Raw genomic sequence first — 544,090 nt, forward strand, 5'->3', positions numbered from 1 at the left:
AGGTGTACAGTAAAAGAAAATTACTTTTGAGCCAGTCAAAGATGAGATTCAAATCCAAGTTCTTCCACTTACTATAACTTTTTTTCCCTTAAGTTTACCACTTTTTGAGTCTCAATTTTCTTATCTGTAAAATGGGGGGGACAAAAGTCCCTATCTTATAGCATTCCTAGGAAGACTATAGCTTCTGGCATGGTATAAGGCAGTGGTACATGCGCTCATTGAAAATTGCTCTCTTGGATGGGCACGGTGGCTCACGCCTATAATCCCAGCACTTTGGGAGGCTGAGGGGTGGCAGATCACTTGAGGTCAGGAGTTCAAGACCAGCCTGGCCAACATGGTGAAACGCTGTCTCAACCAAAAGTACCAAAATTAGCTGGGCATGGTGGTGGGTGCCTGTAATCACAGCTACTTGGTGGACTGAGGCATGAGAATCGCTTGAACCCAGGAGGTGGAGGTTGCAGTGAGCGTAGATCGTGCCACTGCACTCCAGCCTGAGTGACAGAGAGAGACTCTGTCTCCAAAAAAGAAAAAAAAAAAAAAAGTGCTCTCTTATGCCTTCTGAACAAAGACATGCCCTGCTGGACACATCTGAGCTTTACCTGACATGCCTTTTCTCTTTTCTTCCTTTTTTTTTTTTTTTTTTTTTAACAGAATGAAGCTTTCAGTAGGTATCACACTAGCCTGAAGGCTTTGCTTTAGCTCAGTAGAGTCCTTGTTTTGATGTCTCGGGTAAGCAGTACTCATTTGTTCCTTCTGATCAACAGAAATGTTTTCATAAACATTTTATTTCTGATTTTTCTTTCTGCACGGCTGTGTATATCCTTTAACCTCAGGGTATCATTCAAAAAGGAAGGAGAAGAGAAAAAGAAAAATGGAAGAAAGAAAGCAAGAGAAAGAAATGGACAACTTACTGAAGGGGACAATTTCAGATATTGCAGAAAACGAGAGTCATAGACAATCTCATTATAATCAAGAAACATGTATGCAGCTTGATGAGCTCATTTTTCACAGTTTGCTAGAAGAAAAATTTTTAACCTTAATCATTTTTTCAAGGATTTGGAAAATGCTCAGTAAAAGGGAAGCAGAAAATTGGGGAAACTATTGCTTACACTAGAATATAAACAAAGATTCTTTGCTCCTCACAGGGTTCTGAAGAAGAAATGATCTTGGAATGTGAATTTCATCCCATCCTTTGTAATCCTGCAGGAATGCTTCCATATCTGATGAGCTATTTTAAAGTTGTGGGTGTGGGCTATTTGAAATCTGACATGCCTTGATTTGAATCCAAGCTCTGCCATTTACTATCAACAATGCATTAAACCTCTGCATGCCTCAGTTTCTGTAGGCATTTAAAAAAGGGCAGCCTAGTTTTTTCTTCATATAGTTTTTAGCAGGAACAAATAATGTAATTGATGTATGCTGTAGCAATTAGCACAATTCATTGCATGGAATAGATAATAAATGTTAGTGCTCCATCTCTTTTTCCTGGAGGCCTATCCAATAGTGTGATCTTGATTCTCATAGATGATCAATACGAGTAAATAATGGGACCTGATGGAAGAATGTATCAGTGGAATTAATCTCATTTTCACTAGTATAAATCAATTTGAAGAAGCATCTGCTCTTGAGAGGAGCAGAAATGACAGAATTGTTTTAATACATGGCATAACTTGATTTTAATTTTGATGAGGAAAATAAGAATCCCACCTGGTTATGATTATTGATTAAAAATAACTGCTACCGTTTGTGGACTTAGTGTGAACCAGGTGCTTGCCTTTTAAGGAAGATATTATGCATATTGGACAGATGAGGAAACTAAGGCTCAGGGCAGAGAAGAGACGTTCTCAAGGTTACACAGCTAATGAGAAGAAGAATCAGAATTTGAATATGCGCCGTTTCTTTTGGTGTGTGAGGTTTTGTACTGCATGACAACAGAGACAGACCATTACTCCCAACATGTACATTATTTGTCTCACAATATAATTGAATCCAGTATAACACTTAAGAAAATTCTTGGCTCAGTACAGTGGCTCATGCCTGTATTCCCAGCACTTTGAGAGGCCGAGGTGGAAGGATTGCTTGAGCCCAGGAGCTTGAGACCAGCCTGGGCAGCATAGAGAAACCCTGTCTCTACAAAAGCAAAAATTAGGCAGGCATGATGGTACACATCTGTAGTCCCAGCTACTCATGAGACTGAGGTGGGAATCACCTGAACCAGGGGAAATAGAGGCTGCAGTAAGCCATGATTGCAAAACTGCACTACAGCCTGGGCAACAGAGTAAGATTCTGTCTTAAAAAATATATATATATATATATATGTATATATGTATAATTTTCATATATTCCTGGAAAACATCAATAATCTTGGGGTAAGGTAATTTTATTTCTATCCAGTTTCCATGTGTAAGTCAGTTTCATTAAGTTTATCTAGATCAGTGATCAGTGTCCTACCACTGGATGTAAGAGTCATTCTAACAAATGAGGCCAGCCAATGACTGAGGCTTCAAGACTATGTATTTACTGACAAGTCAGGGAAGTAGGAGATACGCTTTCTTCTTTTAGAGTTTTGATACTCTCAAAGGGAAGTGAACTAACCTTCAGAGTATACCTGGAATGTAACCAAAACTATTAATACAAATAGAAGCATAAAATTCATCCTCTCATTTAATACAACAATGGATGAGACAAACATTATTATCTCTATTTTATAGTGGAGAAATGGAGGCTTTGAAAGGTTAAGTAACTTATGTAAGGTAAGAAGTACAGCTAGGTTTGGAGCCCCAGAAAATACAATCATACTGAAGAGCTCATTCCATGATGATGCTCATAAATGAAGTGTTGCAGCTCTTTGCTCTAATTTCTTACTTACCTTGACGAGGAAAGCATTCATCATTTTTCCTAGTGGTGTCTTGGCCCATCTCAGGGTCAGGCTGTCTTTCAATTAAGTAATGTACAAATTGAGGAGCACACAGACAGAACATCTTCAGCAGAACCCTCACTCCACACACTCAGAGTTGGGGGGTGGTGGGTGGATAGAGAAGCGAGAAGGTGGATGGGAATAATGGAAAATGATGTGATGTTGTGGAAATGTAGATTTTGAGATGATTTTTAATCAAGTCAGCCAGGAGAACCTCTCTTCAGGTGTAACCAAGATGTAATCAATAACTGTACCCGGCCCTCTTGTCTCCCATGTGATTTTATTGAACACAGGTTTAATTGACCTGAAAAAGAAACGTACTTGTTTGGAAAGGTGTGTGTACTGCCAGCAAAATAAAACTTCCTCAGTTCCTGCCATGTATGGGGGTGTTGCTGGACTGTTTTACATGATCACTTCTGACAGTAGAAATCTGTCAGGTCACCACATTGTAAATGCTTTGGAAGCAACAGTCCATGAGGCCATTTTGATAATGAGAGAAAGTATAAAATGTGGTGAGGATTTCCTTTTACTTGGCTTGCTCATTCCAGAAATTGACTTGGATTGATTACCATGGAAAGACTCTACTGCATCTGTGCTCCAGAGGGGCAAAGTGACACAAAGGGACGAGGCTTGTACAGTAAAATTTTACCTCCCTTGACGTGATACAGTCCGCGAGGATCCTATCTCAAGGGAGTATACTAGAAGTGATTGCTCAAGGAAAACCCCCATCTGTTTGTAGAATCCCGGCTGTGCATTTTGTCTCTATGCACCTTGGTTCCATCATCTGTGAAATAAAAATAAGCCCTACCTTGTTGGAATGTTACAAAGGCACTTAGCAACTCAAAAGAAATTTAGTCAGTGATTTCCCGCTGGTACCCTTCTGTGCACTTAATAATATGTTGGTGACCTGAAAAATCTTTCTTGAGCCCCATGTTTTTTATATGTAGAATGAGATTGAGCCAGATTATCACTAACATCCTTCCCAACCCTACCACCAAATAACAGCACTTCTACCAATATCCTAGGAGTAAGGCAATCTTGAATTTATAAAATATTCTCAGGCTCAGAGAGCCGTTTTAGAAATCAGCCATGACACAAGGAAAGGACCTTGAGTTAGCAGAGCTGGACTCAAGTTTCACTTCAGCCACATTCTTGTCATCCCTAAGCCTGAATGTCTTCGTCTACAAAATTAGGATAATAATTTCCTCCTCTACAGACTTATTGTACAACACATAGTCCATACATCTGCTTCCTTTTGTCACTGATGTCCTCTTCCCCAGAGGCAACCACTTACAACTGAATTTTTATTTTTTGTGATATTTAGCTCCATATATCTAAATAGCTACCCATAGTGCCATTTCCTGACGTCTTAGTTTTAGGCATTATATGACCTACCCATTAAGGAAGATGAGAACTTAGCCATTTCATCCCCATCACTCTACTAGTAGCAAAAGCATGCACAGTTATTCATGTTTCCATTCTCCCAAAATAAATATATATTTTGGCTAGATCTATCATCAGTGCTTAAATTGAGTACATAAATACTGTTCACAGCTGAGCCACATAGAATACTATTATTTTTTCCTTTCTTGAACAAGCATTTGTTTTCCCTAGATTTACTAAGTGTTTTGTTTTGTTGATGTACTGCGTTTTCTATGGTCTTATCTCTGATTCAGCCTCAAGTTCTCTCTCAATATATCTCAATGCATTAAGTATTTTTAGTAATTGTATCTACTTGGAAACATTACTGCAGAAACCTTCTTCTCTATTTAGTTAGTTCCTGACCGTTGGTTGCAAGCCTATTGTTAGCTGCCATCCTGGGGCTATTCTTTGTTGTATTCTAGGGGTTTCTTTTATTATATAACACCTCTCTCATCTTGAATTCCTCATTACGTAAGCCCAGTGTCTACATCTTTATTAGATGATCTTCTTGTTTTAAAAATGGAGCACCTTTTCTAGTACCCTTCAGTAAACGTGTATATGTTGAGAACTTACATATCTGAAAACATATTCAGCTTATCTTTATCCTAAGTTAATAGTTTGATCAGTTATAGAATTTAGGTTGGAAAAAATTTTTCCTTATAATTTTGATGGCATTCCTCCAGTCTTAGTGTTAAAATGTCCAGGGCCATTCTGGCCCATGAGTACTCCTGATTTTTCTTTTTAGAAGCTTTTAAGATCTTCTGTTTTTCCCAGTGTTCTAAAACTTCACGGTGGTGTGATCACAAAAATAAATGTTTTATTTATTGTGCTAGTGCTGGGATTAAACATATTCTCCAGTCCTGAGATTCAATGAGCCACCTCTTGGTAGCTACTTTTAACTGAGTAGTTTAACGTTCTTCTTCCATGATACTGAAGACACACTTCTTTTAACAGCTGTTATGACATTGTTTTTTAGTTAGTTGTGTATATCTATACCATATAGCATTACAGGCCCCATTATGGAAACCCAATGGAGTTCTGTTGTATAAATGAAAAACAATTACTTATGATCTTCTGCCTGCATGGGCATAGAAGCAAAATATGTAATATGGATGTGAAAAATTAAGAACTCATATTGAGTTTTTAAAACATACCACTACAGAGAATTCACAGTTTGCTATACATTCTGTAGCTTTTTGTAATCCATGAGTTAGTTATCAACAGGAACAAATTCTGAACTGCTTTTTGTAACCACTTGAAACTTGAAAGGAGAGAAATAAAAATGGTTTGAGGTTCTGGAGGTTTCTAAATACCTTCAAAACCCCATTGTTCGTGACAGTCAGGATGTTTATGATCAAGGAAAAAGGGAAGTGTTCTGGAGACATGCCCTATTTCCATATTTGTGGTGCCCAAAACAAAGATAAAAATGGTGGCCCACATATGTCTAAATAGTTAAAATTTATAACCCAAGCTTTAAAAATATTAAACAAAATTTGCCCTAGCAAATTTGGAAGGCTAGGTTGCATTTTAGAGTTCTGGGATTTCTTGGCAGCCCTGGAAGAGCCAACCCTCAGCCACCAACTTGGCTCTCTTATCTCTTTACCTTCCCCCAGATATTTCTGGTCTTTGTGGCACCCTATTTGCACATATACAGACACATTAACATGATAGCCACATGGCCAAGCTCCATTCACATGCTCTGCACATAACTGCCCTTTGACCACCCCTTGGGGAAAGGATAAGGGCATTGGTGAGTCAGTTACCACTTGGGAGGACAGTCGTGGGTCAGAGGCTGTACATGCCCTGGAAGTGAATGAAGGGCCATTTGGGAAAGGAATTCCCATGGAGAGCAGGCATGTCACCTTGGCTCTGGGGACTCCTCCACAGGACAAGGGCCAGAAAGGAGTCCGCCAAGTGCAGAGTACAGGGCAGAGTCACCTCGTGACTGAGGCTGAAGGTGAGACTCCCAGAGAGTAAGAGAAACCTGACTGTGATCCTTTGGTCAACTTATGGCAAATCTGAGGAGGAAACCCAGGTTGTTCTAAAGGATTGCTTTGGCGTCTAACTCTCTCCCCACCTCCATGAGCAATTCCATTAACCAAAAAGGAAGGAACTGAGCAAGTTCAGTCCTCTTACTTTTATTTTACATTTTAAAAAATAGCGATGGAACATGATCCTTCTTGATAACTTATACTGGTCCAGCCTAGACCATAAATCGGAATGTAAATGTCTTGTGGTTTGAGGTAAGGCCTAAGCTGACGTTATCCTCCCTTTTATGAAGCCTCAGAAGCTCATAGGCCCAGATTTAGTCTTGGTGGTTTGCATATTAAAAACTGGTTTCTTTCTCTGGGTTTTATGTTACCACTTCAAATTCCTCTAGACAAGAAATAAGGGAAATGGTGGGAAAGCTCAAAGTACAAAGGGTACCCACCCAGGGCTCCAGGAAGGACCCTCAGTGAGACTTTGGAAGCTCAAAATACCTTTGCTTCTGATAGACAGACTTATGAACCTGGAAGAAGTTAAATTTTTTATTTCAAAAACTTTCTAAATGACAGTGTCTTAAATTTAAAGTCCTTCCTCCCTCACCCCACCTCTAGCTGATTTTGTTTTGCTTCAATATTCATAAAGCACCTGTAATTGTTTACATTTCTTCTACTCTTTTTTGCAAGGCCCCAGGAATGCAAAGGGAAAACACACCAACATAGGCAAGCCTTGGGGTAATTTTTAAATAGTCACTGCCCTTTCAATGCATGATGTTGGGTCATTGCTTAATAAACAATATTCTTTCTCAACTCCTACTCCAGCTCCATTTCCATATACTTTACATTAAGACTGGAAATAAATCAACTGCTAATAGTTTAGCTCCCAGGGTGAGTGGGATGCTGGGTCAGGATGTTCTCTCTCAGTGGAAACAAAGGGTCAGCCAGGCAACAGCCTGAATGTTGAAGTCTTGTTTCCTTGCCTCTTTCTAGCAGTTCAGATTTTGGGTGGGGTCTTAGAATCTGTTTCTCCTAGTTGCTCTGGTGTGAACTTGGCATCTCATGGTGATTGACTCTATCTGATCTTGGCCTGCACTCCCCTTACCCACTCAGCTCTGCCTTCACACCCATATCCATCCCATTAACTGGCTTGTTCCTGACCTTTGGTAGCCATGGTAGTGGGACAGCCCACCGCACACTGCTCAGATTGGTGCCTGAGAAAGGACATTGCCCACCTCTATGTTAGAATAAGGAAATGTTTTCTTTTTCAGTTTTTAAGTTCAGGGGGTACATGTGCAGGTTTGTTACATGGGTACACTGCATGACACCAAGGTTTGGGGTATGAATGATCCCATTGCCCAAGTAGTGAGCATAGTACCCAATAGGTAGTTTTTCAACCCTCTCCCCTCTCCTCCATCTAATAATTCCCAGTGTCTGTTGTTCCCGCCTTTGTCTTCATGTGGACCCCGTGTTTAGCTCCCACTTACAAGTGAGAACATAGAGTGTATGGTTTTCTGTTCCTGTGTTAATTCGCCTAGGATAATGGCCTCCAGCTGCATCTATGTTGCTGCCAAGGACATGATTTTGTTCTTTTTTTATGGCTGCATAGTATTCCGTGGTATATATGTACCACATTTTCTTTATGCAGTCCACCATTATTGGGCACCTGGGTTAATTCCATATCTTTGCAATTGTGAATAGTGCTACAATGAACATATGAGTCCTTGTGTCTTTTTGGTAGAAGGATGTTCTTTGGGTATACACCCAGTCACGGGATTCCTGGGTCAAATGGTAGTTCTGTTTTAAGTTCTTTGAGAAATCTCCAAACTGTTTTCCACAGTGGCTAAACTAATTCACATTCCTGTCAACAGTGTATAAGCATTCTTGAGAATAAGGAAATGTCTTCACCTTTCAATTCATTACCTGCAGGATCATCTCATACCTATCAATTCTTATTGCCTCCTCCAGAGTTGTCTTCTTTTTGTAAAATTTGATTGCACTATCATAAGGAGTTACTATAGAGACCTGAGGCTTTTTAAAAAGCAAATATAGCAGCACTCACAAATTGCCATTGGCTTTGTTCTTTGGTGTCCTTTCTTTGTGAAGCCAAGTGTTCACTTCAACGATGCTGCTTTGCTCAATACTTTTTAGGAATTACTTCTTTTTGGAGCTGCCTCAAGAGCTAGTTCTCCATTGCTATTTCTAAGCAATTGAAATTCCTTGAAAGAAGAAAAACAAACACTGCTAAGGGTGTTCCAGAAAGGAATTTTATATATGTATAGTTCAAGCACGACATTAGCTAGCCTGACGTTTTATCTTTTTCACAAAATTTGGCTTGGCAAGACTTTTCCAACTTGAAAAAAAAATCTCTCTACAAAGGTGTAAACTATGCAGCCATGAATAACAATATTTAAAAGAACATCCAGAGTTCTGCTGCTGGTTAGCAAGTAGGAGCATGTGAAAGACCTTTGCTCCTGCCAAAAGAAGAAGAAATCACCAGAGAAAACAAAAAGCATACTTTTTATTTAGTGTCATTACAGAGCTTTGGACACAAATCTAAAAGAACCAAATTCTAAAGGAATGAGCTCTTCGAAGGTGAGCAGCAAGGAATAGAGGAGGTTGCATACCTGGATTGAGTTGCTGAGTTTGGGGGTAAAATGACAGGGGAGTGAGGCTTCAGGGAAGGACAGTTTTTGCTTGGGTGGGGAGAAACCCTCTAAACTATTGACAAACTTGGAGGCTGGTATCATCAGATTTGATCCTGGAGGAGCCCCCAGTGCAGAAATAATTCTCTCTTCCAAGTAACTCACTAATGTTGCTAAGTAAACAGAGGCTGGAAGAGAAGGTGAAAAGCAGAAAGAGTTCTCAAATCTAGCCGTCTCACAGTTTTTGAAATCTTGTGATCTCTAAGTCTCATGGTTCCAAACACTCTTTACCTCCAAATCTTATCTCATGGGCTTGCTCTGTTGAACTCTTGAAAATTTGAGGTCATGAAGACTGGTGGTTTTAAAGTCTCATGATCGTCCACTCTCACCATCTCTTGGTTCTGAGGCCTAGCCATCTTACAGGGTTTGGTCTTTGGACTTTCCCAGAGAAAGAGGCCTGAACTTCCTTTCAAAGTGTTTGAAGACAGAGGTGTAAAAACTTAGTCTAACCAAAGCCACACCAAACACCTATTCTATTTAACATCTGATGTGTTCAAAGATTTCAGCACCAGCACAATACATGAGTTAAGGGCTGGGCTGAAAAGCAGAGACTAATTTCTTTAGATCCCTCATACTAAATTCCACCTCCCCGCTGGAGGAACTAAATCTGCAATGCTGCCCCCAAACAGTTCAACTCCTGATTGGATCAAATTCATCAGCAGTCACCCAAGTTGCACATGCCCATTTTCTTTAGTCTCTACTGTTCTTTTAGACCCAATGTCCAAAACACAATAAAATACTATGATTCAGGCAACAGCAGGGGAACGTGACACAGATTAAGAGAAAATCAATGAATAGTAACAAACCCGACAACCCAGATGTTGGAATTATCAGACACGGTCCTTAAAATAGCTATTAAATATATTAATACTCTTTTTGATATGTTGTAAGATACTTTCTTCCTGCAGACTTTATAATCCTCATATATTGTTGATGATTTCTCCTTTAAGTAGTAAATTGTATTTTAACAAAATTTAAAGGAAAAATAATTTATATTAAAGACATATATTAAACAATTCACAGAAAAGATGGATTAAATGGATGAAGAGATGGGGGAATTTATGGAGAGATTTAGAAACAGTGAAAAAGGGGCCAAATGAAAATCCTAAGATTGAGAAATGAATCTGAAATGAAAATTTTACTGGAAGAGATTAATAGCAGATTGGACAAAACAGAAGAAAGAGATGATGAATTTAAAGAAAGATGAATTTAAATTATTCAAACTAAAGTACAGAGAGAAAAAAGAACAAAATAAAAAATAACAGGAACTCAGCAACCATGAGACAATATCAAATATATGTGTATTTGAAGTATAAGAAGAAGATAAAAGACAAAATAAGGCAGAAAAGGTTATTGAAGATTGTCAGCTAAAATTTTTCCAAAGTTGAATAAAAAATGGCAATTCATAATTCTAGACAGTTCAATAAACCCCAAGTAGGATAAATGCAAAGAAAACCACCAGTAGGCACATCGTGGTCAAACAATTGAAAACCAAAGAGAAAAATCACAAAACAGCCAGAGGAAAAAAGGCACATTACATATAGGGGACAATGACTGCTGACTTCTCATGGAAAACAGTGGAATGATCCAAGATGCAGACCTAGACTGAAAGAAATGCTAAGGGATGCTTTTTAGGCTGCTGCAAAATTATACCAGATGGAAACTTGTATGTAGACAAAGATACGAAGATAGGAAGAATACCGGGAACGGTAAATATATGGCTGAATATGAAAGACAAATTTTTTTCCTTTAGGCCAGGCACAGTGGGTCATGCCTATAATCCTAGTGCTTTGGGAGGCCAAGGCGGGCAGATCATGAGGTCAGGAGTTTGAGATGAGCCTGACCAATGTGGTGAAACCCTGTCTCTAGTAAAAATACAAATATTAGCCAGGCATGGTGATAGGTGCCTGTAATCCCAGCTATTCAGGAAGCTGAGGGAAGAGAATCTCTTGAACCCCGGAGGCAGAGGTTACAGTGAGCTGAGATCGCACCACAGAGTAATAAATAAATAAATAAATAAAAATTCTTTAAAATACAGTTGACTAAGGGAAATATTAATATGTTATGGGCTTGTAAAGTATGAAAAGAGAAAAATACAACATTATCAAAAAGGATGAGAGTGTACAATTTAAGTTATTATGTTGTAAAATTTCTGTATTTTATTATAAAGGAAGTGGAATATCATTAGTTCAAAGTAAATTGTGGCATGTTAAGGATGCATATTATAGCCAGACATGGTGGCACACGCCTGTAGTTCCAGCTACTCCAAAGACTGAGGTGAGAGGATCACTTGAGCCCAGGAGTTCAAGGCTACAGTGAACCGTGATCGCACCACAGCACTCCAGCCTGGGAACAGAGCGAGACTCTGTCAAAACAACAAGAACAACAAACAACCCAGATAAAAAGGGGTAGCTAAAAAGCCAGTAGAAGAGAGAGAAGGGAATATTAAAACATACCTAATTAATCCAAAAGAAGACAGAAAAGGATAAGAAAATGAACAAAAGGGACAAGTAAAACGAATTAAAACAATTGTAGACTAAAGCCTAACAATATTGATAATTACATTAAATAAAACTCTCCAAGTAAATGGAAAATATTGTCAGCCTGCTTAAAGAAGTAAAGCCCAACTGTATCTTGTTTACATGAGAGGTCCTTTAAATAGAAAGACACAGACAAATTGAAAATAAACTGTTGAAAAAAATACAGACCACGTAAAGACTAAAAATAAGAAAGTTGATTTGGCTCTATGAATATCAGATAAAATAGACTTAAAGACAAGGAGTATTACCAGGGGTAAAGCAGGTAATTTTATAAAGAGAAAGGACGTAATCCTTATACAACTACTTGAATATAACAAAAACCACTGAACTATATACTTTAAGTTGTACACATTTAAATTGTGTATTTTAAATGAGTGAATGACATAGTCTATAATTTATATTTCAAAGCTGTTAAGAAGAAAGGCGGTCGGGAAGTTGATTGAAATGACTCTCATTGACTAATATGATCTCACTCTTCCACTGGTTCATAATTTTTTCAGCTTTAGTCATGTAACGTATTAAATTGGTCAAAAGCTTATATATGGTAAAATATTTATCTCTAGAGGTATCAGTCCTTAAGAGATAACCATGCTGTTGTTAAGTGTCTGTTCAGCTATTCATTTATTAATTCATTTATTTACTTAGGCTATATGATGTATCCTGTTTAAAGTAGCTTTGTTCACATACCATGTATGCCATTTAAAATAGCTATTTTATGCTCACCTTTACAATATGTTTAAGGTATAACAAAACATATCTACTTTTACATTGTGTCATTTGTAATGTTGTTTAATTTTTAAAATTCTTAACATAGGAGGAACTGCTTAAAGGCTACAACTTTTTCTTATCCTAATATGCCCACCTCTTTGCAATATGACTTTGCCACTCCTCACATCCAGAGATGAGGCCTATTTCTTGCTCTTTTGAATAATGGCTGGTCTCTTGACTTGCTTGGACTAAGAGCATGTGGCAGAAGTGACACTTTGTAAGTTTCAGAGCCTCAGCCTCAGGAAGGATTGAAGCTCCTACCTTTGTTGTCTTCAACCCTGAACTGACGCTGCCATGGAAGAAGGTTGGTCAAGCCTGCTGGAGATAAGCTATGTGGAAGAGAATCATGTGCCCTAAGTAATAGCCTGTGCCAGCTTCCATACATGTGAGTGAGGACATATTGTGCCTCCAGCCCAGTCAACCAGTAATAAACCCCAAGTAGGATAAATGCAAAGAGTCACTGAATCAAGCTGAATCAAGCTTCATGTATTATCCCAGCCTAAACCAGCAGAAGAAATGCTCAAACTTCAGAATTCTGACAAATAAGACAAAGTTGTTTTAAGCCATAGAGTTCTTCAGTGCTTTGTTACACAGCAATGGCTAAAGGAAAGAGAAATTGCTACCTGGAAGTAGGATGATGTATAGCAAAATCCTAAAACATATGCCACTGCGTTTGGGATCAGGTGGCAGATGGAGGTGGGAAGGGTGTGTGAAGAAAAAGGGAGTGAAGACGAAACGATCACAAGAAAGTTCTTGTGGACACTGGAGAAAGACCCAAGTTATGCATTGGTGAAAAGATGAACAAGATTGTTATCTGTAGCAATTTGGAAGCTAGAATATGTGTTTAATATGTGGATGTGAATAAGGAAATTTCTTGGCATAAAGTTAGAAGTATCAGCTGTCATTTTTTAGCTGTACTGATACACGAAGAGAAACATGAACTCAAGAAGGAACTGTTTAGCTTGCAAGGAAAAATTAAAAGACATACACTAGGTTCAGGACATGCATTAGGTTCAGGGCATACTAAGTAACCAGTCTTCCAAAGTGCTGGGATTACAGGCATGAGCCACCGCACTTGGCCCTAAAACTATTTTTTATTCCCAGCAAATATTTCCTCCCAGGAAAGATTCTTAAAGTAGGAAACAGTATCAGGGTAAAGATCAAATTAAGGGTGTGGGTATAAGATCATTTAGTTTGGAACTATTTAATGTAGTTCCAGGAAGATCCTCTTCTCTTCACAAAGGACTTCTAGGAACCACAGGGTCATATTCTAAAGCAGCTCCAGGCAAGGTCACAAATAGAGAAAGGCCTTTCTCAAAAAGAATTATGGATGTATCTTTGGCGGGGGGCATTTAATGATTCCCAATCAAATTCATAGGAAAGCCACATTTTTTAAAGGGTTGTATTAGAAGAAACACTACCAGCTTGGATTATAAGGGACAGAGTATTAGACATGTCCTCCTGTCATAAATAATGATAAACTGAAAAAGAAATAGGCAACTCTTTTCAGTCATTAGACAAGAAGCAGCACAGAGCTGTGACCCTTGAGAAAGGAAAAGCGCAGAAGAGGAATCCCACTTTCATACTGTTTTTCTACCTAGGGCAATTTGCTAATCAGGGCACAAGGAAGTGGAGCCCACATAAGAGTATAGCAATCCTGCTGAGCTGGGGAGGATGAGATCAGTGTTAGGGTCTGCTACAAGACCTGGAAATTTCAGGGTAGGATGCTGGAGAGGAGAGAACTTACAAAAGTCTCTGCAGACTTCAGAGTAAGTATTTCAATCTCTAAAGTTCTCTCTTTCTCGCATGCGTGCGCGCACACACACACACACACACACACACACATACACACTTATAGCTAAAGAGCCAATAGAATAAAAGAACATAAAATATAACCCAAAAGAAAGCAGGAAGAGAAGAGCAGAGAAACAAAAGCAAATGGCACAAAGAGTAAACAAACATCAAAGTGGTAACACAAACCCAACCCATACTGACAATTTCCTTAGTTATATATGGGCTTAGAACTCCAACGGAATGGCAGAAATGGTCAGCCTGGTTGTAAAAGCAAAACTCATATGTTGTCTAAATGAGAGTAAATAGTAGGATACAGATTAGCTAAAAGTAAAAGGATGAGAAATACGTAGCATTTGAACAGTAAGCAAGGGGAAGTTGATATGGATATATGAATATCAACATATTATGTTAAGATAAAAGTGTCAATTCAGAAAGAAGAATTCTAAGTGTATATGCTGCTAAAAATAAAACTTCAAAATACATAAAGTAAAAACTGACAGAACTAAAAACAAATCTACGATTATAGTTAGAGATTTTTAGCAGTCTTAGTAATTTATAGAATTACTGGATAAGCAATGAGTAAGAATACAGAAGATATAAATAATACAATCAACCAACTTGACCTAATTGATATTTACATAATATCCCAATGCTACCATGTGCATTTGAAACATTTGGCAAGAGAGACCATAATTTCAAAAGACTGAAGTGTTTAACCATAGTAAAATTCAGTGAGAAATTCATAATAAGATACCTAGAAAATTGCCAAGTATTTGTAAAATAAATAATCCACATATCAATAACTTATGAATCTAAGAAGGATATTCAAATTGAATATTTCAAATTGAATGAAAAAAGACATGTTCTAAAATTAAGTTGGGTGTAACTGAGTGCTCAGAGGATAATTTATAGACTTAATGCTTATATAAAAAAAGATTTAAAATCAATGATCTAAAATTCCACCATAAGCTAGAAACAAGACCAAATTAAATGCAAAGTATAAGGAAGTAAATAATAAATATAAGATTAGAAATTAATGAAATAGAAAACAACAGAAAATTGACAGCACTAAAAAGATATTTCTTTGAAAAGATTAATGAAATTGATAACCACCTAGCAAAGCTAATAAGCAAATAGAGAAAATTTAAATTTGCTTTATCAGGAGTGAAGAGAATAATATCACTACAGATTGAATAGACATTAAAAGGATAATAAGGGCATATTGTGACCAATAACTTTTGTCATATGTCAACAACTTTGACAATGTAGATAAAATTGGTAAATTTCTTAAAAGAGACACATTACAAAACTAACACAAGGATAATTAGAAACTCTGAAAAGCCTTGTATCTATGAAAGAAGATGAATTTGTAATTAAATATCTTCCCACAAAGAAAACTGCAGGCCAATATGGTTTCATGGATGAATTCAGTCAAATATTTGAGAAGAAATATTGCTGATGCCACATAATTCTTTTTCCAAACAGAGGCAATACCTTCCAACTCATTTTGCAAGGCTAGCATAAATCTGATACCAAACCTCACAAAGGTATTAAAATAAAATAAACTTACAGACCAACAGCCTCATGAACGTAGACACAAATCTTTTTTGAGAGTTAGCAAATAAAAAACCACAAATATATTGAAAAGAAAACATAAACAGGAGTGCAAGTTTGGTTCACTTTTTTAAAGAAATCAGGGCCGGGCACAGTGGCTCACACCTGTAATCCCAGCACTTTGGGAGGCCGAGGCGGGCAGATCACCTGACATCTGGAGTTCGAGACCAGGCTGGCCAACATGGTGAAACCCCATCTCTACTAAAAATACAAAAATTAGCTGGGCGTGGTTGCAGGCACCTGTAATCCCAGCTACTCAGGAGGCCGAGGCAGGAGAATTGCATGAACCTGTGAGGCAGAGGTTGCAGTGAGCTGAGATCGCGCCATTGCACTCCAGCCTGGGGGACAAGAGTGAGACTTCATCTCAAAAAAAAAAAAAAAAGAAATCAATATAATTCATCTTGAAATGAAGAATCATGTGATCATCTCAATAGATACATGTATTAGTTTTCTATTCCTGCATAACAAATTACCCCAGAACCTAGTGGCTCAAAGCAATGAGGATGTATTATCTCACAGTTCCTGTGAATCCATTACATAGCTTGACTTGATGCCTCTAGCTTGGTCTCTCACAAGGCCACAAACAAGATACCAACTGATGCTGCAGTCATCTTTTGGCATTACTGAGGATGGTTCCACTTCTCAGCTCATTCATATGGCTTTTGCAAAGATCTAGTTCTTTGGGTGGTTGAACTGAGGGCCTTGGTTCCTTGCTGACTGTTGTTTGGAGGTCAGCCTCAGTTCCTTGTCACAAACCTCTCTTTAAAGCAGTTCACAACATGGCCTCTTGCTTCATTGGAGGGAACAAATGAGGGCAAGAGAGAGAGTGCAAGCAAGTGGAAAGTCAGTCTTTGATTACCTTATCTCAAAAATGACATCTTCATCCTGTTTGCCATATCCTGTTCTTTAGAAGCAAGTCACGTGGTTCAGCTCATACACAAAGGAGAGGGTTACACAAAGGGTGTGAATATGCAGAGGCCATCAGAGGCTACTTTAGATGCAGCCTACCATATACCTAAAAAACATTCCACAAAATTCAAAACCCATTTATGATTTTAAAAAGTTAACAGCAAAGTAGTAATAAAATGGAATTTCCTCAATCTGATAAGGAGCATCCATTGAAAAACTATAGCTAGCATTATACTTTATGATGATATATTAAATATGTTTCCCCTAAGAGCAGAAAAAAGGCCAGAATACATTATCTTACCACTTTTATTCAACATCGTACTGGAGTTTGGCCAGTGTAATAAGACATACAAATGTCTTTGAGGAAAAGAAGAAGTAAAACTCTTTATTCACAGATAACAGGAATCTATAAAAATTTAGTTACATTCCTACACATAAGCAACCCATAACTGGAAAATAAAATTTTAAAATATTCCCCTTTAAAATAGTATTCCAAGCATTAAATACTTTGGAATAAAATTAATAAGAGATGAAAAATATAATACATTAAAACATTTTTGAGAGTAATTTTAAAAGACTCAATCAATTATACCATATTCATGGACTAGAAGACTCAACATTAAGTATCACCTGTTCCCAAATTTATCTAAAGATTTAGCATAATACTCACCAAACTCCCAGCAGGTTTTATTTTGTAGCCATTGACAAACTGATTCTAAAATCTGTATGAAAATATAAAGGAGTTAGAATATACAACACAAATTTGTAAACAAAATGAAGGGCTTTTGCTATGTGACCTTAACACTCACTATAAGCTACAGTAATCAAGAAATTATATTATTAAATTATTAAAGAAATTATATTATTAAAATAATGATAAAGAAAAAGCATATCAATGAAACAAAATAGTCCAAAAATACACCTACATGTTTATAGTCAATTTATTTGCAATGAAGATATGACGATAATTCATCAAAGAAATACAATCTTTTCAACATAAAAGCAGATATTATAAAACTTTTAGAAGAAAATATACGAAAAAGCCTTTGTGACTTTAAGGTAGGCGATAATTTCTTAAACAGGAATCAAAAAGCAAACTATTAAAATATTAATAGTTATTTGTTGGTCTTTATTAAAATTAATAACTTCTTTTCAAATAACACTGTTAAGGAAATGAAAAGGCAACCACATACCAGGAGAAAATATCTTTAGTAATGTATCTGACAAAAGGCTTGTATCCAGAATATATAAGGCATTCTCATAATTCAATAATAAACCAGACAACCTAATGAAACAAATATGCAAAAAACTTAAACAGAAACCTCAGGGAAGAAGATTTACAAATGACCAATAAGTACATGAAGGATGCATGCCACCACTCATCAGAAAAATGCAAATAAAAGCAAAATGGGATACCAGTTCATACTCACTAGATTGAAGTCTTAAAGCTGAAAATACCAAGTGTTGTGGATGATGTGGAGCAACTGGAACTCTCATATATTCCTTGTGAGATTGTAATGTAATACATCTACTTTGGAAAAGAATTATATACACATCCACTTAATGACTTGGAAATTCTAAGCCTAGCTATTTTCTGAAGACAAATAAAAACATACATGCATAAAATCTTGTGTACGAATGTTCACAGCAGCTTTATTTATAGTAGCCCCAGACTCGAAAAAACTCAAATGTTCATCAAGAGGTAAATGGAAATAGGAAACATTGAAACATTGATTTTCAAATAATCTTTTTGGAATACCATGTATTATACAATAAGTTATTACTCAGTAATAAAAATGAAGAAAAGACTTTCTTCACCGGAATTAATCTCAAAAAGTTAAGTTACATGAAAAAAACTTGACACAAAAGAGTACATAAGTACATCATTCCATTTACATGAAGGTCTAGGACTAGTACATTTAAGCTATGGTAATAGAAATTGGATCACTGGGTACCCAAAACTTGTGAGAGTTTGACTTCAAAAGAGCCCCCAGGAACTTTCTGTGAATGACGTGTTCTGTATCTTAATTGGGGTAATGACTATGTGGGTGAATATATTTTCAAAACTCATTAAAGCAGTACTCTTAAATTATATTCATCTGATCTTAAATTGATTTATAAAAAGAATATTTACAGATGCAGAGTACTTCTATTTCTTTGCATTATTTTGTTTCCTCTAAAGCCGCTTGTACTTTACAGAAACTGCTCTCTTAATGAGTGTCTGTCAATGTCCTCCTAATTGCATATTTAATGGGCTGTTTATTATTTGTTCTCCTTAAACTTTTGGGGAGCATTTCACATTGTTACTTACTTCCATTTTCTTGAAACTCTTTTCTCGGTCTGATACCACACAAATCTACATTTTCTTCTGTTTCTCCAGTCAATTCTTCTCTGATATCTTTGAGGTTCTTCTTTCTCTTGCTCACTGAATATAGTTGTAGGCCATCTTCTCTTCTCCCTCTATATTCATTTTCTGGGTAATCTGATATTAATCCCATGACTTTAACTATCATTTCTATACGGAAATTTAAATCTATAGCTCCACTCCCTGCCCTTATTTCAGAACTCTAGTTCTACTATTTTAGCTGCCCTTTGAAGCCCAACTCGTTTATGGCAAATTCTGGACTTCAGATACCATTGTATCTCCAGAGTCTCACACCGTGTCAAGCATGGTATCCGACTTATAGTTTGATGTAGAATTCATGGGTTTATTGGATATTAGGAGTGGTTAGGTGGTAAGTATGAAGGATGACCCCTAATTTATTATTTGGATAACTGCAGAGATGATGGTTGTTAACTGAGATAGGGAATAAGGAAGTAAGAGGCCATAGAAGCAAAGAAGGAAAATAAGAGAAGAATTAAGTGCAATTTTGATCATGTTGAATTTGAGATCTCAAATGCATACTGATGTCAGAGTAAACTCCTAAAGTACAGTTTGATCATGACATGTCTTCCTTCTTCAAAAACCTTCAATGATTTCCCACTGTTGATCAAGTCCATATCAAACTCCCTACCCTAGAATTTAAGATTTTCCACCATCTCTGGCTACCACCTGACTTTCTCACACAATCTCAGATCCTTCCCTTCTAGCAGATCTGCTATTCCCGCCCTCCTCACCCACGTGTGCATCAGACAGTGCCACCTACTGAGTAACACCTTCCTTCTGGAGAGCACCCTCTCTCCAATCGACCAAATTCCTATCCATCCTTTAAGACTCAACTCAGACAGCATTTATACGATTAGAATAGTTTTCTCCAATTACCAGACAGAAATACTCCCATTACTGAGGACATATCAATTTTGTCACATGTATTGACCACATAACATTCCTTCTTACTTGTGTGTAGCTATTTGTGTATATTTTTATTACTCCTCCAAGACTTAAAGCTTTTAAGCCTTAAGTAGAGCTTTAAGGTACAGAATGTGTTTCATTTATATTTTCAATCCCTCCAAGTAACTAGCCCATCATGTGACATATAATAAGTGTTTAATAAATAATAAAATAAAAGACTACAATAGAAATGAATGAATAATTGAAGGCATGAAGGAAGGAATAGTTGAAGTAGTTGAGAATAATGGTTCCCTGGCTGTTTTTACATACTTGCCTGCAGCAATTTCTTAATAACTTTGCGGAATGTGCCTACACTGAAATAAGCATGTGTTCACGAGAAAATGAGGCCAAAAAAATTCAGCTTCCCTGTATGATGACTATCAAAGTTTGAGCTAATTGATCCATGGCTTGGAGTTTGTAGCTGTTGGTCCCAGCTAGAGTTCTTGTGCCAATTAATAGACTAGACAGAGTGAAAATAGAAGCCAAGTGAAATGCTTATTCTTCTCCAGGCTCACTATATATAAATTATTAATGCTTCCTGATACTACATTTGCCTTGAATATATTTAAAGGTGAATACATTGGTAGAAGCAGAAAATAAATTTGTTTCCATCACTCCAATGTAATTTATAAAACTAACATTTATTATATCTTTCTGATTACAAAATAAATGTGTTCCTTGTAGAAAATTTGCAAAGTGTATAGAATCATAAAGATGAAATGAAAATCATTGATAAGGTCCCCTCTGTAATATAAATTTGTTAATATATTGGCATATATACTTTTAGGGTTTTTTTTTAATGTTGTATGAAATACAAGCATCTTCTAACTTTGTTTTCTTAATACATTTAGAATATTTTCTCTGTAATCAAGAATTCTTCATAGAATGTAACTTTCAATGTTTGCTGTATGCTCTAGCTTCTCAATAGGTCATGCAGTCAATTTGTTATTGACCACTTAGCTTGTTTTGAACATTTCATGATTATACATAACTGATAGACATCCCTGGACCCAAAGCCTTAGCACCTCTTATTATATTTTTATAAGTTGTAGTTATGGAATCACTGAGTCAAATAGTGTGCACAGTGTTATGGTTTTTTCACACATATAGCTTGGCAGAAAGATTTTTGTTTTGTTTTTAATCAATTTACATTCCAATCCATATTATGTGAAATTTCCTATTTCCCCATATCCCCTTCACCAGTTTTATAGGTAAAAAATTGTACCTCAAAAATCACAAGCATTTCTATACACCAATAACAGACAGAGAGCCAAATCATGAGTGAACTCCCATTCACAATTGCTACAAGGAGAATAAAATACCTAGGAATACAACTTATAAGGGATGTGAAGGACCTCTTCAAGGAGAACTACAAACCACTCCTCAGGGAAATAACAGAGGACACAAACAACCGGAAAAACATTCCATGCTCATGGATAGGAAGAATCAATATCATGAAAATGGCCATACTGCCCAAAGTAATTTATAGATACAATGTGATCCCTATCCTGCTACCATTGACTTTCTTCACAGAATTAGAAAAAACTACTTTAAATTTCATATGGAACCAAAAAGGAGTCCATACAGCCAAGACAATCCTAAGCAAAAAGAATAAATCTGGAGGTATCATGCTATCTGACTTCAAATTGTACTACAAGGCTACAGTAACCAAAACAGCATGGTACTGGTACCAAAACAGATATATAGATCAATGGAACAGGACAGAGGCCTTAGATATAATGCCACACATCTACAACCATCTGATCTTTGACAAACCTGACACAAACAAGCAATGGGGAAAGGATTCCCTATTTAATAAATGGTGTTGGTAAAACCGACTAGCCATATGCCGAAAACTGAAATTGGATCCCTTCTTTACACCTTATACAAAAATTAACTCAAGATGGATTAAAGACTTAAATGTAAGACCTAAAACCATACAAACCCTAGAAAAAAAACCTGGGCAATACCATTCAGGACATAGGCATGGGCAAAGACTTCATGACTAAACATTAAAAGCAATGGCAACAAAAGCCAAAATTGACAATTGGGATCTAATTAAACTAAAGAGCTTCTGCACAGCAAAAGAAACTATCATCACAGTGAACAGGCAACCTACAGAATGGGAGAAAATTTTTGCAATCTATCCATCTGACAGAAGGCTAATATCCAGAATCTACAAGGAACTTAAACAAATTTACAAGAGAAAAACAACCCTATCAAAAGGATACGAACAGACACTTCTCAAAAGAAGGCATTTATGTGAACAACAAACATATGAAAAAAAAGCTCATCATCAGTGGTCATTAGAGAAATGCAAATCAAAACCACAATGAGATACCATCTCACACCAGTTAAAATGGCGATCACTAAAAAGTCAGGAAACAACAGGTGCTGGAGAGGATGTGGAGAAATAGGAACACTTTTACACTGTTGGTGGGACTGTAAACTAGTTCAACCACTGTGGAAGTCAGTGTGGCGATTCCTCAGGGATCTTGAACTAGAAATACCATTTGACCCAGCAATCCCATTACTGGGTATATACCCAAAGGATTATAAATAATGCTGCTATAAAGACACATGCACATGTATGTTTATTACAGCACTATTCACAATAGCAAAGACTTGGAACCAACTTAAGTGCCCATCAATGATAGACTGGATAAAGAAAATATGGCACGTATACACCATGGAATACTATGCAGCCATAAAAAAGGATGAGTTCATGTCCTTTGCAGGGACATGGATGAAGCTAGAAACCATCATTCTCAGCAAACTAACACAGGAACAGAACACCACACACCGCATATTCTCACTCATAAGTGGGAGTTGAACAATGAGAACACTTGGACGCAGGGAGGGGAACATCGTACACTGGGGACTGTTGGGAGTTGGGAGGCTAGGGGAGGGATAGCATTAGTAGAAATACCTAATGTAGATGATGGCTTGATAGGTGCAGCAAACCACCATGGCATGTGTATACCTATGTAACAAACCTGCACGTTATACACATGTATCCCAGAACTCAAAGTATGTATAAAAATTACACCTCACGGTTGTTTAATTTACATTTACCTGAGTACTTTGTTAAATTTCCTTCCATCTCATAAACCCTTTACATTTCTTCTTTTGTCACTTGACAGCTTATATCTTTTGTCTCCTTTGTATTTATATTTGTAAGAACTATTTATTTATTGCAGATGTTAACTTTTTGCCATATATTACAATAATATTTCCCCAGTTTTCATCTGCCTGTGAACTTCATTTTTGTTGATTTTTTACATATAGAATTCTTTCATTTAATGTTGTGAAATATATTCTTTTTTTGATAAATTCTGCCTTTACGTGTATACAAGATTAATATGCTTTTTCATGTTACTTTATTTCAAATACTTTAACGTTTCAACTTATGGTTTATACTGAGATGTTGTGAGATAGAATTAATACTACTTTATTTTTTCCCTAATTAGGTAATTCTCCTAGTGCTATTACTGAATAATTCCTTTCTTTGAATGATTTTAAACATCACCTTTATTGGTATCAAACTCTTACACATACTATTCTCCACTGTAGACTTTGTCTTTTGTTTCAATTATCTGTTTATCTGAAAGGACACTTTTTCATTATTGTAGAATTTCAATGTGTCTAAATATTTACTAATGTCATTCCACCCTTCTTCTTTTTTAGAAGATTTATTGACTCTTCCATTTATTTTTCTAGATAAACTTTAAAAATGATTAACTCAGGTTCCAGAAAGGTCCTTTTAGGATTTGTTAGAATCTCATTGATTCATTCATTAAATGACTGCTGACTGACAACTTGCAAAATCATATCTACCCATCCAGAAACATGATTTTGATCCATCTTTTCTTTAGTCCGTAAAGTTTTCTTATGCATTAAGCAATTTTTAAAAATCATATTTATGTCTGAGAATCTCATTTTGTTGTTGTTCCTGTCATGAATGGAATCTTATTTCATTATATTTCTAACAGAGTATTGCTAGTATAATGCATATTTATTTTATAACTGGCCAGTTTAGTGAATTATCTTGTAAGACCTAGGAAGCTCACTTCCTTCTCACATTCTTAGGAATATCACCTACGAATATTTGTCTTTTAGTTGTGCCATCTTTTTCTTTATGATTTTGTGAGAGTCTTTTTAAATTCTCAATATTGATCTTTCATTGGCTTTTAACCATCTAGATCCTATACCATATATATATATATATGATCCTATACCATATATATATATTCCATATATATATCATGTATAAGATACACACACTCACATATATAGATATATATATTTATTTTTTTCCTCCTAGTTGTCATCCAGCAACTAACTGCATGCATGGTATACTTCATTGAACAGAATTCTTTCATTTTAGCGTAGTCAATTTCACTAAAATTTCACCTTAAAATTTGTGGTTGTGGAGTCTCATTTAAAAGTATCCTGCTCCACCCCTAGGTAAGATTTACTTCAACATCTTTACCAGCTTTATAGTTTCACATTCTTATCTTGATTTTTAATCCATTTGGTATAGATTTTTGGAAATAGTACGAGGTAAGCTTTCTTCCTCCTGTGAGCCAGTTTTACCAACACCATCAATTAGACAATCCATTCTTTCTACATCAATTTATGATACCACCTCCTTGATAAACCACCAATATATACGCAGAGTGTAAAGTTGATTTAGCTTTTCACGACCTTTCATTCTTACATATAAAATTTAAAATAAATTATTAAGCTCCTAAAAAAAAATCCTGCTGGAATGTCAGTTGGCCAGTTTAGTGAATTCTCAGTAAGGATCGCTCCAGTGATCCTCCTGCCTCAGTCTTCTGAGTAGCTGGGACTACAGGTGCATGCCACCATGCCTGGCTAAGTTTATTTAAAATAATTTTGTAGAGACAGGGTCTTGCTTTGTTGCTCAGGCTGGATAAATAAGTATTTTAATTTAATTTATGAAGTGCTTTCTCTGCATCTACCTTTGATGTGGTAAGTTGTACTGATAGATTTTCTAATGTTAAATCACCCTTACAAATTAGGATAAAATCTATTGATCAAGATCCATATGTTGGCTTTAGTTAGCTAATATTTTATTTAAAATGTGTGTATCTAGGCGCATGTGAAATGGTTTATAATTTATTTCTCTCTTTCCTTATACTCATTCCTCTCTTTATTTTGTTGTTGTTATCTAGAATTTTAATTCTGAGTTGTAATGGATATATGATAAATTTATTACAGTCAATCCTTCGTTTATATTATAACTATTCTCCTCAACTTCTTACTTTTCTTACTGGAATACTTTCTCTAGGAGTATTTCCGAAGAGGTATTTGTAGCAAACCATTTTATGCCAAAAAAAAAAAAATCTTTATTACGTGCTTATATCTAAATGGTAGTTTCTGTGGATATAAAATTCTAGGCTTTAAGATAATTTCTTCCAACATTTTGAAAATATTTCTCTATTGCTGCCTGCCTTTGGTCTTGTAATTAGTCTGATGTCAAAGTGATTCTTGCTTTTCAGTAGGTGAGCCACTGCTTTTTTCTGGAATCTTTTGGAAATACCTCTTTGGCTTTAATGTTCTGAAGTTTTATAATTTTATTTAGTGCAGGAGAGCTTTATATTTACTCTGCATTTATTTTTAATCTGAAAGTGATATTTTTTGAAATCTGGAAAATCCAGTTATTTCTTCTCAACTGTGTTTTATATATATATATATATATATATATATATTTTTCTCTTCCCCTGGCATTTCAATATGTGCATATTTTTTGTTAATACTTTCTTGGTGCCTTCTAGGAAGAGTTCTTTAATATGATCTTAAAATGATTATGTCTCCATTCATGCTATTAACTGAATTATTTCCATTGTATTTCTCATGCGTAATATGTGCAGATGATTCTTCATGACTTCTTCCTCCTTCAGTGTTGAAAGTGTCCTCTTTTATGTTCCTCTTTCATGTTTTGAACAACCTCTCTTGTCTCACTGATGATAGGTATTTTAAATTCTTGCTCTGTTCTGACGCTTTCTGTTGGTTTCATTTGTCCAGGTTGCCTTCTTTCTTATAACTGCCATGAAGATGTCTTGTGATTGTTTCTAGCAAACTCACAGTCTCCTGGGGAAGTTTGATCTTCTTGGTTCATGAAGCAAACCCCAGGAAAGGAGTTAGAGCTCAGGTCCCAGAGTGCGTGCTCTCCAGAGGAGAAACACTTTAGCTCTGTTGCTTGTCTCTCTCTTTGCCCTGGCTGTGGCTTTTCAGGAACTGTAATCCTGTAGGTACTGAGATGTGGGTGGTTGGGTGTTGGGGGAAACCTGAGTGGTTAGCTGCAGTCCTTTCTGGAGAGGCTGATGCACCACCCTGATTTTCACTCTCCCTTTATTGCTGGGCTGGGACTCCACACGGCTGCTGTATTTGATGTTACATATGAGGTTCTGCCTGCAGCAATGAAGACACTAGCCCTGGAGAGATAAGAGGCACATTAAAAAAAAATTTCCATCCAGTCTGGGCAACATGGTGAAACCTCGTCTCAATTACAAAAAATTAGCCACGAGTGGTGGCATTTGCCTGTGGTCCCAGCTAATCAGGAGGCTGAGGGGGTAGGATCGCTTGAGCTCGGGACGTTGAGGCTGCAATGAGCTGTCATTGCACCACTGCACTCCAGTCTGGGCAACAGGTGAGACCCTGTCTCAAAAAAACAAAAAACACACAAACTTTCCCTCGTCCTACCTGTGCTATGCAGCCCGCTTTTCATGTTGACTTTTATACTTGTCATGCTGGTTCATGCTGACTCACAGCCTCACCAGGACCCCAATCGCACACTGTTGCTCTGGAGTTGCTAGCATTTTATTTGTTTGTTTAACCACTCTGATTCACTAATTTCTCCCTAGCTTCTATGGGACATGTATTCATAAGAGGAGGCCAACAACATTTGTTAGTGCTGCTATCCTGTCTGTTATGAATTTTATTTTTTATTATTTTAATTTTAGAGATGAGGGTTCTTGCTCTGTTGCCCAGGCTAGAGTGCAGTGACCTCATCATAGCTCACTGCTCGCTATAGCCTCAAACCTCTGGACTCAAGGGATCCTCTCAACTCAGCTTCCTGAGTAGCTGAGATTAAGCCATTGTACTCTGCTTGTTGTGAATTTTATATGTTGATCTCTTATCCAGTGTTCTTGATGAATCTTTATTAGTTTGCCTGCAGATTTGATATTCAATGTAGAAAACTGTATTTTCTACAGATAATGTGAGTGATGTATCTTCCTTTACAATTCTTAAAATTTTCTTGTAATTAGAATATCTAGTGCAATATTAATAGTAGATTTGATATTGAGAATCATTGTGCTGTTCTTGGCTTTAATTAGAATAATATTTGCTTTTGGTTTTGGATACAGTTCTTAAAGAAATTTCCTTCTATTCTTGGTTTACTGGGAATTTTTTTTTCTTCAAATTATGAATGCTGTTGAATTTTGTCAGATCTCTTTTCTGCATTTATTGTGATGATTATATGGTTTTCCTTCTATAATTTGTTAATATGGTAGGAATATATCAATAGATTTTCTGATGCAGAAACATCCTTGCATTCTTGGAATATATATTGAATTTTATTGGCTAATAGCTTAAAATTTTTGTACATATGCTTATAAATGAGTTTGAGTTATATGATCTTATTTTTGTTCAGTTTGGGACAATTTTATATCAAACCTATAGAGTGAGTTGTATAACTTCTCCCCACCGACTAAACCTGTTTACATAAGAGAATATTTCTTGAACGTCTAAAAAAACTAAGCTGTGAAACCACTTAGAATGGTAATGTTTTTGTGAGGGTAAAGAAATATTTTATTATCAGTTAAATTATTGTAAAGGATTTTTTGTTTTGAGAGAGTGTCACTCTGTTGCCCAGGATGGAGTGCAGTGGTGCAATCTCGGCTCACTGCAACCTCCACCTCCCAGGTTCAAGCGATTCTCCTGCTTCAGCCTCCCGAGTAGCTGGGACTACAGGCACCCACCACCACACCCAGCTAATTTTTGTATTTTTAGTAGAGATGGGGTTTCGCCATGTTGGCCAGGCTTATCTCGAACTCCTGACCTCAAGTGATCCACCGCCTTGGCCTCCCAAAGTGTTGGGATTACAGGCGTGAGCCACTATGCTCAGGCATTTAAAGGATATAGACATATTTAAGGGGTGAAACTCCTTAAATTCTCTTTTTGAGATAATTTTTAGAATTTAGGTTTTTCTAGAAAATTACCCATTTCATTTAAGCTTCAAAATTTATTGGCTTAAGGTTGTTTCTAATGTTCTCATGATTAAAGAAAAAACTCTATTACATATATGGTTATGCCTCTTTATACATTATTAATCTTCACTTAGGATTTTTTGGTCATTATATATTCATAATATATGTGATGTATATATTATAATTCATGGTTCATGAATACTATATATATAAAATACTATATATATCTGGATAGATATATATTGACAGATATCTAGATCTATACAGATAGAGACATGGCCCTTAATATATAATATCCAATGAAGATTAAAGAACTTAACTAAATTATTACCAAAAACATGCATCCTTTTATGGACTCCTTTCTAATCCCATTTGCGTGTCTCCCTGCTTCTGAGGAATCATCTCTAACTTGAATCTTGTTTAGCATTCTCCTGCTTTAAAAAGTATTTTATTGCATATACATATGTATGTCTCTATAATACATGATTCGATCTTGCTTGATTTTGAACTTTATAAAAGGAGTATCTTACTATATGTAATTCTCTGGGATTTTCTTTTTCATGTGACATTTTAAGATTCATCCAGGTCATTTATGTAGTTTTAATTTTTCATTTTTGTTTCTCTGAAATATTCCATTGTGAAAATATACCCATTTAACTTTTCCCTGTCAATTTTTTTTCCCCCTGACATTTAGGCTATTTCTAGTTTTTTGATATTATGAATAGTGCTGCTATGACATTTTTGTACATATCTCTTGAGACACACATACTAAAGTTTTTCTTGGATATGTGTCTGGGAGTAGAATTACTGAGTTGTGGGGTATAAGAACTTTGTTTTATATGATAATGCTGTATTGTTTTATAAAATGACTATCAGTTTGCACTCTCAGCAGTTACACATGGGGATCCTACTGACACATATTTTTGCCAAAACAGTATGTTTGGCAAAAAATGTCTTCAATTTGATCATCATGGCCAATGGGAGTCAGGGCTAGATTGCAGCTCCAGACACAGCAGCTCGCGGAAGCTCGCGTTGTGAATTTTAGCTCCAGATCAACCGGCAAGAACAAACCAGCAAACCCGAGAGGACCCACAGACCGTCCGAAGGAAACAGACTGCTCCTGCGGGACCCAGGAGACACCCCAAATACTGTGAGAGCCCCAACTGTGGAGGTGGAAAAGGGAGACCCTCCTCTGCCCAACACACACACCCACAGGAGAAGCTAAATGTCCATTTGGAGGAGAAGTTTCTGACTTTACCTGGAGCTGAGTCAATTTAGAGAACTGAGCAAAATACAGGTGTTGACGAAGAATCAGAAAGGCCCTGGGAGCGCACTATGTCCCCTAGCAGGCCATTCCTGCTGGCACCACAGGGATCCATAGGGAGGATGATGAGAGGAGCAGGGGGTGAAACTCCACCAGGAGAAGGAATTCTGTAGCTGAACTTTGTAAGAATTTGAACGGGGTGAGAAGGCCCCTGGCCAGAACCTGGGTGAGGGCACAAATCCGGTGTGCAGACTCCACAGGTGGGGAAAGAACCAAGCCCTTTTCTTTATTAGCTGGAGAGGCAGGTAGCCTGGGGCAAGTTTTCAAGCCTGTCATGCTCTGCACCTGGAAACGGACTTGGGCTCTTGGTGGGGGCATGGTGGGAGTGAGACTGGCCTTTTGGTTTGTGTGGGAGCTGGGCGAGGCTTGTGACTGCCGGCTTTGCCTTGCTTCCCTGACAACATGCATGACTCAGCAGAGGCAGCCATAGTCCTCCTAGGAACACAACTCCAGTGACCTGGGACTCTCACCCTCATCCCTCACAGCAGCTGCAGCAAGACCCACCCAAAGAGAGTCTGAGCTCAGACACACCTAGCCCCATCCCTACCTGATGGTCCTTTCCCTATCCATCCTGGTAGCAGAAGACAAAGGACATATAATCTGGGGAGCTCTAGAGCCCTGCCCACTGCCAGTCCCTCTCTATACTACTACAGCTGATGGTTTCTGGAAAGTGCCACCTCCTGGCAGGGGGCCAACCAGTACAAAAATAGAACATTAAACCACCAAAGCTAAGAACCCTCATGGAATCCATTGCACACCCCCGCCACCTCTACCAGAACAGGTGCTGGTATCCACGGCTGAGAGAACAGTTCACATTACAGGACTCTGTACAGACAACCCCCAGTACTAGCTGGTAGCCAGATAGACTCGCTGGGTGGCTAGACTCAGAAGAGAGACAACAATCACAGTAGTTCAGCTCACAGGAAGCCACATCCATAGAAAAAGAGGAAGAGTACTACATCAAGAGAACACCCTGTGGGTCAAAAGAATCTGAACAACAGCCTTCAGCCCTAGACCTTCCTTCTGACAGAGCCTACCCAAATGAGAAGGAAACACAAAACCAACCCTGGTAATAATGACACAACAAGGCTCTTCAACAACCCCACAAAATCACTCTTTCCCTAGCAATGGATCCAAACCAAGAAGAAATTCCTGATTTACCTGAAAAAGAATTCAGAAGGTTAGTTACTAAGCTAATCAGGGAGGGACCAGAGAAAGGTGAAGCTTAATGCAAGGAAATCCAAAAAATGATACAAGAAGTGAATGGAGAAATATTCAAGGAAATAGATAGCTTAAACAATAAAAAATTCAGGCAACTTTGGATATACTTTTAGAAGTGCAAAATGCTCTGGAACGTCTCAGCAATATAATGGAACAAGTAGAAGAAAGAAATTCAGAGCTCGAAGACAAGGTCTTTGAATTAACCCAGTCCAACAAAGACAAAAAAGAATAAGAAAATATGAACAAAGCCTCCAAGAATTCTGGGATTATGTTAAATGACCAAACTTCAGAATTATCAGCATTCCTGAGGAAGAAGAGAATTCTCAAAGCTTAGAAAACATGTTCAGGGGAATAATCAAGGAAAACTTCCCTGGCCTTGCTAGAGACCTAGACAGCCAAATACAAGAAGCACAAAGAACACCTGGAAAATTCATCACAAAAAGATCTTTGCCTAGGCACGTTGTCATCAGGTTATCCAAAGTTAAGACAAAGGAAAGAATCTTAAGAGCTCTGTGACAGAAGCACCAGGTAACTTATAAAGGAAAGCCTAGCAGATTAATAGCAGATTTCTCAGCAGAAACCCTACAAGCTAGAAAGGATTGGAGCCTTATCTTCAGCTTCCTCAAACAAAACAATTATCAGCCAAGAATTTTGTATCCAGTGAAACTAAGCATCATATATGAAGGAAAGATACAGTTGTTTTCAGACAAACAAATGCTGAGAGAATTCGCCATTACCAAGCCACCACTATAAGAACTGGTAAACAGGAGCTTTAAATCTTGAAACAAAACTTGGAAACACATCAAAACAGAACTTCTTTAAAGCATAAATCACACAAGACCTATAAAACAAAAATACATGTTAAAAAGCAGAAACAAAAAAATCAAAGTACACAGGAAACAAAGAGCACGACGAATGCAATGGTATCTCACATTTCAATACTAATATTGAATGTAAATAGCCTGAATGCTCCACTTAAAAGATACAGAATCACAGAATGGATCAGAACTCGCCTACCCTCTGCTGCCTTCAGGAGACTCACCCTAACACATAAGGATTCATATACTTAAAGGGGTGGAAAAAGGCATTTCATGCAAATGCACTAAAAGCAAGCAGGGGCAGCTATTCTTATATCAGATAAAATGAATTTTAAAATAACAGCAGTTAAAAGACAAAGAGGGACATTATATAATGGTAAAAGGCCTTGTCCAACAGGAAAATATCACAATCCTAAACTCATATGCACTGGACACTGGAGTTCCCAAATTTATAAAACAGTTACTAATAGACCTAAGAAAGGAGATAGACAGCAACACAGTAATAGTGGGGGACTTCAATACTCCACTGACAGCACTAGACAGATCATCAAGACAGAAAGTCAACAAAGAAACAATGGATGTAAACTATACTTTGGAACAAATGGACTTAACAGATATATACAGAACATTTCATCCAACAGCAGCATAATATACATTCTATTCAACAGTGCATGGAAATTTCTCCAAGATAGACCATTTGATAGGCCATAAAACAAGCCTCAATAAATTTAAGAAGATTGCAATTATACCAAGCACTCTCTTTGACCACAGTGGAATAAAACTGGAAATCAACTCCAAAAGAAACCTTCAGAACCATGCAAATACATGGTAATTAAATAACCTACTCTTGAATGAGCATTGGGTCAAAAATGAAATCAAGATGGAAATTTAAAAGTTCTTTGAACTGAATACAATAATGACACAACCTTTCAAAACCTCTGGATACAGCAAAGGCAATGTTAAGAGGAAAGATCATAGCGCTAAGCACCTACATCAAAAAGATAAAGAGTACAAACTGATATTCTAAGGTCACACCTTAAGGAACTAGAGAAACAGGAACAAAGCAAACCCAAATCCAGCAGAAGAAAGGAAATTACCAAGATCAGAGCAGAACTAAATGAAATTGAAACAAATAATACAAAAGATAAATGAAACAAAAAGCTGGTTCTTTGAAAAGTTAAATAAAATTGATAGACCATTAGCAAGGTTAACCAAGAAAAGAAAAGAGAAAATCCAAATAACCTCACTAAGAAACGAAACAGGATATCTTACAACTGACACCACTGAAATACAAAATACCATTCAAGGCTACTATGAACACCTTTATCCACATAAACTAGAAAACCTAGAAGAGATGGATAAATTCCTGGAAAAATACAACCATCCTAGCTTAAATCAGAAAGAATTAGATACCCTGAACAGACCAATAACAGGCAGGGAGATTGAAATGGCAATTTAAAAATTACCAACAAAAAGTCCAAGATCAGGCAGATTCACAGCAGAATTCTATCAGACGTTCAAAGATGAATCGGTACAAATCCTTTTGACACTATTCCACAAGATAGAGCAAGAAGGAACCCTCCCTAATCTATTTTATGAAGTCAGCATCAGCTGATTACCAAAATCAGGAAAGGACATAACCAAAAGAAAAACTAAAGACTGATATCCTTGATGAACATTGATGCTAAAATCCTTAACAAAATATTAGCTAACCGAATCCAACAACATGTCAAAAAGATAATCCACTATGATCAAGTGGGTTTCATACCAGGGATGCAGGTATGGTTTAACATACACAAGCCAATAAATGTGATATACCACATCAACAGAATTAAAAAGAAAAGTCATATGATGATCTCAATAGGTACAGAAAAAAGTTTCAACAAAATCCAGCATCTCTTTATGATTAAAACTCTCAGCAAATTCAGCATACAGGGGACGTAACATAATAAAAACCATCGATGACAAACCCACAGCCAATATAATACTAAGTGGGGAAAAGTTGAACGCATTCCTTCTGAGAACTGGAACAAGACAAGGATGCTTACTCTCACCACTCCTCTTCAACATAGTACTGGAAGTCATAGTCAGAGCAATCAGACAAGAGAAAGAAATAAAGGGCATCCAAATTGGGAAAGAGGAAGTCAAACTGTCACTGTTTGCTCATATGTTCATTTGTTTGCTAATATGTTCATTTATTTTGAAAACCTTAAGGACTCCTCCAGAAAGCTCCTAGAACTGGAAAATAATTTAGCAAAGTTTCCAGATACAAGATTAATGTACACAAATCGGTAGCTCTTCTATACACCAACAGCGATCAAGTGGAGAATCAAATCAAGAACTCAACCCCTTTCACAATAGCTGAAAAAAAAAAAAACTTAGGAATATACCTAACCAAGGAGTTGAAAGACCTCTACAAGGAAAACTACAAGACACTGCTGAAAGAAATCACGGATGACATGACCAAATGGAAATACATCTCATGCTCATGGATGGGTAGAAACAATATTGTTAAAATGACCATACTGCCAAAAACATCTATAAATTCAGTGCAATCTCCATCAAAATACCACCATCACTCTTCACAGAATTAGAAAAAATAATTTTAAAAATCATATGGAACCAGAAAGACCTGCATAGCCAAAGTAAGACTAAGCAAAAAGAATAAATCTGGAGGCATCACACTACCTGATTTCAAGCTATACTATAAGGCTATAGTCATCAAAACAGTGTGGTACTAGTATAAAAATAGGCACATAGACCAATGGAACAGAATAGAGAACCCAGAAATAAACCCAAATACTTACAGCCAACTGATCTTTGACTAAGCAAACAAAAACATAAAGTGGGGAAAGGATATCCGTTTCAACAAATGGTGCTGGGATAATTGGCTAGCCACATGTAGGAGACTTAAACTGGATCCTCATCTCCCACCTTGTACAAAAATCAACGCATGATTAAGGACTTAAACCTAAGACCTGAAACCATAAAAATTCTAGAAGATAACACTGGAAAAACCCTTCTAGACATTGGCTTAGGCAAGGATTTCATGACCAGGAACCCAAAAGCAAGTGCATTAAAAACAAAGATAAATAGCTGGGACCTAATTAAACTAAAGAGCTTTTGCACAGCAAAAGGAACAGTCAGCAGAGTAAACAGACAACCCACAGAGTGGGAGAAAATCTTCACAATCTATACATCGGACAAAGGACTAATATCCAGAATCTACAACTAACTCTAACAAATCAGTAAGAAAAAAGCCAAACAATCCCATCAAAAAGTGGGCTAAGGACATGAATAGACAATTCTCAAAAGAATATATACAAATGGCTAACAAATATATGAAAAAATGCTCAACATCACTAGTGATCAGGGAAATGCAAATCAAAACCACAATGTGATACCACCTTATTCCTGCAAGAATGGCCATAATCAAAAAATCAAAAAACAGTCAATATTGGTGTGGATGTGGTGAACAGGGAACACTTCTACACTGCTGGTGGGAATGTACAGCCACCAGTGGAGATTCTTTAAAGAACTAAAAGTAGAACTACCATTTGATCCAGCAATCCCACTACTGGGTATCTACCCAGAGATGAAGAAATCATTATTCAAAAAATATACTTGCACATGCATGTTTAAAGTGGCACAATTCACAACAGCAAAATTGTGGAACCAACCCAAATGCCCGTCAATCAACAAGTGGATAAAGAAACTGTGATTATATATTTTTATATATATATATATATATATATGTATACACACACACACATACATATGATGGAATACTATGCAGCCATAAAAAAGAATGAATTAACAGCATTTGCAGTGACCTGGATGAGATTGGAGACTATTATTTTAAGTGAAGTGACTCAGGAATGGAAAACCAAACATCGTATGTTCTCAGTGATATGTGGGAGCTAAGCTATGAGGATGCAAAGGCATAAGAATGATACAAAGGACTTTGGAGACTTGGGGGGAAAAGTTGGGGTGGGGGGTGAGGGATAAAAGACTACAAATATGGTGCAGTGTATACTGCTCAGTTCATGGGTGCACTAAAATCTCACAAATCACCACTAAAGAACTTACTTATGTAACCAAATACCACCTGTAACTCAGTAACTTATGGAAAAATAATAAATAAAAATAAAAATAAAATGTAGGCATGGAGTGCCCACTGATAGCCAGACCTAAAAAAAGTCTTCAATTTTTATAAATCAAATTAGCAAAAAAATGACATCTTCGTTTGTTGATTTGAATTTCCCTGATTACTAGTGCAGTTGGACATATCTTCACTTTATTGGCCATATGGTATATAATTCAGAAAATCTTTTTTCCATAACTAGATTGTTTCTTATTATCATATAGAAATTTAAGAATATATTTTCAATTAGAACAGTATCTTCATTATATGCATATTTTGATTATTTACTTTTTTAAAGTGTCTTTTTGAGCAGAAGTTTAAAAACTCTTAATGCAGTTGAATCTGTCAACATTTTCTTTTTGAGGTTAGTGCTTTTAGTGTATTAAGAAATTTTTCCCTACTACAAGGCCAGAAAGACATTTACCTATACTTTTTCTTCTAAAAGTTTTAAAGGTCTACTTTTCAAAAAATCTGTAATTGAGTCCAACTCTTTGGTGAAACATTTAATCTTCTATTTTCTCTACATTTTCTTTATTGTTTTTAGCATCATAATCATATTTAAGATCCTTGTGTACTAACACTAACGTCTGTATCCCCTGTAGGTATGTTTCTATTATCTATTTTTTCTCTTATTACTAGTCATCCTGTTTCTTGGCATACCCAGTAACTTTTTAAATAGAATACTAGACTCTATGTGTACACATATACACATACACACACAGTAGAGGTTCCATGTAATGTTAACTTCATCCTGAAAGAGTTTGTCTTTCCTCTGCTAGACAGAGTGGGAACTGATCAACTAATCACATTAGGAAACAAACTGATTCAAGGCCAGTTGCGACTTTGGTATGGTGAAGTCTGTCTCTGGTTTACTTGGCTCCTAGATAGATCCTAAACTCTAATCCCTGTGTTGTAGCATGGTATGACTCCGGACAACTTTTCCCTGTTTTTTGCGTTGTTTTGTTTTCTTCTGTAGGCTTCCAGCTTAGTTTTTTAACCTTCTGAGTCACAGCTTTAGATTTCTAGCCAATGTACTGAGCTCTATGTATTGGCTCTGTGTCCAGCTCAGTATTCTTGCCCACTCTTTCTCAGTCATCTCACCGGCCCCTCTCCCCACGCAAATGTCTCTGTTGGTTTTTCTGTCCCCCAGCAGCAGCCTTCCCTCTGAGAGGCAAATTCCAGATTATCAGCCTCTTTCCCTATGCTCAGAATCAGTAATGACCCCAGGAAAAACAAAAACAAATGCAATCTATTGGTTGAAATCTCTGAGCTGTCCTCCTTTTTAGAATATTCTCCTCTCCCCAGTTTTGGTTGTTTTGTCAGTTCTCCAATGCCTTGAAACTAATTCTTTTATTTTGCTTTGTTTTATTTAGCTTTTCCAGTTGTTTTGGGCTAGAGAGTTCTGCTGCAAACTACTTAAGCATAACCAGAAGCAAAAATCCATATTGTTTTTAAAATGAGTTCTGGAGAGCCCTTGCTAAGGAACAAAAGAGAAGCTGCTGGAAGATTCATCCTCTGGGGTCTCTGGGTTGATGTTTTACCTCAATGCATCTAGGATTCAGAATAGCTGGTTGCAACTATGACTCTTCATTAACCTGCTGAATAACATAGACCAGCCATCCAACTTTCCCCACTTAAGAAATGAGGACATTATCTAGTCTTCTCACTTGACAGAACTGTCATGAGAAAAGATTATTTATGTAAGTGTTTTGGAAAGGTAAAGATGATATACCTGTTGAATGCAGTTAGGTAGTTCTCTGTGATCAGACAGGTGTTTGTGTCTCTAGCTGTTCATTGGATGAATGTCTTTCTCCCCCAACTAGACTGTAAACACTTTAAGGATGGGGCCTATGTCCTCTACTTCCATTTTATTTCCTACAGTTTCACATTGCATGTCATTCACAAAATAGGCATCATTTAAATACCCTACAGAAAAAATTTAAACCTTTTTCTGTGTCTGTCCATACGTGCAAGCTATCAGATATATGGTCTAAGTGTTTGTGTCGCCCCCAGATTAATATGCTGAAAGCCTAACCCACATGGTGATGGTATTAGGAGGTGGGGCCTTTGGAAGGTGATTAATGAGAACAGAGACATCATGATTCAGATTGGTGCTCTTGTAAAAGAGGCCCCAGAGAGCTAGTGAGCCCTTTCCACCATGGAGGACCCAGCAAGAGGGCTCCATCTATGAACCAGAAATCAGGATCTCACCAGGTTTCCCAGCCTGAAGAACTGGAAGAAATAAACTTCTGTTGTTTATAAGCTACCCAGTTTATGTTATTTTGTTGTAGCAACCCAAATGGATTAAGACAAGCCTCATTTTTATTTTCAGTCTATGTTGGTAAATCCCAGCTTAGGGATTTGCAGTTTGAGGGACAGGTTTTGATCATCAGCTCTTCCTCTTTTATTTTTAACTTTTTTCTTTTATTATTTTTAATTGACACATAATTGTGCATATTTATGGGGTACATCTTGATACATGTATACAATGTGTAGTGATCAAATCAGAGTAATTAGCATATCCATCATCTCAAACATTTTTCACTTCTTTGGGAATATTCAAAATCATCTAGCTATCTGAAAATATACAATAAGTTGTTTATAGTCACCCTACAGTGCTGCAGAACACTAGAACTTGTACCTCCTATCTAGCTGTAGTTGTGCATCCATTAACCAACTTCTCCCTATTTTCTCCTTCCCTCTAGTAACCATATTTCTACTTTGTGCTTCTATGAGATCAGCTATTTTAGCTTCCACATAAGGGTAAGAACAAGCAGCATTTATTTTTCTGTCCCTGGCTTATTTCACTGAACATAATGCTCTCCAAGCTCATCCATGTTGCTGTAAATACCAGGATTTCATTCTTTTTATGGCTGAATAGTATTCCATTGTGTATATAGGCCACATTTTCTTTATCCATTTATTTCTTAATGGGCACTTAGTTTGGTTCCATATCTTGGTTATTGCATATAGTGCTGCAATAAACATGGAGGTGTGGATAATCTGTTCAACATACTGATTTCCCTTCCTTGGGGATAGCTAGATCATAAGGTAGTTCTATTTTTAGTTTTTTGAGGGACCACAATACTCTTTTCCACCATGGCTATACTAATTTGCATCCCTATTAACAGTGTATAAGAATTCCCCTTTCTCCATATCTTTGCTAGCCTTTTATTTTTGTCTTTTTGATAATAGCCTTTCTAATGGGTGAAATGATATCTTGTGCTTTTGATTTGCATTTCCCGGATGATTAGTGATGTTGAGCATTTTTTCATGTACCGGTTGGCCAGTTGTGTATTTTTTTTTTCTGAGAGATGTGTATTTAGTTCATTTGCCCATTTTAAAATCAGATTATTATGATTATTTTTTGCTGTTAAGTTCCCTGTATATTCTGGATACTAATTCCTTGTTGGATGAATGGTTTGCACATATTTTCTCCCACTCTTTAGGTTGTCTCTTCACTCTATTGATTGCTTCATTTGCCATGGAGGAGCCTTTTAGTTTGATATAATCCCATTTGTCTATTTTTGCTTCTGTTGCAGGTGCTTTTGCAGGCCTATCCATAAAATCTTTGCCTGTTCCAATGTCCTGAAGCATTTCTGCTATGATTTCTTCTAATAGTTTCATAGTTTGGGATCTTATATTTAAGTCTAATTCATTTTACTTTTTTTTATATATAGTGAGAGATAGGGTTTAGTTTCATTCTTCTGTGTATGGATATTGTATTAGCCTGTTCTCATGCTGCTGATAAAGACACATCCAAGACTGGATAATTTATAAATAAAAGAGGTTTAATTGACTCTTAGTTCAGCATGGCTGGTTAGGCGTCAGGAAACTTACAGTCATGGTGGAAGGGAAAGCAAAGACATCCTTCATCACATGGTGACAGCAAGGAGAAGTACAGAGCAAAGGGGCAAAGCCCCTTATAAAGCCATCAGATCTCATGAGAACTCACTCACTATCATGAGAATGGCATGAAGTAACTGCCCCCATGATTCACTTACCTCCCATTAGGTCCCTCCCACAACCTGTGGGAATGATGGGAACTACAGTTCAAGATGAGACGTAGGTGGGGACACAGCCAAACCATATCAGATAAGCAGTTTCCCCATCACCATTCATTGAATAGACTGTCTTTTCCCCAGTAAATGTTCTTAAGATCTTTGTCAAAAATCAGTAGGCTGTAACTGTGTGGATTTATTTCTGGGTCCTCTATTCTGGTCCATTGGTCTACATGACTGTTTTTATGCCAGTACTATGCTGTTTGGGTTACTATAATTTTGTAGTATATTTTCAGTCCGACAGTGTGATGCCTCCAGTTTTGTTCTCTTTGCTCAGGATTGCTTTAGCTATTTGAGGTCTTTTGTGGTTCCATATGAATTTTAGGATTGTTTTTCTATTCCTGTGAAGAATGTCATTGATCTTTTGATAGCGATTGCATTGAATATGCAGATTGCTTTTGGTAGTATGCTCATTTTCACAATATCATTCTACCAGTTCATGAACATGGAAGGTCTTTTCATTTTTTTTGTCCTCTTTATTTCATCAGTGTTTTATAGTTTTCATTGATGAGATCTTTTACCTCCATGGTTACATTTATTTTTAGGTATTTTATTTTATTTTATTTTTGTTGCTATTACAACTGTGATTACTTTCTTGACTTCTTTTTCAGCTAGTTTATTGATAGTCTATAAAAAATGCTACAGATTTTTATGTGTTGATTTTGTATCCTGCAGCTTTACTGATTTTTAAAAATCAGTTCTAAAAGTTTGATGGCACTCTTAGGGTTTTCTATGTGTAAGATCGTGTCATCTGCAAATAGGGACAATTTGACTTCTTCTGTTCCAATTTGGATGCCCTTTATTTTTTTCTTTTGCCTAATTACTCTGGCTTAAGACTTCCAAAGGTCTACTTTTGACATTTTTATTTTAATTATTTTGTGCTTTCTAGTTTCACTGTTTTTTTTTTTTAAATTTCGTTCAATATTGATGCATACTTAAAAGGACTTTCTTCAATACTGGGCAATTCTTAGCTTTTTTTTTTTTAATATTGCCTTTCCATTTTTACCTTTATTCTCTTTTTCCAGAACTCCTACTTAATGGATATTAGAAATTCTCAATATATTACTCATCTTTTAACAGCTCTTCTTTAAAAAAAATCTCTATTTCTCTGTGTACACTATAGAGAAAACATTTTTGTATTTTCTTCAAATTCCCCAGTTCTCTCTTTAATTAATCCCAGTCAAGTTATTATCCTATTATCCTGTTGAGTTTATTAGATCAACTATATTTTTCAACTTAATGGTCGTAATTTTAAAAAATACTCACTTGTTCTTTTTACATTTCTATTTCATAATTTTATTGTTATTTGTAGATATGATTCCTTCATTTATCTCTTTGTAGATCCTAAACATATTTATTTTGAGGCCTATTTCAGATGTTTTCTTATTTTATTTCTATCTGTAGTGAACTCATATTTTGATCGTTAATTTTGTTGGCTTTTTTCCTATTTCTTGCTTTATTTGGAACTTATATTTTTAGGCTCATTTTAAATGGGTGGATATTTTTCTTTCACTCTTTCCTTATTTTCATTTAATTTACTCTCCAGTTAATGGTTTTGAAATGACTGTCCATAGGCCCCACAGAACCATGCCTTTTATTGGTGGCCTAGGACTCAGGCTCTGCAGTGAAACTGGGCATGGTATAGCTTTGGCTGGCTGGTGGTTTGATTCCTTTCCTGATCTTAAGGCTCTGTCTGCTTTATTTTGCTGAAGCATTTGGCAATAACTTTTAGGAGGCCCAGAAGTCAACCCAAAAATGCATTTTATTCTGTAGTTTCTTAATTGTTAATATCAAGTGTAAAACATTATCCCTTGCCTCCTCCCACTTTAGATGAGTAATTTAACATGTAAATTCCCCCTTCTCTCCTCCTTCTTGGTTTTGCTAATATGATTTGGGATTTTAAATCAGAATTACTGCTCTAAATTTATTATTTTAAATGGCCAGCTTCCCTCTTAAACAGGGAATGCTTCAGTGTAATATAATAGGAACACCCATGATTCTCTAAACTTCCATAAATGAAGCACTAGTGATCATAAAGAAGATGAAGAAATTTTGGGGGACTGCCAATTTCCTTTCACCTAGGTGGTAACTGTAAAAAGTGAAACATAAAAGTGGCCTGACTAAAACAGGCAATCTTCGTAGGTCTTTCTAATAGTTATCTTTGTTTCAGTGCAGCTTTTAGCTTATGTCCTGGTTATAAATAGGTTACACAATAGGCATTGGAAATATTCATGAGAGTGTGGAGGTATTTAAATGGCAAGTATTTGCTGGAGTTACAGCAAAAACTAAAAGCTAGATGGTCTACACTATCACGGAATTTATCACAGTTAAACAAACTGTGAGCCATTTGTGCTTCCTCTTCAAGTTCACCTTCAACACGTTTCATCTGTCTTCCATCTCCATGGCTGCGCTAAAGCTGCCCTGGTCAAGGATGCTCATGATCTCCATGTTGCCAAACCTAATAGACCTCACTGTACTTGACTTTTTGGCAACATTCATGAGAGTTGACTGCCCATCTTTCTTAAAACACTTTTCCCTCTTAGTTTTGATGAAACCAACTCCTATTTTTCCTCCTGTTTTTCTGGCTGCTCCTTGACTTTTTGACCAATAAATATTAGAGTTCCCAGGGCTTATTCCTGAGTCTTATTTTCTATCAATACTCTCTCCTTATGAAACCTTAACCAGTCCCATAGCTTTAAATAATGCATAATGAGGATTCTTAGTTAATTTTCAGCTCTAAACCCTCTTCCAAATTGCAAACTATCTCATAGGACTGATTTCCTGTTTGATATCACTACATGGATGTGTAACAAACGTTTCAAACTTAACATGTCTGAAACAAACCAGGAATTGTCACCCATCCAATGGTTCCTTCCCAATTCCCCCCAGCACTGAACCTCAGTAAATGATCCTACCAGACAGTTGCTAAGCCAAAAATCTAGAAATCTCTTATCATCGTTTCTTTAACCCCAACATCCAATCCATCAGATCACCTACAATATACATGTTGACTCTACCATGTCTCTCCATTCCCATCACCACTATGAAAGTTTAAGCCACCATCACCTGTTGTCTGGACCACAGCAATTGATTCCCATTGGTCTCTCTGCTTTTATGCATGCCTCACTCCAGTGTCTTCTTTGCATGGCCAACTAATCTTTTTAGAATATGAATCGTGTCATGTTATTCCCCAGCTAAAGACCCTCAGTGATTTCCCAGTGAATTTAGAAAAGGTCTAAATTTTCTTAACCTGGCTTGTTGCAGCAAACTCACCTTATTCTATTCTCCCTTTAGTTCTTTCTCTTCGAAAACATGGCAAGTTTCTGTGCCTTAGATATTTGGTATTTTCTTTTCCCTCTGCCTGGGAGATTCCTTGCCTGTCTCTCTGCAAGGTTTTGACATAAACATGACATCTTCAAAGACGTTTCCTCCGACCACACTATCTAAAGTAGCTCCTGGATTATTTAGTTCAGTTAATATTTTCTTTTTCCCTTTATACTAGTACATGGAACTTTCTCGTTTGTGTCTTTACTCTCTATCTCTATCCATTAGAATGTAAGTTCCCTAATGGCTGAGACTTCATCTTGTTCGTGGATATAGTCTCATAACCTAGAACTAGGATGACAATATAATTTATTTTCCAAATTGGGACACTTTTGTTTGTGCTAAAATACCATGATGAGTGAGATGCAAGGATAATAGGTGTAAGCACAGACTACACCAGGAAAATGTGGATTTATAGTCAAGCTGCCTAGAGCGTAAGTTGACATCTAGTTAGCCCTCAATAATGAACTGTTAAAAACAGTTACAGAATCACATGCTGCTAAGTGAAGGAAGCCAGTATGAAAAGGATGACTACTGTATGATTCTGTTTATAAGAGATTGTAGTGAAGACAAAACTATAGCAATGGTAAACAGATCAGTGATTGCCAGGGCTTGGGGAAGGGAAAGAGTTGAATAGGTGAAGCATGGGGGATTCTTTAGGACAGTGAAACTCACCTATGTGATGCTGTCATGGTGAATGCATGACATCTTGCATTTGTTAAAATCCATAGATCTTTGCAAACAGTGAACTTTCTTATATACAACTTTTTAAAAATCACTTAGGAGGTCAGGGGACCCCAGGATGGAATATAGGCTACAACAAAAGAACTTAATGTGTTGTAAATGTATATGATAACTTCACTGAAGGAAGTGATAGGGTTGGGGTTGGGGAGGTACTGACCTAAGTAACTTTGGAAATGAGTGGAGACTGGAAGACTAAAGCCATAGTAACTGCACATAAGCACTGTTCTATTTGGTAAAGCTTTCCCTTGCCTGGCTCTCTGTAAGGTTTTGACACAAATATGACATCCTCAAAGATGTTTCCTCCAACCACGCTATCTAAAGTATCACAATAGGAGCAAGCTGAAGAATGCTGTAGGCAATGAGTGGTATGTGGGAGGACCCACAGGCAAAAAACAAAAGATTGCATTGCAAAAACATTAGCAAGTCCAGTATCTTATATCCATCACTCTTTCTTCACATGAAAGCTCTTTCTTTAAGAGCTCCTGAAAGGACTGTTATGATTCCCATTTTACAGATGAGGAAATCAAGACCCTGAGAGGTAGTGCTTTTCCCAATGACATACACCCTATTGGTGGTTAAAACAGAACAGGGAGCCCAGCCTATCAGACTCTAAAACCTATATCATTCCTCTCATGTTACTCTCCATTTGCTTAAGAATCCTATAAAAGTCAGCTGTAGTCAGTTTCTCACTTCTGAAAATGAACAAAACTGAGTGTGTATGGAGCTAACATGCAGATCAGCAGGGGAGCTGGGAAACATTGACCATGGCAGCCGCTAGTTCTCACTAAGTTGCTCTCACAAGCAGCATTCTCTACTTGCCAGGAACCAGAGCCCTATGAAACCAGAGGTCAAATTCCAACCTATGAACCCAAGGGAAATTATGTATCATGAAAATATGGCCTGGGAGCTGGAACCAAAAAAAAAAAAGTCCTGTTATGGAAAGGAGAATGAGAATAGTAGAAGGAAAGGCAGGGTTGGAGACAGACTGTACTGGGACTGGGGTGGTGGGAAGATGAGCAAGGTGAGCAGCTCAGTCCCCACGTGGCAGGTGCCCCCAGGAAGAATCAAGAGTTGGCCCAACGCTGCTCATTTAAATGGCTCTGCTGCCACCTCTACCTCCCACCTCCTTCCTCCTCCTCCATCACCACTATGTAGCAAGCTGCTAAAAAACCAGGAGGAACTGTCCAAACCTAGCACCTGCCTAAAGAGGATCATGGTTGTCTTCCACCTGCTGGGCCTGGGAACAGGGCAACATTTTCTGGAGTAGGATAGGAAAAGAGATACCGTAGCCTGAAAACAAACTCAAGTGCTAGACTTCAGCATTATAGCACTGATAACAAAGAGTCCATAAAATGGCAAAAAAAAAAAAAAAAGCCAAAATACTTTTTCTGAACACCCACACCAATGTAAGAAAGCACTCAGAGGGGGTTGAATATTTGGCAAACTAGTTATAATGGATCATAAGCTCAACTGCTTTTAAGCTAAAGGGCTGGGGATAAGTTTACTAATGAAAAGGGATGGCAAGTATAATACTGTCTGATATTGTTGGTCAAAAGAATGTGAGGCTTGGGAAGGGGAACTGATAATTTGTTTTTTCCCTCTGTCCCAGTTCCCAGGTGGAATGATTCCTAGGTTCAGCACTGTGGCATCCTTTGTGGCCCCTTCAGCCCTCCTACTCAGGCTCCAGAACTGGAGCTGATTTGTCCTGGGTCCCACCCACCTAGAGGATGGCCTTTTCAGAGTTTGACCTGTTGTTTGTGTGGTCGTTTGATAGAGGGCCAGAATTTTCTCTAGGGTGAATTAAATTTTAGGGATCCAGGTTTGGGGCACACCCAGTATCTCCTAATGACTTAGCTAAAGAGACTCAATTTTACCGCACAGATGGAGTCAGGCATGTTGTTCTCTTTCCAAGCAAGCTGGAATCAAAGGGAGGTGTGGTACAGGCTCAGAACTTTGAAGCTGGAAGCAATTGACATTTGGATCCTGGAGGAGGAAGGGGAAGTATTTGTGGTTCGATGTTTACATTGGCTCAGATAACAGGGCTCAAACAGTTGCGGTCTTACTTTCTCATCATCACGCCCTCCTGCATCAGCCTCACGGAGCTGGCTAAGTAGGGTCCTAGAGACATTCCTCACTGCTGACCTTTGTCCTGGCTGTTTCTAACACAAGCACCATTAGCTGTCCTGTAGCATGGGATATAAAATGTCAGGGAGTGGGGGTGGCGTGGGAGTTCACCAGGTCAGCCTGCTGCTCTGACTCTGAGTCCTATATAGCATTCTCTGTCAATTGTTTGAAGTTCTGTGCAAGAAGGTGGCACCACTCTGAAATATTAACATAGAATGGGGCTACTTGGGGGAAAATATATGAGCAATGTAAGTACTATGAATTCTTTTTTAAGAAAACATGCCAGAAGGATAACACTTTTGTATGAATACTTCAAGGTACTTACTGAGGCAAGCTGTATACTGGTACCATCTTGATCCTAACACTGAGCACACTGTTGGAGCTCATGTTTGGAAATGGTCTTGGGGGACTTGCTACATTCCTTTGCATGCCATCAATAGTGAGTCTTCATTCTTGAAGGACGTATTTGATTTGAGGAAGAGCCAAACTTCATAATAACCTCAATCTAGAATGATAGGTGATTTGGCAGAGAATTATTGTTTCGGGTAGAAATAATTATAAAACCTTTTTTTCTCTTCTAACATCATCTTTCTGACTGACATCACAGAGTCTAAGATTTTCAGTTTTGGAAGCATTTGGAGAAATAATGAAAGGCTTTCCAAAAGAACTTCATGCTGAATGCCATTTGGACAATCTAAACTCAGTCCTGAATTTGGAGTATCAATATCATCTATTCAGGGACTGTTAAAAACATGGTATTTCAAGCCAATAAAATTAGTAATAGTAACACTTGTGCAATACTTTTAACTTTTCAGAGGGCCTTCGGAACCCATATTTAGTGGTTACCAAGTTCCAATGAGGCAATATTTGATCACAAAGATGTTTAACCCCTTTGGGTATAAAGAAAGGGGCTTAAACTAACGTCTGATCCTCTGATTGGATGAAAACTTAACTTTTAAAATACATACTATCATATTTTATGGTGAAGTGGTTAGAAACCTCGGCTGGGGAGCCAGCCTACCTGGGTTTCAATCTTGCCTCCATCAATTACATAGCTCAAATTAACCTTTTAGAACTTCAATTTTCTTCTTTGTGAAATGGAAATAACAATAGTACTTACCTCAAAGGATTTTTTGAGTATCAAATGAATTTAAGATATATACATTGCACATAGTAAGCACTAAAAAAATGTCCATTGTGATTACCCAATCACACTATAACATAGCAGGGCAGATATTCTCAATCTCAATTTTATTTGATTGGCACAACGATCTTGATTGAGATGTGAAAATGCGCGAAAAATAAAGAGTCAGAGTTTAAAACTTTCTAAAACTCCCTGTACACAAGCTAGATTATAACAATATCTGTTTTTCTTTTCAGTTACTCTAGTGAACAATACACTCTCAGTTTTAGAACACTGTGACTAAATAGGAATTTGTAAAGCCCATTGTTATTTCTTACTTTTTTCTTATCAGACCATTCCTGAAAAAAGATTTAATATGCATGGATGCTTAAAAAATTATAAGAATAATGCAGATTGATAAGACACATGCATTCTACTGTATGTTCATTCAAAATTAAAGCAAATGGTTGCAAATTCATTTCCCAGAGAATCTGTTAGAAAACTTTGTAGGATTTTTGGTTATGCAAATAAGTGAAAATGTCTTCCTCAATTAATGCTATTAAATTTGGGGTTTAGATGGTAAAATTTAAATTTTAGGACATAAATTACTTCGTTTTTCAGCCAAAATGCTATGATACATGAATGCCTTGTAATTGAGGTCACTTAATTCAATTGGATAATCTGGCCAAGTTATTCAGTCACTTTAAGTCTAAATGTCCCCATCAATAAAAAGAGGTTATTAAAAATACTTAATATTAGGCTAGGAAAGAATATATATGAGTGTTGTGAACAAATACCTGGTAGTCATTTGCCTAGGTGTGTCTGTTAGGGAACGAATTGTTCTGAGAAATAAGAGGTGATATATTGAAAATACTTAGCACCATGACTGCCACATTTAAGCTCTCAATAAAGAAGAGCTATCAATATTATTATTACTACTGCTATGATGACTGCTACTACTATCCTTCAAGATCTCATTCAAATGAGCTCACACTCTCCCCAGTTGCAATAAATAATTTGGTCAAATTATCACAAGATGCTATATTTTATTATATATGTGCATGTCCCAAGAGCTGAAAAGGATCCACAAGCATTTTAAGAGAGCCCCTTTTACTGGTTCAAGAGTTAAGATTTATGTGTATTCGTGAACATAGTGAAGAAAATTAGCTTGGGCTAGAAGAGAGGAGAGGGTATGGAGGGGTTATGACTCCTGTGTAACCCTGGTTTCTGGGACATGGCAAGGAACCAACAGAGAGAAATTGTGAGAGGGGAAAATTCTGCTTACTGCAGAGTGCTTATGACTAAGGAGCCACGGTCGTGGGGTGGGGATGATCAGCTTTATGCCTCTGCACAGGGTATAGAGAAGTCCCATGCAGAGAGAATGAGGGGTGCAACCCATATGTCCAGCTCCCAACCCACCAGCTCAAGGCATCAGGGTCTGAACAAAGAGGGTTCAGATGAACAGAAACAAAAAGGGTCATTTGATGGACCCATCCAGATGGCCTGAGCCAAGTCCTCCTGGAGCTCAGTCACCATCTGCCTACAATGCCTTCCATCCAATCCCCTCAAAGCCCCCGAGTCACCTTCCAATGAGCCCCATAGTACCCTGTGCATCTTAGGGTAACTGGTGCACTATGTAAATTCAACCCCCCAAGGAGAGACAGAAAAATGATTCTATTTTTTCCCTGCATTATGCTCTCAAATACTCTGTTTGAATGTCCCAGAAATGCATTTGTTACATTTCGTCTGAAGCTGAGGATGGGAGGAGGATGGAGGGAGCAGAAGCGCCTGCTCTCAGCCACATGGAGTGGGGTCCCTTACCTCACCCTACTCTGTCTCCTGTGATGGGCTTCTGCTGAAACTGTGGTCTATGTGTTGGTGAACAGCAACATTTTTTGGGGGGTGGGGGATGTTCTTCACCTGGAGACACAGGTACCACTCCATGCCCTTCCTCACTCTCCAAGACCCTCTGAAAACTAGGAAGAGGAGGAATTTGCCCCATGTTCTTCCTGGGCATACAACACCACATTGCCTTCATGCACTGATGGCTCGCAAGAACTTACTGCCTTAAAAATCTCAGGACAAAAAGCAGACAGCACTCCATATATTTTCATATGCCCTCAACTTTAGGGAGCCCAGATACAACTCTCTTGAGTAAGAAAAGTCCATGATCCACTAATCAGACAGCTCCAGAGAAGACTCATGGGTCCCTCAGCACAGCACTCACCCAGATGAGATGCAAGAAGCAGGACTCCTTTGCCATTTTACATCCCCACCAACAGTGCACAAGGGTTTCAGTTTATCCACCAACATGTTATTTTCTGTTGTTGTTGGTTTTTTTTTTTTTAAATCAGGGCCATCTTGATGAGTGTGAGGTGATATCTCACTGTGCTTTTGCTATTGTTGCCTTTATTGTTGAGTTTATGAGTTGTATATGTATTCTGTATATAAACCCCTTATCAGACATGATTTGCAAATATTTTCTCCCATTCCATTTCTCTCAGTCACTCAGTTGATTGTATCCTTTGATGCACAGAGGTTTTTTATTTTGATGTAGTCCAACTTATCTATTTTTTCTTTTATTGGCCTTTGCTTCTAGTATCATATCCAAGAAGTCATTGCCAAATCCAGTGTCATAAAACTATTCCTTTTGTTTTATTCTAAGAGTTTTATAGTTTTAGCTCTTACACTTAGGTCTTTGACCCATTTGAATTAATTTTTATATATGGCATAAGGCAAAGTTTCCAACTTCATTCTTTTGCATGTGGGTATCCAGTTTTCCCAACACCATTTGTTGAAAATGTTATTTCCCTGTATTAAGTGGTCTGGGCAACCTTGTTGAAAATCATTTGATCAGATATAGGAGGGTTTATTTCTGAGCTGTCTATTCTATTCCGTTTTTTCTATATGTTTCTCTTTATGCCAGTACCAAACTGTTTTGATTTCTATAGCTTTAAAATAAAATTCGAAATCAGGAAGTATGAGACTTCCAACTTTGTTCTTTTTCAAGATTGTTTGGCTATTCAGGATCTCTTGAGATTCTATATGAACTTTAGAATGGATCTTTCAATTTCTGCAAATAATGCAGAAATTTTGATAGAGATTGCATTGAATCTATAGCTCTCTTTGGGTAGTATTAATGCCTTAACAATATTAAGTCTTGCAGTTCATGAACACACAGTATCTTTCCATTTATTTGTGCCTTTAATTTTTTCACAAATGTTTTATACTTTCTACTTAACAAGTCTTTCTCTTTCTTGGTTCAATTTATTCCTAAGTGTTTTACTATTTTTGATGCTATTGTAAATGGAATTGTTTCCCTGATTTCCTTTCCAGATTGTTCATTGTTAGTGTATAGAAACATGCTGAGTTTTGTGGGCTGATGCTGACTTAATTCTACAACTTTACTGAATTTATTAACAGATTTTATTGTTGTTTTGTTTTAGTGTGGAATCCTTATTGTTTTCTATGTATAGGATCACTTTGTCTGAGAATAGAAATAATTTTACTTATTTCTTTCCAATTCTGATGCTTTTAATTTCATCTTCTTGCCTAATTGCTTGGACTAGGGCTTCTAGTATTATGTTTAGTTGAAGTGGCAAAAATGAGCATACTTGCCTTGTTCCCATTCTTAGAAGGAAAACTTACAGGGTTTCACCATTGGGTATAATGTTAACTGTGGACTTTTGATATATGATCTTTATTATGTTGAAGTAGTTTTCCTCTATTTCTGGTTGTTGAGTGTTTTTATCATAAAAGGGTATTGAATTTCATCAAATGCTTTGTCTGCATCAATTGAGATAATCATGGCTTTTTTTTCGCTTCATTTTGTTAATGTGGTATATTACATGGGTTGATTTTTGTGTGTTGAACCATCCTTGCATTCTAGGAATAAATTTCACTTGCTTATTGTATATAATACTTTTAATGTAGTGTTGAATTCTGTTCACTCGTATTTTGTTGAGAATTTTTGCATCAATATTTAGGAATATTGTTCTGTTGTTTCCTCTTTTTGGATGGCCTTTGTCTGGCTTTGGTATCAGTGTAATATTGGGTTCATGGAATGGGTTTGAAAGTGTTTCCTCCTCTTTGGAAGAGTTTGAGGAGGGTTGGTATTAATTCTTCTTTAAATGCTTAGTAGAATTCATCAATGAAGCCATTTAGTCCTGGTCTTTTCTTTTTTGGGAGGTTTTTGGTTACTGATTCAATCTCTTTCCTGGTTATAGGTTTATTCAGATTTTTTTTTCTTCATGATTCGGTCTTTCTGGGTTGGATGTTTCTAGGAATTTGTCCATTTAAGATACATTATCCATTTTGTTGGTATACAACAGTTTATAGTACTCTCTGATAATCCATATTTCTGTAAAATTGGTTGTAATGTCAATTATTCATCATATTTTTATATTCAGGCTGTCCAGTCCTTGTCCATGTTGAGATATTTAGAAACATTTTTCCCTTCCCAAAGTGAGTGCATCAGAAACCCTTTATTGAACTGAACATAAAATAGAAAAGCACTGGACCCCTTCCATCATGTGGACAACCAAACCTGGGCATGTTCACTGAAAAGAATGGACCTGGAGAAGGAGGCAGCAAAGGCAAGGCCAGCAGGTTGGGAACTTTGGCCACCAGGGCCGGGCTCTGAGGGCTGACCCTGAATGTTGAATGAGGACACTCGGTGAGATGTAGTAGTGTCTTCAGGCATGGCATGGGTCACAGAGGCACAGTGGTCCCACTCATCAAGGCAGCCCAGAGCCTACAGTGTGAACTTAAACCAGGCCAAGGGGGTCTGAGGGTCCCACATGCATATTTAGAGCCCAGTTCTGGCAGATGCGGAGCTCAGCAGAGGTGTAGCGTATTAATATACAGGGGGACTTGTCTTACAGGGCTGAAGCCTGGCCCTCATTGTGCTCTTGAAGAAGCAGAGTCTAGGCTGGGGGTCCCTCAGTGAGCTTCTTCAGGACAGAATGGAGGTATTCCCATTTCCTGCCCTATCATAGTAGTGACCAGGAAGAGGCTATGGAGAACCATGAGTAGTATATATGCAGAAGGAAGATGGCCAACTTTTGTCTCATGTAGCCTTCCTCCTCCAGTTATGACCCTGTTCTCACAGAAGCAAATTCACAATTGGAAAAGGCATGCCTTACTCCCAACTATGGACAGCAAAATTAGTCTGTTATTTTCACGTAAGAGATGTCCTTCTACTTGCCCAGCATGATTTCAGATCCCTATTTTCAGCACTTTCATTCCCACCTACCCCCAACCAACCAAGAATATCCCTTAGCCTCCTCATTAGACAACTTTTCTCGTCGCCCACAATTCATGCAGTGCTTGGCACTCAGCAGGTGTTTGATTGATAGGTGCTGAATGCTGGATTCTATTATTGTGGCCCTTCAGAGTGCCTTCGCTGAGAGAAGATAGAGAAGAAATGTGTTCTCTGCTGAGACTGTAGGAGACCAAAGGGAAATGTGTGTGTCAATAAGTTTTTCCTTTATTTCATTCTTCTCATAAAAATTCACCTACTCAGAGACCAGTATTCTCATTTGAAGCCTTTTGAGAAGGAACACAGCAGATGATAGGCAATGCCAGCTAGCAATTTTTTTTCTTCAAAGCAGGTTGGCAGGTTCAAATAAAACACATTGGAGAGGAATTACTTAAAACCAAAACGGAAACTGTGAAGTGCAAGCTGATATTTTTAGAAGTTTGTGTAATGACAGGTCAGATTCCTGAGGATTAGCCAAAGTGGCAAATCTAACACCACTTATTCAAAAAGGGGGCAAAAGATATAGCAGGCAATTATAGTTTAGCAGCAATTGTGGGGGGAAATCAACTCCTCTTGAACTTATTGAGAGAACAGCTTGAAAAGTGTAATTTGAATATAGATAGCCAACAAGAAGATTTCTGCAAAGAGGGGGTGGGAAACTGATGGAGTGAGGAGAGGAAGGGAGGGGAGTTGCCACAGGTTGATTATTTTCATATTTTAAAGCCCTGAACAGTTTGAAAAAATGATTGCCAGAGGGGACCAGGAAAATTAGTGGTTGTTTGATTCAGGATCAATTTTCAAATCTGCCCAGTTTATAATTGTGCAACTTTTGCTGTCATCACTCATGTGACTCAGGGTCCAGATGTTCAGGGTTGAAATGTCCCCAGGGCTTGCCACCTCCCTGGTATGTCCCCGAGCCTCCCTTTTTTCCCCCACCAAACATTTTTCCCCTGTACTTATTTCTTTATATACAAAATGCCTGCATGGGGGCTTAAAAATAAAAGGGAAAAAAGAAACTCTTAAATCCAGAGTTCAAGCTTAATGTGCATTATCTTTGGAAGAAGTGATGATGATTACATCTGCACTCAGAAATGGGGGGCCAAGATCTTATTTTTTCGCAAGAGCAGATTTTTATGAGAACAGAATTTTGGGCTTTTGGGGGAATGAGCAAGATATGGGCATGAAAGAGAGGAGGGGAGCAGAGGAGACAAATTTGGATAACCTGATGGTTTTCATCAAGACTCAGTTGTCTGAGTTTGTTTTTTTCATTTCCAACTTTTGGAATAATGGGAGAACTTCAGAGTTGGGTTCAACCATTGTGGAAGTCAGTGTGGCGATTCCTCAGGGATCTAGAACTGGAAATACCATTTGACCCAGCCATCCCATTACTGGGTATATACCCAAAGGACTATAAATCATGCTGCTATAAAGACACATGCACACGTATGTTTATTGCGGCATTATTCACGATAGCAAAGACTTGGAACCAACCCAAATGTCCAACAATGATAGACTGGATTAAGAAAATGTGGCACATATACACCATGGAATACTATGCAGCCATAAAAAATGATGAGTTCATGTCCTTTGTAGGGACATGGATGAAATTGGAAATCATCATTCTCAGTAAACTATCGCAAGAACAAAAAACCAAACACCGCATATTCTCACTCATAGGTGGGAAATGAACAATGAGAACACATGGACACAGGAAGGGGAACATCACACTCTGGGGACTGTTGTGGGGTTGGGGGAGGTGGGAGGGATAGCATTGGGAGATATACCTAATGCTAGATGACGAGTTAGTGGGTGCAGCGCACCAGCGTGGCACATGTATACATATGTAACTAACCTGCACAATGTGCACATGTACCCTAAAACTTAAAGTATAATAATAAAAAAAAAAAGATTATTTGGTCCAGCTTTCCTTTAACTGGGTTCAGTCAACTCTTGGGGTCTACAAACATAATCTTAAGAGTCTACAAGTTCTTTGTGAAATTTTAAATTCTATATTCTCATTTTGTTGATGAATATTGTATAATAATATTGAGGACCTCTGAATGAGGACCTGGGGCCATGTGATTCTGGGACGTGTTTATGTTGGTCGAAGGGATCACCCAAAGGGAACTTGTACTTTGGCTTGTCTGACTGCGAGTAGGTTAACAGGTCCTGATGTCACCATGATGGCTTCCAACCTGGTCCTCTTTGTACTCACACTAAATTCTTTGCCAGTAATAAACACTGGACTTACTTTCCATTGATAATTTTCCATTAAGAGACACTTTCATAGGCTATGCTGTTTGTTTCTAAAGTTTTTAAATTAATAAACACTTTGATGTCATGAAAATGATGTCCTGTAACAGATGACTGAAAGAATCAGGTTTAATAGATAAATTACACATTTTGTAAAGTTAAGATTAAATATTATCAGGTGTGCTACATGATTGAAAGTTTTCAGTAATTTTAAAAGAGAAGAGTCATGGAGAAGTTAGTGATCGCATAACACACAGATGTGTAGCCATACCAAATCTGAAAGTAATCGGGGTGTAGCCTTCAATGCTCTATTCATGTTGGGAATAGCAGCTTAGTTTCTGCCAAACAACATTATTTGTTATTTTAAATTAATGCATTTTATTATCTTTTGAGTTTCATTTCTATTCACCTAGTGAAAAGAATTTATAGCTGTTCGATACTTATAAGAAGTTATACCCAGTTTTATATTTGTACAAAACATAAAAATGTGTTAAGTCAACATTATGGATCTGCCAAAAAAATTTTCCCATTAAAAGTCTGTCTATAACTTACCCCGGAGCAACACTAATCTGGTCCATTGCTCTCATTTAAAGAAATGATCTTCTTCTGTTTTACGATTGTCTCAGTGTTGGAACTCCATAGTCTTACCAAAGAAAACTCAACCATCTTGTTTACATAAATATAGTTTGTTCTATATTCTTAGTGTAATTACACTTTCGCTGTTCCTGCATTTGCTCTGTTCCCTACCCCGCCCCCACCAGTGTGTCCTACATCTACTACAGCAAACTTCTGCTTGTGTTTGCAGATCAGCTTGTCAAAAAAGACTGCCTCTTTTGTGAAACCATTCTTCTTTTCCTGGCATGGTGAGTGACTCTCTTTTGTCTCCTACAGCTTTCAGTCTCTATATCTCACGCAGTGCTCTTCAAGGTCATTGAAAATATCTACTTACCCCTGAATGTCTCCATTTGAGCTTCTCAAAGGCATAGACCTAGCCTTACTCACACCCTATTCTAATCCATGGCTCATTATTGATACTTAATAAAAGTCTATTAGATAAGTTTTAGACCTCTCTATACCAAAATAATACATCCTAATAAAACCAGTCATCACACCGTGCTTTCCCAGACCCAGCCTCCAATGGTATCCTTGCAAGACATCCAAGAGACATTTATTAAGCTGCTAGAATTATTTTTATTGAACTAGAGCATGAGAGGAATAAAACAAAAACAGAGGGGAAATTCTCCAGCTAGACACTATAAAGATCTTTGGAATTTACATGCAGAAGTGGGCAGGCAGCTGTCTCTAGGGTTAGCTTTTGACCTTGCCATTTGTGTTTGAGGAAAAGAGGTTGGAAGTTAATTCTTGTTTGAATCTGGCCTTGCGATTGGCCACAAGTGGGAGGGATTCTCTCTGCGGGAAATGATGCCATCACATTGAGGAGTTGTTTTTTTGGACTGGCAAATGGAAAATGTTCTTAATGAAAACACAGAATAATCAGTCCGAGCGTGGAGGAGAAGCACTGAGAGGAGAAATGAGAAAGAATCCATATTAAATAGATGTGCCTACCAGCATACTGATGAGGAAAGGGATTTGGAGGTTATTGTAGGGGGGAAGAAATCTTCAAGTTATTGTCCTGATGCTTTTATGTGGCTTAAAAAGTGAATATATGAAATGTGCCACAAGTGGAAGGAAAGTGCCAATCACTGGTGTCTAAACTAGAGGTGTGGTCATAATTTTTAGAGTCATGATGGAGGCCAATATTCTAGGCTATCACCTAGCTGAAGCCCTAAATGTGTTTTTATTTGTCAGACTATTTGTCCAAATTTTTGTTTAGAAAATATTGTATCAATACAATCCTAAGCCTTGATAGGGTGTTCCAAGTATGTCACTTATTTCTTCCTATAACACTTTGAGGTAGGTACTAATATTTCCCTCATTTTACTCAGGAAATGGAGTCACCAAGCAGTTAGGAAATATGCCCAAGGTCACATAACTAGTGGGTGGTGGAGTCTATTCTACCCACACAACCTAACTCCAGAGCCCAGGCTGTCCAGCCCTATCCTGTGCTGTCTGTACAGTGGAAAGAACATGGGCTTTGGAACCAGACCAGTCTACATGCACATCTTGACCACTGACCCTTGACACAGGATACGTTATTTAATGTTTCTGAGCCTCTGTTTTGTCATCGACTGAATAGGAATTACAGTATTTAACTCACGGGGTTTTTTGTGTGGATTAAGTGAATGAGTGCATACAACATTCCTGGGGCAGTACACAGAGTAGGTAAATAATTTCCCCACACCTAGATCATCCTTGCTTAAGGAATCCTCAAACCAGAGGCTTTAGGTTTTAGGAATGAGACATGACATGTGAGGCATGAGCCTGGTTTCTGGGCAGGTGTCTGTGAGAATGTGTATCCCACGAGGCTGAGGTCCCAGTGATATCACGGAGGGGTATGTGAATGCTCAGAGTCAGGGACTAATGTGATTGTTCCCCTGCCTCTGTATGTTCTCATTAAGAAGATATGGGCTGGGTACGGTGGCTCACGCCTGTAATCCCAGCACTTTGGGAGGCAGAGGTGGGTGGATCATGAGGTCAGGAGATTGAGACCATCCTGGCTAACATGGTGAAACCCCGTCTCTACTAAAAAAAAATACAAAAAAATTAGCTGGGCGTGGTGGCAGGCGCCTGTAGTCCCAGCTGCTCGGGAGGCTGAGGCAGGAGAATGGCATGAACCCGGCAGGCGGAGCTTGCAGTGAGCTGAGATTGCGCCACTGCACTCCAGCCTGGGAAACAGAGCGAGACTCTGTCTCAAAAAAAAAAAAAAAAAAAAAAAAAAAGATATGGCTTAGGAAAATGAGAAAAACGAGACTTTAAGCTGCTTCCTCAAATCTTTTATGCTTTCTGCAAATACCTCTATAGCATACACAAATTTAGCTTTCACAGCGTGAGTGATTCACTCATGTCCTTTGCCAAGCTCATAGTGTCAAGTAAGGTTGAAGTATTATCTTCTTGGGGAAGGTCACAGAGTAAGCAACCGCACATTGATGGTGGAAGGTGGATGCCTAGAACCCAGTGTTCTCCCAGCCCAAACTATCCATATGGGGCAACGAAACAGACACCAACTCATTGGGAGATTCTTGGAATCATTTCCTCTATTCTAGAAATTTCAGGGTCTACAGATGCAGAATTGTCTTAATCTACATTTAAGCTCAGAGTGAATGAACCATCAGGTGGCACCAAACCACAGCTCAGACCAGAAAAGATGTGGACTGCATAGCCAGACCACTCCTGGAGTGCCTCCAGGTGACATGGGCAGAGTCTACCTGTCATTTCATTAACCTTGGGCTAATGAGAGACTACATGGTACATGACTGAATTTTTTGGACACCACTTATGTTATTATGGGTTTTAAAATATGCGCTGAACATCTATTTAGGGAAATACATGAAGGACTAGGGATTCAGAAACAAAATAATAAACACAGTCCCCACCTTTCAGGAGCTCATGGTTGAACAGGGAGATAGTCAAATAAACTAGTAAAACATGGCGTGACCAGAGCTGCCAAGGAGGAAAGCAAGGAATGCTCTGGGGCTTCGAGGGAGACACAGGAGGGGACTTTGAACCACCTCCCAGAGGAGGAACAGAAGGATGGGAGGGCATTGCAGGAGGAGGGAGAAGCTCGTGTGCCAGCCTGGAGGCTCATGGTTTGCTCCAGGAAGTGAAGAGAAGGAGCATGAGACTGAGATATGAGCTCAAACAAGCAGAGGCCGGGTTACGAGGGCCCCAAATGCCACAATAAGAAGCTTAAGCTTTGTGCAGTACACAAGTAATTCTTAACCTTTTCTGGAACATAGAGTAGAGTAGAATTTGTGGTCCTTTTCTCTGGAAAAAATGTACAGTGATGCACACATGTATATTTTTACATTTTACATTGAACTTCAGGAAGTCCTGTAGACCCTCTGGTACCCATTATGTATGTTTCCTAAATTTAAAATCCCCCACTAGCAGTAGGAGAGATCAGTGAAAGATTTTAAGTTGAGCAGGGCTATGTCTATAGGATCACGGGACCGATAACCACTGAAACAGGAACAAGGATGACAGATTGGAAGAAGTGCAGCCTGTAGGCAAGGAAGATGGGGCCACAGTTAGAAGTCTGTTGCAAAGGTTTAGACCAAACCATGGTTTTGTTCAAACTCCTCCATCTCCAAAGCTTTCGTTAGGTGATGGAAAAGATGCAAAACCCACTTGTTGAACTTAGAGCATTTTCAGCCCTACCCCCATCCTTTCTGGCAAAGGTATCCTGGTCCTTAACCGCAGCCAGAAGGGAAGGCAAGAGAAGGGCAGGAAGAGAAGCTATGATCTCCAGGTGGCACTGCCAACCCCTGGGGACAGATCGTTGATACCTTGGAAATTTATCTCTGAGAATGTTTCTGGAACACCTTGTCTGCCTCTAATAAACACAGTGGATCTCGCTTGGAAAAGAGGAAGTATTCCAGTCATAGGGCTTCATAGAGCCCTCCTGGTTCTTCTGCATGTAGAAGCGGGGGCAGGGATGTGGAGAGGGAAGCGTGCATTAGTTTAGCAACCGAGTAGGGATTTAGGGATCTGAACTTAATCCCTGCTCTTCCTGTGAGACCCTGGGAAAGGGTCTCTGTGCTATTCTTCCTGCATCTATTAAATGGGAATAACAATAAAAATGCTAACCTGCTCTGGAAGGAGTAATGAGGAGGGGATTATAAAGCACTCTGTAAATACCGTACGAAGGTGATGCAGCAGTGATGGATGGCGGCGTTCACTGAAAGAAACAGCAGAATACAGCCATCCTCGACTCTCTGGCAGACTTTTGATTTCTCCCATCAGAAAAGACCCTCCCAGAAGCTCTGAGAAGAGGGCGCTCTGCATCTCTCTCTTGTCTGCTGCAGCTATGGATGTTGTGAAAGTCAGAGAGGGGAAAATGGCGAGAAACAGTGGGAAGGGATCAGAGGGTTGAGCCAGCCCCACCACCTCTGGAAATAGCTGCCTGTGCAAGCCAGGGCTGGCTACATTATAGATATTTTTTAAATGTTTCAATTTAATTGAATTTCACTGAACCCAGAGAGCCATTAGCACTCGCTGTCCACCCATGAAGTGGGCAGGAGCTGCTCAGAATGGCTTAGGTTCCCCGAAGTTACATTGTGGTTTACTGATACGCCCATCCATCCAATTCCACGCCTGCTGCCTTTTCTTTAGGATCATTCTTACACCTGAATAATGTGGAAATGATGAGCCCTGTTGGAATGTAAACCAACCTGACATTCTCTTCAGACTCCCACAGGCTTGCTCCACAGAGGGATGCCTTGTTGGGCTTGAGTTTTTTTCAAGAGACAGGTTTCTCACCATCTCTTGTCAGTTGCTCTGGAATGTAAGAGGAGGGTGGTTACAGGTAACAGATTATTTTTAATTCTGCCTTGTTATTTGGAACTGGTTTTCCATATGTTGTTGTTGTTCAATTCCTTGCATGAATTTTCTCAAATATTTGTAACATATGTCATATCTATATGCAGATTTTAAATTATGGATGCCTTCATCCAATCATTTTCAAAAGGGGAAAAAAATCCAAGTCTAATACTCTCAGGCAGGACCACAGTCTCCTGGGCATCAGATATCGTTCAGGTAGACACATCTGGTGAAATGCATCACATCAAATTAGTATCAAGGGTATTGAGACTCTGAGACTACAGGCAGACAATCCCCTTCTAATGTACTGCTTTTTAGATTGTTGGGGAAACTTGAATCCCAATTCTCCTGTGAAATGAGTGATACTAACATGCCTGCTCAAATGCTCAAAGTGAAGATCAAAGCTGCGGTGTCCAAATTGGCTTTGCAAACAAAGCAGCCCTTGCTCCCCCGCTTGGGGATACCGTGCTAATTTTATCAACTCTCCCTGGCTCTTCTGCTATTAAATAGCAATAAATAAATGTTTTTTTTTCCTGGGTTTGCCAGTGGCTTATTTGTCTGACAAACAAGCTCATTTCCTTTTAAGTGTAAGGTTTTAGTCCAACTAATAGAATTAATCTATTTTTAATGAAAATGAGACTGGCTTTTACTTAGAAATCTACCTACCCATCTCCCTCTCTCTGCACCAGGCCCCACCCCCAGCATCTTCTCTGAACACATACATCCAGCCATGAATATTTCAATACGTCTCGGGCATTCAGATCAATATAGGCAACTCTCAAGCCCTATTGATTTTCAGAGGTTTGACTCGCAAGGGTGATAAAATATTTCTCAACTTATGAAACCTGAGTTAAAGAGGTTTTGCTGGCCCTTCAACTTTTATCAGATATCTTTGTCTCTTTTTCTTTCCTCCTCCCATATTCCTTCTGCTCAGTCTCCCTCCCTCACCTGGTCTCCCCTCTCCAATACCCACCCCCCCCAACCCCCCCCCCGCTTCCCATACAAAGCCCCGAGATGGAGATTTATGACTAAGCAATAAGTCCTGGAGAAGCAGGCACTATTTTCCCACTGGGTCCACCTCAGGTCAGAGGGAGAAGAGGCCAAGGGAAGAGAGCAGCCCTGAGCACAATCCAGCCCCCATTCATCTCGCCTGGGGAACTCTGCCAGCTCTCCTCCTGTCTCTCTGATTCATTTATCAGCACAGCCGACTCCTCCTCCTGCACACCCCTGAAGATGTAATCCCAGAAGGCGACCCTAGCAACATACGAGGAATTCCCCACTGAGGCACAGGAGCTGAGCTGCTCCATATGGGTACGAAATAAGCTAATTATACAGTCAGCCATGTCCAATGCCAGGATGCATGTTGTTATAAGTTTATCCAGCCTAGTTATGAAGCAGTGAGCCCAGGGTTCTTGGAAAATTTTCCTGAAGGTTTGGTGGTTGATCTGCTGTGATATGCATTGGATTAGGTGTTTGGAGATCCTGGTTCAGATTTCTCTAGCTAGCCCTGGGATGTTGGTCAAGTCAAGTCACTTTCCTTCTTGGGCCTTCATTTCCTCATTTGTAAAATATATTCATCCATGCATTTATTTAACACATCTTTGTTGAATTCGTCCTATTTCCCAGGATTAGGGGATAGGTGGTGAACAACATGAATATGCGTGTCTGCTCATGTGAAGCTTATTATCTAGTGAGGATCAGCCAAGGATCTATGAATGTTTCTCCCTCTGCACTCCCACGTGGCATGCCTCTGGATACTGCAATACAAGCTGTATATAAGTATGTTATTAAAATGTTTTTTATCTGATCCCTCGCTGGATTGCATGTTGCAGGTCAGGATGGATAGTGCTTAGAACTGTGGAGATGCTTGTTCACTGGATAATAGCCAATGAAGTTGGCCCTTTATATTTTGTGTCCTGCCCGGTGTTGAATAGGGCTGAGGATGCAATTGTGTATGCGGAGCCTCAGGGGAAACACATTCAGTAGCCGTTGATCCTGCCCTAATAGTTTTTCATCCCAAGCCTTTGGTAAGGAAAAGCACATAAAAGGACTTATAATGAGCAAGTTATCAAGTTATCAATGTCAGTAAGTTGTAGCTGCCTCTACACTCGAAAGTTAGGAATGACCAGAATGACTTTATCACCAAACAGACAGAAACCTTGAAGCACCATCCTGTGTTGGGTGAAAGTGTGCTAGGATACGTGGGTGAGGAGACGGCTTATTTTTTATGAGGGCAGTGTGATGCCCCTGTTCTCCCTAGGGGTTTTGAGCAGCAGGGCACTGAAGAAGCGAGCCATATCCCCATCACATTGTGAGCCCTGTGAGGGGGACAGAGGAACTTTTCTGTTTCATGATGACACCCATGGAAAGAGAAAAAGGTTTCAAATATGATTCCAGAATTAGAGGCCTCAAGGCAGGTGCTCCGAGCTGATTTGCTGTGGAGCTGCTTCTTGCACAGGCAGCTCTACCGTGTGAGGCAGGGCTCTATTTATATGACAGTGAAGGAGACTCGATGATTCTTCCACTGATGCTGGGTATGGGTGGGATACCCTGAAAGGTACCAATAGACGTTTCTCCGGTAGAGCAGGATTCCTTTGACATCTGCTGCCTTTGCGCTGATGAGTTCTCTAATAGACAAGTATTAGTTGACTATCACATCATACCACAGACACTGTTAAATATTGACTCTAATAGGTAATCTACCATAGATTAGAATTTTATGGTTTACAATGCACTTTGATCATCACTCGTTCAAGCCCTCCTGCTTTAATAGTGAAGAAGCTGCGGCCCAGAGTGGTGAAGTGACTTGCTTAAGGTCAAAGGGTAAAACTGAAGTAGGACAGAGGTCTCCTGACTCCCAGTTTAGTGCTCTGTCTGTTGTTCCAAATATCACACCATCTTTTCCAGACAACCATGGCAGAATTTTAAAAAGGAATCCTAATAATAATAAAAGATTCTGGCCCATTTGGACACTTTTCTCTGAAAACAGGGAGCTCACGACATATGATACAAACTGAATAGCTGAAAGTGATTTCTCACTCATTGGGGCATTATTATTTATGTTTTGAGATGGAGTCTCACTGTTGTCTAGGCTGGGCTGCAGTGGTGCGATCTCGGCTCACTGCAACCTCCACTTCCCAGGTTCAAGCAACTCTCCTATCTCAGCCTCTCAAGTAGCTGGGACTACAGGCACCCACCACCAAGTCCAGCTAATTTTTGTATTTTTGTATTTTTTTAAAGGCAGAAAGAGTTTTCTGGAATTGATTGGAAAACTGGAGCACAGACTTTAGGGAGACAAGGGAAGTAAAAAACAGCCAAAGACATGCCATGGGAACAGTCTCATGAGAATCATATCCCCAGACATAATGCCTGCGGCCACCGGCATCTCCATAGTGCACCTCACCCCAGACCTTGCCCTCCCTGTACCACATACAATCTCTAACCTCCCCTAAGATGTGAAATGGGACCAAATTTGGCTTCCATAGAGTTATAAGGACAAGTGAAAGAAAAGGGAACCCCTGCAAACTTCTCTGCCTTCTGGTAAGAATAGTTTTCAGATTTTGGGCAGCCCAAAAAATGTGTACTATGAAGACCAAACTACCTTTTCACCTTTCTTCCAGTTGGGGTGCTTCCAAAGGCATTTCTTGAATTATGTGGGTTTTAGGATCTGTGTTTAAAAGCTCCTCTGGATTTTAGTATTTTTTATAGAGATGGGGTTTCACCATGTTGGCCATGCTGATCTCGAACTCCTGACCTCAAGTGATCCACCCACCTTGGTTTCCCAAAGTGCTGGGATTATAGGTGTGAGCCACTGTACCTGGCCCACTGGGGCATTATTGTTGAAACGTTCACCCTCCTCTGCTTCCTGGCACCAGGGAAGGAGTGCTCTTCCCCACACCATCCATGAGTGTGGCAATGTAACATACTTGGCCAATGAAATGGGAGCAGATGTTAAAGTACCACTCCTGACCAGAGCTGTGCTCCTTCCCTTCACCATGAGAACAGGCTCCAGCTTCCTAGGGCCTAAAATGGAAAGACACAACACAGCGCTGGACCTAGCCTGGAGTAGTGCTGCTGAAGGGCTGATCTACAGACTCAAGGGCAAGGATATAGGTTTGCTATTGAGAGATTTTCAGTGGGTGGGCAGGTGGGGAGGGACGAGGGGAGGGTGCTTATTATACAGCATTATCACAGCAAAAGCAAAGATACTCAAGGAGGCCTGACCTTAGCTATTTCTATCTTACCCTCACTTTTCACACTGCAGTGCACAAGTTCAGATTGTCACTTTGTTTTCCAGATGAGAAGATTGCATCCCAGTCAGATTAAATGCTCTTTATAAGGTCATCTTAGGAAAACATAGAGGCATCCTGTTAGCTAGAATCCGTGTATGCTTCCTGACTTTCAGAATTTAGTTTCCTGTGTTATTTAAGCATGAGGCTGTCATTGTCTTTGAGGTTAGAGAAAGAACTAAGCAATTTAGTTTGCCTGTGTCATCTCTGTCAATCAATCAGTCATCTGTTTTCTATGTCTCTACCTATTATCTCTATCTGTCTCTATCATCTATGAATCTATCTCGATCATCTAATTTATATCTAATCTAAATCCATCATCTATCAATCTCTAACTTACCTATATCTATTTCTATCATCTATCTCTATCATATCTATCATATCTATCTACCTACCCACCTACCTACCTACCTACCCACCCACCCACCAATCCTCCGTCTGTCCATCCAACTATGTATTTGTTTGAACTAGGAGGAGAGAGTCTGAAAGTCACATTGTGTTTACTGTTGTGAGGTTGACATTTTAGTTGATCATGTTGAGGTTGGTCTGTCTGCATCTGATTATCTCGTTTCCAGATCCAAGCAGTTGTTAATGAAACAGTTGCTGTTTTGTTGACAGAACATTAATTACTTGATCTTAGGACTCAGTAATTGCACAAGCCTCCTCTGTATACATTACTAATTACATTAGCAATTATATGGCATTTTAAAGACAAAGAAATGACTGAAGCAATTGCAGTGTCACAGGTAACCTGCTGTTAGATTTCAATCACATGCCTAATGTCCCCATGATGTGCAGAAACAAGTTCTAGTGGATCTTGTGACACGAACTTGAAGAAATGGCCTAAGATTTCCTACCTATGAACTCCCTGCTCAGTGGTAAGCCCATCGTCTAGGCAGAGACAATGTGGATAAAATCTCTTTAACTCTCTCAGCCTCATTTTATTTCTCTATTAAAAATAAAAGCAGAGAAAGTTTGGATAAGAAAAATTAATTTACTTATCGAACAAATATTTATTGAATGCAACTACCTCAGGTGCTAGGAATATGACTTCATGAAGTTTATCATCTTTTGAAGGATAAAGACATTAAGCAACAAATACTCAAATGTCTGTAACAGTCAGGGAAATGCTTGTTAGCTGCTGTAAAAACACAACCCCAGAAATCTCTGGAGTTCACTACAATAAAATTGTATTTCTTGCTCACACCCTAGGCAGCTCTTTCCAAATGGTGACTCAAGGGTCCATCCATGGTGTGGAATCTTTCTGTTATTCTGAGCTCCTTAGTTTCCAGCTGTGTGGACAGAAGAGCCAGTCAAGAATCTTGTGGGGGCTTTAGAGACTAGATCTAGAAGGGGCATACATAATTTTTCCTACATTCCATGGCTAAAATTGGTCACAGGGCTGCTTCTTTGCTGCATGAAAGGCTGGAAAATGTAGAGGAAAAGGAGAAATGAGCATTTACTCAGTGCTGGCTGTACTGCATAATTATAAATGGTGACCCGTGCTGTAAGGGAAGTGTAGGTAGTGCAGTGAGAGCATGCAATGGGACCACCCACTAATTTTGCATCCAGCACTCGTTCCCCCTTCTGCTAAAACTGCCCATATTGCCTTAGGGAAATGACTCTCCTTCATTGTCTGTAGTTTTTGTGGGGCTGTCATTTAAGGTTCCTCTCCACCTCACCCCACTCTCATCAGACATGGGCATGTGGTATGATTAAGACCAATTAGATTCTCTCCTTGGACCATAACCTTAACTGGAACGACACAAAGACACAAAAAAGTTGGATCTGATTCACCGCTATCAAAGTGCTACAGACAGACTGTCAATTCTTGTCATTTGGATCCCTGGATCTCAGTTCCTGTCCTCTTGAGCCTATTTTTCAGCTTTCCCTTTGAATCTCTCCATGACCTCAAATTGTTCCAATTAATTTCCTTTCTTCTTGGGTTAACCAGTTGGTTCTGTGCTTGCAGCCAAATAACCCTAACTGATACAGGGGTATAATTTAGGTTGAGGTTTAGAGAAGGCCTCTGTGAAGAAGTGGTATTTTTGCTGACAAGTAGAGCATAAGTTGGAGTTAATCAGACAAAGAGTGGAGAAAATTATTTTTAGGGCAAAAGAAGCCACTTATGCAAAGGGCTTGAGGTAGAAAAAGCTTGTAGTGTTTGAGACATGAAAAGCCTGTCTAGCTGGAGTTTGTGCAGTGACAGAAAATGACATAGGATGAGGATGGAGAGGTGGGGCAGTAACAGATTTTCCATACTTTGGAATGATATGGATTTTAGATTTTATTCTAAGTGCAATGGGAAGCCTTCGAAGGTTTTGAGAGGGAAAGAGATATGATCCAATTTACACTTTAAAAAAGCAACTCAAGCTAGTCTGTGGGAGACAGGTATGATGGGGTGAGAATTGGAAAAGGAAGATAACTCAGTGGTCCATCAGCTTAGATGGGAGGATGACAGTGGCTTGTCTTGATGACTGGCCAAGAAAATGGAGAAAGGACAGACTTGGGATATGTATTGGGATCGAATTGACACACCTTGGTGATGAGTAATTTTGTGGAGGCAGGGAAAAGGAGGCATCAAGGATAACTTTCAATTTCCATAGGTAATTGATATGGTTTGGCTCTGTGTCCCCACCGAAATCTCATCTCGAATTGCAAACCCCACGTGTTGAGGGAGGGACCTGGTGGGAGGTGATTGGATCATGGGGGCGGTTTCCCCCATGCTGTTCTTGTGATAGTGAGGGGGTCCTTACGGTTGATAAGTGGCAGTTTCCCCTGCATATGCTCTCTCTCCTGTCACCATGGGAAGATGTGCCTTGCTTCCCTTCACCTTCTCCCATGATTGTAAGTTTCCTGAGGCCTCCCCAGCCAAGCAGAACTGTGAGTCAATTAAACTTCTTTCCTTTATAAATTACTCAGTCTCAGGGAGTATCTTTATAGCAGTGTGAGAATAGACTAATGTGGTAATATTTACTGAAATTAAAAAACGAAAGGGGGTCGGCCGGATGCAGTGGCTCACGCCTGTACTCCCAGCACTTTGGGAGGCCAAGGCAGGCAGATCATGAGGTCAGGAGATCGAGACCATCCTGGCTAACACGGTGAAACCCCGTCTCTACTGAAAATACAAAAAAGTAGCTGGGCATTGTGGCGGGCGCCTGTAGTCCCGGCTACTCGGGAGGCTGAGGCAGGAGAATGACTTGAACCCAGGAGGCGGATCTTGCAGTGAGCCAAGATGGTGCCACTGCACTCCAGCCTGGGCAACAGACCGAGACTCTGTCTCAGAAAGAAAAAAAAAAAACAAAAAACGAAAAGAGGAATAGGTGAGGGTGGAGGAACTAAGAATTCCTTATCAGCATGTGAAATTGGAATTGTCCTGGAAACTTCAAGTGATGAGTCAAATGTCGACACATAGACATGGTGATCAGAAGAGAAGTCTTGGTTAGAGGTGTGAGTTTAGATACTGTGTGTATAGACATGGTGTTAGAGGCCATGGGAAGCAGTAAACAAGATATTTCTAAAGTCCTTTCAGCTCTGGTAACTTCTAAATCCGTCAGCCTGGTGAATAAACACCAGAATTCCACATCTACCTGCACACCTAACCAGCTGGGGACTCTGTTGTATCCCCCAAGCCCTGTGCCCATTAAGGGGCCAACCCATCCTGCCCTCCTCAGCTGGACTACATTAGAATGTTTCCCTCATTCCCTAAACTTGTTCAAAGCCTCATGCCCACTTAATTTCCCTGCATCTTTCTAATTGCTCACCTTACTTTCTGTATGAAACAGCTCCACAAACTTGAAGCTGATTGCATTCCTCTCCAGCAGCCCCTGGCTCCCCTTTGTCCCTGGCCCTCACTGGTTCAGGTTTATGGGTTATTTCTTCTTCCCTAGCTGAGCCAGCCTCGTGGCCTCAGAGACGCTGCCCTGGTTTAGTTCCAACCTTCAAGAAACAGCACCAGGCCCCTGTATACCATCATGGTGCCCTGGCCACTGGCCTACTGCTTGCTAGAATGGAGGGGATGGGGTAAAGTGAGGAGACAAAGCAGCAGATGCTGGTCCCTGGGACCCCAGCCTGGTGACCTGAAACTGGAGAAGCTCCCCAGACGGTGGGAGAGTGTGAGAGGTCCTCCTGACCTCTCCCCTCCCCATAGCCCTGGGTCAGCTTCCTCTGTTTACCGAAAGCACGTATGTGAGGAAAACAGGGCCTGGCTGGGGCGGTGCGTTGGATGTGGGAGAATTTGAACTTTATCAGTCCTGACATTTCTGCCTCGGTATGTGTGATTGTTGTTACACATATGGATTGGATCAAATGAGATAATTTATGCAAAAGCACTTTGAAATTTTTAGAGAGCTATCCAAGATTTTGCATGTTGTTATGATTACCATTACACGGGAAAGCCTTTCCCCTTCAATATCACCCAAGTGTTTGATTAAAATTAGGTGGCAGATTGGCAAATCTATGAAGTGCTTTCTTGTGTAGCCTGTCACCTATACCTACGGTGACCATATGGCCTACATTTTCCAGGATGGTGCAGATTTCACATAGTTCTAGTCTTCACTGCAAAGGTGATTTGTTAAATTCCTAACTAAGTCTCCTGCAATTATTAAGCCTCTGTAAGACTTTTCTCCAAATATGTTCATGAGAATAAAAACCTGTGTCAGGGCGGGGGCGGTGTCTCATGCCTGTAATCCCAACATTTTGGGAGGCTGAGGTGGGTGGATCCCTTGAGGTCAGGAGTTCAAGACCAGCCTGGCTAACATAGTGAAACCCCATCTCTACTACAAAAATACAAAAATACAAAAATTAGCCAGGCATGGTGGTGCATGCCTGTAATCCCAGCTATTCGGGAGACTGAGGCATGAAGATAGCTTCAACCTGGGAGGCAGAGGTTGCAGTGAGCCGAGATTATGCCATTGCACTCCAGCCTGGGCAACAGAGAGAGGCTCCATCTCAATCAATCAATCAATAAACCTGTGTTAGGCCACATTTTCAAATTTTTTGAGAGGTACTCACCTCTGTATTTCTTATCCATGTGCAACGGGAAGTACTTAGAGAACTCAGGGCATCCCTGTTCCTTTGAGGGTCCCATCTGGGCAGGGGAGGGAAATGAGAGAACAATCAATTTTCCGTGTTTTATAAATGCAAGGACTAAAGCCAGAGTGGTCTGAGCATTACCATGGCATCCTGAGGATGGCCACTGGGGGATTTTGTTTAGGATTTCAGTGGAAAGGGAGAAGAACAAGGACTGCCCACAGTGCCTTTGACCCTTGTCACTTCTCTGTCCTCTGTTGCTCTCTCTCTCGCTTTTGTCATTCAGCCCTTTCCAGTGGGTGGCTCCATCCTGAAGGGTGGGCTGGCTGCAGATGCCTATTCCAAGGAGTCATCCCAAGGAGCCGGCTCACGGTTTCTTCATCACCTGATGGAGGAAGATGGAGCAGCCTGTTGGCCACAGTGAGGGGAAGGGGTTGGGGATAGGGAATGGGGTTGCATCAGCAACAGCTCTTTTGATTCTCCCTGTCCACACATTCTCCATTTCCATTGGTTTTAGGAATAAGCCATGAGCTGAAAGTAAGAGAATAAGATGGCCCAGTAGGCAGTCTACTGTTGCCTTCAGGTCTGCTCTTCTTTATTTTATTTTTATATTTATTTTTATTTTTATTGATTGATTAAGACAGGGTCTCACTCTGTTGTCCAGGCTGGAGTGCAGTGGGTGATCTTGGCTCACTGCAACCTCCACTTCCTGGCCTCAAGAGATCTTCTCTCCTCAGCCTCCCAAGTAGCTGAGATTTACAGGCACACACCACTATGCTCAGCTTAAATTTTTTTTGTATTTTTAGTAGAGATGGGGTTTCACTATGTTGGCCAGCCTAGTCTCAAACTCCTGACCTCAAAGTGACCTGCCTGCCTTGGCCTCCCAAAGTGCTGTGATTACAGGCGTGAGCCACTGCTCCCAGCCTGCTCTTCTTTAGGGGAGAGAAAGAAGCGTGTGGATTTCTGCCCTGGCATTTCACTTCTTGATCTGTTCCGAAGTAGCTTCCACCAGGCCCCTGAGACAGATTTCATAAATGGCAACACCCTTTTCACTGCTTCCTCCCCTTTTCCACACTTTCAACACTTTCTGTTTTGGATCAACTTTCACCTAAAATTCTAGCATGGGAGCTGGGAGATATCAGGAGGTACAGTGGAGAGATTGCTTATAGTTTGTGAGTCAAGATAATTTCTGTGAGCAAGAGGCCTTCTCAAAGAAGCACACAGGATTTGCATCCAGAGTTTCAATGAATTCCAGTCTAGACTCTACTACTAATAAGCTCTGTAACCCAGGGCTGGTCAGTGAACTCATGAGACCTTACTTTTCTCAACTGTACTAGGAAAGAATATACGTTCCTTTTAGTTCCATGGAAAAGCTCCAAGAACAGGTCACCTTTTGTCCTGGACAGTCTTTACTGAGTTTCAATTTCAGCTTTTGTATTTCTCATACAGAAATATCATGGTTTACAACTACAATTTTTTTTGCTCATATGAATCAGAGGTTTGATGACTCTTGGAATAAATCCTGATAGGTGCTTGGTATTTTCACACACCTTTTTAATTTTTTCATGGAAACTCATCTTCCAAACAACTTTATAGGGATAAAATGAGATAATATTCACAATAGCGTCTAACAAAGAATGAGGACACCAAATCTCACAGACTCACACTTTTTACTTAAAGTCACTGATATGGTTTGGTTCTGTCCCCACCCAAATATCATCTTGAATTCCCACATGTTGTGGGAGAGACCTGGTGGCAGGTGATTAAATCATGGGGTCAGGTCTTTCCCATGCTGTTCTTGTGACAGTGAATAAGTCTCATGATATTTGATGGTTTTATTAAAAGGAGTTCCCCTGCACAAGCTCTTTCTTTGCCTGCCGCCATCCATTTAAGAGATGACTTTGCTCCCCATTGCCTTATGCCATGATTGTGAGGCCTCCCCAGCCACGTGGAACTGCAAGTCCATTAAATCTTTGTCCTGTATAAATTACCCGGTCACAGGTATGTCTTTATCAGCAGTGTAAAAACAGACTAATGCAGTCATCCTGCTCAGAAGAGTTCTAATTATTATTTCAACCCTAGTGTCATGGCTCCAAGACCAGATGCTCTTCCCAGTACATTGCAGCAGTCCTGTTCCAAAGTTGATGTTCTTAAAAGATACATGCACAAAACAAAAAGCTAAAATCCTATTATTCAATAATTCCCAAGACTCCTAAAATTAAAGGTTAGAGATGAGTAAGTCATTTTGAAAAGTGACTCAACACAGCACGGTTTGACCAGGAAGATATTTGAAAAGAAGTAACTAAGATATGATGGTCACCGTTCTGACTTTTGATAGCATTACAGATAATTTCACTTCAAACAAGTGTGTAGTTTATTCTTCAATATTCGGGCTGGCTTTGGGGGCTTTGAAGAAAGTCTACAGTGTAGAAGTTACAGAAATAAACTCTGTTTTCTGCAAAGGGCCTCATCAAAGGCATTTAGTACAACTCATTCCCCAAAATCACATGTATTCCAATCATGTGGTATAAAAGATCATGGATCCACAGGGGGCAATATTTTGAAGATCGAAAGGAGAAAGAACTAATGTTTTTGATTCCTTGTATATGCCAGAAAATGAAAGGGGTTGCTTTCACCTATGTTACCTCCTTTAATCTCCATGAACCCACCATGAGGCAGGTAATATTGTTCCAGTTTTGCCGGTGAGAAGACTAAGGCTGAGGAGGACAAGGGCTTACTTATGGTTACTTGGCTAGTGAAGAAAGTGGAGGAAAGTGGAGGAGCCCTGCTTTCTGGCTTGAACAGATGGGTGTACAGCATTGTAATTTGTTGATACAAAAAACTCAGGTTGGAAGGTTTTGGGGGAGAATTCCAAACTTTATGTTGGACATGTTAAATTGAGCTTTCTGGGAAATATCCAAGTCAGCAGCTGTCTCAACCTCAGAAGAAGAAATAGAAATTTGAGAGATGTCAGCATATAAATGAGTATTAAAAACCAGGCTCAGGGTGAGAGTATAAACTGGCACAACCTCTGTAGAGAGGGGCAACCATATACTTTATCCAAACCAGACACTTTTAAGAGCAAAAGGTGTTGTTATTATTGATAACTACGTTGAGACAATGTCTTTGGCAAATTAGAGCAGTTGGACATTCTCTTTATAGAAGGTAATCTGGCAAGACCTGAAAATTACAAATGCACAAATGCATTCACCCACTTCTGGGAACTTATCCTACAAATATACTCATATGTGTAAAATGACACATTTATTAAATATTATATTAATAGTAGAAAAATAGAAACAACTTAAATGTCAATAAGTAGAGGAATGGCCAAATAAAATATTTACATTAAAATATATAATATATATTAAAATATATATTAAAATATGAATATTAAAATTTGTAATATAGACTGCTTCTGGGAAAAAACACAAGAAATTGGTAATATTGATTGCCTCCAAGGAAGGAAATTAGATGGCTATGGACAGTTGTCAGGAGGAAATTTTTCATTTTACCCTTTGGACTATTTTGAATTTTTAATCATGTTAAAATATTACTTCAAGAAAAAAATAAACCATTCGTTTAAAATTGAAAATCAATAAAAAAAGTCAAGCTAAACCTTAGCAATCTGTAGGGAAAAAATGTATTATGGGACTCGCAGTATTTTATACTTCTTACAAAGTAAGAACTACAAATACATTACATTATGCAGAAATAGTCTCCACTTTCATGTATGATAACCAAGATACCTAATCCCAGATGAACAGAGTGATACTAAATGAAAGATGGCAAAATATCGTCAACCAGCCTTCCCGCTTAATACCCAGGAAAGGGATATCTTAGCATCCAGATGGATAGTGATAACCAGCAAAGCCAGCAGAAACTAGAAGGGGAGAGATTCCTTCCTGCTCATGGATGAGTGACCAGGAAATGACTACATGGGTCTATAAAAATGTTCTGCAAACACAGAGATTAAGGACATAGAGCCCAAGAGTCATTGAAAGAGCATGTCATGTTGAAAGAAGGATTTTCTAAATAAAAACAAATTTTACATGGTATCTTCATTATAATCTCAAAACTTCATAAAAAGTTGGTCTCAATGAAACAATATATAAATAATTTAGAAAAAATCCTACTAAAGGGTTAGTCTGAAATTAAATAAAAAGAGTGGTATATAAGAATAAGAAGAAACACACATACTCACACACACACAAACAACCACAAATTGAAAATCAAAATTAAAAGCTGTAAAAAGTTTCAGCCAAGATGGAATGACTGGTACCAGGCTAGTTCTTCCTCCTTTAACAACAAGAAAACTAGACAAAAATATATGAAATATCTCTTTTTTAGACATTAGAAACAAGCACAGAAGGACTATCACAACAAGAGAAAGGAAACAAAAGTGGCAAGCCCACAATTGCTGTGGCTTTCTGTCTAGAGGCACTTTTTAGTGCAGAATGGGGGAATCCAAGCAGAACATAGCAAGTTGATGAGTTGAGGAAACAGACTGATGTTTAGATGGTCTAAGGTGGCTAAGAGTTGTGAAAGACTATTGGACACAAGCTGGAGAAAGAGAGGTAGTGACAGACGGAGACAGAGACACAGAGAGATATATCCAGGAATCTGTATCAGGGCTTTTTTGAGTCTGATGCTGAATATTAAGCCACACATATATAGGGTGCAAGTCCATGAGGCCACACAAAATCTACTACTGGAGAGCTGTAAAAATGAACAATTGGCAGAGCTCACAAAGACCTTGAGAGAGATTCAAGTTCTAGCCATCCAAAGTGGAGAGGCATTGAACATCTGAACATTCAGTAGAGATCCCATAAAGGTCACATCTTAGTGATAGGACTAAATATACTCTAGAATCAACACTATTCTAGATTTTCCCTTACAGAGCTTAAGGAAATCCACAAAGGATTACACTAATCAGCAAGTCATTTAACTGCCTTTCAAAACAAAAATCAATACTCTAAAGAAAGACAACAAAATCCAAACACTTGGTAATGTTATATTCAAGGTATCCAGGATCCAGTAGAAAATTACTAGACATACACAGAAGCAGGACTATATGATCGATAACCAGGAGCAAGATCAGTCAGCAGAAAGAGATCACACATTATAGAGATAATGAGATTTGCAAAAAAAAAAAAAAAAAAAAAAAAAAAAAAACAACTTTAAAACAGCTATTCTAAATATGTTGAAGGATTTAGAGGAAATCATGAACAAATAGGGAAAGGAAGATGTTAAAAGGACCAATTTTAGAACTTGAAAATGTGTGATCTGAAATGAAAACATTAACTGAGCCTCAGTATCATATTGTATACACAGTACAAGAAAGTATCAGTGACCTTGAAGACAGAGCAATAGAAACTCTTCAAACTGAAACAGAAAAAACTGAAAAAAGTGGACAGAGCTAAATGACTTGTAGGACACCATCAAATGATCATGTAATTAAGAGTTTCTGAAAACTGCAAAACATTGCTGAGAAAGTTTTTAAAGTATTTAAATAAGTTAGGGATATACAATGTTTATTTATCAGAAGGCTCCATATTATTAAGATGCTCATTTTTCTCAAATTATTCTATAGATTCAACACAATCCAAATCTCAGAAGGTGTTTTGATAGAATTGATGAGTTAATTCTAAAATGTGTATATAAATGCAAAGTTTTAAAGTAGCCAAAACAATTTTGAAAAAGGACAAAGTTGGAAGACTGATTTCAAGACTTACTATAAAGCTAAGACCAGTGTGGTATTGTCATGAAGGTACATATATAGATAATTGAAAGAAAAGAAAAAAAGAAATAGGCCCACACCAGATATATTCTCAATTGGTTTTGAAAAATGTGCCAAGGTAACTCAATGAGAAAAGAATATTCTTTTTAATAAGCTGTGCTGGAATAATGAATATCTTTATAAGAAAAAAGGAGGAGGATGAAGGGAAGGAGGAGTAGTTCCACCCGTATTTGAATCCAAACAAAAGTCACTTGAAATCATAATTTAAACATAAAATCTAAAACTTCAAAAGTTCCAGAATAAAATGAAAAAATCATTACAGCATTGGATACATTTGATAACTAGGATACATTTGATAATTTTCAATATCATTCCTGACTTTTAATAAAAAATTTTAAACATTGTGGTACAAAAATATTTCTTAGGATGCATAAAGTACTATTCATAAAATTTAAAAGATTGACAAATGAGACTTTACCAAAATTTGAAATGTCACCTCTTCCAAAGATATTTCAAATAGAAATGCATAGAAAAAAAATGACCCTAGTCCTAAACCTCATGCTTTCATAAAAATTAACTCAAAATGGATCACAGATTTAAAGACAAAACATAAAACTTTACAAGTTTCAGAAGAAAACTTAGGAGAAAATCTTCAGGATCTAGGGTTAGGCGAAGGGTTCTTGATACCAAAAGTATAATCTGTAAGAGGGAAAATGGATAAATTGACCTTATTAAAATTAAAAAATTTGTTCTGCTAAAGATCCTGTTAAAAGGATGAAAAGACAAGCTACCCACTGGAAGGAAATATTGCAAACCACATATCCAACAAAGAACTACTATTTTGAATATATACAGAACTCTCAAAACTCAAAAGTAAAAAATAAAATAAAATAACTAAACCCAAAACTCCAATTAGAAAATCCAGGCGCGGGTGGCTCACGCCTGTATTCCCAGCACTTTGGTGGGTGGAGGCGGGCCGATCACGAGGTCAGGGGATTGAGACCATCCTGGCTAACACAGTGAAACCCCGTCTTTAGTAAAAATAAAAAAAATAAAAAATAAAAAAAAAAGCCGGGCATGGTGGCAGGCGCCTGTAGTGAGGCTGAGGCAGGAGAATGGCGTGAACCTGGGAGTTGGAGCTTACAGTGAGCCGAGATCGCACCACTGCACTCCAGCCTGGGCGACAGAGAGAGACTCCGTCTCAAAAAAAAAAAAAAAAAAAAAAGCAAAGAAAAAAGAAAGAAAATGAGCTAAAAACATGAAGAGATATTTCACTGAAGATGGCAAATAAGCACCTGAAAAGATATTCAACCTCACTAGCAATTGGGGAAATGCAAATTAGAACCAAAATGACTATCACTACATACCAATCACAATGACTAAATTTAAAAAATAGTGACAAGACCAAATGCTGGCAAGGATGTGAAGAAATGGGACCACTCACACACTGCTAGTGGGAAGTATAAATTGGTACCAAATTACTAAAAGCCTAACAAAAAAGCATGATATTAATAAATTAGACCACAAGACAAAAACAATAGGGACCATATATAATTCTACGCTATTCAATTTTAAAATTTCAATTTATGCAGAAAAGTTTAAAGTGATAATATTGACACACGATAAAATAAAAATTCTTAATCAATAAAAATGGGTAAAAAGGAAACAGCTGTCAGTAAATTATCTCCAAAAGGGCTCCTAGCCCACAAGTTTTTCTGAGCAAGCTTTAAATTTTTTTCAAGAAAAATAATTCTCTCCTGTTATGTAAGCTTGAAAATAACAAAATTATTCCAATTTATCTTATGATTCTGCAGGTCTCTCAAGAACACAAGCTTGGTACTTCAAAAAATGAAAAATATAAACCAATCTTACTTTTGACTAGCAAATCATATCTAGCAGCTTATTTAAACAAATAATACAGCATAATCAGGAATGTAAAAATAGCTTGATGGTGAAAAAAATCTATTGATATAATTCATCATCTTTATAAAATCAAAGGAGAATGAATCATGATTCTTACTAGATGCCAAAATACATTCGGTAAGTTTCAATATCATTCCTGACTTTTAATAAAAAAATTTAAAAAGATACCTGCTAGCCACAAAGAATAGAAGACTTCCTTAACCAGATTAAGAATATTTATGTCAAATTGGCCAATATCATGTTCAATGGGGAAACCTGGACATTAAAATCAGACCTCACCATATGAGCTTGCCATCATTATTACTGCTTTTTAATATTTTCCTGGCACTCTTAGTCAACAATAAGTCAACAAAAAGAAACATGAAGTATAAATATTGGAAAGAAGAGAAAAATTGTTATTTGCCTCAGATGACAAAGACAATATCTTTGATTGGTTTCAATTTTTGGAAACCAAACTCTCCTTATTTTCTGCTTTTTGCCTGGTATTATTTCATCCCTGAGGCAATGAGACACCACCTATTATTTGCTTGAAGGAGGGAGAGGAAGAAAAGGGAGGTGCATTATATACATAATACATGCACATATAGACACACACACACAAATATCTGCAGAATAGACATTAAAATATTAACAATGGCCAGGTGCGGTGGCTCATGCCTGTAATCCGAGCACTTTGGGAGGCCCAGGTAGGAGGATCACTTGAATTCAGGAGTTTGAGACCAGCCTGACCAACATGGCAAAACTTCGTCTCTACTAAAAATACAAAAATTAGCTGGGCATGGTCGTGGGCACCTGTGATCCCAGCTACTCAGGAGGCTGAGGCAGGAGAATCACTTGAACCTGGGAGGCGTAGGCTGCAGTGAGCCAAGATTGCGCACCTACACTCCAGCCTGGGCAACAGAGCAAGACTCTATCTCAAAAAGTTAACAAGACTTATTTCTTAATGGTAAGATTCCAATTGGTTTTTTCTCTTTATGCTTTTCTACAATTTCCAAATTTTCTACAGTGAACATTTATTAGTTGTGTAGTAGAAAAATACACATTATTTTTCAAAAGCCAAAGATAAGGGAAAGAAAGGTGTTCAAATTGTAGCAGAAATGGCTGGTGGGGAGTTGAAGAAGAATCCAAAGGGGATAATATGTGCTTGGGATATATTGAAAGAACCATGGCTTTGGAAGCAGAAGACTGGAGTTCCATCACTGGTGGCATCACTTATAAATATGATAATTCCAGGCAAGTCATTTGACTCTGGTAGCCCCAATTTCCTTTGGGGAAGACCCCTACTACCCATTCTTCATGTCTCCCACATTAAGGGGCTTCCATGGAGAAATAGGACTTTCACCTTGTGTCACCTGCAGCTTATGGCTCTACCAACCAGGCAGCACAATTTGCCCAGGACAGTTAATGCTTTTTGTCGCATCATATTTATTCATCTCTTCCCTTTTCACTCTCCAAAATCTCCTAGTTTTAAGCAATGCATTGATGTGGTCACCCCACTCATGGCAGCTTTGTTCATGAGAAAAAAAAATGGCTGTTTTTAGGCAGTTTTAAACAAACGTGGACTTTAGCAAACTCTAACTGCTACAGTGAGCAAACAGGCTGTTGGGGTCTTAGTTAAACCCACTTCATGATGGCTACTGTAAGCTTTGCCTGGAACTAACCAGGCACAGTGCGGCGTTGTTGTCTTTAAGCATCAGTAAGCAGAAGTGTGCTTGCAGCGATGTGGATCTTAGCCAGGACTGCAGGCCAAGAGTGTAAATGGCATAGACAGCGCGTGATCTACAGAGGCGTCATGCCTGCCTTGGGCTGGCAGGGTGGGCTCAGGTATCCTGGTGCTGTTCCCCTTCCTGTTGCTTTGCATCTTGTCTGGAAGGGTGAAAAATGTGGTTGGATTCACATGGCTTGTTGGCACATTCAAGAATTCACCCCAAATTTGGTTCTCAGTTTGTTAAATATGTCAGCACTGACCGAAATTTTAGATTTCAGGACCCAAATTGTGGCTTACCCCATAGATCTTTCTCCTTCCTTCAAATATTGCAGGCCCTCTGACAATACTCATTACTGGATTCTGAAAAAACAGTCTGCTCAAAAACCTGTTCTGATGGCTGGGGATTTCTTGTGGTTCTGAATTATGTGGACTATGAGGCTGAGGCTATAATAATCTGATGTGTCCTATTAACTCTTTGAACTCTTTAAAAAATGTGGCTCATGAGAGGCCATGAAGGAGCCACACCCATTCCCACAGAAGGCAGCCCAGGCTGGGGCTGCTACAGACATCAGACCCAGGCCCTCTGGTAAAGACTCATCAGAACTGGAAATTGGGCTGGGCATGGTGGCTCACACCTGTAATCCCAGCACTTTTGGAGGCCTAGGTGGATGGATCACTTGGGGTCAGGAGTTTAAGACCTGCCTGGCCAACATTGTGAAACCCTATTAAAAATACAAAAATTACCCAGGCTTGGTGGCGGGCACCTGTGATCCCAGCTACTCGGGAGGCTGAGGCACGAGAATTGCTTGAACCTGGGAGGCAGAGGTTGTAGTGAGCTAAGATCACGCCATCGTACTCCAGTCAACAGAGTGAGACTCCATCTCAAAAAAAAAAAAAAATTGGAAATGAAATGAAATTTTGAACATTTTTTTGCATATCAAGTCACGGGAAAAAAATAAAAATTTGTGTTGGACTTGACGTTCTTTGGAATTTTAATTGTACATTAAGGAAATTTAACTTTGGGCTTTAATTCTTTGGAACCTAAACTTTGGACTTTCCTTACAAGAAGGTTTGATTTTTGGACTTCAAGATCTCACTTGGAATTTCCAGATGAAAGGGAGTTTGTATTCAAATTTGGTCTCCTCTGTGTTGCTGGAATTCAATTATTGAGTATTTTATATTGTTATTTAATTACATTGCAGAACCTCCAAAAAACATTATATTAGACAATGTAGCTGAATATTTTGGTGGCAGGGAGTGAGAAAAAGACTAGGAAGTGAATTTGCCCTTACGTTAGTTAAATTAATATGCTCTTTGGATCCATCCAGAGTCTTCTGAGAGTAATTTCTCAACTGTCCACCTTCAATCCCAGAAGGATTCTCCAAAGGAACTGTGGCTAGTGTCAGGGGACTGGCCTCAGAAAGATGGGAGTGGCACTGTTAGGACAGAGAGCTCCCCCAGAGAAAATAGCCACAACCTTGGGTGACCATAAGCTTAATGGTTAAACCCAGTTGGCTAGGAGAACAAAGAACTGGGATGCTTTAAGAGAAATCACTTTTTATCCTTTCCGTATGCCTTCATGAGTAACACTCCTGGCTCCCTGGCCCCTATCCCTCACATCCCCATGAGAAGGAGGGAGTTGTAGCCTTTGGCATATGTGATCTGTTGGGTAGAGTTCATCCATCAAAAGACTGTCAGCATGAGGGATTTGCTCTCATCCCTCTTGTCTTGTAGTTTTAGTTAATGCATCTGCTGTGGTCCCAAACTTTCACTTGGATGGCCACCCCAGGGTCTACACTAGTGTGTGTTGTGTGTGCCTGTGGGGAGTGGGTTGGGTAGGGAATGTTAACAGGCTCATGGCATACCTCAGCCATGCTCCCCAATAACGTGTATTAGTAATAAAGTCAGCATTTTCCTCTTCATTTGCCTGACTCCTGTTCTACCCTGTGGTAGGTTCTGAACTTGGGCAAGAACAAGCATATTAGTTTGTTTACTCTATAGAGCCCCCAGTAACACTCATCTTTAAAGTCTGAATAATAAGCCCCACCACTACTCCCATCATACGCAGCTGTATTTAAAGGTTAAGCAGATAATGGATGTAAAAATATTTTGTAAATTGCTTATCATTCCGTAGTTTGGTCAATTCTTGTTGTTACTTGTATTAGTTCTAAGATAACCGTCATCTCCTTTGCAAATGAGAATTTAAAATGACACTGCTCACTGCAGTGTATTCATAGTGTGAATAGCTCCCACGTCTTGACTTCCTGTTCTGCGCTGGGCACTCAAGATAATTTCTCACTCTCTGCGTTTCTTGCTTTATTGACAACATCACAACTTTTCTCAAAATGTTGGGAAGAGTATGAAGTTCCTGAGAGGACATTGAAATGGAGGCCAACAGGAGGCCCTGGGTGTGTCATTTTTAACCATTTTTCATAAATCCGAAAAAGGGGTCACGTTTGTTATGGCTATTGCCTTATGCAAGGAGAGTTGTAGGCAGGGGCTACTCCTACTCTGTGTTCTTCTTCAAGGTTGGATGGGGGCATAGGGTTACCCACTTTGTCTCTTCCAAGTTGATATCTCTGTGTGTCAACTTGCCATTAGCTATTCTATTGACACCCCCGTACAGCCCCAGCTGCCTGTGAACCCTATCCCACAAGCAGAGATAATGAGACAGTGCTACGTATATAACCTGGTCTGATTAGAGTCTCAGATCTTTGCACCTCAACAGCTGTGTGTTGTCACCAATGAAAATTTTTAACTCGTCTGCCAATTCCCTGGTTGCCCAAATAAGTGGCTGAAAGAGTGGCTGCTGTTCCATCGTTTATTAGAACAGAATTTAGGTTCTGATAAACCCTAATGCTGAAAATTAGCTCCGAGGAAACTGCGACTGCGTTTCTTGGTCTCTGGCTGATAGGAAGAAGTTAGAATGTATTCAGGTGGGTTTTTTTTAATCCTGTAGCCAGTTCAGCACTCAAATTACTTCTGAGCTATTTTTAAAAACGTAATAGGACCAATACTTAGGAGAGCCAGATGCAGTGTGAGGAGGATCAGAAAGCATCTATTACGGGCTCGACATTCGCTCTCCCACAAAGCCTCGGATGATATTGGAAAAGCTCTTCCTGGTCTTCCCAGCGGCTTAACCACGTCGCTGGAATCCTCGGGGTGCTCTCAAAACTTGCCATGGATGGAGAAGCCGTTTTAGCTCGTGAAGTCATGTTGGAATTAGCCTTTTGACATCAGCAAAGTCACAGGCATCACTGGCTTTTCAGTTACATTGAGATGTCGCCCCGGGACTATAGGGGTGCAATCTACCCTTTCAAAATGTTGGCGCCTGAGCCTTCTTTTTGAGGTCTCCAAAGAAAGAGGCTTCGCATTTTTGGTAGCATGTTCAAGTGTCTCACACCTGTTTCAGACAAAGACAGTTATTTTTCAAGTGCATTCTAGAATTTTTCTTCTTGTTCTGATATTGTGGAGCGTGAAACCTCTTTTCATCTCCACTTTCCTCTGATTCCTCATGCAGGTTTCTTGGAGGTTGTCATTGGTTCCACTCCCTTGGCTTTTTCCTTTTCAGACTAAAATGAGCAACAGACTGAGAAGAATACACTGTGTTCCCAGCTGGGGAGCAGAAAGAAAGAGGAGGAGGCCACTGAGGGAGGATGGAAGATGCAGCCCCTGGCCTCGCTGGAACGTGCCATCCAGTGAATAATTTCTTCCATTTTTCCTCCAGCAGGAAAAGTTGTCTTTTTTCTCCCCCAAGCTGTTGCTCATTTTGGCCATGTCCTTCCCAAACCTTTCCAAGTTCTCTCAATTCTTCATTTCCAAAGCTCAGTTTGAATCTAGCACATAAAAACAATAATCTTATTTTAAAAGATGTTTAAATTCAAAAACTATAACATCTTGCTTTTGTTATTTTAAAATTACAGTGGGAAACAAGACCATTAGTGGCAGGGCTAGATTCTGGCTCTGTCACCACCCGGCTCTGGGACTTCTGCCGACAACCCTAATTTGTCTCAGCCTCAGTTGCTGGTAAAATGTGGATAGCAACAGCTGATTATGGGCTTGGTAGGAGCATTAGAGGCTAAGTGTGGGAGGCTCCTTGCACTTACTGATTTCTGTTTTTAAAATAGAAAATTAAAAAATCTGAATCCTGTTGTCTTTTTATGAATTAAAATGCACAGGCCCATGGTTTTCATGAACAGCAGTAGTGTACTCAGTGCTGCGACTGTTAATTTCTCAGCCCTTCCTAGGCAGGGCTGAGTCTGTCCTTCCAGCTCCCACAGCCCCTGGCTCATGCCTGTTCCCCAGGAGGGGCCATGTTGTAGCTGAGTGTTGATAAACCTGCCTCTTCCATGCATAGTGAGGCTCTCCAAGCAATGTCGAGCCGTCCACTCATCTGCACACTTGTGTGCTGGCCTTGCCGCTTATGAAGTGCATTCATATGGCTGTAGAGAGTGGTATGATAAGATAACAGAGACAGAGAAGGGTGAGGGGATGAAGGGGGCAGAATGATGAGAAATTGATTAGCGGGTACAATGTACATTATTCTGGAGATAGATACCCCAAAAGCCCTGTCTTGATCACTACAAAATCTATGCACGCAACAAAATTGCCCTTGTACCCCATACATTTGTACAAATTAAAAAATAAAGCATGTTCACAGGCACTGTGACATTATTATCTCATTTCAGTCTTACAGCAATGCCATGAGCTAGTTCCTTAGGCCCATTTTACAGATGATAGAACGAGCTCAGAAAAACCAAGCCATTGTTCCATGGTCAAAAAGCCCATGAACTAAGTCACTTGAATGTGAATCTCAGCTTTTTTTTTTTTTTTCTTAAGGTGAATTTTGTGTTTCTGTCACCTCTCAGCCCCACAGTCCCAGGGTTCTCTGTTTCCTACATTTGGCACTATCTCTTTTACACACACAAACTCAACACCTTCCTCTGTAGCCAGGAACTTAAATCATCCCCAGGTAGGCCTGAGATGGCACGAGGGAAGACCATGTGAGGATAGAGTGAAGGGGCGGCTGTCTGCAAGTCAAGGAGAGAGGCCTCAGAAGAAACTAACTCTACTGACACCTTGATCTTGAACTTCCAGGCACCAGAACTATGAGAAAATAAGTTTCTGTAGTTTTAGCCTCAAAAAAACCATCATCTCCAGGTAACCTGGAAGCTCCAGTAATCCCCAGGTTTGTGAATTCTTGGAGTGCCATTCACATTGCTGCCAGCTCTGATGGAGGAATCAGGGTACAAGACCATGACCTGCCCAGAGAGTGCCAGGTTGGCCCTGGGAACCTGGCCAGCCTCTCTTCTTGGCTAACTCTGGGCACCAGAACCTTGTCTGAAATAATTCTGTGGTAGCTATAGAAACATCTTGAGTGGTCTTATACTCCCAAACATTATATAGATGAAAAAAGTATAGCTAAGAATGGCTGAAGCCACTCAGTGGAGCAGACTCTTGGTCCATGGCCCTGAATAAATCCTTATGGTGGCTCCTGACATGACATCACACTTCCTCTTCCCCAAGACTCTTAGCAAGTGCACATAATAAGCTGGTCTTCATGCTCACCTGGACCACAGCTTTTTTGTACACTCACCTCTTCTCCGCTGTGTGTCTATGTTGTGCTCCTTATCTATCCTGGGACATACCTGGGTGCTTTTCCTAAGCCTTTGCTGATGGACAGACTTGCTCAAGGTTCTGTGTGAGCAGAAGCTTCCTGCCTGAGTTCTGAGAGAAGCATAGTTGGCATCCCTGTGCTAAGAAATTCTTTCTGCTTACCGCTCTCTCAGAGGGAAACAGCTCTTTCTGTTGACTCTTGACCCTATAGTTTTACATTTTGGTTGACACTGGAAGCTTGTGTTCTCTGACCAGCTGTGCTTGTGCTATAGGGAGAGGACAGATGCTCTGTGTCCCACTCCTTTAGGACAAAACATTGGTTCCAAGATAAATTGATTCCTGGGTGCTCGCAAGCAAGGACACCACAACACTGTTTCTATCAGTGTTCTTTCTGCTGATAGAAGACTGGACTTTCACTGTTTTCCTACTTTGTCTCCAGTGATGCACGGGCTCACTGTGTGTGCAGGAAACAGTTTCTTGCCGGCATCTCCACCTGAAGTAGAGGAGGAACAGGATGCCCCCAGAGTCCTCGAGGGTGGGCCTGTGTCCACTGGGGGCAGGGTGTTCCTTTCCATCCGCCAATCTTTGGGCAGCCTAAGGACACCAGGGTGGGGGCAGGAGGAAGAGGAACCATGGAGGCAACACAGGCCACATCTGCACTGAGGCTCAGACAGTTTCCCCTTTGGCTTTGTCTTTCTGTGTCTGTTGAAGATAACACTTATTAAGGTAGAATCGACGTATAATAATCTGCACCTATGTAAAGTGTACACTTTGGTAAGTTTGGGCTTATGTAAACACCCATGAAACCATCACCATAATCAAGATCGGGAATATATTCTTCACCCTCAAAAGTTTCCCCAAGCCCATTATAGATCAGTTTGCAGTTTCTAGAATTTTATATAAATAGAATCATATAGTATCTAGTGTTTAAAAAATTGATATGTAATTTACATACAATAAAATTCACTTGTTTTAAATATATATATTTGTAAGGACTCTCCAGAGAAACATAATGAATTATGTGTTTGTGGGTGTGGAGAGACAGACAGAGAGAGAGGGAAGAAAATATTCAATTTTGTAAAGGAATTAGCTCACAAAATTGTGGGGTCTGAAATTTGTAGGGCAGACCAGCAAGCTGAAAACTCAGGCAGGAGGAGATATTACAGTCTTGAGATAGAATTTCTTTTCTTGGAGACCTCAGATTTTGCTCCGAAGACCTTTAACTGATTGGGTGAGGCCCACCCACATTATTGAGGGTAATCTTTTTATTTAAAATTGTGCCACCATCATCGCAATCTAATTTCAGAACAGTCCCATCACCCTGAAGCCTTAAACACTTTTTCCTTTGGATTTATCTTTCTGTGTTTCTTTTTTACCATTAAGGTCATCAGTACAAAAGGAACTAGACACCTCTAGTCTAATTCTTCAGCTCTTCTAATCTCTTTTTTTTTTCTTTATTTCCTCTAACAAAACGGGATACATGTGCAGAATGTGCAGGTTTGTTATATAGGTATACATGTGCCATGGTGGTTTGCTGTACCTATTGACCCGTACTCTAAGTTCCCTCCCCTCGCCCCCATCCCCCAGCAGGCCCAGGTGTGTGTTGCTCCCCTCTCTGTGTCCATGTAGTCTCAATGTTCAATTCCCACTTATGAGTGAGAACATGTGGTGTTTCGTTTTCTGTTCTTGTGTTAGTTTACTGAGGATGATGGCTTCCAGCTTCATCCATGTCCCTGCAAAGGACATGATCTCATTTTTTAATGGCTGCATATTATTCCATGGTGTATATGTACCACATTTTCTTTATCCAATCTATCATTGATGGGCATTTGTGTTGGTTCCATGTCTTTGCTATTGTAAATAATGCCGCAATAAACATACATGTGCATGTGTCTTTATGGTAGAATGCTTTATATTCCTTTGGGTATATACCCAGTAATGGGATTGCTGGATCAAATGGTATTTCTGGTTCTAGATCCTTGAGGAATCACCATACTGTCTTCCACAATGGTTGAAATAGTTTACATTCCCACCACCAGTGTAAAAGCGTTCCTATTTCTCCACAGCCTCACCAGCATCTATTGATTCCTGACTTTTTAATAATCACCATTCTTACTGGCATGAGATGGTATCTCATGGTGGTTTTGATTTGCATTTCTCCGATCAGTGATGTTGAGCTTTTTTTCATATATTTGTTGGCTGTGTAAATGTCTTCTTTTGAGTAGTATTCCTATCCTTTGACAACTTTTTGATGGAATTGTTTTTTTTCTTGTAAATATGTTTAAGTGCCTTATAAATTCTGGATATTAGACCTTTGTCAGATGGGTAGATTGCAAAAATTTTCTCCCATTCTGTAGGTTGCCTGTTCACTCTGATGATAGTTCCTTTTAAGCAGTGCAGAAGCTCTTTTGTTTAATTAGGTCCCATTTGTCAATTTTGGCTTTTGTTGCCGTTGCTTTTGGTGTTTTTGTCATGAAGTTTTTGCCCATGCCTATGTCCTGAATGGTATTGCCTATGTTTTCTTCAAGGGATTTTATGGCTTTGGATTTTATAGTTAAGTCTTTAATCCATCTTGAGTTAATTTTTCTATAAGGTGTAAGGAAAGGGGTCCAGTTTCAGTTTTCTGCACATGGCTAGCCAGTTTTCCCAACACCATTTACTGAATAGGAAATCCTTTCCCCATTGCTTGTTTTTGTCAGGTTTGTCAAAGATCAGATGGTTGTAGATATGTGGCCTTATTTCTGAGGTCTCCGTTCTGCTCCACTGGCCTATATGTCTGTTTTAGTACCAGTACCATGCTGTTTTGGTTACTGTAGCCTTGTAGTATAGTTTGAAGTCAAGTGGCATGATGCCTCCAGCTTTGTTCTTTTTGCTTAGGATTGTCTTGGCTACACAGGATCTTCTTTGATTCCATTTGAAATTTAAAATAGTTCTTTATTCTAATTCTGTGAAGAATCTCAATGGTAGTTTGATGGGAATAGCATTGAATCTATAAAACACTTTGGGCAGTATGGTCGTTTTCATGATATTGATTCTTCCTATCCATGAGGATGGAATGTTTTTCCATTTGTTTGTGTGCTCTCTTATTTCCTTGAGCAGTGGTTTGTAGTTCTCCTTGAAGAGGTCCTTCACATCCCTTGTTAGCTGTATTCCTAAGTATTTTATTCTCTTTGTAGCAATTATGAATGGGAGTTCATTCATGATTTGGCTCTCTGCTTGCTTATTGTTGATATAAAGGAATGCTTGTGATTTTTGCACATTGATTTTGTATCCTGAGACTTTGTTGAAGTTGCTTATCAGTTTAAGGAGTTTTTGGGTTGAGATGATGGGGTTTTCTAAATATAAAATCATGTCATTTGCAATCAGAGACAACTTGACTTCCTCTCTTCCTATTTGAATACCCTTTATTTCTTTCTCTTGCCTGATTGCCCTGGCCAGAACTTCCAATACTGTGTTGAATAGGAGTGGTGAGAGAGGGCATCTTTGTCTTGTACTGGTTTTCAAAGGGAATGCTTCCAGCTCTTGCCCATTCAATATGATATTGGCTGTGGTTTTGTCATAAAAAGCTCTTATTATTTTGAGACATGTTCCATCAATACCTAGTTTATTGAGAGTTTTTAACATGAAGGGATGTTGAATTTTTGTCAAAGGCCTTTTCTGCATCTATTGAGATAATCATGTGGTTTTTGTCTTTGGTTCTGTTTATGTGATGGATTATGTTTATTGATTTGCGTATGTTGAGCCAGCCTTGCATTCCAGGGATGCAGCTGAATTGATCTTGCTGGATAAGTTTTTTGATGTGCTGCTGGATTCGATTTGCCAGTATTTTATTGAGGATTTTCACACTGATGTTCATCAGAGATACTGGCCTGAAGTTTTCTTTTTTTGTTGTGTCTCTTCTAGTTTGGGTATCAGGATGATTCTGGCTTCATGAAATGAGTTAGGGAGGAGTCCCTCCTTTTCAACTGTTTGGAATAGTTTCAGAAAGAATGGTACCAGCCCCTCTTTGTATTTCTGGTAGAATTCAGCTGTGAATCTGTCTGGTCCTGGGCTTTTTTTTGGTTGGTAGGCTATTAATTATTGTGTCAATTTCAGAACTTGTTACTGGTCTATTTAGGGATTCAACTTCTTCCTGGTGTAGTCTTGGTAGGGTGTATGCATCCAGAAATTTATTCATTTCTTCTAGATTTTCCACTTTATTTGCATAGAGGTGTTTATAGTATTCTCTGATGGTAGTTTGTATTTCTGTCAGTGGTGATAATCCCCCTTATTATTGTTTATTGTGTCGTGTCTATTTGATTTTCTCTCCTTCTTCTTTATTAGTCTAGCTAGCGGTCTACGTATTTTGCTAATTTTTTAAGCTCCTGGATTTGTCGATTTTTTGGAGTGTTTTTTATGTCTCTATCTCCTTCAATTTTTCTCTGATCTTAGTTATTTCTTGTCTTCTAGCTTTTGGATTAGTTTGCTCTTGCCTCTCTAGCTCTTTTAATTGTAATATTAGAGTGTTGATTTGAGATCTTTCTAGCTTTCCACTGTGGAAATTTAGTGCCGTAAATTTCCCTCTTATCACTGCTTTAGCTGTGTCCCAGAGATTCTGGTACATTGTCTCTTCGTTCTCATTGGTTTCAAAGAACTTCTTGATTTAAGCCTTAATTTCATTCTTTACCCAGGAGTCATTCAGGAGCAGGTTGTTCAATTTCCATGAAATTGTGTGCTTTTGAGTGAGTTTCTTAATCCTGAGTTCTAATTTGATTGCACTATGGTCTAAGAGACTGTTTGTTATGATTTCAGTACTTTTTCATTTGTTGAGGAGTGTATTACTTCCAATTATGCGGTTGATTTTATAATAAGTGCCATGTGGCACTGAGAAGAATGTGTATTCTGTTGATTTGGGGTAGAGAGTTCTGTAGATGTCTGTTAGGTCTGCTTGGTCCAGAGCTGAGTTCAAGTCCTGAATATCCTTGTTAATTTTCTGTCTCATTGATCTGTCTAATATTGACAGTGAGGTGTTAAAGTCTCCCACTATTATTGTGTGGGAGTCTAAGTCTCTTTGTAGGTCTCTAAGAACTTTCTTTACAAATCTGGGCGCTCCTGTATTAGGTGCATATATATTTATAATAGTTAGCTCTTCTTGTTGAATTGTTCCCTTTACCATTATGTAATGCCCTTTTTTCTGCTTTGTAGTCTGTTTTGTTAGAGACTAGGATGCAACCCCTGCTTTTTTTTTGCTTTCCATTTGCTTGATAAATTTTTCTCCATTCCTTTATTTTGAGCCTCTGTGTGTCTCTGCATATAATATGGGTCTCCGGAATACAGCACACCAATGGGTCTTCCTTATCCAATTTGCCAGTCTGTGTCTTTTAATTGGGGCATTTAGCCTATTTACATTTATTTACATTTAAGGTTAGTATTGTTATGTGTGAATTTGATCCTGTCTTCATGATACTATTTGGTTATTTTGCACACTAGCTGATGTAGTTTCTTCATAATGTCATTGGTCTTTATATTTTGGTCTGTTTTTGCAGTGGCTGGTACCAGTTTTTCCTTTCCATATTTAGTGCTTCCTTCAGGAGCTCTTGCAGGGCAGGACTGGTAATGAAATATCTCAGTATTTGCTTGTCTGGAAAGGATTTTATTTCTCCTTTGCATATGAAGCTTAGTTTGGCTGGATATGAAATTCTGGGTTGAAAATTCTTGAGTTGAATATTGGCCCCCAATCTCTTCTGGCTTGTAGAGTTTCTGCTGAGTGGTCTGCTGTTAGTCTGATGGGCTTCCCTTTGTAGGAGACCTGGCCTTTCTCTCTGGCTGCCCTTAAGAGTTTTTCCTTCATTTCAACCTTGGAGAACCTGATGATTATGTATCTTGGGGTTGATCTTCTCGTGGAGTATCTTAATGGTGCTCTCTGTATTCCCTGAACTTGCATTTTGGCCTGTCTTGCTAGGTTGGGGAAGTTCTCCTGGATAATATCCTGCAGTGTGTTTTCCAGCTTGTTTCCATTCTCTCTACCTCCTTCTTGTACTCAAATCAATTGTAGGTTTGGTCTTTTTATGAAGTCCCATATTTCTTGGAGGCTTTATTCATTCCTTTTCATTCTTTTTTCTCTATTCTTGTCTGCATGTCTTATTTCAGTAAGGTGGTCTTCAAACTCTGATATCCTTTCTTCTGCTTGGTCAATTGGGCTGTTGATACTTGTGTATACTTCACAAAGTTCTAGCGCTGTGTTTTTCAGTTCTATCAGGTTGTTTATGTTCCTTTCTAAACTGGTTATTTTAGTTAGCAATTCCTCTAACCTTTTATCAAGGTTCTTAGCTTCTTTGCATTGGGTTAGAACATGCTCTTTTAGCTCATTGTAGTTACTACCCATCTTCTGAAGCCTACTTCCGTCAATTCATCCATGTGATCCTCTGTCCAGTTCTGTACCCTTGATGGAGAGACGTTTCAATCATTTGGAGGAAAAGAGGCACTCTGGCCTTTTGGGTTTTCAGCAGTTTTTCGTTGATTCTTTCTCATCTTCGTGAGTTTGTCTAGTTTTGGTCTTTGAGTCCACTGACCTTTGGATGTGGTTTTTGTGGGGGCCTTTTTTTTGTTGTTGCCTTCTGTTGGTTTGTTTTTCTTTCAGTAGTCAGGTTGCTCTTCTGTAAGGCTGCTGCAGTTTGCTGGGGGTTCACTTTAGGCCCTATTTACCCAATTCATTCCCATGCCTGGAGATGTCACTCACAGAGGCTGGAGAAGAGCAAAAATGGGTGCTTGCTCTTTCTTCTGGGACGTCTGACCTCGAGGGGCACCAACGTGATGCCAGTAGGATCTCTCCTATATAGGGTGTTTGACAACCCCTGTTGGAGGGTCTCACCCAGTTGGGTGGCACGGGGAGCAGGACCCATTTAATGAAGCACTTTGTTTCTTGATGGAGAGAGTGTGCTTCACTGTGGGGAAACCCACTCATCCAGGCTGCCTGCATTCCTCAGAACTACCAGGAGGAGAGGTTAAGTCTGCTAGTCCGCAGAGACTGTGGCCACCCCTCCCACTAGGGGCTCATGCCCAGGGAGATCCAAATTCTGTCCCTGATCCTCTGGCTGGAGTTACTGGAAATCCTGCAGGGAAGCCCCACCCAATGAGGAAAGATGGGTCAGGGTTAGGTCTGAAGAGGCACTCTGGCCGCTGACTGCCACAGCCGGTGTGTTGGGCTGTGGGGACAAGTCTTGGGGCCAAGCTGTCCAGTCTCCCTGGCTCCAGCAGGGGAAAAGCATAGCCTGGAGCTATAGAAATGGGTGCTGCCCTTCCCCCACCCGCCCAGGGAGCTTAGCATGTTAGGCAGTTGTGAGTCATAGTGCTGGCTGCTGCCCCTCCCCCAAGGAGCTCAACCGGCTTAGACAGCAGGCAGCCATAGCTGATGCTGGTCGCCCTTCCCCCAGGGAGTTCCATTAGGCTTAAGCAGATTCAAGCTGAGAGGCTGTAAGCATCTGTGCGTTCTGTGGTTGGGACGCTAGACCCTGGTGGCGTGGATTCGCGAATGGGATCTTCTGATCCATGGGTTGCACAGTTCCATGGCAAAAGCATAGTTTCCCTGGCAGGGTAGCACACTTACCACCTCCCTTGGCTGGGGGAGGAGGTTCCCCTTGCCCGTGTGGCTCTCAGGTGTGCCACTGCAGCACACTGTTCTTCCTTCTCTCCGTGGTCAGTTTTTTTTGTTGAGAGAGCCCTGTAGTCAATTTTGATGAGAAAACATGGATACTTTGGTTGCTGGTGAAGGATTCACACACTTATTATGTTTTTTCTTTTCCACTGAGAGCCTCTGAATGTTGCTGCTTCTGGTCGGCCATCTTGGCCCTGCCCCCACCATAATCTCATTTTAGTAAGACTTTTCCATAATTGTCTACTGATTATTTATTACTTATCTGTGTGGTAGAATTGAAAAACAATCACTTTTTAACAAACTTTGATTTCTTCATTTAAATTCAAGAACATTGAATTCTACTGATGTGTGTTGATCCCTTCTCTGTGTTACTTGCGTTCACAAGAGTCACCCCATTTTATTTTTAACCTCATGAGATAAGGAAGAGTTGACCCATTTTTGCAGAATAAGGAATGGAGTCTCAGAGGCCAAGAGCTGACACAGTCAAGAGTTCAACTGAGATTTGAAAGTAGCCCTTCTGATTCTAAGTCCTTCCATTGCAGCCCAGCTGCCTGCTTCAGACATAAGCTACCCTATGTGCTTAAAAGAGCCCCATACAGCATCGATGCACATGACTAAGCCTTGCTGTGGGAAAGGATACCTTGTGGAGGTCTCTACTGCATGGAGGTTGGCACAAACAGGCAGGCTCACCTGGCATTTCTACCCATGCTTGAGACAGGATGCTAAAAAAGGGCACTTCTTAAAGAAACGTAGAAAGATAGATCCAAGGGAAAAAGCATTTAAGGCCTTGGGCTGATGGAGCTGTTCTAAAGTTAGGTTGGGATGGTGGTGGCACAACTTTAGTTAAGTAGACTACAACTATTAAATTGTGTACTCTATGTTGGTTTTGTGTGCCAATCTGGCTTGGCTGTTAGTACTCAAGTAGTTTATGTCGTTTTCTTTGTTACCATTGTTGGAGTCATTGGTTTTTGGAAAACCAGGTTGGAACATGCTGGGGAAAGCATCCTTCCCAGGCCTATCCCTCTTGTCTTTCTCTTGCCAACACAGTCCTCCAACAGGCAGAAGCAACCTGGTGCTTCTGTGAGGGACCTGGAGAACTTTGCCTGAGGCTTTGCATCTTCTTAGCTCCTTCCCACCTCCTCCAGCTGCTGCCTGTGCCACAGGCGCCTTCTCCTCTGCCACTCTGATGAACAACAAGGTGCAGTTCCACTTTCTGCTGTCATTTCTCATGGGTGGATGCCATCAATCTTGTCTTCTGTGTTCTAATGAACCTATAGCCCCCAACCACTCCCAACATCAAAATATGTCCTACAGGTTAGAATTTTGGTGCTACTTCTGATTTCTCTTTGACTGTTCCTTCCTGTGCCCAAGGCCTCTCAGAATTCCTTAACTGACCTTTCCATGGTACTCAGTTCCATGCCAGAATGGACTGCCATACTAGGAAACCTTTCTTCTGTTCTCTGTTGGAAGATCAAATCTATGCCATGCCCTCTCTTCATTTGATCTCTTCTTCCACTCTCTGACATTCCTACTTAAAACAGTAAAAACAAAAACAAATAATTAAGAAAGAGTATGGAAGCTATCCATGCAAATTAGCACAGGCTCACAAACTTGGGGGGCCTTGGGCCACGATTCAACATAGAAGAAAAATTTAGCCTGACACATAAGCATTTCCTTAGGTGTCTGGACAACCTCTTCCCTCATCAACAAGCCAACCCTGCTGAGTCTAAAGAAGGGGTCAGTTTTGTAAAAGCCTTATTATACAGGAAGAGATTTCTATTCAGTTTCCCTGCAAAGGCAGAGGTAAGTTTCCCAGAAGAGCTGGTTAATTTCTTTGCTCACCTCCTGCACACTCAGTGAATTCAAGGAAGTGATAGATTCTTGGGCCTCTGCCCACACATACAGGTATAAGGACAATGGATAGAAGAACCAGTTGCTTTAAGTTCTTAAAAATAAGAAAATGAAGACACCACAGCATTGCTTCATAGGCGGTTTTTGTGCCTTATGCCATAGAAATCTGTATGTCCTGGATTTTCTAGGACAACTCCAATTTCAGATATATTTATACTTGTCAAATCATAATTTCTTATTATTGGCTAACAAAATATGATCACCTTGGTTACAGGTGAGCCTGTGTTATGTGAGGTTATTGTCATAACTAATTTTTCTTGAATGGAGTCAAACATGACTGAGTTCTACCAAACTGTATACTAAATGAGTCATATTATTGAGATGATACAGTGCAGTTACCAGGTGGTTCTGCTAATAATTAGAAACACATTTCTATATTTCATAGGACCAAGGAAAGGAAAACATCACCAGGAAAATGTTACATGTGGGGACAATTATTCTATAGGCCCTTGGCTGGGATTTTGTGGATATGAACATAATTCAGAGGTAAAAGTGAAATACCGGAATAATACATGGAGATTTCTTCTATTGGTGCAGAACTACAGAATACAGGAATCAACATGCAGCCAAGTCTTGAGTATTCAAGGAATGATGACCCAATTTGTCGATTACTAAGACTTTTCCTCCCTTTTCTTATTCTCACAGTTCAGTGATCCTCAAATTTGAGTAATATATTTCCAAATTAAGAATTTAGAATTAAGAAAAAAAATTTTAAACCTTTAAAAGGCTGTGGTGTTTCTTAAATTATTTGTAAATTATTTGGAATTATATTAAAATTTGCACAAAGCTAAAATTTAAGATTCGATTCATATGCTTTTATATATGCTTGTTTTAATAAAAATAATTCACAAAGTAAAAACCATCAAAACCACAAAATCAGTAAGTTCAATATTAACAACATTAATTTACAGTGATGGATGATGTTTTGCTGAAACAACATGGGAAACTGTAATTTTCGCATGTGATCAGGAGCAGAGGAGAACCAAATATTGGAAATCAGTGTTGGAGATCCACAACTTCCAGCTCCTCCGCTAGCACATAATGCTTTTTTCTCAGGGGTCTGTCAGCCCCAGCTTGGGGAACACTGCTTTTGCCATTTATGTAGAATTGATTTTCTTCTTCTAAGATCTGCCAGGGAAAGAAGACAATGTGAAACCAAAATCCACCAGATACCCTTGTTGTTGCTAAAGGGAATTTAGGGCTGTTTGTAGGTTTCAATTAGATAAAATTTTGACCTCCTTTCTGGTTTCTCATTACCATGGCTATTAGAGCAGTGGTCCCCAATCCCTAGGCCATGGACTGGTACCAATCCATGGCCTGTTAGGAACAGGGCCACACAGCTGGAGGTGAGCGGCAGGTGAGCAAGTAAACTTCACCTGTATTTACAGCCGCTCCCATCTCTTGCATTACTGCCTGAGCTCCGTCTCCTGTCAGATCAGCGACAACATTAGATTCTCAAAGGAGCACAAACCTTATTGTGAACGGCAAATGTGAGGAATCTAGGTTGGGTGTTCCTTATGTGAATCTAATGCCTGATGATCTGTCCCTGTCTCCATCACCCCCAGTTGGGACCATCTAGTTGCAGGGAAACAAGCTCAGAGCTCCTACTGATTCTATATTATGGTGAGTTGTATAATTATTTCATTATATATTATTAATACAATGTAATAATAATAGAAATAAAGTGCACAATAAGTGTAATGCACTTGAATCATCCAAAACCATCCCCCTCTTCTGGTCCGTGGAAAAATTGCCTTCCACAAAACTGGTCCCTGGTGCCATAAAGGTTAGGGATCGCTGTGTTAGAGCATTATCCATCAATTGCCTCTTCAGGATTGCCCTCCTACTGCATTGGACTGGCTATAGCACAGCAGGCAGACACATGCCTTTTCCAGAGACTCCCACATTGATTTTTGAATGACACGAACACATCCATTAGGCCTGCCTTACATTGTGAGTGGATCCACTTGAAGGAGCAGCCAACTCATGTATTGTGATGTAAATGGTGCTGTTCTGCACTCAGCACTTCCATCTTCTAAGTGTTTCACAAACACTGGCTAATTAATAATCCGCTTTTCTGTGCTGCCAGGGAGGAGTTGTAAGGAAAGAATGATGGGTGGCTTTCCAGATAAACATATGTTAATTTTTATCTCAGGCTAAGGGGAAAGAAACAAACATATAGAGCCAAACACTTACTGTGTCTGCCACTATGACATTCATTATTGTATTTAAACCTCACAACAATCTTGGCAGGCAAAGAATCTTGGCATAAAGGTCTTCTTATCACCATTTTTACAGATGGTGAAATTGCAGCTTGTAAGGATAATTATAGTGAGGGATGGGAGGCAGGATTTGAACTCATGTCTGGTGGTTTCCAATGCTAACACTCATTCTGCTACTCCACAGGGCAAAGAGTGGAAGTTTAGCATTTCCAATATATTAGTCATTATCGTTATTATAAACAAGTATTATTAATGTTTAATGACCATAATACTTCAAATTTATGTAGCCCTAATCTTTGAGACACTTAGAGTTCTATGCAACTATTCTGCTCTTGCTCAGTTCAAAAGTGGTAATGTTTGGATTTTGTATTAGAAGTCATTTTGGTCTCATTCTTGTTTTAAGAGCAATTTTTCATGGGTTCAAACTCTTGGACTTGTGAACATCTGGGATTGAAAACAATGTTTGCTTTGTCCTCAAAAGTAATAGCCATGACATACCAGATGTTCTAATCTCTGATAAGAAAACTCTTGTTAAATTTTAATGGAAGAAAATGGACTGGTGGTTAGGACACATCCTTTACTCTTTTTTTTTTTTTTTTCCTGTTATCACTTACAAAGACCTGGGACTATGGTTTCTCCTGGCTGTACTACTCACTTCCAAGCACACTGAGACCTTGGGAACTATTTCCTGGGTATGGGGCCCATTGTTCTAACCTAATTTTTACTGTAGGATCAAAGTATATCCATGGCCAAATAATGGTCCTATTGCTAGTCACTCTTTTGTCCACAAATGAACTGGAGTGAAACCCGTATCTTGACTGCTTTCCTTTTTAGCACCCATCAGATAAGCAACCCGGGCTGTCGAGAGGAAGATGTTAACTGACCCCCAAGGCAGGACCAGGTGCTGAAGTCCTGCTCTTTCAAAGATGATGAACCAGAGAATACTGTGTCACTGCTTGTTCCATTCCTGTGCTGATACTGGCAAGTGGGAAAGCTGGGATTCAAATCCAAGTCTGTGTCTCCAAAAGTCCATGTTGAAGCTGTTCTTGTTGCTGAATTTAATGAACCTCTAACACATGTAGGTATTTTACATTTTCAATAAATTGTTAATTTTTTATGGAGTGCCTGCTTTTCTCAAGTATTATACTATGCTAGGTGCTAGGAATATAATAGTGAATGAAACAACCAGAAAAATACATTCAAAGTTCATTGAGCTTACAGTCTTTAAAGTACATATATTTTTAAATTTAATCCTAATAACTATTTGTGTGTATGCATGTAGTTATATGTATACACACATATGAATATATCTACGTATACATATATGCCTGTGTAGTTGTCCTTGTCCTTGTTTTGCACTTGAGAAGAATAACGCAGTGATTTATTCAGGATTGCATAGTTAAGGATTGTAGAACTTGAATTTGAATCCAGATCTCTGAATCCTAGATATTTCCACATTATGACACTGTCTTCTGTTCATGAAATGAATGGAAAATAGGGTTTTGCTGTAAAAGGTGGGCTCAGTTTTAGGGAAATAACCAAAAAACCATCTCCTTCAATACTCCCAATGGTGTGACAGTTCGTGTGCCCTTCAACAGATTTCCAAGAGTCAGGCAATGAATTCCTTTCTGTGTATTATTCATCATAATAAACTTCAGCTGGATGATCACTTTTATTTGTTATTTGGAAAATTGCCTGTGTTTTATTATCTGTATTTGGCAGGATCCAATGGAGAAAGTGATCCAATGGAAAGGATCCAATGGAGAAAGTGTCACTGAGCTGGGCCGCAGAGCTGGTTATCAAGGGTAGTCTACGAAGTCAGAGGTAAGCTTGATACATGGTGGTAGAATGAAGTTCACGGTGCTATGTAGTTGTCCCTTTTTCTTGAATTACCGTGGGGCTGACATCCAGACTAAAGTGCTATTCTATGACCTTTCCACCAGTTCCCTCTCAGAATCACTCAAAAGAAAATAGAGAAATGAGAGAGGCGTGAATTTATTTTTTGATGAAACTAGGGAAACAGGTTACCCCAAATCACAGTGTATGAGAAAGGGGTGGCAATGGCTGTGAAAATTAAACAGGAATGTGGAGAGACTGAGAAAGGCTGCTTCAGCTGCTAACATCAGAGAAAGCTGGGGGGAAAGAGTAGGACTATCTCGAAGGCCCAAACCAGCAGCCTCTTGTTTGTAACCACTGGGATGAGCATGGAGTCTGACTGCAGACGTGTCTCTGGACCTCATCTGGCAGAGAGATGAAGCTCAGTAGGCAGAACTGAATGAGGAAATCACCCAAACAAGCCATAGATGTAAGAAGCGGCCAGTTGGCAAGGAAGAGTGGTCTGGCAGGTACGGTGGCTCACACCTATAATCTCAGCACTCTGGGAGGCCGAGGAGGATCACTTGAGGCCAGGAGTTCAAGACCAGCCTGGCCAACATGGCAAACCCTGTCCCTATTAAAAAATATAAAAATTAGGCAGATGTGGTGATGCATACCTGTAATCCCAGCTACCTGGGAGTCTGAGGCATGAGACTCACTTGAACCCAGGAGGTAGAAGTTGCAGTGGCCCGAGATCACACCACTGCACTCCAGCCTGGGTGACAGAACAAGACTCCTTCTCAAAAAAAAAAAAAAAAAAACACGCACGCTCTCTCTCACATACACACACACACACACACACACATGCATGTACACACGTAAGAATTCTGAAATAAGAATTTTTGTTATCCTAATACGTAGCCCTGACCCTCCCCTCCCAAACTTCTGGCAAATAGCTGGTCCAGGAAAAATTCACTTCAATCAAAGATAAATGCTGTCAAAAAGGTATCAGAATATGATATATATGCATACACTATGAAGGAGAGGGGAAAGAAAAAGGAAAGGAAAACAATGGATAGTTGATGGATAGTCACCAGAACGAAAAAGGTTCTCATGGAGCTGGTGGTAATTCTGATCAAGCTCATTGCTTAATCATTTTAAAAACCAATATTTCTATGAAACAATAGCTCAAAGCAGAGATGCAGCAGTTCTATGAAAATGGGCAACACATTAAAACCGATGAAATATAACCTGGCACAAATCATGAAAATAGTGAAAGAAAAATAAAAGCCACTGAGAAATTAGAAGGAACACAAAGGCAGACAAGAGTGAGAAAGGCAAGCAAACAGTATGCATTTAGAGAGGATGTGACAGACACAAATGATGGAGACTAGAGAGCCTCACTTGTGTCTTTAGAAAGACCAGAAAAGGGGACCAGAAGGACCAGAATGAAGGAACAGAGAATATATTTTAACATCATAATTAAAGTTTCCAGAAATAAAAGACTACTTGAATCGACACATTGAAAGGGAACACTGGGAAAAAAATGACACAGGGCAATCAACATCCAGCTATATCCTGGTAAAGGGACTGGCTTCCCATAGAAAGCCTCTGGGGCTGGCAGACAAAAAGATCAAGTCACTTGTAAATAGAGAGACCATGAGCTAGTCTCAATTTGCATCCGTTTTCCAGCCATAATTATGTATTGTGTTTCCCTCACTCTCAAAAGTGTCATGACTTACACAAAAAAATTATAGGATTGCCTTGCTTAAATAAGTAAAATAATAGAGGAGAAGAAAGTCATGGCTTTAGACATGGCCGCAGCAACATAGCAAATAAACAAAAACTCCTATGAATCCTCAAAGTATAACCCCCCCAATTTTAGATTTAATACTTAACCAAATAGCCACTCAAATAGAAATAATCTCTTTTTGGTGTGCATGAACCAAGGAGCATAATTCTCCTAAGTCCTTCTTGATTAAACTGCTAGAAAACAACCTTCAGTGAACCAAGAAGGAAGAGGAGGATGTGTGCCAGGTGTGCCCCAATTTTAAATAATTTCCTTCCAACCTTCCCAAGATATCCCCCCTCTGCACTCCCTACTTCAGTTAATGATATCCCAAAATCTGATTGTCTAACTGGTAAACTGGGATTTATCCTAATCACCCCATTCTCTTCATTCCAACATTTCACTAGTCGATAACTCCTGTCAAACTGTAAAACGTTCTCTAAAATCTTTCCTCTGCTTTCCATCTCTATTGTCATGCCTTGTTCAAATATGAGTCATTTGTGTTTAGACTATTGCAATAGTATCTTAATTGCAGGAGCAATTTTAAAACATTTCACAACTGGTGCCACACAGGTGCTGAGCAATTAGAAAGGACACCAGTCATAAACAATAGCCCAGAACACTGGTGCTAATCGGCTGTCTTTGGTCCTTGCCTAATTGGTCTCCTTGCTTCTAATATCTACAATCTCCAATCCATCACACACATTGTGGTTATTATGATTTATCTAAAGTCTAAAGTTGATCATGTCACTCTGTAAGTTTCTTTGAGTTCCATTACCTGCAGTATAGATCAATGTATGAAGTCTAAAGTCTTTGGCATTGAGAACAGTCTTTTAGGACATAGTCCCCACCTAATTCTTAAAGTTTCAAATCTAAACACTCTCACATTCAGCGCCCAACAGCCACTCTGGACTTCTTGCCATTTGGTAAATGCACCAAAGACTCTTTGAGATTCAAGTGTGTGGTTAACATTGTCCTACCTGGAGCAGGAATGGAATGTACATTTCCCTAAAAGATCCAGATTCTGGTTCTAGAATCACATCCGAGTGAGAGAATCCACATGGGATAAGTTCCAGGGCTGAGCAACCTCTCCAACAGGCGACCAGCCAGAGGTTGCTTCCTCCTCATTTCCTTCCCATTTTGAGTTTTCTCTGTTAAACATCCAGCCACATTACATTATAGACACACTTCATAATTCTTTTGATTAGTTGACTGACAAGAGAGTCCCTAAGGAGTGGATTCTGCCAATGATGCCATTTTCTGTCTTTTGTAACAAATCAGCAGCCTCTCCCACATGACAAGGCAGGGCCACCTCTGGGAGTCCGAACTGAGTCCACTGGTTCACTCATCCAACAAGCATGTTGAGAACCTCGGTCACTTATGGGGTTGAGACCGATATGGTCCCTGTCCTTATGAGCTTTCTGCCTAAAGTGGGGGAGACAGCCAGCAGGAAACAAACAAATGAATGCAAAGTGTGAAAAGGGCACAAACAGAGTTTAATTACAGAGAATAAGAAGGGGAATCTGCGTCTTAGGTGGTCACCAGAGGCCTCCCTCAGTAGGTGATATTTAAACTGCGGCCTGAAGGATGAGAAGGCAACAGCTATGCAGAGACCGAAGGGGAGAACATCCTACTAGGCAGAGAGCTAGTTTTCATTGAGAAAAGCAAAAACACAGTGACGGCTTCAGTGTTCGGAAGCAGAATTGCATCCACTTATGTGAGGAGGGCAATGCATGTGGTTTGAAGATATCTGTACCCTCCTAGAGAGAAACGAAATAATCCAATTTTAAGTACACTTGTGAATACTCTGGTTGAAAAATCACACGTAGGATCCGGTTCTCCTAAGTATGCTTTGTGAATTTCCCTTTGCATGTCTTTATGTTATCCTTCCCATCTGGAGTGCTCGCTACTAACCTCCTCTACTGCAAAATTCCTGCTGCTCTTTGGAGCCCTGGTCCAGCCCTGCCTCCCTCGAAGGAACCCTCTCTGACAGCTCCAATCCTCTGTCTGGGTGTCTTCTCCGAGCTTCTGCACCCTCTCTATCTTCCTGAGTGAGCTATCGTCTGTGTATTATTTTCTTCCATGAGTACACATCTCACTCCTTTCCTATGATTTAAGGAGAGACATCAAGTCTTTGTGTTCTAGCCTGCGATTCTTCACCCAGTGTCTGACGGCTCAAGATGTAACATTTGCTCAACAAGCAATTTCAAATCAGGGGAGACTGCCCACCTACCTCAGGAATACTGTATAGCCAAAATCCAACAGAGCAAACAGGATTCTTTCAGTTTTGAGGGTTTTTTTTATGAATGAATTTGAACAGATGGATATATAGATAAATATGTACAGAAAAATGAACAAAAGTCTTGCTCTCCTTTAAGGGAGTAACTTAGTACACATTCCATGTAAACAAAATCTATAGTAAGATTTCCTCAAATAGAACTCAGGGACCAGCAGTTATGAGAAAATTGCCAACATTAAGAACAAATTCCAAACTACCACTCCAAAAAAATAAAATAAAAAGCAAAGGTCCACTCATTCTTACAGTACAAAAATTTTATTTTTTTGTTAGGATAATTTAAAGTTTAAAACTGAAGTAGACATATTCATTTTACAAACAAGATATTCTTTAAGTAAGACCATTAAAAACAGTAAACAAAAAAGCTGTCTTTACAAAAAGCTCTGTGCATAGCAACTTTATACTGTATATAACTGACAAAGCAAAACAATAAAATGAAACTATACAGTGTGAAAATGAAACCTTACTGTACAAAAGGTAGAGAAGTTAATGGTTTTTAAACCATGCATATTGAAATGTGCAAAGAAAAACTGAGAAGAATTACAACGCTATAACAAAGATAAATAATGAAGTAAATTGTCCCTTTAAATGAAAAAAATCTTACACAGCTCCTCTTACAAACATAGGATAGAGTTTGTAGTTACCAATAGAAATACTCGTATTCCAAGTGGCACAAAAATAACTTGGGACTGGAATGATTGAATAGCAATGACTAACGAGGACAGGGTAGCTTTGTTTTTAATTTATTAGTACACTAAAAATAATCCTTACACACATTTGTACAATTAAATAGCTCTGTTGCTGCCAGGGTTCTAGCTGAATGGTCAAGATGTCTGGTATTTAGTTACACGCATTTTTCGGTGTAAAGCTACCAACAAATTCTACAATCATTTTGAAGACAGTACTGCACTCATCTTCATGCAAAAGGAAAATTCACAGGTTCTAAAAGCAATGCTACTTAAAAAAAACAAAATTTCCTTATGTTGGATTGGCTCAAATCCAGGGCTAAACATGCTTAATTTTGCTCTGCCTTCACTTTTGGAAGGTAACATTCATATTCCACACATTCTTCCCCTTCCATCAATCAGGTTTCTCACTGAGGGACTTTTTCTCTTATGTTTCCGTGTATTTTGGCGCTTTAAGCCCTGACTATGAGGGACTGTCAGCAGTAGTTATAAGCATGCCAGGTTTCTACAACCTTGGATTCTCATGTGCATAGAAATAATATAAGTCATACTGGGTAATTCCAGAATGGGTTAAAGGCAAATAAGACAGTTGGGGCTGGATAGATGTGGGCCTGCATCAATGGGTCAAAGAGAAGGTATGCAGAATTAATGAAATCATCTAAAATTGGCTCAGATGCACTCATGATGTTTTTCCATGAGTGCTGCATCTATTTCTAATGCTGAGATCCCAACCAAGAACCCCAAACTAAGTCTGTGTATAGACTCTACTGTGGTGCTCATGAGTCAATAAGGAGAACCCCAACGTGGAAACAAGTGACATCTTTATTGGCAATCCCAATATGCCTGGATATGTCTCTAGGATTACATAAGCTTTCAAGAATCAACCACTGTTAGCAGCTAAGGCAAGGTTCTTCCCCTCTAAGAGCTAGTCACAAAATGATGAAGAGCCCATCAAAGGGCTGGGTAACTGTGCTGCATAGAACGCAGATGCCCCTAATCTCTGGATCTCCCAAGAATCTGGTCTTGCCTTTCTTTGAACAGCAGAAGAGGGGATTAGGGCTTTTAATATCCCTCTCCCACATTCCATCTCATTCTTGACTAGAAACTGTCGAGTGGCATAGCTATGTTTTTCAAGAGAGTTTAATGCCATAAAAGGGGAAATCGACAGGGAGAGGAAAGGACTTGGATGTTCTAAGACTGACTCTAAAGAGTCCATCAAACAGTTATCTTCTCCAAACCATGTTGCTGAAGTTCTATGGGGCTGTGTACCTCTGTACTGAACCAGGCACCCAAAGCGGAGGGAGTGGTGGGGTTCTGGTGAGGAAGAATTCCCAAGGGATCCCTTGGTTAAGAAAGTCTGTGGTTTTGGCTCTGCTAGAAGGTGAGGTGCTTCTTTCCTTGGGGTGCTGAAAGCCTGAGACAGACTCAAACATGGGAATTATCTGGACTGCTCAGGGGAGAACGTTGAAAGCTAATAATAGGAATTTTTAAAAGTATTCACAAGAGTGTGGACTATTTAGAAATCAGACGGAGCTGGGAATGAATTGATGGGTTGGAGTATTTGTGCATGTGCTAGAGTGTCTGTTTCTGCATTAGGGTGTTCTGTGGGAATCTACATGTTCTTGCCCTTGGGTCAATAAAGTGATGGAAAAGGAGGGGGTGCAGGACAGGGGATAAGAATCTAGTAAGTAACTGCAGTAATAATCACACACCTTTAAAACTTGTTACTACATGTTTGCATCATTTTCATTTTACATCAGGAAGAGAAATCCCTCTCTCTTCCCAAAAAAGGTCTTAATTTCTACCTCTACTTACAATAAGTTACACATTTATTTATTTAAATAATTGTAAAACATTTTAAAATTTTTCCCTTTTTTTGTTCATTTTTTAAAGAGATTAAGCTATAAGCAAACACACATACAACATTTCATCATTCAATTCAGGTTGCGTTTTAAGAAAGTCTTCCATGCTGGTACCCTGTTTTGTTCAATTTTTTTCTGCATAAACTAAATTGGTATCTGAAAGGCTTCATAGAAAATAGAAACTTTCAACTTTTTTTTCCTACAAAGAAAAACAAATAGTATCCAAAATATTAAGCATTAATTGTTTGCCAATTTTTTCTTAAATATTTTACAAACATAGGAAGGTGGTTTTCATAATGTTCATAACAAAGAATTGCATTTCTGCTCTTAGCACTGACTATGTCAATGACATCTTTTGTCCTTGTCCCAAGAGGGTCAGTTTGTGTAGCCACCATCAGAGCTATAGGAGGATGTGGGACCAAGTAAGATGCCGGCTCCTTGCAGACCCAAGGGTGTCCATCATCATGTTCATGTGGGGGCACCACTACGCCCCCAAAAGAGCTCCTAGTGCTTTCTTCATTATTGGTCCATCAGAGTAAGTAGTTTTGTGCTATAAGAAAGCAGTTCTTCTTTACATCGGGGGTACAACAAGTCCGGTCATGGCTGCAAGGAAAGAGTGGCACAGGAATGAGACTTGGGGACTTTTTATGTTCAAGGCTATGACACAGAATGAGGGGCAGGGGATGGGAATGATAGAGTCTGATGCTATTCAAGGAGATGGTGCCCTCAGCTGATATGAGGACCTGTTCTCCAGGTTTGGTCTAGCAGACAGCCCATTAAAGGCACTGAAGCCTTATGGAATCACTGAAGTACAAGGAAACCTTGATGAAGTTTTGCCTGGGAGGCCAGGAGTTATGTTTTGTTTTGTTTTATATTAATGGGTTGTATAAATGAGACAACAGATGTAAACATGTAAACTAAACTGTAAAATATGCATTTTTTTTATTCAACTAAGATAATTTCCAGATTATACTGCTCCAAATCACTTAGTTGGAACAGGAAAGGAAATTCCAGGTGCTGAGCCTGTTGATTTACCAGGGCATCGTTGATAACAAATCAAGCTTTTTATCTATCCTTCACTTCTTTGGTGAGTGCATTTTTTTGTTAATTAGCTCATCTTCCTTTGGTGCTCACTGTTCATGTCTGATGCTCATTGCAAATGAACACTGATCACTGGAATAGAAGACTTCATTTAGTTCCTCAATTCCCACTCTTCTTTTTTGAGGTGGAATCTTGTTCTGTCACCCAGGCTGGAGTGCAGTGGGGCCATCTCAGCTCACTGCAACCTCCCAGGTTCAAGTGATTCTCCTGCCTCAGCCTCCGCCTCCTGAGTAGCTGGGACTACAGGTGCATGCCACCACGCCTGGTGAATTTTTGTATTGAATGGGGTTTCGCCATGTTGGCCAGGCTGGTCTTGAACTCCTGGCCTCAGGTGATCCACCCACCTCAGCCTCCCAAAATGTTGGGATTACAGGCATGAGCCACTGTACTCAGCCTCCAATTCCTACTCTTCATCACCCTATATAAATGGAGTAATCTAATTCTTTCTCCCTTCATCGGGTCAAGAGGATTCGGACAATGCCTGTCTGGGCGGAATCACTTCCCAGGGTTTCCCTAGATGTGGCAAATAAAGCAGCACCAGCACAACGTGGAAAAATCCCACAGCAAAATGTATTCCTCCCACAGCAAAATGTATTCCTCCGGCCTTGGCTTTCAGAGGATAAGCCCATGGGATTTTCACATTCTTAGAAAATGGCAGAATAGTTTCCATGCATCAGAACCTTTAAAATCATATCTAGAATTTGATCCTTTGCATTTTACTATCTACAATGCATCTAAGGAATTATTCAATATAATAGAAGCATTTTGCTGAGTGTTGCTTACTAAGCTTCTAAGCAAATGGCTGAAATTCTCTCTGCTTTTCTCAACCCTTCCATCTCTCTCTCCTCTCTTACTCTCCCTGCCCCTTTTTTCCACATCAGCTAGTCCTCTCGGGTAAAATTGTCAGCCGTCTATTTCCCTGCCCATATAGCCTTTATTGAATGTTTGTGAGATCTGGATTAAGGTCTTACACAGCTAGCAAAGCCTTAATTATTTTTGCCTGTATTACTATATATTGAATCAATGTAACTTTTCAATAAAGGCGGTTCAATTCTGGACACTCCCTGATGACTTAGAGATATAGCAACCCTAGTAATTATCCCAGAGTGTAGGAGGTTTTTTTATTTTATTTTATATTTTTTTTCCTGGAGAGAGCTGGAAAATGAATCAGACACATAGTGTGTAATATTATCTTATCTCGACAATCTATAGTCATCAACTGGAAGCAGCTGATAAATGAGGTAGAAGGTGGAACCATGCTGTATGTGGAGCTCTCTGGCAGTGGAATTCTGACTCACAAACTCCTGGCTGGGCACGGTGGCTAACGCCTGTAATCCCAGCTGTTTAGGAGGCTGAGGTGGGAGGATCACTTGAACCCAGGAGTTCAAGACCAGCCTGAGCAACATGATGAAAACCCATCTCTACAAAAAATACAAAACAGCCCAGCATGGTGGTACATGCCTATAGTCTTAGCTACTCAGGAGGCTGAGGTAAGAGAATCTCTTATTGAGCCCAGGAGGTCAAGGCTGCAGTGAGCCATGATTGTACCACTATACTACAACCTGTGTGACAGAGTGAGACCCTGTCTCAAAAAGAAAAATCCTCAGCCCCTTCCTTTTTCTGGGTGCTCAGAGAGATACCAAAGGGGCTCATGTAACAGCAGAGGTGCTCAAAGATCAAGATCCCCTGAATGACAGAGAAGAACAGATTTGAGATATATCCCTTCCTCCTAGTCCTACATCCAGACTGGGTAGGCCTGATCTCTGCTAGGTGGAAACTCTGACTTTGCTTGTAGAAACCATAAGCAACAGACAGAAAGTAATAATCTCCCTTTGAACCAGGTGGAAAGTAGGTATGGGGGTATAGGGTAAAGAGAATAATTTCACTCTCATTGTCCCTGGAGACACAGTGGGCTGCCAGAGCACAAGCTCTGGAATCCGCATGTCTGGGTTCAAGTCATCAGACTTTTCCTGTGTGGCCTTGGGTAAACTGCTTAACTAAGAATGGTGATAATGGCATGACTTGGAGATAATTCTCTTAAGGCACTCAGTTCGGCACCTTGCCTGTAGTGCTCAGGATAGTTAGCAAGCCTCAAAGAGTGTGGGCAGCATATGCCTTTGCAGACAATGAAGTCTAGAGAAGGGCCCCTCCCCAGCCTGCGATCACCCAGGCACTCAGCCCACATTGTCACCCTCCCACTGTGTATCTCTAAAAAGATGGAGCTCCCTGTCCAGCTGGCGTCTGAGATCCCAGGATTTTTTGTTTGTTTTGTTCAGTGACTGTGCATTAAATGTCAGCTTGGTTTCCTCTCTCTCTGTACTCAAGGGAACTTCACAATGTTGAACACTGAGCTTCCATGCACCTGGTCTAAAACGAGGAAGAGCATAAGGTAAGGTCACTGAGGGCATCCTTTGTCAACCCTCGCCTCCTCCCAGCCAGGCTGTAGGAAATATCTGTTACCTTGCCTAGTTCTTCACACAAATTAGTTAACAACCACCTTTGGGGATAGCTGTCGATTTTCTATTTAACAGACTAGGAAACTGAGGCTCTGAGATAATGGCATGCACAGATTGACAAGGCCCGTAAAGAGCTGAACTAGAACTCAGCACAGGACTGGTGACATCATGGCCGGCGCTCTTCCAGTGGCTAATACTCTTTAAGGATTTCTCCACACGTCATTTGATATTTTCATAGATTTTTTGCAATTTCTTTTTAGGCTACTGCCCTAAATCGACAGGTGGTTCTATTATTTTTTTCCTCCCCGACCTACTCCAAACATTTTATCTTTTAAAGAGACTACATATGGGGTACAGTGGATACTGCTAAGGTAACTCGTGCGCCGAAATCTCAAATCACCACTAGAGAACTTGTCCATGTAATCAAAAACCACCTGTGCCCCTAAAATTAATGAAATTTTCTTTTAAAAAAACTTTTATCTTTTAGACATGAGGTCTTGCTATGTTGCATAGGCTAGGCTCAAGTGATCCTCCTGCCTCAGCCTCCCAAGTATCTGGGACTATAGGTGTGTGCCACCACGCCTGGCCCCTTCTTCTTTTAAAGGTTCAAATCACCAGAGGAATGTGGAGGGAACTGAAGGATTCAAATGAGGTTTGGGACCTTACAGTGACTCTAGAAATGAAGCTAGAGCCTAGAGCCTGTGCCTACATGCAACTCACCAAGTCATTGCTCCTATAAACCTATCAGGAATGTGCCGCTCAGCCCGAGCATCCTGAGGGGTGGTGATCAGAAGTTTGTGTGGCTGGGGACCCTGGAGAGGGTCTTGTGTTTCTGCTGCAGCTGCCCTCACAGGGAACCTTACTAAGACCAAGCAAGGTTTCCTTCCAGCTCTTTGGGCTGACTCAAACCTGACTTCAGTAACAGCACGGGAGTCTTGGGCATGCAGCAGGAGGTGGGGTGGGGATGACAGGCCCTGGGAGTCTGTAAGAAACTTGTCCTGGCCACATTGTAGGCTCAGAGCTGGGTAAAACAGAGAAGATCTGAGACAACCAGCTCCACTTTCCCGTGAGAGAGGAGGTAGGGAAGGGGTGATCAGTGGAAGTCAAGTATCCTTTTTTCCTTTAAGTGACATATGTGCTAAGTGGCCAGGAATGAGGAAAGGGCCGCATCCATCCTGTATCCTGTCTGCCTCCCGTCCAATGCAGAGGAAAGCCTGCACCCCTCCTTGGTCTGTCTCAATCTGCATTTTGCCAGTAAGACTTGCTGGGCCTCCACTCGGGTTAAGGTCGATGAATAAAACCAGAGAACTTAAAAAGAGGAAACATCAACACTGAAGAGGTCATGGGGAAGAGGAAGGAAAGTACGGTGAATATTCAGCAATCGTTTTCATTTCCCTGTCTCATGGAAAAAGCTCTGGGCACATTCCCTAAGGATGGGATGGAAACCACTGGTCTTTGGGAAACCACTAGTCTTTGAAGAAAGATGGGGCAGGTGGAGACACTTAGATACAGGCTCAGCCTATTTCTCTAGGAATTAGACATCTGGGTGAAAATCCCTGCCAAAAAATCCATGAAGTTTCCAGATGTTTCCAACTACCCATACATTGGGTGGTATATAGACCCCGCTGCTTTCTCTAGTTAGAAGTAAAATAACTTTCAACAATGTTTCTGAGTACTGGGTTTTCCACTCTGGTTTTGACAGTTTCTCTGTAGAGTCACTTGACTTCCAGAAGACACCATCATCTCCAGTGTTGGGATGGCTCAGGAACCTAACGTACCTCCCAGAGCTCTGCTCAGCCACAAGAGGAGACTGACCTCTCACAGGTGTCCCAAAAGAATTAAGAACCCACACTCTGTCATCAAACCACCAGGCAGATGCCATCCCCAGGACAATGCAGCCCATCCAAGGTTCCCCATCAAGCACTGCTGACCTTACAGCCTTTGATCCATGAGGGTTAATGAAACCTCTTCCCTTTTTAGTTTTACCCAACCCTGCTTGTTGTAAATATTTTCTTGTCAAGAACATGAGAGGAGCAGCCTAAAAATAATGTGGGTTGCCAGTGAGCCCCAGTCCTCAGCAGTTTTGCTCTTTTGCTGTCGGTTGCCCTCCATCCACAATGAGATGATTTTTCATATACTCATCACATTTGTGTTATGTCATGCCATATTATATTTTAGAACATTGCTCAAAAATGGGTTTGATGGATAACTTTTGTTCTTAGAACTTTTGTTCTTTTCTATTCTCCACAACCCCCTAATCAGGCACCTGCTATCAATTTGACTTGCATGTAACCAGAATTCTCAGAACTTGTTGGTTGCTCCTGCTGGCTCCTGTCCATGTGTGCCAAGAGGACATGATGGCAAGCAGATTAGGTAAGCAGAAAGCACCATGTGGTATCCCGTGGGGTGACTGGGCATTTTCTGAGAGATAGCAGAATGGCCTTGTGGATAGCATAGGGCTGGGAAGTCCAGACACTCCTCAATTGTATTAACCATGGTTAATTCCATTACCTGCAGAGTTTGCTGATGTCTGTTTTCCCTGATCTTACTTTTTAAAAAAATTTGATTAAAAAAAATTTGATTATTTTTTGAGATGGAGTTTTGCTCTTGTTGCCCAGGCTGGAGTGCAATGGCATGATCTCAGCTCACTGCAACCTCTGCCTCCCAGGTTCAAGCGATTCTTCTGCCTCAGCCTCTCAAGTAGCTAGGATTACAGGAACCCACAAACACACCCAGATAATTTTTGTATTTTAAGTAGACACAGGGTTTTACCATGTTGGCCAGGTTGGTCTCAAACTCCTGACCTCCAAGTGATCCACCTGCCTTGGCCTCCCGAAGTGCTGGGATTACAGGCATGAGCCACCATGCCTGGCCCCATCTTGCTTTTAGATGGAGCACTTGCCTAGCTGTAGAAGCCATTCATGTCCCATGATAAGAACAGCAAAGCATCTCTTTGCAGGTAAATGGCTGGAGCTATACAATGATGTGCTGTTTGCTCTTACTTTGCCAACCCTATGGTACATTGTGTATCCCCAAAATAGAACCCTTGCTTACCTCTGAATCCATTTCCATTGCCGCTGGAGCAGGCAGGTGAAGGGGAGCCTTGGGGCCTGATGACAGGGGCAAAGGCACTCTTCTGTTTGACAGCAGGAAAAACTGAAGAGGAAAATGGGAGGATGGAGGATGTGCTGGAAGACCCAACGGTGGGACTCGATGACATGACTGGAAAGCAAATGCACAATCCTCATTTAGAAATTAAGATCTTCCTTCAGCTCACACATTTGGCACACATTTATTGAGAAATTGTTAATTTCCATGCATTGTTCCAGATTGCAGGGATTAAAAAAAAAAAAGTTGAATGTGACAACATTCCCACCCTGTCCAGTGGTAGTAACAGACACATAAAACAACTAATATGGTAATGATGCTATTAGAGGAAGGTACCCAATGCCCAGGAGATGCAGACAGCAAAGGGCACTTGTGCTTGGGAGAGTCAGGAAAGCAGCTTCAGGAAGTGATGTTAGCACAGGTCTTCATTCACAAGCAGAAGCTTGGCAAGAGAGAAGACTGAGATCAAACATGCCTGAAAAATCATCAAATCTACCCAGCAATGGAAATCGCTTTCACACCCTACAAAAAAAGTCCTATTTGGGAGCTATGTGCCTCCCCCGTAACTCCTAAGGCTCCAGGGGTTTGGTCTGTAGGGTTAACATCTTCTCTGAGAGTGCCATCTCTATGGGCCACTTCCTCATTAAATGTAAAAGTTTATTAACATTCAGAAAATTGTTTCCCTCTCCCGTACTTTCAAGTGCTCTTGGGAAATATAGCTGCAAGTCGGCCTCCCCTGACATAATGTTTAGAAAAAAACACCAATATTAGTGATGTTAACATTAAAATGACTTAAGGGAAGACAAAAGCCAAGCGTGATAGTTTCCAAGAAAAAATAAAAGCAATTTACACAATGAAGTACCCCACCTCTTAATGTCAGTTACTCCACCAAGTTATATCATGCAAGATGATAATTTTATCTTCTATGTTCAACTTAAGTAAAGGAGTAAACTAGAGTACACAAGGGCAAAACTCTTAAATATAGCACCTTATAGTATAGTTTTAGGCACTTGTGTTAGCATAATTCCCAGAATTCTGAACTGTCCAAGTCACATGACTTGATAAAAGTATTGTTGGAGCCTAATGACCAAGCCCAGCAGTGCTATTTCTTGCTTTGTATTTTCAATGGACCACCTGTCCTTCAAAGTAAATTCAAAAGTGAGGACAAGGGTGACACTTATGACTGACCAACCAAGTACAAGGTGAACTGAAGGTCAAATGTTCTGATGTCCATGGACAACTCCACCCTCATTTCCCCTCCTTCCCTATAAAAATATATTTTGCGCCACGTCCACCCAATTGCCTGTATAAAGCACTTATATAGCATACTTCCCATATGATGTCTTTTATAGCCAAACTAAACTAAAATCCAAAGACTTCAAAAGAAGAGCTTTCTCTAAAAACATCTTAAAGTAGTCTTGATTTAAGGAGCTATGCGTCTGAGTACTTCTGTCTTTCCTCATATATGGATAAAAAGAAAAAAATTGGAAAGGAGAACAAAGTTCTGGAAGAATCTCATGTAATACTTGACTATGTAAATGAATAAAAACACTGTTGGGCTAATTCACATAATAAGGACACAGGGTTAAGCATGAGGAGTGGGTCTTATTCATGGTTCTGAGCAAAATCTCTTCTAGCCTTGGGTTTGGCATTAGTGAAATAAATAGAAAAACAAAAGACAAAAAAAAAAATCCAAAAGCAAAAAATCCCCAACTTTTCATTTTCTCTACGGTACAGAATTAGAAGCCAAAGAAAAGCTGGGACTTAGGAGGCCCTGATTCTACCATGGTCCCCCAAATGGCGCCTTGGTTTCCGTGTCTACAACAGCAGAACCTCCTCTCAGACATCATCATTGAAGAGGTTTTTACAACGTGAATTAGGCATTCACACACACTCCATTCCATTTATATTCAGCAAATGACTCACTAGTACAGATAGTTATTTTCTAATAACAGATTTCAACGGAAAGTAGGGCCCATTAGTTCAAAAATGGTTCCCTTGCAGTGGGAGAGGAAACACCTCAAGCTTTACTAAGTGACGTGAAGGAATTGTTGCAGAGTTGAGCAAGTACATGCCCGTTTTAAATATTTCTTACAACAATTTTGTAAAAATGCCAAAATGCATTCAATTGAATTTAAAATTTGATGCAACTATAATAAAAATACTAAAAGGAATTTTAATTTGTGCATTTCGGCAAACACAATTACTATGTTTATCTGTTTCATAAAACAACACCGTAAGAGACAGAAAGTTTTGTTTAAAAACTTTTTTTAAGTAGTAAGGAGGCACTTATCTTCATCAGTGAAATCAGCATTGTGCTAGCACAGAAATAGGCAGACAAACCTTTAGAGCAAAATAGAGGAGTTCAGAAACAGACCTGGGTATAGATGGGAATTGGTACTTAATAAAGGTGACATTTCATATTAGTAGGAAAATAAATGCATGGAAAAATACACTAACCATTTGAAGACTAAGTTTAGAGTACTTTCTCCTGCTAAACACCAAAATAAATCTAAGTAGATTAAAGAGTTATTTTTAAAAGCAAAATTGTAAAAGTGCTAGTAGAGCTGTTAGGATGGTTAGAAGTTCACAAGATAGATTTGCCGCATAATGAAAAACTGCAACAAACACAAAAAGGCAAATGACAGATTAAGAAAAATATTTGTAATACTTATTTAGATATGTTCATATCCTCAATAGCTCATAAGTTAATTGGAAAAAGAAAAACGCCCCAAGAGAAAAATAAGCAAAGGACACAAAAAAAATCGGAATAAAAATGACCAAGAGAGATCCATATAGAAACACTCAAACTGATTCGTAATAAAATGCTAATTAGAAAGGTAAAAAGATCTTATTTTCCACTCACTAAATAGAAAAAGAAAAAATTAACAGGGTGGGGAAACATATAATATTCTTTCTTTTCTAAGGGAAGAATTAACCTCTCTGGAGGGTCTTTGGCAATATATATAAAAGTATTTTAAAATGTGTACATCCTTTGACCCACTAATTTAATCTCTAGAAATTAATTCCAAGGAGGTAGTCACGACTGTGCCAAAAATAATAGGTTCAAGGGCATTTTTATAATAATGAAAAATCGGAAAATAACTTCAGTGTCCCACAGTAGGGTACATTATATTTAGCCTATACAATAGAAGGCTATGCCAATATTAAAACTAATGTTGTAGAATATTTAATCACATGGAAATATGCACCTCTTCAGATGAAAAAAAACAGATTACATAACACATACTAAGCCCCCTTTAATTTTTAAAAATACAAATAGCAAAAGTCTAGAAGGATGTGATATACGCCCAAAATTTTAGCAATGGTATCTCTGGCTGATGGGATTATGAATACCCTTAAATGTATTGCTTTCACTTGTCCGTATCTTCAAAGTTTTCTACAACAAACTTGTATTACTTTTAACACATGGTAGGAGAAACCAGTAAAGGCTATTACATTTTAAAAATGGAAAATCTCGATTTCTTTGGGAAGAAATAAATAATACAATCCTTAGCAATAGACATAATAGCATTTAAAAATAATTTTAACTTTCCTCTTTCATTTAAGGCTGTACTACCTATAAACAAAGTTGTCTGTTACTCTAATACCAACCCCCACCTCCAAAAAAAAAAAAAGCAGGAGATGAATAAATCCTCACATTCCTGGGAAACACTTGATGATTGTAGTCAACTTTTGAAAGCAAACACCACTCCTCATATCTCTGTTCCCCATTCTTATGACCTGGGTCTGCATCACTGAAGGATTTTATGCAGCCCAGCTTCATATCTGTGACTTTGGTAATTTTACTGCTTTCCTTCCACCCTCTCTTTCATTGATCTTATGGCAGAATCTCATTAGTTGTGCATCAGAGCAGACACTGCAATTTTCAAAATGTATCTATCCATGACTGAAAGGCTATCCTTTAAAAATTAACAATGGTTACCTCTGCATAGACACAAAGTGTGCCATTTTTCTTTCCTCCTTTTTACCTATACGTGCTTTTCAAGTTGTCTGTAATGAGAATACTACTATTTTAATAGGCTTTTTTTTTTTCTTTTCTGAAGAAGAAGAAATATATCAGAATTCAAAGAGGTTGTTCTTATGGTGGGAGTATGCTTTCTTTTAAAAATTATTTTTATACGTTCTACATTTTCTGTAATAATCATTTCATATTTTACAATAGAGAATGTCTTAGTATTTATTTTTGAAACTATAAAACAATTGAACCCCTGAGCATGGTCTAAGGCTCTGAACATAATGTAGGAATCTATGAGGACAAGTTGGCTTCCTGTCTGTATGGATTCTGTCCCAAACTCTGCATAGGCTTGGTGGCTATTCTGCTCTGGAAGAAGTGGTCCCTATGGGTGTTACAGGCTTGTTAAATAGACAATCTTCTGGGACTGCAGAGAGAACCATTTTAGGAAAGTTGATTGCATGTACTTCCAATCGAGAATTTCTCTGGACATCTATCTCTCTATGGATAGAGGCCAAAGTAAAGAAAAGTACGTCTGGCCCAGAAATCTCTGTGAACATGGGGAGTTAAGGAAAAACCACTTTTCTTTGTAGGAGGATTGATTGGCTTGCATAGTCTCAGCTGGAACTCACCGGGCACATATCCTCCTTTGCATCAAGCCATTGCATTTTTTGGAGCTAAGGGGTCTGTCAGCATTTCATTATAACCCCCCTATTGTCAGGGGTTTAGAATTCAGCCATAAAAACTTGCACTGAGCTGGAACTTGGCACACTGCTACTGCCAGGAAGTGAAGTTTGTATGTAAAATTGAAAAAACATCTGTTTGGCCATTTTTGAAGTAGTGCGAGAGCAAAAACAGTAAAGATGCGGGTTTCTGATACTCTACGTTGGCTGTCATGCAAGTCAAACTTGACTAAGAAGCTTGGCTCTATTTCTTTCTTAGTGTCTCTGGCAAGTATTTGCTCCATGGCATGGTCCAGCCACATCAGATGCATTTTTAAAAAAATCATAGAATTGTGTTTTCAGACACAAGCAACTGAATTGACAAAATGTTTTCCCCCGGGCTTTTCTTTTTTTGTATTTCCCAGAGAAGTAAAGACTTGGCTGGCTAGAAATACAGGTCAGGTGCTATTGTAATGAACTCCACTGGGTATTCAGTATTTTTGGAGTAGGTGAATTTGATTGTAATGAATGCACTGTTTGGAATTTCATTCCTAGGCTGCAACTCGTTCAGACCCTCCCTCCAAAAGTGAAGGTGCAAACCACCACACCAGATTCAATAGGTACAGGGAGGAGGTTTTCTCCCGTCTCTCTTTCTCTCTCCCAGTTGGGCAGGTTGCCTTCCTCTTTTTCCTATTGTGTGTCTACCATCTCATTTTAATGGGTAATTTGAAGATTTGGGGTGTTATTAGTTTTCTTGTGGCAGTGGGTTTGGGTGATCATGAAAGAACAGTAGAAGGAAGTCGTCACTGGTGGGAGTGGGAAGGATTTCTGTCTACCAAATGAATTATTTAGGAAGAAATATTAAGCAATTCACACCTAACTGTGCATTTTCATTCATCTTTTTTTCCTCTCCTTTCTTCTCCATCCTCTTCACTACCACACTACATACTGTATTACAAAATTGATCATTTTTATGTGCAAAAACAACTATTATGATTCAACTTCATTCATACCTACATAGATTATGATTGAATGATATGAAATTGCCACTTTTGTAGATCAAAATGGTCAAATAGAGGGAATTTCCTATGGTTTAGCCTAATATTACACTATAAATACATTAAATATTTCTTAATAATTTAAAAACATGGTATTCTGAGTGTGATGATGTGTTCTAGTCCCTTTTTTACTATTTATTGGCTATGAACTCTTAAGTCATTTAATAACTCTTCATCTCTTACAACGGATAATGATAAAAATGATTGTATCCATGTCACAAGGTTGTTGTGAGGCTCTGACTGGACTCTAGATGTCAACATGCTTTGTAAGCTGTAAAGTGGAATGTAATTGTTAATTCGTCTTATTGTTGTCACTGTTATATCATTGTTTACACAATGGATCTCTTGCCACTGCATCATTTTTAGGGGTTGTTAAAGATGTGGTCTCTTTACCACACCAGACACCACCTCTAGGAGGAAGCATGGGAAAGACCTCTCCAACATCTCAGTAACAGAAATAGCCACCTTTCTTCTGAGCTACTTTAAAAAATAATGTGTGGACATAAAATCTTATAACAAATAGCGTTTCTCTCTTTGCTGTAGCCTCTTGTAAACTCAGAGCAAAGTAAATGACTCCCTTGAATAGACCAAATGATATTCATTGCCGGTCCTGGCATTTTCTAATTTCCTGAACCATATTTGTTTCTTTTAGCTCAGTTTCTTGTTAGACTCTGTTTTATATTTTCATACTATCTATTTGACTGCGATAATTCCCCCAAACACTTTTTGGAACAAGAATTTCCAAAAATTTGGGGGAATTTGTTTCTACCTACTACGGGGTAGAAACAAATCAAGCAATCATTTATTTCTCTAGACTGTTATCTAATTAACTTAGGCCACCTGACAAGACACAACATAGAACTCATGTCTTTGCAGTAAGAAGATTTTCATTGCACTAGAAGAACTGACCTCTACTACCCTTCGCTGCTTGGTGCTATGTCTTTATCTCACCGTGTAGTGTAGAGTGTATGCATTGAACTGATAATCCAGAAATAGCTCATAGGTGTGTCTCCCCAGGGAACCAAAAGTCCAAAGACTGTGAAAGGCAGCTTCTGTGACATGTCAATTCTGAAGCTATGGTGGACGTGGCTGCATGCTGCCCTTGACATGTCCTTGCTCTTGGCACAAGGGAACCACACTGGGTAAAAAGAGGGCAAGGTGCAGAGAATTGCAACAAGACCCAGCATTTCGAGAACACTCTACTCAATCACTTCAGCCTCTCCATGTCAGCTTGTCCCCTGGCCTAAAGTATTCCCTAGGTAGGTTTGAAAAATGCACTCTCTCAGGCTCCTGGGAGCATTGTGTAACTTCCCGGCATACCTCCCAAAGAAACCCAAATGGGGTTTTCACAACTTCCCAGAGCAGGGACTTTGCTGCTAGACCACAGATTAAGATGAAGAGGTTCTGTCTCAATATATCACATGATTGCACACAGTCAACTTCCACCTCTCTGGAGGTACTGAAAGGAGGGGAAAAACAGGTTGCAAAGTCAAAAAGCAGCATGGTGTGATATACAAAATAACTCAAAGTCATCAGGACTGTGCCTAAATTATTACCCTGCTCTATTCTAGCTATGTGATCTTGATTAAGTCAGAAAACTGCAGCAAAGCCAAACTTCCTTGTCTATAACATGAAGATAAAGTTCTTATCGAAAAGTTCTTATGGAGATTAAATAAAATATTACATCTGAAAGTGCCTAAGAGCACACATATTGTTAACAGAAATGGAATCTTAATTCCTTGCTTCCACTTACACAGGCCACACATGCTCTTTCTCTATAAAAAGGGAATTGTTTCAATCCTTTTCTTTCCCCAAAAGGCCTTGAGTAACCACGTGAGCCAAAGTCCAGCTAAGGGAAAAGAACGAAAGGCAGGAAGGACACTTAATCAGGAAACTAGGCTGCTCCCCGACAACTTAGGAAGATTTACAAATGCAACTTTCTCCCAAAAGGCCCAATAGTAAAACCCAGAGACAAAAAAGCATGGAGAGCCAAGTGATGGAGAGGTCACTTACTTCCATAAGGAGAGCCAGTGGGTGAGCCATTTAGAAATCCTGGTGATCCTGGAACACCCAAGTTGGCCATGGGGACATTGCTGTAGCCATTCATACTGTTGCTGGAGGTACTGTAATTAGACTGTTGAGGCGTGGAGCTGGAAGAGTATCCCCGCGGAGAGATGCTGCTTGTGTTGCGGATGTACCCTTGGCAACAAAGAAAAAGCCCAGGTAAATCAACAGGCGTGCACGGTCAGGCCACATGTGGCTAGCACAGGTCCTCATTGGCCCCAGACTACAGAATGTCACCAGCTGCCCTGGGCAGTTGTAGGAAGTGTGCAGTCCATCTTTAGCTTTTTTTTTTTTTTTTTTTTGAGATGATAGAGTCTTACTCTGTCGCTCAGGCTGGAGTACAGTGGCGCGATCTCGGCTCACTGCAACCTCTGCTGCCCGGGTTCACGTGATTCTCCTGCCTCAGCCTCCTGAGTAGCTGGGATTACAGGCACCCTGCCATTGCACCCGGCTAATTTTTGTATTTTTAGTGGAGACGGGAATTCACCATGTTGGCCAAGCTGCTCTTGAACTCCTGACCCCATGATCCACCAGCCTCAGCCTCTCAAAGTGCTGGGATTACAGGTGTGAGCCAGTGCACCCAGCCCATTCTTCAGCCTTTTATACCTTCCTCTCTCTTCCCTATCTATGCAAGGCCATGCCCTTGATACTCCATTCAAACCTGCACTCAGCACCTCCAGCTCACACCAAGGAGCAAATGGCTAATAGCAGTGTGGAGTTCCCTCTCCCAAATCATATTTCATATGACACTGGAGTCCAGTGAGATATGATTGGTGTCACTGAGAAAGCATTCTGTGGTCAAGTTAGGCTGAGCAGATGTTATGCACTGTAGCCATTTCTTGATTCATATACAGAAGGCCTAGAGAATAAATAAACTGGTTTAACTTTGCTAGCCTAGTGTTGGCCAAATTTAACATGCCATAGCATCTTTTGGCAGGGCCTGGAGGGGAACGGTATCTTAACCTCTCTGGGGCCACTTGTATTCTATGGAACACAGTTTTAGAAACGTCAGTTCCAAGTTGTTGCCACGCCCTAGGTGCAAGTGGGGATCAATTTCATTCAAAAAGTGTTGATGAGTTCCCCTAAAATGTGCTATTCTCTGACCTAGGACTTTGGGGCATCAGCAGTGAGCGTGGGGGACCCAGTCTATGCCTGGGACGGGGGAAGGAGTGAGAAACCACAGCTCAGAAACATCGTATCATATGTCCTGGAATAAAACACTTCGGATTACTGTCTCTAAAACTATATAGGAAAAAAACCAAATTTGTCACCAAATGAAAAAGAATTTGATATTTGTTCTATGGGCCTCATGTCTACAGAAACAAAAATAATAATATGTCCTGTCTAGTCTTTTTTTTTTTGAGACAAGATCTCACTCTGTTGCCCTGGCTGGAGTACAGTGGCACAGTCATGGCTCACTGCAGCTTCAACCTCCTGGACTCAATCTATCCTCCCACCTCAACCTCCCAAATAGCAGGGACTACAGATGAGCACTACCACATCTGGCTAATTTTTGTATTTTTTGTAGACACAGGGTTTCACCATGCTGCCCAGGCTGGTCTCAAACTCCTGAGCTCAAGCAATCTGCCCACCTCAGCCTCCTGAAGTGCTGGGATTACAAGCGTGAGCCACCACACCCGGCTCACCTACTCTTTTGTAAGAACTCTCCCTGGGCAAAAAAAATGAGGAATTCTCTTCCAAAAAATAAAATTAGAAAAAACTATACCAATGTTAAGGACCTCATTAGGAACGTTTACTCCTTTTAAAAATGATTCGTGACAGATTTCGACTTAGCACTTCAATAATCAATCTCAATGCAAATATCTTTACACGGTCTGCTTCACATGTAAAAGCACAGTTGTCTTTATATTTGTTTGTTGTTATATATATGAAATAATACAAAATAGAAGTTACCAAATAAAACCAAGCCATTCACTCTTGGCTACCAGGAAGAGAAATTTGGGTATCATAAATGATAATGGCAATAATCAGTTTCTTTCCAGTATTCAATCTGATAATCACAATAACAGAAGCATAAATTTCTTTTAAATTAATACCTGTAAACCTATTTTCTATAAGCCCAAACCCTTCTAAATTGATAATACCCAATCCTTTTTTTTTGAGACAGGTTCTCGCTCTGTTGCCCAGGCTGGAGTGCACTGTCACACTGCACAGGCAGCCTCGGCTCATTTGCAGTGTGCCAGCGCACCCCACTGCTCACTGCAGCCTCGACTTCCCAGGCTCATGTGATCCTCCCACCTCAGCCTCCCAGGTAGTTGGGACTACATCTGCCCACCACACCTGGCTATTTTTTTATAGAGATGGGTTTTCACTATGTTGCCCAGGCTGGTCTCAAACTCCAGGGCTCAAGCAATCTACCTGCCTCAGCCTCCCAAAGTGCAGGAATTACAGGTGTGAGCCACCAAACCTGGTAGTAATACTCAATCTTCTCCTTAAATATTTCCAGACATTCTACCTGGTACCTAAGAAGCTCAAACTCTAATAATGTACCATCTATAATCTTAAAATAACCCAATCTATGATTGTATTGCCTATCTGCGGACACACTCTGTTGGACCATTATGACCCAACCTCTGACTCTGTCCACTCCAGCAGAACTTTTTAAATTAGACATATTTGGATTTTGACTCTAAGAAAGGTGGTACCTTGATTATTTCCTTGTGTTGACTCTGAGATGCTGACCCCAAGCTGGCTGCCATAGGAGTTGATTCCCATCATGCCACTGTGCGCTGGGGAGCTAGAGAGGGCTGGAAGCTGGCTGGGATTCCTGGGGACACTGTAGAGAGCTTCAGCAATGTCTGCGGCTCGCTTCAAAATGATGTCCTACAAAACAACAGGTTAATGTGAGCATTCTATCCAGCATAAAGTGCAAAACTCAATAAAGGATAGGATGTGAGTATCTCACCTGGTTATTGTGTGGTGTGCCATAAAGAGCTTCCACTAGATCTGCAGCTCTTTTCAACAGCATCTCCTGGAAAATAAGCGAGGATGGGATATTGTCAAAGGCAAAATCCAAGATGGCAAACAAAAGAAAATTATAGGCAAAAATGAGAAATCCACACATCCCTCCCAAAATGTAAGTAATTAGCCAAGAGGTCCTATATTTGGTTTGACAGGTAGAATACAATTGTACATGTATATCTCTCTGTAAATACGTATCTATCTGAAATTCACCTCTATAAAATGGCTCTATAAATGACTGTGTTGCCAAAACAAAAAGCAACCCAATTGAGAGTATAGTTTATTAAAATTATTAATGTCATGGAAGTTCTATTAAATGCTACTTTCAGCCCATTCTGTTTTAAAAATCTGGTTCTCTAATTAACCAAATATTCTTAAAACGATTGATGGATTTGAGTTTAGCTGCTTGCCAAGGAGTTGTCCAGAGTACTGAAATTATCTTGGCAACGCCTGCTGCAAAATTTTATTCTAATAAAGATGAATTCTTCCAATAATATTTCCCCCTGTACACTTTAACCACAGAGAATTAGTAATCACGAATCCCTTTCCTCTCATTTTGCCTTTTCTACCTCCTGTTTTTTACAGCCTTTTAAACTGCTATTAACCTACTTTCCAGATATCATCTAATTTAATGGTGGGGCTAGGGATTTTTCCAGGAGGAAAATAAAGGTGTGATGTAGAAGCAACTCTGGTGCATAAATTTTATTCACAGTATGCAAAAGAGAATATGGCATTTTATAATTTGTGTGTTTAAAGTGCAAATATAAATGTGAAAATTTAATAGTTTCTCATCAGCTGAATGACAACTAATAAATTGATGTACTTTTTAAATAAAGCTAACAACATGGGCCAAATTCATAAAGTAATTTTCATAAGGAAGTTCACTTGAAAGTGATGTATTTCATAGAAATTTTATACAGAAGCATTTTTCTCCTCATTAGATACCTACGTACATAGTAGGCCCTCAATAATTAATACTGATTGTGGATTAATGAGTCCTTGCAATTATGGTTAAATAGAAACATTTAAATACAAAGGAGTGGAAGCTTATACTTTTAACCAATTATGCAGTTATTTATTTTCATAAGGTTGGCCATGTTTTTTAAACTGAATACTCCTGTTGTGTATCTGTTTAATCGGCTCAAATGTTCATATTTCCTCAGAGATTAATAAATAAGACCATAATATATTTCATAGCAGATATTTTATGTGCATCTTGTATCTAAAGCTTAGCCAAATTTCAAGGCCTAATTAATTTTAATGGGATGTAAATGCCTGCATTTGTCTAAGTTTCCTGAAATTCTACACAAATGGCTTCACATGTCAATTTCCAAAGCACATTACCTTAGCTAATCTCTCAGGATCTCCAGGATGCCTAGGGATGACCTTCTGCAGTCTCTGGAAGCCATAGTCTATGGTGGGTTCATTTAATGCTGAAAGAGAAAAGTCCTCTTTCTGAGTTGGTATCCTGGCTATAAAGCAAACCTTCTAATTAATTCTTCCACAGGTAATAAGAAGGTTCTGGATGCATAATGGATGTAATCAGTTAGGGTTTTTGCTATTGACATTGGTTAATTCACATATAAATTCGGAATTTATAGTACTTTTATAGTTTTCTATTAGAATAACATTTCAAAATTTCAGATTACAATTATCATTTCTGCTTTAAGTATACATAAACTTCTCTGCTATCAAATAAAAAATTACACAAGCAACCATATCTCAATTTCTTATGAAGATAATAAACTACTTTTATATTATTTTCCTTTCTCTTGTCTCTTAAGTAGGACTGCACTGTCTATTCTTCTAAATATCTATGAAATATTCTTCTAAATATTTTTCTTAACCAGTCTCTTATGTATATTTATACATATATAAACCTTCTATGAGCTTATTCTCATAAAACCCACTTTATGCATAATACGCTTCCAAAATTTTCAATTATATTTAATTACACCCACATCTGGTAACTATCAGTCCCCCACCCCACGAATACTACAAATTTTATTTCACCACTATGTTCCTGTTAAGACAGGGCCTGGCACATAGAAGGCACTTAGTGTCAGTAATTATAAAACGAGTGAGTGAATGAGTGAATTAATGAATGGCATACTTTAGCATTTCCACTATTCTAAAGAGTTTTCTGCATGCTACTTTTATTCTTTCTCCTTCTTCCCTTTCATTTATTTTTTAAAAGTTTCTTGTTTAAATGTCATGGTTTTAAAATTAATGCATGATTAAAGATACAAAGAATGAAATAATCACCTGCACTGCTGTTACGCAGCAATAAACACAGTAATGTCTATTTCCTCTTTAATCTTATTTTTTATATATATGTTGCTATTATTCTATCATAACAATGCCTTTTGTAAAAAACTATTAAAAACATTAAATATAGAAGTAAAAAATTACCATAAACCCACTTAAGACATGAGCTGGATTAACATTTTTTGCATATGTCTTTCCAGATTGAAACCTATACACATACTTAATTATTCAGAGACATACCGTTCACACTGTTATATAACCTACTTTTCATCCACTTAACAATATATCATAAACTTCCCCAAGATCATTAACTATTCTTTTATAACATTATTTTAAATTCCTGCATATTTTTCTATGACATGTTCTATAATTTATTTAAATGGCTTCCTAATATCAGGCAATTAATGTGATCCTAATTTCTCACTATTATAAATATCAGAGCAATAATTATCCTTTGTGCATAACTTTAATTATTTCAATTGGAAAATTCTAAGAATTGGAATTACTGGACCAAAAATTATGATTTATATTTCAGGCCTTTCAGACATACGGTCAAATCACTCCTTAGGAGAATATATGAGTTTATTCTCCCTCCAGCAATGCGTGTGCTCATTTTAACTTACATTTTTTTACTCACCAGTGAGGTTGAAGAATTTTTTCTTATATTTGCTGATGTTAATTTCTTCTTTTATAAACTGCGTGTTAATACTTTCTGCACTCTTCTTTCACTTGTAAAAATACTTTATATGTTGAGATTTTTAATACTGTGGTATCATGTTGCAATATCACATCCCAATTTGACCTTAAGTATTTTATGTATAGAAAAACCACCTCTACTCCAAGAACTGGTAGATACACACAAACACACACACACACACACAAATGTATATGTACACACCTATGTATACATATATGAATGTTTACATTATTTATTATTTAACTTATCTGGATTTTACTTTGTAATGTGACATTAAGAATTTACCTTTGCCATAACTTAACTGTATTTCACAATTTATTGAATGGTTTCTATACATATATTTTGTTTTATTGATCTATTCTGGGTAAAAGTCACCCTATTGAGGTTGTAATACATATTTAATATTTGATAGGGTAAGTGTCCTTCCAGAAACACACAATCTTTTAAAACTACATTTTCTCAACTCTTTTTTTTTTTTTTTTTTTTGAGACAGAGTCTCACTCTGTCACCCAGGCTGGAGTGCAGTGGTGCAATCTCAGCTCACAGCAACCTTCACTGCCCGGGTTCAAGCGATTCTCCTGCTTCAGCCTCTTGAGTAGCTGGGATTACAGGCGTGCGCCACCATGCCTGGCTAAATTTTTTTTTGCATTTTTAGTAGAGGCAGGGTTTCACCATGTTGATCAGGCTGGTCCCGAACTCCTGACCTCGTGATCCGCCCGCCTCGGCCTCACAAAGTGCTAGGATTACAGGTGTGAGCCACCGCACCCGGCCTTCTCAATTATTCTTATCCATTTATTCTTTCCAGGTTAACCTTAGGGAAATTTCAAAAAAATATTTCAGTTGCAGTAAACCTACAGCTAGAGAGAAAATGGATGGCTTTGCAATAGCAACACTCCACCTTCTTCTTTAGATCCCTCAGTAAACTGTGCTGCTCATCATATAGGTGCTAAATTTTTTGTTTACCATTTTAATTTTTTGGTATTTCACTTTTTGTTTTTACTGTGAATATGGCTATTCATTAATCATATTGTCCAAGAGTTTTATTAGAGTCTAGAAACACTTCTGTGTTTTATACATCTGTGCAGGAAGTCTATGGCATACAGATGAAGACAATCAGCTTTAGAGTTGAGTAGATCTAGGGTCTGAATTCCAGCTCCACAATGTATGTGAACGTGAGCTGTTTAAAATCCATTTTATAGGTTGGCTGTCAAAATCAAAACTATTTCTATAATGTCCCCAGCACGGTGCTTGGCATATAAAATATCTTTTTCTTTTTTCTTTTGAGACAGGGTTTCACCCTGTTGCCCAGGCTTGTCTCGAACTCCTAGGCTCAAGCAATCGTCCGCCTTGGCCTCCCAAAGTGCTGGGATTACAGGCCTGAGCCACTGCACCTGGCCTATAAAAGATCTTAACCAGGCCAGGCGCAGTGGCTCATGCCTGTAATCCCAGCACTTTGGGAGGCCGAGGCGGGCGGATCATGAGGTCAGGAGATCGAGACTATCCTGACTAACATGGTGAAACCCCGTCTCTACTGAAAATACAAAAAATTAGCCGGGCGTGGTGGCGGGTGCCTGTAGTCCCAGCTACTCGGGAGGCTGAGGCAGGAGAATGGCGTGAACCCAGGAGGTGGAGCTTGCAGTGAGCCAAGATCACGCCGCTGCACCCCAGCCTGGGTGACAGAGCAAGACTCCGTCTCAAAAAAAAAAAAAAAAATCTTAACTGAAAGTAACTGTTATTTTGTAGCCAAAACCCCTGACAGATATCATTATTTTTTTTCTATTACTTAGGCCTGTACATTCATATCACCTACTTACAGTGATCATTTTGTCTCCTTTTGATAGATGCATTAATCCCATTTAGTTCTCTTAATCTTATTCTTGTATTGGCTAAAACTTCCCAAACAATGCCCCAAAATGACAATAAAGTTGGATATTCTTGTTTTTCTCTGAATGGGAATGACATATTATACCACCAAATATGGTGTTGGCTATTTGAGATAGATATTATTTATCATGGTTCAATAAGGGTTCAATAAGGGTTATCAGGACTTCTTGGAGTTTTAGAAAATCACAGTCACATGAATTTTCTCTTTTGGCCAGATTTTTTATTTATATATATAATATATATTATATATATTATATATCGGATATATAATATATATTATATATAGGATATATTGGATATATAATATATATTATATATAGGATATATCGGATATATAATATATATTACATATAGGATATATAATATATATTACATATAGGATATATAATATATATTACATATAGGATATATAATATATATTACATATAGGATATATAATATATATTACATATAGGATATATAATATATATTACATATAGGATATATAATATATATTACATATAGGATATATAATATATATTACATATAGGATATATAATATATATTACATATAGGATATATAATATATATTACATATAGGATATATAATATATATTATATATATTACATATAGGATATATAATTAAAAATATATAATATATATTATATATAGGACATATATATATAATTATATATATAAAATATATATTATATATTAAATATATATAATATATATTAAATATATATAATATATATAAATTAAATATATATAATATATAAAATATATATTATATATATAAATTATATAATATACATTATATATTATATATAATATACATTATATATTATATATAATATACATTATATATTATATATAATATACATTATATATTATATATAATATACATTATATATTTATATATAATATATAATATATATAATTTATAATAATATATATTATATATATAATATATATAATGTATATTATATATATAATATATATTATATATAATGTATATTATATAATTTATATATATAATAGATATAATTTATACATATATTTATATATTATATATAAATTATATATAATATATAATATAATTTTTATATTATAATATTATATATATATATATTTTTTGAGACAAAGTCTTGCTCTGTCACCCTGGCTGGAGTGCAATGGCATGATCTTGGCTCACTGCAACCTCTGCCTCCCAGGTTCAAGCGATTCTGCTGTCTCAGCCTCCCTAGTAGCTGGAATTACAGGCATGCACCACCATGCCTGGCTAATTTTTGTATTTTTAGTAGAGATGGGGTTTCACCATATTGGCCAGGCTGGTCACGAACTCCTGACCTCAAGTGATCCACCCATCTCGGCCTCCCAAAGTGCTGGGATTACAGACATGAGCTACCGTGCCTGGCCTATATTTTATATTTTCTAATATTTCAAAATTAAACATTAATTCATGGAAGTAATGTATCATTTTCTTGGTATATATCTAAATTCAGATATAACCATTAATACCAGATTCAGCCATTAATACCAGATTAACATTTCCTTAACACAACTGGCACAAGGATTAAATCAAGTTACTAAGAACAGTGCCTGGCACTTGGTGAGCACGCAGGTATCAGTTATTGTTATTGCTGTCAGGAATTTATGTGTCCATATTAATAACTAGGATTGTGTGCATGGCTCTGTCCAACTAATGATTTTTATTTCATACGAGCTTTGAAAGCTATATTGAGAAGTTTTCTTTATTTTATCCTATGCTCTATAAATCTTACATAGCATGGACAGTAGCTCTTGCTAAACACTTGAAAGAACCCTAGTAACATTGCTCACACTAAGGTCACCAATAGCATTTTAGCCAAGCCAACAGGAACTTTTCCATTCTTAACCCCAAGTTAACATTTGAGACCGCTCATATTCTCCACTTCTAGAAACCCTCCCACCCACTGGCTTCCTGAAGTCACACTGCCCGGCTTCCTTCCTACCTCTTTGGCCATGTCAGACTACTTTGCGGACTGTTCTTTCTCTGCCTGTCTTGTAAATGATGCTCCTCAAGATGGTTGCCAGGCAGTCTTCAGCTTTGCTGCACGTTCCCCTGGGCAACTTCATCAATTCTCCATGATTTCCACATGTAGCTAGATGCTAATCATCATAAATCTTGATCTCTAGACTAGATACCTGGCCTGAGATTCAGCTTTAAATATCCAATTGTTGGCTAGAAAATTCCACTTAGATGGTCCATAGATTCCCCCTACCCAAGATACCCAAGCTCATGAGATTTTCTGTGAATTGTACCATCATCCAAATGATTGACTGCCAATCAGAAACCTTGAATTCATTGTTTCTCAATATCATTGTATTTTTTCTAGAAAAAATCATCCATTTCATCAAGATTGTTAATGTTTTAGCATAGAATCTATATTGTATTTGTTTAAAATTTCTAACCGATCTAGAGTTCCCCTCCCCCTCCGCCCACTGAAATGTACACAAATATATGTAGACATTTAAATTATTTAACCTATCTGGATTTTATTTCGTTGTGTAACATTAAGTACTTACCTTTGCCACAACTTACTGTATTTCACAATTTTGTTGTAATTTTCTGATTAGTCCTATTTATAATTTTGACTTCCTTTAGTTCCAGGAAGAGTATCTTAAAATTTCTAGGTAATTGAGTACTAAACTGTTAATTGCTTATTGTAGCCAACTGCCCTGGATTTTAAAAGGTGTCCTGCACAGTCTGTGCCTTTTGGAATTTATTGTATTTTTGTGAATTAATACATATTAGTTTTGTCTGCATTTTATGCGCAATGCTTTAATGTCTTATTTCATCTATCTTTTTGATCACTTTAACACGTCCATTTTTGCTTCTATAAATTTGTCTTCCCACATTCTCATTTCTAATAGTTTTAAATATATATACTTTTCTAGTGATTTGAGAGATATACACACTTTTTGTTGTTGACACAGGGACACAAAGTCTGGTTCTGCCACCCAGGCTGGAGTGCAGTGCACGATCACGGCTCACTGCAACATCCACCTCCTGGGCTCAAGCAATCCTCCTGCCTCAGCCTCCTGACTAACTAGGGCTACAGACATGCACCACATGCCTAATTTTTGTATTTTTGGTAGAGATGGGTTTTCACCATCTTGCCCAGGCTGATCTTGAACTCCTGAGCTCAAGCAATCCGCCCGCCTTAGCCTCCCAAATTGCTGGGACTATAGGCATGAGTCACAGCTCCTGGTCTGTACATACTATTTTAATTTACAGAAGTGTCTTTAGACTTCTCTGAAAATATTTTATTTTTCCTAATTATTCGAGGTGTTGAGTCGCTCCATATATAAGGAATTTTGCTTGCCTTCAATCTTCCCACCTCTTTCTCTCCACTTACACATTTTTATTGGCAGTTTATCATTTCAAGCTGATTTACTATTCTTAGATTTTCTATGTTCTATATTTTTAGAAACTAATTTTCATGTTTCCAGTAAGTCTCATCACCATATTAACAAGAATTTTTTAGACACTCTATATTTAACTGCTTTCTCGGCCAACCACCAATCCTGCAATAGCACAACTTTTCCCATCTTGCATTCTTCATTGATTCAATTCTCCTGCAGTCAGGTGCTATCAATAAGAATAAGAGTTAAATTCTGTCTGAGCCATTGAAATAAGAGAGTATCTTTTTGTCTTTCTCACACATGAATGACAACTGCTCTGGATATAGAATAGTTAAGTACACTCTCCCATTCAAGATCAACTTTCTTGTGCCACTGGTTCTGACTCCTCAAGGTGGAGACAGGGGAGCCTCAGCGTGGTTGTTGGTGTCTCCCCATCACTTCCTTCCTCTGCTGCTCTTTCCTAAGGGGGAATGAGGAGGCCAGCTGGAGTTCGCATGTCCACCAGTGCGACCCTGTGTGCACATGCCAGCACAATGGTGCAAAATTTCTGGGATATTAATGACTTTAGCCTAGCTTCAAGCATTATTACCAGATTTCCTTTATTTTTATGTTTTCCTGAAAGTATCCTCTAATATATTTTGGGGGTGGGGGCCGATTAAACACTTGCACTCACAAGGCCATCTTACCTAGAAACACATGTAAGAATAGCCATATGTTTAAGTAGAATTATTCTGTAAACTTTTTTCTTCCACTTAGCTTTATGATGTCATCAATTTGGGAAGACTTTTTCTTAAATAATGTGATTTTTAGTGGTGGTAATATGCAATAATGAAAATCATTATTACCACCATGAGGACGTACTGAAGCCTTACTATGTTAAGGGCACTCTGCTAAGCCTTTTAGGCACATTAGCTCGTTCGATTCTGATTGTAACCCTATGATGTGGGTTTTATCCCCATTTTCAATGCAGTCCCAAGTGGTAAAGGTGGGATCTGTGTCCTGCTTCTCTAACTCCAAAGCCTGTGCTCTTAACATTTCCTGCTGTAGAACCAGAGACAATGATCCTTCCATCCCCCTCTGGGCATCTTCCTCAGCTTCAAGAGCTACAGATGCAAGAGCACGATGGGCATCCTCCTCAGCTTCAAGAGCTACAGATGCAAAAGCATGAATGAAGTCCTGCCTGTGCTGCCTGACTTCGTCACTGAGACCAGAAGGAGACCCCATGCGGAATCAACTAGCAAATACAAACAGCTGCCTGGTGCTGCAGGGCAAACAGACTTGATGATGAAATTCTCAAAATTCATCATTGCCTAATTTTTTTTTTTTTTAGAAATATGCACCATTTTGTTAGCCAAAGTGCAGATTTTCTTAGAGAAAACAGGAAAATTATTGATATGGGTACACTCACAACGTGCTAAATACAAACTAAACAGATAACCCATAAGGCAGAAAATCTAACCCCTCCCTGACTCCATTTCTGCCTTTGTCCCTTTCCATCTGCATGGCTGTCCCCCACCCTGGCAAGTGCTCTGCCTCTCCCAAGAGCACTTTTGGGGGTCCAGCCAGGGAACACCACCCTCCTTATCCCTTAGTCCTTCCTGCTGCTCACAGAGGAATTTTCTGGAGCTGGGCTCTAATCAGTGCACAGAGGTGGGATGGAGATGAATTTTTTTAAAATATAATTTATCACGCATTTGCACCCATTGTTCTCCCAACCAGACTGCAGACCACTAGGATACAGGGTCATGTCTAGTTTCTCTTGCCTGCCCTCCCCTCCCCAGCTCCCAAATTAGACATGGCAGAGTATCTTGACTACACTGGGCTGGCAATTCATGTTTTACACTGAATAAGTAGATAAGGCAGAATTGTCTATTTTTATGTTGTTTTTTGGCAGGTCCCTGCCAGACTTCATAGGCATAAACTATGGGATACATCTCGTGTGCATCCAAGTGAAAGAGAGGACAGTAAAACACAGTTACCTACACAGACAGGGTAAATCACACTCACACATACACACAGACAGAATTTCATTTAATCAAGTGCACATTGGAAGTAGAAAGCATGAAGTTGAAAGTATTCCAGCTCTGTTTAGCCAACACTAAACCATAAGAGGGACCTCAGCCTTTAACACATGGCCGGGTTTGACAACTCTTTGGTTCCAGACTGACATCCCAACTGACCAGTTGCTTTTGCGTCTCTTAGATTCAGCTTCACCTTGAATCCCAACTTCCTCCCTCCCCCTCCCTACTTCCCTGGGCGTTCTCTAGCTTTTCAGTCCTGGTATGAGCCAAGCAAAGCTCAATTAGCTAATGAGGTGCCCAAGACCAGCACCAAGACTGTCTCCAAGGGCCAACCAGGCCATTAACTGCCATCATCAGTGTAAATTTACAACCTCGCCTACCACATGGAGTGCGGGGATGCTGTGAAGTTCTGCCAACCTTTTGGCTGACAGGGATACAGAGAAGTGCTGGCAAGGCAAAAACAGAGTAAATTAAAAATATGCTTCAATCTATAGGCTCTATTTATCTATGTCTTTCTTTAGTAATATAACATTAAGGTAAAAGGTCATAGCCCCACTGAAATATAATTTATATTTACCTTTTATTAAATAATTATGGCATGGCATGAAGTTAAATATTACAGAAGCTAATCAAGAGGGAATTCAAGAGAGAAAACTCAGACATGAGAATTTCGTCTTTGCTATACATAGAATGTCTTAATCCTCCACTGGGAGTCATTCGGGTTTGCTTAAGGAGTTTAATAATACACATTTCAACTGCCACAGAATCTAAATCCCATTTGGATCAGCCTTGAAAAACTTTCATCAATACCTTGAGATTTCATAATATTTCTCTTGAGAGCCTGGATCTCATGTGCCATTTCTCATTTTGATTGCGGGTATAATATATGAGATTACTTACATATATCTTGGACCCAATAAATAAATATAAACTATAAGCAATGTGTGAATGGTTTCTTTTTTAAAGTAAATAGTATTTAACTAAAAATATCTACTGGGAACCACTCTTTAAAAAAAAAAAAGCTGGCTGGTGCTCAATATTAATTTTCCCAAAGGATTAGTGCGATATAAAATTCTATATGGTTTTAATTTTCTTTCCTTAAGAGGAGGCACAGGGAGCAGATAATGCTTACCCCATATTATACTTCTACTTCTGTTTCACAAAAATGAAGGGGACACTGGCTAACATGGAAAGGGGGCCCTTTGTTAGAACCCTGTTCAGCCCTTAACAATTACAGCCTTGACACTGCAGGCTGGAAGTCATTTATGCTCTTGACCAGCAGGGGCACTGATTGCAAAGATGGCAACATCAAGGCCTGGTTGCTTTTTTTTGAAAAAATGTGAGAGAAGATGATGATGAGTGAGGCAAGATCTGAGTTCTCAACTGGCTGCCACTCTGGGGATGTTGGCGGATCACACCGCTGGCCTCGGTTGCAGCTTTACTCACCAGTGAGTCTTCCCCTGGATCCTAGGATTACCATGGAATCTGTAGATGGTCATCAGGAGGCCAATAAAAGTAGAAATTCTAAGCCTAGCCATGTGTTTGTGCATCTGTGCATTATCTGCAGAAAGGGAGCTTCACTTCATCAGATGTTCACACAGCCCATGGTCTCCTAAGGGTGACAGCCCACAGAACTAGAGGATCACTACAGTCCTAACTCTAAATTCCAACTTTCTTCAAGAATAAGGAAAACCACTGAAAGGTTTTCTTTGCATTGTAAGAAACCAAACAACAACAACAAACCCTTAAATCTATATAATGTGACTGCCATATAAACACAAGACCAGAAGACAGACACCGACTGGCAATGGAAGAGAAAACATGCTTTAACAATACCTGCCACGTGGCTTTGGCCAAGGAGAATTACTCTCTGTTGACAGCGTAGGAAGGCGTGAAACACAATCTGGCTTTGGGAGGAATTTAGATAACACAGACGAGCTCCTGCCCTCGTGCCACTTTAGGACGTCTCTGTCCTCTTTCCTTACATAGTACTTTCTTCCCACATGTTCCCACAAAGTCTGTCTTCCATGTGCTAGGATTTGGATTCCCTTCTCTCTCCCTCGTCCTTCCCCTTCCAATTTCCTTGTCTATTTGTCTCCCTTCTGCCCTATTCCTCGTGTGTCCAACATGCAAAGGCTACATTAAATTCACACTTAAATGCTAAGTTTTTCATTGCATATGATGGTGTGATGGGAAAAAGCTGGTCCTAGCTTGGGAGCTGCCTTAGTTCCCAACACTAACAAATGACACGACCTTCATCAGGTCACTTGGCCAGGTGAGGCTTTGGTTTATTTCTCTGTGAAGACAAAGGATTGGGGTAAATGGCTTCTAAGACCCCTTTCAAGCTCTTACATTTTATGATTCTAAGGCTATCACCGATTTGGAGCAGTGGCTTTCTTCTCTGAGGAGTAGAGGGTGGAGCTGAAGTCAAGGGCTGTTGAATTAAGTTGTCTTTAACCTTGGCTACATTGAAATCTCTCCCCACATCCATTTGTTTCAATGTAGCAAAAGTTCAGTGTCACCAATTTAAAAACAAAAAGGAACAAAGATAGTATAGGAACACATTATTAAGAGGCAGTACCTGCCTTTGTGGACACAGGAACAAGAATACGAGGAGAGAACCAACAGTGCACAAGTGAAAGATTAGACTGAAGCCTCTGATATTTAATTTTAAATGAAATATTAATTTAATATTTAATTACACTTTGGTTTCCAGAAAAACTGCAGCAGCAAGACAGATTGTTTGAAGAAGGGAATAATATACATGGTTAAGGAGACAACTGTAAAAATTAAAGATAAATTTCAAGGGTAAATCTAAATGCCACAATGGAGCAGTTATAAATACGCTCTTGCTCTCTGTAATGTGTATTTAGAATATTATAGCCGAGTGCGCCAATCCATTAAGGGGCTGGGATGTCTCTAGTGAAACAACAGCCCCCTATTCTGGGGCTAACAACGGAGACATCATTTCTCAGACTCAGCTGAATGATGTATCTGAATTTCACAAGAGGTGGGAGTGGAGACAACTTCAGTAAAAGCGCAGGCTACCAGGGGGGCTATTGACTCAACCTGTCTCCAGTTTGAACAGGGAATAGTTGTACTTGGGCCAGTTTCTGATGTCTGAATTGGGTATTTTTAACTAAAAATCAGATTCATTTCTTCAATGGGATTTTTTTTTCCAGGATAACGCTATACGGGGAAAAAAAATGCGAAGTGGATGAGCTATTAACATTTGAAATCCAGTTTGCACATCTGTGCAGCACAGCTTTATGAAGGCAGGCCCCACAATTCGCACACAGCCTTGGGGAGGAGGCTGTTCAGGGTATGATTTGGGGGTGCGTGGAAAAACCTCGGCCTCTGATTTTTCCTCCCAGCTGCTGCCTGTTCTTGCCTTAATCCTGTTGATGAATACGAAAGTATCATCATCCCAAATAATGAACAGAAAAAAAAAATTGTTTTTTGCCAAAGTAGAAGATAAGAAGTATTCTGGGAGAGGGGGTTAGTTAGCATGGATTCTCTGGTTTCTTGGTGCATCTCAACTAGCAGGTTGTCTATGTAGACCTCTAGGTTCTCTTGCACACCTTGTCAAGCACCTACTCTGCATGTACCTGGGCCAGCTGGGGCATGGTCAATCTCTTCTGCTCCTTTGGTCCACCTTTTATTTTTTATTTATTTATTTATTTCTTACAAGAACTTCTGGGTTCTTTTAAAAAATTATTTATTTATTTATTTAAGAAACAAGGTTTCCCTCTGTCGCCCAGGCTGGAGGACAGTGGTGCAATCATAGCTCACCGCAGCCTCGATCTCCTGGGCTCAAGCGTTTCTCCCACCTTGGGCTCCCAAGAGCTGGGACTACAGGCCCACGCCCCACCAGCCTGGCTAATTTTTTTTTTTTTTTTTTTTTTTTTGGAGATGGGATCTTGCCTGGGTTGGTCTCAAACTCCTGGCCTCAAGTGATCCTCTGGCCTCAGCCTCCCAAAGTACTGGAATTTCAGGGGGGAACCATGGTGCCTGGCTTCTACCTTTTAATACCTGCTTCCTTGTGACCCCCTGTCCCTCTCCTGCAAAGCCCATGTTCTTGGGCTCCCTTGGGCTTCTCTGTCTCCTGCAAAAACCTGATTTCTAATCTAGATCGAGATATTCAGGGCATGATGTGGTAGGTCTTTCAAGATGAATCCACATTTTCCAGAAGACAGACAAAGAAGCCCTGCGCTGGTCCAACAGCAAAGAGGGAGGACGCTCCCCAGAGCTGCATGTATCCTCCCACCAGATGCTTACAACAGTGAATTGTGCTTGTGCTTTTATATTTATATACATAAATACCTTTGCATATGTATATAATTTTATCTTTCTAATGGGGTAAGTATATCCTCATTTTTAGGTTAGAAAAATGGCACAAAGAATAGTTGTTTTTCCTGAAAGTTGGAATGCAAATCCCTGCCTCTTCACTCTGTCATCAGCTCTCTTCTATACAACAGCCTGCCCCAGCTCCAAGTTCTCTCAAGCTTAATAAAAATGTGGAGTTCATATTTCTTTGCCTCCTGCAACTTCAGTTATTTGTAGAGAGGATAATTTCTATGACTTCTAAAGAATTCAAGGAACTTCACAGGCTCTGAGTCTAGCACATCATACTGACTGGAGCCTCCCCTTCATAACTCCTGCTTTTTGAGTCTTCTAGAAAGTTCCACCTAAGAGCAAGCATTACTATTGTGTTCACAGTGAAAGGACCCAGTCTCATAAGAACCTTCCCATGGGTAGAGTGCTTTATAAGCCAAAAAGTCTCTGCAACAGCCTCATAAGCAGAACTTAGGCCTCACAAACTCATTTCTTTGTTTAAAATATACATTCCCTAAATTAGTTCAACCACTGTGGAAGACAGTGTGGTGATTCTTCAAGGGTCTAGAACCAGAACTCCCATTTGACTTAGGAATTCCATGACTAGATATATACCCAAAGGAATATAAATCATTCTATTATAAAGATACATGCACGCTTATGTTTGTTGAAGCACTGTTCACAAAAGCAAAGACTTGGAAACAACCCAAATACCCATCAATGATAGACTGGATAATAAAAATGTGGTATATATACACTGTGGAATACTATGCAGCCATAAAAAGGAATGAGAGCATGTCATATTTGCAGGGACATGGATGAAGCTGGAAGCCATTATGCTCAGCGAACTAACATGGGAACACAAAACCAAACACCGCATGTTCTCACTCATAAGTGGGAGCTGAACAATGAGAACACATGGACACAGGGAGGGGGAACACCACACACTGTCGGTGGGTTAGGGGGCAGGGAGAGGAAGAGCATCAGGACAAATAGCTAATGCATGCAGGGCTTAATAGCTAGGTGATGGGTCGATCTGTGCAGCAAACCATCATGGCACATGTATAACTATGTAACAAATCTGCTCGTCCTGCACATGTATCCCAGAACTTAAAGTAAAATAAAACTTAAAATATAAAAATAAAAAATAAAATAAAATACAGATTCTCAGACCCTCTCAGGAGAGTAGCAAGAAATATTCCCATATTGCAATCTGAAAACCAGGGCCCAGGTAAGGCGTCTTCTGAGACCCCCTTCATGCTCACCCGCCACGGCCTATTTCCTGTGCACCTCTCCAGAGTAACAGCCCAAGAGCCAAGGCATCATCTGCCAAGTAAAACAAGACAAGACCAAACAGATGGCCTTGGTATCATGTTTTGTAATAAACTGTACAGTATTGGGAAGTAGTACAGGTTAGGTGTTAAGAGCAGAACTTTGGAATGAGACATCTAGGATTCATCATAGCTTGGTGACCTTAGGCAAGTGACTTAATTTCTCTAAGTAGCAGGATCTCAACTATGAAGTTGAGATCCTCATAGAACTGTCATCACAGATAAAGGTGGTGATACTTGGAGCCTGTAGGGCAGAGCCTTGCCTTACGTGCTTAATAGATGACAGATGTGATTACTGAACTGCTGTCATTTTTGCTTGCTATTCTGTCCTATGATAGAACTTATAAAAGACTTCTTAACTAGCTGTCTAATGTGTAGTCCAGGTTCTGCAAAGAACCACAGGAAAAATAGTGAAAAGCTGTGCTCATTTACCCCCATGTCCTCACACACTGTGTTTTGCCCTGGATTCTGTGGTTGGTGCAGATTTTACAATTAGAGACAATGACAATTCCGGCCCCTAAATACCATGCTCTGATATCCTCTCCCTGCGTACTCACTGCCACCTGAAGTCAAGACAGCCAAGAAGTCCCTGCACAACCAGTCACTGTGGTTCTGTTGGGTGCCCCTACTAGGATTATTTTTCTGCATTGCCAGTTCTCTCTGGAAAAGTCTGCATGGAAGACAGAGGATCTCTTCTCCTCTCCTCTCCGCCTAGGCTGGCCTACCTCCTCCAGGTCTCAAACCAGTAAGAGGCAACTGGACTTTCCCTAATGAGCCCTGTTCTCATGTGGCTCTCTCAATTGCGCAGAAGCAAGTTGCACATTAGCAAACCACGGTTGGCGGAAAATTGACCTGCAAAGTCACATGTGCAAAGAAAATGTGTTATTTTTCAGAGCCCTGATGTTGTTTGTGCTGTGGTTGGCAGTAGCAACCGTGGGGGTCTGGCTAATTAACTAGGTACACCTAATAATGGGCTTGGCTCTGTCATGGTGGTGCATCCTTGGATACAGAAAATGTCAACAGTTGGACTATGGACCACAGAGTGTGTGCAGTGGGACAGGGGTGGAAGGAGGAAAGGTTCTCTGGAGTCTTCCGCAGGACTCTCCCTCTAGAAAGTTCTACATAAGAGTAAACACTACTATTGTGTTCCTGGTGAACAGACCCAGTCTTGTAAGAACCCTCCCATGGGTGGAATGCTTTATAGGCCAGAAAGCCTCTCCAACAGCCTCAGGAGCAGAACTCAGTTTTCTCAAACTCATTTCTTTGTTTAAAATACAGATTCCCAGACCCTGTCAGAAGAGTATGATTTGGTATTGTCTGGAATGGTGCCAAGCATAATTCTTATGATCAGCCAAATTAGGGAAACACCTTTGGGTAACAGCATAATTGGCACCAGAGCTTTACAGATGATGGAAATGAGGCTCAGAGAGGTCAGTGACCGGATGAAAGTAGACACAAGCAGTGGACCACATGGCTAGCCCCCGGAGGCAGTGCTTCCGGCTGGTCCTCCTCTCAGGACCCGTCCTGCTCACAGCACTCACTCTGCACCTTTTATAACCCTCTAGGTTTCAAGTTTTGCCTTTTCCTCCAGAACCAGAATGACTTTTTGTCCACCTTGCCATTGGAGGTGAGTGGTTTGTCTAGGCCTATAGCAGCCTAGGAGCACTGTCCTGCAGTGAAGCACTCCAGGCATCCAGAGTGCGTGGGTCAGTGCTTCAGGGTGGCTGGAAAGACAGGAGGGCTTTGTCTTTCTCCTCCTAGGGAAGAGGCCATGGCTCTCCAGGTGACCAGAGTGAGGACTCAGCTCTGAGGTGGAACAGCCCATCATCAGGTGCCTGTGGAAGCCACTGATAGTGGATGAAGACGAAATTGGCTTTTCATGTCAGTAGCTGCCAATTCAATGGGAAAGACAGGAGGCCACCAACCTATTTCCTGTGGGGTCTAGAACCCTCCATGGATGACGTCAGCTTCCTGTCTCCACCAACCCAAGTGGTACTTCGCTCAGTAACCTCAGGGTGGAAGTTTTTCTAGAAAGTGGCCAGACTCCTGAGCCATCCTTGATAGCATTTGTAATTTTGGATGATGCTATCCTTGATAGCATTTCTTCTTTATTTGTGAATGAACAAGGATGATCCAGCCATCCTTGATAGCATTTCTTCTTTATTTGTGAATGAACAAACTCCTGAGTCCCTCCCCTCCTCACCCCGACTGCCCCCGAAGGCCCTTCCTTCTCAAAGGCAGTTTCTGGAAGAAGCACCACCAACTATCAGGCTGGAAATACTTTGTACCTGAAAAATCAATTTACTAATGTGCACTGTTTCAGTATTTAAACGTGTGATGCTATATTGTGCCATACTTTATTCTTTAAATTTTAAATTTTAAATTATTTAATTTTATTAGAAAATAGATACAAGTAAGCAACATGAAAAAAATTTAAATAACAACAACACTGAGAAACCACCATTGTTAATACCTTGGCATGCAGGATTCTGTACCCTACTAGGGTTGTGTGTAAAACTACTCATTTTTCATATATCTAAACATTGGGTCATATCATGCAGATTATTTTAAAGCTCCTTTAAAACCCATATCACAGATGCCTTTCATGTAAATAAATATCCATCCATGGCATTATTTTTAATGTCTCTAAAAAAGTGTAGAAGATGTTTGATTATTTGTTTAATGAATCCCCTAATGTACAATGAGGATATTTTCAATTTTTCACTATAATAAACTCCCATGAACGGTCTTCCAGCAAACTCAATTATTTCCTAGGCAGACATTTCTAGAAGTAGAATTGCTGGGTCAAAGGGCACATATATCTTCAGGTATTCTTTTATCAAATTTACATTCCTGCAGTAGTATCTTAGATAGTTATGACACCTACCCATCTCCGTATAGCTCCATCACCCACGTCCAGGGGTGTCTTTGAAACACTAGAGATACCAGAAGCTCTACATGCAGAAAGTGTCCTGGAACAAGACCCACTCTCCAACTGACTTCAGGGACAGCCCACCCTCCTGGTTTCCTCCTACCCTGACCACTCCTTCTCAGACTCCTTCCCAGGTTCCTTCTGTCAACTTTAATCCTGCATGCTGGTGTTCCCAAGGTGCCATATCTCCACTCTTTCATGGTGATCTTATCTGGTCCTATGGCTTTAAATCCTGTCTAGAGTATCCTGCAGTAGTATCTTAGAAAGTCCCCATTGTCTTTGAATCTTGCCAACGTGAGTATTTTCATTTGTTTAAAAGAAAATCTTTGTCAACTTGATAGGGAAAAAAAGGTGATCTTGTTGCCTTAATTTGCATTTATTTATTAGTGTGGTTGGGATTTTTTATTATAATAGGTTTCTTTGTTTACTGGTCTTCCTTCCTGAATTTAACTCTTGATGTTCATTGCTAGCTTTCTATTTGGATATTTGTCTTTTCCTCTTTAATTTCTAAGATACCTAACGTTCTCCTCTTTTTCCACAATGTATAACATAGCAGTTAACAAACAGTAGGCACAAAATAAATTTTTGCTGAATAAAGGAATAAGTCTTTTTATACTTAAGATAATAGGCCACGTAGAGCAAATATGTGGTCTCAGTTTGTCCTTTTCCCTTTAATGCCTGGCATATTGACACACAAACATTCTCCTTTTACCTAATCACATCTTTTGCTTGATGGTGCCTGTCTTTGGCCTCAATGTTCACAAGTCTCAAAATGATAATTATTCTTTAAACCTGTAATCTTCTGAAATGTCTACATTTTTAATAAAAATATTTAATTTGAATACATTTTAGTCTATATGCTATGAAACTTAAAATCTAACTTTTTCTTTTAATGCCTAACTAGTTGGCCCAACACATTTGTTAAGCGTTCCATCTTTTCTGCGTTGACCTGACCTGGCTTCCCTCAACTACTAATACCTAAGTATTTATACCCTTAATGTGTGCAAAGTGTTTGTTTTTTAAATGTTCTCTTCTGTTGCATGACATTTCTGTATGTTCCTACAAAGCCCCATATTCTTTTAATTATTGAAACTTAAAACAGGTTTTAATGTCTGGCAGGGCAAGGGCCTCTCATTTTTCACAATCCTCTTTTAGCACCTTTCCTTCCCAGGTGAACTTTTGTAAAGTTTCCCCAAACATTTTGTTGCTATTTTGATTGGCACTGTGTTAAATGTATTCATTAATCGACATCTTTACAATATTAAATCTTCCCACCTCTCCACCAGCTGGAAGTATTTTGTCCTTCCTCTGAACTCCCTTAGCATGTTATATCTTTAAAAAAAAATCACTTTCTAAACTATACCCACCCAATTTTTCAACTCTGAAATCTGAGCGTCGTCCCCTCCTTCCCCTCCCCAACCTTCACCCCATCCAATCAATCATCAAGTTGTGTCAATGTTACCTCCTAAATTTTATCCACTTCTGCCTGTCCCCACCACCAGCACTCTGCTCCAAGCTACCATCATTTCTGGCCTGGGCCACCCCACTGGCCTCCAAGTGACCTCCCTGCATCCAACCTGGCTTCCAAGCCATCCTCTGCACTGTAGCCAGAATGATCTTTTAAAAGGCAAATCTGATGGTGGCAATATTCTCAAAGCTTCCCATGGTGCTTGAGGAAGAGCCGAAAAAAACAAGCCTTGATGTGACCTGGCCCCTGCCCACCTTTGCAGCTTGAACACAGCCTCTCTTAAACTCATTCCTTCTGCTCTGTTCATAAAATATATCCCATGTTCTTGTCTACCCCAGGGCCTTTGCACATACTGTTTTGTCTATTCTAAATCCTCCCCATCAACTCAGTTTAAGGAGGTTCAATTCCCCTGGCATATGTTCCCAGCATCCTAAACAACTCCTTATAGTCCTCATCAGGTTTGCAATTCCTTGTTTAAGTCAGTCTCCATACTGATAAGGCTAATGGTAATGACACAGAAGTGCTGGGAAGGGAAGGGCGTGGTACCTTTCAATGATATGGAAGTGGGGAAGGGAAGTGCTGGGTAGAGGAAGGCCTGGTCCCTGGCTAGGGATCCACCCCTTGGCCTGTGCCCATGGACCTAAGTTAGGACAGGCACTTTTGTTTTCCTGCCCAAATGTTGCTTTCCCAAGACCACCCTGGCCTGACATGCCCCCATCCTGTGCCTATAAAAACCCCGAGACCCTGGAAGGCAGACACACATCAGCGGAGGAACACCTGGGTGGCTGGACATCCAGAGGAACGCACCGACAGGCACCGGCAGGCCACTGACCGGCAGAAGAACACAGAATGTGGCTGGGGCAGTTGGAGGAGAACCTGGGCTGCCGAGAGGCCCGGGGAAAACCATCTCCCTTCTGGCTCCCTCATCTGCTGAGAACTACCTCCTCTCGATAAAACCTTGCACTCATTCTCCAAGCCCAGGTGTGAGCCAATTCTTCTGGTACACCAAAGCAAGAACCCTGGAATATGAAAGCCCTCTGTCCTTGTGATAAGGCAGGGGTCTAATTGAGCTGAGTAACACAAGCCGCCTACGGAAGGCTAAACTAAAAGAGCACCTGTAACACACACCTACTGGGGCTTCAGCTGTAAAATTTACCCCTAGACACTGCTATGGGGTCAGAGCCCCACAGCCTGCCTGTCTGCATGCTCCCCTAGAGGTCTGAACAGTGAGGCACTGAAGAAGCAAGCCACAGCCCCGTCGCATGCCCTGCGAGGGGAACAAGGGGACTTTTCCCATTTCAGTAATAATAAGAATAATATAAATAATAAACCACTTTTTGACTAATAAGATATGGGCCATTCTATCCACTCTCTATCCCAGGTACTTTCCATGAAGAGACCTGGCTGTACCAGCTTGTGAAGGCAGGTGGTGAAGTTTTCAGGAACGTTGTGAGCTACTTGAGTGGTAGCTTGAAATCTGCCATGGTGAGAGTATTTGACCGTGGAAATCAGTAAATGGTATAAACCCATGATTTAAAAAAGAAAATCTGCTTCTTCCTGAAGAGCCAGTTGTTAAACCTTTGCCAGCCCACCACAGTTGCCAGGCACTGTATCATTTAGTCCTCAGCTCTGTAGGTAGCCCATTTTATAGATGGGGGAAAAGGAGGTTAAGTCACTTCCCCAAGATTCAAGAACAATTCAGGAGGCAAGCCACACTATGAGTCCAGGTATCTAATTCCAGAGCATGAGCAGTTCATGTTTATGTCAGTGCATTGTAATGTCAGGAAGGTGGGAGACACTGGTTTGACTTGTCTCCAATAGCCTGAGCATAGAGCTCAATGTTGAGCACAGAGTGCACTGCTCAATAAATATACACGTCATGCAAAAGTCGTTAATGTCTCAGCACATGAAGAAAACAGAGATATTTCACGACTTGCTAAAGGAGCATCAGAAAGACACCAGGCAGGATGGCCAGAGGCCTGCATCTGTGTTCTAATGCCATCTTTAATTCAACAGGCAATTACTAGCAAATCACTTCTGCTTAGGTTTCAGTTTTCTCTTCTGGAAAAGGAGGACTTTGACTAGTTAATCTTCATATTCCCTTAATCTCTAAAATTATTTGAATTTACATGTAACATAACATCTGTTATTTTCACAGGCGTATAGGCTCCCCTTTTGCTAGGTACTGTGTTTCCAAGATCTGTCGACCACAGCCTCCTCATTCTGTCTGGCAAATTCCTATTTCGCTTCAAAAATGTCAGCTATTGCTACCTCCTCTGGGAAGCCTTCCCTGATTCCCCAAAGCTAGTCACTCCCTGCATAGTGCCCCTATAACCCTTTTTTATTTTAGGGGCTGAATCTAGTTATTGTAATGTAACTGTAGCCATCTCCCTTTTTTTTTTTTTTTAACTTTTGTCATCTCCCATTCTAGAACTGTAAGCTGATAGAGGTGTACTGATATTATTGATTTTGTGTGTTTAGAGCACGTGTTTGTTGAGTAAATAAATGGGTGACACTTCTACCTTCAGAAATCCATATCTAATTGGTCTGGGGTTTGACCTAGGCACTGATAATTTAAAGTGTGGCCAAGGGTGAGGACCTCTTTTACACATGCACACACACGTACACAACACCTGGTTCCAAATGTCTACATCAATTGCGCTACTGATTGAGATTGTTCTTTACTTCAATGGAGTTCAGGATTGGCTGCAATGTGTTTGTTATGATACCTACCCATCTCCTTATAGGCCAGCTCCATCACCCACATCCAGGGGTGTCTTTGAAACAATAGAGATACCAGAAGCTCTACATGTAAACAGTGTCCTGGAACAAGACCCGCTATCCAACTGACCTCAGGGACAGCACATGCTTCTGGTTTCTTCTTACCCTGACCACTCCTTCTCAAGATCCTTCCCAGGTTCCTCCTGTCATCTTTAATCCTGCATGCTGGTGTTCCCAAGGCACCATATTTGGACTTCTCCACCATATCATGGTGATCTTCTCTGGTCCTGTGGCTTTAAATCCTGTCTAGATGCTGGTTGCTCCTCTGCTCAACATCTTCCATGTCTTCCCATCCAAAGTCCTTGCCCTGCCTGACTTTCCAACCTCATCTCCCATCACTCTCTTCCCCACTGACTCCACTCCAGCCACACCGGCATTCTTGCTCTTCCACAACAGCACCAGGCTCCCTCCCACTTGTAATCTTGCTGTACCCTCTACCTGGGACAACCCCCTCCCCGACCCCCAGATTCATGGACTGCCAGGCACTGCTCCAGTGAACACCAGTGAACCAAACAGAAAACCCAGCCCAAGGGAGCTCCTGCGATGGAGGAGGGAATGTGGATGGAGAGGAGAGGAGAATGGAGGAAGAAGGAGAGAAGAGGGGATGGATCTCCACAGCTGGCCCCATCCTGGGATTCAGGTCTTCGCTCCATGTCCCCTCTTCAGAGAGGCCTCCCTAACCAGCCTGCCCAACCCTCCTTCACTCTCCTTCCCTTACTTCTCATTATCTGAAATTATATCACTTATTTTCCCTCTTGTCTGTCTTCCCCTCTATAATACAAGCTTTATGAAGTTGGGGGACTTTACCTTCCTCCCTTCTATACCCCTGAGCTTAGAGCTGTGCCAGCCCATGGCAGGCAGGTCATAAATACTAGTTTGAATGAATGAATGAACTATATCCCTTTGGAGTTGGAACAGTAACTTTTTTATTGTGACTGCAATATAATCTCCCATAGATCCACAGAAAATAACACCTGAGATGTGCTTATCTCAGGACAGAAAATTCAAAGGCTAAATTTTGAATAAATAGACCTAAAAATTACCTCTTTCCATCTACTGCTAATTGATAGCTAGCCAGAAATTGACACTTTAACAAGAGTAGGAATCAGAGCGCAAATGAGAGACTATACTATCTATAAAATAATATTATTAAAAATTTATAATATGCCTGCTATATTTTCTTGGTTTATATATTTCTTTCTCTATACTCTTTATTTTCTCTCTCAAAGTATAATACCTCATTGATCTTCCTGCTTCTGGTTGTTCCTCAGTTAACTCAGTCTTTATATCAACACCATTTCTTTTTTTGAAGACAATACCTTTGAGTTACTCTTCATTGCACAGAAACCCTCAATGCCTTCTTATTTTCTGACAAGTCAAGTCTAAACTCCCTTACCAGGCTCCTTTTTTTTTAACTTTAAAAAAATGTGGTAAAATACACATAACATACAATTTACCACCTTAATCATTTTTAAGTGTGCAGCTCAGTTGGGCTAAGTAGTTCACATTGTTGTACAACCATCATCACCATCCATATCCAGATCTCTTTTTGTCTTGCAAAACTGAATCTCTGGACCCATTAAATGAATCCCCAATTTCTCCTCCCTTAACCCTTGGTACCCACCATTAGACTTTCCATCTCTATGAATTTGACTACTCTATGTACTACATAAGGTTTTTAAGCTGTTTTATGCTTTCTTTCCCTCCCATGCTGATATGGTTTGGCTGTGTCCCCACCCAAATCTCATCTTGAATTGTAGCTCCCATAATTCCCATGTGTTGTGGGAGGGACCTGGTGGGAGATAGTTGAATCATGAGGGCAGTTTCTCCTATACTGTTCTCATGGTAGTGAGTAAGTCTCACGAGATCTGATGATTTTATAGTGGGTTCCCCTTCACTTGGTTCTCATTCTCTCGTCTGTCGCCATGTAAGATGTGCCTTTCGCCTTCTGCCATGATTATGAGGCCTCCCCAGCCACTTGGAACTATGAGTCCATTGAACCTCTTTTTCTTTAAAAATTACCCAGTCTCGGGTATGTCTTTATCAGCAGCATGAAAACGGACTAATACACATGCCTAGCACATGTAGGGTAAGTTCTAGTTTAAGTACAAAATGCATTGCCACAGCTGTCAGACAAGCTTTTGGTCCTGCAGGAATGTGCTCACCTCACCCCGTGGCCTTTGCCTATGGGATTCCCATAGTGAGAACATTCTCCCTTTCTCTCTTTGCCCATCCAAATCCTCCCTGTCCGTAAATATGGTCTTCAATTTCCATCTCTTCCTTGGCACCTCACCCCATTACTCTTGTCCACACTAAGCCCTCTCTTCCTGAAACTCATATTCCATTCATCGGAAATACCAAACATTTCAAATTTATGAATTCACCAGTTGTTCTTTTCAATATACCGTTGTCTCCTTCAAAAGTTTCTAAACTTCCAAGTGGGGAAGGGATCATGTCTTACGTGTCATCCATACCCTTCTCTTAGAAAAAGCAGTTGATACAAAGTAGAAATTTAACAAATATTGACTAATATATGATGTTTACCTTCTTGAAGTTTTAAAATACTTTGAATTGTTCTCCAACATCACTAGGCAACTCTCTTGAAACTTTTCAAGAAAATGTAGTTACAGCCAATAACTGTCTATTTTTTAATCTGACCATGTGGATAAAAGATGGTTCCAGCATGGTTCCAACAGAGTTAAATTTGCAGAGGTGTGTTCCTGAAATGAGCTGCTGTGATCTCCCAGATCACGCAGAAGTTGCTTAAGTAAAACACTAATTGAGAAGTGAACCTTCACATCACCATTCAACATCTATCACTCAGCTCACTCTTTCCACACTAGTAAAAAGACCTAGAAAAATCAGGACGATTACAAAGTGCAGATACTGGGAACTAGCGCAAAGGCAAACCAGAAGCCAGCCTCTCTTGGAATCATTTTCTCACCTACCTGTGTAAATGAACCTTCCTGGGGCTCCTTTGCAGAACTGTTTAGATTTATAAGATAATGTCACCTCTACCACGCCTGGGATGTGCCGGGGAGGAGTCTGTACTCTGATGGCATGAGGGGTTATTAGCTGAGGAATGAACAGGCAGGGAAATAAAATACCCATTAGACAAGCCATCACCAAGGACATAAGGTGTACAACATCTCCCACTATTGCTCCCCAGGGGCTTCTTTCTCTCTGCTCTACTCTAACTGGAGTACTCCTAGCTCCAAATGCACTCTGAACATCCCTGTCCTGTCTCTGTCTGTCTCTGTGTGTGTGTGTGTCTGTCTCTGTCTGTCTGTCCCTCTCTCTGTGTGTGTGTCTCTGTCTCTCTCTCTCTCTGTCTGTCTCTCTCTCTCTGACCCCCACCTTGGAATTTCCTCTCAACTCAACCAATGTAGGTCCTTTATTTCCTACAAGCCCAGCCCAAGTCCCTCCCACCTCCTGCTGCCAACCCCACCCTCATCCCTGGAATCCTTTCCTCTGCTGAACTCCTATCCTGCTTGTGATTTCAAATATTGATCTGGCAAGTGCCAACCCAAACTTAACACTGTCACTTATCTTTTTGTCATGCTTTATATGATGATGAAAGTCAAACACATCCAATTTAGAACATTTTGAAATTACAGAAAAATATTTTAAAAAAATTAACATCATAAAGACAATCAATATTAACATCTGGTATGTTTCCAGTACCTTTCTATAAATGTGTGTTATGTAACTAGATTTTACATCCATAGGCACTGTTGTCCATATTTTTTTTCTGCTTAGTATTACAGTGTGAGCATATCCTTTTTCCTGTATCATTCGAATTTTTTCAAAACAATTTTTAACGGTGGAGTGATATTCCATCACTTTACAATTCTAGACTTCTAGTTTTCACCATTTTAAATAATACTGCAGTGGATACTTATCTTCTTAAGAAACCCATGCCTGATTTACTATGACTTTTATGCTTTTTTACCCTTGGTGTTTGTGCTAGTTTCCCAGATCAAAACAATCTTTGGGCGAAAGGAAATCAGAGTAAGCCTGATGCCTCTGCCTACCTCGCTCCATACAAGCATGGTCCCAAACACCACTTGGAGACCATCAAAGAAGTTGTCCCCGATGATGATGACCATGGCTCCTCCTGTGGTCCAGCCTTCACTTGGGCTAATGGCTTTGATGCAGGGGGTAGCTAAGAAGACAGGAAAGAAAAAGTCAGGTTTGTTCTTTCATGGGTGTCCAACTTTTTGGCTTCCCAGGCCCACATTGGAAGAAGAATTGTCTTGGGCCACATATAAAATACACTAATGCTAACGATAACTGATGAGCTAACAAACAAACAAACAAAAAAGGTCCATGTATAATTTTTGTGATATCCCCCGCCACAGATAAGAAAACGAATCCTTGCCTTCAAAGGATTGGACACACCACAAATAAAAAAGTCCTTGCTTCAAAGGGCTGGACACCCGTATTTGGTTGAAGCCTAGAATTTTGGGGATGGGCTGCTTTTGAAAGCTGCTGGTTATTCCAAGAAGTTCAAGCTGAGATTTGTTGACTTGCCATCATTCCCTAACTGGCTGTTGGTTTTCACCGAGTCATTAAAACCTAATGAGTTGACCATTATGTATGAAAAAGTAAAACACTTAGGTAATTGTGCAAAGGGTGCTTGAAAAACTCTGTTGTTTTTGCCCATATTTTTATAAGTTGATCACACTGGAAATGTGTAAATCCCCTTTCTCTCCCCACCTCCTCTGCCCTAAGATGTTAAGATTTACAAGGCCTGTTAATGGGCCAGAGAGAGAGAGGGGGGGAGAAAGCAAAATCTATCATAGTTGAAGGCTTTTTTCAGCTCTATCAATAGACAATTTCTAATCACTCTACTAACTTTGTAGGAAGGATTTTCCCCACTTCTTCCATATGCTCCAGGCCTCTGGACTTTGTATCCCAACAGGAACCCAATATGGTTTTCAGGCCATAACTAAAGTCAATCCATCACTCCATTTCCAAAGTTGACAGGGTCAAAGGTAGAGGAGAACTTTGGCAGGACTCCAAAAACATGAGCCCCCTTTGAACAGCCAGTCAATCACATCCAATCAGTCAAAAGAAACTGGATGGGTTCCTAGTCCTGAACTCTGGGATTTTCTTCTCCCCTTTCAGTGCCCACTGTGGGAGAATTAACACCACTCCAAATTCTTTACTGATTCAATCATTTTCTTTCAGTTCATTAATTCCTGTTTACAATGATACAAGATACATTTTCAGGGCTGAGTTAGGGTGGGAGGTGGGGGTTGGGTGGTAGTATATAACAAAACATCACACTAAAATAGTAGCCTAGTTTGACCAACATTCTGTATTATAAGGTCTTTCTATACCAGTGAGTTGGGGAGTGCAGATTTACTTAGATTTGTCAGTTTACTTAGATTTCTCAGTTATCTTCATCGATATACTTTAATTTTTTGGACAACTTGAAGTTTAACAGTTACCAGTATTTCTAATTACTATAATGCACTTGGAAAACTACCCAGAAGAGACCATGATTTCTTCTTGTCCAAGCAAACAAAAATCAATTAGTGTCAGTTTCATTCTGAACATTGTTTTGTTTTGCCTACAATCTGTTTAAGGGCACATGTGACACTTATTCATACATGTCTGGCACTGCAATGTTCCTGTTTAACTAAGATGTCATAGGCCTATGTTTGCCTGAAATGCCCGTCTCACAAAAAGGAAAACACAGAACAGGATGGAAGAGAGTGGGAGGCATGAGAACTTGGCACGGGCTGGTAGACGTGTGGGCCTTACAGTGGAGCAGGCTGGAGTCCGTGTTTACAACTTCGTTTAAAAAAAAAAAAAAAACCCACATTGTTCTGTGTACTTTCTCTGCTCTGACTCCGAGACACAAATTTGAAGTTCGAACAAGGAAATTCGTGGAGAATTTCATGTGTCTGCTATGCTGGGCGCAGGCAGCCCTACCTTCCGATGGATCGAGTCTTCTTGCTCTCCGTCCATGCTTGGAGTTGTTATGAACAAACATGTTGTCAGAAACAGCCAGGACGTGTCCATCCACGTTCACTGTTGTTGACAACACAACCTGCATATTTAAAGTAAAAAGGAGAAAGGGGTTGCAGTGGAATTAGTTTCACATGAAGTAGCAAATGCACCAAAATTCTGTTTTGCCACACTTCCATTTGACAAAGGGGAGATGGGACAGAACTTGGGACTCAACAGAGTTTTCTCCTTCTGTAATTATGTCGAAACTTTACAGAAAAAGTGGCTGCCCTTCATCCATGCATTGTCAAGAACCTTTGCTCAAAGCACACCCATGTAATGAAGTGGAGAAAATGACCATCTGCCTGCTGGTTCCAGAAACCTGGTTCTCTATCAAAAGACCTGGACCACCACCGCCAGTGGAGCCTCCACCACAGAAAGCTGGTGTGCCATGTGGAAGCTGAGATCTGTACACCAGCTGGAAAGTCACTTCTCCAAGCTCAGGAATGGGTTCTTGCACTTCAGACGGGTCCTGACATCATGCCCAGCATTGGGATGCTGGCTGGTGAATTGTCTGTGGTGTTGCTGCCCAGTAGAGAGTGGTGGCAGCGATGCCTCGACTTTTGCTGAGAAGATAAGGTTGCCATAATTCAGTGTTGAAAATAGAGGATGTGCAGCATCTAATGAGGGCGAGGGGAGAGGTGGTGTGGAACAGTGGCAGAACATGGGTTTGGAGTCAGGGAGAGCTGAATTCAAATCCCAGGCTTCTGTCCCCTAACTTGCAACCGTGATCAAATTACTTCACCTTTTCTAATCTCAGTTTTTCTTATCTGTAAGATATAAATAACAATGTGTATCTCACAGTGCTGAAATGAGGTATAATGATATAGGCACACATCCCTAGTCCAAGAATCTGAAATCCAAAATTCTCCAAAATCTAAACCTTTTTTGAGCACTGACATGATGCTCAAAGGAAATGTTCATTGGATCATTTTGGATTTTGGATTTTTCAGATTAGGGATGCTCAACCAGTAAGTAAGTACAGAATGCAAATATTCCAAAACCCGAAATCAGAAGCACTTCTAGATGCAAGCATTTTGGATAAGGAATACTCAACCTGTAATACATATAAAGGATTCAGCATAGTGCTTGGCGTGTGCCAAACTGGGATGAGTTCGCGTCCTAACCGCTTTGCCCACGCTGGGCTTGACCAGACCATAAGACAGATGACATTACTCACACACAGAGGTTCTCCCATGGTCTAAGCTCAGGGGGAGGTCCTAGGAAGAGGCAGATAGGAAATAGGTACCAACATTTATAAGGCATGGTCCCTAACCTAAAAGAGTTTATTTTTCTGGCTGAAGAATCATAGTTAACACAGGAAACAAGTAGCACAAAGACTGGTATCAAATCGAGCTCCAGCATATGTACTGCAGATCAGGGGTGGGGGAGAAGCTCAAAGAGGTGGATATCAGCAAAGGCTGGCCAAGCATAGCAGAAGGGAGTGGACCTGGGTGGAGCTCCCACCGAATCACTTGACCCAGAAGACGAACCACCCTAGACACGGGTCTACTTCTCAGTTCACGTCAGTTATGCATGGCCATTATTGTTGAGAAAAAAAAAGAACTTATTATATACATACTCACAAACACGTGTAGACCTTTTGAGGAAGGGCACTAAATAGGTACAAAATGAAGAGTCGTGTTTAAAAATGACTCTTCCTGTCTACTCCCAAATTAAAACAGTTGATATTCTACTTGTAATTGTCCTTCCTTACTTATTAAATGGAGGGCAGGGGGCTTGATCCTGCCATATTTTTTTTTTTTTTTTTGAGATAGAGTCTCACTTTGTTGCACAGGCTAGAGTGCAGTGGCACCATCTTAGCTTACTGCAACCTCCACCTCCAGGGTTAAAGCAATTCTCCTGCCTCAGCTTCCCAAGTAGCTGGGATTACAGGTGCCTGCCACCATGCTCAGCTAATTTTTATATTTTCAGTAGAGACAGGGTTTCACCATGTTGGCCAGGCTGGTCTTGAACTCCTGACCTCAAATGATCCACCTGCCTCGGCTGCCCAAAGTGCTGGGATTACCGAAGTGAGCCACAGCTCCCAGCCCTACCTTACCTCTGAATATGAAGGAATGAGGCAGCATTTTAAAAACCTTTTATTATGAATAATTTCAAGCAAACAAAAGAAACAGGATAGCATAATGAATCCCCAGTACTTACCATTCAGCTTCAAGAATTGTCAAAATATCGCCATTCTCATCTCAGCTACAGTAGACCCCTTATCCAAGAGGTCTATTCTCTAAGACCCCAGTGGATGTCTGAAACCTCAGAGAATATCAAACCCTATAATATATTATGCTTTTTCCTATACATACCTATGATAAAGTGTAATTTATAAGTTAGGCACAGTAAGACATTAATAACAATAATATTTGAAATAGAACAATTATAAAAAGATATTGAAATAAAAGTATATAAATGTGGCTTCTCTTTTTTTCTCTCAAAATGTCTTATTGTACTGTACCTTGGGTAACTGAAACCACAGAAGGTGAAGCCTCCAAAGTGGACGGGGGAACTACTGTTTACCACCACCCTCTCCCAACCCCCTACTCAACAATGATAATAATCACAGGTTTGGGTTTTTTTGTAGGTAAAATTTACATACATTGAAATGCACAAATCTTAGCTGTCCAATTTACACTGTGATCAAGAAGTAGACTATTTCCATCTTCCCAAAAAGTTATCTTGTGTTCCCTCCCAGTCCATCCTACCCCCACCACCAGCAAAGCAATACTCTTCTGATTTTTTTCTTTGCCCTGAAGAGTTTTTTGATGACATCTTTTTAAGTTATATTTTTAGCATAATAGGTTTGGGAAAATCCCTAAAACCCATGAGTCCACAAATCATCTCATATAGTGTCACATCTTGAACATGGTGGTAACATATGCAAAATTTTACATGAATAAGTGTCAGTCATCCAACCCAACAGATAATTCACTTTGTTTCTAATATGTGACAGGGCCCAGAGATTCAAAGAATAAACTTAAAGGAAACTCAGTTGTCATTCAGAAAATTATCAATATAATTGCTCACAATTCAGGGGTACAGCCTGTCTAGTGCTGTGTCTGTTTTCAATTGTGTCCATGTTAACATGTTAGAATCTGGGGAAATTCCTTCCAGAAAGTTCCTATCATAGTGGCAAACATTAAGATGGCGGCATCTATCACTCCCCGTAAGTGCTCACGTTCTTATCAAAGTGATCTCAGCAAAACACAAGGTCATGTTACAGTCGAAGGGAGAGGCAGAGCCTCATGGTCGCAAGGTTAAGATGAACATGAAGATTGTATTGCCTACCCCCCGAAAATAATAGGAGAAGAGAGAGAAGAAAGAATCAAACCACTCTTATAAATTGTGTGTGTGAACGCATTTTCAAAGACATAACTGTCATCTCTGGAAAAAACAAAACAGAAAACAAGGAGAGGGTGCTTTGGGCTTTAATTCTTCCTTTTTTTTTTTTTTTTTTTTTTTTTTTGAGACAGCGTCTTGCTCTATCACCCAGGCTGAAGTGCAGTGCAGTGGCCTGATCTCAGCTTACCACAACCTCTGCCTCCCAGGTTCAAGCGATTCTCCTGCCTCAGCCTCCCGAGTGGCTGAGATTACAGGTACCTGCCACCACACCCAGCTAATTTTTGTATTTTTTGGGTTTTACCATGTTGGCCAGGCTGGTCTAGAGCTCCTTACCTTAAGTGATCCTCCCACCTCAGCCTCCCAAAGTGCTGGGATTACAGGCATGAGCCACCGCACCCAGCCATGGGCATTAATTCTTAATGAGCTGTCCTAGGCACACTAAGGGGAACCTGGGCCCTGTCTGAGGATTACGTGGAGGTAAAGAGCCTTCTCTCTGAGGCTGCTTTAATTCACTCCACAAGCTCCTTGTCATACTGTCCATTAATACTCCCCACGCATTCCTGCCACAAAATACGGGGCTTTCACAAGCCAGCTGATTTCATCATTGTCCATTTGGGTGGAGTGAGACTTAGTTCCAAAGTGAACATTTCCCGAATGACATACCCTGATGGTTCAGATGCACTTCATTATTTTCTATTAACAATAGAAATAAATTTTAATCTCTTGCTGGCTCACGCTGGCCTCTCATGACAGCTAGGGAATTAACCTGAATTATGTCAGTGTCTATAAAATTTATTACAAGATTTTAAATTATGTCCAAATGTATGTGTGTGTGCATGTGTATGTATAGATATGAGGCAAGTTCCAGGTTTTAATATTCCAAATATCTTAGATGGTGAGGTAGCTGGAAGAGCCTGCCAATTCAACTGAATTTTCAAAATGTGATGGATTTAATTCATAAACTCCACAACAGGAAACCAGACCTGTTTGGTGGTTGTTTCTATACATAGAGACACACACTTAAATACTGACTTTTACATACATTTGCTTCACTTCTGGAAGAATGAACTACATTATACAGGTGAAGATATATTTGGTACAGTCAAAACTTCAAATTTAAGTTCCTTCACTGTTTACTGATGAACAGTGACAACACTGATATTCGTCTATTTGGAGAAGTTAAGATTTCTGAATGTTTTAGGACCAAAGGAAGTGGAATGTGCATTCCAACATCATCTTACTCCCAGGCCTTCCCCTTCCACAAGCCAACTTCTTTCCCCTAGTGAGTATTTCCTGGGTCACGAAGGCTGACCCTTCCCATCTGGAATCAATCAGTCAACCCCTGACAACTTCCTGAAACACCTCACTCCATTTCCTGTTCTCTCCCGCTTCTCGTTTTCCCCCTGGTTTGCTTCACTCTTCAAAACTGCAGGCCACAGCAGCTTAATGTTAGAGGGTCAGGCACAGTTAGACTCCAAAACACTACACAAGGACACCTTTGACCTTCAAAAATCTTTACATCTTAGCTAAACAAATCAAGGTCAACATTTCTTACCATTACCTTGTTAACTATTTGTATGCATCTCTGCCAAGGGTCTTCTGATCATATAACCATCAATACCACTTATTCACCTAAGATCAACTGATCTGCTTTAAAAGAAGCAAATGTAGTATGGATAAAAGGTGCCATTCGGAGGTGCCTGAAACTGAAAATCGCCAGCATTATATTAGCAAACATATGGATAGTAATCCATACAAAGGAACTTCTATGCCTCATCGTCTCCTGTCACCTAGACCTGATAACGCGTCTTTTCTAAGGCTGTCAGACTCTATTGGCACTGCCATTCTGCTGGCATGGCCCTAAAGAATGCCAATTAGGAATACAGATGTCCATAATTTGTGTGGGATGGACCCCCAGTTTCTCCTGCTGACACTGGTGACAGTTTTCATTTATTTCTTAGAGTTGATACATCTGTATTACAGCTCAAAGCCTGCAGATCTGAAAACTAAGTCATGGTAAATGACAGCTCTCCTCAACTGATATATTTCAATGCAAAAGCAACAACCAATTTATTTAGGACAAAGTACCTTTAACCCAAGTTTCCGAGAGAGAAATCAGGATCAACTGAAATTGCTTGCATTTTTTTCTAAATAAAAGTGGTTTTCACCTTCTGCCATTCCCTATTTTGCTTTGATGTGATCTCTCATTTTTAGTAACACCAACTCAATAAACAGACCAATTGGAGAGTGACGGTGGTAGGTTCCATTTTAAATCATTTAATTATATGGCAGTGTTAGTTGGTTATACAGAAAAAGAAACATGAATAAAAAGTCTGTATCTTCCCATGAAAAATACAAGAAAGTTTTAAGAACGGAATCTACAAGTACGTTAGCAGTCTTCTACCAGTTCTCAAGAAAACCGATCGGCTTTCTCAAATTCTATTTTTCTTTTCATTCCCCAAAAGTTCTCCCATGTCCCTCACTCCAATAATTTATACAAAGCAGGAGCTGAGTTGTAAAGGAGCCCTTTCCTGCTCGTAAAAGGCCACAGTGGGGGTCACCCTTCAGGTGGACACATCCGTTAATCTGCCTAAACAGCTAATTTTCCAATAGAGGAGTTATTTCTTTAGTTATCAGAATGATAGCATGTGCCATGGAGACTTTTACCAAACTGACTTATTCCTACCCTTTGGTTATTTTTATAGCCCTTCTCCGAAATGTCCTTGGCTTTTTGGAACACCGTGTGTGTGTGTGTGTGTGTGTGTGTGTGTGTGTGTGTGTGTGTGTGTGTGTGTGTGTGTGTGTGTGTTAAGTACTTATCCTTCTCAAAACTCTAACTGTATGATTTAGTTGAATTACATAAGCCAGAGGAATGGCCAGTTGGGCCCTACTCCCAGCTAGGCTTTTTCAGCTCCTACCCAGGTGTTTCTACAAAGACCCTAAGTCTCATACAAAGAGGCTAAAAGAAAAAGAGAAGTCAAAATGAAAAATGTGTGGAATCACCAAATGATCTGCTCTTTGAAACAGACGACAATTCCAATGCCTGCAGTCACTAGAGGATAATTACACTGGTCAGAAACCTCCCCATATGGGCCAGAGTCCTTGCTTTGAAAACACACCAAGTTCTACCATTAGTCAGACACAGTTCCCCACCCTTTCAATGAGGGTCATGCACCTCCTAGCTGAATGTGGGGCCTTTGGTAGTTTAATCTCAGTAAAGCTATAACACATCGCATTTATAGTACACTCCACATTGAAGACTCTGATACCCTACTTATGAATGTGCATACACTCAGCTAAATAAAATGGTCTCGAAAATTCCTGTTATTTTGCCAAGAGTGGAAAAAAAAATTCTTTATGACATTTTACATCTGGAAATGGAATTAAATTCATGATGTGCTTTTCCCTTATAACTGTTCGGTTGCCATATATGTTATTTCAGCTTTCCCAAAGCATAACTGTTATGTGGGATTTTATTTTCCACCTGTGGAAGGAGGAAAGGGACACAGAAACCATTAAAGGGACAGAGAAAATCAAGACAGACTTCTGGCTATGGCGGGCAACCAAGCTGCAGTTCCATATTGCAAGGAGAAATACACGTCAGGTTTTTACACAATCCCGAATTCTCATCATGGACAAGGTCAATCTAATGACACAGTTTTGTCTAAGCCTCCATTAATTCAATCCAGGCTAACAACTAACAAATGGGCTACTGCAGTTTGTTCTGCCCTACCACTTTATTCTTGGCACACATATTTTCAAGCCAGATTTAAGGCCCAGATTCTTCTTTGTTATGGGACTCCAGAGTCTCCAAAATTACCTTTAAACACCTACCCCACAAGCATGGATTTTGTCATTTTCTTTAAAAGGAATTCCCAGAATTCTCAGCAATGGCTGTTTCATATTCCCGAAGGCTAAATTTTCTGTTCAGTGAAGGATCAAGTCCCAGACAGGAGAACACAGAGTTGACTGCCATAGAGACAGATGTGGGAGGTTCTGGGTTGCTCCAGCAGAGAGAGGGGACTGGGCATCAATGGCATTACTCCTGAGAAGACGTGCTCTTTTCTTTTAAAAAAAAAGTACATATTTTTAATTCTGTCAAGTTTAAACTGATATACTTGATGACAAGAATATAAACTAAACCAACACTGGTCAATTTACTCAGTTTAAAAAATAATTTCTTTTAACTATTTTTTTTTCTTGTGTAATTTCAACTTTTATTTTAGATTCAGGGAGTATACATGCAGGTTTATTACATGAGTATGTTGTGTGACACTGCAGTTTGAGATATGAATGATCCTGTCACCCAGGGAGTGAGCATAATTCCTAATAGGTAGTTTTTCAGCCCTCTCCTCCTTCCCTTTCTTTCCCTGCTAGTAATCCCTAGTGTCTATTACCCCCATCTTTACGTCCATTGGTACCCAATGCTTAGCATCCACCTACAAGTGAGAACATGCAGAATTTGGTTTTCTGTTCCTACATTTATTTGTTTAGGATCATGGCCTCCAGCTGTGTCCATGGTGCTGCAAAGGACATGATTTCATTCTTTTTTGTGGTTGTGAAGTATTCCATGGTGTCTATGTACCACATTTTATCTGATCCACCATTGATGAGCATCTAGGTTGATTCCATGTCTTTGTTATTGTGAATAATGCAGTAATGAACATACAAATGTGCATGTCTTTTGGGTAGAACAATTTCCTTTCCTTTGAGTATATACCCAGCAATGGGATTGCTGGGTCAAATGATAGTTTGATTTTATTTTTTTCATTTTAACTAAAGAAGATACTTTCTTAAGGAACCAGACAGCACTGTGTTTCCATCAGTCACTGGGTATTTATTGAGACCCCTAGGCGCTCTGCTACATGCAATGGAAGTTTATAGGAAACATTGTCGCAGCCTCAAGGAGCTCACCCTACAGTGGGCAAAGCACAGCAAACACTAGACATAATCAGAAAATATTATTGCACGGTAATCTGTCATTGAGGATTAAACTGTGGCCACTGTGTACTCTAGGGGCCCAACGCTGGGAAGAATCAGCATGAATTGAAGGCTATCACAGCCATTTTCATCAAGAAAGCGAGATTTAAGAACAGACCTTGAAGAATTGGGGGAGTTACACAACTTGAGATTACTGAGATGATTATTCTGGCACCTAAAAACAATTCTAATTGGCACAAAGGAAGTAGTATGCCCAAGAGCTCTCCGTTGGTGTATTTTGGCTAATTTGGCTTTAGAGTAAACAGCTTTTAGAGCTTACTTTTAAAAACCCAATTGAGAAATCCAGTGGCAATTAAAAAAAGAAAAAAACAAAAAAAAAACAGCTTTTCATGTCATTGAGGAGTGTGAAGATCATTCATCTGCTTTGCAATACTGAATGTCTCTTCATCTTAAAGGCCACAGATACTTGCTACTCCCGCCCTACCTCATTTTATTCCATTGAACCCATTACTTTTCGCAACTAAAATTTGTGCCAAGTGGGATGGTTACGGTCAAGGGCAATATTTTACTAGCAAAAGTTTTGAGAGCCACAAGGGAGCCATAACATATTTGATGCAGTTCTTTGTTTGGCTTGGGCATTCTTGTCGAGGAAGCTCTAGCCCCAGGGACAACCTGAATCACCTGTGGCCTATCAAAAATCAGGAGCACACAGGCCCTGGAAGCAGCTGAGGAACTATGCACTCTTATTGCAGGACTAAGAACACTTTGCTTTCCAGGAAGTTCTGCATTCGATAGTCCTGGAATGGGTTCAGCGGCAGGTTTGTGTCCAAGTTAGAGTCCCTTAAAATATTTGAGCATTTAGATTGTGTTTCCAGCTAACTGCAGTCTGACATATCCTCTCCCAAAAGTTTCCCAGGCAACTACTGGTTTTCATTTCTCACCTTATACTTTTACAAAGAGCTCAAAACTCATTTCCTGGGTGAGTCAGTCAAGATTTCTGTCATCCTGATTCTTGTCCCCATTCAAGACACCAAAATTTAGGGGTGGAGGCAGCAGAAGGTTCTAACAGCAGAGAAAAGCTTGAAGTCACTCCAGAGAGCCTTCCCCAAGCTTACATCATTGGACTAAGAGAAAGATCCTCCGACCCTCCAAGGTTTTTTTTATTTTATTTTTTCTGACTCCAAATAGATAATTATGATTTCTTAACTCGGACTATCTGGTTTGTTTTATCATCAGATAATGGACTCACCTGCTGATCAGAGAGGCCATAAGTCAAGTGATTTCCATTATGTGCTTTAAAACTGCTGCTCAGTAGCACTCCGGGTTTCAAATGGTAGATGAGATCACAGAGCAGCTGGAGCAGCTCTCACACCGAAAGATGTGAACTGAAGAAACCTGCAGGCAGCTGGAGCTGTATTAAATTTTTACCATTTGGAGTTAATTTAAACTCTCGTTTCCCTCTCCAACGGGTGTGAGAGAAACATTCAACATTTTTTATTTAAGGAAAATAGATGGTGGTGCCATTAAAAAGTTTTATATTAGAGCTGGGGGTTTCAAAATCATAAGGGGTTGCTGGATGGAGCTTGGCTCTTTTCCAAGACATGAGTAGCCGTGCCCTTTGCTCTCGCGTCGTTTAGTAAACCCGACTAATGGCTCGTGCCCAGCTGTGTGTACGAGGTGTCTTTGTCAGAGCCATTCATTTGCCCCATCGTTCTTCTGCAGTTGTCGCATCCAGCATGTTGCAGCAACAGGCACGAGGCCTCTCACATGATCCAACCACCCTGTGGACGCCAGTCAGTCCCAACGGGGCCTCACTTCCTTTCTCCATTCCCATCCGGCAGATCTTTCCGCCCTTGGTTCCCTTCTCTCCCACACCGGGCGCTTCTTCTTGCTTTCTCACAGGCCTGGCAGATGCGCCAGGTGTGTTTTCAAAAAGCTCCAACCCCTTCCCTCGAACCCTTCAAATCCCCATCAAGATGCCCTTCCAGCAGGCCCATCCTGGGCTTGCGTGCAGCCTGGAACCAACTCAGCACTGAAGGCTTCCCCAGCCTGACTCCTGGAATGATTTTTCTTTCATTAGAAATGTGTCTGTCTGGCCAGGTGTGGTGGCTCACACCTGTAATCCCAACAATTTGGGAAGCCAAGGCGAGTGAATCACTTGATGCCAGGGGTTCGAGACCAGCCTGGGCAACATAGCAAAACCCTGTCTCTACAAAAAACACAAAAATTAGCCGGTTTTTTGTGTTGCATGCACCTGTAGTCCCAGCTACTTGGGAGATTGAAGCAGGAGGATCACTTACGCCCAAAGACCAAGGCTGTAGTGAACCAATATTGCACCACTGCACTCCAGCCTCAGTGACAGAGTGAGACCCTGTCTGTAAAAAAAAGAAAGAAAAAGAAATATATCTGTCTTTCCATATCTACTGACATATCTCTTGAGGCCAAGGATGACATGACCTGCACATATATCTCAGTCCTCTCCCTAGCATGACTCTGTAAATTAAAAATGATTATTCTGGCGGACCTAATCTAAAAAGGGAGTAATTTAGGGGGTAAATTTGAGACACCCAAGGGTCTCTCATGAAAGTTCAGCAAATTGAGGTAAGCATCTTTATCTTAATTACAAGTAAGCTCTCGATTAGAGTGAAGTTCATTAAAAACTAACCTGCACATTGTGCACATGTACCCTAAAACTTAAAGTATAATAATAATAAAATAAAAAATGAAAAAAAGTGAGAAAACTAAAAAAAAAATGATTAGGCAGGATGAAGAGAGGTTGGTTAATGGGTACAAACATACAGTTAGAAGGTGTAACGTCTAATATTTGATAGAGTGGGGTGACTACAGTTAACAACAATGTATTGTACATTTCAAACTAGCTAAAAGAGAGAACTTGCAATATTCCCAACGCAGAGAAATGATCAATTCTCATGATGATGGATGACTATGGATACCCTAACTACTCTGACTTGATTATTACACATTCAATGCATGCAACAAAATATCGCATGTACCCCATAAAGATTGCAAACATTATATATCAATAAAAAAAATTTAGGCTGGGTGTGGTGGCTCACATTTGCAATCTCAGCATTTTGAGAGGTCGAGACAGGTGGGTGAATCACTTGATCTCAGGAGTTCAAGACCAGCCTGGGCAATGTGGCAAAACCCCATCTCGACAAAAAATACAAAAATTAGCCAGGCCTGATGGCACACACCTGTAGTCCTAGCTACTTAAGGGGCTGAGGTGGGGAGATGGCTTGAGCTGGAGAGGCAGAGGTTGCAGTGAGCCAAGATTGTACCACTGCACTCCAGCTTGAGCAAAAGAGTGACATCTTGTCTCAAAAAAAAAAAAAAAAGTTAATGATTTTTGAGGTTGGATTGTGTCAAGGATCTCAATTCCAGAATGCTACTACATCTGAAACAATCTAATATACACGCTGGTGCTGCCCACAGGATAGAGAACACCCCAATGATCATGTATTTTTAAAATGAAGTCCTTTTGAGGCAGAGGGTAAAAACTTGGCATTCAGGCCTCTAAGCTTCCCAGTCTCAAGCAGATCTGCTGACATTTGTGTCCTATAATAGGTGATGCTGTGAAAAGCTCAGAAAACTATTCATAAGAGCATCCACACTTACTGTTACTATAATGGTGAATATCATTTAGCTCCACAAACATCTACACTTGACCAAGCCGCTGAGTTCCAGCAAGCACCACAAACACAGCTGGCACTGTACAGAAGCCCAGTGCTTCCAGGAAAGTCACCTGAATGTCACAGAGAAGCAGACTTCAGCTATGCAAACCACTCATTTATTTTTTATATCCTTCCACTAGGATGTAAGCCCCTCGAGGGCAGGAATTTTATGATTTGCTCTCTGCTGTATCTCCAGCACCTAGGATAGTGCCTGGCACACAGAATTTCATCAGTAATATTGGCTGGGTGCATGAATAAATGAATGAGTACCTCTATGTTTTCACTATGACTTGGAACAGACCCAGCCATCCTATCTATGACAGTGAATTAGCAACAATAAGCTCTAAATTATTGTCAATTCCTAGTGATTTTTAGAACGTGAATGTGGGAAATGACCGTGTGCCTGACTTCCTCTTCCTAGCTTGATTTTCTTTTGGATTTTACAACTGCCTTCACTCCACCCACACAAGCAGAAAGAAATAAAGAATGGGATTCATTATGTCTTAACAGGCCTGTCAGCTTAAACTAGACATACGTTTCTTTTCCTTTCCTTCATTGAGCTGTTAATCTGGGTGTTTCACCTAATTGTTCCATTTCAAGGAGGGCAGAAGTGATTTTCCGCATGCATGACCCACGGATTTAGATACTTTGAGGAGCCCTGGAAATCTTAAGTTTCTTTTCTCTTTTTTCCTTTTTTCTTTTGCTCTCTTAAAAATTTATTTAATAATAATATATTATTTTAATCAATTATTTTAATAATTAATCTATTTATTTAATAATAATCTACAGAATGCCTGCCATTATGCTAGACATTGGCAATACATACAAAAATAAATTAAACATATCGATTGCCTTCAAGCAGCACACAGTCTGTTGGAGAGACAAACAAGAACTGCAAGATGATGTGATAACTGGCAGGGTAGGGGCCTGCAGAGAAGAGTGTGTCAGCACAGACCCAGGAACCAACAGCTCCATTTGGAAGAGTCAGAAAATGCATCACTAAGGCGGTGACATTCAGCTGTAGCCTTAAAGCATGAAAAGGAGTCACAAGTTGGAGAGGGGTGAAGGGTTCCCAGGCAGAGGGGTGAACATATGGAAAGCTTCCTAGATGGAACAGAAATCAGAGATGGGTGTGTGGTGAGCAGCAGGCAGATGAGAACTTCTGGGACAGGCACGGCAGGTTTTCCTGGTAGGCAGAGGCTGAGTGGCCTTCTCAGCCACGCCTTTTTAAATCCAGGCTTTGTGTCCATGGACAGTTGATATCCATTTTAGTAGGTGTATGTATTTAATTTTTATGGATACGTAGCAGATGTATATATTTATGGGGTTCATGAGATATTCTGACACAGGCATACAAGGCACAGTAATCACATCAGGGTAATTGGGGCATCCTCATGACATTTTGTTTGTCTGGTTTTTTTTCCCCCCCCTTTTTGTGGAGAACAAGGTCTCACTACGTTCCCCAAGCAGGTCTCAAACTCCTGGGCTCAAGTTGTCCTCCTGCCTCTGCCTTCCTAAGAGCTGGGATTACAGGCATGAGCCACTGTGCCTAGCTTCCTGACATATTTTAAGAGGTAACTCTGGCATTCATGCTGAGGACGGGTTAGACAGGGGAGGAATAAAGACAAGGGCTACAGCCGGGCGCGGTGGCTCACGCCTGTAATCCCAGCACTTTGGGAGGCCTAGGCGGGTGGATCACGAGGTCAGGAAATCGATACCATCCTGGCTAACACGGTGAAACCCCGTTTCTACTAAAAATACAAAAAAAAAATAGCCAGGCGTGGTGGCAAGTGCCTGTAATCCCAGCTACTCGGGAGGCTGAGGCAGGAGAATGGCGTGAACCCGGGAGGCGGAGTTTGCAGTGAGCCGAGATCGCGCCACTGCACTCCAGCCTGGGCGACAGAACGAGACTCCGTCTCAAAAACAAACAAACAAACAAACAAAAACAGAAGAAAAAAAGACAGGGGCTGTGGCAGCTTTTGAGGAGAGAGGTGGATTTCATAGATACTTAGGAGGAGGCAGCCACACTTTGACAACGAAAGAGGAGGGAATGAATCAGGGAACAAGCAGTGAGTTCTGTTTTGAACACGTGCTCATTAGTCATCCAGGGAAGATGCCCAGAAGGAAGCTAGCATTATATGCCTGCAGCTCTAGAGAAGTCTGAGAATATGGATACAGAAATCATCCAGGAACAGAGAGCATTTGAAGCCAAGAGAGTGGGTGAGAGATCACCAGGAAAAGTCCTAAGTGGACAGATCCCCACTGTTAAAGGTTACCTTACATGAAGGATGCCTATTGGGCTTTAAATGAATTCCATTTCTTTAGACTAGAGGTCCATGGAAGCTTGAGATATTTCAAGTGGTCTGGAGACCCCTGAAATTTTAATTAAAACTTTAAATGTAGTATTTCAATGGGATACAGACTATAGCTTTTACCAGATTCTTAAAGGGGTCTGGGCCAAAAAAAAAAAAAAAGGTTAAAAAGGGTTGAAAGGGTTAAAACCCTTTGTGTTTCGGTATTTTTTATGTCCTATAATACTTAGGACTTGAATGAAATTAAAGAGAGGATTGGTTCAAGCTTGAAAATAATCTTGATGTAACAATTTTGGTCTGATTGGATGATTTTTGTAAAAAGAATCCAGGTTCCACCAGTGTTTGGGGGTAAGGGAAGGAGGAGGGAGAGTTTTATAGAGTTCAGGATTTGGTTAGAAATTTTTCATATTTCTATTCCATTCAGATCAAATCCTCATGAAAGAATCCTTCATATTAAATTTATGTTTGATCATATCACAAAAGTAGAGAATTGAAGGAATTGTGTATATGGCTCTAAATGATTATCCTTGTCCTTCTGAGTGAGATACGTACTCTAGGAATTTCTGAAAGTCACCATCCGTTCAGATGACTGTCCTACCACCATGAGTATGCACTCTCTCTGGTTTTGTTTCATATTTGGAACCTGAACTAAGTTTCTTACTTGACTATGATAGCATATTGCTAAGCCTGTCTTCATAATAACCTTCTCTATAAGAGAGAGCTTTCATTGAAGGTTATATTCTTAGTAGAATCTAAGTACAGTATAAAAAATTGCCAATTATTTTGTGCACCAAAGGACACTATCAAGAAAGTGAATGACAACTCATGGAATAGGAGAAAATATTTTCAAATCACATGTTTGAGAAGGAGCCAGTATCCTGAATATATAAAGAACCCTTACAGCTCAACAATAAAATGACAAATAATGCAACTAAAAAATGGGCAAAGGATTTAAATAGACACTTCCTCAAAGAAGATATACAAATGAGCAATAAGCACATGAAAAGATGCTCAAAATCACTAATCATTAAGGAAATGCAAATCAAAACCACAATGAGATACCTCTTCACACCCATAGGATGACTAGAATTTTTTTAAAACAGAAAATCCCAAGTGTTGGTGAGGAATTGACACCTTCACAGATTACCAGTGGAAATGTAAAATGGTGCAACCACTATGGAAAACAGTTTGGCAGTTCCTCAAAAACTTAAAGAAACAATTACCATGTGACCCAGAAATTCTGTTCTTAGTTGTATACCCAAGAGAATTAAAAACATATGTCACACAGCGAAACTGTGCACAAATATTAACAGTGTCATTGTTTGTAATAGCCAAAAAGTGAGACAATCCAAACGTCCACTAACTGACTAATGAATTTTAAAATGTGATATATCCGTACAATGGAATATTCAGCTGTAAAAAGGAATGAAGTACTGATACATGCTATCACATAGATGAACTTTAAAAACATTACGCTAACAGAAAAAAACAGACACAAAAGCCACATATTGTATGATTCTATTTATGTTAAATTTCCAGAATCGACAAACCTATAGAGACAGAAAGTAGATTAGTGGTTGCCAGTGAATGGGGAGAAACAGGAACTGGGAGACATGAGATTTCTTCTTGGGGTAATAGAAAAGTTCTGGAATTAGATAGTGGTGCCGGTTGTACAACACTGTGAATGTGCTAAAAACCACTGGACTCTGCACTTTTAAATGGTTAAAATGGTGAATTGTATGTTATATGAATTTTATCTCAGTAAAAAATGCAAACAAATTACCAGTTGACTTTAGCTCTACCCTTGAAATAAGACAATCAGAGAATCCACAAAGCCTAAACAATTCTTTTTGCCCTTGTCTTTGCAAAAGTCAAATACTTTCACATAGGATGAGAATTCTATATCATTTTGAGATCAACAATATTTATTCTATGCCAATGAAAAACTCAGGCACCATGAAAACCCCATTTAAGTAAATAACTAAAGAAGTAGAGGAAATATTAGCATGCATTTGCTTTGTGAATATATTTCTAAACTTTGGGAGAAAGAAAATGACAAGGCATTCTCCTACAATGGAAGCCTCTTCACATTTACAAGAGTATCCTCAAATTCTCAAATTTAAAACTCTTTGAAAGTGCTGGTAGAAAGTAGGATGGAATAAAAATCCAAACTGCCAACTCTCTTTTCTCTGCCTCTGTATCTTCTAGAAATAAAGCTAAGCTTTGGTCATGGAGGCACTCTGGAATTCTTTTGAATTTTACTCTTCTTTGGACTGAAATTATTTACATTTTTATTTGGAATATTGAGCACAGTGACCTTCCACCATGCACGAAGTTCCTGTTTGATCCCCCAAGAAGGCTGGTTTTATTTCTGTTTTTCTTCATACAAGAAAGTAGGCCCAGAAGCGGTGGTTCACACCTGTAATCCCAGCACTTTAGAAGGCCGAGGCGGGTGGATCACTTGAGGTCTGGAGTTTGAGACCAGCCTGGCCAACATGGCAAAACCTCATCTCTACTAAAAATACAAAAATTAGCCGGGCGTGGTGGCATGTGCCTGTAGTCCCAGCTACTCAGGAGGGTGAGGCAGGAGAATTGCTTGAACCCAGGAGGAGGAGGTTGCAGTGAGCCAAGATCATACCATTGCACTCCAGCCTGGGTGACAGAGCGAGACTCCATCTCAAAACAAACAAACAAACAAAAAAACAAACAAACAAAGGCAGGGAAACAGCCTGCCCAAGAGAGAAGAAGTCTCCAACTTTTTAAAGGGAGGCTGGTAATAGTGTTAAGTATTGTAATGAAAAATGTTCCTGTCACAGCAAGATTGATAGCCATGATGGGGTTAAAAAATACTACTACTAGATTTTTTTTCAAAGTAACTCTCAGTAGCCTTGTGTATGGCCATCTTCCTGTTAACTCTTGAATGGCTCTGCTCCTAAACATCTGTCTGATTGTGGCCTAACCACAGAAGCTCTCCAGCAGGACCAGCTACATAATTTGTAGGGTTCAATAAAAAAGAATGTCACATTCCTTGTTCAAAAATTATTCAGGGTCGGATGTGGTAGCTCACACCTGTAACCCCAGCACTTTGAGAGGCCTAGGTGGGCGGATCACCTGAGGTCAGGGGTTCGAGACCAACCTGGGCAACATGGCAAAACCCCATCTCTACCAAAAAATACAAAAATTAGCAGGGCATGATGGTGCACACCTGTAGTCCTAGCTACTCAGGAGGGTGAGGCGTGAGAACCCCTGGAGCCCAGGAGGCGGAGTTTGCAGTGAGCCAAGATCACACCACTGCTCTCCAGCCTAGGTGACAGAGTGAGACCCTGCTTCAAAAAAAAAAAAAAAAAAAAAAAAAAAATTCAGAATTTCAAGAAGACAACAGCAAAAGATAAACCTAGCAGCTGCAACGTGTCGCATGCCCACAGTGTGCTGGAAAGAGTTTGATCAAACAAATCCTCCCGGCTCCTGGCTCCGGGCTTTACCACCTACTTACTGTGATTAGGGGCAAGTTATTTAACCTTCCGGAACCTCGCTTGTCTCAGGCGAAACATGAGGCTAAGGTTCCCCATCTCTCTCATGGCTGCAAGGATTTACTTTTTGAAGTCTCAAGCTTGCATACTATCGTTTAACATGTTTTTAATTTTTCTGTGGAAAAGGAGGTGCCACATCTAGAACGGGGTGTGAGTGGCAGGAAAGCCATTTGGTGAATTAAATATGGGTCCTTCAAAGCTCAAGGAAGGGGGCCGAGAGGAGCTGCTCTTGCTTTCGTCTCCAGCCTGATACACTTTGCCTCGCTCTGTTTTTATTAGCTCGTCCCCTCAGTACATCAGTGGCAAGGGTGATGAAACCGGTGGCAGATTTAACTGCCAGGCAGCTGGGTCACCGTCCCGTGGGTCTTGTTGTCACGCTGCGATCTTAAAGTGACCACGCTGCTTGGGCTGCTGCCTTCCAGAAGGCTCAGAGAGCGACCACTGAATAGTTAATCGGTGGAAAAGGGAAGACAGGAGCTGTTGCTTGCAGAAAATACAGAGAAGCTGCTCTGAAAAATCCCAAGGTGGCTGAATATCAAGAACATGGTTCCTGCTGTGGGCAGCTGTGTGTGCAGTGGGCAGCCCGAGGGCTGAAAATCAAATCTCCAGCACCGGTTGGTGCCTCTCCCCGTAGGGCTTTGGCAATGGGGGCAGAAAGCTTAAACACTACAAGATGAAGAAACTCTCGATGCTAGTGGCTGAGGGTCATCGTTTACCATTATCTTTTTTATTGTTAGGAGTAGCAGTGAATAGTAATTTTTAAAGAAAAAGAAAATAAAAAGAGTGAGAAGGAGAGAGAAAACAGGATGACTTATTTAACAGGAAAGATCTGCAGGGCCCCTTACCTGAAACCGTCTCATGTCCCTTGGGTTTCCTGCTGTTTTCAAACAATTCTGATTGCACTTGAGGAAAAATTTTAAAAAGAATCTGTGAAGAGAAAGCGATGTGTTACATTTTTCAGTAAACATTTTTTAAGGGAGAATATAGCTGCATTCCATTAGATTTGATTTGAAAGCGATTCTATTTCAGATCTGGGGAATTTCAACCTGCCCTGCCTGTGAAGGAACACTGCTGACCCTCTGCAATTTGCAAATTTGGATGTTTTCAATCTCAAGCCCAGCACCCGCTTCCCCATCACTGTGGGGGATTGTTAAGTGGTTCACAAGGTGGGCTTTGGTTTGTACACTGGCCCCCGGAGTTTGTAGAGCACTCGTTCTGGAAAATTTTTTTAAAAAGGCTTCAAATGCAGCAGTGACCCCTGCTGTACAGAAAGTCTTGCTCCAGGGTTAAAAATGGCAGGACCTGGCCCCAGAATCCCAGGGCGTCTCGTCTGTGTGGCTCTCCACTGGCCCCAGACACCTTCATGCTCATACGTGAAGGTGGCCTGATATATTCAACTAATGTTTACAAAATCAGAAAACGGTATGTTATCCTCCAAAGACAAAGTCCATCTGTGCAGGTATATGCCAGAGTTTTTATGATTAATAAGAAGTGTGAATGTCCTCTCAGTTCATGTATAGATTATTCAGAGAAATATGAAAGCACAGAATCATGGTCTGAGGTTAGCATTTGTCATATATATTTCTTGAAGCCAATATTCTCTCTTAAATGGCCTATCTGTGCAATTTTAAAATTGGGCATCTTTCATCAGGCAACTACGTTAACCAAGAAAAATGGCAGAAGTGGCCTTTCCAGCAATTCACCTAGTTAATGTTTGAAAATTTGTTTCAAAATACAGCAAGTTTTTCATTTATTTCACTTGCAGAGTCCTTTCCCTTAAAAAAAAAAAAAAAAAAATCCAGCTTTTGCAGTGTTAAAGTCCCAGGTGAGCTAGGCCTATTTCCCTTTCTGTTACTATGACAACGAAATTTTACCGCAGTCCCAAAGTCCCTTCAGAACTCTCACATCCATGTCTTGAATTAGAACTTTAAAGGAAAAGATATACATTTTCCTCAGGATTTACAAACAAAAATAAGTAGAAATCAACAATGCTTCCAAAAATTCTATTCTAAAGCAATGGTTGGTGAAATGTTCTCATTGCGACGTTCTGATTTTTATTTTTTGTTTAACAATCACACAAAATAATTAGATAGCTCTCCAATTAAATGTATTTATCACTTTAAAAAACTGATGAGGAGATAAACAGTAAATGATAAAGGAGGAGAGAAGGGGAACTGGCTCTTCAGAGTATTTTCTGTGTTTGAGGCTCTTTTACTCTGTTTGCTAGAAATATTTGGCCACATGCTCCCATGAATAAGGTTGAGTGTGAATTTGAAAGCAACAGCTAAATATTTTTTTCATGATTTTATAACATCTGCTTTTCACTTCTCTCTTTCAATCTTTTATAGGGTGGGTGGGAGGTTGGGCTTTGCTTCCTGTGCCCCGGAGGTGTTGGGGTCTTTATGGAAGAGACCTGCGGAAGGATAAGGCAGAGAAAAGGTTGTGCGTGGCTGTCCGACCTCAGTGTTCAAATTCACAACCTGCCGCTGCTTTCTGAACGGCAGTGGCATCTCTGCCCGGGTCATCAGAGTGCGTTAGAAAGGAGAATTGCTTTTATGTAAGTAAAGATTGATCAGAATTGAAACATTTTATTTCTTGAAGGGTAAACATCCCCTCCGTTTGTACACTCATAGCAGAGGCAGCCACGGACACTCACAATGCACGCAAATATTGCCTTTTCCCACTCGTATGTGTTTCTGAACAATAGCCCCCGCTGCACCCCACACTGGCCCTCATCCACTCCCAGCGGCAATTTACGACTTACATTTTTCCCTTGCTAAACCCAAATGGAGGGCTTTTTCTCATTTAGTCCTTGATTTCTGGAAAGTTTTGCCACAACTGGGCTCCTTGTAATGTGTTCTGTGTGTGTTAGACTACCCCCACTCCCCGCTCCAAAATGTATCTGGTGAAAACATTAATGTTCATGAAGGCATTATTATATGAATGGTGTGGTAGGTGGAAAAGTGCAAAAGAGATAAATGTTTACATAAAATCAAATTGATTTAGGGAACCATGGAGCCTGCTGAAAGGCTTTATTCATTTTAAATTAGGACCCTTAACAGTGATTTGGATGGAAAACACCTAGTTTGACTCTTTGCTTGTCTGGGGGGCTGAATTTGTAACCTACACAGCCCCGTGCACTCTGAGGACTTAGCACTGGGTTCACGAAGGAGAAGGGGAGGTAAAGTGGGAGGAGGGAGAGGGAGGTGAGTGAGAGAAGACAGAAAGAGGCAGAAAGTTCTCTTGCATTACAGAATATCTTCTAAAAGAAGGTGTTGCTACTTCTAAATGGCTTGCACCAGAAATTATGGCCTGGATTTTGTAATATATGGATCTAAAAATTAATTAAAAGAAATTCTGGGGCTTACTGACATCTCCATTTTTTTTTCCTCTTACTGTAACTGGTGTCTTCTGGTTCTCCGCCCTCCACCCTCTCCATCCACCACGCTCAGGGTCTTGATACAAAACCTTCACTAATCATACCATCCATGTAGCCACGGGGTAACTTACAGGGAACAAATTCTCTCCAAATCCCCTGGGTCTAGATCCCTCCTGAAGCCAGAGCTGCCTGGAAAATGTCAGCACTCTCCACTAAGAAACGGGAAACCCAAATAAATTATGAGATTCAGACCAAATGTGCAGATTATCAGGATGAAATCTATTTCCACTTTCTCCAAACAATGTTGACGATGTGAATATCATAACCACGGTGCATGCTACACACGACAAAGCTTCTGATCCCATTCCTTAAGAGCGAACACTAACAATCACAGGTTTATCCTCATGTTACGGATGAAGAGGATCCGAAAGAGGAGTCAACATGGCAACTCAAACCTTCAGATGGCAATCCGGTCCCTAGGTCAGTGGGGCAGGAGAATGTACCAGAGCATTCCTTTACTCTACAGATCCGCTGGAAATGCCCCAAGGGTTAGCCTTGACCTGTGGCTACCAACTGACCACAGGACCAAGTTACCTCACATTCATTCTCTCTTAACAAAGGAGTTGAATGGGATCTGTAGAAACCCTACAGATTTCTAACATTAATATTTCATGACTGCAAAGAAAAATGTACAGAGTTGAGAACCTTCTTTCCAAAAAGGGTTACAGTGGGGAAAGAAACCACTGAAAACAAGAGACCATGACTTATTGAAACCTGAGTGGGTGTGGCAGAGGTGGGAGTGAGGGTTTCTGAGACGTAGGTGAAACCACTGAGATAAAACTGTGAAAAATAAATAAGTGGGGACAGCTGACTGGTGGGAAATAGGACATCCAGGGTGACGCCGTGCCCAGAGTGGGCGGTGCCCTGAGGCTGATGGGCAGATTGTTGGGTGAGTTGCACTGTCCCTTTAGGACCCTTTCTCTCTGCTTCTGAGGCAGGGAGGGTGCTTCAGGAATATCACAGGTCAGAGCCACCTACGTAACCTCTAACCATCCTGCACGGTCCAGCAGCTGAAGGGTACAGGGGTCACGGAGTGGAGGGAAACACAGTTTGCTGAGTAGCCACTCTCTGCCCAATACACAACACTGTATTTCATTCTCACAACAACCCCGTGGGTGACGAATCATCCTACGGCTGGGAAAAACGAAGGCCTCAAGAATTTAAGAAACTTGCCAAAGATCACAAGCTTGTAAGTGGTGAACACAAGGACTGGAGCCTGGATCTTTGTGGCAACAAGCTCCATGTGGTGTTGCATGTTTCCTGCACCAATGACACTGTGAAGATTGCTGCACAGCTGGGTGAATATACTAGAAACCATCGCATTATACACTTTGAATGGGTTTGCTTTGTAATATGTAAGTTATATCTCAATATACCTGTTATTAAAAAAAACACTTCAAAATGGTCTAAAAATGTCACACACACACACACACACACACACACACATACACACCAGTAAGAATAAATCGGGAGAAAAAAAAAGTGAAAGATTCTTGCTTCTTGAAGAGACTGCAGTGTCCCAAATTGAAATCAGTAGTCAAAGATAGACAAATGGAAACATGGAACTAAATGCTTAATATTGAAAACTGCTGAATTCATTTATTTACTCATTTGATCAATATGTATTGTGCTCTGTGTGCCAGAAAGTTCAGGCACAGTGGCAAGCAAAGTCCTTGGCCCCAAGGATCCCCTGACCAAACTATTCAAATACGTTTCTCCAGATTCTGAAATGAGTCTGGAGACCCCTGAATCTATTACTGAATACCCTCCTTTCCAATCTCTAAAATACTGGAATATCCTGTACTATTCAGGAATACAGTAAAAGTGTGTAGGTGGCTTCCACATGTCTTCCACCATCCCACGCATCTCAAACGAGATACACAAATACAGTGCAGAGTTAAGGTTCTGTGGTGGGGACAGGAGGCTTGAAATCACAGGAAAGGTAACTACTTAATATTCTTGCCAGACTCTGGAATTCTCATCAATGATCTATTACAAAACCCAGCACAATATTTCTCCAGGATTTATGGAAGAGGCCATTCAATTTACCTCCAAATTGGAATACAAGATCTAGTTCCTCCTTAAAATTTTTAATACAAAAGAAGTCCATAAGGCCAGGCGCGGTGGCTTACTCCTGTAATCCCAGCACTTTGGGAGGCTGAGGTAGGAGTATCACAAGATCAAGAGATCGAGACCATCCTGACCAACGTGGTGAAGCCCCATCTCTACTAAAAATACAAAAATCAGCTGGGCATGGTGGCATGCACCTGTAGTCCCAGCTACTCAGGAAGCTGAGGCAGGAGAATCGCTTGAACCTGGGAGGTGGAGGTTGCAGTGAGCCGAGATCACACCACTGCACTCCAACCTGGTGACAAAGCGAGACCCCGTCAGAAAAAAAAAAATAAATGGGAATTCACATAGAAGGAATGTGAACTTAGTAGTAGTTAACAGCTACCATTATACAGAGTCTGACTGTATACAAAATAATATGCAAAATGCCTTTCACTCTGAAAACTTAGTTCCTTACTCCCTTAAAAAACAATCTAATTCTGCCTACCCTGGAAACAACTTCTGCTATGATAATGGCCACATTTTATACATCACAGAGATGAGAACACCCCAGGCTCTCCAAAGACCAAGAGAGGGGATGCTGTATCTGGTTCTCTTTCTCTGCCATGATGGTCACATAAGCAGGCTAGGTCACTAAAGGCTGAGTCAAACGTACAGTTGATACGGCCTCACAGACCACATAGGGACTTAACCACGTGTGTTCATTGATTTTGCAGAAGACACTTTCTGTCTGGATTAGCTGTTAAACCTCCTTGTTTTTAGCCCAATAAATTAAAATACAATTGAGTTTCACTGTTTGTGCATGCCTCTGAAAAGGAGATAGCCCATTTCCCTTAAAACACTCTCATACCATTTCTGAGAACTATGCAATACAGGGACAGGCTGGGTCACAGAATCACATTTGAAAGGAATGGGCAGTTGCCTCTCTTCTTCCAGGATCCTCTCCACAAGTTTACATCCTTTGGGGGATTAGGCAATCCAAGCTCTCACACCAGACTGAGAAGCCTACTGGGTGGCCACACCCATGAGTTCATTTTCTTACTCTGAGAATGGCCCTCATAGCAACTCACTCAGCTTTGTATGGTAAGAAAACTCGCAAGTGATTGCTTTCCACTTGAGACCAGAGAAAATCTTAACGGTGGTGTTCCAGTTGTAATCTAGATCTTAACTGGAATATCTTCTTTGACCTTTCCAACAACAGAGAACATTCTTTCCTCCTTCAAGGTCCCCCAGCAGAGTCTACACCCAGGCAGCCCTAGGGAAGGTGAAGGTTAGCAGTGGGACCCAGCCTTGGCCTGGAGATGAAGTGCCCTGGATACATCTATTGGTTGTTGAGGTGTCAGCCCAGGCTACAAAGGGCCCTGAAGCTTTTAAGATCTTGTGAAGACTCTGACTAAAGTCCACAAGAATGAAAAGACTCCAGGAGGTCAAGCTCCCAATGGGCTCTTGTTACACCCTACAGTAACTTGGTGATGACGCATCTGAGAACACTTGGCTTAGTATGTGAGATCTGCTTGGCAAGATGGTGGCTAGCACAAAAGCCCAAGAAGATTCAAGGAATGGAAAGATGACTTAATAGTTTTGACTTACTGGCTTCTTTAGGCTTAAACGAAATGAAGTTTAAACTCATTTTTGTAAGCTGATGTTCTATCGAATCCATTTAGTTAAACAATCCCTCAAACTGTAAAAATAAACACATGAACAGAAGAGGTATAGAATCTTTAATCTCCACAGACATTCCTAAGGCAGGGACTTATTACCATTAAGGCTTGTTCACCCAGATTATTTCAATAAAAGCCCATTTAAGATCTGAAAAATTTAACTTTACAGAAATGTTTTAAGCAATAAATTTTCTTATTTCCAACTACACTCAACTTCTCAAATTCCTCTTGCCTAAAAGACTATGATGAAACAATAATTATAATTAATAATAGCCTGTATTCATTGAGCTTATATTATTTGCCAGGTATGATTTCATGTAATCTTCTCAACTTTGGGAGGAGGAAAATTAACATCCCCACCTTACAGAGGAGATAAACAAGATTCAGAAAGGTTAAATGACTTGCCCAAGTCAAAACAGCTAGTAAGCAGAAAAAATAAGAGTGGAAGTAGTCTGTATGAGTCTTAGCAAAATGCTGGTCTGTTGGGAGCTTGGCCAAGCTTTGGAAAAAAAAAAAAAAAAAAGGCTGAACATGTTGCCACCCAGCACTGTTTCACAGGACAACTGCCTTACTGATTCACATGGGGGATCCTGTCATTGTCTTCCTCTTCTGCTGGAATGAGAGTGGAGTCCTTCATGTTGCAAAACAAAACAAGCAAACAAATAAAAATGTCTACCATTCCTATCAGGGAGTGCACTCTCTAGAAGTTCTGTGACTATTTTAGAGGACGCAAAGGAAAAGATAAATAAATCTATCAGATATTCAGAAAACAAAACTTCTCAAGAACCCAAATTGTCCAAAGAGATGGCATAGCCCAAATAGCTTCAGCCTTTTGAAAAAAAAAAAAGGTTACTCAAGTGCATGAGGAAGATTCAGGACCATTTGTCTATGAAGACGATGGGAGGGAAAAAGCTGAAAATCAAACGTGGAATGAAAGAAGTTGAATTAAATCTTGGAAAACATTTTTTGGGAATCAAGTCACCAAGGCTAAATTTTGGAAGCATTTACCCAAGGGACAGAGCAGGATCTCCATAATGGAGATTTTTAAATAGACCAGCAAGTTAATGCCTTTGGTAGCAGATAATTTCAGTCCAATATGCGGTAGCTAACTGGGATGTCCATACCAAGCCCATGTGATTTCACAGCTTCTACAGTGGCGATGATGATGATGATTTAATTTTTACTGTAAAAATTAGGGACTTTCAGTAACAATTAAAGACCTTATGGCCAGGTGCAGTGGCTCACATCTGTAATCCTAGCACTTTGGGGGCCGAGGCAGGCTGATCACTTGAGATCAGGAGCTTGAGACCAGCCTAGTCAACATGGTAAAACCCAGTCTCTACTAAATATACAAAAATTAGCCAGGTGTGGTGGTGCACACCTGTAATCCTAGCAACTTGGGAGGCTGAGACACAAGAATCACTTGAACCTAGGAGGCGGAGTTTGTAGTGAGCCAAGATTGTGCCACTGCACTCCAGCCTGGGCTACAGAGTGAGACTCTATCTCAAAAAAAAAAAAAAAAAAGCAAAAAACCCAAAAAACAAAAAACAACAACAAAAAAACACCTTTCAAGGCCAATAGTGAGGACTAGTTATTCATGCAAAGTGTTTGGGTAAATGCCTGGTACAAAGTAAGTCTGCTTCTTCACCTTTTGCTACACATACGTATGATCCCTTCCCATGTATTGCCCCTTTCTCCCCCACCACATTTTAAAACAGCCCATTTTCCAGACAAAATTATTCCAGAAGGAGCTGTCACGAATTTAAATCTGGTCCTCTCTGCCCTGCTTATCTGTCCAATATTAATATGTACTACACTCGAAGAACTTCCCTTAATCTTTAAGAGAGAGATAGTAAAAGAAAAAAAAAACACACGTCATTAATCCACTCTCACAGATAGTAGGGGAGAAAACGACATCAAAAACACAAAAAATGGTGGATGCGAGTCCTCATTCCTGTTTTCAGTAAACTCTGGCCAGCAAAAAATTCAGAGCTACCCACACAATATGCTGGCTTCTGACTGGCAACAGGCCCCATCGAGTCACTTTCTATTCCATGCTCAAGTCCCTGGAAGTGGCATTTCAGTTTGGCAAGAGCTCCTTCATCACTCAACACACTGCCTTCTGAGTAGAATCTGCTGCATTCATTTAGACATCAGGAAGGAGCTACTTCCCCCACTGTGTAAATCTGACTCCCTGACTCCATACCGATAGACTTCATTTCAAAGGAATTTCATGATTTCCTTTGAAGGGAATGTCTCCCATAGCCCAAGTGGCAAGCAGTTGACTGTAAACGGCCGCTGAAGTGCAAAAAACACGGGGCCAATTTGATTCTCCACTTATTTCTGATTGGTAACCACAGTTTCTGAGGACCTGGGGTTAGATGTTGGGAGGTTTTTGTGTGTTTGTGGTTTTGGGTTTTTTTTTTTTTTTAATCCCCCCTTCTATATTCAGACGCATCTTCATTCTGCTGAATTCTATTCCTCGACACCATGAGGCTCACAGGGAAAAAAATCTCTAAGGAAAAGTCCTTGTTTTTGCACTCAGATAAAAATCTGACACCATTAATGAAAATAATAATTGAACTCTTTGGGCTTGAAGTGGAATGAAACACACACTAAGAGCATGTTTGTAATTCTAATTGTTCTCACAAAATGTCTTTGGAGGGCTCTTTGCAAAGCACAAGTTTCCATCCTTTCCTTTTTAGTAAAAGAAACAACCCATGTCCTCTTCTTTGCCCTTATCCTTTCCTCTGTCTTCTCATCCAGAAAAGAAAAAAGAACTCAGCAAAACTGAATCATATTATGGACTTCCTTGAGAAAAAAATCTTTCCGTGAGACTTCAGAATCAGAATACAAATCTATTTCCCTTTCCAGTACCATGACTCTCGGGTGAAGGAGAGAAATGAAGTTATTAGTCAGCCATCAGCTTAATGGGTCCTCACCGTCCCATTTCCTCAGCACCCCTTCCCCATCCTTCCTTCCCCATCCTTCCCCTCCCCCTCCCATTCTCTGCCCTCCCGGCAGAGCTCATCTATGCTAGGCTGAGCAGTGAACACCAATTACACCCAGAGCCCTTTGCTGCTGCCTGGTCCGCTGGTTTTACTGTTTTGCCAGATGGTTGAGGCCAATGTGTAAAACTCTCTACTCTACCATTAATTCATAACTCGGTAATAACTTTCCCACGACTCCAGGAAATTGAAATGGAGTGCAAATGTGGAGATTTGGAAAGGGAATCAAGATTGGACAACTATTTCACACCTGCCAGAACAGATACCAGCGAGACAAAAAGAAACCCTTATTTACCCAGGCTGGAGCATTACTTTCCCTGAACTAAGGCAGAATGACGCAACATACAATGTTGGAGAAAGTGGCGGACAAAGTTCAGAGTGTGGGCTTCTCCTGGCATCATTTTCTCTCTGCAGTTTTCAGCTTTCTACCTATCGCAACTATGGGTTCACTCTCCAATGACCTTGAGATTGTGCATCTATGTAACGTTATATTCTTATGACAGATTCATAGATTAGCAGATATGAGTGCATTCTCTTGCTAAGACAGGACACCATCCAATGTTTGTTAGCATCATTAAACTAAAACTGACTTTTCACCTGCTCCCATACCATATGCAGCTGCAAATTTTTAAATTAAACTATGAAGCCATGCATAAATTTACATATATTACAGACTAGCCTCTCCATTTAACATGCAAATGTACTCCAATGTTTCAGAACACCTTCTGTCGCTAATTAATTTGCTGAATTATAATTAGACTAATCCTGCATAATTAATAAGCACAGATTTTTTTTTAATTTGTAAGCAGCTTGAGGAGATCATTCACTTCCTTCTATAAACTGCTAAGTAAGTGTTAAAAAAAATCTGGAAAGAACATGTGTGAAAAGGTATGTTTGATGTCGCATACAAACTCAAACTAGCGTGGAAGATACAGAAGTCAGTATTGATAAAGGTACATATTTGAAGCCAACATCCAAACAATCAAAAAAAAATCATATCCAGAGGATGTGGTCTAATTCTCCCTTTGTCTCCTTGTATATAACGTTTTATTCTTTGCCTTCTATCCGTCGGATCTTCCAAGATCACAGAGGCGGGAAAGGATTAAAGTAACCGTATGTTGTATTAGGAGAGATAATGATATTAACACTCCACTGTATATCAAAACACTCTGTGCATGCTGGGTGCTTATAAGCTCCTTTGATGGTATTTGGAATCATTTTCATTTTGGCTGCCAAAAACACCCGAGATCCATCTAGTGGAAACAATTAAGTTCCATTAGGACTGTATCCATTCAGTAATTATTACAATGAAGGGTCCCTCTTTCATGCTGGAGAGTGGAGTCTCAAAGAAAAGTATGCATCTGTGCACTGAAAAATGTGAAAACTATAGAGTTTTCCAACCAAGCATCAAGCTTCATTTTGACTCCCAAAAATAAACCAGGATCAGCAGAGCTCAAGGTTTGGGTAGGTCACTTGTTAGAAAATTCAGAGCAGGGTGGGAATCTGGAAGGGCAAGGGAAGCTTAGTGGTCATGCAAGTTGAGGAAGACTCCAGAAAGAAAGTAGGAAATGCATGTTCTGGCAAGAAGTCAGTCAACCTTCAAAGAGAGGAGAAATATAATTTTAGAGCAAATAGAGAGCTCCCTGACCCTTCCACTCAGCTAAGTCACTATACTATCAGTGGCCAAAAGATTAAGTCAAAAAGATGAAGCCATTTAAAATGTGTTTAGCTTTCTATTAATTCAGTTTTTTATAGTGAGTCTATAAATAGAAACTTCTGAAGAATGGAAACCATTTTCCCAGGCTCATTACTGTCTTAAATACACCTTCTCAATACCAGGCAGTCAAAAAAAATTTTTTTTTAAACAAAGCTACAAGATAAGCTAGCTTGGGAGTTGAGAAAGTTGAAAAGTACACCAGCACCTTGGAGGCTGTTGGCCAAAGCCAGGAGCAGATGCCAGGGGCACTGTTTCTGCTTCTTCCCTGAAAGATGTTCGTTTGAGCTGCCTTCTCTTCTCCTTATCTGGAAGGAGAACCCAGCAACCTCCTGGGGCTATCTACTGCAACAACTAACTCAAGTGCAAAAAATATTTTGAAAGCACCTGGAAAAGGCTGTCACAGGTTTTCAGAGTTAAGCAATGTTATTACTTGGGTAGTTTGGAAACATAACACTTTTGGAGAGTTTTTATATGCCAAACCATAGCTTTTGCATCAGTACCCATCTAAAGAGATTAAATGGTTCAGGAATTTTTTTTTTTAAGCCTCAAGGAAAAAGAGCTTTCTGTGTTTCTAGTAGTTTCTTGAAGGAACATGACAGCAGCTGGAATAATAAGACTAATAAGAGGCCAAAATTATTTTCTCTCAAAAGAATACACAAAGGGTCATGGAAATCTTTAATAATGTCCTCACCTTTCAGGAAAAATCATTTGAAAGTATTATGCTTTTCTTTCACATTTCTCATATCCCGTTTTGAGTGGTTATAATAGGAGGCCTGGTTTCTCTGTAGTCAGGAACATGTGCATGTCTGTTTTTATAAAGCAAGAAAGTGCTTAATGGCTAAACTCACAGGGTGAAATGGAGGCTTCCACCACTTCCTCCATAAAGCACTGGCCTGAGACTAGAGCAGAATTGAGAGTCAGAAAAAGCTAGGCAGGTCCTTCAAGCAAGTCCCACCTATTGACAGGCAAGAAGTTTTGCTGAAGTTGGGTTTGGGGTTGTGTTTTGTTTAGCTATTTTCTTCAGCTGTGCCTACCCAATTTCAAACTATGTACTAGTGAGAGCAGGTGGAGAGAAAGCGATTGTGACCCATGCAGAGTTAGTTAGCTTTTGAGTAATTCCTAATCAGCTATGAGGGAGAAAGAAATTTGGTGGCATTTAAGCAATAAGGTGTAAAGTAGTTAGTTAACAAAGCTGCACTTTGGCTAATGGATTTTTTTTTCACCTAATATACACATTCCAGGAAATTTCTCTAATTTTATATTTTGGCAGGAAGATTTTCCTCCATTCACCTCACTTCTAGTTTATTCTTGTGATTCAGTCTCTCTGCCTCCTCCTTTCTCACCTATCTTTGCTCTCTCCCAAGTTTCCAAATTCTGAATGATGTAGTGTGCTCTTTTTATGTGCTACCTAAAAGTTGGTGGGGGTGGGGAGCAGTAAGTTGGGAAGAAGGGATGACTGAAATAGAGAAACTGAGATGGTAATTACAGCTAGGCTCAATTTCATCTGAAAACTATGGTGGCTTGCCTCCATTTCAGCCATGAAGATCCACATTTACAGTACATATAACCTTTGTGCCAAAAAAAGGAAAAAAGAAAGCACCTGTAGGCTAACAGGTAGCAGTTGGTACATATGGAATTATCATTGGCTATTAACACTGGGTCAGGTATCATATTAGCCACTTTCAGATGCATTTGCCAAACCCATGTAAAAATATAAAACCAGGTATTTCAATATTCTGTCATTCCCTAAGCAAAACAGATTTTCTTATATTACTCATAGTAGAGTCAGCTGACTTTCATTAGAATTTTTTTAACTTTCTTTTTTTTCCTTAAAGAAGAACTAAACCTACATGATATAAAAGAGAAACTGGGACAAAAATCAGGTCAAGAATTTGATACAAAAGGCATTCAGATAAGGCTAATAATATTCCCGAGTGTAGTCAACAGAGCAGACAATGATCACATCGGTCTAAGCTCTACCCAACCCCTATATCTGTACAAGATTCCAGGAATCAGGAATCAGTTATTTGTTCTTTTTGTCATTCAAACTTTATTGATCCTAAAGCCTCTATTAACTCTATGGGAATTATCAACTTTTTGGAGGTTTCCACATCTTAGTACCAAAAATGAAATCTTTTAAATATACCACAAGAGAATGTTATCTGTTTCACGTTTCTTTATTCTCTGTAACCCCATTGCATTTTGTGCTAACTCTGGTCGTCTTGCAGAGGACACTACCTAATTAATTTTTACTTTGCTCCTAAGTAGATATTCAGAATCTCTTCTTTCATTTTCTCTTTAAAAAATTGCTCCTCAAATGAAACGTCTCTTGGGGGAACCAGAGCTTACACCAGACCTGAGCACGCTCCCATTGAGAACAGGCGCAGCCCCTGGGCACTGCTTCTGTGCACCTGGAATTTCTAATCTTTCTTCCCATGCCATATCACATTGTTGCTCAGAAATACGCTGGATTCTTGGAACAAGGTGAAACTGAGCCACCTTGTTTCAAAAATGGAGGCTAGGCATGAAATCTCCCATCCCATTTGGAGTCACTAGGATTTCTCACTCCAGGTTCAAAGAAAGGCTCAATGTAAATGGGGCAGATTCATGGGACTCCCATAAATCAGCCCCACTTTGCTGAAAACCAGAACCTGAGTTTATGTTGAAGTTTCAAAAGTGCTTGGCTGAGCCCAGCCCAAACTTCAACTTTCCAAATAACTTCCAAACTGATGAGGCTGTTTTTGCTTTAAAAAAAAAAAAAAAAAAAAAAAAAACCTGGTTTTATGTTACACAATGTTTTATAAATCTGCATTTATAAATCTGCATAATTTCTAAAAATTAGCATTTATTTTAGGTACTTATTCCTACCCTTCATCAAATGACATTGATTCTCAAAGCCTGGTGCGGTAGAAATGTGTTTCTACACAGTACGTTCACTTAAGATCATATAATAAGGATGAGTCAAATAAGAAAAGCTTTCTTGAGAAAAAGAATGTGGGGCTTTTAGATATCTACATAGATCCTAAACTTTAAAATAGTTCAGCCACCCATTTCCTCTGCCAGAACAGATATCATTATTAAGTCAACACACTCACATCCTTATATTTCATAGAAGGCAGGGTAACACAAAAAATATAAAAGTTGCATCTAGTCCCCAAAAGTTGAAACTTTCAGTGTCACTGGCTCTGTCACCTTCTACTGCCTTTGAAAGGAGTGCTGATAAACCAAATGAGCCTTCTCAAGCTCTTTTTGGAATGAGGCAGAGAATTAAATAAATGACAAAATGTTTTAACATCAGTGGTAGGGGAAAGGCCTAATTGACACGCTCAGTATCCAATAATCTGCAAAAGCCAGAGACCGTTTTACTGACATGATTCTTTCTGACCCTGGAGTTTAGAGTTGGGTTTGTGGTTTCTCCCTACACAGTGAATAATGGAATACAACTACTAAAGGAAAAAAAAAAAAATGCATCCCTTGGAGAATCAGCAGCTGACCTGGAAGTAAAACATCTCAGCCCTTCACTCAGAGGCCACAGAGCCTGTTCTGCTTTCTCAGGGAGTTGCCAGGACTCAAGTGAGCAGCAGGACAGGGTCCGGAAGCATGGGAAAGAGACAGCCACAGGTCCCTCGGGAAGGCGCACCGTGGAGTCGCCCCAGCCACGCTGGGAGAAAGGCCACTCTGTGCAGGGATCTGACATCAGGCTCTCCCTGGTAAGCCCATAGGCAGGATAACCACTCCCAGAAATGGCCCAGAGAGTCCTGTGGCCCAACACCATGATAAGGAAATCATCTAGTTTCATACATGAGTCAGAATTTATGAGCTCCTCATTCAACCCAAATTGAAGCTACAATTCCACCATTCCTCCTGGTAGAACTCTGCCTTGAATTAAGACAGAACCTGAAAAATCAGGCCCGGTATTTTTGTTTTCTTTACCATCTCTCAGCTTGCCAGAGTGATCACGTCAAAATCATGCTGAACACACAACCAGGCAAGGATTCTATTGTAAACGTATACACACATATATGTCTATAAAAAAGCAGATTTCGTCACTCCCAGTGATAAGCCTGCTTCAAGTTTTGTTTTGTTTTTTCTTTTTGTTTTGCAATACAAGTTCTAAACGGATCAAAAGGTGTTCCCATCTCCCTGCTTTGTTAGCCAGGGTCATAGGCACAGGAGCATTTTTTATTCAAGTTTGATAGAATTCAACCAAAGGGCCTAGTGGGGGCCAGGTCATGGTTTTTCACAATTTGTCCTCATCTGGAAGTTTATTATTCTGTTAGGAATATTTTCTAACCCAAGACAAAAATAACAAAGCCTTTTTTAGTAGGCAAAGCTAGGCCAATTGACTTTGATCATTTTTTAAATGATAAAGCAGTTAGCGGATTAATTTTGTTCTTAGCTCTTTTAACCTGGGCTGAATGTTTATGCTTCTCTTAATGAGATGATGCATTGAAAAGTGAAGATAAATGTCATCTACTTTTCATGTGATCTATAAAATTAATCTCCCATGCTTATGTTAATACCGATAATGTAATGTAGGAGGCAGTGTGACCTAGAGGATAAAACTTAAGAGGAAGGCACTCATGTTCAATTACAGTGTATATTACTGACAATATTTTCATCTCTCTGTGTCTCACTTGCCTACTCTCGTCCCTCATACAAGTCCCCTCACATATCTTCCCTGTAAAATTGGGTAATGCCTCTGAGAGATGCTGGGAGAATTACTTAGGTGCTTTGGGAAACAGCTTAAAACACCTTTTAGAACTTTCTTGTGAGATAGCAGATATTGTTAATGTTCCTACCGTAGAATCAGCCTCTGGTAAGTAACCATGACACAGTTAGCAATTGTCTTCCTACTCAGTAAAAGTGATCCTCCCCAGAGCTTAGGCAAGTGACCCTCCACCCACAGGGTTCTGTTTATTTCCAGAAAATAAATTACATGGAAGGAGGGCACGATGGATGGTAATTAAGTCACCAAGTTAAGGAGGGATCAATGCTTACACTTTAGAGGTTAAATGAAAAGCTGATTACATCAGGAAGGAATCCATGTTCTGTATTCAGCTGTAAAATAAACTGGGAGTTTTGTGTTTGGTGTCTGAAACATCTTTGGAAACACTAAATCAATTTAATATCAATAATTGCCAGATACATGCTAGATTAAATGAACCAACACAGATAGCTTTGTTCGCAGAGAAAACAGGGCCAAATGGCTTTCATTAGCATGACTAATCCCGAAGTTCTGTGGTTTGATGATCAGACGTCTAAACCTGAATTTTGATTCCTGCAAATATATGATTTGGCACAAGACATTGCAAGTCCAGCTATTTCTGTGCCCTTAACATACATGCTGAATATCAGAGCAGCAAGGTGACACTTAAAGTGCCTATATAGCTACAACTGTACCCACTGGTGCCCAGAAACGCACCAGATGCACAGAAAATAAGGAAATCACTCTTTAACACAGGACTGAGCCTTTTCCCAGACCTGTTTTTGGGTGCTTTGGAAACACCTGCTTTGGTCCTGGGGAGACAATCTTAACAGAAGTTTCAAAAGCCAGTCCTGTTCTCACAGCTCCCCAGCAGCTCTGTGACCCTGGTCATTTTCCTATTGTTGGGATGACAGAACCAAGCAGGGCACTACACTCAGGAGCCTGGTGGTATTTTCACCTCAGTCCCGATAATATTTTTTCTCCTTTTTTTGGAAATTCTGACATCTTTTCCCTTGTAACTCTTGCAATTTTGAAGAATTATACTTATGACATATTTTATCCCTAAATAGTCCTGAGAACTTCAGAAAACCCGGGGTGCACAGAAGGAGCTGAGAGGGGTCATCAGAGTGACTTGTGAGGACAAAAACAGGGCAATGGGTCAAGAGTCTTGGGCTCCACCAAGAACCTGAGGTGTCTTACAGTAAGTGTATCATGCAGACATACAGCAAAGTGTGAACAGAGCACCTGAAACCTTGCAGAGGAAATTATCATTTGTCAGCCTTTGTTTCTCTAATTCCTGAGTGTATGCTCTCACCCCCCAACCCACCATCACATCACTTCAGCCAATCCTCGTGAATGCACTTCAGCTGCCTTTGTGCAGTGTGTGCGTGCATGTGTGTCTATGCATGTGTGTGTGTCAAAGCCAGGAACACAGAATCACTCTTTGGGGCCTCATCACTGGGCAGCCGAGCCTCTGGACAGTCTTCTTCGGAGGTCTGTGCAAACTTCGGGTCAGAGCAGCTGCCTGTGAGTCACGATGGGCTGTGGGGCCTCAAATCCCTTCACAGCCGATCTGGGGCAAAGGAAAAAGCATTCAGCTTTTTCATTTTCATAACAGGAAGATTTTTTGCAGAGCCCTTATAGCCCGTGTGGGGGAATGCTTTTTAAAGGTCAAATGTGACTGTCCCTATATTTGGGTTTGGAAATTCACAGACTCTGATTATAAATATTGCTGAAGTGCGACTGATACGTGCAGGTACCAGCCAATTCCTTGATATGCCCCCTTTTGTCTATTTCTTTGGTATCCCTCAGCCCCCAAGTCCCAATAGGTGTTCTAAAGAGTCTTGCCTCAAACACGTGGTCAGCTCGAAGGGCTTAAGGGAACTACAGAACTATGAGTCCTTCTACCGGGAAGCAAGACCACCAGGTGAGGGCTCTGTGTCCCCAGGTACCAGTGGGCCACAATGCAACATGGGAGGGAGATCTCGTTGCTCTCGCCGTATGGTGGCCTGGTTGAGAAGTCGAGGGTTTCTGTGTATTCTCTGGCCCTGAATCCAAGGCAGGCTGGCTCCCCCACTTTCACTGGTGCCATTGGGAAAAGAGGGTATTTTGGAAACATTGTGTCGGGCCTGGGATGTGTCTCCTCTCACCCCCACCTTTCTAATAATCTTCCCAAGTTGGCTAAGAAATAATAAACTATTGCTTAGATGAAATGATGATCAAGTCTCTAAGGAAATAGCTCAGAAAGGTGAAGACTCTTGCCTCTGTGAGCTGGACATCGGTTTTATACTTTGACAATGTGGATGTATCTTTGTCTCTATGCATCACCTTCTCTGACTCACAGTGTGCAGTATTGAGGGTGTCCATTTAGTCAGAAAGTCTGCATATTGATCCCATCTCTATGACACTCATTGATTCCTCCATATGTTCCACTTTGTCAAAGTCCAGGCATAAAAACTCCCAGAAGCATGAGTCCTCTCCACATTCCCAGGCTCTTTCCTAAGAGATTTTACTACCATTCAACATAGACAGGAGTTGATTTCTCAGCAAGACTTTGAAAGTACATTTGAGAGTTCTATTCATCACCTTTGAGGCAACGTAAATTCACCAAACTGCCCTGAAGGTCTGAGCGAAGGATCTCCAACAGATCAGATTATCCCCCTGGAATGAAGGAGGAGGTCCACATGATCTTTTCTGGGACAGCAAGAGGATTCAGAAGTCCAAGGATTCCGTAGATGAAAGAGAGTTTCAGGATTGTGATGGTTAGTTCTTGTCAACATGGCTGGGTTCTAGCACCCAGTTACTTAATCCAACACTAATCTAGGTGTTACACTGAAGGTACATCTACAAACTGGTTGACTCTAAGTAGAGGGATTACCCTTGATAATGTAGATGGGTCTCATCCAATCAGTTGAAGGCCTCAACGGCAAAAACTGAAGTTTCCTGGAGAAAAAAAAATTCTGCCTCAAAACTGGAGCATTGACTTCTGCAAGGGTTTCCAGCCTGCTGGCCTGTCTTATGAATTTCAGACTTGCCATCTCCCACCCCACCCCACCCCACCCCACAATAAGCCAATTCCTTATCTTGTATATATCTAGATATCATGTATTTATATATCTAGATATCATATATATTTATATATAATACCTATTGTGTATATTATATATATTATATACACATCATGTATATTATATATCATATATAATATACATGATATATATACATTTCCTATTGGTCCTTTTCTCTGGAGAACCCTGGCTGATTCAAGGACCAACAGGAAATTTCCGCTCTAGAGAGAACTTCTATCACTATAGAAACTTGAAAACACAAAAGAACCTAAAACCACCAAATAATGTGGTCCTTTCTGCTAGGGTGGGCAACTCCTGCTGGAGTTCCTGGTGCACATTAAACCTCACAGGAGCTTCCCTCTGAGTGTTAGAAGAGGGGACAGGGGAGAGGATGGCAGAGGAGTCCTGTGATTGGCTTGGCTATGGCCTTAGAACACTTTTATTTGTATATATCACGCTAAAATGTACTCAGTTGGAACTTAAGTCCTAAACAGTGTGGGGTTTATATGATATTGTTATTATAGTGCAGAAATAATTAAAGTGTGTCAAGTTTTGCATTTTTTAAAAATCTTCTCTGAGAAATCCCCGACTTTTCTACAAGGATTTCATAACTCTAATAAGAGAGCCCTGTCATGAATAAAACCTGGCCCACATTGCCTCAGGAAAAGCCCAGAATGTATTTACTCCACTTGATTAAAATAGAAATATATATATTATAAAAAAGTCCATCAAATAAGGAACACGGCTTGTCTCCTCTCCTATCCTCCACACAAAGGTAGCCAAAACTTTGCGAATCTGTCAGAAATGGGTTTCCCCTAATTAAAAGGGAAAAGGAATAAATTAGAATCTGGTAAGAGTAAAAGGTTTTTTTTAGGTTGAATTCATACTGAAAAAAATTAGAAGTACAGCTAGTGTGGATTCCTGAGACATGTACCCACTCTCTTTAGACTGTTGGCATCTAAGGTGCACACGCTGGATTTCCACATACTGCAGGAAGAGAAGAACCTCTTAGAAACCTGGTCTTCATAAACTTAAGGCTTATCTGGGTTAGCTGCAAGAGATAGCAAGAGAACCCATGCAGATCTTTCATATGCTCCCATCTGACTCATTCCCTGTCCTCTTCACCCCACGACCATTCCTGCCCCAACTTGGCCCAGAAACCAAATGTGAATTTTCTATTTCCCACCTCAGCACTAGTCCATGCCAGGACACCAGCTGACAATTTCTTGGTTTTATTGTCAATAGCTGTACCATGTGATCAATTACTGTCTTCACTTAGAACGGAGCCAGAGCCCAAGAATATTTATATTCTACCAATACGTGCCTGTTACAAGAGAAGGAAATATGAGTTATTAAGTTTAACTTTTTATGTGAATTCAGAGTTTATTTAACAACAGAAATATGTACAAAGAAGCTTTAAATGGAGTATTTACCAACATTCCTTATACATGTCAGGCACTAGGCTACATGGGATAATGATTAATAATAAAATGATTTTCAAATGAAAAAAAAAAAAACCAGGGAAATGGAGAGGAGAAAGGAACTAGAGGACATCTCTTTCCACCAGGAAGTGGACCAGGCTTGGCCAAACTACAAACAGACCAGCAAGGAGTTCCTACTTGCTACACAGGAGGGCTCTAACATGCAGAATGCTTTCGAGGATTACACAAAATCTCATGTATTAAGTGCTGACGCAGTGAGATGCCTCTATCTCCACACTCAATAACCAGGAGTTGTATTATATTATTATAATCAGTTCAAAAAGAACTATGCAGACAGATTTCAATGGAAAGTAATATTACAACTAATAAGAGTGAAGAATACAACTAATGCTTCCTCAGTGTTGAGCAGTGATCTGCTCATGTTGATTCATTTAAATACTCACGACAGTCCTGTGAGATATTATCGCATCAATATCCCTATCTTACACAGACAAGGAAACTGAGGTTAAGGAACTTGCACAAGGTCACACAGCTACCAGATGGTGGAGATGGGATGTGAACAGGGCATCCTGGCTCCACAGTTTGCTTGTTTAAAACACACTGTCCTAATCCAACTCCTGTTACAGAGAGAAGTAATCAGTGCAAATTTTTTCCTTCTGAAAACATTTTGTCAGGGTCTATGGTGACTTAGAGCACTTAGTACGATGCTTATTGAGAGCAGACACTCGACGAGGCTTTTTATTGTGGGCTTACTCTGTTTTTAAGGCAAGGAGCTTCTCTATTTCAAGATTTTTTCACTATGTGCCTTCATTTCTTCCTATTGGGTACTTTTTTTTTCCACTTTTGAAATCTTCCTTAATAAACACGTGTGTTTAAAAAAAATCTTCTAAGTTCTATTCCTCTTTCAGAGCACACACAAATGCTATCTCCCTTGTAAGTCAGGATCCTTTGGTCCACAATGACTCCCTCCTTGGGACGTCTAAACACACGTGAGGAAGGTCATGTTGATCCTGGTTGAGTCTTCACAGTCTTGTTCTCCACACACCTACTTCCCCACCACTGAGCTCGCCGGCCTGGCACAGATCCGGGTATCAGTGGGAAAATGGTGGAAATGGGGTAGAAAGGGCTAAGGTTTACACACAAGAGAGGGGGAAAAACAGAAGGGAAAAAGTAAGGGGGAGACCTGGGGAAGGACAATGGAGAATGAGGGTTATAGACTTTAGGGTGGCTGATGCAGGAGCCAAATGGAGAACAAAATAATGAGGCAGTATCTTATGAAGTGAATTTTCTATAATTACTTCAATGTTCTTTGAAAAATGCAGAGAAAAACTAGAACCGCTTTCAATTACTTTCAGCTGCTGAAATGTTTGGGTGTGACATCACATTGTGGCAGGGACACATGGACTTCTGGTTTTATTCAGGTTACATCTCCAGGGCTCATCCAGGATCAGGTATACTTCTTGACCATACTACTCATTTGGGACTTAGCTATCTCCTTCACAACTAAATGAGGACACTTGAGGAAGCTGGCTGGTAATCTTATGGTCACCTGCACTGTCTCAAGTAGTGTAGGAAAAACAGTTCTGGAAGATCTGAAGTAGAGCTCGTTACTTCATAGCTGTGTGACTTTAGGGAAGTCACTGAACCTCTCTGAGCCTCACTCATATCTATCTATAAGAATATCTACCTATAAGACAATACATGGGAAAGTGCATTGGCAACCATTAAGTGCTACATAAATGTTACCACCGCTTAGTGCCTTGCAGGGACTCATTAAAATCTTGTTGATTGATCAACTGATTAATTAACTCCAGCCAGCTTCCTTAAAAGTATCCTCATTTAGTTGAGAAAGAGATAGCTATGGAAGTCAATGACATCCAAGAAAATCCACTCAGCTTGACAGCAGCTTCATTCAAGGGATTTTTAGGTTTATAAATGTACTTGCAAACAAACCTCTTTCTGTTGCTCAATGACTAGCTTTGGTTGGGATGATGAGATCTGCCAGAAGTAATGAGACTGTCATTTTGGCTACCTGTACATTTGAGGATGAAAGAGGCTTGATTCCAGAAATCCAAATGAAGAAGTTAGGGATGCCAACCTCCAGGCCATCTCTGGACACAACAGTAGGCATATAGAACAACACTGAGGATTGGATTGAGTCTTAAATCCAGCAATCCCCCTCTATCACTGAGTATGATGGACTGCCTGGTAAGATTTTCATGAAACATCTCAGAGATTATATGGCCTCATAAAAACAAAAATGACTTGAAGTTGAACAGGGTTGAAGCGAATGAAACTTCAAACTAAATTTTTATTGAAATTCTCCCCATTGTCAGACGACATTTTCAATTTTCATTTCCCTGCCTCAGCCCATTTTGCCATAGAAACTTGGATGTTTTCATTGAACAGCAGCCAGTGAACACTGGACTGAAGGGGCACACTATAAATTTGGAAAAATAAATAAATGCTTCAGAACTTCCACTTGAAAACCACAGCTAAAAATGAAATCAAATCTGACCCACCCCTTTTCTTTTAAATTGTGGGAACAGACTCAGTCTGCCTCAATCTTTAAGCACATATAAAATTTAATATTAATATAAGCACCTTGGAGATCAATGCATGGCCTGGTCTAAAGCAATTGTGGAGCCTTTGACTCATGCAGCAAGGTTTGGATGACTTGAACCAGAAGATAGCATCCTTCCTATGCCATGTTCCTTAATAAACATGTGTGCTTAAAAAATAAAAAGGGAAGAAAAATTGGTTTATGGGCATAGAGAGAATAATTCACTCCAAATTGCTCCTTTGATGAATGTGGACAAAAAGAATAAAATTTGTCACCTAGCTAATATTACCATCAATATTTTGTCCAGCTACATTCCTTCCAATTTAAAAACAGTTCAATATCCCTTTTACCTTCAAGTAGCAGCACTTAATAAACAGTGATGGATGGTTTTTATTTTTGTTCGCATTTCAGTCTTCCCTGCTTTGGTACAAGGGGACTATTTTGCTTGGGGGAAATGTAGATCTTCCGTCTTTCGTGCATTGACATGCACCCCTCAAGGAAAGACGGCCATATTTAATTCATAACGCCCATCGGCTACACAAACATACAACTTCCCATCAATTAGGCAACACAGAGATGTTGTTAAAAATCAATGAGCTTATTATTAAATATATTTTTTTCATGTAGCAATAATAGTTATTGCTGCACTATTGTTATTACTGCAATGTCAGCTGTTTAGGCAGCTTTCAGAGAGTTTGATTGGCTTTGATCTTGCTAGCAAGGCATTCTATGAAACAAGGGATCCGGGTGAGGCTTCCCTGCTCTGTCTTCTGCCATATTTAGAAGCCACCAGAAGGGGGAAAATGTATGATGTAGTGGAACAAACCTTGGACTGGAGGCAGAAGATCTGAGTTCTAGTCCCAGAACTGCACATAACTAGCTGTGCGACCTTAGGTAAGTCCTTCCTCCATTCTAAGCCTTAGTTTCCTCATTTATAAAAATGAGAGGTTTATGATAAGTGATCATTAGGACCCCTCCATTCTAAATTTTCAGACTCTTCAACAATTTTCTTAACTAGGAAAGGAAACAGGTTGAAACTGATGCAATTCAGCAACTCTCAATTGTTCCTCATCAAAAGTCTCTTGATTAAAAAAGAAGAAGAAGAACGGGCAGCGTAGGGGATGCTACTGAATCTGGAGCAGACATTAAATTGATCCAAAACCCAAATATGCTCCTATTTGTATTTTCATCCTCGTTGTGTGTTTATTAAAAATAATTTTGATATTTTGACACATGCCACTACGGCAGAAGCCTCCTGCCTACAAACAGAGATGTTAAAACTGTGCCAGCACATGCAAAGGTTAAAAACAACATTGCACAGATTTTGGCAACTACATCATATGCTGTCTGGCCGCAGCTGATCTGAACTGAGTCCCCCCGTAATTACAGGAGAAGGTGGAACAGGTTTGCCGCTAATTGGAAAATTCTGCAAATGGCAGCACTGAAGTAAATTGACAGTCGTTAGAATATTAGCAAAATGAGAGTACTGATTAGTAAAAAGCTCAGAAGCAGACTTTTTTTTTTTACTGCCAGAATCTACTGGCAAAATTGATAATAAAAGCTGAACTTAATAATAACAGCTGTTATTTGACCTGGTAATATTTTTTTTAATCTGTTGCTGTTCCCAGACCAATAACACATAAAGAAGGTCTGTATCCACTGTTGCAAAATTATTTGAATCCCAAAAGGTATATTCAAACTCAGTGAAGGCAAACTGTGCTTAAAGGGGCAGCCCATCAGTAGCACGTTCTGATGGAAGTGCATTCACTGGAAACGTTGTGAGTTGTTTTGTTTTCTCCCCCTTCCAACAGGTCTCGTAGGCATGCTGGAGCGTTCGCGTGTCCTTTTTAGAACTGGGCCTGGATTCTATTTCCAGTTTGCTTTAAATCTGTGACTGCTAAAAATGTCAAAGTTAACTTATTTTTCATTCTGAAGTGGACAGGAAGGAAAGTAGGACATTGCTGGACTCTGAACCATCTATCAGCACTGAGCTGTTGATGGTATTTTTCAGTCACTGCATGCAGAGAAATACAGATGGGAAAGCGTTAAGAATGGACATATTAATTAGAGACGCTGCCACGAATCTATGGAAAAGGGACTGTAGCTTCACCACACAGACTTCCACCTTATGGGGACACACAGGAATATGCCCTAAAGACTTCCATTTTGGGAACTCTGATCCACAGCTGGTGGGAGTATAAATTAGTACAATCTTTCTGGCTGTATGGCGATATAGATCAAAAGTCTTAAAAATGCATACAGCCTTTGACCCCGCAATTCTATTTTAAGGATTTGTCCAAAAAAAAGAGTCATGGATATACCCAAAGCTTCATCTACAAAAGATGTTCCTTGCAGCATTGTTTATAATAAATACGATGGTGGAAAACAAATTTGTCCCCAAATGGATAACTGACTATGATATACAAAGAAATACTACATATTTAAATTATGTTATAGAATAACATCTAATAATACCAAGAGATAGTCCAGTATAAAAAAATACGAAACAGTAAACATAAGATTATCACATTTTTGTTTAAATACAGAGAGAGAAGAGACAAAACTGGAATAATTACCAATTATTTCTGAGCGGTAAGTTAATGGGCCATTTTCATTTTATTTGTCCATATTTTCTAAATTTTCTAAAATGACCATACGTTGTTTGGGTCAGAAGAAAATACATAAATTAATTTTAAAGATAAAATCTCTCTAGAGGGTTTTGGTTGTTTTAAGTAAAAATTCAATCTGTGGCAATGGGAAGGAAAGTCTGCATTCCTGAATGGTGTGCTGGCTTCTTGACTTAAAGCTTCACTGCCTTACATGATGGAAGTGCACCTCCCTTTGAGGGAAAAAGAATGGTCAGCTAAGAGCAAATCTTAGGACTCCAGGTGAAGGACCAGGCTGCTGCTTATTGTTGACTTCACGTGCATACACACACACACACACACACACACCAATCTTGTTTTTGATATCTGTTCTCTGAAAACATAGGTCAGCAATACTTCAGGCCTTTAGAAAGACGGATTTCCCTTTATGACTTTTGACTTCATCCTCTGATAATTCTGCTATTTTATTTTGCCCTTATTGTGGTACCCACAACCTCATTTATTCTGAAACACCGCAGGAAGACATCATTGCCGTTTTCAAATTTTGTCTCTCCACCAGTCATTTGGAAGGGAAGAGAGTTGGAACCACACGAATCCAAATTCAGCCCATGGACTCACAAAATAGACTCTGTCCATGTCGTATCACAAGTCGAGTTCACTGCTAATAGAGGCGGTCCTGCTGCATAGGGCCTTATTCACCGGTCTCTGCATGCTCAACCAAAGTGACACAATGTGCATGGCTGGAGCTCGCACGACACTCCCTGTACTTGAACATCGGCCAGGAAGTTGAGTGAGAGTGTGACACTTCAGAGGTGCCTTAGAGCACACGTACGTTTGCCGGGGCAATGACGGATGCGTCGCGTATCCCATCAGGTCTGCTTTTAAAAAAAATCCTTATTAATATCCTACGGCGCCATTGCCAAAAACACAAAATCCCAAAGGCAAATCCCCTACGTTCTAGCACTGCCAGAACTAGTACCACCAGGCTTTGCTCAGGGACTGCGAACTGCCACAGTTGCTTCTAGCAAGGAGCACAAAGCCCACCCCATTAGCTTCAGCCACAGGACCAAGCGACTTGCAAGCTGTTTCTCGCCAGGAGTGTGGGTGGGCAGCAGGCAGGATCCCAACGCGACAACTAGACTCAATTGACTGTAACCCAGAAATTTTTTTAAGTGGCTTTTTTGGATGGTGGTACCCAAGGCCCCCCATCCTTCATTCTTCCTAACAGTTATGCATCAGGAAAACAAAGCGATGGAGGGGGAGGTGGGGGTGTTGCTGCAGCCAGTTGGTGCCAAATACAGTTAAGCGTGGAGAGGGAGGTGGGATTGGAAAGGGGGGAAAAAGCAAGTCACTTTCAATCAAGTGTCACACCTTTAAATAGTGGTTAAATCTTTGCATTATGCAGCTCATCCCTTTACAACATGGGGTTCCCTTAGAGAATTCCCTGTTTACACTGGGAATTCCTCCAGGGCCGCATCAATAAAGCTGAACAGATGTCAGGGTGGAATGCCAGCGGCAGTGGCTGTTGTCAGGGGTACTGGGGAGGGAGGCACAGAACAATGAGAAACGGCATCTGCTACACAAAGCCCTTGCGCGTGGGTCAGGTTCTGCCAGTGTGTAGAGATTCCACCCTACCCTTTGTCTGGGCACATTGCCTTTCTTGTTTCTCAATGACAAGGGTTGACACATGTCACCCGGCCCTATCAGGGGTGTTATTTGTTTGCCACTTGCATATGCACCAGTGTTCCTGACCTGCCCCGCATCTCTGCTGAATGCGCCCAGCAAAGCTGAAACTCTCTAGCCCTGCCCCAATCTATGATTTCATTATGCACTTTGAGTCGAAAGTGGGATGTAGATGTCCTTCTTTTTAATTAAAAACATGATTGATGAGATTTAACTGACAGTAGGAAATGCAATTTAAATATTCCTTAAAGAGGCACTAACCCTGTTTGTGTGGCAAGGCTTGCGTGGCTTTCCAAAGTTGCGACCGGCGGGAGAAAGGAAATTAAAATAAAAGCCCGTTCAAGTCCGCTCGGCTGTGGAAGGGTGGTAACGTTAGACAGCAACTGCAGCCGTGTAACCAGAAACTTCTGCGCATTAGGAGCCGATGTGAAGTGTTGCTCAGGAATGGCAGTGTTCAGTGTGGTTAGAGGCAGCAGAGGAATAGAGAAGAGTATGCTATGAAATCATGTGGAAGCAAAACTGGCTAATTCACCACATTTTTAAAGCAACAATCTGATCCCAAAAGACATTATACTAAAACTCTCCCTGCTCTGCAAAAGTGGTTTTGCTCCTCACTGCTGTATTGCTGAATTTCTCTATCTTTGGCTCCTCTATTGAGCTTTCCTTAAACTGTCCTTTTAAAATTTCCATTGTAAGAAAAGTCCGTAGCACTCCCGATGCTCCAGGACGTGGGCTGCAGTTCTAAGGCAAACAGGAAAGCAGGCACCACTTTTTAGAAAGGCCTTCTCAGATTTGTTCCCTTAGTGACTGCTAAATTATTATGGGAAATTATGTGAGCCACAGGATATAGCAATATCCAAACCATGGGAACCCCAAATTGTAATAATCAGAGGCAGGAGTAAGTTTTTCTAATGACCAGGACTTTGCGCTGGTATTTTCAATCTAGAAATATTGGATGAAGTTGAGTATTAGTCTGTACCATAACAGTATAACTTAAATGCCAACAACAATAGCAGTTTAAATTTTATTTTAGAACTAGATCTCTGTTCTCTTTCTTAGTATCATTTACAAGAGGGTTTCGTTGTTGTTGTTGTTTTGTTTTGGGATGTCATGTCTTCCATGGAAGTAGTTATTTTCTGAGAAATGATAACTGTGAATTTAAAAAAGGTTAATACTTTCCTAAAAGTATATGTAAGAATAGCCTTGTCTACACTCTGGAGGCTTACTAAAAGTATCATCTTCATCTGTGTTTCATGCCTAAAGATTTTATTCTAGAATTTCAAAATCCCTTAAAAAGCAACAGATACCACACACAGTATGGTTCTTCTCCACTTAATTCCTATTAAAGACCAATAGAAAGAAAAGCTTTTATTGAAATGCTTGGGTTAGAGGAAATGGGATTACAATTGGAGCTGATTTTTGGTAAGTATTTAACTAGCAAAGGTTAATTAGAATTGTAACAATGAGATGTAAGAGAACACATTCTGATCGATTGATTAATGAGATGTCAGAAGGTATAAGAATCCACCTTTGGGAGAAATATTAAAAATGAAATGTGTTTGCAAAGCCATGATGTCTTTTCTCTTCATTTATTAACACAAGCAGCAACCGTGGATGTTTTTCCATGGGTAACAATGTACAGAAAATTACGATCTCCAAGTTGGCCAAAAGCAGCACCAACATGTTACCCAAGTCTCTGCCATCCAAAAATGTCCCCGACACCCATACAAGGGAACAAAGTTTCTAGAAGAGGCCAAACTCTCAGCAGCCCTCCCTGTAGTGACTTTCTATCTCCCCTCTATTCTCTCTGCGTTATATATTCAGATTAATTTAATGAATGACTCATTTCAAAATCCTAGGCTTAAAATTATTACCATAGAACATTATAAAATGCCTATTCTGGATTTATTGTTTCATCAATCTGGTATCAATTTCACTATTGACATGGGCGATGGGGTGGGGGAGAGGGTACTGTACACGTTTTTCCTTCCTCATTTGACTACACTGGTAAGCAAACAGATCTTCCTATTTGTGGCATAGATGTTCTTTGTCACAATAAACCACAGTATATTATGTTTATATACGTCCTTCAGGCATGTCACAACAGTTTGGCATTCTGAGTGGCTCTACCACTGTGTACATTAAATAGTCATGTAGTTACATTAAACAGTGGGGAGTTCACACTTCACAAGCACTTGGTGTTTTAAAACAGATGTGGGCTGTCTGTTGTCAGACTCCAGTGAAAAAGCTTAGAAGAGACTTGGTGGGAACATAATCTTCAAATAGCTGAGGGCTCCCCAAATTTTCCACCCAAGTTCCCTTTACCTCCATACTACAGAGTGTGGGGGTGAAAGAGATGTTGGGAAAAGAAAGAGAAAAAAAGGAAGAAAAAAAGCAGCAACTTTTATGTCTTATAGTACAGAGATCTGAAAAAAAGGATTCAGAATTCGGAATAGTTTGTGGCATGGAATATTTTGAGCGGGGTGGGCTCGCTGGGGTGTCGTGGGATTTACTGACAGGAGAATTTTTGACAGTTGATGGACAGATGAATTCCGTCATGGAAGCGTTAGTGGAAAGCAGCAAGGCCAGATGGAAACTCACAGCTTGTCTTTAATATTAATTTTCTTTTTTTTCAAGAGATCAGAATTCCCTAATTCCCTAAAATGTTTCAATGCATCTTGAGGTATTATTTTTCAGATGCCTTTCTCCACCTACTCTTAGTAAGAATGTTCCTTTGTGTTAATGTTATTTTTCCTCTCTTACTTTGAAAAAAAAAAAAGCCTAGTTGTTTTTTTTTTTTGTCTTTCAGTTTTCTTCTTGCTCTAGTTGGACAGCTGTTAAAATTCTTCCTTCATTTACAGCCAATATAGAAGACAAATACCTTAACCGTGTAAGATACTAAGTCTAAATATGAGAAATACATCTGAAACAATCGTGACTTTGAGCTATGATCATTGACAGAAATCATGATAAGATTTTCTTTGTGCCTTAATGAAAGGCATAATTCTTCATGCTTTCATAAGGATGGAAGGGACCACTGTTTTTAGGGTGTCTGTCTTCCGGGCAGTAAGAAGGAAGTCAAATACTCTGCTCAGGGATGCAGTAAAAAGAGCCCTGGACTAATACTCCAGGGCTGGATTCTAGTCTTGGCTCTGCTGAATGGTGGGCCACAAGTCCCTGTGATTTGGGGGGCCTCAATTTCACTACTTGGAAAATATGGCTGGTATTGGGAGAAGGACAGGGGTTCCTAAGTCACCCGCACACCTCTCTCTCTAGGATGCTACAAAATCTTCCAAAGCACAAAGCTCACCATTCACGTCAAGGAGTCAAGGACTGTTGCTCTTCTTCCTCTTACAGCTGAGCTTCCCAGAGACCTGGGGACCCCTCCATGGACAGTTAGGAAATGGGACAGTCTCTCCCTTTTCCCTGTTGTTCTACACAAACTTCACTACTGTGCATTTTTCTATGTGGTAACTTCATGCTCAAGACAAAAATCAAACACTAAAAAATCAGCAACCAAGGATGATATTCCATATCCTATCCAAACAAAGCTCAAATTCTGCGAACTTTTCCATTCTGTGATCTTCTTTTCTTAGTTCCTTTCTTTTACATCACTGGATTTACTTGAGTTGAGAACATTGCTTTAAAACTTAGAGATATTTCTTCTATGTTTACATATAATCTATTTTCCTGATATTGTTTCAAGCTTAATGGAAAAAACTTAACATGTGACAGCTTTTCCTAGAGTTTCCTGACACATCACTCTGGTTACATATTGGGTCTCCGTGTGCGTGTGTATGTGTGTGTGTTTTGCATTTGTGTTTGCGTCCGTGTGTGTTTGTGTGTGCACTAGTGTGATTGTGAGTCAGTCTGGGTCAGCCCAAAAAACCTTTTACAATTAATGTAATGAAAACATTTGGCTAAACAGAAGACTCTAAAACAAAGCAATGAATTGTGCTTATTGGTAAAATGGAACAGGGGCTTCTCTGCATAAGTTCAGAGACTATTTCTGTGTGGCTCAGGAGGGTTAAGAAACAACCTCAAACCCCTACAGCTCCAAGTTCCCATCATACTCTAATGTGTCCCTCTATGTGACCAGGGACAAATCACTTAACTTTTGTTCTTTCTCCTTATCTGTGAATCAGGGAAAGAATAATTAACAAAGAGAGGAGTTTGAGATAAAGCTGATTACTGATTGCTTTGGAGTGTTCACAGTTCCAGAGAACAGAAATGAGGGCCAGTAGGTAGGATTTACCAGGGAGCAGATCTGACTCGATATGAGAAAAACCTGTGAAAGTATGATACTGCTCAAAATCAAAATAGACTGCCTTGTTAGGCATGATTTCCCCATCATGATAAAGAACCCATTGTCAAGGGTGCCATAAAGAGAATTTTTGCATGACTTAGTAGGCTGGAGCAAATGATATCTAAGCCCCTTCCAATATATTATACACCTGTTGATTATAAACACATAGCTAGCCAATAGGGTATTTCACAAAAACACTTGGAAATATCATGATGAAAGAATAGACTATTAGAACTGGAAGAGACCTTAAGGAAAAAGAGATCTGGGCAGCCCCTACATTCTACTAAAGCTAGTGGCAGAACCAGGGTTGCTATGACTTATGTTTGAAGAGTATTTTACACAACAGTTTTTCATATACCTCTTCTGAGCCTCACAGTAGTCTTCTGAGGTAGGAATTACTAGCTGCACATTTTACTGATGCAGAAACCAAGGACAGGGAGTTGACGTGACTTGCCTACATCCCCATAGTTAGCAAGTGGAAGAGTCAAGGCTGGAACTTAGGGCAGATCCCATGCAGGAGACTTGTTCCTTTGACACTTTTCTTTCCAGGATCTCTGAATAGTTCTCACTTAGTCTTAGTTATTTCCTGCCACATCCCAGAGATATGTAACATTATTAGCCATAGAGGTTCATCAGTTACCAGAGATAGAAAGGAACCTCTGTGATCATTTCCTTCCATCCTCATTTTACCAAAAAATTAAAATTAAAAAATTTAAAAAAATTTTAAAAAAACACAAAACCAAGGCTTGGAGCAGTCATCTTCTTAGTGGGCCATCCAAAATGAAAACTTTGATTTCTGCTTGATTCCTCAAAGATCTTAAAATAGGCAACCCACCCACTTGATCTGGAAAGTAATGATTTAAACCAGGTGAATGCAAGAATGATTTCATTCATTGCATTTTCCATGTGCCTCTTGAGGGAAGGCATGTGGAATATGTATATACAGAGACAGACCCCCAGCCACCAGTGCCTCCCCCTTCCCCCAAAACACGGTAGACTAGTAAATGTTTGCTAGCTATTTGCAAGGCTGACAGCAGGGATTATTTTTCCCATGTGCCAAACAACTTCATCCTAGAGGAAATATTTCACTCTGGCAAGATTTAATAACAATTATAAGGATCCTTTTTATTGATAGGGCACTCTATGTCTAAAACATATTTTCATGCATTGGGAGTATGACATCAAATCTCATGAGTGTGGAGAGTGGAAGGCAACTAATGGCAGCAGTAGTGGCTACTCCTCTGCAGTCCCTGGGGCCTCCCCACACCCAAGCCCCAAAGTGATTGCTGCTCCCCCATCTTTTTTTTTTTTTGAGACAGGGTCTTGCTCTGCTGCCCAGGCTGGAGTGCAGTGGAGCAATCTTGGTTCACTGCAACCTCTGTCTCCCGGGTTCAAGTGATTCTCCTGCCTCAGCCTCCTGAGTAGCTGGGATTACAGGCGCCTGCCACCATGCCCGGCTAGTTTTTGTATTTTTAGTAGAGACAGTGTTTTGCCATGTTGGTTAGGCTGGTCTCAAACTCCTGGCCTCTAGTGATCTGCCCACCTCAGCCTCCCAAAGCGCTGCGATTACAGGCGTGAGCCACTATGCCCAGCTGTGCTCCCCCTCCTTTATGCTCATCTTTCCCATCTGACTCTTTTTGGGGAATGGGATGATAGTAACACAGATTAGCAAAGGAGTCCAGAAAAGAAGGTGCAATGGGAACCATGACTCCTCCTCCATCTGAGCCCCTAGTCTGTGCCCTAAGCTACGGAGGAGCGTGAAAGACATGCAGACTGACCAGAAGGGTTCCTCAGCAGTCCTGGACCACTGGCTGCTGTCAGAGAGCCCGACCCACACCCATACCTGCCCCTACAGGTGCTGCTCCTCCTCCTCCCCTGCTATATAAAACCTCCTGCTCTCGCTAAGTCATTATTTATGACACCCTGATAAACATGTGGAAATGCAGTGTGGATGTTCGAAGGGAACCATTCCCATTCCTAAGATGGCCCAGGGTTCTCGTCCATTTTAGTCCACGCTGTGGCTTAATAATGGATCACTTCTTCAGTCAACAAACAATTACTTGAGTATCTATTACCTGAAGCACTGTGCTAGAGGCTGGAAATAGAAAACCATGTTCCCGTCCTCAGGGAACTCCCTTGTCCAGTGAACATGAACACTGGGGGAAAATTGTAAGAGGATGATGTACTGAGTCCCTAGACAGAGGTGAGCACAGAGAGCACCGGAAACACGCAGGGGGAACCACAAGCCCCATCTGAGAACATGCAACGGTTCTCACATGCCTTCCCATTGGAAAACTAGACGTTTAAAATCTACCTCCAGCAACCTGTATTCTTTAAGGTTTTTTTATTGGTACAAATGTATGGAGTACATGTGCAATTCTGCCAGATGTACATAATGCATAGTGATCAAGTCAGTGTATTTAGGGCACTTAGAGTGTCCACACTGCTCCTCCCAGCAAAGAGAAAGTCTTCAGGCTGCAGAGTCCTGGAACTACATTGTTTTCCTTCTCCCTTTGCTGTGAGCAGCATTCCACCAGTACTTGGGATTTTCACAGCCTTTTACAGTCATTAGTAAATGGACACAATGTCCCCATGGGGCCTATCCCCCTTATGGAGAGGCTCCGTGGAGATTAACTGCTGTCTTAGGTCACCGGGGCAGAGTCTAACCCCAGCCCCCTCCTCAGGCGGCTTTAGAGTGACATATATGGCAAAGTCATTCTGGCAACAAAAACTGAAAGGCTTGTCTAACTCAACTTCAGCCTAAATTGGAGATTCTACACATATTTTGTTTCCTTGACAGTAAAGTGAGGAGTTTGGAGTGGCCAAGGTGCAGAGCAGCTGTGAAAACCGGAACACCCTTCGTTCCTGCGGGCTTGCCCACCTCCCCAGCTAGGGCCTGCTCCTTCCTTGGCACCATAGAGCTTAATGAGCATTTTCCACGCTCTTCTGCTGTTCACGGGCCTCTTCACAGATTTTTGCATGGAATGAACTACAGGACATGTCACTGATGAGTGCGTGGTGCATGGTCTACCTCAGTGCAGTGGTAACCTCCTGGAGCTCAGGATTTCCCTCCGTAAAACCTATGCGAAAACTAGAGCTTATTCTAATGAGGAAGTTCCCAGGGCTCTTCTCCCTTCAAGCCTGAGCACATTGTCTCAACTCTGCAGGGTCTGAATTGAGTGAATAGTTAAATACTTGTTTCTCCTATGGAACAAAATTGTTAAACTAGAAGAAACTTCAGAGGCCACCTAGTTGAAACATCTCATTTAAAACAAGGCCAGGCGGGATGGCTGATGCCTGTAATCTCAGGGTTTTGGGAGGCCAAGGTGGGAGGATTGCTTGAGGCCAAGAGTTGGAGACCAGCCTGGGCAATATAGCAAGACATAACCCCTGTCTCTACACACACACACACAAAAAGAAAGATAAAGAAAAAAATTTAGCCGGGCATGCTGATGCATACCTGTAGTTCCAGCTACTTGGGAGGCTGAGACAGGAGAATCTCTTGAACCCAGGAGTTTGAGGCTACAGTAAGTTATGATCATGCCACTGCACTCCAGTCTGGACTACAGAGCTAGACCCTGTCTCTCAAAAAAAATTTTTTAAAATAAATGTTTAAAACCTGAGGGTTCCTGACTCCTAGTTCTATGTCCTTTCCTCTATACCACCCTGCTAGCACAGAATCTTGTACCTGGTTCACCCTCAGAAAACATGGTGACTGCTTTAGTTCCAGGGTCCTTCCCCATGGGTTAGGTAAAACTCCTCATCCCTTAAAACGGCAACTGTGGAGGTTAGCTGGGGAGCCTTGACAGCCCCAGAAAAATACAGTTCTCCCCAGTATAATTCTCAGCTGAAACATCGAAACACTATCAAAGGGGCTTATTTTGATTTGGAACATCCTTTTCCTCCCTCCCATTTTTTTTTTGTTGGAAATACACAGAGCCGAATAAGATACCAGATAATCCCCAAGACTGCCCTGATAGCTTGAGGCCTCACAAATGTCTGTCAGCTTTCAGCCAGAGGGAGAAAACCTAGGTGAGAACAGGGTCCCAGTTGTGTCCCAGACTCGTGGTCTCCAATCATCCCCGGAAATGGGCTCTTATCTGAACAGATGAGCTTTATGAAAGAGGAAATCTCCATTTCAAAAAGTCAGCTCCTTATAGTTTTCTATTTAAGTTATGCTAAGCACTTGTGTATGGCTGATATTTGGTACTCTACGGAGATAAGAGAAAAAGCATAGGGCAGGGTTCCAGCTCTGGAAGGAGCTACGAGCTAATGGAAGGAAAAGACATAGATGATAGCAAGCTAGAAATGAACTCATATCCTAAAGTTTATAAACATCTCTTCATAACCTAGCATTCCACCAAAGTGATCTCCCTCATCTCTAGACTTGTAAGAGCATCTCTTACTTACATCTCCCTTTAGATGGCCATTGTCTTGCCTGGAGGAGCCAGCTCATCCCTTGTGGGCCTCAGTCTTCACTCCCCTGATAAGACTAGAAGTTTTTGCAGGCAGAGGTCAATGTATATGGTTTGAAATCCCTTTGGCATCTAGCACAGGACTTTCTACATGGTAGGCATTCAAATAAATGTATATTTGAAAATTATATAGTCTATAATATTATAGTATATACAATAATTTATATATTGAATATTATATATTATAATATTAATACAGTCTATAAATTATATTGCATATAATCTATAATATACATTATATAATTATATTATATATGATATTAATATATAATTACATATTGTATATTATATAATATATACATTATATTATGTATAATTATATATACATATGATTATATGTACACGATAACAATTATATTGTATATATAATTATATATTATATTGTGTATATAATTATACATGTATATGTATTTATATACACACATATATAGACATACACACACACACACATATGGTGATTTAATTATTACATTCAGTTGTATACCCAGTTATGGAGTCAGTGGTATCTGGTAAGTGGCCTCTGATAAGACAGGATACCAGTGTTCAGGCCTGCTCTTGACAAAGTTGTTTAATCCTCTGGGCTTTAGATTTTTCAAAAGTAAAACAAAGCAATGGACTAGATTTTAAGGCCAAAGGGTTTGATGCCTGCTCTTATTCCATGGGACAATTATTCAAGCATGAAAAGATTGTTCTGTTGCCCGCCCCCCCACCCCAGACTCCTATGTTCCAAGCTTCTTCAGGCCTTGTGACCTGAGCTACAGTTCCTGTCACCTGACTTCATAGCCTGCATGATTCAAACTGCTCCCCTAATTTTTCAGTATTCTTCTGCTATATCCCCCAAGTTGAACTCAATACCTGTATTTTATTTCACATGAGTTTCTATTAAGCTATATCTCCCCCATTCTATATTTATATAGTACTATAGTTCAGACCAGAAAATTTCTAGCATTTCTTCCCCTCTGCAACTCTGTGGGTAGCTGGGCTAAGGGAACCCTGGCAAAGATGCCTCCCTCGTCTGCATTTTTTCTGTATTTTTTTCTCTGGCTCTTGGCCTGAATGAAGCATCTTGCATTACCTGGTTAGAGAAGTAAAAAGAGCCTCCCTAGGTTTGCTCAATACTGAGGGTGTCTCTTGTCCCAAGTACCGATACATGGGAGGAATGACATCATTCACACAGAACCAACTATTTCTTTCTTCCTCTTTCTGTAGGCCTCTTCTGCTTGGTCTGTTTGGTTTCGGGGGTACAATGAGAGCCTGTGGAATTTGTTTCTGATAATGCAATCCTTTGAATGTCCCTGAATAATAGGTCTGTCACTGAAATTATGAAAAGAAAATGCAGAGTTGGAGGGAAGGTGGTTCTGATTCCAGCTCTGTTAAATTTTTACTGCTGCTGGAGGGTGGCTAAATTGATCAGCAGAGACAGAATTTATATTTTTGGAGCTTTAGAAGCACTCAGGACTCCTAAACCTATTGAAACGGTCTTTCTTTCATTCTAAAGGTGGGAGAACTTTTTACTATTAATAAAGAATGCTGAAGTCTGGTTTCAGAATGAGCAAGGAGTTGGAACTGGAAGGACTCTCCAGGGTGGCAGAACAGCTACCACCTAGGCAGTCTGCCTGTCAGAGCAACAGGAAGTTATCCCAGACTACAGCCACTTCTCTCACTGCCTGGCGTGATGGGGAAATGCCACTGTCAGAAGTAATCATTTCTGATAATGAATTCTTCAAGTTCTAGAATCTCCCGTTAAAGCTCTAAACTCACTTAGAACAGCCAAATCTCCTATGCCTTTCTCATCAATCACTGTATGTGGAATGAGGCAATAACTAAGAAGAAAATCACTTTGGGAGTGGGGCATGGGACTGTGCACACAGATAAGCAGGCCAAGGAGTGTGCATGGGAAAGAGACCAGCATGCAAACACCATGGGAGCAAGACCTGTACCTTCTTCATAACGGTATCTCTAATGCCTAGCATGGTATCTTACCCCAGACCTAAATATGCTTGCTGAGAGTGAAGTGACTGAGAAGAAAATGGAAAAGTACCAAAGACCTCCAAGTTTTCCCCGCAGTCATCTGGGGTGGCAGGTGAGGGGCAATTGTCACTAACGGAAAAGATGTATTCTTCTGGACTCTGCAGAGATGTCATCGTGTTTATCCTTCTCTTCCCTCCTTGTACCTTATCTCCATTACCCAAACCAGCTCCTGCTCCTAAACTATCCTCATTGAATGACAACACCCTCTTTGACCACCTGTGCATCACGGGAGAAACCTAGACGGCAGCCCAGACAACTCCCTCTGCCTCCCTTTCATATCCAGTCAAATCCTGCTGATTCAACTTCAAAATCTCTTTCAAAATCCTCCCCTAGTCTCAACCCCTGCTGCTACTGTCTTTGTTCAGGCCTCCATCATTTCTTTTTGTTTTTCAATAAATGTATTCCATCTATCTGAGGCTTACAACATGATATTATAGGACACACTGAGATGGTAAAATGGTTACTGTAGTGGAGAGGATTAGTCTATCATCTCACAGAGTTACTTTTTTTTGTGACTAGCACAGCTAAATTCTACTTATTTAATAAATATCCCTAATACAATAATACAATTTGATTCACTTTAGTCCTCACACAGCTCTTCTTGCCTGAATTACTGATGATGGTCCCCTAGTTTTTTTGTCCTGCCTGCAGGCTGTCTCCCCCATGCTCAACCCATGACCCACTGATATGGTTTAGCTGTGTCTCCACCCAAATCTCATCTTGAATTGTAGCTTCCATAATCCTCATGTGTCATGGAAGGGACCAGGTGGGAGGTAATTCAATCATGAGGGTGGGTTTTTCCCATGCTGTTCGCATGATAGTGAGTAAATCTCATGATGGTTTTGTAAAGGAGAGTTCCCCTGCACATGCTTTCTTGCCTGCTGACATGTAAGATGTGACTTTGCTCCTCCTTTGTCTTCTGCCATGATTGTGAGGCCTCCCTAGCCATGTGTAATGGTGAGTCAATTAAACCTCTTTCCTTTACAAATTACGCAGTCTCAGGCATGTCTTTATTAGCAGTGTGAGAACAGACTAATACATGCATGCTGTAGCCCTAGTCAAAGGCAAGTTCAATCAGGTCACATGTCCATGTACAGACTTTCGGTTCTTGACCACTCACATCCAACACAACTGCATTTAGACTAGCATCCATACACCTTTGCTTGGCCTAGGAGTCCCTTGATGGTCTGGCCCCTGCCATCCTCTGCAGCCTCAGTGTTCTGCATACCCTTAAGTGCACCCTATTGGAAGTGTTGCAACACGACACACTCCCCTTCTTTCTTGCACATGCACAAGGAGAATATGTTCCTTCCCACTGGGCTGCTGTTCCTTTCTTCCCTGCCCAGGTAACCCTTCTTCATCTTCACCCAGTCTGGGCATCAACCACTCTGGAAAATTACCCAGGATTCTACTTTTTGCCCAGGCAGAAATAGAAGCACTTCTTATAAATTCGGGGCAGACCTTGATAAACAATGACCTTCTGTTTTGTCATTTTTGGTTCCTTGTCTGTTTCCCTAGCTGCAGAGCAGAAGACAATGACACACAACTTTATCCCTGGAGCAGGGTTTGATACATGGAAGATGCATAATAAACGTGTCCTAAGGCCACGCACGATGCCAGAAGTTTCCTCCAAAAGGCTTAGGTGGCCAAGCATTCATTCATTCATTCATTCATTCATTCATAGAGTCATTCTATAGGCCTCCTGTACATTGGACATAGGATCTCATCAGGGACTAATCCCTAAGGAACAAGTTTCTAAAATGACTTGGTTGTTCCTTGGCCTGTCTTGAAGAAACCAAAAATGACAAGGTGCACCGTCTTTCCTGCCGCATACCTCCACCCCAGCGCAAGGACTCTGTGGATGAATGAAAACTCTAACTTGTTATTTCTCTGGAGAGCAGGCCTCATTTCTCTGGGGGAAGCAAACCAGTTCTATGGCTTTGAGCTTAGGTGATGCCTCTCCTTTTCCAGATGCCCCTCAGATCCAAAGGAAGCAGAATAGCTCCTTGCTTCCTCTTCCCCAGTTACAGTACCTGGTGAGGGATGGGCCTAGAGTCCCACTCTAATTATACCCTATTTGACTAGGAAATGGAATTCCTGATCGGATTCCTAAATCTCCAAGTGATGCGACATTTATAACTACATTAAAAAGGAAATGCGCTTTGCTGTGTGCCTTCACTCAAGATAATTGCACAGCGGTGACACTGTTGAGGGGCCTGAGGCCCTTCCCGAAATGACAGAACAGAACCATGACTCATAAAGTAAAGGAAACAGTGGTTCCCTCCTTGAGCCCCTGAACACAAGGGAAATAAATGGAGCCTTAACTGAAAGATGAATATATCTCGCAGAACTCCCGGGTTTGGGAACTCTGGGAGCTCCAAAGTCTAATCCTACGTTGACTCTGGCTGCCTCAGCTTTTCCTTATCTCTGCAAAATGAAGCCAGCAAGGGTGTGGCTTTAATCCAAACTCTAACTATGGTTGCAGACCCCTGGGCAGCTGTGCATTACTGCGTGTGAGTCATCCAGGAATCCAAATACATGCCAAAAATCATGGGCTGAAAAAATAATAGGTCTTGCACAGATATACTCTTCTACTATTCAAATGTTTGCAGTCATCATCATCAATACCATTTATTGAATGCCTACCATATGCCAAGCACTTCTCAAATACTATCTACACATTAACTTGTTTAATCCTTGTAACTACCCCATGAGGTTCATAATCATTATTGTTTCTATTTTACGGATGAGAAAACTGGGGTGCAGAGAGGTCAGATAAACTTGCCCAAGGTTACACAGCTAGAAAGAAGTGGAGCTATAATTCGAGCCAGGCAATCTGTCTTCAGCACGTTCTGTAATTGCTACGTCACGCTGTCTTCCCCTTTTCAGCGAATGGTTACTAAAAGTACCCCCATAATTACATTGGAAGTTCGATCATTTTTTTAAAATTTTGTTATATTTAACATAGGTCCTCTTTTGGTTTGGAAAAAACCAAACCACTCAAGCATTAACCATTCATTAACTACTAATTGGGCTAGATAAAAAGTTTACAAGAGGTGCGCCCTGATAAAACATCCTTTCTACCAATGCTCAAAAGTCGCCCACCAAAAATCCCTTCCATGGGTTTGAAGTTGGTCCTCTCCATGAGGTCCTTTTAAAATGCAAGTATCCCTAAGAAGGGCAATATAAGAAGACATTAGTACCTTAGTATGAATGAGGTTTCCAAATCATTCCTTCATTATCAGGAAAAAAACAAAGTAAGGACATGAGAAAAAAATAGTATTGAAAGTTGAGGGAGGGTGGTCTTGGGAGTGAGGGAAAAGAAGGAGAGACAGGTGCCCTGAAAAGAATGGAAGGTGACCACTTGGGGAGGCAGTCAGGAAAGTCAAAAATAAACTTGGCCTACTTCACAGTTTTGCCTCGAGCTGGCCTGCAGGCATTCATCAGTACCACACAGGATGACAGTTTTGGTGAAATGTTTTAAATCAGGTAAGGGCTAAATTATTATTTCTAGCAATATTAACCTCATCACCTTTAGAAATGAAAACTGTACCAACAAGCACGAGGCCAAGGAGATCTGGGATTCTACTTGAGGAAGACAACACTGGCAGAGCTTGTCAGTCTCAGTCTAGAACCGTATTAATGAACATCATCCGAAGACCAGCTTCGATAAACCAAGGCCACCTTAATCAGAGCATCTGAAACGAGGTGCCCCACTGAGCTGTTTCCTCCTTTGATCACTCACTGATGAATAACAGAATGTTCACTAGATTACATTACTTTTGCAAAGACCTCTCTTCTTTTAAGCTCTTTCAGCAGGCTCTCAAATTCCATATTTTCCTAAAACAAGATGGCTACCATTACTGATGCCTACCTCATATTAGATTTACACACTTTTATTAAAAGTAATGGAAATGTACAATGAAATTGGACGTCTCTCTCAATTCCGGTAAAAGGCTAGAAAGCACAAGTGAAGTCTTTGCTTAAAGAATGCATCTGCAATGCAGGGGCCCTCAGAATCTAAATGCTTCCATGCTCCTGAAAGTTCCTGGCTGCTGAGGCAGATACCCAGGCCGCCACTGGCCACTGCCTTGAGAATCTCATCTAGTCGCATCAAAGAGGGGACAAAGGGAACCACTGCTGCACCTAAGTGTGGTTGCACAGGACTAAGATTTACTGGAGCCTGACTAAAAACAAAAAGACTGGGTCTCCTTCAAGGAGGAATGGGTTAAAGTCTGTTAAACCACTGACCCAGGGTCAAAGGTTTCCCCTAGCTGTTCTGTCTCAGGCATGGAACCATGATCTTTGGGTTTGGGCAAACTTCAGACCATCTTTTCATCCCTTCGTGCTTCACATTGTACCATAAATGCATAATTCACAGGCCAGTAAAGCTGTTAACTAATGAGTTAAATCCTCTACAGTTTTAACACAAATTGATAAAAAAAAAAGGAAGCAGAATTTTAAAAATAAGTACAATTCAAAATGAAATGAAGATAAAAGGGCTTCTCCTCCTCCTTTTTCATGAGCTGATACCCCAGCCTAGGACAAAGTAATGTTTATAGATTTTAAAGGATAAAAAATAAAATCTCTGTATAGCTTTCTCCCCAAATGAAACTCAAAAATAGATGCTGCTTCCCTAATCCTTCTGATTTGAAAATTATTTGGCATTTTTAGAAATTAATTTTTCCAGGCAATTAAATTAGCCAGTAATTTGATATCCCCATCTTATTTCATTATAGAGAACACATGCTGAAATGACACACAACCTCATTTTCATGTGTTATTTTTGCAAATTTAGTACTCATAAATAGGTGTTGGATCGACAGTGCCAGCAACTAGAATCTTCCCTGCTGGCTGGACGGGAGCCTGAGGAGTGGTTATGTGAGCTGGAGCCCAGGCCTGTCCCAGTTGAGATTACCAGCTGGGAGAGCAAAACCGAGTCCCACAACGTACAGTCCTTTATTCTCTGCTCCAGAATGCTAGTTGGCCCACCCAATTGAACATGATAAATGGTGGCACCACTGGATGGAATCCACCCCCTCACTTCCCAATGACCACCTGGTATTTTCATGATGGCTCTGTCCAAATAATTTTTAAATACTTTCCAAGTCATCCAACTCAGTGCTCCAACCCTTTTAGACAAAGAGGACTCTCTGAGAACCTGGAAATTCATTTGGGAAGGGAGAGAATACACACACTTAGCTAGGGCAAAGATGAGAGAGTCTTTAGTTCTCCGTAGCTAAGGGTATATTGTTAAATTCTACCAAGGAAAGAATGAGGTTGAAGATGTCTTTTGGCTCCATATGTTCCCAGGAAGAAGGGAAGGCACCAAGCATTCCCCCTATTTTATAGACAGGTATGGAAAAGCACAGAAAGGAAAAGCAGTGACTTCAAGACTGTATGCTAAGAGAAACAAGCAAGGTCAAGATGAACATTCAGAATTCGTCGGAAATCATTTTTCATTAATCATTTATTAAAGATTAATATTTTATTAATCATTTTCAATCATATTAATCATTTTTAAATTTGAACATGTTGAAAAGTGTTCAAAGGGGACTCTGTTAAAAATTACACAAAAGACCAGGTATACTGGCTCACACCTGTAATACCAACCCTGTGGAAGGCCAAGGCAGGAGGATTGCTTGAGGCTAGGAGTTCCAGGCCAGCCTGGGCAACAGAGTGAGACCGTGTATCTACAAAAAAATATTATTTAATTAGCCATGCATGGTGGCTTGTGACTGCAGTCCCAACTACTCAGGAGACTGAGGCAAGAGGATCGCTTAAGCTCACGAGTTGGAGGCTAGAGTGATCCATGATTGGCCACTGTGCTCCACTCTGGGTAACAGAGCAAGACTCTAGTATGTTCACATGCCTGTTGGCCTACTGTAATTATTTATACATTTTTATTTTTTGTTGGCCTAATGTAATTATTTTATTATTTTATCTATTTATAAATTATTTATTCATTTATATATTATGCATTTTAAATAAAAATAATGTATAAATAAAATAATTACAGTAGGCCAACAGAAATGTGATCCAGAACTGTCCAGGGTGAACAGGAACATGTACTCACCCTGTCTACATGGGGATTTTGCAAAGTGGCCAGGCAGTCATTAGGTAAGGAGCTATTACAAATCACTTCACCTTCTGGCTCATGCCCAACCTGCCCTGCTCACTCCTTTTCACAGACTTTGCTAATCTCCCCCCTACACTTCATGTCTAGATATCCTCCCCCATCAGCCCTTCATCTATGCAAGTTTTATGCTCTATTTCAAACCCAAGTGAATGTGCATCTCTCCCACAGGGCTCTTTCTGCCAACTCCAAATCATTCTACTTTTCCCACTTTCTGAATTTTCTTAGTATCTATTGTACATATCAAATAACATAGCTTTGAACTACAGAATGAGGCTTTGGGGTTTTTCTTTCCTCTACTTATTCTATAAGTATTGGGGGTTCTTTCCCAATTAGGCTTGAAACTTATGGAAGTCTGAAATATTTCTTGTACTTCTTTCCCATCCTCTTCTTTCCCATCACACCTTATTCAGGATGTTAGAACAGAAAAACAAACAAACTTCACAGAGACCATTTGGTCCAGTTACAGATCAAGAAGCTCATCTCCAAAAGAAAGGGGCCTTCCCTAAGACCAATAGCTCTAACACAGCCTGGAGTAGGGGCCCCTGTTCTGTGCCTCCATGAGACCATGTGTACTTCACAGCTCTGCATACACCACTGTGGCATTTCTTGACCATGGCGAGTGGACTGTAATGCCTCGTTTACTTAGCTGTTCATTCACCATATTGGAAAGCCCTGGAGGACAGGAGCTCTGCTGGATTGATCACCATGTCTTCAATGGCTGGCACACAACAGACACTCAGTAAATGTTGGTTGAATGAACGATTAAAGGAATGAATGGAAACATGATTTTCCTTAAGGTGGTCATATAGGCTTTTATTGCATTTAATTGCATTTCCAAGCATTTAAATTAAAGAAGAGAGAGAATAAGCTCCTCCTCAGAGAAGTCATAGGAAATGGATGGAGTGGTTGATTCCTGGCTTCTGCTTTGCCTCCCAGAATGGGTGGTGGAACCCATTTCCATTGATCTTCCAGTCCCATACCGCAGAGGAAAAAGACACTGAATGCAGTCAGGGCAGCTGATTCGGGATCTGACCCTTCACTGAGTCTCTGTGTCACCATCAGCAAGACACTGTGCTTAGGGCTTCAGATTCCCCATCAGCAATAAGAGAAGGCTGGCCCCAAGGGCTGTGGAGGCTCCTTCTGGCTCCAGTGCCTATTGGCTCCAAAGCCCACTCACTGAGCACCCCTCCAGGTGAATGACAGTCCCTAGTTAGGGCAACCTCACACAGAGCTGGACACGCAAAGCCTCCATGGTCAGAGATCAGCGGCTTAGTAGACAGAGCCTCTGGTTCTCCCTTCGGCTGCTAGGAAACTGAGCCTCCCAGCAGCACATTAGGTTGCATATTAAACAGATGGGATGCAGATTTGAGACCTGTTAAAGGTTGGGGCTTTCCTTTTTTTTTATAGGCTGCTGTCAAGGTGTGTTAGTATCTCTTTATTTAAACAAGCTCCTTAGTCTTGGTTACACAGTGCAGAGACTCGGGAAAAAAAAGTGAGTAGAATAAATAATCTATCATGCTAGCAACATAATTATAAGAACATATGTTAGCTCGAACTAGCTATATTCTAGTCATATTAAGGGTATGTGTGGGAGAGAGAAGGATGGCAAGAGTGTCTCAAAATAGTTCAGGCGGAGTAAGAGTGATATCGGGCTACCTGGAAACCCAAACTGCTTTCCTGGAGCCTCCATTCTGGCATCCACAGCATCCCAGAGGGCTGCCCGTTGGTGGCTTCCTGCTGCTAAATGCACCACCTGAGTCTGGAGAGCCACAGGGCACCTTGCCGCTCTGCTCAGCGGCCCCACCTTCGCGTGCAGGGAGATGAGCCCATTCCTACTTCGTTGGGTGCATCTCTGCCAGGTGCAGAGAGCACAGGTCCAAAGAGAAAGACCCCCAGAGGTCAAGGGCAATGGGTCTTGGCTTTCACAAATGCCTGAAGCTCTGAGGCACTAAGAAAAACAAAATTCGCGTATTTTGAGGGCCTTCAGTGAAGGGAATCAATGCGGAGGAAACGTCGTGTTGCATCACCGTTTCCCACATGCTTATCTGGATTGTACTCACCGTTCAAGGCTCTTCTCAGGGAAAGTGCCCCCACTCACTTCCAGCACCGCCCCCGCCCCTTCCCCCAGGGAGCCTTCAGAACTCTCATCGACATCCCTCCCTTGGCACAGAAAGCCCTCGCGGCTCCCCAAGCCTGTTTGGGTCCCCTGGTTATTTGCTGCTATGGCACCCCGCAGTGCTGGAGGACATGGATACTCAGTGCACTTTTAATTATACCACGGCTGGCTTCCCCGAACAGATTGCTGCCTCTGCGAAGGTAGGAGCTGTGCCTAATTTGTTCACCACAGTGACTGCGGCTGGCTAGGGACCTGGGGTCTGTGCTGCGAGGACTCAGACGCAGCGCGCCAGGTTGTGCAGTCGCTGTAAACAAGGCGCCCAGGGGCCGCACGCTCTGGGAGGATCAGAGGTTTCGAGGAGGGCACGGAGCGCATCCCCAGAACAGTGTGGACTGCGGCAGACACAAGAAACCAGGGCTGATCACAGCGACAAGAGCATACCACTCTAGCGCCACACTCCCCGGAGCCTGGCTGGGCCCACAGACAAGGACCCTTGGGGACGGGGCTTCCCTCCAAAGGTGCTGGGAGTTGCTGCCAGGCATTAAACAGAGGGTCAAGTCTGTGCTCTAGGAAGTTAATTCTGGGGGTATAAGAAGGGCCTAGAGGCAAGAAACCAGCTTGGAAGCCATTCTATTCACCAAGGTGAGAGGAAGGCCCTAAATTCAGGTGGGGGCCTTGAGAATTAGAGGAGAGGGAGAAGCTCCAGAGGTATTTTGTGGGTAGCATTATGTATTTTGTGAGACTCTAAGCATTTTAGAGGGGTCTAAAAATTAATAACCTAATAGAGATTTTACCACTATATAAAATGTATATACTCCTGTGTCCAGGCACATAAAAAAAATGAAAACGGATTTTTCTAAAGATAGTCTTAAAAGATTGTTATTTTAACACATTTTCTATACTTTTATATAGCTTATTGATGTCTTTAAAAGTAGAAGAAATAAAGGATTTGAAGGAAGGAAAAAGGAGAGAGCTTGGGGAGTCATATGTTTATGCTCCCAATAGCTTGGGCCACAAGCCATGTTTAGGGGCACTTGTCCATAACTGCAGTTGTGTCTAGGTTTGCCCCTTGAAAGTCTCATTCTGGCTTACATTTAAGTGCTACCTTCTGTGTTTGGTGAATATAAGTTAATATTTTGGATGAGACTACCTTCTGTGTTTGGGAATATAGCTTGTCCCCAAGGAAACACTGCTCTCCCAAGAACTGAGGTGTTAGTCAGGTACAGGGGCTCACACCCATAAGCCCAGCTTGAGGATAAGAGTTCAAAACCAGCCTGGGCAATGGAGCAAGGCCCCATCTTTATTTTTTTTAAAAAAGGAATTGGAGTATGAATGTACCTTTTGTCCCCCCAAATATGTGTGGTACCAAATGGGCAGGTGTGTAGGTCTGCACAGGGATGGGGAGGGACAGCATTATTCCTTTTTTAAAAAAATTGCTGGCCGGGTACAGTGGCTTATGCCTGTAATCCCAGCACTTTGGGAGGCCGAGGCGGGCAGATCACCTGAGGTCAGGAGTTCGAGACCAGCCTGACCAACATGGAGAAACCCCGTCTCTACTAAAAATACAAAATTAGCTGGGTTTGGTGGCACATGCCTGTAATCCCAGCTACTCTGGAGAATCCCTTGAACCCGGGAGGCAGAGGTTGCAGTGAGCCGAGATCGCATCATTGTACTCCAGCCTGGGCAACAAGAGCGAAACTCCTTCTCAAAAAAAAAAAAATTATTATTATTATAATGAAGTATAAATTTAAGGTGTACAAGTACTCTTGTTACATGGGTATATTGCAGAGTGGGAAGTCTGGGCTTTTAGTGTAGCCATCATCTCAATAGTGTACATTGTATCATTGTATGCATTAAGTAATTTCTCATCCCTCGCCCTCTCCCACCCTCCCAAATCTCCAATGACTATTATTACATACTCTATGTCCATGTGTACAAGTTATTTAACTCCCATTTATAAGTGAGAACATGTTGTATTTCTGACCCAGAATCAGCAAAGAAAGTAGACGGACAGGGACAGGGCCCTACAGGGCAGGTGGGGCCATTGTGATGGCGACATTTTAATATTCACCCGCCCTCCACTCCTCACCTAATTTTCATTATTCAGTGCTAACATTTAAACAGTATTCTCTCCCAAGATGACACACAATCAGAACTGAAGGTAATCCAGACTATTATATCAACAGCATTGATATAGAAAACATGACATTTGTGCTTGTCCCCAAGGAAACACTGCTCATCTAGGGAAGGAAGCCAGATTGACGCATTACCCACCATTGTGCATCTACCAATATCCATACTGACAGATCGAGAATATTTGGCAAGGGCCACATTTATTGCTGTGCCTTACATTGCTTTTAAAACCCTGAATGTCAGAAGTGTACATCCAAAAGCACCCACTTTTACTGTTTGAAAGAAGGATGGCTGTGGAAATTTTATGTCCATACTGCCTTCCAGCCTCGAGACACCTCAGCTCTTTGCTAAAACTGCCATTTCCCCTCCAAGAGCAAATCTTTCTTTCCCACAGATAATGAAGATGATGATGCTTTGCATAAGATAATACAGGGTATTCTGCAAAGTACTTTCATACACATGTCTTCACAAGAGTTTCAGCAAACAAACAAAGGCTCTAAAATACACTGGGTAGGTGTTAGTCTTATTGAGAAAATGACAAATTGACATCTAAGGATGGTAAAGTGACTTGGGCCAGCATCCCATCTGCTAGTTCAGGGTTAGAGACCTTTTCCCCTCCTCCGCAGGCCACCTCTTCACCACTTCCCACTGCCTCCCATCCCCACTGCCTGTGGAGCAACAGTGTTTGGAATGGGTCCCTTGAGTTATTTAACTACATCCAAGGCTGGACAAGAAATAGAGGGGACCAGCCAGGTGCAGTGGCTCATGCCTGTAATCCCAGCAAGCTGGGAGCCCAAGGTGAGGGGATTGCTTGAACCCGGGAGTTCAAGACCAGCCTAGGCAACATAGCAAGACCCTATCTCTACAAAAATAAAAATAAAAATTAGCCGGGTGTGGTGGCACGCACCTGTAGTCCCAGCTACTTGGGAGGTTGAGATGAAAGGATCACTTGAGCCCAGGAGTTCAAGATCATGGTGAGCCATGATTGCATGACCAAGGTACAACTGGAGAGGCCAATTTCAGCCTGTTAGTTACCAAATAAGATGGTGTTTAAACATAGGATTGCCCTGTGATGCACAGACCATCTTTAGCCAGTGAGCAGTGTAACTGAGCCCTGCCAGATGGGAGTGAGGAAGGCAGGCAGAACGCAAAAGGCAAGCTTCCTTGCACAGCCAAGGGAGAGGGCTCATGTGTGCAAGGGGTCAGATCTCTTTGCTGCATGTCTTCTCATGAGCCTCCCAGACAGATAACAAACCCGCATAAAGATTTAAACTCTCCACAGACATCCCGGTTATTTCTATCTAAAGAGGAACTGATGGTTGCAGTTCCTAAGCAGATTCCAAACAGAGACTCATACCTGGATTCTGCCTGCCCAGAGCCTCCCAACACAAACAGCCCAGTCTGCTCAGAGCAGGAAAAGGTAAAAGTAAATAAACGTGGTCTTAATCTCTCCAATAGATTGGAACAATCTGAACCAACCTGTAATTTCATCCAGACATGCAGGGAGAATAATTTTTAAAGTTTTGCTAAACATAAATGCACCTCCACTCATTATGATTTCCCTGGCATTTTTTTTTCTTCCTGCCCCTTTCTCCATCTGCACTTTATTCAATGAACACATCTGCATTCCTTCTCTCTCTTTTTTTGGCCAGAAACTTTATACAACCTTATCACTGACACCTCTCTGCAGTTTCAAATTCCAGCTTTGTGCCAAATCCCCATTTCCTGCTGCTTAATTTCCATTCATTTACTCTTGTTTTTGCTTCTTCTGCCATTCCCAGCATGGACCAACTCCAGCCCAGCTTCTTCTAATTTTTTAAGGAAGGTTCCCTGTTGAGTGCTATTGGAATCTGAGCCTCCACTCCATGCCAGTGACGGGCCATTGTTTATACTACCTAACGACAGTTGCCAGTAGAACGGCGGCTTTCCCTTTCTTTATTTCCCTCCCTGAGTGTGTACACTAAGGCCCAGGAGAACTTTTCCCCACATATGGTGACCCAGTAGGTCTAGTTTTATTATGACTTCAGTAGAATCTGAAGTAGCCTCTTTCCATTTCTTTTTGACAGGAAAAATAAAATCAAGTCTGGAAGCTTTGTTTACCCGGCTCTAAGTGCCACCATCGGCCTCAGCCAAAGCTGAGCGGCTGCTGTCAGGACGAGGGCTTTGGGAACCTCATAAGGTTAGGCTGAGCCAAAGGACAATGACACAGACCCTGGGGGGAGGATGAGCTGAGGCTGGACTTTTTGTAAAGGTGGAGGAATGGCCATTCCATTTTTCTGGTGCTCAGGAATTTCTTCAATATGTTGGGTTGTTCTACAAAGCCAGGAGCAAACATAAGGTTGTTTTTCCAGCTTCTAAGGAGAGACAATGCTTGCTTAAAGTTTTTTTGAGATAGACTGTCTCTCTGTCACCCAGGCTGGAGTGCAGTGGCGTGATATCGGCTCACTGCAACTTCTGCTTCCCAGGTTCAAGTGATTCTCCTGCCTCAGCCTCCTGAGTAGCTGGGATTACAGGTGCCCACCACCATGCCTGGCTAATTTTTGTATTTTTTGTAGAGACAGGATTTCACCATGTTGGTCAGGCTGGTCTTGAACTCCTGACCTCAGGTGATCCACCTGCCTCAGCCTCCCAAAGTGCTGGGATTACAGGCATGAGCCACAAGGCCTGGCCTAAGATATCTTTTTATAAGCAAATGAATTGTGGTGTAAAAATGTAACTGCCATTTTTCTTCCCACAGTGGGACTGATTCTCATTTGTTGTTTGGGGGAGGTTTTGATTTGGGTTTTCTTTTTCCTAAATCCATAGCTCAGCAGCCAGCTGTGTCAGCACTGTAGCCATTTTGCCGCAAACATCTTTGCCCCAGGTCCTGATGTGTCCACCCCCAAGTTCTGTTCCTTACCCTTTCCCTCTGGGTTTCATTGCCTAGAATTACATCTCCAGAGTCTCATGCAAAACATGGCATCCAAAATGGAAGGGCGTACAGTCAGGAATGTGGGGGTCTGAGAAGCAAATGGCACCCAACAGCAAGAAAAGAAAATCATCCCAAATACTTAAAGGACTAGGTAGTATGGTCCCATTCTATGGATGAGACACCAACAGCTCAGGGGCATATCCAAGGGTAAACCTAGACCAGAATAAACACAAATAACGCAATTCCCAGCCTATTCACCTTTCCTGGGTTCTGGTCGGGTGAACTTTGAGTGTGTCTATTTCCCTAAAGCAGTGATCTTCATGTATCTAAGGAAGGGAGGAGCAGGGAGAACTTCACTGGCCACCCAGAGAAAATGAACACCCACTCTTTGTTACTCCAGCTTTGGGGGTCTCTGAGTCAGGATAGGCAGACTCCACCGTTGCTCAAAGATGAAAGAGTCCTCAACATCATGGCCTTACTTGAGTTCCTGAGTGAAGGAAAGTCTATTGTCAGATGGGCAGTCTATTTCTAAAGAAATGGGATTCCTACTGAAGAACCAATTATGCCCTCAGGGCCAGCGGTGGCTCTCTTCACAGAGCTCAGCACAGAGCCCCTAAAAGCAAGCTTGTAAAACGCTTAGTACTGCCCATCATCCCAACCATGGGAGGCAGAGCAAAACCACTGCCTTGGAAAACAACCTTTATGTACACATGAACAAAAAGCCAGAATAAATATCTATCAGATCTCCTCAGGATATTGAATGAGGGATTAAAATTGTAGAGGCGCTATTGGTTACATCAACAATCAATATGGGCCCCAGTGAAAATGTTCCAGTTACTATACATTTCCTGCTTTGCTGGGGGCACCTGTAGATGCGTCTCACACTAGATGAATTAATGAAAGATGAAATGGCCCACCGAAACTGTTGTGCATATTCAAGAGCCTTTGGTCTTTGATGATGTTTCGTCTCTAGAGCATCGTCAAAAAGTCTCAAGAGATGGAGCTGTTGGGGTGGTCAGAATTATTTCTCACAGCGACAAATCACTGCTAAATTCTTTAGAAAACCAGATTATAATATGTAATTAATTAAGTCCACTTAAAGGTATCTTCCTTATCTCTTTCAATTCCCCTGTGTTAGACTGTTAAACCTGTGGGTGAGAATAATGCTACCGATATAAATGCACACACATAAATATAAAAATGTGTTTATCCATATGTGTATAAAAGTGTTAAGTGTGTGTGTATTCATAAGTACCTATATTGATCAATATAAAAACACACCCCAAGGCTCTGCTTTCATTATATGTATGGCACATGGTGGGGAAGAGCTGTGTATTGTACCCTATATTGCATTGCACATATGCATGAAAAAGAAAAATAGCAGAAAGTAACAAGTAAAAACCAAAAAGACAGTGTGTGAAACAAGCTAGAATGATATGGTACATATCATTTATATTATTCTTTCTACTTTTATGTGTCTTAAAATTTTCTATAACAGAAGGCTTAAAATTTAAATGTAAAAGATAGGAATTCCATTTCCCTGGTGTAATTAAAATAAATTTTACAGTTTGCTATTTATGGGATATTTCAACCAATCTCACTTCAAATATGAGGTTTTTTGTTTTTTGTTTTGAGACGGAGTCTCACTCTGTCGCCCAGACTGGAGTGCAGTGGCGTGATCTTGGCTCACTGCAACCTCTGCCTCCCAAGTTCAAGCAATTACCTGCCTCACTCTCCTGAGTAGGTGGGACTACAGGCACCCGCACCACGCCCTGCTAATTTTTGTATTTTTAGTAGGGATAGCATTTCACCATCTTGGCCAGGCTGGTCTTGAACTCTTGACCTTATGATCCACCCACCTCGGCCTCCCAAAGTGCTGGGATTACAGGTATGAACCACTGCGCCCAGCCCTAATGTGAGGTGTTAAGAAAAAAATCAAATAATCACCAACTTGGAGATGACTCCTCATAATGCTGGTTTTCCTAAACTGTGAATTTTTCTTTAACAGAAATGAAATATGTTTTGGAAGGGGCTCAAGCGCCAGGGGCACCTACAGTAGAAAATGAACCAAATAGAGGTATCTATTCCCCTTCAGGTGGAAAATTCATTTGCCCATTATTCTTATCAAGTTAAAAGCTCATTGTTAATAAAATTATCTTTCTGGAGATTACAGCTTCTCCAAACTGTCCTTAAAAAATGTGTAAGCCAAACCATATTTTCCACAGTTGTAGCATGTCCTTCTACCCTTTGCCCAACTGACCTGGGCATAAGGAATACATATTTATTAGAGTAGCCTAATTTAAACACAAATAACAAGGAGGGGGCCGGGGAGGAACATGCATTCTGAATGCCACGTACACGTCTTACTTGTTTTCTTCTCCATTCAAACATGTATTTTGAGTTCACATGTTCCTCTGCATGAAGAGTAAAACAAAAAAGCAAAAACGGGGTCTAAATCTTGATTCCATATCCTGTCCAAGACCCATTTCCTTGAGGATTGTAAGCAATATGAGTGCAGGGTGTTGGTAGTTGTGGTTCTCTGACACACCTGGTTTTGTGTGGACCCCAGCTGCAAAGAGGGCTGTCTTGGAAAACAAGTTCATCCCAGAATAACAAGCCCCTCCAGAAGCAAGAAGTATCAGCCCTGATGTAAATATGCGGGGTCCCAAGAGATGGCTTCCAACTTCCAACTATTATCCAGACATATCTGAATCTAGCCTCTGAACCTAAAGCCATCCATCTATTATGGGTAACACCACACACTTTCTTGGATCCACACAGCCTGACCAAAATTTAAAAAAAAAAAAAAAAATCCTGCAAGTGTGTGACATCAACATGTTTTTCTCAGCTAACAAGCTTCTCTATTCACCAGCAGCCAAAAATTTTAAGTGGCTCTTAAACAAAGACAGTCCAAGCGAAGAATAATGATGTCAAACCCAAGCCATAGTTGTGGTGTGAACACAAAATCTACAGGACCCAAGTTAAAAATGATTTACAGACAGTTTGATCAGAGTCAGATGTGACATGGTGTCTTACTGGAGACAAGCCAGTGGCTATCAATTCAAATCCCCTACAACAAGTTATGTCATTAGTCAGAATCAATACATTATGGAGACAATTTTCTCTTTTGTCTCTTGGCCCAGGGAATTTTCCAAGTTGAGTTTCATCACCAGATTGCAAGGTACTCGCATTACAAAGTGGCTGACAGGAATCACAACCACTAACTCCCTCATGTGCTCTTCTGGAGGGGCAGGGGAAAAGTTTAAGGAATAAATCCAATTAGACATGGGAGTCTCCAAATAACAAGTCCAAGGCCTTTGTTGGCAGGTTTATGTTGAACTTGTGTATCCCATTCCTGTTGTTGATATCCCTTTCAAGGGCATCAGTTTGGACTCTCAGATATGGAAGCAACACAGTGAACAGGTCCTTAGTGCCAGGTCCACCCCAGGAATTACCTGGTCACGTTGGCTTAGCCAAGGCACAGGGAAAATGACTCACTGATAATGGCCAACTTCTAGCCTTTGGCCTCTGCATCTCATTTTTCTCCTCCCTGATACCAGACAGCCCCATTTAGCTGCAAGATCTTCATGTACCTGCCCTCTTCTTTAATCCCTAAAGAATGGCCACGGCATTTTTAACATAAAGGCAGTTCTGTAAAATTCTTCCCGAGTGCCAGCAGGTGCACAATACTTCTTTCCATCATTAATGCTCTCAAGGATATTTTTGCAACAAAGCCCCGGTGCTGTCCTTGTAGGACCTTCCAAAGCCCTCTTATGGGGTGTGATAGAGAACAGGAATGAAAACATTCAAAAATTAAACAAAATGAGGCTCTTATTTTCCTATTGCCACCAAGCCCTTCCAAAAGAAAAATTCTCTATTCACTCCCATGTGCGACTACAACGCAGGATATTTTTCCAGCTCACTGGTATTTCATAAACACCATTTGTTGTCATGTGGTTAAATTAAAACTGAGGATATCAAACATCAAACAGTATGTTAATGTCAAGTATGCTTGAATAAATAGTAAGAGTTCAATTGAATGGAATATGTGGATTGCTAGCTAATTAAGCAAGAAGCAGGTGTGAAAAAAATCTAATTTAGGCAATTTTTTATAATTAATAATGTTTACTTGTAGTACCCTTCTAATGGGGCTCTAGTTTAGCCTCTTGTGAATTGCTAGGAGTTTACTCCAGTATTTTAAAATTATAATTGAATGGAGAATTTTATGGGATATCAGGTTTCCTTGCTGCTGATGAAGCACTGTCTATATAGAAGGCTCCTAACAGTACTTTGTATCAATAGGATCAATTAGCAAATGATCCTAGCAATTAAAACTTAAAACACACACAGGCATACCCCGCACCTAAAGGTTCTCTTGCACACCCCAGTACAAGGGGAGGGAGAAGTGAATTTGGATGAACCAATTTGAATAAGAATATCATACTCAAACAATCATTGGATAGGAATGACGAGAGCTTCAGTGAGTGTCTGCAAAGAGCAGCAACAGAGAACATTCTGTTGGGATTAGAAACAAAAAATTAAGATCATATCTAAACTGTCCTGGCAAATTGCACACAACCAATCAATTAATCCAAGTATACATTTAGGGTTGGTTTTCTTTCCAAAAAGCCAAATGGAAGGAGAGGAGGAGAAAATGACCACAGATGTGAAAACAGACCTGGAATATTTCATGGACGTGACATATCCACCACATTTAATTAAAAAAAGAATGTATGAGAACAATGTATCCTTCTCAATCCGGGTCGAGGGAACAAAACAGGACTGGATTAGATAGGACAACTGTAATCTCTAGAGACAGTTCCATGTTTAATGGGAGCGCCACATGTTTGATATGTAGGGAAGTAAGTGGGTGTCCTGGACACGGTCCACTATTCATCATAATACCACAGCCCTGTTCGTTCCCAGAGAGGAGAGTTAAAACCATGAAACCATATGTAGAATATTAAAAATCATTTAACGTTAAAATACACATTATGAAGGCATGCACTTTGGACAAGGCTACAGTCCAAGAGCTCTGAGAAATCTCCAGTTCAGTAGATAATTGTTGTAAAGGTAAACTGAGTTATCTATATGTACATACACATGCGGATGTTTGCACACAGGCGCATGCATGCACACACAGAGGGACTGTCATAGAAGCTTAGTCCTCATCTCTTCAATGCTGCCTTTCATCACTCTGTTTTCCTTACTGATTTCTGTAGTGAGGTCAGTATCAATAATTGATGGAGCTATGATATCTAGAGCATCAGCACATTAATTTATAATTAAAGATGAGAAATATCAGTTCTTCTCCCACCACCCATTATTTGGTATTAAAACATATATATACACATATATATTTAATACATAGCAGATATTAAATTGTTTCTCAAGAAGAGTCAGTAACCTTACTATATTTTCATGGACTTTTCATTGCCACTGAATTAATCACAGCCCTGCCCCTAACCACATAGAACTTTATTTCCCATAAGAGCAATGTTTACTTTGCTTTACTTTGTTGGAACTCAAAGTACCTATTCAGTCTATAACGATTTTGTGTAACATATTTTGTTAAGCAACATTAAAAGCGCTCACTCACAGATCTTTGTTAGACTGCTTTGTTATATGCAGATTTGGGGTGCTTTTGATCTCATCTAGCTCACCAACAAGGGCAAGGCTGAGTCTAAATCCAGTGTGCATGGAAATGCTAATGACTTTGGAGATTGAGAGTCCTCTATATTTTCTCAGTTGCCAAAAATAATATATGAAGTGAAAAGTGAATGTAGCAAACATAAGCATGTACTCAGGGAGAAATTCTATCTGTCAACTTTCAGCAGGAGATGACAGACAGCAGAGATGGTACCAACTCAGACTGACTGTGGGTAGTCTGATCCCTGCCATTCCAACTAAAGACACAAGGGTGGACCACTGCTATGAAGGCCACCAGAAGACATTAGGGTCCCTTGCTGAAGGAGACATGCCTCACCCATGAACTCACTGTAGGGCCCTAGAGTCACCTCTTGAGGCAGTCACCACAGCTCTCCCAGAGTGAAAGATGGGGAGGGCATTTACTAGAACAGCAAACAGCAGATTAAGTAGAGCAGAGTGAACCCCAACAATCTGTACCTGGCCGAGGGCAGCAAAGCTGCAATTTCCTCTGCCAGGGCATCAGCAAAGTGCATCCTGCACTCAGTTATCCTGACTGCAGTTGGCCCCTGCACTCTATGAACAAGGAATCTCTCACCCAACTGATCATTTGGGGCATAGGTTGCAACAGTGCAAGGTGGGAGAAGTTGAAGAAAAAAAAGGACAGGTAACGTTCAGCCATCCAGCCAGAGGTACGCATTTGACCCAACTCCAGCCCAGGCTGGCTTCTTCTCAAAGGGCAAGAGGGCTTTTGCTCAAGGCCTGAGGCTTTAGAGACAAAGCATCTAAAGGCTTAGAGATGATCCATGGTTTTCCAAGTCAGGGATGAGGCTGCCTAGGCTTTTGGAGATTTTGATTCATCACCTGGCATTTTAAGAACAGGTGTATTTGGCATAAGTCACTCAACCCTGCTCCTGAAGGAAGGAGGGGTGCGGTTGCAACGTATTGCAGGGCACTGCTTTTCTTCCCTTCTTTTCCCACACCATCCCAAGCCTGTTCCTAGAAGCTCCTGGGACTCAGAGGAAATCACTTTCCGGACTCTACCCTCATCCACACCCTTGCCAACAGCAATAGCATATCTACTTAGGCAGAAAGAAAGGGAACTGTAGATGCAAGAAGGTAAATGCAATCTGAGAGATTTGCTGTTAACTCCAAGGGGGCTTTATTCTATTACATAAAGTATAGGACAGAGGTTTCTAAACTGTCTTTATGAACAAGCCTGAGTTCTTTCTCAAAATCCTAATGAGACAATGCCTTGGCCCATCTCCTCTTTGAGTTCCTCAGAAAAGACTGAGCCTGATCTTCCTGCCTTCTCCTGTTGCAAACCTTCTTGCCATCTGGGTGATAAGAGAGCCAGTAAAGCCAGGCAGCCTGCATACCTTTCTCTCCAAATCCAGATAGCCAGCATGCTGGGGTGTATGAGAAGGCAAGGAGAAATTCTCCAGACTAAGGCAACAAAGCTACAGCCACAACAAGCTGTGGTGCCCTTCCTGCCACATGGTTGGCCAGAGATTCTTTTCTACAGACTGTCACTAGAGAGCCTGCCCAGACACCATCCCTGAACATATATAAATCCTAGAGCCAATGTCAACAATGCATAGAAGTAACCCTGGAAAAGCTGCCATGGATGCTGCTACAATAAACAGAGAGAAGGAGGCTAATGAATAAATTCATCATCAGAGATGATGGAATGAAATGCAGATGGGTCTATGTATTTGGGAAATCAAAACTCCAACTAATGGTGCACACAGCATGTTGCTAGAGGGGAACTAACATCGGGAGAGGCAGGAAAGGAAAAGATGAAATGTGTTTATGAAACCATTGCTAAGAACAGAGGCTAAGGCAAGAGCTTGAAAATCTGTAGCTAAGTTTTAGAAGATACAAAGAAAAACGGAGCTCTTTTTTGGGTAGAGAATTGGATCCATGTACAGATGCTCAACATACAATGGGGTTATATCCCAATAAATTCAATATAAATTGAAAATATCACAAATCAAAAATGCATTTAATACATCCAACCTAGTGAGCATCATAGCTTATTACTCTAAACTACCTTGAATGTGTACAGAACACTTATATTAGCCTATAGTTGGGCTAAATCATCTAACACAAAGCCTATATTATAATAAAGTGTTGAAAAGCTCATGTCATTTATTGAATACTGTACTGAAAGTGAAAAACAGCAAAGTTGTATGGGAACTTGTATAGTTTCTATTGAATGCATATCACTTTCACTCCATTGTCAAATCAAAAGATCATAAATCTATGTGTGTTGGGGGCAAGGGTGAGGATGCATTGAAGGACTAGTTGCCTTACTCTGTCTCCATGAATGCAGCAAAGAGTAGCAATTCAGACTGCAGCTCTGGAGTCGTGATGCCTAGGTTTGAGTTTATGTTCCTCCACTTAAAACTGGGGCAAATTTCTTAATCTCTCAGCCTCAGGACACTCACACGTAAAACAAGGGTAAGAATAGAACCTGCCAAATAGGAGTGTCATTGAGAAGATTAAATGAGGTTTCCAGTAGCCAGGTAAAGCACTTACTATAGTATGTATACTTACAGCATATATACACACAATATGTACTCAAGAGTTTGTACATGCATACAATATGCACTTACAGTATGCAGCTTACCTGAAAGAATCAGCAGAAAAACTTTTTAAATGTCCCCAAAGTATAGGCTGTAGTCAGTATTTTTTTCTGCACATAGGTGGGCTATTTAATGAAGGACAGGACACTTCACAGCTACTTAATCTCGGTGAATCATGATCTAGCAATTCCATTTGTGGATATCTATCTCCCCAGAAGAACTGGAAGCAGGGTTTGAAGAGTAATTTGTACAATGTTCAAAGCAGTGTGATTCACCATTGCCAAATGGTAGAAGCAACCTGAAGTGTCCATCAACAGATGAAAGGATAGAAAAATATGGTATAACCATATACTGGAATAGTATTCAGCCTTAAAAATGAAGAAAATTCTGACATACGCTACAACATGGATAAGCCTTGAGCACATTATGCTGAGCGAAATAAACCAGTTAGGAATGAATATTGTATAATCCCATTCACATGAGGTTCATAGAGCAGTCAAATTCATAGACACAGAAAGCAGAATGGTGGTTGCCAGTAGCTGGGGGGAGGGGAAAATGGGAGTTGTTGTTTAATGGGTACGGATTGTTTGTTTGCTTCAGATGGATTCTCATTTTGTTGCCCAGGATGGAGTGCTGTGGCATGATCTCAGCTCACTGCAACCTCCACCCCCCTGGGTTCAAGTGATTCTCTTGCCTCAGCCTCCCAGCAGCTGAGGTTACAGGCATGCACCACCACACCTAATTTTTGTATTTTTAGTAGAGACAGGGTTTCACTGTGTTGGCCAGGCTGGTCTTGAAGTCCTGACCTCAAGTGATATGCCCGCCTAGGCCTCCCCAAGTGTTGGGATGACAGGCACGAGCCACCGTGCCCAGCAGAGTGTCAGTTTTCTAAGATGAAAGTTCTGAGGCTGGATGATGGTGATGGCTGCACAAGAATGTACTTAGCACTACTGAAATGCACACTTAAAAATGGTTAAGGTGGTAAGCGTATTTTACCACAAATAATTTTTTAAAAAAACTTAAAATGGTAAAAAAAAAAAATTTTTTGATTAAAAAAAAAGAATTTCAGTGAATCACACAATCAGAAAGTCCCCTTCAAATGGAGATTAATGGTCACTGATCTCTGGATTCTCTCCCCCATATTGGAGACACCTTTTCTTAAGACATCTCAAGTGAAACCCCGAAGGAGGAATTGTCTAAGAAGATTTAGGTTCAGGTCTGTGTAATGACAAACTCCATCAATGAGAGTTAACAAATTCCTCTCTGTCCCATTCATGAATTCCTTCCTTGGTGTCTAAAACTGGCTCCATTTCTTGTGCAAAGCCTAGGAATCAGGAATAAAGAATTCATCAAGCGCTGAGAGCTAGAAACGGAGGCTGAGATCAATCACCTGTTTCAGAAAATAGAAGATAATCGAGACTCTTGTCTCCAGGTTTCTCCTGTGTTTTTGAGAACAGGGGTAAAGGCCTGCTGACTCTTCTGAGTTCCTCCAGGTCTGGACTCCCTCCTGGGAGACAGGAAGTGCAGTACCCACATCCATGGAGCACCTATCCCGGGAGGACACTTTCTAAACTGAGATGGTAACAGGGCAAAGAGCATGTTCAATGAGAGCGTGTTTGCTTCACTAGAGCCCATCTTAGGGCAGAGTAAATTTATCGTTGTATTATTTGGAATTTCTTTCTCACTCATGAGTCTCCTTTGAGGCAGGGTTGTTCAAAGCTCAGGTTTGGGGTCAGATGGATCCAGGCACCAGTTTTCTTATCACCCAGGCTGGAGGGCAGTGGCACGATCACAGCTCACTGCAGCTTTGAACTCCTGGGGTCAAGCAACCCTCCCACTTCAGCCTCCTGAGTAACTGAGACTACAGGCACATGCCACCGTGCCTGACAGCAATATCTGTTTCTTGGGGTTGTGGTGAAAAGTCAAAGGGGTGATGTGTAAGGCAGGCTTAGCACGGTGCCTGATGCATGGCAAATGTTAGCCATTATTATTTACTATCCTCACCACAGAGCTTTGGAACAGATTTTATGACCTTCATATTATCAAGAGGAAAGGGCCACCCAGAGAAGCAAGTGACTTGGTTAAGGTAATGCAGTCTCTCTATGTCGTTCCCTCTGCTGAATCTATTCTTTCTAGTCTGCTTAGAAAGAGAAGCATCCTTCTGACCCAGAGAGGCAGTTGCAGAGGGCTGCAGCCAGGCAGGGCTGACCACAGGCTCTGGTTTCCAGATGAACCAGGATGCTGCTCCAGATTGCTTGCTGGCATCCCCATCCTAGGCTGGTACCAAAGCGTAAGTGAAAGTCTGTCCCCTGCTCTTCCATTCGCCTCGACAGGAGCCTTCATCTGCTCCGCCTTCTGGGAGCATGTGTCGGTCTCGGAGCCTGGCGCTGAAGCAGGTGTGGGCATATTTTAAGCTCCAGCAAATAACTTTAATTGAGCTCTCCTTAGACATATGAACCCACAGAGCGATTTTTTTTCCTCTTCTAATAAAAAAAGACCCACAACAAACCAGATGGGTCTCAGTCCCTCCCCAACACCCCCTCCCCACTCTTCAGGCTCCCCTAATAAATCTCTTAACTCTAAAGAAATCACCTTCCTTGAAGTGGGTATGTTATTCGGTTGCATGACTGTACCCAAGCTGCCTCTGCGGGCCAGAATGTGGGTCAGAAGGATGCAGCCTGCAGAAATGAGGCCTGCTGGTTCTGGCCAGGTTGATGCTTGCATTATTCCTTGTCCATAACTTTCTATCACCCCTTACTTCCCTGTGCCTGCTCCCCTCATGCTGGGTCACTCACTGCTGCTGTTCTTCCCCCTTTATTCTTGTTCTTGTATCTGCAACCTCCACTTTATTTATTTATTTCATTTATTTATTTAGAGACAGGATTTTGCTCTGTTACCCAGGCTGGAGGGCAGTGGCGCGATCACAGCTCACTGCAGCTTTAAACTCCTGGGCTCAAGCAACCCTCCCACTTCAGCCTCCTGAGTAACTGAGACTACAGGCACATGCCACCATGCCTGGCTAATATTTTTTATGTTTTCTGTAGAGAAGGGTCTAACTATGTTGACCAGGCTAGTCTTGAACTCCTGGGCTCAAGAGATCCTCCTGCCTCAGCCTCCCAAAGTGCTGGGATTACAGGCATGAGGCACTGCACCCAGGAACCTCCACTCTTAGCAGTTTGACCTCAACAAAAATTCCCTTCTTGGAGTGGACCTTCCAACACACCTGGCTAATGTGGAAAAATCTAGATGGAATTCCTCCCACCAAAAGCCAGCTTAACTCCTTGGCAGCGTGTCCAGAAAGAGTGATGAAAAAATAAGCCAATACCTCCTGTCACCAGAATAAAGTTCGGAGACATCGTGGGCAACAGAGTTCAGTCTCATTTTGCAGATCCGTGTTCTCTTTAATGCCCCGTATGAAGGTGGCAGCGGGAACAAGAGGGAAACACTACAGTGTGACTGGATTCCAGACCCCGCCCCCGAAAAAAAGACCTCAAGAATTGCCCAGGGCAAGAGCCAAGCACCGCGCTCTGGGTTCTGATTTATGAGCGCTAAATTATTGGTAGGAGGGCCCAGAAGGAGTCGTTTACAACAGAAATTATTGCAGGCAAATGTTGGTTGGTATTTTAAATCACTCACTAATATTGATAGGTTAATGCTTGTCACACTTGCTTAAGGGTCACAGGGAAGAAAAAAAAACACAAAACTTTATCTTTGGCTTGTTACTGGCTAAGTATAATGATAGATACACCTTTTTGTGTTTTTTTTTTTCCTCGAGCTAAGCCTGCTGTATTATTTATGGTTTTCTGAGTCACTGGCTATAGCCTGCATCTGGATTTTAAAAGGTTGATTTGCAAAAAACAAAAATAGGGCACCCGTCTAGGGAGGCTGGTGGGAATCTGCTCTACAGCTCGAGCGGCCCCTCCAAGACCCCTGGGCTGCAAGGCTGGGCGCCTCAGGCGGCCAGGGCCAGATGGCCAGGGCGCATTGTTCCCCTTTCGGTGATAGTCCTGCTGCGGCAAATAAAGTTAAATCAAAAGGTTAGTGCTCCGCAAGGGGGTGGCAGAGCTGGCTCCAGCTGACAAGAGACAAGGATCCTGGACAGAGAGTGGGGACTGCGTGGCTGTTCCCCGGAATGCAAAGGGAAGAGAGCTAGGCTGCAGAAATCAACAGACAGGAGCATGCTGACCTGGAGGGGGGCTTTCCAGGCCTCACGTCAGACAGGCTCTCCCTGATAACAGCAATCACGGATCACAAGGTCCCCTCCTTCGTAGACCCCAAGGGAGCCAACAATTACAATCTTGGTCCACCCATGACTAGGGATTGAGGGAGGCACCATCCCTCGCCTTGGGTCTGAGATGGGAAGAGCTGCCTCAGACTTCCTTCAGCAAACAGCACCTTCCTTTGGGGGTGGCTTTGGGGTGGTATATTTTGGAGGGGGATGGGGTGTGGTTTGGGAGGATCAAATGACCCACCCCTGTCATCAGTGGAAGCAAAGTTTAGAATCTGGATGGGCAGCATAGGATTACTTCTAATGGGCACATAACAGCTTTTAAGCCTGACACAAAATCCTTGGATTATTTCATAGACTGTCAGAGCAAAAAAAGGATTTAAGAGACTATGGAAACCCCTGCCTCATTTTACAGACCAACAAAAGGGAGGCCAGAGAGGAAAAGTGATTTGCTGAGGGTCACACAGGAAGATGAGGAAGCTGGGACCCATGCCCAATGTTCCCGGGCACTGTGCCCCATGCTCAAAGTATACATGAGGGCGATGGTGGCCGAGTGGGCCACGATGTGTAAAATCACAGGCAATATAAGCTGTATTTCAAAGACTAGGGGAGACGATATTTCATATGAAAACTAGCAGGTACAATATGCAATACAATGCAGTTTGGCTTTTTTTTTTTTTTTTTTTTTTTGAAAATCACCTTTTTCATAAAGCACGTTTGAACTTGCCTTACATTTCAAAATAAGTCCCTCTCTCCCCAACTCCCACCCACCCTTGTCCCACTCCAAGAGTGGGAGCTTTGGCTTCCTCTGCAGGTTCTACCCTGGGCTCTAGCTGGACTGCACATTTTTGTATTCCTTTTTCATTGAGTTTCCAAAGCACAGTATTTACCCAGGAGGCCTGCAGTTTCCAGGGTATGGAACACAATTAGGCGACCTGCAAAGTGTTTTTTATTTACCTGAGAGAACCAGGCTGTCCTTAGGTGCCAAATGGTCTCTCAGGTAAATATGAACTTGGGCAGACTTAAAAAAATAAAAATAAAAAGTTGACATTAAGATATGTATTCAGGGATTTTTACACACTGATTCCATCCTTTTAGCTAGATACCTTTCTTTCCCCTGCCCAGCCTCAGTCCCCTAAACAGAATATTACTGAAGCCGTTTCAGTGCCTTTGATCCTGTTCTAATCTGGATCATATTTACAGGGCAGATCTTCTGCTTCCTACCACACTGGACTGGCTTGAATGCACAGTTAAGCAATATTTTTGACTTCCCTTTGAAAATTTAGGAGGAGGTGATATTTCCAAAGGTGTGCAAAACCAGCGATGAAGCAAACTTAACTTTTTAAAAATGCAAACTACATTTTAATAAAAGTTAACTTAAAAGAAAACAAACAACTCTCAAATCACATTTCCATCCTCAAATCTGTCTGCTTTGTTAGATTGCTTTTCCCCCTTGAAGCTAGTCTGTTTTTCTTTTTAGTTTTTTGAGACAGGGTGACACTCTGTTGCCCAAGTGGAATGCAGTGACAGGATCATGGCCCACTGCAGCCTCCACCTCCTGGGCTCAAGCGATCTTCCCACCTCAGCCTCCCTAGTAGCTGGGACAACAGGTATGCACCACCACAAATGGCTAATTTTTGTATTATTTATAAAGACAGGGTCTCACTATGTTGCCCAGGCTGATCTCACAAACTCCTGGGAGCAAGCAATTCACCCACCTCAGCCTCCCGAAGTGCTGGGATTACAGGTGTGAGCCACCACACCCAGCCTAAGCTTTTCATTTCTATTAGAAAACCTATAGGGCTTTCTGCTCATTTCCAGAAAATGTGAGGTCTGAGCACCACATCTCTATGAGAATTCCAAATGGAAACAATGCAAAAGATTTTACAGTTCTTACCAAACACGCAAATTTTAGACTAGGAAGAGGCAGGTGAGATCATGTTGTCTGACTCTGATTTTACAGATGAGCTCACTAAGCACCAAGGGGAAGTGGCACAGGTCACAGATGGAGTGGGCAAAACCAGACCAGGCTCCAGGACCCAAGACTCCTCACCTAGTGCTCTTGCCAGCATCTCCCACTGATTTCCTGTCATCCCACTGCTGATTTGAGCAACCAGTGAGTTCATCCTGCAGGCCTGACCATCTCCAGAAAGTAAGAGTAAATGAAAGATTTGATCCAAGTACACTGTATCTCCTTGTGCTGACTATAGCTGAAACAATTGCTGGAGAAGTATCCCAGTTATCAAAGTGAAAACTTCTATCCTTTTACCTGATTGGGAAAAGCTGATTTAGCTATCAATTAGTGCCTAGAGCCAGAAAACTTGATAAAATCTTAGTTTGAACTTTTAATGTGGTGTGGACTAAACAAAAAACTGTTAGAATTTTGCTCTTCAATTAAGTGATTTAAAATATATTTTAGTTAGTATTTTAAAAACTATTTCTGACAATATACAAATATAGTAACAATAAAGACACTGGAACTTGGACGGCAAAATAATTATGAGTCCCTGCTTTCCTTCCTGCCAAACTCCCCCTGCCCCCCCATCCTACTGTAGCCAAAAAAATACAGTTTTCCAAGAACTGCATTTTTCTGACATCCTGTGCATTTTGAGATCCGGGGAGACTTCCCATTTTCCACACTCAGCACTTTGAGGGCCATCAGGGTCGAAGCACCAGTATTCCCAGCAGATTCCTGATAGCTCATCCCGAACAATCAAGCTACCGGCTGCCCCGCCCCTCTTGTTACTAAGCTGACATCAATTTCTCAAATAAGCATTACCTTCAGTGGTGGTGGTGTTTCTACCAGAGACACAAAGCAAAGAGATTAATCAGAGACCACAAAGTTAAAGCAGTTGCAACCTCGGCTCGAAATCCCACTCCTAAAACACCATACACCCAAGTCAGAAAAAATAAAATGAAACTTCACATCCTGGCCTCAGAAGCTCCTGTTAACCCAGGAACTACTGCGCTGAAAATCACATCCTCTGCTCAGCCCGGGTGAGCAGGGACTACAGGGGAAAATGAAAGAAACGATACATGTTTCAAATTTTACAGCAGTTTACATCATGCAAAACTGAAAAGGCCTTGGAGGTTTCATTCTCGATGAAGTTTAGTTGGTACAGAATCAACGGTCTCAGTAAAACACCACAGGCACATAATGTAATGAAGACAGACACTGAAAGCAATATCAGATTCCTTTCTTATCACTTCTTCAGGATAAAATTCAGATGTACATTTTTCCAGGTTAAATAGTGCGACAGGATTAAGTAGACAGCTAAGCCTTTATAAGTTGAATAATATGGTTTGCAGGTTATTAATATGCTGATCATATGCGCTGGCTTTATTAAATGAAATATTTGAAATGTACAGAGCCTGATTTCATTTTCAGTTTTAAAAACTGTGCTATAGGAAATATTTTTGTATAAACAAGATTCTAAGAGTCTTTCATCTTTTGCTTGCCTAACCCAAACCTGCAGGATTATGTTAAATGAGTATTTATGTTCCCAAGCAACATTTTTAAAGGTTTTATTTTCATTTCTACAGTAACTCTACAGATCCTGAGAGGTAAAAATTGACACAGTGCACATGATTACTGGGGAGGGTTAATAGGCAGAAAATTATCCCAGAATCTGAAAATTCTGTTTCAGCAAAGCTGATAACTGGTGATTTCAGATTTGAATTTGAGCAGCTGCCAAAGAAAAGTTAAAAATTACATCTAAAGGATGAACAGCTGTGGTCAAAACTATGCTGCAATCTTAATCTTTATGAACTTCTTTGATAGGATTCAAACCAAAGCCAGAAACGTCCACAGAGATCCCTTCTGTAGAGTCAGATTTACCCATGTTCTTAGTTTGGGGTCTTCTTTAAAATAAAATAATAATAAATTCAATTACTATGAAAACCCTCCTCCGATGAAAATGAAAAATTCAACTCTCTTGCATCATGCTTTTTATGAAGATGAATTAAAATGTCTTCATCGCTTTTCATAGATGTGGTTAAAATTATTAAATTATTATTGAATCTAGGTCTTGAAACCACTTGCAGTCTTTTTCCATGTTCTTTCACATGCTGTAATGGAGATCCGTAAAATTTTGCCAATTTGGAAACAGGTCCAATAGATGGTTATTAAGCACTGCTCGACTGTTAAGCTTTCTAATTTCCATAATATTTTGTAGTCCCCTATAGAACCCAAACTACCATTCACCGTCTTTAGAGTCACTCATAACATTCTGGGCAAATCCTTAGGAAAATGACACAGAGTTGGGCTGAGCTGCCAAGACACAGTATATTTCGACTGAGGACTAATAATATTTGGAAATGATTTCCTGTATTTCTTCTTTACTTATTTGTTAATCTGATATAGTTTCCAGAGTTTGCAATGCTCATGCCTTTTGTATTCTAAAGAGATGAGGGGCTTTCTTAAAAACAAAACAAAACAAAATCTTCTTTCTCTAGCCTGATTCTCACTTAATGCTGAAGGTCTTTCAAACCTTCTAAGTAAACATAAATGTGTATACATTAGGGTTGCTTGTGTTGGAAGATGACAAAAATAAAGATTGGCCTTTTCCCGGTAAACATGGACTCTTAAGCCTCTAAATGATTTGCCAAACAGAATCGGATAATAAAGGGTTTAAACTTTGCCACTTTGGGGTTAATGTGAAAGGCTTGTCAACATCAGACTGTTTAGACATTAAAAGGAACGCTCTGTGCACCTCCTTTTAAACTCCATGTTCTCTTGAGTTGCAGCTCCCAGTGAATTTACCCAGCTGTAAGTGATTCCAGATGTGCAGCAGTGACAAGCTTCAGTCTCAGGGTACTTATTCATTTCACATTAAAATCTCATGTTCCCAGGTCTGAGCTGTTATCTGACTGAGATCTGATTAGGGAATACAGCAGAGGCATTTCCAAACCCAGAGCCTGCCCTCATTCCCCGGCACGGATCTCTGACTATCAGGCAGCTCTGTGCAAGGGAGAGGTGGCTCAGGGTACAGTGAAGGGCAGGGTGGGGTCTCAGAGCTATCCCCTTAATACGTGCACATCGCATGCTCCCAGCGGGTCAGGTACTTCCCCACAGTTTATCTCATTTAATCCTGGACAGAGCAGTAGACACTTGAGCCCAGCTGAACCCAATTCCTCTATCAAACACGAGCTTCCTTCCCCCAGTTAAAGGGGGTAGGGCCTGTGATTTTGCACATTTTCTACACAGCACCCCACATGCAGAGGGGTGCTTGATAAATGCATGAGGAGTGATAATTGATTTTCCAAGCCACAAAACCCTCAATCTTCTCTCTCGCCCCCAGCTATGTTCTGACCACGATAGAAGAAGGTAAGTAGAAGAGCAAGAAGAGGAAGAAGAGGAGAAAGAAAGGAAGTCAGGAGCATGAAGAAAGCACCTTCTTCAAACAAGCTAGTTATGCCTTTGTTCCCAGACAAGGAAGTGGTGGTCCTCTCTGATCTGACCCCTAGCATGAACAGGGTTCATTCCAAGTCAGCTTTGACTTCCTTGCCCGAAATGCACATGTACAAATGCTACTGGCTGACAGTTTCTTCTATGACACGTGTCAAAGACACATTTTCCTGGCTACAGAAATATTAGGTGAGTTGGGGACTGCAGACAGAGACTAAGATAACATGAGTACCTGAGGGAAGAAAGCAACGTCTGTGATGCCCACAGAAGGGGGATAATTTAGGGATCATCATTATTATTTCATTATTTTCCCCTCTAGCCTGACTTTTGGTTTGACTTGAGCTTTACTGCAATTTTTTTTTTTCTTGACCCTATCCCGTTGTCACTTTGAAGAGGGAGATAGCACCACAAACCCCCAGCTGATCAACTGTGGTCACAGGCTACTGGACAGCCCCAGAGGCCGTCAGTAGCTCCTGTCACTGAACCCTCGTTACACTGGAAGCCCCAGAAAACATGCATTGAATACTGCAGCCCCCTCCCCATGTGCTCCGTCTACCCCAAAAGGAAGAAGAAAGAATCACGCAAACCCCAGATTCAAAATGGAGAGGATTAAAAAGCCAGGGAAGCCCCAGGCCCACCTTGAGGGGCCTCGGGTTGGGGGTAACGTGGCCGCCACATGGAAGGAGAGCAGCGGCATTTGGTTTGGTGGTGGGCAGATTTTCTTTTACGACTGCTAAATGCCTGCCTTTCTCCCCAAGCAATTATAGTGCTGTTTCCCATCAAGATGGCTGTTAGCAGCGGATCTCCAAGTTGCTGCAAATAAATCAGGAATGCTATTGGCAGCTGGCTGGGAGAGCGACCGAGATGGTCATCCTGGTTATCCCATGATGGCGATGAGGGGCATCACAGCAATGGTCCAAACCAAGCTGTTTCTGGGAGCTAAAGAAAACAAGGTGCAGCCCTCCTGAGCCCCACATGAATGAAAGCGGAAAGGTGCGCTTCGCCCTCTGGCTGCAGGTTCAGAACCTGAGCACACCTAGGAAATGGGACCCCCACAACACTCAACCCCGCCATGGCATGTGCTTTGCCCAAGGAAACATAACCAAGGCGCCTTCCTCCGGCACATGGAGTAGTATCAAATGCTGTCATTGCAGTTAATCAGAAGCAACACAAAGGGGCCCTTCGGTGCACAGTGGACACAATCCATGCAGTAATGAAAGCTTGTAAAAGACGATGCCAAAGACGTGCATTATGACATGGAAGGTAAATAAAGGGTCTGACGTTGGGCGGGGGGCGGAGTGGTGCGGGTTGGTTCACTCTGCAGCTTGCAGTGGCTTCAGGCTGGAAAACGGGCTGCTCAAACCACGCAGCACCCTTAATCTTGTGACACGGAGGGTTCTCCGAATACCGTAGCTCATCTGAACACACACCCCTGTGAAGGATCCACATAGAAAATGATGGTGAGATTCCTGTGTGGCTGCACGAATCTCTCTGCTGGCTCTGTCACTGTCACACCCAAAGCCCACAAAACCATCACAAGTTGCTGTGTGTCCCGCAGATGCAAAAAGCATTTCTTCCACGACAGTGTTTGAGGGTGAAAAGAGAGAAAATGATTTGGGCAGGCTGCCAGGGGTATGTGGAGGCCAGGTGGGCCGTGTCCTCCAAGGGAACTGCACGCTGGGCTAAGAAACGGTCCCTGCACGGGACGAGCACCATGTGGCAGCTGCAAACCCTCGCCCTGCCCCCGGCCCTCGAGTCACATTGTGTCATGCCACACGACATTCGGATCAGGAGATGGCTGTGGCGTGCTGCGTAATATTTTTAAAAGCCCATTTCCCTGTTTAAGGGGGAAGCAGGTGGAACACAGGACCCCTGAAGGGCAGATACTCTGAAAGGCCCCACAGGCAATTCTCCAATAAAAGAGCGAGCAGGGCTGGCATATCTCCCAAACTTACAAATTGACCTTCTCTCTTGATCTGGGACTTAATGCCTCCAAACCAAACTAATTCCAAAAGTCACCTTCTCAACTTCTCTGTACAATTTTTTTTTTAAACAAATGAAAGCTCAGGTACAGCCTCCCCTTGCAGCCCTTCTGACGTCCTTAGCCACTCAAATTAAATCTGAATGGTTCGTCTCTTTTTATTATACGACGGGCCATATGTCACCAAAATAAAAACCCAGCTGAAATCCCAGTACAGATAAAGGGCATGAAAGGCTGTTCCGGCCACAAAATAGAGACCCTGTTTAAATCTTATTAAACAATAACACCCACCCAACCATCCCCTCCCCCTTTTAGAAAAAAAAATTCAGGAAGGAAATTGTGGTTAAATCATCTCATAGTTTGGCAAAAACTTCTACCTCTGAAAAATGAAAAGGAAAAAAAAAAGCTTCATTCTGTGCTGGACTCACACAGGCTAATAAAAAGCAGGACTGTATTGCTTTGCACTGTAGCTGTCAAATTCTCAGCAATGAAATACAGATCCTGACTCTCTCAGTCCCTTGGGTGCTACCCCCTCAGACCACCAAAAAACGGAACAGCAGGGGTGGGAGGGGCATCCTTTACCCTCTCCCATTCCAGAGTGAACCTTATTTGTTGCTCTGTTTTATTTTGAATTTTTGTTTCTTGACCTGAACATCTCTCTTCCTGAATAAAGTTTCCACTGTTGTTGTAAACACAGTTAAACATGTAAGGAGGTGTTGAGGCTGCTGCTTTAAAGAACTATGATTCTTCCTTCTTTTAAAGAGAGTACACACTGACATTCAGAGAAGTCCAGACATTGCAACAATGGTAAGCGTGCTGTAAAGGAAGGAAGGAAAGAAAAGAAAAAAGAAAGATCAAAAAGAAAAAACATTTCCATTTCACAAGGTCCCCCAGTGGCCTCCAATGCTCCTCCTCCACCATCAAAAATTCATAAGGGGGATCAGCATTCTTTACCGAATGGATCCCAGTGGCACCATAGACCTTGCTGGGGAGAGAGGCAATAAATATCGAATTATACACCTCATGGGAAGAAAGCACTGAAGACTCAGCTTCAAGCCCTTCACATGGTCCCAGGGGGAGCTGCTCCAGACTCCAGGTCCAGCACAGAAAGGAAATGGGTCAAGTGTGTCAATTTCTAGACCGATGACCTTTGACTTGCCTAATGACACTGGGAGGCCACCACAAAAAAAAAAAAAAAAAAAAAAAAAAAGATGCCAAATGCCTTGGAGGAAAGCAGTGGGGGAGGGGTGTCATTGGGAACCCATGAGAAAACTGCAACCCCAGCACTGTGGTGGGGGGTGGCCCCCTCACCCCTGGAGTAACTGTGACCTGTCCTGGGGAAGGTGTAACCAGCTCAGTGGTAGAAAGTCCATGAACAGAGAACTTCAACTACCACACAGTTTTGGTTCCCAGCTCCAGGAATGGCTTTGCTTCTGCCTGAAACTTGAAGAACATCTCGTTTGTTCCTCTCTAAGCCTTGCTCCTCCCTGCTCTGCCCCCGAAGCCTCCTTCTTCGCCCTCCCTGATGACCCCTGATTTGGCTGCCACCACCTGTGCCAACCACGCAGTGAGGTCTCAGTGCTCTGCTGTCTTGCATCACTCCCTTTACACATGCATTTTTTTCATCTCCTTGCTTCTAACTTCTAAGCAACAGGAGTGGCCTAGACCTTGGCCAGATTCCTGCCCCCATCCCATCTTCCCTCACCTAGCACTGTATCAAGAGTATGAAGTCGATGCTCTGTGATTCCTGTCAATTGTTGCAAGGCAAACTTCCATTGCCCTATCCATTTCATTTTGGAACTGGAGTATCTGGGTTCCAAAATGAAATGGATAGGGCAATGGAAGTGGGAAGGAAAAGCATGAACCAATGCAGTCAGACAACATGCACCTGCATTTCCCAGTGTAAAAACCTGTGGAAGGCCCGATGTGGTGGCTCACGCCTATCAGTACTTTGGGAAACCGAGGTGGATCACCTGAGGTCAGGAGTTTGAGACCAGCCTGGCCAAAGTGGCAAAACCCCATCTCTACTAAAAATTCAAAAATTAGCCAGGAGTGGTAGCAGGCACCTGTAATCCCAGCTACTAGGGAGGCTGAGGCAGAAGAATCACTTGAACCTGGGAGGCAGAGGTTGCAGTGAGCTAAGATGGCACCATTGCACTCCAGCCTGGGTGAGACTGAGACTCCATCTTAAAAAAAAAAAATCTGTGTAGATATTCATCCAGCAAAACAGTATATGGAATAGATGCCCAGTTCTCCTTTCCTTAAATGGAAAGATCTAGATGTAAATTTTCAAAATAATTTGACAGTTAAATGCAAATTAAGGGTTTCACAATTGGATAATAGAATAAAATTTTCTGCAAACCAAAGGCTGTCTGGTAGAGTCTAACATAGCTCGTGGACTAAGTTTTACAAAAGGTACCTAGCTGCATTTGTCGCGGAGGGAGGTTTCCTGTGATTTCAGCCCCTAGTATTATATATAAAATTGACCCAATTAGAGTTTGGATTGGGATGGGCATTTTTAGTTCTCTGCTCTCAGACACCTGGGCTTCAGTTCCCATTTATGCTTCAAAAACAGTTGAAGTTCTTCTTTTCCCATACACCAATGTTCTGAACTCCACTGCCAATTCTGTGAGCTATTCCTTCAGACATTTGCTAAATGGGAAGTGGTGAGAAAACTGCCTAGAACACCCACACTGAACTGCTGATTCTCCCAGTTCCCAGAATGCTGGCTGGGTGGGACTGAGCCTGAACACTATGTCAGCTGGAGTCCACAGCACAGGCTCCAGCCAGGGAGCTGTGGCCCCGCTCCCTCATCCCTTCACCCTCCTCCTCACTCCTTGCCCCTTGAACCTCCACCAAAAAGTAAGTGGTCACGGGGAGTGAAAGGTGAAACTCAGATCATTCCCAGGGGAAGAGTTTTAATGTAAGACTCCATGGGCAGGACACTGAAAGAAACTTCTATCTAAAAGGAGGTTGGAGAACTGTATGCAGATTTCATTGATCTGCATTTATACCACCTTCCAAGGCCATTGAAGCTACTCTGTGGCCCCTAACCTTTTAAGAATGGTAACACACCAGTGCTGCCTGATTTTCCCAGCACCTTCTCTCCTCTCCACCTCTGAGAGGTGCTGGGGGAAAGTGTTATATTCTTTTTTTAAAGTTCAGGGTGATTTAAATTATTTTGGTTTTCAGACTATAGAACCCACCATGTAATTAAACAGAAACACACAAGAGTGACCTATGCAAAAATCTGTGCTCTATTATTTTGTAACATATGTAAACATAGTATATACAAATGTGTAATTACATATCAATATATCTTTATATATTATGTTAAATTTATAAATTTCTATGTATAAGGCTTATATTTGTCAGCAAAACAGGTACAATAATCTCAATTCTCTGGTAAAAAATAAGATTCAAAGCGGTCCGATGACTTTCTACAAATCACTTAGCTAACCTCCAGTGGAACCAGGAATCACAAACGCATCCCCTCCGCATGCACGAGCACGTTCAAATCACAGCATTTTTACAAGTAAAAGACGGAACTCCCATATATCAAAAATAGTGTAGAAATGGTCGCGTACATTATGTCGTATCTACCCACCCAATGGAATAGTATTTCCCATTTAAGAAAGATGAAGAATCTATGAAAGCATGGAAAATGTGCATCGTTGAGTGTGAAAGTTAAAATAACACCACAAAATCATGTGGACTCAAACGTGTAAAAATGCGCCCGTGAAAAGGACGGAAGGGGACACACAAAAGCGAAAGTAATGATGCAAAAGGGCTGAAAGTTACAGCAACTTTTTTCTTCTTCTATGTTCCAGACTTTTTTGTTTTGTTATTTCGTTTTATAATTTAAAAGAAAACCTTAAACAGAAGTTCTCTGACTCCAGGCTCAGCGCCGCCTCCAATGAGAAAGTGTCATTCACTCTCCTGCCCTCATCCCCAGCTGTCTACTGGGAACTAATTTGGGACTGGGTTGTGGGTTCCTAACACTACCCAGGAAGCTGGAATGACAGGAAAAGCCAGGACTCCCTAGTTCCAGTCCCCAGCATTCACCCCAGCCGGCCCCAGCTTCCTCAGCACCACCCCTGGCTCTAGCTGTGTATAGCCTCTGCTCATCAGGGGCCTCGCTCCTTATGAATTATGAAAACTCGCTGGGTGTGCCCACCGGTGCATATGGATCAGCTGACACCCAAGTGCTGAAGACATAACAAAGGACTTCACCGCTTGGTATCAATGTCGGTTTAAAAATCAAAAGCTTTGCTTTGCGAACTTTATCCTTCCATGTCAGTGGGGTGCTATTTAAAAGATACCCCAAAATAACTGTTCAATGACTGCTTCCCAAAAAATTACAACTAAGCATTTCTTTAGTAGTGGATAGCAGCATTCCCTCAACACTGGCCACCCTGCCATGTGCGGGGCTTTCTCCTTTAACAACACATAGTTGCGGGTACCAAGGTCAGAGAGAGGAAAGAGTAAACCAAAAGGTGTGTACGTTTGTGTGATTCCATGTGTACTTGTGTGTAAACTAGAATCCAAATAAATTATTTCTGGAATGCGAAACTGAGAAGGAGCTGGGTCTCCCAAATTTAGGAAGATTGTAACAACTCAGGCATTTCACAGAGCACTGTGAACCACTGTTTTACTGAAACAATATTGGCTGACTTAATGTGAATGTCAGATTAGCACACAGTTGCATTAACTATATAATTAAGAGCATATGTAAATATACCCCAAAACCCAGGTTTTCCAACATTTACAAGGCACAGAGCCTGAAAAAAAAATCCATAAGACCCATTTGTGGCTGGGCACGGTGGCTCACGCCTGTAATCCCCAGCACTTTGGGAAGCCGAGGTGGGTGGATGACCTGAGGTCAGGAGTTCGAGAACAGCTGGCCAATGTGGAGAAACCCCGTCTCTACTAAAAATGTAAAAATTAGCCAGGCCTGGTGGCGCACGCCTGTGGTTCCAGCGACTCAGGAGGCTGAGACAGGAGAATTACTTGAAACCGGGAGGCGGAGGTTGCAATGAGCCGACAGGGTGCCACTGCACTCCAGCCTGGGCGACAGAGCAAGTCTCCATCTCAAAAAAAAAAAGACCCATTTGCCTGATTGCACCTCAGAAACCCCCGCTTCTAGGTAATGAAATTTGCCCAGTATTCTTTAATATCTACATTTTGGGAACAGCCCAAGGTTTTTGCTTCCAGTGGAGGCCTTGAGATTTTTACAGAGTGAGATCTGCACAGCTCAGATCCACAGCCACCCTTCCTGGGTGTTCTCAAAGATTTTTATCCACCCACCTCCTGAAACTGAGAAACTTCTTTAAAAACTCAGCTTCTGAAAAAAAAAAAAAAATTATGGCTCTACAATAAGCAAAGGAAAAGGTATCTTTCTTCTGTCTCCAGAAGATCTTAGGGACCGTAAACTCTGCTCTTAAGGGAGACAGGGGGATTGTTTTATATTTGAAAAGTGATAAAACAGAACTGAGCAAGGCATGGGCTGCAACGAGGAAGAACCCTACCCAACTGGAAATTAACCAGGATAACTCAAGCCTCCAACGTCTCAAAGCCCTCCAGGGCTCCATGCAGCTAGACCTCCCCTCACTTCTCTGCCAACACCAAGCGTAAGAGTGCCCTTTAGAATTGGCTGGGAATTTAGCTGCTGCCTTCTCTGAAATACCCAGTGGCTACATATAAAATATACAGTGCCACAGCAGATTTCCTTGTACATGATATCCACATAAAATTTCCCCATCAGTAAACCCAGGTGGGAGGCCTCCAGACAGCAAGGCAGAACCAATGGTCTGGGGAAGTAGAGAGGTTTCCAGAGTCAGCCTGGCCCTAATGACCATGCCAGGCACATACTTGAGAACATACTTTCTGAACAGAAAAAAACCCTATAGTGCTGCCACTAAATGGCTGTGTGGCCTTTGGTAAGTCACTTAACCTCTCTGGGTTTCAGTTTCCTCCTCTGTAAAACAAAGTGTTAGACCAGATATATAGCAAAGGTCATTCTCAAATCCCTGACATTCACTGAAAGATTATTCATGGTCCAGCCAGGAGACGAGAAATTGAGGTGGACAGGAATTACGGGAATCTTGCTATTTAAGCAAGGAAGTGAGGCCAGACAGGGTCGCTTATGCCTGTAATCCCAGCACTTTGGGAGGCTGAGGCAGGCCGACCACTTGAGCCCAGGAGTTTAAGACCAGCCTTGACAACACAGAGAGACCCCCCATCTCTACAAAAAATACAAAAATTAGCTGGGTGTGGTAGCATGCGTCTGTAGTCCCAGCTACTGGGGAGGCTGATGTGGGAGGATCACCTGATTCTAGAAAGTTGAGGCTGCAGTAAGTTATGATCACACCACTGCACACCAGCCCGGGTGACAGAGTGAAACCCTGTCTCAAAAAAATAAATAAAAAATAAATAAAAAATAAAAAGTACATGAGGGGTTGGGAAGGTTTCATGAGCTTAATGATTACATGTGACATAGCCTTAAGATATGCATTCATTTCTACAACACATATTTGTTGAGCAACTATTATATGCTGGGTATATACCATGGTTCTTGCCTTCTTGAAGCTTATGGTTCAGATAACAGTTGTCTCTGACTGCTGGGTCCACTTGCCCTTGTTGACGCAATAGCCCCCACCTAGAATGCCCTCCACCTGCTTAAATTCTACCCACATTCAACTCCCAGCTCCTTCATGAAGCTTTCCTGTACTATTAATGCAGTCTACTCTAACTTCTGTCTCACTGGGCTGTAGTATTTACAGAAGCATTGTTGAATGTGGAATCACATGACTTTTGAATTGCTGTTAAGTGCCCCCAAACTGTCACCCTTCTCTAGATTATAAACTCCCAAAGACAGGGGCAGTTCTGTCATGTCCACCATGGCACCAAACTCACCAGTTTCTCAATATATACACCTTGCTTGATGCTTGACTGTGTGAAAATCTTGGTTAAACTCAGTGGGCTTGTTTACTGGTCATTTGAGAGTTCATTTTTATGTCAACCTTTATTTTGTAAATCTTTTTCAATTGGATTATTCTACTTTCCTCATATGATACACCAATAACAACAACTTTAAAAAAAACTGACTTTTTGGGGGGATGGCACAATACTCTGTGGTTCATCAATATCACTAACAATACTCTGTCAGTTGTAACAGACATAGGTGGAGACGGTTCCTAAGGTAAAAGCTGAATTGATAAGAATAGAGTTGATTGTAAGCCAGCATGTTCCAAGATTTGTAAGCAACTGAACTCTCTTGTTAAATAAAATCATATAAAGAAGCCCAGTGTGGACAAAGGCTCTGCCAAAGGCAAAATGGGGAGCCCAGGCCTCCACCTGGCCATGACACCCTCACCCCCATCAGCTCTGTGACACTTTTCTGTAACCCATGAGGCTCTGCTGAGCACAACCCCAAAGCCACTGGTCTAGATTTTACCCTGGAATTAAAAAAAAACTTGATAATTTGCATCTTTCTCATAAAAGCAGAAGAGGAAGATAAGGCTAAAGAAGCAGAGGTGAGGGTAAGGACAGAAAGAGCAACAATATTGGAATCTGACTTAGCAAAGAGTCATATTTATTGGATATTAGTTATATATGACTTGGATAATATGATACATATATGAACATCACAGATATAGGAATGTGTTTATATTAAATAAAATAAAACATGTATTGAGACCTTAACTGTGTGCTCAAACACTGGTTGGTAGTATTATTTCCTGCCATTTTGCAGATAAGGAAACTGAGGCACAGAGAGGCTCAGTAGCTTGCTCAAGTTCACACAGTTGGTAAGCAGTATGGGAGCTGACCCCAGGCAGTCTCCAGAGTTCTTCTCTTCATCACTCTATGGCTGGCTCTCCAAGTCATTTACGCCTTCAAAACACAACCATCGTATCACCTTTTATGTGCTCGACACTTTACAGATTTCTAAGAACTTCTATGAGTGGCATCATATCCATGCCCTTCAACAACCATGAGTGAGGATTACTGCCTTGGCTTTTCAGCTGAGGAAACTAAAGCACACAAAGATTAAGTTTTATCAAGAATAATATAATCAAACCAGAACCCAGGTCTCCTAACTTGCAGGTTGAATGCTTCTGTATCGTGCTACTCTTCTTGAACACAAACTGCATAAGAACCCACCCCCATTCCAATGCCCTCCAAAAGGTGTTCATTGTGCTCCCTAGAAGCCCCTGCCCTCAGGGGCTTCAAGCATTCATGTGGGCTCCAGGTAGTAGCTGTGTGTCTGCAGACACACAACCACACAGGTATACACTACAGTAATATATAAAACTCATAATCATCTTCACTGTCATGTCTTGAGGAGATCTACCAATTTGCTACGTTTTTTATAGAGACTCTCATAATTCACTGAATTTTTTCATAACATAGGTACATTCCAAGGACAGCTTAGTGGTGTCCAGGGGTTTTTCAAAAGACCTAATTCCTCAGGATTGCTGGTTCCTCCCAGCCTAGCACTTCTTGTCCATGGATCTATTTGGCCACTCACTGGATAGCAGGTTGGGGAGTGTAGATAGAAGAGAAATAAAGAGGGTAGAGCACATACTCCCACCCTGGGGCTCTTCACACAGTTCTGAGAGCCCTGGGCTCATCAAAGAGCTGCCCACAGAGCCACATTGAGCCAGAGACAAGCAGACAAGCTTTGATCTTCCCAAGACTCCATTAGTCCCTATGCCCCAGCCATTAGTGAGCCCCTACTAATGGAGAATTCCCCATGCACATGCAGAAATATTCCAGGTGATCACACATGCACACATTTAAATGAGTTTTATAAGTCCATATACGCAAATATGAATGTTGATACATGCATTAAGGAGCATATTTTAATCTGCCAAAACTTATCTCTGGGGTGTTACCACATTATGCACTGGGGATGAGAAACAAGGGAACTAGGAGGCATGATCTCAGCTTCAGTCAATGAATAAATCATCTGCTCATATTTATTGAATAACTTCCATGTAGCTGGCATTATGCTAAGTTATAGAAATAGAAAAGTAATGTGATCTAATCCAGCCAGGAATCTACAATCTAGTTGAAGAGAGAATTATAAGGGTAACATTTTACATTTTGCATAATATTTTCTATTTTACGAAATGCTTTATCAGATACCATCCTCCAGCATTCACAAGACATTTGCTACTAGGCCCATTTTGCAGATAAGGAAAACCAAGGCTCAGAATTGATTTGCCCCAAGTCGCATAACTAAATAGTGGAAAAGCAAGAACTTCTACTCAGTTCTTTAGACTCCAAATCCACAGCTCTTTCCAAAAAACTATGTTCGTTCTGCAAAACAAGACTAATACACAAAAACTAAACTAGCAACATTGTATCATCCTATCATATTAAATTAATTATGTGATATCCAAACACAAGGGACAGTTGCGGTGTAGAGGAAAGAACACTGGTCTTAGAGTCAGGCAACCTAGGCTCTGTCACCTGCTGACAAAATATTTGGCTTCGCACAAATGCCTTAGCCTCTTTGGGCCTCAGTGTTCCATAAAATGAGTCTAAGGATAGCTTCCCTAGAAAGTTATTACAGGCATAAATGCATGTGAGAATGCTTTAGAAACAGAAATGGATGAATTAAATGTGACTCATTAGGAATGAGTGGTGAAATAGTAGGAAGAGGCCCTTCTCTGCTGGGTGTTGACAGATAACAAACTCATAGGATGGGCCAATGCCACATCACGGCAGCTTTCACCATCTCCCATGTGACATTAAGGCAAGGTTTTGGCTTGCAATACATTCAAATCTGGATTATAAAGATCTGTGTCGTAGTAAACTTGTAAAAGGGCAAGACCTCATCTAATCCACTCTAAAGATGAAAAAAGACATGATTTATAAAGTATGTTATTTGGCATAGGAAGCTCTGATTCTTTAAATAAATATCCATGTAAACAAGGGGTTTCAGAGACTACAGACATTTTACATTTGGCCTCATATGCTGGAGGCGCTTGGGAATCAACATGATTCAGATACATGACAACACAAATGGTTTGCAGACAACTCTCCCACATTTACAAGTAGTTTAAATTTCTGACCCTGTCTCTTTCCAGTATGCCTGCAATTGAAAGACGTTGTGTATTCCATGTAAATAACAGGAAGATGGGCACATGAAGCTCCTGTTCCGTAAGCTAAGTGGATTTGGCTTTCTGGATAAGAGAGCCATGGGTGGCCTTGCTCCTATACTCACCAGTGAGTAAACATCAGAAGCAACAGCAGCCGCAAGGCAGCCTCACCAGGAAGCCTTACACTGAGAGCTAATGGCTTTTCTCTCTACCAGTTCACTTGGCCTAGGGGTCAACTTCTAGAGCCTAAAGCTGCATTAGGATTGGCTTGGGGATTCAGTCCCTAGTGGCTCTCTCCTGTCATCTCCTCTTCCCAGCCTTGAAGGTTGCGGTAGAAAAGGAAACCTGAGATCAGGAAGCAAGATCTAATTTGCCTGCACGCAGTAGGTATACAATGACATCTTACTGAAACTCCAGTTTTACACAGCCAGTCATGTCACATAAATAAATGTCCTTATACATCTGCATGTATATAATACAGAGCTATGGGTTATACACACACACACACACACACACACACACGTAAAATCAATAGACACATTTCTACACCAGCACATCCTTCCTCTGAGTTTAAAATACCCTATTTATATGTGGATTGTTATATTACATAATAATAAGAAAGGTCTGTTAAGTCAAAACTTTACAAGATCATATGTAATGTTGTTTTAAACAGAAAGCTTAAAATGAGCAATGTTCAGTATAATCCAAGAACCCTCCTCAATGTCAATCTGGGATGAAAAATTAAAAGCCAGATTTAGCCAGTTTGGGGCCAAGCACTCATGTTCAGATTCTACAACTGTGCTGTAAGAAAATAGCCTGTCTCTCTTATCCCAACAAAATCTACTAGCTCCAGCACAGAATCCAAGTCCTCTGTGCTTTCAAGCCAAGAAAAGGGGCCGTCCTTACCACCACAATGGACCAGCCTGGAAATATTAAATTGACTCAGCCCATGTCTTCTTAGATACAACTTAACAACTCTGAGTTTACAAAACTCAGCCAAATGGCATCAGGCTTCAGCATAAACTTTTGCTAACTAGCCCACATAGTTCCCATATGCTACGCAATGTTGTTTGAGCCAACTCAGTACCTTATAATTATAAACACACGTCTTTCAGCTCTTCTGTGTATTCTTCCCAGGCAGAACGGAAATATGTCACTTAAATTAGCACTTGGAGTACAGAGTGGATGCCAAATTTGGGTTAGCACAAACAGGGTAAATAAAGCAGCACCAAATTAAAATGGTAAAATAAACTTCTTTATGCTCCAGTGGAAACTGCTAAGTCCTAGCTGAATGGCAGCTAATGGGTCTGGGAAAAGGATATCCCTCAAACTGTAGCTCTTGGCTTTTGAATACAGTTTTCTCATCCAAGGATCTCGAAGCAATTTCTTGCAAAACTCGAGTAGTGTGAAAAAAAAAAAAAAAAGGAGATGCTATTTATTTTGCAAACTCTTCTGCCATCATTTCTCCTCAGCATTCTCTTCCAATAATACTGGGAAAGTTTGTATTTTTATCCTTATTTAATTCATGGGGAGAGGGAGAGATTTTAGGGGAATAAATGAAGGCACGTAGGTGGGGGTTCATTTGGCAAAAGCCAAGGAGCAAGAGTATATCACAGAAATCCAATCATAATAAGCCTCACAGAGAGAAGCCTTTGTGCCTATTCTGTCTAATCAGAACCACCACCTATTGAGGCCCATTGTATGCCAGGAACTGAACTGGAAGACTTTTATAGATGGTCTCACTTTCTTCCCACCACAATCCTGTGAGTTGGAAATTATCACCTCCATTTTACTCATGCATTCTGAAGGTGTTCTGGGAACAAAGAGGGGAGGGGTCTGGAAATGGGGGCAGAAAATAGAGGACTGCCGGGTGCAGTGGCTCACGCCTGTAACCTCAGCACTTTGGGAGGTCAAGGTGGGCAGATCACTTGAGGTCAGGAGTTTGAGACCAGCCTGGCCAACATGGTGAAACCCCATCTCCACTAAAAATAGAAAAATTAGCCACGCATGGTGGCGGGCACCTGTAATCTCAGCTACTTGGGAGGCTGAGGAAGGAGAATCACTTCTCCAACCTCGGCAGAGGTTGTAGTGAGCCGAGATTGCACAACTGCACTCCAGCCTGAGCAACAGAGTGAGATTCTGTCTCAAAAAAATAAATAAGGGACAGCAAAAACAAAAGGGAGAGTTCACAACCACTTCATTCATGATGACAAACACTGAGCAGCAATAGACTAGCTAAGCAAACTGTGGCAGAGTCATTCAACAGAATACCACTTGGCAATGAAAAAAGAACAACTGTGGATACAGGTATCAATATGATGAATCTTTTTTTGTTTGTTTTTTGTTTTTAGACAGAGTCTCACTCTGTCACTCAGGCTACAGTGCAGTGGTGCAATTTAGGCTCACTGCAACCTCCACCTCCCGAGTTCAAGTGATTCTCCTACCTTGGCCTGACAGGTGAAACCCTGTCTCTGCTAAAAATACAGAAAATTAGCTGGGCATGGTGGCAGGCACCTGTAATGCCAGCTGAAGCTGAGGCAGAAGAATTGCTTGAATCTGGGAGGCAGAGGTTACAATGAGCCACGATCGCGCCATTGCACTCCAGCCTGGGCAACAGCATGAGACTCTGTCTCCAAAAAAAAAGCAAAAGGCAGTGTATAGGCCAAGAACAGATGCAAGCCAGGAGTGGAGAAAGTCTTTTCCAAACACCAGCTCAGTGGAGCTGAACTAGGAACTGCACAACGCGTCTCATGGTTGTCATGCCACCTCCATTTGGTGGTGCGCTTGGTCAGAATCTAGATTAAGAGAGTGGAGAGGATTCAAGTGTCTTTTGTATTAAAGCCACAGACCCATCAGGCCCAAAGGCAACAGAATTTCTTTAAATCAAAAATTTCATTTTTAAGGCCAGGCACGGTGGGTGGCTCACTCCTGTAATCCCAGCACTTTCGGAGGCCAAGGCAGGCAAATTGCTTGAGCTCAGGAGTTCGAGACCAGCCTGGGCAACATGGTGAGACTTCATTGCTACAAAAAAATACAAAAATTAGCAGGGCTTGGTGGCACATGCCTGTGGTCCCAGCTACTCAGGAGGCTGAGGTGGGAGGATAGCTTGAGCCCACGGAGCAGAGGTTGCAGTGAGCCATCACCCCACTGCACTCCAGCCTAGGCGACAAGAATGAGGCCTTGTCTCAAAAAAAAAAAAATCATATTTGGAAATTAAAAGAATATCACAGGCAAAAGGGGAGCTGTGCTGGTCAATGTGTGGAAAGGGACCCAGCTTTGTGTGCTGAGTTGATCCACCACCTTTCCCTGCCCCCACCTCCTTCAGTGACATAATAATTCCAAAGTCCCTACGGACACCAAAGGCTCTCAATACACTGGGAAAGTGGAAAATCCACTCCCCTGAAAAACAGAAGATGAGGTCATTATTCTTCCACTAAGTGGTGGCCTCAAGCAAGTCAATGAACTGCCCAGAACCTTAGTTTTCTCAGCTCTGTCTGCACTGTCAACCACCTTTGGATAAGAGGTGCAAATGAGACATCACTGTATAAATTTTTAAGCACTTTGCAAATGCCCAGCTATTAGGACTCCTCTTCCCTACAAATTGGCCACATCTGTTAGCAGACTTCCAGTTCAAAATGACCTTCTGCTAACAGCCCCTATGCAGTTTCCCCCGCCTCTTACTACAAGACCCAGAGAGGCAACATAAAGGAAAGATGTTCATAGCAACACTGAAAATTACTTCTGAAATGCATCTCAATTTCATTCACTGCTTTCCATCTATACTGCCACCCTCCTGGTCTGAGCCATGCTCATTTCCTTTTTATGTCTTTGTAAGAGCCACCTTAACTGCTCTCCCAGTTGCATTTCTGCTACACTCTGTCTCAAGCTACTTTCCAGTTCATTCTTCACGCAGCAACCGGGAGAAACTGCAACCACTGTGTGGAATGCAAGCTTGAGATGCTCCCTAGAACACAGAGGGGTGAGACAAAGGAATGTAATAGAAGAAGCATTAAAAAATGTAATACAGGAACATTTTTCTGAGCTGAAGAAATGTATGCAAATTTTAAATGTCCATTATGTCTTTTGTGGGGGTGGGGGAAGCTTATTATGTTCCAGGAATAATTGATGAAAATCTAGGTGTACCCAAACTTTCCTATCTCAACATTAAATGCTAGAATATACTGGGCAATGTCTAAATGGTTAGAAAAGGATATGGCCTAAGAGTTTTATAGCCACTATTTTGAAAAGGAAGACCTCAGAGAAAGACTCTAAGGTATTCAAAGTGTCAGAAAACATATGACCTATATACCCTGCTTGACAAGATTATTAAAGATGCAATCCAACACTAGAAAAATAAAGCAAAATTAAAAGCTTAAAATGCAGATATCATAATGTGAAGGGGACTAGTGAGGAACACTAAAACCAATCAAAATAGAGGTAAGCCTAATAATCAACATAAATATGACTATAAAACTTACATATTAAAAATAATGATCAAAATAGAAGATACATGAAAACTTGATACAATTATATTAGTCTGGATATAGTAGCCAAATTTATTATTTAAAAAGACCAAGAAATGGCAACAGAAGAAAAGAATAGGAATGATGTAAGGCAAAATTTTATAAAACTTTTGTGCCAAACAGAAATAGGACTTCCACTTATGACTGACACTAATAGAAATATAGGCTAAAAAAACTTCCTGAAAAAAATTTGATAGTAATATTAAAGAAGATATACATTCTATTCTACCGTAAAGACACATGGACACGTATGTTCACCGCAACACTATTCACAATAGCAAAGACATCAAATCAACTTAGATGCCCCAAAATGGTGAACTGGATAAGGAAAAGGTGGTACATATACACTATGGAATACTATGCAGCCATGAAAAAAGAACAAAATCATGTCTTTTGCAACAATGTGTATACAGCTGGAGGCCATTATTCTAAGTGAATTAACACAGGAGCAGAAAACCAAATACTGCATGTTCTCACTTATAAGTGGGAGCTAAACACTGAGTACACATGGACACAAATAAGGGAACAACAGACATTGGGACTACTTGAGGGTGGAGGGTAGGCAAAAAAAACTACCTATGCATGCTATGTTCACTACCTGGATGACAGAATAATTTATACACCAAACCCCAGCAATATGCAATTTACCCATGTAACAAATGTGCACATGCACCCTCTGAACTTAAAATAAAAGTTAGAAGGAAAAAAATTAAATAAATAAATACCTGGAATAAAATTTCAATTCCTTGTAACGAAAAAAAAATTTTTTTTAAAGAAGATACATACAGTAGGCGTGGTGGCTCACACCTGTAATCCCAGCACTTTGGGAGGCTGAGGTGGGCAGATCACGTGAGGTCAGGAGTTCGAGACCAGCCTGACCAACATGGAGAAACCCCATCTCTACTAAAAATACAAACATTAGCCAGGCGTGGTTGTGCAGGCCTGTAATCCCGGCTACTTGGGAGGCTGAGGCAGGAGAATTGCTTGAATTTGGAAGACGGAGGTTGCAGTGAGCTGAGATCGCACCACTGCACTTGAACCTGGGCAACAAGAGTGAAACTCTGCCTCAAAAAAAAAAAATTAAAATAAAAATGATATATACATTCCAACATATTTTAAAAGATTTAAAGCAAACATATTTATACAAAAATACAACAGATGAAAGAAATAAAAACAATAAAAAATGGAAGACAGATCCATGAGCAAAAATATCTGCTATAATAATAAACGTAAATAAGTTAAGCTCTCTCATTAAAAAGGAATTGAATAAAATATTCATGTTGGATCGAAAATATGTATGCTATTTAAAAGAACACTCAGATGTTCCATAACTCCGTGAATTTATGAAAAATCACTGAAGTGCACACTGAAAATGAATGAATTTTATGATATGTAAACTACACCTCAATAAACTGTTTTTAAAAAACACCCAAATAAAAAATTATACGTAAAAAGATGTATAAGGGATTATGAGAAAAACATAAACCAAAATTAAGCAGAGGTCACAAAACTAATAGTAAGTGATGTAAAGTTAAAAGTAAAAAAATGCATTAACTGGGTAAAAAAGCTAATTTTATAATAATAAAAAGAGCTAACATTTATATTAATAATACATAGTAGTCATAAATATAAATAAATTACATCAAAATATATAAATTTTAAAGTATTAGAATTCCAAAGAAAAATTGGCAGAAAAATAATTATAGCTAGAGATTTTAACGTATCCTCCTTGCTGTTTGGCAAATAAAATAGACTAAAAAATAAACAAGGTAGGGCCAGGTACAATGGATTATGCCTGTGATCCCAACACTTTGGGAAGCCAAAGCCTGAGACTGGCAGATCACTTGAGCTGAGGAGTTCGAGACCAGTCTGGGCAACATGGCAAAACCCCATCTCTACCAAAAAGTAAAAAAATTGGGCAGGCATGGACCCACGCCTGTCATCTACTGGGAAGGCTGCAGTGGGAAGATGGCTTGAGCCCAGGAGGTGAAGGTTGCAGTAAGCCAAGATCATGCCACTGTACTCTAAGCCCGGGCAACAGAGTGAGACCCTGTCTCAAAAAAAACAAAAAAAAACAAAAAAAAAATGAAGAAGGTTGAAGAAGATGTGAAAAACATTAACGAAATTTTTTTCCAGCATCCCAAAAGGCAAAAATTGTTCAAATCACTTTTTCTAACCAAACTGAATAATTTAAGGTAATCTCTTAAATTTTAACAAATTAACAAATCAGTCACTTAAAAATCAGAACTGCAAATTGAGTACTTACAAAAAATGACGATCAGAAAAAAAATTACTGAAACTCATGAAAAATCATGGCCAAAACTGCACACAGAGGAAAATGCATAGCCCAAAGTGCTTTGTTTCAAAAAAAAAGAAAAGAAAAACTAAAAAGTAAATAAACTAAGAATTCAAAGAAACTTAAAAGTGAAATAAACCCACAGAAAGCAGAATAATGGAATTAACAAAGATTAAAGTAGACCATAATTAAGCAGAATTGACAATAAAATTAAATAATTTAAATATAACCTGGAAAAACTTCTGCCAAGGATAAGAGGAAAGATGGTAAGAGAATGAGAAAAAAAGAGAACACAAAGGCAAGTACCTCATTAGGAATGAAAAACATTCAGAATTTATAGTTAAAGTGGAGATTTTTTTAAACTGTGAAGAATACTACGTATAATCATGTGCTAATAAGTATAAAAATGTTGACTAAATCCACTATTTTTAGGGAAATACTAAATTTCAGAATAAAACTTTTTCAAGATCTTGCAACAATTTTCATAAAACTAAAAGAGTTTTATTAGGCAGCCTATGAGAAAAAAACAAAAAGCACAGGAGGTCATGGAGATGGGTCACCATGCAATCCTGGAGAGTGCACAGCTGGAGCAGAACTTGCAGGTGGTGTGGTGTGGTGTGACCCACTCCCTACCACCCACTCTGTGCTAAAATCCACTCTATTTCATGCTATGGTTTCATTCCACTGAGGTTGGTAAGCCCCAAAGACACATTCTCTCAGATTATCACCATTGTTCATGCAATAGTTAAGAAAAAAAAAAAATTAGGCCAGGCATTGTGGCTCACACTTGTAATCCTAGCACTTTGGGAGGCCAAGGCAGGCAGACGGTTTGAGCTCGGGAATTTGAGACAAGCCTGGGCAACATAGCGAGACCCCATCTCTATAAACAATACAAAAATTAACCAAGCATGATGGTGTGCACCTGTAGTCCCAGATACTCAGGAGGCTGAGGTGGGAGGATCACTTGAGCCCAGGAGGTTGAGACTGCAGTGAGCCAAGATTGTACCACTGCACTCTGGCTCTGGGCAACAGAGCCAGATCCTATCTCAAAAAAAAAAAAAAAAGTAATCAAACAGACCCATTCTAACCATCTCCATCTGACATGGAGTATAACAGAAAGAACATTCAAATTGGGAGCTGGAAGCTAGAGTTCTAGACCTGTTCTATCATTAACTATAGTTTCAGTGCTATCTTGAGAAGGCAGTTTCTCTCTCTGGCCCTTAGTGGATATACAAGGCTCAGTTAGACTATGGGGCAATCCCATAGAACCAGTTTTCAAACAAATCTGAGAAAAAGAACAGCAATGTTGGTTCAAATAGCAGTTTCCTCTGCATGAAACTGGGTAAAAAAGCTAATTTTATAATAATAAAAAGAGCTAACATTAATAATAATACACAGTAATCATAAATAAAAATATACATCAAAATATATACATCTTAAAAGTATTAGAATTCCAAGGCTAAATTGGCAGAAAAAAAATTATAACTAGAGACTTTTAACTTATCTCTCTTGCTCTTTGGCAAACAAAATAGACTAAAAAATAAAGTTGGAGAAGATGTGAATAACATTAATGAAATTGTTTTTTAGGTCTTCTTAGGCCTTCTTCCCCATCCCTCCTAGCTGCCATCACCATCCCTGGGTCGTGGCACACTTACTGTACAAAATAAGGGCAAGACATAATTCTACAAGCAAGCTCACAGTGTCATGAAGGAGAGATGACTTACAATGTCAGGCAGTGGGAGGGAAAACAAGAGAAGTCACCAGATGGATGGTTCAAGCAATAGGTGTGAAGGAAACAGACAAGGATATCAGTGTCAGGAGAAGAGAGAAACTGGTGGCACAGAAGAAGCAAACTCAATCTTTCTCGCACTATTTCAAGCCATAGAAGAAGAAGGAATGTCCAACTCTGAAAGGGACACCAGCCGTAGGAAGAAAGATGAAGCAAGTGCATTTTAGGTGGTTTTGTTAGGGCAAAACTGCTGTAATTTGAATAACCTCCACATGGTGATTCAGATGGATCCTTCCATGTAAACTCCAGTGGTGACGTTCTGCTTTCTTCCCATTTATTTGTAGTACTTTCTGGGTTGTGTTTCAGAGTGTCATTTAATGTCATTTTATGACTCCCTGGTTGTAAGTGTCTGAGTATTACCAGGGCTTAGAGATTTACAGCCTATTTTAAACTCATATAACGATGTTTAATTTGTTATTGGCTGTGTAAAGGTTAACAAAGAAATAACTCAAATTATCATCTCAGGGATAACACATTACAAGAGGGCAATTAAGCACACTACCTGGCATTACACAAAAGATTGATATCTCGTTACAAGAGCACAGATGAGTTCAGATTTCACAATACAGGAAATACACTCATCACCACCGTCTCTCTTTGAATAAACAAATATCGGGTCCCACTTGCCAGCGCCACTGAGTAACTAGTATAGGGAAAGAAAAAACTTTTCGAGAAAAGGAAAAGATTGACATGTGGCCAATTTCTTGTAGAAGAGCTGGAGAAGAAAGAGAGAAACTCAGGATCCTAGAGAAAATTAGGTTGATGTTACTGAAGTGAAAGATTAGGTTCCCTCTTAGTTGTAAACAAGCTTAGAGAAAAACAGATATGTACCCAATAGGCCGTTGAGAAGAGAAAGCAAAATAAATAAAACCATCAGAGCCAAACTGTTATTAAATTGTCTCTGAAATGGAAAATGAAAAACAATCTATTGCCACCATCATTTTTGTCTATTTTCTTCTCCTCAAGACACACATTCATGATGATTTGGTTCGCATTCTGTGGATTTGGGGGCCAATGAAAATATAAATAAATATTATTTTAAAAAACTCATCAGATAAAGATGTATTTGAATTTTCCAGCCCTCTCTTTCTGGAGTTATTTGCTAATGTAGCATGTCTCATGAAAACTCACATCTGACGAATGCCCTGTTTACCTCCCTCAAAGAGAACTTGCAATTTTTTTTTCCTATACTCATTTTCCATTCCTTTTCTTTTCTTCCCTCCGCAGTCTTGGTCTCTCTACATCTGGGTTTTTAATTTCCTTCTGCATTTCCCTACATGTCTTCTGCTTTCTTTCATGTTTTTACTCTGGATCTTGTCTTTCCTCTTTTTTTTTTTTTTTGTCTTTGCCTCCCATCTTCCCAAACCGTCCCCCATATCCACACACGCCCTCTCCTGTGAAAGTTCCTCCCTTCTATTTTCTCTTTCTATCGTCGTGTTCAGTCTGTCCACTCAGCCCTTCTCTGTTTAGTCTTTCTACCATCACATTTCTGCAGTTCTCTATTTCCTCATCTTTTTCTTTGCTGCCTACCTCCCACTAAATTTCTCTAGTACCAGCCGTGTGGCTCAAAACCCATCTCCACTTGGACCAAGACATCAAAAGTCTCTGAAATGGATCTAGCCCCAGTCCATGGGACCTCAGAACTCAAGGCAGTAGGACTAGCAACTCAAAAACAAGGGACCTGACTACCCTGGCAGAAAACTCCTGAGCAGCCAGAAACTCATAACAGCGGGCCATGAAAATTGTAGACATCACAATTTTATTGTCCCAGGATATTTCTGGAGTCCTAGAACTTCCTAAGTTACAGTCGAATGAGAATCTGGCATTTGAGTCCTTACTCCCAAATCCTCCTCACACAGGGGAATTGGGAGAGACCCAGCCTTCTGTTTGGCTTTATGTTGTCAAGGTAGAAAGGGTGATGTGTATATTTGTCACTGGGCACCACAGTTTGGCTTGCTCCATTACAAAGCAGTGCAAATGCTAGCTACACCATCATCATCAATATCGCTAAGTGGCCTTTATGAAGCTCAAACATATTTTGGGTCCAGTGGTAAGTCTTGGGGAAGATGGAGAAGACATGGTCCCTGTTGTCTCTGCACTTACAGCCTGGAAACCACCAGCAGCAACCATGATCACCAGTACTGAGGCCATATTGTATGAGAAAAATAAGACAAATTCAATAACTGGCCCCTGTTGACACATAAATAAACTCACTATTCATTTGTTCCTTTAATCAACTGGCTATATCTTGGTTCTGTAACCCCTAATAAATGGAATTGTTAGTATTTCATAAGGATGTGTGCATCCTCACAAGTCCTGAATGTCACACGAGGGAGCCAAGCCCAGACGACACTGTCATATGGAAACGCCTGGGATCAAGGGATAACGCATTAGTTAAGCAAACTAACCTTGAGCCTTTGGAACTGAAATATCAACAAAAGGATAAAATAAATTTGCAAATTGTTCTTCCCTGTGGACATTATCCAGGCGTTTGTTCTTTAGCCAACAACAATCAACAGGCACAACATAACCGTAAAAATGCCAGCCGAAGAGCTAACCCAATAAATAAAGGAAAATCGTTGTATTATGGATAGACTGCCAATGGTCATGCTGCAGGAAGCAAGCAAGGAATTGAAATTAGAGAGTGGAGGTTGGCGCAAAAATCAAACCTACCTCAACGAGGGGCCATAACTGTTAACATAAGCTTGAGATACAATGTAGTCTTTAGCAAATGACTCCTAGCATGGGAAGCAATCTTATGGTCTTTGGGGTACCTAAAAAGATGTGCTAAAATGTAACCCAATGAGCACCAAGTGCATGCTAAGTGGCAGGCACCGTGCTTGGTAATGGCTCACTGGGCCCTCAAAGGGCGCCATTCTGCCAAGACATTCATCCAGCACTGGAAGGGGAAGGGAAGGGACATATAGTCTGTGTCTTATAAGACCAGCTCCTGCCTTCAAAAAAAAGTTAAGAGAGGAGGAAGTGAAAAAGTGAAGAAAGGAGGAAGGATGAGACAGAGGAAGAAAGAGAGGTTGATGGAAAGAGATTTAACCAAATGGATACTTGGAAGAGATCTATGAAGACATCTGTCAACATCTAGCTGAACAGATATCTACATATTTGCCAAATATTATTTGCAGTTAGTCTTAGCAGATGTGCTTTCTTTTCTCTTACAGTATCTATAATTCTAAATAATCTCTCCATTAAACATGGCATACATATAAAGGAAAATAAGTTTATTTGCTTTTTTTTCTTTTTCTTTTTTTTTTTTTTGAGATGGAGTTCCGCTCTTGTCCCCAGGTTGGAGTGCAATTGTGCGATCTTGGCTCACTGCAACCTCCACCTCCGAGTTCAAGCGATTCTCCTGCCTCAGTCTCCCGAGTAGCTGGGACTACAGGCACGTGCCACCACGCCCAGCTAATTTTTGTATTTTTAGTAGAGACAGGGTTTCACCATTTTGGCCAGGCTGATCTCAAACTCCTGACCTCAAGTGATCTGCCCGCCTCGGCCTCCCAAAGTGCTAGGATTACAGGTGTGAGCCACCACACCCAGCCCTGCATTTTTAAAAAGAACTGCTCTACCTAAGTTTCCTCCCCCATGCCCACTTCTACACAGTCTCTGGATCCTAACGATGCTGCTCACATAGGAACTCCAGAATGGGGATGACAGATAAAAAGGAACTGAAATGCATTAAACTCACTATGATTGTGATGAAAACTAAGAGAGCTTCCTTTTCTGAGGTACAATAGCCAGAAAGGCCTCAGTACCACCCGACTTTAGCACAGACAAAGGGAACCGGGAGTTCAGGCAGAGGAACATAAGGATCCCAGGCCACTTGCTTGCCTGAAAGTGGAATCAAAGGTGCCAGCCCAGGGCCAGGATCCCACTTCTGGGGCTGAGCTTGTGGTCATCTTGCCTAAGGCAACATGAAGTCTGCTGGTGGGGTGAGGGATGACGGTGAGGACCATGCAGAGGGGAGGGCTAGATGGTAGATGAATTTTATTTTATTGCTCCGTTCTTGGATAAGGGTGTAAGGGAAAAAATTATTGATGAACTACTTTGTCATCGTTAAGAGTATTGCTGACACATTCCCAGCAGGCTCACTGCAAGGCAGCCAGCGCCAAGCCTACCCAACGCCTTTTGTAGCCCAGACATGTGCTGTGCATTAGACAAGGTGTGTAAATTATGACAGCGCCAGTTCTTCGGCGAGGGCCCGGGGCTGAGCACTTCTCTGCCTCCTTTTCCCTTTGTGTTCTATTTCCCTACGGCCCTTCCCTCAAAGCAAGTAGAGTTCCTCAGAGAGAACATTAACAGGCAGAGGCTCGGGCTTGGAGTAAATACTGCAGGATGGAAATGCGGAGGGAATTAGACTTCTTTTCCTTGCAGGCTTTGGAGTGCTGGGTGAGAAATAAATAATGAGGGTAGTAATGGCCCGATTCTTCCCGGCTGCGTCTCTCCCCCTGGGTGTGGAGCCTCTTCTAAAGTCAGAATGTGGCTGCTTGTGGTTGCAGATTTGATGTTAAAGCCAACGGGACAGGCAGGCAGGCAGGCAGGCAGGCAGGTGGCCCTGGACAGCTCCCAGACAGCTCTCATCTGGGGAAGGTCTCATCCCTGTTCTCAGCCTCATTTTGCAGACAAGGATCCCAAGGAATACAGGAAGTTCCTGACTGGTCATGTGGAAACCAGAATGGGTCACTTGTCCTCCGAGAGGCTATCCAGAGTTGCTCCTCCGCTTCCACTCTGGGAGTCTCTGGGAGCTTTGGGTAACATTGGACTGGGAGGGTTCCATGGATAACTAAGTATGTATTGGGAACTGAGCCTCTGGGAAAACTTGCAAAAAGTGCCCAAAACTTCTAGGCCCTTTTAGAAAGGAGCTGAATGCCCCCTGAGAGCTGCTGCTTCTTCCCCATCCCTATTCCATCATTGCCACTAGATTATTTTCTGTGAGCCAGAGTTTTCAAAATGTTTCTTACAGCTTCAACTTTTCTTGTTACTCCTAACCCTCTCCCCAAAAGAAGGAGATGAAAGTTGTTTACGATGACTTTTATGTGGGTAAGGCAGCAGGTAAGTAGTCTCCTGTATTGGAAGTTCTGGAATCAGATCCGGCTTCAGGACAATGGAGCTTGTACCATGGTTCCTATGGGAGCACTGGTGGGGTGGGGGCTCCTCTCCCTGGCTTGAGACAAGCTCAGATTGAAATCTGATGCCCTAAGAGGCAACCTCCACCTGGAAGGTGTTCAGGTAAACTGACTGAGGAGCTGCAAGGTCATTATGCTTAGAACATTGGGCCATCAATCCTCCACCCTGGCCATGATCCCCGGGGAAGAGGCGACGGCCAGGATTGCTGAGAACTGAGAAGGGGCAATCGTTACTGACCCACCCCACCAAATTCACACATCCTCTGAGCCGAACCATTATATCCTTCTCCTGAAAAATCACCTCTCTGGCGAAGCACCAGGAGGACAATTAGGGATTAACCAAAGTGCTCGTTCCTGCCAGCAAGAGTTTGCGCTCCTCGGGGACCAAGGGTAGTTTGTAGCAAAGCTCTTTGTCTCTGGAACTCTCTCATCTTTGTTTTCTGTCTCATTAGGAGAGGCGTTGTCCTTCCACTCTGTGGAGGACTTTCACTTCTAGGTGTGGTTTAATTATTGAATTGGTATTTTCCCCATGTCCAAAGACCTTAGGACAAGACTGACATGTTAAAAAAAGAAAAAAAAGGATTAAAACTACTCAAAATAAAATCTACATGTGGAGTTTGTTGTCACCATTGGTTCCAATATTATAAATCTTTTAAACAATGGCTTTTCTTGGACCATAATTTCAAGCCCAGTGAATGATCTGTCTCTAAACTGGCTACATTTTGGTAAAATAGTTGCAAGAAAGATGAGCAGAGTAGAATGTATCATGATTTACATTGATGCCCAACTTCCAAATTGTACTCAAAGTGTAATTTACTTTGACTATTAAGATAGGACTAAATAAGTCTGGCACAGTGGCTCACACCTGTAATTCCAACATTTTGGGAGGCCAAGGCAGGTGGATTACATGAGGTCAGGAGTTCGAGACCAGCCTGGCCAATATGGTGAAACCCCGTCTCTACTAAAAACACAAAAATTAGCTGGGCGTGGTGGCATATGCCTGTAGTCCCAGTTTCTTGAGAGGCTGAGGCACACGAATTGTTGGAACCAGGGAGGCAGAGGTTGCAGTGAGCCAAGATCACCCCACTGCACTCCAGCCTGGGTGACATAGCAAGACTGTCTCCAAAAAAAAAAAAAAAAAAAAAAAGCAGGTTTAAAACAAAGTGGTCCCTTTCATAATGTTGTCTATAAAAACAATTCCGTGACCAAAATTAATCATATCATTTAAAAAAAATAACAGTCCCCTAAAAGGCACCTAAACCCTTCAACTTCCAGATGGTGACTTCGTAACCAGGGCTGAGAGATGGGTGCCATAGCTCAAACTGAGCCCCACCTCATTCCATAAAATAGAGTCTATTCCTAAAGAATAGAACAGAATTATCTTTAATTTCTTCATTTATCTAGAACAGTGGGATCCATATACAACAGTCGCATAGTGGCTAGTCTTCTTTTGAGGTAGACAAGAAATAGAAAGAAGATCATTGAGGTACAAAGGGAAGAACCACTTGCCCAGAAACACAAGTACAATGGCAAAAAAATCAAATTAAAGTGCAGGATTTTCTCTTGTCTATTGTGCTTCCTACCGGTCATGGGAAAACCTATGGAACACTGCTAAGAAGTTAGTTAGATATTAAAGAAGAGCTGGGAGATGGAGACATATATATATATATATAGAATATATCTATATGTGATATATACATTTTATTATATATTATATACTTTATATATAATTATATATAATATATAATATTAAATTATATATAATGATATATAATATATCATTATATATCATGATATATAATGATATATTATATATCATTATATATCATGATATATAATGATATATAATATATCATTATATATCATTATATATAATGATATATTATATAATATATATTTCTATATTATATATTTATAATGTATAATATATAAATATAAATATATTATAAATATATATTATATATTTATATAATATATTATAAATATATATTACATATTTATATATTATACATATATAATATATTATAAATATATATATATTTTATGAAATATAATATATATTATACATACATATTATATTTTATAATATATAATGTATATTATAATATATATTTTATAAACTATAATATATATTATAATATACATAGTGATATATAGTGATTTTATAAACTATTATATATAATATATATAAACTAATATATATTATAATATATATTATAGTTTATAAAATATGATATATATTATAAAATATATTATATATTACATATATTTTATATATATATATATATAGAGAGAGAGAGAGAGGTATTTTGGGAACTAAGGCAGGAGGCTCGGTTGAGCCCCCTGAAGTTCAAGACCAGCCTGGGCAACATAGTGAGACTCTGTCTCTACAAAAAAAATTAAAAAATAAGCTGGGCATGGTAGTGTGTGCACGCAGTCCCAGCTGTTTGGGAGGCTGAGGTAGGAAGATCACTTGAGCCTGGGAGGTGGCGGCTGCAGTGAGCCAAGATGGCACCACTGCACTCCAGCATGAGCAATAGAGCAAGACCAAGTCTCAAAAAAAAAAAAAGATTTTAAAATGATAGAAAGACTCATGCTTTGAAGCACTGACTTCAAAACACAAATCCTTCCCAAAGTAGCTGCAGTTTAATTTGTGGTTTTAAAATGATCAGGGCCTCCATGCAGCATGTCTCCATTGGAACTCTGCTCCCTCCCCAGCGCAAGAAAAAAGTGCCCTTTCTGCAGAACAAACATCCATTTTCACAAGGAGCCAAACATCCTTGGACAGAGACAAATGCAGAGTGGGAATAAAAAGTTAAAACATACTCTAAGGCAGGTCCTCAGAAAGCTGATCCAGGTGATCTTCCTTTGAAACACTGCCTATAATTACATTAGGGATAGAAAATAAAAGCAGAAAGTAACAAACAGATCCAGGGACATCATCACACCACCCTCACCATTGACTCTTTCATTTTCTCTGCTTCCTGCATGCACATATGTAGGCACATTTTACAGAGTAGTATCTACAACAGAGATCAACATGTGTTCTATTTTTTCACCAAACATTTATTTTTCCACATTGCTAGACAACCTCTATAATTCTTTTCAATGACTGTGCAATAGTTCATCAAATCTCTGTGCCATCATTTGCTTAGTCATTCTTCTCTTACGAAATAGATTGCTCAGGTCTTTGCTATTCTAGATAATAAGCAATGGAATGAACATCTTCACGGATGTAGGGTTGTAATTTTCTGTGGCATTATTCCTTATGACTCTATATTTAAATAAACAACCTTCTATATTCTTCCTGATGAGAAAACTATGTCGTCCAGTTAATTACATTTCCATGATGCTGTCTCCTTGCCAGTGCCCAGCAGGGATTTTTTCAAAGCAAAAATCAGAAGCCCACTAGCTAGGCTGATGTTGGCTATAGTGAGACAGGTTACGCGGCCAAGTCCCCGTCCCTCCTTTTTAAGAGCCTGGAAGTAGGATTTTAACTTCTGTGTTATTCCTCTTCAGAACCGCTGTAATTTCTTTTCCCTTTAAAGGCCGTGGGACTGAGTCATATGAACACAGCAGGACCCACTTGATTCATACTTTTTGGTCAATAATCCAATATAGCTACTATCAAAAACACTCCTCTGACCATATTTACATTTTCACCTTTTTGTCAGATGACAGCAGAGTCTACCTCAACAGAAGGGATAAATAAGTTATTCGGTTACTGAAGGAGCAGGCCCTTCTAGACAGCCACAGAAGCAAAGGAATTGATGGAGGTAATACACATAATCCTTAAGAAATATTCTCGCTGAGAGATGAAGTATGACTTAAAGAGAACTGTTGCTTCTCCTGGCTCTTTGGAGCCACGTTGCTTCAGTGAAGTTTTCTTCTGCGATCTGATCATTTCCATCCCTGATGTTTTAAATTATTGGATCAACAGGGAGAGAGCCTGGCCTCTTGGTGAGTGGACAGGACGCCAGGCTGTGTGTCCTGCCTTGGGCACTGACTCACTCCACAGCCTTGAGGGGGCCCCTGAACACCCCCTGTGGCCTCTGACATTCTCCATTCATGAAACGTGAATCACTTTGGTATCGGGTCCCACTGGGAAACTAGAGATGCAATTTGTTTCATCATGTTCTCCTGCCAATATTGTCATTTACTGCTTGTTCTCCTCTATTTCATTTGAGTTTTTTTTAATCATCTAATCCAGGGTCCATATGTAAAACAAACAAACAACTAGATAAAGAAATGGATGGAAACTAAAACAGTCTCATTTAGAAAACAAAAGCACGAGTCAAGATTGCTGGGGAAGGGTTTCCCTGAGAATATGGAGAAGTCTAAAAGACAATAACACTCATCACCCCTGCATGAAGCTCCTAGGCTCACGCCAAGCCTTCAAACCACAGAGCGGGAGCCAGGCTGCAATAGTGGGATCACCCTGGATTCCCGGATCAGACACAGATTTTCACCCCTAAAGAACCATCACTTTCCCGTACACTTGCAACTTTTGCACATGTGTGCACACACACACACACATACACACACACTACAGAGAAAGCAGCTCCCAATTACAGATATAAACTAGCCTGATATAACTTGAAAAGTATAGCAGGTTTCCCTAAAAAAAAAATAATAATTTTATCTCAGCATTTTTCCCGGAAAAAAGAAGACATCACTGCATAGTTTCCAAGTGAAATAGTTTTAAATGTCCTACATTTGGGCCGTTCACAGAGGCTAATATTTGAATCCACTTGGGAGACTCTGTCCCCAGTTCCAATGCAATCATCATGACCAGCAGGGCCTGGGAGATCTTCCAGGTCAATAATAGTTATCACCAACTGCATACAAGATGGACTTCAGCGATACACGGGTATGGGTCTATTTTTCCCAAGCAGTATTTACAGCACACAACCTCTTCTCGGCTATCAGTACAAGGCCAGTCCTCAGGAAGTCTATGGAAAAATCATAATATGCATTATGCCTGCATTCCCATATTTTCTCCTTTTCCTGCAGTTCCCTTCACATTTATTCTATTCTGCATTTGACCAATAATACTGAAAAACACATCCTGCCTTGATCACTGTGAGAAGCCTCAGCTGGGAAGGATCTGGTAAGGTCATGTTCCGTGCCCATTAAATAAATGTTTAAGTGGCTGTTTAAGAGCAAAATGTCAGCCTAGTGGTGCCACAGAGACACACAGTGGTTGGAACCCAAGGACTCCAAGATGTATTCAGCCCATCAACCTACTACGTTAACCACTAAAGTACTCACTGAGATCACTGTAATTAATAGGGAAAAATTCTTGATTGCAAAGTGCTAAGTGCAGTTAGAAGAATTAAGGCTTCCCATTTGATTTTTTCGCTTTGCCTGAAATTTTACTGCCAATATTAAATTAGCAGCGTTTTATCATCTTTGCTTTTTATATCCCAGGCCTTTGTTTCCTTAGAAACCAAACAGAAAGGAGGAAAAAAGTTACTCTGCATAGAAATACATAGTTAACTGTCCATGCCTAGAATAACCAAACTACTCTTACCCCTATTTATCAACCTCTCAAAAAAAAAAAAAAAAAAACGAAAGTAAAGCAGAAATAAAAACAACAACACATGCTATGTGTGTGTAAAATTGTAGGAAAAGTCGTTAAGCCAAAAAGTTTGTGGTATTTTATACAGCATGCTCCAAACTGAAAACAAAATTTTGATTGCTTATATATTCTGAAGTGTTTCCTGCCTACATATCCTCAGAAGTCCCAGGAGCTTTCGTGGACACATGGAAAATTTCAAGTTGAGCCATTTTTAAGTTATCCATGAGTAAAAGCGAAAAAAAAAAAAAAACACCATGGAGTGGGTGTTTGAGTTTGTCATAAAAGAGGAAAAAAGTTATTTTGCTCTTTCTTTCCTTTTCCTTGAATTACTTCACAATGGCTGAACATACTTTGCCTGAGTTTTCTCTTTTTTTCCCCCAGAAAGAAGAGAATCACCTTTGTGCTAAAGCCAAGTATAAACGTATTCAGCATGTTCTATACAAGTGAGCACCAGGGAATTCTTAAGGCAGATCTATGCGTAACCGTAAAACTAGCATTACCAGACACAAATCAGATCACACATCATAATGACAAATAACTGCAAGAATAAGAAAGCAAGTATGTGCTTAGTACTCATCAGCCAAAAAGAATTTGATGTATAAAATTATTTTGAATAATTATGCAAAAGGTAGATAGCCTTTACTGAAATGCAAACGCTGCAAAACGTGGGCAACTTGGGTATTGACTCTATTTTGCTTCTTCCAGCCATGATTCTCTAAGAAATACTGCCCGCAAATTAAAAGTATCCGAGATTCTTGGCAAACGGCATCCGTGTGGTATCTACTACATTATAGCGATCGCATGCCAATAACAGCTGGGCAGAGAAATTCTGGAATGTTTAAAGTAGAAGAGCTGAACAAGTTAAATAGAGGGTAGAAGAAAAAACTGTTTTGCAGGGAAACACCCCAGTTAGAAATTCAGTGACTGGCTTCATTTCATGAATCTCACATAAGTATCTGAGGAGACTGCTGACATCCTAAGCCAAGAAGAAAAACATGCATTTAAAGAACAAGGAGAGAAGCCAGGACATGGAATAATCATTTCACTGGACGCCCTCCACTTCAGATACCATTGGCTCGAACTCCTATTAAGAAGGAACGGAGAAAATTGATGAGAGATACTGCCTACCCAGGAAGGGAAGAAACTTTGCTTTTATAAATAAACCTGTCATGGAGATAGGCCACACATCAGAACGGAAAGTCGGGGGGAACAGAAAGAAAAGGAGCCTGAGGTCATGGAGTCCTCCTGTCTCCTATCTGGGCTGGTATAAAAGGGAAGGGGAAACCCAATATTAGCATTGTCTGGCCGTGGCATTTTTCCCCCTTCTCATAATATAACTTTGTGAATATGTTTAAGAGAGTGTCTGCTGTTATTGGTCTAATGAACTAACTCTGAAATCTGAGCTAAAGACAGCTCCCTAGTGGCTGCTCACTGCTCCACAGACCGAAAGGAAACTCCTTTCAGGGGCCCATCAGGGCGAACCACTGCTGACAGCTTGGAACGGCACAACACACAGATTTATTTCACAGACAGCCACAGACAGGAATTTAGCACCCTGTGCTGGCCTCCTGCTTAGTGGAGAAGGTGTTAAAATGCAACCATGCAGAGCTCTCCGTTGAACAAAACCCAGTAGCGGCTAATCAAGCGGTCACCCTTTCCCGGCAGAAAATACCCAGCGACGCGCAGCTGAGCACCGAGAGGAGCACAATCGTGACAGCTGCTTCTGGGCCGCCGTGCTGCAGCTTGAGAGCTGCCTCGGAAAGCTCTAAATATTTTGCATGACCTTTCAACTTACAAATTAATTGATTTATAAACAACGGCAAATGTTATTTATTTATTTATGACATCTTGGAATGCCTTCTTCCCTCGATACGAGGGCACCGCGCTGAGGGGAACATTCCCTGATGCCTGCAGATACATCAGACCCGAAGAGCGGCTCTTTCTGTCCTTCATCACCGAGCGTTCCATGAATGGATACTTGAAAGATATTGACAAACATGGGCACCGATATGTAGCTATTTACCTGCCTGCACTAGAAAAAGTCCATAAACATTATTATTTAAAGTGCATAAACTTTTGTTTTATATGCTTGCATATGTGTGCATACACACACACACACACACACACACACACAAACATCTCTAAGGTAGTCTTACCTACATCTTTGCAGCAAAAGTTAATAACTCCACTGCTTCGGACTCTAAGCAACAGCTCAGCAGTTGATCAGCTTAGCACTTTATGGATAAAGGCAAACCACATTTATCAAAGCAATTGAAATTGCATCCCGGTAACTTGGGGTTGTTCCCAAGGAAATTGCATACAGTTGGAAATATTGTTTATATTGATTATGTTGCTAATCTTGCTCTCACTCATACATGATACGATTTCTTATTTTTAGGTTGCGTTTGTGAAACAACTAACTTGTTCTAGTAAAAGAAAGCGATAGCAGTGACCAATCGTTTTCCTTTCATATTTTCTATGTGGGGAATATGCCTCTAGTTCCCTGGCTTTAAATTTCATTTTAAATAGCTTTAAATGCTGTCCTCACCTATTGGATTCCCAATAAACATTTCTCTTCAGGTGGCTTTTTTTTTCTCCCTGCCTCAACTTTCAAGTTTGCCAATAATAAATACTAATGACCAGGTATTCCTTCGGTCTGATGCTGTAACCAGGACCATGCCACAATGTCAAAGCCAGAGAGACATCAGCTAAAATGCGGATCTGCTTCCCAGAAGGTCTTTAGTAAACTGACACATAAGTAAACATGGGATGGTACCATTGACTAAAAGGACCCTGAGCAAGACCTGGAAATGTGTCTTTGCAAAATCAAGTCCTCATTCACTGCTACCGCTCTGTGGTGCCCCTCCCTGCTATGATTCTCCAACTGTCAGCAGTCTTAAGGGAGAATAGCATTTATTTGAACTTTTTTTTTTTAAAAAAAGCAACGTGTTATCATATTTCCAGGACACATGCACAGCCAGGAGCATGGTGACATCAATCATAAATGGATGCCCGGGCAAGCGTCCCCTCCTGGAATGCCTCCTCCTGAGTGGGTTAACCTTTTCCCACTTCACTGTGGTAACTTAACAAAGGGAGCCTTGAAAGACCCGAAGTATGAGAAAACTGAAGCAGGGAGAGAAACTTCATCACCTTAGGAAGCCAATCCATTTGTTCCTATTCTAAGACAGAAAGAAAGAATCATGCCCTGTTTATTTTTTCACTTCTTTGCAAGCATATCATTTCCCTAGATTTCCTGTGTCACAGATTTTTGTTAAAGGAACGAGATTTTGTTTTTGTCCTTAAAGTCCAAAGGTGGGTTGGGGGAGAAAAAGCCACAGGTAAAACATACGAGAGAGATTTTCCGTGGAAGGTTGCCTTTGCTTAGTATATATAAATATACATATTAAGGTTCATATCATACTAGTATAGGGAACATCGAAATAAATGTCCTTTATATGAAAATAGGGATTTTTAGGAATATTACACAAGGAAAAATGCAATCAAAAATAACTAACTTGAAATAGCTGGAGAAATATGCCTTAGCCCTAAATTAAAAATCATTTCAGTAATTCCTGATACATACTAAGCTCATTTCTCTATTCTCATTCTTGCCTTCTTCTTAGAGTGGGTATCTCCTATATAAAACAGGCCCTTTCATTTATACCAAGAGCATTTGCATTCCAAAATGAAATCTATTAAGACAAAGATGAAGTGTGTGCAGAGATGGGCAGATAAGGTTCTTAGCTTTTCGACTAATGGACAGAATTACCATTTTATGCATGTATGCATGCTCTGCCTCTAGACATTTTCCATATTTGCGGTGTTTGCCAGATTTCAAACAGGTGATCCTAGCAAGGCACACAGAAGAAGAAAATGCTGTCCCTGTCTCCTTGCTCACAGCATGTGCCATGTACACTCAGCAGGCCCATACCGTTGACCTTTTCTGCGAAGCATCAAACAAAGTCTTCCATGGTGCAGGCCTTCTGTTATCCATTCATTAAACAAATACTCATCGATACCTACTAGGTGTTATTCTAGATGCCAAGGATAAACAAAGATAAAAATCCCTGCCCACCTGTAGCAGAGTAGTGGGAGTTGGTGGGGGATTGGAAATATAGACAATCAACAAGTAAATGAGTCAAATATATGGCATCCTAGTTGATGAAGAGTGTTAGGAAGATAATTAAGTCGGGAAGGGGGTTAAGAAGTGCTGGTTTTGGGAGGAGTATCTCACTAAGGGGACATTAAAATCCAAAGGACATCTGACCCCAAACTTCACACTGAAATATACAGTTCCAGTTAATAGATGTGAATTAACTGAGGACGATGACGTCCCCATTAGTTTTTATCACTTCCATCACAGCCAGGGGCAAAACAGCTCTATTTCTTCCCATATTCCTTTAAGAGACTAGATCACACCTTGCCACACTCTTTCCTCCTGCTTCTCCCACTGACACTGCCCTCCTGAGTTCCTGTGGTCTTCCCAGTGGCTCCATCATCCCTTTAGCTAATACTTGCTGGGTGCCTGCTCTAAGTGGAGTGCATTGAAGAAGGAATATCAAGGCAGTGTGGAAGCACTTCTGCTATATCAGGCGGTTCTAATCATCTATCTTTTCCCTCCATCCTGCAAATCTCTCTTCTCTCCTTAATTAAGGCAGAAACATTCAGAGCATCCCAACTCAGTACTTGGAATTTTTCATTTCAGGTACCCCCAAATAGCAAATCGAGGTGCTCCAGTTATAACAATGTGGATTTCCTGGCTTTCTGATCCACACTACTCTCAAATCACATTTCCACCCACTATTAAAAAAAAAAATCAAGGCAAGACACAACAAGATGACTCCATGCAATCTTGTATCACAGGTAAAAGAAAACCTTGTCGATATGAAATCAGACAGTGTAAAATTCTCTCCCTGAGGAATCTGGCATTATTACATCCCCCATCAATCATGGCATTGTTTCTCCAACAACTGTATCAGAGGCAGCATCCGGATATTGCTGTAACACCTTCCCAAACCATCAGGCTCTTTCCTTCAAACCATGGAAGTCAGACACCACTACAGACAATACTGGGCCCACCAAAACCCAAGTTCTTCCAAAAGAGTCCAAAGCCCTCGTCTGTTTCCAACAATCATCAACTCTCAAAATTCCAGGACTTTTGTATTACGTGAAATGAAATTTGACTTCTACATTTATGAATAACCTATACCTACATGAGAAAACTCCATGAATTTGATAAGGCATATATGGAGAAATAATATATACACATTTTAATATATAATATTAATGAATGGCATATATTTTAAACCTTAACTTATCAAAGATTCACTTCTGGACACTCCACTTAATAACAGGCAACAGTTCCCTCCTGCTTATATTATAAATATAGGCATTGTTCCAAGTATCCAGGATATGTTAAAGAGATACACCAATGGATCTCGCAAAGCTTCTGCCCTCTGACTTTTATTATTAGTAGTAGTAGTAGTATTAGTATTATTTTGTTGGAGACTTTTTGGTTTTGTTTCTTCAGGTACTCCCAAGGTGGGTAAAAATTACAAAATCAAAGTTAAGTTTAAATATAAATACTGGCTGAATGTGAATTTGCCTTTTCTTTACTCCTTTGCACTATTAGGAAGAAAGCATTTATTTCTCTTTCTCTCAGAAACACAAGAATACTGAAAAGTTGACTTTGAGGGTTTCGATTTCGCTTAACATTTTCTCTTTGTCCTTGCCACTGATCACCCAAAGCAAGCAAGGAGAGGACCTTGTCATGATCCCAGCATAGAAAATGCCTGCAGTACATTCACCTTGTACACCTTATTTATAATCCTCTGTAAATTCGCCCAAAAGTCATGAACTACATAATACTAATTCTTATAGGCTGACATATTTCCCTGATCTTTCATGAGCCACATGGGGAAACAGTTTTCTCCTGATCTGAATGAAGAAGAAAAACAGTGATCCTAATCAACCATTTGCCCTTAGTGGCTTCCCTAAACAAATCTGGGAAAGCGCTTAAAGGCTTGGGAATAACCATGACCCTGCTTGATGCACTGTAATAACCCTACCTAATTATACTGATATAAAAACTAATTGGAAAGATAGCAAATGTCAGGGTAAGATGCAAATCGTAGGGTGTTAATTGCTGAACAGGTGCTGGAATAGAATTAAATGAGCATTCTGATTAAAAGAGTGGAGGAAACAAATGTGGACCCCCGATAGAAACTTGGCCATGTGACTTCTTAAGCGGTCCATTCCACCAGGAAAAGGTCATGGTGCTGTGACCTCTGTTTTGTGATGGGTAGGCCAAGAAAATAATAGTGACCACAGAAGAAAAAACAATCCAGCAACAATATCAACATGACTTCCAGAAGTCACTGCTAAGTTTGAGCCCCAGAGACATGCAGTGTGTCTTACGAGTTCATAGACACACAAATAAGCCTGGATAGAATTAAGAATGCATAAATCCTCACCTCTTCCCTGCCACAAGGGCATGCCCTTTCATCTCTAACCAGCAGTTTTCACATCCTCTCATCACCCCCACATTACTACCACAGTACTGAGTGCAACTAGGTGCTCGCTATGCATTTGTGGGTTGACCAAGTAGTTGATTAACTGAATCAACAGCCTTGTTTGCCTTCAATAACTTGGGATGGTATGAGAGTAAGAACATTCGGATAGGGCGACATGGAGATTAACTCTGAGGCTCCAACTGCTATAAGCCAGTCACTCTTGTTGCAAATGGTATAAATGATATTTATTAATGCTCTAGCAATCCAGACTTTAATCTACATACACAAAGGAGATTTCCTTTTTAGCCTGGTCTATAATGAAGGCTGCTTCTTCACAAACTCCTGGTGACTTGGTCAAGCCTTTGTCCAACCATCACTGCATTTCCTGACATGTGGCAAAGCCTAGGCCAATGAAGCCTACATTCTCAAGACAGAAGAGACCCTGAGGGCAGCAGCTTTAAGCAGATAGCAGCTCCTTAGCCCTGACCTGATGTGGTGCCTCCTCAGCACCACAATGCCCTCACCCCTGCTGCCACCTAAAGAAGCTCCACTCCAAAAAAGAAAAATGCTCTAGATCAAGGCCCTAATGTTTTTCCCAACACATCACCTCAAACAACCTAGAAAGGTTAAAATTATTTCATTCCCAGGTAGGATGCTAAAGTTTAAGTGTTCTTGTCTCCCAGTAGTTCACAGGTCTTTGAGATTTATGATGCCAGAAACCTAAACCAGCTCTTTAGTGCAGGGAGAAGGAGGTAACACAGTCTTACTCTATTCTACTGATTTTTCTCACTCCACTTCATCTGAGCATAGAGCAGCGATTCGTTCATTGCGCTCATTCCACTTGGGGCCTCTACCCAGAGTCTACCAATTGCACACCACTGTACCTCATCATATTTGGTTTTAGTGATATAGACCAGCAGGAGGCAGATATCAGCAAAGTTAATTCTTCTAACTCAGACCTATGTCTACTAAAATTGGATTGCGGAACTACTCAACCCAGTTGCATTCATTCATTCATTTATTCACACATTCATTCGTCTTTTAAAATTTAACCAACTTGGCCTCTACTTAGTGGGCCAAAGAAAATAATACAATGGTTACATTAGACAATACTCCAACTCAGCAATCCAATTTCAAAGTGCAGAGGAGGGCCTGAATGCTTTAAGAGGGAAATGTGGCTACAGGAGGCATGGGTGAGATTTCACCTTATTTATTTATGCTTTTATAAGGACACTGAGAATAATAATAAAACAGGATGGGAAAGAGAAAAATGTTGCTCCAGTAGAGAGATGGGTGGGTAGAACCTCCTCACTCTTTCCCTCCCTTCTTTTGATCTCAAGAAAACCTTGCTTTCTCTTGCTCACTCTCTCTTTAAGGAACAAAAATAAACTGTCTCCTGAGTAATAAAGTCAAGACACTTACCAGTGAAAATTGGTTAAGGTCATCACTTTTGAAGGTCAAATGAGTTTTAGACAAGATGTCATGTGGGATCACCATTCAGCACATTTAGTTAAATGGTTAAAAATAATAAAAAATAATGACAATAGTGGAGTTATATTTTTTAAAAGGCAGAAGTCAGAGAGAAAATGAGAGAACCAGATGTCTAGAAGGAATGCTGGGAAATGCTGAAGAGAAGGATTTCTCCCCCCACCCCAAACACAACCTTCCCCAAGGACCTTTCCAGACTCATTGTCAGTATCTAATGCCTGTACACTGTATATCTTTTACGTGTGTGTTTTGCCATGCAGTCCCCTTATTTTTTTTAAAAAAAGACTCAAAGGGAAAACTTTTTTTAAAGGATCACAATTCATGTTGACCTCAAAGTGAAGATTTTCCAGGTCCCTCATGTGCCCACCCTGTCTAAATACCCAAAAGACCCCAGAAGTTGTGTTGCTCTGTGACTAGATGGTAAGAGAAAGAGAGCAGCCTTACAGTCGGTTTGCCTGAAAATGATACCATTGATTTAAGTGAGATGCCACAATCTACCCAGTTTCCAGAGGAAGATCCCTGTTTTTGATAAAATAGACCATGAACAAGTCAGAGCAAAGGGGCTGTTCCTAGATGCAAATGAGCCCTCACAGGAGGTCTCTGGGGTCCCAAAACAAACGCAGAACCATGCTGACAGTTGGGTCTGAGTTCTAGGGCATGTTCTGTCCTCTTACAGGGCCATGTGGGCAGCCAGGCCTCATCCTTTTTATAGTCCGCTTGCTTTTACCAGCCACAGCATACCCATACAACCAAAAAATCTCCTGTGCCAAAGGATGCTTGGAAACTCCAGCAAGGCCACTGCAAGACTCAAGTTCCAAGTATTGCTCATTGCCAGTGACAATTAGAACAATCTGAAAATGTTCCTCCCAGAAAAATACACTCTTTTTTGTTGTAACAGGGGTGTAAATGCCAGCCAATCTCTTTTGGCACCTAGAGCTATAAGAAGTGGTTTCACTGTGCCACCTCTCGACAAAAACGCCCTCAATGAGCATCCTCCAAGGACTGGCTTTGAAAGGGGGTTTCGCGTATCAGGTTAATGCATGCACTTGGCACGGCCCAACTTTCGCACCAAGGCTCTGGGGTATGGGGTGATAAGAGCCAGGTTCTGTTTGTTAACGATAAGGCAATTATTTCTTTGGTACTTCATAGAAGGAAAAAAAAATCTTACAGCAAAGATTCAAACAAGGATCCCTAGGGAGACAACGGACCTCATAGGTTGGAAAAGTTTTTTTTTTTTCTCTCCCTTCGCAGGAGCAAACAAATGGCCCATTGAGAGCCACAGAACAGCCAAGGCTAAGTTACTGACAAGCACGCTGTCAGTTGGCTTCCCTAGAAGCTCTGGATAACTTAGGGAGTGGAAGATGGGAGCCAGAGGGAGGAGAGACAGAAAAAAAAGACAGACATAAAATGAGAGGAAAAGAAGAAGAGAAAAGGCTGCAAGTAGAAGGGAGCAGAGAGACTGTAAAGAAGTAAGAGAGAAACGGCCAGATGCGGTGGCTCATGCCTGTAATCCCAGCACTTTGGGAGGCCGAGGCAGGTGGATCACGAGGTCAGGAGATCGAGACCATCCTGGCTAACATGGTGAAACCCCATCTCTACTAAAAATAAAAATTAAAAAAAAAAAAAATTAGCCGGGCGTGGTGTCAGGTGTCTATAGTCCCAGCTACTCAGGAGGCTGAGGCAGAAGAATGGCATGAACCCGGGAGGCGGAGGTTGCAGTGAGCCAAGATTGTGCCACTGCACTCCAGCCTGGGTGACTGAGCAAGACTCCATCTCAAAAAAAAAAAAAAAAAAAAAGAAGTGAGAGAGAAACAAAGGGCTGCTGATGGAATAGAAAGAAAAAGAGCACCGTGTGCTGATGTGTAGTTGGTAGCACTTCTCATGCATTTGGAGTGTGAAGAGGTCCATGAACTTGGATAAACATTACATCTTATTTTCACTGACCCCCAACCAACATTTACCATTTCCTTCCATTTTAAATGTAAACAAGCCACATTAGTATTATGGGTCCATAGGATTCACTGGACCATCAATGGGATCCATGATAATAATAAAAAAAAAAAAAAAGGCAAAGAACCCCCAAACACTGGGAAGGTATTAGGCATCCTCTCACTTTGCAGGCAACATACTATTTCAGAGGATAGGTATGCACGATTTTCACTTTGGAAAGGAGAGGCTTTTATTTACTCCCTGGGTCAGGCTTTCTGCCTTCAGGCCAAGGTTTCTTAACTTTCCCTGGAATTATCCAGTGTGCAACAAGTTTAGGCATCAAATGCCAAGAAGCTTTTAGGAAGTATTTCTCAAGGTCATCCCATTTGATTAACAGCTAAGAGTTAGTTCCACAGCTTTAAGGGCCAGATCCAGCATGATAATTTTGCTCAGCTGGTTCCCACTGGGCCTGTAAAACTCAAAAAAAAAAAAAAAAGGTTGGCTTTGGCATCCCCAAGAAGCAGGTCTCTGAAGCCTCAATGTTAGTTTTCTACCAGGGAAAACGCTCTGAAGAGACCAAGATATTCCACAGACAGAATAGATCTCAATCCAAGCAATTGGACTTCTGCTTCTTCCTCGTTGTCCTTGGAATTACATCATAGAATCTTGGTTCCATGGCACTGCAAATCCCACAGTCAGGGTAGGCCAGCAGCCAGAATCCAACAGATCATTGGCCCCAGGACCTATAGGATCATCTGCTTGTTATGGCCCTGTACAGATGTGACTAGACAGCAGCTGAGCCCATGTACTCAGAAATTCCCACCTCTTGTTCTGACATCACAGGTCAGCCTGGTCAACTGATGGTGACCATGCAAACTCACCAACAGCTCTTTCTCTCCTGGTCTCTGGGTGCTTGGTTTCTGAGAGCAACTGGTCTGTCTCTGTTTCAGAAGTTTCTAAGCCAAAGCCATCTCCCACCCCAAGAGGCAGGGAGAACTTACACTGCAACTTGGAGCTACCTTTAAGCTGGATTCATTTGAAAATCTTCAGAATGGACATCATGCTCAAAACTGCCTGCTTTCCCAGGGGTTGAGAAGTGGGGAGGCACAGCTCCACCTTCTCTGCAGAGAAGGAATGTTTCTACCTGACAGGAAGAGTTCAGGGGGCTAGAAGGATAAGGTGTGCCCATGTGTAGGCAGGTGCCAACCATCAAAGGTGGAGCAGGTCAGGCACAGGATGGAGAAAGATAAGAAAGATGTGCCCCAACCCAAACCGCCCTTACTCAGGCTTTCCTCACTGTCTAGTTAATTTGCTTCCAGTCTCAGTGATGGGAATTAGACAAACGCTTTAAAAACTCAGAAGCCACCATAAAAATAGAAAATTACTGCTTCCTGTCATGACCAAATATTAAACACAGTGCACACCTAATGACTCTATCCCTCCCCGGGGAAGAAGCTTTATGAACAATAAAATCCCAGCAGACTTCCAGTGTTTGGGTTTGGAGGTCTCATTATGGGCTCGCTGATCCAATACAATTTACAAGCTCAATGGACGCCACTTGAAGTGAAAACCGCCAGCCCAGAGTTATAAATGGGACACCTACAGTGAAACCAGCATTTTATTCTTCATCGGGGAATGAAAAGAAGAAAGGGAGGTCTTTAGGAGAAAGGCACTGGGGTGCAAGTCGCTAAGAGAAATGTTTCTCATCGCCTGAGTAGGAATCAAGGTTAGACACCCACCAGAAATGCAGGGCAAGGGATAGAAAGCAAGGGAGGCCCAAAAACTGAAGGCAGGAAGAGGAAAGGTAAACAAAGGAAAAAGAAGGGGATGGAGACAGTGGTGTTGGATTAAAGACAAGTAAAGGAAGCAGGGGTGGGGTTAACTTTGCTGTCCCTTTTGCTATGTAGGTTGAATCTACACGACATCACATTTTCAAAGTCAGATTTTTTTTCTCCAGTTCTCTACATTATCCAGATACAGGTCTAAAGGGTGGTTACTCTTCATCCCGTGCCTTGCCAGCTGGAGGATAAAATGCATCAGCCACTCTACATTTGCTTGGGTAAGTATCGAGCGGACTGTTAGCGTTAAATCGAAGTAAAGTCTGGCTCTTGTTCAAGCGTCAGCCACAACCAAGAAGAGAGAGTGGAGCTTCTCCTTCACCTTTAACTCTGTGCAATTTATCACTCGAGCCTAAACAATCCCACATGTTTAAAGTGCTGGAGAAGGAGACTTGGAGAATGCTAAACAAAGGGTTTTAGGGAAGTCAGAATTAAAGTGCACAGGGGCTGGACAGTGGACACTAAGCAAAAACAATCCAGGGGAGGTGACAAGTCCATAAAGCAGGGTCTAGACAGACCATGAGACCAAGGCATTGAGAGGTGACAAAAAAGGAGGGAAGAGACTGAACATGAGGAGGGAGTCTGTGAGGAGAAACTGACAAAGAAGAGGGGAAAATGCTGATGGATCCCAATAATGCTTTCTGCTCACCTGTCTGCCTTTTAAGTGAATCTCCTATGTGTGAATCAGCTTCTGTATAGATCAGAAGGCAAAGGTTATGAGCCCCAGATAAAGATTTAAAAATCACTAAAATAAAGGAGCCATAGCATATGCTGATTGGGGCTGAAGTCAGTTATGGCCACACAACATCTCTCTTCCCCCTCCACACGTTGAGAAAGGGCCACTGCTTTCCAACTCCTCACATAAGAAACCAGGATTCAGATAGGTTTGCCAGATAAAATACAAGATGCTCAGTTAATTTTAAATTTCAAATAAACAATGAATTATTTTTCTGTGGAGGTATATCCCAAATATTGCATGGGACAAACTTATGCTGAAAAATGATTGTTTATCTGAAATGCAAATTTAACTTGGATATACATACTAAAAAAATCATTCATGTTTATCTGGTATTTATATTTAAGTAGCATCCTAGTTTTTACTTGCTAAATATGGCAACTCTAGATTCAATGAGAGGGAAGAATTGAATGAATGGATGAATGAATCAATGACAGAGGAGTAAGCAAACCGGTGCTGATGCCAAATTTTACTGTGGTTATTATCATACTACAAGAACAGCAGCCACTTTGAGTCCTCAGCTCACGTGTCAGAAATCTATTTCCTATGTGTATCTTCTGAAGTGAGAAAATACTTTTTGCATGTAAGAAACAGGCTCCACACAAAATCACTGATTATAGTAAAGTGAAATGCCATCAGTTTGCCCCAAGCCATGTGCTTGAAAGGTAATGAATCCTCAGACCTTCAGGAAATCCTCCAAGCCTTCAGTCCAGTTAGAAGCCTTGTAATTCAGCCACAATCTATTCTATGTGAATCCCACTGTTTCTCTTGTCCCTTTCCTTGCAGAGACCACCTCGATTTTGTTCTGGGAGCTGGAGACCTTGTCTCTTATCCCAACTGAGTCTTTGGCCAGCTACACAGCTCCCGAAATTGTTGATCTTCAATTGGGTTTTCTACTCTGTAATGTGGGATAACATTTCCAGTCTGTAGCTAAAATGAGTTGTGCACGTCGTTTTCAATTAATTAGAAAAATGTCCTGTACAATTGTGCATAAAGCACCAAAACAGCTCACCATTTATCTCCAGAGAGACCCACACCTTGGGGCTTTTTTGGAGGGGCTACATGGAAATAGCAGCATTCAGAGACACAATAGCCCCAGCCCTCATCTCACTGCCATCTTGTGAGTTCTCTGTTTTAAAAGTCCTGGCTACTTAGGGGCTTTTTAAGGTACTAGTCCCAAAGTGTTTGTTCCATCTCTGCAAATTCCTCCATTTCTGTCATCACATCCATGGAGTTAGGAATTTCTCCCCTTATTTCCCTCTCAAAGGCTCTTGTTAAATGGGGGCAGCTGCTGCATTTCTCACCAGCTCCAGCTCCTTGGTGGTCTCGAGGGGACCAGGAAAGTTTGCCTTCACTGGAAATTTTGAGGTTACAACAAAACTTCTTGGAGGACAACCATTTCATCAATGAGCCAGTCCAGACTGATGAAATGCTGACTCCTTATAGGCTTTGGTCTAGGCTGGCTGACAAGCTTGGAGCCTCTCATCACTCAGCTACTTCTCTTTCTGATCAAATGTCCCCTCCAGTTGCAACTCTAGGTCAATGTGTAGAAGACAGCAACAAAGAACAATTCTTACAAGATTCTAATTCGCAAACAAATCATCTAGTCAATCCCTAGTGGGTAGAATCCTAAATCTGTGAATCATCTGTGGATAACTTCCTTCTCTCCTTGGTATATAGGTCTCATTTCCCAACCATTTGGCATGCCAGTCTCTTAGCTGGGTCAAAAATAGGCCCAAAGAACTTATCCAGCCCTGTTCACTCCAATAGAAGAAGAAAGATAATAACTGGCAGTTTTGGGAGGTCCTCTTTGGATAAATATATAGTCTTATCCTAATCTTTCCCAGGCTCCACGACCTTTGTTCCTCCTAAAGCCAGCTGGATAAGTTTGCAAAGAGATGTCTTTTCTAAAAACAAATACCTACTTCTTATTTCCAGCACAGCACAATTTTAGAGTACTGTGCTTCTGCTCCTTGACCCATCCACTTCCTAGCAAATCTGCTATTTAATCACATCACACAATTTCATAAGGAAGAAGCTGGAAGCTGAAGCATGGCATCATCTGTTCTAATAACCATGTCCATCCAGTTGGTCCTCTGATTTTCACTGGGAATTGATCCAGAGGTCTTGGGCAAGCACTTTGAATGAGAGAATGCTAGTCATGGTGAGTTGGTTTTCGTCTTTCTCCCTCTTTTCTAAAGAATTACTTATAAATGGTTTGGATTCTGGCCTGAGTTTCTGCTTTCTCACAAACATCCAGGCTACTAAAAAATTCACAGATTGCCAGATGGTATAACAGCAGTTCCCTGCAATGAATCTGAGCTTCCCAGTGAACAAAGAAGACACGTACTCATGGGGACAAGCGGCAACATCGGCAAAAGCTTTGGAGTGGTGAGTGTGCTGGGGGACGGGAAGCAGGGTGTGAAGAGGTGAGAAAAAGGACCTTTCCCTCCAGTGGCTGATACCAGAGTATCTGGCAGGGAAAAAACTTTCTAGCAGGTTCCCCTACTTCCATTCTCTGTGTTCCAATCCATCCTCAAAGTTCTGTCTCCAAAATACCAGCCTGATCATGAAATGGCACAACTCAAAATCCTTCTACATCTTCCATCACTAACAAAGTAATGTCAAAATACTTTTGTATGGGCATGTAAAGTCCTCCAAAATCTGGGCCCAAATAATCTCTCCAACTTCTCTTACTGTCTCTCGTCACATGTACCCAAGTACCTCTAAAACTATGTGCAGGTTTAGGAAATTCTTTCCTTTCCAGGTGCCTTTTCCAACACACTTTCTTCCTAGAAGGCCATTCTGCCCCAATTTGTAAATATTCGAGGTATAGCCATCACCCCACCTATCTCTGCCATGATGGAAATTATCTCCGCACTTCAGATCTTCCAGAGTGCTTATCCTTTTATCTCTTTTATGGTACTTTTTGCATTTTGCATAGCATCCTAGTCATATCTACACATCCTTTGTTTTTCCACATAAACTCCAAGCTCTTAATGGGAAAGCCTTCTGTTTACTCAATCTTATTATCCCTAAGACCCCATGCAAGGTCCATGACATAATAGGCCCTTGATAAATATTTACTAAATATAAGTAAGAATTTTATTCTGCTTTACAACCCTAGATATCTGTTCTTGGGCCTGTTCTGTACCTATCTGCCACTGGACATAAGATCGCTAAGAGGTTGTAGAATGCAGGAAGTCACAGGAATGGTCCTATATGAACTGGCAATAGACTCAATCACCCAAACTCTTCAATGCTTGGCAGTCAGAGATTAATCTGTGAATTAATATCTATGGAGTGTCTGTAGCATCCAAGCCACTACAAAGATGCAATGTGAGATACAGGATAATTGCCCTGACTTTTTTTAAAGCATCTGTTGTATCATGCACTATGTGGGCACCTTACATTAATGTATTTAGCACAAGAACTTAAGGGGAGAGGTATTATTAACACCATCACACAGCTAATAAATATTGGCATCAAGATTTAAATGCCATGTGATGTCTGATATCTAAGAATTATAATACAATTGGAAATGTAAAGCAAGCACGAAATAGGTAAAATAAATAAATAATGCCCATACCCCTGAACAAGACTAAGAATTTGTGATAAATGTCAAGGGAAAAGATTTTCACTACAAGAATTAATATCTTTGAGGAAGTAGAATCTGAACTAGGTCTTGAAAAAGGGATAGGATTTATATTGGCAGAGTGCTTGTGGTGGGTATTCCAGGTGGAAATAGTGTATACAAAGGGAGAAAAGAGGAAAAATTCAAGATCTGTGTTCCGGACAGGGGGATTCACAGAGAAAGAAAGGATGGGATTCGAATGTTGGGACCCAGGTACCATCCATTGACCTAGTCTTTGGAGCGCTTTTTGTATTTTGTGAATACGTATTTTTTGTGCGCTTATTTACGCTGTATGCTCCATGAGAGCGGGAACCATGCCTATTGTATTCCCTGCTGATCTCTCACTGCCATTCACCAATATTTTTTGCTTGATGACTGAATAACATAAGGACTTAGCAAGTGAATGAATGATGGAACGAGCCCATTTATACACGAGTAAGCTAGTTTGCATCAAATCCTAAAACTCCAGTGTCAGGAAGCTGGCCAGGCAAGCAGAATAAGTGTAATTCTTAAATACTAACCCAATTACATGAGTGAACTTTCCAGCACCACCTCTGCAATCATGAGGAGGAGAGTCATTTTCTCAAACAAAATTTTGTTTCTTTTTTACCACTTGGCTCCACTGTCCTCCAATGAAGAGCTTCAATCCATAGGGACACTTTTTCCCAGCTGCAGAGTCCTTTATCTTACCTGTAATTCCCTGAAATGGCCAAGAAACTAACAAAGGTTTTGCTAGGAAACAACGAAATGAGATCATGAAAGAATGATGCATTCACATTGGATAGATAATCTGTGGTTTTTATTGAGAAAATCTAAACCCTCCCTGAGAGAATGAAATTTTCACTTAAAAAAAAAATACATTGAGTGCAGCAGCCCACACCAGTAATAACAACACTGTGGAAGCCTGAGGTAGTAGGATAGTTTGAGGCCAGGAATTCCTGAGAACAAACTGGGCACAGAGTGAGACCCTGTCTCTACAAAAAAATAAAATTTAAAAGATAGCCCGGCATAGTGGCACAACTGTAGTCCCAGATACTTGGGAGGATGAGGCGGGAGGATCACTTAAGCCCAGGAGTTTGAGATTGCAGTGGGCTATGATTGCACCACTGCATTCCAACCTGGGCAACAGAGCAAGACCCTGTCTCAAAAAGAAATTTTTTTTAATAGCCTGGGGCCAGGTTTCTGTGGGCTCTTCACAGTACTGGGTTCTCCCATACTGGAGATGAAGAGTCTGGACAGAGAAGACATATATATTAATAACTGGTAAATTATTGAGGAGCAGGGATGAATTAGCACACCTGACCCCCAAACTTGAGGCCTCAGCAAGAATCAGAGAAAGTAGAATTGGAAGGTAATGTATTAGTCACCCATGAACACAAGGCACTTCATTTTACAAATAGGGGAACTGAGTCACAGAGAGGAGGCTCTTGACCTCTGTAACATTAGATAGCTAACTAGTGAAATGTTCTTGGGCCCAACACAGGTCTTCTGGTCCTAATCCGAGGCCCTTTTTGCTGCACTGCACTATCCACTCCTCAGTCACACCGAGGACGGACATTCTGTCAAATCTGTCACACAGTTGAATGTGACTCACACAATCTCAAGTTAAATGCTACTTCAGGGGCCAACAGCACCCACTCCTTCCACAATAACAGATTCCCCCTCCAGTGTTCTTATCAGTTCTTCCAGATCACACCCACCAGGCCCTTCCATCTTCACAGCTCTTAACTCTGCAGTTTTTCTTCCTATTACACCAAAATCTTTCTCTCTGTAATTTCTACCTATTGACTAAATTCCAGTTTCACAAGCAAACTGGCTATGTGACCTTGGCTGAGTTACATAACTCCTTCAAACTTGAGACTTTTATCAACCATTGAGAATTAAGATGATTTTACTAGCACAAATGTCATAGCACAATGCCCAACATACAATAAGTGCCAATTAACTGTTAGATAAATGTTATTATTGGTTTTATCTATCCTTCTCAGAGCCAGAAATCTTCACTCAGGAGATAACACTACTGATATATCTGGTTTACCCATTTCCGAGGAATGGGAGGTAATGGTCACCTTGCAGACATAGGTCACCTTGTAGATATAAATCTCACCTGCAGCTCAACTCCAACTACTACCCAAATTCTATCTCTACCATGATTCTCTAAAAGTTTCCATCCCACAAATCGCACTTCACTGGAGTTAAGAAATACACTTGAGAGACAGAAAGAACAAGTACGGCCCAGAGGAAAGTAGATCCAAACATATGCTTCAGTAGAACAAGTTACTTCATGAGGCAGAGAAAGGCGGGAAGAGACTGTGTTAGACAGCAGGAGAAGGGCCAATGACAAGCCTGGACCAGAGGTGAGACCAGCAGATGACAATGCCCACACCAAGATTGTGGAAGAAGAAAACAAGAGTCACACCCATCAGGATGACTACTATCAAAAAAATAAAATCAAATAAAATATAAACAAGGATTGGTAAGGATGTGGAGAAGTTGGAAGCCTTGCTTGTGCTTATGTACAATATGGAAGAACAATAAGGAACTTCCATATTGTTTTCTACAGCAACTGTACTATTTTACATTGGCAGCAATGTAAAATAGCAGTAGCATTTTACGCTGGTGGCAATGCAAAATGGTACAGTTGCTATAGAAAACAATATGGAAGTTCCTTTTAAAAATGAAAATGTAATTACCATCTAGTCCAGCAATTCCACTTCTGGGTATGTTCCCCAAAGAATTGAAAGCAGAGACTCAAACAGGTACTCATATACTCATGTCCACAGCAACATTATTTCCAGTAGCCAAAAGGTCAAAGCAACCCATTGCCAGATGAATATACAAACAAAATGTGGTTCATCCATACAACGGAATATCATTTGGCCTTTAAAAGAAAGGATATTCTGACACATGCTACAACATGGAGAGTCCTTGAGGTGATGCTAAGTGAAATAAGCCAGAAACAAAAAGATAAATACTACCTGGTTCCATTTACGTGAGGTGTCTAGAGTAGTCAACTTCATAGAGACATTAAATACAATGGTGGTTTCCATGTGCTTGTAGGGGTAGGAGACGGGTAGTGGGGAATTGTTCAGTGAGTACAGAGTTTTAGTTTTGCAAGATGAAAAGAGTTATATAAATGAATGGTGGTGATAGTTGCACAACAATGTGGATGTATTTCATGCCACCGAACTACACACTTAAAATGGCTAAGATGGTAAATTTTATATGTATTTTACCACAATTAATTTTAAAAAAAAGAAAATGGTGTCAGGAGAACCCTTCATGGGCAAATAAACTTCAGTTTATTCAGATCTTTTTGAATAAACCTTTTGAATGAAGGTCATTCTGTTGTTTGTTTGGTTTCTCAAGAAAGAAAATAAACAAAAACACATCAACACTTCAAATGGTCCTCCTGGGAACAGAGCTCAGAAATATATGAGACCAACGTCCAGGGACAAAAGACTGGGATATTTAGCGTGTGAGAAATAGGTTGGACCTCCTCTTTATTTATTTACTAGAAAATACCCTACCAGTACGCACATGGGTAGCCTACGAAGATTCAAAATAAATTATTGCCCTCTCTATCCATCTGACTTTTTATGGGGCTGACAAGGACAGGAACAATAGGGACTCATCTTCCTTCTCCCACATTAGTCAGACTGTCCCTAAAGTCCTCTTCTCACAGATCACCAGATTATCCTGAGCCCCCCAGAGGCTCACTGGATCGTCAGAGAACCTGCCAGATAGAGAAGAGAGTTTGAAAAGAACACAGCCCATAACAACCAAGTTTGAATTAGAGCTTCCCTCTAAAACACAAATGCAAATCCATTTGAGCCTTTTATTTTTATTTACCACACAGGCCTTTATAGACAAGAGCTCAGCTGAAGGCCACAGTAAGAATGATGTTTCATTAGTGTTTCTGTTTTGTTCTGTTCTGTTTTGTGGTTTTTTCCCCTGATGGGGACTTTGGATTTCTACACTAAAAATTAATCAGGAGACCCTTGATTCAGCAGCAAGTCCTGCTAGGCTGTGTTTTGGTCTAGCCTTTTGGAGAGGGGCATAGTTGCCCAAGAATTCACAAAAGCATACTGAACAGAAAAATGAAAATAGAAAATAAATTTATGTTTCTAGAGAGATTAAGGCAGGGAGTAATTTAGTATTGGGGGAAAAAACTCCAACTCTGGGGCTAAGTCTTGAGAAGTGGAGAACTAAGTCCTTAATGGAGGATCTCCTATTGTAAACTCCAGTGGTTTTCAATTAAAGGGCCACAAAGTAGTGAAAGCGATTTTTCATATTTCAAGCAGCCTATTAGAAACAGAAGATCTGCTGGGATATGGTCACATGGACTCACCAGAAAGCCAAGTTGTTTTGTGTTTGAGCTGGAAGTCTCCCAAGTCAGTGTGGTAACACTGGTTATCTCATCCCAATCAAAAACTCTTAATTGGCCATTGATGGTATCAAGGGCATTTCTGAGAGGAGAAGTTTTTCCTTCCCATTTTGTTATAAGTTTTTGATTAATAAAAATGGAATTATAGCTGCATTATTATTTGTCCATAGCAGTTTGGAAGGCAAAGTCCTGCAAAACCCTGTGTTCACCAAGGAAGAAGCTTAAGGGGTCCTTGGTGGTGAAAAGTTGGGGAACCATCCTCTCCCTCTCCCTGGAACATGCACATTTCAAGGGAATAAACAGACTTCTTCTGAGCCAGAGTGGAGCGTGCCTGTTGTGTGAGAAAACGCAAAGACAGACAGTGTAAATTAACTGCATCTGGTAAGGTTAGGTGAGAAGGGGGAGGAGATAATTAGTTGGCATTATAGGAACAAGGACAAGGAACAGAGTTCTATATTTACACAGAGGAAATCCAAAATAGACTACATTGCACCCATCTGGGGCTTGTGAGGGAACTCACGGAGTTGGCAGATGGACGCAGAGACCAGAAGCAAGGCTGATCCAAACCCCTGGATACCGTAAGCACCATTCCCACCTTCAACAAATGGAAACCTGACTTTATGCCCTTTTTTTTTTCTTTTCTTTTCTGAGACAGGTCTCCCTCTGTCATCCAGGCTGGAATATAGTGGCACGATCACAGTTCTCTGCAGCCTCCACCTCCTGGGCCCAAGTGATCCTCCTACCTCAGCCTCCTGAGTATCTAGGGCCACAGGTGTGCACCACCACACCTGGCTAGCTTTTTTAGTTTTTGTAGAGATGGGATCCCACTATGGTGCTCAGGTTGCTTCATGCCATTTTACTTCTGAAAATGAAGGCAAGAAGGCTAAGGTAAACCCGAAAGACATTCAGGAGTGATGAGACAAGGTTTCAGTGAGAGAACTCTTATCTTAAAACAAAAGCCCTTCCTGTGTCCATGTGTTCTCATTGTTCAATTCCCACCTATGAGTGAGAACATGCAGTGTTTCGTTTTTTGTCCTTGCAATAGTTTGCTGAGAATGATGGTTTCCAGCTTCATCCATGTCCCTACAAAGGACATGAACTCATCATACAGGAAGGGGAACATGACACACCGGGGACTGTTGTGGGGTCGGGGAAGGGGGGAGGGAGAGCATTAGGAGATATACCTAATGTTAAATGATGAATTAATGGGTGCAGCACATGTATATGTATACATGGCACATGTAACAAACCTGCACGTTGTGCACATGTACCCTAAAATTTAAATTTAAAAAAAAAGCCCTACAATAAGCAAGCCAAACAAATGGATCTGTTTATATTAAGGTGGGCTCACTTAAAACCTGATACTGGACAATTTACAGTACCCTTTGGTATGTATGTTTCCATGTGTAGACATGCAACATTTTGGAAGTAACGCACATTTCAAGTGAGGCAGAGACATCACTGGGCTATTTTATTGCGCATAGGATAGTAAAAATAAATGCCACAGTCACATAAAACTCATAATCTGCAGCCAAGATACGATTTCCACTTTCTCAGAAGAATTTAAAGCATGCTAGCACAAACTATGAAGGCGCCTAATATGAAAATCTTTTCTTTCTACAGACGCAAAGATACTTTCTTTTGTACTTGTAATATGTGTATTACATAGGAAGAAAACATGAGCATATTCAACTTTATCGGTGAATGTAGTGAGATGTAGTTCTTTAAAGTAAGAGCTCCTGCTTAGTGCAGAGCCATTAAGGTGTGTACTTATGAGAAGCAAGGTGCAGGTGAGTGTTTACAGATTTGCAAACATTTCTAAAGCTGGTTTACAGGGTGTTTATTACGAAAAAGGATGTAACAGTCATGAGGTTAGAGTACCTTCTTAAAAGAGAAGCTAAAGATAGTGGAAAAGACTAGATCAAGATTAGTGAGCTCAATCCACAGGCCGGAAAGGACAGGGTCTAGGCTGCTCTCATATGCATCCAGTCTCCCAGAGAATCCCTGGGAAACACAGAAATGAACAGATCCAACTCATCAGTTAGGACAGAAAAAGTGCTGGGAGAATGAGGTTGTGGCCATGGAGAGAAGCACAGTCTGGAAGTAAGGACAGCTCTGCTGTGTTCCTTTTTTTTTTTTTTTTTTTTTTTTTTGAGACAGAGTCTCACTGTCTCTCTCTGTCGCCCGGTCTGGAGTGCAGTGGCGTGATCTTGGCTCACTGCAATCTGTGCCTCCTGGGTTCAAGCGATTCTCCTGCCTCAGCCTCCCAAGTAGCTGGGATTACAGGCATGTGCCACCATGCCTGACTAATTTTTGTATTTTTAGTAAAGACTGGGGTCCACTATATTGACCAGGCTGGTCGCAAACCCCCGACCTCAAGTGATCTGCCCACCTCGGTCTCCCTAAGTGCTGGGATTACAGGCGTGAGTTACGGCACCCAGCCTGGAAGTAAGGACAGCTGTGTTCTAATGCCAGCTCTGCCCAACCAGCTGCACAACCACGGGCAAGTCATGCCACCGCTCAGGGTTCAGATTTTTCAGCTAGATGAGGAAAATGACTGACTCCAAAGAGTCCTTGCAACTCTATATATTTAAGCTTCTCTGTACTTTCAAAAAGACCAGAGCAACCCCAATAGCTCCCTAAAACGCAGCTCACTGGAACCTTCTAAAATGGCAAAGACACTATACACATCCAACAAACATTTTATATTTGCCCATCATCCTCTTCAAGCATCTCAGAGAACACTGCAAAGCTGCCATTGATATTTCAGTAGCCTCTTGAAGCCTACAGCAGTGACTGTACCCCCTAACCCACCATTATATTATTGAAGAACAAAGATGCTGAGTACTTTGTCCAAGATCAGAAGCTAGGACAAGATCAGAATTCCAGCCTCCTCAGTTCCTAGGCTATGCTATACTTTCCACGAAGAAACCAAGCTGGCTTTCTGGGAAGAATGCCAGAGGTTCCATTCTCCCAACTGAGAATTCATTGGAATATTGGAATAACAACTTTGGAGACTGTGGTCTCTCCAATCCATTTCAGGACCTGGCTAGAAATGTGAAAACCCAAAGAAAGAAGCAATAGGGAATTATTCCGTTTTTTAACGAAAGAGAAAAAAATTAGGGATGGGAATATGGGGTTTCTTAAAAATTACATGATTTCTGGAAGTTAATTTGGTATTTCTTCATTGGTTTGTAAGTTCTGTTTCCAATCACAAAAAACAGACAGCTGAGGATGCCTAAATCACATTTCAGTGAATTAGTGTCTTGTCCCAAAGAATCTTTCCCATTCTGAATATAACATAGAACACAGAATGCAATCCTCCATGGTAGAAAGGAATCTCCCTGAACACAGCAGAGAGCTTGCCATAATCCCCTAAACCATAATCTGAATTGATAATCTTCCAGCCAAGCAGCAATCATCGAGAATAATAAAGTGGGTGCCACTTAACTTGGGGCACATTGCTTCTTCTAGAAAACTGATTGAGACCATACCCTGCCCGAAAGGAGAGGTGCCATTGCTTATATCCTGCACATACTACTTATTAGGCTGAAGCTGGTGCACCTGGAAAAGACTCCACCACAGATTTAGAGACACGTGTTCCAAAGGAAGATTCTGGCTTCTTCCAAGAAAGGCCAGCATGAGGAGGCCTTTGTTGGATGAGCTTAGTGAGTTGAAATAACATGAAACCAACTTGACAGCAAAGCTCCATGGATCAGTACTCAGAGTTGAGGTTCATGAAGAAAAGGAACCAAAAATGATTGAAAAATCACTTTTTCCCCCTACCTGTCAATTATGACTGGGTCCGATGGAGTCTCATTTCGGTTTCCACAGCTTTTCTTTTCGCAGCATCGACTGTAGATTGGGAAGGAACCAAGAGTGAAAGAAATTCATTAAATCAAGAAAATGCAATGAGCACATGACAAGAACATTTTTCCCCCCAGACAGAGTCTGGCTCTGTCACCAGGCTGTAGTACAATGGCTTGATGCCTCCTTCTTGGCTCACCGCAACCTCTGCCTCCTGGGTTCAAGCAATTCTCCTGCCTCAGCCTCCTGACTAACTGGGACTACAGGTGTGTGCCACCGCTCCCAGCTAATTTTTGTATTTTTACTAAAGATGGGTTGTTACCATGTTGGCCAGGCTGGTCTTAAACTCCTGACCTCAGGTGATCTGCCCACCTCGGCCTCCCAAAGTGCTGGGATTACTGGCATGAGCTGTAGTGCCTGGCCACAAGAACATTCATCTTTGTGAATCTGTCTTGGAGGGAAACAACACACACTGGGGCCTGTCAGAGGGGTGGTGCAGGGAGGGAGAACCTCAGGAAGAATAGCTAATGGATGCTGGGCTTAATACCTAGATGATGGGTTGATCTGTGCAGCAAACCACCATGGCACATGTTTACCTATGTAACAAACCTATACATCCTGCACATGGTCCCCTGAACTTAAAATAAAAGTTGAAGAAAAAAAAAATGAATCTGCCTAAGGTAGCTTCCCAACTATAAGCTACTTGAGGGCAGGATTTATGACCATGTTTTATAAAATAAAAAATAAAAAACACTGAACCTGAAGCCAAAATATACTCAAATTCTCACTCTGTGACTTAGAAGCTGGCTAATTCTCAGCAAATCACAACTTTCCCATGAGTCATATTTGTAATCGGAACCACGGAAGGTTGGATATTAAGATGGATAAGGTCACTTCCAGATTGATATTCAATGATTTTATGATATTTTAGATATTTGTGGCTCAGTAAATAATTAAAGAAACGAGAGGAAGGAAAATATGTAAAATAGACTGCAAGTGGCTGCCAGGATTACTATAAACCTTATTTACATAACATCTTTCTCCAGAGATCTTGCTATACTTTATAAACATTTATTCATTCACTTATTTCCATCATTTTTCAGATGAAGTAGGAAGACCAGAACTATGGTATACATTTTAAAATACGAGGAAAATGAAGCAAGGAGCTGTTGGATGGTAGCTCCAATAATTTTCACCAAGTCTGAAACAGAAATGGTATCCCACTGTTTGTAAGTCCCAGCTCTGAAAACTCCACTTTCCAAGACGTCCGTCTTGTGCTGGGTACCTGATAGAAAGACCTCAATAAATGCTGATAGGATTAGCTGAGAGGGAGATAAAGAAGATCCCCTGGGGCAATTACAACAAACAGAAAGTACTCCCTAGGACCTGAGAGGGGTGCAAAACACTCCAATCCAAAGGTATCTGTTCGAAAATACCTAGACAAATGTGAGAAGGGCAAAGGAAGCTTGCTGGTAAGAAGCACTGCGAATTCACTCCCTTACCACCAGGTAGCCCATCTGCCGCCTATCAGGGCTACAGACTTCTGAATACCTCTCAGCTCATCTCAGGTACATGGTCCACTATCAACTATAGTTGGCTAAGGATGTAGCCTTGACATGGCTTTTTAAAAAATCTTTATTATCCATACTGATTGGAGAATATGCCTAAGGAGTAAGCACACTAACAATAACCAAACTGTATGTGAACACTGCCCTGCCCATGGTAGTTTTTCTGTAGCATAAGTTTGACATGATACCTTAGGAAGATTGCTGAACTGGGAATCAGCGTTCTGGTGTCCAAGCTGTCACCAACCAGCTTCACAAATTTAGTCAAATGTCTTTAACCCCTCTGGGCTTTTTCTTTCTTATGAATAAAGTGAAAGTGTTGGATTTGATTCTCTCTAGAGTGTCTTCTAGGTTTAAGTCCATGAGGCTAGGGGATTCCATGAGCACCCTTTGAAAGTGGTGATAACATAAGGAAAAAGGGAAGTCATGTGACAGCAGGAACCCAATGGCCTAGCACCAACCCAGTCTTAGAATTTTTTTTTTTTTTTTTTTTTTTGAGACAGGGTCTCCCTTTGTTGCTCAGGCTGGAATGCAGTGACATGATCATGACTCACTGCAGTCTCAACCTTCCAGGTTTAAATGATCCTCCTTTCTCAGACTCCCATATGTAGCTGAGACAACAGGTGCACACCACCACACTTGGCTAATTTTTTATTTTTCATTTTGGTAGAGTTAGGGTCTTGCTGTGTTGCCCAGGCTGATCTCGAACTCCTAGGCTCAAGCTATCTGCCCACGTCGGCCTCCCAAAGTGCTAGGATTACAGGTGTATGCCACCATGCCAAGCCCCAGTCCTAGCTCTGTGGCTCTCTGCAGCTCATTTGCCCTCTCTGGTTCTCCACAGAATTAAACATAAACAAATAAATATCTTAAAACTTTTTAAACCCACCTCTTTCATGGGTGTGTGGATTTGCAAGTGAGTAAGTCTACCATCCTCAGAAAGTAAAATATACTTGAGAGATGCTTAAACATTTGCAGCAAATGGGCACAATGAGGTTTTAAGAAATTTAATCAAATTAGTAGGAAGGAAAAGAAAAATGGTCTCAACTTTCTTAAATACCAGAGTTTGCCACTGGGACTTTCTGAAATAATATTTGGCCTTTGAAATTATATTAGGTCTTAACTTTTAAAATTTCAATCCATCCCAAGATTAACACCAATAAAAATGCAGGCCAGCTGCTCTCCCACCTCCTAAAGCCCTTGTCTCTCTTCCCAAATCCCTACCCCCTACCCATTTCTCCCACCTTTCCTGTTTCTAGAATATTGCTTATGTCAACGTAATACCTTTGCAGCTCAGGCAAACCATTTTTCTTAGCAACAGTTTCAAAAGACCCATACATGCCAGCTACCTACAGACCTTCAAGCAAGACTCTCCCCTTTGACATCACCAGCATGTCAACCTAACCCCAAATATGTGCGCAATGCCGGGTACAATTTAATTACAAGAGCACACACTGTCAGAATGTGCCAATCTGTTTAGTTTGGGTAGGAATGATTCTGAGGGGGCTGAGTAAGTTTGCAAAATTGTTCAGCTGAATTCAGCTGCCTTCCGTGGGGATTTCCTCTGGAGGAAAAGAAAACAGATAAAAATGTAAGCCTGGTGCCAGTGTAGTATAATGTAGGGAATGAACTTGGGAGGAAATGATATTCAAAGAAAAATGCAGATAAACTTTAGGATCCAATCCTCCATTTTCCAACAGTAACATATTTAAATATCATCTCTAATGTTGATATTCAGCACAAAACATACATAGAACACACTCACTTGGCCATTGAACTATAATAGTAAAGGTATAAAAATAATAGAACTTGGTTGAATTAGCCCCATTTGAGCCCATCTTAAATTTTTTTCTGGGTCTGTTCAGTTGGCCAAAGCAAATTATTTTTTTTTTTTAGAAAAGTTCTCACTAATATGTTCTAGTCCTTCTTTGTTTTTAACGGCATTCAGTCCTCCTGCCAGCAATATTAGCACAAGCAATGGGAAGTGGAGAACCTGAGATGTTTGTGAACCTACACTCCCCAAACAGTGTGGAACAGCTAAGAAACCAGGTCCCTGAATTACTCAGATGATAAACTCAATTCTGCCTTCCCTTTGCTGTGTAAACAAAGCCTGAGTGACCAACTTCAGGTTCAGCTACTTTAGTTAAAAGGCTTTTAGGATTATTCTCCAACAAGCAAGTCTGAAGTTCCTGATAAGTGTTTTCTAAAACTAAAAATGACTCTAAGATTAAAAAAAAAAAGTAATAAAAAAATAAATAAAACAAAGAGAAGAGGAAACTGAGCTTGGCAATAGGTTAAGACTGTGTTCGTAACAACCCCAGAGAGACTCAGAGGTGCTCTTTTTTCCTAATGAATGAAAATGAAAGCTGTTCCACTGTTTCTTTCTGGCTTGGTTTGGTTTATTTTATTCTAGTACTTATTTGGAGAACCTTTTACTTGAAACACTCTCAATTTATTCTCCCCATCTCCACCCGGAGTCTTTGAAGGAGAGAGAAAAAATAAAACAAGTTGGAAGAGGGAGGTGGGGAAATATGAGAACTCTTATCACAATCCTGAATCATACCTGCATTTTTCAGAAAGGGAAAAAGAGGAATAAAAGATGGCTGGGGAAGGGGAAAAAACCCCAGTCTTGGACGGAGAGTGTCCCGTCAGCCAAACTCCAGCTCACAACAAGCGAGTGTGTCCCTTTCCCCTCCGAAATAGTTTTTAAAATTCAACCTTCAACTTTCAAAAATCTGTCTCTAATTTCAAACTCAAATAAGCGCACAGCATGGTGGCTTTTGTTTTGTTTTCTTCTCCCCAACTCCTCCCTGCGATTGCATAACAAAAGTGTCTAAATTCACACCATCTGGCCGATAAAGACACTGGCCCCACTGCCCGGCTGGCCCATCTGATTAGGGCCCTGTCTAGCCTGCGCCTTGTGGCGAAAAGTCACAGCTGTGGGGTTTGCTCGAGCTCAATACAACTCTGTTATTAGCCAGCTGTAGGCCTTGAGACGACTTCTGTTCAAATTATAATATCTTTTAACCCTCTGAGCATTGAGGGCTCAGGGGTGGCTGGCAGCGACATAACAACTAGATTTCTCCTTGCTAATAATTGGCAAAATGAACCAAAGCAGGGAAGAAAGGAACAGAGACCACTGGGGAAGGGAGAAAAAAAAAGTTATTCCTAAAGAGATTTATTTTGTCTCTGCTTTGTTCCCCATTCAAAGCTAAACACAGATTTATGAGGCTTTTACTAAAGATTACGGAAGATAAAACCATCCGGGGAAGTGCCCAGGTATGCCAAATAACACTATGCAAATGAAACTAAGTATATGCAATAACCCTTGAGAAACAGGGCACCTGATTCATCTCTCAATCATTGACTGCTACAACTGGCTCTTAAAATGTAAGAGAAGGAACTTTTCCCCCTTCCTGGAGTATCAACCAGCTCTAACTGACAGATTGAATGAGAACTTCCCTTTTGGATGCATCTAATATTTGCCATTACCCATCTCATCTGCACACGTGTACACACACACACGTATGCTGCAGACAGTATCCATCCAATGGATCATTTATTTACACATAATTAATATTTATTTTAAATTGTAGTTTGGGAAGAAAACAGTAGAGCATCTTCCCAGGTCTCCAATGCAGAGAACTTACAGTACATTAAATTTTTATATTGTGTTACTAATGCAGACTAAACTAGAGGCTTTAAAAATTGATGCTGCTACTTAAACAGCATAAAATGAGGAGGATTTGATTGGGCTTAAAAATAAAAATGTCAGTCTTAACTACAGCTGGATGGGGCATGCAAGTATTATTTAAAATGGTAGGTATAATTCATTAGACAATGTGGATCAGTTTTTTGTTTTCTTTCCTTTTCAGGAGGTAATCTCTCCAAACAAAGGCATAAAAAGAAAAACCTCCCTTCAACTAACCAACCTAATCAAAGCATTCTATTTAAATCTAGGTATTATATGAACTACATCTCAGAACTGTATTTTCTTTCTGAACAAATCTATCAAACGTCCCTGAGATATTGGAGTATCTATCTTCTTACTCCTCCCAATGCCTTCCCCCCAGCTACTCCAGCAAGGAAGCCTCCATTGCTTTCAGCTGAAGCCACTGGCATTTGGAAAGTTTGTTTTGATACTTGGTCAAAACCAAAACAAACATGTCTGATTGTTATGGTTTCTTCCTGACTGAGTTGGGGAGGGAGACAGGGCTTCAGGGAGCTGCCCGTAAAACAGTACACACTAAATCAGATAACCTGCAATTACCCAAAGCTAGTAAGTCTGGAGTTAGGAGACATTGACTAAAGCAATAGCCAAGTAAGGAAGAATTGAGACTTTCCCTCCAATCAAAGATTTTTGGAGGAAGAAAAGCATGTATGGAGCAGACATTTAAATTTTCATAATAAAATAGCCACACTCTTCCCAGAGTTTCCTATTTATATCCTTTCTTGTCTGCGGTGGGATCCCCAGCACCCAACCGATACCGGGCACACGTTAGGCACTCAATAAACATTTGTTGAAAGAATAAGGGTAGATGCAATTCTTCTCATTTTTTAAACTTTCTTCTAGTCAGGCAGAAAAAAAGGGTGGGGCGGGGGGAATGCACAGGACTCAAGGTGGAATGGATTGGTCTCTGAAAGGAAGATGGGAAAGGTGCAGGAACGCCAGTAGACTGAACCTTTCACGACGTGAACATCAGAATCCAGCTGTTGCTCCACACTCCAGATCTCCCAGCGGGTCCTCTCCCTGCCCCTCCTAACGCTGGTGGGAACTGGACTGATCTTTCTTCCAGGTAGTTCCTTCTGACCTGAGAAACTCCCCCGACACGAGAACTCCTAAGAGAGCAACCTCCCGGGAGGAAGAAACGCCCACGCATCACCGCAGGTGCCTGGGTGCCAGGAAGCACCCCGGAAATGAGCCGCTGGACCCTCTGGTGGTCCCTCGCCCAGACTAGGAGTCGTTCCAGGGCTTTCACTCAGTAACTCCAAGTGGAGTTACTGGAAATCTACCACAAGAGGCCCGGCGGGAACTCCAGCCGATCCCAAACCCGGCCCGGGGTTGCCCAGCCCGCTTCCACCACTACCACTGACCAGGGCACAGTGGAGACTTTCCACGTAGCCGGAGGAAACTCCTGCGACATCAGAGAGGTGGAATCCCGAGTCGTTCTGAGTCCCAACGGTTATGCTTTAAGACACTTGCATGAAAGGGTTTCCGTGGATCTACACTCTGCGCCCGTCTGCCCGCGAGGCCTCCCAGCTGCGAGCGCTCACTCCTGAAAGTTAGTCCCGGGAACGCGGCGCACCAAGGCCGGGCTGGAGCACCTGCGGGCTCTCCAGGAAGGCCTGGGAAAAGGCGGCTCTTACCTACACATCACTTCGTGCGTCAGGAGAACTCGGCACATTTCCGGATTCTTATTCTGTCCCTCGTAAGCGATGGGCTGTGAAGGAGGTAGTGGCAGGAAAGGAAGATGTGGAGAGGGGTGGGGGGCAAGGAAAGAAGGGACTTCAGAACAAGCACAACATCGCTTTCCCTCTCACTACCTGCCACTGCATTAGGAATTCCCGCCCGCAGCACATTCTGCGCGGTTGCCGAGTTTGGACTCGACTGAAATCATAGAGAAGTTTGCCCCAGTGAGAACATCATTCTTAGCAAAATGGAATGTTTGGGGGAACTGAATCTCCCAATAATTGTTTCCTCTCCATCCTTTTTGTTCGCCTCTTACTGCCACCAGGGTTTCCCTGAGCCAGACAAAACAGGTCACTTGGTGAGACAGGGAAGAAAAAAAAAAAACTTCCCTAGTAGACAAGGTGCTGGGAGGGGGACGTGGAGGGGGCTGTGGAGTCTGACCCAGGAAATCGTGGAGGAGGGGCAGGTCAGAAACAAACTGGGGGGTTTGGGGGTCGGGGTCAGAGACAGGCGAAGAGAAGCCAAGTGGCCTCCGGCTCACCTGCTTGGTGACCGAGTCGATGAGCCTGACATAGAGGTCCTGTTCCGTGCGGACACCTGCGGGGACCGGAGGGGCACGAGTCAAGGGCCGTAGAGCCCCTTCCGGGCACCCCAAACCCTTCTCTGCCATGGGTCTGAGGCCCAAGCAGCCTCTCCATGCTGAGCCGCCCTGGAGACGGTGACCTCCCAATCCCCTGTCCCAGGCAAGCCTCCCGCCGCCCTGGGCTCCATGCGATCCCTGAGAGTGATCATGGCAAGGTCAGCGCGTGCGGCCCGGAAGCCGGCTGCTAGGCGCCGGCTCACCGTTGCTGTAGAAGAGCTCACCGTTGCTGTAGAGGAGCTGTAACTTGTAGTGAGTGCCGTTGTTGGTCTTCTCGTTGCCTTGTTCCTGAAAAGACAGGCAGCGTTCCATTCCCTTGCCTTCCAGCCCCCCAAAATGAGGGAAAGAGGAGACAGTGAATCCCCACCTCACATCCCTTCTCTCCATCAAAAGGCAGCTTTGAGCAACCCCCTGTTCAGCCCTAAGTCAAAGGGCATGAGCATCTGCCTGTCCTTGGCCGCCCCCGGAAACTTGCCAAGACTCGTAGCCACTTGACCCTTTCCAGCCCTCTGTCTCCCTTAAAAATGTCCTCAGAAGTGTGACCCTTGAGCTTCCGACAACCGGACCACTTGCCAAAGCTGCCTTTAAACAGGCACCACCCAACGCATCGGGCTCTGTCTGTCCTTAGGAAGCCCCAAGGCTTCCCTTGGCAGAAAAGTGAAGGGACTTGTCATTTGGAAAGGCAGCATTCGGGCCTATCCCGCGAGGACTGCGCACGCAGGGCCACGAGCTCAGGGACTGAGTTCCAGGTTCAGGAGGGACTTTGGGAAGTGCCTACTCTAAAGCTCACATTGTACAGCTGGGGACACGGAGACCCGGAAAGGGCAAGGGATTTTCCTTTGGCACACATGGGTTTCGGCGGGCTGTCCTTCATTTGAGACCGAATCCAGCCCCCAATTCCAGGCTTGAGTTTGGAGGAGGCTCTGCCTTGGAGAACAGAACAGGAGAGAAGACACAGCCCGAAGGCAGGCCAAGGCTGGGCTGCCGGTTTCCACTTAGTGCCGCGACTCAGGCCACCTGGCTCTCGCAGGTGCAAAATAATTAAAATTAACCCAGAGAAGGGGAGCGGCGGCCTTGGGTGTACTTTTTAACTAGTCCGAGGGGCGTCTGCTCCGCCGTCAGTCCATAACCAGGCGCTACTAAGGCCTCCAGGCTCGGTGCGCAGAGCCCGGAGAGCTACTCCAGCTCCAGGTTGAGGGAGTGGGGGTGGGAGGAGGTTCGGGAAATCGACTGATTTAGAGGCTGGGGGTGAGTAGCCTCGATTTATCATCCCTGATGATGAGAGTGGAAAAGTGTCGCGAGAGTGACAGATGGAATCTTTAGTGCTTCGCAAGAGGGAGTTATTAGGCCGCGGGGTTTGGGGGGTACTTTCCGCTTACTTTGTCATTCTCCACAAAGTCCACGAAGGCCGTCCGCTCGATCTCCACCGGCTGGCCCTGCCTGTCATAGAGCGCCAGGACGAAGTGAAAGAAGTTGGATTTCCTCAAGTTGGAAGGAGGCTGCTTCTCAAAGTGGGCCCGGGACAGGGCGACCCCGCTGCACAGGGAGACAAACGGGGGAACACAAGACACGGGGAAGGACAAAAAGGCGATGTTACTAACCGCCCACAACACTGCAGAGGGGTAAGGGGTCCACTTGCCAGGTCCAGAGTTCTTAACCCTTCGGGCCTTTTTTCCAATTCGGATAAGGAAGAGAAGACTCCTTAAAGGAGTCACCGTGGCCACGGGGGTTGGGTGGCAGGGTTGATACCTGGGGTCTCTGACACCACCAAGTGGTCCGGCATCCCACCGCTGGGCCACTCACCATCCCGTCTTTAGTCGAAACCGAAAGACCCCGGCTGCAGACAGAGGCCCAGAGTGGTTCCCTAAGGAGGTGGCCCGCGTCCTATGCCGTGGGGCTGTCTCCATCCACTCCCTCAGGTGGTACTGCTGGGTGTATCAGGATGCAGAGCTGGGGCCCAGGGTTAGGGGAATAAGTGCCTCCTTTGCTTTGGAAGAAGCGACCCTTTTATTTAGTATTAATTCGAGTTATCAGTCCTGGACCCACTGCTCACAACGCCCAAATGCTGACTGGGAAAGGTAGTGGGTAAGATCCCCAAGGGGCAGGCGGGAGAGTAAAACAGAGTTCAGGTCTGGGTCCTTGGGCTGCTTGCCTCGCTCTTCCGAAAAGTTGTGCCTGGGACAGAGACAGGGCGGAATCCTCGCGACCAGCCCCGGGGATCGCTGGCCACCACAAATGAGATGACCGACATAGGGGGCCCTCGCTCCCAGAGGTGCTAGGTGGGGAAAAGCCAAACTGTTAAAAGGCGAGAACCTCCTTTCCTGGGGCCAACGCGATCCCCACTCATGCTGCGTTTTCCGGCGGCGCCAGCCGAACCCAGTGACTGTGAAACCCAAGTTGGGGGACCCGGAAGGCGCCCTCGAGCGTGCTGAGTGTGTGCACACGCTTCCCAGCCAACCGGTCGCAGTCACAGCCCACCTGGCCATCAGATCCCATTTCACCGAAGACTTGGGGCTGAGGTGAACGCACAGATTGCGGGAGCTGCCCTGCGGCGCTGGGGTCTCCCAGGTTGAACCCCGGTGCGCAAGCACCTTCATTCACTCTTTTGAAAGGGGTAACATTTTGGCTAAGATCTCCCCCACTAAGTCTGCTCCTTCCAGCTTCAACAAACTTTTTGATCCCGGCAAGGAAGGAAAGCGAGGGAGGCGTCTTTAAGGAGCCCGGCTAAGGAAATGCGCGGCACAGTTGGCTCTGCGGTGCTGCCTTATTTCCCTTAGCTCGCAGGCGGGCCAGTCCCGAAGCGCTGCGGAAAGCCGCGGCCGCCGCGCTGTGCGGTCTGCCAGAGGGAAATCCGCGCTCCCCGGGCCACGGGAGGGAGGGAACCGCCGCCGGCCCAAGTCCCGGAGCGATAAAACTTCTGCTTTCTCCGCTCCAAGGGTAGAAGCCGGTTCGCTCTACCCGGGACACCTGGCCAGTTTGGGAAAGGGATCATTTCTCCGTGTGATGTTGGCACTTAAATGTGGGTGGCCAGGAGGGCAGCAGGGGAAGCGAGGGTAGTGGAAGAAGTTCATCGGCTCTTTGGGGGTAGAAGGGCTGCCTCTCTCGCAGACAAGGACCTGGAGGCCACAAATCCCAACTCAGTAGTGGTGATGAGAGAGTGGGACCGTAATGTCTTCGTAGGGTGGCACCGCGGACATGGTATTTACTATCCCAGCACGCAGACGCCTAAACACAAAGTCAACTTCAGGGATCCGCAAAACCAGAGGCTGGCGATCCCTGAGCCAGTCTAGCTGCTGGTCGCCTTTTCTCGCCTCTTTCTTCTTCCGCAACTCTTTCTACTGTGACTCAGTATTTTCTCTTCTTTTAAATCTCTTCTTTTCTCCAGCTCCCTAGCTCCGTTCGTCTGGCTCACTGTTTTATCTTTGAGCCAGGACCCTCCAGCCTGTCCCCCCTCCCAGAGCTCCCGGCCGCCTCGCCTTCCCGGGCAGCCGCTCCGGCTTCTCCCGCTCCCCTCGCCGCCGCCACCCTCTGGCCGCCGGCCTCCCGGGCTCCAGGAATCGCCCAGCAAGATGCGGGAGGCAGGCGCTCGCAGGCGGCGTGGCGAAGCCGAGAGTGGCCAGGAAGCCGGCTTTCCTCCCGTGCCGCCACTGCCAGCGCGGGTGTTCACGCTCCGTTCGGGGCCAGGCCGGCTCGGCTTGCAGGACTAGGGGCTGAGCTGGGAGATGTTGGGGGTTACTTTGTTATTTTTCCTTGCAAAGAGTGGGCTGTGGTAAAGGAGAAGGAGAGAAACGCCTACGACCCAGGCAGTTCAGAAACTCGAGTGCCGGCTGCCGGGTGAGCGTTCGTCTGACTGCAGCGATCTGCTTGCCCGAGGGCGAGCCCCAGCGCGCAGGGCCTGGGCGACAGATGGGGGGACAGGGAGAGAGAAAGGCACGGGGAGCGCGGGGGGGTGCACACGGAGAGACAGACCGTAAGAGCGAGAGACAGCATAATAATTGCGCGGCCGTGTCGTTACCTCTGCGCGGCGACATTAGCGTCCACCACTCCGACATTCCGGACCCAGGACCTGACCGAATCCATCTCGGCGCCCAGCGATTTCTCTTTCAGAGCTGGTCCTCTTCCTAAAGTATCTTGAATTCCAAACATTTAAAAAGTCTGATCCTCTACTGTCGCTTTAAAAGTAAGAGTTACAACACAGTCCTGACTGTTCCCAACGTTGCCAGCAAATCGTCTCCTCCAAAGCAATCCAAGAAAAGGGATCAAGTGCCCAAGTTTGAGTCTTAGAAAAAAAAAAAAAGATAACCCGTCCTTTGCTTCACTGGCGAGGTGCGGACGGATGTAGTCAAAGTTTGGGTTCTTATCCTCCGCAAGTTCAGATCTGCCGCCTCAGCCACTCCACCCTAGGTCGCTCGCATCCTTCCAGCTGCAGTGCTGCCTCCTGAAAGTGATCACAATTTAGAAGCATCACCTGTTCTGGGAGAAACTGGAGGAAATTGATGGCTGCCTAATCTCTCCCCTTCCTCCAGGTCCCCCCTCCCTGCTCCTCCCCACCGTTCCAATTTAGAAAAAAAAAAAATCCCCAACAGGATCAGTTGTAAAAAGAAGGGGAAGACCTGGAGCCGAGAGGAGGCGGTGGCTGCGAGCGCCACGGAGCCCGGCTGCAGCCGCGCGCGGGCCCCATGAATGGGTTACTACGGCCCTGGCTGCGGGAGGCGGAGCTGCGGCCCGATAAGGAGCCTCATTTGCATGGACGCGCGGGATTGGCCGGCGCCTGGCAAGCCGGGCCGACGTCCTCCGGCGGCGCGCGCCACGCTCTGCGTTGCCGGGACTCCGGGAGGTGAAAGGGGACAGAAAGCTGCGGGCGTCGAGTCCTAGCACGAACCCCGTGTGCGTGCGCAGGATTGGGGGGCCCCCACACCCTGCACTGACTTAGGGTAGCGGGTCTCTAAGGGCTGGGGACGCAGGGGTTCGGCCTGGCTGCGGGAAGCCTCCCTGGATCCTGCCTCTAGATGTAGGTTTTTGTAGCCTGCCGGGAGGCACGTTCGTTCCCGGGGTTCGGATCTGTGTGCATGCTTGTGAGCGTGGCCACATGTGCTTATGTTTTGCGCAAACGTCCCCCAGAGCACCCAGCTCCCTGAATGGCTCCCCCAGGTCTCCTGGAGTTCCATGGTGATATCAGATGTTGTGTGCGGCTTGCACGTTGCTGAGAGTGGAGAACATATAAATGAAGGCGGGGGATGGGGTGGGGCGGACGAGCGAGGGGCAAGTGCTGCTCAGATACAGTGCTGGGGAAAACGGTCCAGTACCTAAGGAAAACACCCGCGGGCGGGCGGGCGAGCGCGAGCGGCAGTCGCACCCGTGTGGAGGAGAGGTTGCTGACAGATCGAGGCGGGCTGAGTGCGCGAGCGGCCGGGGCGTATTCCCGCGGGTCCTCCTGTTCCCTCCCCACCTCTCCGTTCCCGAAGCCCCCGGTAGTGGGCGGGGAGGGACGGGGGAGTCGTGGAAACTTCGCCCACCGCGCGCGGTCGCCGCAGTGCTGGCCGCGGGCTGGTGGCCGGCAGGCGGTGGCAGCAGCCTCACCGAACAGCTGAAACCCTAGACGGTTTTTTAACTGCGCCGGGCTGCTCGCGGTGCCTATTAAACATCTTCCTGGCTGGGTGTCATTTTCTTGCTTCTCCTTTTGTATTCTGATCTGTGCATAGATCTGCTGCTGAAATCTAGAACACCAGCGCGAAAACAGATTTGAAGACAATGAATGCAAATCTGTGCTCAAAGACCATCTGCCGTGGAGGAGACAATCAGCTGTTCGTAGTTCGAGCGATTGCGCCCGAGTCTCCCGGTATCATTACGGGGAGGGCATTTGCGAGCGCCTGGACTGCGTTCAGGGCACTTTCTCCCCTCTTGGGTCTCATATTTGAGAGACCAGATCCCTTAGGTGTAGGTGAGCGCTCGCAAATGAACTGCTAGAGTTTACCGCTAGAGGACACAGCTCCTTGCAACTGGTTTGCCTAGGCTGACAGGAAGCTTGCACTTCAAGAAAACTCGGCTCTCTCGAGAAAGGGACCGGTGCGCGCCTCCACCTCCCCAAGGGACAAACCGCGGCACCACGCTGCGTGCGCGGGATTGCGACTAGGAAGTGCTGGTCCGAACTGCGGAGATTGGCTTGAAAACGGATAGGGGGTTAGGGAGTTTGAGGGGCGGGTGCACGGACCGTCTCTGCATAGGCCCCGGGATCCAGGGCCTGGGGTCATTGATTTGGGGGAAGGTAAAGAAGGTAAATCCCCCGCCTCTGGGTTGTGTTGACTGTGGTACCCGGACCCCAGAGCTCTGGCTTGGCCCTCCCTGTTGGACTAGAAGGGGCGGGAGAGCCATACAGGGCGATTGGGAAATGGCTCGGGCTGCTAGTAAAAGCCAAGTAAGACAGGAGTGTCCAAAGGAAGAAGGGGGTGGGGAGGGAAATTTGTAGGGATGAGATTCACTGCCCTGTTTCAACTCGGCAATTCTCTGTTACATGCAGGTTTTACGGAGAATTTCGGTCCCAGCAAAAACTGATCACCTGGAGTCTTCTACGGTCTCTTTATAAATCTCTCCGAACCTCAAGCAACTCCCCTCCAACCCCTTCGTCTGGGGTCTGCGCCCAGCGGGGCCAAAGCCTTGAGTTCCTTGGCAGAGAGTGTGGAACAGCCGTGAGCCCTTCAAGACATGCCTATGAGCCCGGTGATTTTTTTTTTCAAGGGGGCTTTGATCAGCTGTACCTCCACGTTGCCCCGGAAAGGTGCGCAGGGCACCCGGAGAGGCCTCTGGTCAGCAGCGGGCCTGGGCCAAGCCCCAACAGTTTACCCCTCAGGCTCAGGTTGGCTGGGGTTAAAGGGCAAAGTCAGGGTCGAGGGCACCAGCTTTTCTCGGCGGTAACAGCTGCCACCCAAATTATGCCGCCTCAGGAAGCGAGTGAATTGTTCCTTTCTCCCAGCTCCCTGCTGCCCGCCCCAAAACAGACGGGGCCGCGCTCGGCGGGCGCCCCTCCTCCCAGCCAACCCCCCGAGACGCGCTCAGGGGCCTCGGTGCCCCGCTGGGAGGCAATTTGGGGGAGCCGTGGTCCCGAACTTTGACAGAGTGGGGCCTCCCCACTACTTGCCGGCTGCGCTAAGGGCGCCCCCCGCGGCAGTGCTGCTGGGAGCTCCAGGGATGGCTGTGTGGCTCGCTGCGGGCGTTGAAGTTCCCTGTTGGCCAGGCTGAAGTGCCTGCGCGAGTGTGAGGGGACAAGGACTGCCTTGGGCCCAGCGTGGCGGCGTTTCGGCCAACCCAGTTGGGGTTAATTGCGTCTGTATAGGTTTTGGGTAGGAATGCTCGCAGAGTCCGCCACCCGCGCGAAACATGCGTTGGTTGGGGGAATGAGCAGCGGCGGCTGCGCCTGGAGGGTTGCTCCCACCTCTGTCGCCTCCAGCTACCCCCAAACAAACCTCCTTTTCGATCTCGTGCAACACAAAACCTGCCCCGAGCTGTGCGGGGGCCTGGCAAGCGCAGCTGCGGCCCCGGGAAGCCCAATCCCGCGGGGCTGCGGAGCCCACGCGCTTCTCAGGCTCCGGCCAACTAGCTCGGTTCTGCCTCTAGCCCGGGTCAAGAAAAATCCAAAATGAACACTATGATTAAAATTATTCACAATCTATTTATACAAAACTGGGGGTGTCTGTCTTTTACGCTGTCCCCTTCTTCATTTACCCTTCCCAAATGACCCGCACCCCCGTTTTTTTCATGTTTCCGTTTCACGTCTGCAACCCAGTGCGATATGTTCGATTTCCTCTTAATTGGTTTTAAGCCCCTTTGCCCAATCTCGTCCGGTCCAGTCATCTGGGCGCCAAGTCTCTCCTCCCGATCAGAGGTTCGGAAATTTTACTTAGAAACTGCTCTCCTGGCGGTGTTCCTGTCCGGCAGGACACTGGGGTGAATTCAGAGATGTCAGAACACACCCCTAAATACGACCTTCACCCCCTCTTCCAGACACACACCCCCTGCGCCAAAGCACAGAGCCAGACAGTAGCCGGGGAATTCGATTCACAGGGAGAGCCAGTCTGGGTTTTATAAATGGAAAAAGTGGCTGTCCCCCTGGCCTGTCTTCGAACGTGAATTTTACAATTTTGGGTTTTTTATTTTTTAAGCTGGAACCTTTACTATTTGTCCGACTACAAAGAAATAGCTTTACTTGGCATATCAGAGACCTGCCGAATATTTAACTCACAATTCTTTATGAAATGCTTTTTTTAAATATCGAACTTCATTAACTCTCACACCAAATTGCAACTTTGGCATTTTCTTCCGGAAACTAGATTTGTATGTTCTATAAATGCAAATTCCCTAGAGAGGGTGGGAGAAAAGAAACTAATCATAAATGCACGACAAATATCTCAGGGGGACTCCGCCGTCAATACCAAACAGCTCCCTTATAGGACAATTTGGGTAAGAAGTGGATTCGCTTCTTTTGTTTTCGCATAGTGAAGGAGATTCAGCGGGAACAGCCGCAGAAATACTGAGTCGTGGAGGAACGTTTTAGAGACACTTGATGTTGGTTGTATCCAGGCCAGTCGGGGCACTGCAGTAAGTTTACCCAAAATAGACTGGAGGAGCCAGATTCACCGCTACCCTAACACTTGGCAACTCCAGAAAGTCTTCCTCCTCGTCTTCCTCTCCTCTGCTCCTCCTCCCCCTAGTATTCTCCTTCAGAAATATCCCTCTTTCCCATCTCCTTATTCCGGGTGCAGAACGAGCGAGGAAGCAAAGCGGAAAGGTCAAGAGAACAAATTCTCGCAGCAGCAGCTTGGGGAGCGTGGGTGACCACGCGGAAATAGAGGCCCGGGAGGTGTGCGTGCTGCGGGACAGGCTGTCTGGATAGAGAAGTGATTGATAGCTTCCACGGGAACCTGGGGACCCGATTTCCCAGGTGGGAGGGGTGACTTTCACGTGAAGCCCCGGCTGGGGGCCGTGCTGGGGTAAATCGGCTGGCCGGTTGCAGCCCCTTTCAGGGAACTGTGCACGAAGGCGGTGGCATCTCTCATCACTATTTACCGTGCAGCGATCGGGGCAAGTTGACCTGCATTAAAAGGCCTAATCATGCTGGTCTCCGTGAAACGGAAGACCAAAAGGAAGGTACTAACGATCAGAGGCAGGACTTGCCCAGGCCCTTTCTCGCCCTTAAACTTCACAGCAACACTTCCAGTGGAATTTATTGATTTGCTTGCCCCCATTTTACAGATGAACAAAATGAGGGTGGGAGATGACAAGTGGCATCCCAGCTGCTAAATGGGGAATAAGGATCCTCCCCGATCTTCCACTTCTAATACTCAACAATAGGGTGCAACAGAAGGCCTTCAGAAAGAAGAAGTTAAATATGACTTTTTTTCTTTTTTCTTTTTTTTCCGGCTTCTTAGCTCAGTGATAACCGAAGAGCTACTCTGAAATGCCCCCCTTTTCCTGGTGGTGCCCGCCAGCCGGCAGGGGAAAGCCCGAGGGACCTCCCAGCTCCTTCCCGGATCGCGGCGGAGGTGTGAGCGATGTGTTGATTATTCATATTTTTACCGAGCGCACACTCTGCTGCGGCCGGCGCCGCCACATTTCACACGTACACTGACGTACGCACATGCACAAGCACTCACCCGGCCCCGCACGCACGCAGCGCCCCGCGGGCCCGGGGCCCTCGGATAAGGGAGGGGTGACAAAAGTCTCCCGCTCACTGCTGCCCCCCCCCCAACCCGGCTGCCTTTTCCTCCAGGCCCCCACAAACACACCCTTGGCTTTCAGATCCAACTTTCTTCCTCATAATATACTAGTCACCGCGACTCCCGCCTCCCGGATTTGAGGATGGGGGAGACTTTGGCGGCAGGGGTCAGCTGCAAATATGGCACCATCTAGAATTTCATTCCATTTAGCACTAGGCAACCTCCTCCTCCAACACACACACGCACTTGCACACCACCATCACGATCACCTCCACCTACACTGGCAAACCTCACTCAGGTGGCAAGAGAGAAAATCCAGGAAAGTCACTTGCATAGAGTGCACTGATTTCAAGAAGTCTTTGACGGTGCAAACTGGACTTCTAATCATGGGATCTCCCCAAACACAGCCCAAGGCCTAGAAATTCCATTTCTGGCTCACGGAACCCTCCACCCCCACCCCCTCACCTGCCGGGAGCCGGGCAATCATTTCGGGGCACCAGTGGGTCCAGGGCACACGGGACATGGCACCCACGGAAACCCTCAGAGCCAGCTGGGAAAACAGAGATCGCTCTCCTGGCCGGGCATCTCCGTACCACCCTCGAAGGGGGACACAACTTCCACTTACTCTTTTCTCCCAGAGGAGAGCAGACGGGGGTCACAGGGCTTGGGGGTCACTGCGTTCAGACAGTCACCCCGCGCGGTAAGTGCTTACAGCAACATTTATAGGGCAATGCTGCCCTCGCTGCGTAGGGGTCGCTGGACTAAATGCCCAGAAACCCTCACAACCCGTGAGGTCCACTTTCCGTGGATCTGAACCCGGGCAAGTTCGGTCGTTTCTGTTGTCCTCACTCGAAGGAGAAACTTTGGTGTCCGCAGACCCAGGTTAGAGGCTGGCATTTACTAATAAGGTCTCTGGCATTTGTTGTTACTCCTCTGAACCTCAGTTTCCTAGCCAGTTAAATGGGAATGTTATTCCTCTGAATTTCAGCTCCCTTACTGGTAAAATGGGGCTATTTATTCCTCAGAACTTTGCTTGCCTTACGGATAAGGCAGCTTAGGTGAAAGTATCTGGCACGCAGTAGGTGTTCAATAAACGCTTGCTTTCCTTCAGCATCTGCAGGTGTAAGATGAGGATGATCACATCTGCTTATGGAATTCACTGGGTCCTGAGTCTCCTATGGGGATGGGTTTCCTTTCCCCCGACCTATGCGCTCCTGAGGCAGGGATTCTGACTCGCTTGTCCTTGCAGCTCCTTTGCCTGGCACAGGGACTGGATCGCTCAGTGGGTGCTAAGCTTTTTGTTTGTTCCGCATAAAGTTGTATGTGAGGAAAGCGGTTTGGAAGCTGTTTGGTGCGCGCGGGCGTCAGAGGGCACCGTAGGTCACTGAGTGGGGTCTCACCCAGGGAGGGAATGCGACTTCATTCCTAGGAGGCTGTGCTGGGGGCTCCGCACTGCCCGCGGCAGCGGGTAGGGCGCACCCCGAATGTAAGCGCGGTTCGCTGCGTGGCCGCGTGCTGGGATGGATCGCGGAACTCGCTAGATAATTGAAGAAGATCTCGAGGAGCTCTGGAATGGATCTTCGGTTTCTATCTAGACAAACCCCCGTCGATGAGTGGTTCACAGAGAGCTTGGGGAGCCCCTCCCCGCCCTGCGCCCTCAGGAAGAGACGCGGCTCGCCTGACACTACTGGTCTCTGTCTCCCGAGAGCCAGAGCCGAGCTCCCCGAGTGGTCCTTTCCAGAGCCCGCATTAAACGAAGCTGGGAGGGAGGCAAGCTGACGGGCGGAAGAACTGAGACAGTGTCAGCCAGGAGGTGGCTGACTGGAGGCTGCGGGGTGCGGCAGTGGTCGCGGGGGGAGGGGGGAGGCGGTGTTAAGGGGTGAGGTTCCAAACTTTTCCATTCCACAGAACTAGAAGCTCTTTTAAAACTTGCAGCATCTTTTATGCAAAGGCAATGCATGTTTATTGCAGAAAAATAAATACAAATAAAAACAAAAGAAATTTGTAACCGCCTCCAATGGCATCAACATAAATAACTGTTGATACCATTTGGATGGGTTTTCTCCCTTTATTTTACGCATATTTCTATATACAGTACTCTAAATAGGAGCATAGACTATATGCTGATTTGTAACCTGTTGGCTCACTTAATATAGCATATTTTCCTATGCCATTAAATATTTTTCTACAGTAACATTTAATATTTGCATAGTATTTCCCTATCCATACCATAAATTGTTTGACCAGTCTATTGGATTGGACATTTAAGTTGCTCTTAATTCTTCACTATTATAAACAATACTATGATGAACATCTTTGTAGCTTAGTTTTTCAATAACTATGATTCTTTCCTTAAGATAAAGTCCTAGAAGTAAAATTGCAAAATCAAAGGCTTTGCATGTTTTTACACCTTAATACAGATTGACAATTTGGCCTCTTGAAAGACTAAATGTACACTTTTGCCAGCAATACCTGAGATTACCCCTTCTGCCCTCACCCCTCAACCTTCTGAATCTTTGAAGTTATAGTCTTATTTTTAAAATTTCCCAGTTTGATAGATTGGAAATGTCCTTTAGTATTTGTATTTTATTTATATTTAGTGAATTTCCAGTAAGGGGAAATTGTTTTTCATACACTTTTTGGCCAGTGTACATCTTTGGGGAGTTAAATATTATTTTATTAAGGGCGTTGAATTTTAATTTATCATATATGTTGAAAATATTTTTTCCATCTTTGCTTGCTGGTAATTTTATTTATAATTTTTTGGTGGCAGAAATACAGATGTATTTTAGTTACAATGTTTTCGTCTGCAAGTACCAAAATAAGCGACTAACAGCAATTTAAGCAATAAAATCATTTAATTATCTCACATACCAAGAAGCCGGGAGGTAGATGGCCCCAAGTTAGGTTGCCACAAACAACCCTGGTTCATTTGCTTTGCATGTTGAGTTTCAATCTCACCGTTACTGCCTCCTAGTGGCGGATACAGCAGCAATAGTGGCGCACATTCAAGGCAGGAAGCAAGAGGAACAGAGCCACCAGCAGGTTTGGCCCAGTGGATTGCAAAGTAGAAGCTTTTCCAGAAACAGCCCTTATGCCTCCTTTGCCATAACTGAGTCACGTGGCCATCCATAGTTAGACGTTTATCTGGGAAAGCAAGTGCCTCCATTGTGAAGCACTTCAGGGTGGGTTGAGAATGGCAGTTGGATTAGGCAGCTAGACAAGCCCCCCTCCCCACACACTCCCCCCTTTTTTTTGACAGAGTCTTGCTCTGTCACCCAGGCTGGAGTGCAGTGTCGCCATCTCGACTCACTGCAACCTCCACCTCCGGGTTCAAGCGATTCTCCTGCCTCAGCCTCCTGAGTAGCTGGGATTATAGGCGTGTGCCACCATGCCTGGCTAATTTTTGCATTTTTTCAGTAGAGATGAGGTTTCACCGTGTTGGCCAGGCTGGTCTTGAACTCCTGACCTCAAGTGATCCGCTCGCCTCAGCCTCCCAAAGTGCTGGAATTACAGGCATGAGCCACTGCGCCTGGCCTTAGACAAGCCCATTTTATTTTATGTCCTGCAATAGGTCTTTAACTTGTGTGTAATTAACTTCACCCATGTTTTTCTTTATAATATCTTTTGTGTATAATTAAAAATAAAATTTAGCACCTGTTATGTACTCATAATTAAAAATAAAATTTTTTAAAGCATAATATGTTCATTTTGTGTTGTTTACAGGTAATCTTTCCCCATTCCAAGATAAATTAAATATTGATGTATATTTTCTTATTTCTCTATTTTCATTAAAAATTTTGCCCTAAGTAAATAGATTTGTTCATTATGGTCTTGGTTCCCTTTTCAACAATAAAGACTAAGTTTTAGAAGGCTAATTTAAATAGAAGATTAGCTACAGATACTGAAATATCAAAATCTTTCTTTTTTTTTTTTTTTTTGAGACATGTTCTTGTTCTGTTGCCAACCTCGGCTCACTGCGGCCTCCACCTCCCAGGTTCAAGCAATTCTCGTGCTTCAGCCTCCTGAACGACTGGGATTACAGGCATGTGCCACCACCCAGCTGATTTTTTTTTATTTTTAGTAGAAACACTGGGTTTCACCATTTTGGCCAGGCTGGTCTTGAACTCCTGGCCTCAAGTGATCCGCTCGCCTACCAAAGTGCTGGGATTACAGGCATGAGCCACCACACCCCGCCCATTTTATTCAAAATATTTTGATGTTTATTTATCAACTATAGTCCATCTGGAATTTATTTCCATTTATATTAAGAGGTGGAAATCAAATTTCTGTCACTAAAGTCTTAATTGTACCAATAGCATTTATTAAATAATCCTTAATTTCTCCCAAAATGTGAAACATTGGTATGTGTATATATATATGTATACATATACACATGTACGTATATATATGTGTGTATATATATATATACGTATATATACTTACGTACGTATATATACATATGTATGTATATATGGAGAGAGAGAGATTTTAAAATTAGAACTGGAAATTTATGACATTTAGAAACTAGAAAAACCACATGCTTTTTAGTTTATGCATTTTATTTTATGTTCTGCAGTAAACCTTGTAGTATTGGCTGGTCTTGGTGGCTGATGTCTGTAATCCTAGCACTTTGGGAGGTCAAATGCAGGAGGATTGCTTGAGCCCAGGAGTTCAAGACCAGCCAGGACAACATCGTGAAAGCATGTCTCAAATAAAAAAAAATAAATAAATTTTAAAAAAACCCTGTAGTTTATTCTTATAGGTCCACCACAAATTTTGTTTGAATTATTCCTAGGTAGTTTGTATTTTTTTTCTATTGTAGTTCCTGATTATTGCTGAAATATGGGGAACTTGTTCATTTATTACACACAGAGACATCTTTCTTAGCTCTTATTAGTTGTCCTAGTTTCTTAATTGATTCAGTTAGACTTTCCAAGTAGACAATTCTATCACCTACTTAATGATAATTTGGTCTTTTTCTTTCTAGTAAAGTAAACCTGATTTATTTTGGCTGTTTAGTTTACCTGTTTAGTTTACCTGTTTAGTTTCATTGTATTAGAATACAATGGCGAAGAGTAGAAGTATCAGAGATACACTTTATATTGTGTCTGAATATTATGGATATTTTTATAATGTGTTATTAAGTTGATGATTGGTGTCTGATTTTATAAAGTACAGATTTATCTCAGGTTACTGAGAACTTTGATTATAAATAGATGTTGAATTGTATCAAATATATTGTTAGCACTTATTAGGGTGATTATAGACTTTTCCTCATCTTTCTATTATTGTTATTAATATATTTACTAATAATGACATATTTTTGAATTTCTATAGTAAACTCAACATGGTCATTTAATCATTTATGCATCCATTACAAATTTATCAGACACTCACCTTACCAGGGACACCATGGTAAACGACACCAAGTCCACACCTCTGAGAAATTTATATTCCAGGAAAAAGATGATGATTGATTTGCAATTTTCTCATGTTAATTCTGTCTTTGCAGGTGTGTTGTGTATTTACTCACCTGACATCCATCATTTATTCTCACCTCCTCTTCTGTGCCTTTCTGTCCTGGAGATTTACTTCTTTGGTGTTCTGTGGATCATTTTAGAAGGCCCTGCTTGAAGTTTGCCTCTCCAACTCTTCCAACAATTTTACAAACTCCACACCCCCTTTTTTAAATCTCTTTTTCTATGATGTTTGGAAGATTTTCTATTTCTTATGCCGAACTCCAACTAGCACATCAGATTTTGGTATCAGGGTTATACAAGCTCTGTAAAAATAATTTCTATGATTTTTTAAATATACAAGTTTAGTTTAAATAGCATAGGATCTATATTTTCTTTAAATTAACAGAACTTGGCCAGGCACAGTGGCTCACACCTGTAATCCTAGCACTTTGGGAAGCCGAGATGGGAGGATCACTTGAGACCAAGAGTTCGAGACCAGCCTGGTCAACATAGCAAGAACCCCCCACCATCTCTATTAAAAAAAAATTAACAAAACTTTCCCATAAAGGCTTTGATAAATTATCTAATTTATTTGATGGTTAATGATTTATTCAGGTTTTCTATCGCTTACTGAGTATATTTGGATAATTTTTATTCTCATATAAAATAATCTACATCATTAATATTTTTAAATACATTACCATAGAGCTGTACCTTGTATTCTGCTATAACTTTAATTTTCTGGATCTGAAACAATTTTTTCCCATTGCCAGAGTTGAATATTTTCATTTTGCATCCTGTTTTATTTATTTATTTTTAATACTTTAAGTTGTGGGTTATATGTGCAAAACGTGCAGTTTTGTTACATAGGTATACATGTGCCGTGGTGGTTTGCTGCACCCATCAACCCATCACCTACATTAGGTATTTCTCCTAACGTTATCCCTCCCCTAGCCCCCCCACCCCCTGATGGACTTGGAACCAACCTAAATGTCCTGTTTTATTTTTATTCCTCCAGACTTTTCTAATTTATACTCCCATCAACAGGGCGCCAGAAACTTGGTATTATCTGACTTTCTAATTTTGGCAAATCTGATGGGTATAAAGATATATCTTGCTGTTGTTTTAATGTGCATTTCTTTGCTTGCTGGTGAAGTTGAGCATCTCTTCAAACGTTTTTTAACCATCTGGATCCCCCCACCAATTAACCACTTATTGATAGCATTTTTCCACTGGATTTTCAGCCTTGGAGATGGTTGTTGCTGCTGCTTCTGCTGCTGTTGATGTTGATGATTGGCAGAAGGATTTTATATGTTTAGATGTTAATTGTCAGTTTTAGATGTTACAGATATTATCTCTTAATCTGTCATTTGTCTATAACTTGGTCAGTGTTGTCCTCTGCTGATTAGCAATGCTTTATTTTTATCTGGTCAATTCCGTCCACTTTTGTGCTTTGGAGTCTTACTTAAGAAGTCTTTCTACACCTCAAAATTACACAAAAAAACCAACGCTTCTAATTTCATCTTTTACATCCACATGTTTAATCTCATGCATATGAGATTAACTTGTGACATTGTCTAAAATAGTGGTCCAGATTCTGTTTTCTCCATTAAACGAGCTATAACTGAACTATTATACCACCAAATGCCTTGCAGCATGGCAAGAAAGAAAATTGTCCCAAATATGGTCTGGGACACAATTTTCTTTATGTATGTGATATAATTTATAATTCCTTCTGGGAAATAATTAGCATCCTTGTGTGATTTTCTGGTAGACTTTATTGAGCTCAAGAGCATCTTCTGAGAAGCTATCAGTCTTGAGAAGAGTCTGATAACATTAACTGGCACTGCCTTATTGTATTTTTCTACAACCTCTTCTTCAAAGAAAAAAATCTGCAATGGCTGGCTCAGGACCTTCTTTCCCCAGGGCAAATCTGAAATAAAGCTTTGACATGAGCCTGTAATAATTTTTTCAGAAAGGGTGCTTTAACAACAGCCTACATAGTCTTCACCTCTTCTAGATAGAACTGAAGACTGTATGGATGAACCCTCCCCTCCATCCACTCACGCCTGTAATATGTCTTAGAGAAATTCCTTAAAGTTTATTATATGAGAATAGCACCTCTGTCTAGTTTCCAGCAATAATGGGCTTTTAAAAATTATATTTCTCAGTATTTGAGAAGTTTCTTGGACATGACATGTGGATATTATCATTTTTTACAACAATATCACTGCCTCCACTACAGTTCTGTTTGGTAAAACTTCCCGAGAATTGTTTAGAATCTTTAAGTGTTAATTTCCAGTATTTTTACTCTCATTGAAATGACAATTTAAGTTGTTTAAAGTGTTATTTTCCCAGTAATTCTACAATGGTTCATAAAATTGATCTCTCTCTTTAAACTGCCAATTCTCTTTCTACGTCTAAGGACTTTGCATATTCAGTGCTCTTCCTACAGAGGGGAGTGAATTTGAATATTTGGGGTGAGCTACTTAACATCAGCATGCTTCACTGTTTTCATGTATAAAACATAATGATGATATATTTTAGAAATTTTTTATTGTTTTTCAGGTAATGGGAGTTGAGACTGAGTCCCAGATGGATTTTTATTCAGATCCTCCAGGCCTCAATGAAAAAAGAATCAGAAGCTTTAGGTTATTGTGCATTTTACTTTTCTAGATTTAAGCTCCAATGGGCTATGGAGAACAGGAAGACAGCTACAACTACCAGCAGCCATACCAGGGAGCTTCATCTTCATGTCGGAGGGTTTTGTTTTTTTTTTTTGAGATGGAGTCTCTGTCGCCCAAAGTGGAGTGCAGTGGCTCAATCTCTACTCACTGCAACCTCTGCCTCTCAGGTTCAAGTGATTCTCATGCCTTAGCCTCCCGAGTAGCTGGGACTACAGGTGTGTACCACCATGCCCAGCTAATTTTTGTATTTTTAGTAGAGACAGGGTGTCACCATGTTAGCCAGGCTGGTCTAGGACTCCTGACCTCAGGTGATCCACCCGCCTCAGCCTCCCAAAGTGCTGGGATTACGGGCATGAGCCACCATGCCCAGCCCATGTCTGAGAGTTTTATCTTTATATTTCTTAGGACAACCTAATGTTAACTGCAACAGTGATATTTTATTTAGGGTTCCTCTGCCCTCCTTAGGGTCAATCTCTGTAGCACCCATACCGTGTTTAGGATACATCCCAAACAGATAATATTATGTGTGTCAGAGTAGGCCCTCACCCTGAGCCTCTCCCTGTGCCCAGTGCACAGCTGGGAGGCACAGGTAGAACTCAGCTCCCCATGCCATCTCCAGGTCCGTCTGCTCTGAGTTAGGGCATGCTGGTGGAGTGACTCCCACTGGTCCCTGGGTAGCTTCTCATCTGTAGAAAATGCATGAAATGAAGCAAAGGAAACACCTGTCTAGGCAGACCCTCCCCTTCATTCATTCGTGCCTGTAATATGTCTTGGAGAAATTGCTTGAAGTTTATGATTTGAGAATGGCACCTTTCTCTAGTTTCCAGCAATAATGGGCTTTTAGAAATTATACTCTTTTGGCAATTTCAACAGGAATTTCCAGCATGGTCTCAGAGGATTGGAATCTCGTATTCAACTCTGTATTCCCAGCACCTAGTAAAATGTAGTAAGTATAAAGAATACATCTGTGATGAAAAGATGAATTAGTAGGATGGTCACATAATTTATAGTCTAAATCAGGATCCTTTTGAGAATGAAAGGAGATATTGGCCAGGTGGGTCAACAGAGTAACAGAAGTAAAACAGGACATGTGAAAACATATCCAGAAAACCAGGATATGTGATCACCCTATGCATAGGGAAACAGAGAAGAAAGAGAAGTGATGGGGTGAAAGAATGATAGAGAAAAAATATGCCTCAGCTGGGCACAGTGGCTCACGCCTGTAACCACAGCATTTCGGGAGGCCGAGGTGGGTGGATCACTTGAGGTCAGGAATTCAAGACCAATCAGGCCCACATGGTGAAACCCTGTCTCTACTAAAAATACAAAAATTAGCTGGGCATGGTGGTGCACACCTGTAATCCCAGCTACTCGGGAGACTGAGGCAGGAGAATTGCTTGACCCTAGGAGGTGGAGGTTGCAGTGATCCGAGATCACACTACTGCACTCCAGCCTGGACAACAGAGCGAGACTGTGTCTCAAAAATAAAAATAAAAGAATAATAACAATATGCCTGGATTCCCTGGGAAACCAACTCAGAGCCACAGACTGGCATACAGGAAGTTTACTGTGGACTGCTCTTGTCAACAGTAAATAAGAGGGAATGAGAGAAGTCAGGTTGGGCAGAGGAAGAAGTTAACTGTGATGGGCCAGAGAAAACTGAAATGGGGATGGACCTGCAGTGAAATTCCAAATCAAGGCAAGAAGCCTAGGCCTTTGTACTCTTGCATCAACTGGTCACAGGATGTGAGCTGACCAGGAGAAGGCAGCTTAACCCTGGGTGAGGCACCCTCCTTCCATGGAGGTCAGTTCCCTCCTAGGGAGGCAGCTGCAGACCTTCAACAGCCAACACACCCAGCACCTGGAGCAATGAGTGCTAGGGTCCCAAAGGAGCATTGGGAGGGCCTACTAAAGTATCCACTACAGTCCACCCCTTGTGCTGCTCAATTACCTCTCTCATGGAGCAAGTTCCCCCCAATTCTGGGATTCAGAATGGTCTCCTTTTCAAGGCAAACACAGAAAGAAGAGGAATGAGTCAAACGATAGGCCTGCTGCTATGGCTGGTCTCAAGGCAACAACTGACACACATCATCTCCCTCCATTCTAGGCTCCCTCCACCCTCAAATAACATTTCTAATCCCATCACTTTGGGAGGCCGAGGCAGGTGGATCACTTGAGGTCAGGAGTTTGAGACCAGCCTGACCATGGTGAAACCCCATTTCTACTAAAAATACAAAATTAGCCAGACATGGTGGCACATGCTTGTAATCTCAGCTTCTTGGGAGGCTGAGGCAGGAGAATCACTTGAACCTGGGAGGCAGAGATTGCAATGAGCCGAGATTGCACCATTGCACTCTAGTCTCGGCAACAAGAGCAAAACTCCGTCTCAAAAAAAAAAAAGAAAAAAAATTTCTGCAGGTCAGAGCACCCACTTACCTGGTGAGTGACTTAGAATGTCATCCATGAGAAGTTTGAGTCTTTGGAGACCATGCTCTCAGACTGTGGCTGCTGCACTTTTCCAGTTGCCATCAGAATTGGGCAGGGAGGTACCAAGAAATCACCCCCATTTATCACCTGGGAGCCAATACATTTCTCCTTCTCCATTACATAACAGCAAACCCACCTGCTCCCAGTGATCAGGGGCAACCATCCAGGTCAGGATGATGACACCTTTATTTGGCTGGTGGTCTCTTAGCACAAGAAGCCTAGAATAGTCTCACAGTAGCAATAGCTTAAAGTTTAAAGGGATTCTTGCTATGTCTCTTGGTGGAAGTATTTCCTTCTCTAGAAACCAGGACCTCTAGGCCCACCTAGAGTTTCAGAGAAAAGAAGCTTAAGTTCCTCACAGGGGTCACTGGGAATGAAGACCATGGGGCCACTCCTGCTTCCATGCCATGTTTTCCAGCCCCATGTGTTCTATCTATTGGGAACGTAGCACCACATAATGGTCATTGATTAGAGGGCATACTGAGTCCTGGAGGATGGCACCTTAATCACTCTATAAGGCCAGCAGCTCTGGATGGTGGAATATGCAACAGGGCCAGTGGGTTCCATGCTCAGGCACCCACTGCCATGCCTACTTTATTGGAAAGTAAGTCCCTGGTCAGATGTGATGTTTTGCAGGATCCTGTGTTGGCAGATCAATACTCTGTAAACAATCAGAGAGCTGTGCTGGCTTTAGTAGTACAGGAAGGAAAGGCAAATGCATACCCCAATTATGTGTTCCTTCTAGTCAAGATGAATCACTGGCCATTTTCTACCAAGTGGCAGTTTGGTCTGCTTGAGGGCTGCTGCTGTACTGGAGGCTCAGTGTGGGTGTCTGTTGCTGACAGGTGGGACATCCGGCAGTGGCAGTGGCTAGGTCAACCTTCATGAGTGGACACTTATACTATTGGGCCCATGCATCTCTTCCACAATGGCCACACAGTTCATGCACCCATTGTGTAAGCCCTGTGGGGGCTGAATACAGAAGCTGGTTGATGACAACTGGCTGAGTCGTCACATCTGCTTGGTTGTTCAGTGCCTCTTTCCAGGAAGATTTTCTCAGGTGTGCATTCACGTGTGATCCAGGGATCTTCACCTTTCATACCCACTCCATTAGGTCCAACCACAGGCCTCTTTCCCAGCACTCTTTGTTCTCAATCTTTCTCCTCCCAAGTTTCTGAGAAACCAGCCAGTTCCTTCTGCCTACGAGTCCATATATATTCTTTTTTTTTTTTTTTTTTTTTTTTTTTTTTTTTTTTTGAGACGGAGTCTTGCTTGGTTGCCCAGGCTGGAGTGCAGTGGCGCGATCTTGGCTCACTGAAAGCTCTGCCTCCCGGGTTCACACCATTCTCCTGCCTCAGCCTCCCGAGTAGCTGGGACTACAGGTGCCGCCACCATGCCCAGCTAATTTTTTTGTATTTTTAGTAGAGACAGGGTTTCACCGTGTTAGCCAGGATGGTCTCGATCTCCTGACCTCTTGATCCACCTGCCTTGGCCTCCCAAAGTGCTGGGATTACAGGCGTGAGCCACCGTGCCCGGCCTATTCTTTTAAGGACCTCCTTTTTTCTACACACGAAATGGATACCCAGGTGCACTGCTCACAGCATTTTCTGTTGAGAGGATTTCTCCTGCCAGTCATTTAGGGCCAACCCTGAGTGGGGCTGTAAGGAAGCTGTAGTCCATTTTTGGCTTGTACCACATGCCATGCTGATCCATCTGTGAGCCACACCTGGCCTTTTTCCTCCCCAATCAACTTGTCATAAGGAATCACCCAACCTCATGCAGCCAGAGGCATGAGTTCAGGAGAGGCAATGATACAAAAACAGTGGTGAGTTCAGTGGAGGTTTGGAGATTTGGGCCATTGGCCCATGCAGCTTTCTGATGCTCTGACTTTGTTTGGGCCTCCCTGGATGTACTACTTCCATCTCAAAATATGGCGCTGCGGGTCTCTCCAGATATGTGATTTGGTCTAACAGAACCAAGCTCATAACAGGCAGTCTGCCTGCAGGATCACTTCATGTGTCATCGACAGTTGCTTCGTCTCTCTAGGGTCTAGAAACTTTCTAGAAATTGTTTCTCAAACACATAATTCCCTGCTATAGATGGCATTGACCTCACTCCTAAACTCTAAGGGTCTGTATTGTGATTCTTTTATTTGAGATTCCATAAACATCATGTGGCAACTTTTGACTCCACAGACACCTCTAATTCCATAGGGTCTGTTGGATTATAAAGCCCAATTATCAGCATAGCTTGAACCTCAGCCTGGACCTGCTATAGAGCTCTTTCCAGTTCTGGGTACTCCAGAGTTACAGCTGGTGGGAGAGTGGTATTCCCCAGCGTGGAATATGCTGCTTTCAGACCTTGAGGCCCACCAGGCATTGTGCTTCCTTCTTAGTGGTAGGAGGTGCAAGATGCAATAATCTGTGCTTTACTTTGAAGATGTCCCATTGTGCTCCAGATCACTGGACCCTTAAAAACTTACCTATTGTGGCAGGTCTCTGAATCTTTGTTGGGTTTATCTCCCACCCTCTAGAACATGTGTCTCATGAAGGCCTTCAACTCACTTGCCACATCTTGTTCATCTGTCTGATGAATGTGAAGTCATTAATATAGTTGGCCAATGTGATATTTGGAGGGATGTCTAGATTGTCCAGGTCTCTTCAGCCTACATATGACAGAGAGTGAGAAACATAACCCTGGAGCACTACTGTTAATGGATATACTGCTTGTCCCATATGAATGTGAATTGTTCCTGATCCTCCTTTCTAATGGCAATGGAGAAAAGAGTATTTGCCAGATTAATAGCTACATACTAGGGCTGAGGCTATCTTAAAGTGCTCTAGCAAAGATATTATACTCTCTCCAGTGCAGCAGCTGGAAATGGGGCTACTCTTTTAGTGTGTGATTGCCCATATTCATCCCAAAGGGTGTCTGGTTTCTGTAGGAGCTGGGCTGATGCAATTACCTAGGGATGCAATGGGGACCACCATCCTTTTATCCTTTAGCTCTTTAAGGATGGCATTACTGTCTCCTCCCAACCCAGGATGTGATCTTGGTTTAGATTTGCTCTCTTGGCCAGAGGAAATGTGGGACTTCAGAGGCTGCAGTTTGGCTTTTTCCCAAGCATACATACTGCCATACCTCTACCCCACAGGCCGGGGAACCAGTGTGGGAGTTCTTCCAGCTCCTAAATATGTCCATTCTCATCAAACATCCAGAGGCAAGGGAGGTGACACCAGATGGATGATGGTGAGCCACTGTGAGCCACACCTAGGACAGAACTCCACACATTACCAGGCTCCACACATTACCAGGCCCCTCTTGCTAACAGGGGGTCCATACTGACACCTGGGGCACCCAGTCAATGCCAACTTGGAACCTGTGTCCAACAATCCTCCAAATATCTGAATTGTCACCCTTCCCCAGGGAACACTCATGTAAATGGCCATAGATCTTAGAGGACTTTGGCCATAATTATACACTTGTCAGAGTGTTGCAGGGTCTCTTCTTCTGAGGACCCTTCCTCTGCTTCAGTCAGTAGGTTCCCTTCCTCAACAGGTTCAGTCAGTAGGTCTGAAAATTGGCTCAGGTCTAGAAACTGGACAAGGAACATGACTTCCATCTGGATGGCTGCTCCCAGCCTCCAATCTCCTCTCCTTGGTTTCTGTTTATTCTACAGGTTGAACAGTACCCTTGTTGGCTACTCTTCTATCTTGGCCCTAGGGATCCCCACTGTGAATTCAGGGATTTGGAGGCTGATAAGAGACAGAGATATGACCACTAGGTGATAGTAGCTCACAATGAACTTGATTTCAGCAACACTTTGATAGGATTGTGTGCAAAGGGAAGTCCTTCCCAGAATGAAACCTTCCAGAAATAAGGGGCCATGCAGAAGGAGAAGAAGGCAAAAGAATTCAGGAGGGAAAGGGGAGTGGCAGAGAAGCCTCATGTGTCTAGGCAATGTCACTCAGGGAGTCCGGATTGGAGAGCTCCCAGAGGCAGCAGTGGCTTAGGGTCTTTTATAACCCCAGGGCTTGTCTTATCTATGGCTAGCAAACATTGGATACAGATATTTTGCAAGGTAGGCAAAGCAGACAGCCTGTAAATAGCTAAAAATCTACTTATTGGTTCTCTATTTAAAGCAACAGGATGCTTTGAATTTAAAAAATTTGAGTTTGGCAGGCTTTTGAGCTAATGGTCCCAGCCTGCTGCAAAGAAGCAAACAACATAGGGCCAACCTACAGGGGCCATCTTTGGCTCCTCTGTATAACATCATGTTCTATTAGCTGTCTCTGTAGCTCTCCCTCATCAAGCCACTGGCTGCCACTCTGATTTAGCTCCTTGTTATAGTAATTGCCACCACATTGCCTCTAATGGCTAACTGCTTCCACTTGGTCTCTGTTGTTTAGGGATCCTATCACCCCCATTGCTATGGAAGCCCAGTCGCCCAACAGCATCTCCTGCCATCTGCCCTGGCCTGCACAGGACAGCCACTCCTGAATTTCTGAATGATGTTGGTGCCCCTCTGCCCAGCTCATTTCTTGTTGCTCTCATGAACAGAGTGTCCTCTGGGTTCTCCTGAGGAACACAGTTGGCCGGTGTTTTCCAGCTGTAGGTAGCATTCTCACTTAACTGAAATCTTTGAGCCCTTCTTTTCTGTCTTTCATGAAAATTCTGATATTTCTAATTCATTTAGTGTCAGCCACTAAGTGACACTAATGGCTGACACTAAGCTTGTATACAGGTTTCTCCAAATCATCCTTAGTGTGTTAGCAACATCTCCTAGGATCCCAGAGTCCTGAGGTGCCAGGGTCCTTGCTAAGGTTTAGTAATGCAGCATGTCCCATATCCACAGGCTCCCTTTACCCAACTTGATGTTCTGCCCCCTCTACATCTGGCATCCTCAGGACCCATCCCCCTACAGTCTCTCCTGGCTCTTGCTAGAACATTTTTGCAAGTTCCATCAATCCCTTTGGGGAACAGTCCTCTTCCTCTTTTAGTGGGTCCAGCACTTCCCTGGCCAGGTAATGTTGGGACCTGACCTTTGTTATTAGTCTGGTGGTCATAACTGGAGGTGGGCTCAGAGCCTGAAAGGGACATGGTATGGTTCGTCTCTGTGTCCCCACCCAAATCTCATCTTGAATTGTAATCCCATGTGTCAAGGGAAGAACCTGGTGGGAGGTGATTGGATCATGGGGGCCGTTTCTCCCATGCTGTTCTCATGATAGTTCTCATGAGATATGATGGTTTTATAAGTGTTTGGTAGTTCCTCCTTCCTCTCCCTCCTGATGCCTTGTGAAGAAGGTGCCTGCTTCTTCTTCAACTTCTGCCATGATTGTAAGTTTCCTGAGGCCTCCCCAGCCATGTGGATCTGTAAGTCAATTAAACATCTTTATAAATTACCCAGTCTCAGGTATTCTTTATAGCAGTGTGAAAGTGGACTAATACGGGCATGGGTTGTCTTGAAGGGTCTAGAGGCCTGTGCATTATCTTCAAGCCATTGGAAAGTGCTGTCTTCTAACAGGGAGGAGTGGGCCACTTCTTCAGGCCCAGAATGTTCAAGGGGCTCTGGACATTCAAGACGTTCAAGTGTAGACATTGTTATTCCATCTCTCAAGGTCTCATTTCAGCCAATCAGGGCCCTGGACATCTGGATCTGTCCTAGGCATCTGCAGGATATGAGTGTCTCTTGATTTGCTGCCAGAGGCCCTCTGGCTTCTGCACTTAGCCTTTAGCTGGTGATGAATTTCCCTCAGGCTTTCATGGTCTTCCCTAAGGCCTCTTTTGCCCTCAGCAACAGTGATCCAATTCTGCAGACCTTGTAATGGACTCATTGTTATGGACTGAGTATTTGTGTCCCACTACCCACTCCTAAATTCATATGTTGAAGCCCTAATTCCCAATGCGATGGTATTTGGAGATGGGGCTTTTTTGGGGACATAATGAGGTTTACAGGGAATCATGTGAGTGGAGTCCTCGTGGTAGGATTAGTGTTCTTATAAAAAGAAGCCAGAGAGTGCTTCTCTCACCACCACCATGTGAGGACACAGCAAGAAGACAGCCATCTGTAAACCAAAAAAGGAGCCCTCACTAGACACGGACCATGCTGGCACCCTGATCTCAGACTTCCAGCCTCCAGAACCATGAGAAATAATTGTTTGTTGCTTAAACCACTCAGTCTATGGTATTTTGTTATTGCAGCTGAAGCCTGCTAAGACATTGGTTCACCCATCAGTAACATTGCTCTCACCATTTTTCCTACCAGAAAAATTAGCAATTGTATAACTGCAATAGGACGGGGACTCTCCATACTCCACCTGCCACAAACATTATGGTCCTCACTGCCAGCCTTCCAGCAGGTGATCTACCTACCTCTCAAACCCTGTTTTTAGGGGTTGTTTCCTAGGACCTCTCCCAGTACCAACTGTTACGCATTGGGTTCCCAGAGAAACAGACCCTGGGACTCTAAGAATGGTGAGAACAAGCAGTCCATTGGGAAGTGCTCTCAAAACTAAAGCTGGTGAAGAAGCAAGAGAAGTAGACTTGGGTGACAAGAGAAGTTGAACTGCTTCAAGGAGTGCTGGAGCTGGGATGACCCTTCATAGAGGTCCTGAACCAAAACAAGGGGCCTGGCCTTTGTAGTTTCACATAAACCAGTCACGGGGTGCAGGGGAGGAGGCACACACTTGGGTAAGGTGGCTTCCTTTGACCAAGCATAATTCACTAAGAAGGGCATAGCTGTGAGCTACCAGCAGCCAACACTCCAAGCATTTGGGAGCTTGAAGGATGGCACACCACAGTATCAACTGCAGCCTGGGTCACAGTTTCCCTGCCAAGAAAGCACAAATTCTTCCTCCTCCTGTTCTACTGGGAATTGCCAGGGGAAGTTTATTAGCATATCCTCTAACAGAAAACATGCCAGAGGCCAGGAGTAGGGGGATGGCAGGGACACATATAATCACCTATCACACCTATAATCCTATAATAGCAGCACTTTGGGAGGCCCAGACAGGAAGATTGCTTGAGGCCAGGCGTTCAAGACCAGCCTGGGCAACATAGCTGGATCTCATCTCTACAAAAATATTTTAAAATTAGCCAAGGTATGGTGGTGCATACCTGTAGTCCCAGCTACTAGAGAGGTGAAGGCTAGAGCAAGCTTGTCTAACCAGTGGCCCATAGGCCACATGCAGCCCAGGATAGCTTTGAATGCAGCCCAACACAAATTCATAAACTTTCTTAACACTTTATGAGTTTTTTTTTTTTTTGCAATTTTTTTTAGCTTATTAGCTATCATTGCTGTTAGTGCATGTTATGTGTGGCCCAGGGAAGCCAAAAGATTGCACACCCCTGGGCTAGAGGATCTCTTGAACCCAGGGTTTCTAGACTGCAGTGAGCTATGATTGTGCCACTGAACTTTAGCCTGGGTGACAGGGCAAGGCCCTATCTGGAAAAAAAAAAAAAAATGCCCTAACCCTGCCCTTGGGCAGTTATCCTGTTTGTATCTCTTTCTTCAAACTTCCTTTGGAGATAAGCACTTCTCTTCCACATATTCCTCGGCCTCAGCCTTATTCCTCATCTCTTCCCTTTTCTTTTTTTTTTTTTTTAACCCTCTCATACCCTTGTTCCTAATAAACATTATTTGGTTAAAGACAAGTGTTATGGGTTGAATTTTGACTCCCCTGCCCCACTCCCCGACGTGGCGAATGTCTAAATCCCTAGTATCTCAGAATGTAGCCTTATTTCGAAATAAGGCCTTTGCAGATGTAATGAAAGTAAGATCACTGGGGTGGGCCCCAATCCAATATGGCTGATGTCCTTACAAATAAAGGAAAGAAATGTAGACACTGCGAAGCACACAAACACAGGGAGAATGCCATGTGAAGATGAGGGCAAGAGCAGAGTGGTGCTTCTGCAAGCCAAGAAACACCAAGGACTGCCAGCAACTGCCAGAAGCCAGGCAGGAGGCACGGAACAGATTCTCCCCCAGACCTCAGAAGGAACTAGCCCTGCCAATTTCTCGATCTTGGACTTCCAGCCAATACGTTCCAGACAGTACATTTCTGCTGCATAAGCCACCAGCGTGGTACTTTTTTTATGGCACCCACAGGAAATGAGTACAGCAAGATTGTAGCAAGGAAATAAAGTCAATGTAGAGAGTGAGGAGGGGAGCAGATTGGCATGTTCCCCCAGTGAGTGGCTGTATCAAAACCAGAGGGAGGAGCACAACTTCCTCAATTTTATTTATCTGGTTTGAAATGCAGAGTAATAGGTAACTGTGCCCAGGGTGTGTTTGATAGATTGGGCTACCCAGTGAGTCTGTGGGGCATCACTCTGAGATATTCTCATGCTCCTGAGTGCTGTGTGAGCTGTGGGACCCTCAAGAATGGAAAGATTTATGCAAAAGAGAGAAAAGGAAGGGCAGGGCAGGGCCTTCACACTCATCCAAAACTCTCTCTCTGTTTTTTTTTTGTTTTTTTTTTGAAAAGGAGTCTTGCACTGTTGCCTAGGCTAGAGTGCAGTAGTGCGATCTTGGCTTACTACAACCTCCGCTTCCCGGGTTCAAGCAAGTCTCCTGCCTCAGCCTCCCGAGTAGCTGGGATTACAGGGTCACATCACCATACCCAGATAATTTTTATAATTTTAGTAGAGATGGGGTTTCACAACATTGGCCAGGCTGGTCTCGAACTCCTGACCTCAAGTGATCCACCTGCCTTAGCCTCCCAAAGTGCTGGAATTGCAGGCATAAGCCACGACACCCAGCCTCTTTTTTTTTTTTTTTTTTTTTTTTTAAGTAAAGACAGGATCTCACTATGTGGCCCAGCCTGGTCTTGAACTCCTGGGCTTAAGTGATCCTCCTGCCTCAGCCTCCCAAAGTGCTGGGATTACAGCCATGGGCCATTGCACCCAACTCCTTCTTATCAAGACATCTGTTGCCAGCATGTTACTACCTTGGAGAGCCCAGTCCTCAGACAGCACTAAGTGTGGAGTTTGCCTGCCCACCAAGTTCCTCAACTCTCTCCACCATTCAGTGGGTGACGTTGCAGGCAGGGGCTCTATGAAGTCGACAGCCAGTACAAGCTTTTCATCACGGGAATGAGAAGGTACTGGCATCACCTCAGCTACTGTCCTTTCCACCCTCTCCAGCTTCTCCAGATAAAACACAGACAGAGCCACATACCGGTGACAGAAAGAACCACTTCTTAGATCCTTATTTGTTCAGTAACCAAGAAGAATGGGTGACATTGCAAAGCACAGAAAATTGAGAATAAACTTAAGTTGTGTGTGGGTTGTGGGTTCTAATGTTGGCAGAGCACTTCACTTTTTCATCTATTATCCCATCTTGACTTCACAATAGCCACATAAGTTACAGAAGGAAGAATGATTCCCATTTAGCAAATGAAAAACCGGATCATAAAGAAATTAAAAGGGTATGTCAGACCTAAACAACTAGCAGAACTAGGCTGAAAGAGTTGAACTGTTTTTTAGATCAGCAATTCTACACCCCAACAATGGGTCACAATACATTGTATTACGAAATAATGGCTTCCGGGATTCATGATAAAATGTTTGTGCTTTCTGTCAACCTAACTGATGTCAGTTAGAAAGATAAGAGGAGAATCGGTAATTTTTCTAAATCTATGATTCCTTAAAGGTATATTTGGTATTTAAAACATATATATCCAAGGCAGTTTTTATTTCTAAACATTACTGAGCCTTTTTTTTTTTTTTTTTAGACAGAGTTTTATTCTTGTCACCTAGGCTGGAGTGCAGTGGCAAGATCTCCGCTCACTGCAACCTCCGCCTCCCGGGTTCAAGAGATTCTCCTGGCTCAGCCTACCAAGTAGCTGGGATTACAGGCACCCGCCACCATGCCTGGCTAATTTTGTATTTTTAGTAAAGACGGGGTTTCACCATGTTGGTCAGGCTGGTCTCGAACTCCTGACCTCAGGTGATCTGCCCACCTCGGCCTCCCAAAATGTTGGGATTACAGGTGTGAGCCACTGCGCCAGCCACATTACTGAGCTTTTAAAAGGCTTATGTGTCAAATTTTGTCTATAGCAAAAGGTATACCAAAAAGAATATTTGTTGTTTAAAAGATAATATCCAAGTCAGTTTCGATTTCTAAACATTAGTAAGCTTTTAAAAAGCTTATGTGTCAAATTTTTGTCTGTAGCAAATATTGCTAACCCATGATTTTTAAAAAGCAGCAAGAGAACTTTCAGTTACGTAGTAACCTGCCCTGTGTCACTTCTGTCTTTGCAACTGCTGTGTGTATGTAACAGAAAAATGTGGTCATTGGGAGTTCATGGAGTCTACGATTCTATTTTGAGACTTTTCCAAAGGTAATGAAGAAAGTCAGCATTTCTTCAAACTGCCCCAGCAGATTTGACTGGCTAATAACTGACAGCCAAAAGAAACACAATTTTGTTCCAGAATGGATCAGGGAAAAGATTCCCCTCAAGGCAGTCATGCAAATACACCCTGGCCCACAATCACATGTCCTAGAGGAAATAGGGAAGTGGCGCAAATATATTTTAACCACCGTTGAAGGCACTACACAGTATTTGTCCCATATTTCTTCTCCACTGTGTCCTTGTAGCAACAGTCATGACTCTAGCAGACTCCAAAAATCCATTGGCTAGCCACATTATGTTCTGAAACTTCAGCAAAGTAGTTCTCACATATAGTTTAGGTAACAGATGCCCAATTCTAGGTGTGGGTAGGGGGATGGATGGTAATCATTTTGAACTACCATCATTTGGTATTTATTTAACCAGTGTGAAAAAATCAGAGTCCATTAGAGTTATTTAAATAAAAAGTTTGACAATGACATTTAGTCATAGTAAAGATCAGATGGCAGTCAGGATGGTTAAAACATCACACGCAAGGAGCCCACAGTCCTGGATTTAACCCTCGCTGTACCTGGTAGTTTTCTTTTCCACCAATATTGCTGATAACTCTCCAGCCCTTCTGCCACCTGAAAATGCCAAGTATCTGGGCAAGAGGGGCCAGAGAAGTCAAAGCAAACCCATCAAGGTGCACACCCTGCTAGCAGTGGCATCTTCCCATACCACAGGAAGCAGAGATCAGAATTTTTTAACTTTTATTTTGGTTCAGGGGTGCATGTGCTGATTTGTTATACAGGTAAATTGTGTGTCATGAGAGTTTGCTGTACAGATTACTTCATCACCCAGGTAATAAGCATAGTACTCAATAGTTAGTTATTTTTGTTTTTGGGTTTTTTTTTTTTTTTTTTTGAGACAAGTTCTGACTCTGTCACCCAGGCTGGAGTGCAGTGGCACGATCTAGGCTCACTACAACCTCCACCTCCTAGGCTCAAGTGATCCTCCCATCTCAGCCTCCCAAGGATGTGGGACCACAGGTGCATGCCATCACACCTGGCTAATTTTTGTATGTTTTTGTAGAGATGGGTTTTCACCATATTGGCCAGGCTGGTCTTGAACTCCTGAGCTCAAGCGATCCACCCACCTCGGCCTCCCAAAGTGCTGGGATTACAAGTGTAAGCCACCACGTCCCACCTATAGTTAGTTTTTCAGTCCTCCCCCGCCTCCCACCCTCCACCCTCAAGTAGACCCCAGTGGCTGTTGTTCCCTTCTTTGTGTTCATGAGTTCTCATCATTTAGCTCCCACCTATAAGTGAGAACATGCGGTGATTTTCTGTTCCTGCATTAATTTGCTTAGGATAATGGCCTCCAGCTCCATCCATGTTCCTGCAAAAGACAGGATCTCATTCTTTTTTATGGCTGTTTAGTATTCCATGATGTATATGTACCACATTTCCTTTATCCAGTCTACTGTTGATAAGCATTTAGGTTGATTCCATGTCTATGCAATTGTGAATAGTGCTGTGACAGAGGTCAGGATCTTTAATGCTTTATACCTATTGTAGGTTAAGACTATATAAGAACTTAAATCTTCCCTATCTGATCCACAAGAGGGGCAGGAAGTAGAAACATGGGGGTGACCGCTGTGCATTAAGGGGCAATGAGTAGTTAAGCCACACTTTCCAACATGGTAGCCATCAGCTACATGTGGCTTTGAGCATTTGGCATGTGGCTCACACAACTGAGAAACTGAATTTCAGTCTTATTTCATTCTCATCAATTTAAATTTAAATAGACACCTGTGATGGGATAGCATTGAGTGTGAAAAAGAGAAATAACAGAACCAGCAAAATAGTTCATATTTCTCAGAGATCTTTGATGTAGAGTTTCTCATTTGAGTCTCATAACGTCACATGTTGGGCAGGAAGAGCAGGCAATATTATCTGCATTTTAAGCAGACATAAAAAAGATAAACGGATTCATTTATAGTCATTAGGTAGTTTATGAGAAAAGCATGCCTCCAACTCACAATTTCTGACAACCCGCTCCAAGCTTTATCCATGCTATCTGTATAATAATGATGACAATAATGCATTAATGGCATAATTAATATTATGGACTGCTTGCTATACATGAGGAAGCTTGTTACATCTGTGGTTCTGTGCTTCCCAGCCATTTCCACATTGTGGCACTCAAAGAAAATGAAACCAGAGATACGGCACACCAGGGTAAGCTGGGATAAACTATGCCCCTCCAGTGTGCCATCTGAAACAATCCATTACACTCAATTTACATTTTATAATTAAGACAAAAATAAAATGCAGAGTAACAGGGTAGATATTCAATGTTGACTTTGTATAAAACTTGCAAATGTTTCAAACTAGAGCTTGCTTCTTTGACCATATGTTTTTAATGTTACATTTTACGCTGGAAATGGCTATGCACGGCGGGGCACGGTGGCTCACGCCTATAACCCCAGCACTTTGGGAGGCCAAGGTAGGTGGATCACTTGATGTCAGGAGTTCGAGACCAGCCTGGCCAACATGGTGAAAGCTCATCTCTACTAAAAGTACAAAAATTGGCCAGGCATTGTGGCAGGTGCCTGTAATCCCAGCTACTCAGGAGGGTGAGACACAAGAATCACTTGAACCCGGGAGGTGGAGGTTGCAGTAAGCTGAGATCATGCCACTGCACTCCAGCCTAGGTGACAGAGAGAGTCTCTGTCTCAGAAAAAAAAAAAAGAAAAAAAAAGAAAGAAAGAAAGAGAAAAGAAAAGAAAAGAAAAAAGAAATGGCTATGCAAAATCCCTGACCCAAATGTTCTTAAGGTTGATCACTTGAATTCTTGATGTTCACCCTTGGAGAGAAATTTTGTTCACTCAAATAGGTAACACAATCTTTATACCATTTTTACAACCATTCAGAAATGTACACTTTGAAATAATAATCTAAATAAATTATAGCTAAAGAACCATAAAGTCTTTAACTGGCAAATATAACTTTGGAATTTTTGTAATAATGTTGGCTGTGTTTGTCTGTTTGCATTGCTATAAAGGAATACCCAAGGCTGGGTGATTTATACAGAAAAGAGGTTTATTTGGCTCACAGTTCTGCAAGCTGTACAAGAAGCACAGCACCTGCCTCTGCTCCTGGTGAGGACCTCAGGCTGCTTCCACTCATGGCGGAAGGTGAAGGGAGGAGGTGTGTGCAGACCACATGGCAAGACAGGAGGCAAAAGAGAGAGGGGGAGATGCCAGGCTCCTTTCAACAACAAAGGGTGAGAACTCACTCATTCCCTGACCTATGCCACAGCACTATTCACAATAGCAAAGACATGGAATCAACCTAAATGCCTATCAACAGTAGACTGGATAAATGCAATACGGTACATATACACCATGGAATACTAAACAGTCATAAAAAAAGAATGAGATCATGTCCTTGCTGAAATATGGATGGAGCTGGAGGCCATTATCCTAAGCAAACTAATGCAGGAACAGAAAACAAAATACCACATGTTCTCACTTATAAGTGGGAGCTAAATGATGAGAACTCATGAGAATGGCATTAAGCAGTTCATGAGAGATCTGCCCTTATGACCCAAACACCTCCCTGTTGACTCCACTTCCAACACTGGGGATCAAATTTCCACATGAGACTTGGTGAGGCCAAACAAACCATATACAAATGACATGTCTATACATGCAACATATTTATCAGCTGGAAACGTAAGAAAAGATTCAAAGAGCTACTCTGAAATATATATTTTGAAAACCTATCTTGGTAAGATGAAACTCAAAAGACTTTCCTAGTTTTCATAAATATAAGGTACAAACTAAAACATGCTGGCACATTCATAGCATCTATAAAATATTAAGCATGAAAAGGCGACCAGAGTTGGTGATTTTTGGCTTATGAGCAGCAGAACCTCATCAAACTTTTCTCAAAGAAAATCTTCAAAATCATGATGAAACTCTAATTTGCAGAGTGTATGTGCATTTTGGGGGGGTGGTCACCCTGCAGCTCACTTAGATGACACTTTAAAAGGGCACATTGACCACAGACTGACAAGCATCTGATTTACAAAGCCAGAGGTTTTGTTTGTTTGTTTTGTTTTGTTTTTGGAGTCAAGGTCTCACTCTGTCACCCAGGCTGGAATGCAGTGGAGCAATCATAGCTCACTATAGCCTCCAACTCCTGGGCTCAAGCAATCTGCCTGCCTCAGCCTTCTGAGAAGCTGGGACTACAAGTGTATGTCATCATTGCCCAGCCAAGTCAGAAATTTTTGACTCTCACCTGGAACTGGGCATACCAGGGATAACTGTGTCCCCTGCCAGGCTACCTGCAGGACACCTGTGTCCCCTGCCTGTACCTTGGGCACCTAGAGCATAAATGCCATGTGGTCCCTGGGCCCTTTGGCTAGGAGGGACAGAGGAGCATTCAGCACCTGGCTGCTGTCATAGATTTCAGGACCTCAGCCTGCAGGACTGCCCTCAGCACACTGCGGCGAAGCCAGTGCCTACGTCACTTGTCATGCTCAGTACCTGCAGGTAGGGCTGGTTTCATGGGCATGCAACCGATGTGACCACAGAGAGCCACGTGCTCAGAAGGGCCTTGCAGTTGTTTAATGCTCTGTTGTCACTGACTTGAAATTTCTAATGACTTTTTAACAAGAGACCCTCCATTTACTTTTCACACTTGGCCCCATAAGTTATGTAGCCGGCCCTCCCAGCACTGCTCATCACCTAAAACTGGTAGCTGGGGCCTTGTAGCAGACCCTGTCCCCTTGGAGGGGTGCATATTTCACAGTAAACTGCACATCAGCACATAGGCTGGGAAGCTCTGCAACATCTCATTTAATCCTCATGACAATCCTATGAGGCACCCCCATTCTACAGATGAGAAAATGAAGACTTAGAACGGCCAAGTAACCTCCCCATGGCCAAACAGAGTCAGCAACGTTTGCTGGGCACGCGTCATGGGAGCTTTTACTGACTTGGACACAACCCTGTGAAAGCCTGAGATAAGGCATGCAGATATGTACGCACTTTGTTAGACTCAAACACAACTGTCTGGCCCAGGGACCGCATTCCGAAGCCTGCCAACTTTTAGTCCTGGGCTTCATCCACTGGATTTCAATTAATAATACTAGAAAAAGTAGCAAGGAAGACAACATGTGTATTAGCTGGAAATGTGAGAAAAGATTCAAAGGGCTACTCTGAAATATATATTTTGAAAAACTTTCTTGATAAGATGCAACTTGAAAGATTTTCCTAGCTTTCATTAATATAAAACACAAACTAAGACATGTTCTGGCACATGTGTGGCATGTCTAAAATCTTGAGCATCAAAAGATGACCAGCATAGGCAATTTTTGGCTTATGAGCATGGAATGGCTTGTCCAGCAGATTTCCGGGGAAGGGACCGCAGGGCTCTGACCCACCAGTGGCAGCCTCTCTCCACACCACCCCAGCACACACACCCCTATATCCACTGCCCACATCTCAGAGTCAGCAACGTTTGCTGGGCGAGAGTTGTGGGAGCTTTTACTGACTTGGACACAACCCTGCGAAGGCCTGAGATAAGGCATGCGGATATGTATGTACCCTCTAGCCATCCCCATGCACACACACACTTATACATACATGCATACACATGCGTACACACATGCTTACACACACACATACATACAAACCACACGCAGACAAGTACACAAAACACCTACACACATACATGCATATGCATACGTATGTACACACTTGCACGCATGCACACACACACAATTCCGGTGCAGGCCAGCCTTCCATAGGGAGCTGTGGTCAGCTCAGTCACTCACCTCAGAGCTCAGTACTCTCTGACCATTGCTCTCTGTACAAAAACAAACTCCCGGCCAAGTTTGGCCTTTCTTTCGTGCATTTAACTTCCAACTGAATGTTGTTGGACAGACTCCTGCACTTGACAGACAGCAAGTGTGAGAAGCTCATATCACCTCCCCTGTGAGTGCTGCAGATGTACTGAGTGTGGGTCATTGGCATGGCCACCATCAGAGGCCCGAGCCACCCTGTCCCTCTCTGTGCAGCCCTAAGGGATGAGTGCTCGGTGCAGGCTGTGTGGCAGTGGAGGACTTCGTTCCCTGCTCTGTGGCTCCGAGTGAACCTCTGCTCTCCAAGCAGCCCCCTCTCCCCTGGGCTGTTGTTCAAGCCTCCAGGCTCTTTGCCGAACTGCTGAGACTTGAGGGAACAAAGGCTTTTATGACAAGTTTTATTAGTGATGCCTCCTGTGCTAACTCTCTGAGATGGGTCACTGCTATTAACCCTGTTTTACAGAGAGGGGAAGAGCCCCAGAGAGGTCAAATGCTTCCCTCAAGGTCATGCAGCATGTGTGGGGCAAAGGTAATTAGCCCCAGCCTGTCTGTTGGGCCAAGGGACAAGGAGGGTGTGCGATGCAGGGGTCTAGGGAGGCCACTCTTAACGATCCTGGAACTTGGACTTCAGGAAACCAGAGATGGGCATGGGGGCAGCATCCAGCACATCTGCTGCTGTGTGACACCCTGCCCCCTGCCCTGTCCCACCTCCTGTCACAGCCCTCACTGTCTTCACTGCTGTGTGACACCCTGCCCCCTGCTCTGTCCTGCCTCCTGCCACCAGCCCCCACTTTCCTTTTGCTCTGGAGAATGTCTCAATGCAACAATGCAAAACTACAAAAGACAAATAGAGCTACTTTGGAGTGAGGGTAGTAGATCAACTGCTCAAATGTAGCTAGGTTGTGGCTTATCAAAAACTTCAGTAGTTTGGCCAGGGCTGGTGGCTCATGTGTGTAATTTCAGCACTTTGGGAGGCCTGGGTAGGAGGATCACTTGAGGCCAGGAGTTTGAGACCAGCCTAGGCAACATAGTGAGAGCCTTTCTCTACAAAAAATTTTAAAAATTAGCCAGGTGTAATGGCCTACACTTGTAATCCCAACTACTCAGGAGGCGAAACAGGATGATTGCTGGAGCTCAAGTTTGAGGCTGCAGTGAATCATGATTGTGCCACTACACTCCAGCCTAGGCAACACAGCAAGAACATCTCTCTAAAAATAAAATTAAAAAAAAAAAAAAAAAAAAAAAAAAAACAGCTTCAGGAGCTATGGGAGCTTCTGGAACCATAAGCCAGAGTCCAAAGGCAGAACAAGTAAGAAACTGGATTATCCGTATCTTGATTTTCTTCCAACCGATACCAGAACACACAGGTCTCCCCAGCTGAATCGCTTGCCCCGAGAGGGAGGGGTGAGGGATGCTGCACTACCCACTCTAGGCTCCTCTCTGCCAGTTCCCAGCACTTTGTATGTGGCTGGACACACAGGAGAGGCTTGTACTTACTTGTGGAAAGGAAATGAAAGAAGAAGGCCAGGCTAAGACTACAGACATGCAAACTGGGAAAACACAAAAACCAAAGGCCACAAACCTCAGCTCAGAAAGCAGGTCCCCTCAGCCAAAGCCTGTGTTTATGCCTGGCCCTCCGGGGGAGACTGACAACTGGCAAGGCTGCAAGCGTGTGCCGGTAACGGGGCATCCTGGGAGGGAGCCCGGCCCTGCGTGAGCGCCGCTGAGCTTGTGAATTTCTGCTGCCAGAAGCACGCGCCTTTGCCAAATGCAGCTGGCCCCTGCCAGTTCTGGAGGGTCCCAGGAATAGACAGGCCCCAGATTCACAGGCTTATGGATGAGCACATAAAGGAGTCAATGGGAGAGCCATCTATGGGGGAACCTTGGTGTCTTCCTACTTAAAACACTGCCCCTCCTCATCCTCCTGGTCTTTCTGCCTGAGGATCCCACTCTTCAGCAAGTCTTTATCCTACAAGCCAGAATAAAGCTTTATTTTCCAGCTGACTTGAATAAGGTTTCTGTTACTTGCAACCAAAGAACCCTAGTGATTCATGTCCCGGGATTGCTGGGAGGTGCAATTGCACACACAGAGCACTTAGAACAGTATCTGATACGTGGGAAGCACTCGGTACCTGCCCATCATCATTGTCTTCAGTATTATTAGGATTATTGCTGTTAAATACACGCCGATGCATCAAAACAAACTGCATGCTGACCAGTTCTAATCCTCTGGCTGTGCACACACATCATCATTTGCTTTAGCTAAGTTCCACCTTCCTCTCACAGGGCCCACCTCAGATCAATCCGCCCCAGCAGCCCTTGAGAATTACTGTGCCCTCGCCAACCTCTCTCTGCCGAACTCTCGTCCTTCCCTGCGTCCTAGTTTTACCTGGTGTGGCATATAACTGTGATATAATCACGCCGACTGGGGCTGCTGCTCACAGCTGTAGAGGTGGACACAGCAAAGCCTTCTCTGCTTTGTGGGATCATCCTGGGTGTTCCACCTGGGCTTTCTCTTCCCACCTAGAATGTGAGCATCCCATGGAAGCAGAGCCCACTTGTTCTTTTCTTTTTTAAAAACAATTGATTACTTTTTTTTAGAGACAGGGTCTCACTCTGTTGGCCGGCTGCAGTGGTGCCATCATAGCTCACTGCAGCCTCAAACTCCTGGGCTCAAGTGATCCTCCCACCTTAGCCTCCCAAGTAGCTAAGACCACAGATGTGCACCACTAGGCCCAGCTGTTTTAAAAATGTTTTGTAGAGACAGAGCCTTGCTATCTTGCCCAGGCTGGTCTACAACCCCGCCTCAAGCAATCCTCCTTCCTTGGCCTCCCAAAGTGCTGGGACTACAGGTGTGAGCCACTGCACCAGCTGTATTCTTTCTTTTGTTTCTCTGTGAGATCTAGTGTGATGCTGAACACATGGCAGAAAGAAAACTGATATTTACAGAGCATCCACCATGAGTCCGACACCAGGCGAATGCTTTACCCATGTTCTCACATTAACTGTCACAGCAGTTCCTCGACAAGGTCATTGTTTTCTATATCCCTCAGGCCACACCAGCGTGGCAATAAAAATAGTCACAATGAAACTCTTAGAAGGTTGTCATCCCTGACTTCAACCTCACTGCGAATCCCAGACCATGTCAGATTCCGCCTTCCCCAAATAGTTCGGAGATCCCCCAAAATGTGGCTTACCTGCACCCTGCAGACCATCCTTCTGGCAATTACCATCTTCCCTGCCATCACCCAAGTCCTAGTGTCTGTCCACTGCTGAGCCTGTTGGGGAGTCCCCGCACTGGGATGGAGAGTGCTCACCTGTGTGGCTGTCGTCGCCCCAGACTCAGTGCTGCAGGTGCCACTCCATGGCCATGCCCTTTCCTGCTTTCCACCCTGTGAGTGCACTGTCTTCTTTCTTGCAGCTTCCAATCCCGTCACTTGTCTCCTGAACTCATTCATGTCTGTACCCCACCATTCCTTTCTGATGACTCCCAACCCAGGGAAAGCCTCCAGAGACTTATTTCATCTCCTCCTTCCCTGGCTGCCTTACACTGTCAAGGAAAAGCCACAAAACCCTGCTGCTGTGACCCCTCCCAGGCCATGCTCACTTCAGCCGAGCTCTCAGTGATGCTCAGTAGTTCTTTCATTCATTTCTTGCTTGCTATTAAGCTCTTCCAGACCCTGTCCCCTCCTCCAGAGGCACCTGGCCTCACCCTTAAGAATAACTTCCTCTTCTATTTCATTGAGATAGATGAGTCTTGCTTTCCTCCCTCCTCCCTCCAGTCCCCAAATCCTTACCCTCCAATTCCCACATCCTCTTCTAGCCTTGCAGACTTAGCCAAGATGCCAGCATCTCCTTTGCCAAAGCCAACCCTTACCCAGCACTTTCCCCTCCTCTGGGACCTCGCGAGCTGTTAACTTTTCTGCGCTGCCTCCTGTGCCTCCCCTCGCCTGATTCCACCTGCTTCTCTGTGCATCTACACAGGAGTAGGCTTCTCCTTTCCTCTCCTGTGCTTCTTCCAGCTCCTGCTCTTTTCCATTCAGCTTCCAGAAATGAGTCACCCTCCCTGCCCCCTCCTTTTTATTGCCTTTAATCTGACCTCTCCCCTATAGCTCTCCTGAAACTGCTTTCAGAAAGGCACGTGATCTCATTGCAACCCACCTGCCTGCTCCCCAGGACCTGACCCCAGGGAATGACATCCCTTGGTTAGCAGCTCTCCCTGCTGCCCGTGTGGCCATGGCACCCTGTGCCCCTCTAACATGCCTCCGTTCTCCCAGCCTGCTCCTCTCCTTCCTCCACAGGTGCCTTCAGGGAAGCACTTCCTCTTCCCACCCTCAACCCTCTTCCCCTCTCCATGGAATCCACAGGTTCCACTCTCTTCTCCCTAGGAAGATGATGCCCTGCTCATACCTCCTGTCTGATTTCCATCCCCGGCCCCAAGCTGTAGCCTAGCCCCTTCCTTCCCGAAGCCGCTACACCCCTGCCTCCTTCCTGCAGCTGAGTTTCATCACGTTCCCCTCATGCTCAGTGACCTACAGCTCTTCCTGTCGACCCACAGAACAGAATGGGATTGCAGAGTCTGGGAACCTGAAGTTGGAAGGACTTTAGGATTCTAATCTTGTTGAAACTCTGATCCAGTGTAGGAATGCCCATCACAATATTTTTGGACAGACTGTCATCAAGTCTTTGCTTACATGTCTGCTGTTATGGGAAGCTCACTATTTCATGAGGTGCCGTGTTCCATTTTAAAATAGCTACTAAATGGGCCCATTCTGGTGCCTCATACCTGTAATTCCAGCAGCTTGGAAGGCTGAGGTGGGAGGATCACTTGAGCTCAGGAGCTTGAGACCACCCTGGGCAACATAGTGAGACCTCATCTCTATTTTAAAAATTTAAATTATTTTTTAAATTAACATAGTTATTAACTGGTTATTATGTTCATCTCCCACTAGTCCTGTAAACCAGGCTCCCTTGGCGTAATGTGGTCTGGTTTTCCTCTTCTCCTTCACATCTTTCCTGGACTTCAGCCTCAATGGTTCCACACTGTTGCCTGAAACTGTCCCTCCCCTCCTGCTTCCGCACTCACACTTGTGCTGATTCTCATCAGCAGTGTCTTGGATCCTCAACTCAGCCCTTTACTTCCCGCCAGACAGTGCAGATGCCAGAGCTCCGCTGAGGACTTGCCCATTCTCTCCAACTAAATGCCCTTCCTTCTCTCTGAAACCTCCAAGAACCACTTTGTTTATACTCCTTATCCACGTATCCCATAGTCTGTTTATCCATTCATTCACTCATTCATTCATTCAGTCAGCCCACAACATTTCTTGAAGCCACACACTGGCCCAGCCCAGGATCCCTGCTGGGCACCAGAGACACCACAGAGAACAAGGCGTGGAGCCCCTGCCAGGGGGAGGGAGCTTGTAGACACCCAGAGTGTAGGGACTCAATGCTGGGAACCATAAAAATGGGTTGAGTTAGCAAAGGAGAATTCCAGGAAGCTCCGAGAGGACATGCAGGAGGGGTCTAACCTGGCCCAGGTCTAGGAGCAGCTCCCTGAAGAAGTGCGGCTACCCTGAGACCCAGACAACACATTATAAGGCGGGTCACTGTTCAAGGGTCTGAAGGAAGTTCTCCATGGCTGGTACACAGAAGATGAAAGGGACCAGGCAGGACTCAGTGGCTAATGCCTATAATCTTAGCACTTTGGAAGGCCGAGGTGGGTGGATCACCTGAGGTCAAGAGCTCGAGACCAGCCTGGCCAACATGGTGAAACCCCGCCTCTACTAAAAATACAAAAAATTAGCCAGTCGTGGTGGTGCGCCTGTAATCCCAGCTACTCAGGAGGCTGAGGCAGGAGAATCGCTTGAACTCAGGGGAGGAGCTTGCAGTGAGCTGAGATCATGCCACTGCACTCCAGCCTGGGTGACAGAGCAAGACTCTGCCTCCAAAAAACAAAAGAAGAAGAAGAAGAAGAAAGAAGAAAGAAAGAAGAAGAAGAAGAAGAAGAAGAAGAAGAAGAAGAAGAAGAAGAAGAAGAAGAAGAAGAAGAAGAAGAAGAAGAAGAAGAAGAAGAAGAAGAAGAAGAGAGGGACCACAATGAGAAAACTCAGAGTTCGAAGGACTTTGGAAAGCATGCTAAGGAGTTATTTTAATCTCGATAGTAATTGGAAGTCACTAAAGGGCTTTACCGAAAAGTGGCAGGGTCAGTTTATCACTCTTGAAACATCCCCCTATTTGGTTTTAACTTTCTTGTACATGGGTCTATGCCCTTTTTTAGCCCCTATAATATTTGACCTAATGTAGAGGGTAGAGCAGGTGCAGTAATTAATAAATGTTCGTAGTACTGAATTTGGGAAATAAAATATCTTTAATCACTGTATTCTGAAAAATGAAAGCTAATAACTGTATGATTATAGACTATAAAGCCAAAAAGGGCAACAATAACTTAAAGGAACATATTTGTTCATTAAAATATTAAAAACTAGAAAAGGAAGCAGTGTCGGGATCTTAGAGAATGGAAATTTGTCCTGGATTAAAGGTAAATGTTATCCAAGAATGCAGATATCTATTAAGAGGGTTGATATTTTGAAGCATCTAAATTATTAAAATCAATTTTTCCTCATTGAAAAAATTATTAAACTAGGAAGCGCTTCCTTAAACCTAAAGAGCATCTGGGGCACAATCGTTAGCCTCTTGTGATGGGTGTCTCTTGGGACCAGCTCCTGTCTGAACATGAAACTTGTTGGGGTACTCACGTAGGGCCCATCCTTTGGGCGTCTGTATCTCTTATTTCTTAGTTTTCACAAATATGCAGAATAATGTAAGATGACAGCAGTGGGAGAAACTGGCATTGCGGGAGGAATACAGTGGAACTCGCTACTATCCTTGCAACTTTTCTGTAAATCTAAAATTGACCCCCCAAAAAGTTTAACTTAAGAGAAACAGAAAGGAGGGCAGATTGGGGACCCCCAGTGAGGGCAGGGCAGCGTTAAATCACATCACAGGATGTGAGATCAGCTGGACCAGGATGTGCAGTGAAGGCAGCCACTGAGAACTCAGCCCCAAGACCCCAGGAGCAAAGTGCAGAGGGTGGCCCTGCTGAGGCCTGGAACCCGCTGGGACAGCCAGACTGGTCCTGCTGTCACCTTAAGAAGCGTTTCAGTTAATGCTTAGTTCTTAACCACTTAGTAAATCAGCATCTGTTTACATGTGGATAGGATCGTGCCAATGGTTTAAAATAGTTCTTTTCTACATAAGCCTGTACTGATATAAATAAATGATTCAATACATAAGTACATGGGAAAGAAGGGGCACCTCTCCCTTACAGAAGAATTCCAAATAACACATGTGGACGCCATCACCTCTAGGAAGTAGAGCTTAACCCTTCATGATTTTGAGGATGGGCTGGAATTAGTGACTAACTTCTGAAGAAAAGGAGGAAAGAGTAACTTGACAGGAGAGAAACTTGCAAATGTGACCTTAACCAAATGATCCTATTAGCATCATCTGTGACGTCGTGTGGCCATCACACACCCCCGATATACTCTGATGAGAATGGGGCTTCGCCTCAGCGGTATCCTTTCCAAAATCCCATAACCCCAGGTGAATGATGACAAAAGCCTCCAACAATGCAGATAGGGGAACATTCTACAAAATGCCTGACCACTAGTCCTCAAGAACATCAAGGTCAAGAAAAACAAGGGAATGAGAAGCTGTCACATCCCAAAGGAGACCAAGGAGACGTGATGAGTAAATGCAAGGTGGTACCCTGGATTGAATCGTGGAACAGAAAGAGGACACAAATGGAAAAACCAGTGAAATCCAAAGTCTGAAGTTCAGTTAATGGCAATATGCCAATGTTGGTTTCTTAGTCTTGGCAAAGGTATCGTGGCCACGTAAGATGATAACATTAGTGAAAATGGATAAAGGGTATGTGGGAACTCTCTGCTATCATTGTAGCTTTTCTGTAAATCTCGGGTTAATCCAACATAAAAACTTTATTTAAAAAAACAAGATAACTGGACATGGTGGTTCATTCTTGTAATCCCAGCTATTCAGGAGGCTGAGGTGGAGGGATGGCTTGAGATCAGGAGTTCAAGACTAGCCTGGGAAACACAGTGAGACCCTATTTTCAAAAAAATAAAAAAATAAATAAGCCAGGCATGATGTTTCGTCTGTAATCCCAGCACTTTGGGAGACAAAGGCGGGCAGATCACCTGAGCTCAGCCTGGCCAACATGTTGAAACCCCATCTCTACAAAAAAAACACCCACAAAAATTAGCTGGGCATGGTGCTGTGCACCTGTAGTCCCAGCTACTCAGGAGGCTGAGGCAGAAGAATTGCTTGAGCCTGGGAGGCAGAGGTTGCAGTGAGCCGAGATCATGTCACTGCACTCCAGCCTGGGCGACAGAGAGAGACCTTGTCTCAAAAAATATATAAAATAGGCCAGGCACAGTGACTCACGCCTGTAATCCCAGCACTTTGGGAAGCCGAGGTGGGTGGATCACCTGAGGTCAGGAGATCGAGACCAGCCTGGCCAACATGGTAAAACCCCGTCTCTACTAAAAATACAAAACTTAGCCACGTGTGGTGGCTGGCGCCTGTAATCCCAGCTACTCGGGAGGCTGAGGCAGGAGAATCACGTGAACCCAGGAGGCAGAGGTTGCAGTGAGCCAAGATTATGCCACTGCACTCCAGCCTGGGCGACAAGAGCGAAACTCTGTCTCAAAAAAAATAAAAACAAAAACAAAAACCAAACAAGATATATATATATATATGTAATAAAAAATAAAAATAAAAACCAAGATGTACAAGAAAACATAAATAAAATGCGATGGTAAGCGTTTTTTGTTTTTTTTTTTTAATTCTGAAAATGGCAACTGTTTGTAATTAATGGTTGTTTTGTTTTGTTTTGTTTTTTCAGAGGAGACCATTCTGGGGTCCTAGGGAACTCTCTCCTCTAACATCCTGGCAGTAGTGTGAACAGGATTGTCCTGGTTTTGTGTTGTTTCATTTTTAACTTCAGATAATGTAAATTCTTGATGACAGTATCTAGTAGGTTATAACAAACAGGACGGGAGCTCAGCCTTGCTAGAGCATATATTTGCAGCCTGGCATCATCCCCGGAAAAGAATATCCTGGTTTCTAAAGCAGAGCTGAGCTGTTTAAGGGACTCAAGGTGCCTCTCATGAGGAGAGGCTGATAAGTGGGATGGCTGGGGATGTCTGTAGTGGCACTGTCCCCTACCATATATATGCCTTCTGACTTAAGACTCTCTACTTAGCATTTATAAAATTCACAGTTCAAGGGGGATCATTCTAATTGGCAGAAGGACTTTTCTTTCCAAAATCAATAAGGGTAGAATGAGTGCTTGTGATGCATTCGAAAGTTCATTCATGTATGCATTTAGCATATGTGCATTGGCACTCTACCATGTGCCAGGCGTTGACACACAGGCTCTACATTCTGGTTGGGGGAGTTGGATTTAAAAGAAATAAACGAGGAAGATAATTTCTGGTTATATTAGTCTGCTAGGGCCCCCAGAACAACATACCACAGGCTAGGCAGCTTCAACAACATAAACTTATTTTCTTATAGTCTGGAGGCTGAAAGTCCAAGACCAAGATGCCAGCAGAGTTGGCTTCTTTCAAGGTGTCTTTCTTTGGCTAGCAGATGGTCACCTTCTTGCTGTGTCCTCCCATGGTCCTCCCTCTGTGTGTGTATCCCTGGAGTTTCTCCCTCTTTTTAGAACGGTGCCGGTCTTATAAGATTAGGGCCATACCATTACAATCTCATGTACCCTTAATTACCTCCTTAAAGACTCTATTTCTGGCCAGGTGCGGTGGCTCACGCCTGTAATCCCAGCACTTTGGGAGGCCGAAGCAGGCAGATCACTTGAGGTCAGGAGTTTGAGACCAGCCTGGTGAACCCCATCTCTACTAAAAATACATCTCTACTAACAATACAAAAAGTAGCCAGGCATTGTGGCGTACACCTGTAATCACAGCTACTCTGGAGGCTGACGCAGCAGAATCACTCGAACCTGGAAGGCAGGGGTTGCAGTGAGCTGAGATGGTGCCACTATACTCCACCAGCCTAGGCAGTAGAGCAAGACTCCACCTCAAAAAACAAACAAACAAAAAAAAACCCTACTTCCAAATGCAAGTCACATTGAAGGTATTGAAGGTTAGGGCTTCAACATATGTATGACCTGGGGTTGGAGGGGGGAAGGTGCATGACACAGCTCAGTCCATAAGGCTAGTAGTGATAAACATTATAAAAGAAATACAAGATCAAGAGTGAGGTCGTGGGACTAGTGTTTAGATAGGGTGGTCAAATGAGCCCTCTCCAAGGACAGCCCAGGCCCGACCCGGAGGATCTGTGTTGGCTGGTGCATCCCTTACAAGACAGGCTGAGAGTAGAAATTCACAAAAATTACATGGCCAAAGGGTCGTACAGTTCAGTTAGTCCAAACCCGTCATTTTGCAGACTACTGAAGTCAGAGAAGATGAACAGTAACTTATAATTGTTTAATACTTAAAACAACAAGCTTATAGTAGAAGTATTTAACTTTTTATTATAGACTCTTTCAAACATACACAAAAGCAGTCTCCATAAGATAAACAACCTTTACTCATCTTCAAAACTTTGCTAATTTTTCTTCTATCTCCTTTTTTTCCTGGAATTTTAAAACATAAATTCCACATCTTATTTCACTAGTCAATATTTCAGCATATGTCACTAGCTAATGAGAATTATTTGTTGGCATGGTTTCTTTCTTTCTTTTTTTTTTTTTTTTTTTTTTTTTACAGCTAATGAGGTACTGTTACTATTAACTTCAGTGAAGAAACTGAGACCACCTTCGCTTAATCTTCCCAAGACCTGGCTAATGTTAGAGTACATGAAGAACCAAGTCCCCAAACTGCTTTTCCCAACCCTAACTCAGGGCTGTTTCTACTCCACAGCTAACATGATAAGAATCACTGCCAATAATGTAAAAATAATTTCCCTAAATGTGCTGTAATTAATTTAAATGACTTTATACACATCTTTTTAGGAACACAGTTAAACGTGAAATAAATGAGGGAATGTCGGTATTTCTTTTCCGCTGCCTGTTTGAGGGGGAAAAAAAAGCTTAGTAGAGGGTGTCAGAGAGATGGGAATTATTCTAGTAGAAACTGAAATATCTAGGCGAAGAATCAATAAGCCTTGTGTTAATTTGCCTCCAGGATATTGGCATTAATACCAAAATCTGTCTCTTTGCCAAGATTGGAGATAATTTGCCTGGATTGGGGCGCCATCTAGTGGCCATTTCCACATCCTCGGTGCGCGCGCCGCAGAGCCCAGCCCGACCCTGAACGCAAGATGGCCTGCTCAGTCTCTATTTTTCCAGGAGGTGCTTTTGCGGTAAAAAGTGATTTTAATAGGAAAGCCCATTCCAGTATTTCTTTTCATAACTTTGAAGATGCAGCTGCATAACCTAGACCATTTGGATTTGCTTTCCTTAAAACTTTAGTTATGAGCTCCAACTCCTGAGTTTTGTTTTTATGTGTTTTTTACAAGAAGTGCCCCCCCCCCCCAAAAAAAAAAGGAAGTGCCCATTGTTCCTAGTACAGCAGTTGCCAAGCAGCTCCGGGTGTGCATATGCACAGATGGCAGCGTGACCAGGAGGCTACGGCGCCCAGAGCAGCTCGTGCAAACCGGACCACCCTAAGACAGCCCACCCAGGATGGCGGCTGTACCACCCGAGCGTGTGACCTGGGATGCTGGGATGTGTTCCATTTTCTCAAGCCAGTGCTGACATGGACATAGTGGATCTTTTCATAGGCTCATGCCTCCCCTGCAGTGGTTGTGGCACTGCCAGAGACTGTTTTCACAGACATGTGTCACCTCAGAGGGAAGTCTCCGGACATTTCTAGACTACAACGGCAGCAAATACAGAGTACTGTGAATTACAGTGTGAACATTCAGAACACTGGGGAATAGGCGATACCTCTGGCTGGTTAATCAATTTGGTGAATTTTATTAGCACAGATTCTCCATCTGGGGTACTTTTCATACCACTAACCTCTGAAGCACTTGGGAAGGGAGGAAGCACTTTTGTGAACTTCTGAAAAGAACCAAGTGATATTTCTCTGAAAAATACACCCTCTTGCCTTCCTGAATCTACGTCTTCAGGAGTAATTCAGTGAATAAAATGCGTTTTTTTTAATAAAATCCTACTCATAGGAGTATATTTGAGTAAAGGCAGTGTTTCTTCATTAGGAAGAGTGTAGGTTTTAGAATCTTCTGTGAGTCTGATACAAAATATGGATCCTCCCTCTAGAAAAATATGCTCAAATATACAACATTTTGGTTCACTGTCTACCCCAAAAAGCTTAAAAACTCTATCACTGGAAAAAGGGTGTAGGTAATGCTGAGGTTCATAGCCTTTTCATCACGCAGAATTTCTTTTCAATTCAATTTTATTCCTTAAATCACTGGAGTGCTTGCCAGGTGCCAGGCACTGAGTTAGGTGCTGAGTACACAAAAATAAATAGACATAATGAAAGAGGAGAAAGTAAGAAACTGGTCAGGCAGGCAACTAGGGTGGATCCTTGGCAAAATTCCTTCAACAAAGAAGAGTCTGACAATCAAACTGCAGGCCCCAGATAAGAAGGAGCCCGCTGGCCAGGTGCAGTGGCTCATGCCTGCAATCCCAGCACTTTGGGAGGCCGAGGCGGGTGGATCACCTGAGGTCAGGAGTTCAAGACCAGCCTGACCAACATGGTGGAACCCCATCTTTACTAAAAATACAAAAATTAGCTAGGCATGATGGTAGGCGCCCATAATCCCAGCTACTCAGGGGGCTGAGGCAGGAGAATTGCTTCAACCTCGGAGGTGGAAGTCGCAGTGAGCCAACATTGTGCCATTGCATTCTAGCCTGGGCAACAAGAGCAAAACTCCATCTCAAAAAAAAAAAAAAAAAAAGAAAAAGAAAAAGAAAAAGAAAGAGCCCACATCCATCCTTGAATGGAAATGCTTACTCTGTGAACCCAGATGAACAAATTCCATCCCTTTTTGGACACATTTCTCTCTCCTTGGCATATCTTAGTCTCTTACTTTTCACCTACTGTTCTCTTACTTTTCACCTATTTTACATATGCCTACCTTTCTGTAATTGTCTGGGGCTAAGTCTTCATTTACACAGGGTGAATCATCACTTCAGCCCCTGACTGGTCCTGGGCGAAGGTCCTGGGCCAAGACTTCACCTCTGCCTCCAATTGGTTCTTTACACTATCATACCTCTTTCTGAGTGGTGCTTTCTCCAAGACGGACTGCAGACCAGTCAGCGCATTCCTCCCCTTCCAGTCCATAAAAACCCCAAACTCAGCCTCATAGCTGACAACCCTCTCAGGCCCCCTGTCCACCGCAGAGAGCTTTCCTTTTTTGTTTATTAAAATTTCACTCCAACCTCACCCTTGGTGTCCATGCTCCTTAATTTTCTTGGTCATGAGACAAAGAGCTCAGTTAACACCTCAGAAGAGGAGACTGCTTCATTGGCCCTATACTGCTTCAATAGTCCATGATTTCAAGAAACCTCATAATGTTCTCTCATTTTATTACTTTTCCTCCATAGACCTTGTGTCTTGAAAGAAGTTACTCATGAAACTTCAATTGTTGCTTAATCTCTATTTGTTTTTCCAAGAGCTAACCAATGTTACTGCCATGAAGAATCCAGGACTTTGCATAGAACAGGGTACATAGCAGGTGTTCAATAAATGTTTGATTATTACATGGAGTTGAGTTGATCAAATTCTAATTAAAGGCAAAAAAAAGTAGTTACTCCTTTGAGTTTTATCATAAATAAACTTTTTTAATGGATACGCTATTTTCTGATAGGTCTTTTGAAAAATTGAAACTAATCTTTGAACACTCTGTTTAACCTGAGAATACCAGTTATCAAGAGCCATGAACCAGAAACTCAGAATCTGCTCTTTGAAAAAAGTTCATATTTTAAAGATTTTAATTATTCAATAAAAGTTGCTAAGATATTGTTCGTTTAACAAAAATAAAAACTCACATAAGCCTTTCTCTTATATCATAAACCAGAATCAATTCTGGAAAGATTAAAGAGTTAAATATTTTAGAATGAAAGAGGAAAGAAAGAGAAAGGAAGAGAGAAAGAAAGTGAGCCAAAGACTCTGTCTCAATAAATAAATAAATAAATCCAGATATTCCATGTATATGAATAGGAAGACCCAATATTGTCAAGGTATCAGTTCTTCCCAACTTGATCTGTAGATTCAATATATTCCCAATCCAAAACCAAGTCAGTTATTTTGTGGCTATTAACAAACTGATTGTAAGGTTTATATGGAGAGGCAAAAATCCCAGAACAGCCAACAAAATACTGAAGGAGAAAACAAAGTTGGATGACTGACAAACACCACCCAACTTCAAGACTTAGTATAAAGCTATGGTAACCAAGATAGTGTGGTATTGGTGAGAAAACAGACAAATAGGTCAATGGAATAGAATAGAAAGTTCAGAAATAGACCCACATAAATAACAGTCAACTAATTTTTGACAAAGCAGCAAAGGCAACATAATGGAGCAAAGATAGTGTCTTCAACAAATGGGGCTGGAATGACTAGACATCAACAGACAGATACACACACACACACACACACACACACACACAAACAGTTAATCTAGACACAGACCTTACACCCTTCACAAAAATTAACTCAAAGTGGATCGTAGATCTAAATGTAAAATGCAAAACTATAAGACTCCTAGAAGATAACATAGAAGAAAAACTAGATGACCTTCCCCCAACCTCAACTCCATAAAGTATGGCAATGACTTTTTAGATACAATACTAAAGGCATTATTTATGAAAGCAAAAAATTGAGACGCTGGATTTCATTAAAATTAAAAACTTCTGCTCTATGAAAGACGATGTTTAGAGAATGAGAAGACAAGCCACAGACTGAGAGAAATATTTACAAAAGACACATCTGATCAAGGACTTATCCAAAATGTACAAAGAACTCTTAAGACCCAAAAATAAGAAAATAAATAACCTGATTTTAAAATGAGCAAATAACTTGAACAGACACCTCATCAAAGAAGATATACAGAGGCAAATAAGCATATAAAAAGATGTGCAACATCATGTATGTAAACCCCAAATATCTGAGACAGGTCTCAGTTAACTTAGAAGGCCTATTTTGCCAACGTTGAGGATGCATGCCTGTGACACAGCCTCAGGAGGTCCTGACAACTTGTGCCCGAGGTAGTCAGAGCACAGTTTGATTTTATACATTTTAGGGAGACATGAGACATCAGTCAACACATGTAAGATGAACACTGGTTTGGTCCAGAAAGGCAGGACAACTCAAAGCAAAATGGGACAACTTGAAGTAGGGAGAGGGCTTCCAGGTCATAGGGAAATAAGACAAATGGTTGCATTCTTTTGAGTTTCTGATTCGCCTCTCCAGAGGAGGCAATCAGAAATGCATTTACCTCAGTGAGGAGAGGGGTGACTGAATAGAGTGGGAGGCAGGTTTGCTCTAAGCAGTTCCCAGCTTGACTTTTCCCTTGAGCTAAGTGATTTGGGGGTCCAAGATTTATTTTCCTTTCACATGTGTCATTAGAAAAATGCAAATTAAAACAATAGTGAGTCACCACTACACACCTATACCTGCACCACTACAATGGCCAAAATCCCAAACACTGACCCACCAAATGCTGACAAGGATGTGGAGCAACAGGAACTCTCATCCATTGCTGGTGGGAATGCAAAATGGTACAGCCACTTTGGAAAACAGTTTGGTAGTTTCTTAAAAAACTAAACATACCCTTACCATATGATCCAGCAATTATGCACCTTGACTTTTACCAAAATTACTTGAAAACATATGTTCACACAAAAACCCGCACATGTATGTTTATTTGTAATTGCAAATCTTATAAGCAACCAAGATGTCCTTCAGTAGGTAAATGGAAAAACATGGAGGAAACTTAAATGCATGTCACTAAGCAGCAGAAGCCAATGTGAAAAGCTGTATGATCCCAAATATATGACATTCTGAAAAAGGCAAAATTAAGGAGACAGTAAAAAGATTAGCAGTTGCCAGGGGTTACGGGGCAGGGAGGGATGAACAGGTAGAGCACAGAGGAATTTAAGGACACTGAAAATACTCTGTATGATACTATAATGGTGAATGTAAGTCATTATACATTTTCCTCAATCTATAGAACGTACAACACCAAGAGTGAACCCTAACGTATACTATGGGCTTTGGGTAACAATGGTGTGTCAATTAATTGTTCATTCATTATAATGAATGTATTACTCTGGTGGGAGATATTGATAGTAGGGGAGGCCGTACCCATGTGGGGGTAGGAGAGTGTATGGAAAATGTCTGTACCCTCCACTTAATTTTGCTATGAACCTAAAACTCCTCTAAAAACTAAAGAGAGACAAAGAGAATCAGAGAGACAGAGAGAGAGAGAGAGAGAGAGAGTGTGTGTGTGTGTGTGTGTGTGTGAGTGAATATCTTCTTTCTGAATGAGGAAGAACTTTCTAAGCATAAAAGCAAGTAAGAAGAAATCACAATTTCATTTTGTCAAATGGTGAAAAAAAACTTCACCATTTGGCTTTTCAAAAATCTAAAAGGCAAGTTGCAAACTGGGAAATAGATTCACAACAATTACGACAAAGGTAGAATGACTGTAATCAAAGGATCAAAGCCTTCCATGCCTAGAACAGATAATCAGGCAAAGGAGATGCACAAGGGTGGAGACACCGAGGTTTAACTGCCCAGCATGGTCTCCCACCTCCCACGGTGCCCCCTGCAGACAGAGATTAGAATGTTGGAAACTACATTTTCCCGACTCCCTTGCCAGAAGGTGCTCATCTAAGCAATATATATAAATCCAAAATAAACAAACAAAAAAAAGCAAGTTACTTAAATGTTCATTATTAATGGATGAATTAAATGAATTCTAGTGCATCTATAGATATTCTATATGGTCACTTCAAATAACGTTTAAGAAAGGATTTTGATAACCTGAAATTGGCGAAGCCCTCAGGAAAATTACCTCCACATAGAGTATGATCTTCCCCCAACCTCAACTCCAAAACAGAAGCATCTTTTCTTCTCATGAGAATCAAACAAAATTGATATAAGACTTTGAATATTGTCTTTTTTGTTCACCATCTCTCTATTTATTGTCTCACATTCTTTATTTAAAGGAGCATAATTATTTTCAAGAAACCAACTCACTTTGTTAACAGTGATGCGGAAATATATTTATGCTGATGTGATGTGAAGTGGGAAATAATAAGAAAGCCAGGTCCATGCTCTCTGGGGCTTTTGGACTAAGATCTTGAAACCCAAATTCTTAGGGGAGAAGGAAACAAGGTAAGGCAATCAGTAACCTAAGTTATTGCCCTCATTCTTAAACCAGAAAGCCAAGATGGCCTTGGGCCCTTTCTAGATGGATAGATAGATAGATAGATAGATAGATAGATAGATAGATAGATAGATAGATAGATGGAAGGATGGAAGGAAGGAAGGAAGGAAGGAAGGGAGGGAGGGAGGGAGGGAGGGAGGGAGGGAAGAAAGAAAGAAAGAAAAAGAAAGAAAAAGAAAGAAAGAAAGAAAGAAGGAAAGAAAGAAAGAAAGAAGGAAAGAAAGAAAGAAAGAAAGAAAGAAAGAAAGAAAGAAAGAAAGAAAGAAAGAAAGAAAGAAAGAAAGAAAGAAAAGGAAGGAAGGAAAGAAGGAAGGAAGGGAGGGAGGGAGGGAGGGAAGGAAGGGTGATAGAACAAATCAAACATTACTGGGTATATACATATAGTTATATATGAGAGATTAGAAGAAAAGTTTTTATCAGCATTTCAAATAAGATTAAAGGAGATCATAATTAGGTTAATAAATAGGTCCTTAATTTTTGCCATAAGTGAAATTTAAAAATACTTCAAGATCTCTCCTGATCTCAGAACAGTCACCTGTCATACATATAAAGGTCAAGATTTGGGATAAAACCCTTCACCCGCTTTCCGAATCACAAAATCAATGTTTCCTACCTGTTCTAGGGCTCAGAAACTATTTGAATGAGGGTAGACTACTACTCACAAACAACCAACCAGAAGAAATGTAGCTCGTATCTGGCATGGTATATAACAGGAATAAAAGGCATGTCTCCAGTGTTTATTAACTTCTGTTTTACTGCTATCAAAAGGATTTCTTAAATGGTCTTGTCCAGAAAAGAAGATCCTAATTTAGATCCCCAAACACCTAGTAAGAGTCTGATTTTTTTTTCAGATTGTTTGCTGTTGGCACACAGAAATGCTACTGATTTTTATATGTTGATGTTGTATCCTTTACTGCATTTGTTTATCAGTTCCAATAGTGTTTTGGTGGAGTCTTTAGGTTTTTCCAACTATAAGGTTATATCATCTGCAAACAAGGATAATTTGACTTCTTCCTTTCCAATTTGGATACTCTTTATTTCTCCTCTTGTCTGATTGCTCTAGCTAGACTTCTGATAATTGACTCTTTAAAGCAAAAATAATAGCATAGTATTGTTTGGAGTTTATAATATATGTAGATGTAAAATACTCAACAACAATAGCAAAAAGGATAGGTATAACAGACTGTACTTTCTTCAAAAGTTGGAGTCTAATTATGATGAAACCCTTGTGATTTGCCCCTTATGATTTCCTTAATGAGTAGAATGTGGCAAAAGACTTGCTGCAAACCAATCAAAGCCAGATCATAAAGTGCAGTAGAAATTACACCTGGTTCTCTCTCTCTGTCTCCTCAGGATGCTTATTCTTAAGCCCTTGAAACCATGCTGTAGAGAAACCCAGGCCACTTGGAGAGCACACATGTAAAGATTCCAGCTAACAGCCTCAGTTAATATTTTAGCCAAAGCCAGTATTTACTGCAAGACATTTGAATGAACAATCTTTTGGATGTTTCCAGGCCCCTGCTTTGAAGTCTTTCAGCTGAGTCCCTAATACCAAAAGCAAGAACAAGCTGTCTCTACCGTGTTCTGTCCAAGTTCCTGACCCACAGAATTTATGAGCATAATAAATGGTTGCTTAGGCTACTAAATGTTGGGCTAACTTGTTATGCAACCATACAGACTGGAACAGAGAGTGGGGTTTTTTGTGACAACAAAAGCAACAACAACAAAAAGCTTAAAACATGTGGGAATGACTCTGGAACCTGGAATTGGGTAGACAAGTTGGAATAACCTTTTAAAAAGTGTTAATCCCACTACTTTGGGAGGCCAAGTTGGGAGGATCGCTTGAGGCCAAGAGTTTGAGACCAGCCCGGGCAAAACAGTGAGACACCATGTCTATGAAAAATCAAAACAAAAAAATTAGCTGGGTGTGGTGGTGCATGCTTGTAGTCCTAGGTACTTGGGAGATTAAGGTCGGAAGATTGCTTGAGCCCAGGAATTGGAGGCTGCTGTGAGCTATGGACATGCCACTGCACTCTAGTCTGGGCAACAGAGCAAGACCCTGTCTCAAAAAAAAAGTGTTAATAATGAAAGTGTGAAAGGCTTTAAAACAACTGTTAGCACAAGCCAAGTTACTTGAGGAATTGTCAGTATGGGCTTAAGGAAAAGTAAAGGAAATATTATTGGAAATTGAAGAAAAGAAGCTTTGTTACATATTGGTAGAATATTATGCAAAATGTTATCTATGATAATGTGTAAAATTATAAGTTGTACCTAATAATCTGGCTGATTTATCTAAGGAGAATTTCCAAATAAGAGTTTTGAAGTCACTGCCTGGATTCTCTAGCTCCAGATAGTAAAGTGGAAAAGAAGAAACATGAGCCAAAAAATAAATTATTCCATTTTAAAGTTTATAGAAAATATCAAGTAGCCAGAAATTCTTGGGTTAAAAATATCTGTTTCTTATTCCCAATCTTTCCAAAATTCTCAAATCTAAAAAGACCCTCAGAGCAAAGATCAAATCCACTGTGGGATTATATGGTCATCTGTTTAGACCTCAGAAATATTTTAACAGGCACCTCCAAGAACTGTTCAGTCAGACCAAAAGCTCTTTGAGGATTTTAGCATGTCACAGAGAGCCTCTTCTCTGACAACAGAGGTTCTAAGAATTGCAAGGGTTTTGACCCTCAACAGCTTTCCAAAAATCTCATGATAGAGAAGGGCTTATCTTGGCCCAGCACAGTGGCTCACAACTACAATCCCAGCACCTTGCGGGGCCATGGTAAGAAGATCACTTGAAGCCAGGAGTTTGAGACTAGCCTGGGCAATATAGCAATATCCCTGCATACAAAAGAGAGAGGTGGAGTCTTATCTTGAGGAAATTTGGGATTATCACTTTCATATAACAATGTGATCCCTAAAATATTCATAGCAAGCCCACAGAGTTTTAAAGAGAATTATAGTAGCTCTAAGTAGACTGTAATAAGTAATGATGCATGATTTAATCCCTAGAGTAAATACTAAAAAAATACAAAGAAATATAACAAAACCTATTCAAGTAAGTAAAATGGAATGCTAAACAAAACTTGATTTACCTAAAGCAGACAGAAAGGGAAGAATAAAAGAAGCAATAATAGATTGAAAAAATAAAAAAGAAATAGCAATGTGGTAAACTTCAATCCAACCATATCAATAATTCTATTAACTGTAAATAACCAACATAATTAAAAGGCACAGATTGCCAGACAAAATTTTTATAAATCAAAACTCAACTATAAACTCTTTACAAGAGACAAGCTTTTAAATATGAATGCTTAGATCCTGCAATAAACTGTCTTTACTCTTTGTGTGTGTGTGTACGTGTGTGTGTGTGTGTGTGTGTGTGTTTGTGTTTTGAGACATGGTCTCACTGTCTCACCCAGGCTGGAGTGCAGTGGCATGGTCACATACGTCTCACTGCAACCTCGACCTCCTGGGCTCAATCAATCCTCCCACCTCTGCCTCCTGAGTAGCTGGGACTACAGGCGCACACCACCATGCCTGGCTAATTTTTGTATTTTGTTGTAGAGGTGGGGTTTCTCCATGTTGCCCAGGCTGGTCTCAAAATCCTGGGCTCAACTTATCCGCCCATCTCAGCCTCTCAAAGTACTGGGATTACAGGTGTGAGCCACCACATTCAGCCTTGACTCCATTCTTGATGTTTGGCTGCCGACAGCTTACAAGCCCTACCCTTGCCCCTTTTGTCCCACACACAGGCAAGCAAGTAAGAAAGCCCACAGGCTCTCCTCTGTCCCCTTGATACTGAAAGTTCAAACCACACAAGTCTCCTACACTGGCCCACCCCCAGCCACAACATAAACCAAATTCACTTGTCCCATTCACCCTCTTGGCTGAAGCCATTCTTGACTCCCTTGTACCTACCCTGCTCTCCTGAAAAAGTCCCATTATGTGAGTAATAAATTTTTTCATACCCTCTTGATAAGAATGGCATCATCAGTCTTGACATCCAAACCTATTTTGAGCAGTGAAGTTAATCCTGCCCTCCATGAGGCCACCACACAGCAAATTAAAAGTAAAAAGATAGAGAAAAAGGAACATGTACCCAGAAAGCAAAAGATGATGAGGCTATATTGTTACAAGACAAAGTAGGCTTTAAGACAACGAATATTGTCAGGGACAGGGAGGTCATTTGGTAATGATGAAAGATTCTATTCATCAAGACTACAAACAATCCTAAATATGTATGCATCTATATCAGATCTTAAAATTAAAATAAGATACATCTTACAGAACCAAAGGAAGAAACAGACAAATCCATAATCATAGTTGGAGATTTTAATACCAATCTCTTAGTAATAGAAGCAACAGACAAAAGTTTAGTAAGGATTTAGATTTGAACAACACTATCAACCAATTTGACTTAATTGACTTTTATAGAAGCGTATACCTTATAACCACTTAATGTATATGTGTATTTGTCAAGTGCATATGGAATGTTCAGATAGAACACTTACTGGGCCATAAAATAAGTGTCAACAGTTTCAAAAGATTGAAATACAGAACATGTTCTATGACCACAATGAAATTAAAATTAAGAATAAATAACAATGGGATATCTAGAAAACTCCTAAGTATTGGAAATTAAACAGCATATTCTCAATGACCAAATAAGATAATGAAATAAGTTTTAAAATTTTTTAACTAAATGATAATGAAAACACAACATATAAAAACTTGTGAGATATAGCTAAAGCACTGATTCCCGGGAAATTTGAAGACTTATATTAGAAAACAAGAAAAGTTTAAAATTAATGAGCTATGTTTCCATCCTCAGAAGCTAGAAGAGCAAATTAAATGCAAAACAAGTGATATGGTTTGGCTGTGTTCCCACCCAAATCTCATCTTGAATTGTAGCTCACATAATCCCCACGTGTGGTAGGGACCTGGTGGGAGGTAATTGAATCATCATGGTGGGTCTTTCCTGTGCTGTTCTTAAAGTGAATAAGTCTCATGAGATTTAATGGATTTTTAAAGTTCAGTTCCCCTGCACACGTTCATTTGCCTGCCACCATGTAAGACATGACTTTGCTCCTCCTTTGTCTTCCACCGTGATTGTGAGGCCTCCCTAAACATCTGGAACTGTGAGTCCCTTAAACCTCTTTTTCTTTATAAATTAATCGGTCTCGGGTATGTCTTTATTAGCAGCATGAGAACAGATGAATACAACAAGTATAAATAGGGAAATAATAAAGAGCAGAAATTAATGAAATGAAAAGTAGGGAAAAAAAGGAAGCCAAAATTTGGTTATTTGAAATATCAATAAGATTAATAAATCTCTATCGAGATTGAGTAAGAAAATTAGAAAAAAGACACAAGTTACTACCAGCAATGAAAAAAGAGAGGACACTATAAGATTTCAGAGATAATAAAGTGATAAGAAAATGTTATTAATGGCTAAATGACAACAAATTTGACAACTTATATGAAATGGACAAAGTCCTTGAAAAATATGACTCACCAAAACAGACACAAGAAGATATAGAAAGAATGGCTTGATATCACTGAAATTGAATTTGTGATGAAAATTCTTTCTACAAAGAAAACTCTAGGCCCAGATAATTTGGTAAACTTAAGCAATTAATGCTAGTCTTAACAGCTTTTTCAGCCAGAGGGAACACTTCACAGCACATTTGGTGAGGCCAGCATAGTACTGATACTAAAACCTAAAAAAAAGTCGTTGAAAGCAAAGAAAATCATAGGCTAATATCCAACATACATTCCAAGAAAATAAAATTACAGACCAGGAGTTTTTAGACATTAGCAAGTAGAAGACAGAAATATAAGAAAAGGATAATACCTCATGACCAAGTGGGGTTTATCCCAGGAATATAAAGAAGTTTAACATTTAAAAATTAATATACTCCTTCACATAAGGATAAAGAAGATATCATACAAACATGAAACAAAAGAAACTTGGAATGGCTACACTAAAATGAGACATGGTAGATTTCAGAACAAGGACTATTACTAGAGGGAAAAAGAAATTCATATTAATAAAGAGAACTATTTATCAATCAGTTGTAAAAAAATCTTAAATGTGTTTGCACTAAAGAGATATTTCAAAATAAACGAAGCAAAAAACAAAACAAGAACAACAACAAAAAACTCAAAAGATTGAAAGAAGAAATCCACAATTAGAGAAAAAGAGTTGATTATTTTTCCTTCAGTCATTACTAGAGCAACTTCATGGAAAAATTATTGAGGAGATAAAAGACTTGAAAAACACTATGTAGCAATTTAATCAATTTACATTTATACAACATTTCACCCAACCACAAAAGAATATACGTTTTTGTTTAAGTGCACCTGAAACATTCACAAAGATAGAACATATGCTGGGCTATAATACAAGTTTCAACAAATTTTAAAGATTAAAACCATACTGAATATATTCTCTAACCACAACAGAAAAGAAAATGAAAATCAGTAAGAGGAAGATATCTTTTAAATCTCAAATGCATAGTTAATAAACTAAATGAAAATGAAATCACAAGGCACAAAACTTGTGGGATGCATCTAAAGCAGTGCTCCAAGGGAGTTTTCAAACTTTAAATGCTAATTTAGAAGACAAAAAAAAGGTATATGATCAATGGTCTAAGCTTCCATCTTAAGAAGCTAGAAAAAGAAGAACAAATTCAACCCAAAGTAAGTATAAGGAATAGAATATAAAAAAGCAGAAATCAATGAAATAGAAACAGAAGAACAGTACAAAAAAAAATCAATAAAAGCAAAACTGATTCTCTTTTATAAGCTCAATAAAGTTGATAAATCATGTACAAAAATTAAAAATATAGAAAGGATAATAACTTAATAAATTCGACAACTTAGATAAATGGAACAAATTTCTTAAAAGATAAAAATCACCAAAACAGTTTCAAATGGAAATAGAGTATCTGTATAGCCCTATATATAAAAGAAATTGAATTCAAAATTTTAAAATTACAAAGAAAACTCCAGGCCTGCATGGCTGCCTAGGTGAATTATGTTAAACATTTACAGAAGAAATAATGCCAATCTTTCATAGGCTTTTCTAGGAAATAGAAGAGAAGCAGATATATCCTAATCATTCAATGAGGATAGTATCACCCATATGCCAAAATCTGACAAAGATTTCATAACAATAGGAAACTACAGCCTATCCCTCATTAACTTAGATGCAAAATCATCAACAAAATATGCAAAAAAAATCCAAAAAACAAGGCCAGCAATATATTACAAGAATAATACGTTATGAGTAAATGACATTTATTTCAGGAATGCAAAGTTGATTTAATGATTTAAAAGAGTCAAGTTGCAAGGAGTCTCAAATAGCCGAAACAATCCTAAAAAAGAAGATAAAGTTGGAAAGCTCACACTTTCTGTTCAGAAATTATTACAAAGCTACAGTAATTAAAACTATATAACAGTGGCACAAGGACAGACATATGGACCAACAGAATAAAATAGCCCAGAAATAAACCCTCACATATATGTTTATTGATGTTCAACAAGAGTGTTCAAACATTTAATGGGGTAAGACAGTCTTTTGAACAAAGGGTGTTGGGAAAACTAGATATCCGTATGCAAAAGAATGAAATTGGATTCTTACTAGACACCATATATAAAAAATAATCCAGAATGAATCACAGACCTAAAATTAAGAGTTAAAACTGTAAGACTCTTAGAAGAAAACACGGAGTAAATCATCATGACCTTGAATTTGGCAGTGGATTCTTAGATATGACACCAAAAGCACAGGCAATAAAAGAAAAAATAAACTGTACTTCAATTAAGTTAAGAAGTTTTGTGCATCAAAAGATACTATCAAGAAAGCAAAAAAGACAATCTACTGAATGGGGGGAAATATTTTATCAGATAAAGTATTAATTTCCAAATTATATAAACAACTCAACAAAAACCACAAAAATAACCCAATTCAAAAATGGGCAAAGGATTCATATAGACATTTCTCCAAAGAAGATGTGCAAATGACCAATAAACACATGAACTGATACTCAACATCATTGGTCGTTAGAGAAATGCAAATCAAAACCTCAATGAGATAACATTTCACACCTACTAGAGTGGCTGTAATTTTTAAATTTTAAGAAAAAAACCAGAAAATAATAAGTGTTGGCGAAGATGTAGATAATATTGGAAACCTCATATTTCTGGTAGGAAAGAAAAATGGTGCAGCCACTGTGGGAAACAGCTGGGCAGTTTCTCAAAAGGTTAAACATGGAATCATCATATGACTCAGCAATTCTACTCCTAGGTATATATCCAAAGAATTGAAAGCAGAGACCTGAACAGATATATAGATATAGATATACAGATAGATAGAGGTGAGATAGAGATAGAGATAGAGATGATATAGGATTCTTTTTTTGAGACGAAGTCTTGTTCTGTTGCCCAGGCTGGAGTGCAGTGGTGCAATCTCGGCTCACTGCAACCTCCATCTCCCTGCTTCAAGTGATTCTCCCACATCAGCTTCCCCAGTAGCTGGGATTACAGGTGCCCACAATCATGTTCAGCTACTTTTTGTATTTTTAGTAGAGATGGGGTTTCACTGTGTAGGCCAGGCTGGTCTCGAACTCCTAACCTCAAGTGATGCTCCTGCCTTAGCCTCCCAAAGTGCTGGGATTACAGGCATGAGCCACTGCATCTGGCCTGAACAGATATTTACACAGCAATGTTCACAGCAGCATTAATCACAATAGCCAAAAGGTGGAAACAGTGTTAAGTATCCATCAACAGATGAATGGATAAACAAAATACAGTATTAATTACAGTATGTTTGTATAGTGGCATATATTTAACTATAAAAAGACAAAACTTTTATATATGCTATAACATGGATGGATTGGACCTCGAAAACGTTATGCTTACTGAATTAAGCCAAATATAAAAAGACAAATACTGTATTACTCCACTTAGAATAGGTATCTAGAATGGCAAATTCATAGCTATAGATAAAAGTGTGAGGTATAGATAGTGGTGATGGTTACACAACATTGTGAATATACTTAATGCCACTAAATTGTACACTTCAAAAAACATGAAATACTTGAAGATAAGTATGCACAACATATGTATAAAACCTACACAATGAAAACCTTAAAACACTGCTGAGATAAATTAAGGACCCAATAATTGGAGGGTTATGCCATATCATAAATTTTAAAACTAAATATTGCTATGATGTAAATTATCCCCAAGATGATCTACATGATATAATGCAAATCCAGTAAAAATGTCAGCAGACTTTTTTGTAAAAATTGATAAGTTAATTCCAAAGTTTATGTGGAAATGGAAAAGACTAGAATAGCCAAAACTATTTTGAAAAACAAGAACAAAATTTGAAGGTTTACAATAACTGACTTTAAATCTTGCCATAAGCTTCAGTAATCAAGACAATGTGTTATGAGCATAAGGAGAGACACAGAGGCTGGGTGCGGTGGCTCATGCCTGTAATCCCAGCACTTTGGGAGGCCAAGGAGGGTGGATCACTTGAGGTCAGGAGTTCGAGACCAACCTGGCCAACATGGCAAAACCCTGTCTCTATTAAAAATAGAAAAATAAGCCAGGCATGGTGGCACATGCCTGTTGTCCTAGCTACTCAGATAGCCGAGGCACAAGAATCGCTTGAACCCAGGAGGCAGAGGTTGCAGTGAGCTGAGATCGCACCACTGCACTCCAGCCTGAGCAACAGAGCAAGACCCTGACTCAAAACAAAACAAAATAAAACAAAACAAACAAACAAACAAACAAAGAATAAAGACCAGTGGACAGAACAAGAGAACAGAAATAGACCTACACACATATAGTCAATTGATTTTCTACAGACGTCTCAAGATAATTCAATGCAGGAGAAATAGTCTTTGCAACAAATTGTGCTGGAACATCTAAACAGCCGTATGAGAAAAATAAAATAATCTTGACCCATACTTTACATCATGCACAAAACCTGAGCTGGAACATAGCGCTACACATAAAAACTAAAACTATAAATCTTTTAGAAGAAAACGTGATCTGGTAGTTGGCAAAGATTTTACACAGGACACAAGAAATCCATACAGCAAGTCCTCAGATAATGTTGTTTCATTCAACATCACTTTGTTATAACATTGATGAGAAAAAAAAAAAAAACAACAACTGATTCCCGGCCAAGGCCACTGCCTATGTGAAGTTTGCACATTCTTCCCCTCTCTGTGTGGGTTTTCTCTGGAAACGCCGGTTTTCTCCCACATCCCAGAGAAGTGCACTCGGGTTCACTGCTGTGCCTAGATTGTCTCAGTCTGAGTGAGTGACAGTGAGCGTAGGAGGGTGGGTGGGAGTTTGTGAGTGCACCCTGCGATGGAATGCTATCCTGTCTGTCCACCCTGAGCTGCCTGGATAGGCTCCAGCCACCTACGACCCTGAGCTAGAATAAGTGGGTTGGAAAATAAATAAAGGAATGAATACAAATTATTGTAAAACAAAAATTCAGGCCCCACACAGTGGTTCACGCCTGTAATCCCAGCACTTTGGGAGACCGATGCAGGCGGATCACTTGAGGTCAGGAGTTTGACCAGCCTGAGCAACATGGGGAAACCCCTTCTCTACTAAAAATACAAAAATTAGCCAGGCACGGTGGCACGTGCCTGTAATCCCAGCTACTAGGGAGGCTGAGGCAGAGGTTTCAGTGAACCGAGATTGCACCACTGCACTCCAGCCTGGGCAACAGAACAAGACTCCATCTCAAAAAAAAAAAAAAAAAAAAAAAAAATTCATGAAGTCTGTGATCATTATACAAATGCATGACAAACAATTGTAGAAAATCAATTGACTATACGTGTATAGGTCTATTTCTGTTCTCTTATTCTGTCCATTGGTCTTTATGTCTATTCTGGTTTTTTTGTTTGTTTTGTTTTGTTTTGAGTCAGGGTCTCGCTCTGCTGCCCAGGCTGGAAGTGGTGCAATCTCAGCTCACTGCAACCTCTGCCTCCTGGTTTCAAGGTCTGAAAGCACTCAGCAAACCCTCGAGATTTGCTCTGGTTTGTTTCTGCACTGTGTGGCAGTAGGAGGTGCTCCTTCCAACGTTCACTTTGGAAACATTTATTTCTGAATTTAACCCTCCACCTAAGACAGCTATCACTCACTGATTCATGAGAAATTGGGTAAATAATGATCTTCCTTGTTTTTATTAATCTTTCTTAAATGTATGTATAGCTCACATTTATTTCAATGTTTAATACTAGAAGTGTTTGGTGTCTTTATTTAGAAGTTTAGTGATGTTTTCCTGGCTGGATATATGCTGTGGGAGCTTAACTCTTGTTTATATCAATTAGCCTATGGTAAAACTGATTTCATTTTATATCACTTTGCTTAAAGTAGAAAAACCTACCAACAACAGTAAGAACTCACATACTTTGAAAGGAAAAAACTGATTGAATCAGATTTTTTCAAATTGAATGTCTTATTCTTTGAAGGAAACTATTAAGAAAGGGTAAAGACAAGCCACAAACTGGGAGATATTTATAATTTTTTTTTAATTTTATTTCCAGAATATACTCTAACAGCTCAATAAAAAACTCATTTTTTAAAGGACAAAAGATTTTAACAGGCACTTAACAAAAGACGAAGTATAAAAGATCAATATGCACATGAAAGATGCTCAACATCATTAAATCACAGGGAGCTTGCGTTACATAAAATTAGAATGATTAAAACCTAAAAGTCTGACAACTGCCAAGTGTTGGCAAGGATGTGATACAACTGGATTTGCTATGTATCAGTGGTGGAAATGTAAAAGGGTCAACTACTGTGGAAAACAGCTTGGTAGTTTCTTTTTTTGTTGTTTTGGGGTTTTTTTGTTTGTTTGCTTTGTTTTGTTGCTTTTTTGTTTTGTGTGTTTGTTTTTGGTTTGTTTGTTTTGAGACAGAGCTTCACTCTTGTGGCCCAAGCTGGAGTGCAATGGCACCATCTCGGCTCACTGCAACCTCCGCCTCCTGGGTTCAAACGATTCTCGTGCCTCAGCCTCCCGAGTAGCTGGGATTACAGATGCCCGCCGACACACCCGACTAATTTTTGTATTTTTAGTAGAGATGGGGTTTTGCCATGTTGACCAGGCTGGTCTCGAACGCCTGACCTCAGATGATCCACCCATCTCCACCTCCCAAAATGCTAGGATTACAGGCGTGAGCCACCATGCCCAGCCTGGTAGTTTCTTATAAAGGTAAATGCACAATTTACACACAAGCCAGCAATTCTACTCTTAGGTATTTTCCCAAGAGAAATGAAAACATATATGCATACACAGAGTTGTACATAAATGTTCACAGCGGATTCGTTTATAACAGGCAAAAAAAAAAAAAAAGGGAAACGATCCAAATTTGCATCAACTGGTGAATGAATAAAAAAAGTAATATATCTCTACAATGTAGTACTATTTACCAATGAAAAGGAATGAATGACACACACAACAATATTTATGAGTTAAAGAAGCCAGACACAAGACAATACATGCTATATGATGCTATTAATTACACACAACAATATTTATGAGTTAAAGAAGCCAGACACAAGACAATACGTGCTATATGATGCTATTAATAAAAAACTCTAGAAAAGGCAAATCTACAATGTAGTGATAGAAATCAGATCAGCCTTTTCCTGGAACCAGGACTGGGGGATCGACTGGAAAGAGCATAAGGGGACTTTTTGGGGTGATGACACCACTCATCACTTGGATAAACACACAAATAATGGACTCAAGGATAATCCTCAAGAGAAGGAAAATGTCATTCCAGAAGGAGGCACAAGAGTAAAAGGGAAGCAGGCCAGGCGAGGTGGCTCACACCTGTAATCCCAGCACTTTGAGAGGCCAAGGTGGGAGGATTGCTTGAGGAGGGATTCAAGACAAGCCTGGGCAACATAGCAAGACCCTGTGTCTACTAAAAATAAAAATTAAAAAAAAATTAGCTGGGTGTGGGGTGTGTGGGGCTGTAGTTCCAGCTACTCAGAAGTTTTAGGTGGGAGGATTGCTTGAGTCCAGGGGTTTGAGGCTGCAGTGAACTATGATCATACCACTGCACTCCAGCCTCAGGGGACAGAGTGAGACCCTGTGATATAGTTTGGCTGTGTCCCCACCAAATCTCATCTTGAATTGTAGCTCCCACAATTCCCGCATCTTGTGGGAGGGGAGGGACCCAGTGGGAGATAATTGAATCATGGGGGCAGTTTCCCCCATATTATTCTCATGGTGGTGAATCAGTCTCACGAGATCTGATGGTTTTTTGAGATGGAGTCTCACTCTGTCACCAGGCTGGAGTGCAGTGGTGCAATCTCAGCTCACTGCAACCTCTACCTCCTGGTTCAAGCGATTCTCCTGCCTCAGCCTCCCAAGTAGCTGGGACTACAGGCGCGCGCCACCACACTCAGCTAATTTTTGTATTTTAGTAGAGATGGGGTTTCATCGTGTTGGCCAGGATGGTCTCGATCTCTTGAGCTTGTGATCTGCCCACCTCACCCTCCCAAACTGCTGGGATTACAGGCATGAGCCACTGTGCCCTGCCAGTCTGCTGGTTTTAAAGGGGAAACCCTTTCACTAGGCTCTCATTCTCTCTTGTCTGCTGCCATGTAAGACGTGCCTTTCACCATGATTGTGAGGCCTCTCCAGCAACGTGGAACTGTGAGTCCATTAAACCTCTTTTTCTTTATAAATTACCCAGTCTTAGGTATGTCTTTATCAGCAGCATGAAAACGGACTAATACACCCTGTCTCAAAAACAAAGAAACAAACAAACAAAAAGAGAAGTGGGAATATCCATGAGAAGCAAATGTTCCCTGTGAGTGTTCATTGTCCTGGAGGGGTGAGTAATGAGGGGAATCACAGCATCCTAAAAGAGGAATCTGACTAGAGAGTTATGCCAGCGATTTTAACCGAAAAAGAGGAGAGGAAACAGAGGAGAAGTGAAAGAGAAAAGTGAGAGGGAAAAAGGAAAGAAAAGTGGAGGAGATGACGGAGAAGAAGAAAAGAAGGAGGAAGAGGAAAAGGAAGAGAGAAGTGATGGGAGAAGAGAAAGAAATGGAGAATACACATCAAAAGAGACCAAGGTGCTCTCTTACACACTAAAAATCTCCTTCTCCTGAAGCCACAGTTGGTTTGGGCACAATTCAGTGTGGTGCTTTGAAATACTGTGTATCCCATTTTTTTTTTTTAGAATTAAAAAAGAAGAAAAAAAGAGAAATATTGTGAAGCCTTGATTGGTTGATACTCTTTTCTTTTCAAATCTCTGAAGCATGGATTAATACTGCTTACAAGAGGTCTACCCAGCCATTGAATGCAACGAATCTCTAGGGTTTTTGGTAGGAGTTCCAGTCCAGCAAAATATGACAGTAGATGCTGTGACCCACCAGAGTCCCGGAACATGATGTTTGCTTGGCCCACTTGTTTGGGCTTTGGACTTAATTCTCATTTCCTGTGACTTTCACCCCACTCACCCTCAAGGTCTGTGTCCTGTGCTGAACGTCACCTGCTTGGCCATGTTCCAAATGCCTTTGTCAGCCCCCATCATTCCCCTGGGTGCCAAAGCTCACTGCCTATTTCCTGCCATCACCAGCCTTGGATGGGATACAGTCATGAATGTGTGTGTATTCCAGAATCATGGCACAGTTCTAGCCAATGGCATGGTGTTGCCTGCTGTCTGGAACCTCCAGCTGCTGTACACCACACTCTGGATTAGATATCTGAGTTTTTGGTTCTTAGCAGAATCAAGCCAGAGCATGCCAAGCATCTGAAACCCGGCGTCTTAACCTCCGTGTCTATGTTTGGTGGAATGGCCTCTATAACTGGGCAGGTGCTCCTGCTGACCTATAAGCTATACCTGAGGAAATGGGGCACCTTCCACTCTAGCTCACCCTCACCTCTGTGGTCTTGCCACACTGTTCCAGTTTTGTTCTAGATCTCCCTCAAATTGTGATAGCACAAGGGTTACATCTAAATTAAATGGTTTTAGCCAGTTGCAGTGGCCCACATCTATAATCCCAGCACTTTGGGAGGCTGAGGTGGGTGAATCACCTGAAGCCAGGAGTTTGAGACCAGCCTGGCCAACATGACAAAACCCTGTCTCTACTAAAAATACAAAAGTTAGCCAAGCATGGTGGTAGGCACCTGTAATCCCAGCTACTGAGGAGGCTGAAGCATGAGAATCGCTTGAACCCGGGAGGCGGAGGTTGCAGTGAGCCGAGATTGTGCCATTGTACTCCAGCCTGGGTGACAGAGTAAGACTCCATCTCAAAAAATAAATAAATAAAAATAAATTTTAAAAATAAATGACTTTTAAAAAACAATCTGAAAAGTCCAGTTTATTTCCAATTTAGTAGTCATTTCTGAGGATTAAAAAAATCTTCAGAAAAATAAACAAATGCAACTGATAGTGCTGTATTTTTTTCTGATGGGTGACAATTTCAATTTGGCCAAGTGCATTGGCAAGAGAGCACCAGCTGGCAGAAAATGAGTTGCCTATCATGGAGGTGCAGAAAAATAAAACGCAGAGAGGATGGAATGACATCCATTACTGTTATTAGAGATGTTTGAGATTTCACAAGAACAAATTACTCTCATAAAAAATAAAAAAAAAAAACAGGAAACAAGGTGAAGATACAAAATCATTTGGGAAAAATGATGTTGGTACCTTTTTGGAACAAATATATGAATACATTTTCAGGTGGACACCAATGCACTTGTTAGGACACTATATAATTGAACTTTATTCCACCTATTTTAAAGGCAAATATGCTAATTATAAGTTAAAAGCTCATAATAGTTCTTCTATAATTGTTCACAGGGATGAATCATAGTGGTTCTCAACTAGTGCACTTAAGGCCACATTTTTAAATAAGAGAGTTTGTTTTAAAATCCAAATTCCTTGTCTCTAATGCAGGAATTTGAATTCAATCATCTGGATTAGGGCCCAAAAATATACACTTTTAACAAGCACACTAAGTGATTCTATTGAGTGTGGTTTCTTTACAGGCTGAGAGAGATGCTTTAAGTCTCTGCAAGGTGCCACAGTTCCTTCTGAATCATTAAGGAAGAATGAAATTGTTTAGCTTCAGATGACTTTTAAAGTTTGCAAAGCTAGTAATCCCTATATGAGTCACATATAAGAGCTCTTAGCAATCAGTGTACTTTATAAGAAAACAATTCAATCCCCAAGCATGTAGGGTGATTCTGCTGCCCTACCACAGTCACCTGTTACTAGGAACAGGTGTAGGGAGACTTGCTATTGCCTAATGTCTACCTGCCGACTATCCAGAGCAAGTCTCAGAACATGTGTGTTCTGGTTTCTCCTCTCACACGGAAACCACTAACCTCATCTGCTGGTTCAGTTCTGTGTCCTCCCCAACCAGACTCCAGACACCCTCAAAGGAGTACCCTAGCTCTAGCCGTCAGAGGAATGAGCCCTCCTGATAGCTTTAAATGTCTCCCTAAGGCTTTCAGGAGCAAACTTGATTCTCTCCAAAGCAAACTGGTAACTCAGAAAGCACCAACTCTTGCCTTTTAGCCCAATTCCATCACGCCTTCTTCAGATAGGTATCTATAGCTAGACTCCAGCCCTTCCTTCTCAGCCATTTACAGCAGTGATTCTCAACCTTGGCTTCCATTAGAGTCATTATAGAAGAAGACCTACCTGGCTTGCTGCCACCAAAGACTGTGCTTCCATAAATTCTCCAATAAATCTCTGTCTACCAACAACAATAACAACAAAAAGAATCATTACAGAAGCTCTTAAAAATCTCAATGCCTAACTCTCAACACAAACAAAAATTAACTCAAAATATCAAAGACCTAAATGTAAGAGTGAAAATTACAAAACTCTTAGAAGAAAACAAGGGTGTATGTTGAACTTAGCAATGGATTCTTAGATATGAGACCAAAAGCGCAGTCAACAAAATTAAAAATACATAAATCAGACTTCATCAAAATTAAGAACTTTTGTGTATCAAAGAATACTAACAAGAAAACAAAAAGGCAACCTACAGAATGGGAGAAAATATTTGCAACTTATACATCTGAGCATATAAAGGTCTAGTATCCAGAATATATAAAAGAACTCTTACAACTCATTAAAAATGACAAGCAACTCAATTTAAAAATGGGCAAAGGACTTGAATAGACAGTTCCCGAAAGATACAGAAATAGCCAAGAAGCAGATGAAAAGATGTTCAACACTAGTCATTAAGAAAATGCAAATCGCCATGCACGGTGGCTCACATATGTAATCCCAGTACTTTGGGAGGCCAAGGTGGGCAGATCACCTGAGGTCAGGAGTTCGAGACCAGCCTGGCCAACATGGTGAAACCCCGTCTCTACTAAAAACACAAAAATTAGCCGGACATGGTGGCTCACACCCATAGTCCCAGCTACAGGCATGAGAATCACTTGAACCTGGGAGGCAGAGGTTGCAGTGAGCCAAGATCCTGCCACTGCACTCCAGCCTGGGCGACAGAGAAAGACACTGTTTCAAAAAAAAAAAAAAAAAAAAAAAAATATATATATATATATATATATATGCAAATTAAAATCACAATGAAATACCAACTTACATCCACTAGAATGCCATATTTTTTAAAAAAAAAAAGGAAAATCACAACTGTTGGCAAGGAGGTGGAGAAATAGGAACATTGCTGGTAGGAATGTAAAATGGTGCAGCCACTGTAGAAAATAGCTTGGCAGTGCCACAAAAAGTTAAAGATAGAGTTACCATATGACCCAGCAACTCTACTCCTATATATACAACCAAAGTAATTGAAACCAGGCATTAAAACAAAAATTTGTACATGAGGCTGGGCACGGTGGCTCACATCTGTAATTCTAGCACCGTGGCAGGTGGAAGCAGGCAGATCACCTGAGGTCAGGAGTTCAAGACCAGCCTGGCCAACATGATGAAACCCCGTCTATACTACAAAATACAAATACTAGGCTGGGAGCAGCGGCTCACACCTGTAATCCCAGCACTTTGGGAGGGCGGGGCGGGCGAATCACTTGAGGTCAGGAGTTTGAGACCAGCCTGGCCAACATGGTGAAACCCCGTCTCTACTAAAACTACAAAAAAATAAGCCAGGCGTGGTGGTGGGTGCCTGTAATCCCAGCTACTCAGGAGGCTGAGGCAGGAGAATTGCTTGAACCTGGGAGGCGAAGGTTGCAGTGAGCCAAAATCGCACCACTGCACTCCAGCCTGGGCAACAGAGTGAGACTCTGTCTCAATAAAATAAAATAAAAATAACAATACAAAAATTAGCCAGGCCAAGTGGCACACACCTATAATCCCAGCTACTTTGGAGGTTGAGGTCAAGGGATCACCTAAGCCCAGGAAGGTCACGGCTGCAGTGAGCTGAGATCACGCCACTGCACTCCAACCTGGGTCACAGAGTGAGACTCTGCCTCAAAAAAAAAAAAAAAAAAGTACATGAATGTTCATAGCAGCATTCTGCATAGTAGCCAAAAAGTGGATATAATCCAAATGTCCATCAGCAAATGAAGGGATAAGCAAAATGTGGCATATCCGTACAGTGGAGTATTATTCAGCCATGGAAAGGAATGAAGTGCTGATAGATGCTACAACATGGATGAACCTTGAAAACGTGCTATGAGAGACAGCAGACAAAAAGTCACATTTTGTGTATTATCCCATTTATATGAAATATCCAGAAGAGGTGAATTCATAGAAACTGAAAGCAGAATTGTTGTTGCTAGAAGCTCTGGGTGGGGATGGAGAGTGGCTTCTTAAGGGGTACAGACTACCCATCCCATAACTATGGAACTAGAGAGAGGTGATGGTTGCTCAACACTGTGAATGTATTAAATGCCACTGAATCGTTCACTTTAAAATGGTTCATTTTGTTATGTGAATTTTACAATTAAAAAAAAAAAATCCCAGGCCTGACATGGCAGCTCACACCTGGAATCCCAGGACTTTGGGAGGCTGAGGAGGAAGGATTGCTTGAGCCCAGGAGTTTAAGACGAGCCTGAGCAACATAGAGAGACCCTGTCCCTACAAAAAATGCAAAAATTAGCCTGGTATGTTGGTGTATGCCTGTAGTCTTAGCTACTCAGAAGGCTGAGATGGGAGGATCGCTTGAGTCGGGGAGGCGGAGGTTGCAGTGAGCAGTGATTGTGCTACTACACTCCAGTGTGGGTGACAGAGTGAGACCCTGTCTCAAAAAAAAAAAAATCCCAGTGCGGAACCCCAGACCCATTAAATCTGAATTTCTGGAGTGGAGCCCAGGCATGAGTACATCTTAAAGCTGTCTCGGTGGTTTCAATATGCAGGCTAGGTTATGAGCCACAGATACAGTCGCTGGCTAGTATACATCCTGCCCTTCTGAGAGTCCAGTGGGATTTGAAATTGGTAGCATTTGTCTGGTGCATAGAAGTGTCCAGGCAACATTCTTTTTGTGTGTATACAACAGGCGTTTTGTCTGGCTTCCTGGCTTCTCCAGGCCTTGCCAATCCTCCCTCAAGGAGTTGATGTCATTGCAGAAATTTGCCTAATCTCCCCCGTCAGCTGCAGCCTGCTTTGTCCTATCACATCTCCTCTTCCACCAGTCCTGAAGCCAGCACACAGTTGAGTGACTATGGTCCTGATAGGCTTCTCTGCATTCTGATCTGAAGGAATTCTTCTAGTGATCAGGCTCTGCAGTCACTTCTCACATGGTCTCTGCCATTTGGCATTTATGTGGCTGCACAGAATCTAAGCCTTTTCCTTTCAGGAGCTCCACACTTGTGAATCCTGAAAATGTCAGGACTGAAATGCTGGTAGCTGAAAATGCCAGGTACTCCCTTGCTGCTAGGGTAAGGGTGCGTCATTTGACTTGGCCAGTAATAGGAGACCACCCCAGACTTTGAAAAGAGCTAGTGATGCAGAGGTGCAAGAAGAGCTGGAGGCCTCCCTGGGGGAAGTTGCTGGGGTCTCATTGGTTGGTGTTCAGTGCCAGCAAGATCAATGGTCCAAGCTCTGGGATCCTGTGCTCAGCAAGATGGCATCAATGTCCACCAGTTCAGTGTGTGATTGTGGGCTGAGATCTGACCACGTGGCCTCTGGTATTTTAATATGTTCATTTGATTCTGAAATTAGTCAGTGATATGGTTTGTTTCTGTGTTCCCACCCAAATCTTATGTGGAATTGTAATCCCCAGTGTTGGAGGAGGGGCCTGGTGGGAGATGACTAAATCACGGGGCCAGACGTCCCCCTTGCTGTTCTCATGATAGAGAGGTCTCACGAGATCTGGTTGTTTAAAAGTGTGTAGCAGCCAGGCACAGTGGCTCACACCTGTAATCCTAGCACTTTCAGAGGCTGAGGTGGGTGGATCACCTGAGGTCAGGAGTTCGAGACCAGCCTGGCCAACATGGCAAAACCCTGTCTGTACTAAAAATACAAAAATTAGCCAGGTGTGGTGGCACACACCTGTAATCCCAGCTACTCAAAAGGCTGATACAGGAGAATCACTTGAACCTAGGAGGTGGAGGTTGCAGTGAGCCAAGATTGTACCACTGCGCTCCAGCGTGGGCAACAGAGCAAGACTCCATCTCAAATGAATGAATGAATGAATAAATTAATAAATAAAAATGTTTAGCACTTCCGCCTTCTCGCTCTTCCTCCTGCTCTGGCCATGTAGGATGTGCCTGCTTCCCCGTTGCCTTCCCCATGATTGTAAGTTTCCTGAGGCCTCCCCAGCCATGCTTCCTGTACAGCCTGTGGAACTGTGAGTTGATTAAACCTCTTTTCTTCTTAAATTACCCAATCTCAGGTAGTTCCCTATAGCAATGTGAGAACGGACTAATACAGTAAGTGTTGCATGTATTTAGACCTTCCTCTGTTCGTCTCCCTGACGTCCCCCCACTTTCCCACCTAACTTTGGCCTAGACTCTTTGGGCTTGGCCTTGGTGGTACAGGGCACAGAGAAATGCCCTCATGCTCTCTTGTGTCTCAGTTTCTGCCAGCTGTGAGTCTCATCAGGTGTGGCTTCCCCCTTGCTCTCAGCAGGCCACCTGTTCCTCACTAGGGGACACGTGGGGAACAAGAATACTAACCTGAACGCCAGAGCCTTGGAGCTCTTCGTGAAAACAGTGCTGCTGGTCAAACATCCTAATCCACTCAGCCCTCTGCTCACTTCTGTAACCCTTCATTCATTCAGTAGACGTTGTTGAGGCCCTACTGCGTGTCACAGACTGTTCTATGCCCTTGGGTGAAACAGTGAACAAGACGAGGTCCCTGCTCACGTACCAGTTAGATTTTAGGCAGGAAAGACAAATAGCCAAATTAATTCTGAATGTTGATGAGAGCACTGAAGACAAAGAGGAGAAACGGTGGCACATATGAGCGGGCAGAGGGGGCAAGCAGCACCCTGCCTACATACAATGGGCAGGGGTGCCATGTGAGCTGAGGCCTGCAGCATGAAGAAGCTAGGCAAGTGGAGACCTGGGAGAAGAGCATTTCAGACTACAACTAACTGAAGGGGGCCACACGGTCTTTATTTTTTATTTTTTGATTCAGGGTCTCGCTCTGTCACTGAAGGGCTAGGCTTCAGTGCAGTAGTGCGATCTCAGCTCACTGCATCCTTGGACTCCTGGGCTCAAGCAATCCTCCCACCTCAGCTCCCTGAGTAGCTGAGACCACAGGCACACACTGTCACACCCAGCTAATTGTTTTTTTCTTGTAGACGCAGGGTCTCACTATGCTGCCCAGGCCAGTCTCAAACTCCTGGACTGAAGCAATCCTCCTGCCTGGCCTCCCAAAATGTCAGGATTACAGCCATAAGCCCCCATGCCTGGACTGCCACACATGCTTTGTCTCTTCCCATGGAGAGGTAGGCCTATGGTCAGCCTCTTGAATCTAGCTGGGCTCAACTGCCTTGACCAATAGAATATGGCAGGATTGACTCTGGGACAGTTTCCAGGCCATAAGAGACCAGCAGCTTCAACTTCCTGTCTCTGGGGACCCTACATCTGGGAACCCTGAGCCACCAGATGAGAAGTCTGACTCTCCTGCTGGAGAGAACACACACAGAGTACCCAAGACTGCCTGGAGAGGGCAAGGGGTCCAACCTTCCAGAACCTTCCGGACATCCCTGTCGAGAGACCGGGATGTGAGTGGAACTGTCTTAGAACCTCCAGACCAGACCCCCACCCCCTGCTCAGTACCAGTCACAACTCATGTCCATGCCACATGGAATAGAAGTATTGCCCAGCTGATCCTTGCCCAAATTCCTAATCCTCAAAATCATCATGATAAATAATAAAATAGTTGTCATTTTAAGCCACTATATTGTGGGGTGATCTGTTCTGCATCAACAGAAAACTGTGACACAGTCCAGGGGAACCACTGTGCAAAAGTCCCAAAGCAGAAATGAGTCTCAGATTATTCAAGGGATCAAAGTAAGACCAGTGTGGCTGAGGCTAATAAAAGGATGAAGAGGAGTAGGAGGTGAACTGGGCAGGCTGAGCGGGATGGAGGTCCGCAGCCTGGTAGCCATGCAGTGGGCAGCCATTGGAGGGATTTTAGGAAATGCATGCTGTCGTCTGCAGGGGTGCAAAAGTGAACAGGAGCAACCAATGAGGTTGTTGCAACTGGCAAATTTTCCGGGTTGGGAATTTGGCCCAGTGTTGGGAAACTTACCTTACAACACTCATTGACTTCCTGACCTTTGTTGCAGCTCAAGCAGCTGGTCCTCTGCCTTGTCTCTGTAACTTATCCTTTGCTTTGCATCTCAGTTCTGCCAATGGTGCCTCTGTCTGATTCAGTTTCCCAGCCTTCTTCTTTGGGGCCAGCCTGTCTGCAGACAGCACAAGCCCTGCTTCCCTTTCTTCCCTGTGATGAAATAGACCTGGTGCCCATGCAGGAGGCCCAGCGTGGCCCACTGTTGCTGTGAATGGGGATAGGTCCACCTGATTTTGGGGTTCAGTATTAGGAAGCTCCCTCACCTCCAGACACCAGCCAAATCCTTCAATAGGAGCATTATCAATAAGAAAGATGATGTTTTGCCTCTGCTGCCTGATTCCTGTCTGTCAATTGAATTCAAACTTAGGTGGAGAAGAACGGCACTGTTTATTAGGACCCTGAATCCCTAACACCTGAGATCCTGCAGTAATAATCAGCCTGGTAGCCACAGTGTTCCCGGAATTGCTTAACTCACGGGTTATTACCTGCCCCATGCCTCTCTGATGGTGACCACCTGGTCACCAACAGTATCCCAACTGGATTGTCACATCTTTCCTGTGTCTAGACTGTTCCTTTGTCATGTGACATCCACTTGTCCTGATGCCTGCCCTGTCACCTCTGGTTGGATTTCCTAACAGTGTTGCTGGCTTCACAGCCCAGCAGACATCACTTAAGTCTAAAAGTGGGTACTAGACTTCCTTCGATTAACACCGACTGGGCCAGCTCCTTTAGCTCTGTCTCCAGGTGGACTGCAGTGGTTGTGTCATTCACATGCCTGAGCCCCTCCCATTGGCCAAACCCACAGCCTGTTGACCTATGGGCTCCCAACCCCACAACACAGACAGGAGACAGCAGCACAGAGTTCTCAAGTTCTACCAGGTCCCAACTCTGTGTTCTTTGGCTGGTCTCTTAACCTGTCTGTGCCTCATTTCCTTGTCCGTAAAATGGGGATAGTGATCATAGCATCTACCTCATGTTTCTGTGAGAATTGAAATAAGACCTGTAAAACACTCGGCATCATGCCTGGCACATACTAGGAACTCCGTAGACATCAGCTGATACTAGGCAAGCCCTCTCTGCCTGTACTTTCAGGATTGGCTTGGAATATGGGTGGAAGGAGGTGATAGAACAAGGAGGTGATAGAACAAGGAGGGCAACAGCCACTCAAGAAGAGCACAGATTTCACATTAGGACCAGAGACAACTTCATGGAGAGCAGAGGCTGTGTGACCTTTCATTTATTCTATCTCCAACACATAGCTTGATGCCTAGCACATAGTAGGTGCTCAATAAATGGTTGCTGAATCATCAGACAATTGGGCATGACTGGGGAGAGGCACCTCACAAAAACGCCAGGAATGGGACACCGACCAGAGATGAAGGCTTTAATCCCCGGTCTCTTCCCTTTTCCCTTCTAAGGGCAGCTAGGGCAGACCCTCCAGGTCAGTGGGGGGCCCTGTATTTCCACAAGTGGCTGGAGCCTCGCCAAGCTCTCCAGGATGTCAGCCCCAGGCTGTGCACCCTCGAAGGCAGTAGGCAGTGCCGTTTTCCTGGAGGGCTGGGATGGGCATTGTAATGAGAAATAGAAACCTGCAAAAAAAATAAATAAATAAAGGTATGCCAGGCCTTCTTGTTTGGGGAGCTGGTGCCATTTCCAATGAGCAGTGTGGCAGTGGGAGATAAGGCAGAAATGTGAATTGCTATTGTGCTTCACTCCACAAGCAACTAGAGGGGTTTTCTGCAGGGTGCTTTGTAATACCAGGTGGCAACAATTATCATGAACTCAGAATGGGTGAACAATTAAGTTCTTCCTTTCTTGCTGGTTCCTGTTTTACTTGAACTTTCCTTCCATCCAACAATGCCCACCACTTGCTATCAACAAATCAACAAAAGCCTGCATGTATGAATGGAGAACACTGAGGACAGAGTCTCAGGCTGTGTGTTCTTGGCTCTACTGCCAGCCACTACTCTGGGTTCTGACCAAGCCATTCTCCCTGCCTCTGCCTCAGTTTCCCTCCTGGTGACCTTGTGAGTGGTCTCCGAGGCAGGTAGAGGCAAGGAGGGTTCTGTCATGGGGTGTGGCAAGGATCAGTTAATATTAATGCTATTTTTTTTTTTGAGACAGAGTTTCACTCTTGTTGCCCAGGCTGGAGTGCAGTGATGTGATCTCGGCTCACTGCAACTTCTACCTCCCGGGTTCAAGCAATTCTCCTGCCTCAGCCTCCCGAGTAGCTGGGACTACAGGCATATGCCACCACGCCCGGCTAATGTTTTTTTGTTTGTTTGTTTTTGGTTTTTTTTTTTTTTAGTAGAGATGGGGTTTCGCCATGTTGGCCAGCCTGGCCTCAAACTCCTGACCTCACATGATCCACCCACCTCGGCCTCCCAAAGTGCTGGGATTACAGGCGTGAGCCACTGCACCCGGCCTGATATTAATACTGTTTTTAAGCCCTGGATCTGCATGTCTCCTCCTCCGGGCGATTACCTCCTGCATGCTCTAACACTCTGCCTTCACCTCCTTACATCTCGAAGTCCTGGTAGAATGTCCCACACACAACATGTGCTAATTACACATTTGTGGCTCATTAAGATGATAAGATTGTTCTCCTCCAAGAACCTTGCACCCACAATTTCAGACCAGCTTCACAGTCTCCAAGCTGTTCACCAATGTCTTCTCCAGTTCTTGGTCTGAGTATGTTTCTTGTTTATTCTTCTCAACCACCCACTACCTCCATGCCTCTTACTCTCGCCTCAGGAAGTTCCACCAGTCCTTGTCACCTGGCAGTGACAGAGGCAGGAAAACAGCTCCTGCCCAAAGCTGGGGCAGTGCAGGAACTTCCCCTTCCAATGCTGTCAGCCAGGGGAGTGAGTGCAGAGTCACCCATAGCAGGTCGCATGTGGGAATTGGGGTGCGGTGTCAGGTGCTGGCCATGCACAGAATCTGGGGCTCTGCTTGCCCTGGAGTTGCTGATAGACACGCAGGAAGTTGTGGCTGCAATGAGAGTGTCAGCTTTTCTCCCACTGGTCGAGGACACAAACCAAGCCCACCGGTGAAAACTCTGCAGCCTCCATTCGAATGAACACAGATGTGGCAGCTTATCTTCCCTGGGGTCCCACAGGAGACTTAACAGGCTTCCCTCGGGCTGTGTCTGCTGAAGTCAGTTTGCATGATGCTAGAACTGTCGACCCATCTCTGTAAAAACTGCTGCTTCTACGGGTAACTAACATCCCTCAAAAGTAAGCTCCTATCTAAAATGTTTAAATAACTTTTGTTTCATTATAAACGTTGAAAAAATACAAAAAGGCAGAAGAAAAAAAATGTAGCCAGAATCTCGTCACCTGGAAACAGCCTCCTAGTAGATTTCTGTCTTTCTCTTCTTTCTGGTGGGTGCATTTCAATGCCATTAAAATTGTGCAGAAGCTGGACATGGTGGCACATGTCTCTATAGTCCCAGCCACTCAGGAGGCTGAGGTGGGATGATTGCTTGAGCCCAGGAGTTTGAGGCCAGAGCAACATAGTGAGACCCGTTTCTACAAAAATCAAAAATAAAAAATTACCTGTGTGTGGTGGTGCACACCTGTAGTCCCAGCTACTCAGGAGGCTGAGGCAGAAGGATCACTTGAGCCCAGGAGTTCAAGGCTGCAGTAAGCTATGATTGTGCCACTGCCCTCCAGCCTTTGAGATGGAATGAGATCTTGTCTCAAAAAAAAACAAAACTTAAAATTTAAAAAAGATTATGCAGTATATAAAATTATACATCCTACATTTTAAACACCATTTTTCTAAATGTAAAAGTAATAGGCCGGGCGCGGTGGCTCACGCCTGTAATCTCAGCACTTTGGGAGGTCGAGATGGGCGGATCACGAGGTCAGGAGATCGAGACCGTCCTGGCTAACACGGTGAAACCCTGTCTCTACTAAAAAACACAAAAAAATTCACCAGGCGTGGTGGCAGGCACCTGTAGTCCCAGCTACTCGGGAAGCTGAGGCAGGAGAATGGCGTGAACCTGGGAGGCGGAGCTTGCAGTGAGCCAAGATCGTGCCACTGCACTCCAGCCTGAGGGACAGCCAGAGACTCCATCACAAAAAAAAAAAAAAAAGTAATATACATTTACTATTTTAAAAGTTTGAAAACCTTTTAAAATGCAAAGAAAAACCATAAGAGTTCTGCCCCCCTCCAGAGTTAATCACTGTTAACATTTTGGTTTATTGCCTTAAACTCTATTTTAATAATACAACGTTTACTTGTTTTTAAGTGAATGACATGGAAAGATGCACAAGTCCTAAGTGGACAATCATATAAGTAGGGAGTTAGTTGTGTAGGAAAATACATATGTGAGTTGGTAAACTAAAATATGAACAGTGGCTGTCTCTTGGTGGTAGGATTATCTAGTGATTTTTACTTTCTTCTTTTGGCTTGTCAAAAGTTTCCAAATCTTCCACAAAGAATATGAATTTAGTAGTAAGAAAAAAAACCACAAAATTATTTAAGACACAGATATCCAGATTCACAAGTGTGTTTCCGAGCTGGGTCTTCCTTTCCCCAAAATCTCATCTCTTCTCTTCTTACTCATGTCCGGAAGCCAGCCTTAGGTGAAGAGTTTGGCAAGGCTGATGCTGGCAGAGAAAGGAGGGCAGGACAGGCAGGGCAAAATCCCTTGGCTTCAGGGCACTTCACCCTACAAAATCTGAAGGGCTCCATGTCCCTCCAGCACACACAGGACCTGAGGGGCTGGAGCCGTCTCCACAGCAACCGTAGGATGGAGCGAGGATGCCAGAAGGACGGGCATAGGGGATGGAGTCACTGCGGAGACAATGGAGGGAAGGGCACATAGGGAGAATAAGCATTTCGATACATAGGAGGAACGAACTCTGTAGGGACCTATGGCTGAGTAGATGAGGAAAGTAAATTCATATCTTATATCTCTGCACACCAGCTATTTGTATAAAACAATAGCATGGTGGCTGGGTGCAGTGTCTCACATCTGTAATCCCAGCACTTTGGGAGGCCAAGGCAGGCAGATCACCTGAGGTCAGGAGTTTGAGAGCAGCCTGGCTAACGTGGCGAAACCCCATCTCTACTAAAAATACAAAAATTTGCTGGGTGTGGTTGCACACGCCTGTAGTCCCAGCTACTCAGGAGGCTAAGGGAAGAGAATCACTTGAACCTGGGAGGTGGAGGTTGCAGTGAGTCAAAATCATGCCACTGCACCCCAGCCTGAGTGACAGAGTGAGACTCCATCTCAAAAAAATAAAAATAAAATAATAGTATAGTCACTAAATGTATTAACAATATTAAGAAAAAGAGGGACATGATGATATATTTGTCAATGATTTATTCATTTACTTTCCATGTCATTCTCTTGGACTTGTTCTTAGAAAATCTTTCCAATTTCAGGCATTAGGCTGATTGTCAACACTAGTTTACGCTGATTGGTAAGTTTTTGTCTCGTTCTGTGTCTACATACATACAGGTATCATTATCTATACTTGTGCTACTCAGAAAATGTGCTGCTTTTTGCAAAAATATTCACGCAGAATTCACTGTTCACATCTGAAATCTGTGATTTCAGGCATATGCATGCCTGAACACTGAGCATATTAAGTAGCCCTGAGCCCAGGTTGCAGGATGGAGCGTGCTAGACTGATTCTACTCGCTCCTAGAGATTAAGCCCTTCAGAGTTTCCATGTTACACTCCCCTGGGCACCTGGGGACACCAACAATCTGGGTCCCAGGACAGATAGAATCTTGAATACTTGTAACCTATTATTTTATTATTGACTCATTGCTGTACATGTTCACTGCCTGGTATCAAGAGAAAATGTAATTTGTAACTGATATCTCTCAATAATGTTGTGTACTTCCTACAAAGAGAGCCACTGATGAGTTCATTAACTGTTAGGTAACTGATGCTTTACATTGCTTTATTTTACTTAGAAATTCTTAGTGGGCTTTTATATAGGTGTTTTAAAGTATTTCAGTGTTTTTTTTTAATTTTCAGAATAAAAATAGTTGAGGTTTTAGGCAGCCAAGAAAGCACTATTATTTTTCCCACTTAAAAAGATAAGGGTCCCAGGCTCCAAAAGATTGTTATTCACACAATCTCAGGAAAGAATTAGATTGAGATATCAAGGGATGGCTGCATTTTAGTGAGAAATTGGAAACTGTATTAAGGCTTCCTGGTCAAATGGCATTTTCCCAACCCTTCTTGGGCTGTTTTTCTCTCTTCTTACTTCCTGGCTATTGCAGGAGGGTCCTCCCAGTTTTTATCTCTGTAATTTCTTGGGACTCTGGGGCTATATTACTGTCTACCTTGGTCCTTAATGGCTGATCCCTGAAAGTCCATTTGACTTCTAATGGAGGAGTCTACAGGCTAGACATGAGTAATAAATGGTGGTGGTTTGCACGTTGCATAACGAAGAACTGAGCGAGTGCCTGTGGGAAAGGAAAGGCAGCCCCTCCACTCTCCCACAGCTACCTTCTCCTCTCTCACACACACACAAACATGTGCATACATGCACTCTTGTCTTTGTGCTATAAACAGCAGCATACGGAGTTAAATAGCATTAAAGAAACCAGTTGGCCAGGCGCGGTAGCTCATGCCTGTAATCCCAGCACTTTAGGAGGCCGAGGTGAGTGGATCACCTGAGGTCAGGAGTTCAAGACCAGCCTGACCAATATGGTGAAACCCCATCTCTACTAAATACAAAAAATTAGCCAGGTGTGGTGGCACACACCTGTAATCCCAGCTACTTGGGAAGCTGAGGCGGGAGAATCGATTGAACCTGGGAGGCAGAGGTTGCAGTGAGCCGAGATTGTGCCATTCATTGCACTCCAGCCTGGGCAGCAAGAGCGAAACTCCGTCTCAAGAAAAAAAAGAAAAGGAAAGAAAAGAAACCAGTCAATCCTCCTGGCCACTGGTAAAGGTTGTTATCACAGGCATCATGTGTCAGTGATAACTGCAATGATCTCACTATTTTCTCATCAAAATAGAATGTTCTAACAACAACATGGGCAGAAATAGCCTTTAAAAAAAAGTCACACTAATCCAACAACATCTGACTTACTTTTTAGTCAAATATTCGTTTAGACCAAAACTAATAACATGATTTTTGTATCCCCTTTCCCCTGAAAAATCCCACCTTTCATCTTATTTTTGAAATATTATGTGTGTAATAAAGTGCATTCATTTCTATATAAAATGTTTGCATGTTATATGTTACTCCAGGCAGTGGCAAACTATAGCCTGTGGGCCAAATTCATTCCACTGACTGTTTTGGTACAGCCTTCAAGTTAAAAATAGTTTTTACATGTTTAAATGGCTGGGGGGAAAAATCAAAGCAGGATTTTGTGACATATGCAAAATTATATAAAATTCAAATTTCAATGTCCATAAATAAAGTTTGGGTGGAACACAGCTATGCCCATACATTTACATATTGTCTATGGCTGCTTTTGCACTACAATGCCACAGTGGAATAGCTGCAACAAAGACTATGCGGCCCACAAACCTCAAATATATTTACCATCCGGTTCTTTCCAGGAAAAGTTTGCTAACTCCTATGTTAGTCCTTTGAAATAAGCAACAACAAAAATCAAAATGTTGTTTGCATAATATTAGTAGAATACATGTGACCAAGGTAACCATGCCCCAGAGCATAAACAATCTTAAATCAAGAATCTGAGTGGCTGGGCACAATGGCTCACACCCATAATCCCAGCACTTTGGGAGGCTGAGGTGGGTGGATTGCTTAAACCCATGAGTTCAAGACCAGCCTGGGCAACATAGTGAGACCCTGTCTCTACAAAAAATACATATTTTTAAATTAGCTGAATGTGGTGGCACATGCCTGTGGTCCCAGCTACTCAGGAGACTGGGGTGGGAAGATCCCTTGAGCCCAGAGGTCAAGGCTGCAGTAAGCCATGTTCGGGCCACTGCCCTCCAGCTTGGGCAACAGAGTCAGACTCAAAACAGAAGAAAACAAATAATCTGAGAAATAATTACCCTCTCTCGATTTTGTTTACCTGCAAAGAAGCTTTCCTGTGGCAAAAGCTGGGGACAAAGCCTTACAGAACTCAGAAGAATTCACACACATGTCATAGTGATTTGAAAACTATGTCCAATGCATTGAGGTACCAGAAAAGGTTACTTCTTTATTTCCTATAGCTTTTACTTCACTGTTGCTTGAAGGAGAAAAGGGAAGAGGTCGGAGAGGAAGAGGTTACGAGCTTGCCAGGTGAATATAATTCAGTCTTTTCCAGTTTACCACTGCCTTAGTTGAGTTAGTGGTCTCTTTTTGGTAAAATCATCTTTCAAGATTTCTGTGTCCCTCCCATCCTCACCTGCCCTTCCATTCATGTAGGGAAAAGCTTCCATGAGCTTAGCCACAGGACAGGAGGTCTCGGATGCAAGGGCAGGTCTCTTACACAGGAGTCAAAGTTTCTTGTCCCACCTGGTCGTGCCCTGCTCCCAACTCCACCATCTTGGCTCTGTCTGACTCCCACTGGTGTTGCAAATGCTCTGAATCTTGGCAATGTCCTCCCTCCTCCCCTGACCTGGTGTCTAACCACAGCCTCTGCCACAGGGTCACAGGTGCCCTGGGTGATGCCCCGGGTAGCCCCATAGCAAGTGTTCTGGCTCTCACTCAGCTCCTTTCTGCATTCTCCACTAGGAGCCCAGCAATACCTGCAGGATAGTGGCATCTCCATTCTCTCTGTCTTCCCCCTTCATTCCGCCCTTTCTAACCCACCACCTGGGTGGCATGTGCTGGATGCAGCAGTTCTCTGGGACTTGATATTTCCCTGGTCTATCCTGAAAAAGTAAGGAACAAAGCCGCTGCTCTGGGATTCCTCCAAACTGAAACAAAACAGAGACTAGATGAGTGCCTGTAGGAAAGGACAGCCCCTCCGCTCTCCCAAAGTCAGCTTCTCCTCTCTCTCACAGACACACATGTGCACACATGCACTCTTGTCTTTGTGCTACAAACAGCACAATAGGTACACTACAAACCAGGTACCTGGTTATTTTACCTCTTGCCTCCTCTTCCCATTCTGTCAGCACCTCCCTTATGAAATAATCTGCATTGTCTCTACCAAAGGCTTATATGTCTAAACTCCAGCCCTAACTTTCCACCTATAAAGGGAGCTTTTAAAATTCAGAAAATAAACATTATCTCTCCCCATAAAGTCTGCATTTCAAAACTGTTATTTCAATATGGAGTCAATGAAGTCAGCTTTGCAAACCAAAGCCATCAATGACCTTTTTATTCCAGGCACTGCCCATCCTCACCCACCCTGCAGTTTATGGCTTAGCCCTAATGGCGGAAGGCTGTGGAAGAACAGGATTTACGGGGGTATGAAAAACGCGTCCATTCAATATTTCAAAATATTATTCCTGTTACCCTTGCTAAGTGAAAATCCTTTGTAACATTTTCATTCTTTTAAAAAAATTACATTTTGCCTCAGCATAACTCTTTGGTCTCAGCTGTTATCTTAGTTGTCTAGGGCTTCCATAGCAAAATACCACAGACAGGGCAGCTTAAACAACAGAAATGTGTTTTCTCACAGTTCTGGAGGCTGGAAGTCCAAGATCAAGGTGCCTGCAGGGCTGGTTTCCTCTAAGGCCTTGCTCCCTGGTTTGCAGATGGCCACCCTCTTGCTGTGTCCTCCCACGGTCCTTTCTCTGTGCCTGTAGCCCTGGTGTTTCTCTATATTTCTAAATTTCCTGGTGGCTCAATTTACCTCCATCACGTCTTCAAAGGCTCCATCTCCAAATACAATCACATTCTGAGGTAATGGGAGTTAGACTTTAGTACATGAATTTAGGATGAGGGGAGCTGGAGGGGGGCACAATTCAGCCCAAAACACAGGTTACCTCTCATTTGGGTTGTTGCCCGTCTTCACGTTTAAATGGCACTCTCCCCGTGTGCTTGCCTGTGTCCAAACTTCCTCTTCTTATAAAGACATCAGTCATATCAGACCACAGCCCACCAAATGACCTCATTTTAACTTGATTACCACTGTAAAGACCCTATAAGGTCACATTCTGAGGAGGTTGGGACTCCACATACCTTTTTTTTTTCCTTTGGTGGAGGAAGGGACGCAATTTGGCCCAACAGTGAGCCAAAGAGTACACAGTGTCTAATATTCCAGACAAAGTTGTTTGGGTTCTGGGCATAAACTTCTATTTCCTCAGAATAAAAGCAAAAACAAATAAGCCAAAAACATTTTTCAACATACCCAGGCTTTTATATGTTGCAGGGAAGGGAGTTTAGAGGCCCGGCAGCCAAAAGGGTCCTGCCCGTGTCCACCCTCCACTGCCTGAAGGTGAGAGACAGTGAATAGAAACAAAGCAAAGCTCCCACAAAGTGGCCAAGAGCCACGAAGACACAGCTGTGGCCAGGAACCCAGGAGGCCAGATAATCTCAGAAAGAAGGGAGATTATCATCAGGCCAGGCACAGTGGCGCACACTTGTAATCCCAGCCACTCGGGAGGCTGAGGAACAAGAATTGCTTGAACCCAGGAAATACTGAGATGGTGCCACTGCACTCCAGCTTGGGTGACAGAGAGAGACTGTTTCAAAAGAAAGGAAGAAAGAAAGAGAGAGAGAGAAAGAAAGAAAGAGAGAGAGAGAGGCAGGGAGGGAGGGAGGGAAGAAGGAAGGAAGGAAAGGGGAGGAGGAGGTGGAGGAGGAAGGACGGAGGGAGGGAAGGAAGGAAGGAAGAAGGAAAGAAAGAAAGGAAGGAAGGAAGAAAGAAAGAAAGAAAGAAAGAAAGAAAGAAAGAAAGAAAGAAAGAAAGAAAGAAAAAGAAAGGAGATTATCAGCCTGGGTGACAGAGAGAGACTGTTTCAAAAAACAAAAAAACAAAAAAGAAGGGAGATTATCATCAGAGCTTAGACAGAAAGAGAGTCCGACCCCATTAGACCTGCAGAATCAAAATGTCTCAGGAATCCAAGAGTTTCTAACCCCCAAGGAGATGCTGATGCTGCATTTTAGGACCACTCCATCACCTAAAGTGGAAAAAGGCACAGGTCACATCTGCTTCCTCTGTAATTGTTCAGCCCTAATCTCATTTAAATTCTTTCCCCATGTTAGCTCCCAAGATAGGGAACCTCCCAGAATACACTAACAATATAGTTGACCCCATTTTCAAAATGGCAAAATTGTGGCCATCTCTCCAACATTATGAATGAACTGTTTGGGAGAAGGGGGTGTCGCCTCTACACACTTTTTGAAATCTACACCAGTTTTTTTCTGATTGAACCGTTTCTCATAATCTAAAATTTTGCAAGATTTAAATATGTTTTCAATACAACTCTCTCACAAGTGATCATTTTTGCAACATTTCCTGTGACCAAGAAATAACCGAGATATGCCTCACACTTGTGTTACATTCACTGATTTTTTTTTTATAACAAGGTGGTACTCGAAATGGGCAAACCAATCTTTCTTTTTTTTTTTTTCTTGTCTGAGATGGAGTCTCGCTGTGTTACCCAGGCTGGAGTGCAGTGGCATGATCGCAGCTCATTGCTGCAACCACTGCCTCCCAGGTTCAAGCGATTCTCCTGTCTCAGCCTTTCGAGTAGCTGGAATTGCAGGCACATGCCACCACACCCAACTAATTTTTTATATTTTTAGTAGAGACGAGGTTTTACCATGTCGGCCAGGCTGGGCTCGAACTTCTGATCTCAAGTGATCTGCCCACCTCAGCCTCCTAAAGTGCTGGGATTACAGGTGAGAACCACTGTGCCCAGCCCAAACAATCTTTCTATATGTTCATCCCCGTAAACCTGCTCAAAGCCTACACTCACCAACATCACACAGACATGACTTTTTTTTTCAACAGATCCAACTGGCAGGTGAGCTCCAAAGGGTAACAGGCCTCTGTCTTAACATCTTCAGTGATTTTAAATGTGCATCTAAAGAACAAGACACAGCCAGTTGGATGAGCTGTGTGCATGGCCATAGTCTAGGAAATGCAAACACAAACAGCGGTGCTTAGCTTCACTGATGACATAAGTTTAGCACTATGAACCAGAAGTAGCTTCAAAAACTACTGACTTTGCTCCCCAAGCCAGAGCATTGGCTTGATTACTATAATTACAGCAGGAGATAAAAATCAGTATAGTCTACCGTATGATTTCATGTATATAATATTCTCAAAATGACAAAACTGTAGAGCTAGAAAACAGATTACCGGTTGTCCAAGGGTAGGGATGGTGAGGGGAGTGTGAGCAGGACCTTGAGGACAAGGCTTCCAGGGAGGCACTCTTGGGACCTCCACTGCTCTGCACCACCTCAAGCATCTGCTCCTGCATTCTAGCACGGCGCTCCTTGGCCATCCCAACTGTAGGTTAAGCAGAACCAGGCGCATCGTGGGCTGCCACTCCAGAGAGCACAGGGCGTCCACATGGTGCTAATTCTGCAGGCTCACAGAGTTTAGAACTATGGGGCTATGGCAGTCACTTTCTAGATTTCAAAGGTGCTATACACAGCTGGGGGTTCCAGGAAGAAATTTGCTGCAGGAGAGTAGCAGCCATGTAAAGTCCCCACTAGGGCAATGCCTAGCAGAGCTGTGGAGCGAGATGACCACTGAGGCCCCAGAATTGTAGAGCTCTCAGTGGGCAATGCCAGCCTGAGAGAGCTATTGGGTGGACTGAACCCATTAAAGCCATTGGGGTGGGGCTGCCTCAGGCCTCAGGGGCCCAACTACTCCCCAAAGTGTGCCCACAATGCGGGTCATGGAGTCCAAGGAGATTATTCGGGCACTTCAAAATGTAGTGTTGTTTTCCCTCTTGGGTCTTGGACAAACTGGGGAGCAGTTACCCTTTACTTCTTGTCTATTTCTCCCTTTTGGGATGGGAACATCTATCCTATGCCTGTCCCGCCATTGTATTTTGAAAGTAGATAACTCATTTGATGTCACAGGCTCACAGCTAGAGGAAAATTTGCCTCAGGATGAGTGGTGCCTTGAGTCTCACCCACATGTGATTTAGATGAGACCATGGACTTTGGACTTGAGTTGATGCTGGAACACATTCATGTGTTGGAAACTTAATCCCCAATGCAACAGTGTTGAGAGGCGGGACCCTCAAGAGACGATGAAGTCATGAAGTCTCTGCCCTTATAAATGGACAATGTCCATGTGGCAAGAATGAGCTCATTATTTTAGGAGTGGCATCCTTGTGAAGAATGAATTAGGCCTTCCTCCTGAGCATGTTTTCTCTCTCTCTCACCATGTAATGCCTTCTACCATGCCATGATGCAGCAAGAAGGCCCTCACCAGATGCAGACCCTCAATCTTGGATTTCCCAGCCTCCAGAACTGTGAGCCAAATAAACTTCTCTTATCTGTAAATTACCTAGTCTGTGGTATTCTATTATAGCAGCACCAAATGAACTAAGAATGACATGACACTGAGCTTTCACTATGGTTTCTACTGGTCCTTGTTCAAGAACATGAGTAGATTGACAGGGATGTGAGTGTATGTGTATGTTGTGCATGTGTGTTGTGTATGTACATGTATGGTGTATGTTTGTGTTGTGTGTGTGCATGATGTGTGTTTGTGTGCTCCTTTCTTGAGTCAGTGTAATTATTCCTGTCCCCTCTGTGGTCCACAGCTGTAAGAAAATACCCTTACACAGCATCAACATGTTTTGTTTTTCTAGTCCTTCTCTCATGCAAGACTTCAATCTCCTTGGGGCCAATGATTGTGTTCATCTATGTGGGTCAGCTCCAAGCACAGAGCTAGAAAGCATTTGAGTGAAGGAATATTGACATAGGGAGGAAGTGAAAAGACTACATTTTCCAAGCATGACATTACATCCTTCGCACAGTGCAATAAGCAGACAAACTCCAAGGCTCCATGTTAAACACACACACAAACACACACACACACACACACACACACACACCACACAATTGGTTTTAGCAACAAAATTTCAGCCCATTTAAAACCTTTGGTGTTATGTTCTCACTCATAAGTGGGAGTTGAACAATGAGAACACATGGACACAGGGAGGGGAACATCACACACTGGGGCCTGTTGGGAGGTGAGGGGCAGAGGGAGGGAGAGCATTAGGATAAATACCTAATGCATGTGGGGCTTAAAAACCTAGATGACAGGTTGATAGGTGCAGCAAACCACCATGGCACACATATACCTATGTAATAAACCTGCATATTCAGCACATGTATCCCAGAACTTAAAGTAAAAAAAAAAAAAAACAAATCTTGTGGTGTTATATGTTCTCAAGAAAGACTTTGGGGCTGATCTAAGGAAGTGTGAATATTAAACAGGAAGTTGGTTAAAAAACAATATCTGTAATACTTCGTGCCTTTTTATTCAGAAGAAATCAATATCTGAGTGCTCCCAGCCAGATTCAGGTCAGTCTGAAGCAAGAATGTGAAGTAAATACAGTGTGGTCCCAAATTCCCATTTATATGATGCTTAGGATTTGTGCTGGAATCAATCGTTTCCTTGAATGCTGAAAATATACCTTCAATTTTAGGTGATTGCCTAGAAACGATCTGATCTCAATTTGTTTGTTATGCCCGTGCCCATCATGAAAGCTAGAAAAAAATAGTATTAGGAAAATCCAACATTGCAGACAGGTGCAAACATTCCTGCCTGACTGCACTGACCAGACCTAACAGGCAGGTAGTGACCAAAGAGCCAACAGGTTCAGTGACTTGAGGATTCTTGTTTGAGGGAGGTGGGACTGGTCGTATAATGTTATAAAGGCAAGGCAATATTCACAGTCAGTCAACAGCACCTCATTTCCAAGGATATTCCCTCATGGCTGGTTATTTGTCTGTGACTATAGTAGATAAACGGCTCTCAGCTCCACTAAGCCCAATGCCCCCTTTCAATAATAAATGTTTTATATTACTCCCTTTCCTAATCTGAAATAAAATTAATAGCTTATTTATGCTACCTGCACATAATTTTTTTTTTTTTTAGATGGAGTCTCACTCTGTCGCCCAGGCTGGAGTGTAGTGGCACGATCTCAGCTCGCTGCAACCTCCGCCTCCTGAGTTCAAGCAATTCTCCTGCCTCAGCCTCCCAAGTAGCTGGGATTACAGGCACCCACCACCAACATGCCCAGCTAATTTTTGTATTATTAGCAGAGATGGGGTTTCACCATATTGGCCAGGCTGGTCTTGAACTCCTGACCTTGAGATCCGCCTGCCTCAGCCTCCCAAAGTGCTGGGATTACAGGCGTGAGCCATCACGCCCGGCCCCTGCATATAATTGTTTAATCATAATGTCTTAATTGGGAATAAAAAGCAATGTAAAACATAAAAACATATAAACTCTTACAGTATGTAAAGATTTGAACACTCGTTAGAAAACATATTAAAGTGTCAAGTGCTTATGGTCATGTTGAATGTGGCAGTTGTAAGTGCAGACCCATACATGCAAATTTCATTGATGATTTGAACACCTCATATGTGGTCTTGTCACTGGTGATGGTTATTTTCAATATGATGAACAATTCTTAGTAAAGTTTTTGATGAAACGAAGGACAAATACTCTATGATTCCACTTATTTGAGGTACCTGGAATAGGCAAGTCTGAAGAGACACAAAGTAGATTAGAAGTTAGCAGTGTCTGGGAGGGGGAGGATGGAGAGTTATTGCTTAATGGGTACAGAATTTCTGTTTGGGGTAATGAAAAAGTTTTGGAATAGATAATGGTGATGGTTGCACAACATTGCAAATGTAATTAATGCCACTGAATTGAAGTGGTTGAAATGGTAAATTTTTGGTTATATAGATCTTATCATATTTTTGAAATACCAAAAAAAACCTTGGAAAACCTTTGTGTTTATACATAAGATGGAGTTAGTTCTAGCTCAGAGAATGAATAAGAAATGGCCTTTCACCTACTTGAATATCCAACGGGATGTTTGAAAGCACGCAAGATGATTTCCTGCACTTCACGGGATATCTAGCATCGCTGGCCAATGCCGCTAAATGCCAGTAGGGCTACCCTTTATTGATAAAAATGCCCTACCAAGTTCCAGCCATCCCCAGGAGGGAAATATTGCCCATCTTGAGAACCACTGAGACACAGAAAGTGAGAGCCAGGTAGGTGTCTGGGTTCTGGTCAAGTGAACGCCTGCAGTCCTTGTGGGAATTAGAGTGCTCTGCAAGGAACCAGCAGAAATCTAGTTCTTTGAGGGATCAACGTGGAGGACGAGGAGATGGGGAGGAAGGATACAGCAATGTCGCATGAAAGCCACTTCCAGTTCCCATCCCTGGTCCCTGGTTTCTTGGGCAGCAAGACTCATTGCAGTCCCCTGCCAGAGGGTGAAGCTAGAGAGCCTTGCACATTTGCCAGTCCTGTCAGTTGGCTCAGGATTGAGGCAGGGCTGACTCAGCCCTTAGAGATGACACAGCAGTGCAGCTGACTATGACAATGACAATAACAGCTACTATTTATTAAATAATTGGCAAGGCTTTACTATTTTTTTCATTTAATTTTAGCAACCAATTATAGGTGTGAAAACGGGTTCACACAGATGCAAGGAGCCTGGTCAATCAAAAATCATTGACACCTGGCAGGGCACCACCGTCACAGAGATTCCCAACCAAGAAATGCAAATCTCCCGCTGTTGCTGAAGTCTCACTTGGCAGCTTTCCCAGTCCAGTGGCCACAGAGCTCCTTCTCCCCTCTGCGTGGCTTGTGGGGATTTCAGCTGGGAGGCTGAGTGCAGTCACAGGGCAGTAGGTTTACCACTTCCCCATCAGCCACTGCCCTCCCTGCACCCTCTCTTCTTTCTTCCCACCACAAGGATGAGTTTGATAGAGTCGCACTCAACCCACCCCATGATGCCATCTCAAGGGTTTAAAGCCTGACCTAAGAAGTAGGGACTTCTCACGAGATGCTTGGCAACCCCAGCTGCAGGGCCTGGGATCTCATACTGTGGCTGCCAGAATGAATGTGCTGACAGAGCTCCCCCTCCACTGCATATAGGGCTTACTTCTTTTTGTTTGTGTTTCTTGAGATGCAGTTTTAGCCTGTCACCGAGGCTGGAGTGCAACGGCCCAAGTTCAGCTCACTGCAACCTCCGCTGCCTGAATTCAAGTGATTCTCCTGCCTCAGTCTCCTGAGTAGCTGGGATTACAGGCACGTGCCACCATGCCTGGCTAATTTTTGTATTTTTTTTTTTTTTTTTTCAGTAGAGATGGGTTTTACCATGTTGGTCAGGCTGGTCTCGAACTCCTGATCTCAGGTGATCCGCCCACCTCAACCTCCCAAAGTGTCGGGATCACAGGCGTGAGCCACTGAGCCCGGCCTGGCTTACTTCTTTTTGTATTCCTGAGGCTTTTTGCTGACAGCTGGCTTGGGATCTCAGGCACAGAAGCAGGACTCAATGTCCCTACTGTTACTCTTTCTACCCCTTTACAGGGTCCCTAAGTGCCCACCTGATGCCAGTTTCTTCGTCTCTCCACCACCCCAGAGGACCCTTTGATGTTGTCCCATACCTTTAACCCTTCTTCTGCCACACCCTCAACTCCTAGCCCTTATAGAACTCTACTGCCAACGGCACTGGCTGCTCCCTCAGTTATTTTCTTTCTGTGCTTGAAATCTTCATGAGCAGAACCAAGTCTTCTGTGTTCTTTAAGCCCTTGCCCATTCTCCACTGTAATTAATGCAATGATGGGTACATGACACACGATAATTAGGGCAATTGCCTTTTGTTCACACTTTCACAGCATCTCCTTTGATCCTCACCACAACCTCGTCAGGCAGGTATTATTGTTGTTCCTATTCCACAGAGGAGAAAATGTGAGACCTGAGTCACAACCTGGAATGAGGCAGAACCAGGTCTTGACTCCAGTCCTCTCACCCAAGCTGCAGTGCCCTCAGCAAGGGACCGGAGCACCTGCTGGGGAAGCCTCTGAGTGAGTCTCCTAACAAATCATCATATTGAAAAGCACAGTGTCCAAAGTACTTTAGCAGTTCCTTTAAAAAGTAACAAGATTTGTACTTTCTCCCAAAGTATTTAAATAACTTCACATCCATGAACAGTTGGAGGTATAGGATTTCAGTAAGACTCACAGAGCAGGTGTTATGTTTCCTATTTAACCCAGGGAGCAACGGAGAAGATCATTGCTCTCTAAGGGTCCCATTCTGCGTCTCTAGACAGGAAAGAATGAGAGAGGCCCTGCTAGGGGTGGCCCATACCCCTTCATGCCCCTGTGTAGTAGTTGGAGCCAAGGAACAATTACAAAAGGTACAAGAGGCTGGGCGTGGTGGCACACACCAGCAATCCCAGCACTTTGGGAGGCTGAGGTGGGAGGATCGCTTGAGCCCAGGAAATCCAGATCATCTTGGGCAATATAAGGAGACCCTGCCTCTACATGAAATTGAAAACTTAGCCAGCTGTGGTGGTGCTAGCCTGCAGTCCTGGCTACCAATCGCTTGAGCCCAGGAGGTTGAGGCTGCACAACCTCCTGGGCTCAAGTGATCACACCATTGCCCTCCAGCCTGGGCAACAGAGTGAGACCCTGTCTCAAAAAAAATAATAAAATAAAAATAAAAGATACAAGATACAGAGTTCAGAGGCAGATACACAGATCCAAATAAACAAAGTGGAATCAAAATAAAACAATGTAGACATTTATAGCTATAGGAATTCCTGGAGTCAGCAGCCAGGAGTTTGGGAGTCCGGTTCCTGGTGGGTGAGATTCAGTGTTCTTCAGGTCCAGGCCAACATGGCCATCCACACTGCTACCAGGGGCCTTCTGTGTCAAAATGCAGAGGCTGAACCACCAGGATCATCACAGAGAGCAATGCATAGAACCAAGTGGAAAGTCCAAAGCATATCATGAGTCGAAACGGGCCCAGTGAACAGGAAAATCCAGATGTGGATTTGGCAAACCAATGGAGCAAGCAGAGCCCTAGCAAGTGGAAGAGAAGTAGGACTTGGAGTCATCACCAATGCCCAGCTCCTGGGCAACGTTGTGTCTCATTTCTCTTCCTGTCCATAGGGTAAGGCTTTGTTAGCCAGGATTCAGGGGCCAGCACTGTGGATGAGAAGTTTTAGTAGCTGACTCCAGGAGGACAGAGAGCAAGTTCACACAACAAACAGGTGATGGCACCTGCAAAAGAGCACTAGCTTCAAAAATCAGTCAGATTCCTTTCTCTTCAGCCAGTTTTGAAGAGGGCAATTATCAAATGTCAACATTCTAATTGGTCTCCAACACTCCTGCTGTGGTCTGAATGTTGGTGTCCCAAAAAAATTCCTATGTTGGGACATAACCCCCAGTGTGAAGGTATAAATAGGTGGGGCTATCTACAGCTATACCAACCTGAATGCATCCGATCTCACCTGGTCTTGGAAGCTAAGCAAGATAAAGCCTGGTTAGTCCTTAGATGGAAGACTGCCTGGGAATACTGGGTGCTGTAGGCTTAAAAAGAAAAAAAGAAGTGAGGCCTTTGGAAAGTTTTTAGGTCATAAGAGCTCTACTCTAATAACTGGGATTAGTGACCATATAAAAGGGGCAAAAGGGTGTGTTTTTGACCCTTTCACCATGTGAGGATGCAACAAGAGGCACCATCTTGAAGCAGAGGCGCTGAATCCGCTGGCACCTTGATCTTGGACTTCCCAGCCTCCAGAACCATGAGCAATAAATTTCTGTTATTAGGCTAGTCATGGTGGCTCACACCTGTAATCTCAGCACTTTGAGAGGCCAAGGCAGGAGGATCACTTAAGGCCAGGAGTTTGAGACCAGCCTGGGCAACATGGTGAAACCCTATCTCTACAAAAAATACCAAAAAAATTAGCTAGGTGTTGTGATGCCTATAGTCCAAGCTACTCAGGAGCCTGAGGTGGGAGGATTGTTTGAGCCCAGGAGGTGAAGGTTGCAGTGAGCCAAGATCCTACCATTGCACTCCAGTTTGGGCAACAGAGTGAGACTCTGTCTCAAAAAAATGATAGTAAAATAAAAATACATTTTGGTTGTTTATAAATTATCTAGTCTAAGGTTTTGTTTGTTTGTTTGTTTGTTTTTTGTTTTTTTTTGTTGTTGTTATAGCAGCCCAAATGGACTAAAGGCAACTCCACAATGAGGCATGATTACTCTTCCTTCCTGAAACCTTGGGATTATACGTTGCCACTATAGAAAAGAAGCACCTTTGTACAGCTTCTAGAAATTCAAGCTGGAAATGCTCCCAGAGAGAATAGTAGGGTCAACCTCATATCCATGGTCAGGCTGACCCCCATCCCCCTCCCAGCTCAAATACAACCTGAGTTATGTTCAAAGGAGGTCTCAAAGCAGGATCAAGCCTTTTATTACTTTCTTCCAGTATTTTTTATTCTTATTAAATACATGATATTATAAATAAACTAATAGGACTCTAAAGGAAAGGAAAAATTTGTCCCACACTATCAACACTCCAAGTTGAACTGCTTTTTGTTGGTTCAAGTGCATTTTCATTTCATTTCATTGGCATGTATCATTTTTATGTAGTTGAAGTCAATGTCATGTACAGTAAAATGTATTCTCTTTATCACTTACAATTAAATCCTAAGCATTTTTTTATGTTATATGGGGTCCTCACAATTGTTATTGGCTCTGTATATCTCACAAGAGATTATACTGCATAATTCACCCAGTCACCCAGCAATCCTTTTAGATTGCTTTCCGTTTTTCACTGTTGGACCTAATGTTACAGTGAACAGTTTAGTGCATTACTCAGATCACCACTCTGGAAAAGAGTCTGGGAGCCTAAAAGAAGGTTGAAGGTGAAGTACTGGCAATTTTTCAGGCATCTCTTTCCACAAGATGATATGCAATGGGCATGGGCTGGTTCTGGCCTAGTAGGGAGAGAGACGGGGGCAGCAAGAAAGATGGACGATGCTGGGTTTGTTCTACAGTTGACCTCAGACAGTGATACTCATCTTTTTTAGAGAGAAGCGAATGGGCAGGAGTAGTTGTCTTTTTGAGGAAAGGTCTTACGAGGCCTGGGGCAAAGATGGGTCACTCCCTGGTCCAGGCGTGAAAACCACAGTAGCCAGGAGTCGGGGAAATACAAAAATGGCCCATAAGTAGCATTTTCATGCAGATGGGGCAGCAGAGGCAGAGTGAGGGGCAACCCGCTAATGGCTGAGGCCCCACGAGCAGGCTGGAGCAGGGCAGAAGGAGACTTGGTCCTTCCCACATGCAAGACACTGGCAGAGACCTCCCAGAAGGAGTCCCAGAATGGAGGGACTCTGAGGCAAGGGCTTAGCTCCTCCAGTTATGTAGTTGACCCAGTGAGTGTGTGGACTATAGGCATCAATGTTAATGGGTTCTCATCTGTACCCACAAGCCAGACAGGCTGGAAAGAGTCAAGGGTTTGGATAGTTTTCCTTTTGGGTTATTTTCCTAGGATAGCTTCCCAGAAGCAGGATCACTGGGTTAAAGGGCACCAAAGCTTTTTTCCTGTGGAATTCCCATAGTCAGTTCTCAGGCCCAGCTTCCATGTTCTTCTTGTCTTCCCTGCCCTAGTACCAGGAACTCAACCCCATTTTGGTTTTTATTTTGTTTTTTGTTTGTTTGCTTTGTGTTTCTTTGTTTGTTTTGTTTGTTTGTTTTTTGAGACGGAGTCTTGCTCTGTCACCAGGCCGGAGTGCAGTGGCGTGATCTTGGCTCACTGTAACCTCTGCCTCCAAGGTTCAAGCAATCCTCCTGCCTCAGCCTCCCGAGTAGCTGGGACTACAGGCACGCGCCACCATGCCCAGCTAATTTTTTGTATTTTTAGTAGAGACGGGGTTTCGCCATGTTGGCCAGGATGGTCCTGATCTCTTGACCTTGTGATCCACCTGCCTCAGCCTCCCAAAGTGCTGGAATTACAGACGTGAGCCACTGTGCCTGGCCTGTTTCTTTGCTTTTGAGGCAGAGTCTCTCTCTGTCACCCAGGCTGGAGTGCAGTGGAGCTATCTTGGCTCAGTACAACCTCCGCCTCCTGGGTTTGAATGATTCTCGTGCCTTAGCCTCCCAAGTAGCTGGGATTACAGGCATGTGCCACAACGCCTGGCTAATTTTTTTGAATTTTTAGTAGAGACTGGGTTTCACCATGTTGGCCAGGCTGGTCTTGAACTCCTGACCTCAGGTGATCAGCCTGCTTCGGCCTCCCAAAGTGCTGGGATTAGGGGGGTGAGCCACCGCGTCTGACTTCGACCACTTTTATTTTCTCTTTAGTGCTGCCCCCTCCCTCTTCCCCATGGGGAGCTTCTCCATCCAAGACCACCTCTGACCCTCACCCTTGAAATATCTGCAGCAACTCTGTGTTATGAAAGCATTAGTAACAGAGTTGCATGTACTGCTAATACTACTGCGATTTTCTTTATTTTTAGCCTATGTGCATAAGGAAAGGAAATGCTATACCTCTGAGAGAGGTTAATAAAAAGGAAGATATTGTTCCCCACCTCACTTCCCTTGCTGGTTATTAAGCCAGTCCCCCATTTTCTCACTTCTCCTAAAGACAAATTCTGAGTCCATTTCATTTTAAGTATTACTGCACGGGCACAATACAGTTGTAACTGAGATGTTTAAAACAAGGAGAAAAGCACACAAACATGAAAGTCTTACTAAGTTTTGAGGGGCTCACTTCTGTTTTTGTTTCTGAGGTGAGGTCTTACTTTGTCATTCAGGCTGGATTGCAGTGGTGCATTCACAGCTCACTGTGGCCTCAAACCCCCCTGGTTCAAGTGAACCTTCTGCCTCAGCCTCCTGAGTAGTTGGGACTACAGGTGCTGTATTAGTCTGTTCTCATGCTGCTAATAAAGACATCCCTGAGACCAGGTAATTTATAAAGGAAAGAGGTTTAATTGGCTCACAGTTTCACAAGGCTGGGGAGGACTCACAATCACAGCGGGAGGCAAGGAGCAAAGTCACATCTTACAATGTGCCAGGCAAGAGAAGCACTGAGCAAAAGGGGAAAAAGCCCCTTATAAAACTATCAGATCTCATGAGAACTCACTCACTGTCATGAGAACAGCAGCATGGTGGTAACCACCCCCACGAGTCAATTAACTCCCACCAGGTCCCTCCCACAACACATGGGGATTATGGGAACTACAATTCAAGATGAGATTTGGGTGGGGACACAGCCAAACCATTTCAGGCACACACCACAATACCTGACTAATTTTTAAAAATTTTTTGTAGACACAAGATCCCGCTATGCTGCCCAGGCTGATGCCGAACTCCTGGGCTCAAGCAATACTTCCACCCCAGCATTCCAAAGTGCTAGGATTACAGGTGTGAGCCACTGTGCCTGGCAATCTTACTAAGTTTTGATAGTCACAAACCCTTGCTTATGATCCCTGATTCTTTCTCGAGATGGGTACTAGCTAACTATCTGAGACATCAGATGCTGTTAACCTAGGGTCCATGTTGAAGATTCAAGGAGTCTATGTTGGTCAGGGCCTGGCTTGGAAAACTAAACACCACCAGTTATGTTAACAGAAAGAATAAAGGAACTGATTAATTGGGTATTGGAGGACTGAAAGACAAATGAGATACCACTTCTATCAGAAATCATAACTGCAGGTTGGGTGTGGTGGCTCATGCCTGTGATCCCAGCACTTTGGGAGGCCTAAGTGGGTGGATTACTTGAGGTCAGGAGTTTGAGACCAGCCTGTCCAACATGGGGAAACCCTGTCTCTGCTAAAAAAATACACAAATTAGCTAGGTGTGGTGGCACACGCCTCTAATCCCAGCTGAGGCACAGGAATCACTTGAACCTGGGAGGCAGAGGTTGCAGTGAGCTGAGATTGCACCACTCTGCTCCAGCCTGGGGGATAGAGTGAGACTCTGTCACAAAAAAAAAAAAAAAGAGAGAGAGAGAGAAAGAGAGAGTTTGAAAACTACAGCTCTTGCATTTAGCATCTATATGCAGACACAGGAAGTGCACTCAGCAGGCATTCCTACTAGACTGAGTATGCCCGGCTTTTGTATCAGAAGGAACCAGCTAATACCCACTCAGATGAGTTTTTAGAGAAGAGTGTTATGTATGGGGCTATTGATGTAGGTAGGATTTAGGGAACCCAGGGAGAGATACTATGGCACCTGGGTCCATTACCATCCATAGATTTGTATATAGTTTGGATATTAGTCCCCCCAAATCTCACATTGAAATGTAATCCCCAGTGTAGGAGATGGGGTCTGGTGGGAGATATTTGGGTTATGGGGGCAGATCCCTTATGGCTTGGTGTTGTTCTCGCAATAGTGAGTTTCATAAGATCTGTCTTAAAGTGTGGCACCTCCCGCCACCCCTTGCTCCCTCTCTGGCCATGTGAGATGCCTGCTTCCCTTCACCTTCAGTAATGATTGGAAGCTTCCTGAGGCCTCCCTAGAAGCTGAGCAGATGCCAGCACCATGCTTCCTGTAACAGCCTACAGAACTGTGAACCTCTTCTTTATTAATTACTCAGCCTCAGGTGTTTCTTCATAGCAATGCAAGAATGGCCTAATACAGATGTCAAGAAGGAAAGGGAAGGAGTATCCAGAATCCAGAGAGGATGGGTTTATTGAGTGGGTGCTTGACCACAGCTGAAGCCTTTGGAGAGGGATTCAGCCAATCTGAGAATGTGTTAGGGAGGCCAGGAGAGTAGATTCTCTTACCATGCTCTATTCAATTCCTTGCAAGTACCACCCAGTGGCCAAACCCAAGCAGAAGCCAGAGGCAAGGAATATACTGATGTTGCCCCAGTGGTCAGCTGGTAAATAAATATTTAACAACAAGCTCTGAGACATGTATGTGTGCATGCACGCTTACTTGTAGTATTTGCCAGTGTCCATGGTGTAAATATTCCTACCACAGTCACCAAACACGGAGTTAGGAGGAGATGCATACAATCAGTTCTTGCAGGCTCTAGTGCTCCACTGAAGTAAACAGATGGGGTCAGCCTCCCACAGCACAGACAGAGTAGAGAAGGTTGGAGAGTGGATCTGGAAGGGCAAACAAAACAACCAGTGCTGCTGCAGCTGTCGACATCAGGCCAACGGTTCTGACATCTGGAGCAAGGACATCAGGGCCTCCACCTTCACCATCAACATATCTGTCATTTCCAAGGCTAATAGAGGATGGTTGAGGAAAATAAGGACTCAGCAGGTTAATAATGTAGGAGAGAAAGGAGATGAGACAGGGAGAGAAAGAGAGACAGATGTCAATTCCATTCTAAGCTAAGGCTGGGAAAGACCTGCATTCTTCACAGATACCATGCTGTAAGCACAGAGAGGTGAAGGGTAGGGAGTTGTGCTTCTCCAAATTCAATTAACTGGTAGCTCAATAGTATCTTTCAGACAGCTAGGGGTGGATCCCATGGTGAGAGAAAGAGTGGCATGTTAGAAACGGTGTTCCAAGCAGAGCCAGGACATAATATACCATCTGGCACTGAGCCCAGGTCTCAGGAAGAGTGGCACACTAGAAATGGTGTCCCAGGGTGGGGCCAGGATATAATATGCCGTCTGGTACTGAGCTCCAGGTCTCAGAGGTCATAATATCCTCCTGTTACCTGCTGGCTTACAAGTGGCACAGAGCCATTAAACCAATGGTTCATGACCTCATGTGGGCCCATGTTGGCTGAGCCATTGCTGAAGAGACTGGGATTCTGTGATGCTTAGGACCAGCTCTCTGGGTCCTAGTGCTGTTCTTCTGTATGTAGAAGCACACCCAAGTCTCTGGGTAAAAAGCAGTGTGACATAAGAGCCCCGCAGCCACCCTCTGCCCACCAGCACAATCACGACTGATCTGCCTGCCATCACCATTCTCCATGTCAATGTCGCAAGTTCTCCTTCCAAGACTAGAAAAACTGGCTCTGTAAATTCTTCTTATCGTATGGCAGCCTCCTCATCCTAGCCTCAAGGCGCAAGTTCATAGAGATTGGAGTACAGATCATCTAAGTAAGAAGCACTGAGCTATCCTGCAGATAACCTCTCCTTCCCAGGTCCCACCCCCAGCTTTCATGTGGTAATTAGGAAAACAGGTACCTGGATGGGGTGACAGGGGTTTGGGCTTGATGTCCCAGGCAGCAGCACCATGATCTTGCCACACAAAACTACAGGTGTAGAAACTGGCCAAAACAGAGCCAGGTGCAAAAGACGACCCCTTAACCATTAAAATTTTACTTTTAATGGACAAAAGTAAAATGTCCCTCCCTCTCTCCCACCTACCGTAGCTTTAACAGTCTCCATTTTCCTCTCAGAATTATGCACTGCTGAACTGGTGATGGCTATTTCTACTGACAACTTCCCCACCTTAAGATCGGAGGAGGTTTCTAAAGCATCTTTCCCTACTGTTTACATGAAACCAAGGACACTGGGCAGACCTCCCATCAGAGCATTGTTAAAGAGAATACAAGTGTCATAGCACCTATGAAAATATTCTGGGCTGGGCGCGGTGGCTCATGTCCATAATCCCAGCACTGTGGGAGGCCAAAATGGGTGGATCACTTGAGGCCAGGAGTTCGAGATCAGCCTAGGCAACATGGCAAAACCCAATCTCTACTAAAAATACAAAAATTAGCCGGGCATGGTGGCTTGCACCTGTAATCCCAAAGTGCTGGGATTACAGGTGTGAGCCACTGCACCCGGCCTATGGCAGTTATGTTTTATAAAGCCACTAAAACATGACTCTGCAAGTACTGAGCCATTGCTCCTAGATGGAAAAAAACAAAAACAAAAACCAAAAACAGCATTACATGCTTATAAACCTCTTTCTGGTAATATGTTCATCAACTGATCAGTATATAACCTTGCTTTATGTGTGTTTCTGTTCAGAGACACCTTATTTAATATATGTTGCTGATTCATTAACCTTGAACTCATGGTTAAAAGCACTGTAACTTATGCCTGAGTGAAGCTTATCTGACACATGTATTTTCTCAATAAGGTACAGCACAGCCTTCTTGTGCTTAGGAACACTACACATCTCCTCAGTGCTATGCTTGGGGACCATCTGAAACAGTGAAATCACCAACAAAAGACACAAAAATGCAAAAAAAAATATGGAACTAAATAGACTACACAAAGGGTCCTTGTTTACCGTGTGAGAGCTGAAACAAGAAGCAGATTGTTGTCTTGGTCCACCACAGCTGGGAACATGGGTGTCAGGTTACCCAAATGTTTCACCACTCTGCACATATCTGAGTATGACCATGGAAGCACCATGAGTATTGACTGATTTCGAAGTTACAAATACATGTTAGTTAGTAGGTGAATTTGAAAGTACAGAATCCACAAATAATGAGGACCAACTGAACACACAATAAAAGACAGAAAGTAAATAAAGCATTTAAAAAGAAAATAAAAATAAAATACACATTTAAGATATTCAGTGTTTTCAAAGGCAAATGCAAATTACTGTGATAGCATTAATCACCTATCAAATCATCAGAATAGATTAGAATGTTAGTAAGCATGCAAATATCCGCTAACTCTCTTGAGAGAAAAGTCATAGTGAATAACCAAAAGCCTTAAAAATATTCAGATTCCTTGACCTACCATTGGAAATCTAGGAATTCTAACCTAAATTAATAGGCAGAGATGTACCCCAATATTTAATTACAAGAATATTTATCTCACAAAATGTATAATAGCTAAAGAGAAATTATAATTAGCTTAAAAGTCCTGTAACAGAGAATTGGTCAACTAAATTATGATACTTCTAAAATGAAATACCATGCAGTCTTCAGGCAGGGCACAGTGGCTCACACCTATTATCCCAGCACTTTGGGTGGCTGAGGCAGGCAGATCACTGGAGGCCAGGAGTTCGAGACCAGCCTGGCCAATATGGTGAAATCCTGACTCTATGAAAAATACAAGAATTAGCTGGATGTGGTGGCACATACCTGTAGTCCCAGCTACTTGGGAGGCTAAGGCACAAGAAGTGCTTGAACCCAGGAGGCAGAGGTTGCAGTGAGCCGAGATTGCACCACTGCACTCCAGCCTGGACAACAGAGCAAGACTCTGTCTAAAAAAGAAAGAAAAGAGAAAGAAATATTATGCAGTCTTCAATCAGAATGTTGTAGAATGATATTAAACACTTGACAAGTTGCTCACTCTAAAAGGCTGAGTTCACGTTTAAAAATTAGACCATAGTTTATAGATTTGATTCTGTTTTTATGTGTAAAAAGGGGAAAAGGTAAGACTCCTAATTATTTAAATAATTGTGAAAAAAGACACGTAACTACTTTAAAGGTAAACTTCTTAACAAAATCAGAGCAAATTAGGATGGAATACAAGTCTATTTAAAGAATTAATACTATAATGCCAATATCTTATTTTGATACTAAATCAACTATGTTAGTCAGCAAAAAGACAGATACCAGTATTATTTGAATTCTCACCGGCGAGATTGGATAAAGAAAAAAGTAACCAAGACATGATTATTCAAAGGAAATAAATATCATTACTTATATGTTATTTATTTGTGTACCTACAAAATCCAGCTGAATCAATAAAAATCTTGTAGAAATAATTAGAAAGTTTGATTTCTGACAAAACTAAATACAATAAGCACACAGTATGAGAGCTGAAACAAGAAGGCAGATTGGAAATCTAGGAATTTTAGTCTAAATGGTCAATGACGTAACTCCAAGATTTAATTATACAAATAGTTATCTCAACAAAATTTATAATAACCAAAGAGAAATCATAAGCAGCCAAAAAGTCCTGTTCTAAAGAATTGGCTAACTAAATTGTGATGCCTCTAAAATGAAACACTGTGTGTCTTCAGTCGTAATGTTGTAGAATGATATTAAATGCCAGAAGGATGAAAAGATGCGCAGCATCCCTGGTCATTAAGGAAATGCAAATTAAATCTGCAATGGTATATGTGATGGTTAATACTGAGTGTCAACTTGATTGGATGGAAGGATGCAAAGTACTGATCCTGCGTGTGTCTGTGAGGGTCTTGCCAAAGGAGAATAACATTTGAGTCAGTGGTCTGGGAAAGACAGACCCACCCTTCATCTGGGTGGACACCACCTAATCAGCTGCCAGAATGGCCAGAATATGAAACAGGCAGAAAAACGTGGAAAGACTACACGTGCCTAGCCTCCCAGCCTACATGTTTCTCCCACACCAGATGCTTCCTGCCCTCGAACACTGGACTCCAAGTTCCTCAGTTTTGGGCCTCGGACTGGCTTTCTTTCTCCTCAGTTTGCAGATGGCCTATTGAGAGACCTTGCAATCAAGTGAATTAATACTCTTTAATAAACTCATATATATATATATATATATATCTCCTATTAGTTCTGTTCCTCTAGAGAACCCTGACTAATACAGTAGGCTAAACTATGATGTTTGGAAGGTAGGTGTGTTAAATGTATTTTCAACTTATCATATTTTCAACTTACAATGGATTTGTTGGGGTGTAACCCATTGGACCTTGAGGAGTATCTGTATATACATTTTTCTACAGTTATCATAGAGCAATATAATTGTTTTATATTTAAGGTTAGCAGTGCATTAGATTCTTCTTATTTTTCTACATAACTTTTATAAAAATAGGTGTTATGGCCATAGAAAATGCCTTTAAAACCTTGAGCCTTGGCCAGGTGCAGTGACTCACACCTGTAATCCCAGCAATTTGGGAGGCCAAGGCAGGTGGAACACTTGGGTCCAGGAGTTCAAGACCAACCTGGACAACATGGCAAAACCTTGTTTCTATAAAAAAAAAAATTATTCTGATATGGTGGCAAGTACCTGTACTTCTAGCTACTCAGGAGACCAAGGTGGGAGGATCACTTGAGTCCAGAGTCCAGGAGGTCAAGTCTGCAATGAGCCATGATTTCACCACTGCACTCCAGCCTGGGTGACAGAATGAGACCCTGTCTCAAAAAAAAAAGATAGTCTTAATTTACTCTTAGCTATTTCTGTTGTTTCCAACTATTCCCAAATAGATAATGCTGGTAGAAACCTTTTCATGACTATAGTTTTTCTGGTCTGCTAGATTGCTTTTTGGATGATGCCTAGGAGAAGGATTTTGAGGCTGCAGGACATGAATGCTCTTATGCCTCTTGGCTATGTGCACAAACACTTACCAAAGGCTCTAGCACCTAGTAGGTGCTCAATAAATGCTTGTTGAATCCCAATAGGCATGCTGGTTTCCAAATGACCATGCTGACAGCAGTATTTGAGGTGTGTTTGTTTTCCTCTTCAACAACTGGATTGGTTTGGGCAGGTTGTTTAACATTTTTAAGCTTCAGTTTCCTCAGCTGTAAAAAGAGTAATCACAGTCTAATTTTATTGTGAACTTCCCATCCCTTCTCTCTGGAACATCAGGGAAATACCTTGGCCAAACATGGCAGAGGAAGGTCCCTCTCTGCTTAGTCCCACTCAGACCCTGTCCAGTGCCCCTGGTTTTGCATTGCCCACACAACATCCCCTTTGTCCTTTACCTTCATTTCCTGGCGTCGTTGCTCTAAATCCTAATGGCAAAGTTCTCACAACACAGTCACTGCCTGCTTTGCCTCCATACAGCCAGAGTTGACACGGACTCATCTCTCTGTTCTGCTCTGTGGTAGATGAGGAGGGCTGGATGTTGCTCTGGATGGGTGGGATGGAATGGAAGCATATTCCAGTTCAGGGAGAACCTAATTGGACTGAGGGACCAGGACCTTCAAAGGACCTCTTCAACATGTAGAAGCCAGGACTCTATACCACTTGCTGCACTGCATTATCAAACATCTTCCTCTGCACTTACTAGCCTGAGAGTTTGTTCACGTGAATGATGCTCTTTTAATGGTTCCCATAAACCTTTTTTTATTTTATTAGAAAAATATATTTTTTAAATATATATATATATATAGGATAAAAAGTCATCTAGTACTACCAGGTTTTTTTGTTTGTTTGTTTTTCATTTTGCTTTGTTTCTTTGAGACAGAGTCTCACTCTGTTGCCCAGGTTGGAGTGCAGTGGCGTGATCTCGGCTTACTGCAGCCTCCACCTTCCAGGTTCAAGCGATTCTCCTACCTCAGCCTCCCAAGTAGCTGGGATTACAGGCGCGTGCCACCATGCCTGGCTAATTTTTGTATTTTTTGTAGAGATGGGGTTTTGCCATGTTGGCTAAGCTGGTCTCGAGCTCCTGACCTCAGGTGATCTGCCTGTCTCAGCGTCCGAAAGTGCTGGAATTACAGGTATGAGCCACCACACCCAGCTGTACTACCAGGTTTTTAACAAAAATTGCAACTATATCCATCCTTCCTTATTCTCGACTGCTGCTTCTCTGAAGCAGCCGCTCTGAACTCTTTTAACCATTGTTTCCCTAACAGTTGCCTCTAAATTTCTAAATAAGCTTTTAAGAAATATAGAATGTCTTGGATCTGGTTCTCAGCAAGGCCAGTATTATTTGTTAGGAAGAAAACAAATTTATTAGAGGATTTTAAGTAGCTTACAGTATTTTGGACATTCTGAAAAAAAAAAAAAAAAGATTTGAAGCTGAACTTCCAGAAATAATGCCCCAAGTCATGCCACATATTAGCCTGGCAGGGAAACTACAGCTACTGATACCAAACCCACAACGCCAGGTCATCCTTAGATGGAGCCCAGAGGTATCTCAATCAATGTCTGTGTGGGAGCCCTATCAAGGTATATGTCTATGTAATACACAGGTAAACTCAAAGTCTTATGGCACAATGCCCTATAGCATCCCTTCAAATTACTTCTGCCACCTCCTGTGCCAGCCTCTCACCCAGTGCATTTCCTTTTCTTTCTTTCTTTTTTCTTTTCTTGAGACAGGGTTTTGCTTTGTCACCCAGGCTGGAGTGCATTGGCACAATCACAGCTCACTGCAGCCTTGACCTCCCAGGCTCAAGTGATCCTCCCACCTCAGCCTCCCCTGTAGCAGGGATTACAGGCATGTGCCACGATGCCCAGCTAATTAAAACAAATTTTTTTTTGTACAGACAGGGATCTCACTATTTTGCACAGGCTGGACTCGAACTCCTGGGCTCAAGAAATCTTCCTGCCTCTGCCTCCCAAAGTGCTGGGATTACAGGCATGAGCCACCACACCCAGCCACATTTTCTTTTCTTGCTCACTTTTCCGAAGTGTGTATGTATATTGGTATTACCTAGCTGTAAGCTGAAATGTGACATGCAAAGAATTATTACCTTCTCACAAAGAGCTTTACAAGCCAGGGTGTGGCTTATATACTGTCTACTTTTAATGTATTAATCATTGTAATTTTAAATTGCTGGTCAGATAATGCCAACCTTGTTGTACCTAAGTCTGGTTCTGATGCTCATTCTGTATACTCAAACTGTGGGGGGGGGGGGGGGGGGTTGTTTGTTTGTTTGTTTTTTGTTTTGTTTTGCCTTTTCGTGTGCCTTGCAATTTTTTGTTGAAAGTGGACATGCTATACTGGGTTAAAAAAAAAAAAAAAAAACCTGCTGTAAGTCGATCTTTAGTGGTATGGTGGTAAGGTGTGGAGGGAGGGGAAGCACTCTATGGTCCCATGAACAGGTCTCAGTCTTTTAGGAAGCTTGTACCTCTGGACTGTGCACTTCAAGTGTGCTTCTCACTTTTCCCCCCTTAGGAGGAATGGGATGGCTAGAGGGAGCTAGAGTTGGGTATTTCCCTTTCCCAGGTCACTTAGGCTCTGGTGCAAGAGGTTCTCCTGAGAGCAGACCTTGTGAAGAACAGAGTGCTCTGACATATTTCACCATGGTTTCTTTTCTCTTCCCCTTCTGGAAGCATGAGGCGATTTTTTTTTCCTTTGATCTTCACTCTGAGAACACCTTAGAGCCACCGGAGTTAAAACTCACAAAAGTGGGAGTGCTCCCCTCTAAGACTGGTCACCTCCCTGAAGCTTTTTACTCTCGACTTGTCCACTCTGAGTCTCCAGCAATTCGTTACTTACACTTCAGGTTTCTCTACTTGTTTCTGCAGAAGTTTCTGCTCATGGGTTTCCCCTGGAGTAAGCTGTGGTTCTCTGTACCTGCCTGTCTGTCTCTCCAAGCAATATGACCTGTGACTTTAATCCTCTGATGGACCCAAGAAGAGTTGCTGAATTGTAGTTTGTTCAGCTTTTTACTTGTTAGGACAGAGTGATGACTTCCAAGCTCCTTACACGCTGGACTGGAAACGGGAGTCTTCTCCTAATGGTTTTGAATGTTCTAAAATATTTCTCTGCCAGGTGATGATGAATAAAGCTAAATAAACCCTAGGCAACCTGGTGGATTCATTTTAGATGTGTTTACTATGCTTTCTTTGAGACTACCTGAAAGATTAGAAATAACATGGGCTTTGGACTTGGACAGACCTGGTTTGGAAACTTGATGTGACTAATATCTCCCTGTGTGACTCTGGATATGTTATTTAATAATCTCTCTGAGCCTCAGTTTTCTAGTATGTCAAATGGAAATTGGATTATACTCCCTATGGAATTGCTATAATTACTGATGAGTCTCTTCTACCCTTTTGTTTCCTTAAATTTCTTTTATGCTTTACTATTCTAGGTCACTTCTAGTTACCGTCTTTCCTGCTTCTTCTTTCTTCCATGTTAAGCCTTCAATGTCATTATTGTCTGCATGTAAGGATATAATCTACAGGTCGATGCTTTAAATCATGTTCTTAGGCAAAATAAGCATCCAGGAAACTCTGGCATAAGCTTAGATCTGGTTGAAATTTACAAATTGGTGACTTCTCTGTATCCAACCCATTTTCTTTTCTGAATCACTGGAGTAATGTGATGCTCCCTTTATTTTCCATTGGTACAAATTAAATGATGTTAAGTAGCATCTGGATTTCAATGTCCACATCAGTGTTGAGTGTATTTTTGAGGATGGAGTTGGGTTTGGTTATACAAATTCCACAGCTTCTTTCCCCCCAAGGCTTGCTAAGTGAAGTGCTTAGACTCTTGGAGGTTCCTCATTAGGGAGACTCCAGGACACACCCAGATGAGTACATTTAGTTTGTTTCTAGCAAACCTTCCTTGTTAGATGAGCTAAAAGGTCAACTATTTATTAAGGTGGAGCAACAATGAGGTGAGCCCTGGCTGAGTCATGGGCTGGGAGTTAGAACACTTTGAAGCTGGTAATGGTTAGGCTCAAAGTCAGTTGTATTTCTTCCTGTTACTGTTCCAAAGGCATGAGGAGGAGATGAGAACCAACAGGAAAAACAGCAAATGATGGGGAAGAAGACAAAAGGTAAGGAGGAAAGAAAGACAAGAAGGAAACCTGAAAGTTACAGAGGACTCATTGGATATCAGGAACTGCCTTATGCATTTCACATTGTTCTCTCATTTTCTCCTTAAAGCCACCCTGTAGAGTAGCTATTACTACATCTATTTCCAGGTGGAAGTAAATATGTATCAGAAAGATTGGTCAGGTGTGGTGGTTCATGCCTGTAATCCCAGCACTTTGGGAGGCCGAGGTAGGTGGATCCCTTGAGGACAGGAGTTTGAGATCAACCTGGCCAATGTAGTGAAACCCTGTCTCTACTAAAAATAGAAAAAAAAATTAGCCAGGCATTGTGGCACATGCATGTAATCCCAGCTACTCAAGAGGCTGAGGCAGGAGACTCACTTGAACCCAGGAGTTGGAGGTTGCAGTGAGTTGAAATTGTACCACTGCCCTCTAGCCTGGGCAACAGAGTGAAACTCCATCTCAAAAAAAAAAAAAAAAAACGAAAAGAAAGATTAAGAAATCACCACCTTCAGTCACTTAACAGGTAAGTAATGGAGCTAGGACTGGGATTCAGGTTGTTGGAATCCAACCCCAAAGACTTCTTCCTTGCATTCTTCCTTATTTTCAGCCAAGCTGTTTGTCTAATATCTGCTTTGTGTCACATACTGTGTGATAGGTGCAGTGATATAATTTCGAAGATGCCACTCTCAACTCCCAACATGACATGTTAACAGTCTGGTAGGTGACTCTAACACTGAAATAGTTTCCACATGGAGCGTCGAGTGCCTTAGGTATGTATGAGGGACAATGGAGATTTTCAGGGAGGAGTAATCAGTGCTGGCTGGGGAAGTGGGTCTGCAAAGAGATGAGTGTGGGGAGGTCTCCCAGGTGGAGGCAGCAGGATATGCAACTCATTAGGGCATAAATCATTATGCACGTCATCATGGTGGGAACACAAGGAGTGAGAAGAGGAGCAGTCAGAGGGGAAGTCTGGAGTCTGACCATGGCGGGCCTTGTGTGCCAGACCAGTGAGTTTAGGCTTCATGATGAGGGTGATAAGGAAATGCCTTAAGAGATGAATAACTTGATGAAAGCCATCATTTAGACAGGCTCCTCTGGCAGCATTGCGGAGCATGGGCTGGAAGGAATTGAGAGCCTATGAGTCCAGGTGATACCAGGGTAGGTCCCCAAACGCTGGTGGGACTTCAACCCCAGCCAGTGTCCAGGATCTTGACACCATCATGAGAAGAAAGTCAAAGATAAGTCAGAAAATAGTGAAAGTATGGAAATTTATTGCAAGTGAAAAGTATATACTCAAGAAAGGGGAGTGCAGGCATACTCAAGAGAGAGTCGCACATAAAGGAGTTTGGGACTGCTACCTTTATGGGTTTCTTTAACCAAGGTATGGAATAGTCATGAAAATTCCTGGAAAAAGATGGAGATTTCTTGGAACTATGGTGCCATGCCACGCATTTTTACACCACATATGCATGTTCCCAAAACTCTCTTGGCACTGGTGGGTGTGTAATTGAGTATGTTAATGAGCATATAATGAGGATCTAAGTGAAACCTAGGTCGAATCCAGCACCATGTTGGGTCCAGTTGGTCTTAGCCCGCTTGGTCCACACAGGTGTTTCAGGGTCTTAAGCCCATAGCCTCTAGTCATGTGAAACTGCTATCTGGAGTTTTTATTCCCCTGTGATGCTGCTATATCATTCCTGTCTGATAAGGGGAGTTCTGAAGCTTGGATGAAACTTCATAGTTGTCCCAAAAAGACAGGGATCAGGCCTTTGTAAACCACATGGGTTCAAGTTCAAAAGGAAAGAAAGAAACTTCAGGTGAGCTTGAGAGACCCCAATTAACTGCAAGGTTCAACACATGACAGATAACAGGCCCTGAAGGAATCAAAGTATTTTACCTCAAAATATATTTCTTTGACATATTCTGAAATGGCCCCACAAAGCTGTCTCTTGTGAGGGAAATTTGCATTCCATAGAGAATCTCCTTCCCTTAATAGGAATTTTCCCAGAGAGTCTAAGATTTTTTAGGGTCTGATAATAAACATTCACCATTTATTCGCTCTGAAGCCTGCTACCTGGATGTTTCATGTACATGACAAGAACTTTGGCTTCCATAGCCCCCTAATCTAAACTCAGTCATTTCTGGCGAGGCACAGTGGCTCACGCCTGTAATCCCAGCACTTTGGGATGTGAAAGTGGGTGGATCACTTGAGGCCAGGAGTTCGAGACTGGCCTGGCCAACATGGTGAAACTCCATCTCTACTAAAAATACAAAAATTAGCCAGGTGTGGTGGCACATACCTATAATCCCAGCTACTTGGGAGGCTGAGGCATGAGAACTGCTTGAACCCAGGTGGTGGAGGTTGCAATGAGCCAGGATCGTGCCACTGCACTCCAGCCTGGGTGACAGAGCAAGAGTCCATCTCAATAAATACATAAATAAATAAACACAAGCATTTCTTTATGATGAACTCAACTTTTCATGCAAAGCTTAACTCTTTCACCCATTTGCCAATCAGGAAATCTTTGAATCCATCTATGACCTGGAAGCCCCCATTCCCCTCCATTTTGAGATGTCCCAAACCAATATATACCTTGCAAGTATTGATTTGTGTCTTGTATTGGAATTTCTGTCTCACTTAAAAGTATAAAACCAAGCTGTAACCCAACAACCTTGGGCACATGTTCTTGGGACCTCCTGAGGCCATGTCACAGGCCATGGTCCTCAAACTTGACAAAATAAACCTCTAAATTGATTGATACCTGCTCAGATACTTTTTGGTATACACTTAAAAGAAGAAAAGTTGTAGAGAAAGAGGAAGGGAGGAGACTGTGGTCATGGATGTGTTGGAGTTTAAGGTTTTAGAAGCAGAGACATTCCTCATGATGAAGGGGCTACTATGACCATGGGAGTAGGTTTCAGGGAGAAGAAAGTTGGAGTTCATTGCCATTGAGTTAAAGCATTAAGAGGCTAGGGTATTAGTTGTGTTGCCCATGCAGATATTAAATTTACTTAAGATGGTAGTAGATGCTAAGGTGGGAAGAAAGACTCAACCAGGTGTTAAAGTGCACAATGAATGTAGAAGTACAATGCTCACTTTGGTAGAATATTAATGAGAAAAGTAAAAGGAGGAGTAATAAAATGGCTGGAACCTAAAAAAATAAGTGATTTTGTATGAGGAGGTAAAAATAATGTCCTAATAAAATTATTAGGGAGTTGAGAGAATGCAAACACCACCACTAGTGTCCATATGAGAGAATGAGTGGCTTCCATTAAAAATAGTTCTAAGGAGGCCAGGTGTGGTGACTCATGCCTGTAATTCTAGCACTTTGGGAGGCCAAGGTAAGAGGATTACTTGAGCCCAGGGATTTGAGACCAGCCTGGGCAATACAGTGAAATCCTGTCTCTACAAAAAATAGAAAAATTAGCCAGGTATGGTGGCATGAGCCTGTAGTTCCAGCTACTTGGGAGGCTGAGGTGGGAGAATCGTTTGAGCCTGGGAGGCAGAGGTTGCAGTGAGCTGAGATTGCACCACTTCACTCCAGCCTGAATGTCAGAGTGAGACCCAGTCTCAAAAAATAAAATAAAATAAAATTAAAATAAAACAGTTCCAAGGAATCGATATCCTTAGGGAAGAGACAGGATTCAAAAAGTCATGGGAGTAGAGAGAAAATTCCAGAAAGATAATGTCCTCTTGGAGGTTATTTATAGTGAATATGGTATTTTCTCTTCTGTTTCATTGACTGTTTTTCTATTATCGTATCATTAATATGCTGTTTAAATTATCATAGCTTTATAATAAAATTAAATTTCTGGTCTTTCAAGTACAATTTTGTTGTTCTTATCCTTCCCCTACCCTCAATTTCTTAGCTATTTTCACTTAATAAAATTATTTCACTGTTATTCTGATAAGAAATTGCATTAAACGTGTACTTTTACTTGGGTATAACTGACACCCTTATCCTTTGTTGTAGGTCAACTTCCCTGGGAAGCCTACTCAGAAGGAGATTTGTATAAGTAGATTTATTAGGAAGAATCCTTGGGATTAATATGTGGGAAGAAGGAGATGGGATTAGACAGAGGAAGCGTTGAACTGTAATGAAGTCATAACAAAGCAGTTGATCCCAGGGAGATAGAGTTCTAGTGCTAAAATGGAACTTCATAGTTGCCCCAAACTGAGGCAAGGGGACCAGACCCTTGTAAAAACTTCCTTCCCCTCATTGATCAGTCTCACTAGAGGTGAACTACCCAGCAAGAAGAGGCCTTAAGCTTAAGAGAGGTGGCTTTCATTGAGGGAGATTCCTGGAGAACAAACGAGCTATAAGCCATTGGCAGCCAACACTCTCAGCAGCAAAGGGAATGATGCCTTGGTCTCGTTCCAAGTGGGGAATCTCAGTAGCACATCACAGCATCCACTACACCCATTTAAGTCTCTTCATGAGTATATTGTGTCTCTTGTTCATTCAAATCTGTTTTTTTCTGAAGATTTTCAAAGATTCAGATGGTTACAAAAGCAATCTCCTGAGGGGTTCCTCTTTCCCACTGAACAGACAAAACCAATTCACTAAGACTGTGGTGTTGCAGTACAGAAGAAGTGTAATTAAAGCAAAGCCAGCCAAGTAGAAGGACAGAAATTGTATTATTACTCAAATCAGCCTCCCAGAGAACTCAGAGGCTAGGGTATTTATGGATAATTTGGTGGGCAGGGGGCTAGGGAATGAGTGCCACTAACTGGCTGGGGATGAAATCATAGGGGGGCTGAAAAGAGTCCCTGTGCACTGATTCTGCCTCTGGATGGAGGCCTTGGGACCAGTTGAGTCATGATTCACAGGTCCAGGTGGGGCCAGTTGGTTACCAGAAACCAAAAGTCTGAAAAACATCTCAAAAGACCAATCTTAGGTTCTACAATACTGATGTTACCTATAAGAGCACTTTGGGAAGTCACACATCTTGTGACCTCTAGCCACATGACTCCTTAGCAGTAAGGGATTATAGACACTATGCCTACATTTTAGCAGAATTCAGCTCCCCAATAATCCTAATCTTGTGGTCTTTCGTTAGTTTTATAAAGGCAGCTTCAGTCCCTGAGCAAGGAGGGGGTTAGTTTTAGGGAGAGACTGTTATCATCATTGCCTTCAAGTTAAACTGTAAACTAAATTCCTCCCATGATTAGCTTGGCCTATAACCAGGAATGACCAGGGACAGCCAGCCTGTGCAGCCAGAAGCAAGATGGAATCAGTCATCTTCTCACCGCCATAGTTTTTGCAAAGGTGGTTTCGCAAAGACTTACATAGGTTTTCCAGACAATCTCTACCACACTGCTTATTAAATTTATTATAGATTGTTTTGTATGTTGTATAGGCATGGTGAATAAGACATTTTTTCCTTTATATGTTCTAACTGGTTATTCCTAGTGTGTAAAAACAGTATATAGGTTACTATGTTCACTTATTTATTTACCTTTTTAGCTTTAGTGAGGTATAATTGACATACAATCAGCTGCACATATTTAAAGCATGTACTTGGATGAATTTTGACATATATATATATTTATAAGAATATCACCACAATCAAAATAACCAACATATTCATCATCCCCAAAAACTTTCTTATGTCTCTTTGTCATCCATCTCTCTCTGGCACCAGCCCCTGACCCAAGGTAACCATTAATTTGCCTTCTGGCCAATTAGTTTACATTTTCTAGGACTTTTTTAGTGATGGAGTCATACAGTATGTATGATTTTTTTGTCTGTCTTTTTGTCTGTCTTCTCAGCATAATTATTTTGAGATTCACCCATGTTGCTTCATGTAGCAGGAGTTCATTCCTTTTTATTGCTGTGTAGTATCATGTGAGTATCATAGCATATCCACTTACCTGCTGATGGACATTTGCTTGTTGTTTCCAGCTTTAGGCAATTACAAATAAAGATGACATTAATATTCATGTACAAGTCTTTGTGTAGACATATGATTTCTTTTTTCTTGGGGAAATACCTACAAGTGGAATGTCTAGGTCATATGAGAGGAATGTGTTTAATGTTTCAAATGTTTTCAAAACAATTGCATCATTTTACATTCCTACCAGCAGTACAGAGTTCCAGTTCTTCCATATCCTCTGCCAATGTTCAGTGTGGTGAAACTTTCAAATTTTAGCCATTCTAGTGAATACTGCATTAGTATACTATATTAGTCCACTTTCACACTGCTGATAAAGACACACTCAAGACTGGAAAGAAAAAGAGGTTTAACAGAGTTACAGTTCCACAAGGCTGCGGAGGCCTCATGATCATGGCAAAAGGCAAGGAGGAGCAAGTCACATCTTACATGGATGGTGGCAGGCAAAGAGAGAGCTTGTGCAGGGCAACTCCCATTTTTAAAACCATCAGTTCTCGTGAGACTCATTCACTATCACAAGAAAAGCACAGGAAAGACCTGCCCCCATAATTCAATCACCTCCCATCGGGCTCCTCCCATGACATGTGGGAATTGTGGGAGTTATAATTCAGGATGAGATTTGGGTGGGGACACAGCCAAACCATATCATTCCACCCATGGCCCCACCCAAATCTCATGTCCTCACATTTCAAAACTAATCATGCCTTCCCAACAGTCCCCCAAAGTCTTAACTCATTTTAGCATTAACTCAAAAGTCCACAGTCCAACCCCTTATCTGAGACAAGGCAAGTCCCTTCCACCTATAAGCCTGTGTACTAGTCCATTTTCATGCTGCTGATAAAGACATACCCAAGACTGGGAAGAAAAAGAGGTTTAATTGGACTTACAGTTCCACATGGCTGGGGAGGCCTCAGAATCATGGCAGGAGGCAAAAGGCACTTCTTACATGGTGGCAACAAGAGAAAATGAGGGAGATGCGGAAGCAGAAACCCTGGATAAAACCATCAGATCTCATGAAACTTCTTCACTACCTTGAGAACAGTATCGGGAAAACCGCTCCCATGATTCAAACTATCTCCCACCATGTCCCTCCCACATGTGGGAATTACGGAAATACAATTCAAGAGATTTGTGTGGGGACACAGCCAAGCCATATCAGCCTGTAAAATCAAAAGCAAGTTAGTTACTTCCTAGATATAATGGGGGTACAGGCATTAGGTAAGTACAGCTGTTCCAAAGGAGAGAAATTAGTGAAAACAGAGGGACTACAGGCCCCATGCAAGTCTGAAATCCAGTACGGCAGTCAAATCTTGAAGCTCCAAAATTAACTCCTTTGACTCCAGGCCTTGCATTCGAGCCACACAGATGCAAGAGGCGGGTTCCCATGGTCTTGGGCAGCTCTGCTCCTGTAGCTTTGCAGACTACAGCATCCCTCCCAGCTGCTTTCACAAGATGATGTTGAGTGTCTGCAGCTTTTCCTGCAGCTGCAGCCTTTCCTGGCACACAGTGCAAGCTGTCAGTGGATCTATCATTCTGGGGACTGGAGGACCATGGCCCTCTTCTCATAGCTCCACTAGGCCATGCCCCTCTTCTCATAGCTACACTAGGCCATGCCCCATTAGGGACTCTGTGTGGGGGCTCCGACCCCACATTTTCCTCTGCACTGCCCTAGCAGAGGTTCTCCATGAGAGCCCCACCCCTGCAGCAGACTTCTGCCTGGACATCCAGGTGTTTCCATACATCCTCTGAAATCTAGGCAGAGGTTCCCAAACCTCAATTCTTGACTTCTGTGAACCCACAGGCTCAACATCACGTGCAAGCTGCCAAGGCTTGAGGCTTGCACCCTCTGAAGCTGTGGCCTAAGCTGCACCTCAGCCATTTTTAGTAACAGCTGGAGTGGCTGGGATGCAGGGCACCAAGTACCTAGACTGCACACAGCATGGAGACCCTGAGCCTGACCCACAAAACCATATTTTCCTCCTAGGCCTCTGGGCCTGTGATGGGAGGGGCTGCCATGAAGACCTCTGACACTGGAGACATTTTCCCCATTGTCTTGTCTTAACATTCAGCTCCTCATTACTTTTGCAAATTTATGCAGCCAGCTTGAATTTCTCCTCATAAAATGGGATTTTCTTTTCTATCACATTGTCGAGCTGCAAATTTTCCAAACATTTATGCTGTGTTTCTCTTTTAAAACTGACTGCTCTTAGCAGCACCCAAGTCATCTTTTGAATGCTTTGCTGCTTAGAAATTTCTTCCACCAGATACCCTAAATCATCTTTCTCAAATTTAAAGTTCCACAAATCTCTAGGGCAGGGGCAAAATTCTGCCAGTCTCTTGGTTAAAACATAACAAGAGTCACCTTTGCTCCAGTTCTCAACAAGTTCCTCATCTCCATCTGAGACCATCTCAGCCTGGACCTTATCATTCATATTACTGTCAGCATTTTTGTCAAAGCCATTCAACAAGTCTCTTAGAAGTTCCAAACTTTCCCACATTTTCTTGTCTTCTTCTGAGCCCTCTAAACTGTTCCAACCTCTGCCTGTTACCCAGTTCCAAAGTTGCTTCCACATTTTTGGGTATCTTTCGGCAGTGCCCTACTCAATTGGTACCAATTTACTGTATTAGTCCGTTTTCGTGCTGCTGATAAAGACATACTCTAGACTGGAAAGAAAAAGAGGTTTAATGGACTTACATTCCACATGGGCTGGAGAGGTCTCACAATCATGGCAGAAGGCAAGGAGAAGGAAGTCACATCTTACACGGATGGTGCCAGGCAAAGAGAGAGCTTGAGCTTGTGCAGGGAAACTCCCATTTTTAAAACCATGAGATCTCGTGAGACTCATTCACTATCATGAGAACAGTGCAGTAAAGACCCTATCCCATAATTAAATCACCTCCCACTGGGTTCCTCCCATAACACATGGGAATTGTGGGAGTCACAATTCAAGATGAGATTTGCATGGTGACACAGCCAAACCATATCACCTACCCTACTTAAACATGCTCAGAACACTTTCAGTATCCAAAAAATTATATGAGATAGTCAACACTTTATTATAAAATAGGCTTTGTGTTAGATGATTTGGCTCAGCATCACAAGAGAGTATCATTCCGTATATCACTTGCCTGGGAAAAGACCAAAATTCAAAATTCAAAAAGTGTGGTTTCTACTGAATGTGCCTCGTTTTTGCACCATCGTAGAGTAAAAAAATTGTAAATTGAACCATTGTAAGTTGGGGACTGTCTGTGTAAATGCTAGGTCAAGACTGGAAGTGAACTAAAATGAAAGTAGTTGCTTTAGGTGAGTGGGTTTATAGCTGATTTTTTTCTCTTCTTCTTTCTTTTCCCTTCCCCTTCCTATCCTGAAACAATTTAGCCCTAAAGCCATTAGGAGGGGCAGAGTAAGGTAGGTGGGACAAGGTGGGTGTGGGGATGGGGGCACCAGAGCAGAATTCAGAGCCCAGCAGGCAAGAAGTGCATGCATGTTTGGCACAGGGTGCCTAAAAGGAAAGAAAAAACAATTCAGTTTTTCTCTATCCTCAACACTTCTGACAACAAATATATGGGTTTTTTCCATGCCAAGCAGTTCTCCAATTTTCAGCAAAGACACCAACTGAGCATCCTTCAATTTTGACACTAATTTTCTGGAGTTAACATCTGCTGTGGTTTATTCATCCCCACCAAAACTCACGTTGAAATTTGATCCCAAATATGGTGGTGTTTGGTATATTAGGAGATGTTTGGTTCATCCTCATAAATAGATCATAGCCTTTCCTGGGGGTGGGGAGTGGGTGAGTTTTCACTCTGTTAGTTCTGTGAAAGCTGGTTGTTAAAGAGAGCCTGGCACCTTCTGCCTCTCTCCTGCTTCCTCTCTCACCATGTGATCTCTGCACACGCCGGCTCCCCTTCAACTTCTCTGTGAGTGGAAGCAGCCGAAGGCCCTCGCCAGATGTAGATGGCCAACCTCGAAAAAAGACTGAGGCAAGTCTCAATCAATTTAGAGGTTTATTTTGCCAAAGTTGAGGATGTACCTGGGTTGTAGGGGAAGGGGGCAGTGACCACGAGTCACAGGAGCATCTGTGATCTGTGACTTTTCTGAGAGAGTTTTGAGGACTTAAATATTTAAAAGGGAAAGAGCAACCAAGAGGTGAAGGAGGAAAGAAATAAAGGAGGGAAGGTAGGCAATGAGGCAGGTACATTCTGGGGAGGCTTGATTAGTGCTCACTGAATCTACATTTTACATGTGAAAAGTGGAGGTAGAGGAGCAGTCAATCATGCATTCATCTCATGCTCAGTAAATCTACATTTTACATAAGATAAACAGAGTAGAGGAACAGTCAATTATGCATTCATCTCATGCTCAGTAAATCTACATTTTACATAAGATAAACATAAAGTAGAGGAAGCAGTCAATTATGCATTTGTCGTGGGGTGGGTGGAGGGATGGCTCCGGTCTTGTCCTTGTCCGGTACCTGTGAATATAAGCTATTAATTTGTATTGTCAGGATGAAATTCAACAGACCTCTGTTTTCGGATTAGTTAACTGAAAGATTTGAGGGCCCACAAGGAATTTCCTTGAAAGCAATTTGTGAAAGCACTACCTGGGGAGATATGTGGCCTTTGATCACTGCAGCTAGATAGATCGTTTAGGAACAAACAGAAAGGCAATTTTTTTGTTGTTTTGTTTTTTTGGGTTTGTTGTTGTTGTTGTTGTTGTTTGTTTTTTGCATAACTCAGTTTCCAAGCTTAACTGTCCCTTTGGCATAGTGAGTTGGGGTTCCAACATCGTGTTTTTCGTTCACAATGGCAACACAAAATAGACTAAGACAGCATCAAACCCTGCAAGTTAAAGGGCTCAGTCCCACAAGACTGCTCCCACTTCAGATGCTAGTCACAAGTCCCAGGTTAACACCTGCACTTCTGGCTGAGTTGGCTACATAACGGGAGTTCCCATGACCCCCTCCACCGGTTTGATAATTTGCTGTAAAAGCACACAGAATTCAAGGAAATGTTTTGGTAACTATTACCAGTTTATTCTAAAGGTTATGGTTCAGGAAGAGCCAAATAATTATCTAAGGCAATGTCCTTGTTTGTAGGAAATGTCCACTTAAATACAGTAGTCCCCCTTTACCTTGGTTTCACTTTCCATGGTTTCAGTTACCCATGGTCAACAGCAGTCAGAAAATATTAAATGGAAAATTCCAGAAATAAATAATTTGTAAGTTTTAAATAGCACACCATCATAAGTAGCATGATGAAATCTTGCGCCGTGCAGCTCCATCTTCCTCAGGATGTGACTCTCCTCTTTGTCCAGCAAATCCACACTATAGATGTGCCCCATCCATGAGTCTCTTAGGAGCCACCTTGGTTATCAACTGTCACAGTATCCCATTGCTCAGTTTCAGGTCACCTTTGTACTTAATAATGTCCCCAAAGCACAAGAGTAGTGATGCTGGCAATTTGGATATGCCAAAGAGAAGCCATAAAACTGCTTCCTTTCCATGAAAAAGTGAAAAGTTCTTGACTTAATAAGGAAACAAAAAATTATATGCTGAAGTTGCTAAGATCTATGGTAAAAACATATCTTCTATCCATGAAATTGGGAAGAAGGAAAAAGAAATTCGTGCATAGTATACATAGGATTTAGTACTATCTGTGATTTCAGGCATCCACTGGGGGTCTTGGAACACCTCTTCTGCAGATAAAGAGGGAATACTGTACTGTATTAGTTAGCTTGGGCTGCTGTAACAAAATATCACAGACTGGGTCACTTAAACAACAGAAATGTATCTTCTTAAGTTATGAAGTCTAGAAGTCCAAGATCAAGTTTCTGGCAGGGTTGGTTTCTCCAAGGCCTTTCTTCTTGGCTTGCAGATGGCTGTCTTCTCCCTGTGTCTTCTCATCATCTTCCTTCTGTATGTGTTTATGTCCTAATCTCCTCTTCTTACAAGGATACCAGCACGTTGGATTAGGGCCCACCCTAATGGCCTCATTTTAACTTAATTGCCTTTTTAAAGACCCAATCTACAAATACAGTCATACTGTGAAATACTGAGGGTTAGGGCTTCAACATATGAATTTTGGAAGGACACAGTTGAGCCCACAAGTATCAAAAGGCTGATGAAGCATTATGTCAGCAATTCACTCTCAAATGGTTCAGGAAAAATAAATTATTTGTACTTTATTTTCAACTTCTCTGTAAGCTTGCTTTGGATTAAAACAACGGAAAAAAATGCGCTTAAATGTTGTTCCTGTATTCTTTCTATAATACTCTAAGACAAAATGAAGGCAAGAGAGTAATCACGTTTTATAAAAATGCAAATGGAAAAGTGTTAATTCTATCTGAAACATAATAAAGCTCTGTTATTTAAAAAATGCTCTTCAGTAGCATACTTCATGCCTTGGAGATGCCGGATGTATGACATATGGTGTAATAGATATGCTTTAATGCCACATAACACAATCACAATGGACTCATCTATTTCAGGTCTCTGCCGGATTTCCCTCACACAGTTGAGCTCAGGCATTTTGCAGGATCAATGTGTTTATTTCTAAAGTGGCATCTTCCATCATTTTACAGCTCCTTCAACAGGCTACCAGCTGTGTGAGCCTCCCACATAACCATGAAGTATATTAACTAGCAACAGAAGGAAGAGGATAGGAAAAGGAGGTAGAAGGGAGAGTTCAATTTCACGTCACTGGTTTTTGCCAAATTATAACATTATGCCATATGGTGCATGTATGACAGTGTTGGATCTGGAAAAAGCAGGTGGAGTTAAAAACAGAGGAAGATGGGACAGGATGGAAATCAAAGAGCAGCACATGCATAAAGGGATCACAGCAAAATGAAACTCGCTGGTGAATAGCAAGATTAGATGCAAAACCACCAACCCCTTCTCATGCCTTGTCAATAGCCTCCTTTCCTACGTCCCCAAATGCACCACCTTCCCAGTCAAAGTCCCTGATGCTCACTTACCCGCTGTGATCTCACGTGCTGCAGCAACATTCCCTGGTCAAAAGTATTTTCCTTAAAGACCTCTTGCTCAAAGTATAAAATTCCACCGTAAAAGAGGTAAGTAAATGACTGAGGAAATCACTGTGTTGGCCAGGTGTGGTGGCTCATGCCTGTAATCCCAGCACTTCAGGAGGCCAAGGCAGGAGGATTGCTTGAAGCCAGGAGTTAGAGACCAGCCTGGGCAACATGGCGAGACCCTGTCTCTACCAAAAAAATTGTTTTAAATTAGCTGGGTTTGGTGGTGCATGCCTGCAGTCCCAGCTAATCAGGGGCTGAAGTGGAAGGACTGCTTGAGACTAGGAGGTCAAGGCTGCGGTGAGCCATAAATGCACTGCACTCCAGCCTGGGCATCTCAATAATTAATTAAATAAATAAATAAATAAATAAATAAATAAATAAATAAATAATTTAAAATGATGTAAATATAATAAGAAAAAGTAGGGAATTAAGACTTCCATGGCTACCAAAATACAATTAGATGGAATAAATAAGATCTAGTGTTCAGTAGCAAAATGGGGTGACTACAGTTAAAAAAATTTATTGTATTTTTCAAAATAACCAGAAAAGTGGAATTGGAATGTTTCTAACACACACACACACAAAGATAAATGCTTGAGGTGATGGGTTATCCCTATTACCCAAATTTGCTCATTACACATTGTATGCTTACATCAAAGTCTCACATGCACTTCCATAAATATGTACAACTATTATGTACCCATAAATATTTTTAAAAAAAATTTAAAGAGACTTCTGCTGCCAAGTCATCTTAGTGTGAAGAAGTTTATGAGCACAATCTCTGCAGGATAGTTGCCTGAAGTCAGGTCTGAGAGAAGATCAGATCACATTTAGTAAGAGCCGAGACTAGTTCCAGCTTCCACTCTGGACAAATGCCTCTACTCTCCTGGGAACGGAGAAGAGTGATGCTTCTCCTCTTCCCTGCACCCACCAATGATCAGGGAGGCTGCATCAGGCAACATTCTGCCAGCATCGTCTGCCTTTTCCAGGTCTTCATTTATTCTCTTTTATGCTTCGTCATGACCCGTCCCACTCCAATTCCTAACTCAATTAAGATTTCATCTGTCCTTTAAGATTCAACTAAAATGTCACTCGTGCTATGAATTCTTTTCCCATCCTCCCCCCTGCTTTCCTACTTTTTAAAAAAAAAAAAAAAAAAAACCTTTTAGCATCTGATTTCAGCATTCAGTTGTATACTTGTCAATTCTCTCATCAGACTATAAACTGCTTTAGGGCATGAACACTGTCCTACTCCTTACCCCATATCCAGTTCCTGCTGCACTGCCTGGAACATGCAAGCATTTAGTAAATGTTTGTTGAATTAAATAGACTCAGAGTTAATGAGACTTTTGATTTTCCTGGGCTTTATTTACACATTCTTTTCCCACTACAGTATAGGAAGGCATTGAACCAAACATCCATGGGAACAAGTCTCTTCACGCAGTTAAACAAGTTTCAAAAACATTAATTAAAAAGCATTTTCCCATTAACAGGAAAGAACAGATCCAAAGGCAGTAACTCCATCCTCACATCCCTAGTTCATTAAAATGCATATGTGTTTGTGCCACGGATTTGAACATAAACTTGAAAATCAGTTCCCCTTAGCTTTGTGAGCTCTGAATTACATTTCCTTCCCCATTTGCTTAACATCAATGACACCCAGAACAATGCCGGGAAAGGGCTCTGGATGTTATCAGCGGCTGCAGGGGAACCAACCTAGGAGCCTGAACTGGGGGCCTGGCCAGAACAGAAAGTACATTTTAAAGGACTGAATCTATCACTCTTATTTGTTGTTTGAACCAGGCTCTGAAAGGTATGATTCTAGATTACAGAGATTTTTTTCAAACCAATGCACTAGAATTTACAATAATCGAATGTTCTGCCCTCTGAAGTCCACATGCTTATTCTATGTTGCTCACAATGGTTTGCCATTTCTCTGTGGGTTTGCTTCCTATTAGTGTCAGACAAAACTTTCTTTTAAATCTGAAAGAGGACTGGCATGGTGGCTCACCCCTGTAATCCCAGCACTTTGTGAGGCAAAGGCAGGCAAATTGCTTGAGTCCAGGAGTTCAAGACCAGCCTGGGCAACATGGTGAAACCCTGTCTCTACAGAAAATACAAAAATTAGCCAGGCATAGTGGCACACGCCTGTAATCCCAGCTACTTGGGAAGCTGAAGCAGAAGGATTGTTCGTGCCGGGGATGCAGAGGTTGCAGTGAGCTGAGATCATGCCATTGTACTCCAGCCTGCCTAACAGAGTGAGACCCTGTCTGGAAAAAAAAAAAAAAAAGAGAGAAAAAAAAAAAAGAAAGAAAGAAAATCTGAAATAGCATCTTCCATTTGGGTTATTCACATCCTTTCACCAACCTTCACTCCAAATGATGTGGAGCTGATTTCAAAAGTGAAATCTACTCTAAAATGACAGAGTATGACTGAGAATAGGTGAGAGAATATACCTCTGACACTGCCATCTACAGCAAGTGTCACCTTGGAAGAAGCATCCAGGGTGCCAAGCTGATGTTGTAAAGGGGGATAATACTCATTTAGATATTCCAAATTCTGGCATTTTATTTTTCAGTCAGGCTCCTCCCCTTCATCTGTAAAATGATCTGTAAACTATGATCCCATCTCTGAAAGAAAAACAATGCTCTATAGGGATTCAATAAGAAGGAGATGTAAAAAGGTTTTGTCCCTGAAGAGCAGAGCATCATTTGTTCATCATTCATGTATTCACTCGACTCCCATTTAGAAAGCATTGACTCTAAGTAAGGGTTGCTCTGGGAGCTGAAGATACACAGAAGCATGAGGCTGAGTTCCTGCCCTCTCTAAGTGTTCATAGGCTGGGAAGAAACACAGATAATTTCCACACTCTTTCACTGTTTCAGTGCTTTCAAGGATGCATGCACACAGGAGTCCGGAAGCAGAAAGGTGGGGAGCCGAGCCTGAATGGGAGTCTGTTGAAGGTGGTGGGGAGAACAGGGTGGACTTTTGAGAGCAGAGAAAACACTATGTAAATATCAGCTCTAATTGCCTTTAAGGCAGATCACACTCCAACATCCTCATCTCAGGCTAAAATCTCCACTCCAGAATGGTTACATACAGGTTTTCCGAAGTCTAACAGAGTGAAATCTGATGATACATGCAAACAGCTACATAATTAATGAAATGTAAGTTATCATTCTATTTCCTCTGCAACAATGTAAGTCAACATTCTATTTTCTCTGCAACAATGTAAGACATCCTTGCAACCCCCCTGGAAACAAAAACTAAAAATTAAAAATAAATAAAGAATAAAGACATCCCAAGTTTTTGCCAATGTAAAAATGAAGATGAACAATGTTTGCCTCTCCCTGGGTCAGATTATCTGCTGAGTCAGATAATCTACCTCTACTAGCCCAGGTGCTTTGCTTGTACTGTGGGGCAGAAGGAGGTGGAGGTGGAGCATTGTCTCTGCCTTCCAATCATACTTCCTAATGGGGAACTGCCAATTAGCCTGATTCTCAGCCTTGGCCCACCTCCTTCTCCTTCTGAGGTAGCAGCACTCACTGTCCCAGGTCTTAGTCTAGAGTCAATCCCACAAGTAACCCAGGCCCACATCTATGAGATCTCAGTCATTTCACAGTTAGCCCAGCACCCGCCTTGTCCTTGTTCATCAGATGCCTGCACTTGCAAATTATTCTCTCAAGCTAACCACCAACTCGTAACAAACTTAACATATAACCGCACCAAGACACAGGCACTATATTGTTCATTTTACAAACACGAAAATTGAGGTTCAGAAAAAAATAACTATCCAAGATCCCATAGTCAGAAAACCATGGAGTCAGGATTTGAATCCAGGTCTATCTCATTGCAAAGGCTCTGCTTCCTCTTCCACTTCTTCTGGCCTCCCAGTAACTCACTCTGTGACTCCCAAATGAGCTACTTCACCTCCCTGAGCCCTATTTTCCTCATCTACAAAAGAAAATATCCACACCAACATCTGTTAAATTATTCATTCATTGTGTGCTCATGTCTACAAGTTCATAGGTATGGACCAAAAAAGTGAGGACAGGGAGATTTTACAGTCAAGTACATTCGAAGAAACTGATTTCAACAAAGGTCAGTATATTTGTTTCCTTCAAGACTTCAAGACTTCTCAGAGCCTTTAACATAATGATATGTTTTAGAAACTTTTGAGAAGGGATATATATATATGTATATATATATATATATATATATATATATATATATATATATATATATATATATATATTTGAGACAGGGTCTCATTCTCTCACCCAGGCTGGAGTGCAGTGGCACAATCATAGCTCACTGCAGCCTTGAACTCCTGGGCTCAGGCGATCCTCCCACCTCAGCCACCTAAGTAGCTGAGACCACAGGCGTGCACCACCATGCCTGCATAATTTTGTAGGGTTTCTTTGTGTTTGCAGATACGAGGTCTTACTATGTTGCCCAGGCTGGTCTTGAACTCCTGAGCTCAAGAGATCCTCCTGTCTCAGCCTTCCAAAGTGCTGGGATTACAGGTGTGAGCCACCACACCCAGCCTGGCAAATTTTTTATTTTATTTTTTGTAGAGACAAGGTCCCACTATGTTGCCGAGGCTGGTCTCAAACTCCTGGGATCAAGCAACCCTCCTGCCTCAGCCTCCCAAAGTGCTGACCAAGAAGGGCTATATTCTTATTTCCCTTATTCACCGTGGAATACCGTTACTGGTGGAATACTGGTTTGGGAAACACTGCCCGGGATGATACATAAGAGGTTTCCAATTTCTGCATTCACTGCCCAGACCCCAGAACCCCTGATTCTTGCCCTAATCCTACACAGATTTAAAGACCTCTAGGGAAGCTAAATCGATGATGTTTCCTCATGGCCTCCATTGAAGATGCAGAATCTGTTAAGCCAATTAATAGTTAATAGCTAGTTGATTCTGTAGCTAGCACAAGCAGGCTGCCTTTCCATTTCTTCAGTGGTGGACACAGTGAAATCCAAGGCAGAGCTGCTTGCACAGGCCCTTTTCCTACCTAGACAACTGTTGCTGGCTTCATGCCACTGTTTACACATGGTCATTTCTTTCTCTCTAAGCACTTAGACTTGGATTCGTTTTCATAAACTTAAAGCTGCTATTTGGGGATTTGTTTTTGTAACTCTAATTTGACTTAGTTCACAGTGGAATACTCTTCATTGCATCTTTCTAAATGGAGAACTGCCCATTTCTTTGGATTCAGCCCAAGTACAGTGCTATCTAGATGGAGGGGGCTGGGCTGAAACTTTTTAAAAGGGCTCTTCTAAGCCCAGGATTCTGTAATTCCCAGTTTTTCATCCTACTCTTCATGTTTTTCCAGCACCTTCAGAAACTTAGAAAATTTAAAAGAGAGAGCTAGAAAAAGAGGAAAATGAAAAGGAAAAGAAGGAAAGAAAGTTCTGGCTTTCCTTCCTGCCTATTGCTTGAAACTTCCTAGCCCCTTTATTAAAAAGTAATAAGTGAAGATGTTAAATCCAGGGTACCCCTAGCAACAAGATGAGAACCACTGTTTTCATTGTTAGGAGGCTAGATTCTATTCAACTTGCCCTTAGCTTTTTAAAACATAATGGATAAGCCACAGCAATTTTATCTGTTTCCCCAACTATAAAATGGGATAATAATCTCTCTAACCTTTTTCTTCCATCCTGGAATTGTCCCCAAGATGAAATTTGATCCTGTAAACTTGCTTCAGTGAAAGGCACTACACAAACAAAAGTGGTAATTATAGAGTTGCTTGGTAAAGCAGCTTTGCATTGTAAGCATGTGAACCCACCCCAAATATCATATTGCATTTTGCTCCTTTGTTGAACACCTTATAATAGATGAAGTTCCCCCTTTCCCACTGAGAGGATGCAGGGCTTCTTGGAAAAAAGGCTGATGTCAGGTCTGGAGCACCCTCTCACAAGAAGATGGCAAGGAAATTAACAAAGACTATAAGAGTTGTTTCAAAAAAATCAAGAGAGGGCCCAGCATCGTGGCTCACACCTGTAATCCCAGCACTTTGGGAGTCCGAGATGAGCATATTGCTTGAGGTCAGTAGTTCGAGACTAGCCTGGGCAACATGGCAAAACCCCATCTCTACTAAAAATACAAAAAAAGTAGCTGGGCCTGGTGGCACACTCCTGTAATCCCAGTTACTCAGGATACTCGGGAGGCTGAGCCACAAGAATCACTTGAACCCAGCAGGTGCAGGTTGCAGGTTGCAGTGAGCTGAGATCACACCACTGCACTCCAGCTGGGGTGACACCTCAAAAAAACAAACAAACAAACAAACAAACAAACAAACAAAACCTAAGGGAGGCCAGGCACGGTGGTTCATGCCTGTAATCCCAGAATCTTGGGAGGCCAAGGCAGGTGGATCCCTTGACTCCAGAAGTTTGAGACCAGCCTGGGCAACATGGCAAAACCCCATCTCTACAAAAAATTTTAAAATTAGCCAAGTGTCATGTCATGTGCCTGTAGTTCCAGCTAGTCAGGAGGCTGAGGTGGGAGGATCACTTGAGCCCAGGAGGTTGAAGCTGCAGTAAGCTGTAATTGAGCCACTGCACTCCATCCAGCCTGGGGTGATGGAACCAAGAGCCTGTCTCAAAAAGTAAAAATAAAAAATAAATAAAAACAAAGGATAACTCCAATAAGCTCCCATTGTTCAAAATTGGAAAAATTCAAGCTTCAAAAAGAATAATAACTAAAATGGTGGAAAATATACACGTTTAAATTTGCCAGTTTGGCCGAGTGCAGTGGCTTATGCCTGTAATCCCAGCATTTTGGGAGGCCAAGGCGGGCAGATCACTTGAGGTCAGTTCAAGACTAGCCTGGCCAACATAGTGAAACCCCATCTCTACTAAAAATACAAAAAAAATTAGCTGGGCATGGTGGCCTGTGCCTGTAATCCCAGCTGCTCAGGAGGCTGAAGCAAGAGAATCACTTGAACCCAGAAGGTGAGATGCAGTGCGCCAGCCTGGGTGACAGAGCAAGACTCCATCTAACAAAATAAAAATAAATAAATAAATAAATCTACCAGTTTATAATAATACTTTCAAAACCTAATTTGTGAGTAATATATTCATTTTCATGATTGTAATGATGGTTTCACAGGCATATAGATTTGCCAAAACTCATCAATTTACACACAGTTTATGTCAGTGAGACCTCAATAAAGCTATATTAAATAATTTAATTGGTTGCTCTTAGCTAACCAATTTATTACTGATAGTAATAAGCCAACTTATTATTTTGAAAATTAGTAATACAGGAAGAGAACTAAGCATTTTTCTTTCCAATTCAAAATGTACCTCAGAACAACCAAATAGTAAAGTTTCTCTTTATAGATATAATTCCATTAATAAGAAATGAAGTAACCTCTAATAAATTAATGACTCTGAGTATAGATCATGAACAACTGCTAACAGCACAAAAACAGGCCATCAGACATTATCTGCCCCCAGTTAGAAGAAAACACCACCACCTATAAAGTTGTCTTGCCAAAAAAAACAAACCCCATTCTGATCAAGCCTCCAGATCTAGCTACCAATTTACATAAAATGCAGAGATGAATCTGTTAAATTATACATGAGGATTCGATCAGAAAAACTCAGTGTGAGAGCTCCCCAGAACAAAAGACCCGACTCCACCAAATAACTTGCAAGAGAGAGAGAGACAGAACCTGTAAGTTTAAAGAGATGTAAAAGACGTATCAACCAAGCACAATATGTGAGCTATATTTAGATCTTGATTCAGAAACACAAAAATTTTAAATCTATGATATTTACAGAACAATTGGAAATTTGAGAATGGACTCACTACTTGCCATTAGGAAATTATTGTTTATTGTTTATGGTGTGATACTGCTATCATGTTTTTTAAAAAAGATTCCTTATATTTTGGACATATTGAAATATTTGTGGATGAAAACATATGATATGCAATATTTACATCAAAATCATATGGGAGGGTAGAAGTGGGTAAAACAAGGTGGGCAATAAGTTGATAGGTGGATGGTAGGTACATTGATGTTCATTATGCTGTTCTCCCTACTTCTGTATGTGTTTAAAATATTCCATAATAAAAACTGTCTTTAAGACATAATAATCCACCCTCTTGGCAAGTTAGCTAACTCTCTTATACTTCTATCCAGCAGAGAAATTGATTCAGTAGCAGCAAACCCCTGGGGCTGTTCATGTCTATTAGTAGTTAGAAAATGCTTTGAGGTTTAAAGATGAAAGATATCATATAATTGTAAGGGATTATTTCTTTATTAAACTCAATAAATGACACAGTAAATTTGGAAATCCAGATCTGATCACCACCTAACTCAAAATTTGGGTCATGTGAAGGATGAGCCTCCTGAGAAATGTCCACAAAGGACCAATGACCAAAGGGTGATTCGATGACATCCTTTCCTATATAAGACACCCCCTTAGATAGAGCATATCGGAGGCAAAATTATAGAGAAAATTAAGTTCACCTCGGTGCCCCACTCCATCTTCATTTTCAAGACACTTATTCTCCCTCTCCTATTCCCTCCTCTAGGCTCCTAATAAACTCATGCTAGACCTGAACAACAAAAATTGCTCTTCCACTCAAGACTTCATTCATTCATTCATTTATTCATCTATGCTACTCAACAAACATTAAATGAGTGCCTACTCTGTGCTGGTGATATGGTTTGGATTTGTATCCCCGCCCAAATCTCATGTTGAATTGTAATCCCCTATGCTGGAGAAGGCACCTGGTGGGAGGTGACTGGATCATGGGCATGGTTTTTCCCCTTGCTGTTCTATGATAGTGAGTGAGTTCTCACAAGATCTGGTTGTTTAAAAGTGTGTAGCACCTCCCCACTCTCTTGCGTCCTCCTGCTTCGGCCATGTGAGATGTGCCTGATTCCCCTTCACCTTCCACCATGATTGTAAGTTTCCTGAGGCCTCCCCAGCCATGCTTCCTGTGCAGCCTGTGGAACTGTGAGCCAATTAAACCTCTTTTCTTTATAAATTACCCAGTCTCGGGTTTTTCTTTATAGCAGTGATAGTGGTGCAAAAATGAACTAGTATAGCTGGGAATACAGATACAAATAAAGTCCATCCCAGAAGAGCTTGTAGGCTATCAGGGCAGCAAGACATTTAAATGAATAATTACAGCACAACCACATGAGCTACAGACAGCATGCGGTGGGACCAGAGCAGAGTCGTTACTAACTCTTTCTGGGAGGATCTAGGAAAGTCTTACAAAGGCAGTGCCATTTAATCTGTCTGCAGAAAGTTGAATGGGTATAGCCAGAGGAAAAGGACACTCAAGGCAAAGAAGTAGCATAACCAAAGTCATGAGAGAGCCTAGACACAACTTACTTGTTGATGGAGAAGGTGAGTTTGCAGGGTCAGGGCGAGCCAGATCTTGAAGAGCCCTGTGCACTGCACAGTGACCTTGAACTTGATCCTGGGAACCCCAGGATGCTTTCTAAGGAGAGAAATGCCTCCTTCAGAGCTGTGCCCATGTACTTGTTTGTGGGTCATGTTAAACTACAAACTCTTTGCATGGACCTGTTCTGTCTTGTAAACCCAGTTCCCATCACAGATTTAGACCTTTTGCAAGGGTCAGACTTAAAGTCTGTAATTTCCTTTTTCTTTTTTTTAAGACACAACTATAAACAATGCTTTGGAAAGAAGCCCAAGGAAGGAAAAAAATAAAAAATAAAAGAGGACTCTTTCCTTTAAGATAAGTCTAGCTTGGCAACATGAGTTAGTCTAACCTTTATTCTCACTCAAAATTCTGGGATGCCCCCCTTCATAAATATCCTTTGAGAAAAACTGAAAAAGGAGTTACAGGTCAGGGGTCAAGTCACATCCTGGACACAGAAATTAAGATTCTTGTACAAAGGAGAGGAGGAAAACATAAGCTCCAAGTCCTCCAAAAAGAGGGTAAAGAGAGCTCACCTTAACAGCAGAAGGATCTGCATCTTCCTTATGGGATTTGATCAGGGGAGGAGGGTCACTGGTGCTGAGCAGAGAGTACTTCCCCAAGAAGCCTCCTTCCCGGCTCTTGGGAATTTGTTCTAAGTCGCTAACAAAGGGGGCTGTACATCTGAAAGATCAAGACTACCCCTGGGAGTTTGAAAATAACCATGCACCCTAACGGAGCTGAGGGGCTAGACTGCCCACAGCTGGCAGGAAGGAAGTCCCAGCTGGAGGGGAGCTTCCGTTGCTTGGGTAGAAAGACTGCTGACCCTCAGGAAGTGGGTTTTCAGGGTCCAAAGAGCAGCCATGACTTGAGGTGTATTGGGCCTCAAGGGAAGGCCAGAGACATCCAGCCTTCTATGCGGGCCTTTGGGGGTCTCCCTTGGAGACGGCTATGGAGCCTCCTGTGGAGAAGAGGCCTTTTCTAGGGTTCAGGAGGTGGATGCAAAACTTGTGAAGTCCCAGCAAAATCAGCTGGAAATTCCACCCCAGGGACTGGATTTCCTGCTCTGAATCACAGCTTCCCAGTAGAAGTTTTCTTAGATGTCTCTAAAGCTAATTCTCGGCTGGAGTTTGGACATATTAATGCCAGCTCAGACCTGTTGGACTACTGATGCTTTTTATCCCTCTGATAATACAATCCTGTCTTGCCCACTCTTCCTCCAACAGAGCGTTCTACCCCTGGATTTATCGCCACTGTCCAGCCTTAGCATTTGAAGCTGCATTAAACAGAGATAACATGATCTTGGGTACAAGCCATACATGTGACAACTTCTGTTTCTCTAAAATTACCCGCTTAGGTCCTTTGGCACAACTTGATTTCTATTTCCTGCCTTTATTATTCTCCTTCCTATTCACAGACATTTTGGAAATATGTGTGACTGTATTACTTTATTAGCAGTTACTGGCCATGGATAATTAATTGTTTTCTATTGTTCCATCATTGATGGCCATCATCTACTACCACTACAGCTTACTTACCAATTGCTGGGGTAGACACTAATGTGTGCATGACCAACTTGAACATTTTTATTGGTTGAATCCACTTCTGGTCCAACTATTCTAAATATCAATCAGTGACATATTGACAATTGGGCATGATAATCACTCACAAGTTAAAGTTGTGATGCACAAAGTTTACATTTTACATTGCATCTAACAGCATCTTTAAAATTCTTTTATACTCTCTGATCTTCAACAAAGCTGACAAAAACAAGCAATGGGGAAAGAACTCCCTATTCAATAAATGGTGCTGGGATAACTCTCTAGCCATATGCAGAAGATTGAAGCTGGACCCCTTCTTTATACCGTATACAAAAATTAACTCAAGATGGATTAAAGATTGAAATACAAAACCCCAAACTATAAAAACCCTGGGAGATAAGCTAGGCAATACCATTCTGGACATAGGAACACACAAAGATTTCATGATGAAAATGCCAAAAGCAATTGCAACAAAAGCAAAAATTGACAAACGGGATCTAATTAAACTAAAGAGCAACACATTGTTGGTGGGAGAGTAATTTAGTTCAACTATTGTGGACAATATAGTGGACAATATATTGTGGACAATATAGTGTGACAATTCCTCAAAGACCTAAAAACAGAAATACCATTTGACCCAGCAATCCCATTACTGGGTGTATACCCAAAGGAATATAAATAGTTCTATCATAAAGACACATACATGCGTACGTTCACTGCAGCACAATAGCAAAGACATGGAATCAACCTAAATGCCCATCAACAGTAGACTGGATAAAGAAAATGTGGTACATATACACCATGGATGTATTTTGGCATGTATACACCATGGATGCACCACTATTCAGCCATAAAAAAGCAAGATCATGTATTTTGCAGGAACATGGATGGAGCTGGAGGCCATTATCCTTAGCAAACTAATGCAGGAGCAGAAAACCACATAGCGCATGTTCTCACTTATAAGTGGGAGCTAAATGATGAGAACACATGGACACATAGAGGGGACAAACAGACAGTTGGGCCTATGAGAGGGTGAAGGATGCGAGGAGGGAGAGGATTAAGAAAAATAATGAGTACTAGGCTTAATACCTGATAATCTGTACAATAAACCCCCATGACACAAGTTTACCTATATAACAAACCAGCACATGTACTCTGAAATTAAAATAAAAGTTAAAGAAGAAAATGTACAATAAATTATAGTTAACCATAAAAAAGCTGACTCTCATTAAAGTTTCCATCAAGAAAAAATTAAAAAATTTCTTCAAAATAATATCTGTTGTAAACATATTGGAATGTCATATTTCTAAGATTTTTAACATTTGTGATAAAACAAACTCAAAAGTTGCTTTTTAATGGATGGGAATTGAACAAATATCTCATGTTTGCAAGGAAATGTTTTCATTTTTTTCTGTGATTGGTCTACATTAGAAATACATAGGACTCAGGGATCTGGAATTAAGTGTTTAGGTTGCTTCAGTGCACAGCAACCTTTGAAAAGTGTTTTTGAAGGGCCAGGTGCAGTGGCTCACACCTGTAATCCCAGCACTTTGGAAGGCTGAGGTGGGTGGATCACGAAGTCGGGAGTTCGAGACCAACCTGGCCAACATAGTGAAACCCCATCTCTACTAAAAATACAAAAATTAGTTGGGTGTGGTGGCACACGCCTGTAGTCCCAGCTACTCAGGAGGCTGAGGCAGGAGAGTCACTTGAACCGGGAGGCAGAGGTTGTGGTGAGCCGAGATTGCGCCACCGCACTCCAGCCTGGTGACAGAGTGAGACTCCATCTCAAACAAAAAAAAAAAAGAAAGAAAAGAAAAGAAAACTGTTCTTGAAATAGTACTTAGAGGGTCTGGAAGAAAAGGGAACACACTACTCTCTGAGTACAACACACAGTGTGTATGTGGGAGTGGGGGTAGCCCAGAGAGTTGAGATAATTATCCACAAAGAATTTTGACTGAGAGCGTAATATATTAGCTAGCTATAGATCAGTAACATGTTACCCCAAAACTTAATGGCTTAGAATACCAATAAACATTGTCACACTGTGTATCATTTCTCATGGTTTCTGTGGGTCAAAGACACAGGAGCACGTCAGGTGGGTGTTTCTGGCTCACGGCTCATGAAAATCTGTGTGATGTTGTTACTTGAGATCACAGTCAAGTTGACAACCAGGGATGTAGTCAGTGAAGGTTTGACAGGGGCTAGAGGATATGATTTCAAGTTTCATCATTGGCAAATTGGTGTTTGCGCTTGCTATTGGTAGATCTCAGTTCCTTGTCACATGGCCCTCTCCAGAGGACTGCTTGAGTGTCCTCACAACATGGCAGCTGGCTTCCCCAGAAGGAGCCATCCAAGAGGTAGCAAGGTGGAAGTCACAATGTGTTATTATTTCCTAGCCTCAGAAGTCACACACCATTGGCCAGGCGTGGTGGATCATGCCTGTAATCCCAACACTTTGTGGGGGATGGATCGCCTGAGGTCACCAGTTCAAGACCAGCCTGGCAAACCTGGTGAAACCCCGTCTCTACTAAAAATACAAAAATTAGCTGGGAGTGGTGGTGTGTGCCTGTAATCCCAGCTGCTCGGGAGGCTGAGGCAGGAGAATTACTTGAACCCAGGAGGCGGCGGTTGCAGTGAGCCGAGATCGCGTCACTGCACTCCAGCTTCGGTGAAAGAGTGAGACTCTGTTTCAAAAAAAAAGGAAGTCAGACACCATTATTTCTGTAATATCCTATTAATTATACAGGTCAGCTCTATTTGGTGTGGGAGAAGACTGCACAGGTGTTTGAATGCCAAGGGGCAAGAATCATTGAGGGCCTCTTTAGAAGCTGGTTACCACAATAGCCCAGATATATATCAGCCCCTCAATATTTCCAAGTCTTCTACCTTGCTAGAGTTTCCTTGCGCTTCATAATACAATTTTTTAAATCAGCTCAAACCCTCATCCTAGATACGGTACTATACATGGCCTGAATGCTTTTGTTCCCCCCAAATTCATATGTTGAAACCTAACTGCTAATGTGATGGTATCAGGAGATGGGGCCTTCAGGAGGTGATTGGATCATGAAGGCAGAGATCTGCCTTGCCGCTTCATCCATGTGAGGACACAGCAAGAAGGCATCATCTATGAATTAGAAAGCAGGATTCCACTAGACACTCAAGCTGCCAATTCCTTGATCATGTACTTCCCAGCTTCCAGAACTGTGAGAAACAAATTTCTGTTTTTTATAAGCCACCCAGTCTACAGTATTTTGCGACTGTTGCCTGAATGGACTAAGACAGAAAATTAGCACTGAGAAGTGGGGGTGCTGCTGTAACAAATACCTTAAAATGTGAAAGTGGCTCTGGACCTGGGTAATGAGGAGAGGCTGGGAGAGTTTTGAGTTGCATATTAGAAAAAGCCTACTGTGCAATGAATGGACTTAAAGGGTTATTCTGTTGAGGGCCTAAAAAGAAAAAAGGAGAACTGTAGAGAAAGCCCCAAACTTCTCAGAGAATATTCAAGTCGTTATGATCAGAATGTTGGTAGAAATATGGACAGTAAGGACCATTCTGATGAGGTCTCAAATGGAAATGAACAATATGTTCTTGGACAATGGACAAAAGCCTATCTCTGTTATAAAGTGGCAAAGAACTTGGCTGAATTGTGTTCACATCACAGTGTTTTGTGGAAGGTAGAACTTGCAAGCAATAAAATAGTATATTTAGCTGAAGAAATTTCTAAGCAACATGTTGAAGGTTTGTCTTGGTTTCTTTTGAATGACTATAATAAAATGCAAGAAGAGACAAATGATTTAAAGATGACATTTTTAATCAAAAGGAAAGCAGAACTTTAAAATTTGGAAAATTCTCAGCCTATCCATATTGAAGGAAACGAGAAAGTATGTCCAAGAGAGAACAAGAGTGTGGCCAAGCAACCAATAAGGAGACTAATATGGATCTGCCATCTCAACAGAGGTGAAGTGTTATTTAACAAGGCAATGGAATAATTGACCCTGAAGGCACTGGAGTTCACTGGGGTTGACCCTTTTATCAGAAGCCCAGAGTATAAGAGCTTAGGATGGGGCAGAACAATTTCAAGGCTCTGCTCCCTGCATGCAGGCACAGTGCTGCTCAGCCACCCTAGGAATGGCTCCAGTAAGCCCAGTTGCAGTACGGGCTGTGGTGGTTACCTCTCTGGAAGGCACAGAAAAGTCACCCTGGGTCGCACCTGTGTGGTGCCATCTTTGCCAGCAGTTGGCATGCATGAGCCATGGGGGAAGGGCTACCTCCACTTACATTTTAAAGAATAGAGTCTCTTGGGTGTATGACTCAGGTAGAGGGCCACTATGAGGGCAGGGAAATGCCCAGTGGAGCCATGGGAGCAAAGCTGCCCTCATGACTCTAGACTGATAGACTCACGTGCTTGCAATTCCAGTATGGGAGAGCCACAGACAAGCAACTCCAACCCACGTAAGCTGTGGTATGGGATGCACCTAGCAAAGACATAAGGGTGGGGCCACCTGGGACCCAACTCCCATGACAGTGTGTTTAGAAAGCAGGACATCAAGTCAAAGAAGAAGATTATTATTATTTCTTTTTGACAGGGTCTGACTTTGTTGTCCAGGCTGGAGTACAGTGGCACAAATACTGCTCACTGCAGCCTCAATCTCCAGGGCCCAAGTGATCCTCTCATCTCATCCTTCTGAGTAGCCAGCATTACAGGCATGCACCACCACACCCAGAATTTTTTTTTTTTATTTTTTGTAGAAAAGAGGTCTCACTATGTTGCCCAGGCTGGTCTTGAGCTCCTGGCCTCAAGCAATCCTCCCACCTCAGCCTTCAAAAGTGCTGGAATTACAGGTCTGAGCCACCGCACCTGGCCAAGAAGATTATTCTTGGGGCTTAAGATTTAATGTTGTTTGCCCTGTTGGGTTTTGGACTTACTTGGGAACTCTTACCTTCTTCTTCTTTCCTATTTTCCCCTTTTGGAATAGGAATGTCCACCATATGGCAGTGCCACCATTGTATTTTAGAAACACATAACTTACTTGATTTCACAGGTTCACAACTATAGGGCAATTTACCTCAGACTGAACCATACCTTGAGTCTCACCATATTTGATTCAGATGATATTTAGATGAGTCTTTGGTCTTGGACTTTAAAGTTGAAGCTGGAACAAGTTAAGACTTTGGGAGTAATTGCGGTGGAATGAATGCATTTTGTACGCAAAAAGGACATGAATTTTGGGGAGCCTAGGATAGAATATCATGTTCTGGGTGTTTGTGTCCCCTCCAAATTCATATATTGAAACCTAGTCATCAATGTGATGGTGTTAGGAGAGGAGGCCTTGGAGCGGTGACTAGGTCATTAGCACAGAGCCTTCATTAATGAGATTAGTGGCCTTATAAAAGAGGCCCCAGAGAGCTGCCTTGGCCCTTCCACCAGGTGAGGACACAGAAGGGGACCCAGGAAGATCAGAAAGGAGGCCCTGCTGGCACCTTGATCTTAGACTTCCAGCCTCCAAAACTGTGAGAAATAAATTTTTGTTGTTTATAAGGTGCCCAGTTTATGGTATTTTGTTATAACAGCCTGACTGACTAAGGCATATATTGTAAAACCAAGTGCCCATCCCAACATCTGCAGGGATTCTTGGAGTGGGAATGGGAGGTGATGAGGCGGCCTGAAGTTTCTCCTAGTCACTTGCGGCTTACAGGGCTTAGAAGCAGGAGCTCTGCTTTGCATTTTGCCTTCTCTGTGCTGTCCTCTTCTGCACCATCTCATCCAACTCATCACTGCCTCCAGGCCATCAGTCCTCAAGGTACCACCAACTCACGGCTGTGTGAAGGACACGCCAGAGGAACATGAAGTGTGGTGGGCTCAGTGTTTTATGGGATGCCACAAATAGTCTAAAATTGAACATTAATCTCTTCAGTCCTTTTCTATTGTTTTGAGGCAGGGTCTCTCTCTGTCGCCCAAGCTGGAGTGCAGGAGTCCGATCGTAGCTCACTGCAGCCTCCAACTCTGAGCTCAAGTGATCTTCCCACCTAAACCTCCCAAGTAGCTGGGACTAATCTCTTCAGTTCTTAATGCTGTCTTAGACATTCGTACTACTGAGGAACTGTCCCTTGCAACCCTCTGCTATGGTCTGAATGTTTGTCGACCTCAAAATTCACATATTAAAACCTAACGCACAAGGTGACAGTATTAGGAGGTGGGGCCTTTGGGAAGTGACTAGGTCATGAGGGTGGAGCCTTTGTGATTGGATTGTGCCTTTATCCCTGGATATTAGAGTTGCCTTGCCCCTTCCACCATGTCAGGACACCACAAGAAGGCGCCACCGATGAGGAATAAGCCCTCACCAGACACTGAATATGATGGCACCTTGATTTTGGACTTTCCAAGCTCCAGAACTGTGACTGATAAATTTCTGATGTTCACAAGTTGCCCAGTCTAAAGTGTTTTGTTATGGCAGCCCGAATGGACTAAGCACCCTCTTGGTCAGTCTCTAGTTTCAAAGCCCCAATGCCCCACATTGGACCCAATGACACAGAGCCCAGATCACCTTAAAGAAAGGGCCTATTGTCCCCACTGTGAGAATAGTGAGTAGACAACCTCCACCTGTCATCCCCTCCATGGTCTGCCTCAGTTGCAGTACCACTTCACCCAAGGTCACACCCAAGGTCATCACATGAGGTGGCTCACATCGAGTGACTGATAAAGGAGGACATATGAAGGCCCAGCCATTTCAGCCCAAGTGGGGACAACTCTAACAGGCCATTTCAGCCCTAGATGGCCCCATAGGGTCTCCTGAGGTTGTGAGGCCTGCAACAAGGCTCAGCCTCTTTTCTCCTATAATCTTGATCCCAAGGGCTCTCTTTAACAGACATCCTGGTCATTAAACTCTGTCTCAGGATCTAACTCCTAGAAAACCCAAACTACAGGCTGGGCCTGGTGGCTCACGCCTGTAATCCTAGCACTTTGGGAAGCTGAGGCAGGTGGATTGCCTGAGCTCAGGAGTTCGAGACCAGCCTGGGCAACATGGTGAAACCCCATCTCTACTAAAATACAAAAAAATCAGCCAGGCGTGGTGGCATGAGGCTGTAATCCCAGCTACTTGGGAGGCTGAGACAGAAGAATTGTTTGAACCTGGGAGGTGGAGGTTGCAGTGAGCCAAGATCACACCATTGTAATCCAGCCTGGGCGACAGAGCAAGACTCAGTCTCAAAAAGAAAAAAAAAAAAAAGAAAAAAGAAAAGCCAAACTGCAACACCCCCTGCTATGGTCTGAATGTTTTTTGCCCTCCCGAAATTCATATGTTGAAATCCTAACCGCCAACATGATGGTATTAAGAAGTGGGGACTTGGCCGGGCGCGGTGGCTCACGCCTGTAATCCCAGCACTTTGGGAGGCCGAGGTGGGCGGATCACGAGGTCAGGAGATCGAGACCATCCTGGCTAACATGGTGAAACCCCGTCTCTACTAAAAATACAAAAAATTAGCCGGGCGTGGTGGCGGGCGCCTGTAGTCCCAGCTACTCGGGAGGCTGAGGCAGGAGAATGGCGTGAACCCGGGAGGCGGAGCTTGCAGTGAGCTGAGATTGCGCCACTGCACTCCAGCCTGGGCGACAGAGCCAGACTCCGTCTCAAAAAAAAAAAAAAGAAGTGGGGACTTTGGGACCAGGCACAGTGGCTCACACTTGTAATCCAGGCACTTTGGGAGGCTGAGACAGGTGGATCACACGAGGTTGGGAGTTCAAGACCAGCCTGGCCAACATGGTGAAATCTCAAGGCTAATAAAAATATAAAAATTAGTCGGGTGTGGTGGTGTGCACCTGTAGACCCAGCTACTTGGGAGGCTGAGGCACAAGAATCACTTGAACCCAGGAGGTGGAGGTTCCAGTGAGCCGAGATCACGACTTTGGGAGGTGATTGGGTCATAAAGGCGGAGTCCTCATGCTTGGGATCAGTGCTTTTATAAGAGAGATTCCTCTTCCCCATCCACTATGTGAGAGCACAACAAGAAGGTGCTGCCTATGAACCAAGAGGAGATCTCCCCAGACACTGATCTTGGACTTCCCAGCCTCCAGAACTGCAAGCAATAAATTTCCTTGTTTATAAGCCACCTAGTTTATGGCATTTTGTTATAGCTGCCTGAACAGACTAAGACATCCTCTTTTCCCGAGAGTCCGTCCAGAGTTTTCTCACTCCTCAAACCCAAAATTCTGTTCATTTCCTTGCAGAGCCAATTAACGGAGTCTGACTCACACCTCGCCCTGGCCACACAGGCCCTCAGTTCTAATTTTTCAGGTTCGAGCTGGTCCCTCGGGATCTTTGTTAAGCAGATCATTCTGTACCCTAAGAATTCTAAACTTGGATGTTAAAGCAGTGATATTTTGGCTCTCCTAACTTGAGGAGGAGGAAAGTGAAATAGGAGTGTCTCCATGTGACTTCCAGGCCTCCCACACCCTGTCTGAACATCAGCCTCTATTTCATCTCAGTTCCTGGTTATACCCAGTCCCTGCCTTCTCAGCCAGCCAGCCCTCTCTTCTCACCTCACTCCCCACACACCTTGTTTGCTCCCTGTTTGCATATGAATCTTGACACCTGCTCCTAACCCTCTGCATCTGCCTCTCCCAGCCTTCCCACTCCAGAGCTGAGCTGACTCCTCTGCCTTCTTGTAGCCTCAGTCTTGCCCAAGCTGCAGAGCCCATCCCAACTGATAAAAAAAGGGCAAAAAGGACTTTCATGGCTGCAGCTCCTTAGCATGAAGAATTCTTCCTATTGCATGGATGTGTGATGTTTCAGGGTGAAGCTAGCCCCAGCTCACAGCTTTTGGGGCTGGTTTTTATCATACCTCTGAGTCCTGTAGATGAATCTTTGATCCTGATCCCTGTTTCCAGTTCTGCCTCTGCCCCAGCCCTGTTAGACGGGGCCAAGCCTTGTTTTTCCAGTCCCTCAGCCAGAGTGTGGGCTCCTGCTCTGCTTCCCGTAGGGAGAACTGATAGATCCCCCTTCACTGCCTGCCTGCTGAATTCTCAAGCAGGGGCTAGTTCCTGCATTCCCCATAGCAGCACCCTCTGAGACAGCAAGCTCCCCTGGTAGCTTGCTTTGGACCTTTGCTCACGTCTAATTCACATTGCATACAGCTGTCCCTAGGCTGATGTCTTCAGACTCCTTAGCTAACCCTGTACCTCACCCTCCAAAGTGGGCCTCCAAGAAAGAATCGCAAGTGAAGGTGGCTTCATCCCCTTGCACACTATTGGTGGGAATGAAAACCGACGCAGCCATTATGGGAAGCAATATGAAAGTTTCTCAAAAATTTAAAAATAGAGCACCATAAGATCCAGTAATCCGAATAATGAGTATCTACCCAAAGGAAATGAAATCAGTATATCAAAGAGATACATGCACTCTTATGTTGGCTGCAGCACTGTTCACAATAGCCAAGATGTGAAAGCTACCTAAGTGTCCATTAATGGATGGATGGGTAAAGAAAACGTGGTATATATACATTATGGAGAACTGTTCAGCTTTAAAAAAGAAAGAAATCCTGTTATTTGTGACAATGTGGATGAACCTAGAGGGACATTGTGCTAAGTGAAATAAGCCAGGCTCAGAAACGCAAATACTGCATGATCTCACTCATATGGGGAGTGTAAAAAAAAAGTCAAACTCACAGAAGCAGAGAGTAGAGGGATGGTTACCAGGGGCTGGAGACAGGGAAAATGGGGAGATGGGGAGATGTTGGTCAAGGGGTGCAAAGTTTCAGTTATACAGGAAGAATAGGTTCTGGAGATCTAGGGTACTGATAATGAATATAGTTGACAATATGGTAATGTATATTTGAAATTTGCTAGACAGGTAGATCTTAAGTGTTCTCAAGACCAAAAAAAAAAAAAAAAGAAAGAAAATGATAGCTATGTGTGATGGCAGATATATTAATTAGCTTGATTGTGGTGATTATTTCACAATGTGTGCATATATCCAATCATCACATTGTATACCTTAAATATATGTAATTTTTAATTTGTCAATTATACTTCAATAGTGCTAGAAGAGAAGAGGAAGGAAACTCTTTCCTCTTCCTAAACTGCCTTCCTTCATTTTATTCAAAACCCACCTATTTTTCCTCGACTGTTCCCACCCACAAAAATTTCTACTTCTCTCAATTCCTCTCATGCTTAAAAACAGAACCACAGTTCAGGGTTTAGTACATAATTATATCCTTCTTATATTTACTCACTGCCTTGTGTGTGTCATGTCTCACCAACTAATTTGTAAACTCATTAAGTGCAGAGGCGGCCTCTATACAATGCTGTGTTCATATTAGGCTGACTCATTCATTCATTCATTCATCAGGTATTTCAGGAACTACCATGTCCGAGGCATCACTCTAGATACAGAGATACAGGAGCTAAGGCAGCAAAAATAAACAAAGTCCCTGCACTCATGGTAGGAAGACAGACAATCAAATAATTACATAAATCAATGGACAATTACCTTACTCTAGGGGGCTGTCATGGGAAACAGGATGACAGTTCCTCAAAAAAGTAAAAATAGAATTGCTATATGATCCAGCAATCCCACTTCAAGGTAGATACCCAAAAGAATTGAGAACAGGGTCTCAAAGAGATATTTGCACACCCATGTTCACAGCAGCATTATTCCCAATAGCTGAAAAGTGGAAGCAATCCAAGTGTCCATTGATGGAAGAATGGGTAAGCAAAGTCTGGTGTATCACGGAATATTTAGCTTTAAAAAGTAGGAAAATTCTGACCCATGCTACAACGTGGATGGAACTTGAGGACATTATGTTTAGTAAAATAAGCCACTCACAAAAACCCAAATACTGCAAGATTCCACTTACATGAGGTCCCTAGAGGACTCAAATTCATAGGGACAAAAAGTGGAATGGGGGTTGCCAGAGGCTGGAGGAAAGGGGAAATGGGAGTTGGTGTTTAACGGGTGCAGAGTGTCAGTTCTGCAGTAAGAAAGGAGGTCTGGAAATAGACGATGGTGATGGTTGCACAACAATGTGAATGTACTTACAACTGCTGAATTGTATACTTAAAAAAATGATTAAGATTGTAAACTCTAAGTTAAATGTATTTTACCACAATGAAAAATAATTTCAGAATAATAAACAAAATTAAACCAGAGCAACAAAGGTAAGGAAAGGCTGTCCAGAGGAAGCAATGGCTGGGTTGAGTTCTGAGGACGGAGTGAGGGCTGACGAGGTTAGTGGGAGCTCTGCCCTTCCCCACCCCTGAGTGTATCAGCTTACACAAATCACTGAACTGGCAACCCACCCTGAACTGCCTGGCCCAGGCTAGTGCTTACAGGCAGATGTTCCTCCCAAGGGATGGAGCTCATTCGGCAGCCCTCTGCACTGGGGCTAAAGAACGATGTATGGGAGTAGAAGCTTTCCACTACTACATCCTGTAATTGAATGTCCTTGATACATGAATGACACTTCAGGTTTCATGCTATTTTGTTTTCCAAGGGCTAAACCAGCCTCTCTAAAACCCTAGTATTCATCCCAAGATTCATCGGAGGAGATTGTCATAGGCAGATTTCTAGGTCCTGTCCCTACACCCCATTCTGATCCAATAGGCTTGGTGTGAGGCCCGGACATAGATATTGTAAGTAAGGTACCTCCTCCAAGTGATTTTAAAGCCAACCTTTCAGAGACTACACATTTGTGAAATTCTGAAATGGATCTTTATTGATTTTGTAAGCTTTAAACTTCTGACTTAGAGCACTGTTATTATTTTTATTAATTTGCCACTTGTTTGTAGGATTGGGAACTGAACATTCATTTCGGAATGGCTTCACTATCTGAAGAAAATAAACAGTACAGGTAAAGACACATATTCGCACGATGCCTATATCTCAAACTATTTTACAGACAAAATTACCCTCTACAACTTTCTGGGAAACAAGGAAGCATACAGTTGCCTATCAGTATCCATGTGCGACACCATTCCAGGAACCCCTGCAGATACCAAACTTTGAGGATGCTCAAGTGCCTGATATCAAGTGGCATAGTATTTGCATATAATCTACACACATCCTCCTCTATACTTTAAGTCATCTCTAGATTATTCATAATACATAATATAACATAAATGCCATGTATATAGTTGTTGTGCTGTATTGTTTAGGGAATAATAATAAAAAAGTCTGTACATGTTCAGTACAGACACAATTTTTTTTTCCAAACAGTTTTGATCTGTGGTTGGTTAAGTCCAGAAATGCCAAACCCACAGAGGGCTGACTCTAATGCCCCATTCTACAAATAGATGAGTGAAGGCAGGCACAGGCAGGAATACAACTTCTCTAAAAGACAGGATTGTGGCTGGGTGTGGTGGCTCACGCCTGTAATCCCAGCACTTTGGGAGGCTGAGGCGGGCGGATCACTTGAAGCCAGGAGTTCAAGACCAGCCTGGCCATCATGGTGAAACCCCATCTCTACTAAAAATACAAAAATTAACCAAGCATGGTGGTGCACATTTGTAATCCCAGTTATTTGGGAGGCTGAGGCAGAGAATCACTTCAACTCAGGAGGCAGAGGTTTGCAGTGAGCTGAGAGTGCAGTGCACCAGTGTACTCCAGCCTAGGTGACAGAGTGAGACTCGGTCTCAAAAAAATAAAAAAATTAAAAATTAATAAATAAATAAAACACAGGACTGTGACATGATCTGGCTCTCAACCTGCCTTTCTATGTATCAGAATTGGTTCAGCCCACCAGCTCTGCGGGGCCTTGATTCTCTAGGGGCAAGGCTGTCAAAGCCACTTGGTTCAAGCATGCGCAGGATCTGTTTACTAGCTTATTAGCCCAAGCTATTAAAATGTGTTCCTGGAAATCATTATTAAGTGAAAGTGGGCATATTTTGCACTCCATCACCCTGAAATCATTATATTCCATACCACCCTGCAATGATGATCACAGCTGACCCATGACCCTGCACAGTTCTAAGGGGGAAATCTTGCTCAGTCAGCGAAGGAAAATTATTCACTATTCTGTGTGGTTACACCATGAGCTAAACTTGACAGAATCATATCTCTTTGAAAACTGGTAACATGCATATAGTAATGATGTATTATTAAATAGCATGTTTGTTTTATAAACCCAAGCATGCCAATCATGGCAAGCAGTGGTCCAGTTTCCCCTCTCTGCTACTGTATGACACTGTTCATTTCACTAGGGCTCTGGATGGGACTGGATATGGGTGTAATGAGCATCTGTGCAGACTTTGAAACAAAGAGCATTCTGTTACTAAGCAGGGGCTATTGCTTTGTTTTTGTTTGTTTGTTTGTTTTTGGGGTTTTTTTCTAGATCTTTTACCTTTGCAGAAAACCCATTGTCCAGATGTTTAATTTCTATGATTTTTAACACTTTCTAAAACATTCACTGGCTTGACCGCTCAATCCTTACCATCTCATTCACTGGTGTCTTATCTCCCTCGTGGGTCAATAAGCAACCTAGGAAGAGCCAGGATTAAATTCTAAGCCTCCTGACTCTTTCCACCATAATGTTCCACGTGTAAAAATCACCCCATGCCCGAGGAACTTGCCACTTTTTAACAATTTTATGATACAAGATAGGATGATGGTCTGGAAAACATGTCCAATCATTCTTGAAGTCTGATTAACTTGTGTTTGAATCCCAGTTCTGTCAGCTGGGCTGCTTCCATCCACAAATAACAGAAACAGTAAATCAAATCCTTCAAAATAACGAGTATGTTTGCCTGTTCTCAGGACAAGAAATCCAGAGGTACGTTGGCTCCAGGTAGCTCATTAGCGCCGTGCCTCAATGATATCATCAATGGTCCAAGTTCTTTCCATCTTTCTATCCAACCCCAGGCATGCATCCAGACTCAACATCCAACAGAAGAAAAGACTAGTAACATCTTGAGCCTAGTTTTCTTTATCTGCAAAATCGTTTTAACATGTGTGTGTACTTGACGCAGCTGTTGTAAGAATTCAGCAAGCCCGAAGCAGAGCACATGGCCTGGAGCAGATGCTCAGTCTGTGAGGATTGAACGAGATCCGACACAGTCTTGCAGAGGATGTTATCTGAGTAAGTGTCTGGGCCCTGGAATTCTCCCACTTGGATTCGAAACCTGACACCAGGCCAGCGGTGGCTCAAGCCAGTAATCCCAGCACTTTGAGAGGCCGAGGCGGGTGGATCACTTGAGGTCAGGAGTTCGAGACCAGCCTGGCCAACATGATGAAACCCTGTCTCTACTGAAAAACACAAAAATTAGCTGGGCATGGTGGCGGGCACCTGTAAACCCAGCCACTCAGGAGGCTGAGGAAGGAGAATCGCTTGAATCCAGGAGGCGAAGTTTGCAGTGAGCCGAGATGGCACCACTGCACTTCACCCTGGGTGACAGAGCAAGACTCCAGCTAAAAAAAATAAAAATAAAAATCTGATACAGCCACTTACCAGCTGAGTGAGTTGGATAGATACATTTACAATATTTCTAGGCCTTTTTCTTCATCTATAACATGAAGATAATAACAGCACCTAACTTAAAGGGTTTAGAGGAAGTTAAACACAATGATGCCTGCAGAATGATCCCTGACACTGAGCCTGCTACCTGGGGACTACTCAGTAAAGTGGAGCAATCATTTTCATTATGACGATAAGCAGGAGAGCAAAGGGGTCCATAGCTTGGTGATGTAAGTTGAATTTACTGGGCCCTAAAGATGCACTTGGAGAGGGAGTCTCACTTGCCTACCAAAGTGAAAGTCTCTAAACCAGGCACCCGGGTTCATGCACCTGGCTTACCAACAGCCTGGCTCACCCAGCAACTCGGGAGGCTGACATGGGGGGATGGTTTGAGCCCAGGAGCTCAAGGCCAGCCTGAGCAACATAGCAAGACTCGAACAACAACAACAAAACAACAACAACAACAACAACAACAACAACAACAACTCTGGTGGTGGGATAAGGCAGGTAAAGTGAGACCAGGGCTTTAGTAAAGCCTTCAGTTACCCAGGGGAAGGTGAAGCCTGAGTTGTGGTGATGAATCCGGGAGGCCTCTGCTGGGATCTTGTCAGGGCGCTAGAGCTGCCTTTGCTCCAAGACGAGGCGCCGGCAGCAGGGCAGAGCAGGGCAGGGCAGGGCAGGCAGGGCAGGGCAGGGCAGGGCCGGGCCCCTGGAGCACCGTATGTAGCAGTGTGTGAGCGGCGACGACAGCGGGAGCCGGGCATGGCGCCCCCGCGTCCAGACCAGACGCTGGAGCAGTTCCACGCCAAAGGCTCCGGGCACCTGGGGAAGCGGGTCCCGCGGCCAACTGGGAAGCCTCCCCTCCTCCCGCTGCTCTACCCGCCGTGCAGGAAGCAAAGCACGGATTTCTACAGGCTGCTTTCCCTTGAAAAGGCTGCGCGCAAAGCCTCCGCTGAGTCCCCCGACTTCGTGAGCTGAATGGTAATCTCGCTTAGAATGAATTCTAGTATTTGCTATTACTCTAACTGATTCCATGGTCAGCCTCTCATTCCACCAGTGAGACGCTTATGGGAAGGGTCAAATGGCTTTAGGGACTCACACGCTGACGTTGGTTATTCACAGAGAAGTAAATGTTTTGCTCACCCAGAAGACGACGATTCTAGGCTTGGGTGGTGCTGTGATCCCACTCCAGGAGGGCACTCCACCGATTCTCTCCTCTGGCACCTCCAAAAAGTAGTTATTTCAGAGGCAAAGGGTGCGGGCTGCCTGGAACACACATTAACAAATCGTTTGAAGAAGGCATAGTGCTAAAGATGTCGGTGCCACAAAACCAGGCCGGTGGCTAGTTTTATAAGGGCACAAGGGAGTCAAAAGTCCCAGGTTCAAATCCTGGGTCTCCACTTTGGCTAGAGTAAATTCCCCAGCTCATTGGACGTGCAATCATTTTGTCTACAAAATGCCATTCCACACCCTACCCCAAGGGTGTAATAAAAAAATGACCAGCCATTGAGGAGCTGAGGCAAAAGAAACAACAAATCATCAATACTGATACGTCGTCTTTATTTAAAATTTTGAGGGGGCTGGATGATGATAAATTACTTAATAGGTACAATGTACGTTATTTGGGTGTTGCGTATCCTAAAAGCCCTGACTTGACCACTATACAATCTATGCATGTAACAAAATTGCACTTCTACCCCATAACTTTATACAAATAAAAATGAAATAAAATGTTGTCATTTTCTCATTAACTTTTTGCATTTATTTATTACCTTAAATATGGGATTGGATATTATTCATCTTGATTACTGAGTAAGGGTGTTTTGGGGGAGGCACCCCCTTAAATTTTGCATAAGATAAAGTAATGTATGCAAACATGCCAGGAACTCTATAGACTTTCCATAACGTTTGCCAAAGGAATGCATAGAGAATTGGGGGCTGAAGTTCGGGGCTGGGGGCCACATGAACACACTCTCTAGGCTGTTTGCGTATTGGACCCTTTGACACAAGCTCATTGCATACCCTGACGGCTTTGAGTTAAGTGTTCACTTCTGCATCTTTTTCCAAGGCTGCATAATTAAATGTAGAAAGATGATGTTCCCTGGTTCTCCGCAGGCTGCAGTTTGCAGGCACAGTAGCAAGGATGCTTCTGCTATGAGTCATTTGAATTCTTTCTCCTGCTGCCCCTTTCCCACACACCTGCATGTGGGACAGCAGGCAGACCTGATGCACCAGCTGTGGGCAGTGGGCAGAGCGGCACAACATGTTTTCCTGGGTGAGCACTTTGGGGCAGCTGGGGAATCCCTGAGAGTCCTGGCCTTGGGGGCACCAAGGTTGGAGGGGTTCACAGAAGCTCATTGCAGACCCATGCTGGCACCTTAGTAATCCAGATACTTTTTTTTTTTTTTTTTTTTTTTTGAGACAGGGTCTCAGTCTGTCGCCCAGGCTGGAGTGCAGTAGTGCAATCTCAGCTCACTGCAACCTCTGCCTCCCAAGTTCAAGTGATTCTCCTGCCTCAGACTCCTGAGTAGCTGGGACTACAGGCATGCGCCACCACACCCAGCCAATTTCTTTGTGTTTTTTGTAGAGACGGGGTTTCTCCACGTTGGTCAGGCTGGTCTTGAACTCCTGACCTCAAGTGATCTGCCCGCCTTGGCCTCTCAAACTGCTGAGATTACAGGCATGAGCCACCACGCCCAGCCCTGTGATTTAGATACTTTTGAAGCTTGGTCACCATCTTTCAGGGTAGGGAGAGAAAGTGGAATGACAGAGGAGAGGAAAAACTGATTAGCAGTGTAAAATAGACACTGAAATTCTTTGCTGTCGGTTTCGTTTTTGGAAAATGAAATGCTGTTCGGAAGGTTTCATTTTTAAAAAAAATGACTCCAATCTTATGTTTAACCTAGAAAAAAGTATTTAGAGCTTAGCAGTTTAAAAAAAATAACTCCTTGATATGTAACGTTTTATAAATGAGCTGTCTGTTGAACAGAATTGGTCTTGGAGTACGATGACATAAAGTAGAATGGATGGCGTGTTTGCTTGTTTCTGAGAGCTTAATTGAATTCGACTACTGAGTTGGTAAGGACCTACTTAAAACAGCTCCCACTTCAACTCCTCAACTCATCTCTTCCTTCTATTCTTGTCCCTTTATTCTCTACTCTTCCCCTCTAGGAAAAAGGAACAAATCAATCACTGAGTCCTTGCTATGTGCCAAGTCCTCTGTTAGGGTTTCCCATGTGTTACCTAATTCTGTGCTCAAAGGGTGCTGTGAAGTAGACAATCTCATCGTCATTTGAAGGATGAAGGCACAGCCCACTTCACCCAGAATCTAATGGCTGCACCGGGCTTAGCCAGGCCTTCTGGTCTTTCTCCAGCCCAGCCCCTCACCCCAACCACCATTTCAAATGCTGGCTTCAATTCTGCCATAGTCAATAATTAGATTAGTAGATAATAGGCATCCTACAAAATGTTGTGACACCCAAATACTTCTTATGTTATTAATCTCCATCTATTTTGTTTGAAAGGTAAGAGGTTTCATATTTTGTATGAAAGGTAACATTAATTCCCTGTGCTCCAAATGAGAGAACAGAAGTGTCTTGAGCACTGTCTGTAATCATTAACTGGATGAACACAGGTCCCAATCCTGACAAGAACCCTGTTCCTCATCCAGCAGACCCCGCTGCACAGAGGGATCCCCCTTTCTTTGGGGCTGCTTCTCCTGAACAAAATGAAATGCTCTGCGTCCACGGCAAGCAGAGAATATCAAAGGACCAAGTACACAGTATTCGGTGATCAATTTCAGGGACAGCAAGCATCTCTTTGCAGTTCAGAGGGCAGATTTAACAGGAGCTCTGTGCACGTGTTGGGAAAGGCACAGAGAGAGGGAGGGAGAGGTGTGAGAAGGGAACAGAACATTTGAGAAAAAGAGCATGAGCGTGTAGGTGGAAGAATGACACCATTTCTTCTTTCGTTTTGGCCTGGGATGAAAAACACAGCGTCATCACTTCTGTTTCCCTCAGTGTAAGATGTGAAGACATTAATGACAGTTCCTGTGTAGGGTGGGAGAAACACAGAAGGGAAAAACAGCTATGTGCCTTCTCCAGAATGGAAGGTGTGAGAGACCCTGCAATTTCCCTGCCTTAAACATCCATCTGTCCCTTCCTTCTTTGTATCAGAACCCCAATTTTTAGCTGAGCAAGTTCCTGCCTAGCTGAAACACTTCCTTTCCCAGCCTTCCTTGTATAAGGTGTGGACATATGTTCAATTTCTCACCAAAGAGATGTCAGCAGGAAGATATGGGACTTAGAAAAGTCTATTTAAAAGGGAAGGGAAGCTCATCTCATCCCCCCCATTCCTCTATTTGCTGTCTTGAACACAGATGTGATGGCTGGAGCACTAGCAGTCACCATGGGCCATGAGGCCATCCTAGAGGTAAAGTTGGGAGGACTCTCTAATGGCTTTGTGAAACTGTCACACCAACCCTAGAATGCCTAACTTTAATCTTTTACATGACAAATAGAATTTTCTCTTACCTAGGAAATACAGGGGGTTGAGGGGAGAAATGTTTCCACTACATGCAAATGAATGTAATCCTAAATGATAGGGAATTTCTTTCTTTCTTTCTTTAGAGACAGTGTCACTCGTTGCCCAGGCTGGAATGCAGTGGTGCAATCTCGGCTCACTGCAACCTCCACCTCCCAGGTTCAAGCGATTCTCCTGCCTCAGCCTTCCAAGTAGCTGGGACTACAGGTGTGTGCCACCATGCCCAGCTAATTTTTGTATTTTTAGTAGAGACGGGGTTTCACCCATGTTGGCCAGGCTGGTCTCAAACTCCTAGCCTCAAGTGATCCACCTGCCTTGGCCTCTCAAAGCGCTGGGATTACAGGTGTGAGCCACCACGCCCAGCTGCTAACTGATAGAGAATTTATGCTGAAACAACACAATCCCATTTGGCTAGGAAACTTTCTTTTCCCAATGCATAGAAAGATACCGTGGGCAGAAGAAGAAAAGGTGTGTAATGAGTCTCACCTTTCTCGCATTATTAAAATGTCCCATCCATTTCAGAGGCCAGAATAACTGTATTGACACCAGAGTAACTGTATTGACTGACTAAATATTTCCTATGCATTATTCATGTGCCAGGCACAGGAAGGACTCTGCCCAGAGAAGTCCCTCCCCTCTTGTTTCACAATAACTTAATAAACTAAGTCAAGGCATCAACAGCTTTTCAGAAGGCACCCAGTGCCTCCCTAGCACTGCAAGAGAGAACTGAATTCTAGAGACAACCGATTATTAATTCAAGAGACAACTGATTATAGTTGTCACTGACCCTGGTGAGAGGGTTAAGTGATATTAATACACCCCAAGATGTCATGTACTTTCCTCTTTTAAACTTAATGCTAACCTGGCAATTGATATCATTGTCCTCAATTTATGCATGTATGAACTGGAACACAGACAGATTGACCTACTTGCACTTAGACAGCCAGCCAGTGAATCTCTAGGATACAGTAGATATTTGCTAAATATATGTTGAATAAATGAATAAAAAACTGCGGTGTTTCCACTGCCTTGCTGAGCATAAATGTAAAAGACTAAAACATATGTTTAAAAAAAAAAAAAAAAAGCTGACACATGGAACATTCCTCTTCCCAAATATCTTTGGAATGAATGAATGAGAATGGCGGTAGGTGTTGCCCTGGAAGGATAAGGATGGTTTATCTGCTCTGGACTTCATGCAAACAGCTTTATCAATCAACCCACTAACCAATCTTCTAGATCCTACCACACTGCTCAGGTTCTTCCTGTGATCCATGAACTGCAGCCTAGCCATGGTACCAGAGAGAAAGAATAAGACACACTCCTGCCCTCAAGTGTTTGCCGGCAAGAACAGAGGCTCCACTGTGGATACTCTGGGTTTTAGATATGACTCTGCTACCAGGTATGTGACCTTAAGTAAGTCACTCAATCACTCAGCCTCAAATGCTTTATCTGTAAGTTAGGGTTTTATGCAACAAATAGAAGCCAGCACAGTGGCAAGTGCCTATAGCCCCAGCTATTCAGGAGGCCAAGGCAAGAGGATCGCTTGAGCCCAAGAGCTTGAGGCTGCAGTGAGCTATGATTGTGCTGCTGCACTCCAGCCTCTGCAACAGAGTGCAACCTTGTCTCTTAAAAATAACAATAAATAAGAATAAATAAATAAATAGAGACTACACATTATGCTAGCCATGGAGGATGCAGAGAGAAAAGACATAATACTTGTCCTTAAGGATCTGAGTCCAGTGAGGTAATCTACAGATGAACAAGATATAATGATGTGGTTATCTGGTAACATGCTGTTCTGCCCCTGAAGTCTCTAATTTGGGATGCATAAAAAGTACCCCAACCTGGCTCAGAGGAAGAGGTGCAAGAGCTTCTCTCCATCCTACCTGTACCCCTAGCACTGCCATTCTGCTGGATTTCCAGTCCTCTTTTTTTTTTTTTTTTTTTTTTCAGACAGAGTCTCGTTCTGTCACCCAGGCTGGAGTGCAGTGGTGCAATCTCGGCTCACTGCAACCTCTGCCTCCCAGGTTCAAGCGATTCTCGTGCCTCTGCCTCCCGAGTAGCTGGGATTACAGGCGCCCACCACCATGCCTGGCTAATTTTTGTACTTTTTGTAGAGAGAGGGTTTCACCATGTTGACCAGGCTGGTCTCAAACGCCTAGCCTCAAGTGATCCACCCACCTCAGCCTCCCAGAGTGCTGGGGTGACAGGCATGAACCACCGCACCCGGCCAGGAACTTCTGACTCTCCTGGCATTGCAAGGCAGTGTCCCCTCCAGAGGCCCTAAGGCTGTTGGCTCTTAGCGGTGGCCCCAGCATGATCCCACTTCCTGCCCACCCTCCCCCCGCCCCATCTCCAGCACTTCCTAGGCCGTGAGTGCTCAGGAACGGAGGCCAGATCCCTGTCAGAGCCAGTGTCCCCTCCCCTGCTCCCATTCCTGTAAACCCTCATGAGTCCTCCCAAAGCATAGTCAGTCCTCCCTCCCCAGAGGCCTAATTTTACTTCTTTTTTCAAATGATAGGTTTCCAAGGCCTACAGCAACAGACATTAGGACAAAATCCAAGACTTCAGTAATACAAAATGGAGAATCCAGATTTTAAAGACAGATGGTCTTCCTTCCCAACAAGGGAAAGAAAATGATGTTACTTGGATTGGCACAGTACCAGTCAAGATGCGCCACGGTAGGTAACATTCCAGCTAAACTCTGAGGATGACGAGCTATCCTCAGACAATAAATGATATTTTGAGCATTTCCAGCACTACGTGCCAGGCAGGCACTACACTAAACGCTTTACAGCTCAGCTCGTTAATCCCCCTCAGACAATGCCACAATAGAATCTAGAATCTACTGCATTTTACAGATGAAAAAAATAGATACGGAGAGTGATGTGACTTTCCCTAGGTTCAGTTGATTTGAATCCAGCCCATTGGCCTCCAGGGCCCACACTTCTAAACACTCTTCTCTGAGCCTTTTATTCCTGGCTTTGAGGATCACACCAGATGTTCTTTCCTTGGCTTACAATGCCCCTTAGTCTAAGCAGCTCCTACTGACTCCTGGGTTTTCATTTGTATTAGTCTGCTGGGGCTGCCAATGCAAAATGCCACAGACTACAGGCCTTAAACACCAGAAATGTATTTTCTCATAATTCTGGAGTCTGGAAGTCCAAGATCCAGGTGTCAGCAGAGTTGGTTTCTCCCGAGCATCTCTCCTTGGCTTGTTGACAGCTGTTTTCCCCTGTGTCCTCACATGGTCATCCTTCTGTGCGTGTGCCTTCCTGGTGGCTCTCTTGTGTGGCCAAATTTCTTGTTCTTCTAAGGACAGCAGTCAGATTCCATTAGGGCCCACCTAATGGCCTCCTTTTACCTTTGTCACCTTTGTAAAGCCTCTATCTTCAGGTACAGTCACATTCCGAGATACTGGAGATTAGGATTTCAACACATATTTTGGGAGGGAGGACATAATTCTGCCCAAAACACAGGTTAAATCTCATTTCTCAAGATAAACATGACCTCCTGGTTGAGGTTAGGTTTTTGTTTTTGTTTTTCTTAGAGTCAATGTCTCTCTCTGTTGCCCAGGCTGGAGTACAGTGGTGAGATCATAACTCACTGCAGCCTCGAACTCCTGGGCTCAAACTATTCTCCCACCTCAGCCTCCCAAGTAGCCGACATTACCAGTGTGCACCACCACACCCAGCTAATTTTTAAATTTTTTTTACAGGTGGGGTCTCACTATGTTGCCCAGGCTGGCTGCAAACTCCTGGGCTCAAATGATCCTCCTGCCCTGGCATCCCAAAGTGCTGGGATTACTGGCAGGAGCCATCACACCCAGCTGGTTCCTCCTATTAAATGCTTCCATAGTGCCCCATACATGTTCCTCTAGCATTTAGAACTACTATAATTAGTATTTAAATGACTATTTGTTTGATATCATCTCACCTGAAAGACGTAACTGCCATGAGGGGAGTGATCATGGCTGTCTTGTCCTCTTGATGTCCCCTGTTTCCCAGCACAGTGCTTGACATCTGATGGGCACTGTCTTAGCTCAGACTGCTATAGCAAAAATGCCATAGACGGGGTGGTTTTAACAAAAAACGTTTATCTCTCACAGTTCTGGAGGCTGGGAAGTCCAAAATCTAGATGCAGGCAGATTCAGCATCTACTGAAGGCCTGCTTCTTGGTTTTCAGAATGCTGGTTTCTTGCTGGTGTGCTTGTGGTAGAGAGCAGAGAGAAAGAAAGCAAGCTCTCATATGTCTCTCTTCCTCCTTCTCCTCCTCCTCCTCCTCTCATATGTCCCTTGTCCTCCTCCTCTTCCTCCTCCTCCCCCTCCTCCCCCTCCTCCTCCTCTCATATGTCCCTTGTCCTCCTCCTCTTCCTCCTCCTCCCCCTCCTCCCCCTCCTCCTCCTTCTTCTTCCTCCTCCTCCTATGTCCCTCGTCCTCCTCCTCCTCCTCTTCCTCCTCCTCCGCCTCCTCCTCCTCCTTTTTCTTCTTCTTCCCTTCTTCTTCTTCCTCCTCCTCCTCCTCCTCCTCCTTTTCCTCTTACTCTTCTTCTTCTTCTTCTTTTTAGAGACAGGGTCTCACCCTGTCACCCAGACTGGAGTGCAGTGCAATGATCATAGCTGACTACAGCCTCAAACTCCTGGGCTCCAGAGATCCTCCCAACTCAGCCTCTCAAGTTGCAGGGACTATAGTCATGCACCACCACTCTGGGCTAATTTTTTTAATTTCTTATAGAGACAGAAACCTCACTATGTTTCCCAGGCTGGTCATGAACTTCTGGGTTTAATCAATCCTCTTGCCTCAGTCCCCAGAAGTGCTGGGATTATAGGCGCAAGCCACTGCACCCAGCCTTGTGACTCTCCTTTTTTTTTAATGTTTAGGTTTGGGGGTTCATGTGAAGGTTTGTTACATAGGTTAACTCATGTCATGGGGTTTGTTGTACAGATTATTTCACCACCCAGTTATTAAGCCTAGTATCCTATAGTTATCTTTTCTGTTCTTCTCCCTCCTCCCTCCACCCTTGAGTAGACCTCAGTGTCTGTTGTTTCTTTCTTTGTGTTCATAAGTTCTCATCATTTAGCTCCAAGCGTCTCTTCCTCTAAGGGTGCTAATATCATGAGGGCTCCACCCTGATGACATAATCACCCCAAAGTCCCCCCTTCTAATACCATCACATGGAGGATTCAACATAGGAATTTGGGAGGGACACGGTCAGCCTAGACCAGTTATGCAATTTTTAAATAGAGTGTGGAATAAGGTAAAAAAAATTTTTTCAGTTGCAAAGCATCACGGAACCACTAGTTATTATTAGGATTTTTTTTTCTTTTTCTTTCTTTCTTTCTTTCTTTTTTTTTTTTTTTTTTTTTGAGACCAAGACTTGCTCTGTCACCCGGGCTGGAGTGCAGTGGCACCATCTCGGCTCACTGCAACCTCCACCTCCCAATTCAAGCAATTCTCCCGCCTCAGCCTCCTGAGCAGCTGGGACTACAGGCGTGCACCACCACACCTGGCTAATTTTTGTACCCAGCTAATTTTAGTAGAGATGGGGTTTCACCATGTTGGCCAGGCTGGTCTCAAACTCCTGACCTCAGGTGATCCGCCTGCCTTGGCCTCCCAAAATATTGAGATTACAGGTGTGAGCCACCATGTCCGGCCAGGGTCTTTTTTAAAATGAAAGAATATTACCACTGGAGTCATCCTAGGGATTATTTCATTTTCTCACAATAATGAGGAGATTGTTGCCAGCAAAGAAACCTTAAGAAAATTGACACCCTGCCACACAGCACTTTGTTTTTCAGGTTGGGTAGTAACCAGATAAAAGTATAAGCTTTTATTTTCTTTTAAAGCAGTGCCGGAATCAGCTCATACCAGCTCATGAGAGCCTATTTTTAAATCTTCAGTTATTTTTTTAAGTCAGCTGTTAAACATAGACATTACTCAAACTTAAACACTATAAATGTATAATTAAATACACGTTAAGAAAAAAAGGAAATACTTAAAGTTGATTGCTTTTTAATTATTTTACCACATTTGTTATGGGCTGAGTCGTGTCCCCCTCCCCTAAATTCCTGTGCTGAAGCCCTGACCCCCAGTACCTTAGAATGTGACTGTATTTGCAGACGGGTCTGTAAAGAGTTGATGAAGGTAAAATGAGGTTATTAGGGTGGGCCCTAATCCAATAGGATAGTATCTTCATAAGCAGAGGGAATTTGGTCACACAGAGAGACCCCCAGAGGTCCACGTGCACAGAGGGACAAGCATGTGAAGAGACAAGACAGTGGCCATCCGCAAGCCATGGAGAGAGGCCTCAGGAGAAACCAACCCTGCTGACGTCTTGACTGTCAACTTCCAGCCTCTAGAGCTGTAAGAAAATAAGTTTCTGTTGTTTAAGCCCCCAGCCACACACTGGTACCAGTTCATGGCCTGTTAGGAACCAAGCTGCACAGCAGGAGGTGAGCGGAGGGTGGGTGAGCATGACTGCCTGAGCTCCCGCCTCTGCCTACTGTGTCAGATCAGTGGTGGCATTAGATTCTCATAGGAGTGCCAACTCTGTTGTGAACTGTGCATGCGAGGGATCTAGGTTGCCTGCTCCTTATGAGAATCTAACTAATGCCTAATGATCTGTCACTGTCTCCCATCACCCCCAGATGGGACCATCTAGTTGCAGGAAAGAAAGCTCAGGGCTCCCACTGATTCTACATTATGGTGAGTTGTATAATTATTTCATTATATGTTACAATGTAATAAGAATAGAAATAAAGTGCACGATAAATGTAATGTGATTGAATCATCCCGAAACCATTCTCCCCACCTTTGGTTTGTGGAAAAATTGTCTTCCATTAAACCAGTCCCTGATGCCAACAGGTTGGGGACTGCTGGTTTAAGTAACCAAGTCTGTGGTCCTTTATTATGGCAGCCCTGGCAGAGTAATAAAACATTTTACTATTACCTATACGCTTGAGGTTGTGAGTCCTACTGGATGTATCAGGTGGAAAAACTGTGATGGTGAGCTGCTGGGCATCTCTTCCCAAGGCTGTGCTCAGTGCAGGTAGCTTGAAACTCACCGTGGTAGACACATTTACACCGTGGAAATTGACAAACACCGTAAACCAGAGCTTTTTCTCTCAGAGAACCCAAAGCACAACATATATCAGCAAAACACTACCTCGAAAGAGCCAAGGAGAGAAGAGTGGGAAGGAGGGACTGATCAGAGAGAAATGTAAGAAAAGGTTTGACTTTTCTTTCACCCATTCACTATAGCTGACTCTGCTAGTTTCCTACCCTGTATCCATCTCCCCTTCCTGCTGTCCAGCAACACCCAGACTTTGCTTAGGATAGTACTGCTGTCAACTGAAAACACTTGCCTTCCCAAACTCCCTGGGAGCTGGGTATTGAGTTCTCTGTTGCTTGCAGCCTAAGTGTATTTCTGAGTGCTTTATCTACACACTAAATGAAATATGAAACTGAAAACCACTGTCTCTAACAGTAGGTAATATGTAAGCACTAGGGAGAGAAAGCATTCAAAAAGAACAAGTGAGCAATGCTCTCTAGGTGTCCACAAATTGTCTTAGCCAAGTGTCCAAGTCCCAGTTCTCCAGGACTGAAAAAATGGAAAATCATAAACTTTCAAATGAATGATGAGGTAGAAGCTGGAATTTGCAGTCGGGCCTAGTGGCGTGTGCCTGTAATCCCAGCTACATGAGAGGCTGAGGCAGGAGGATCCCTCGAGCCCAGGAGTCAGAGCACAACCTGTGCAACATAGTGAGACCCCATCTGTAACCAAAAAAAAAGACAAAAAGAAAAAAGAACCTTGGAATTTGCAGTATTAATTTAAAGAAAATAAATTCCTTATGCCTCTTATACAACTGTAAAACCAAGGCAACATACATGTCAAGTCCTAACCAAGACATAAACCCAATAATATTTTAAACTAACACAATAGATCCTGTTTTGCTAAACTAACACATATAAAAATAGCCTGTAGCCTGAAGTCCAGCTCTTTAATTGGCCTATATTTTGACTTCCGTTGGTCAGAGAACCTCTGTTTACATAGTTTAGTAAACACAATGGCATTAATAATTTCAAGACTTTGTTTGCTAGTTCAAGATAACCCGACCCCATTGCTTAGCCAAAACTCTGCCAACAGGCACTCTTCAGTGTCAGTTTAATGTGGTGTCATTTGATCTCTGCAAAACAGTCTTGTTCATTTGAACATGAAGTTAACATTGCAGCTTTATAGAAATCTGCACTAAATAAGTATCTAATCTAATTATTGCTGGAATTGGTTACAGAAAATTTCTTCATGGTGCAATTACTACTACACCCTAGGTAATGAACTGCTGCCAAGCTGGTGTGCTCAGCGATGGATTCCACGTAGAACATCTGATTGTTCTGCAAAGACAAGACAGATGCCCTGACCCAGGGCTTTTTGAGGGCACATGCCCGTTCTATTTTAGGATAAGTAATGGTTTCAGCCAAGCTCGTCCAACCTGCAGCCCACTGGCCTCTTGCAGCCTAGGACAGCTTTGAATGCAGCCCAACACAAACTTGTAAACTTTCTTAAAACTTTATGAGTTTTTTTGCAATTTTTTTTTTTTTAGCTCATCAGCCATCATTAGTGTTCATGTATTTTATGTGTGGCCCAAGACAATTCTTCTTTGAATGTGGCCCACGGAAGCCAAAAGATTGGACACCCCTGATTTAAGCCATGTCCGCCACAGCCCCATCCCACTTTCCCTATTTGAACAACTAGAAAACTTTCATTTGTAGCTGTGACATTATTTGAGGCAGTATGTTGTGGATGGTTGAAATTGTGGCCCTAGTATCACAGTGCCTGAGTTCAAATCTTGGCTCCACATTTTACTAGCTCTGTGGTCTTTGGCAAGTTACTTACCCTCCCTGTGCCTCAATTTGCTCATCTGAAATAGGAGTAAAAAGAGTATAATCTTCGAGAGTCACTGTCAGGATTGCACAACATAATAGAGGAATTTAGAAGGGTGCCTGGCACACAGAACACACTCAGTACAAGCCTGCTGCTGCCACAGCTGCTGCTATTGTTTGTCCATTACTTGGTATGAATTCAAACACGGACACTTCTGATATTGCAGCTCAAGCACCAGCACCTTCCGGAAGCTTTTCCTTACATATTTGTTCCTGGATGGTTGGAAGTCATCGCCCTCCTCTGAGTCCAGTTGTGCCCTGTACAGTCTTCTATCACAGAATATGTAAACTGTAAACATTCTTTTTTTTTTTTTTTGAGATAGGGTCTCACTCTGCCACCCACGCTGGAGTGCAGTGGCACAATCTCAGATCGCTGCAACATCTGCCTCCCGGGCTCAAGTGATCCTGCCACCTTTGCCTCCCTAGTAGCTGGGACTAGAGGCACCCACCACCACGCCCGGCTAATTTTTTGTATGTTTTTGTAGAAACAAGGTTTCACCATGTTGCCCAGGCTGGTCTTGAACTACTGAGCTCAAGCAATCCACCCACCTTGGGCTCCCAAAGTGCTGGGATTATAGGTATAAGCCACTGTACCCAGCCTATAAACATCAATGACATTTGTAGGTTCGTCTCCACCACCTGGACCACAGGTTCCCACTGCCAGAGATGAATTCTGACCAGCCTTTGTATCCCAGTTCCTGGAACAATGTCTAGCACATTAGCTGTCATCAGAAAATTCTGACAGAAGAAGAGAGAGAGAGGGAAGAAAAGAGGAAGGAAGGAAGGAAGGAAAGAAGGAAGGAGGGAGGGAGGGAGGGAGGGAGGGAAGGAGGTGGGGAAGGAAGGAAGGACTAGAGGGTCCTCCAGCCTTTCCCAGGAGATTTATATTTCAAGGGAATCTGAACCTTATAAATCAAGCTTGCAGACTAGCAGGCTTCCTCTATCACGAAGGGACCATTTGGGGTGAAGGTAGGAGCAGTATCTGCCTGCTAGAGTCTGCTCCCACTGGCTCCCAAGAGCTGATTATGCACGACTCTTCCCAAGCCCACATTCAGAGCCAGGGTTGGGAAGTCTGAAATTGACCAGTGGTTAGGAGACATTTACACCACGGAAACATTTCCCAGAGCCAGCTGTTCAGCACTTCCCAGCACACCACGGGCAACAAGGCTTCTCTGTGACTCCGAAAGCAGTGAAATTTTGCATACTGAGTGGTAGAAAACTGTGGGGCACAGAGGGGATCTGAAAGCAGAGGCCCCATCTGCCCACGGCAGAGGCCAGTCTGGGTGGGCGCCAGGCCTCTGTGCATATGCGACATCCTGGCCCTGGTCACGTCTCTTGGGCCGCACCTTTATCATCCTCATCGAAGCCATCATGGAAGCATCCATGGAGATGTTTATCTTGTGATTGCCGATTGTTTCTAATCTATTAAAAGTCAACTAATAATAAAACTCATGATGTTAATGACTTACTAGTCATAAACCCAAACAATGGAACAAACTATTTGCTTAATATTTTTATGAGAGAATGTGCACGTGACCTTGCAGCTTGGTGCCAGTTACATTTCTATTTACATAGAGACTGGGGACAATTAGAACGTTTATCTCACTTAGTCACTGGTGACTCCTGCCCCCTACTTTCCCCTCCCTCTTCCCAAAAGAAATGAAAAAACGTTTTCATTATAAACTGATATCTGTTGATGAAAGCAGCTATTTTTAAAAAATGATGTCATAGAGCCTAGAATGCTACATTGTTCTGAGTTCAGAAAACACTCAATGGATTCCTTAGTTGTTGCTCTTGCTGGAGGTTAAGTGAATGCTGAGTAACCCCCCCACCCCACACACACATCTCGTCCCTTCTACTCATTTTCAGAACTGTTATTTGACTCCTCACGAAACTTGTTTATATTTTTCATAAATAATATATGTTTTTATATAGTGCACACACATATAACTATCGTTTTCATTCTTTAAAGACATTCAAAATTCCTTATTTAGTTTTTGAAACAGGGCCTTGCTCTGACACCCAGGCTGGAGTGCAGTGGTGCCCGATCATGCCCAGTCATGCCTCACTGCAGCCTCCACCTCCCAGCTCAAGCAATCCTCCCACCTCAGCCTCCTAAGTAGCTGAAACTACAGGCTTGTGCCACCATGCTGGGCTAATTTTTAAATTTTTTTGTAGCAGTGGAGACTCCCTATGTTGCCCAGGCTGGTCTTGAAATCCTGGAGTCAAATGATCCTCCTACCTCAGCCTCCCAAAGCACTAGAACTACTAGGTGCGAGCCACTATGCCCAGCCCAGATTTCCATTTTTCTTAAACTCCAATTCAGAATATTCCTGTTATGTAAGCCTTTTTTTTTCTTTTTTTTTTTTGAGACAGGGTCTCACTTTGTCACCCAGGCTGGAGTGCAATGACATGATCACAGCTCACTGCAGCTTCAGCCTTCCAGGCTCAAGCAATCCTTCCACCTCAGCCCTGGTACTGCTGGTGTGCACCACCACGCCCAGCTAATTTTTGTATTTTTTGTAGAGATGGTGTTTTACCACGTTGCCCAGCCTGGTCTCAAACTCCTGAGTTCAAGCAATCAACCTGGCTCAGCCTCCCAAAGTGCGGAGATTACAGGAATGAGCCGCCGTGCCCAGCTATGTAAGCATTAATCTGTACACTTCAGAAACATTTACTTATTCTACAAACCCTGAATAAATCCCAAACACTAATTTATTTTCTATAGGATACCCTCAGATGTAGAGAATGTGATTTGTTTGTTTCTTTTGTTTTGAGACAGGGTGTTGCTCTGTCACCCAGGCTGGAGCACAGTGATGCAATCATGGCTCATGGCAGCCTCAATCTCCCAGACTCAAGTAATTCTCCCACCTCAGCCTCCCAAGTAGCTGGGACTACAGGTGCATGTCACCACACCCAGCTAAGGTTTTATTTTTAACAAAAAGAAATAAAAAGAATAACCTCCCCAACAACAACAAAAAAGACATCAATCATGTAGTGACAAATATTTACTATCTCCCTGTACTGGATTAGAAAGTTACCTTTATAAGCCTGTTATCTAACTATATCCTTTCAAACAATATGAAGAATAAATCAGCCTTCTGCAAGAATAATATTTTATAAGAGAAAAATCTCTTATATTTTGAATGCCTGTGACCCCCCAGATCCCATGTTTAACATGCAGGGATGCTGTGTTTGTGTGACTCCAGTAATGTGTGCATTATAGGCATGAACTGCTGAGAAATTGAATTAGTGCTTGTGACAGGGACTGGAGGGATATCCCAGAAAACTCACAAGCAGTCAGTTAGCCTTGCCTGAATCCTCTTCATTGTGCCTCAGGTTTAATTTCACACACACACACACACACACACACATACACACCCCTCCACTCCCTTTCTTCGAAAACCTTTGCCATACCTTGCAGCATCCCCACTCCACGGTCACTGTACTTTCCTATATTTGCATTTTCAGCCTCCTGCTTGAGTGGATTCCCAGCTCATGGCTTTAGGTTAAACCTCGCTGTCTCCTGAGTCTCTCAAGTGTGGCCACTCATCCCGCCACACCACAAAGCCCTGGAATCTGGAGAGGGACTGGAGCCCCTTCATGAGCTTGTGTTGCTTGCAAATTAATAGAGGCAGGAGGCAAAGAAATCCTAGGAAGATAGGGGTGGGTACCCGGTGAAACCCCACCTTGAAGCCAAAAACAGCCTAAAACCCGCAGACCAGAGTGAGAACTTCTATTCTTGTTTGCCTGCTCTCTCCTGATTGGTTCTTTCTGAATAATGCCTTTTAACCAATCAAATGTTGCCTTTTCCAATACTACCTATGACCCACCCCACCCCCATCCTGTGCCTATACAGATCTCAGACTCAGTCGGTAGAGGGGAGACAGGGAGACAGCCTGACTTCAGGGAAGAGAACTCCCGACTTCGGGGGAAGATGACCTGCCCTTCCCATTCCCTCTCCAGCTCCCCTCTCTACTGACAGCTGTTCCATTGCTCAATAAATTTCTCCGCCCTCACCATCCTTTAATCATCAAGCGTCACCTCATTCTTCTTGGATGCTGGAAAAGAGCTCAGGACCCACCGAGTGTGGGTACCCAGAAAGACTGTCACACTGGCCCTTTGCCCTCACTGGCAGAGGGCAGCTCCCTCACACAATGGGGCCAGGGACTGACCCAGCTGCTAAAACACCACCGTCCATCTGGCTATGGATGGCAGAACTAAGAGAGCTAATTAGCATACTAACACCCTCTCTGGGGCTTTCAGGTGGTGGGTACCCCTGCCTGGGCACTGCCACGTTCCTCTTGAGGTAACACTCCTGGTCTGGCCATGGGCCCTGCATGGAGCTTGCTCCTGTGGTGGGCTGGATCCCACACTCGCTCACTCACGTGTTCCCTCTTGCAAGGGGCTGAGCATAGCAGGCTGAGTAGATGGGGCGTCCCTGCTGGGAGTCTGGCAAAGGGGCAGAGAAAAATCCTGCATCAAAATCATTATTCCTTCGCTTTTATGTGAAGGCTCCTACTCATGCCATCTGACCCTACTCAGTGACGCCATCCACCTGCATGCCTGTCACTCCTCCTCATCGAAGACCTTATCCATGGCTCCTGGTCTCTCTTTGAGCTGAGTTCTGCTTTGGTTTGGGTAACTTTACTCTAATTCCGACTAGCTGCCCAATATCTCAACTTCCTGAATTTTGCAGCTCCAGCATCCTCTCTTCCAAGCCACTTCTGACATTCATTGTTGTATGCCCACATCTTTTCAACCTCTAATGTTTGGGATTCAAACAGTCTACCGTCCATGCTTATTCTCTCATTTTCAGTGCCTTTGTTGTTGTCTATGGTGGCAATACTGATTGCCCCAAACCTTAGCAGCTTAAAACAATTTATGAGCTCACACAGTTTCTGAGAGTCAGGAATCCAGGAGCAGCTTAGCTGAGTGGTTCTGTTTCAAGGCCTCTCAGGACGTTGCAGCCAAGATGCTTACCTATTTCCTCCACGGCTCACTTACACCCCTAGCAAGGTAGAGTTGGTTGTTGGCAGGAGACCTCAGTTCCTCACCACGTGGGCCTCTCCAGAGGGATTCTTGAGTGTCTTCAAGACGTGGCAGCTAAGTCCCCCCAGAGCAAGTGATCCAAGAGACAGCACAATGAAGCCAGAGTGTCTTTATAACCTGGTTCCTTCTGATTTTTTCTCCATGTTAGAATGGAAGCACCGAGTCCAGCCCATGCTCAAGGAGAGGTGAACTAGGCTCCATCTTTTGAAGGGAGTACCAAAGAATTTGTGAACATAATTGAAGCTATCACAATCTAGACCCCATCTGGTCCATCAGTTCAACTACTCTTCCTTTCTTAGTGCCACTACATCTGTTCTCTGCTTCACTGAGATTTTTCAGTCCTCAAAATTTCTTTTTTATTTATTTATCTTTTTTTTTTTTTTAAGATAGAATCTCTCTCTGTCACCCAAGCTGGAGTGGCGCAATCTTAGCTCACTGCAACCTCAGCCTCCTGGGTTCAAGTGACCCTTGTGCCTCAGTCTCCCAAGTAGCTGGGATTACAGAAATGTGCCACCATGCCTGGCTAATTTTTGTATTTTTACTAGAGATGGGGTTTCACCATGTTGCCCAGGCTGGTCTCGAACTCCTGGCCTCAAGTGATTTGCCTGTCTCGGCCTCCCAAAGTGCTGGGATTACAGGCATAAGCCACTGCGCCCTATCAAAATTTCTAATTTCTATGGGTAGCTGGATGCAGTGGCTCACATCTGTAATCCTAGCACTTTGGGAGGCCAAAGCGGGTAGATCACCTGAGGTCAGGAGTTCGAGACCAGCCTGGCCAACATGGCAAAACCCCATCTCTACTAAAAATACAAATATTAGCCGGGTGTGGTGGTGGGCACCTGTAATCCCAGCTACTCAGGAGGCTAAGGCAGGAGAATCGCTTGAACCTGGGAGGCAGAGGTTGCAGTGAGCCAAGATCATGCCACTTCATTCCAGCCTGGACAAAAGAGTGAAACTCCATCTCAAACATAATAATAATAATTTCTATGGGCCTTTTCCATTTTTATTTCCCTTCTGCATACAGTTGAGACCCCATCTGGTCCATCAGTTCAACTACTCTCTTGCCAATATCCTCTTTTTTTTTTTTTTTTTTTTTTTTTTTGAGACAGAGTCTTGCTCTGTCACCCAGGCTGGAGTACAGTGGTGCGATCTCAGCTCACTGCAAGCTCCACCTCCCAGGTTCACGCCATTCTCCTGCTTCAGCCTCCCGAGTAGCTGGGACCACAGGCGCCTGCCACCGCGCCCGGCTAATTTTTTATATTTTTAGTAGAGACGGGGTTTCACCATGGTCTCGATCTCCTGACCTCGTGATCTGCCTGCCTCAGCCTCCCAAAGTGCTGGGATTACAGGCGTGAGCCACCGCACCCGGCCTATCCTCACTCTTTTATTCACTCTTTTATCATCCTTGTATAGCCTCCATTGTTGGGGGTGGGCTTTGGTTCCATCCAACTGTCCACCCAGCCTCCATCACCCAGACAGGGAGCACTGATGGAGCCGATCACACCCAGGGTCTGCTGAACAGTGCCCACAGCTTCCAGTGTTCAGTGGGCCTTCAACACAGCACAGCCTCCTTCTATTTCCAAATCAGCAGTCTCCGCTACGGTCGTTTTGAGCATTGCCCATTTTCCCTCAGTCTCCTTCAACACTGTGACCACATTCCCCTTTGGTTCCTTACCTCTCAGACCTCGGACAGCGCCCCTCATCCTCCTAAGCTTGCATCTAAAATCTTCGCAAGGGTCCTACTCCTCACTCGTCCTCTTCGGTCACAGATGAAGCAACAAAGAGGTGCTGTGGCAGGCCAGCTGTCACTAACGCAGGCCTCCGTAACAACTGTTTCAGCACTGACTGAGTGGTTAAGTTAAATATTAAAAGCTGAGAGAGCCAGCGCCCTTATCCAAAGGCTGGGATGTAACGAAATCCACCCAGAGCTTTGCCTAGGCCTTTCCTGGGCCTTGGAGCATGATAAGATAATGAAGGAACTCCGAACAGAACCCGTTTAGGATTTAAAACATTTTATTGGGGGTCTGAAGAAACTCTCCAGGCCTCCACAAACAAGTTTATTTGGGTTCCGAAAGAACTCCCCTAACCTCCATAATTTAGCAGGAGACAAGATAAGGGTAATCACCCCAGCACCTGGACCCATTTAGATTAAATTTACTGAGGCTCCAGAGGAAGGTCTTCAGGACTTAGTTATAGACAAAAAGAAGTTAATCCCTTATGTCTTTAGATGGACGCACACTTAAACACGTAGGCATATAGCTTAGAAGGGATCTAAGCTCTGGAAAACTTTGTCATTTTGAGTTGGTGTGGCCATAATTTCCAGGCCTTCTCCCTGTGACCGGCTACAGAAATAAACTCTCTTCTCTCCCAGTTCATCTGTATCTCATTATTGGGCCGTGAGAATAAGCAGCCTGACCCTCGGTTTGGTCTGGGAACAGTGCATGATGAAGACCCAAGTCTCCTTGCGGCAGACACTTGAGGAATATGTGTTAACAAAAGAAAAAGCAATGAACCTGAACTCCAGGTCCTATCACTTCCCAACTCCCCCCGCCCACCACCTCAAAGACCTCATTGCATCTCTGGTCCTCTCTCTGCCCTGCATCTTCCCTCCTTACACTCGCTCTTTCCCACCAGCATTTAGACATGCTCAGGCCTCGTCCACCTTAAAGAAAAAGCTTCTCCTTTGGTCCACATCCTCCTTAGGTTCACATGCTGTTGTTTCTCTTCATACATGATATTTTTGAGAGAGTGACAGAGAGGGCTACATTCACTCTCTCTGTTCCTTAGCTAATTTTCTTTCTGGAACCCATTCAGCACTCCACTAAAATGGCTCTTGCCAAGGTCACTGCCATGGTGCCAAAGCCGTCTTCTTGCCTCCTCATCTTCAAGGTCCTTGCAGCATTGACACAGGAGGCCACACCACCTGCAAAGGTTCCTCCCCGGCAGTTTCCCTGTCTTCACATTTTCCAACCACTGCTCCTGGCAGGCTCCTTCCCCCTGGCCTGTGAATGCTGGGGTTTCCCTGGGTTTTGTCTGTTCCCCTCCTTCTTTTTTTTTTTTTTTGAGATGGAGTTTCGCTCTTGTTGCCCAGGCTGGAGTGCAATTGGCGCCATCTCGGCTCACCGCAACCTCTGCCTCCCGGGTTCAAGCGATTGTCCTGTCTCAGCCTCCCGAGTAGCTCGGATTACAGGCATGTACAGCCACACCAGCTAATTTTGTATTTTTAGTAGAGACGGGGTTTCTCCATCCCTACAGTCGGTCAGGCTGGTCTTGAACTCCCGACCTCAGGTGATCTGCCTACCTCGGCCTCCCAAAGTGCTGGGATTACAGGCATGATCCACCACGCCCGGCCCAGTTCCCCTCCTTCTTAGCTTGCACAGTTCATTCATTCCCATGGCTTGTTGATAAATCACAAGTCTATATTCCTAGTTTGTATTTCTTTCTTACTACCCACTAGACATGTTGTCCTGGAGATCCCATAGCCCCTGAATACTCAATAAAGAGGCAATATAGTAAGTGATTAAAAGTAAGGGTTCTCGGGAGGAGGAGCTTGCAGTGAGCCAAGATCGCACCACTGCACTCCAGCCTGGGCGACAGAGCCAGACTCTGTCTCAAAAATAAAATAAAAAATAAAAAAATAAAAAAATAAAAAAAGTAAGGGTTCTAGGCCAAATGGTTTGGTTCAAGTTCAAGTCTTTTTTTTTTTTTTTTTTTTTGGAAACAGAGTCTTACTCTGTTGCCCAGGCTGGTCTGCAGTGGCCCCATTCTGGCTCCCTGCAACCTCTGCCCTCTGGGTTCAAGCAGTTCTCCTGCCTCAGCCTCCCAAGTAGCTGGGATTGCAGGTGCCCACCACCATGCCCAGCTAATTTTTGTATTTTTAGTAGAGATGGGGTTTCTCCATGTTGGTCAGGCTGGTCTTGAACTCCTGACCTCAGGTAATTCACCTGCCTTGGCCTCCCAAAGTGCTGGGATTATAGGCATGAGCCACCACGCCTGGCCCCTGGTTCATCTCTTGGCTTATTATTAGTGATGGAGCTGAGATAAATTACTTGATCTCTGTGAACCTCCACCTCCTTATCTGTAAAATGAGGGATAATAAGAGATCCCAACTCATTAGTTAACTGGGTAAATAAGTCAATTAATGTAAAGTTATTGGCATGGCCTCTTACTGGCCTGTGATACTAGGGCTCAGTAAATGTGAGTTATTATTGTCAGAATGAAAGAGACAATGAGTGAACAGCACATGGCCCATAGTGAGTGTGGAGAAAATATTGTTTGGTATCATTACATCCCAACTTGAGCTTATTCCTCTGGACTTCTTTGTCTCACTCTGAAAAGCCTGCTGCCCTCCAATGTTCCCTCGCTCCACAGATGGGGTCTTTATGCTCCCATTTTCCTACACACACACCTCCCCCCCCATATCCAAGCAATCCCCAGGTTCTAGCTGCTGGGCCATATTAATCCCTTGTCAATCAATCTACTTCTTTCCATCCCTGGTTCCAGCCTGTAAGTGTCTTGTTAGGGACTGAATGTTTGTGTTATCACCTCAATTCACATGTTGGAATCCTAACCCACAATGTGATGGTATTCGAAGGTGGGGCTTTCGGATGGTAGTTAAGTCATAGGAGTGGAGCCCTCGATAATGGCATTAGTGCCCTTATAAAAGAGACCCCAGAGAGCTCCGGAGCTCTTTCAGCCACCTGAGGACACAGTAAGAAGACGGTGGTCTCTGAACCAGGAAGTGGGCCCTCACCAGATACCAAATCTGCTGGTGCCTTGATTTGGGGTTTCTCAGCCTCCAAAACTGTGAGAAACAAGAAGCTGGAAATGATTCCAACACCTCTTCCTTGCATTAGGGCAAAGCTTCCTCCTGATCTCTCTGCCTCTAGTCTTGTCCCTGGCCAATCCATTCTTCACACTGCAGCAAGAGTGACTGTCCAAAATGCGCATCTAATCCAGTGATTTCCCTGAGGGCTTCGCTTTGCCCTCAGGCTGAAGTCCAATTATCTAATTGGATTGCAAAGCTTGTTAAGGTATGAACTTTGCTTTCCTCTCCAGAGTCAACTCCCAACCTCATTTCACTTTGTTTCTAGATACTGCTTTCTGGAGCCTCTGTATCCAGTGTTTTCTTCTAGAACCTCCTCACCTCACCAACCGGGTCCTCCAGCTCACTGCTTGGATGTCACTGGCACTAGGAAGTTTATCTGATTGCCACCAAACTAGATTAGGTGGTTGCCTCCAATTTACTCTCCTAGAAACATGTGACTCTGCTGACAGTTATCACACTGTTTATAATTGCCTGTTTGTTTTCCACCTTTAGACCATAAAAGTCACCAAATAATGGTTAAATGCATATATGGGCAACAAACGAACAGCTGCTTTTTATCCTAAGTGGCCTGTGACACTGTTAGTGACTCTTGCAACAACGTGGGTGGCCCTTTTCCAACCTCTCCCTAACAACATATGTGCAATGCACCACCAGGCGTACAGGCAGGAAATCAGGAGAGCTGAGTTTAAGTTGTGTCTTTGCCATTTACTAGCTATGTGATCTTGGTAAAGCCACTTATACATTTTGAGTATCAGTTTCCTCATCTAAAAAGTGGGGAAAATATGGCCGGGCACAGTGGCTCATGCCTGTAATCCCAGTACTTTGGGAGCCCAAGGTGGTGGATTACTTAAGGTCAGGAGTTCAAGACCAGCCTGGCCAACATGGTGAAACCCTGTGTCTACTAAAAATACATATATATATATATCAGGTGTGGTGGTGTGCATCTGTAATCCCAGCTACTCAGGAGGCTGAGGCATGAGAATCATTTGAACCCAGGAGACAGGTTGCAGTGAGCTGAGATCATGCCACTGCACTCCAGCCTGGGTGACAAAGCGAGACTCTGTCTTAAAAAAAAGAAAAAAAAAAAAAAAATTGGGGGCGGGGTGCAGAATAAGCTCCAATAATGTCTATGTAGCTTTGTAAACTGCAAATCACCACGTGGTGCCAATTCCAACTCTTTCCTTTTTTCGGTTCTTGGTTTGCCCTCTTTTCTGCCTCAGACTCTCTCTTGCTTTCCTTTTCTTCCCCCTCCTCTTGTCCTGCAGGGGCCCCTAAGACTTGGCTGATGGCCTCTCTCTCATGGTTATCAGAGCACCCAGGGGCAGAGGGTTACCATTCATTGAAGAGGAGCCCAGAAGAGTCTAGAACTGGTCAGCCAGGACACAGAGTCTGAGCTAACACTGACTCCTGGAGTGTTGCTTTGTCATTTATTCACTAGAGGCCTGCTTCCCCCATCCTTGAGATGCTCTGTGATTTTCACGTAGAATTCCCAGAGCGGCGCCTTGCTTCTCATCCTAAACACTCAACATCATTATCATTCAGAGACCCCCTGCAGGAACTTTCCCTTCTCTGAGTCAAATTTTTCTGCAACAACTAATGTAGCATTTAAAATGAGAAAGTTAGAAATTTGAGGATTCCTCTTAAGGCAAACACAACAGCTGGAGAGAGAAGAAACAAAGTGGTTTTAAACACTTCATGTGTGCTAGGAGTGTTACATATATTTATTTCATTTATTGACAACTGTGCAGGCACATATTATTTTCTTCTTTTTATAGATGGGGAAACTAAGTTTGAATATATTATTTGCCTGAGAATACATAGCTGGTAAATGATAAATTCAAATCCAGTTTAGACTCCATAGCCGAGGCTTTCTGTAATAGAAAAAGTGTTTTTAATTCACTTATTGTCAAATTTCTCCTTACCAGCAATTCAGAAATTACTTTTTCCCTCTTTCATTGCATATCCTAAGCCCATGTCAATTCTAAATAATCTGCCTAGGCTACAGAAGTATTCAACTTAAACTGTGGGTTGACTAAAGGCCATAGGGGACTCATGCCAAGAAGCTAGAAACTTGAGAATGGTATAAGCAGGTCACTAGCTCTCTGTGGTCACAGCTACTTCCTATAACTTCACTATTCTTAGAAACAACAATATAAGGCTAAGACGCACGCTAGTGGCCAGGAGGGAGATGATGGGGTTAGAGAAGAAGGAAGAAGGGGAAAGGCTTTCCAGTGTGGTCCAAAGCTGAGATGGTGGTCAGCAACTCATTCATTGATTACTGCATAACACAAAATGCAGTTAACTAAATGGGGTGTCAAAGACCATAATGCATTAGAAATTCAGAAAAGGAGGGTCCAGTAGAAGACAGGATAACTGCAAAAGCCCTCAGCTGGCCAAGCACTATGGTATTTTTTGGTGGGTTCCTCACTCCTCTCCAGAGTAAAGTGCCTCGTTACGTACCTTTGCAGCCACTCTCACCGAGAGATGGAATCTATTTCCCCACCTCTTAAATCTGAACTAGTCTTGTGACCTCTTTGACCAAGAGAAGGAAGCAGGTGTGGCTATGTGCCAGTGCTGAGCCTACTCTTCAAGAGATCCACTCTTGTGGAGCTGTGCTGCTACCATGTGAATTAGCCAGGGCTAGCCTGCTGGATGAGGAAAAACACATAGCCCAGTTGCCCCCATTAACCCAGCCAATGGCCAGAGTACTCTGCAGCTGATTGAAGGTGCATAAGAGAGTCCAATGAGGAACAGAAGAACAAGCCGGGCATGGTAGCTCATGCCTGTAATCCCTACTGTTCTGTAATCCCTACCTACTCTGTTCAAAACTACTGTTCAAAGGATTTGGGGTACATCATTAAACAAAACAAAAAACAAATCCCCATCATCTTAAACTTTCATTCCATTTGGAGACACAGATAAAAAAGTAATAAGTCTAACAAATAAATGATACTGGCCAGGCGTGGTGGCTCATGCTTCTCATCTCAGCACTTTGGGAGGTCAAGGCGGGAGGATCACCTGAGGTCAGGAGTTCGAGACCAACCTGGCCAACATGACAAAACCCCATCTCTACTAAAAATTCAAAAATTAGCCAGGTGTGGTGGCACACACCTGTAATCCCAAGTACTCAGGAGGCTGAGGCAGGAGAATTGCTTGAACCTGGGAGACAGAGGTTGCAGTGAGCTGAGATCGCACCACTACACTCCAGCCTGGGCAACAGAATGAGATTCCATCTCGAACAAATAAATAAATAAATAAACGATACCATATGTTAGAAAGTTTTAAGTGCTGTGGAATAACTAGAACTGAGTGCGGGAGTAAGAAACGTGGAATGGACTATGAATACCAGTTTTAAATAGGGTACTCAAGGTAGACACTTTGGGAGGCCAAGGCAGGAAGATTGCTTGAGCTTAGGAGTTTGAGACTAGCCTGGGCAACATAGTGAGACAGACGCAATCTCTAATATAAATATATATATATATATATATATATATATATATATACACACACACACACACATATATATATATGTATATTTATATACACATATATATATATAATGGAAGAACCATTCACTGGGCCCAGCATAAATTTCTGATAAGCCAATTGAGAAATAAATAAACGGTGGTAATTTTAAGCCTCTAACTTTTGATGTGGTTATTACATAGCAATAGCTAATGGATATAAGCACTTTAGAGCCTCCATATGAGCCTGTTTCCTCATCTGTGAAACTGGGATAAGAATTTTTTCCCCGCAGACATTTGGAGTCACTAAGCTAATAGGAGACCTGCAATAAACGTTGCATCAGAATAAGCACAAAACCCTACAAACAAATATTACTAATTCATTCTGAGAATATCCCTCATTTTCCCCACCTCTCATCTAAGGAAAGCACAGCCCTCCCGCTTTCCAGCCAGGCAGGTCCTCGGATATTCTACTGGGGTTGTGTGAAGCAAATTCAGTATTCCCCATCCCTAGATCTAGTCAGTTCAGCAGCAGGCAGATTCTGCAGGATTGAACAGTTCAATGTGCACGCCCAAGTGAGTTTTAAGGACGACAGGTTGCTTTTGGCTTCCTGAACACAACTTAAATTGATGAGATCTCAGCGAATTCTTTCTCCCAATCCTGGTGAGGCGGGGGCGGGGCGAGGGAGGGTGTTCAGATAATGCTTTAATCACATTGTGAATAAAAACTGTTTGCCAAGCTCTGATACTGAGAAGGCACTGGATTTTCCCAGCTGAAGAATCATGGGCTTGTTCAGTAAGAGCCCTTTCAGAAACTAAGGAAACTGTCTGTTCCCACTTTAGTTGTCAACAACTCCTCTCTAACCTCTCAAAAGCAATCAGTCAACAAGTATTTGTTTAGATCTGAGCTATCTGCACCATCCTAGGTGCTTGGTAAAAAGTGAGAAAGTAGAAGCCATAGTATCTCATTCGTTCATTCATTCATTCATTCATTCATTCAACAAATACTCATTGAGCACCTATTCTATTCAAAAATACTGCTCATTCTGAGCTCGGTAGCTCATGCCTGTAATCCCAGCACTTTGGGAGGTAGAGATGGGCGGATCACCTGAGCTCAGGAGTTTGAGACCAGCCTGGGTCACAGGGTGAAACCTGTCTTTACTAAAAACACAAAAACTTAGCCAGGCATGCGTGCCTGTAGTCCCAGCTACTCAGGAGGCTGAGGCAGGAGAATCACTTGAACCTCGAGGCAGAGGTTGCAGTTAAGCTGAGATCACACCATTGCACTCCAGCCTGGGTGACAGAGCGAGACTCCGTCTCAAAAAAAGGACTGTTCAAAGGATTTGGGGTACACCATTAAACAAAACAAAAAACAAATCCCTGCCCTCTTAAACTTTCATTACATTTGGAGACAGATAAAAAATAATAAATCTAATGAATAAATAAATGATACCATATGTTAGAAAGTTTTAAGTGGTGTGGAATAACTAGAACTGAGTGAAGGAATAAGGAATGTGGAGTGAATGATGAATATCAGTTTTAAATAGGGTACTCAGGATAGGAGTTTTGCCAACCTCAGCTGGGAAAACCACACAGCTCACATGGAGTCAGTGGTAGCAACTGGGGTGGAGAGAGCAACTGTGAGTTCAGAAGATGAAGAAAGCCAAGAGAATCTGTGAGGCACACAATATGTATCTTTAAGACACCGCTGGTGCACTGGGGCCAGCTCGTACAGGCTCACTAGAGCCAATTATGCACAACCCTTCCAAACTCGGGGTTCAGTGTTGTCGTATTGGTAGCTTGCAACCAATCATGTTAGTAGCTTGGTGGGAGGATTTACACCATGAAAAATGGCAAACCCTACAAATCAGAGTTTCCTTTTTTTTTTCTTTTTAATAAGAGTTCAGTGTTTAAACATTTCGTATCATACCACTAATTGGACCCCACCTCCAACCATACCCTAGGAAGGTGATATGGTTTGGCTGTGTCCCCACCTAAATCTCAACTTGAATTGTATCTCCCGGAATTCCCACGTGTTGTGCGAGGGTCCCAGGGGGAGGTAATTGAATCATGGGGACTGGTCTTTCCTGTGCTATTATCGTGATAATGAATAAGTCTCATGAGATCTGATGGGTTTATCAGGGGTTTCTGCTTATGCTTCTTCCTCATTTTTCTCTTGCCACCACCATTTAAGTAAGAAGTGCCTTTCCCCTCTGGCCATGATTCTGAGGCCTCCTCAACCGTGTGGAACTGTAAATCCAATTAAACCTCTTTTTCTTCCCAGTCTTGGGTATGTCTTTGTCAGCAGCATGAAAATGGACTAATACAGAGGGCTACAAATGTATGTCCTTTAATAAAAAGCATAGAGGGCAATCAAGTGTCACCCAAAAAGGGAGATCACCATGGCAAAGTTTCAGGGGAAAGTTTTTGGGAAGAGGGTCTCTCAAAGAAGCAGCCAAGCTAATCTGTATAAAGGAAGAGAAACAGAGCACAGAATGGGTAGAAAGGGATGATTCCACGGGAAAGGCATGGAGGTTGGGCTGACATGGTATGATAGAAAATCTCCACCAAGAAAACACCCAACTGACACTGAATTCAGCTTCTTACCAAGTGGGATGGGATGCTTTCCAAAATTGAACTAAAAATTACCTCATCTTTCACGCCCCCACCAATGTCATTCCTAGCTCTCTGAAAGCTTTGCAAACCTTGATGAACACAATCCACATGTATCTTCAGGAATAGAATCTGGGCTCAGCATCTGTTTGGAGTTCTCTGAATTTTTCTCCATGGAAACATGAGCTGGTAAATAGACACTAAAACGCTAAATGTCTGGGTTCTTTCCCCATCTCTGGAACTGCTTTGCTCAGTAACATTGGGCAAGTTGTCTCAATACTGAATTTCCCCACTTGAAAATGATCAATTTACATTCTTCGCTCCTTGTTAAAGATGAACAATATCATCTTTGGGAAATATTTTAAGCTCTTCTAAGAAAGACATAAACAATTATATGTGTATGAGAAATAGAATAATATTATTGTTATTACAAATAAAAATACAGATATCCTCCAAAGGCTGAAAAAGGAGAGCAAGCTCTATTAACTCTTTCTGTTGTCAGGGAAGCCTCCTCCTCCAGATCATAAATTTACCAAAGCAATTCCCCTCCCTGGCTATGGTATACCAGCCTCCAATCACTGGTTCAGAGCATCAGGCTAGCCAGTCATAGGAATGTGGGCGTGAAGGCAATACCCTGCTCAGATGCCATGGTTGGGTGTGCCATTCATCCTCCCTCCAATCCTCTCTCCTTCACAGCACTGTTCTTTCTCTGTGGCACTCCAGCCCTGATGAGGCCACCAATTTGCTTTGCCTCACTTGTACCATGCCTCCAGCACAACTTGGCATACCTGTAGCTCTTTAAATTATTATTATTATTATTATTATTTTAGAGATGGGGTCTTGCTCTCTTACCCAGGCTAGAGTGCAGTGGCACAATCGTAGCTCACTGCAGCCTCAAACACCTGGGCCCAAGCAATCCTCCCACCTCAGCCTCCTGAGTATCTCGGACTACAGACACACCATAACACCTGGCTAATTTTTTTTTTAAATGTTGAATAGATGGGATCTCATTATGTTGCTCAGGCTGGTCTCAAAACTCCTAACCTCAAGTGAGCCTCCCTCCTTGGCCTCCCAAAGTGTTGGGATTACAGGCGTGAGCTACCATGCCTGGCACTAAATTCTTGATCACCAACATCAAATGGGCATCAAGACCACTCAACAAGGTTTCTGTGCTTTCCTAATGAAACTTTTATTCTCCTCAACACAAAAGCTGTCTCTTACCTTCTCTAAATCTCCCTCTACCCTCAGATAATAATCTTACCTTACTCCTAATTTATAACGTAGAACCCACCAAAATGGCCTCACTTTCCTACCACTAAATCCATAGACCTACCTGCCACTATACCCATCTCTTTCCACTCCTCTTGCAAGGAAGAAAGAGTCCCTTCTCCTTCCATAACCCAGTTCCAAGTGAGTCTTCAATTTCATCTCTCATTTCTTCCAAGACTCCAGACCACTGTTGATTACCTCTCTCTCTTTAGTCTTCAATCTCTTTTCTTGATTATTTCTGTGAACATTCTAATATGTGCCAGTAACTACTATCTTTCATATTTAACTTTTTATTTTTAAAGTAATGTGTGTGTGCACACATGCACACGTGTGTGTTTGTGTGTGCATGGAGTGGGTGGGGGGAAGGGAAACAAAAATGGAAAAATGTTACAAGTTGTTGAATCAAGGAAGAATATACTAAGGTTTGGGCAGTTCTTGTAACTTTTCTCTAGGTGTGAGATTATTTCAAATGCCCCTTTCTCAGAGGTCTTCCCTAACTACCAGATATAAAGTAGTGACTTAGTATTGTTTGCTCAGCAGGTAACTGTTCTTTTTAGGCATAGATCTTACTATACTATGGAGTTCTAGGCACACAGCAGCTGTCTCAGCCATGTTCAACGTGTGACTCACATGTGACCACACATACCTGAGAGACAGTAGGAGTAGACCCAGGGCCTGGATGAGCAAGAGACATGGGAGACCCTCGCCTTGGGCACCAAATGTACAGGGCCACCAAAAACTCAGAAATCAAGACAAGTAATATAAAATTTTATTTAACAAAATTTAATAAAAATGTAAAAAAGACAAGTAATATAAAATTTTAATATAACAATTTAAAAAGACAAAACAGTCTGGGCACAGTGGCTCACGCCTGTCATCCCAGCACTTTGGGAGGCTGAGGCGGGCAGATCACTTGAGGTCAGGAGTTTGAGACCAGCCTGGCCAACATGGTAAAACCCTATGTCTACTAAAAATAAAAAAATTAGCCAAGCTTGGTGGTGCATGCCTGTAATCCCAGCTACTTGGGAGGCTGAGGCAGGAGAATAGTTTGAAACCAGGAGGTGGACAGTGCAGTGAGCAGAGACCATGCCACTGCACTCCAGCCTGGGCAACAGAGCAAGACTCCATCTCAAAAAATAAATGAATAAATAAAATGACAAAATACAAGAAGAAAAAACACCCACGGTGATCCAAATATCACAATTATAAATAAAGACGAAAATCTGAACTTGTACTTTCATGACCCTCTCCCAATCACCCCACCCTAATCCTGATGTTGGTTCCAATAAAATTTTATTTATAAAACCAGACAGCTGGTGAATAGTCCATGGTTTGCCATATACACACACACACACACACACACACACACTATGGTGTATATATATATATATATATATATATATATATATATATATATATATAAAATATATATTATATATATTATAAGATTACAAGATTAATTTTGATGACTGAGGTTTGGGGGCCCCCTTAAAATTTGCCTCCCTATAGTCTTAGCCCTGGATGGATCCCTCTATGATGAGGGTCTAAGGAGCCTCCAGGAAATGAGTATAGGTGCATACATTTGTTCAAAGACAGTGGGTCACCCTTAGAGAGGAAGGCAGTTCTGAGCTCACACAGTGCCTGTCACTCACCGCTGCTCGGCCTAGTGGATTCAAGCACCCCTCCTCTGTGGCTGTCTGCACCCTATTTACACTTTGCAAGCTGCATATTCAAATATTTCACTTCACTGAAACTATTAATTTATAGGCTGCACACTTCTTTAAGGTCAAATCACATCTTTTCTCCTTAGCTCTAGAGCCTGGGCTATAGTAGATACAAGGGGGTACCTGGTGATTCAAAACCTGACCTTTTCAGGTGATGGGAGGTCAACCAATGGACTTCATTCATGTACTTACCTTCACTAAGGGCCCCTTGGTCTTCAGAGCTGTTTGTTGTTTTTGTTGTTGTTTGGAGGAAGGTAAGAAGACAGGAAATAAACACATCTGCAAGCGTTCAAAGGCCGTTTTGAGAGTCAGCAAATGAATTGAGACCTCAATTCTTTTCTTTTTAAAGTTCAACATTATTAGGAACTCTCTGATAAAGTAGACACTTGTAGAAAAATCCTCAGAGGAGGCTGGGCGTGGTGGCTCACACCTGTAATCCCAGCACTTTGGGAGGTGGAGGCAGGAGGATTGCTTGAGGCCAGGAGCAACATAGTGAGCCTGAGAGATCAACCTGGGCAACACAGCAAGACCCCACCTCTAAAAAAATAAAAAAATTAGTCAGGGGTGGTGGCACATGCCTGTAGTCTCAACTATTTGGGAGGCTGAAGTGAAGGAATCAATTGATCCTAGGAGTTGGAAGCTGCGGTGAGTTATGATCCGGCCACTGTGCTACAGCCTGGGCAACAGTGAGACCCTGCTTCTAAAAAAAAAAAAAAAAAAAAAGCAGGAAAGAAGAATCCCCAGAGTTGTACTACCACAAGGAGAAGAGTTCTGAACTGTGGGCTAAACCTGTGTTCTTGGGGACTTGCTGCCTCCTAAGAGCATGTCTAATGTCCTGAAACACCTCCAGATCCAAGCTTCTCAGCATTAGGGTCTCGCTTTGGAATAATGTCTGAGTGTCTAAGTGTGAATTAAAAGAGCTCTAAATTAGAGTCCAAAGTTAAGGCACCAGTGCCATTGGTGAGAGATCTGGACAAGCAGCGCATCCTCAGCATCATGGATGAGCACCCACGGGAGTGAGAGGGACCAGCTTTCATCAGCACTAGTGAGTCTGTGAAGAAGCAGTGCCAGTGGTACACTGACTCGGCTACTGTTCTCTCTGACTGGCAGACTAGTCTAGCATTTGGGGCTGAGCAGGTGTCTGATGCTCTAAGACAAATCAGAGATGCCTCAAGAGGGAGATGTACTTCCCGCTAAGTTGGGCATGTGGGATCTTGAATGATTCATTGGAAAAATGAAGAGACGTGATCACATTTGCACATCCAGCCTGCTGATACAGATTATGCTAGCTTTAGTAGATATTCAATAAAAGTTTGGTGCATAAATGCATGTTGTAATTTCTTCTGCCCCATTCATTGTCTAGGTCTACTTTTTACCCCAGAGGATACTAGTAAATTAGAGGAGAAAGGGCTACATAATGAGAAGGGAGAAGAAGGTAGCTTAGAACTATGATTATATCCACTGGCTATGAGCTTCCTTTAGATTAAAAATGTTCTTATTGATTTCAGCAGGGATACATTTACATACCATTGCTCCTCAAATCAGCAAATATTTATTGTGTACTTGTACAAAGTGAAACTTTGCTCCAAAAACCTTGCCTATTATAGTATTTAGAATTCACTGTCAGTCATGCTTCATTACTATGCAGGATGAATCATAGACCAGCCTCTCTGTGGTATCAAGAAAAGAGGTTACAGTAAAATAGAGCCCACGTATTTAAATATCTAGATTTTCTTCCCTGTTCAGACACAAAAAGGTTGTGAACAACCAGTGATATTCCCAGGCCCAGTTATCTTCAATTATACAATAAATATGCAATGATCTAAGAGGGGCAGATCCCGGTCTGAAGGGGTCTGAAGCTTATACAATTTGTGGGGGGTCCACTTTCAGATTAAAAAAACATAGAAAACTAAAATTTAAATTGGGTATGAAAATGAATGTTTACTCAAAATGAGAAAATAAATCACAACAAACAGCAATTTGTTAAATCTGATTAATCCAGAAAAGGAATCAAAAAATCCAGAAAAGGGGCTGGGCACAGTGGCTCACACCTGTAATCCCAGCACTTTGGAAGGCCAAGGTGGGCAGATCAATTGAGGTCAGGAGTTCGCCAATGTGGTAAAACCCTGTCTCTACTAAAAATACAAAAATTAACTGGCCGTGATGGCAGCGCCTATAATCCCAGCTACTCGGGAGGCTCAAGCAGGAGAATCACTCGAACCCAGGAGGCAGAGGTCACAGTGAGCCGCTCCACTGCATGCCAGCCTAAGAGACAGAGTGAGATTTCATCTCAAAAAAAAAAAATAATAACAGAAAAGGTAATACAATATTTTTAGCAATTTGCTTGCTAACATCCCTGTATAATACATTTTTCCTACTTTTTTACTGCATTGTCTTTGATCACTTCTTTGTAGGACAATGATTTTGTTAAAATATATGGAGAGAATAGAAGGATAAAACTCTTTTTTCTCTAACATGGTTCCTTGAAATTTGCTTCTTATTATTAATAATTCTAAGCTCTAGAGCTGTTGTTACATTTTTAAAGTGCTTAGCAAATATTGCTCATTTTCCACAGACTGCACATTGATGCTACATTTCAAGACCTGTTTCTCCTCCACTTTCCCCATGCTTCTGGGGCTGCATGTTGTGGGACATTCATATCACGATATCCTCTAGCCCCACACCTTTATGTCACTGCACCTGAATGGCTAGGAACAATGTGAGCAGATATGGAAGGGACTATAAACACAGAAACATATCTCACTAAACCCAGATTAAATGCACTCACAAATCAACTTCCACTGAGCTATATTCCCCAAATGCTCATGGCCATTCTACTACCACCAACACAAGGAGAAAGGTGACAGAGGGCAAGAAAAATGGGATTCACAGCAATGCTGACCAATGACAGCTAAAATGTCTTTTTTTTTTTTTTAAGCGAGACAGGGTCTGGCTCTGTTGCCCAGGCTGGAGTGCAGTGGTGCAATATGGCTCACCGCAGCCTTGAACTCCTGGGCTCAAATGATCCTCCCACCTCAGCCTGCCAAGTAACTGGGACTACAGGCATGTACCACCATGCCTGGCTAATTTTGTTGTTATTTTTCATAGAGACAGGGTCTTGCTATGTTGCCCAGGCTGCTCTTGAACCCTGGCCTTAAGCAATCCTCCTGCCTCTGTCTCCCAAAGTGCTGGAATTACAGGCATGAGCCACTGCACCTGGCTCTAATAATATCTTAATTTTTAGTACTTCACTAAAGTGTGTGACCACATGAACACATTGCCCTGAGGCATAGTCTTCTTTAGCTTGACTGTAAATCTCCCTCTGTGGTGGTATTTCATCAGCTCTTACCCTTCTTCCCTCACCACATCACCTTTCCCACCTCAGCTCCCAGGTCTGGGTGCTCTTTTGTGTCCGCATGCACTTAGAGACTCTTTTGTTGCCAACCAGACCCAAAGTTGATTTCTCCACTGATCTCCTCTTCCACATCATTGTCCCCAGTTTCTGGGATGGACACCTGCTTTGTCCCTGCAGTCATACTCTGTATTTTTTTTTTTTTGAAACGGAGTTGCCCAGGCTGGAGTGCAGTGGTGTGATCTCAGCTCACTGCAACCTCCGTCTCCCAGGTTTAAGCGATTCTCCCGGCTCAGCCTCCCGAGTAGCTGGGATTACAGGCACCCGCCACTATGGCCGGCTAATTTTGTATTTTTAGTAGTGATGGGGTTTCACCATGTGAGCCAGGCTGGTCTCAAACTCCTAACCTCAAGTGATCCACCCTCCTCAGCCTCCCAGAGTGCTGGGATTACAGGAGTGAGCCACCACACCCAGCCTCTTACTCTTGATAGTTGCTTCTCCCAGAGCCTGGAATTCTGACCATTAACCCTAGCATGGTGGTGGGTCCACTTTCTTACAGAAAGGCTCTTAGCAAGGGTCATCACTGCCACTGCTGGACTCTGAAGTTCAGCTGCCCCAGACACTCCCCTCACTTGTACTTGGCTTGGTAGATTATGGGAGCCATAATCTACCAAGATTATGCTCTTGTTAGATTATGCCAGCTGCTCCCTCTTAGAAGTGCTAGGAACTGCCAGGTACGGTGGCTCACGCCTGTAATCCCAGCACTTTAGGAGGCCCAGGCGGGTGGATCACAAGGTCAAGAGTTGGAGACCAGCCTAGCCAACATGGTGAAACCCTGGCTCTACTAAGAATACAAAACTTAGCCAGGCATGGTGGTGCGTGCCTGTATCTCAGGTACTTGGGAGGCTGAGGCAGGAGAATCACTTGAACCCAGGAGGGAGAGGCTGCAGTGAGCTGAGATCGCACCAATGCACTCCAGCCTGGATGACAGAGCAAGACTCTGTCTTGGGAGAAAAAAAAATAAAGAAGAAGTGCTAGGAACTACTGTTTGAACAGCAGTGGAGCACGTTATGCCCTTTGGACCCTGAACTTTGGACTCAGTTCCTTGTAGAGGGATCCTCAGATGTCCCCAACCATAAGCTCTGTCATGGCCCAATTTCTGAGCCAACTGAAAAGCTGGGAATGCTTTAGATAACCTCAAGCCTACTTCACTTCCCATCCTCCCTTAGGAAAGCGAAGGCGCTGACTTCAGTCATCTCTCATTCTCTCTTTCACCCACTTGCAACCTGGCTTTTAGCATACTGCACCGTTCCACTCCCGGAAACCCATTACCTCAAAGGTTTCTAGAGGTGGCACTCAAGAGGCTTTTTCAACCCTCATCCTCTCTAATTTTCTGCCATGCCAAAACTATTGACCACTACTTATTAAAACTCTTTCCCTTGGTTTCCATACTACCTGCATTCTCATCTGTCCCTCTGTGACTCCATTTTCTTCCTTAGATTCCTTCCCTAAGCATCCCTTAAAATCAGGCCTTCCCCATGGTCTGCCTCTCCATACACTCTTCCTTCCAAATGATCTCCCTTGCTTCAGTGATAACCTCTGATGATGACTCCTGAATCTACACGTGGAGCTCTGGCCTCTCTCCCAGACTCCAGCCTGTATTTCCCGACTGTTTTTTAGATATGCCACATGCATGTCCCACTTGAATTCAAACTCCCCGAACCGATGCTGAACTCCTAATCATCACTCAGCAAACACTCTTCTTCCTGTGACACCCCCCAACCTCGTCTCCATGAATGAATGGCATTACCACTTACCCTGGGCTAGCAATCTCTAGTTTTCTCCCTCCTTCCTGCAGCGAACCTGCTAGATCAGGTCATGTCAAGTCTAACTCCATGACCCCTCTCAAGCCCATCCTGTCTATTCCATTTCCACGGCCGTCTTTCCAGTCCAGCCACCAGTTCTTTGCATGGAGACTCTCACAGTGGGCCCCTCATTGATTTCACTGCCTCCAAGTTACCCTCAGTCCAATTTCTCCTGCATACTATTGACTTCCATCTTTCTGCAACACAGATTAGTTCATGTACATTTCCTATTCAAAGAAAAATGTTCATACTTAAAAAAACCTCCAGACTCCTGGATGCGGCCCTGAACATCTTCTTCATGTGCCTCCAACTTAACTCCGCTGCCTCATCTTCCTCGTAATCCCCATGCACAGCACGACTGAGTAGCCTGCCCAGACCTCTGACAGCCTGGCACCACACACACCCCTCCCTTGCAATCCTCTCATCCTTTAAACCAGACATTCTTCTTCTTTTTTTCTTTTTAGAGAGGGGGTCTTGCATGTTGGCCAGCTTGGTCTTGAATTCCTAGCCTCAAGCAATCCTCCTGCCTCAGCCTCCCAATGTGATAGGATTATAAGCGTGAGCCACGTCACCCGGCCTTAAACCAGCCAATCTTCTTAATCCTGGGAACCATCCTCTCCACAACGTTGGTCTGGAATGATGTAAGTTTAGGGGATTATTTTATAGTTCACATGTATGTATGTATGTATGTATGTATTTTTTTTTTTTATTTTTATTTTGTGATGGAGTCTGGCTCTGCTGCCCAGGCCAGTGTGCAGTGGCACTATCTCAGCTCACTGCAGTCTCCGCCTCCCAGATTCAAGTGATTCTCCCACCTCAACCTCCCAAGTAGCTGGGACTACAGGTACGTGCCATCACACCCGGCTAATTTTTGTATTTTTGGTAGAGACAAGGTTTCACCATGCTAGCCAGGCTGGCCTCAAATCCCTGACCTCAAGTGATCCGCCCACCTCAGCCTCTCAAAGTGCTGGGATTACAGGTGTGAGCCTCACACATACTTAGATGGCGATCTCTCTCACCTATTAATCAGCAAATTTTCCTGGGGCAAGCAGCAGGTCTTACTGCCACTGTTTTTCTGCATCCTGGGTGCAGTTCTGCTGCTCTCAGCAGTTGTGCCTCTGCTTATCAGCTCATGATGGTTACTGTGAAGGCTGAACTCATGTGGCATGGCTGGGCTGCTTGGGGGAAAGGGCCTGAGCCTGCCACCAAAGAGACACAGCTTTTCAACTGAACTATATCACTTATTAATGGTACAACTTAGAGCAAATTTCTTACCCGCTCCTAACCTCAATTTCCTCATCAATAAATCGAAATAATGGTAACCTGATACAGAATAAGTGACATGATATATACAAGAGTGTCTGGACATAGAAGGCTCTCAGTTATGGATTGGATTTGCTATGCTCTCCCTGCCAAGCCCACCTCTGTTTTTCGTTTTTGTTTTTTAACCTGAAAAAAAATCACAATCCGAAAAATAATAACGATTTGAAATTTTAAAACTAAAAAAATAAATCGAGGGGATAAAACTAGTAGCTAATATAGAAAGGTGATAAGTGCTATAAAATTTGTATTATAGTGCTTACCACATCATATTATAATAATTTATGGGCTGTGTGTCTCTTCTGTGAGCTTTACAAGGAAAAGGACTATGACCCTTTATCCCTAACACCAGAACAGGTCTTGGCATGGAGGAAGCATTCAGGATATGCTTATTGTCTACTTGAAGAGCAATTTCACAGTATCTTTCATGAATTACATTGCACCTACCCTTTGCCCTAAATATTCCACTTCTAGGAATTTATCTTACAGATAAACTTGTACAAGTATGCAAAGAGATAAGGGTCCCAAAAAATATGCATTGTGACATTGTACGTAATAGCAAACCAAACCAACCAACCAATCAACAAAAAATACTTTTTTTTTTTTGAGACTGAGTCTCCCTCTGTCGCCCAGGCTGGAGTGCAGTGGTGCGATCTTGGCTCAGTGCAAGCTCCGCCTCCCAGGTTCACGCCATTCTCCTGCCTCAGCCTCCCGAGTAGCTGGTACTACAGTCTCCCGCCACCACACCAGGCTAATTTTTTGTATTTTTAGTAGAGATGGGGTTTCACCGTGTTAGCCAGGATGGTCTCGATCTCCTGACCTCGTGATCCACCCGCCTTGGCCTCCCAAGGTGCTGGGATTACAGGTGTGAGCCACTGCGCCTGGCCAACAAAAAATACTTTAAATGTCCATAATTAAGGTCCAGTTTAAAAAACAAATAAAGACATACCAAGGAATACTATGTAATGTTTAAAAAAAAAAACTGTGCAGTAGATCTCCAGATACTGGTATGAAGAGGTGTCTAACAACATATTGCTAAATGAAAAAAGCCAGCTACATACTGCAAATACACACACACACACGTGCCTCTATGTGCAAGAACAATTTCTTGAAGGATATATGGGGAACTGTTTCTAGTGGTTACTTCTATAGACTGAGACTAAGAAATCAGGAGTGGGAGGAAGGATTTCCACACTCACTCTATATCCTGTGTACAATTTGAACTTTTTACCATGAACAGGAACTAATTTTGAAAAATAAAAGTTAAATGTAAATAATGAAATTAGCAAAAAATATTTGTTGAATAATTCAACTTTGGGCTTGTGTAGCCTTTGTGTGTTTGATTATTAATTTCTATCAGCAGGATAAAGAAAGTGATAGATGTGCAGGCTCCTTTCGTTTCCCTTGATGTAAGTTCAAAGACCATAAGGAACAATTTAGGGAACACTCAGTTGCACAGCGGGAGTCCCTTGTGGTTTATCAGTGTCACTAAGAGCACCAGATGCATTTATAATCCCATCCGTAAGTGTCGATTATAGCTTGTTCTCCATGATCAGTTACCAGCCCCGTCTTACACTCTGTTAGCAGAAAGCACATCCTCACCAGGACAAAAGGGGGTGTGGAGAAAATCAGCTTTGCTGATTGTCTCTGCAGACTTCACTGCTCTTTCCCTGGGAGCCATGTGCTGCCTTAACAGTTGGCCCAGAGCTGGCACTGCATAAAGGAGAGGAATCTATAGCAGCAAGAGGTGGTGATTAATTTTAAGCTGTCATGGAAAATGTTTTTGCACTCTAATGTCAGAGAACTGTATTATTATTATAGGTCTAACATTTTCTTGCCAAAGCTGTGTGTTTGCTCTCAGGATACAAAATGAATACAGAAAGCTTTCTGGTTGGCTCTCAGTAGCATCTTTTGGAGAAGGGAGAAAAGGAAGGCTGCCAAACCAGCCAGGTTCCACAGCAGCCCTCATGGGGCAGGTCCTTCCCCACCTGCCCCGTCTCCCTGCCCCAGGCTGGAGGAAGCCCTGGCCACTCCCTTCTGCCCTAAATGTTGTCCAGCTGAATACAGTTTTGCTCTCTCAGCCATCTGACCCACAAAGTCTGCTGGAAATCTCAGATAGGGGCAGACACCCTGGAGAAGCAAAGGATAGAGAAAGTCAAGATTTGATAGAAAAGAAGACAAGACTGTAGCCGCAAGTAGGGAAAAAAAAAATGGGCCGAGAGCAACAGGTCCACAGAGGTCTTTAAGATCCATGCCGTCTGGGTCTGAGTCAGAAACAAGTACAGCAAACATGTGTGCCCTACCACCACTCTCCCTGCTATACACACAGAGGGGGAAAGAGAGGAGGAGGAAGAGGGAGAGAGGCAAGAACTGACTAGCTTTTGGACTTCAATACAATATTTATTTCTTGCATAATCTGCCAGCAAATTAGATCAAAGAGCTGTCGGTTTTTTAAATCATGCAATTCATTAAGGGAACAAACTTTAAATATACTTAGTCTAAAATAACATTTACCAAGAGGCAGGATTGATTTATCTAGCTAGAGCAGATCTAGGAACTGGAAGAGAGTACAAAAAAAAAAGAGAGAGAATCAGAATACTGACTTTATAACACTTTCCAAAAACTTGAGATAATCATGTTAATAAAAATGGCTATTTATTGAGGTCTACCCTGTGCCAGACCAGGCACTTTACAAAGTGTTTATCTGTAATCCTATCACATAGAAAATATAGTTATTCTCATTTTTCAGATGAGAAATCTGAGAATTGGAGAACTTGCAAAGGGCACCTCACAAGTAAGTGGTGAGTACTGCCCATCTGTCTGCCTGTCTGCTTGTCTGTCTGTCCACTGGACCAGGCTGCTCTGTGGTATGCACTATCAAGAGGGATACATGCAGTATCCAGTCTACATAAAAAAAATTTTTTTGGCCAGGTGCAGTGGTTCATGTCTGTAATCCTAGCACTTTGGAAGGCTGAGGCAGATGAATCACTTGAGCTCAGAAGTTCAAGACCAGCCTGGGCAACATGGTAAAATCCTGTCTCTAAAAAAATACAAAAATTAGCCAGGCATGGTGGTGTGTACCTGTAGTCCCAGCTACTTGGGGGTGCTGAGGTAGGAAGATCGCTTGAACCCAGGAGGTCGAGGTTGCAGTGAGCTGAGACAGCACCACTGCACTCCAGCCTGGGTGATAGAGTGAGACCCTGTATCAAAAAAAATTTTTTTAATTGATTCATAATATTTGTATACGAATATTTGAATATGTATATATGTATAAGGTGTATGTAATATTTTGCTGCATGCATAGAATGTCATGATCAAGTCAGGTATTTGGGATATCCATTACATCAGGTATTTATCTTTTTTTTTTTTTTTTTTTTTTTTTGAGATGGAGTCTTGCTCTGTCGCCCAGGCTGAAGTGCAGTGGAGTGATCTCGGCTCACTGCAACCTCCACCTCCTGGGTTCAAGTAATTCTCGTGCCTTGGCCTCCTGAGTAGCTAGGATTACAGGCATGTGCCACCACACCTGGCTAATTTTTGTATTTTTACTAGAGACAGTTTCACCGTGTTGGCCAGGCTGGTCTCAAACTCCTGACCTCAGGTGATCCACCCACCTCAGCCTCCCAAAGTGCTGGGATTACAGGAGTGAGCCACCATGCCCACCTGGTATTTATCATTTCTATGCTTTGGGAACATTTGAAATCTCTGCTAGCTGTTTTGAAATCCACAATTTATTGTTGCTAACTATAGTCACCCCACTCTGCTATTGAATATTAAAATACATTCCTATTTAACTGTACGTTTGTACCCATAAAACAACTTCTCTTCATCTCCCCAGTACCAGACACAGACACACACACACACACACACACACATACACACCATTTCCAGCATCTGCTTTCTATCATTCTGTTCTCTACCTCAATGAAATCAACTTTTAAGTCTCACATATGAGTGAGAAGATGTGAAGTTTGTCTTTCTGTGCCTGGCTTCTTTCACTTAAGATAATGACCTCCAGTACCATCCATGTTGCTGCAAATGACATGATTTCATTCTTTTTTGTGGCTGAATTGTATTCCACTGTGTATATGTACCACATTTTCTTCACCTGTTTGTCCACTGATGGGCACTTAGGTTGATTCCGTATCTTGGCTATTGTGAATAGAGCTGTAATGAACACGCAAGTGCAGGTATCCCTTTGAGGTACTGATTTCTTTTCTTTTGCATAAATGCCCAGTAGTGGGATTACTGAATCATATGGTAGTTCTATTTTCAGTTTTTTGAGAAATCTCCGTACTGTTTTCCATAATAGCTGTATTAATTTACATTCCTGCCAATAGCATATAAGCATTCCCTTTCCTCTGCATCCTTGAGATCATATTATTTTTTGTCTTTTTAATGAGAGCCATTCATTCTAACTGGAGTAAGATGATGTCTCATTGTGGTTTGATGCTGAGCATTTTCTCATATACCTGTTGGCCATTTGTACAGTCTACATTTTTTTTTTTTTTTGAGATGGAGTCTCACTCTGTTGCCAGGCTGGAGTGCAGTGGCGCAATCTCAGCTCACTGCAACCTCCCCTTCCTGGGTTCAAGCGATTCTTCTGCCTCAGCCTCCCGAGTAGCTGGGACTACGGATGCATACCACCATGCCTGGCTAATTTTTGTATTTTTAGTAGAGACAGGGTTTCACCATGTTGGCCAGGATGGTCTTGATCTCTTGACTTCGTGATCCACCTGCCTTGGCCTCCCAAAGTGCTGGGATTACAGGCATGAGCCACTGCGCCCGGCCCAGTCTACATTTTTAAGCCATTCTTAGATTTAAATGTTTCTTTTTTATAGCTCCCTTATTCAACCATTGATAGAACCCAGGTCCTACCTAAAGCTTTGAAAATATATATATATTGTTGGCCAGGCGTGATGGCTCATGCCTGTAATCCCAGCACTCAAGTGAATCACTTGAGGCCAGGAGTTCAAGACCAGTCTGGCCAAAATGGCAAAACCCCATCTACTAAAAATATAAAAATTAGCCCGGCGTGGTGGCTTGCATCTGTAACCCAGCTACTCAGAAGGCTGAGGCATGAGAATCGCTGGAACCTGGGAGGCGGAGGTTGCAGCGCCATGATCACACCACCACATTCCAACCTAAGCCATAGGGCAAGACTCCATTTCAACAACAACAACAACAAAAAAAAAGCGTTCTTGTAGCTATACCAGTACTGGCTACAATAAGCCAATAGCAGAAGCTGACTTTGTACCCGTGAAGCATTGCTATGTTTCATGGAAATATTTGGCTTTGATGGAAGCAGATTGAAAGCCAACTCTTATACATATTACCTGCTATAGTGTCTACAGCTATATCTGTGTCTGGTGGAGTCATAGCTGCCTCAAGGTAGTAGGAGAATAAAATGACATACTGTATACCACCACTTCTGGATCTCTCCTCTGGGCTCCAGAATCATGTAACTGATGCCACCTGGATACCCTACATATGCCTTTAATCATCATGTCCAGAACTGAGCTCAGCATTTTCCCCTAAACTAACTTCTTCTGGGTTTCCATCAGAGAGAATTGCCCCTCCAGTAGTAACTGGGTGAGATCCCTAAATTCCTATCTCCCACATCCAACAGTCACCAAGTCACATCAATTTTACTCTTAATGCCTCCGACGCACCCACTGCTCTCTCTGTATCACTACAGGCTTTTTTTTTTTTTTTTTTTTTTTTTTGAGATGGAGTCTCACTCTGTCACCCAGCCTGGAGTGCAGTGGCGTGATCTCGGCTCACTGCAAGCTCTGCCTCCCGGGTTCACACCATTCTCCTGCCTTAGCCTTCCGACTAGCTGGAACTACAGGCGCCTGCCACCACACATGGCTAATTTTTTGTATTTTTAGTAGAGACAGGGTTTCACTGTGTTAGTCAGGATGATCTCAATCTCCTGACCTTGTGATTCGCCCGTCTCAGCCTCCCAAAGTGCTGGGATTACAGGCGTGAGCCACCGCGCCCAGCCCACTACAGTCTTAATTTGGGGTGTCATATGTCACCCCACTCCTGCACCTGCCCCTCCCCACTGGCCTCCCTCTTTTGAACCTTGCCCTCTCCAAATCATTCTCCACGTTGATTTCGGAGAATGTATTCTAAAGAGCATATCTAATGATGCCATTTCCTGCTTAAAATCTAATGACCTCCCTAATTGCCTCCAGATATATTTGTCATTGTTGTTGTTGTTGAGACAGGGTCTAGCTCTGTCCCCCAGGCTGGAGTGCAGTGGCACAATCATGACTCATTGCAGCCTCAAACTCCTGGACTCAAGCAATTCTCCCATCTCAGCCTCCAGGGTAGCTGGAACCACAGGCACGCACCACCATGTCCACCTAATTTTTTTGTAGAGGCTGGATCTTACTATGTTGCCCAGACTGAGCAGTAACAGTTGAGCTCCATCTCAAACTCTTGAACTCAAGCAATCCTCCCACCTTGGTGGGAATTGCTGGGACTACAGGTGTGTGCCACCATGCTCAGCTAATTTATACATTTTTCGTAGAGACAGGGTTTCACCATGTTGCCCAGGCTGGTCTTGAACTCCTGGGCTCAAGCAATCCTCCCTCTTTGGCTTCCCAAAGTACTAGGATTACAGGTGTGAGCCACCTCACCCAGCGTAGATATATTTGTTTAATAGCTTCAGTAAGATGTAATTCATATATCATACAATTTACTTTCTTTTTTTTCTTTTTTGAGACAGGGTCTTGTTGTGTCACCTAGGCTGGAGTACAATGGCACAATCACAGCTCACTGCAGCCTCAAACTCCTGGGCTCAAGCATTTCTCCCATCTCAGTCTCCTGGGTAGCTGAGAACACAGGCACACACCACCATGACTAATTTTTTTTTTTTTTTTTTTTTGAGACGGAGTCTCACTCTGTCACCCAGGCTGGAGTGCAGTGGTGCGACCTTGGCTCACTGCAACCTCTGCCTCCCAGGTTCAAGTGATTCTCCTGCCTCAGCCTCCCAAGTAGCTGGGATTACAGGCACCCGTCACCACACCTGGCTAATTTTTGTATTTTTGGTAGAGACGGGGTTTTGTCATGTTGACCAGGCTTGTCTCGAACTCCTGACCTCAGGTGATCCACCCACCTCGGCCTCCCAAAGCGCTGGGATTTACACACGTGAGCCACCGTGCCCGGCCTAATTTTTTGCTTTTTTAGAGATAGGATCTCATTATGTTGTCCAGGCTGGTCTTGAATTCCTAGGCTTATGCACTCCTCCCGCCTTGGCCTCACAAAGTGCTGGGATTACAGGCATGAGCCACTGTGCCCGGCCTAATTTTTTGTTTTTTTAGAGATAGGATCTCATTATGTTGTGCAGGCTGGTCTTGAATTCCTAGGCTCATGCAATCCTCCCGCCTTGGCCTGGCAAAGTGCTGGGATTACAGGCGTGAGCCACCTCATCAGAGTACCCATTTAAAGCCCACAGTTCAGTGGTTTTTTAGTATATTCACAGACTTCTACAACTATCACCACAATCAATTTAGGTATAATCAATGTTTACTGTCATCACCTAAAAGAAAATCCCATTCCCTTTATTAGTCACTCTCTACTTCTCCCCAACACCCTTATCCCCTGGCAGTCAATTACCTACTGTTCTGTCTCTGTGGATTTTCCTATTCTGGACATTGCATATCTAGAGAGTCCATACAGTATGTGATCTTTTGTGACTACTTTCACACGGCACAATGTTTTCAAGTTTCATCTATGCTGTATCATAGATGAAAAAGGAAAGTTTAATTCCTTTTTATGGCTGAATAATATTCCATTGTTTGCATAGACCACATTGTGCTACTCCAGTCATCATCCACCAATGGGCATTTGGGTTGTTTTCACTCGTTGGATATTATGAATAACACTGCTATGAACATTCACTTACAACTCTTTGTTTTTATTTCTCTTTCGTTTTATTTCTCTTAGCTAGAGAGAAGTAGAATTGCCAGGTCATAGGGTAAGTAGATGTTTAACTTTTTAAGATGGGCTGCCAAATGTTTTCTAAAGAGGCTGCGCTCCCCCCACCGCACTCCACCAACACAAGCCACTCAACATGGTCCTTCCTAATCTAGTTGCAGCTTGTTGTACCACCTTCATCTCTACCGACGCCCCTACTCAAACTGGATACTTCAAGTAGGCCCAACTTCACCAGCCCTAAAAAACAAATACTCCGTCTCACTCGGGCTTCTATAAACATGGTTCCCTGTGCCAGGACTACTCCTCCCCACCATAATCTCCAGGCTCACGCCCACGTGTCCTCAGACTCAGTTTCCTTGGCATGTCTTCCCAGGTCCTCCACAAGACTGGCGAGGCCTCTGTGCTCCCTCATGTGCCCTGAGTTTTTGTGATCCAGTGGCTCTTCTCATATGACAGGGTCATCACCTATGCGCTGGTCTTTACCTGATAGTGTTTGGATTTGTGTCCACACCCAAATCTCATGTCCACTTGTAATCGCCAGTTTTGCAGGTGGGGCCTGGTGGGAGGTGATTGGATCATGGTGGCGGATTTCCCCCTTGCTGTTCTCACGAGATCTGGTTGTATAAAGTGTGTGGCACCTCCCCCCCATCTTCCTCCTACTCCAGCCATGTGAGACATGCCTGCTTCCCCTTCAAGTTCTGCCATGATTGAAAGTTTTCTGAGGCCTCCCCAGCCATGTTACCTGTACAGCCTCCAGAACTGTGAGCCAATTAAACCCTCCTTTATAAATTACCCAGTCTCAGGTATTTCTTCATAGCAGTGCGAAAACGGACTAACACATTATTCTTCACCAAACTGTAAGCTCCCTAAGGATAAGAATTACACCATTTTCCTTAGCCAAGAACAGTTCCTGATATGTTGTTAGCTCTCCATAAATATTTGATACATGGATAAAGCCCCCAGCATATAGTAGGCCGTCACCCTCTTCCCTACTATATTGAAAGTGTGATGCAAGAATCCAAAATTTCATTCTTTCCAAAGAAAATCGTTCCCAAACCATCTTGGAAATGCACAGTCTGATTTTAAAAATAAAACATTTGTAGTTCCTTCCTGATTCTGTTTTGTACGGTCTAATAATAAAATGAGTTGGCATTCCTTGGGTATATATCAACTAACAGTAGAGGGAGCCAAGCCAAGAATGTGCTAGGTAGTGGGTAGGAATCTGCATGCGATTAAAAATAGGCCATGCGTAATAATGGAGGAAAACTACTCAAATGGTCAGCAATTAGGAAATAGTTCAATAAATTCTGGTATTAGATAGATAGATTATATTGCCATTAAAATCATAAATATGGAAAGGTTTATTCAAAATAATCCTAAAAATAAAACTAGGACACGAATTAGAATATGCACTTTGATTACAAGTATGCAACAGTGTGTATGTATAATCTCATAAAACCCTATTCGTTCCAGGTATTTTGTAGTAAAATTTAAAATTGGGGATTTTTTCTCATTTTTTTTAAGCTTTTGTTGTAAAAACCTATGACAAATAATTGTCATACATTGTTTCCAAAGTGTATATCATAAAACGGACATAGTGAGCTTTTTGATCTAAGGCTCCTAAAGGTACTGTTTATAATTTGTTGGATGTATACGACACATTGCATTCCTTAATTTAAAAATATATATGTATAGGCTGGGCGTGGTGGCTTACACCTGAAATCCCAGCACTCTGGGAGGCCGAGGTGGGCAGATTACCTCAGGTCAGGAATTCAAGACCGGCCTGACCAACATGGTGAAGCCCTGTCTCTACTAAAAATACAAAAATTAGCCGGTGTGCTGGCAGACAGCTGTAATCCCAGCTATGCAGGAGGCTGAGGTGGGAGAATCACTTGAGCCCAGGAGGCAGAGTTTGCAGTGAGCCGAGATCGTAGCACTGCACTTTAGCCTGGGCAACAGAGCGAGACCCCCTCTCAAACAAACAAACAAAAAATATATATATACACACACACATACGTATTTATATATTATTGTACGCATGTATGCATGTATGCTTACATGTATTTATTTCATAGTGCTCTTAGAGAAGGCAAAATGTTTTCACATTTTCATTGCACTTTGCCTCCAGTACTTCTGGGAGTCAGACAGAACAGGAGCTATTGTATTATCCTCTCTTTATCCATTTGACTTTACACACAAACTGAAACTGACTTGCTCAAAGTTACATAGGGTATTAGTTTGCTCTCACGCTGCTAATAAAGACATACCTGAGACTGGGTAATTTATAAAGGAAAGAGGTTTAATGGACCCACAGTTCCATATGGCTGGGGAGGCCTCACAATCATGGCAGAAGGCAAAGGAGGGGCAAAGTCACATCTTACATGGTGGCAGGCAAGAGAGCATGTTGCAGGGGAACTCCCCTTTACAAACCCATTAGATCTCATGACACTTATTCACTACCATGAGAACAGCACAGGAAAGACCTGCCCCCATGATTCAATTACCTCCCACTGGGTCCGTCCCATGACAGGAACTAGAGGAGCTACAATTCAAAATGAGATTTGGGTGGGGACGCAGACAAACTATATCACATAGTTAGCAAGGATCAGAACCAAGATCAGAGCCCAGTCCACACTAATACAACCTCCTTCACTCTGCCCAGAAACCTGAGCAGGAAAGACTCCATGGACTCAGGATCAGCAAAGTTCCTTGCTAAAGAAGCTTGCACAGCATCCTGCCCTAGGAGATGCTCAAGGAGCATTTGTTCAAAGGATTGATATATATCAATAGCTTGATGGGTCCATCAGTGGATAGGAATTTAACAGATCACAACTAATCAGATAAAATTCTTTGGCATTCTCTGGTGTCAGTCTTCACCAAACTCATATCATTGCTACTTTAAATGTTTTCTCTAAAAATATTTTATTTGTTCATTCAGCAATCAAATATTAGACAACCACTAAGTATAAGGAGCTGTGTTAGCAGCTTTAGGAGTCAAAGAAATAAAATATCATTCTTGCCTTTAACATAGTTACAATCCACTAGGAGAATAAGACTTTCATTTTATTTATTTATTTATTTTTATTTTTTTGAGACAGAGTCTCACTCTGTCTCCCAGGCTGGAGTACAGTGGCCCAATCTTGGCTCACTGCAAAATCCGCCTCCCAGGTTCAAGCAATTCTCCTGCCTTAGCCTCCTGAGTAGCTGGGACTACAAGTGTGTGCCACCACACCCAGGTAATTTTTTGTATTTTTAGTAGAGACAGGGTTTCACCATGTTAGCCAGGCTGGTCTCAAACTCCTGGCCTCAGGTGATCCACCTACCTTGGCCTCCCAAAGTGCTGGGATTATAGGCATGAGCCACCGTGCCCAGCCAAGACTTTCATTTTTAGAAATGCTATAATACCTGGCAGAATATGAGTTAAAGAGAGATATAAACAAAGTGTTCAGAGGAAAAAGAAATGGTATTTAGTTAAAAGAATAGAGGCAAATTTCATGGAAATGTGGCATTTCAGCAGCACTTTGAGTGACAGGTACAATTTCACAAGAGACAATGGGGGAGGACAGTTCAGGGAGAAACAAAGTGGTTTTTTTTTTTTTTTTTTTTTTTTTGAGACAGTGTCTTACTCTGTAGCGCAGGCTGGAGTGCATTGGTATGATCTCAGCTCACTACAACCTTCCACTCCCAGGTTCAAGTGATTCTCCTGCCTCAGCCTCCCAAGTAGCTGGAATTACAGGCACCCACCACTATGCCCGGCTAATTTTTGTATTTTTAGTAGAGACAGGGTTTCACCATAATGGCCAGGCTGGTCTCAAACTCCTGACCTCAGGTGATCCTCCCACCTCAGCCTCCCAAAGTTCTGGGATTACAAACGTGAGATACCATGCCCAAAGTGTTAGCCAAGGTACTAGATCAAAAAACTTTGCAAAAGTGAGGGAACACTCCACATCCTTAGAGAAACACATTTCAGCTAACATGTATTCTCTTTTTTCCACCATCGCCTTTTCTAGTCTCTTTGTCTAACATAAGACAGACAGTTCCTTAGTCATCTCATCTGACTTGCGCAGGTGCTAGAGATAGATTCACAGATACACAAGAATATACTGGAAGGCTGTGTCTGTTAATTTGCTCCCTTTGATGAACACAGTAGAAAGTATTATATTATTAGCCATGTTTTGCAGCAGCATGTGAAACAAAGGTACAGAGAGACTGGGAACTTTTCAAGGTCACAGAAGGAGCCAGCTGGAAGGAAACCCTAGAACCACAGCTGCACCTCTCCAGAGGAGGCTGTGTGGCACATCTTTGTGAGGGGACAGTGTGTTCCCACCCAATACCCTCTGCACCCTTTTGCCAGGGAGCTCAGCATGCTATGCAGACGTTATTTAATGAGTTCTCTCAGCCCCATCGTGGTTGAAGTCGGGTGAAGGCATGTTTGTATTCTTTTCTCAAATTAACAAACTGAAGTCCACAGGGTATCCTAGCAGTTCATCTGAGAGCAAGGAATCTGTGTGAGAGTTAAGCCAACAACTGACCCAAGAGCAATGTTTTGTTTGGCCCTTGTGTTAGGACCAAATGTTGGCTAGAGAGGTTGGAACGTGGGCCGGGCATTTTTAGACCCAAATTCTGATCCCAGCTCCACTATATGCCTACTGTTTGAACTTGGTCACTGGCTCAACCTCTCTGAGTGTCAGTTTCTGCATCTGTAAAATGGATACACATCTGTAGCTGTCACATACATATTTTGAGTGGTAAGAAAAAGATACAAGAGCGTCCCCTCAAAACCATGAAAAATGTTTACTTTAGGGGAAAGAGTAGAACTGGTAGGCTTCTATTTGGCTTGATGTACTTCTTTTTCATTTGGAATTGCTTACAAGAACCTGGACAGCAAATAAAAGATAAGAATAATAACAATGTTATAAATTACCATATAGGCTGGGCATGGTGGCATACACTTGTAATCCCAGCACTTTGGGGGCTGAAATGGAAGGATTGCTTGAGCCTAGGAGTTAGAGACCAGCCTGGGCAACATGGTGAAATCCCTGACTCTACAAAAAATACAAAAATTAGCCAGGTGTGGTGGTGCACACCTGTAGTCCCAGGTACCTGGGAGGGAGGCTGAGGTGGGAGGATCACCTGAGCCCAGGAGTTCAAGGCTGCAGTGAGCCAAGATCTCACCACTGCACTACAGCCTGGTCAACAGACCAAGACCCTATCTCAAAAAATAGTAATAATAAAAATAATTTTTTAAAAATTATCATATAAAAAATCTACACAGTAATTTCCAAATACTACCTTCCGAATAAAAGTTAATTTTAGGCCAGGCACAGTGGCTCACACCTATAATTCCAGCACTTTGGGAGGCTGAGGTAGGCGGATCACAAGGTCACAAAGACCAGCCTGGCCATTATGGTGAAACTCTGTCTCTACTAAAAATACAAAAATCAGCCGGGCGTGGTGGTGGGTGCCTGTAGTCCCAGCTATTCAGGAGGCTGAGGCAGGAGAATGGTGGGAACCCGGGAGGCGGTTGGGCCACTGCACTCCAGCCTGGGTGACAGAGCAAGACTCCAACTCAAAAAAAAATTTTAATTTTATATGTAAAAAGTAATCATTATGTCCTGTGGCAAATATGTCCTGTGGTAGAATATAAGACAGAAAATCAAGGAACTATAAGAGCATAACAGTTTCTAATCAAGATTCAAATTCTTTGGGAGGTAATGGATGGTATAGAAAGAACACCCAGGCACCTAGCTTTAAATCCCATCACTGGCCAGGCGTGGAATCCTAGCACTTTGGGAGGCCGAGGCAGGCAGATCATGAGGTCAGGAGATCAACACCATCCTGGCTAACATGGTGAAACCCCATCTCTACTAAAAAAAAAATACAAAAAAAAAATCCCATCACTGCCACATCCTTACTACGTGACATTGGAGAAGTCACTGAGCCTCTCTGGGATTCAGTTTCTTTATCTGTAAATGGAGATTTAAAAAATTTTACCTTGGTGGGGTGCAGTGGGTCACACCTGTAATCCCAGCACTTTGGGAGGCCAAGGTAGGTGGATCATCTGAGGTCTGGAGTTCAAGACCAGCCTGGCCAACATGGTGAAACCCCGTTTCTACTAAAAGTACAAAAATTAACTGGGCATGGTGGTGTGTGCCTGTAATTCCAGCTAATCAGGAGGCTGAGGCAGGAGAATTGCTTGAACCCAGGAGGTGGAGATTGTAGTGAGCCAAGATCGCACCACTGCATTCCAGCCTGGGCAACAGAGCAAGACCCTGTCTAAATATATATATAATATAATATATATATAATATATAATATATATATTATATATTATATATATATTATATATAATATATATATTAATATATATTATATATAATATATATATTAATATATATTATATATAATATATATATTAATATATAATATATATATAATCACCTCATAGCTTGTCTAGAAGATGAAATGAGACAAACATTTAAGTGTAATAGAAGGCATTGATTATTACATTTAGTGTGGGCCACGGAAATGAAAAAAGACACTGTGTACACCTACAAAGCTTCTATTCCACCTGCTTCCTGCAGGTAGATTGCTCTGTAGAGTGTCTACAAGATTTTATCAGGGGAATCACCTAAATTGTTTAAGCTATACATGATTCTTTTGAAAATATCTTAACAGCAGCTGGGCACAGCTCTGCTCATGCCTCTAATCCCAGCACTTTCAGAGGCTGAGGTGGGCAGACCATTTGAGGACAGGTGTTTGAGGCCAGCCTGGGCAACATAGTAAAACCTTGTCTCTACTTAAAAAAAAAAAAAAAAGCTCAGCCTGGTGGCATGCTCCTGTAAGCCCAGCTACTTGGGAGGCTGAGGTATGAGAATCACTTGTACCCGGGAGGCAGAGGTTGCAGTGAGCCGAGATTGCGCCTCTGCACTCCAGGCTGGGTGACAGAGAAAGATTCCATCTCAAAAAAAAAATTAACAGCAATCAATGAAAGCCAAGAAAGCAAACTGGGAACCAGCCAACGTGCATCCACCTTTAGATCTTTCTGAGCAAGACAGGGTTTTCAAGCCCACATATTTGTGGTTAAGTGCTGGCCTGTGCTTTCCTGGTACTTCCCGACTACGTGTTTCTCCACTGCACCTCTCGGTAGCAGATGTGTGTAAAGAGCCATAAACTCAGCAACAATAGGTGGGAACATGCTTGCTTTCCTCTGGCCTTCCTTGTTCTGATTAAAGGGTCCTTTATAGGATCTGGCAAGCGTGCTCTGTTTGGTGTACTAAGCAGACAGATATTTCTATAGGAAGTTCTATACACTGAGATGACCTTTCCTTCAAATCAGAGCAGGTGGCGACGCCCCACTCCCCAACTGCTAGGGCCTTTCTGAGTCTGTTTCCTCACCTCTGAGATGAAGCAGGCTCATCGTCATGAGGGCAAAACATCATGGCTTGTTGAGAGATTTAAACCAGACAGTATCTATGGCCAAGGTTTTGCAAGTTGGAGACAGTAAACCATCTGGAAGAACATGCACAAGTCGTGAAGCTGAGGTGAGAAGACGGCTTGAGGCCAGCAATGTGAGACCAATCTGGGAAACAGCAAGACCCTGTCTCTACAAAAAATTAACTGCACATGGTGGTGCCTGCCTGTAGTCACAGCTACTTGAGAGGTTGAAGCAGGAAGATTGCTTGAGCCCAGAATTTCGAGGCTGCAGTGATCTATGATTGCACCACTGCAGCCTGGGCAACAGAGCAAGACTCTGTCTCTTAAAAAAAATTATATATATATGATATATTATATATTATATTATATATTATACATTATATTATTATATATTATTATTATATATTATTATATATTATATATTATATTATTATATATTATTATATATATTATTATATATTATATAATATATTATATAATATAATATATTATATATTATATATTATATTATATTATATATTATATATTATATATGATATATTATATGATATAATATATAATATATGATATATTATATATATCATATAATATATGATATATATAATATATCATATAATATGTTATATATAACATGTCATATATCATATATTATATATTATATGTTATATATAATAAATTATATATAATATATAATTTATTATATATTATTATATATAATATATAATTTATTATATATTATTATATATAATATATAATTTATTGTATATTATTATATATAATATATAATTTATTGTATATTATTATATATAATATATAATTTATTGTATATTATTATATATAATATATAATTTATTGTATATTATTATATATAATATATAATTTATTGTATATTATTATATATAATATATAATTTATTGTATATTATTATATATAATATATAATTTATTGTATATTATTATATATAATATATAATTTATTGTATATTATTATATATAATATATAATTTATTGTATATTATTATATATAATATATAATTTATTGTATATTATATATAATTATATATTATATATAATTTATTGTATATTATATATAATTATATATTATATATATTATATTTTTGTGTGTGTGTGTATATATGTATATATACTATATATGTGTGTATGTATACATATATATGTGTGTATATATACATATATATGTGTATAGATATATACATATATATATATAATATATATATTTATATACACACACAAGGGAAGCTGAGATCCCTAACAATAGAACTAACTGCAATTACAGGATCAATTTCTTTGCCTAAAGAGAACCTTCATGAAAATGTTTCTAAAACTGAAAGAAAAAGAAGTATTTTGCTTTCAAATTTTATAGATGATTTCTTTTCAAAAAAATTCTCTTACTTGTTTTGTCCTGAATCTCAATTTTACATTTTCTTGCCTGCTGGCTATTTTTTTTTTTTAAGAAACATGATCTCACTATGTTGCCCAGGCTGGCCTTGAGCTCCTAGGCTCAAAGGATACCTCCAGCCTCAGCCTCCTGAGTAGCTGAGGTTATAGGCCCATACCACAGCAACCAGCTTCACCCGTATGCTTTGATGTCGATTCAGTGCTGCAGCCTGTGTTTCTGTATTTTTTTTTTTTTTTTAAGAAACATGATCTCACTATGTTGCCCAGGCTGGCCTTGAGCTCCTAGGCTCAAAGGATACCTCCAGCCTCAGCCTCCTGAGTAGCTGAGGTTATAGGCCCATACCACAGCAACCAGCTTCACCCGTATGCTTTGATGTCGATTCAGTGCTGCAGCCTGTGTTTCTGTGTTTTATTCATCCCTCTCACCTCTCCTCCTCTTTTCTTTCCTGCTGCTTCACCCTACCATGAACATTTCTAGGCAGTAAGTGGACATTCTGCTTCTGAGATGGGGGAGCTATATTGCTTAGATGAAGCTGAGAGGGAAGGTAGTGGCTGATTGCTATGTCAATAGCAGCCTCTCTTGCTAGTTCTGTCTCTTAATGAAACCACGCAGGAAGACAACAGCTTTTTTTTTTTTTTTTTTTTTTTTAAGATGGAGTCTTGCTCTGTTACCAAGCTGGAGTGCAGTGGCGTGATCTTGGCTCACTATAACCTCCGCCTCCTGGATCCAAGCAATTCTACTGCCTCAGCCTCCCGAGTAGCTGGGACTACAGGCACGTGCCACCACACACAGCTAATTTTTTGTATTTTTAGTGGAGACAGGGTTTCACCATGTTAGCCAGGATGGTCTCGATCTGCTGACCTCGTGATCTGCCAGCTTCAGCCTCCCAAAGTTCTGGGATTACAGGTGTGAGCCACCACACCCAGCCAACAACAGCTTTCTAATAAGTCTTCTCTTCTTTCATTTATTGAGTGTTTCCAGTTGTGTCAGATACCATGCAAAGCATCTTTCATTACATGTTGCTTACAATCCTCACAGCATTCTGTGAGACAGGACTTTTATCTACCTAACAGATAAGGAAAAAGAGTCTAAGAGCTTACATGAATTGTTCAAGGCCAGGCAGCTCATTAATGACAGAATTGGAATTCAAATTCAGGTGCCTTCATCTTGCCAGGTGTGTTGAGAGGTAGAAGTGAGGGAGCAGTGTCAAGTCAAGAAGAGAGGCTCCAAGAGACTTGCTAGAAGATAAATGCATGAGGGTCCCTTGAGCAGTGGGGATCCTTTCTCTGCTCCTGGGCAATACAAAACTTGAATGGTGTTCCTAGCCATGCCCAAGGTTCCCATGCCATAATTAATTTTTAATAAAGAGCTGGCCAGGTGTGGTGGCTCACATCTGTAATCCTAGCACTTTGGGAGGCCAAGGCAGGAGGATGACTTGAGCTCAAGAGTTTGAAACCAGTCTGGGCAACATGGTAAAACCCCATATGTACAAAAAGAAAAAATGAAAATTAGCTGGGTGTGGTGGCACGCACCTGTGCACACCTGTAGTCCTAGCTACTCAGGAGGCTGAAGTGGGAGGCTCACCTGAGTCCAGGAGGTTGAGGCTGCAGTGAGCTGTGATCTCACCACTGCACTCCAGCCTGGGTGACAGAGCAAGACACTGTCTCAAAAAAAAAAAAAAAAAAAAAAGAGAGAGAGAGACAGCCAGAAAGAAAGGAAGAAAAGAAATAAATAACACAACGGTTATATTTTAACAGGTACTTTTGAAAATTTTACATGCTGTAATTAATTTATTCCTCACATAAACTCTGTGAGTTAAATACAATCATTCTCCCCATTTTATTATATTTTAGAGACAGGGTATCGGTCTGTCATTGAGAACTGGAGTTCAGTGGTGTGATCATAGCTCATTGTAACCTCAAACTCCTGGGTTCAGGCAATTCTCCCTAGTCAGCTGGGCTTACAGGCATGCACCACCACACCTGGCTGATTTTTTAAATTTTTTTGTAGAGTCAAGGTCTTGCTATGTTGCCCAGACTGGATCTCAAACTCCTAGCCTCAAGCGATCCTCCTGCCTTGCATCCCAAAGTGCTGGAATGACATGCACGAGTCACCACACTGGCCTCTCTCCATTTCATAGATTAAGAAACTGAGGCTCACTATTTAAACCAGGGGGATTTGGCTCCTGTGCTCATTTTTCTTTTTTCTTTTTTTTTTTTTTTGAGACAGAGTCTTGCTCTGTCACCCAGGTTAGAGTGCAGTGGTGTGATCTCAGCTCACTGCAACCTCCGCCTCCCGGGTTCAAGCGATTCTCCTGCCTCAGCCTCCCAAGTAGCTGGGATTACAGGCACCCGCCACAGCGCCCGGCTAATTTTTGTATTTTTTTAGTAGAGACAGGGTTTCACCATGTTGGCCAGGCTGGTCTTGAACTCCTGACCTCATGATCCACCCGCCTTGGCCTCCCAAAGTGCTGCAATTATAGGCGTGAGCCACCGCGCCTGGCTTCCTGTGCTCATTTTTCTAACCATTTTTCTGATAATTCTGTACTTCTGGGCCTGAAGGAGCCTGTAGATTATGTGATTCTGTATGTTAGCAAAAATGATCTGTGAGTGGGCATGTCCCAACGTCTTGAGGCTATGGAAGATCCCAGAACCTTGCAGTATCTGGGGAAGGGGTCACACCAAGGACGACTGAGGCTAATTTCTTGTCTGTAGAGCTTGATAGATGCTTAGTGTTGAAGTTAAAATGATTTAAAGAAAATACATTTGTGTGTGAAAAACAAATTCAGATATACCTTTAGCCACTAGCTACACCACCTGCTATCCTACAAGAACTTTTATTTGACCTGGTACAATCTGACCCTCACTGTCCACCCCTCCTCCTTCCTGAAATGTGCAGGGCTGTCTTTATTTTTTTTGAAACAGGGTCTCACTCTGTCTCTTAGGCTGGTGTGCACTGGCACAATCGCAGCTCACTATGGCCTTGGCCTCCTAGGCTCAAGTGATCTTCCTACCTCAGCTAGGACTACAGGTTCGCACCACCATGCCCAGCCAATTAAAAAAACATTTTTTTTGTAGAGATGGGGTTTTGCCATGTTGTTCAGGCTGGTCTTGAATTCCTGGCCTCAAGTGATTCTCTTGCCTCAGCTTCCCAAAGTGCTGGAATGACAGGCGTGCACCACTGTGCTTGACCTAAGGCTGTCTTTCAAAAGCGACACACTGTCTCTCTCCCCCCCACCTGCCCTTTGTGACTCATTTCAGGAGATGCCTTTGCTGAGAAGCTCTCGCTGACACTCCCCGACTGACTCCAAGGCCCCCTCCCAGTTCACACAGCTCACTATTTATTTTTCTTTTATTTATTTATTTTTATTATCTTTATTTTTATTTTTTTGAGATGGAATTTCGCTCTGTCACCCAGGCTGGAGTGCAGTGGCACAATCTCGGCTTTCTGCAACCTCCACCTCTCAGGTTCAAGTGATTCTCCTGCCTCAGCTTCCCAAGTAGCTGGGATTTCAGGCACGTACCATCACACCCGGCTAATTTTTGTATTTTTAGTAGAGATGGGGTTTCACCACGTTGGCCAGGCTGGTCTCCAACTCCTGACCTCAGGTGATCCACCCTCCTCGGCCTTGCAAAGTGCTGGATGACAAGCATGAGCCACCGCACCCAGCCTCTTTATTTTTCTATTTCAATGCTTGGTTTGCTTGTGCATCTGTGTCCCAACATGGTAAGCAATTTGAGGGCAGTGCCTAAATTTTTTTGTGCATTACCAGTGCTTAACCAATGTGTAGGCTTGACATAAAATTGGCCCTCAATACTTGTTTGTTGAAAGAATAAATGGATGAATATATAAGGAATACACAAGCAGCAACAACAGCTACAACAAATAATTCAATCCCGCTCCTTACATCTCGTACCTCAGGTGGCCAAGTAGCACCACATCAATTCAACAGTTTTATTTTTTGAGATGGAATTTCGCTCTGTCACCCAGGCTGGAGTGCAGCAGGACAATCTCAGCTCACTGCAGCCTCCACCTCCCAGGTTCAAGCGATTCTCCTGCCTCAGCCTCCCGAGTAGCTGGGACGACAGGCGCGCAACACCATGCCTAGCTAATTTTTTTGTGTGTTTAGTAGAGATGGGGTTTCATCATGTTGGCCAGGTTGGTCTCAAACTCCTGACCTCAAGTGATCTGCCTGCCTTGGCCTCCCAAAGTGCTAGGATTACAGGCTAGAGCCCCCTGCACCTGGCTGATAGAAAGATTTGTTGATCTGTAGAATGGAGGAGCAGAGTACTGGCATTTTGCATCAGAATATCTTAAAAGCAACGACCCTGGGCAGATTTCTTGTCTGTTAAAAAAAAAAAAAAAAAGTATAATAGGCCAGGTGCAGTGGATCAAGCCTGTAATCCCAGGATTTTGGGAGGCCACAGCAGGCGGATCACCTGAGGTCAGGAGTTCAAGACCAGCCTTGCCAACATGGTGAAACCCCCTCTCTACTAAAAATACAAAATTGGCTGGGTATGGTGGCGTGTGCCTGTAATCCCAGCTACAGGAGGCTGAGGCAGGAGAATCGCTTGAAACTAGGAGGCAGAGGTTGCAGTGAGCCCAGATCACACCACTGCACTCCAGCCTGGGCAGCAAAGTGAGACTCTGTCTCAAAAAAAAAAAAAAAAAAAGGCTAATAATCATTCTTTTATCACAGGATTGCTGGAAGGTCAAATGGCAAATGAATGTGAAAGCACTTTAGAAACTACAAAGTGACATGCAAATGTTAGTAGCTGTTATTTTATTGTTATTATTATGTGCAAGGCACCATGTCAGGCCCCAAAGGAGGACTTAAAGATGAGTAATCCACTGCCCACAAGACACCCACAACATAATGAGGTATTCAAAGGACTATGAAATAAGGCAGAAAATAAGAGATGTTTGAAGACCTATAGGGGCTCAAAGGAGAGAAAAATCATGGGTCAGGAGTCAGGACAGCCCATTCATCCAGCCTTGTGGGAGTGCTGTGGGGGTTTAATGGCAAGGTCCCTACTCTCAAGTCCTTGATGGTCATATATGGTGCTGCATGAGACTGAAATACATGGTATTTGAGCATAGAGAGCTTTTCCAGTGAAGGCATCTGGAAGATCCAGTCTAGATCTAAAAGAGTGAGTGGGACTTAGGTTAGGGGAGGAGGAAAAGATGGTCTTTGGAGGGAGGAGGATGCAGACAAAGGCAGGATTGAGCTTGGAGAGACTGGGAAACTCCTCCTAGGGGAGCAGAGCAGAGGATTCCTGTGGCTGGGCTGCTCATGACCCAGGGCAAGGCATCAAAAAGCAAGCAAGTGCCATGCTGGGTTGGATCAATAGTCCATTCAGTACTCTATATTTGGACAGTGGCCCTGGGGGATACTTTGGGAGAGCCTCTGGTTGTGCCATTTGGATGATTCTTTAGCTATTAGGAAGGTAAATTATATAATAACCCATTATGGTGCGATCGTTCATGAATTTTTATTAACCCTGTCTGCATCTGTAGGCAAAAATCTCAAAAAAGACCTGCTTAAAGGAATATTCTACAATACAAAGCTGCTTCTATGGGCTCTCAGAAAGCCGACAGGAAAAGACAATTATATAAAAAGCGACCCTAAAGAAAAAGAAAAAAAACTATAGAAACAAAAAGCAGATCAGCGGTTGTCTAGGGCTTGGGGGAAGGGTAGGGAATGGGAATTGACTGCACAGAGGCACAAAGGAGCATTGAGAGGGATGGAAGTGTTTGAAACTCACCTTCCAATGGCTGAATTTTATGATATGCATAGTATGTCTCATAAAGCTGTTATTTTTTAAAACCCTACATAAATGCTTTCTCCAGTCCTTACCCAGAAAACATTATCTTTATAAAGAAAGCCAGTACAAGGCCAGAGGTGGGAATGGAAGGAGACTCAAAATCATGTCACATGAGAAATGTTGTAAGGACCCTGGAAAATAGAGCCAATAAAAGAGGAGAGAAAACCGGGGGCAGGGGCAAGGGGGGCAGGTATGTGGGGACCGGGCGCAGTGGCTCACGTATGTAATCCCAGCACTTTGGAAGGCTGAGACAGGAGGATCCCTTGAGTCCAGGAGTTTGAAACCAGCCTGGGCAACATAGGGAGACCCCGTCTCTAAAAAAAAGTTAGAAAAAAAAAAAAAGAAAGAAAACCAGGGGCAGCTAGCAGTTTGTGGGAAAGGGATTACAGGTGCTCTGTGTAATGCCAAGGAAGCTGAACTAGACAAAATGGATGAAGGTCAGCTTGCTCCTAGAGGTAGAGAGCTGCGCAACACTGGACGTATTCAAGCAGTGGCTCAATGCCCCACTATGGAGTGTTGCAGAAGGTTCTTAAGCCATGGATGAGGGCGTGGAGTACAAAGGACTTCAAGGTTCTTTTCCACTCTAAGAGTCTATGATTATATACACTTCTATAATAAGTTTTATGTAGGTTTGCTCTTTGCATCAAAAAAACTGAGTTAGGCCAGGCGCGGTGGCTCACGCCTGTAATCCCAGTACTTTGGGAAGCCGAGGTGGACAGATCACGAGGTCAGGAGATCAAGACCATCCTGGCCAACATGGTGAAACCCCATCTCTACTAAAAGTACAAAAATTAGCTGGGCGTGGTGGCACATGTCTGTAATCCCAGCTACTCGGGGGGGTGAGTTAGGAGAATCCCTTGAACCTGGGAGGCGGAGGTTGCGGTGAGCTGAGATCACGCCACTGCACTCCAGCCTGGGCAACAAGAGCAAAACTCCATCTAAAAAAAAAATACTGAGTTAAAGCACCAGACTGTTGCTCCTTTCCTTCCCAAATAACCTGTCTTAGTCTGCTCAGCCTCCTATGACAAACTACCATAAACTGGGTAGTTTATAAACAACAGAAATGTATTCTTCACCATCCTGGGCTGGGAAGTTCGAGATCAAAGTGCTGGCAGACTCGGTGTCTGGTGAGGGTGCATTTCCCGGTTTGTAGATGGCCTTCTTGCTGTGTGCTCACGTGGCAGAAGGAGTCAATGAGCTCCCTTGGGTCTCTTTTATTAGGGTACTAATGCCATTCACAAGGGCTTCACCCTCATGACCTCATCACTCACAAAGGCCTCACCTCCTGATACCATCACCTTGCAGTTAGAGTTTCACATGTGAATTTGGGAGGGTCACACAACCTTCAATCTATAGGAGAGCCAGACTTCAAAATTGCATAGAAAGATCAAGGAGCTAGGAGGGGGACATGGATGTCCTTGGTTGATGCTTTCTTCCTTCCCCTAGAGGTTGAGGCTCAGTTCTTTAGTATCTTTGGGTCTCCAAGGCTTTGTGTCCTTGGCCCGACATTAGAAGCTTTCCGTTCTGTAGGAGCCTGAGCTCTCTTTCCAGCCTTACTTCAATGCTCCCCACTACAGGCCAGGCACAGTGGCTCATACTTTTAATCCCAGTACTTTGGGAGACCGAGCCAGAAGAATCACTTGAGCTCAGGAGTTCAAGACCAGCCTAAGCAACATAGTGAAATGCTTTCTCTACAAAAAAAATTAAAAATTAGCCAGGCATGTTGGCATGCACCTGTAGTCCCAGCTACTTGGGGTGGCTGAGGTGGGGGGATCACTTGAGAACAGGAGGACAAGGACCTGGCCACTGTACTCTAGCCTAGGGGACAGAGTAAGACTCTGTCTCAAAACAAAATAAAAAAAACCACTGCCCAATGCAAACCATCTGTTCCAGGCAAAGTGGTAACACAGGGCCTCTAAACGCCCTCCACATTTTCCATTCTGCATCCTTCCTCACATCACACCTCCTGCAGGAAAGGCCCTCCTCTAACCTCCACAGTGGTCTAAGTCCTATGCCACCCACAAGTGCTTCCTGCCACTGTGCCACAGGTGAGACTGGTCATGGAGGTCCACTAGGAGTTGCTCACCAGCAAAGGCCAAATCTGGTCCATGGGAGGCTGAGGCTGCAACAGGCCCAGAGGTAAACACAGAATTGGAGACCAGCGGCCAGGTGTGGCGGCTCATGCCTGTAATCCCAGCATTCTGGGAAGCTGAGGCGGGAGGATTCTTGAGCCCAAGTGTCCGAGGCTGCAATGAACTATGATCACACCACTGTTCTCCAGCCTGAGTGACAGAGCAAGACCCTGTCTCCACAAAAAATTTAAAAATTAGCCGTGCTTGGTGGCTTATGCCTGTACTATCAGCTACTCAGGAAGCTGAGGTAAAAGGATTGCTCGAGCCCAGGGGTTTGAGGCTATAGTGAGCTATAATTCCACCACTGCGTCCAATTAGGTGACAAAGTGAGACTCTGTCTCAAAAAAAAGAAAAAAGAAACAAAGACCAGGAATTCAAAATAGGTCAAAGTTGGGCTAGGCATGGTGGCTCACGCCTGTAATCCCAGCACTTTGGGAGGCCCAGGCAGGTGGATCACCTGAGGTCAGAAGTTCAAGACCAGCCTGACCAACATGGAGAAACCCCAACTCTACTAAAAATACAAAATTAGCCGGGCATGGTGGCGCATGCCTGTAGTCCCAGCTACTCGGGAGACTAAGGCAGGAGAATCGCTTGAACCCGTGGGAGGGGCGTGGAGTTTGCGGTGAGCCGAGATCACACCATTGCACTCCAGCCTGGGAAACAAGAGCGAAACTCCATCTCAAAAAATAAATAAATAAATAAATAAATAAATAAATAAAATAGGTCAAAGTCAAGCAGGGGATGTTTGCCCTTTGTATATGATTAGGGGAGACAACAGACAACTGCTCAAGTTGGTCTTTTTTCTTTCGAAGTTTTAATATATATGTACATATAAATGTTACATATATATGTAATATTAAGAAAGTTAACCCTGAAACAATTAAATGATACTATCACTATTTAATAGTTTACTTACGTAATCATCATTTTTCTTTACGTTCTAGAGTATATTCTACTTCAATTAAGAGTAAAATTAGGCTGGGCATGATGGCTCATGCCTGTAATCCCAGCACTTTGGGAGGCCAAGGCAGGTGGATCACCTGAGGTCAGGAGTTTGAGAGCAGCCTGGCCAACATGGTGACACCTTGTCTCCACTAAAAATACAAAAATTAGCCAGGAGTAGTGGCGCATGCCTGTAATCTCAGCGACTTGGGAGGCTGAGGCAGGAGAATCACTTGAACCCAGGAGACGGGGGTTGCAGTGAGCAGAGATTGCGTCATTGCACTTTAGCCTAGGCAACAAGAGCAAAACTCCATCTCAAAAAAAAAAAAAAAAAGAGTAAAATTACAGTACATTTTGCTGAAAAATGTAACAGTCATCAAAACTATTTGTTTCTTAGTGTTAGGCAGGCCCAGAGAAGGTAATTATAATTTCTCAGCCCAAGGATTTTAGAAATCAATTTATTAAGCATTCTTCAGAAGGGATTCTCTTGGTCTTTGAGAGTTTCTAGTTTTAAACTTAACATGAGAGCCAAGTAAAAGTTGAAAATGAAGAGACTCTACCCTGGGGGTTTTCAAAATCGAAAAGGTTTATGAAAAATTTTGTTTACATCTTTCTTAATCACTAATCTATGGTCTCCATATAAATTTTACTTCTTTATTTCAAGACACTTATTACTAAACAATGGCTGTTGGGTGCAAAGAATATATGCCATAAATACTTGATAAACTGAAGTGAATCCATGTACACCAACGGAACTTGTTAACTCTTTCCAGCCTTTTGGTGACACAATTGGTTAGTATATCATATTTAACTTGATTACAATCTTAGAAGACACGGTAATATTCTTTGGAGTAGAAGACTACATCAATTTGGGGTCTAATTCCTGAAAATTTCTTGGTAAATAGTACAGGATAATCAGGGTTCATGAATTGCCTTTTCTCATCTCACCTCCAATACTGTTTATCCACAAAGAAGTAGGTCTTGTAGTTAAGTGAATTAAAAACGGCACCATCAAATCTTTTCACAGAGACAGGGAAGCTCGGAGAATGTATCCTCTTGTGATAGTCTGGTTTTAAACAACTGATTAACCAGTACTTTCAACTTTAAAAAGAAGAATTTGACTCCTGGATCCAATTTTATAAGCAGCTTGAATGCCAGATGACAAGATCAGCCATAAGGAAGAAATTAAACTAACACTGCTCTTTGATAGTTCAGGAAGCTCAGACCAAAAGAAACGGTCTTTAAAGAAAAAGATTTTTCCTTCAATTATAGTGACAGCATCAAAGCTTAACTTGGAGTCACAGGTAGCAGGTTTTAGAGTATAAGGATATGACAGGGGTTGGTGCTTTTATGGGCTTCCACGGAGAAACTGAATATAATAGATGTCATCAGTAGAGAGGCAAAATCTGGTTGGATCAACATAACTCTAGAGAGAGAAAAATAGCTTTTGGATCTTTGGAGTGGCTAAGACCCAAGGAATGGCCCTATCAGCAGCATCAAGAAGCAAGTTTATGCCTTTGGAGTGTTGAATTCAGATTTTAGCCTCCTCAAAATGCAAGTATCCATCAACACCAGCTCCCAGACCATAAGCATAGGCAATAGGTTCCACCTCTGCCATCAAAAGGATTCCTGTCTTCAGGATCCCCTTATGCAAAATATATCTTAATGTGGCGAGGTGCAGTGGCTCACGCCTGTAATCCCAGCACTTTGGGAGGCCGAGGCAGGCAGATCGCCTGAGGTCAGGAGTTTGAGACCAGGCTGGCCAACATGGTGAAACCTTGTGTCTACTAAAAATACAAAAAATTAGCCAGGCGTGGTGGTGGGTGCCTGTGATCCCAGCTACTCAGGAGGCTGAGGCAGGAGAATCACTTGAACCCGGGAGGTGGAGATTGCAGTGAGCTGAGATCACGCCACTGCACTCCAGCCTGGGTGACAGAGTGAGACTCCATCTCACCAAAACAAAACAAAACAAAACAAAACAAAACAAACGAACCAACAAAAATATATATATATATATATATATATATATATATATAAATGTCAGCCTCACCTGGGTCAATCTGTTTGAATTTCGGGGGTGGCAGGTACCATATCACTCCATACTTGAAAGCCTTCTGGATGGCATAGTCAAAATCTTTCTACACCATGCCAGTAGTATAATTCTTGATTGTGTAGGTGATATGACATTTCATCCATACTGGTTTCCCCATCACTGTGTTAACCTGATGAACATTAGGTACTGCTCATCAAGGTGCATGCATCATTGCCAGAGTAGATGCATCCAATTGCCTGGTCACATTTGGCCCCAAAAACTGCTATATTTCGTGGATTTTGTGTGCCTTGAATTCTCTGTTGGCTCTCATTGTGATCATTGGAATTCTTTCCTTCAGGAGACAATAAAAGATGCCCACGTACCTTTGTGCAAACACATCATTTTGTTCTGGACTTGTACTATTAGCCACAGAAATAGCTCAGAAGGCAGTGGCTTGAAGGACCAGAATTAATAGAAGAAACTTCGGCCGGGCGCGGTGGCTCACGCCTGTAATCCCAGCACTTTGGGAGGCCGAGGCGGGCGGATCATGAGGTCAGGAGATTAAGACCATCCTGGCTAACACAGTGAAACCCCATCTCTACTAAAAATACAAAAAAAATTAGCTGGGCGTGGTGGTGGGCACCTGTAGTCCCAGCTACTTGGGAGGCTGAGGCAGGAGAATGATGTGAACCCGGGAGTCAGAGGTTGCAGTGAGCCAAGATCGCACCACTGCACTCCAGCCTGGGTGACAGAGCGAGACTCCGTCTCAGAAAAAAAAAAAAAATAGAAGAAACTTCATCCTCAAATTCTCTTGAATAGTTTAACCCAATTTGCTCTGTTCCTTTGCAGTCTCCAGCTGGCTTTTATTCCTGCCTTATACATATGCAGGTACTCCCACCCCCGGCCTAACTGAATGTCTCTGACAACAGCTCTCAGAATGCACTCCTACCTCTAAATTCTTTATTATTTGTACCTCCCATTTTAATGATACCTTATATAATTACTTAACTTTTCATAAAATGGTGGGATTTATCAGCTATAAGTAAGACCCTTGAGGCTATACAGGCCAACCTGAGTTTTCAGATTTATTATTGTTGTTGTTGATTTGTTACCTTTTTTTATTCCATAGACTGACATCTTTCTTCTACCTCCCACTCTCTTTTGCCCTGAAACATCAACTTTAAACCAAAAAAAAACCTTGCTTTATTTATTTATTTTTGAGATGGAGTTTCACTCTTGTTGCCCAGACTCGAGCACAATGGCACAATCTCAGCTCAGTGCAACCTCTGCCTCCCAGGTTCAAGTGATTCTCCTGCCTCAGCCTCCCAAGTAGCTGGGATTACAGGTATCTGCCACCACATCCGGCTAATTTTCTCTCTCTCTTTTTTTTTTTTTTTTTTTTTTTTTTTTTTGTATTTTTAGTAGAGACGGGGTTTCATCCTGTTGGCCAGACTGGTCTCGAACTCTTGACCTCAGGTGATCCACCTGCCTCAGCCTCCCAAAGTACTGGGACTACATGCATAAGCCACCATGCCCAGCCCAAAAAAGTGTTATCCTGTGCTTTCAGATGAAAATAAAGTGATGAACATGGAGCTACTGCTTAGCTGGAAGGAAAAGGAAGCACCAGTGTATGGGATGTACGTCCACCAATGATGGCCTCAGAAGTATCTCAGATAAGATGCGATTTTTAAAGTGGATACACTCTGTGTATTTACATATGCAGATCTAAAACTTATAGGCTTTTCTGAACTGTTGTTATTGTTAAGACAAACAAGTGCTATTGTGAGGGGTCAGTACCAAGTGCCTTGAGTCTGTCCAACAAAATTCTGTCTCATTTAAAGCTTTTCAATATCAAAGCCACTTGATAATTAAGCAGAAAATGATAATGCTGAAATCAGGGTGTTCAGGTGTCTACATTTCTAGCTTTTTTGTGTCTTTCTTAGGATTTGGTAATAAGAAGTACACACCCTTCTCCAGGAGGGAAAATAACATCATTTTAAACAACACTCCAGTTATACTTTCATTTTATACTGAACCTGCCTATACCGGAAATGGCCCAGCTGTAAAACAGGACCAAAACAGGCTGTCTCATTGTTCTGTTAGAAGGCAGCTGTCCTGGTGAGTTACCCACCACCCCAACACTCCACAGAACAATCGGCTTATCAGAGAAGGAAAACTTTGCCTATCCCAGACTTCCTTTCTTGCTGCTTGTTTTGTTTTGTTTTGCTTTGCTCTTTAAGCACAGATTGGTCAAAACCTTGTATAACACTGATATATTTAGTATACTGTAAAAGCCATGGAGGTCTTTGAAATGCACACAAGTGTATATTATCCTTGTTGGGAAAGGCAAAAGTTTGATTATTGATTGTTCTCTTTTGCAAAAAGATTTTTTTTTTTTTTGAGACAGAGTCTCGCTCTGTTGCTCAAGCTGGAGTGCAGTCGCACAATCTCAGCTCACTGCAAACTCTGCCTCCTGGGTTCAAGCAATTCTCCTGCCTTAGCCTCCCAAGTAGCTGGGATTACAGGCGCATGCCACCACGCCTGGCTAATTTTGTATTTTTAGTAGAGATGGGGTTTCACCATGTTGACCAGGCTGATCTCGAACTCCTGACCTCAGATGATCCACCGGCCTCAGCCTCCCAAAATGCTGGGATTACAGGTGTGAGCCACTGTCCCTCTGGCCGGCATTTTTTTTTAACAGAGCATTTTCCTGTCCTCCTTACCAAAATATTCCTGATGTCACAAAAGTTACCTGAGGCTGTGACAAGCAGTCATCTATAGACACTAATTCTGGGTCGATGACTAATCTCTCAGATTCTGCTGCTCTTCCCTACCCAACCTCCAGCTCCTAAGTGTTACCCTAAGAAGAAAAACGAAATTTTATTTCTCTGGGAAGATAAATTTTTAAAACTGTTCCCTTGGAATTTATCCCTATCCAGAACATGCTGACATAGAAGTGATAATAGTTAAATTTAGAAAGTTCCTTCTCAAATCAAAGAATACTCAAGCAGAGAGGAAAAACAAAGCTCATTCTAGCTTGTGACTTCATTTTGCAGAGAAGGAAACAGAAGTCTAGGGAGGTCGAGTGTTTGGCTGAAGTCACATGGAAAATACATTTGTTTTTCTTAACAAATAGTTATTGAGCATCTTCCGTGAGTCCAGCACTGGAGTTCGGCAGCAAGTGGGTTCTTGGCAGGGATGTGGGTGGCAGAGCCAGGGCTAGAAATCAAGCTCCACCCTCTCCTGCTGTCCCTGTCCCAGGCCTCTCCCACTGCAGGACCTCTGGCCTTGCCTCCTCAAGGGATTAGCATTCTGAGTGATAAAAATAAGACAATTTTCTGGAAGATGGAGCCTCATTTGTTTCCAGTTCCTTCTGGCAGGAATCGAGGGGCATTTGGGAGGAAGCCAGGGACATGAATGTGTTCTTATTCACAGATATGATGCCACTGTCTCAGAGCTCACAGAATGTGGGCCTTGAGTAATTTTCTGGAGACCTCTCCCGTGATCAAGAGGGTGGTGGAGGTAGATATAGACACAGGAGCCACAGGTCATACACACAAGAGAGCTGACCACACTTTGAGGATTCCTAAATCTACTTGGAAAATTCCTCATATAATAAAAATGAGCCTTGTTCCAAATACTTGCATACTTGCAGTGAAGTAGTAAAGCATGTAGAATTCTTTTTTTTTTTTTTTTTTTTTGAGACAGAGTTTCACTCTTGTTGCCCAGGCTGATGTGCAATGGCGCAATCTCAGCTCACCACAACCTCCACCTCCGGGTTGAAGCAATTCTCCTGCCTCAGCCTCTTGAGTAGCTGGGATTACAGGTATGCGCCACCACACCCGGATAATTTTGCACTTTTAGTAGAGACAGGGTTTCTCCATGATGGTCAGGCTGGTCTCAAACTCCTCACCTCAGGTGATCTGCCCGCCTCAGCTTCCCAAAGTGCTGGGATTACAGGCGTGAGCCACCGTGCCCAGTTCAGTACGTAGAATTCTAAGAATCAAAGCAGCGTTCAAAAGTGCTCTTAAATAGAAAGACATCTGGCTAGGCACAGTGGCTCACGCCTGTAATCCCACCATTTTGGGAGGCCAAAGCAGGTGGATCCCTTAAGTTCAGGAGTTCAATACCAGCCTGGCCAACATGGTGAAACCCCTGTCTCTACTAAAAATACAAAAAAAATTAGCTGGGCTTGGTGGCAGGCCCATAATCCCAGCTACTCAGGAGGCTGAGGCAGGAGAAGCACTTGAATCTGGGAGGCAGAGGCTGCAGTGAGCCAAGATCACACCACTGCACTCCAGCATGGGCAACAGAGAGAGACTCCATCTCAAAAAAAAAAAAAAGATAGACATCTCTCATTCAAGCAATTCAGGCCTGCATCCCTCTGGTCCCAAGAAACCATAAGCATTCCCTCCAGGGAGAGCATGTCCTTGTCATTTCATTTCTTCTGGGCTCTAGAATCCAGAGCCAAAATAAAATCCTCAGTGCCACTGAGCTGGTGCCTCCCAGGTGTAAAATCACATTTTCGTACCAACATACAGTCCCTAGTTTTGGGGGGGATTACACTCAGGGATTATAACCAAGCCTTTACCTACCCCTAGAACTGTACTGAAGCCAATAGAGCAGCAAACAGAACAGTCCTGGAACGTGACTTGCAACCAGTAACTCACTTGTTTCTGAAATATCTGTATTTATTTTAGCTTCATGATTTAACAGGAATAGTGTGAGGTAAAATGACATGAGTCACTTAAAGCCTTTTAGAAGGAGAAGTACCAGCCTTGATGTGGGGAAAAAACTGGTCATGGTGGCTCACACCTGTAATCCTAGCACTTTGGGAGGCCGAGATGGGCGAATCACAAGGTCAGGAGTTCGAAACCAGTCTGGCCAACATGATGAAACCCTGTCTATACTAAAAATACAAAAAATTCGCTGGGCATGGTGGCGGGCACCTGTAATCCCAGCTACTCAGGAGGCTGAGGCAGCAGAATCGCTTGAACCCAGGAGGTGGAAGTTGCAGTGAGCCAAGATCGAGCCACTGCACTCCAACCTGGGTGACAGAGTGAGACTCTGTCTCAAAAACAAACAAACAAACAAATATACAAACAGGCACAAGACACGCACACACACACACACACACACACACACACACACACACAATAAAAATTATTCCTATTAAAATCTTCTGAACTAAAATAAAATCTGACAATAAGAACCTCCATGGAACATTGACTCAGAATATTTCAATGAATGAGTATTCATTTTGTTAAAAAATTCAGACTGGCCAGGCGTGGTGGCTCGTTCCTGTAATCCCAGCACTTTCAGAAGCAAACATGGGCGGATCACTTGAGATCAGGAGTTCGTGACCAGCCTGGTCAACATGATGAAACCCTGTCTCTACTAAAAATACAAAAATTAGCCAGGTGGGGTGGGTGTCTGTAATCCCCGCTACTCAGGAGGCTGAGGCAGGAGAATCGGTGGAACCCAGGAGGCAGAAGTTGCAGAGAGCCAAGATTGCACCACTGGACTCCAGCCTGGGCGACACAGCAAGACTCTATCTCAAAAAAAGAAATCAGACAGAAAAGAACTAATGAGTGTTCTCCATCAAGAGCTTTTTTCTATTAAATGTGAGCTATTGTAATAGGCACTCTTCCAAATATTGACAAAGGTGTTTTTTTCTATTTCCCAAAACTTTAATTAATATGTATGCCAAATGAGCCTCTTCCTTCCCTAAAAGGAGCCCCAAAATTATATATAGAAATATAAATTTGTGAGAACCCGGCCTGTGAGTTCATTGTTGGCCCACAAAAGACTGAAGCTAAAAGCTCCAAAGAGCTTTTGAGATCAATTGTTATAGGAAAACAGCAATAAAATGAAAAACTTGGGGGCTGTATGTTGGTATGAAAATGTGATTTTTACATCTGAGAGGTACCAGCTGGGTGGCACAGAGGATTTTATTTTGGCTCTGGATTCTAGAGCCCAGAATAAATAAAATGACAAAGACATATTCTCCCTGGAGGGGATGCTCATAGGTTCTCAGCGCCAGAGGGATGCAGGCCTGAATTGCTTTCAGGGAGGTTGTCTGTCTACTTAAAAGCATGTAAAAATATTGTTTTCTTAGAATTCTGTGTGCTTTGCTATCTTACTAAAAGTATTTGGAATAAGGCTCATTTTTTGTTTTTGCGGGCAGGGGATTTGTCTGTTTTATTTTTATTTTTTTACAGGTGGATCTTGCTCTGTCGCCCAGGCTGGAGTGCAGCGGTGCAATCATAGCTCACTGCAGCCTCAAACTCCTGGGCTTGAAGGATTCTCCCATCTCAGCTTCTCAAGTAGCTGGCCCCGCTTAACCTTATTTTAATTTTATTTATTTATTTATTTATTTATTTTCTTTCACTCTGTCACCCAGCCCGGAGTGCAGTGGTGTGATCACAATTCACTGCAGCCTTAACCTCCTGGGCTCAAGCAGTCCTCCCACTTCAACCTCTTGAGTAGCTGGGACTACAGACGTGTGCCACCATGTCTGGCAAATTTTCAAATTTTTGGTAGAGACGAGGTCTTCCTATGTTGACAGGGCTAGTCTCAAAGCCCTGGGATCAAGCAATCCTCCTGCCTCAGCCTCCCAAAGTGCTAGGATTACAGGTGTGAGCCACGTCGCCTGGTCAGCCTCGTTTTTATAAGGAGTTTTTGGGGCAGTTAAAAATCCTCATGGTGTGGTTCTGGATCAGGAGCATCCACATCATGTGGGAGCTGGTTACAAATGCAGACTCTCAAGCCACTCCCCACATCTGCTGAGTCAGAATTCGCATCTCAGCGGGATCCCTAGGAGGCTCCTCTGCCTCTGGAGGGCTGGTTAGGAATGTGCGCTTCTAAGTCCCACCTCAGTGAATCTTTCCTACAGTTTGAGACCCTTGGACCTAAAAGTTTTAAGTTACTTTAAACATTTCATATGAAAATATGATATTTCGTGGCTTTCCTCTTTTTTTTTTTTTTTTTTTTTTTTTGAGATGGAGTCTCACTCTGTCGCCCAGGCTGGAGCTCAATGGCGCAATCTTGGCTCACTGAAACCTCTACCTCCGGGGTTCAAGCCATTGTCGTGCTTCAGCTTCCCAAGTAGCTGGGACTACAGGCGTGTGCCACCACGCCCAGCTAATTTTTGTATTTTTTGGTAGAGAAGGGTTTTTGCCATGTTGCTCAGGCTGGTCTTGACCTCCTGAGCTCAAGCAATCAACCCACCTCAGCCTCTCAAAGTGCTGGGATTACAGGAGTGAGCCACCGCACCAGGCCAGTTCATGGCTTTTCTAATTCAATAGGTGAAAAAATATATATATATATATATGTGATATTTCATATCCATATAATTTCTATGATAACAATGATTGTGTCTGGAGGAGAGTACTGGAGGAGGGAAATTTTCATGTGTTAAGTGAAATTTATGGGACTGTCATTGGCTTGGACTAAGCTCTTGCCTGCACTAGGCCCAACAGACCAGACAAAACCAGAATGGAGTCGCTCATGCCAGGGGCCATGCAATCAAACTGAACTCTCAAACAGGCTGATATTCCAAAACACAGGAACCAATCACAGCAACCAACTAAAAGGGGCCCAGTTTCCCCGTGCTGGCATAATGAGGAAGTCCCCTCTGTCTGAATCCAGGGAGGAAAATAACTTTGAAACAACCAATCTCCTTTTAGTTCCCTGCTTTTGTTTTTTTCAGCCCTTTTCTGCCTATAAAGCCAACCTCCTCCACTCAGCTTACAGGAGATCCTTTCTAAATCTTTGGATGGGATACTTTCCAATTCATGAATAGTTAATAAAAGCCAATTATATATTGAAACTAAATTTGTTGCAATTTTATTTTTTAACACGTTATACCTTCCATACTGCTTGATTATATGTGTGTGTGTGCCCATATTAATCTTTACCATGGCAAAGTAATCATGAGCCTTTTCTAACTACCACACTTCAAGAGGACGTTATAATTTACGACGCCCTTTGATAGACATGGTTTCACACATACTCTAAACATCCTTTTTTGTTGAGACAGTCTTACTCTTTCACCCAGGCTGGACTGCAATGGTGCAATCTTGGCTCACTGCAACCTCTGCCTCCTAGATTCAAGCAATCCTTATGCCTCAGCCTCCCTAGTAGCTGGGACTACAGGCGTGCACCACCACAGCCAGCTAATTTTTTTTTGTTTTTAGTAGAGACAGGATTTCATCACATTGGCCAGGCTGCTCTTGAGCTCCTGACTTCAGGTGATCTGCCCGCCTTGACCTCCCAAAGTGCTGGGATTATAGGCATGAACCACTGTGCCTGGCCTAAACATCCTTGAGCAAAAAGTGATACGTTCAGATATCCCATATTACAGATAAAGATGTTAAGCACAGAAATAAAGATCATAAAGAAACGTTGAAAATTAGAAGCCTGGGCAACATACGAGACCCTGTCTCTACAAAATAAAATATTTAAAACAACCTAGCTGGATGTGGTGGTGCATGCCTGTAGTCCCTACTGGGGAGGCTGAGGTAGGAGGATCTCTTGAGCCTGGGAGGTTAAGGCTACAGTGAGCTGTGATCACCCCACCGCACTCCAGCCTGGGTGACAGACAAGACTGTGTCTCAAAAAGAAGAAGAAGAAGAAAGAAAGAAAGGAAAGAAGAAGGAAAGAAGGCAGGGAGGGAGAGAAAAGAAATTAGAGCCAAAAATAGGATCCAAGTTTGTTGTTGTTGTTTTTGTTTTGTTTTGTTTTGTTTTTTTGGAGACAGAGTCTCGCTGTGTCGCCCAGGCTGGAGTGCAATGGCACAATCTCGGTTCGCTGAAAACTTCACCTCCAGCATTCAAATGATTCTCCTGTCTCAGCTTCCCGAGTAGCTGGGATTACAAGCGTGCACCACCATGCCCAGCTAATTTTTGTATTTTTAGTAGAGACGGAGTTTCACCATGTTGACCAGGCTTGTCTAGAACTTCTGACCTCAAGCGATCCACCTGCCTCCACCTCCCAAAGTGTTGGGATTACAGGTGTGAGCCACCAAACCTGGCCAGGATCCAAGTTTTAAAAATGTTTATTATGACAAATTCTAAATATTTATAAAGTAAATACAATATTATAATGGAGACTCATGTACCTACCTATCACTCCCCATACCTCACTTGATTATTTTACATATATATTTTTCAAGGTAAAAATTTATATACGTTAGCCTGATTTAGTGGCTCATGCCTGTAATCCCAACACTTTGGGAGGCTGAGGTGGGCAGACTGCTTGAGCCCAGGAGTTCAAGGCCAGCCTAGGCAACATGCCAAGACCCCATCTCTATTAAAAAAAATTATATACAATAACATGCACAAATCTTATCAGGATCCTTTTTTAAAAACATTCCCATCTTGTTTAGCAAAAACCTGGCTCTATTGCCTCCCAAGTGTAAATGCTATTGCCGGATTTCCTGCTGTTTGCTACCCTGAGTTGAATCATCCTTCCCCTGCTTGAGGTTTAGCTGGGAGAGGAGGAATGCTTTTGTTCTCAGTCAGAAAGCATATGGGATGTCAAGTCTGGCTGCTGCATTGTTATGCACTCACAGTGACATCCAGGTATGCCTCCTTCAAACCATCTCCCTGGGCCACAGTCAAGAGCCTCCTTCCAAAAGCGAAGCTCAGAATCCCTTAGCCATGTCCCACTCCCCAGACGATCTGGCAGCCCCCACCTGAATGCTCACTACTCTTGAGTCGGCTGATTGGGCCATCATTAATATATCCAACTCTCATTTACTTAGTCCCAATATGTGCCAGGGAGTTGCCTAGACTTGATCTCATCTCAGAGAGATCCAAACTTATAAGACTCTCATTTCCCTTTACAAGCTGGAAAACAAAATATAAACTTGTATTCCATCTCATGGCAGGAGATGAGTCAGCAGAACAGGAAATTCTCCTTGCACAAGCCCTTCTGATCCGTGGGTTGGGTGTGTGTGGTATCGAGCGAGGGCTGGGAAGGGAGCCGGCTCCTCTCCTGGAACCACTCTGAAAGGTGAACAATGCGAGTTGGCCGGTGAGTTCAGAACTGTTGACACACACCTTGTCAATTAAAAGTGTCCCAACATGTTTTGGGGAAAGCTGAGCTGCTTCCAAATAAGGAACAGGGCAAATAAGGAAACTGGTTGTTGCCAACGTCTAGGTGGCTTCAGAATGCAAGAGGTTGGAGGAGTTACTGCCCATGAAACTCAAGATGCACTTGAGCGGCAAGCCCAGCTTTGGCGGATGTTTGATGAAAGATGAAGCTTAAGGTGGGTTTCAAGGAAGGTCCTTAAATGCCACAAAAGCCCTGGTAATACAAGTATGCACACGCAGTGAATTGCAGAAGGAAGGGAGCTCTAGGGGTTGGAAATGTCTACACGATGTCTACCACTTCTGGTCCAATCTCTAACAACCCTGCAGTCCCCTGAAGAGACCCAAGCTCTAGTCTGGTGTTATTCCTAAGGAGCTGAAACTTGAGATAAGTCATTTAATTTTCGTAGACCCTCATTTCCTCATCTGCAAAAAGAAGGCGTTAAACACGATGAGCTCTTCCATTTCTGAATCCTGTAGCTGCATTGCAAACGCAAATCAGTTTACCATGACCCCACTTTTTCCTTTTCTTCCATGACTTTGCCAATGAGATGATGAGGGAGAAATAGCTGAGGCTGGCTGTTAGATCAAGCCAGACTCTTTAAAATAACTAGTCTGTGGGAATCAGGCATTGCAAGTGTGTGTGTGTGTGTGTGTGTGTGTACACGTTTCCATTAGGTGGGGCAAGGAAGCGGTTTCTGCAGTGTAGAGGGGGAAGCATTCAGTCAGCTCTAAATGTTTCAGCTTTGCAGAAAATTGCATGCAGCCAAGAGAGAGGATTCAGATTTTTGCGCAGGAGAAGGAGGTGGGGGAGGAGTGCATGAGCTGATATTCCAGCTCTGAATTCAAAAAAGGATAAGAATGCAGTTAGAAGAGTAGGCTGAGAATGAGGCAAGAGGTAAAAATACGCCAGGGTTTTTAAATAGGGTGTAGCCAGAGCTGGTTCCATCCTACTCTTCCACTCTGCCTGGCTTTTTACATTCAGCTGGCCTTCCCCTCACCCCACCCGGACCCACTCTAAACTCTTTCAAGGCTCCAATCCCCCTCCACCTCCCCCACGAGAAATTATATAGGAGCCAGGGAGGAAGTGACACATTTTCCTGCCTGAATGGAGCAGGCCCCTGAAGCAGCGTCTCTCGGCCTTTCAGCAGTCTTATCTCACCCCGGCCATCGCAGCCGCCTGGTTCCTCGTACAATGCTTCCCTCTGGCTGAACCCCACTGATGACTAGAACGCCTAAGGAGGCTCCGTGCTAGAGGTTTGGGACATCCATACAGGGCTCCAGTCCCTCTCACATGCAACTTCCGGTCAAACATCAATGATTAGAGCTTTGTTAGACCAACGAACCACTCAGAGCCCTGCCCCTGCCCCTCGGCATGTGCTGGATTCTTGGAAGGTAAAGTAGGAGAATCCCCAAGTTGGCAATCCTCGATGCCTGAATTTCCATGCCAGATCTCTCACTTCCTAGCTATGTGACCTTGGGCAAGTTACCCAGCCTCTCTGAACCTCTGTATCTTCATCTGAAAGGAGAGATTGATAATAACAACTGCTTTGCAGGTTCTAAGGAGGATTTAATAAAAGCGTGGATAAGATGTGCCTGAAGCATTGGAAGTAGTGGAGAAGTTCTGCTCTGTCACCCAGGCTGGAGTGCAATGGCACAATCATGGCTCACTGCAGCCTCGAACTCCCAGGCTCGATCAATCCTCCCATCTCAGTCTCCGGAGTAGCTGGGACTACAACTGCATGCCATCACACCCAGCTAATTTTTGTGTTTTTTGTAGAGATGGAGTTCTGCCACATTGTCCAGGCGGGTCCCGAACTCCTGGCCTCAAGTGATCTGCCTGCCAGGCCTCCCAAAGCACTGGAATTACAGGTGTGAACCACCACGCCCAGCCCTTTATGGCAGTTTTTATCAGGACCTTCGCACTTAATTTTATGCCACTGTATTGTAGTTCTCTTAGTGGCACCAAAAACGTAAATCAGCATCCAGTCTAACACCTTATTGGTAGCTCCCAAAATGAACAACTAAAGAGATACTAACAGAATAACAAAACCACCTAAAAATGAAGACTGAAGTTAAAAACATCATGGGCAACAGGAGCCTCTAGTCCTCTCCAGTACCCAACTGTTTTGCTTGGCTTTTTGAGATAAGGTCTCTTATGTTGCCCAGGCTAGCCTCTAACTCCTGGTCTCAAACAATCCTCCTGTCTCAGCCTCCCAAATAGCTGGGACTACAGGTGCATGCCACAGCACCCAGTTCACTGCTGTTTTTGCCCTGCCTAGTATCTCTACTACATAAAATTTATCTTATTGGGCTGGAATGATCTGTTTCCATACTGTCTCTTACAAGACTAGAGTCTATCCTGTCCAAAACTTGGTTTATTTCATAGTTCAAAAATGTATACTTTCTTCATTTTCTCTTAGAATGTTAAAATATCATTCCCTCACCCCACCCCCACCTGTAGGACTTTCCCTACCCCCTTTTGAGGGAGCATGGCCCTGCTAACACCTTGATTTCAGACTTCCGGCCTCCAGAACTGCAGCAGAATGCTTCTAGAAGGCAGGGACATGCCTCCTTTATCTTTGTATCTCCAGAATTTAGCCTAACAAAATACCTAGGGGGTAGGTCAACGTTGGCCTCTTCTGCTCACTGGTGTAGTCCATGCATGTGGCATGGTGCTGGTACATGTGCTGCATCAGCACTGTGGGATTTCGGGGCCTCGAGCTCCTCATCCGTGTCAGAGTGTTTCACTGGGGTCAGTGGACTGAGTGCTCTAATCCTAGTTCTCCAGTGGGTCACGGCAGAATTGGGCAGATTTGAAAAGATAGATTCCAGGCTGCGTGTGGTGGCTCACGCGGTGGGTAGATCACCTGAGGTGAGGAGTTTGAGACCAGCCTGGCCAGCATGGTGTAACCCTGTCTCTACTAAGAATACAAAAAATTAGCCGGGCGTGGTGGCACGTGCCTGTAATCCCAGCTACTCAGGAGGCTGAGGCAGGAGAATCGCTTGAACCCAGGAGGCGGAGGTTGCAGTGAGTCGAGATCGTGCCGTTGCGCTCCAACCTGGGCAACAAGAGCGAAACTCTGTCTCAAAAAAAAAAGAAAAGAAAAGATAGATTCCTGGACTCCATTCCTGAATAATTCAATAGGTCTGGGGTAGGGCCTAGATGTTTGTACTTAAGCAAAAAAAAAAAAAAAGAAAAAAAAAGAAAAGCTTTAAAGATGATTCTGGAACAGGACGAAACTTAGACCTCACTGTACGAGATGTTTCCAATAATTTTGCAAGTAGTATGATTATATATGTCATTTTGACTGATTTCAAAAGACTCCAGGCCATCAGGAGTGTTTTTCTAGGCTGATATGTGAGCATATAGAGCTGAATTTAAACAAATGGTGCCTCGGGAGGATTAGTGATCACGCACCCTTTAAACCGATGAACTTTTTAAATCCTGTATTTAGCAGGGTTACAGAAAAATTGATTTTTTTTTTCAATCAGAGAAGTTCAGGAGAACTGATTTTTTAAATTTTTATTTATTTATTTTTTTGAGACAGAGTCTCGCTGTACCGCCCAGGTTGGAGTGCAATGGCACTATCTTGGCTCACTGCAACCTCTACTTCCCAGGCTCAAGCAATCCTCCCGTTTCAGCCTCCTGAGTAGCTGGAATTACAGGCGTGTACCACCATGCATGGCTAATTTTTGCATTTTTTGTAGAGACGGGGTTTCTCCACGTTGCCCAGGCTGGTCTCAAACTCCTGAGCTCGAGGGATCTGCCCACCTCTACCTCCCAAAGTGCTGGAATTATACACGGGTGAGCCACCGCTGCCAGCCCAAGAACTGATTTTTCAAAGAAATAAATATTAATACATATTATATACCTCTTTATGTTCAAAATAAGAAATGTATTTTTTATTTACATTTTATTTTTTTGAGACAGAGTCTCACTCTGTTGCCCAGGCTGGAGTGCAGTGGTGCCACCTCAGCTCACTGCAAACTCTGCCTCCCAGGTTCAAGCAATTCTCCTGCCTCAGCTTCCCGAGTAGCTGGGATTACAGGCACCTGCCTCCATTCCCAGCTAATTTTTGTTTTTTGTTTGTTTGTTTGTTTGTTTGTTTTGTTTTGTTTTTTTTGAGACGGACTCTGGCTCTGTCGCCCAGGCTGGAGTGCAGTGGCGCAATCTTGGCTCACTGCAAGCTCCGCCTCCCGGGTTCACGCCATTCTCCTGCCTCAGCCTCCCAAGTAGCTGGGACTACAGGCGCCCGCCACTACGCCAGGCTAATTTTTTGTATTTTTAGTAGAGACAGGGTTTCACCGTGTTAGCCAGTATGGTCTTGATCTTCTGACCTCGTGATCCACCAGCCTCGGCCTCCCAAAGTGCTGGGATTACAGGCGTGAGCCACCGCGCCCGGCCTAATTTTTGTATTTTTAAGTAGAGAGAGGGTTTCAACCATGTTGGCCAGGCTAGTCTCAAACTCTTGACCTTGAGTGATCCACCTGCCTTGGCCTCCCAAAGTGCTGGGATTACAGGCATAAGCCACCACACCTGGCCCCAAATAAGGAATTTATTACATATATTTTTTTCTGAATTGCTGAACCAGACTTCTTAGAAGACAACATAATTTTTAAAAAATTTTTTGTAATTGGGCAGCCTCCCAAACGAGAATTGGTTTAGAGAGACTCCTTTGTAATTTCAAATTTAAATGAAAGTAAATTGTTCCAAATAAAGAACAAGGTGTCATCCATTATTCAGGTAACTGTCAGCTAGCTGCCTTCAAGGCAGGACCTGAATGAAGCTGCACCTGGATCCTACATGCATGTGTCACAAAATGCTAAAGGGTGGGGGGTGGAGGGGACGAGCAGGGGGGATAGGACGCAGGGTTTTGTTTTTATTCAAGGGTAATCTCTACTTTGGTGATAACAAAACCAATTTAGATTCACAGATTAGGTAACAAACCTGAATTAACTCGCTGGGGTTGCTTGACTTTATTCCAGTGATGGTTTTGTTTGTTTGAAGACAGGCTCTCACTCTGTCACCCAGGCTGGAGTGCAGTGGCGCGATCACAGCTCACTACAACCTCGACCTCCTAGGCTCAATAAAGTCTCCCACCTCAGCCTCCTGAGTAGCTGGGACTACAGACATGCTCCACCACACCCAGCTAACTTTTATATTTTTTGTAGGGTTTCACTATGTTGGCCAGGCTGGTCTGAAACTCCTGGGCTCAAGCGATCCACCTGCCTCAACCTCCCAGTGCTGGGATTACAGGTGTGAGCCACCGCACTCAGCCCCAGCGATGGTTTAACACACCTTTTAGATTGATATCCCAGGTGGCCACTGGTCTGCCTCTTTGCACCTCAAGTGCTAACTAGATAACAAAAGGTCACCTCTGCACCCTCGTAAATATATTTTCTCACTCTCCCAGGTCAGTGTTTTAGACTTTATTACACAACTGTGCAGGCTGGGGAAGAAGAGGCCAGGGATGGAGGAGGGAAGTGGGTCTACTTTGAACTGCATCAAATTCCCTCCCAAGTGACTGAGGGAGGAGCCCAATGGAGAAGCTCTAGAGAGTCGGCTTCTCTTAGCTGGGGGGGCCAAGGGAGCGTCCAAAATATGTGCACAAAGGACCACAAAGCCTGCAGGCAGACACACCGCCAAAGACGTGGATGACAGCCAGGCACAACACCGGCCAAGTTGGAATGGGACAAAGGAGGCGTTGTGCTCATCGGTTGAATTATCCCAGCATGTTCATAGCTATTCTTTGTTTTTCTTTTCTATTTTGACGAAAAATGTTGCAGTTTTTTACCTTGTCACTGAACAATAACAAACTTGTGACATTTTACAACACACAGGAGATTTAGTAAACTTGTGACCATTCTAGGGTGTTTCTGACACTTACAGAAACATGTTTCGTTCTTGTGGGGCAGCAGGGTGTTGTATGTCTGCCTTTCCGTGTCCCCATGCTTTGTGTATGTCACTGTGTGGCTTCTGGTGCCAACACGGCAAGATAAGATCAGTTACATGGCTGCAAGATCCCCAAGGATGGTCTCTTTGATGGCAGTGGAGGGCATAGACTTCAATACTGCTGCCCACAGGGCTTTCCAAGAGCCCTTTCCTAGCAAGTCACTGGCAGAGCAATTGCCTACCATCGAGTTGCAGGAGAAGGCTCAGGATTTAACAGTGCACTAAGTTACAAAGCTTTAGCTGAGTGAAAGAATGAGACATGCACAGATACCATGCTTTCTGTCCCTTTTTAAAGGCTGAAGTGATAGGATGGAGATCACAGATATTTTGAAAGTGGCCACAGAGTTTATTTCTCTGGAAGGGCCAGAAGTTTGCCCTGAAGGACATCCAAGCGCCTTCCACTTTGAGATCCAAAGCTGCAAAGCACATTTCCACACGTGGCCTAGAGGAGATGGCTCCTTCTGTAACAAGGAGGACTTGAATTTAGATGGAACCATTTCTGCAGGGCCCACGGATGGGGATGGTATAAAAGGGCACAGATTTCATGATGGTACTTGCAGACTTTCTTCAGAGGGATTCAGTCCAATCACAAGAAGATCGGGGTTGAGGCCAGGTGTGGTGGCTCACATCTGTATTCCCAGCACTTTAGGAGGCCAAGGCAGGTGGATCACTTGAGGTCAAGAGTTCAAGACCAGCCTGGCCGACATGATGAAACACCATCTCTACTAAAAATACAAAAATTAGCTGGGTGTGGTGTTGTGCACCTGTAGTCCCAGTTTCTCAGGAGGCTGAGACAGGAGAATCTCTTGAACCCAGCAGGTGGAGGCTGCAGTGAGCCAAGATCGCACCACCGCACTCCAGCCTGGGTGACAGAATGAGACTCTGTCTCAAAAAAAAAAAAAAAGAAGAAGAAGACTAGGGGTGAGTTAACCTTCCAGGTAAAACCAAAGATGACTGCAAAGTCATCATCAATGTGTAAACCAAAAATAAAATTCTAAGCCCCTCAACTAACTGAACAGACTCCTCTCTGCCAACGGCATTCGAAAGTTAACCTGAAACACTGCTTCAAGCCATAATGGGATAGGCTGGGGTGTCAAACTTGCCTCATATCCTGTTTCCTTTCGGAATTCAGGCACAGCTGACCAGCATTAACATTATCACAGAGACCTTAAGACTGACAAAATACACTCTTTATAGCATTAAGATACCAACATGAAAGAGAGCAGGCCCTGAAGTAAATTGAAACATTTTACCTCAAAATATATTTATTTAATATATTTAGAAATGGCCCTGCCAAGCTGTCTTATAGGGAAAAGCTGCATTCTATAGAGAATTCCTTTCCCTTTCTGGGTCTTTTTCCTGGTCCATGAGAAAATTAACTGAGTCTGGCACCTTTTAAAGTCCGATTAGAGACATTTACTATCCCTCTGAAGCCTGCTACCTGGAGGCTTCATCTGCATAATAAGAACCTTGGTTTCTACAACCGCTTATCTTTTTTTTTTGAGACGGTGTTTCACTCTTGTTGCCCAGACTGGAGGGCAATGGCACAATCTCGGCTCACTGCAACCTCCCGCTCCCAGGTTCAAGCGATTCTTCTGCCTCAGCCTCCCAAGTAACCGGGATTACAGGCCTGCACCACCATGCTTGGCTAATTTTATATTTTTAGTAGAGATGGGGTTTCTCCACGTTGGTCAGGCAGGTCTCGAACTCCTGACCTCAGTTGATCTGCCCACCTCGGCCTCCCAAAGAGCTGGGAGCCACCGTGCCCGGGCTTACAACCCCTTATCTTAACCCAGGCACTCCCTTCTATTGATTCCAAGGTATTTAGATAATAACTTAACCCTTTCAACTAACTGTCAATCAGAAAATCTTTGAATCCACCTATGATCTGGAAGCCCCCTTCCTCCTGCCACCTTTTCTTCCTACTTCAAGTTGTCCCGCCTCTCTGGACTGAACCGCGAACCAATGTGTATCTTACACATATTGGTTGATAACTTATGTCTCCCCAAAATGTATAAAACCAAAAGATGTAGCCTGACCACCTTGAGCACGTTCTTAGGATCTCCTGGGGCTGTGTCGCAGGCCATGGTCACTCATATTTGGCTCAGAATAAATCTCTTCAAATATTTTACAGTTTGACTCTTTTCATCAACAAAGGTTTGGAGTCACAGTATCACTTTTCTTCAAAATCATGTCACCCTTGGCCACTTAGGAAATTGTTCATGTTCTCAGCAGCAACTTTGCAGTGGTGTGATCATGGCTCACTGCAGCCTCGAACTCCTGGGCATAAATGAGCCTCCTGCCCCAGCTGCCCGAGCGGCTAGGACTACAGGTGCACCCCATCATGCCAAGCTAATTTTTGAATTTTTTTTTATAGTAATGAGGTCTTGCTATGTTGCTGAGGCTGGTCTTAAACTCCTGGACTCAGCAATTTCTCCCACCTCAGCCTCCCAAAGTGCTGGGATGACAGGCATGGGCCAACATGTCTGGCCTGGCAGTAAATTTTAAGTGAGGGGAAAGAAGCCCTTTGTAAATAAATAGAACACATTTCATTGCATCTTATTCCAGTTCCCTCAGCTGGAGTGTTGTCACCTTAATTTATCCGATTGTATTGTCATCCTAAATTTCTAGCCCAGTAATAACAGCAAGGAGGATGAAAGGCGGCAGTTCCTCTGCAGCAGTGACATTTTTTCAAAACCTTCATTACCCTTTGGCCAGTCTGTCATCTCGTTTTTGAGGTGTTTAGTTAAGGATGGACCCTGGAGTCAGACTATCTGGGTTTGTATCTGCTGTATCTGGGTTTGTATTTGATGTCTATTAGCTGAGGGACCTTGTAGAGTTATTTAAACTCTCTGTGCTGCTTTCATTTTCTTCCAGGAAAATGAGGGTAATACTACCTACCTCATAGGGTTGTTTTGAGGCACAAGTGAGAATGTGTGCAAAGGGTGAGAAGATGTGCTGGCACTGTTAGAAAATGCAAGGGAGGTTTTTGCTGCTTGTGTTGCTGTTGTGATTCCCAATTCACCTAGTGAGCACCAGGAGCAAAAACTGGCCATGCCGGGCCAGGCACGGTGGCTCACACCTGTAATCCCAACACTTTGGGAGGCCGAGGCGGGTGGGTCCCTTGAGGCCAGGAGTTCGAGACCAGCCTGGCCAACATGGTGAAACGCCGTCTCTACTAAAAATACAAAAATTAGCCAGGCGTGATGGTGCATGTCTGTAATCCCAGCCACTTGGGAGGCTGAGGAAGAAAAATCACTTGAACCTGGGAGGCAGAGTTTGCAGTGAGCCGAGACTGCACCACTGCCCCCCAGCCTGAACAACTGAGCAAGACTCTGTCTCAAAAGAAAATAAAAGACAAGAAAAAACTGGCCATGCTGATGCTTTACATAGCTCACCTGTGGGACAGGATGGACATATTAATCCTATTTAATTAGGGAACAAAGTCTAAGAAAATGCAACATTTTATTGCAAGTGAACTTTTAACCAGGAGGACTGATTCACAGGGACTAAACTTAAAGGGCCAGTATTCTACCAGTTCAAGGGTATTTGCCATCCCAAATACATTATCTTATATGGTTTTTCTCGTTCCAGTAAATCAGTGGTTCCTAATATTTTAGGTCATGGACTCCTTTAAAAAAATCTGATGAAGCCAGGCATGGTGGCTTGTACCTCTAGTCCTAGCTACTTGGAAGGCTGAGTTGGGAGGATTGCTTGTGCCCAGGAGTTCAAGACCAGCCTGGGCAACACAGTGAGAAGTGCAACTCTCATCCATCACCAAAAAAACAAAAAAAAAAGTTGACGAAAACTATGAACTATGTACCCTCTGCTCAGAACAGTGCATATTCACATATGCATAGACTATTTTGCATGCAAAAGCATGAGGTTCACTGACCTCAAGTTAAGATATCACTGCTATGTACATGGGAGAAGCAGAAAAAGAAAGTTATGGAATGGAGCTTCTTTCCAAAATTCTTTGAGGCGCATCTCCATGGTGATTGTTTCAAATGTCAAGTTCTAGGGCCACACTTTCATAAGATAAACCTTGGGATTCAATTATTTTTTCCATTATTTTTAACTTCTCTTGCAGTGGTTCTCAGCCCTAGTTCTATGTTAGAATCACACATGGAGATTTTTTAAAAACTCCAATACCCAAGCCACACTCTAGATCATTTAAGTCAGAATATCTGGAGGATGGGACCAAGGCATAAGTAATGTTTAAAGCTCCCCAGATGATTTGAGTGTTCAACCAAGGTTGAGAAACACAGCTGTACTGCCTCTCCTTAATTAAGAGAATAATTCAGTGGATCTGGGCCTTCCAGCCCCCTACAAATCCCCATTTTTCTTTCCATATCTTTTCTGTGTAGGGTATGCCATATTTCTCTTTAAGCTAATAACTGGCTTTCATCTCCTGTTATTTAGTATGTCACAAAGACGTGTATTGTTCAACTACCACTTAAGACTTCATTTAACTCTGAGCTTATGATGGGGAGAAAAAGAAGCAGAAGGAAAAGCACATGCTGTTCAGGATTGTTAAACCCCATCGAATCTCATGAGTATGCTTTACTGAAAGAGCCGAAGACAGAGAGGAGGTGGTGGCAAAAATAAATAAATAACTAAAGATGATTTTGAAGATGTAGATGACTCAATGAAACCTGCATGAGCGGAGAAGACCAGAGACACAAGGCAGAAACATCTAAGGAGTGAGGTTCCTTTCATCGTAGGAGGTGAAGATCAAATAGGTGGGATTTGAGTAGGCCCCAAATCAATTCTTTTTTTTCCGGTAGTCATAATTTTAGAGCTAGAAGAGACCACTGAGATACACTAGTCCTCTTTCTTTCAGTCCTCTTTATCCTTGCCCCAACCAGCTGAGGCCTCAGACAGAGACATCACCAACCTGAGAAAGCAACCAAGGTTGGTGATGTCTCTGAGGTCTCAGCTGATTGGGGCAGTGATAGGGGCAGGCATAGCTAGGTCTCCTGAATTTAGAGTGTTCTCCCACCTTCCACAGTGCTAGGCTGACAGAGGCTCCCATGGCTAAGAGACACTAGGTGAGCAGAGAAAGCTAATAGAACATATTAATAAGGTGACCATATATATTTTTTTGTCTAAACCTAGACACTTTTAAGGGTAAAGGAGATGTCTTAGTTCATTGGGATGCTATAACAAAATACCATAAGCTGGCCAGCTTATATGCAATAGAAATTTACTTCTCACAGTTCTGGATGCTGGGAAGTCCAAGATCAAGCACTGGCCGATGTGCCATCTGCTGAGGGCCTACTTTCAGGCTTATAGATGGCACCTTCTGTATCCTCATATGTGGGAAGGGGCTAGCTAGATCTCAGGGGTTTCTTTCATAAGGGCATTAATCCCATACAAGAGAGCTCCACTCTCCTGACCTAATTATCTCCCAAAGGTCTCACCTCATAATACCATCATTTTGAAGGTTAGGATTTCAGCATATGAAGTTGGTTCTGGGTTGGGGTGCAGGGAAGGGGCACAAACATTTGGACCATAGCAGGAGACAACAGGTAAACCTGGACTTATTTGTCTCAAAAATCCATTTGCTATCTTTCTTCATTTTTACATAATCTGTCACCTTACTGATATTTCTACCATCAATACTACTTCTGTGCAAGAGTGGCTCTTAGTAGCTGTACAGTGACCTTGAACTCACCTGTGGGTTCTTCCAGGGGAGAATTCTGAGCTGTCATTCAAAAGAAAAGTTTCCTGGTTCTGACTCCCGTTACTTCCCTCTCCTTTTCCTTGCTTCCATCTGGATCCAAGCATTCCTATAGGGTAGCAACATGGACTCTTGGGAGAAGGGCTTCACAGACACACTTGCAGCGGTAGTAAGGTCTCAGATATGTGTGTTCTGCCCCCTCTCCACTTTCTTCCTTGTGGGGACTTTCTGCCTGTGAACCCTCCACTCTGCCTGAGGTCTCTCTGAGCTGACTTCCCTCTTTCCCAGACAAGCAATGTTCCTCCCCAGGTGAGCACAATATTTCTCCTTTCCTCAATAGATTTTTCCTTGTTGAAAAGGCAACGTTTTGATCTCTGTGATTTTTTTGCTTGTTAGAAGACAGGCCTGTCCTCTTTCCATACAGGGCCCAGTTAACTCAGACTGAATTTAGTATCCATCAAATGTTGATCACCAGCAACAATGGCACCTCTAGTCAGTTTTCTGTAGGTGCTGTTCTTAAGTTCTTGTGTTAACAATGTACTCTTCTGGAACCTTCTAAGAACAGAGTATTATTTTTTTTTCTTTTTTCTTTTTTGAGCCAGGGTCTTTCTCTGTCACCCAGACTGGAGTGCAGTGGTACAATCATGGCTGACTGCAGAGTTGACCTCCTGGGCTCAAGCGATCATCCCACCTCAGCCTCTCAAGTAGCTGGGACTACAGATGCACACCACCACACCCAGCTAATTTTTGTATTTTTTGTATAGATGGGGGTCTCACTTTGTTGCCCAGGTTGGTCTCAAACTCCAGGGCTCAAATGATCGGCTTGCCTCTGCCTCCCAAAGTGCTGGCATTACGGCTATAAGCCACTGCACCTGGTCTGAGTAGCATTTTCTTAAATGAAAGGAATGCTGTTTCCAAATGGGCTAGTTAAACATCGCTCCTGTAGCACCTGGCTTTTTCCCCAAGGAGTGTAAAGTAGTTACAGACTCCGAGATATTTGGTAAGCCTTTTTATGAGTCTTCTGATATGAAGTGAATTCCTGCTATAAAACTCTTGAGATTGTGGCTTTGGCAACTCCATTTCCAAATCAAAATAGGGAGCAATCAGGAACAGGATTCAATTAAGGTTACACAATCCCTATGACATATATATATATTTCAGTTATCAATACTTTCCTATTCACTCAAGCGATTGTTGCTTCATCTTCAGCTCTCCTAACATGGCAGCTGACTAAATCATCTGAGTTCTTTGCGGCTTACCCACCATTGGCACTCCTTGATCTGCTGTCACTGTAGGCTCTTGTGATATGGAAGTACCTTATGCCCATTTATTCTTGGATGTCTCTCTACCTGAGCTACAGCACTGTCTCCCGACTTCAGTGGAAATGTTACTGCCTTATCACGTGGTCTTGATGTTTATTAGCCTCCCGTCCCTTACACAAGGCAGTATTTTCCCCTGGATAACTTGCTTGAGGCCATGAAACCTGCTGTGATAAAAGAGGTTACATTATGGAAGTGGGAACCCGTGTCAGAGGGAAATCTTAGCTTTGGAAAGAACTCTGGAAGGAACATAGGTGGGACACTCTATAGAATCCTCATGTGACCTTCAAAAAGAAATCGTACACTTTTCCTTCTGCAACTTGGTTGGGACTGAGAACTTTGCTGTGGTGGAGGAGGTTAGACTGTGGAGGTGGGTGCTTCAAATAGCATTTGCAAGGTGGTGTCTCATCTAATTTCCCTTGCTGAAAGCAACTTGAAGTCTAACTTTTGTTATAGCTTTATTGTCTTCCATATTAAGAGGTTATTACATTTAAATTTTTATTGCAAAGCTACCAACATACCATGTCAGAGAGGTTTTTGCAGATCTGTTAGGCGTAAGCTGGATTTGATTCATTAAGCTTTCAATTTTCTCTAAGGCCGTGTTCAAGTGTTTGTGGAAGCATTCATAACCTTTTTTCAGGGAGGGTGGGGGAGTCTGTTCTAAAGACGAGGGTACAGTAAAGTCATACTAAGACATTTGGGGTCCTCATGGGTGAGTTTACATATTTCACCCCCAAGGAATTTTTACTTTGCCAGTTATGGTTTATTTTTAAAATATGTTTGAGGACACATCTTCCGGATCAGAGTACAGTACAAAGATAAACGGTATGGAATAAGCAGCTTGGTGGGATAATGTAAGAAGCATTAGATTGAGTGGATTGAGAGCCAAAGACTGGCTCCCAGCTCCCAGCCTCTCCTCCATCTAGCTGAATGAACTGCATGCAAGCTACCAGCCTTTAATAACAAATGCCTTAATCTCTTAAAACCCCCATTTCCTCGTTTCTCTTATGAAGGTCTTTGAGATCATGCACATGACAAACAAAGTTAATATACTGGCCGAATGCAGAGTATTATTGTTGATTTTGTTATAATAATATAATATTTGAAACCTGAATTATGGTAAAAATGGAAGTGGGCAGGGCTTTGGCTCACTCCAAAATTTGGAAGGCGAACTGAGGAAGATCTGCATTGACATCCCTTTTCCCCATATGTCCAGGGGCTTCCAGTGCTCAAGGCAGCCTCAGTCAATGTTGGACCAGGTTTGGTATTCACAAGTGCTGTGGTTGAGATAGGCCTTTGTGAAGTGTACGCCGATATCAAAGGCTAATTCCCAGATGGTTAAGTGGCCACTGAATTTTTGTTGCTCTGAGGGGGTCTAGAAGCAACGTGGGCTGAACTTGGATATGATGGAACAGGATGCAGTAAACCATATTAAAGAACTCATAGGTTCTTGAGTTTATCAGACGCAATAGCTAGTGCAAAACTGATTTAGAAGGTCAGCAGAGGCACATCATAGAATCTAGTATTTAGGATTGAATGCCCCATAGCTAAGACTGTGTGTACATAAGGTACTGGGGCTCATGGAAGTATTGTTTCATCAGTGTTGTCAATGAGTCCAGTGGAATAATGAAGGACAGTGCAGAATCTCGTCATGGGGCACTGGAACAGCTATCAGCACTGAAGAATCGCCCATGACTTGTCACAGAATGCCCAGAGCTAGACATTAATGAATAACGGCAAGATACAATAAACCTAATGTAATGGATGTCCAAAATGAGGTCAAAGCACAGAAACAATAGTTGAAGTAAGTCCCAAAGTGCATTATCAAGCATTGGGGCAGAGCTGTGGGCAGACTTCTGGGGAGCAAACACTAGCTGGCAGTACAGTTAGAAATGCAAGGAACAGCCTGTAGCATGTCCAAATAGATCTTTATTGCAACTCAAAAGCAACCTTTATTTGAAATCATAGATTTGTTTTGATGTCGGTTGGTTGGTCTTCATTCAAGAGTACACATATTCTAACATCACTATTTCACCATCTCAACAGGAAAGATTCACAACCAATGTACAGGCATATTTCAGGAACATCCTAAAATTGAAATTTTAAAATAAAACGGTTAGAGTTATCACGGAAAGGAAGGTCATTGTATGTGGAACATGTCAATGAAAGGAAATGCTTTAGGGTAAAAATACACTGATTAGAGAGGAAGGCTGATATAACTGTGGGCAGAGATTTATGTATGTGGAAGTCAATGAATCCACAGGTGGTAGTGCGCTGGTAAATGTTTGATAACCAGCTTTCTGGGAGTGTGGGGGAGCCCCAGTTTCTAGCATTTGTTGATTTCTGAGGTATAAATATTCCCTCTGTAACCAATTTCTACCATACAGATATAATAGATGTGAATAACCCCAAGAGCATAAATAATAGTAAAATATAGTAAAATAATTAGGAAGTGATGAGTTTTGAATATTTATTACCTTTGTTTATAATATAACTTAATTATAAGTTTATGTAATTTAATTTTTATTAATGTCTGTTTTTAACAAGCTCCCAAAATTCCTAAAAATTTCACAATCATCTCTTTCGAGCTAGTATGAACTAGCTCCAGCACACCACTGCCTGTGAGTGAAAGGACATCGGAGCATCTTTAGGGAAAGATGAAAAGAAAAAGGGACCAGGCGCGGTGGCTCACGCCTGTAATCCCAACACTTTAGGAGGCCAAGGCGGGTGGATTGCTTGAGTTCAGGAGTTCAAGACCATCCTGGGCAACATGGTGAAAACCTAGCTCTACCAAAAATACAAAAAAAAATTAGCCAGGCATGGTGGTGCTGGCTTGTGGTACCAGCTACTCGGG

At 42.2% G+C, this 544,090-nt stretch overlaps 1 protein-coding gene and 3 long non-coding RNA genes across 4 annotated transcripts; 1 reads left to right on the plus strand and 3 right to left on the minus strand.

Annotated features, from left to right (window-relative positions):
* Window positions 1–55,417: 55,417 nt before the first annotated feature.
* On the plus strand, window positions 55,418–97,948 carry LOC129524042 (uncharacterized). Its single transcript, XR_008667689.1, has 3 exons — window positions 55,418–55,475; window positions 96,959–97,202; window positions 97,847–97,948. It is a non-coding gene; the product is annotated as an uncharacterized lncRNA (long non-coding RNA).
* A 4,315-nt stretch (window positions 97,949–102,263) lies between these two features.
* On the minus strand, window positions 102,264–306,940 carry EBF2 (EBF transcription factor 2). The gene is made up of 16 exons (XM_004046802.5): window positions 306,255–306,940; window positions 303,619–303,775; window positions 302,464–302,527; window positions 302,141–302,196; window positions 301,557–301,630; window positions 294,607–294,675; window positions 169,780–169,861; window positions 151,028–151,145; window positions 149,119–149,249; window positions 148,033–148,159; window positions 123,324–123,412; window positions 121,924–121,989; window positions 121,664–121,841; window positions 118,947–119,132; window positions 111,184–111,351; window positions 102,264–105,175 (listed from the first exon to the last, which is right to left on the minus strand). Exons 1-16 carry the CDS (start codon window positions 306,383–306,385, stop codon window positions 105,144–105,146), a joined length of 1,728 nt encoding a protein of 575 aa, XP_004046850.1. The 5' UTR covers window positions 306,386–306,940; the 3' UTR covers window positions 102,264–105,143.
* Window positions 306,941–409,101: 102,161 nt separating this feature from the next.
* On the minus strand, window positions 409,102–419,144 carry LOC129524044 (uncharacterized). The gene is made up of 3 exons (XR_008667691.2): window positions 419,032–419,144; window positions 409,407–409,554; window positions 409,102–409,223 (listed from the first exon to the last, which is right to left on the minus strand). It is a non-coding gene; the product is annotated as an uncharacterized lncRNA (long non-coding RNA).
* A 57,400-nt stretch (window positions 419,145–476,544) lies between these two features.
* On the minus strand, window positions 476,545–481,046 carry LOC129524045 (uncharacterized). The gene is made up of 2 exons (XR_008667692.2): window positions 480,960–481,046; window positions 476,545–476,717 (listed from the first exon to the last, which is right to left on the minus strand). It is a non-coding gene; the product is annotated as an uncharacterized lncRNA (long non-coding RNA).
* Window positions 481,047–544,090: the final 63,044 nt, after the last annotated feature.

This window comes from Gorilla gorilla, chromosome 7, assembly GCF_029281585.2.
Source record: "Gorilla gorilla gorilla isolate KB3781 chromosome 7, NHGRI_mGorGor1-v2.1_pri, whole genome shotgun sequence".
Classification (NCBI taxonomy): Eukaryota; Metazoa; Chordata; class Mammalia; order Primates; family Hominidae; genus Gorilla; species Gorilla gorilla.

What these genes read in the sequence shown, in the direction of transcription:
- EBF2 (XM_004046802.5), bottom strand. Translation starts at nt 306,385, where the DNA reads ATGTTTGGAATTCAAGATACTTTAGGAAGAGGACCAGCTCTGAAAGAG. An exon ending in CCATGCTTGTATGGAGCGAG is followed by an intron (nt 148,160 to 149,118) that starts GTAGGCAGAGGC and finishes TTCATTCCTCAG; the next exon opens with CTAATAACCCCTCATGCCAT. An exon ending in ATCCTGAGAGATTAGCTAAG is followed by an intron (nt 121,990 to 123,323) that starts GTAATGTGCTTT and finishes CTTATTTTCCAG; the next exon opens with GAGATGCTGTTGAAAAGAGC.